Source organism: Maniola hyperantus, chromosome 25 (assembly GCF_902806685.2).
Source record: "Maniola hyperantus chromosome 25, iAphHyp1.2, whole genome shotgun sequence".
NCBI classification, from domain to species: Eukaryota; Metazoa; Arthropoda; class Insecta; order Lepidoptera; family Nymphalidae; genus Maniola; species Maniola hyperantus.
Window position 1 is genome coordinate 2,843,551 of NC_048560.1, and position 483,087 is coordinate 3,326,637.

Here is a 483,087-nt window from a genome sequence, read left to right on the forward strand (position 1 = left end):
GGAATTTCGTCATTATGTTTCGATTATACGTGAAGATCTCATAAGAAAGCTCAGAGTCACTCGGCGGGTTGCGAAGCTGAAGTGGCAATGGGCAGGGCACATAGTTCGTAAAACCGATAGACGTTGGGGTTCCAAGGTCCTGGAATGGTGACCTCGCACCGAAAGACGCAGTGTCGGAAGACCCTCCACTAGGTGGACGGACGACATCAGACGAGTCGCAGGGAGCCGCTGGATTCAGGCGACGCAAGACCGTGGCGTGTGGAAATCCCTACAGTGTCCAGCAGTGGACGTCTATCGGTTGATGATGATGATGGTGATGATCTTGACTATGAAACCTTACCTTATGCCATTCTAACTTCTAAAACGCACTTGACCGGTTTCCAATTTTAAAGGCATTTCATGTGTACCAGTGTACAGGTTCACTAATGAATGACAAAAAACGTATGACAAATTATCAGTTCACCAAAAACTTTTGAAAAACTAATCAAATCACAAACGTCGTATACCGCAAACATATCATTTTACAAAAGATCATTTGACAAATATTCTATTCACAAATGTTTTACTTTACAAATTTGCTGAATGTTAAAATATCATTAAAAATTTATTATTTCACCAAATAATTTGTTTTTCAAATTCGCGATTTTACAAAATAATAGATGATAAATTTATTATTTGATAAAATAGGTAACTAATTAACAAAAAACACACAAAATGTCTGTTTTGCATACATATGCAAACCCCTATTAGGCAAGACCGGGGCCCGTCGACGGAGCCCCGCTTCGCGGGGCTCCTTTTTTCTGGGTGGTAAAAAAAGAAATAACCCACGAAGGGGATGGCGGGGTCTTATAGACCCCGCCATCCCCTTCTAACCTAACCGTTCCGAGTCGGAGTGCCCCAAGTTCCGAGCTCGCTTCGCTCGCTCTTGATGGTGGGAGCGGGGGGGATGAGAGAGACCCCCCACCATAGTGGTGGTCTCTTCTCGTCGACCGGGGCCCGTCGACGGAGCTCCTTTTTTCTGGGTGGAAAGAGACCCCCCATTATAGTAAGCGGTCTCTTCCGTTGGCCCGGTCGACATATAAAAGATTTGGTGAATTCTTAAAGTATTTATCAAACAGTTCATTTTATCAAACAATTCATTTTATCAAAAAAAAAGTGCGATATGTTGTTTTACTAATTAACACGATTAAAGAAATCAATTGTTTGTCAAATGATATTTTATGAAATAACAATTTGTCTGGTAATTTGTTTTATCAAGTGAATTATTTGTAGAAACATAAGTTTTATAACGATCATAAAACGATTCATAATTTTGGCAAAATTTTTTTGGGAAATGAAACTTTATCATTTGTTTTTTGTCAATTGATCGGTCACCCAGTGTACCATTCAGTCGCTCAAAAAGAAGTATTTTGATTAAAAGGCCGTTTGTACGTTTCGATAAATGTGGAATAGCAGAAAAAACTTTCATTTAAGTGGAGTTTAGAAAGAAAATATTGAAACCGTAACGTTTTTAATCAAATTAATTTATTCCCTCCGAAGGGAAAATCTAATCTCATATATTCTACTTTTATGTAAAGAAAGCCAATATGTGCGAGATATTTGAGTTTGAGGGAATTAATGAATAAATTATCTAAGGAACTCTTATATAAATGAAAAATGTGTAAATACTAGGTTTTGTTTTCGGCTTCGCTCGAGAATTTTTAGTGAAGCTTTCGTAATGTCGTCCGACATATTTTATGCGTCGTCTGTCGCGTCGGTTGCGCTTGCGAGTGCGAGCTCGCGCAGGTATTGTTCCACGCGCTCGTGTACTGTGTGTGGATGTAGCACTCACACTCATGCAGATGGCAAACGCGGAGTGCGGCGCAACGCGCGGGATAATTACCCCGGAAAATCAAACAGTTTCCACGGCATTTTTAAAACCTTAATCCACGCGGACGAAATCACGGGTACCATCTAATATATCCTACTATAAAATGATAACAAGTTGTTAAAAAAAAATTACAGTTTTCATAAAATTAATATTCTTTTTATAAAAATGCAATTTCAAATGCAAGGACCCGATATATATATTCTAAATTTTACGTAGGTAGATATAGTAGAACTGTGTACTCTTTGACTTTGGAACTTGAATAAATGATTAAAGAACATTTACCGAGGGCCTCATAAACATATGAAATTGTATAAAAGATATTATATTAAATGTAGAACCAAATGCGTTAACATTACAATAATGAATATTTCATTTCAGGCGTGTAAGTAAATAAAATTCAAAAATCTCTTTGAACGTAAAATCATATGAATTTTATTCCTATGTAAGGAATCCGCTAGGTGCGTGCTTTGGAGCGTAAGTCATTTGATAAGAGAGCTTGTGGAAGGAATCTAAATCGGTCGACGAGATAAAAGGATCTTTTTGTCTGACTTTTATATGACGTTATAACGCGTAAAACTTAACTCCTCACCATTTTAACTTTTTGTGTCAAATTTCATGTCAAAAGCACGATTTTAGTCCTCATTTTTTAAAATAGAGATAGCGAGCAAACGAGCAGGCGAGTCACCTGGGTGTTAAGTGCTTACCGCCGTCCATGAACATTTGCAGCACCAGAGGAATTACCGATGCGTGCCGGCCTTTCAGGAATTTGTTGGTCCGCCCCTTGAATAACCCCATGTTGTAATCTAGTGGGAACACCGCCGATGGGAGTTGGTTTCACAGTTTGTACGTACGTGGAAAGAAGGATCTGGCACAGCGGACGGTCGAAGTACCAGACACCCAGGTGGTGAGGGTGAAATTGCTTACAGTGGCAGTGGCGAAAAAATGTTTGTAAAGCGAAATCGATACAATCATTTACTCTTAAATGGTTCAAACTACATACTTAGTTGTAATTAAATTAAAAACCGTTCAAAATGTCAACATTAAAATTATCTTTACTATAGTAAGGCTGACAGTCAGTTCCCGCACGCGCCGCGGTTGTGACTCCCTTGAAAAAAGACCCCAGATGGGTTCGAAACTAGTCGGGCTAACGTCGACTAAACACGTGAGTAAAGCCGGGACAGATATTATATATAAATGAATACTAGTTAGACTGTGACAGTAACTAAGTCATTTTGAAATTTAAATAATCGACCGGTGATAAATTAATTTGAAAATTGGTGAGATCGACTTACATCTCATTTGAGATGCAAATTGGTACATGATGTTGACAAGAAGCTAGCTTGTTGTGACATAACGGGAAATATGCGTACGGCGTATTGATGTATAGTACGCGACAGGTCGAGATGGCAATCGGGGTATGAGGCGGGGGGGACTCCCTGTACACCCGCTCGTCACCCGCGCTTTTCTACACCGGATTAGCGCGGAGGCTGTGCAGGTGTGCGGGGCGTCCCCACACCAATTGCCATCTCGACCTGTCGCGAACTATAGCTAGGTACTTGGAAGCTATATACGAGTATATGTACATATATCTATTTATGTATCCACTTATTTTATGAATAGAATAGAGACGGTTTATTAACATTCGGAAACTGTGATAGCCATTAGACTCCGGACCTCCTAGACAGGTCGAGATGGCAATCAGGGTATGAGGCGGGAGGACACCCACCCGCACGTCACCCGTACTATTCCACACCGATTCCGGTCCCCAAACCGATTGCCATCTCAACCTGACACGAACTAGGTACTTGGAAGCTATAATAAATACCAGATTTATACCAGAGACATAACCCTGTCTTGTTTTAACTCAAGTCTCAAGTTGTCTCTATAGGTCTCATCGCGCCGACCTAAAAAAGAAGTAAGCCATAATAATGTTCGCCAATTTCACCCCATACATGGTGCTATACGCTCGCAATATAACATTTTAACACAAAAGGGTGGAAACAGTGACGCAATAACCCCGTCCGCAGTTATTAATGGGTCACGCCATGGATGCTTGACAAAGCTACAAAGGCAGAACGACCTTCAGCCCCAGTGCTATTTAGATTTACAAATTACATGTTAGGAGTTCGAACCGTTGTATTTACATTCGTATAGAGCGTAGTTAAACTTTGTTCAGACTCAAGTTTTAGTTAAAACGAGATGGACTTATGCCAGAGACATAACCCTGTCTTGTATTAACTCAAGTCAAAGTTGGCTCTATAGGTCTCATCGCGCCGACCTAAAAAAGAAGTAAGCCATAATAAGGTTCGCCAATTTCACCCCATACATGGTGCTATACGCTCGCAATATAACATTTTAACACAAAAGGGTGGAAACAGTGACGCAATAACCCCGTCCGCAGTTATTAATGGGTCACGCCATGGATGCTTGACAAAACTACAAAGGCAGAACGACCTTCAGCCCCAGTGCTATTTAGATTTACAAATTACATGTTAGGAGTTCGAACCGTTGTATTTACAGGGTTTAAGGTACTTAAGGTAAGGGTTCACAAATTTCAAACCCTCATTTCACCTCTTTAGGGGTTGAATTTTCAAAAATCCTTTCTTAGTGGATGCCTACGTCATAATAGCTATCTGCATGCCAAATTTCAGCCCGATCCGTCCAGTAGTTTGAGCTGTGCGTTGATAGATCAGTCAGTCAGTCAGTCACCTTTTCCTTTTATATATTTAGATGATCGGTCTTGGAATTTTTTGGTCTTTAAACACTGAGGAATTTTGGACGATAATACATCTCTAAGCTTCCTGAACGCGTGAAGTGATTCATCATGATCATCATGATCAACCCATCGCCGGCTCACTACAGAGCACGGGATTCCTCTCAGAGTGAGAAGGGCTTTCGCCATAGTCTACCACACTTTACACACCCTTGAGAACATTATAAAGAACTCTCAGGCATGCAGGTTTCCTCACGATGTTTTCCTTCGCCATTATAACAAGTGATATTTAATTACTCAAAACGCACATAACTCCGAAAATTTAGAGATGCGTGCCCGAAATCGAACTTCCGACCTCCGATTAGGAGGCGGACGTCCTAACCACCAGGCTATCACAGCTTAGCAGCAGTTAGAAGTCACTTACCATGAATCTACGAAAATTGCTACCACAATCTGAGCAAGAGAAGCAATTACGGAAGCCATATTAACATCGTTAAAATTTACGAACTCGACTTACGACTTAAGTGTCTTGTAGCTACGACTGCGAGTGTATTAAATGCTGACTTGGTATTACTGCTACAGAAAGTAATGTACATCGAAATTTATAAGGAGTAAAGATCTGTACGCACCTGAGCTGCGCTGCGCGTCGCTTCAGTCCGACTGCAGGGCGCGTCACTTCAGGCCGCTCACGGTACCTACCGCACTACAACTGCAGTACGCGGCAGCTCGCGTCACTTGCGCGTCACTTCTATGCCCGATCGCGTACGAACAACAACGTCGCAAGATGAGCGACATTGAAGAGGGAAAGGGTGGAAGCCGACATCCTAGGGGTTGGGAATTTTGAGGATATACTTTTAAGAGCCCGTCATGTGCCAAAAATTAAAACTACGTTATTTATTTTGAGGTCTATCACGCCTATACATTAAATACTTAACTCGATGCGCGTGTATCTTATCCGAGCGCCGTACGCATTCTGAAGCGACGCGACTCGCCGCTGGGTATGTCGCACTAGCGTCGCTGCATCGCGCGTCGCTTCGCTGCGCTTCACAATATGCTCCCAGTCGCGACGCACGGCAACGTCAGTTCGCGCACGCGTTTAGTTTAGCACTACGTTAGTATAGCCTTAGAAATATACTATATATAATGGAAATCACTCTCGATAGTTTAAAGTCAAAGTCAAATGATTTATTCAAAATAGGTAATAAATTACTCTTTTTGACGGTCAGATGTTGGATTTGTAAGATATAGTGGTGATAATTATTACGCAAACTTAAAACTAAAGCTACGAGGGTTCCAAACGCGCCCAGGTAAAAAACGCTAAAAAATCCTTTCCGTGAAAAATTGCCGATTAAATGTGAAGAAAAAAATCACAAATAAAAATGATTTAATTAAAATAGCTCTATTTCCACCAAATGAGGTCGTCGAAGGATCCGGCTAGGTTCAAACATAAATTCTTATTCGATTTCCTGACCCTCACATTTCCATAATTCGTATAGATAATAGTGAAGCTCAATACAAATCGTTCCTTGGACCCGTATAAAAGAATATTAACCATATTTGTCATCACTAATATCCCCCGTTCCCCGCCAAGCGTAATGCTTGTGCTAGGAGTGGGTACGACAATATAACAGGAATCTAAAACACTTAATGTCATCTTTGGTCCGCAAATAACATTGTATCTATTGCAAAAATTCACAAGATATTTGATATTTTATTTCAGCTCCAATTTCTCAACTTCTACTACATATTATGAGTGGTTTTCAATATTATTGGAAACGGGTCGTAGAGAAATAACACATATTATACTTTCATATAGCAATTAAATAATATTTGCTACACCTATATTTTTGCTTAACGAAAACGTAGGTATCATTATATTCAAATTTTATAATTATATAATCAAATTTTATAATTTTATGATCTCCTCACTGACACCACACGAGTAGATATCTGATTACATTACATTAGTATCTACGTTGCACCCCATGTGAAGCCGGGGCGGGTCGCTAGTAATAGAAATATAACAGGAATCTAAAACACGTAATGTCATCTTTGGTCCGCAAATAACATTGTATCTATTGCAAAAATTCACAAGATAAATATTTGATATTTTATTTCAGCTCCAATTCCTCAACTTCTACTGGTTTTCAATATTATTGGAAACGGGTTCTAGAGAAATAACATATAACATATTTTCATATAGGAAATAACTTTTCATCCTCATCATGATCAACCCACCGAACTCCTAATGAATTGAAAATATCAAAATACGATCATGTTGTCTCGTCACATTGTTTTTCAGTATCAAATTTTAAAATAAAACCTACAAAGATTTGAAAAATGTATAAAAATATTATTAAACATGTGCAAAATTAGTAACTAATAATTATTTCAATATATCCTACTATGCTAGTAAACAAATGTTTGTTATTTATTAGTTACTTTAATCAGATATTATATTTTGATGGTTGTTAGAGTATAGATAATTTAATTAAATTAAATTATACAGATAAAGTAAATCTGTTATCGTATATCCCGAAGCTAATATTCCGTTATCAGTGCAATATTACGGAGTATTACAGTATCTTTCGTTCTGGTGAACTTCCGGCGACGGTCTGGGAGTCATATAGGCATCATTAACATTTACGAACTTGCATAGATTACACTGGTATATTTTGCGTGCTTTGTTAAGGTTAGTCCGAAATTATCTTTTACCAACCTTTACATACAAGATGTAACAAAGTAGTTTGAGCTGTGCGTTGATAGATCAGTCAGGCCCGGTTTCTGAACTCGCCAGTTGTGTTCTTATTAGCTATTGATTCAATAAAGCTATGTATAGGATAAACGTCGGTTAACTGTCCTGCGTTTCTGAATACAACAATAACTATGAAACCGATAACCAGTTCATTATTCTGTCACTAGATGGGTCTGTTACAAGAAACGAATGAAAATTAAAATGCATATTATTCTTTTATTTTGCCATCAACTTAATAATAATAATGAATAATAATATTTGGTTTTATTAATAATAATATTTTACTATGCTAAATAAGTGTCTGAACACTGTTTTTGCAAAGTAACGAACAACTTACTATTAAAATCGTTTTTAATCTACAAATACGCAAACCATGAACTACCTACTGACAGATGAAACGTCAAATAACTTTATGGAATCGATAAACGGCGCAAATTGGCCAGTTAAGTCGTTTATCTTGCATCCATGCGTTGTTTAAAAACGCACTGTCTCAAGTTATCGGACCAATAGCGCTATTGAATGGATAAACCGTCGTTAAAAGTACCTCAGAAAACGGGCATCAGTCAGTCAGTCAATCTTTTCCTTTTATATGGTCTACAGGAAACAAATGGCATTTTTAGGGTTCCGTACCTCCTGAAATACGCATTTCTTCATTTGTGACCGAAAACCCAAATACCAATTTTCATGCAAATAACTTGAAAAATGACGGACTTTCATACAAACTTCCATCCACCATTTAACTCACTTAGGGGTGGAATTTAGAAAAATCCTTTCTTAGTGGATACCTAATCTTTACAAAGAATAGACCCTCCAAATTTCAAGTCTTTAGGACCAGCGGTTCAGGCTGTGCTTTCATATATAATATGTCAGTCAGTCAGTCAGTCAGGACTTTGAATTTTATATATATATAGATAAGAAGTGAAATCATTCATGTTGTACTATATTAATAGCTACAGTAAGCAGCCATATAATCTGTATATAACATTTCATTAAAAATCGAACAAACATTTCTTTTGCTCAAATGATCTTCAATTTCGTATTTACGAGCATCATTTATATCCATCAGTGTAATGTAAGGAGATATATTTTGTTTTGCGTTGCCGTAAGAATAACTGCACTAATCAAGAGGATCCGAGCTCTGAAGTCTAGTTCGCATCGAATTTTGTACTGCTGGACTATTCCTAAACCCTTCTCATTCTGAGAGGAGACCTGTGCGGAGTTGCAGGCCGGCGTTAGGTCTAGACTTGAGATTGGGTGGGATTAGCCTTTGTCTCCTTCACTCAAACGATCTCTATTTTCGTATTTCATCATGATTTTGATCAACCCATCGCCGGGTCACTGCAGAGCAGAGTCTCCTCTCAGAGTGAGAAGGGTTTTGGCCATAGTCTACCACGCTGGCCATGTGCGGATTGGTAGACTTCACACACCCTTGAGAACATTACGGAGAACTCCAGTGAGTTGCTCGGAGAAAGCAAGTGATATTTAATTACTTAAAGCGCACATAACTCCGAAAAGTTAGAGGTTCCTTCGACCTTCGATTAGGAGGCGGACGTCCTAACCACTAGGCTATCACAGCTTTATTATTTCATATTTACTGAGATCATTTTCATTTATTACTGTAGCTAATGTTACTTGATATATTTTGTTTTGTGTCGCCGCAAGAATAATTATCCTCAATCAAGAGGAGCACAAGGTCTGGAGCAGAGGCGTCTCTAGTCCTTGTGGCGCCCGTGTGCAACCAGTACCCTGGCGCCGTCTAGTCTAGTAGGAGCAGGGTCAAAATGGAATACTAACAGTTATATTTTCAAACGGAAATTCTGATGCAAATGGTGCAAATTTTAAATGATGACGGCATCGGCCATAACACGAGCGCAGTCTTTGAGAGCGCCGGCATCGACGCATCTTTGGAGGTGTCGCATTAGAGGGCGCTCGGCGCCCCCTTAGACCTGGCGCCCGTGTGCACCGCACACCCTGCACCATAGGTAAAGACGCCTCTGGTCTGGAGTCATGTTCGCATCGTTAACATTTAGTTATCTATGAAGGTTAAGTCGATACTTTGTTAGGTTTTAAAAGGTTATTGATTTTACTTAGGTACTAGGGTTCCGTACCTCTTGTTGAAATAATGTAACAAAAATCTAAATAAAAAGGTTAGAACCCAGAGCCGTAAAACCAGTTAAATACTATAAATAAAATTGAAGATGGCAATACACATACTTTTGTTGTTGTCCAGCAGAGGCGCATGTCTTTTCGAGTTTCGCTAATCTAATATTATAAGTCTGATTAAATAACAAGAATCATATACAAGTGTTCTATTTTATTTAGAATAAAAATCATGAACAAATAACAGGTTATGGCCCAGAACGCGTGGACAACAATAAAAGGCCGATAAAAATACTACGCTGTAAAAAGGCGTGGGTCGCCATTTTGGACTCCGGTTATTAAAAGTTGAAAATACGTGAATTTCTATCACGGGACACGGAGTAATTACGTTAGTACAATGGAGAATAAAGAAGACTCCAAAATCAAACTACGGGGCGAAGAAAATTGGACCATTTGGAAGTTTCAAATAACACTTCAATTAAAATCCAAAGGACTTTACGACACACTTTTAAAAGATGAAAAAGGTACCGAAAAAGATGCAAAGACCATGGCATTATTAGTAAATCGAATGACTGAGAATGTTATATCGCACGTGTTATCATGTGACAGCGCCAGCCAAATGTGGAAAAAACTTTTGTCAATATATGAACAAGATTCCCACGTGAGTATTCACCTACTTTATCAGCAGTTTTATGCAATAACATATGAAAATAATATGACAGATTTACTAACAAAAATTGAGAACCTTAAGTCAAAGATAATTGCCCGTGGAGAAAACCTAACAGACAAAATGATCATCACAAAAGTTTTGATGAGTCTGCCTCAAGAGTACAAACACTTTATCTCAGCTTGGGAGTCGCTTCCTGAAGAACGTCAGAGTTTCAACGAGTTAAGTGCACGTTTACATCTAGAGGAAACAAGATCTAAGGAGGGCGAGGCCAGCGAGGCATTACTAGCTAAACAAAGGAAACAAACTCATCCAACTTTCAATAATAAAAATAAATTACAATGTAAATTCTGTAAAAAGTATAATCACACCATAGAAAATTGCTGGTTTAAACAAAGAAAAGCTCAAAAGAATACACACAACGACAATACCAATGCATTTATCTTAGCATCAGATGAGGAAACTGCGGCTGCAGCATCTTCTTCGAGCGAGTGGATCCTGGACTCCGGTGCTAGTGAACATATGTGCTACGATCGGTCAATATTTTCAAAGTTTAGTGAAATTTCTCAGCGTAAAGTGAAAATAGGTGACGGCACCACTTTAGATGTGTTAGGAATTGGTACCATACAATGCGAGGCTTGGAACGGTATAAAGTGGATTGAAACAAAACTGTCAGATGTATTGTATGTTCCCTCATTAAAAGCAAACCTTTTCTCTGTTGGTAAATGTTTAGATAAAGGTTATTTTATGAAAAGTGATCAAAATTATTGTAAAATTTTAGATTCAAATAACAGTGTACGAGCAATTGCTAAGAGGTTAGATACTAAATTATATAAATTGTTTTTCAGAGTAGAACCACCTACCGCTAACTATGTTTCTAGTTTAACTGAGTGGCATGAAAAGTTTTGTCATCAAAATTATCAATATGTTAAAAAGTATCTTGATCTTCATAATATTAGGTATGAAAATTCAAAAGTGTATCCATGCAAATCCTGTTTACAAGGCAAACAGCACAGAGTAACCTACAGTAACAGTGAGTCTAGATCTTCAGTGCCAGGTGAGTTGATACATGCTGACTTATGTGGTCCTGTAGAATCTAATTCTATTGGCGGCTCTAGATATTTCTTGTTGCTTAAGGATGACATGTCAGGTTATAAGTTTGTTTATTTTCTCAAACATAAAAATGAAGTAAAACAACACTTACAAAATTGCATAAAATTAATTAAAAATCAGACTGGTAATTCTATGAAGTATTTGAGGACTGACAATGGCTTAGAGTTTCTTAACAGTGATATAAAGGCCATGTTAGATAACCTAGGAATCTGCCATCAGAGAACCGTAGCTTACACTCCTCAACAGAACGGCCGTGTAGAACGTGAGAACCGGACCATCATGGAAGCTGCAAGAACATTAATTACAGGTATGTCTAAACGTTTTTGGGCTGAAGCTGTCAACACAGTGGTATTTACATTAAATAGATGTGGATCCAGTCCAGTGATGAATAAAACTCCTTATGAGGTATGGTTTAATAAATCTTTTGATATTAATTTTCTTAGGAAGTTTGGTGTGCAATGTGCTGTACATATTCCTAAAGAAAAACGCAGAAAACTGGATGGGAAAACCAAATTTGGGATATTTATAGGCTATGATACAAATGTCAAAGGCTATAGAGTATATTTCTCTAATACTGATAAAGTTGAGACGGTGAGGGATGTCATCTTCCTACCGGAAAGTGGGGAAATTCCACGAAAAAATCAGGTAAGTATTAGCCATCATGACTCTGATATATCTTCCAGTAGTGAAGAGTCTGAAGAGGAATTGCAAAGTCAGAGCAGTAAACACTCTCAGGAGGTACTAAAACACTCTACGGAGGAAAAACACTCCCAGGAAAATAAAAACTCTACAGAGATTACTGGTGAGGTTAATATCAACAAAACTGATGCATCATCAGGTACAAGTTCAGATGCACGACATGCGGGGGATATCATGCTGCGAGATCGTCATAAAATCATCAACCCAAAGAGGTATGACACTGAATTTTTAAGTTATGCTTACATGACAGAGTTGGAAAATGAACCCCAGTCCTACCAAGAGGCTATGGAATCCAACGAGTCCACTAAATGGAAAGAAGCCATTAATACTGAGCTTAAGGCTTTGGAAGAAAACCATACTTGGGATGTAATAACGGTAAAACCGGAAGAAAATATTATAGATACCAAATGGGTATTTAAAAGGAAGAAAAACAGTGAAGGTAAAGTACAAGTTTATAAAGCTCGCTTGGTCGCTCGAGGTTTCCTTCAAACAGGTGTATCCTATGATGAAGTTTACTCACCTGTCACCAGCTTAACTACAGTAAGAATCTTAATTTCTATAGCTGCATATTATGGCTGGAATATCCATCAACTTGATATATGTAGTGCCTTCCTACATAGTTCTATAAATGAGGATATCTATATCTACTTACCAGAGGGTCATAGTGAGTCAGGCAAAGTTGGAAAACTCAAGAAAGCTATTTATGGGTTAAAGAAAGCACCTAGATACTGGTATGACACTTTCTGTAATTTCATGGTTAGTCAGGGTTTTAAAAGGTCTAAAACAGACATGTGTTTATATATTAAAATACTTGAAAACACAAAAACATTTGTTGTGCAGTATGTAGATGATATTCTAATAATAAGTTCTCATGAGTCTATAGTAGAATACTTAAAACAACAAATGGGTAAAACTTTCAAAATTAAAGACTTAGGTCTAGCTTCATACTACCTAGGCATTCGAATTATGCAGGAAAAGGATTTCATCTCATTAGATCAATGTGAATACTTAAAAGGTATATTACAGGTATTTAACATGTCTGATTGCAAAGCTGTGACTATCCCTTTAGAACCAAATTTCAACAGTTCACACTTGTTAAAAGAAAGCTCTGAGACTCCAGAAATAGAAAATAGATGCAGAAAATTAATAGGCTGCATTATGTATGCTATGTTAGGCACCAGACCTGACTTGTCAATATCCATAAGTATACTAAGTAGATTTCAAAACAGTGCTAGTACAGACCTATGGAAACACTTAAAACATATACTAAGGTATATAAAAGCTACTCTAGATATAAAGTTGTTATATAAACGGAATTTGAATAATATTCTTTGTAGAAATCCTTTGAAAGCCTATGTGGATGCTGATTGGGGAGGTGACACAGTTAGTAGAAAATCAACCTCAGGCTATTGTTTAATGGTTTTTAATAATCTAATACTGTGGTGTAGTAGAAAACAAACGTGTGTCTCTCTATCTTCCACCGAGGCTGAATATATAGCACTAAGTCAGTGTGTCCCTGAAGCATGTTGGTTAAGAAATCTGTTTTCAGAGTTGTCTCTGTTATCTGATAGTGAACTTAGTGTTTTGATTTTGGAAGACAATAGGTCTGCAATCTGTGCTGCTAATAACAGTGGCATATCAAAACGTTTGAAGCATATAGATATAAAATATCATTTTGTTCAAGACAAGTTATCTCAAAATTTAATAATAATAAACTATATAAAAACTGAAGAACAAATTGCAGATCTGTTGACAAAGCCTTTACCTAAACCAAAATTAGATAAGTTTAAAAATTGTATTAATTTAATTTAAACTTAAGGTTTTGTAGTAGAGATATCCTAGCGAAGCTCGAATAGCTTATTTTGAATGTTTCTTTGTATCAATTGTTCCATTAAGGGGGGGTGTTGAAATAATGTAACAAAAATCTAAATAAAAAGGTTAGAACCCAGAGCCGTAAAACCAGTTAAATACTATAAATAAAATTGAAGATGGCAATACACATACTTTTGTTGTTGTCCAGCAGAGGCGCATGTCTTTTCGAGTTTCGCTAATCTAATATTATAAGTCTGATTAAATAACAAGAATCATATACAAGTGTTCTATTTTATTTAGAATAAAAATCATGAACAAATAACACCTCTAAAGGAAAAAAGGAACCCTTATAGGGTATATATGGGTCCCAGACCTGAAATAAAATATTTTTATTTTATTTATTTATTTTTATTTTATAGGATCATTTTGTTGTTTGTCTGTCCGTCGGTCCGTCGTGTCTGTCAAGAAAACCTGTAGGGTACTTCCCGTTGACCTAGAAATATGAAATTTGGTAGAGAGGTAGATCTTATAGCACAAGTAAAGGAATAAATCCGAAAACCGTTTTGTGGTCAGGTACATCACAAAAAAAATTAAAATGTGTTAATGTGTGTGTGTGTACATACCCCCTTAGGCGTAGAATTTTCAAAAATTCTTTCTTAGCGAATGATCTGTATGCCAAATTTCCGCCCCGTCGACTGTCGGTCGCTCCCGCAAGCGGCATTGCCGCCTGACAACAAGATTTATGACAATAATAAAAAAAGGCTTGATTTTACGTACAATTTTTTTGTCGTACGTATTAATACTAAGACACAAAATCCTCAATAATGTAGGGTGTCCGGCCTTTCTACCTAAATGTCCGGCCAAACTGGCTGGTCTGTCCGGCTATTAGGTTTGGCGACCTGGCAACCCTACACCCATGCGAAGCCGGGGCGGGTCGCTAGTACTGTATATAGATAGATTCCAGTTCCCATTTGCCTCAGTTGTACCTACTACCTAGTAACTACCTAACCGCAGCACGAAATTCATCCGCATGTAGCCATGTAGCCATGTAGGTCAACGAATGCCGCAACATCAAAGACATCGCCATTCCACACAAGGAATTAAAAAGCAAAACAGTCCGGCAACGTTAATTTAGATTAATGTACTGTGCGCTTAGTGTAAGATTTTACGTCTCACCCAACGTTGCTAGCGTTCGAGAGTCGAAACACAATAACGTCAACGTAAAATGAACCTAAAGAGCCTTGAATTGAAGTCAAAAATTCGACGACGACAGGGTCTTCTCCGGTTGGCCAAAGGCCAAGCGGGGGTACGGGCCTCAAGGCGTAGCCTCCTTACCCGGGTAGGGCACGGGGTATTCATGTTACCCCGGTGTTGGTCTTCTAGCCGGAATTCCGCGGTGGGTCTCGCGTCGTCATCATCATCGCTAGGATCGCCTGCGTGCCACGCTAGTGGTGGCGATCGTAGGAGTTCCCGAGGCAGAGGACGCCCGCGGGGTGATTACGTACCTCGCGACAGGCTTGCGACAGGCGTAAATCTCGCAATCATTGCTGTCAAACGTCCGACTAGAGAGAGACACCAATAGCCACAAAGCAAAATAAGAAGAAGAGGAAGAGAGACAGCAAATGAACTGTCGGATTGCTACTGCTGTCACGTTGCTGTCGCTACTGCAACTTTTTACGTAATCAGCCCGCCGGTCGGTGCTCGAATGGTCAGCGGAGCGATGCCGAGAAGGTGTGCGTAGGTCAAAAATTCAGTGCCATTGATTTTAATTTCGCAACGTTTCCGCTTGGAGCGCTGGCTGTAGATGTATAGACAAACTTGAGCTTTAAAACAAGGCAGTTAAGATTCAATTTAGTATAACGCGGAAGTGTTTCGACACTCGAATATTATCAACGTAGGTGAGACATAAAATCTCGTACTAATGCACAGTTTTGAAACGAAAGTGCGTCATGTAAACAAACATTCATAATTAATTGACTTTAAAGTTTTAAACACGTAGTTACGTTCCGTTACTGAAAATTTTCATAGCTTAAACAGAACGCGCATCTAATTTTAAAATTTTAAAACATTCAGATGTAAAAACGGTGTTACATTACGCGGCAGAAAGTAATGTACATGGGCCTTTAGAATGACACTAGCTTATGCTTGCGACTTCATCCGCGTTTACTACACACATTTTAAGCCCCTATTTCACCCCCTTAGGCGTTGAATTTTAAAAAATCCTTTCTTAGCGGATGCCTACGTCATAATAGCTATCTGAATGCCAAATTTCAGCCCGATCCGTCCAGTAGCTTGAGCTGTGCGTTGATAGATCAGTCAGTCAGTCAATCCTTTTATATAATAGTAGCTTATGCTCGCGCCTTCGTCCGCGTTTACTACACACATTTTAAGCCCCAATTTCACCCCCTTAGGGGTTGAATTTTAAAAAAATCCTTTCTTAGCGGATGCCTACGTCATAATAGCTATCTGAATGCCAAATTTCAGCCCGATCCGTCCAGGAGCTTGAGCTGTGCGTTGATAGATCAGTCAGTCAGTCAATCCTTTTATATAATACTAGCTTAAGCTCGCGACTTCGTCCGCGTGGAAAACACAATTTTCAAACCCCTAACACCCTTAGGGGTTGAATTTTCAAAAACCTTTTCTTAGCGGATGCCTACGTCATAATAGTTATCTGCATGCCGAATTTCAGCCAGATCCGTCCAGAAGCTTGAGCTGTGCGTTGACAGATCAGTCAGTCAGTCAATCCTTTTATATATTTAGAAGATTTCGGCTTTGTAGAGCGTTGTCTCTGTCGCTCATATCAATGTGACGTTTTGTCGGACTCAACGACAGAGACAACGTATACAAATCTGCTATCGCCTTCTAAAGGTCGATGTACATTACTTTCTGCCGCGTACTGCTCTTCTCTCATATCTCATTCTGCGTAGTTGGTTAATCAATCTCCTTTATCGAAAGAAATTCAAGAAAAAATAGCATATTCATTTATTATGGAAAAGCAAAAATCTGTTCCCATATTATTGATGTCATTTTTTGTTCTTGTCACATTTACATATCGTCGTAATGGTTTCTTTACATTCCGTCCTTACTTTTGATCGTGCGACGTATCAACTCATATCTGTGTTGGAAAAGATGCATTAAAGGTACCTAAGTAGCTCTTCAAACATATGCCCCGTGTATATGTCTCACCTCGACCTACTTGCGAAAAGCTTTGATACAGTGTAGGTGAAACATTTGTATCGATGCAAAAAATTATAAGTAAATACAACTGAAACAAGCATAAGGGATTTCTGATTCCAGATAAATTTTAACACAAATGTTGGATGTTTCTCATAAATTTCTGAAATGTTATTCAGAAACCAATAGGTAAATGTCATTCAGAAAAAGATACATTATTATTATTATTATTATTTAAAAAAAGTATAACACTTGAACTTCGCTTAAATGTTCATATATTGAACCGGTTACCCTAATGACAATCCTAGTTACATTAAAGGTAAGTAGCTCTTCATACATATGCCCCGTGTATATCTCTCACCTCGACCTAATTGCGAAAAGCTTTGATACAGGCTAGGTGAAACATTTGTAACGATGCAAAAAACGGACCGAATTGAGAACTACCTCCTTTTTTGAAGTCGGTTAGCAACTTAAACAAGGATAAGGAATTGGAGAAGCTGACTGACCGACTAAAAGTCTGACTGACTGACTGATCTATCAACGCACAGCTTAAACTACTGGACGGATCGGGCTGAAATTTGACATACAGATAGCTATTATAACGTAGACATCCGCTAACAAAGGATTCTTGAAAATTCATCTCCTAAGTGAGTGAAATAGGGGTTTGAAAATTGTGTAGTTCACGCGGACGAAAATGCAAGAATAAGTAAATTTCTGAAATGTCATTCAGAAACCAATAGGTAGATATTAAAGACTTTAGAATAACGATATCAAACCACACAGGGAGCTTGTAGTCAAAAGCGGCACTAGACTGCAGTGTGAAAATCCCTTAATTCATTAATACTTATTCGTATAATATGTGTTGAAAAAGGTACCTAAGTAGCTCTTCAAAGATATGCCCCGTGTATATATCTCTCACCTCGACCTACTTGCGAAAAGCTTTAATACAGGCTAGGTGAAACATTTAACGTTACACGGGAACTATGCAAAAAATTATAAAAATGTACTTTTGAAACAAGCGTAACGAAAAGTCCTGACTGACTGACTGACTTATATAATTATACGCACAGCCTAAACCGCTGGTCCTAGAGACATGAAAGGAGGGTGTGTTCTTTGTAAAGAGTAGGTATCCACTAAGAAAGGATTTTTCGAAATTCCCCACCGACCCCAAAAAATATTATTATGGATCTATATTAACTCTTGTATACATAATATATTCGGTAATAAATTAAATTATTTTTCAATTTTTAGTGTTTGTGTATCGAAGTCGGTTTTTATATTTTTTGTAAATTTTTTTTATTTCACAATTTTTAGTGATCCCATGGAATTATGCTATGACTGGTAAAAAATCTACTGTTTACTAAGCTATTACACTGATCGCGAGCAATTCACTCTTATCCGTTGAGGAGTTCCAGTATCTATCTTCGAAGATGTTCATCAGATCTTCACCAAATTTAAATGGGACCAACTTTGAAGTATACCCTTTCAAACAAAAAAAGAATTTTCAAAATCGGTCCAGGCGTCTTCGAGTAATCGGGGAACATACATAAAAAATAAAAAAAAATAAAAAAAAGATTCCGACGAATTGAGAACCTCCTCCTTTTTTTGAAGTCGGTTAAAAAGATACATTAAAGGTAAGTAGCTCTTCAAAAATATGGACCCGTGTATATCTCTCACCTCGACCTACTTGCGAAAAGCTTTAATACAGGCTACGTGAAACATCTAACGTTACACGGGAACTATACAAAAAATTCCGTAACGATTTTCTGATTCACATCCTGGATAAATTTTAACACGAATGTTTCTCATAAAGTTCTGATGGAAACAAGATATATTGTACAGAATATGAGAGTTGAATATGTTGGGTATCACTTTCAGGGATAAAATCCGGATCGAGGAAATTCGCAGAAGAACAAAAGCGACCGACATAGCTCAAAGGATTAGCGGACTGAAGTGGCAATGGGCAGGTCATGTCTGTCGCAGAACCGTCGGCCGATGGGGCAGACGTGTTCTGGAGTGGAGAACGCGTACCGGTAAGCGCAGTGTGGGACGACCCCACGCCCGCTGGACCGATGACCTGAAGAAGGTGGTGGGGAGCGGATGACTGAGGAAGGCGGAGGACCGTGTTTGGTGGCGCGCTCTTGGAAAGGCAGCATGTCAAAGAGCATGTGGCACTATGTCCAGCAGTGGATGCAGACAGACTAATGGATTGGATTGGATTCCAGAATACTTTAAGACGGATGTTTCTCATAAAGTTATGAAATATCATTCAGAAACTAACAGGCAGATATGCAATGAACCAAAAACTTAATTTGCTGTAATCCGGAGATGTAGATCCTTACAATGCACAATTGCAAAGTAAGGTCTACATCTCCTGAGGGTGCTCCGGTGTCGAGGCGAAACGTGCGTCGAGTGTGTTTTGGGATTTGTGTGGTGCTGCGTGGTGGTGGTGCGTATTGCTTGCCGAGTGGCTGCTTTTCCTGCATGGTTAGCAGCGGGAGGGCGGGCGGTGCATTTCGCATGCTGCATGTTGCATCATACAGATTCGACCTGTTTCAGCGGATTACATCAAATTAAGTTTTTGGTTCATTGCATATCATGGACTTCCGCAAAGTAACGCCTACTTCTATACAATACAACATAACAGGCAGATATTTAAGATTTAGGCCCTCCCTAATAAAAAGTAAGTCAACTTATAATTTCTTCGTTCCCTCTTATGGCTTTATGTTTTCCAACTTTCATCGACTGAGAGCTCATATCAAAGTTTATCAGCTGTTTTGTCCCACGATTCTAAACTATTGATAGGGCTTTAACAGTCGAAACTATTGTGTAACCTGCCATTATTCTGTTTGAATATTAAATGCCGTATTTATTTATACATTAGGAGATTTTTTATTATTGGTCATTACTGAAAGGTCATTGGGAAATTCACAGAAACATAATATACCACGAGTTATTTTTTAGCTAGGTGATGCTCTTGATTTTGTCCGCGTGGATTTAGTGTTCAAATCCCGTGGGAACTCTTTGATTTTCCGGGATAAAAAGTAGCTTATGTCCGTCCCCGGGATCTTCTTCACTCTGGGCTGGTTTCCGCACTTAATCGTTTCCGTCTGTTGTGCGTCCGTCCCCGAGATGTAAGCTGTACCAAATTTGATCATCTAAATCGGTTATACGGACGATCCGGGAAAAGCTAGCAGACAGACAAACAGACAGACATACAGTACGCGGCAGAATGTAATGAACTTCGACCTTTAGAAGGAGATAGCAAATTTGTAGAACACTGTGGGTGACGAAACGTCTATAGGTATGAGTGACAGAGACAACGCTTTACATATGCAAAATGTTATTTATTCGAAAGGCCGATTTTTTTTTTATCCAGATACAAGTTAGCCCTTGACTGCAATCTCACCTGGTGGTAAGTGATGAAGCAGTCTAAGATGATAGCGGGCTAACCTGGAAGGGGTATGGCAGTTTTTATTAAACTCATACCCCTTTGGTTTCTACACGGCTCGTACCGGAACGCTAAATCGCTTGGCGGCACGGCTTTGCCGGTAGGGTGGTAACTAGCCACGGCCGAAGCCCCCCACCAGACCAGACCAGAAATTTAGAAATTATAAAATTCCAAACCCCTGCCAGGAATCGAACCCGGGACCTCCCACTATTAAGACCACAGCGCTCACCACTGCGCCAGGGAGGTCGTCTCGATGTACCTACATGACTTTCGCATTTGTAATATTAGTATGGAAGTACGGTTTTATAGTGATGTAGTGAAGTTAAACAAAAAATAAAAATAAAACAAAATACATAATTAACAGAAAGAGTAAAGTTGTGTTTAAGTATTAGGTAGAGTTTCAATTTCGCGTAATTTGCCGCTTCCAAAATAACAGCCTGTATATAGGTACCTATTGTGTGTAATATAACATTTTAACACAAAATGGTGACTTAGTACCATAATAAAACCGTCGCTAGGCCCTCTCGACAGAGCGCCTGAGGGCCATTTCAGCCTCAATGACTCTTTTTGAGTGCTATTGAGATTTATAAGAGTCATATTTAAATCCTAGCCAAAATTTATGCCTTGCTGGATAATATTCTTGGAAGACAAACGTTAGAGTAATTAAACACTTTTCTATTTCTATTAAAAAAAACTTTACCCGTCATCATGCATTGCATGTGCGTGGAAAAAAGATAACAAAACAAGATAACAAATCTGGGGATTTGACCCTTTGAAAGTATCTTTTTATCAAACGAAATCTATGAAATATTACTTTTACAACAACACATATCTTTAAATATATAAAAGGAAAAGGTGATTGACTGACTGACTGACTAACTGATCCATCAACGCACAGCTCAAACTACTGGACGGATTAGGCTGAAATTTGGCATGCAGACAGCTATTATGACGTAGGCATCCGCTAAGAATGGATTTTTGAAAATTCAACCCCTAAGGGGGTGAAATAGAGGTTTGAAATTTGTGTAGTCCACGCGAACAAAGTCGCGAGCATAAGCTAGTCTAAATATATAAAAGGAACAGGTGACTGACTGACTGATCTATCAACGCACAGCTCAAACTACTGGACGGATCGGTCTGAAATTTGGCATGCAGATAGCTATTATGACGTAGGCATCCGCTAAGAAAGGATTTTTGAAAATTCAACCCCTAAGGGGGTGAAATAGGGGTTTGAAATTTGTGTAGTCCACGCGAACAAAGTCGCGAGCATAAGCTAGTCTAAATATATAAAAGGAACAGGTGACTGACTGACTGATCTATCAACGCACAGCTCAAACTACTGGACGGATCGGTCTGAAATTTGGCATGCAAATAGCTATTATAACGTAGGCATCCGCTAAGAAAGGATTTTTGAAAATTCAACCCCTAAGGGCGAGAAATAGGGGTATTACTTATTAGCCCACAGGCTAGATGGTAGTAGCAATAAAGCTGCCATTTTATAATGGTGCTTTATGGTAGGAAAAAAAAATATGAAAATTTCGATTACGATTAATTAATTTTAATCGTTAATCGCGATTAACTTTTTAATCGTTAATCAGATTAACTTTTTGCCAACATTACCACAAACCTTGAAAAACCGCCACAAGAAAATTTAATACAAAGTAATTTACGCAATGTTATGAATACACAATTATAATAAGGAAGAAATTGAATCGGCGGTCTCGTTAAAGCAGAAATCTCTTTTATATTTGAAGAGCTAACGCAGACGACTGACTTTGTCTGAGACCAACTTCTATCTGCTGGTCGACTGCGAAAAATCTGCATCAAACATTATTACAATATCAGTTGTTGTGATTGGCTGAATTTATGGTATTCTTGTTGCGACATTGCATTGTAGCCAATAGTGAGCGAGTATCGACCAATCAGAGGTGATTTCGGTCATGACATCATTCTACCGTAATCGAGCTGCAGAAATGTCTGATTTTATTTTCCGTCCGTATTGTCCGTCCATTGACCTATGTCCAGCAACTTCCACGCGCTACTGTCTCGCGCCGCCTAATTCCAGCGGTTCCCTGTGCTATAGTTGAGCCATTACGAGCGTGCGAATTGAGTCCCAAATCATTTTTATCAGACCTCTCGCTAGCACTTATATAGGCCTTATGGAACTGAAACCTGATGCTCTGTTATTGTGTGTAACGGTAAAAAAGTCTATAGTCAATAAAGTCGATCGAGGTTAGCTACCTGCGTCCGAACGTCATCCCTTTAAGACTTCTGCGGCATTCTCACAACTCTATGATCGTAAAGATTTAGACCCAGTTCGCACATTCGTAATGACTAAACCATAGTGTAGAAAATACCTTATCTGTGCTTTTGTTTAGCTCTTCCGTTTGTCACTCGTCTGCGATGGATCAAACTGAAATCTCTGAAACATTTTAAACCGATTGTTTTCGTTACGGATCTGAGTTCCGCAATTTCCCCCATCGCGGGAACATAATGAGTTTTCCGCATAACTTTCGCAAACAACTTGAAGGATTTCGAGTTTAAGATGGGTGTAATTTTGCGTTTAATTTATTCCAAGATCGATATTTTTGATTTTATACTTTTTTTTACTTGTTATTATATATAATATCTTTCACCCGGCTATACTCACGTGTTTAGTCGACGTTAGCCCGACTAGTTTCGAACCCATCCGGAGTCTTTTTTCAAAGGGAGTCTGTTCGCGCACGCGTCGCGGTTAAGACTGCGCGCTGCTGCCCGCACAGGCCGTTGTGAGGGTGGCTGAGGTGGGGGTGGGGTTTTATACTTGTTTATAGTCCAGTCAATTTAGCTCAAAAAATGGGGGTAAAGTTACATCGATTTACTTAGAGCTGAAAATTTGTACGAATGTTTTGAACACCATGAAATGTGAAAAGTCCCCACCTCTAATTTTTCAGAGTAATGTGCGTTTTAAGTAATTAAATATCACTTCGTTTAACGGTGAAGGAAAACATCGTGAGGAAACCTGCATGCCTGAGATTTCTCCATAATGTTCCCAAAGGTGTGTGAAATCTATAAATCTGCACATGGCCAGTGTAAATATGGCCAAAAACTTTTTTCTCTGAGAGAAGACCCGTGCTCTGTAGTGAGCCGGTGATGCGTTGATCATGATGATGATGATTCCAAATTTCTGCCAAATCCGTCAAGTAGTTTTTGTGTGAAATAGTAACAAACACACACACACACACACACACACACACACTTTAACCTTTATAATATTAGTGTGATATTCAATAAAACTAATAGGAACATTATCCTAGGGTATCAGCAAGTGCTTTCAATGTAAAAAGATGGCTGGACCTACTGTTATTGCCTACCCAATTCTATTAAATGCTAACGATGATAACGACATATAAAATATCTAAAATTGCTGTCGTGAAAAGAAACTACGAAACATAAACGTAAATTATTAATAAATGAGATGTCTTTTATTATTTTCCGTGTCCAAGATCTTCTGGATTACAGCAGGTTTCCTCACGATATTTTCCTTCACCCTTAAAGCAAGTGATATTTAATTACTTACGCACATAGCACCAGAAGTTAGAGGTGCGTGCCCGGGATCGAACCTCCCGACCTCTCGAATAGAAGACCGACGTCTCAACCACACGGTCACCCGGTCAGAGGAGAATTCAACCTCAGGAGATCGCATATTTCAGAGCCTCAATAGCTCAACCGGTAAAGGAGTGGACTGAAAACCGAAAGGTCGACGGTTCAAACCCCGCCCGTTGCACTATTGTCGTACCTACTCCTAGCACAAGCCTGACGCTTAGTTGGAGAGGAAAGGGGAATATTAGTCATTAAACATGGCTAATATTCTTTAAAAAAAAAATATACAAGGTAACAAATCCACTGCCAATAACCATTTGCCTTCTCTTGTAGTTTTAGTGATTCAGTATTTTTCAAACCCGCAATGTATAGCGTGCAAAATTCGGGTCAATGCCTATTTACATAACGTCAGATGTTTTATTTGTAACATATTGTGAACTTTTCAAAATACATTTTTATATATTTTTTTCGCTTTTTTTTTGTGGTCAGTGATCATCAGTACTAATTTCATCTGTCCTCGTTTTTGCAGGCTACACCCTGTATAACAAGGGATGATGTCCGATATTCTAGATTCCACAATACAGTATACTAGTAAGTTAACTAGTAGTTAGTAAGTAGCTGTTGTTGTGTATAACAGTTTTCCAGGCTATTGTTGTCCTTGTGTAAGTTACTCTATCGACAAGTGATGTCTTGTCTGAGGATTACATTATAGTACCTACTAGCTTATTCCCGCGACTTCGCCCACGTGGACTTCACAAATTTCAAACCCCTATTTTACCCACTTAGGGGTTGTCTTTTCAAAAATCCTTAGCGGATGTCTACGTCATAACAGCTATCTGCATGCCAAATTTCAGCCCGATCCGTCCAATAGTTTAAGCTACGCGTTGATAGATCAGTCAGTCAGTCAGTCACCTTTTCCTTTTATATATTTAGATATACTGTGAACTTTTAAAAATACATTTTTTTATATATTTTTTCGCGTTTTTTGCGGTCAATAGTCATCAGTACTTTCACCTGTCCTCGTTTTTGCAAGCGCTTTGGTTACACCCTGTATAACAAAGGACGATGTCCGATCTAGATTCTAGAGTACACAATACAGTATAGGTATCTACTTCAACTAGTAGTTAATAAGTAATATTGTTGGGTAAAGTAGTTTTCCAGGCTATTGTTGTTCTTGTGTAAGTTACTCTATCGACAAGTGATGTCTTGTCGATAAAGTGGGTTTTATTATACTACTACGGACTAACTTATGCCTGACATGCATTCCATGCATTGCAATACTTCTTTTGTTAACTCCTATGGACTAAGTTAACTTAACTTAAGTACAAGGATAAAACAAAAGATTAAATAAACAGCAAATAAAAAATAAAGATAAATAAATTTACACAACTGTGTGGTGTGTGTGTGGGTGGGTGTGTGTGTGTGTGTGTGTGTGTGGGTGTGTGTGTGTGTGTGTGTGTGTATGTGTGTGATCGCGTGTGTGCGTATGTATGCTTAGGGTAAGTTGGTTAATTTAAGCAAATAACAGATATCAAATTATTGCGGAACCTTTAAAAGTTCTTCAGTATCTTCATAACTAAAGTTTTTGAGGCAAGAAATTGTTGTGGTTATAAAGAAACTACCCTTCTGCCACTTGTACTTGGCATGGTAGACTGTTTCTGAGAGAAGGAGAAGGAGAAGCATGGGTTGATCATGATGATGAAGAAAAGTAGCTCTCCATAAAAAACGATAAAATAACTTCATTAAAAAGAAAGTGGAGAGACTATCATCAAAATCTCACTCGATAAAGTCTACTAAACGAACGCAAAATTATAGCTCTTCCTACAGGGAAGAAAAAACTGAGCAATTCAACAAAATACCCGTCATTTTCCCAAAAAAGTGGTAGCGATAATACCGTGTAGCCGAAGTGAGGAAAGTAGCCTCCAGCGACCGACTGAGTTCTAATGACCGTAATCAGAACTCAGTCGTGTGGGTGAGGAGGGTTACCACGAGTTGTTCGGTGTGAATTTAGGTTTTTAAAAATTTTATGGAAACTTCGATTTTCCGAGACAAAATGTAGCCTCATGTCCTTTTTTTCGCGCTGCGAGCTATCTCTGTAGGTACCAAATTTCTTCCGCGTCGATGGACAGTGAAAAGCTAGCAGACAGCCCGTCATTTACCCAAAAAAGTAGAAGTTGCTGGGCTTTCAGGAATTTGTTGTTCCGCCCCTTGAATAACCCCATGTTGTAATATAGTGGGAACACCGCCGATCGGATGCGATAGATTTTGTATTTAAACTCTGCAATGACTTTCTTAGTTCTTGCTACTTGTAAAGCATAATTTAATAGCAAGTTATATAGTAAAATGAAAGCTGTTAAATTGCTGCGCTCAGAGATCGAATCGCCCGAGGATTTTAATTTGCGTCGAGTGGAAACATGCCCCTAATTGCGGGGTACCTACGGAATCCTTTCTTGTAGCTGTCAGTTGTACCATGTCAATGGAATAGGTAGATTATGGGCTTGGTTTCATTCTTTTATCTTATTATTATTAATAAAAGGATTTCACAGCAAACAGATGTACTCTCTATTCCCTCACTCTCATACTTTTTTTTAAATTCAGATACAAGTTAGCCCGTGACTGCAATCTCACCTGGTGGTAAGTAATGATGCAGTCTTAGATGGTATGGCAGTTTTATTAAACCCATGCCCCTTTAGTTTCTACCAGAACGCTAAATCGCTTGGCGGCACGGCTTTGCCAGGTGGAGGAGGTGCGTGCCCAGGATCGAATCCCCAACCTCCGATTAGGAGGCGGACGTCCAATAGGCTATCACAGCTTTATTTCTTTTTTTTTCTTTTTTCAGACTGTAGTAAATTTAAATAAATTCAAAGTTCACACCCTTCCACGGGTAGTTCACGATTAAAACGGCTCGCAAACTATAGTCCTCCAAATTGAACGGCCGCCGCAAATGCCTTTATACAAATTGGAGCGTGTTATTTATTGCTGTACGCGCTCCCAACACAGGCCATTTGGTGCTTTAGTGCTGTGCTGTCACTAATTTTAATGGAACTATTCTGGAAAATTAGTTCAACTATGGAAGTGTGAAATTGATGCGGTCCATAAAACATTGGCATTCCAGAGGGAGATTTATAGATGTCATGTAAGCAGAAACCTTAGTGCTGTGTTGTCACTATAATAAAACTATTCTGGAAAAAGTAAGTTAAGAGTGGAATCGGTGTAAGATTTAAAACAATGTGATCGGCATAGCTTAGAGCCTCGATAGCTCAACGGGTAAAGGAGTGGACTGAAAACCGAAAGGTCGACGGTTCAAACCCCGCCCGTTGCACTATTGTCGTACACAGCTTGACGCTTAGTTGGAGAGGTTAACATGGCTAATATTCTTTTTTTTTTTTAAATAAGCTTGAGTATTTTTAACTAAAACAGTTCTGTGCTTTCTCTAATTTAAATTGAACTATTAGCTGATGCCCGCGACTTCGTCCGCATGGATTTAGGTTTTTAAAAATCCCGTGGGAACTGGTCACTGTCCAGATCTTTTACTATACCGATGCAAAAAATCACGTCGATCAGTTGCTCCGTTGCGACGTGATTAAGACCAATAAACCAACAAACAAACACACTGTCGCATTTATAATATAGGCAGTGATTCTGGAAAATTTGCTGTGGAAATGTGAAAATGCTTTTACTAACATTGTTCAAGGTTTGTGGAATTTCTTGATAGGTTTGCTACAGGCCTATTCCATATCTCAGCGGTCAAGTAATTTAGTTGTACTACCCGTGCGCGATAAGTTGAGACTCGCCTGGAATGCAACCTTCCGCCCGCTTGCCCTGTAACTTCCCCTCAAGCTCCCGTATTGTACTGTAGACAACGCCATTTTTTTAACATCTTAGTCTCGTACTTGCTTACGTCACGCAACGACGATGCGCTCCGATTTTTGTCTACAGTACAACCACGCGTCTGTGGCGTCACCGCCCCCCAGGTCTCAACTTATTGCGCACGAGTAGTATGTACATTAAGAAAAGTTTCTGACAAATAATTACGTTACGGTTTCCATTACTGAGATTCAGTGCTGATGTTATCTCGGTTAGTCACCGAAGTTAGCAAATAACACATTAGGATTTTGGATGTCAGTTGTTTGAATGTTCGGTAGTTTACAATTAAATTATATTGCCACCGGGATAGACCTGGTGAACAGCATAGGACATCGCTTAAATGTCCTATGGTAGGTACTAGATGGTGTTTTTATAAATGTGGAAATTCTTTGATTTTTCCGGATCAAAGAATTCCCACATTTATAAAAAAACCTTTGGAGCCTGGCTCCAAAAAATATTATTACAGAACTACATTATTTCTTGTTACATAAGCACATAATAATTATATTCGGTACCTAATAAATTAAATTCTTTTTTAACTTTTAGTGTTTTTTTAGTGTTTTTTTTTAACAATATTAGCTATGCTAATCATGGCTAATATTCCCCTTCTCCCTCCAACTAGCTCGTGGTTATTGAAGTAGGATTTTATTTTATTTTTTCTATATAAAGTAGGTAAAATTGTACCTTATGTTGTATAAATTGTAAATAGGTTATAGGTAAATATTTTTATACTTATGCAAGGCTTTCATATAAATAATAAAGTCAGCGAATCGCAACGCTATTTTGATATAACACGCAAAAGTACTTAACTACTAAATTGAAAGGTATTTTTATTATTGCATGTTAAGTTTTTCGTCGGAATAAAATTTTCGTTTTGCATGCTGAAAGAATAATTATTACAACTTCAGCATGTATGTAACACTTCGCGTGGTTATTTTTATGCAAAATTAAAGTTGTTTTTCAGCATTTCCTGTTGCAGTAACGTTTGTAAGATACTTTAGTGATTGTAATAATATTTATAGCTTAATATTTTGCAGCCGTACTCAGAGTCGCTAATCGTTACTTAAGATTGAGTTAAAACGAGACAGAATTTAATAAGAGCCTCAATAGCTCAACCGGTAGGTATAGGAGTGGACTGAAAACCGAAAGGTCGACGGTTCAAACCCCGCCCGTTGCACTATTGTCGTACCTACTCCTAGCACAAGCCTAACGCTTAATTGGAGAGGAAAGGGGAATATTAGTCATTTAACATGGCTAATATTCTTTTTAAAGAAAAAAAAAGATTTATGTGAGAGATATAGCTCTGTCTCGTTTTAACTAAACTTAAGTAACGATTAAGCGACTCTGAGTGCGGCAGTAAGAGTGCTCCCAAATTCAAGTATAAATATCTGCTGCTAAGTAACAGATTGTTTTATCAATTAGCTTTTTGTAAAAAAAAACTATATACAGGATGTAACCTGTATAATGTATAAAAGGAAAAGCTGACAAATATATCAACGCACAGCTCAAACTACTTGACGGATCGGGCTGATATTTGGCATGCAAATAGCTATTATGACGTAGACGTCCGTTAAAAAAATGATTTTTGAAAATCTAACAAAAAAAATTGGGGTTTAAAAATTGTGTAGTCCACGCGGACGAAGTCGCGAGGATAAGCTAGCTTACACTATAATCTCGTAAAGTGTCTAGTCGGGCAAAAACTCAACTGAAAGATTTTACTTTGTCTATTAGGTAGGTACATTATTGGGAGAACTCTCCAAACATAGAAAGGAATGTACTCAAAGTCACACTTAGAAGCTATATTTGGCTGTTCTATTCGATTCAACGTCAATCCTTCCGTCCATCACCAACTGAATGGATCTTTTTCAGTTTCTCTATCGCACCCACTTTATCGTAGTCTTCAAACTGAGTAGAACCACAGAATATACCTAATAATAATACTAACGGTAGAACAGCGTTTCCGAAAAGATAGGTTGTTACACAGAGGCGCCGATTCTCTTATCTGTCTCTAAACCATCGATATAAAAGACAAGATATGATCAAGCGAATAAAATTTTCACGGTTCAGAAACCAAATAAATCAGCGTCACCTCTTAGATACTAATGAACGACCCGTTTGAAATCCAGACGTCACTAAGGTTGCATTGGTGTTAAAGCACCACTGAGTCGGTGCCATTTTGTTTGTTCAATAGCCCTGTCCATACGAACATTTTATGAATCGAATGGTAATATCGTCTTCGTCTAAATATATAAAAGGAAAAAGTGATTGACTAATCTATCAACACACAGCTCAAACTACGTGACGGATCGGGCTGAAATTTGGCATGCAGATAGCTATTATGACGTAGGCATCCGCTAAGAAAGGATTTTTAAAAATTCAACTCCTAAAGGGGTGAAATAGAGGTTTGAAATTTGTGTAGTCCACGCGATCAAAGTCGCGAGCATAAAAGCTAGTTCTTGTTATAAAACCGATACCACGTCAAACAGCATTTATCTATATCGACACACACCCTGTTTAAAGTAAATATTTAAACATATTTACTAGATAAAGTTCTTCTAACTAGTTTAAAATCGACCGACGAGTAGATAAAACTTTATATCCACGGTTATTGAGCCTAAGGCTGCTTTTCCACCAGAGATGTGCTATGCTACGTTGCTATAGATGCGTTTGATATCCACCGATCATATTATAGCGTTTAAACTATCGTGAGTGATTTCTATTATATATAATACTAGCTGATGCCCGCGACTTCGTACGCGTGGATTTAGGTTTTCAAAAATCCTGTGGGAACTCTTAAATTTTCCGGGATAAAAAGTAGCCTATGTCCTTCCCCGGGTTGCAAGCTACCTCTGCACCAAATTTCGTCAAAATCGGTTGAACGGTTAAGCCGTGAAAAGCGACTAGTTTCAAACCCATTCGGGGTTCAACCAACCCCAACCCCCCTCACAACGGGCTCTACGGGCAGCGGCACAATCGCGAACTGACTCCCTTGAAAAAGGACCCCGAATGGGTTCGAAACTAGTCGGACTAACGTCGAATAAACACGTGAGTAAAGCCGGGACAGATATTATACACCAATCATATTCATTGGTGCACATAGCTTAGCACTAGTGGAAACGGATTCAACCAAAATATGTTTTTTTATACGGCAGGATGCGTGCTATGAATGCCTGCTATGGGCTGTCACGAGTGGTATAGCCACACAGCTATGTGCAGAGCACAGTTCCTACAGTACGCCCAGCTACATAAGGTATTGGTGGAAACGGTCACATATTTTCGTAGCGTAGATTTCACATCTTCGCAGCATAGCTGCATAGCACATCTCTCGTGGAAATACACCCTTAAACCTGTCTAAAGCCGGAGATACACATGCTTGTTACTCGCACAAAAGCATGCCAGTTACAAGCAAACACGAGCTACTCGCATGTGTATCGAGATTCTGCCAGCAGCTCATGTGCATACAAGGCATACCAGTAGATCGCAAAGTGTTTGATTTTTCCCCTTAAGATGAAGTGGGATATCATGTGGGACCACGAAAAAATAAACTTTTCGTGGTCCCACATCATCGCACTGTTGCTAGATCTATGTCACCTATACCCCGTTCATTAGCATCGTTCAACGCGCTTTTGGACAATAATGCTCAATGGGACCCATTTAATGATGGCTCTATAATACTGGTTCGGGAGTTACTGAAGTACGCTGAGAGCATACATAAATATGTCATTCAATGTTCTCAGCGTACATATTCAAAATCCTTTGATTTTTTATCGTTTTGTATTTTATGTCTTTTTTCTTGTACCTTTATTTGTATTTAAATTTATTATTCATTATCTAGTTAGTGTGAGTGGCACTGCCGTTCTAATAAGATATAAAAAATAAAATAAAAATAAAAATAAATCATCATCATTCGAAATTCTGTTCTGCATTTTGCCAGTTGTAGTTAAAATGAGAGGAGAGTGTATAGTGTATACTTAGACGTATTAAACCACATTTACGGGATATCAAGCACTAGATCGTGGGACGCAAGGCGGATATTCCCGCCGGTGGTCCCGCAGGTTACGCGATAAGCGCAGGAAACTGCGGCAGATGTTGTGATAAGATACGAATACCTGTCGTTTACTCGACACTGTATGTAGATGGCAAACATTAGCGTGTGGCCTCCAAAGCTCCAACAGTGGAAGTCTTTTACAGGCAACTTTTAAAAGCTAGTGAGATGCCAGTGAATATTTTAGGTATTTTTTAAATTTTCCAATTTATTACAGTATACTAGCTGATGCCCACGACTTCGTCCGTGTGGATTTAGGTTTTTGAAAATCCCGTGGGAACTCTTTGATTTTCCGGGATAAAAAGTAGCCTATATCACTCTCCAGGTTTTTAACTATACCCATGCAAAAAACCTAGTCGCTCCGTTGCTTACGTGATCATTATCCCAAAAAATTAAAAAGTTCCCACTCAAATATTAATAAGAAAATTACCATAATATGTAGCAACTATATTGTTATAACAGAGAGAGAGCCAGAACGTACCAGACCTTCGTTATTTTGTAAAAGCTGAAAGTTAGTTTAGAAAAGACTTTATATTTTGACGTAAGATTTTTTGCACCTTTATTACCTGTTATCTCTCAAAGCCACCATGATCCTCACTTCATAGTCGCTGATTGTTCCTCCCTTTGTTGGGGGCAATACGCAGAGAAACTTTTATAAAATAAAGAAGGTCTGGCATGCGCTGACTCTTACTCCATAAACACAATTAGTAATCTTTGCTTAAAATTCACTTCAAATTACCTGCCACCAGCTCTTGAACTATAATGTTAAACAATGAATTCTTTGTTAAGCCGACAGTAAAGAGATTAGTAACAGACAGTGGCTGGCATGGCTAGAGAATGCATCCCTGCATTCCCTAGCAATCGCGTATACGATATTTTTACAGACAAAAAATTGACAAGAATTCTTCCAAAATATTTTCTTTTTCAGCTACTTTTATCTATTTATATCTAAGCATATAATATAATGTACAAGCTTATGCTCGCGACTTCATCCGCGTGGACTACACAAAATTTCGAACCCCTATTTCATCCCCTTAGGGGTTGAAATTTTAGCCCGATCCGTCCAGTAATTTGCGCTGTGCGTTGATAGATCAATTAGTCAATCAGTCAGTCACCTTTTCCTTTTATAAAAAAGCAAGTTATCTCTTTTATTACTAACTAGCTGCCCTGGCGAACTTCGTACCGCCAAACAGTCGATTCTCTTCCAGGTTTTTTTTTTAAATTATTCTCTCCGTAAGAACCATCCTCGTACTTCAAGGAATATTGTCAAAAAAGAATTAGCGAAATCGGTTCTGCTGTTCTTGAGATTTGCGATCAGCAACACATTTAGCGATTCATTTTTATATATATAAAAGACTAGCTTATGCTCGCGACTTCGTCCGCGTGGACTACACAAATTTCAAACCCCTATTTCACACCCTTAGGGGTTGAATTTTCCAAAATCCTTTCTTAGCGGACGCCTACGTCATAATAGCTATCTGCATGCCAAATTTCAGCCCGATCCGTCCAGTAGTTTGAGCTGTGCTTTGATAGATCAGTCAGTCAGTCAGTCAGTCATTCAGTCAGTCAGTCAGTCAGTCACTTTTTTCTTTTATATATATATATAAGATAAGATAGATAGATAGATTACTTAAAAAACTGTAATTCAAAGGTACAAAATACAAGAAATCATTGCCTTATAAAGAGTTTTCTATCGAAGGATTGTTTGAAACATAAATGACTTTATCAAGTTAGATCAAGATTTGTCTAGCGGCTATTATCAAAAACATCAATCCAAGCAAAGTTCAAGTTAACTTTCTGAATAGGTTCATTAATTCGGTTAAAAGGCAACCTTTGTTCTTTTACTGTTAACTTTTACTCCAGTTTAAATGAGGTTGTGTGAGTTATTGCTATGTTAATTTGCATACATTTCGGTGCTCCATATATTTCGTAAAATACCTTTTTATCCAAATGTGTAAAAAGGTATATCATCATGATCAAGCCATCACAGGCTCACTACAGACCATAGATTTCCTCTCAGAGTGAGAAAGCTTCTTGACCATAATCTACCACGTTGGTCAAGTTCGAAGTGGCAGACTTCACATATCTTTGAGAACATTATGAAGAACTCTCAGGCATGCAGGTTTCCTCACGATGTTTTCTATCATCATGATCAACCCATCACCGGCTCACTACAGAGCACAGGTCTCCTCTCAGAGTGAGAAGGGTTTTGGCCATAGTCTACCACGCTGGCCAAGTGCGGATTGGCAGACTTCACACACCTTTGAGAACATTATGGAGAACTCCCAGGCATGCAGGTTTCCTCACGATGTTTTCCTTCACCGTTAAAGCAAGTGATATTTTAATTACTTAAAAACGCATATAACTCCGAAAAGTTAGAGGTGCGTGCCCGGGATCGAACCCCCGACCTCCGATTGGAACGGACGTCCTAACCACTAGGCTACCACAGCTTATTTAATAATAATCATCATCATCATCATCATCATCAGCCTGTGGACGTCCACTGTTGGACATAGGCCTTCCCTAAAGAGCGCCACCACACCCGGTCCTCAGCCTTCCTCATCCAGCCACTTCCCGCCAGCCTCTTTATATCGTCGGTCCATCGTGCTGGAGGGCGTCCCACACTACGCTTGCTTAAACGCGGTCTCCACTCAAGGACTTTCCGGCTCCAACGGCCATCGCCTCTACGACAGCCATGGCCTGCCCACTGCCACTTCAGCTTGCTAATAGTTTGGGCTATGTCAGTGACCTTGGTTCTCCTGCGGATCTCCTCATTTCGGATCTTGTCCCTCAAGGAAACTCCTAACATAGCCCTCTCCATAGCTCGCTGAGCGACTTTGAGTTTGTGGACAAGGCCTGAATAATCACTGAGAAAAAATTTATTTTTGACATAGTCAAATACCATATTACTACAACCGGAACGTAGAAACCTATATCCCCTCCCCGATAAGAGGATTGTTGGTTTTATACCATTTTATACCATTTTATACCATTTTATACCATTTCATTACTCAGCATGGCATGGCAACAATAAAAAAAGCGCTTACAACAGTTTTCCGTGGAAACCATTTAGTAATTTGAAATCATCCATTTTGAACACGTAAACAATGAAAATTTAAGGTCGTCCGAAACACGAGCGCAGCGATTGAACGTTTATTAGGGTTCCGTAAATATTTACAGAGAAAAAAAGAACGCTTACCCCCGTTCCTACTTGTTGTTTGTCGGGCCGGGATTTAAATCGGCTGTTCCAGTGGCAGAACATTTTCGCATTTATAATATTAGTATGGATTTTGAGATCCTAAACATTAGGCAAACGCGAATATAACACGTCAGGGGAACGCTGTGTGTGTAAACACCCTAAAAAGAAGATAATAATAAGTCCCTTAGATTAAACGCTGACACCCGTATTCGCAATCATTATAAGTGCCGCAAATTGCTAATGCGCGTGGCCGCCATTTTAGTGACGTCAGCACTAGACTGAAGTTTCGAGCTGATGGTATATATTTATTTCGGCTGACGTCAAAATTACGTCGATGCTAATGAGACATGGTTCCAGCGCACCAATCAGATAACGGTGTGACGTCAATTTTCAATTATTAAAATGAAGTGATTTTTGTATAGCGGTAGTTTATCGGGCTAGAATTCGTTTTTAAAGAGAATAATTTTAAAAAAACATGGTTTTTATTTATTTTTACCATGTACGTCACGCTGTACGGAAGGTGAATAATGACGTCACAATCCGTAAACAACAATTTTTTAACATAAAAATAGAGTGACTACTGCGGGAAAATATTTTTTGTTAAAAAATTTAAAAATATTTGTCGTTAACGGCATGTGACGTCATTAATCGCTTTCCATACAGCGTGACGTTAAAAATTAATTATTTTAAAATGAATAAAAATCATGTTTTTTTAAATTATTCTCTTTAATAATGAATTCTAGCCCCATAAACTACCGCTATACAAAATATCACGTCATTTTATATCTACAGTTCAAGACCCTTTTGGTGGAATCCACACTTTGCGTTTGAGCGCCCTGTGAAATATTGTAATGATTGTGAATACGGCTGTGAGTGTGTGAGCGCCCTAAACAGAGTCAAAGATGAGCTCCCTAAACAGAGTCAAAGATTTATGATAAGTCCCGTATTGGTAGATTGATTGACGCATGGCCCGTTTCCGTCAACTATAAAGTATTTTGAATCGTAAACATAAACTTCGGTAGTTAGTTGAACTACTTGGGTCGTTCCCATGTTTATAAATTCCTTCCTTTGACCGCTTTTAATGGTGTATCATCATCATCATCATCATCAACCGATAGACGTCCACAGCTGGACATAGGTCTCTTGTAGGGACTTCCACACGCCACGGTCTTGCGCCGCCTGAATCCAGCGGCTCCCTGTGATTCGTCTGATGTCGTCCGTTCACCTAGTGGGGTGTTTCCAAAGCTGCGTCTTCCGGTGCGAGGTCACCACTCTAAAAGCTTACTTTGAGTAGATTTACTATTAAGAAAGACGCCGCGTCCTATCTCTGCCGGTTTGTCTTAACAAAGTAGGTATACGATATTTTACCGGAATGAGAAACCGCAAATCATGTCGGTAGAAATCCATACTATTTAATATTATGAATGCGAAAGTGTGTCTGTCTGTCTGTCTGCTAGCCTTTCACGGTCCAACCACTCAACTGATTTTGGTGAAATTTGGTATAGAAATAGCTTGCATCCCGGGGAAGGACATAGGCTACTTTTTAGCCCACTTCTTTCGAAGCATCCCTTAAAATATAAATGCAAAAGTGTGTTTGTTTGTTGGTTTGTCCTTCAATCACGTCGCAACGGTGCAACGTGGAGACTACTACTTTTTATCCCGAAAAATCAAAGCGTTCCCACGGGATTTTCAAAACCTAAATCCACGCGAACGAAGTCACGAGCATCATCTAGTTTAGTAATAAACCGCAGCTTTCGTTTACAGTTAAAATACATAGTATACCTACCACAGTCCACAGTTTCCCAATATCTAAAAACGCGTCAGGTTTTATTGCAATATTGATGAAATTAAATACTATATTTGACAACTAGTCCACCCGGGATCTCTTGAAATAGAGATTCGGTCCGTTCTCTCTTTATGAAATTTTATACGGGACACGAAGTTAGTAAAGGGAAATCCTTTTATTAAGTTTGTTAGTACAGTATAAATTTAACACTGGAATTATGTAAAGAAAAAGGTTCTTCCAAGCAACACAATAAAATTGCAGTCATTCTAGTACATAAGTAGTTAAACACAATGCTTTAAAATCCCTAAACTTGAAAGCAACATTAGACTGAGGCTTTGACGTCATAAAAAACAACTGGAGCACTTAATCAGCGACTGTGACCGTGACGTCATTCTAATAGTTTTAGAAAGGCTAAGTAATAAATCCCTAAACTTGAAAGTAACACTATACTGTGAGCTTGTGACATCATAAAAACCCACTGAAGCACATAACAGTTGTTTATTAATGTAGATAGCGACTGTGACCGTGACGTCATTCTAGTAGTTCTAGAAAGGCTAAGTAATAAATCTCTAAACATGAAAGCAACATTAGAATGTGAGGTTGTGACGACATAAAAACCAACTGAAGCACATAACAGTTGTTTATTAATGAAGGTAGCATATCCGAGGGTAGTTTGCGCCCGGGATCTCTTGAAATAGAGATTAGGTCCGTTCTCTCGGAGAAGCAATTTAGGGGAAGGCGAATTTGATGAAATTTTATACGGGACACGAAGTTAATAAAGTAGATGCCCTTTTATTAAGTTTGTTAGTACAGTATAAATTTAACACTGGAATTATGTAAAGAAAAAGGTTCTTCTAAGCAACACAATAAAATTGCGGTCATTCTAGTAGGTAAGTAGTTAAAACACAATGCTTTAGAACCGTTAAGTAATAAAACCCTAAGCAAGAAAGCAACACTAGACTGTGAGGCTTTGACGTCATAAAAACTAACTGGAGCACTTAATCAGCGACTGTGACCGTGACGTCATTCTAATAGTTCTAGAAAGGCTAAGTAATAAATCCATAAACATGAAAGCAACACTATACTGTGAGGCTGTGACGTCATAAAAACCAACTGGAGCACTTAATCAGCGACTGTGACCGTGACGTCATTCTGGTAGTTCTAGAAAGGCTAAGTAATAAATCCATAAGCATGAAAGCAACATTAGACTGTGAGGCTGTGACGTCATAAAAACCAACTGGAGCACCTAATCAGCGACTGTGACCGTGACGTCATTCTGGTAGTTCTAGAAAGGCTAAGTAATAAATCCATAAACATGAAAGCAACATTAGACTGTGAGGCTGTGACGTCATAAAAACCAACTGAAACACATAACAGTTGTTTATTAATGAAGGTAGCATATCCGAGGGTAGTTTGCGCCCGGGATCTCTTGAAATAGAGATTAGATCCGTTCTCTCCGAGTCCGAGTAGCAATTTAGGGGAAGGCGAATTTGATGAAATTTTATACGGGACACGAAGTTAATAAAGGGATGCCCTTTTATTAAGTTTGTTAGACCAGTATAAATTTGACACTGGAATTAAACGGAAAAGGTCCTTCCAAACAACACCATAAAATTGCTTTCAAAAAAACATTAAAAAAAATATCAAAAAAAAAAACTTCCAAAACCACTACACAGTAAAAAAAAACTTTTGTTTCTACACGTGTATGTATGTTGAAGTCGTGTTTTTAAAAATCAAAGAAGTTTTTCCGGGATAAAAGCAGCCTATGTTACTCTCCGTCCTTTCAACTACTTATTCTCTATGCCAGAAATCAAGTTTGAAGTTGAATTTTCAAAAATATTTTCATCGCGGATGCCTTCGTCATAATAGCTATCTGCATGCCAAATTTCAGCATGATCCGTCCAGTAGTTTGAGATGTGCGTTGATAGTCAGTCAGTCACCTTTTCCTTTTATATATTTAGATTAGAACAAAGGATCTCATTCTCAAAGGTGATCGAGATATTACTCCCACAAAACTTAGCACGAATATTCCAATATATTCCAGTCCATTCCAAATAAAATCTCAAAAAATAGCACGGATAAATTCCAATCTCACACCTATCTTGTCCTAAGTTATCACATCGTCAAATAGAGGGATCTCTCTTAAGGCTTGACATGAAAAATTCAGGGCGCGTCCGTAGCGAGATTTATAAACGTACGTGTTTCTCGCCCTGTGATGTATTGAGACGTGGTTGAGACTCATGAGAGGGAAGCCGAAGTCGCGGGCATCATCTAGTCTAGTAATACATAAATTTGTAACCGCAAATGAAAACTTTGATAGAGATCTTCTATTAGGTAGAACAAAAGATCTCATTCTCAAAGGTGAGCGAGATATTACTCCCATAAAACTTAGCACCAATATTCCAATAAATTCCATTACATTCCAAATAAAATCTCAAAAAATAGCACGGACAAATTCCAATTTCACACATATCTTGTCCCAAGTTGTCACATCGTCAAATAGAGGGATCTCTCTTAAGGCTTGACATGAAAAATTCAGGGCGCGTCCGTAGCGAGATTTATAAACGTACGTGTTTCTCAGCCTGTGATGTGTTGAGACTCATGAGAGGGAAGGTTTTACTCAAGAGCGGGACGTATTACTTCGAGCTGCAATCCTATAGTTGAGCCATTACAAACGTGCGATCAGAGCCATAAATATTTTTTATCGGAACTCTCGCTTCCACATACAGGCCTTAAGGAACTGACACCCGATGCTCTGGTAATTGTGTATGATTACAGCAGTAAAAAAAAGGATTTGTCGATTGTTGGATGTGTAAACGAACGAAACATTACGAAGTAGGTGGTTTGTCTGTGGTATTGAATAATTTTTACTCCTGTCAAACGTCTATCAATATACTTTCTCTTTGGCCTACGACTGACTACCGACTAGTTGTATTTTTGTGTGCTCCCATCATTATAATAATATAATATTCAAAAGTTACAGATTTAGTCAAAATTTATTTAATTTATTTATCTTACCAAACTTTACTTTCTCATCCACACCTTGCGAGCTATTTTATTTTATTTTATTTTTTCTTTATTATACTTACAAAAAAAAAAAAAACTATCGTACAATTTTCCTATTCTTACAATTTACAACATCTATTTCAATGTATTATTTCTTATTTCTTCTTTTATGTCCTATATCACTATAAATTTAAAAACTGTAAACACTTTTCATTTTATTTATCCATTTACTCGCCAACTTTATGTATTCTATGCCACTGACGTTTAGGTAATATTTAAAAGGCGGTCACTGAAAATCAGCGTTGGGGCAACTGGTACCTCAGATATTTGCTCTAGAGGTTTGTGTCTGAGGGGCCCGACGTCTCAACACAAGCTGAGTGGCCTACCTGTTCGAGGTGTTGCACTGCTGTACAGGACGATATTGCCTACACCATGTACCACCTATATACCTCGAATAAACATTATTCTATTCTATTCTATTCTATTCTATTATTTTAATATAAATCCAGTTTAATCTTTCTAAAATCTTTTCTTTTCACGATAGTCGATATTCGATAGCAGGTTATAAAGAGCTATCTACCTGCCAGCTAGTGGCCTAGTGGGAGGTCGTCCAACACTGCGTCTTCCGGTGCGAGGTCGCCATTCCAATACCTTGGGACCCCAACGTCTATCGGTTTTACGAACTATGTGCCCTGCCCATTGCCGCTTCAGCTTCGCAACACAACAACGCAACCTTCTTTGAGCTATGTCTCATGTCTGTATGATCTCCTCATTTCATATTTGATCACGTAGTTAAAATAGATGCCTTAAAAGTTGCCAAAAGATATCTCTCATCTCCAAAGGGGAGAGAGCTTTGAGGTTGAAAAAGATGAGATCTCGTTCATAATAAGGTTTGAAAAAATACACATAAATCACACGTGTTTTCATTACATCAGACAACGTAATAAATCTCCCCGTGGAAAAGGAAACGGAAAGAAATGATGAATAATATACATCTTTCTTTTGACTGTCGCGAGTCGTGACTTACCTTATGTAGACCTACATAACCTTTCTTCTACTTCAAACTTACAATCAATCCCAGACGTCTCAATGATAGTATACATAGAGCCTCGATAGCTCAACGGTTAAAGGAGGGGAATTATCTAATATCGTCTAGTAGATCAAAGTTGCGAAAATATGTATCTCATCTCCAAAGGGGTAAATAGCTTTGAGGTTGAAAAATATGCGATCTCGTTCATATTAAGGTTTGAAAAAATTTTAGCGTTTAAACTACCGTGACTGATTTCCATTATAAATAATGTCTATCCCCGGCTGTACTCACGTGTCTAGTCGACGTTAGCCCGACTAGTTTCGAACCCATCCGGGGTCCTTTTTCAATAGAGTCAGTTCGCGCGCCGCGGCTGTAAAAAATAAGGTTGTAAAATAGGTTGAAAAAATATACATAATTTTTTCAAACTTTAACCAAATTTCATGATTCTACGTCAACGGGAAGAACCCTGTAGGTTTCTTGACATACCGACAGACGGACAGACAGATCCTATAAGGGTTCCGTTTTTTCTTTTGAGGTTCGGAACCCTAAAAAGAAACTAGTTCCCATGAGAATTGAGTGAATGACTGAATTTGTTGTGGGCTCTTCTCAGACTTGGGCGCGTTTGGAACCCTCGTAACATCATATTACAAATCCAACAACCGACCATCAAAAAGTGTAATTTATTACCTATTTTGAATAAATTATTTGACTTTGACTTTGAGAATGTTTGAAAATTCACGCGAACAAAGTCGCAGGCTTCATCGTGAAGATTAAATATATTTTTAAACCACGTACTCATCACAATAGTCAAACAAAACTAAATATTTTAAAACAGAAGATGTACTTATAAAAAATTAAACTTAATTTTATACCAACAAAGCTATAATTTACCCCTTACATATCGTTATAGTTTAACAGACAGTTGGAATAGTTATAAGTAGGTATAAGCAGACGAAGCGTAGCTAAACCCAATAATTAGAGATCAACCAAACTGCGAATGCAAATAAAAACAGACACGACGGACGGACGGACGTGCTATCCTCCGACTACCATGTACAATGTACATAGCAATTTAAACTGCCTGCCTTACAGTCTGTTTGTTTAGAAATGTCTAACTATGAATGTTCTTTCCATGAATAACTTTCTATCTTCTTTTTGTACCTATTCTACTCCCTCTACAACCTCTCGCACTGCCAAGGATCACTGGTAGAGATATCTCATAGAGATAAGTGCTTCCCTGTCAACTTTTACTCTCTTTTTATCTTTATTGTAAATGTTTTTGGTACAAATTAAATAAAAATTTAATTAAAATACCCAAGTGGCCCAAGGGTCAAGTGCGAGTCAGGCTCGCGCACCGAGGGTTCCGTACTACAGTCGTATTTTGCACGATAACTGAAAAACTATGATGCATAAAAATAAATGAAAATCTGTTTTAGAATGTACATGTGAAGCCCTTTCATATGATACCCCACTTGATATCTACTTACTTTGAAAATTGAAAATACTAATTATTAGTTCATGACCACAATTTAATTTTTTGTGTGTGATGTAACCACAAATTCACAGTTTTCAGATTTTGCCCCTAATGTCTGCTATAAGACCTACCTACCTGCCAAATTTCATGATTCTAGGTCAACGGAAAGTACCCTGTAGGTTTCTTGACAGATCGACAGACAACAAAGTGAACCTATAAGGGTTCCGTTCTTCCTTTTGAGGTACGGAACCCTAAAAATCATATTCCCAAATTCACCGAAAATCTAACCCGGCACATCAAAGTTTTAAGAAAACACTGCTCACCACTGAGCCGGGAGGTTGTCTTTTATTATTGAAACAGAAAGCCAATCAAATCATTCAAGCTTAAACCCTTTATTGGTGACATAAAAAGGCAATCAAAGTACGTAATTGCCATCTCTTTAATGTTTGTAAATTCAGTGTACCGATAACGAAGGTTGGTTGATTGGAACCTGTCAACTGTATTTAAAGACTGCCAGCTTAATGGTCCCTATCCACGGAAGCGGAGCGGAGCGGAGATGTGTTAAGCAGACCAATCAGATTACTTTTATTCCGTCATCTGACAAAACTCTGATTGGTCAAATATACACATCTTCGCTCCGCTTGAGTGGACAGGTACCCTAAGAGGGGTTTATCAGTAATGAGCTCCAAACAAACGTAGTTTGGCTGTCATCTAAATATATAAAAGGAAAAGGTGACTGACTGACTGATCTATCAACGCACATCTCAAACTTCAGGACGGATTGGGCTGAAATTTGGCATACAGATACCTATTATGACGTAGACATCCGCTAAGAAAGGATTTTTTTAAAATTCACCTCCCAAGGGGGTAAAATAGGGGTTTAAAATTTGTGTAGACCACGCAGAAGTCTAACAAGCACTATAGTCTAATAAGCTAGTCTACTAGTCTAGTATAATAATAATTGCTCAATCGATGGACGATGGATGGACTCAATGCATCATTCAAGAGTTTACCCTGTCAATTAAATTATAACGTTTTACCCACGACCAGTTTTTAGAAAAAAGCGGCTAAGTGCGAGTTAGACTCGCGCACCGAGGGTTCTGTACTCGGGTATTTTTTCAACATTTGGCATGATAAATCAAAAACTATGAAGTATTATATAAAAAACCTATTTTAGAATGCACAGGGAAAGGCCTTTCATATCATACCCCACTTGGTATAGTTATCTTACTTTGAAAATAGAAAGTACCTACCTTTAGGTTTCCGTACCTCAAAAGGAAAAACGGAACCCTTATAGGATTACTTAGTTGTCTGTCTGTCAAGAAACCTTCAGGGTACTTCCCGTTGACCTAGAATCATGAAATTTGGCAGGTAGGTAGATCTTATAGCTGACATTTGGGGAAAAATCTGAAAACCGTGAATTTAGGGTTAGATCACACAAAAAAAAATTGTGGTCATGAACTAATAATTAGTATTTTAAATTTTCGAAGTAAGATAACTATATCAAGTGGGGTATCATATGAAAGGGCTTTACTTGTGCATTCTAAAACAGTTTTTTTTTATGCATCATAGTTTTTGAATTATCGTGCAAAATGTCGAAAAAATACGACTGTAGTACGGAACCCTCAGTGCGCGAGCCTGACTCGCACTTGGCCGGTTTTTTTGTGATGTAACTACAAATTCACGGGTTTCTGATTTTTCCCTTTACTTGTGCCATACCTTCCTGCCAAATTTCATGATTGTAGGTCAACGGTAAGTACCCTATAGGTTTTCTTGACAGACACGACAGACAGTCAACGAAGTGATCCTATACAGATCTCGAAGGATTGCTTTGTTTTTTTGAGTTACGGAACCCTAAAAAACAGCATATAATTTTATTGCCCTACATAATTACAAAATAATCATATAATCTTTGGTTAAGTTAACGTATAATTTATATCACCAGTAAGAACATTTTGTAAAACACACATTATAAAGAAGTGCACCTACTCAGAGCGCGCTCCTTACAAACGAAGTTTGATACTTTGCTTTGTTTCTTTTCTTTTTTTAAAATTCTTGGACAAGAATCAATAATTGGTACGTACCTATATCATTGAGCCTGTGTGACTTTGAAACTATATTCCGCGACAGGCCGAGATGGCAATCGGGGTATAAGGCGGAGGGGCGCCCTGCACACCCGCACGTCACGAAGGAACCAACTCTTAGTTATAAGATGTGATGTGTAGCACAATTTAAGAAACAAACGTTTTTCTTTCTTCTTTTCATCACGATCAACCCATTGCCGGCCCACTACTAAGCTGGGTCTTCTCTCAGAGTGAGAAGAGTTTAGGCCATAGTCTACCACGCTGGCCCAATGCGGGTTGGCAGACCAAGATCTTCTTTTAGTAATAAAAAAAAAAATAAGAATCCAACTTCGTTCGTATGAGGAGCGCTTGGAAGCGCTCGAAGGAGACTTCAATTTGAAATACCTATACAGACCTGCATTAGGTGATCATGGTCTATTTGCTCAAACTCGCACGCTAGCTGTGGTCATGTAATCAACTGATCACGGCCATTAGACCCCGTGTTGCCGCAGGCTGCTCTCAACACATCGGAGGGTGAAAAATTATCACTTACACTTTTTGGGTTTCAGCGTTATTTCCTCGAAATCGTTGTGTTAACAAATTATAGGACGTTCCTTTCCTAACGTCCTATAATTTGTTTTTAGGAACACGCTATACTTTTCTTTTCGTTGTCGATCTATCTCAACGATTTCTACGTAATAAGCACTAGACAGGTCATTTCGAACAAAAATTATCGCACTTTTCACGTAGCTTTCTCACTTTTGCTTATAATTTGATGGTAAGTCAACTAACAGGGTATTGGACTGTAGTAATAAAATGATGTAATTTTTTGTATAGTGGCAGTTTATGGGGCTACTCGACTGGTTCTCCTACGGATGGAGTCTGGAGATCTCCTTCGTTTCTAATTTAATCACGTAGGTACTCCAAATAATTTTGATATTAACCTATTTTCAGAGTTCAGATAATGAATGCCAAAAAGAGAAGACAAAGTTTTCAGTTTTTACTCGGTTAGTGTTAATATCAAAATTTATTCAACGTGGAAGTTTTTCAATCAACTTGATGAAGGGGCGTTGTTAAGTTTAATTAGTTTTTGTTTGGACATGGGAACTGGACCGGCTGTGGAGATATTTTTAAGGTACCTCAAAAGGAAAAAGGAACGCTTATGGGATCACTTCGTTGTCTATCTGTTGTCTACCAAGAAAAACCTATAGGTACTTCCCGTTGATCTAAAATCATGACAGGCAGGTAGGTAACGTACGAGGCCGAAAGTAATGTACATCGACCTTTAGAAGGAGATAGCAAATTTGTAGAGCATTCTGTCTTTGAGACCGACAAAACGTCATATATAGGTATGAGTGACAGAGATAACGCTCTACAAAGCCGAAATGTCATTCTAAAGGCCGATGTGCATTACTTTCGGCGGCGTACTGTACTAGGTAGGTCTTATAGCAAATGTAAAGGAAAAAATCCTAAACCCGTTAATTTGTGGTAAACATATAATAATTAGTTCACTGAATCACATATAGATGGCGCTGTCCGTCATTAACTTGCAGTGTTGCACATAAACATGATAAGTATCTTGTACGGAACCCTTCGTGAGCGAGTCCGACTTGAACGGTTTTTCTTTTTAAAAAAGATTCGCCTCTTTTAAGATTTTGGCATTTCTACAAGTTACTTCTTTGTAAGTTCTTAATTCGTGTTGAAAAAGGGAAAAATTGTTAAAAGAAAAGATTATTTTCTTATCAAGATTTTTTTTTAAACTTACTAAAGTAAGATAATAATATAAAAGAGCTGTAAGACTGTTTAAAGCCATTAAACATCCTGTATGTGATGTACAGAGACTCTTTTAATTTATTTCTCTAAGATTACTTGGAGATACATAGGACATACACATAGGATTAAAATAGTACGAATATTTTCATGTTTGTACTATTTTAATTAGCTGTGATAGCCTAGTGGTTAGGACGTCCGCCTTCTAATCGGAGGTCGGGGGTTCGATCCCGGGCACGCACCTCTAACTTTTCGGAATTATGTGCGTTTTTAAGTAATTAAATCATCACTTGCTTCAACGGTGAAGGAAAACATCGTGAGGAAACCTGCATGCCTGAGTTCTCTATAATGTTTTCAAAGGTGTGTGAAGTCTACCAATTTACCAATTCACATGGCCAACGTGGTAGACTATGGCCAAACCCTACTCACTCTGAGAGGAGACCCGTGCTCTGCAGTGAGCCGGCGATGGGTTGATCATGATGATGATGACTATTTTAATGCTTTTTAGTACGAATATAAACATTAAAACACACAACACACAGCTCGGATGTGGCAAAAGCCTTCATACAAATATATAGGAGCGAGTTATTTAAAGTCCTTCAACATCATGTATGTAATGTAATACAGCGCGTACTTTTTTAATTTATTTATTTACTAGCTGATGCCCGCGACTTCGTCTGTGTGGAATTAGGTTTTTTTAAAATCCCTTGGGAACTCTTTGATTTTCCGGGATAAAAAGTAGCTTATGTCACTCTCCAGGTCTTAAACTATACCCATACAAAAATCACATCGATACATTGAGCGACGTGATTTAAGGACAAACCAACAAATCAACAAACCAATAAACCAACAAACAAACACACTTTCGCATTTATAATATGGGATGTGGCTGCAAAAGCCTTTATACAAATAGGAGCGAGTTATTTAAAGTCCTTCAACATCATGTATGTGATATACAGCGTGTACTTTTTTAATATATTTATTTATGTAATCCTCAGTAAAAGGGATTAAAATAAGTACGAACATTAAATAAACATTAAAACACACAACACACAGCTCGGATGTGACCGCAAAAGCCTTTATACAAATAGGAGCGAGTTATTTATTGCCGCGGTCGCAACACGCGCCGTTTCGCGCTGAACTGTTTCGCCGGAAGTTTTTATTGAAGCACCCTGTAGTTTTAAATCGCAGTGTGTACTAAAAGTTTGCGTTACAATTAACTTGTACTTTATCCATCCGTCCAGTAGTTTTAGCTGTGTGTTGATAGATCAGTCAGTCAGTCAGTCACCTTTTCCTTTTATACATAGACTAGCTTATGCTCGCGATTTCGTCTACATGTAAGTACTACACAAATTTCAAGCCCCTATTTTACCCCCTGTGACGTTGTAAATTTTGAACTACTAATTAGCGTTTCGCTTTTAATTAAAATCTATTTTGTTCAAAGTATGTTGGTGCCACCTAGCATCAAGGTGCAGAACTACGCGTGGGTCGATGTTCAGAGTTCATTCGAGCCACAATAGATGGCGTTTGCTTCGTTGTCAATTGTCGTAAAAATAAAACAAAATAATTAAACAAAACCATAATATCATTTGTTTATTGTTAAGTCATTAACAAAACGGTTCTTATAATATATCCTTAGGTTCCGCAAATATTCAAAAATGAATTGGCTTCATGATCAAACTAACTGAGAGCGGCGACACTCGGGTTGCGTCTGGCAACACCGATAGGTGAGATTTAGAATTTTCCTGGAGTCAACATGTGAAGACGAATTTTTTTCGTTCCAGGAAAATCTCATTCTTTTTCGCCCATGGCTTCGCCTGGGAAAATACAATAGTTATAAAGTTAGTCATCCTAACGTATTTCAATGTTTCATCAATTATGTTCCAGTTATTTTATCTTCCCAAATAAATGAGGATAATGGGTTGTGGGTGGACTTCTGAAAACCATTGGTGGCCAGGAGTTCAATAGGGTTTACGTTTACGTTTTACGTTTAGCTTCAGTTTTCCGTTTTAGTTTTCCGTTTGCGTTTTCGGTTTTCGTATTTATTTCTTTTGCACATTCACGTTGACAACTTAATTGCTATGGATAAGACTTGGTGAAAATCTTTGTAAGGAAACATTTCGGTTGTGAAGAATCAAGTTAAATTGAGTTTTGGATCTTGGCCGATGCCGTCCAGCTACCTTGCAGTCTTCGCACCTACAAGTAAGCAAATGTTTGTATCCTGCAACAGTTTAGTGAACCTTCTTAGTGTATGTGTACAGTAAGAACCCTGTCTTTACTACTGAGCTTTTATTTTGAAACAATTTTATGAATTTTACTGTGTCATTGTCTATTCCATGCCAATGGCATCTTAAATTTAAAACATAGATCTTATGTACTATCTACCTAAGTCATTCTAATGTATCTAAATTAAGTCTTGGCATTAAGCTAGAATAACTAAGCATTATTAGCCATCATTCTGTATTAAGCGACCCCGGTAAAAGTTACATTAAAAACAATTTTGCCTAACATCTAGCAAATTTCATTTATAACACCTCATATGCATTACAAGGGAGTCGACGGCTAGCTTCTATTCTTTACTAGGTAGATAGATCAAGTAAAATTATTTTTTTTTTCCTCTAATCTTTGTAAGGTGGTAGATTATTCCGTATCCGGGTATATTTCTATTCCGCCCGATTTACCACCCTTACAAATGGCGCCCGAACAGGGACTTATTAAATGGAATGGAACTTATTGAATGACTTAACAATAAACAAATGATATTATGGTTTTGTTTAATTATTTTGTTTTATTTTTACGACAATTGACAACGAAGCAAACGCCATCTATTGTGCGATTGATAATAAACAAATTCATACCATCACTTCTTTTGAAAACTTAAACTTAACATGTTTTGTGTGTGAAGTAGCTTTTATCATAACCTTAACACAGCTCTAAACAAAATTTACAACGTCACAATACTTCCCCTCCTACGAAAAGGTTCAACAGGTTGAACCTTTTCGTAGGAGGGGAAGTATTGTGACGTTGTAAATTTTGAACTACTAATTAGCGTTTCGCTTTTAATTAAAATCTATTTTGTTCAAAGTATGTTGGTGCCACCTAGCATCAAGGTGCAGAACTACGCGTGGGTCGATGTTCAGAGTTCATTCGAGCCACAATAGATGGCGTTTGCTTCGTTGTCAATTGTCGTAAAAATAAAACAAAATAATTAAACAAAACTGTAATTCCTTTCGTTTTTATTTAGGCTCCTACTGACATACGCAATGGGATGATTTTCAACCATCGCTGCACCACTCAATAGACTAACGAGTAAAGGAAAGAACGCACCTAAATTTGAGTGGAGCGAACAGGCAGAGGTAGCATTTAATACATTGAAGAATGCGTTGGTAACCGCACCTGTTCTTGCGGTACCGAATTTTGAAAAACCATTCAAAATACATTGTGATGCTTCTGCATATGGTGTTGGCGGTATGCTAACGCAAGAAACCGATGGTTGCGATCATCCCATTGCGTATGTCAGTAGGAGCCTAAATAAAAACGAAAGGAATTACAGCGCGACGGAACGCGAGGCTCTAGCTGTGATTTTTGCAGTGGAGAAATTTCAGGCTTATTTTGGTTCCAAGCCAGTCACAATTATCACAGACCATGCATCCCTAAAGTGGTTCTTAAATTTAGAAAATCCCTCAGGACGACTCGCCAGATGGGGTTGTAGATTATCACAGTATAATTTTGTTATCGAACATAGGAAGGGTTGTGATAATGTAGTTCCGGATACCTTGTCGAGACTCATACACGTAGATGTAGTTGGTGATCGTAATGATAACTCTAGTCAACAAGTTTTGGTAGATGACTGGTATGACAAAACATTTAATGGCTGTAAAATCAATCCAGCAAATTTTCCGAATTTTTGTATTTTGAACGATAAACTATATCGTTACAGTAAATGTAAATACCAGCTTCTCAGTGAGTTCGACTGGAAAGAGGTAGTCCACAAGAACGACATCCTTAGAATTATGCAACAAAACCATGCAGATGCAACTGCAGGTCATTTTGGTGTGTTCAAAACTCATCGCAGATTATCCCTCAGATATTTTTGGCGTGGTATGTATAAGGACGTGGTTGAGTACGTTAAGAATTGTGATACTTGCTCTGCGTATAAACACACGACATCAGCCACTCCAGGTCTGCTTGGGAAGCCTAAAGTCTGCGAGAGACCTTTTCAGGTCATTTCGGCTGATTTAGTCGGACCTTTGCCTAGGTCTAAATCAGGATTTACATTTCTTTTTGTGGTGACGTGTTGTTTTTCGAAATATACAATGTTGTTTCCGTTACGGCGTGCCACAGGTGCCGCTGTTGTTAAAGCGCTAGAGAATTTTGTATTTTTGAACCATAGTGTTCCAGAGACTGTGATTGTGGACAATGGGTCCCAATTTACAGGATCTGAATTCCGTAATCTCATTAAGCGTTATAATATTCCGAAATTACACTACACACCACTGTACACTCCGCAAGTTAACCTTGTTGAGAGGTACAATAAGGTTGTTATGACTGCTGTAGCCGCTTTTGTGAAAGATAACCACAGGTCCTGGGACGAAAACCTGTACAAGGTCCAGTTCGCCATAAACAGTGCGGTTAATGAATCCACTGGATTCTCCCCGTTCTTCCTTGTCCACGCTAGAGAACCGGTTTTAAATGGTTCCTTCTATAAGGACACGGATAAGGAGTACGAGGCCGGAATTCCAAGGGAGGAATACGCAGGAAAGTTTGGAACTTTGGAGGACATATTTGGTCAGGTTAGGAGAAATTTGTTTCAGGCTCATGCAGAGTATGCAACGCATTACAACTTAAGGCGTAGGTCTGCAAGCTATTCTGTTGGGGACATAGTGTGGAAAAAGACCTATCCACAAAGCGACGCTACAAATTTTTTCTCAGCTAAGCTGGCACCTAAGTATGAAAAGTGCAGGGTTGTCAAGGTTTTGTCACCTTTGGTTTATGAACTAGTTAGAGTAGCTGACAACCACCCAATAGGCACTTGGCATATTAAGGATATTAAGAAGTAGATATTTGCCATTACTTAGTTTGGTCTAAACTGTTTGAATATTTAAGTTATCAATATTCAATTAGGAATTTGAATGAGTGTAGTGATGTTCTGAGTTAACAGTTACATTACCATGGTTCAGTTGAGGATGAATGTAGTGGATGTATGTAGGGATGAATATGTGATGATTGGAATGCTTGTGGTAGACCAACCGGTTGAGAAAGTAAAAATGCAAATATCGTACTTTGGGGATAACGAAAAAGGGGGGGTTTTGTGTTTTGTTTTCGTTTTCCTTCTAGATAATGGATCATTTCTGTTATTTTTCCGATTCTGTTCCGAGATCTATTTTCTAGGAGAGTTATTTCGTTTTTTTTCTCATATTCCGATTTTGATTCGGTTTTATTTTTCCGAATGGGATAGAGAACGGTTGCCATATCAGATGGACCCGTTCACAACCAGTTTTTCCGTATTTGTTGAGTAACAAATATTAAGATGGTAGTTTAAAAGAGTGAACCACCGTAGGCCTAGACGCATTCTATCAGTCAGCTGAAGAATGATGCCAAGATGTTTCCACTCAAGTGTCTTAGACACCATGAAGTTTTTTTGTATATATTCTTTTTAGAAGTTAGGGTTGTGTAGTTAAGTATAATGTATAAAACCTTACATTGTTTTCAGTATATTTATTTTGTTAGACAATTTTCCTTGTTAGTAGTAGATGTGCGTTCACGCGTAACTTCTGTGTTATGAATTTTACTGTGTCATTGTCTATTCCATGCCAATGGCATCTTAAATTTAAAACATAGATCTTATGTACTATCTACCTAAGTCATTCTAATGTATCTAAATTAAGTCTTGGCATTAAGCTAGAATAACTAAGCATTATTAGCCATCATTCTGTATTAAGCGACCCCGGTAAAAGTTACATTAAAAACAATTTTGCCTAACATCTAGCAAATTTCATTTATAACACCTCATATGCATTACAAGGGAGTCGACGGCTAGCTTCTATTCTTTACTAGGTAGATAGATCAAGTAAAATTATTTTTTTTTTCCTCTAATCTTTGTAAGGTGGTAGATTATTCCGTATCCGGGTATATTTCTATTCCGCCCGATTTACCACCCTTACACCCCTTAGATGTTGAATTTTCAAAAATCCTTTCTTAGCGGATGTCAACGTCATAATAGTAATTTCCATGCCAAGTTTCAGCCCGATCCGCCCAGTAGTTTGAGCTGTGCGTTGATAGATCACCCTGTAGTTTTAAATCGCAGTGTGTGCTAAAAGTTTGCGTTACAATTAACTTGTACTTTATCCATCCGTCCAGTAGTTTGAGCTGTGCGTTGATAGATCAGTCAGTCAGTCAGTCACCTATTCCTTTTATACACATAGATTACCAGGTAACTACCATTTTTATTATTATTAACAATTGGGTATTTTCCTACTTTTGAATTTGATAAATATTATTGCTTTATTATAAACTAGGATAAAAATAAAGACGTACGCTGAAAAAAATATTAAAATCCAAGAAAGATTTACAAAGTTGCAGGCATTTTAATTTTGGAGTGGGAGGGTCTTCCATCCCTTTCTCGCAAAACGAAAATTTGTATGAAACCGCACGAAGCTACTATGGTATTAGTAAGGTGTGACGTCAAAATGCTATATCGCTATCTCTGTCTAATCTGAAATATTTAAATGCTTATAACTTTTTTGTTATTTGATCGATTTAATTAGTTTTTTCAGTTTACGTCATTATTTTAATGCTAGTTTATTATTATAAAGTAATAAAAAAATTAGAGTCAAATACCCAATTTTGAAAAAAAGCTTTAAAAAAGCTGTGATAGCCTAGTGGTTAGGACGTCCGCCTTCTAATCGGAGGTCGGGGTTCGATCCCGGGCACGCACCTCTAACTTTTCGAAGTTATACGTGCGTTTTAAGTAATTAAATATCACTTGCTTTAACGGTGAAGGAAAACATCGTGAGGAAACCTGCATACCTGTGAGTTCTCTAAAATGTTCTCAAAGGTGTGTGAAGTCTACCAATCCGCACATGGCCAGCGTGGTAGACTATGGCCAAGCCCTTCTCACTCTGAGAGGAGACCCGTGCTCTGCAGTGAGCCGACGATGGGTTAATCGCACCCAATTTTATGGTATCCTACATAGTTATTCCCTGTCAAATTGTAATTAGCCGTATACATTATACAACAAAGGTCGTATATCGTCTACTGTATAATTTGGAGCCATACCAATACGTCGTAAATTTTCCAAGACAAATTAATTGAACACCATTTCGGTGGTAAAATTATACAGCATGGCAACTAATCTAGACTTATTAGACGTCGGCAAGTCTCTAACAGTCATTAGCATAACGAGGTATGAAACTTGATATCCTATTTTATTTAGTATTTTGAATAAGCACTAAGTACTGACGGAGTGAACAAAGTCCACTGAAGCCACTCACCATCAAAAAATTTACGTCAAATAAAAGAAACTTTTGCTAGAGTCGTCATTATCATCGTCAACCGATAGACGGCCATTGCTGGAAATATGTCTCTTTTAGGGGTTTCCACACGCCCCGGTCCAATCCCTACAAGATATCTATGTCCAGCAGTGAACGTCTATCGGTTAACGACGATGATGATAAATGAATCCTAGCAGGTACGTGTTACGGAATTACCATAATCTGTCCTTGGGTTTATAACTTAACGCTTTGTTGCAATGGTTAATAGTGGTGGGTGATCTAAGATCTTCCGTTGTGATTATGTGATGGCCTTCTTGAATATCCTGTACCTAGGTACTATACAAATGTGCTCAGACATAAAGTGCACAAATGAAAGGAGAATAAAACTAGACTCAAAAATATCGTTAAAAAATTTAAAAACCAGCTAAGTGCGAGTCAGGCTCGCGCAATGAGGGCTCCGTACTACAGTCGTATTTTTTCGTCATTTAGCACGATAATTCAAAAACTATGATGCATAAAAATAAATAAAAATCTGTTTTAGAATGTACAGGTGAAGACCTTTCATATGATACCCCACTTGATATAGTCACTTACTTCGAAAGTTGAAAATACTAATTATTAGTTCATGACCACAATTTAATTTTTTTTTGTGTGATCTAACCTTAAATTCACGGTTTTCAGATTTTTCCCCAAATGTCAGCTATAAGATCTACCTACCTGCCAAATTTCATGATTCTAGGTCAACGGGAAGTACCCTGTAGGTTTCTTGACAACAGACGGACAGACAGACAACAAAGTGATCCTATAAGGGTTCCGTTTTTCCATTTGAGGTACGGAACCCTAAAAATTGTAAGATTTCACAATCCCGATAACGGTAGGTAAGTGAAAACAATGTAAGTATGACAAACATGTAATTGTAGGGTTTTAGAAGTCCTTACCTTCTTGTAAGATACGTGGACGAAGTCGCGGGCAAAAGCTAGTGTTAAGTATTAAGATAAGATGTAACTAAGTACCTATTTACTTATTTCAGTCTAAGTACTTTATCGAAAATTTCGTAGCAGATAACTTTATCTACACAATCCTTTTTTTTTTAATTTATAGACTAGCGCTTGGCTGCAATCAGACCTGGTGGCAAGTGACGATGCAGCCTAAGATGGAGCGCGCTTGCCTAGAAGATGCCTATTCACTCGTGACTTGAAAGTATCAATATTATAATTGGAGGGGAAAACTGATGCTGGAAGGGTGTTCCAAATCCTAGCGGTTCGAATCAGAAATGAGGAGGCAAATCGCTTCGTACGTATCCGTGGAATTTTGACTACGTACGAATGCAGACCTTGGCGTTCCTGAAGTAAACTTATAAGACGTACTTAAGTAGATATACTTTTTTTTATTTATTCAGATACAAGTTAGCCCTTGACTGCAATCTCACCTGATGGTAATTCTAATTGACGATGCAGTCTAAGGTGGGAGCGGGCTAACTTAGAAGAAGTATGGCAGTTTTTATTAAACCCATACACCTTTGGTTTCTACACGGCATCGTACCGGAACGCTAAATTGCTTGGCGGCACGGCTTTGCCGGTAGGGTGGTAGCTAGCCACGGCCGAGGCCTCCCACCAGACCAGACCAGAAATTTAGAAATTATAAAATTCCAAATCCCTACCAGAAATCGAACCCGGGACCTCCCACTAATAAGACCACAGCGCTTACCACTGCGCCAGGGAGGTCGTCAAAACTTAATACTTACTTGAACATTAAAGCAAGTTAAGAAAGTACCTACTTAGCACTACTTGTAACAGTACAATGATAACATTTTAGCTAGAATAGTCAAGTTTTGTTTAGACTAACAGTCCGTAATTCACTAAAACCTTTTCCCAATAACAATAATAATTATTTGTCTAAAAGAAAAACAGTAAAACCAGACAAGACAAATACAGAGTCGAGAGAGAATCTGCGACAATAAATCATTTATTATTCCTTATCTAGATGAAAGATAAACCGAACTAATAGAGATTTATTTTACTTTCACCCTCGAAGCTCTTAGCGTGGCAAACTCATTCGACAAACTTGTCAAACTATTTGACAAACTTTTGTATGCCTACTACTAACTACTTGCAAAACTGTGGTCCTACAATATGCGGCAGAAAATAATGTACATCGACCTTTAGAATGAGATTTCGGCTTTGTAGAGTGTTCTCTGTCACTCATACCTATGTGACGTTATGTCGGTCTCAACTCTCAACGACAGAGACAATGCTCTACAAAACCGCTATCTCTTTCTAAAGGGCGATGTACATTATTTTCTGCCGCGTACATTATAATCACGATCCTTCCTTGAATATGTGCATTCCACAGAGGCAAAAAAGCGTTGCCTATCTGTAACTATGGCGAAATATTAGACATAAAATCATTATTTTATCTAGATGAAAGATAAACCGAACTAATAGAGATTTATTTTACTTTCACCCTCCAAGCTCTTAGCGTGGCAAACTCATTCGACAAACTTTTCAAACAGTTTGACAAACTTTTGTATGCCTACTACTTGCAAAACTGTGGTCCTCCAGTATGCGGCAGAAAATAATGTAGAGCGTTGTCTCTGTCATTCATACCTATGTGACGTTATGTCAGTCACAACGACCGAGACAATGCTCCACAAAACCGCTATCTCTTTCTAAAGGTCGATGTGCATTATTTTCTGCCGCTTTAATGGTTTGATTATTATAATCACGATCGTTCCTTGAATATGTGCATTCCACAGAGGCAAAAAGGCATTTCCTATCTATAGCTATGGAGAAATATTTGACATAAAATCATTTTTTTATCTAAATGAAAGATAAACTGAACTATACTAGCGGCACGCTATGATGGCCGGTTTGACACATTACAATAGTGATGTGGAATGTCAATTTATTCTCGAACAAAAAACAATTAAGTTTTGTTTTTGTACCTGATTAAATAGGTTTAATAAAACAAAAATGTATATGTTTATTTAATTTATTTGAACGAACTGAATATTTGAACGAAAATGAATATACATACTTTATATGCACACAAGAAACATATGAATACAAAAGATACCGAAAAAGGTGCCACAAAAGGCCATAATTAATCAGATTCGTCCATACTACTATTTTCACTGTCGTCACTGCTATCATCACATACATTAATAATTATATGTTCGTTTTCTATAATATTATCTATTTTCACATCTCTTTCATAATCTTCCCTTATTAATTTAACAGTTCTATTCACAACCTTTTCCCAGTCTCCTTTAGTCACATGTTCACAAGCTTCTTCTAATAATTTTAGCATTTTTTTTGTGGTAAATGGGGGTTCTGTATTGTGTCTTGCAGCATATCCCTTAATTTGAGCCCACACCAACTCAATCGCATTATACTCACAATGGTAAGGCGGTAACCGTATAACTCTGTGCCCATGTTCTAATGCTATTTCGTCAATGACGTATCGGATCTTGGTTGGTTTGTTTTCTTTTAAAAGACGTACTAATTCCGCTTTTAACATATTCATGTTTGCATCTACGCCATTTTTACGAAGCCATGCGACGATATCAGCTTTCTTTTGGGATTGGGCAGGTGGCTTGTCAATTTGCATCGAGTGGTATGGGGCGTTGTCCATAATTATAATAGATGGTTCAGGGAGGCTACACAACATTGAGGTAAACCATTCAGTAAACTTTTCTCCATTCATGTCTTCATGATAGTCTCCAGTGGTTTTTGACGCAAAAGCCATGAGAGAACCTTCGACAAACCCGTTGATGGTTCCGGCGTGACAAATTATAAGTCGCGATCCTTTTCCTACAGGAACTTTGGAAGTAGATGCTGCTGTGTCATCGTTCCAAGAACGGCCTACAGTATGGTTAGCATTAAGCCATGTTTCATCCAAGAACACAACATTTTGCCAATTTTTGATTTCTTTCACTTGCCGTAAAAAAGTATACCTTGCCATCGCTATATCAAATCTTTCCATCAATATTTTGCGTTTGTTACATTTTTTGTATCGAAATCCAATGGTCTTCAAAATCTTCGTTAAAGAACTTTCCCCACCGAAGAATAATCCAGCTTCCTTCAGTGAATGCACCAACTTTTTTCTTGTTGGATACTCCTTCTGTAAATAGTAGCCGTAAACATGTCTTCGGATAGCATCGGCATCAAAGCTATCGATGCCTACGACTGGTTTTGCTCGTTTTCTCTTTTTTGGTGTGTGAAGTTTATTTTCTTCTGTGCCAGTCTCGCCATATTTTTTTTTAGTTATCCGTCTAACAGTTCGTTGTCCAATATTAAGCGCATCAGCTACGCGTTCAACCACTGACGTTATAGGTAAAATTGGCCCTCCATTTTGAGCTTCACGATCGAAATAGTTACGAAGGCGTATTAGGAACTCACGTGTCTGACTATTTAGAACAGTTCTCTGCGTACGTTCGGTCATATCGACGAAATCCACAACAAAGGGCTTGAACAGAGTCCAAATTAACGAGCAAGGGTCAACAGTAATGCAGTATCAATATTTGAAATCCAAAGCCAGGTCAAAACTATATCACAATCGCATTGCACTGACAGTTTATACTTTTCGAAGCAACGTCAATTCGAAACTGCTTTGTTTTGCATTGAGCATTGACGCGAGTTTGCCGGAGGTAGTAGTTGTGCTAGCCAGCGATCCTATGTGACGATCGTATTAGATTCCATTTTTAAAAATTTATTGATATTTTTTTGCGATTTCAGAGGTTTGTCCACATAGTGAAAATTGTTCATATTCACAAGTACATTCACCCCTTAAATGGTGCAAACTGATTTTTCTACACTTGTATACATTTAAGAAATCAATTTAATAAATAAATTTTGAGTCCTAAACCTAAAACTACATTCGATAAAATTTATGAATCTCTGCACATCACTATCGTCAATAAAGTAATACAATTATTTCCTTCAAAGTCGTTATCAATTAATACGGAACTTCATGAGCGGACAAACGTCAAACCGGCCATCATAGCGTGCCGCTAGTTTAATAGAGATTTATTTTACTTTCACCCACGAAGCTCTTAGCGTGGCAAACTCATTCGACAAACTTGTCAAACAGTTTGACAAACTTTTGTAGCGTGTAAAAGGTTTTTTAAAATCGGTTCAGTAGTCCCAGAGATTACTTCCTACGAACAAACTTACAAACTTTACCTCTTTATAATATTAGTATAAAAGTATAGATCGGTGGCATTCCTATATTCTCTAAATATCAATCGTAATAACAAGGTTGTGCTAGAAAAAAGGGAACAGTGTGTTTTTTTTTAATCAATGAAATCAAATCTCGAATGGAATAATTTGGTGTCCTTTACACCTAACGGTAAGAGGCAAAGAAATCGACAGTTACTTTATAAAAACTAGCTGAATTTTCGAAAATCTTTTCTTAGCGGAAGCCTACGTCATAATAGCTATCTGCTTGCCAAATTTCAGTCCGATCCGTCCAGTAGTTTGAGCTGTGCGTTGATAGATCACTCAGTCAATCACCTATACCTTTTAAATATTTAGATAAACCCAAACGAAATTCTAAACCAGTACCACACACCACAGCGTGCACCACTGTGTCAGTAAGTTGGTTAATTATCTCTTAACTACTTTAAGAGATAATTTACTAGAGTAGGTACCTGGTTTGGTAACAAATGTCGTATCGTAAGCACTAAAAGTCGTCCACAATCGAGATGCGTAGTCATTCGTCTTCATTAAACATGGCTTAAGTCAGTGAGCACCGCATATGATTGATGGTACATAGCCTTTTTATATTTCGCCGACTCTACCGAAACGTATGCCGAAAATCTGCAACTATGGCGTAACCACGAATGGCGTAACGAGAGTGGTGTGGTGATAAATAGTTTGTTTTACAGGATAGGTAGATAGTGATGTGAATTTTTTTGCACCAGTAGAAAGCTACATTATTCCTGAGTGACATACGCTATATTTTATTTAAAAAAAAATAGAGATCCTACGAAAGTTTTAATAAGATGCGAAGCCGGGGCGGGTCGCTAGTAAGATGTATATATTTTAAGTCATTTAAGTATAATGGGATGTCATTGGCAAACCGAACCGAACCGAACCAGTGGTAAATTAAACTAGTTGACGATTCAAAAGATATACCTATATCCTATTCTATGGAATTATAATAATTTATTTAATTAAGTAGATATTATTACAATTATTCTATTAATAATAATTATTATTATTCTATTAAATAAACTTAAATCTAAAAAAAAACAACATTAAATTAAATTAAATCTAAAACCTCATCCACCGCAGCGAGGCATTGTACCACAGCATTGTACCTACCCAAGATGCTGGCAGCATTACCTCTTTGGATGGCCAAATCAATTCTTTGACCAAGGTAGCTGCCAGCTCTCGGGTCCCCGGTTGACTCGATAACCCTTTTCGAAATTTCCTCAAAAAGAGCTCGAGCCCCCGGGCCCCACGGCCCCAGAGTCTCCACATCAAAAGGCACGAATATGAAGCTCCCATCGAGGTTTTCATATTTGCGCCTCTTGGCCTGTTCGGCGCTGATGGCCGCTGCACCCGCCATAGAGGAGGGTCGCCTGAATGTGGGATGCAGCTAAAGTATCTGCACACGTTGCATCCCAAACAAGTGATTTGATTCTATTCTATTGAGTTTGATTGAGTTGATTCTACAGCCAGGCACAAAACATTGGATTGAACTCTACAATCCTCAAGTTTTCTTCACAGACTGCCAGGCGCTACTATTATACCTAGAATACCTAGAGAAATGTTTATATTTAATAATTTATGATTGATATGACTGACTTATTGATATGGATATTACCTTAACTATTGTGGTGTTATTCTAGGATTGTTATTTCTATTTTTTTTTAACTGAAGAACATGTATACTTTTTTTTTAATAATTATTATTGACACTGACATGGGTTTTCTATATTTGAATAAAATCATATAGTTAACATTAGGTACTTTCTAGATAGATACATTTAAATATAAATAAGTTAAGTAGATTATTGATTGTTAATTTTCACACTTTATTATTCTATGATAATGTAGTTACTATAATAAGTTGCACACCAAATTATTGGTTGAATGTCAAGGGCTCAAAATAGATTTAAGACCAAATTGTACCACATTCTGGCAAATAAAAAACTATTTCTACTATTTCTATTTCTAGACTAGTGCGCGGAAGCGAATGAAATTCGCAACCACCAGAATTTCAATCATGAGGATGGCTTAAACTAGCAAGTGTGTGGAATCCATTGATAGAATTATGCAAACCAAGACAGCATCGTACGACATCGAAAGTTAATAGTGACGTTGTGAGTGTATTTTGCCGGACAGCTCGTGAAGTTCCAGCGAAAAGAACAAGAAAGAGGGTAGTTCGCTTCTGCCCTTGACAGCTCGAACTTCATCTCTCATAGCACCGCAGACCCGTCGTGACCACGACCCGAGCAATTGGGTTGAAATATCGACAAATATAACATCAAATTAATCTTGGTAGTTAGGTATGCCGTATGTACCTACCCGTTATCTACATTAAAATATAAGCTTAAAATGACGAGTTTGATTAATTAATATTCAAATAATAGGCTCTAGTGCAGGCATGTCAAAGATACGGCCCGCCGGCCACGTCCGGCCCTCAGACCATTTCAATACAGCCCGCCACCAGAATCTCGACAGGATTTTAAGATGGCATGCACTCGATGTAACCACGCATGCTGAAAATAGCGCGTGTTTTGCGAGACGTGCGAGCATTTAAAAACTATAAAAAAGATTTTTTTATAGTTTTTAAATGTCATTTCATATTTTAATAAAAAGCTTGAAAACGTGTTTCCGGTTCAAATTTTGGCCACCTCTTTTGACCCTGGCCCGCTAACACGCCCTAAATCTTAAAGATGGCACTTTAGGAAAATCCGTTTCACACCCCCGCTCTAGTGGGTTACTTTTCGTAATTTAAGTTTGAAAGCAAAATACCTACCTACTTAACAAAGAAAATTAAAGGTGTGGGTAGGCATAAACTCGGTGGAGGCTGCAGGAAACCCGACGAAAGAGCCTAAACTCAATTTCAGCTTTATGATTTATTCATGTAGGCTTTACAAACACTTTTACTTCTTCTAAAACTTAGCCGCAAAATCGTTCGCATTGACTTTAACTGAAAGAAATAACTTTGTACGGTACCTATCGACCTACCCTACTTACTATTTTTTTAATTTATAGACTAGCGCTCAGGTTCAATCAGCCCTCCGATTGTGTAAGATCCATTTCATCGCTATCGCAATCGTCAAGAAATTCTGCCCTTTGATTGGTTGATTTGCTGTTTACATTTTTCACAGCCAATCAAAGGGCAGATTGCGATAGCCATGAAATGATTATTCTTACACAATTAGGGGGCAGACCTGCTGGCAAGTGATGTTGCAGCCTTAAGATGGAGCGCGTTTGCCTAAAAAATGCCTATTCACTATGATATTTTAAAGGTAAGGAGTAGGTAGGTATTTAAAAATAGGGTAAAACTGATGCCGCCGGGCGGACCTAAAAAATAAAAATGTATGTTTCTTTTTTAAAAAAAAGGTCAACTGTATTTCTAAAACCTTATAAGGTAAATAATAAAGAAAGAAATAAGTAACCTAATCTTATTATCTTACTTAATAATTAATTAAATAAACACCACAATCACAATAATTATCGCAAAAAATTCGAAAACCAAGTTGTTCCTTTTTGAACCTACCTGTACCTAATCTCTGCATAATCTAGGTAGGTACTTAATAAGTAAGTTAATATTAATTAAATAAACTGAAATACCTAGGTCCTAGATAGTATATTACAATGACACAGTACCTATCGCAAGAAATTCAAAAACCCAACTCCTTCCTTCCTTTTTGAAAAATCAACCTGTTTTCTAAACAGGTAGGTACCTAACTAATCTCATAATCTACTTAATAAATACTTGATATTAATTAAATAAACAGCTATAATATTAAAAACTAACTCCTCGCTTCCTTTTTGAAAAATAAACGGTCTGTTTTTCTAAAACCTTAGCACTAGCAGGTAGGTAGAGGTACCTAATTTCATAATCTACTTAATAAGTACTTGATATTAATTAAATAAACAGCTACAATCAGTTTACACCTAATAGTATAAATCAAATCAAAATGTTTACACTAACCTGCTAAACTGATTACCAGATGCACCTTTCCAAGTAAGTATTCCAGAATCCAGATTAAACAAAATGTTATTCCAGCTACCAAACGGTTTTAAAACACAAACCATACACTGTAAATTCATCCGATTTCACATAATCCTGTCACAATAAACTGTTTGATCACAACACTAAGAATTTTAGAAAAAAAGTCGTAAATGTTACGTCGCGATGTTGCACGGACTACGCGAAAGCTCTACAATCGCACGTACAGCGACTATGAGCGGCGAAGCTCGACTGGCGAATCCCGTGCTCTTCCCCGCGCTGCCCCCTCATCCCTGTCGAGTTCGGAATTCAAAATTCAAATGCAGATTTTTTTTATTTAGGTAGGTTCTTGATCATTATTATCAACCGACAGACGTCCACGGCTGGACATACGTCTCTTCTAGGGACTCCCACACGCCACGGTCTTGCGTCGTCTAAAACCCTGCGACTCTATCATCTGTCAAATGGATTATGGAGCCATTCATTCTAGCGCCTTGGAATTTGGAACCCCTCGTTTTATCGAGCTATGTGCCCTGCCCATTGCCACTTCAGCTTCGCGACCCGTTGAGCTATGTCGGTTACTCTAGTTCTCCTACGGATCTCCTCATTTCTGATTTGATCACGTAGAGAAACTCCGCACATTAGCTCTCTCCATCGCCCGCTGAGTAACTCTGAGCTTTCTTATGAGGCCCATAGTTAGCGACCATTTATTATTTGGGTAGTCATGGGTAGTGATTAATATGAAAATGACGACCTCCCTGGCGCTGCTGTGATCTTGTTAGTGAGAGCTCCCGGGTTCGATTCCCGGCAGGGGTTTGGAATTTAGGAATTTCCAAATTTCTGGTCTGGACTGGTCGGAGGCTTCGGCCGTGACTAGTTACCACCCTACCGGCAAAGCCGTACTGCCAAGCGATTTAGCGTTCCGGTACGATGCCGTGTAGAAACCAAAGGGATATATATGGGTTTAATAAAAACTGCCATCCAGGTTAGCCCGCATCTATCTTTCATTGCATCATCACTTACCACCAGGTGAGATTGCAGTCAAGGGCTAACTTATATCTGAACAAAAAAATGTCAGTAGGATTATAAGTTTCTAATTTACCAAGCCGGGAATCAAACCTAGATCATCACTTACAAGATCACAGCGCTTACCACTGCGCCAGGGAGGTCTTCCCTGTTCAATAAAATATGATAAAACTATGCCAATTATCATAGCTTCTGCCTAAAATAACGCGTGAAACCGGATCGATCCGGTTATTATTAGATTTGAGTCCATATCTAAAATCTAGATTAACCCGATTTGTGAGTTCAATTTCCTAAACGTCCGTAATTCTAGTGTAGGGTGACGTAGCACTTTGGTTTACATGGGATAGTAGAAGTAGAGGCATTCATGACAGTTATAATATTATAAAACTTGAATAGGCTATGAAACGAAAGAAAGAAAAGAAAGAAAATGCATTTATTTGTTGTTGGTGTCACAGATAAAGACAAAGTACAAATGTAACATTTTCATCTGTGACACCACCCCAAATGGGTGTACAGCTCAACATAATGTCCTGCATCATACGCGTTAACACACAAAAGATGCAGGACGCTGATTTTCAGCTGTGACCCGGGTGACGCCACAGTTACAAACGTAAATTATAAATATAACACAAATCATACAACAAAACACAATTACAAACATAATTACAAACGACTAGGTATCTTTGATTTCACGTCAGCCCTAGCCTATATTTGACAGATCGCACGCTTAATCATAAAGAGAAATAACTCAAAAATAAGTTATTTAAAGATTTAATCATAAAACGTAATAACATATCGCTAAGAATATTTACGCTCCAACCGCCGCTCGATTTGAATGAATACGAACGAAATAAAGGACTGTCGCTCTCTTTCTGACTAACGCGCCCGAACAGGTTGGTACCAGTAAACGGCTGTATTCAGTAATGTGCCAACAGTGATGCAAGCAAGGTGATCGCAAAATCATTCAACGGGCGAAACATTACGGCATAAATCTTTATATTAATAACAGGTAAGTCTTATTTCTTGTTTTAATTTATTCATAAAGTGAATAACTAATTCTTATTTCACTTTATTATAAAAAGTATGTCACTACTTTGTGATATCATTTTGACTTATTGCAATTTAGTTTAAATTTTATTAACGCGTCGTCCAAATTTATATTAGTTATTTCGTTTTCATTTTAAAACAATAAATATAATTTTGGCACAAAATGACTTATTTCGGTTTAGTTTTAAATTATCGTTCAAATTTAATATTAAAACATGCTTATTGCTGTTTATGATTAATTATCGTCAAAAGTTATTTGGGACATTTAAAATTATTTCCTTTCCATTTGAATAGAATATTTTAATTGTTACTTACTCTAAGCATCGTCTGAATAGCCGTTTAGTGAATTAACATTACAATTAGGCCAGTCTTATTATTATTTTATCCTACCCTAATCCTTACATAAGATATTTTGTCAGATACTAACCTAAACCAAAGAATATATATTACTAGATGATGCCCGCGACTTCGTCCGCGTGGAATTAAGTTTTTTGAAAACCTGTGGGAACTCTTCAATTTTCCGGGATAAGAAAGTAGCCTATGTCCTTCCTCGGGATATAAGCTAATTCTGTACCAAATTTCATCAAAATCGGTTGAACGCTTGGGCCGTGAAAAGCTAGGAGACAGATAGACAGACAGACACACACTTTCGCATATATAATATTAGTATGGAGTATTTAGTTTTATAATTATTTTTGACGTTTAAAACCGTGACTCGATCCGTTATCTTCCGAGTTGCAGACGCGCCTTAATTTAATTACTGTAAATATATTTAAAATTTAAAAAATGTATTGTTATTTTTTTGTAGCATGGCGTCTTGGAGAGCAAGTCGTATTCTCAAATTGGTATCACCTAATGCAACATCTCGTACTCAAGACAATGTAAATCATCTAGTGGTTAAAATCGACAATACTAGTGTAGAAGATCAACACAGTATAGCTAAAGAAAATACAGAAAATGTCTCTGCAAATAAAAATATTGACGTAAGTAGCTGTGACGAGATCTTATCAGATTGTGATAGAGATGATCAATTTGCCAACGAAATTGATGCTCGATTTATTAGTTCCCGTAAAACAGAATATAATAGTAGTCTTGCTACACACACATCAATAATAAGAACATTGCAAAAAAACCTGGTGCCAGATTATGACAGTGACGATTCATCCATAACTGATAATAGTAACTTAGAAAACGTTGAAACTTGTACTGAAATTGATCAAAGCATTCAAAAAGCACTGCTGAAATCTTCTTCTTCAAGCTCGTCTTCATCGAGCTCTTCTTCCGCTAATAGTTCATCTTCGGACTCAGACAGCTCTACGTCTTCTAAACGAACTAATCAGCATTCTGAACAATACGCCGATGGTGTAAGACCACAGAGCGCTTCAACTTCCACTCTGCCTGCCAATATTTCACCAAATTATACTGAAGAAAGTGATAACATAGACTTAAGTGATGATGACCCTACGTTTAGTTATGAACTGTCTACCAAAAGCAAAAAGAAAAACTATTTTTTTGATGCTGCCACCAAAACAGACTCATCTGACAGTGACAATAGTGTTTCAGATTCTGATAGTAAGAAGCTTAGTAAAAGAGGCCGCAAGCGATCTCTAAACCCTGCAAAGTGGAAACAAAATAAAGTTAAAAAGCTACGGAACACTGGTGAATCATATATATCCACATCGAAATCTCAAAAAGTTATTCCCAGTCGCTGTCTTAAAGTGCCTTGCACAGATAAATGTAGATTAAAATGCTCAAATAATATATCAATGGATGAAAGGTATAATATATTCAAAGAATTTTGGGATTTAGGAGACCTGACAAGACAAAGAGTTTTTATAAGCAGTTGTATGGTAGACATAACTCCAAAATATAGGTACACAAATGCTACAAATCCCAGACGCCCAAATAAAGCCTATAATTTTACTGTTAATAATAAGAAAATAAGGGTATGTAAGACATTTTTTAAATCTACTTTGGATGTTACGGACAGAATGATATTCACCATACAGCATAAAGTAAGTGACGGTGGCTTTATACTTGAAGATTTGAGAGGTAAACACCATAGCCACAAAACTCTTCATCCTGAATTGGTTGATGACATACGGAAGCATATTCAATCCATTCCGAAAATAGAGTCACACTATGTGAGAGCTACTTCTACCAGAGAATATATTGACGGCGGCAAAACTATAAAGGATTTATATTCAGATTTTGTTAAACAACAAGAAGAAAATAACAAAGAGACAGGAAATTACATAGCATACTATAAAATATTCACTCTAGAATTTAATTTAAGTTTTTTCCAGCCAAAAAAAGATCAGTGTGACTTATGCGAATCATTTAAAAACAGTACCGATGAAAAAAAGAGAGAACTGGAAGATAAATATAATAAACATATAGAAGAAAAGTCATTGAGTAGAATAGAAAAACAAGAAGATCGTAAAAAAGTTACCAAAGATAATATAGTCGCAATTTATGATTTAGAAGCAGTGCTCCAATGTCCAAGAGGTGATACCTCGGCATTTTATTATAAATCAAAACTTAACAGTTATAATTTAACAATAACGGAATTGACACAAACGGAGTCAAAAACGGCATATGATAAAGTACATTGTTATTTTTGGACAGAATCAGAAGCTAAACGTGGGGCAATAGAAATAGGAACTTGTGTATGGCAGTATCTTGAAGGGATATGTGAAGGAAATATGGAAGAGAAAAACGTTATATTTTATTCGGATAACTGTTGCGGACAGAATAAAAATAAATATATTGCAACATTGTATTTATTTGCTGTGAACACGTTGAATATAAGAAGTATAATGCACAAGTTTTTAATCACAGGGCATACTCAAAATGAAGCGGATAGCGTACATAGTTTAATAGAGAAAGAGATAAAAAAAAATCTTAAATCAGGGCCCATTTACAGCCCTGATCAGTACATAGCTTTAATTAAAAATGCTAAGAAAAGTAAACCAGCTATAAATGTACACGAACTAACCTTTTATTCCTTCGTTGATACTAAACTATTGCAAGAAGAATGGGGATACAATTATAACACAAATATGGACGGACAAACAGTTAATTGGAATAATATAAAAGTATTGATGATGAAAAAAGAGAAACCATTAAGTATTTTTTACAAAACTTCCTACAAAGATGATTGTTTCCAAGAAATAGATGTAAGAAATAAAAGGAAGAAGATGAAGCTCATAACAGAAATTACACTAAAAAAGGCTTACACGGAAAGGCAAGATATAAGTCTTAATAAAAAGAAGGATTTAAGAGATCTCGTCAATAAAGGACTTATTCCTCCTTTTTACGCAAATTTTTATAATTCGATCATTAACTAGAGTTACTTCATTGATCTCATAATAATATAAATATTATACTACTTTCGTCCTTTCAAATAAAAGAGTATTTTTAATTATGCGTTTCATTACTACAACATAATATTTTATTGATATTTTCCCGTCATGTTGTAAGACAAAGAAATATTTAGAATTCTCGTAAGAAACTTATAACATTTATTAATTAAAAATTGAAATAAAGCTTACTTAAGTTAAATAGCTTAACAACTTTTTATTAATAAAGAGATATATTATATTTTATGACTAGTAATATTTAAAATATGCACGTAGATTTTAATCATAAAGTGAAATAACTAGGAAGTTTTTTTTCAATGCATCATCTAATAGTCAATAGTAAATAAAATATATTTTTATATAGCACTAAACAAAAACCAATAAACCCAGCTTTCCTTTAAATCAGTTTATTTCCTTATAACACGTCTAAATTAATTTTAATACGTAAACAAAGGTCAACCCAGAATAGTTCTAAACTTTAAACTGTCATATCAAAAAAATATCAATTTTGATTTATTTCTTTTTTTGATTAAGCGTGCGAGATGTCGATTCAGGATCAACCGCACCGCGCGCCACCGTAAGCAATTTCACCCTCACCACCTGGGTGTCTGGTGCACTTCGACCGTCCGTTGTGCCAGATACTTCTCTCCACGCACATGTAAACTGTGGAATCAACTCCTATCGGCGATGTTCCCATTAGATTACAACATGGGGTTATTCAAGGGGCGGACCAACAAATTCCTGAAAGGCCGGCAACGCATCAGCATTCAGCAGTTCCTTTGGTGCTGCAAATGTTCATGGGCGGCGGTAATCACCTAAAAGCAGGTGACCCGCCTGCTCGTTTGCTCGCTATATGTAAGTATTTAAAAAACATTCTAGTTCACTCTGATAGTGGGAGTGTATCATTTCTTCTGTGTCATTTAAAAAGTTTTCACTTCAAAAATGTCCTAACGAATTCCTGGTGTTCCTACTCAATACAAATTTTAGTCACGAATAGCTTTACCGACGTCTAAGGGCTTATCCCTAATCGCGGCCTTTAAAATTCCCTTCAAGAATATTACAGTTAATAAATGATAACCCTAACTAGCCTCCAAACGGATTTATATAGTGGAACGTCCAAATCCAATTAAAAAAATAATTAGTCTTCTAAATATATAAAAGGAAAAGGTGACTGACTGACACTGACTGACTGATCTATCAACGCACAGCTCAAACTACTGGACGGATCGGGCTGAAATTTGGCATGCAGAAAGCTATTATGACGTAGGCATCCGCTAAGTAAGGTTTTTTGAAAATTCAGCCCTTAAGGGGGTTAAGTAGGGGTTTAAAATTTGTGTAGTCCACGCGAAAAAGGCGCGAGCATAATAAGCTAATTATTATAATAATGCTTAGGTATACCTATTTTTGTTAATTTTTGGTACAAGTGATGAGAGAGCGAGTGATAGTTTGGACAAGATGGTAATCGGGGTAGGAACGCCCCGTACACCCGCACATCTCCCGTGCCAACCCGATGCGGGATATCGCGGGTGACGTGCGGGTGTGCGCGGCGTCCCCCCGCCTCACACCCCGATTGCCATCTCGATCTGTCGCGTAGGTACTTTAATCCTAATCCTACTAATATTATAATTGTAAAAGTGTGGATGTTTGGATGTTTGTAACTTAATCACGCAAAAACGGCTAAACGGATTTGGATGTGGAGTGGAGATAGATTATAACCCTGGAGTAACACATAGGCTACTTTTTATCTTGGAAAATCAATGAGTTCGCGCGGGATTTTGTAAAATGTAAATCTCATCAGCTAGTATGTACCTACATAAATTACCATTTTTATTTTATTAGCAATGATAATAAAAATAAAATATCAGGTATTCTATTACCAATTAGATAAACTTTGCCACCCAATTAATCTACATAGAACAAGTTATATTATTAGGTATTCGAACGGATGCGAAAAAACTAATCGGTCTATGAATTTTGTATCAATAAAAAATTTAAATTGATTAATTTATGTGCCTTAGACGTTTTTATTATGTGTATAAACAGTGGTTGGTATTTTTTAGTTGTCCTCACATCGGTAAGCTAAAGATGTAGGTATGTATAAAAAACCCGGCCAAGTGCGAGTCAGGCTCGCGCAACGAGGGTTCCGTAATACAGTCGTATTTTTTCGACATTTTGCACGATAATTCAAAAACTATGATGCATAAGAATAAATAAAAATCTGTTTTAGAATGCACAGGAAGACCTTTAATATGATACCCCACTTGATATGGTTATCTTACTTCGAACATTGAAAATACTAATTATTAGTTCATGACCACAATTTAATTTTTTGTGTGATGTAACCACAAATTCACGCTTTTCAGAATTTTTCCCGAATGTCTTCTACAAGACCTACGTACCTGCCAAATTTCATGATTCTAGGTCAACGGGAAATACCCTGTAGGTTTCTTGACAGACCGGCAGACAGACAGACAGACAACAAAGTGATCCTATAAGGGTTCCGATTTTCCTTTGGGGGACGGAACCCTAATTATCTATTCTATTCTGTTTTTATATAAAAATCGGTCAAGTGCAAGTCGAACTGGCACACGAAAAGTTCCGTAACGGTTTTTTTTAATTAAAAAAAGCTAAAACCCGACTTCTAGTAGGTAACTGGTATCTGAAAAAGCAAAAAATAAGCTTTGCCTTCTATAAAAATAGAAATTGATAATGTCATAAGCTTACCTAAATGTTAGAAAATGTATATGGCAGGCATTATTTTAGCCAATTACCTACTTAAGACTATTAGTTTGCCCCCATTTGCTACACAATTTCTTACGGTTCACGAGATACATCCCACTGACAAACAGACGGAAAGATGGACGGACTCGGAGAGGCTTGGTAATAGGGTCCCGTAGGCACCCTTCGGGTACGGACCCTAAAATCTAGCTGACTTGCCCTGGCTTTATAATGATAACCTCAATGACATTCTAAGCAATGTCATTGGATAACCTACTTGAAAAACTTAAGTTTCTAGACCTAGCGGTTTGCCTATTCCCTCACTCTCATAGGACGGCTATTTAACACGAACGGAGATAGATTAAGTGCTGGAGGCTTTACGTGCTCGGCAGTTTCGGTAGACGAAAATCTATTTGATATCGTTTCCTGTAGCTATATTTCTAGATCTGTGTCAAGTGTACACGGTTATCCTCTTAGGGTGCGGTTAGTGGTGTGATGTCCGTTTGTATTGGGGGTATTGAACCTTAGTCCCCGGCCACACTATCGACCTTGCGTGATTAGACCGCAAGATGAATGTGTAATAACTAATAGAGATGTTGCAATATTGTGTTTGTCCATACTATTTATACTAGGGTCATTCAATAAGTAAAGAGACAAATGGCTATAGCTCAAAAATGGTTTAAATTGTTCTGAATGACATTGTGAACAGTTCCAACACTTACTTGAACTTCCTCAGCTATCATTTCAACAGTAATTCTTCTGTTATCACGAATAAGTCTGTCAATCCTCGATTCCAACGAGGGACCAGAAACTCCCACTGGACGTCCACATCGGGGTTCATCACCTACACTTGTTCGGCCACTTTTAAACCGTACCCACTTGTAAAAATTCGCACGGTTTATACAACTTTTACCGTACTGTATCAACATTCTAGAAAAAACCGTAAACACTCTTTGATTTTCTAGCATCTACAATGTCTTTTGCCGGGGTGCAAGTTACCTTTTTTTTTTAAAAAAAAAAGAATATTAGCCATATTAAAACGTTACGTTACGGTTTTCCTAGTGCAGAGGGTAGAAAACTCGTTTCAAAAAGTTTGTCATTTTACTGAGGATTTGATTTTGTAATTTCAGTTAAGTTGTGGATACTAAATAAATTATTATTGTCATTATTTGTATATTTCCCGGCAGTTAAATAGTCGCATCTGACCTACGATCAAAGTGCGAGCTCGAGAAGATATTGTTCCACGCGCTCGTGTACTGTATACGAATGTAGCACTCACACTAATGCAGATGGCGAACGTGGGGTGCGGTGCGGCGCGCGGGCTGCTGGTGTGTTCCATTCCCTCGCACCGCGCGTCCTACTGATGACGCCTAAAAATGCTATTGCGACGGGTCTTGCGATTAACTTCAAGAACGACTATTTAATTGGCGCGGACTATACCAAATTTTGTCATAACGATATACCTACTTAGATTTTTATTTGGTCCTAATCTAGCTGGATACTATTAGCTCCAGCGACAAGATATTGTATAAGAACCTGATCGGAGCTATCACGATAAAAATAATATTCACAAATTAAAACTGGATTCGTATCAACAAAAAACCCTCATTTCCAACGAGCAGGAAACATAAAACTACTGAAGAAGCATAGCAATAAGAGCTGGGTAGGTATTAATGCTACTTTTAAATGATTTTCATTTGGTGATTTTACTTTTTTTACAGTGATTTTTCATGGAAAGAGATTTTTCATTTTTCGCACTTCGTCGTTTTTACATCAAGTTACTCAGAAATTATGTTCAGATCAATAGCGCTGATATTTTACACTTTTTCGCACTAATAATCGTTTGCTACATAAATATATTAATCTTAAATTTCTCTTTCTAGCACGAATGCGAGTATTAATTGCGCTTGCACACTCTTTAGCATCTTAGCTCGGTTCAATAATCACGCGCGCGAGAAATCTAAATCTTAATATAAAAAAGGCAATGGTGACTGACTGACTGACTGACTGACTGACTGACTGACTGACTGACTGACTGGCTGATTGACTGACTGATCTATCAACGTACAGCTCAAACTACTAGAGGGATTGAGCTTAAATTTGGCATGCAGATAGGCTATTATAACGTAGGCATTCACTAAAATGATTTTTGATAATTCAACCCCTAAGGGGGTGAAATACCTAAGGGTTTGAAATTTGTGTAACCCACGCTTATGAAGTCGCAAGCATAAGCTAGTTGATAAATAAAGCGGCATTAAATGGATTAAATGTAATAATTTTCTACTTTATGAAATTTTGCTTAGTGATTTTTTAGCAAGCTACTTTTTGCAAGGTAGCAAGTGTTACATAATATGAAAAGCTTTTCATATGAATTCTCACATGCGACTTGCGACATGGTCCATCTCTATAGCTTCATTTGATATGTAACTTATTGATTAAAGATAAGATCTGTCCTATAATTGTAACTATCTAGATACGATTTAGTTTACAATTCATTACGCGTTCTTCTTTGAAGGAAAATATCGTGGGAAACCCAGCTATTTCTAGAAAGAAATACCTATAACTTAAGTACCTACCTATTATTTGCTTTGACCTGCAAGGCATAAAAGGTGGTGTCACACGTAACTGCAAAGATGGCAAGTTTATCATCATCATCAACCCATCACATCTTGAACAAAACTACGTTTGTATGGGGTACGACGGAGAACGCACTAGGGAAACCACTTTCAAGTAAACAAGCTGTTACAATATTTATTTCTATCACAAAAATATCAACGAAAAAAGGATCAAAATACTTTCGTCAAGTGAAACATGCCACTTCGTCAGACATTGTTACGTCTCGATAATACGACAATTTGTCCTGCCATCAATATGGTACACAATGAACGGGAAAATATTGTACCGAAAAAATATTTTGCTCATTTTTTCGCGTTTAACTAACAGAATTAGAGAAGTCTGTCGCAGAATTCATAATAGTCGACAATAGAGATGGTAAAGAAGCATAGATGTCTTATAACACATCAATGCAAGTTATTGTAAAATACATGTCAACTTATCTCGACACGTCCATATTTCAAATTATCATCCACTCATTCAAATACATCAATCAGTTGATGAACTGTTCATTTAATGGTTCTACCATTAATTCTATAGTTCAACACTTCATTATGTAGGTACTTTATACTTTTACATTTATAGTAAACTGAATGTAAACATTGGCAGTGATTTAGATGGGTACTTGGATTTTATAATTAATCAATAATGAATTATGATAAACTGTACATATAATGTGTTTTGATGTGTTATAATGTGTGATAGCCTAGTGGTTAGGACGTCCGCCTTCCTGGGCACGCACCTCTAACTTTTCGGAGTTATGTGCGTTTTAATTAATTAAATATCACTTGCATTAACGGTGAAGGAAAACATCGTGAGGAAACCTACATGCCTGAGAGTTCTCCATAATGTTCTCAAAGGTGTGTGAAGTCTACCAATCCGCACATGGCCAGCGTGGTAGACTATGGCCAAACCCTTCTCACTCTGAGAGGAGACCCGTGCTCTGTAGTGAGCCGGTGATGGGTTGATCATGATAGTGATGAATGTGTTTTTCATTATTTTTAAAGTGTGTCTGTCTGCTAGCCTTTCACGGCCCATTCGATCAGCAACTGATTGTAACATAATTATGAAGCTATTTACTTAATTATTATAATTAATCAGTTATGAATTATGATAAAAACTATATCTATAGTACGCGACAGCTCGTGATGCCAATCGGGGTGGGGACGCCCACCCCACACCCACCCAGGCCCCGCGCTAACCCGGTGCGGGCGGACGCGGGTAACGTGCGGGTGTGCGGGGCGTCCTCCCGCCTCATACCTAGATTGCCATCTCGACCTGTCGCGTACTTACAGTACGCGGCCGAAAGTAATGCGCATCAACCTTTAGAAGCTAGCAAATTTGTAGAGCACTGTCTCTGTCGTTGAGACCGACAAAACGTCATATAGGTATGAGTGATAGAGACAACGCTCTACAAAGCCGAAATGTCATTCTAAAGGCCGATCTACATTACTTTCGGCCGTGTAATGTACATTTTCTATGACATGGTGCCAGTAAAGAAAATTTGTAAAGTCAAAAAATGAAACTTTGTAAAACGCGAAGTATCAAAGAAACAGGAGGTTGTTCCCATACCAACTGTCAGTTGCCAAGAAAGTAAGTGCAGAAGATTCGTCCTGGAAATGACCTAATTGTTTAGATATTCAAACGTTATTATACAGACAGGAAAAACAAATTATTATTGTCATAAATCAAGAAATGAAGAAGTCAATTGGCTCCTTTTCTTTTAAGCCGTATTATCAATAACTCTGTCAATAAGATGTACATACGCGGCAGAAAATATTGAACATCGACGTTTAGAGAGAAATAGCGGTTTCGTAGAGCGTTTTCTCTGTCGCTGAGACCGACAAAACTTCACATAGGTAATGGTAATTATACTAATGGTCGATGTACGATATTTCTTGCCGGCTACTGTAATTTCATATTTTATTTTGATCTTCATAAAGTTATTTTACACCAGCTGATGCCCCCGACTTCGTCCGCGTGGATTTACCATTTTTCAAAATCCCGCAGGAACTCATTTTATCCCGATGTGTTAATCCAGGGTATAATATATCTCCATTCCAAATTTTATCTCGACTGCTAGTTTAATTCCAAGTATACTGCGTTCCATGGCTCTTTGGCAAACCTTGAACTTTTGAGAGTTTGTCAGGGACCAAATCTGAGGCACCGTATGTGAGACTTTGCAGAATACACATGTCCATGGGCTTTCGCTTGAGATGTAATGGAAAGTTGCCTTTCAACAGTTCTTTCAATGCTTTTCAAAAGCTTCTCCAGACATTAAGGGTTAAGATGGCGCTGGAAATTTTACGCAAAGCCACTCTATTCTTTAGGTCAGCTTATCTCTATGGCTCACAGTTAAAAAGCTTTTGGCAAACAGTAACTGGCAGAGGCCGAGGGACCTTGACATTAAAAAGCATCGAGTACCCCAGTACAACCGAGATTCACCACTGCAATGCTCAAACTATCTCATCTTGAAAACTTATTTAACTTTAATTGTGACTGTACCCGCAAGGTCACGAATCGCGGCTTTTGGCGAATTGACAAAAGTCGCGCGAACTGTAGCCACAGAATTCTAATTCAAGCAAAAGATGATGGTTTTTATGGTTCCGTACCTCCAGGAAAAACGGACACCTTATCACTTAACCTCACCTTTCCCCTCATGTCTGCTATAAGACCTACCTTCCTGCAAAATTTCATGATTCTAAGTCAACGGGAAGTACCCTATAGGTTATAGATAGACAGACAGAAAACAAAGTGATCCAATAAGGGTTCCGTTTTTCCTTTTGAGGTACGGAACCATAATTATACCTGTACTAATTTTATCAACTTTTACTTAATATTGAATTCTTATAAATTAAATATTTACTAACCAGAACTAAATATGCTAAAAGCTAAATGTGGGTAAGTTAAAAATACGACTAAGTACCTCAGCGCAGTGGTAAGCGCTGTGGTCTTATTAGTGGGAGGTCCCGGGTTCGATTCCTGGCAGGGATTTGGAATTTTATAATTTCTAAATTTCTGGTCTGGTCTGGTGGGAGGCCTCGGCCGTGGCTAGTTACCACCCTACCGGCAAAGCCGTGCCGCCAAGCGATTTAGCGTTCCGGTACGATGCCGTGTAAAAACCAAAGGGGTACGTACGGGCTTATTAAAAACTGCCATACTCCTTCCAGGTTAGCCCGCTCCCACCTTACACTGCATCGTCACTTACCATCAGGTGAGATTGCAGTCAAGGGCTAACTTGTACCTGAATAAAAAAAAAAAAAAAACGGAACCCTAAAAACAAAACGGCGGAATATTACAAAATTTCTGATCCATTGAAACGTCAGTTCCCATGTTTCTAAACAAGTAGTCAACGATTGATGGCTAGTGGCTACTACATTCAACCTGACTTTATCGGAACTATAAATCTTGTCTACGAATATTATTACATCAACTGATTGACTGATAAGGCTTGCGGACAGTTCTATCGTGAAATGATAGATCGTGTGTTAAGCTGCGAGTAAAAAATATTGTAAAAATAAATAAATCTTTTATTAATTCATTTATTTTATACAGTAGTTACGACTTAATAGTATTAGCCTCGTCTGAAGAGTGGCCTCTACATACACAAGCTTACAATTATGTAACTTATTACCCACTAGATGATGCCTGCGACTTCGCATGCGTGGATTTAGGTTTTAAAAATCCCATGGGAACTCTTTGATTTTCCAGGATAAAATGTAACCTATGTCCTTCCCCGGGATGCAAGCTGTCGCTGTACCAAATTTCGTTAAAATCAGTTGAACGGATAGGCCGTGAAAGGCTAGCAGACAGACAGACAGACACACAGACACACTTTCGCATTTATAATATAAGTACGGATGAATAAAGGTCCAAACGCAATTGCGCTGCGCCGCACGACGCGACGCGGCGCGGCGCGTAACTGCAGCGGCAGTTCTAAACGCACTGATGCAACGCGGCGCTGCGTGTGACTGCGGTCAAAGATGTGTGCGGGAAGCAAACTTACCTTTGTTCAAAATCAGTTTAACGGATGAGCCGTGGAAAGGTTACAGACAGACAGATAGGTATACTTTCGCATATAGAATCCGTCCCGAGACTCGCCCCTGTTCGCCTGTGAAATCAATGTAAAGAAAAAAATTCATGAAAATTAGCATTATGCCCATCTCTACTCTATATTAGGCTATGGTTTTACATGTAGGAAGAGGGTGGAACACTCGCTGTCGCGCGATGTGTGTGACCACGCCCTAAATTCGTGTCAGTTAAAGCATAAGGCACTGACCCATACTAATACACGCTAGACTTGCGATTGCCTGTTTTAAAGCAACTTTGTTTTCGTCATTTTGGCGCTGATAGCAGCAGCGAGCTTCATGTGAGCGTACTCGTAACTAAATGTTGGTGACGAGATATCTATATATATAAAAGAAAAAGCTGACTGACTGACTGACTGACTGACTGATCTATCAACGCACAGCTTAAACCACTGGATGGATTGAGCTGGGCATGCTGATAGCTATTAGGACGTAGGCATCTGCTAAGAAAGAATTTTTGAAAACTCAACTTTTGGGAGTAAAATAGGGGTTTGAATTTTATGCAATCCACGCCGACGAAGTCGCGAGCATAATGTCAATATAGTGTCAAAACGAAGACCAGTAGATATTAATTCCCGGTAGGCGGTAAGCTTGGTGGGGCCCTTCGAATCGCAACAAAAAATAACTGTCGTTTTGTATGGCACACCTCTTCCAGCGTACTTATAATTAACATGTCCATTTCAGCAGTTAAAGGTCATTTCATAAAGGATTATCCTTCACGTTTAATAGAGCGCGTCCATGGGCGGCCGGCGCATTACAATGACAAAGGCTTTAGAGAATACAGACTCTATTGACCGCATCCTATTGTGTCGGTGTTATACCACGGTAATGTTATCTGTACAGTATTGCAGCGACGACGGAGAAGAGGACGCGGAGAGCAGGAAGAGGAAGAGGAAGGAAGCGAAGAGGATGACGACGACGAGACGAGCTCAGAGGAGGGAAGCGAGAGTTAGGTATCCAGATACGCAATGACAGGAGAGGATGTGGGAAACAGGTGACACCACGAACGGACACGGGAATCTCCCGTATCTGTGACGTCTGCCCCAGAATGGGGAGAGTGACATAATGGGGACAAGGAAGCAGAAAGGAAAGAACTTGTAGGGAGTCAAGAAGGTGCCCCGGGAAAGAGCCACCGAGCAAGTACCGAACGGGCGCCCTCCCGCGTTTCGGCCCATATAACCGCAAGGTTGGTGGGGCCATGGGTGGTGGTGGGTTGTACAGTATTGTAACTCGGCCGTATCTTTGAAATAAATACCTACAGCAGCGCGGTACGTAAACATGCGATAGGGCTGCCCGCCTCCGGCATTTGAATTACATTTGCTTACTTTGTGTTTAAATATTTACTTGTCATTTGCCTACTTTGTGTTTAAATATGTACTTGTCATATTAAATATGTACTTGAACTTATTTTTAGTGAAAAAATCGCGCGGTTATTAAAAAAACAAAACACCGTCCGTTCGTCACTGCGGCACAGTCGCGACTGGCTGCATCGCGAGCGCACCGCGAGATCGAGGCGCGTAGGTATAGCTCGCGTTTCGCCCGTTTATATCAAGTTGGAATACTGCATAGATAACATTACCGTGGTTATACCGACCGGACCGTAGTGAATGCGTATTGCGCGGTTTTGCGAATTGAGACTAGAGCATTTTTACACTAGCTGACCCGATAGACCAGCGGAATCATTTCAGCAGGCAAGGGTCCCATCATGATCATCATCATCATCATTCATTTTGATGACCACCCTGGCGCAGTGGTAAGCAATGTGGTCTTATTAATGGGAGGTCCCGGGTTCGATTCCTGGGAGGTATGAAATATAATTCCTTGCAATACAATCCTACTGCATAAAATCATCAACAATCAAACGGATACCACACTTTTGTCAAAAATAGGTCTAAATTGTAAAATCCCAAAACGAGCAACTCGCACTTACAACGTATTTCCAACTAAGCCCTGCCGCACTGTTTTTGCGACGCACTCTTTCCTCAATCGCATCTGTCATCAATTTAATACGCTTCATCAGAAAGATCGACAGCTAAATATTTTTAATTCTACGACAACCTGCTTTCGTCGTAACGTCATTATCTCCCTAAGAAAGGGAGCTAATTAATCAGTTTGTAATGAGACGTAACCGATTTAACGTGCTAATTCCTTATTACATTTTGCTTTACTTTACTGCCTTTTAAAGTCATAACATCATTGTACCTAAATCTTTTGTACTAGCCAGTTGTTAACGTTTATGCTGTGTCCTTTAGTTATAAATCCTTTTGTATGTAAATACTTGTGTATGTGTAAATGTTGTTGGTTAGTCAAATAAAAAAAAAAAAAAAAAAAAAAAAAAAAAAATCTGGTCTGCGCCTCCCCTCTGGGACCCAATGAGCGACAACGCGACCCCGCGCACGTCACCCGCGTCCCATCCTTCGCCTCGTCCACTGTACCCTCTGCTAGTCAGAGGGACACGCGGAGAAACCTCCCCCCTGCCAGGTTATTATCCATAGTCAACAATATCCCCGAAGAGAAATAATTATTAGTCATATTACCGGGGTGCACCGGTCCGAATACTGGTCTTCCCCTCGGACGTTTCCAAAGAGGACAAGCAGCACCCAGGCACACTGGGAGGTTACCTAGCTAGCACCCCATCTATCCAATGCCTGTTCAGCGACTCTGAGCATACTTATGAAACTGAATCTTTTTTAGGGTTCCGTACCTCAAAAGGAAAAACGGAACCCTTATAGGATCACTTTGTTTTCTGTCTGTCTGTCTGTCTGTCAAGAAACCTACAGGGTGCTTCCCGTTGACCTAGAATCATGAAATTTGCCAGGTAGGTAGATCTTATAGCTGACATTTGGGGATAAATCTGAAAACCGTGAATTTAGCGTTAGATCACACAAAAAAAATTAAATTGTGGTCATGAACTAATAATTAGTATTTTCAAGTTTCGAAGTAAGTGACTATATCAAGTGGGGTATCATATGAAAGGTCTTCACATGTACATTATAAAACAGATTTTTATTTGTTTTTATGCATCATAGTTTTTTAATTATCGTGCAAAATGTCGAAAAAATACGACTGTAGTACGGAACCCTCATTGCGCGAGCCTGACTCGCACTTGGCCGGTTTTTTATTTTTATAAAGAATGTTAGCCATGGCCCTTGACTGACATTCCCCTTTTATTTCCTCTCCAATTAAGCGTGAAGCTTGTGCTAGGAGTTGGTACGACAATAGTGCAACTGGTGGGGTTTGAACCGGCGACCTTTCGAATTTCAGTCCGCACCTTTAACCGTTGAGGCTATTTAAATCAAATCAAATCAAATCAAATCATTTATTCTCTAATCTACCTGAATCTAAGCGGATAGTCGTGGGTGGGTATTTGCTAGGTATAATAATAAAATTATAATTATAACGGCCCAACAACAAAATTTCGACGGAAAAAAAAATATAAATAAACGTAAATATTCCATGATAGAATTTTCAACAAAAACTTTTCATATGAAAATTGAGTTTTTTTTTTGTTGAAAATTCTTCTTTAATAAAATTGAAATTGATTGAAACGATGTTGGTTAATATTTTTTAGCGTTTAATTAAGCGTCAAGGGAATATTTGAAAACCTCAATATGCGACGTGAAGGGTTATAAGTCCCGCAAATTGCGAATGCGCGTGGCCGCCATTTTAGTGACGTCAGCACTAGACTGAAGTTTCAAGCTGATGGTAAGTATATTTTTACTTCGGCTGACGTCAAAATGACGTCATTTCAATGTTAATGAGACATGGTTCCAGCGCAATAGCAATTTGCGGTACTTAGCTTGAGGTGGGAGGCTTCGGCCGCGCTATCCCTATCTTAACACCTTACTACTCTGCCGACAAAGACGTACAGAACACGGCAGAAAATAATGTACATCAACCTTTAGAAAGAGATAGCGGTTTTGTACAGCATTGTCTCTGTCGTTGAGACCGACAAAACGTTACATGACAGAGAAACGCTCTACAAGCCGTGCCGCCAAGCGATTTAGCGTTCCGGTACGATGCCATGTAGTAACCAAACAGCTACTGATGGGTTTAATAAAAATAAAAACTGCCATGCCACTTCCTGGTAAGCCCGCTTCCATATCAGACTGCATCATCACTTACCACCAGGTGAGTTTGCAATCAACGGCTAACTTGTATCTGAGTAAAATAAAAATATCAAACATTCCGGTCGAACGCAGCCATGGCTGGTCATTTAGTGTTTATGTCATTAACTAGCTGATGCCCGCGACTTCGTGTGGAGTTAGGTTCTTAAAAATCCCGTGGAAACTTTGATTTTCCGAGATAAAAAGTAGCCTATGTCACTCTCCAGGTCTTTGAGTATACCCATGCAAAAAAGCAGGTCAATCCGTTGCTCCGTTGCGACGTGATTGAAGAACAAACAAACACACTTTCGCGTTTATAATAAGGGTACCTACTGATATCTTAATAATATCCTTGCTTTAAAACTAAGCACATAGTTTAACAGAAAACTGACCACCCACAGACACAGATATTAATTTGCAGTGTCTACAGAGATTCATCAAGTTTGATTAGTCAAATAAGATTCAAACTTCTTTTGTATGGAGCGCACTCCTCTTAAAAATCCAAATACATTAAAAAAGTCACGTTTACCGTACAAAATCTGTAATCAATGCTAGTTTATCTTGGCGCCAGTTAAATATGCATACAGCTATTTGCAAGTAGTATTTTCTAATGTCCATCGCAGACGTTCGATAAAAGTTGGTCCGACAAAAACCCATAGCAGACGCTCCATAAACGGAGTTAAAATTAAAGTATCGTAAGTAGGAACTACTTTCGGCGATCAAAACCCTATTGTAACCTGTCAAGTCAACGTGAGTTAAGCTAACGCGTCATAAGCGATTTATTTGTCACTAGCTGATCCCCGCGGCTTTGCCCGCGTAGATTTAGGTTTTTAAAGATCCCGTATAGCCTATGTCACTCAGGAATAATGTAGCTTTCTACTGGTGAAAGAATTTTTAAAATCGGTTCAGTAGTTCTAAAGATTACCCCCTACAAACAAACTTAACGACATTACCTCTTTATATAATATAGCTGATCCCCGCGGCTTCGCCCGCGTAGATTTAGGTTTTTAAAGATCCCGTATAGCCTATGTCACTCAGGAATAATGTAGCTTTCTACTGGTGAAAGAATTTTTAAAATCGGTTCAGTAGTTCTAAAGATTACCCCCTACAAACAAACTTAACGACATTACCTCTTTATATAATACTAGCTGATCCCCGCGGCTTCGCCCGCGTAGATTTAGGTTTTTAAAGATCCCGTATAGCCTATGTCACTCAGGAATAATGTAGCTTTCTACTGGTGAAAGAATTTTTAAAATCGGTTCAGTAGTTCTAAAGATTACCCCCTACAAACAAACTTAACGACATTACCTCTTTATATAATATAAAATCGGTCCAGTAGTTTTTGAGCCTATTCAGTACAAACAAACAAACAAACAAACAAACAAAGTTTTCCTCTTTATAATATTAGTGTAGACAACGGGCCGTGCAGCAGAAATCGTAATATTTTAATTTCGCCATAACTTCAAAACCAAACGTCCAATTTTAATCATTCAAAGACCAAATATTATCTCCATAAACTGTTCTTAGTGATGAAATCATTTATTTTGATAAGGATTAATAGCATGAGTAAAATAAACGCGTTTAAATGTAGTCCAAAAAAAATTCAAGATTTTTAAATAAAAAAATGGTTGCTGTGCCTCACTCGACATAGATGGGTATAGTGTGTCGCGGACTTTTTTGTAGATATTTATAAGATCTACAATTAATTAGAACATTTTATGGTTCTATCTTTTATAGTTTAGGCAGCGTACGCAAAATAAGTAACTTTTCTGGTTGATTTTTTACACCTTGTGTCCGAATTTTTAAAATCGGTCCAGTAGTTTTTGAGCCTATTCAGTACAAACAAACAAACAAACAAACAAACAAACAAACAAACAAACAAAGTTTTCCTCTTTATAATATTAGTGTAGATATTAGTGTAGATTTAGACCGCATTAACACCGCATGTTTTTCGCAGGCGTAGGTATATACTGAGTAAGAGCAACCGCCGAGTTTCTTGCTGGTTCTTCTCGGTAGGACCGAACGGCATTCCGAACCAGTGGTAAATTAAAACTACCTGACTATTCATAAGCACTTGTAAAAAGTTTACATGAATAAAAAACATTCTATTCTATTATATTCTATAGAACCGTACAAATGGTTAAAACTTAACGTGAAACTTTACAACGTGTGAAAGGTTCTATATTCGATGTATATGCGCTACTAAATATCTTCGCTACTAAATTTTCCCAAATATGTATTTGGGAAGATTTATCCTGCACAAATTCTGCGTGAAAGGAGTCTGTCACAGAACTGATTTTTGTCAGAGGAAAAGATAGATTCATATAGAAGCAACAACTAAAGGCGCTAGCATATACGGCAGCATGCGTTTAGTTGAGCAGGCGTAAAATCGAACATAGCCGCATGTCGGATGAAAATCGGTCACAAAAAAACCGGTCCTCTGCGTGATACTTAATCCATTAGATTATCATAAACAAATCGTTACTATGTAAACTGTGTCCCATCAGGACAGCACGATAAATAAGACATAAGAATAATTGTATACTTTACTTTAAACTCAGCATAATCTTTATTCACGTAGGTACTTAGTCGTATTTTTAACTTACCCACATTTAGCTTTTAGCATATTTAGTTCTAGTTAGTAAATATTTAATTTATAAGAATTCAATATTAAGTAAAAGTTAATAAAATTAGTTCAGGTATAATTTTTAAATACATATTAAAAATTGTGGTCAGGCAGGATTCGAACCCGCGTCTCCTGGAATCGCGCCCGACGCTCTGACCGCTATGAGCTACGGTTCGCTTGCTGCCAGTGACGAAACTTTTGATATGTATTTAAAAATTTCCTTGAAGTGTAGGTAAATCACTATAAAATTATATAAAATATAGAAATTACTATAACTTAACTGTGTGCTTATGATTAATTACCTACCTTAGGTATTTGACTAGTGGTTTGCTCCAAACGAAGACCTCGCGGTATCCCATAATTCCATCATCCTATAACAGCGCCATCTATTAACATTATTGTGAACTTATGTTAAAAATTCTGATGCCCATTAAAAATGAAATAATTCGTTTCTGTCTAAAGTTTATCTAATTTTTCGGTGCAAGGGCGGCATGCCGGAACATCGGGACCCCAACGTCTATCGGTTTTTCGAACTATATGCCCTGCCCAATGCCACTTCAGCTTCGCCACCCGCTGAGCTATATTGGTTACTCTGCTCTCTGAGATAAAATTTACCTATATTCAAAATCTTCTAGTTCCTATAGATCCCCAGCGGATTTGAGCTGTATCAGTCAGCCAGTTTGTTGTACTTTACAGAAAATATAGATTAGCATAATATGTATCTACTCCAGTAGACTGCTTTGTATTCCATAAAAACTTGTACGCGTACGAATTCCCATTGAGTCCATTATCTGCAATAGAAAATCAAACCATTAGTTTTAAACTTAGAGTTGAAAATCCAATGATAGAGTTCAAAAGCTTTTCCTCGGAGGATATCGATATTAGCGAGAGTGGTACTCTGCTCACAGATACATAAAGACCGTTTAGAAGTTCATAAAAATACAAGTATACATATAAAAAAAACCGGCCAAGTGCGAGTCAGGGTCGCGCAACGAGGGTTCCGTACTACAGTCGTATTTTTTCGACATTTTGCAGGATATTCCAAAAACTATAATAGGTACATTATACAGGCACAGGTGAAGACCTTTGCAACCGAACAATATAATATAAATGTGAAAGTGTGTTTGTTTGTTCGTTTGTCATTCAATCATGTTGCATCAACCAATAGACGTCCACAGCTCGACATAGGTCTCTTGTAGGGACTTCCACACGCCACGGTCTTGCGCCTCCTGGATCCAGCGGCTCCCTGCGACTTGTCTGATGTCGTCCGTCCACCTAGTGGGAGGTCTTCCAACGCTGGGTCTTCCGGTGCGAGAATGGAGTTAGCCACAGCTTATTCACTGAATGAATTAAACCATAAGCAGTGGGCTACTTTTTGTCGCGGCAAACCAAAGAATCCCCGCAGGAAAATTAGAAAATTAAAACTCGGACTAGTTTTTCTAGCAAAATAGGGAAAATTATCATAATTAAATTGGTAAATGTTAACACCTACAACTAATTGATCCAATATTCCGTAACAGTAAAGCACATCTCTATATATAAAAATGAATCGCTGAATGTGTTGCTGATCGCAAATCTCGAGAACAGCTGAACTGATTTTGCTAATAAATTATAAAAAAAGATTTTATAATTTTCCTTGTACGAAGTTGGTTCTTACGGAGAGAAAAATTTAAAAAATTTGAATCGACTGTTTAGGCGGCGGAACGAAGTTCGCCAGGGCAGCTAGTTATTAATAAAATCCGTATAGGTAACGTAAGCCAAAACTACTAAAACTGTCCATAAAATGATATTCCAATCGAATACACCAATAAAACCTGCCTCTATCACCGCAGGATTTCAGCCAAATGCGCCCGGCTAGGCTAGTAACCATACGTTTTCATTTTTAGTGGGATATAGTTTTTGGTCGCCAACTATGGGCCTCATAGGAAAGCTCAGAGTCACTCAACAGGCGATGGACAGAGCTATGCTCAACCTCGACCATAAATTATTATAACTCTCTTGCAACGAATATTCGATACTATTCGGCCTATTTTTTACTATTCGGATGAATGCCTTAAAATGACAAAAAACAGTAAGTAAATTAATCATGCCAGATTAGTTTTGCCGAATATTCAGCTATTCGGCCACGTTTCTCGTCGAATATTCATTATTCAACCTGAGGCCGAATATTGGTACTAAGTATTGGTTGCAACACTAATTTTATGCTTTGTAGTGGTATTGCAATCGGTTTTATCTGGCATTATACTGACCAAAATCAACATCCAACTAGAGCTTAGCTTCTTAGGATGCGTACCCACTGACGCAAAACTGGGCGCAGTGGAGCGGAGAAGAGCAGTGAAAAGTGGCAAGTGTTTATTGAAGAGGAGCGGGGCGGAGTGGACCTGAGCTGAGCGGAGCATATTAGGGCTGCATTGAGCCATATTCCGATCAGTAAAATTTGTCTACCCTACCCGCAGCGCCGCACCGTTCCGCTATCCTCCGCTCTACAGCGCCGAGCTCAACTCCGTTCTGTCCGGCTCGGGGCCGCGTGATCATATATTTACTAGCTGATGCCCGCGACTTCGTACGCGTGGATTTAGGTTTTTAAAAATCCTGTGGGAACTCTTAAATTTTCCGGGACAAAAAGTAGCCTATGTCCTTCACCGGGTTGCAAGTTACCTCTGTACCAAATTTCGTCAGAATCGGTTGAAGTATTAAGCCGTGAAAAGCTAGCAGACAGACAGACAAACAGACACGCTTTCGTATTTATAATATTAATATGGATTTTAAAGTCCGCTCCGATCCACTTACACAGTTTCCATTGATGCAAAGTAGAAATTTCGAGCACTGTGATTGGCCGTCACTCCGCCCAGCTTCACGTCAGTGGAAAAGCACCCTTATACTTGTCTAAGCTGAGGAATAGCTATACTTTAGAAGACAGTCCAATGTTAGCCCTTGAAGTCATACGTAAAATCTAGGTAAACCAAAGAAGCAGAATTATTATGGAAATTGAAGGAAATGGCCCATTAAAATGATAGCTCGAAACGAAAACAGCAATAAAGGCTAATTTGAAATTTCCATCGGGGGAGCATTTGGAGTAAATGTCTACAATTTGTGACGTTTCTATAAATAGCTGTTTTTCATTATTTTGGAGTAATTTATTTTTATTTTTTATTAATGAAAATGTTACAATAAAACTTAAAGCTTTTCTTATCTAATTACTATGCAAATTATGCCCGCGTGGAATGGTGCCAAGAATACTGGCTGCATTTCCGCGCTGGAATGCCAAGCTGATCCGTTGCGCAAAAAATGAGCCAGCTCTTCTGTCTTAGATGAGGCTATTAATCGCGGTGAAATGTCTCGTAAACATTTGCACTGACTCCATGGCGTCAGGGTCTCCACGGCAAACGGAACAAAAATGCAACTCTCGATAAGAGAGGCATACTTTCGCCCAGTGGCGTGCACAGTGTTTGAAGCCAGGGTAAGCATTAGTTAGGCAGGAACCTATTTACTGGCAGGTCATAATGAAAAATATGCATTGAGCCATTACAACTGGGGTAAGCAGTGCATTTATGCCTTTATGACCTGCACGCCACTGTGCGCCGTGCTCTGCGTAGGAATATCACTTTATTTGATTAGCTTGGATTTGGATCCGAGATCGGATAAGTGCGTAAGCAATATCCGAGTTCGGTCTGAGTTTTTACATCCGTATTTTCACGGACTCGGATCGGATGAGTACGTGATCGCTCTAATACCTGTTAACACCTAACATTAAAAGTAGCACCTGTACTTATACTAAAGATTGCAACAGAAGAAAATACCAAAGACTCCAGCAAAAAATAGATAACTAAAAGTCACTAAGGTATAGAGCGATGGTATCCTAATCAGATTCCACTGAACTCTGAAGAGGGTACAAGGGCGTATCTAATCTCATAACATCCCTTTTTCCCACTGACAAGGGAAAATTTCGCGTGCGGTCAATTTTGGATGTGCTAGAGAAGACCACGACTTCGTCCGCGAAAGAGCGAAAATCCACTCTTAAGGGAAATGGGGGTTGAAAGGTCATATGGAAGTCCTATGTTTTTGAAGTTAGAGATATGAAAATCAACATTTAGGTATTCTGGTGAGACTGAGTGAGTACTTAGGTAAGTGAGGTCTTTTGCAGCAGGAAAATTATAAATTAGACATAGCTAAGAAGGGATTTTTGAAAATTCAACCCCTATGGAGGTAAAATAGGGGTCCAAAAATTGTGTATTCCACGCGGATGAGGTCGCGGGGGCATACGCTAGTGTTTAAATATCTTTGATCGTCCCTTCGCTTTATCAACACTATCTAGTCCTTATTTCCATGAAAAAAAATTTTTTTTTTCTACCATAAAGCACCATTATAAAATGGCAGCTTTATTACTACTACCATCTAGCCTATGGGCTAATAAGTAATATTATTCTAGCTTAAACTTCTACTTATGATTAATTTTTAAATCTAATTTACAGTCCAATAACTGTCCTTAGTTTATTCTAACACGTGAAAATAAGATCTTTTAAACTATGACATGGTTTGTGAACTAAAAATTGTTCTGAAACTCTTTCGTATTACATTACCTATGCGAAATGCATAGACTATTATGAATTTTAAATCTGTTCAAAATTCACAGTCAGGGGGTTTTTTGATTACCTTCCATTCCATGCATATTTTTCGCGAAATTGTCTATTTTAGTCTACTAAAGAATAGTATCATAAAAAGTTCACTCATGACATAATGATCAACCCATTACCGGCCCCCTACTGAGCTCGGGTCTCCTCTCAGAGTGATAAGGGTTTTTAGGCCATAGTCTGCCACGGTGGCCCAATGCGGATTGGCAGACTTCACACTCCTTTGAGGACATGGAGAACTCTCAGGCATGCAGGTTTTCTCACGAGTGGCGAGTCACCGAGGCGGGCAGCGCGGCTTTGAAGTAAACCGCTTGGCAACGTGTTTCTGTGTTTCAAACAATCTGTGTTTCAAACGTTAAATTTGAATTTAATAAATTATAGAATTCCTGTTGAAAACCAAAATTTAGCAGGTTCTCTGTAGTACTTAAAGACAAATATTTCCATATAAAAATTATTTGCCAAGTCAGAAGTTTTAGTATTAAATAATTCGTTTAAGACTTTTATTTCGGCTTATTTCAAGATTTTATTTGATCGAGTGTAGTACTTCCTATTGTGTATCAAAGTAGCACATTCTTTAGACAATGTCTTTAGGTATATTGTATATTTTTAGCAAGGCCATTATTTAATAGTAAATACCTAAAACATTTGATCTAGCAAACCAGTTTTTTCCGCTTAGCCTCGGTGACTCGCCTTAAATCAAGTGATATTTGACTGTTTAAAAAAAAAGAGAACTTCACTACACACTTATAAATCTGAAAGTGTTTGTTTGTTGGTTTGTCCTTTACTCACGTCGCAATTGAAAAACATTCCCAATTATGGGTAAACATAACAGACTGACAAGGAAAGCCGAGCTAGTGAGATGAAAATAAATATTGTTATCGCAAAAATGTAATTATGCATATATGGGGCTTTGTCATGAAAATATGTGCGAATAATTTTGTCCCAAGAATGGACAGTGTCCGATTTTTATAACAATAGCTTGCAATTACCACTCCACATCCTATTTTTACCCAAAACTCCATAAAATGTACACAAAACAGAAAAAAACCCGTGTGTCTACTACTGAGCTCTATGAAAAAGCGTGTCGAATTGAAAATCTATTTTTTTATAGTATTGTTCAGATACAAGTTAGCCCTTGTCTGCAATCTCACCCGATGGTAAGTGATGATGCAATCTAAGATGGATGCGGGCTGATCTGGAAGGGGTACCTAGGGTAGTATTTATTAACCTTTTGGTTTCTACACGGCATCGTGCCCGAACGCTATATCGCTTGGCCGAAGCCTGAATTTAGAAATTATAAAATTCCAAACCCCTGCCGGGAATCGAACCCGGGACCTCCCACTAACAACACTACAGCGCTTACCAGTGCGCCAGGGAGGTCGTCAAAATAAATAATTTAAAGCGTTGATGTCGGGACCACCAAATTTTACGAAAATGCGGTAAGCTAAGCCAAAAGGCTCTTCTAGGCAAACACATTCAAATCTAGACCTCACTATTGCTTTCCTTAAGGCATGATTGTCGTCAAGACTAGTGTGTCTGTCTGCTAGCTTTTCACAGTCCATCCGTTTAACCAATTTTGACGAAATTTGGTACAGAGTTAGCTTGGATCCCGGGGAAGGATATAGGCTACTTTTATCCCGGATATTCAAAGAGTTCCCACAGGATTTAAAAAAAACTGAAACACACGCGGACGAAGCCGCGGGCATCACCTAGTCCTAAATAATTAAAAAATGCTGGCGGACCCGAGAGCTGGCAGCTACCTTGGTCAAAGAATTAGTTTGGCCATCCAGAGGGCTGCTGCCAGTGCGGTGGTCTCGATGAGGTAGGTAGGTATTAGATTAAATTTTATTTATTTTAGTTTTAATTTAATGTTCTTTTTTTAATTTTAATTAAGTTGTAAAAAAAAAATTCTTTGTATACCGTTGGCTTCCTATTAAATAAATAATTTAAACCGAAAATTATATTTGGAAAAAAAAACATTTAAGTAAAGAATGGTGAATGAAATTTTACACAACCAGTAATGCGAATATATCGCGCGTTACACAAAGGGAATTTTGTTACAATAAAACGATACACAACAAAAATGTCTGGTGACTTAATTAAAAGGAATAATACATGAGATTTAGTACGGCAACTGTTGTTAATTCGAAATGAAATGCCGGCTTATACTCTTTGTACAAAGAATTGGGCTCATTTTGTTGGGTTTCGGGTGAAGAGATTTAATCAATTAATAGAGCGGCGATTGAGATTTGCCAAATTGTCCACGTCATCCTAAGCCGTGCTGAACTCAAAGGAGGCGACCACCTTCAGAGCTTTCGAAAAGGTCAAGCGCCTTGACGTCAAGCATGTAGATTTTTGTTTGAGCCAAGCATTTGACCGATTACAAAGTTTGCCTGATGCTCGAGTCAAGCATTTACGTGCTTGACTCGTGATTGATGCGATTTTATATTTTTGCTTGACGCGACAAGCAGAAATTTTATATTCTTGCTTGCTCAAGCCGCTTGACCTTGTCGGATGATCTTTGGTGCCCCCTTTTTTTCCTTTTCTGATCTTTTCGAGCCTTAATGCTTTATCCTATCTGATTAGTCGTAAATATCCCTAACTTTGGATGAATATAAGACGAAATATTATTCATGGCAGATATTCATAAAATAAATAAGTAGAGAAAAGCGTTTTTTTTTCTAAAACTGTGGACGCGCTGTCCTATCTATTCTATACGATAAGGAAATATCTTTGGTTTGGGTGGAAACATAATTCAGGCCAGAGGTTGAAATATCCACAAAGGCTAAAAATAATGAAATAGCATATCAAGATTTAGAAATCAAAAATATCGTTCTCCTTAAATCTGTAACATTTTAAAAACATTTTTAATAAAAATTTATGAAAGATTTGCTTTCATTAATTTTAATATAATATATATGTCACCCTTTAAAAATATCAGATTAAAAAAAAAGCATAAAACCGTTTTACCTCGAACCAGTAACGAAAATTTTTTGGCACATTTTTCATATTTTGTTATCTTTATTATTACTAGAACAACAACTGTTTGTTTGTTTTACATAATATCCCGCGCGGAATTTGCTTTAGTTTGACCAGAGCTTTAAATTGGTTGTAAGAATAATTGCGTTAACTTAAATTTTGTGACTTCGGGACTTTGCCTGTTTTGTAATTAAATCGACTGTCGATCTTGTTTGTAATTAAATTAATCAAGTTACAAAGTATTTGTACAACAAAGTTTTTAAGCAATTAATAAAATAATGTTGCAATTTGACGTCTTTTCTGAAAATTATATTTCTATTTTTCTATGTATGATACTAGTCGTTTATTTAATAAACTGGATAATGCCCGCGACTTTATCCTCGTGGATTTACTTGATTATTTGTAATATAATCTCGTGTTTTTTTTCCGGACTAAAAAGTTGAAAGGAAAACTAAAAAGGAAACTTTAATTGGAAATTTTAATGTTTTCAATAGCGCTGCACTCACGAGTTGAACGTATCGGAATTTCCAGTTAAACTTGGAAATGGCTGCGGTTCCTTCGGGACACTTGCACCGAATACGGGATACGGAGTTTTAATCGAATATCGTAGAGTTTAAAAAGTTTATTTTTATTAAGCCAGTGGCATTTGACCGGCGCTTTCGTAGCTGTCGATAGGTTGATATAAAGTAACTTAAATCTATCCTTCCAAGGCACGGGACTATCGCATCGTCTAACTCGCACTAAGATTTATGTACGTTTCTACGTACCTATACATATCTACTAACTTATGTTATATAATCTAAAGTATTTAGTGATTTTTTAGAATGTAATTAGCTTTTACGTTTTGGATTAGTCTGTAAGGGCATATTGTTTGAAATTAAATAAAATGAAAAAATGAAAATCTATATATATAAAAGGAAAAGGTGACTGATTGACTGACTGACTGAATGACTGACTGACTGATCTATCAACGCACAGCTCAAACTACTGGACGGATCGGGCTGAAATTTGGCACGCAGATAGCTATTATGACGTAGGCATCCGCTAAGAAAGGATTTTTGAAAATTCAACTCCTAAGGGGGTGAAATAGGGTTTTGAAATTTTGTAGTCCACGCGGACGAAGTCGCGAGCATAAGCTAGTCTAAATATATAAAAGGAAAAGGTGACTGTCTGACTGACTGACTGACAACGCACAGCTCAAACTACGGCAGAAACATCGAGCTGAAATTTGTCATGCAGATAGCTATTACGATCAAAATTCAACCCCTAAGGGGTTTGAAATTTGTGTAGTCCACGCGGTCGCGAGCATGAGCTAGTGTAACAAAAATGAAATTAAGTAAGTAGACAAAGGTGAAGCTTATCTCTCTAATAAAAAAAAAACATACAAGTGAGAGTCGGGCTCGCACACGAAAAGTTCCGAACCTCGTTCAAAAATAGCCATTTTTAGTTTTTTTTTGTGATGTTAGCATAAATTCACGGCTTTTGGATTTTTCCCTTTAGGTACTTGTGCTATAAGACTATCTACCTTTTTTATTCAGATACAAGCTAGCCCTTGACTGCAACCTACCCACCTGTCAAATTTCATGATTCTAGGTCAACAGTAAATAACCTATAGGTTTCTTGACAGACACGATAGAAAGACAGATAGATAAACAGATGGAATACAGGCAGACAGACAACAAAGTGATCCTTTTTCTTTTTGAGGAAATATGGAACAACATTACCAACAAAATATTTCCCTAATTCCTAGTAAGCTAATCACCCATTTGGATGGCAAATAAAGTCTCAATCCCCCGCTAAGACTAAGCCATAAATGATAATTTTAATTGGCCCGTTTCAAGTCCATATAAGATTAGGGAGGCATTCTGAGCACGTGCGATTTGCCGCTGCCCTAGATAGAGGTAGGGTGACCAGAAGTTGAAAATATCCTGGATCTTTTTTTAAAGAATATTAGCAAAGTTTATTATGTTAACTAATATTCCCCTTTCCCCTCCAACTAAGCGTAAAGCTTGTACTAGGAGTAGGTACGACGATAGTGCAACGGGTGGGGTTTGAACCGGCGACCTTTCGGATTTCAGTCCGCTCCTGCGCTTTGAGCTATCGAGGCTCTAGCCTAATGTGAATGAATTTCGGGAAGAAATTATCATGTCATCAACTCATCCGCCGGCTCACTATAGAGCACGGGTCTCCTCTCAGAGTGCGAATGGTTTTGGGCATAGTCTAGAAATGGCTGACCAAGTGCGGATTGGCAGACTTCCCACACATTTGAGAACATTATGGAGAACTCTCAGACAGGTTTCCTCACGAAGTTTTCTTTTCCACAGTTAAATTGAGTGATATTTAATTATTCAAAACCCGTATAACTAGGGTTGCCAGGCGTCCGGATAAAGCCGGACATAGGTAGGCTTTTTGATTGCGTGTCCGGCCAAAATAAACGGTGTCCGGCTTGTCCGGCTTTTGTTAGACTTTTTACATTTCGTAAACGAGCGTGGCCGAGCGCAGGCGAGTCGACTGTCAGTCGCTTCCGCAGGCGGCAGTGCCTGACAACAATATGTATGACAATAATAAAAAAAGCTTGATTTTACATACAATTTTTTTGTCGTATCTATTAATACTAAGACACAAAATCCTCAATAATGTAGGGTGTCCGGCCTTTCTACCCAAATGTCCGGCCAAACTGGCTGGTCTGTCCGGCTATTAGGTTTGGCGACCTGGCAGCCCTACGTATAACTCTGAAAAGTTAGAGTGCGTGCCCGGGACTGAACCCCGGACGGATGTCCTAACCACTAGGATATCACAGCTTACTAGGCTATCAGCTGCCCATAATGAAAATTGGTTAAAACTTAACATATTTAAAAAACCCCGGTCAAGCGCAGGTTGGATTCGCAAAAATTTCATTCATTCATTTCGCATTCGGTCTAAATTCCGAAAGGTTCAAACCCCGCCCGTTGCACTATTGTCGTACCTACTCCTAGCACAAGCTTTACGCTTAGTTGGAGGCGAAAGGGGAATATTAGTCATGATTAACATCGCTAATATTCTTTTTTTTAAAAACGGGAAGTATAGGTTTGATTCCCAACAATTGACAGATACGGCAGACAGATAGGCAGGCAGACAGACAGACAGACGACAAAGTGATCCTATAAGAGTCCCTTTTTTCCTTTTGAGGTACGGAACCTTAAAAATATAATTTTCTTAGATTGATAACCCTTGAAGTGAGTAATCCAGCTGAGTCATTATCTCTCACTGTGTTTTATTGTCCAATACCTAGCCAATTAATTTGCGAACATTCAATATAGTCATGTATTTTATGACTATTATCAATAAAATTATGTAGGTAGGTACCTGTTCAGTGCTATTATCTCATTTGGTTAAAGCTGGAAACAGAATAAAATAAAAATAAAAATAAAAATAAAAATAAAAATCTTTTTTCTACACTAATATTATAAAGAGGAAAACTTTGTTTGTTTGTTTGTTTGTTTGTTTGTTTGTTTGTTTGTTTGTTTGTACTGAATAGGCTCAAAAACTACTGGACCGATTTTAAAAATTCTTTTACCATTCGAAAGCTACATTATCCACGAGTAACATAGGCTATATTTTATTTTGGAAAAAAATAGGGTTCCGTTAGATATTTGGGTTTTTCGGACACAAGGTGTAAAAAATCAACCAGAAAAGTTACTTATTTTGCGTACGCTGCCTAAACTATAAAAGATAGAACCATAAAATGTTCTAATTAATTGTAGATCTTATAAATATCTACAAAAAAGTCCGCGACACACTATACCCATCTATGTCGAGTGAGGCACAGCAACCATTTTTTTATTTAAAAATCTTGAATTTTTTTTGGACTACATTTAAACGCGTTTATTTTACTCATGCTATTAATCCTTATCAAAATAAATGATTTCATCACTAAGAACAGTTTATGGAGATAATATTTGGTCTTTGAATGATTAAAATTGGACGTTTGGTTTTGAAGTTATGGCGAAATTAAAATATTACGATTTCTGCTGCACGGCCCGTTGTTAAGTTTGTTTGTAGGGGGTAATCTTTAGAACTACTGAACCGATTTTAAAAATTCTTTCACCAGTAGAAAGCTACATTATTCCTGAGTGACATAGGCTATACGGGATCTTTAAAAACCTAAATCTACGCGGGCGAAGCCGCGGGGATCAGCTAGTATTTGATATAGGTACAAGATTATGCCATGTATAAAATAGTATTTGCAGTCTTGTGCGTTGCCGGAACGAGCTGCAGGTCAAATCCACGCTCTTTTATCATTTAGATAATCTTCAATTGTGTAATATGCTTTTTTCAGGAGCATGTTTTTAATAGATTTTTTAAACTTGTGCAAAGGTAAGTCCAAAATAGTTTGCGGGATTTTATTATAAAAGGAATTTTAAGTGTTAATGTTCTGGTATAAGATCCGAGACGTTACTTATTTCCTGAGAAACGAAACGACGTGTACATGATAGAGTAGAGTTAGTGTGTACAGTACGCGGCCGAAAGTAATGTACATCGGCTTTAGAATGACATTTCGGCTTTGTATAGCGTTGTCTCTGTCACTCATACCTATATGACGTTTCGGTCGGTCTCACCGACAGAGACAACGCTCTACAAATCTGCTATCTCCTTCTGAAGGTCGATGTACATTAATTTCGGCCGCGTACTGTACAAGTCCCTGAAGTTTTAATTAAGTAAATAGCCTGGATGATTCCGCACGGTTTTTTATGACATCAAAATAGGGGCTGTTAACTTGTCATTATAGTCCATAAACCGCCACGGTCGTTTTACTGATTGTTTTACAAGTCGCATTTAAAAAAATCGATAAAAGCATCGTCGTAAAAAAATATCAGCATCGGCCTTTAGAATGTCATTTTCGGCTTTGTAGAGCGTTGTCTCTGTCACTCGTACCTAAATGACGTTTTGTCGGTCTCAACGACAGAGACAACGCTCTACAAATCTGCTATCTCCTTCTAAAGGTCGATGTACCTACAATATTTTCTACCGCGTACTGTACCTACTCAATTTTTAAACTGTTTTATTTTGCTTCCTGATTTTTCATAGGCTATATGAGGTATTTATTTCTTCTAGGCAAGCGCACTCCATCTTAGGCTGAATCATCACTTGCCACCAGGTCTGATTGCAGCCAAGCGCTAGTCTATAAATTAAAAAAAAACGCGCCGCATCTCCAGAAAAGAGCCCTTTGCCTATCTGAGATGTAACTCTTACAAGATTTAAATGCCAGACGTCTTATTAGTAACTATCTGGAGTACCAGATTATCAGATACGTGCCATTGTTAAGCTCTGTATTTATTTTATTGTTAAGGAGATGTATTGTTGGTCTCTAATTCTTTATGCATTTATTGTTGAAGTCGTTACGTAGTACCGACAAACGATTTTGTAGGTACCTATAGATGTCACTGAGTTATAAATCCTTCCGTATTTTTTGCCCGAAAATCCCGGAAAATCAAAGAGTTCCTACTGAATTTTTAAAAAACCTAATTCCACGCGAAACTCGAACTCGCGGGCATCAACTACTTAGTATTAAATAAAAGGGTTTGTTGAAAGGGCTTCAAAATTACCTATATACCTACATTTTTTAGCATTTTAAAATAAATGGTTTTAAAGTTATTCCTAACATCAGATATCGCACGTAGAAGCCTGCCAAGTGCCAACAATCCAGAGCCTCGATAGCTCAACGGTTAAAGGAGCGGACTTAAATCTGAAAGGTCGCCGGTTCAAACCCCACCCGTTGCAATATTGTCGTACCTCCTAGCACAAGCTTTACGCTTACTTGGAGGGTAAAGGGGAATATAAGTCAACATAATAAACTTGGCTATTATAGGAATATTATATTCTTTAAAAAAAAACTAGTATTTCTGTTAGCTATTCCTGTTTTTATTTTCGCGAAAGAACAAATTTATACAATGCAGGTAGAAAAAATGTGTTAATACGTTTTTCACGTGAGTGCCCTTTATAGAGAGAGAGCCAGCGAGTGCCAGACCTTCGTTATTTTATAAAAGCTGAAAGTCTCTCTACGTATCGTCTCCAGCACAGGGAGGAACGATCAGCGACTTGAAGTTTGGATGATGGTGACTTTGGGAGATAACAGGTAATAAAGGTGTAAAACATCTTACGTCAAAGTATAAAGTTCCTGCGTTGATTTTTTTTTAATTTTTTTTTTGCATCCAAACAGATTACAAATTACAGTACATTATATAATTATAACCTAATTCCACAATGCAACATTTCGTTATTATTGTAACCCTAAATGGTCGCACAACATTAAACCAGAGTTTAAAGCACGCGTATTATGTACACAATATACCTAAATAATGACCTAACAATTAATTATGTGAGCAGAAATATTTTACTTAATTAATTTAATTATTTTTCTAAAGAAGATTGGAAATCTGTAATCAAAATATCTATATCTACATCCAGCTTAACAAATTCATTATAAGAGCGACACATTCTTATGACAGGATTGTGATATGACATTGGGGACAACACGCAGAGAAACTTTTATAAAATAACGAAGGTCTGGCACACACTGGCTCTTAGTCCATTATAATAGTAGCATTTCAGATTAACCATTTGCTCGCTACCTACTTTATACACAACAAAGGTTTTGCGTGCGCGGTGTTCGTTGGAAATTTACGGCCGCATTTATTTTTCTAAAAACAAAAAACAAAAACTGAAAACAAATGCAATGCCATTTAACTTGTGTGTTCGTTGTGGAAGTAATGTGCACTGATGTACATTTGCTATACGTAACGTCCGCGACAGGTCGAGATGGCAATCGGGGAGGGAACGCGCCGTACATTCGCAAAGACCCCGCGCTGACTAAATGCGGGCGAGCGCGGGTGATGAGCGGATGTGCGGGGCGTCCCTCCACCTCATACTCCGATTGCCATCTCGACCTGTCGCGTTTTATACGTTGTGTTGGAAATGTTTTTCGTTTAGTTTTTTTTTTGGGTACTTATTTTAATTGCTATAGTTAGAGTTCGCTATCCTGAGTTCCTCTGATGTTACACGCTTTTGTGCCATACACAGACTATACAGCGAAGGCAAATTATTAGAGCCTCAATAGCTCAACGGGTAAAGGAGCGGACTGAAAACCGAAAGGTTGACGGTTCAAACCCCGCCCGTTGCACTATTGTCGTACCTACTCCTAGCACAAGCTTGACGCTTAGTTGAAGAAGAAAGGGGAATATTTGTCAACGCGAATGCGCGATCATCGCAAGTTAACCTTTTTTATGTTATTAAGAAAGAAAGAAAGAAAAGACGTTTATTAATACAAATTATGCCACACATCACAACTTAAAGCTAAGAGCTGGTTGTTCCGGCGCTTCTTCCACCTGAGAACAAGCAAAAGAAGCGCCGGAACAAACTGTTATATTGTGTGGCACAACCCGAAAAAAGGGTCCCAGCTCAGCATTATGCTGTATGCCTTGTTGCACAAGGACATACAGCGCTGATTTTCAGCTGGTACCCTGAACCGGGTGACGCCACGGATTATAAACTAATGATAACTAAACTAATGAAACACACGGAAACATAAAAAATTAATAAAATAAAAAATCACTAACTAACAACTATACTTATTAATGACTATACTAACACAGACTGTAACTATACTAGTTATTACTAAAACAAAGACTAAGCACACATACATAATTATATTATAGGTATATAAATATTATATCTTAATATAAATGTTAACACCAGGTTAAGTTTGTATATAATATATAAAACACAGCTATATATACATACATATACACATATATAAATATATACACATAATACTTGTATACATGAAACTACAGAAATGAGAACTCCGCCACATGATCCTGGAATTCCACTTGCTTATCTAAAAGGTATTTTTTTAGTTTTAATTTAAAAGTAGAAATAGTTTTTGAGTCTCTGATTGGTGGAAGATTATTATTCCAGCACTTAGTTGCGGAGTACGTAAAGGATCCTCTAAAAGCGGCAGTACGATGAATTGGAACCCGGAGCCGATTACGACAGCTTTTCAGACGATCCGATTCACCATCGGCGACCCAGACTAGCTTATTAGCAAGGTAAAACGGCTTACCCAGCCTAATTACTCCAAAAAGTAAGCCAGCGAGATGCAGTTTCCTCCGCGATCTCATTTTAAGTAATCTGTGATTATTCAAAAAAGGAGTGACATGATTTCGCGGAGGAATATCAAAGAAGAAACGTGCACACGCATTCTGCACCCGTTGAATGAGCCGTTTCGTCCTACATAATAGCCGGGGTCCATACACAATATCTGCGTAATTTAGTTTTGAAAGAACCAACGCTTCCACCAACTGAATACGCAGTTCCTGTGAGAGATAATGACGGACTTTGTAAATTGTCTTCAGTCGATAGAAGCAATTGCGAACCTTCTCCGCTACATGCTCTTCATACCTCAGGTCGGGGTCCATTAGCAAACCCAAATTACGCGCTAGGTAGACACGCTCCAAAGCATTGCCACTTATATTTATATCGTCACCTTGCGTAACAACTTTATTTAACTGCTGTTTAGTGCCGAACAAAATATACTTAGATTTCGTTGGATTTAATACGAGAGAATTACAATTTGACCATTCTGAAATACGATGAAGATCATCGTTAACAAGGCTTACAGCAGCTTGAAACTCTTGAGGTTTAAAAGAAAAATAGAGCTGTAAGTCATCAGCATAAAGGTGGTATTTACAGTTTTTAACTTGCTGAATTATATCAGCACAATACAATATAAAAAGCAATGGTCCCAACACGGATCCTTGAGGAACACCTCGGGGAACTAAAGCAGTCGCCGACCTGTGCTTCCTTCCATTATCGTGAACTACCTCTACAAACTGAGTCCGGTTAGATAGATAACTGTCAAACCATTTGACAGCATCAATACTGAAACCGTAATAGGATAACTTTGATAACAAGAGTGCAATATTGATGCTGTCAAAGGCTCGAGAGAAATCAAGGAGCACCAACAAGGTGCACAACCCAGTGTCCTGTGCCACGAGAATATTATCAGTAACGTCTAAAAGGGCCGTTACAGTACCACGGCCTGCCCTAAAGCCCGACTGTAACTCCGGCAAAACCTGATGCATTTCGAGGTATGCCGAAACCTGGGAGTAAACAATTTTTTCTAATATTTTAGATAAACAAGGTAAGATACTTATTGGTCTGAGATCTTTTGGCGTTAGTGGTTCAGGAATTTTCGGTAGTGGACGGACTAGAGCAACCTTCCAAATGGATGGAAAAACAGAGGTTGCTATGGAAGTGTTAATGATGTCCTTTAAAGTAGCTATGCTTTGAGGGAGCGTCATCAGGAGCATATCAAGGGTAATTTTGTCCGTTCCCTCGGCATTAGAGTGTAATTGTTTAAGTGTTTTTAAAATTTCAGCATCAGTAATTGTTTTAAGTGAGAAATCATTGTTAAATAGTTTGTTGAACTCAAAATAGGTTAACTGAGAAAAAGAAACTAGGTTTGAACCTGGAACGTTAAGAAAATGCGCATTTATTGCATCAGCGTCTACGAAGTGTTCAGGTAATTGATCCGATTTACTTGATAAGATAGTAATCAAATAAACTCGCTATCGTATTTCTAAACGTAATAATTCCCGTTGAATAGAATCATATTTTCCCAGTTCCTTCAAAAAGCGACATTTCCCAAAATTGGCGAAGATGATGATAAAAATATGGTAAAGTCGTATTGTGATTGTCCGACTTTTAAGACTCCATGTCTTCATCACTACCACTACCCTATTATAAATGTGAAAGTGTGTTTGTTTGTTGGTTTGTGGGTTTATCCTTCAATCACGTCGCAACGGAGTAACAGATCGACGTGATTTTTTGCATGGATATAGTTTAAGTCCTGGAGAGTGACATAGGCTACTTTTTGTCTCGGAAAATCAAAGAGTTCCCAAAGGGGTTTTTAACAAACCTAGTAATTCCACGCGGACGAAGTTGCGGGCATCAGCTAGTAAAAAAAAATAGATTCAAAGAACGTCCACTGCTGGACATAGTTCTCTTGCAATTAAGTTAATTAAATCTTTATCCGGGTGCTATAAAGTTTACAGGTCATAATGAAACGAATGTCCCTCAAGTAACAAAGCAGAATAAAAAAGCGCTACCATCGCTTTAATTAAAACTTGATTAAACTGTAGTGAATTTTAATCAGCGCATGTAAAGTGGGAATGGTGTTTTTTTACATTTTCTATTTGCCTAATGGTTCTGTTGGTCCAGATAGCTTAGTGGCTAACTTGGTTTCTTGCCATGGGGTCCTGAGTTGTAACCGAAATAGAAATAAAATTAGATTTTTTTTCATTCAAACAAATTTTACAAGTACCTACCTACTTCCCTACTTTTGTATCGTCATATTATGCATCTAACATTGGTTCGAAATGCCTTTCCTACCGAGAAAAACCAGCAAGAAACTTGCCCTGCCCATTGCCACTTCAGCTTCGCAACCCGTTGAGCTATGTCGGTTACTCTAGTTCTCCTAAGGATCTCCTCATTTCTGATTTGATCACGTAGAGAAACTCCGCACATAGCTTTCTCCGTCGCCCGCTGAGTGACTCTGAGTTTTGTTATGAGGCCCATAGTTAGCGACCATGTCTCGGTAATCGTTATTAATTATTCTTTATTTCATAATAAGCATTGTACCTTGATGATTAATACAATAGATCGGAAGATCTACTGGCGAAAAATCCGTGCAAAAATGCACCGCATCAAATCTGTAGCAATCTACAGAATTGAAATCTGGTGCGGAATTAATTCCGGAGTGCGGGCACTTCTATGTAGTTCTATAGTTCACAGATTTTGCGGGGAAAAAAACCGTACGAAAATTTACCGTGGTGCGCGCTAGCTCTTAAGTAGCCCTATTTTTCTTTGATTTTACGTCACCATAGCACAGAATCAGTACCCTCATCACAATATATGTTTGTTTGTTTGTTTGTCCTTCAATCACGTCGCAACGGTGCAACGGATTGCCGTGATTTTTTGGAGAATCACATAGGCTACTTTTTATCCCGGATAATCAAAGAGTTCCCACGGGATATTTAAAAAACCTAATATGACGCGAATGAAGTCGTGGGCATCAGCTAGTATATAGTAATCATAGCCCAATATTTGACATAATATCGTCGATTCAGGATCAAACCGAGAGTTCCCTTACTCTAGTTCACTCTGACGCCGGTTTCGGAAACATTCACATAAATCCTAAAGCACAAAGACTGGAAACCTCTAGCTTCACTGGAATGGTCATACCGGCCCGGTCGTTTCCATTTCCAATCAACTCAAAACAAAGAGCCTTTGATATCGGGGGCCAAGTATGAAATCAACATTTTTGCCGGTTCGCTTTGCCCTATTGGGCAAACGATTTGATGATTTTGAAATATTCACGTATTTCCCATCGATATAAATGGCAAGATATGCCCAAGCGAACAAAATTTTTCACGGTTTTGCAACCAAATAAATCAGCGCCACCCCTTAGATACTAATGAACGACCCGTTTGAAATCCAGACGTCCCTGAGGTTACATTGGTGCTAAATAAACATTTTAGGATGCTTGTTCAGTGGACCTGTCCTTACGAAGTAATATATAAGTCAATGCGTATTTCCACTATACACCTATTTCCTACCAATTTCAGGAATACAAGCTTTAGTATAGTGGGTTCCGTATCTGAAGAGTAGCAACGGGACCCTATTACTAAGCCTCCACTCTCCGTTTGTCTGTCCGTCCGTCAGTCCGTCGGCGGGCTGTATCTCATGAACATAGGTAGAGAGCTGAAAATTTTATAAGAACTTTTTTACCGCAATATTACAAAAAACATGACATTTAAAAGTATTTTTTTAACATTACATTTTTAACATTCTTTTTTGACAGACACGACAGACGGACAGACAGACAGACAACAAAGTGAACTATGAGGGTTTCCTTTTTCATTTTGGGGTACGGAACTCAAAAAAAGACTAGGTCTGGTCTCAATTATTCCATGGTTTCAATTATTTTTCATTCCAATCACATGGCCGCAGGTGACCTCGTGTTTTTGAAGGGATTAGATTTTCGCCGTGGCTTCGGAACTGTTGAGTCAATCCAATCCCGTTGAATCCGTATTGCCAATTAAGGCGGAAAGGTGTACTTTCCAATCTGGTTTCCTCTAAAACGTCCATGTAAAATTCAGTAGGCACCCTACCCTGAAAAAAATTTACCACATCGCGAACGTTGGCGCAGACTCCTTTGAAAAAACCCGCCAAGTGCGAGTCAGGCTCGCGCACCAAGCGTTCCGTACTACAGTCGTATTTTTTCGACATTTTGCACGATAGTTAAAAAACTATGATGTATAAAAATAAATAAAAATCTGTTTTAGAATGTACAGGTAAAGACCTTTTATATGATACCCCACTTGATATAGTTATCTTACTTCGAAAATTGAAAATACTAATTATTAGTTTATGACCACAATTTAATTTTTTTTGTGTGATATGACCACAAATTCACGGTTTTCAGATTTTTCCCCGAATGTCAGCTATAAGACCTACCTACCTGCCAAATTTCATGATTCTAGGTCAACGGGAAGTACCCTGTAGGTTTCTTGACAGACAGACAGTCAGACAACAAAGTGATCCTATAAGGGTTCCGTTTTTCCTTTTGAGGTACGGAACCCTAAAAACCGGCCAAGTGCGAGTCAGGCTCGCGCACCGAGGGTCCCGTACTACAGTAGTACTTTTTTGTCATTTTGAACAATAGCAATTTGCAATTGCAATTTGCGGGACTTATACCTACTGATTTGCTAATTCAATGTCTAGTACTGGATGATTGCTACTGACATTTAATTTTAATCCATTGACGGTTTTCTACGAAAAATTATTTTAATATCACTGAATCAACCAGCAATTTAGAACCAACCAATGTCAAATAAGCTCGGTGGCTGTCCTTCAGTATTACACACTGAGTTATTGAAGCGCCCCGCTGCTTTTTTTTTTTTTTTATTCAGATACAAGTTAGCCCTTGACTGCAATCTCACCTGGTGGTAATTGTGATGATGAAGTCTAAGATGATAGCGGGCTAACCTGGAAGGGGTATGGCAGTTTTTATTAAACCCATACCCCTTTGGTTTCTACACGGCATCGTACCGGAACGCTAAATCGCTTGGCGGCACGGCTTTGCCGGTAGGGTGGTAACTAGCCACGGCCGAAGCCTCCCACCAGACAAGACCAGAAATTTAGAAATTATAAAATTCCAAACCCCTGCCAGGAATCGAACCCGGGACCTCCCACTATTAAGACCACAGCGCTCACCACTGCGCCAGGGAGGTCGTCAGCTTGCGTGCAGCAGCGAGCTTCAGCCTTTAAAAACCTAGACAGGTAAAAGGATCACACGAAGCGAGTATCAGAAAATGCACAGCTGTTCAAATTTTCCAATCAGTGGCAAAACGTAAAAAGCATCGATTTTCCGGGAAATGAAAACCGGGATAGAGTAGAGAGCAAAGTCCGGGAACATCCACTTTATTGAGATTATACAAATGGTTTAAGCTTCGATAAAATATTATTTAGTCTAGTGTACCTAATCTTTTTCAGGGTATGGTAAATGCTTGCTATTTTGACGACCTCCCTGGCGCAGTCGTGAGCGCTGTGGTCTTATTAGTGGGAGGTCCCGGGTTCGATTCCTGGCAGGGGTTTGGAAATTTATAATTTCTAAATTTCTGGTCTGGTCTGGTGGGAGGCTTCGACCGTGGCTAGTTACCACCCTACCGGCAAAGCCGTGCCGCTAAGCGAATTAGCGTTCCGGTACGATGCCGTGTAGAAACCAAAGGGGTACGGGTTTAATAAAAACTGCCATATCCCTTCCAGGTTAGCCCGCTATCATCTTAGACTGCATCATCACTTACCATCAGGTGAGATTGCAGTCAAGGGCTAACTTTTATCTGAATAAAAAAAAAAAAAAAAATTAAAGGCATCATCCTCATCAACCAATCGGCAGCTCACTACTGAGAGTGGGTCAACTATCAGAATGAGGAGGGTTTGGTTATAGTCCACCACGCTGGCCCAGTGCGGATTGGCAAACTTCACACCCTTTGGGAACATTATAGAGGACTCTCTCAGGCATGCAGGTTTCCTCACGATGTTTTCCTTCACCGTTAAAGCAAGTGATATTTACTTAATTGCTTAAATCGCATATAAATATTATCAGTAGGTACCCGTACCCTTATCATAAATGCGAAAGTGTGTTTGTTTGTTGGTTTGTCCTTCAATCACGTCGCAACGGTGCAACGGATTGACGTGATTTTTTGCATGGGTATAGATAAAGACCTGGAGAGTGACATAGGCTACCTTTTATCCCGGAAAATCAAAGAGTTCCCACGGGATTTTTAAAAAACATATTTCCACGCGGACGAAGTCGCGGGCATCAGCTAATCGCACATAACTCCGAAAAGCTTGAGGCGTGTAAAGGGCGAAACTGTGTGCAAAGCGAGTTAAGTTAGTATAAGATAATTACTAAAACGGATTACATTACCACTAAAATCATTTTAATTAACCAACAGGACAGGACGGGGCTGTATATTAATGGGTGTCACGCGCAAAATGACGTTTGAGCGACACACAATGGAGCGACATACTTGCTTTAACCTCAAATTGTTTGCATATCCCGCCCTAATGCAGGAAGGAAGCCGCTGATATATTTTAAACCAAAGATATGCATTGCGTGCAGTATCAGGCGTCGTTCTAATACAACGCGCGATCATCACAAGTTCGCGCGAATTTTACTGGTACGAACGCGCGATCACACATACAGTACCCGTAGAATAAGATTTTACGTCTCACCAAACGTTGCTAGAATTCGAGAATCGAAACACAATAACATCAAGGTAAAATGGACCTAAAGTGCCTTGAATTGAAGTCAACAATTCAATGCCACTGATTTTAATTTCGCAACGTTTCCGCTTGGAGCGCTGGCTGTAGATGTGTAGACAAACTTGAGCTTTAAAACAAGGTTTTTAAGATCCAGTTTACTATAACGCAGAAAGTGTTTCGACTCTCGAATTCTAGCAACGTTTGGTGTGACGTAAAATCTTATACTACGGGTACTGATCTCGAATAGGTGTTTGTAAACTGGCATTCGCGCGATGATCGCGTATACGCGTTGTGTTAGGAAGACACCTAACGTAGGTACGTATACAAAGAAAAGTTGTAAGGCTCCTATCCCACTGGCGTTATGCGAGCGTTAGCGTTTCTTGAATGTCTGCGCAGCGACAACGTCGCGTTGATGCGACGTCAACGTTGAGAGTCTCTAATGGCAACGCTGCGCAGACGTTGGAGAAACGCCAACGCTCGCATAACACCAGTGGGATAGGGGCCTTAGTAGTAAGAAATAGTAAGTTTTAACAGGACGAGAAATGGACGAAAGACATGCCAGACACAGGGATACAGGGAAGACACAACCAGAGCGCAGCGAGGATACAGCCACGACATAGAGCTAGACTGGCAGCTAGTCAGAGCTAGACAGAGATAGAGTTATGACTGATATGCTATGACTGTTATATATGACTGTCATGATAGCTATGATGTTATGACTGTTACGAATTATGATAGCTAGCTAGACAGAGATAGAGTTATGACTGACTAGGTTGATCTAGAGTTCAGTATATCAATACAGGATGTCGTAAATAAATGATGTAGCTTCTAATTGACTTGTGGGTAACAAAAGAAGTAAGTATATTTTTATCTCCTTTGATGGAGAAAATAAAAGATTTTTCACTCACGTGTACGCATCGTGTCGTTAAGATAAAAAAGATGGTGTTGTACTTTTGGTAGCGGAGTTTTTGACAGGTCTGGTTTACGGATAAATCAATTCAACACAGAAAAAAACATGTAAGAAAAACATCATCATCTCAACCCATCGCCGGCGTACTACCGAGAACGGGTCTCCTCCCAGAAATGAGAAGGGTTTAGAGTTAAGGGTATAGTCCGCACAGATATCTCTTCGAATTTCAAAGGTCTGCATGCTTTAGCCAAGTGCTGATTGGCAGAGCCACAAAATACATAGTGTTAAATGTGGCTAGAGTTTGGCTACCAAAAGCAGGGACTGGAAAAGCGTGTCAAATTAAAAAAAAAAATAGTATGGCAGCTTTGAAGTTAGTATGACAGACCTGGGATTGAGTAATTTTAAAGTATCAAATTTTATTCCAGGTCTGTCATACTAATTTTGGAGCTGCTATACCTAATAATATTTTGCAATTTGAATGTACCATTTCTATATACTGTATAATATCATTGTTTCTAACAAATTAAAAGTAAGACAAAGCACTAAGCACTAGAAAGAAATGCAAAATTGAAAAATATAAAAAGGGTAAATTAATAGATACCATAATTCCAGTAATAATCCCAAAAGAAAAGTGTGAAGATGTAAAGCAGTATTTAACAGCAGCTTAAAGAATAAAATGTTTTATTAAATGAATAAAAAAGCTATCTAAAACTTTTATCACGAAAGTTAATGATGGACAAATTTTTTTTCGCGAATTCGTTCCTGGATTTTTCTCATTACATGAACATTGACTTTTGTTTCTGAGGTAACAGAGTTGAAAATGGTTTAACAGATGTCGATAATAATTTATCATTATCAACCTACATCAGTCTATAGGAAGCGAACACCTGACTTAGTATGAGTTTGCACAATTCGATAACGTTGATTGATTTCGATAACTACGATGTTAATTGTTAAGTATATTATACTTAATCTCCTAGCAATTTCAAAAACGTATTGTACATTTGCGAATCAAACATTATAGTAGGCGCAAAGTTCAATACCCTAGCCGCAGGCGAGGGTTTTAAATAGCGCCGCATACTGCACTTTAAGATACTATTATTTCATGTTGGCCAACTTGCAGGTATTAATTACCACAGCGAAAAGTAGACACCATTGAGAAGAACATACGATAGTAAACGTATTTAATATTATCCTTTAGTACCTTAACTTACCTTTAAGTCCATTTTACTCTTTACTAATTCGTAAAATATCTCTTTCAAGAATATTTATGGTCCGGTTTGTATACTTTACGATACGACGATTTATTTCGCTAGACGTTGGAGTCTCAAGTTGTTAGAATGGCAAGCTCACACCGAAAAGTGCAGCGTTGAAAGACCCCCACTGGTGGACAGATCACATTGAACGAGTCGCATGGAGCCGCTGGATTCAGGCAGTGCAAGACCGTGGCTTGTAGTTCCTACAAGAGACCAATGTCTAGCAGTGGACATCTATCGGTAGACGACGACAATAGTGTTTCGACGTTCGAAATCTATCGATGTTTTCGAGATGAAACATGTACTAAGGTACAAAAATCGACTTGCCAGCGCGTCTCTCCGACTTGCAGGGTCGAACCATTTATCATTCCATCAAATTATGTAAGGCATTTGAACTGATGCCGAAATTTGCGAATTCGTAAAAAAATCTCTTTTAAGAATATTTTTGATTCCCTTTTGCATACGTTTGTTTCAGCTTGTAATCCCGTTTTACCCTTTGGGTACGGAACCCTATTATAACAACACATACTAAAACCCATGAATAAAATAATTAGATAATATTTAGGGGGCTCCCATACAACAAATGTGATTTTTTTGTTCGTTTATAGCTAGTGGTACGAAACCCTTCGTGCACGAGTCCGACTCGCACTTGGCCGGTTTTTTTGAGTTTTCTACACCGGGAAAACATCGCGAGGAAACCTGCATGCCTGAGAGTTCTCCATAATGTTCTGAAATGTGTGTGAAGTCTGCCAATCCACACTGGGCAAGCGTAGTGGACTATGCCCTTAACCCTTCTCATTAAGAGAGGAGACTCGCGCTCAGTAGTGAGCCGGCGATGATGATAATGATGATAGTCCACTACCTGCTCATCTCTGCAGCCTATTTCTCATTGCTCAGGGTCATGACCACTTTCCATTAACCGCACAATGATTCCGCGTGGGTCGATCTAATCAATCGGACTAATCTGTAGGTCGATTCCAAAAAAACCTGGATCAATCATTATTACAATCGCAATTGTTGTGATCGGCTGAATTTACGCTGTTCTTGTCGCAACAGTGCATTGTAGCCAATAGTGAGCGAACGTCAACCAATGAGGTAATCACCTAGTGATATCATTCTACCGCAATCGAGCCGCAGTACATTGTTTCTACCTTCAAGTCATTACGGATTTTCTTCTAACAATGCTAATCGCACACCGGCGGAACTGAAGCGCGGCATGTTTCTTGATAAAAACTCAAAGTAAGTAATCTTTATTTTATTCAGGCATAAAGGCGCGGTGCGGAATGTAACTCCTTCCTTTGTGACTCCTCCGTGTTTTAACCGACTTCTAAAGAAGTCTAAAAAGAAGTTCTAAAGAAGTCTAAATTTCTAGAGAAGGAGGAAGTTCTAATTTTTTTCAAACAACTAGCTGATGCCCGCGACTTAGTCCACGTAGATTTAGGTTTTTAAATTTTAGGGACTAGGGGGCGGGGTTCAATCCCGAGTACGCATCTCTAACTTTTCAGAGTTGCTACACTTGCTTTAACGGTGAAGGAAAACATCGTGAGGAAAACTGCACACCTGAGAGTTCTTCATAATGTTCTCAAAGGTGTGTGAAGTCTGCCAATCCGCACTTTGGCGGATGGATGGCAGATGCCTATGGCCAAATCCCTTCTCATTCTGAGACCCGTGCTCTACTCTGTAGTGAGCCGGCGATGAGTTGATCATGATGATGATAATGATTTATCAACCCACCTAGGTCTCGCCCACCTAATGTTGAGTTTAAGTTGATATTGAAAAGACTAAATCAGTCAACTCTACTCCACTCCGTCACAGTTCACGACAGTTAGGGAACTTATAACAAAATGTCGAGACTTCGACGTCACTGGCAGGCCTGTGAATAGCCTATTTTTCTTTGATTTCACGTCACCTATAGCCTAATTGTATTATAATGCGTAACAAATGACTTACGTGCCATGTCAAAATAATTTCATGTCGAAAGTACGATTATAGTCCTTGTTTTAAAGGTGAACCGTACTTTTGACATGACAGTTGACCCATAGAGTTAAAATGGTGCGTGAGAAGTCATGTTGCACGGACTATATTTTGACATCTTCTTCTTGTTCACTCTGGGCTGGTTTCCGCACTTAAACGTTTTGTTGCGCGTGTGTATATTGACATGTCGTCGATTCAGGATCAAACCAAGAGTTTCTTCACTCTAGTTCGCTCTGACTCCGCCGTATCACGTATGCGTTGGCCCTTACAAACGGAAGAGCGAGTGGTCACGTGCTCTTTTTTGCTTGTTAAAATACTTTAGTGCAACGTACGGGCTGATTGATTTGATTGAGTCCACTGAGTGAGTGGATGAATGGAATATACGGGGAAACGATGCAATTACTGCTTCATTCATTATTTATTTATTTTTGTGTCACTACGTTTCAATTTTAAACGATTGCAAGTGAGAGGTAAAAATGTACTCGTACGGCTTACTTTCGTTGCGTTGCGATACGATGCGATTAGTTGCGAAGCGATGCGATGCGATGCGTTGTGTGGGCGTGCGGCGCGGACACGCAACCTTTTTCTCCTTGCTCATTTATACATGAGCTGAGTTATGTATAAGCACAAATCCGGTTAGCCAGTATTTCGTACAATGCATACTTATCTCCAAGTCCAAAGTGATCGATAATAATGAATAATCAAAGCCAAAGTGACGTTTCCTGGCTTGCTAAGTAAAGTGTTATAAAGGTCTTAGCTCAATAGAGCCGCCCGGCACCCGATCAGCACCACCTAGTCGTTTGGCAGGTGGTCTACGGTTGTCGGGTAGACGTCGCGTGGTCAAAGAATGGACATCGCGTGGTTAAAAAATATTCGAGTCTTTCGGCAATTGGGACTAGGATTGGTGGATTAACACTCGTGGGCAGCACGCGGTCCACTCGGGAACTTTACGTTGGCAATGAGCAGTCAACGCAAGGCAAGCATGTTAGCAGACTCGCTGTCCGCTCGTGGACAGCTTGTTAGCGAGGCGATCCAGTAGCTACCCCCGCGGCAGGAAATATTACACATCGAACTTTAGAAAAAGACAACAGTTTTGTAGAGCGTTGTCGCTGTCGTTGAGAACGATAAAACGTCGCATAAGTATGAGTGAGAGACATAACGACCTACAAAGCAGAAATCTCTTTCTAAAGTTTGATGTGCAATATTTTCTCCTGACTACAGTGAGCGTATGTCCATAGAAGTCCATATCATATAAAAGGAAAAGCTGACTGACTAACTGACCGACTGACTGACTGATCTATTAACGCATAGCTCAAACCGCTGGACGGATCGCGCTGAAAACTGGCATGCAGATAGTTATTATGACGTAGGCATCCGCTAAGTAAATATTTTTGAAAATTCAACCACTTAAGGGGGTAAAATAGGGGTTTGAAATTTCTGTAGTCCACGCGGAAGAAGTCGCGAGCACAATAATAAAGAGTACTTACTTAACGCACGAGGCGAGGCGGTGCGGATGTCGGGTGGCTCTAATGAGCTATGACCCTAATACACGTCCGTCGCCTCGCTTTAATTACGAAGCAGGTGTAAGAATTAATTTATCCCGAAGATATCTTAACGACAGTCGTGACCGGAATGGCTCCAGAGGAACACGACGCCGTCTTATCTACGTAATATGCGTTCATTTTCTTAAACACTCCACTTTGAGGTGTCATAATCGCTTTTAGTCTCGGTTATATCTCAGATTTAGTCAGTTATAGCTGTTTTAAAAGGATTTAAGGTTAGGATCTTTAGAATTTGTAACATTATCATTAACTAGGTACCTAACTGATCCACTCGGCTTCGGTCGAGAGAAATGTCAATATATAAAAGGAAAGGACTGACTGACTGACTGACTGAACGTACAGCTCAAACTACTGGACGGATCAGACTAAACTTTGGCATGCAGATAGTTATTATGACGTATGCATCCACTAAGAAAGGATTTTTGAAAATTCAACCCCTTAAGGGAGAGAATGGCTCCAGAGGAACACGACGTCGTCTTATCTACGTAATATGCGTTCATTTTCTTAAACACTCCACTTTGAGGTGTCATAATAGCTTTTAGTCTCAGTTATATCTCAGATTTAGTCAGTTATAGCTGTTTTAAAAGGACTTAAGGTTATTGTCTTTAGAATTTGTAACATTATCATTAACTAGGTACCTAACTGATCCACTCGGCTTCGGTCGAGAGAAATCTAATCTTGCTGGTTCTTCTCGGTAGGAAAGGCATTCCGAACCAGTGGTAGATGCACTATTCGTAAGTACTTGTAAAAGTTTATTCGAATAAAAAAGATTTTTATTTATTTATTTATTTATTTAAATATATAAAAGGAAAGGACTGACTGACTGACTGATCTATCAACGTACAGCTCAAACCACTGGACGGATCGCGCTGAAAATTGGCATACAGATAGTTATTATGACGTAAGCATCCGCTAAGAAAGGATTTTTGAAAATTCAACCCCCTAAGGGAGAGAAATAACACAAGGCCAAGGCCCCTAGTCCCCGGCGGCCCCGCTATTCCTGGCTCTGGCAGCGGTTATTTTAACGGCGAAGAATCCCCGGTTTAGCGCGGAGGCTGTGCGGGTGTGCGGAGCGTTCCCTCCCCGATTGCTATCTCGACCTGTCGCGTTCTATACTCTTTGCTCGTTGTTCTGTAGCCGTCAAAATCACTCTTTTCAGAGCATATTGCACCTCCTTCTACACGAGCAGCCTGTGGATCGATTACACGCAAAAGCAGTACAATGCCCTGCGTGTACAATATAATAATGCATTCAGGATGCTGATGGGGCTGCCCAGATTCTGCAGCGCGTCAGGGATGTTCGCCGAGGCGCATGTAGACTGTTTTTATACTACTATGCGGGCGCGGTGCACATCCCTGTTGCGTAGAGTCCGCTCCAGCCCCAACGGCCTCCTGAAGGTATTTTCTGACAGGATCGACTGCCAGTACTTGAATCACTGTTGTATGATTCACGTGCTGGCAAATCGATCCTGTCCTAATTTAAATAGTTAAAGATTTTTTACTAACAAATAGGTTTAAGTTTCGTGTAATTACTAACACTAATGTTAATAATTACTAACAATTAGGTTTACGTTTCGTGTAATTACTAACACCAATATGATCCTTGTTGGTCGAAATAAAAACATTTTATTTATTTATTTATTTATTTATATACGTATGGTCACAGAATATATAAAAGTACGTATGGTCTACATAAGATGGATAAACAGATAACTAGTAGGTGGGTATGTTTTTACTCAGTACTTTATTATCATAGTATTTAGAGCTTCCGGTATTAAATCGCCATCATAGTCCGAACAAAATAATTAATATCCGATCATTATCTTAACAACTCGATCCGTTGTGATTAAAAACGACAAAAAGCAACGCTGGTCTCGAGGAGGAGAGACTATACACAATATAACCTTTTGTCACCGTACCAGACCACATGGTCAAACAAATAAATAGTGGTCTTCGAAGTGTGCGTGTTTTGAACGCAGAATTAAAACTCATAAATAATAATAAAAAAGCTCAAAAAGGAACTGATATCTCACATTCTTCATAGTTAACAGGGGACTCTAATAGTATGAATCAAAACCACTCAAACTCGAAGTAATTTTTAGAGACGTTTTAGAAACTAATATATTATATCATTGTCTATGGTGTATCAGATTTTCGTAAAACTATCTAGTTTTAAAGTTAATTAATTAACTTTGAACCTGAATATTTTAACGGAAATCTGGTAAATCACAGACATGGGTATATATACTATATGGGGATAATTTTTAGAACGTTCCTAGAACGTGTCTAAAAAATTATGCAAAGGCATTCCGAACCAGTGTTATGCATCTAACGATTCAAAAATAGGTACTTGTAATTAATTATTTTTTTTTAATTTGGTATTCAAAGGAGAGCCTAACTACGTTTGTATGGAGCGAGTGACGGAGACCAAGGGATCTTCTTTCTTCTGATTCTGATCTTAGGCGTGAATTTTTGTCTTTTTTGACTTTTGCATCGTAGGGAAGGATTGTTATCTAGCTGCTAGTGTTGCATGATACTTACACCGCAGTTATTACTTATGCGCTCACGAAATGCCAGAACTATATGTTTATGACTGGAACGTACACGATGTCGTCTCTTAAACGTGTTAGTCAATACAAAACAACTTGATAGCGCTACAGTATAAAACTAAAAGCCGTTTCTTACAATAAAAGCATTAAAAAATATAAAGGACTATGCATTTGTAAATTAATCGACACACACAAGCTGAAGCGAACTTTATTGCTTTAAAAATAGAGTTGAACTTTCCGTAACACGAATTATACGTAGTTGCGTTGTTCTGGAATAAAAAATCGAATGGAGTAGCCGTGTCAGACATTCATGTCAAGATTTTTTAAGCAGTTACGACATAACCATTCAATTATGCCGGCATTCTTTTCAAATTTATACGACATTAAGGTTGTATTTCGTTTGTATTTTTGCGTAGAGTTATTACCTTTTGGTTTCGAGTTGTGGGTGGTGCCATAAAGTTCTTTTGCGAACTGTTTAATGCGATTGGGTTTTGAGTTTTAATACACTTTTTATAAGTAGTGTTGAGTTGAACTCATTATTATTTGCTTGGGTTTTAGCAGCTGTGAATTTTTAAACGTTCGCGTTCGGTTTAAACAAACTTGAAATGTGTGTTTTCTTTACTTTTAACTATTATGTTAAGAGCACTTTTTAACTCTTTTTATCGTTAATGACCAAAGAAATATTAAATACCTACTTAAGGGTGAGCATTTTGGACTGCAGTTTTATTGCAGTTGGCATAACTGAGTCGCAACTGCCGACTGACTGCGCAGTCCGTATAGACACAAGGTACTGTAATCAGAGCGCTAGCAAAACTAATGGGCCGATTTAAATGAATGAGGTGTCAATGAGAAGGTTTCCAGGCAACGTTCGAGAAAATTTTCATAGATGGCGCTGAATATATTACCACCACTAAAGGCGAAAATAATACCTATATCTATATCATATATGCTTTAATTTTTTTTAATTTAAATCGGATGCGAGATTAATTAATTACTTCTATTATAGTTCACAGATTTTGTGGGGAAGAAACGTAAGGAAAATTGCAGTGCACGCTAGGCTCTTACTCTTCATCTATGTCATTGATTGACACGACCTAAACATTAAAGCATAGATCATAAAGATATGGGTGTTATTTTTCCTCTTTCGTGGCGACCTATGCGAAATATTCCAGAGTCATCTATGAAAATTTTATTGTAGCTGTTCCTGAAACTTCCTCATTGATTCTGGGTGAAAAGCTGAAAATCGATCTGACGGATGTTACGTCCAAAAAAGTGGGGGTGTACATAATATTTTTTTCTTTAGATACAAGTTAGCACTTGACTGCAATCTCATCTGGTAGTAAGTGATGATGCAATCTAAGACGGATGCGGGCTAACCTGGAAGGGATATGGCAGTTTTTTTTAACCCAGATCCCATTGGTTTCTACACGGCATCGTACCGGAACGCTTTACCACCCTACGGCACGGTTTTGCGTTGGGTGGTAACTAACCACCGCCGAAGCCTCCCACCAGACCAGACCAGAAATTTAGAAATTATAAAATTCCAAACCCCTGCCGGGAATCGAACCCGGGACTTCCCACTAACAAGACCATAGCGCTTCCCACTGCGCCAGGGCGGTCGTTGGTTTTATGGTGCGGTAGCAAGTTAAGCTGTATTTTAGACAGTCTAATCGGTTTAACTCAGTAAAAGTCAGATGTGGATTATCCCTAAGTCAAACTAGGCACGTGCTTAGGGGTGCGAGGTTATGAAGGGGCGCGCGCAATCATGCAGAGTTCCATTAGGTACGTGACCTACCTAATTATCCCCACTAAGTAATATTATCTTGGAGTGACCAAAACTGCTTCTTCTTTAATATTTGCTATATTAAAGAAGAGGCAGTTTGTAAGTCATGACGTGATGTTCACTTGTTCACATAATAATACATAAATATATTCACCATCTACCAGCTAAGCAATGAGACGATTCCTCCTTCTTTCGAAGTTAGTTACCTAGTAAATTTTTTAACATGGCTGTTAGAGGGGCGCCTATGAGGTGCTTGCCTATAGGGCGCTCTTGACATTTAATCCGCCTCTGAGTAAAGGTAAGTAAGTACACTTTTGCCTGGTGGTTGCTTCCAAACGCTGCAAACCAATTATTATCGTCTCTGCCACAATTCAAGCGCCTTCGGCAGAATTCTGTTTGTCGGAAGAATTCCCTCTCTGAATCTTAAGCGTGTATTTCATTTCGTTACTCGTTTGACGTGTAAATAATTAGTTTGGTTGGCAGTGGGCTCTTTACGCAATGCATCCGATCCGAAGTTGAGAAAATTCAGATCCGGATCCGAATCCGAGAATCCGGATGTGGATTTTACACAGCTTTTCGTTGCGAGAAAAAGTGTGCTATTTTATAGCAAAATTCCTTAGACTATGGTGACGTGAAATCATAGAAAAATAGGGTTAAAATGTACTAAAATTTGACGCCTGCCAGTGACGACGAAGCGTCGACGTATTTTTAGAAGTTACCTGTGCTCTAAATTGGAGATATTTTCGGCTTCGGAAAACATAATTCGGATCTAGAGCTCAACCCCCTCATACAAATTACAATTAAGTATATATAGTAATAGTAGGTATACAGTACGCGGCAAAAAGTAATGTACATCAACCTTTAGAAGGAGATAGCACATTAATTGTAGAGCGTTGTCTCTGTCGTTGAGACCGACAAAACGTCATATAGGTATGAGTGGCAGAGACAACGCTCTACAAAGCCAAAATGTCATTATAAAGGCCGATGTACATTACTTTCTGCGTACTTTTTCGCGTACTGTAGTCTGTACCTAAGTATCACGTCTGCTTTGGACCGAGAATTCTCGGATTCGGATCGGATGCAGACTGCAGTGCGTAAAGAACCTAAGAATTGGAAATGCTACCGGATGTTGGTCCATTTCAAAGATAAGACTCACTCGGTCGGTTTTATTTTATCGTCTTTAAATCGATCGCATGGCGCAGCGGTAAATACTTGTTTTGCTTTTTTGTACCCTTTCCAGACTTTTAAATTATGGTTAAAAATAATCTAAAAATTACTTAGATATCTGTATGTTACGTCCATGGCATATAAAATTCGTGCTCGCTGATGAATAAGACAGAAGATACAAAACGCACGAAAGTATGAAGAGATAGGTATAGTCCTTCACGTCACCCGCGCTCGGCCGCACCGGGTTAGCGCGGGGGGCTGTGCGGGTGTGCGGGGCGTTCCCTCCCCGATCACTATAGCTGTCATACTGACTAACTAAGGTCGGTTTTCAGTAGGTAATCCAGTGACACTGGATCGATATTTTACTAGAACTAGAACCTTTATGAGCAGTTTACCAGATTCTCAATTCACCTGATTCTCAATTCACTAGATTGCCAACTCACCAGATTCTCCATTCGCCAGATTCGGAATTCACTTGATTCTTATTCGCAACTCACTAGGTATAAAAAGATGAGTTACCTTTTCTTATATGATATGACCTAATTCTTATAGATTTGCAGAGATCGCAAACACTTAAAGTCCAAGTCACATTCGACGGACATTAAACTGTAATCGAATCCGAGCGAATCTGGGACGGGTCGCGATAAGTTATCCCGCGGGAGCCAGATTTAGGGATAAAAGTATCCGATGCTATGCGTTATGATTTATTATCTAAATAAATTCCATCCAGGATACAGGCGGCACAAGACTGTAACGTTTGGAAGTCCTACAAGAGTCCAGCTGTGGACGTCTATCGATTAACAGTCATTTACCTATCAAGCTTGTTCCAAACTACCAAGTGTCTGTGGTCCGAACCTTAGGTACACCGTACAGTACGCGGCAGAAAATATTGTATATCGACCTTTAGAAAGAGATAGCGGCTTTGTAGAGCGTTGTCTCTGTCATTGAGACCGACAAAACGTTACATAGGTATGTGTGACAGAGATAACGCTATGCAAAGCCGAAATCCCATTCTAAAGGTTGATGTACGATATTTCTTGGTAGCTTCTGTACCTTAATGTGCTAACGGCTAAAGCAATTTAGGCTAGGTTTAAAAAGATCAGCTAACTTTTCTTAAAAGACCTATTTCTTATAGTTTTCAGAGATCGTAAACACTTTAAGTCGTAAAAACTTTTCGCAACTCAGCAGATTTTCAACTTATTCGCAACTTACTAGGTATAAAAAGCTAGCTTTAGTTACATAATATGACCTATTTCTTATAGCTTTTCAGAGATCGCAAACACTTAAAGTCCAAGTCACATTCGACGGACATTAAACTGTAATCGAATCCGAACGAATCTGGGACGGGTCGCGATAAGTTATCCCGCGGGAGCCAGATTTAGGGATAAAAGTATCCGATGCCTTATGATTTATTATCTAAATAAATTCCATCCAGGATACAGGCGGCACAAGACCTTGACGTTTGGTCCTTTAAGTTTAAAAGTTTAAGGCTGTCTGGCAGGGGGTTGCCACGATAAGTACCAAGTAAGATTCCTAATACTATTTCGAAGAATATATAAAATAAAACCGGCCAAGTGCGAGTCAGGCTCGCGCAATGAGGGTTCCGTACTACAGTCGTATTTTTTCGACATTTTGCACGATAATTCAAAAACTATGATGCATAAAAATAAATAAAAATCTGTTTTAGAATGTACAGATGAAGACCTTTCATATGATACCCCACTTGATATAGTCACTCACTTCGAAAGTTGAAAATACTAATTATTAGTTCATGACCACAATTTAAGTTTTTTGTGTGATCTAACCCTAAATTCACGGTTTTCAGATTTTTCCCCAAATGTCAGCTATAACATCTACCTACCTGCTAAATTTCATGATTCTAGGTCAACGGGAAGTACCCTGTAGGTTTCTTGACAGACAGACGGACAGACAGACAGACAGACAGACAGACAACAAAGTGATCCTATAAGGGTTCCGTTTTTCCTTTTGAGGTACGGAACCCTAAAAATTAGACTTTATACTTTGATGCATTTTTTTTTACACCTTTATTATCTCCCAAAGCCACCATGATCCAAACAAACGTTCCTCCCAGTGTTGGGGACAATACGCAGAGAAAATTTCAGCTTTTATAAAATAACGAAGGCCTGGCACGCGCTGGCTCTTAGACCGTTATGATTTATTATCTGACCAGGATTTATGTGCTCCAGATCTTACCACTTGATTGCGTGACTATAAATAATACACACACCTCTTTATTTGTTTTGCACGAGATAAGAGGATTTTTGATCGAATCCATAGTATCAACATCATATATAGTCTATAACATATTATACTAGCTGATGCCCGCGACTTCGTCCGCGTGGTATTAGATTTTTAAAAATCCCGTGGGAACTCTTTGATTTTCCGGGATAAAAAGCATGTCACTCTCAAGGTCTTTATCTATACCCCATTATTATCTATATGCAAAAAATCACGTCAATCCGATGGACGCAACGGGCGACGTGATTGAAGGAAAAACCAACAAACCAATAAACCAACAAACAAATTCACTTTCGCATTTATAATAAGAGTACTGACTACTAATAAAAGAAGAAACTGTAGGGCGATTGTCTAAAACCTGCATCAATCATTATTACAATCTCAATTGTTCTGATTGGCTGAATTTGTGCGATTCTTGTTGCAACAATGCATTGTGGCCAATAGTGAGCGAGCATTAACCAATCAGAGATGATTGCGATCGTGACATTGTAGCTGTCAAACAACCGCGGTAGGGCCACTGGCTGACTGATTGACTGATCTGTCAACGCATAGCTCAAATGACTTGCTCTGGACTGATTGGGCTGAAATTCTGAAAGACATGCGGATAGCTATTAAGTATGACGTAGCCATCCGCTAATAAGAAACTTTTGAAAATTCAACATCTGAATGGTTTTGAAATTTGTGTAGTCCACGCGTACGAAGTCGCGAACATAAGCTAGTAATATTATAAATGCGAAAGTGTGTTGGTTTATCCTTCAATCATGCTGCGATGAAGCAGCGTGATTTAGTTAATGACCTGGAGAGTGACATAGACTACGTGTTATCCCGGAAAATCAAAGAATTCCTGCATGATTTTTTAAAACCTAAATCCACGCGAACGAAGTCGCGCGCATCAGCTAGTAAATAATCATTTGAAAGTTACGTAGCAGTGAAAATTTGTGAAAACCCGTGAATGCAGATGCAATTAGCTGGGAATTTTTATCCCGAGGAATAAATTACCTGAGACTGCCGTGCGATGCCAATTAAGGCTTTCCAATGATTTAAATTTCATTTCCACTTTTCAAAGCGGTATGAGGATCTGAATGGTAACCAAGAATTGAGAGAAAAGGTACACGGTAGTCTCAAATTAGTCGAAATCTAAATATATAAAAGGAAAAGGTGACTGACTGACTGACTGACTGACTGATCTATCAACGCACAGCTCAAACTACTGGACGGATCGTGCTGAAATTTGGCATGCAGATAGCTATTATGACGTAGGCATCCGCTAAGAAAGGATTTTTGAAAATTCAACTCTTGAGGGGATGAAATAGGGGTTCGAAATTTTGTGTAGTCCACGCGGACGAAGTCGCGAGCATAAGCTAGTAAGTATATAAAAGGAAAAGGTGACTGACTGACTGATCTATCAACAGCACAAACTACTTAGGAGTCTAGACGGATCGAGTTGAAATTTGAGCGGGAGGTAGCTATTGTGACGTAGACAGAAAGATTTTTTTGTAAACCCAACCCCTTGGGGGTAAAATGGGGGTTTATAATTTCTGTTTTTCGAAATTTTCGAAATTCTACCCATAAGTGGGTAGGTACTTAAGGGAGAATTTCGAACAATCCTTTCTTAGTGGATTTCTATTTACAAAGAACAAGCCCTCCTCATGTCTCTAGGACCAGCGGTTTAGGCTCTGCGTTGATATATAAGTCAGTCAGTCAGTTAGTCAGGACTTTGAGTTTTATATAATACTAGCTCATGGCCACGACTTCGTCCGCGTGAATTTAGTTTTTAAATCCCGTCGGAACCCTTTGATTTTCCGGGATAAAAAGTAGCCTATGTCACTCTCCAGGCCTTTAACTATATCCATGCAAATCATGTCGATCCGTTGCTCCGTTGTGGCGTGATTGAAGGACAAACCAACAAACCAGTAAACCAACAAACAAGCACACTTTCGCATTTATAATATAAGGGTAGTAAAATAAGGGTATAATAATAATAAACAAAGCTCTTTTAATATACCATTACATTATCATTTATCCCTGCGTAGTTGGCTAGTCTTCGTTGAAATAACATTACCTAATGCTATTTTTACACATTTGGAATGTAGGTAGATATTTCGATTTTCCGATAGATATCCATTTTATGGAATACCAAAGTCGCGTCGTAGGAAACCAATAAAAACAAACTTTGGTTCTTATAAATTCGGAGTGTAGCGGAGTCGGAGTTTAATACAACTTTGCTCATTTCTGCTGCGGGAAAGGAAATTCAATTTTAGGATACTGCGAGATGCTTCCTGCTGTATTTTTGTTATGTATTGACTTTTTAGGATATACTTCTATACTGTGTTTTGTTGTTGTTCGAATTCGTTCCAAATTCGAATATTCTGTAATCAGTACCCATATTATAAAATATGTGAAAGTGTGTTTGTTTGTTGGTTTGTTGGTTTATTGGTTTGTTGGTTTGTTGGTTTGTCTTTCAATCACGTAGCAACGGAGCAACGGATCGAGGTGATTTTTTGCATGAGTATAGATAAAGACCTGGAAAGACACATAGGCTACTTTTTATCCCGGGAAATCAAAGAGAGAGGGAAATTCAATTTTAGGATACTGCGAGATGCTTCTTGCTGTATTTTTGTTATGTATTGACTTTTTAGGATATACTTCTATACTGTGTTTTGTCGTTGTTCGAATACGTTCTTAATTCGAATATTCTGTATTCTAAATAAGTATATAAAAGGAAAAGATGACTGACTGACTGATCTATCAACGCACAGCTCAAACTACTGGACGTATCGGGCTGCAATTTGGCATGCATGGTAGCTATTTGACGTAGGCATCCGCTAAGAAAGGGTTTTTGAAAATTCAACCCCCAAGGGGGTGAAATAGGGATTTGAAATTTGTGTAGTCCACTTGGTCACGTTCGAATTTCAACTCGTACGTTGCACGCTAGCGAGCAAAATTACCACTTTCCACTCAGATTTCAAAGGGCAAAAGGAGTCTTTCCGAGCGAGTGAGATTTAATTTAATTTAATTTATTTTATTTTGTAGAGACAAACAGTTACAATTAGTTAACTAGATAGTATATAATTTACAAAAACACTTAAACCAAAGCAGTCTCCAATGAGAAATTAACACTTATAATAAAGAATTATGTCCACAACACACGGGCATAGTATGCGTATGAAAAACTGAGATGTTAAAATATAACACCAAAGAGTTCCCACGGGATTATTATAAATCTAAATCCACGCGGAAGAAGTCGCGGGCATTATAGCTATTGATATTTCCTGGTATTTACGTTAGGTCACGTAATTACATTTTTTTGTATGGAAAGAATGGTTCCATGTCATTTTGCCACTATATTAGATTATGGGTGACAGCCCTGAGAAGGGTATCCCAATCTTGTTAGGATAAGAATTCCGCATGAAAATCTATTGGATTTCGCGCCTATTCTCGTTTTTAATGTTTAATTTACCATAATATTGCTAAAACGTCCTTTAGAACCTAGAGGAAAGTCAAATAATTATTTTGTGAAAAATATTTTTCATATTATATTAACAGTTCTGAATAATTGAAATTTGGCATGCAGATAGCTATTATAACGTAGGCATCCACTACGAAAGGATTTTCGAAAATTCAACCCCTAAGGGGGTGAAATAGGGGTTTGAAATTTCTGTAGTTCAAGCGGACGAAGTCGCGCATAAGCTGCAGCTCGATTGCGGGAAAATTGCATCAATCAGTATTACAATCGCAATCGTTGTGATTGGCTGAATTTATGGTATTCTTGTTGCAACAATTCTACCGCAATCGAGGTGCTGTGGCCCTACCGCGGTTGTTTGACAGCTACAATGTCACGATCGCAATTATCTCTGATTGGTTAATGCTCGCTCACTATTGGCCACAATGCATTGTTGCAACAAGAATCGCACAAATTCCTCCAATCAGAACAATTGAGATTGTAATAATGATTGATGCAGGTTTTAGACAATCGCCCTACAGGTTTAAAATAGAACGCTTGTGCCAGCCCTGCGTGCGCGTGCTAGTGATGTATGAACACACGATCTTGACAACTCAATCGAGAAGCTCTTCACACAGCTAAGAACCGCGCGATTCCTTTGAGTTATGGCGACGTGTAAGCGAAATAACTGACATTTCATGTTTATTTCTTCACTGCGCCTTCGAAATAGTTCTGTATTTTTGTATATATTGAATTTACAGGTTATGTTTTGAATAGCTGACCGCCCCGGCTTCGCTTGGATGTCGTCATCGTCAACCGATAGACGTTTGCTGGACATAGGGTTCCGTACCTGAGGAAACCCTATTAGTAAGCCTAAGAAATATACCTCTGTCTCGTTTTAACTCTGTCGTAAGTCTAAGCAAAATCAGAGTGCGCTCTACCTTACTTCCTAAGTCCGTCCGTCCGTGTGTCTGTCAGCGGGCTGCACCTATATCTCGTAAACCGTAAAAGGTAGAGAGCTGAAATTTTTATAAAATGTGTATTTTCATTGCCGCCATAATCCTAATCCTAATATATATATCCTATTAATATTATAAATGTGAAAGTGTGGATGTTTTTATGTTTGGATGTTTGGATGTTTGTTACTCAATCACGCAAAAATGGCTGAACGGATTTGGATGAAATTTGGAATGGCGATAGATTATACCCTGGATGAACACATAGTCTACTTTTTATCCCGGAAAATCAAAGAATTCCCGCGGGATTTTGAAAAATGTAAATCCACGTGGAAGAAGTCGCGGGCATCAGCTAGTAATAAATAAATAAAATGAACAAAAAATTCAAAATGGCCGCGTTTAACATCTTATTTAAATCACAACGTTACTAGAAGTTTTTATTTGAAATACTGATAGATAGCCTGTAAATTATTATGGTCTAGATTTAACGTTAGACTCATTGAATGAAACCTATCCTTTTAACAGACTAGGCGTATTTATTACAAAGCAAAGCTAAGTTCCTCGCGCCGTTCGGTAGGTACGTGGATCGGTAAAATATTCTGTTTATGCTTGTACGTAGTAACAACCTACTTGATTAGAGATGGATATTTTTGCTACTTTTAAATTATATTCATATGAATTTTTGCTTCACCGTGATTTAACAGGCGATTTTTCACGGAAAGTGATTTTTAATTATTAACTAGGGACATAATTATTTAACTAGGAATTATGAACAAGATAAATAGCGGTTAGGTATTTCACGGAAAGTGAATTTTTGCACTATCAAGCATTTGGTGTATTAAAAACCGGCCAAGTGCGAGTCAGGCTCGCGCAATGAGAGTTCCGTACTACAGTCGTATTTTTTCGACATTTTGCACGATAATTCAAAAACTATGATGCATAAAAATAAACAAAAATCTGTTTTAGAATGTACAAGTGAAGACCTTTCATAATATGATACCCCACTTGATATAGTCACTCACTTCGAAAGTTGAAAATACTAATTATTAGTTCATGACCACAATTTAATTTTTTTTGTGTGATCTAACCCTAAATTCACGGTTTTTAGATTTTACCCCAAATGTCAGCTATAAGATCTACCTACTTGCCAAATTTCATGATTCTAAGTCAACGGGAAGTACTCTGTAGGTTTCTTGACAGACAGACAGGCAGACAGACAACAAAGTGATCCTATAAGGGTTCTGTTTTTCCTTTTGAGGTACGGAACCCTAAAAACGAGATGATTTTCTCTTTCTATGTTTTAAAACGAAGCGACGTTATTAGTGCTCTCGCAGTCTTTAGCGTCTTGCTCGTGGCGACTGTTGATGAACATACATGCACGTAATTTTAAAAAGAAAGCGGCATGAAATTAATTATTCTTCATCATTCTCAACCATTCTACATCATTCTCAATAATTCTTCATCATTTTCAAACTTTGTGAGATTTTACTTCGTGATTTTTCCCATTAGCTAATTCTGTTGTTGTTAATGATAGGTTTAAAATTTAAATGTATTGTTATCCCTTTCACAGTGTTCCTTACTCAAAAGGAAAGCATTAGATTTAGACCTGACAATTTAGTTTAGTTTAGAGAATGTGTACATCAGAATTAGGCACATTTTCCATAATATGAAAAGACTTTTCACGAAAAGATTTTCCACATGCTACCTGCGAAATGGCACACCTCTAGTAATAATGTACCTGCATTAAACAGGGTCCATAAAAGAAGCCGAGGCACACATTTCATCCTATTTTATTGCAATGAAAGTATAAAAAAGAAACGTTCGGGATTCTGAAAAAGGTTTTTCTCACGGTAGAGAAAGAGCCCCTTTAAATTTAACATTTGCATCCAAAAGAATCCACGTGAGAAATCTTATTACAGCGGCACGTGATCTGAACTTCGAATCGTTTCGATAGGCAACCGAAATAAAAGTATCGATAGATACTTTTATAGAATCGATTGTAAGACATTTACGATTGTTTCGACTACCTAAAAAAAAACTATCAACTATTACTTATTAAAAACTAGATGGTGCCCGCGACTTCGTCCGCGTGGATTTAGCTTTTTGAAAATCCTGTAGGAACTCTTCAATTTTCCGGGATTAAAAGTAGCCTATGTCCTACCCCGGTATGTAAGCTATCTCTGTACCAAATTTCGTCAAAATCGGTTGAACGGTTGAGCCGTGAAAAGCTAGCAGACAGACAGACAGACACACTTTCGCATTTATAATATTAGTATGGATTACTTATTAAAAACTAGATGATGCCCGCGACTTCGTCCGCGTGGATTTAGCTTTTTGAAAATCCTGTAGGAACTCTTCAATTTCCCGGGATAAAAAGTAGCCTATGTTCTACCCCGAAATGTAAGCTATCTCTGTACCAAATTTCGTCAAAATCGGTTGAACGGTTGAGCCGTGAAAAGCTAGCAGACAGACAGACAGACACACTTTCGCATTTATAATATTAGTATGGATAAGTAAACTTATGCTCCAGAAAAAAGCTATTAAGCTGTTAGTTCTAAGTTCATTCGCTTACCACCCTACTGGCAAAGCCGTGCCGCAAAGCAATTTAGCGTTCCGGTACGATGCCGTGTAGTAACCAAATGAGTATGGCTTTAATAAAAACCCCTTCCAGGATGCTTTCAGGTTAGCCCGCTTCCATCCAACCTCTGCTCTTCACATCCCTTCCACCCGTGAGATTTCAAGGGCTAACATGTATCTGAAAAAAGTCACGAATGTAAGTACACAAAAGTGCCTAAAAGGTTCCATCTTGCAGCTATTTTAATTTTTTGTTATTTTTACGTACTATCCTTACGTTTCACGTGTTTACACGCCAGTGTTTCTACAATTTGCCGGAAAACTCGTCCTCATCTCGTCAAACACCTCCGAGGCTGTTTGCAAGACGCACCAGACGAGAACAAACACGAAAGAATACATTAGCTCCGCGCGGAAAGCCCTGGATAGGTCGTGCACACCACTAGAGCCGTCTGCGCTGTGATCTGCGGGACAAGTCATAAGCGATTAGTGGTACCCTGACTCCATCGAGCGTCTTGTCGTGCAGGGCAAGGTGGAGAGCACCAGAGGGCGAGGAAGGTCGCCCATGCGATGGACCGATCAAATTAAGTCTGTTGTGGGCGGTCATTTGCACGAATGTACCAGGCTATCGGCCAGCAGGGGAACAAACCATTCTGCAAAACAACTAAGTCAATAAAACGATATACCTATAATCTATATACATTCGGATAGCCAGGCAGCTTTTTCAGCTCTGTCCTCTGAGGTTGTTAACTCAAGACTGGTTGAAAATTGCAGAGAAAGCTTAAACACCCTGGCCCAACACAACAGGGTGGTTCCACGCTGGGTACCAGGGCACGCTGGAATAGTTGGCAACGACAACAATACAGTACAATTGATGCACAAACTTGGCATCCACCTAGGGAAACACATCGTTTACCCTGAGGGTGTTAGTTCAATGACAGTCAAAAAAGTGCTGCTGTGTTTGGCGGCCACAGGATTTGACAAGGAAGTGTGAAATGGAGGCAAACACAATAGTTCAGAGATGGTCGCAGTGATACAGGGATTCAAGAACCTGCATAGCCCCAAAGTATAAAAAAAAGAAGGTAGAAGAGGAGAATGCTCATTAGGCGTGTAACATCTGCCCTCAAAGACGTTGCTTCGTGATGACCACGTCCGCTCTGCCAAGAGTGCCACGACCAAGAAAAAGAAGAAGAGCTAAGTAATTTTGTTTCGTGCAAGGGCAATTTTTGCAATCAGCAAATTACTCCGCTTCCGCTTGTGACTCGAACGCATTCATTTTGATGAAACGATAGTACTACGCCTCCAGTGTTGGCGTATAACCATGAGTGCAGTAAACAGAAAGACTCTAACATAGCGACGTGTTTTGAGTATGTTTTCACGTGCCTCATTTCTGCATAACTTTTATATGGGATTTTTCATAGTGCAAGTTCCTATGCAAGCAAGCTATGTTCCTTTAATTAACGAGATAAAACTGAAAAACCCTTAAAAGTACATTTAACTCATCAGTACAAGTAAATACCGGCCAAGTGCGAGTCAGGCTCGCGCAATGAGGGTTCCGTATTACAATCGTATTTTTTCGACATTTTGCATGATAATTCAAAAACTATGATGCATAAAAATGAATAAAAAACTGGTTTAGAATATACAGGTGAAGACCTTTCATATGATACCCCACTTGATATAGTTATCTCACTTCGAAAGTTGAAAATACTAATTATTAGTTCATGACCACAATTTAATTTTTTTGTGTTATCTAACCCTAAATTCACGGTTTTCAGATTTTTCCCCAAATATCAGCTATAAGATCTACCTACCTGCCAAATTTAATGATTCTAGGTCAACGGGAAGTATCCCGTAATGGCAGATATTTTCTTGAGATAACATTTAGTGGTAAATTTTTTCTTGGGATAACATAATAGGTTTACCTAATGGTATAGATATTTTTGGGGTGACATTTAAAGGTGGGTTTTTTTTCTTGTTTCTTTCAGTTCGCTCCCAAATCCATCTGCATAACGATTCAACAAAAACCGCGATTTCAACTTTTATTGTATGAAAATAATAATCCGACTCAATGAATAACAGAGTACCTACAGCAAGCTGCAGAATCTAGAGAGACGTAATTAGGTTTTGCATGTAGGTTTTCGCTTTAACATACCCACCTACTACGCCCTTACCTACTAAGAAAATATTTCCAAAATCCATCCGAGCGAAGCCAGGGTGGGTCGTTTAAATGCCTCTGTCGTAACAGACGCCACCACCCTTAAAGCAATTAGGTACCTATTGAACAGCGGTTGATATGCCTACAAGGTATTAGATAAATTAATTTGAAAAGATTTCACAAAATAGCAATCTGCATTTTAGTTTTTTCTATAGAATATAATATTATGTAACTAAATAAGCTCAGTGAGCAAACAACTCTGCTATGTTTTTATTTTATTTATAAAATACTAGCTGATGCCCACGACTTCGTACGCGTGGACAGTGGCGTGCAGGTCATAGAGGCATAAATGCACTGCTTACCCCAGTTGAATAGCTCAATGCATATTTTTCATAATGACCTGCCAGTAATCAGGCTCCTACTTAACTAGTGCCTACCCTGGCTTTAAACCCTGTGCACGCCACTGCGCGTGGATATAGGTTTTAAAAATCAGCCTATGAAAAAAAGGAGCTTATGTCACTCTCCAGGTCTTTATCTATAGCCTTGCAAAAAATTACGTCAATCCGTAGCACCGTTGCGACGTGATTGTAGGACAAACCAACGAACCAATAAACCAACAAACACACACACTTTCGCATTTATAATAAGGGTACTGATAGGTAATAAATTACACTTTTTGATGGTCGGTTGCTGGATTTGTAAGAAATGTCCATAAAGGATCCGAATTCCACTGAAAGTATTTCTATTTAGAATTCTGTGGTCACAAACTACAAGGGATAGCAAGCAGATCCTTTAATGTAAGGAACAATTGTAGCACAATTTAAGCTAAGCGTAAAACGTAAATTCCGTCGTTAAACAAGGAGTGCACAGGTTTTCTCTACGTGCCGGGAGATAAGCTAGCTTTACGATAACTGGGGGAAGACGTCCGTCGTGTGCTTACACCGAGACTGCAGGTGACGGATATACAGTTAGAAACTAGAAGTGTTATCTATCTTCTGTAAGCATATAAAAAGTCCTGACAGCCTAAACTGCTAGGGTTAGAAACTTGTCATTTTGAAAGTAGGCATTTTTTATGACGTAGGCCTCCATCAGAACCCTTATTATAAATGCGAAAGTGTGTTTGTTTGTTGGTTTGGCCTTCAATCACGTTGCAAGGGTGACGGATTGACGTGATTTTTTGAATGGGTATAGATGATGATAGACATGGAGAGTGACATAAGCTACTTTTTATCCCGGACAATCTAAGAGTTACCACGGGATTATTAAAAACCTAATTCCACGGCATCAGCTAGTAGCCTAATATTTGACATATCGTCGTGAACCGAGAGTTCCCTTCGCCTAGTTCACTCGTAAGTTTTTCTAGCTTCTTTATGTCTGTGATACATTTTAGTGTTCATTGAGAATGCCTGGCTGTTGTGTAGTGCTCCCTTTTGGCTAATACCTATACTTAGTGCCTACGTCTTACTCCTTAATACTCTGTAGACATTATCTTAAGTTTCTTGTCAAATACTTGTACCTACCTACTGTACCCTGGATCCATCGTAGATTGAGTAAAACAGCTAGATTAAAGTACTGTGTAACCGCGTATGAGATAGCGATAGCACGAAACGATGAATAACACGTTACACGACAATTACCATTGTTCAGTAGTCAATATTTGTATTAACTATTAACCGATCAACAGTATTTGTATTAAACGTTTTTTATGTGAAAACAAGTAAATAACTAATGAGAAGTACAATGACGCCACAAATTCTCAAAGTTTGTTTTGCAACTAAAGTTGTATTCCTTCCTTGTAAAAATCGGTTACACGATAAGGGACAAAAAATAGGTTAGCTGCGTCTCTGTTTATCACATTAGTAACTTTATCTGTGCTCTCTTTGTAGTGTGAATGAGAAAGCAAACGTTCCTTTATCTAGCTTTATTACTCTATCTACGGGATCCATACTCTCGCGAGCTCGCCTTCGGGCGTTTATACGCTCATTCGGTATTCGATTCGTATTCGTAAAATACGATTCGAAGTGGCCATCATACAATGTGCCGTACGCTTGTGCACTAATTTGGTTCGTTAATTAATCTCATATTCTGGACTGAAACTTTTTAGTCAACCCATTTGCAATATATTTATTGACATATTTGATTTGATATAAAATACTTTTCATCCATTAACCAGCCTGGTGAAGGTCGTTTTATACAGGGATCTTAGACTATTTAACTGAAAAGCTCTTTATACCTACCTACCAGCATGGTCATAACAAAAACTAATCAAGGATATTCCCTGCTTATATTGAACTAAATTCAAAATTACAATAGTACTTTCCGTACATTTTGCATTAGTAACACAATTTGAAGAGTTTTTCGCTTACAATTTTCAGTTTTTCACAACATTCGACTCTAACCTTTACGTTGATAAAAATAAGGAGTAAAATCCTTTAAATGTGATACTGGTCTTCGGTCCATTAATTCAATATATTACAAGGTATCTGAGGGGTGGATATTAATAATTCAAAACGCGGAAGATTCTTGAATTAAACAGTCTTCGCATGACAAGAATAATGGCCACAAGTTTTAAGTTAAACGATGAGAAAAATCTTCAAGAATCTTCTGGATATTATCAAGAGTAGGGTACGAACTAATCATTGTTTGACCAGTGTTCTTAGCATGAGATTTTACATGTTCCTAACTTTGAAAGAATACGAGTGACCTGGCAAGGTGATTCGTTTAAACATCCTATCCAAAAAATTTAGGCATTTATACTTTAGAGTCACCAATCACCACGTATTCAAAAGACATTCCAAATTCAATTCGAAAATGTTTTCAAAAACCATTCGAATTCAAAAACATACTTAGTTTGTTGAAATGGTCCATCTCGAAAATAATCATACAGGCTATCGAATGCCCTGAAATTTATGCAGTTCGCACTAAAGATCTATCTAAAAGCTAGGTATTAATTTAGTCGGGGGCCGACCGTGAATTTGCATGCCACAAAATTTGATGTAGCCAATGATCTGTTACAGGCTACAGCCAATTTCAGCTGAAATTCTGTGCAAATAAGCCAAATTAAGCATTCGATTTTTTTTTTTTTTTTAAAGAATATTAGCCATATTAAATGACTAATATTCCCCTTTCCTCTCCAATTAAGCGTCAGGCTTGTGCTAGGAGTAGGTACGACAATAGTTCAACGGGCGGGGTTTGAACCGTCGACCTTTCGGTTTTCAGTCCACTCCTATACCGGTTGAGCTATTGAGGCTCAATATTCCATTTAAGCTTTATTTGCTGCTAGCTGAGCTGGCTAGGCTTCGCTCGATAATATTGTAATACGGTATTTGACTATGTCAAAAAAAAACTCAGTGATTATTAAATAGAGGGTCTTCCAAAATGCGTAAAACCCACATTCTTTGTTAGTTTTATGTGTGACAATGATTGTGACGTCACATACCGGTATTCCAAAGAATTTCGCATACTAAGCGCGCGTTTTAAAGTTTGTTAAAAATTACTGATTTGACTAGTTGTCAATTACCGAATTACTAATTAAATACCTTTGGATAAGGTTTCTGAAAAATTAGGTAGTTGCGTTCGCCAAGTGGATTAGGCCAATGTGTGCTGGGCTCTTAAGAAGGTCATTATCCGTAAGATGATCCTCAAGAGCATTGATGTTGGGATCCCCCTGAGTGTATTTGCAAGCTAAGTTTCAAGAGGCTGCCAAATCTTCGGATAGATATTTTTAGCTGAAATACAATACAACATCATAAAATAGTATCTAAGTATTTAAGATATTATTAGGGTATAAGTATTTAAGGTATTGGTATTACCTTTTATAATAAAATCCCGCAAACTATTTTGGACTTACCTTTTCACAAGTTTAAAAAATCTATTAAAAATATGCTCCTGAAAAAAGCATATTACACAATTGAAGATTATCTAAATGATAAAAGAGCGTGGATTTGACCTGCAGCTCGTTCCAGCAACGCACAAGACTGCAAATACTATTTTATACATGGCATAATTTTGTACCTATATCAAATATTTGAAAAGAGCAACCGCCGAGTTTCTTGCTGGTTCTTCTCGGCAGGAAAGGCATTCCGAACCAGTGGTAGATGTATCCGACTATTCGTAAGCACTTGTAAAAGTTTATACGAATAAAAAAGATTTTCATTTCATTTCATTTTTCATTTCATTTCATTTCATTTCATTTCATTTCAAAAGAACCGGCCAGACAGGCAGACAGCAGACTGCCGTTAGGTACGGAACCCTAAAAATAGAATTTTGAAATCTTTGAATTCTTGGCCTACCGTAGGACCGTAATTGGTGACGCGCTCTTGGAAACGCCTATGTCCAGCAGTGGACGCAAACAGGCTGATGGATTGGATTGGATTGGATGCAGTGCGTAGAGAGTCAATGGAAATCCAATCAGTAACCGCAGTTTCATAAAATAGGTTATTAATTTTCACCTTCGCGTTCGCAAGCTGGGAAAGTTGAAGCACCAATCGAATCAATATTCAGCGAGGTTTCCATTTGGATACTCTAATTAATTTACATTGGAAATTATTTATTACTACGAAGTAAGAGAAACGAGAACTAACAAACTAAGCAATATTGGTTTTAACCAATACCATGCCACGATTACACCTACCGTATAGTGAAGCGAGACAGTAAAATGTCACTCGACCGAGACAGTGCTGTGGCTGAGAAATTGTGGCGAAATTGCACTCGTTAAAGTGTTTATACCAACCGAGTACTCGGCCGAGGACACTGACTCGCCACTGTACTCGTTAGGTGTAATCGTACCATTAGTACGGGAGCGAGCGGTGTGCAGGCTCGACCGTACCAAAGGGAGATCTCCCACTGAACGATTGGTTTTGCTCAGTAGCCTAGGTTACATAACCTTGAAACTTCTTGATATAGTCCAGATTGCAGAAAACTCCGCTAGTGCGAGTACTGTCGGCGGTACATTTGTTCGGTACTACGTCATGAAACGCTATCGATTGAATTGCGCCATCTAGTTTCAACTGTGGCAACCGCCACACCTCTATCGGTGTTTCGGGGCACGTAATGCCCCAATGGTGAGTCTGCTGTGGCGGACATCCGTTGACGTACTAACGAGGTTTTGTCGGTCCCTTGTGCTCCGTCGTCAGCGATGGGATGGAACTTCGTTAGGTTTTTAGTGGGAGGGAGTCCGACATAACCATCGTACTCGGCCGGTGGATCCATGATGGATTTTCCTCACCACAAAAAAAAAGCATAAGGGATAGCTCATTGATAGCCTCGTAGTTAAGATATCAGCCACCTAGTCGAGAGGTTCGGGGTTCGATCCCGCGCATGCATTTCTATCTTGTCTGAGTTATAAAGCAGGTCTGATATTGCACTAAGATTGTAAGTGCAAAAATTCACACTGCGTGAAACTTAATTCAACTAGTTGTTTTTCTCTTTCTAACACGCAGCGATGCGAGTGTTCTCGCTCGCACGCTCTTTAGCTCGGGTCGATGACCGTGCGTGCGCGAAATTTGAACAATAAAGCGGAATTACAGTTTTGACTCTGTGAAATTTTGCTTCGTGATTTTTAACAGGCTATTAAGTTTTACATGAAAAGGCTTTTCACCTGATTTTTCACATGTTATCTGTTGAATGGTACATTTCTAGGCCGAGCTATAACCGATATTGCATTTTCCACAAAATTTTAGGTGACGATATTCCAAAGCGAGTAGGTACCTACTCTATTTGCATAGTTTAATTAATATGCATTGACAATTCTGAAATCTAATTTCGTAAGCAATTTCAGACCGGTTCATTTGGAATAGTGTATTTTGGTTTAGGTTTCGCTAAATTATAATGGGCTGCAAGTAATTAATATATGGGTAACTTAAACCATTATAATTTATAGAGATACTATGAAATTATCTAAATATATACAAGGAAAATGTGCCTGATTGACTGACTGACTGATCTATCAACGCACAGCTCAAACTACTGAACGGATCGGGCTAAAATTTAGCATGCCGATAACTATTACGACGTAGGCATCCGCTAAGAAAGGATTTTTGAAAATTCAATCCCTAAGGGGGTGAAATAGGGGTTTGCTGTTTGAAACTTGGGTAGTCCACGCGGATGAAGTCGCGAGCATATGATGATTCCTGTAGGTACCTACAGATCCCGACTAATATTATAAAGGCGAAAGTTTGTAAGTGTGTGTGTGTGTGTTTGTATGTGTGTGTGTATGTTTGTTACTCCTTCACGCAGAAACTACTGGACGGATTTTGCTGAAATTTTGAATGAAGATAGATTATACCCTGGATTAACACATAGACTACTTTTCATCCCGGAAAATCAAAGTTCCCGCGGGATTTTGAAAAACGTAAATCCACGCGGACGAAGTCGCGGGCATCAGCTAGTAAATGTATAAAAATAAAAAGAAGAAGAAGCTGACTGACTGACTGCTTATCTGTCAACGCACATAAGGCCCGTAAATTGCTAATGAGCGTGGTCGCCATTTTAGTGACGTCAGCACTAGACTGAAGTTTCGAGCTGATGGTATATTTTTATTTCGGCTGACGTCAAAATGACGTCATTTCGATGTTAATGAGACATGGTTCCAGCGCAATAGCAATTTGCGGGACTTTTAGCTACATTCTAGAAAAGTAGATAATATCTTTCATTTTTCCGTTCCATTTAACGGTTTATTAAAGGAAGCTTTCCAGTTTCCTAATCTTTACAAAACTTAAGGATGGGCCATGAAAACATAGACAGACAGACACACTTTACTCTCATCATCACGATCATCATCAACCAATAGACGTGCACTGCTGGACATAGGTCTCTTGTAGGGACTTCCACACGCCACGGTCTTGCGCCACCTGGATCCAGCGGCTCCCTGCGACTCGTCTGATGTCGTCCGTCCACCTAGTGGGGGGTCTTCCAACGCTGCGTCTTCCGGTGCGAGGTTGCCATTCCAGCACTTTGTTTTGCATAGTGTCATCATCTGTTGCTCGCATCTCCTAATCTTTGTTTTATTTTTCATTGTTCATTTCCATTTTAAAAGGAAAATTAAAAAGTTTGATATCAAAATGAAAGAAGTTTCCCTAATCTTAGAGAATAAAACCCAACACAGGACGCCATATTGGATGCGGCTGAATGGCGGGAAAATGAAAGAGTATGGCAAGTTTTCAAATGTCCCGGTTCACGACCTATAATGAGGTACTAGAACCGAACGTGTCGTTTCATAAAAACTGATGCAAGATGTGAACTGACAGCGGTTTACAAATACATGGATCCTTTCTTTCACCATCATCATTATTATTATCAACCCATCGCCGGCTTCGTCCGCGTGAATTACTAACACAAATATCGAACCCCTATTTTGCACCCTTAGGGTTGATCTTTAAAATATGAGATTTTAATATAATATGAGCTTAATAAAACATGTCATACTCCTAAATGCAAAATATTAACTACATAACTTCTTTATACACAATTTTACGATTCTAACTTGAAAACTGACAGACTTTCATACAAATTTCCAACCCCTATTTTACTTCCTTAGGGGTTTAATTTTGAAAAATCCTTTCTTAGCGGATGCCTACGTCATTAAAGCTATCTGCATTCCAAATTTCAGCTCGATCCGTTCAGTAGTTGGAGCTGAGCGTTGATAGATCAGTCAGTCAGTCCATCAGTCAGTCACTTTTTCCTTTATATATGTATATAGATTAGTGTAAATACGTAATTTCACGATTCTAACTTGAAAACTGACAGACTTTCATACAAATTTCAAACCCCTTTTTGACCCCTTTATGGGTTAAATTTTGAAAAATCCTTTCTTAGCGGATGCCTACGTCAGTCATAATAGCTATCTGCATGCCAAATTTCAGCCCGATCCGTCCAGCAGTTTGAGCTGTGCATTGATAGATCAGTCAGTCAGTCACCTTTTCCTTTTACTTATATATTTAGATGATTTTGAATATAACATTTGACTTAGTTCGGGGCGAACCACTATTAAGACGTGTAATTGCCGCTTTTCCCCCAATCTTGGACCATTACCCAACCTCCAGACACTGCAAGTGCTGTGTACGAGGCTACGAGCTATTCAACGTGTCCCTTGTGCAATGTTTTTCTTTACAGCAAACTTTGCATGTTTTCAGTTGTACCTACTACTAGCACATAGTTACTTACACACACTGCATTGTAATTATTATAGCTACACATCCTGAGTGATATCACTATCACTACTATAAACATACCAGAAATGAAATTAAAAAAATTAAATTAAATATTAACCACGAAACACAGCGGCTTATCGCGAGTTTTGCCTTTCATAATAACCTTACTGCAATATTAACTTGATTAGGGCACAATTGCTATTGAAACCACTCAATCAGAAATGCGACCTAAACACAAAAGCATTTAATAGTCGAATGCGTCTGTGGGTGAACACAGACTGCCTTAAGAATCATCAAATACTCGCATTTATACCAATCGATTCAAGATGGTGATGCAACATATCACGTGACGTCTGTCAGAGATAATTAATTATTATAAGTGCGCTAACACTACCCATATTATAAATGCAAAAGTGTATTTGTTTGTTGGTTTATCGATTTAGAAAGAAATAAAGAAAGAAAACTAGTTTATTCATATTGTGCATAACATATTAACAAACTTAAAATGAATGGTTAGTAGGTAGTAGTCTAAATATATAAAAGGAAAAGGTGACTGACTGACTGACTGACTGATCTATCAACGCACAGCTCAAACTCTGATCGGATCGGGCTGAAATTTGCAGATAGCTATTACTGGTGCGACGTGTCGTCCGATATTGATCCTGCAATTGCAACTTAGTCCTCGCCCGCCGAGACTGCAAGTATGAGATGGAACCCGGGGTATGTGTGTTAGGGTTGTCATCTTCGATATAATAGCTTAGAAATTATTTACTTAAAAGAAAAAAACTGTTGTTCCGTTTGCCGTGGAGACTCTGGTGCCATAGAGTCCTAGTGCTAAAAAAAAATTTACGAGACATTTCACCGCTATTAATAGCCTCATCTAGTGACAGAAGGGCTGGCTCATTTTTTGCGCAACGGATCAGGCTGGCTGTCCAGCGTGGAAATGCAGCCACTATTATTCGCACCATTCCACGCGGGCATGATTTTTAGTACAGTAATTAGATAAATAAGGCTAGCTATAATGTCATATCAACGAACAGCTCTAGCAGCTGAATCCGTGATAGATTCTTCTGACGATTCCAAAACACTTGTACAAATTTATTTGAATAAAAATCTTTCGAAATAAAAAGTCCATCATCCAACTAGTACTCTTGTATGTTAGAGAAACTTGGCCAACTCTCGATGACAAGTTGCAGAGGCCCATCTCAGATGGGAAGCGGTCATGATCGCCGAATGCGGCACCCTCCTGTAAATAGACTAGCTTATGCTCGTGACTTCGTTTGCGTGAACTACACAAATTTCAAACACCTAATTTACCTCCTTAGGGGTTGAATTTTCAAAAATCCTTTCTTAGCGGATGTCTACGTCTTAATAGCTATCTGCATGCCAAATTCCAGCCCGATCCGTCCAGTAGTTTGAGCTGTGCGTTGATAAATCAGTCAGTCAGTCATCTTTTACTTTTATATATTTAAGACTAGCTGATGCCCGCGACTTCGTCCGCGTGGATTTAGGTTTTTAAAAATCCCGTAGGAACTCTTTTATTTTCCGTGATAAAAAGCCTATGTCACTATCCAGATCTTTAACCATACAAAAATCACGTCAATCGGTTGCTCCGTTGCGACGTGATTAAAGGACAAACCAACAAACCAATAAACCAACAAACAAACACACTTTCGCATTTATAATATGGGTGCTGGGCTGCTAGCGGCAAAATGCTAAATCGGAGAAAATGACTTTGGATTAATTTTAGACGTTGGCAGCCCCCTATGAAACCACAAACCGACAAAGTAGTTTTCGCTTAAATCCGCTTTACGATTAGATTTGAGTAGTTTGTACGTCTACGATGACGTTTGTCGTATCTTGTTATACAACTTATACGTACTCGTAGTTATACAAAGTTGTATCTATGTAGTTGGACATGGTTCCCTTTGAATGTAACCAATTAAACTTTATTAGTAAACCATATTCCAACAGAGTTTTAGGAGCATAAAGTAGAACAGATAGAAATTAATAGGTAACTCAGATTTAGAACGCAGCTTTTATGTCAAGTTTCTTTCAAAATGGCAACAAAATTGGTGATTTTACATGATTTGTCGCAATAAAATAGTTTCAATACAACTGATATACGCGGCCGTAACTATGGCACTCATCCATTCATTGCAAGTATTTCAAATTGAAAATATATATTTGAATTCCCGATCACGTTTCCCATTTCAGGATTTAGCTGCATCGCTGCGGGGAGACCGGCCAAATGCTCAATGTCTTGTATTGAAACTATTTTATTGCGACAAATCATGTTAAATTCGCCATTTTGTTGGCGTTTTGAAAGAAACTTGACATAAAAGCTGCGTTCTCTAAAGCTTTCGCAAATGTGCGTTTGCACGGGCAACTAAACAAGTTTAAAAAATCTATTAGAAGTATGCTCCCAAAAAAGCATATTATACAGTCGAAGACTATGTAAATGATAAAAAAAGCTTGGATTTGACTCGCTCCAGCAATGCACGGGGCTGTAACCAACAAACAAACACACTTTCGCATTTATAATAGGGGTAGTGATTTTGGTTGGAACACTTTCCGCGGCTGTCGGGGTACGCTGATACAACGCGGCACTCACGCTTAATGGATGTTCTGCTTCCGTTTCCCGTACCGCAGTTGAAACGACACCTCAAACGGGGCTTCCGTCCACTAGCCCTTTTCCGGATATACTAGCCCCTTTCTGGATTTACTAGCCCCTTTACAAATATTGGTAAGTGGTAAGTATACAGATGTACGGTCTTTCTACTCGACTACAAAGAAGTTGTGCTTTTACTACCATTTTCTTGTGACTTACCTGTGTGTATGTGTGTGTGTGTGTGTGTGTGTGTGTGTGTGTGTTTTGTGTGTGTGTGTGTGTGTGTTATTATTTCTCGTTACGGCGGTTAAGCACTCATCCGATCCGAGTCCGTGAAAGCACGTTCCTTTTTGTTTTTCAAGATCTGACAGGCTTCAACAGTGTCTGCCATAAAAAAAATTGACCCCTTTTCACGGCAGTCGGGATACGCCGGAACAACGGGGCACTCACGCTTAATGGATGTTCTGCTTCCGTTTCCCGTACCGCAGTTGAAACGACACCTCAAACGGGGCTTCCGTCCACTAGCCCCTTTCCGGATATACTAGCCCCTTTACAAATATTGGTAAGTATAGTGACAAAGAAATCTATAAGCATGTACGGTCTTTCTACTCGACTACAGAGGAGTTTTTTTTTTTTTTAATTTATTCAGATACAAGTTAGCCCTTGACTGCAATCTCACCTGATGGGACGATGCAGTCTAAGGTGGGAGCGGGCTAACCTGGAAGGAGTATGGCAGTTTTTATTAAACCCATACACCTTTGGTTTCTACACGGCATCGTACCGGAACGCTAAATCGCTTGGCGGCACGGCTTTGCCGGTAGGGTGGTAACTAGCCACGGCCGAGGCCTCCCACCAGACCAGACCAGAAATTTAGAAATTATAAAATTCCAAATCCCTGCCAGGAATCGAACCCGGGATCTCCCTCTAATAAGACCACAGCGCTTACCACTGCGCCAGGGAGGTTGTCAAAAGAGTTGTGCTTTTAGTACCATTTTCTTGTGACTTCCCTGAGTGTGTTACTGTGTGTGTTTTTAACTGACGACTTTCGAAAAGGAGGTGGTTCTTAATTTGGCCCGGTTTTCTTTGTTGTTAATATATGTACACCGATTATTTCGAGGTTTCTGCTAGGTGATTCTCTAGCTCAGTGTCTAACACTAAATGATAGCCACCGAGGTGTGTTAGTTCTACATTGCTGCTTCACTGGGTGATAATAAAATATTTTTCGTAGAAAACCTTCAACGGATTAAAAAATGAACTCCGTGGCTATCATTCAGTGTTAGAAACTGAGTTAGCGTATCACCCTGCAGGACCGATTTGCAAATTATTACTTTACTAGCTGACAGTGGCGTGCACAAGGTTAAAAGTCAGGGTAGGCATTAGTTAGGTAGGAACCTGTTTACTGGCAGGTCATAATGAAAAATATGCATTGAGCTATTATAACTGGGGTAAGCAGTGCATTTATGCCTCTATGACCTGCACGCCACTGCTAGCTGATGCCCTCGACTTCGTACGCGTGGTATTAGGTTTTTAAAAATCCCGTGGGAACTCTTTGATTTTCCGGGATAAAAAGTAGCCTATGTCACTCCACTCTCCAGGTTTTATCTATACCCATATAAAAAATCACGTCAATCCGTTGCACCGTTGCTACGTAATTGAAGGACAAACCAACCAACCAACAAACCAATAAACCAACAAACCAACAAACAAACACACTTTCGCATTTATAATACGAGTAAGGGTACTGATTTCTCTTTATACATACTTGGGCGGTACATTTTATTTTATTTTTTATTTTATTCGTTTTTTGCAATCAACAGCGATATATACAATATAATTTTACAGACTGAAAATAAGGCCAAATAGGATTACAATTTTTTACAGATTACTTAAATAGATATTAATTATAAATTTATAACAGTACGTTTGATAATTTAAACAAGCTTTACAATAATATAAAAATATGAAAATACAAAAGTCAATTAACTAGTAAAAATACCTAGTAGGTGATTCACAACATATGTATGTGTGTGCATAATTAGTTTGCTGTCGTTCATTTGATTGAGTTGAAACGTTGCGTTCTAAAATTGTTGTTTGAACTTGCGGCAAGGTTACTGGTATCGTTAACGTACAAGAGTGAGCCACAAGCAACGCCACAGGTAGGTATGTGCATTTGTCCCTAGACTATAATATGGTAGAGAAGTTGCCTAGAATCGAACCCTCGACCTCTCGAATAGGAGGCGGACGTCTTAACCATTAGGCTATCATAGCTCAAAAGTAATTTTTAATTATTATTAGGTATTAGATAATAATATTTGACGTATTTTGTAAAGGCTTATTTTTAGTTCAAAGAATATCTCAATAACACAGGTATAACGAATCCCAATAATAAATGATTGGTTTCCTTTCCATAGAAAAAACCGGCCAAGTGCGAGTCAAGCTCGCGCAACGACGGTTCCGTACTACAGTCGTATTTTTTCGACATTTTGCATGATAATTCAAAAAAATAAATAAAAATCTGTTTTAGAATTCACAGGTGAAGACATTTCATATGATACCCCACTTGATATAGTTATCTTAATTAGAAAATTGAAAATACTAATTATTAGTTCATGACCACAATTTTTTTTGTGTGATGTAACCACAAATTTACGGGTTTCAGGTTTTTCCCCAAATGTCAGCTATAAGATGTACTTATCTGCCAAATTTCATGATTCTAGGTCAACGGGAAGTACCCTGTAGGTTTCTTGACAGACCGACAGACAGACAGACAAAGTGGTCCTATAAGGGTTCCGTTTTTCCTTTTGAGGTACGGAATCCTAAAAATCGGATATTTCTCCACATTTCGCTATGCTCCCCAGACGATACTTTTGTGTGGGGCTAACGAATCGTAAAAACCTATTGCTAAGGACCTTTGCAAGATATATGCTTTGGAGGATATAATATGCTGTATCAATCAAATCACACGGGTCGAGGGTCACATTGTATGCTGATATTACTGTCCACATATTTTTTGACAGTAAAATATTTGAATCGCGTATGCTCGCGACTTCGTCCGCGTGGACTACAAAACTTTTAAAGTTCAAACCCCTGTTTGACTGACTGACTGACTGATCTATCAACGCACAGCTCAAAATACTGGATGGAACGGGCTGGGCACGCAGATAGCTATTATGACATAGGCATCCGCTAAGAAAGAATTTTTAAAAATCCTTAGCGGATGCCTATGTCATAATAGCTGCGTGCCAAATTTCAGCCCGTTCCGTCCAGTAGTTTGAGCTCTGCGTTGATAGATCAGTCAGTCAGTCAGTCAGTCACCTTTTCCTTTTATATATTTAGACTAGCTCTTGGACTAAGAGCCAGTGAGGGTCAGACCTTCGTTATTGACCGAGCGAAGCCAGGTCTCAGAATCTGCTTGAGTGCAATTGCACTTGTCCGTCCGTCTGTCGCACCTTATATATAAAAATTACTATAATAATTTTGGAAAAGTTCACTATATATTGTAAATAAAACAGCTGACTATCGCGAGAGGCCAATGAATGTAGCGTAAGCAGGCCACTCGGGGTCAATACCGCGTCGTAGGAGGGGTATTGATCCGAGTTTTGCACGCTATGCATGCATTGCGTGCCAAAACTCGTGCAACAATGCCCCAAAAATTCCAATGTATACACTGCGGGTTTTCACTAAAACAACAAAATGAGGCAAATGGTTATTGGTATTGGATTGTGTTTAGGTAGTATAACAATGGGGCCGATTCTCTAGTACACAATCTCTAAACTAAACTAAATTAACAGGTCTAAATCTAATGCTATCCTTTTCCGCAAGCAACATTATGAAAGGGATAGCAATAGATTTAGACGTGCCATTTTAGTTTAGTTTAGAGATTGTGTACAATGGAATTAGCCACAATAACGCTAAGTTTTTGCTAGCGTTCTGGTTACACCCTGTATTTAGTGGGTGCTCATGTAGTTTTTCGTGAATGTTGTTCTCGTAAGTAATTGCGGTGCTACTCGTGCTAGAGTGTTGCCATTTCGGAATGAGCTGAAAGCGTACTGGGAGCCACTTGGCCTGTTTCGCGATTGTTTTGTACGGCCACAAGTTATAGCATGTAGCGTGTCGACAGAGCACACCATCTATAGACGCCTAATAGCCAGACACCCCCGATCCGCCAAGCTTAGGCAGCTGCTTAGCATAAAAGTCGGCCCACACCCGTTCGGTACCCTCATTCCGCACATTGTTTTGATTACGTGACTTTGAGTTCACCAAACTCAATAAAGTATTCTCCCCAGTTCCCCGCCAACATTATACGATTATTCATAAAAATCTGGTAGCACGGGAAACTTGTTGTTTAATTAAAAATTCGACAAAAGTTACTCATGTGAATACCTATGTAAACATTGATTAACTATGTAAGCTTACACTATGAAAAAATTAAATCAAATTATGCTTCAACTAGCTGATACCCGCGACTTCATCCGCGTGGAATTAGGTTTATTAAAAATCCAGTGGGAGCTCTTTGATTTTCCGGGATAAATGCCTGTCACTCTCCAGGCCTTTATCTACATCCATGCAAAAAATCACGTCAATCCGTTGCACCGTTGCGACGTGATTGAAAGACAAACCAACAAACCAATAAGCCAACAAACCAACAAACAAACACACTTTCGCATTTATAATAAGGGAACTAAGGTACTAATAAAGGTACCGATTTAAAGCTAGCCTAAATCCATACTAATCCATACTAATATTATAAATGCGAAAGTGTGTCTGTCTGTCTGTCTGTCTGCTAGCCTTTCACGGCCCATCCGTTCAACCGATTTTGACGAAATTTGGTACAGATATAGCTTGCATCCCGGGGAAGGACATAGGCTACTTATTATCCCGGAAAATCAAAGAGTTCCCACGGGATTTTTAAGAACCAAAATCCACGCGGACGAAGTCGCGGGCATCATCTAGTTACCTAATAATATACCAACAGTAAGTGCCACCGCCGCCGCTCATAGCGGAAAGCTTAGAGGTCAATCGCCATCGCTTGTGTCTTGGGCGACAGGACAACACACACAATTGAGCCCCGCCGGTCAGTTCTGAACTGAAGCAGCAGCGAGCCAAGTGCGTTCTTGTTCTTGCTCGATTCGCCAACGGTGCTTCAACGGTTTAATTATAGCTCGAACGAGGAATAACTTATTATTAGGCATTAAATGAGTCTTATGCGGATTTATGTTTAAATACCACTTGAAAAGCATTTGAACTTGATAATGGGTATCCTTCGAATGTTTGCAATTCGTGTTCTAGTCCTATACGTACCTATAGAGTCGCGTCATGGAAGCTCCCGCATCCCGCGTTCATGAAGCACAGATGTGGCCGTAGCGTAAGGGCCGGCGCACATATGGCGGTGCGCAGCGCAAGGCATTTTTCATAGTGTAACGTTGTCTCATACAAATTAGGAATTAATATGAACGAGCGGAACCCGCAAGCATCTAACGCCGGGCGACGGTTTTCTGCATACATAAACTCGATACGCGCGCGTTCGCTGATCCCTAAATCAAAAACTGGTCTTAGCGAAGTTGCTCGGCCGCGCCGCCAAACTACCGAGGGCGCGTGCGACGGTTTCTGGATCATTCGACGCGCGGACTTGCGGCCAGCGGTGCGTGTACTCATAGCGTGCTGCGGGCGATCTTTTCGAAGTTACCTACTTAAAGTTCTTTTTTGTTGTGCTCCTATCGGAACCCGTAAAGGGTGAGTTCTAACTTTCCTATCACTATAAGCTGTTCTCAGTGCGCTGTAGTGCTGGAGTCGCTAGGCTGCAGAGCTATTGCGCACGAGATCGTTGGGCTATCCTGACGCCAACGCTCTGGGGTTCCAGGTTCACGGATAGGAATTCTACGGACCGAAGTTCACTATAGGAGCTTCCCCGGAACCTGAGTCCGCGGGGGCATCTCCATCGGAGCTTCCGGATTCCTGCTCCTTGTGTGGTGTTGCGTGCCTGCTGCCGTGACTCTCCTACCCTAAGGACCTACCCTGAGGACCTCCGTGCTTGGACCCGAGCGTGCCGGAAGGACCCTAGCTACGCGCGTCAGGCCAGTCACTCGTTTACTAGCTCAATTCTGCGGTGTGGTGCGGTGGAGGAGTTGATTAAAGGCAATTGATTCACGACCCTGGTCTTTTCTTCACTCTCCTCACTACCTGTGACGGCCTACCCCGTCACAATAGTCAAAGTATTATCGACATTGTCATCATTGAAATAATATCTAAAATAAATTAACACAAAAATAATTCAGAAGAGCATCGAAGCGACTACATGCGAAAGGAAGCGCGCAGTGCATTAGCGCAAGTAATGTGATCAACAGCACGTCCCAATCCATCATTTTATCCTCAGATATACACGTTTAGACTCGAAAAACTGCGAAATGAGTGACGATGCTAAGTCGAGTATGCGCATACTTGAGCATCCGTGCGGATATGAAATGAAATGAAATGAAATGAAATGAAATGAAATGAAAATGAAATGAAATGAAATGAAATGAAAATCTTTTTTATTCGTATAAACTTTTACAAGTGCTTACGAATAGTCGGATGCATCTACCACTGGTTCGGAATGCCTTTCCTGCCGAGAAGAACCAGCAAGAAACTCGGCGGTTGCTCTTTTCAAATATTTGATATAGGTACAAAATTATGCCATGTATAAAATAGTATTTGCAGTCTTGTGCGTTGCTGGAACGAGCTGCAGGTCAAATCCACGCTCTTTTATCATTTAGATAATCTTCAATTGTGTAATATGCTTTTTTCAGGAGCATATTTTTAATAGATTTTTTAAACTTGTGCTCACGATACTCACGCATCCTCTGGTGGAAATTCGCGTAATGTGTCACACGACTAGAAAACTTCACGGGCATGCTCTGCGCTGCGCTCCGCCATATGTGCGCCGGCCCTAAAGCGTCACCAAACCAGCGTGACCAAAGCGACTACGAAGCGGGAATTTCAGCGCCACGGCGCGCGGCGCGGCGGGCGTATTTCCCTTTCCGTCTAAATCCGCGTACTTTTGGCCTACGCGCGTACTATTTGGAACCCTCGTAGCTTTAGTTTTAAGTTTGCGTAATAATTATCACCACTATATCGTAGAAATCCAACATCTGACCATCAAAAAGAGGTATTTATTACCTATTTTGAATAAATCATTTGACTTTGACTTTAATCACTTGATGATGCCTGCGACTTTATCCGCGTGGATTCTAAAAATCCCGTGGAAACTCTTTGATTTTCCTATGACTTGACTATTTCGCGAGGCCAGGGTCGCCAGTTGAACACGGAAAGGGCAATACGCGCACGGCGGTTGCATGCCACGATATTTTAATGGCTCCATCCATGCACAGTGCACACCTATGCGACTACAATTAATAGATTCACGTCGTGGACGCTCCCGCATCGCGCGTTCATGACGCGCAGGTGTGGCCGAACCTTTAGTTATTATTTGCGAATGTATTTAGTTTATTTGATGTTTTGAAACATTTTCACTAGAGTTGATTAACACGTCTGTATTGGTTTGACCACTTTGAATTTTATTTTAAATCCTAAAAGTAGAATTTTTTTGCCGTCGCAGGATAAACTGTATTGTCGATTATTTCTTGCATAGTATTTTTCTTTCGTGAGGAATATCCATCATGGATACCACCGACCACGGGGGAGCACAGTAGTTATGTCGGACTCCTACCGACTACAAACCTCACGAAGTTCCATCCCACCGCTGCGCGCTGACTACAGAGCACTCGGCGCAAGAGATCGGCGACTCGTCGTTGCTACGCTGCGAAAATCCCGTCAATACTCCAACCCACCCTCCCACCCACACACACTCCCACACACACACACACACACACACACACACACACACACACGCGCACACAAGTAATGTACTACATACACTAACATATTTATATCATAGATTTTAATTTTGTTTTTTCTTTTTCTATTGTGAGGTAGGTAAGTGTTCAACCGTAACACAGATTCTAACTAATGCAACTTTCCTTTATCATCGCAATGTAAAAAAGAAAGAATCGAAGATTTTTTCATTTATTTTCATTCTTCATCCACCAGTTTCCCTACAAAACACCTTAATTAGCCATTCAACAGTATGGAATCTCCCTTGTTATATTATAATTGGATCGGAAAATTGAAAAATTTCAGGAAACACAAAAGAGCATTGAAAAAAAAGAAGTTCCTTTTGGATAACTTTTCGTATTCATCATCAAGCTATCTCAGGCATAATCACGTTTCCATTGTCTCTACTTACTAACTAATTATTACTCTTCCTATTTACGATTTATTTAACGTCAAGCCTGAGAGAGCATATACTCTATCTATAGAGAGAAGGCTCTCTCTATCATGTAACTCCATACAAATGACAAAGACACAAATTCAGTGGGCATTAGCCATTTTGAGTGGCCAAAGGAACCTATGTTTTCGAATTGAATTTCGAATATTTTTTTAAACCACGGGTTCTCTAATAAACAAATAAATAAAAGTTTATTTAGCTCACATAACACACAAAAAGAAAAAAAATACAATGGATGTTAAACTACACAATCACAACTTGGAACTACTTTATTATTAGAGTAGTATGTAGATACTGATAGAAATTAATTTATTTCCTTTGCCTTTAAAAATATCTAGTCTATCTAAGCGAATCTATGGTAATAGAGTAAAGAGTTAGTTTAAGACATTTAAAAAAAATAAAGTTGTCTGTGGTCTATTGGACGCCAAGTAAAATGGTTTCATTTTAATGATCCGTAAAATTAAAAACTAATATACAATAAAACTCAACATGGTAGCAGAGCGTGGTTCCGATAAACGTAAAAATAAATAATAAAAAACCTATACCGTAAAAATAATAAACATAAAACTGTGTAAGAAAAAGTTGTGAGTTGTGAAAACTCGTGAAAACCAAAATGGAGGAAAAAGACGAAATTTCTCGTATACAAAGGCTTACAAATGAAAAAACGTTTACCTTATGGAAATTTCAAATAGATATTCATCTCCGAAGTACTGATTTGTATGAAATCACACTTGATCCGACAGACAAAACGTACACCTCCAAAGAAGAAATAAAAAAAGATGCCCAAGCTAAAAAAATTATCACCAGTACAGTTGACCGTAAACACCTACCATTATTACTATCATGCAGTACTGCATCTCAAATGTATAACAAGCTATGCTTTATCTTCGAAAAGAAAAGTGACCAACAAAAATGTAATACTTTACAAGAATTCTTCCAATATTCTTATAACAAACAACATGATATGACCTTCCATATTAGCTCGCTTGAAAACATAGCATACCAACTGAATTGTCTTGGTGAACAAATAAATGAAAACATGCTCATTTCAAAAATTCTGTCCACATTACCTGAGCAGTACAATAGCTTCATAACAGCATGGGAATCAACTATAACCTCTGACAAAACTATTAACAATTTAATTTCAAGAATATTAGCTGAAGAAAAGCGCTTGTCAAACACGAATAATACTGAAAATGTTGCATTTAAAGCCTATAATAAAAACAATAACAATAGAAAGTTCAAATCTTGCAAATTTTGTCATAAAAATAATCACTTAGAAAAAGACTGCTTTCATAAAAACAAGAAACCTTTTTGCACTGTCTGTAAGAAGAACAATCATCAAGAAAAAGATTGCTTCTGGAAAAAGAAACAAGTATCTTTTCTGGCCGTCAATGAAAATTTCATAATCGATTCAGGCTGTACCAGTCACATGACAAATAACGACTTAATATTACATAATAAAAAACAATGTGAAATAGAAATAAAAACCGCAGAAAAGAATAACACAATAACAGCTAGTAATATAGGCACAATAGAAACTAAAAACTGCAACTTTGATGATGTGCTTTATGTTCCAAAACTTGAAAAAAACTTACTGTCAGTTAATGCTATAACGGAGAAAGACGGAGTTGTCATATTCACAAAAGATAATGTTATTATTAAAAAGGACGATGAAATAATACTACAAGGCGAAAAAAATATTAAAGGTTTATATAACATAAATATCAACACAAATACTGAAGAAAATGTCTTGATTTCATATAAAAAAGAAACAGCTGAAGAGTGGCACCGTAGATATGGCCATCCTGGAAAAGAAACATTGAAAAATATTATTAAATCAGTAAATGGCATAAATATAACAAGTCAGGAAATAGATACACTTACCTCTACTTGTGACATATGTATGAAGGCAAAACAAACAAGAATACCATTTCATACTAGACAAAAATCTGAAAGAAAATTACATACAATACACACAGATGTGTGTGGGCCGATTTCACCCGTAACGTGGGATGAAAAGAAATATATTTTTTTTTTTTTTTTGTTGTTGTGCCTTATCATGCGATCAGTCGATGGACTATGAGCAGATTGGTTGGAGGACTGGTTGGCGTGATTGGAGACAACTTCCCCAGCGGGAAAACTCCATGGGTCTCAGCTAATTATCCAGTATATGCTTTCTCTTTAGTCGACGAATCGCCTGCGGCATTGTCAACTGCACTGCCAGACGATTTGGATGGTTAGTAAGTCTTGTTTTGTAGTTGCAACTATAGCTTCTAATCTCTTCCTTTACTGTGTTGATATTTAAGTGCTCATGGAGTTCCGATATCTGCAAGAACCATGGCGCGTTGGATAGTTGTTTCAAAATGTAATTTTGAGCTCTTTGTACAATTTGAATATTGGAGTCACATGCTGATCCCCAGAGCTCAATGCCGTATGACCATATCGGCTTTATTATTGTCTTGTATATCAGGAGCTTGTTGTCTAGGGAAAGCCTGGAGTTCCTTGAGAGCATCCAGTACAGTCCTCTATATCGGTGATAGATCTCATCCCTCTTGGCTTGAACATGTTTTTTCCAGGTGAGCCTTCTGTCTAGGTGCATGCCCAAGTATCTAACACTGTCACATTGCGGAAGCTGATTGTTCCGCAGTGAGACTGGAGGACAGTTTCCTCGACGAAGAGTAAATGTTATATGGACTGACTTTGTACCGCTAGCTTTTATTCTCCATTTCGACAGCCATTTGTCAATCTCGTTTAGACCACGTTGTAGAATAGCCGAAGCTTCGTCAGGATTTTCACTGCGAGCAAGTACAGCGGTATCATCTGCGAATGTAGCCACAGTAACATCGTCAATTCGAGGTAGGTCACTCGTATAGATGGTGTAAAGTACAGGACCTAGCACTGAGCCCTGTGGCACACCAGCTGTAATTGGGTGAAACGAAGAGGTGTATTCGGCTTCCTTGACTTGAAATATCCTATCAGTCAGGTAAGATTTCAATAATCCGAAGAATGTATGAGGTAGTAGCGATTTAATTTTGAACAATAGTCCTGTATGCCACACTTTATCAAATGCTTGCTGCACGTCAAGGAATGCAGAAGAGCAGTATTCTTTATGTTCAAGTGCATCTCTAATTGTTCTGCATACCCTGTGTACCTGTTCGACAGTTCCATGATGCTGCCGGAAGCCAAATTGATGGTCTGGAATGATACATCTTGAGCAGAGTTCCTTCATAAGTCTCTGCAACACAACTTTTTCACAAATTTTTGATGTCACAGGTAGTAAACTGATTGGCCTGTATGAGGTTACTTCATGGACAGGTTTACCAGGCTTTGCTATCATTATAATTTGTGAGACCTTCCATAGTGCTGGGAAGTAGCCAACACGAATGATGCCATTAAACAAAATGGTGAGGAACACAATACCTTTTTTGGGTAATTCTGATAGGACTTTTTTATCAATTAGAAAAGAAATATATATTAACATTTATTGATGACTATACAAATTATACTCAAGTCTATCTATTATCTAATAAAAGTGAAGTATTTATGTATTTAAAACAATACGTTCAAGAAATGGAAAGACACACAAACCAAAAAATCAGCATCATACGCTGCGATGGTGGTGGAGAATATTCTAGTAATAACCTGAAAGAATGGTGTAAAAACAAAGGTATAAAAATAGACTATACAATACCCTACAGTCCACAACTTAACGGCAAAGCTGAACGTTTTAACCGCACCTTGATGGAGAAAGCACGAGCTATGCTATATGAATCTAACCTAGAATTTGAAATGTGGGGCGAAGCTGTACTGTCAGCAACCTACTTGTTAAACAGAACTCCACGAGATAATCAAACACTAACTCCAATAGAAATGTGGTCAAATAAAAAACCAAATGTGACAAATATTCAAATATTCGGTTCAGAAGTCTATACAAAAATATTAAAACCCCTAAAAAAATTAGACGAGAGAAGTGAAAAACTTATAATGATTGGATACGCTCCGACTGGATATAGACTCTGGAATTCTGAAAACAGAGAAATAATAATAAGAAGAGATGTCAAATTTGTTCAAAGCAAAAAAGAAGTAAAAAGTAATAACCTAGAAAATGATGAAGATATAGTTGAATTAACTCACAGCTCATTACAAAATAAAGAAAATATGGAAAAAGAAATAGAAGAAGTTATGAATGAAGAAAACACTGAGAACAATGAAACAACACAGACACAAACAGACAATGAAATCCAAAAAATATATGAAGAAGAACCAAAAACAAATGAAGAAGAAATAAATATACCCGATGACATAACAGATACAAATCAGGATGATGACAATACAGAAAGTTCAAAAGGTAAAAGACAACGAAAACCACCGCAAAGATATGAAGATTATGTTATGATTACATATAGTGAAGCAATTAGTGGTAAAGACAAACATAAATGGCAAGAGGCTATTGAAGATGAAAAGAATTCTTTGATTAAAAATGAAGTTTGGAAAATGGTAAGTGAAGAAGAGACTAAAAGAAAAAAGATTCTAAGTAATAAATGGGTATTAAAGATTAAAGATGATGGCACATACAAAGCTCGTCTTGTGATCAGAGGATTTGAGCAAAGAGAGGGAATTGACTATAATGAGATTTTCAGTCCAGTAATAAACAGTAGTCCTTTAAGAATGATTTTAGCAATTGCTGCTCTAAACAATTTAAAAATCAAAACATTTGATATTAAAACTGCATTTTTATATGGCAGATTGGACAATGAAGAAATCTATATGTATCCACCTGAGGGAATGAATATTAACGGTATATGCAAATTAGAGAAAGCCCTGTATGGCATGAAACAAGCTCCTCTTAAGTGGAATAAAACATTTACAAATTATTTGAACAGTCAAGGTTTATTACAACTTAAAACAGAACCATGTATTTTCAAAAATGAGGAAAATTCAATATTTTTAGGCATCCATGTAGATGATGGAATAGTAATTGGGAAAGATGAAAAAGAAATAGACACAATAATAAGAAAAATAGGAAACAGATTTATAACTAAAGTAGATAACAACCCAAAAAAATACCTTGGTATGGAAATAATACAAAAGGAAAATGAGTTAAACTTAAAACAAGAAAATTTTATAGAAAACCTCTTAAACGATTATAATATGATGGAAACAAAAATATCACAGATACCAATAGAATCGAGTAAAGTAATAGAATCACCAAAGAACACTAAATTTCCTTACAGAGAACTACTCGGAAGTTTAACATACATTTCAAATAAAACTAGACCCGACATAAGTTTTGCTGTTAACTACTGCAGCAGAAAAGTAGAAAACCCAACCGATCAAGATGTACACAATTTGAAACAGATATTGAAATATCTCAAAGGATCTAAAGAGAAAGGTCTTATTTACAAGAAAGAGAAACAAGATATCGAACTAACAGCATATTGTGACTCAGACTATGCTGGAGATTCTGAAACAAGGAGAAGCACAACGGGATATATAATATTCCTGAGCAACTGCCCAGTAACATGGTGCACGAGACGTCAACCTATAGTAGCACTTTCTAGCACTGAGGCTGAATACATTGCCGCAGCTGAATGTTGCAAAGAACTATTATACTTAAAATCAGTGATTCAAGAACTCTTGGACTTAACTAGTGTTAAAGTGACAGTGTTTATAGACAATCAAAGTGCAATTAGACTAATTGAGAATGGAGTTATAAATAGACGTTCCAAACACATAGACGTTCGATTCAAATTTATCCATGAAAAAGTGAAAAACAGTGATCTGATGATAAAATATTGTCCAACTAGTGAACAAACAGCTGACATTTTTACTAAAGTACTAACCAGAATCAAATTTAATTATCATGCTAATAAGATTGTTGTATAAATTAAATTCTGTGTTTAAAATTTAAAAATATTGCTTAAAACTTAATTCAAAGTAGGAATTCTATATAACTTTTGTTTTAATCTAAAATTGTATTTAAACTTTATCTTAAGAATGTTTTAGTAATAAGTAATAACTTAGTAAATAAGTAGTAACTAAACTAAAAACTATGTATAAGGAAAATAAAACAACTTTTTGTTTATATAATTGTCATTTAATAAATAAGTGAAAAAACCACCATTGTTAAAATTTTGAATAAGTAATTTCTGTGTAACAGTATAAAAGAAAAAATTGTTTTTGTGTTAAAAAAAAAAGAAAATTGTGTAAAAGACAAAGGAAACAAAATTAGGGGAGTGTGATAGAAATTAATTTATTTCCTTTGCCTTTAAAAATATCTAGTCTATCTAAGCGAATCTATGGTAATAGAGTAAAGAGTTAGTTTAAGACATTTAAGAAAAATAAAGTTGTCTGTGGTCTATTGGACGCCAAGTAAAATGGTTTCATTTTAATGATCCGTAAAATTAAAAACTAATATACAATAAAACTCAACAGATACGGTCTACGTGGTAGTAGAAGTAAAGTACGCGGCAGAAAATAATGTACATTCACCTTTAGTATGAGATTTCAGCTTTGAATTTCTCTGTCACTGATACCTACGTGATGTTTTGTCGGTTTCAACGACAGAGACAATGCTCTACAAATCCGCTATCTCTTTCTTAAGGTTTATGTACATTATTTTTTGCCACGTATTGTACTTAGTAGTCTTTCTAAAATAAATAAGTCGACCGCAGCGGTCAAAGATAGATACATAGTACCTACCCAGTAAGCAAAAAGTTTAAAATGTGCACGTAGAACTCAGAACTCAGAAATTGGGATCAAAGCCCATGCCCTCAGATTCGCAGCTCGAAATAAAAACTTTTGAAATATGTTTAGGTTACTTAGTAGGTACCTAATTGTTAAGCTTTTTTTTTTTTTGGTAATGGTATGTGAAGATTTCCGAGTAGCCGCAAAGATGACCATGAACCCGAGAACTCGGAACTCTAGTACTGAGCTGTGGGCTGTGATTCCTTAACTGTTTATTCCACATCTAGATTTAGTAGGTAGGTACCTACCCATGGTTTAGTTTCTGTGGAGTACTCATCCGTTAACTTAAAGTCTTTTTTAAAGAAAAGTGTAATGGAAACAGGTAACAGGTAGGTACATCAATACAAAATTCAGAGTTTTCTACAGTAAGCTGTATGCCAAGGTGATAGAGGTTATTTCTTCGGCTAAACTTAATTTATGCTCGAGCCAAACCAATTTAAAACTTTGCCAGCGTTCATTACCTACTGTTTTAGAACTTTTGTATCATATTATCATATTTTCGAGTTTTGGGGTTGTTATTTAATTATTGTAATTTATGATATCGATACCTGTTCTCCCGGTTTTACTCTTTCGCTCAGGTTTTTACCGCGACTTCCTCCGCATGGATTTAGGTTTTTAAAATCCCTGTTGGAATTTCTTAAAACCATTTCTTAGTGGTGGTATTACGCTATGTGGCTAGTAAAATAAAATCTAGGAATATCTAACTTGGAGACTTAATCAGTACCCTTATTATAAATGCGAGAGTGTGTTTGTTTGTTGGTTTATTGGTTTATTGGTTTGTTCTTTTGTCCTTCAATCACGTAGCAACGGTGCAACGGATTGACGTGATTTTTTGCGTGGGTATACATAAAGACCTGCAGAGTGACATAGGCTACTTTTATCCCGGAAAATAAAAGAGTTCCCTAGGGATTTTTAAAAAACCTTATTCCACGCAGACGAAGTCGCGGGCATCAGCTAGTAAGTACGTAATTAATTGTAGTTGTATGTTGGTAAATGAAGAAATACGTGTTTCAGGATTTTTGGAAATTCAACCTCCACTTCGATTTTTCAATTCCACCCGAGCGAAGCCGGGGCGGGTCATCTAGTAATTATCATAAATTATTCCTGATGATTGCTAATGAGGCTACAGAACAGCGCGGCGGCAGAACGGGTAAAATTGTAAATTCCTCATAATTTGCCACCATCAATCGTTTTTAAGGATGCATCAAGATCGTTAGCGGTTTACTTTTGTCGACACTAAAATATTAGAGAGTAAAGAAAAAAATCTTTTATATAGAACACTGCTTTAATGACGTACTGCGCCATCTTAATGTATATGTATTGTATGTGATTTGGTAAATAATTTTTTTGGTGAACACATTTTAATTTTTTTTTGTGATGTAACCACAAATTCACGGTTTTCAATTTTTTTCCTTTACTTATACTATAAGACCTGCCTACCTGCTAAATGTCATGATTCTCGCTCAACGGGAAGTATCCTATAGGTTTTCTTGACAGACACGACAGACAGACAGACAGACAACGAAGTGATCCTTTAATGGTCCCTTTTCCCTTTTGAGTATGAAAATCATTTCATATCCTGACCCAAGCATCATAAACCCAAAGCTTCTCTGCTCTTGCTCTTTTTATGATTCACACCTTGAAGTTACTTTAGATTTTGAAGAAACTTTTAAGCTAAGTAATATTAAATAGGTAATGTAAAAAGCCATAGGAAAGTGGTAGTGGTAGGGGGGGAGTAGAGGCATTAAAGTTAATTTACATCCACAGTCGCTGATTAGCGGCGTTATTGAATTAAATTACAGTCTTATCTCTGACACGCTTTGTGATCGTGTCCGGCGCCATTTAGCCTCGCATTCCTTACAAATTCGCGGGAAAATCAAAAGGTACCCTTAGGTAGTTAATGCTCTTACACTACACATACTTTAAACTACTATTTTACTCCCTTAAGGGTTGAATTTTCAATTATCCTTTCTTAGCGGATGGCTACGTCATAATAACCTCTAATCTGCATGCTAAATTTTAGCCCGATCCATCCAGAAGTTTGAGCTGTGCGTTGATAGATCAGGCAGTTAGTGGGTCAGTCGGTCAGTCAGTCAGTGAGTCATCTTTTCCTTTTATATATTTGGAAGATTATTATAAGCACAATAAAAACTAAATGGAAAAAAAAATCCAAATTTTCAGTCGATCTTAAATTTAATCGGCTTAGACTTTTTTTTAAGCTAATATTAAATAATGTGGAGGGCCATAGGAAAGTGGCAGCCCTATTAATGGGGGGGAGGAGAGACATTAAAGCTAATTTGCATCCCCAGTCGCTGATCAGATGCGTTATTGAATTAAATTACAGCCTTATCTCTGACACGCTTTGTGATCGTGTCGGGGCGCCATTTCTCCTCGCATTCCTTGCAGAATCGCGGGGAAATCAAAAAGGTTATTGCTCTTATTGTATAGGTATTAGTTAGCTGATGCCCGCGACTCTGTTTGCGTGGATTTAGGTTTTTAACAATCCCGTAGGAACTCTTTGCTTTCCCTTTCTTTGATTTTCATTATCAATTTGCGAGACTTATACATACCATGTTAATACCATATTATTATTTAGGTAGGTGTGGGTATTATACATACTATAATCTATGGTTAATTTGGATTGAGGAAAATATTTTATAGGTAGGTAGGTACCTACTCAAAGTCAAACAGACGGAGTCGCGGATATCTGTTTAAAAAGATATACAAATGATGTTCGCACATTACAGACCACATCTACTCATGTGCTATATACATTCGTACGCACCGCTATTTGTCTCACACGCTGAATGCAACGCATTTTTAAGAGTAAAACATTTACAAACAAAATATAAACCGGCTTCAATAACCTCGAACACTAAAAAAAATCTTGTAGGCAAGCGTGCTCCATCTTAGGCTGCATCATCAATTGCCAGCAGCCTGAGGTGCGATTGTGTAAAAAAGGGCCATGAAAATGGTAATCATTTCATGGCTTAAGCGTACGATTTCAGCTGTCAAACGACAATTTCGAATTGTGTAAGGTGTTCATAATTGTTTAGCCATTACAAGGTTATGATTAAAGCCATGATTGGTTTTTTAGACCATTGGGCTGCAACGAAGTGCTAGTCTATAAATTAAAAAAATGGACTCGGAGATCTAATCATTATTCACTTTTAATACCTACTAGCTGATGCCCGTGACTTCGTCGATCCCGTGGGAACTCTTTGATTTTCCGGGATAAAAAGTAGCCTATGTCACTTTCAAGGTCTTTATCTATACCCATGCAAAAAATCACGTCAATCCGTTGCACCGTTGCGACGTGATGGAAGGACAAACCGACAAACAAAGACACTGCCTGAAAATGCGTTGCAACTTACGAACCTCGCGTGCGGTGTGGCTGTAATATGCGATCAGCATGCCGACCGTTTTATCTGACCATTAAGATAACGTCTATTTACGGTTTAGTGTACTTTGTATATTTGCGAATCATTAAGAAATCATAAGTTGTTGTATCACTCGGTAAAATGTCGTTCGAAAATAAAGTCGTACTTATAACGGGCGCCGGCTCTGGCATCGGCGAAGCAATAGCGGTTCATTTCGCCAACTTATCTGCTAAATTATCTTTACTGGACATCAACGCTGAAAATCTAGAAAATGCAATTGGAAAGTGTGAGAAATTGAGCAAAACTAAAGCGATCAAAATTGTCCTCGATATGACGAAAGATGAAAACGTAAAACAAGCTGTCGATAAAACTATTAAAGAACTTGGAAAAATCGACGTAGTGGTCAATTGTGCTGGAATTGTCGGTCAGTGTGAATTACTAAATGATAAATTCATAGAGGATTTCGATAAAGTTATAGCTATTAATTTAAGAGCATATGTTATAATGTCACATTACGCTGCGCCAGCATTGATTAAAACTAAAGGATGTATAATAAACATAGCGAGTGTATGCGCTAAGTTGGTTGATAAGAAATGTATTCCATACACTACTTCTAAAGCAGCTGTTGCACATTTTACCAAGAATTCTGCTCTGGAATTAGCTGAGAAAGGAGTAAGAGTTAACTCTATTTCCCCTGGATTTGTTGAGACGAAAATTTTTATCAACAGCAAGTGTGAAATGGATAATTTTAAACTGTTAAAAAGGAAGCCAGCGCCGCTTGAGCATGTTCTGAAGGTGGACGAGATCGCAGATTTGGCTGGTTATCTGGCAAGTGATAAAGCGCAGAGTATAACTGGAGCCGACTTTGTTATTGATTCTGGGTATACTCTTTTAGGATCGTTGTTAGAGAATATCTAAATATAGTTTAAGTTTATAAAAGAAATATTTTGTAAAACTTGCATGTCGTACCAACGCAGTCTGCTTCTTTCTCACCTTATCCCACACTACGTGGGGTCGGCACAACATGTCTCCTTCTTCCACTCACTTCTATCATTCGTCAACGTACTGTCCACTGCTTTTTCACGCATATCCTCTTTCACGCAATCCATCCACCTTTTCTTTGGTCGCTCTCTCCTCTTTTTTCCTTCCACATGCATACTTAACATTCTACTAGTGACATGGCTTTCTTCCCTCCGCATATGTCCATACCATGCCAGCCTATTACCCCTTATCTTTTCTACCACTTTCAAACTTCCCCTTATATATTCATTCCTTATCTTATTCATCCTTGTCATACCACACATCCATCTCAACATTCGCATTTCAGTCGCATGTACCTACTCGCCTTTCATCCGTCCCTTTTACCGCCCAACATTCTGAACCATACAATGAGACAGGTCTAACGACTGTTTTACAAATTTTCCCCTCAAGTTTAAGGGACATTTTTTTTTTTTGTCGTAAAGCACAGACACTAGTACTTTACTACCATTACAATCTAGCCTATGAGAGAGGCTAATAAGCAATATTATATTAACCTAAACTTATAAACGTACTTATACCTAAGAATCTGTCTATTGACTTAGCTTAGTTTATAGTTAAGATACCTTATTGGAAGACACTTTGTTCTTGTGTTCTTTAAATTGCACTAGCACTATGCTTTCACTTTGTTCGTGTGATCTTTGATTTGCACTAGCACTACACTTTCACTATAACTACACTAGCTCAAAAGGCTTAGTCCTCTTAAGTCTACGTATTAGGTCTGTGTTGTCGAGGAGCTGGATAGCCTCGACGTTAACATGTTCATGGAGCCTGCGTTCGTGGGATTTAGCGTGTTTGCTAATAGCTGTGTCCACGAAGCCCATTTGGAGATCGCGATGAATGTCTACATTCCTGACGTACCAGGGTGCATTGACGATACCCCTAAGCACTTAGCTGAATTATTAGTAAATTGGATACCAGGATAAGGGACATTTGCGGGTCACATATAACACCTGAGACCTGTCGACATTTCATCCATCCCGCATTTATTCTATTGTTCACGTCTCGGTCAATATTAGTCGTTTTGGAAGAGCGAACCGAGGTACCGGAAATTGGAACAAACAGGTAGGGTTATGCCATCTAAAGCAATTTCAGAGAAACTAGAGGGGCCACCGAAGTCGCAAGGATCACTTTGTTGTCTATCTGTCTGTGCGTCTGTCCATCGTGTCTGTCAAGAAACCCTATAGGGTACTTCCCGTTGACCTAGAATCATAATATTTGGCAGGTAGATATAGTCCGCAACAGATTGAGATGGCAATCGGGGTATGAGGCGAGAGGCTGCCCCGCACACGCCACACGTCACCCGCGCTCGCCCGCACCTAGTTAGCGCGGAGGCTGTGCGGGTGTGCGTGGCGTTCCCTGCCCGATTGCCATTTCAACTACACGTAAAAAAAAAACCGAAAACCGTGAATTTGTGGTTACATCACAAAAAAAATTTAAATGTGTCCACAGAAAAATCAATTTACTAAATAACATAGGTACTTACCTATAGATGGCACAGTCCACTGCATCTATATAAAAGCACAGAAGATATAATAGTACTAAAGGTTAGGTAAAAAAAGCTGTGATAGCCTAGTCGGTAGAACGTCGGTGATCGGAGGTCGGGGGTTCGATCCCGGGCCTCTAACTTTTCGGAGCTATGTGCGTTTTTAATAATTAAATATCACTTGCTTTAACGGTGAAAACATCGTGAGGAAACCTGCATGCCTGAGAGTACTCCATAATGTTCTCAAAGGTGTGTGAAGTCTACCAATCCGCACATGGCCAGCGTGGTAGACTATGGCCAAAACCCTTCCCACTATGCGAGGAGACCCGTGCTCGGTAGTGAGCCGGTGATGGGTTGATCATGATGATGATGATGAAAAGTTAGGTAAATACCTTGTACGATTATGTGGATACGGAATCCTTCGTGTGCGAGTCCAACGCGCACTTTACAGGTTTTTACTTTAGCATGTCAATGCAGTTTGGGATGTGATAGGTACTCATATTTTTCTGACGACATTCAGTTCGTTGAATTAGTTAATGAGGAAGTTTCAGGGCGACCGTTCCATAAAATTTTCATAGATGGCGCTGTGTACTGCACCCACTAAAAACGAAAAATAATACCTATATCTAAGTATATGATTTAGCCAGAATGTCAGCATTTTCGTTGCCAACTATTCCAGCATGCTCTGGTACCTAGCGTAGAACCACCCGGTATTGGGCCAGGGTGTCTCTGCAGTTTTCAACCAGTCTTGAGTTGACAACCTCAGAGGACAGAGTTGAAAGAGCTGCCTGGCTGTCCGTATGTTTTATTGACGTTGTTGTTTTGCAGGATGTTTTACGTACAAATTATTATAGCGTATACCTTCGCTCGGAAATTATTTTTCGTTTTTAGTGGGTGCAGTAAACAGCGCCATCTTTGAAAATTTTATGGAACGTTCGCCCCGAAACTTCCTCATTAACTACTCGTAGTTCAGTCAGTCATTCGAAACGAGTTGCGATGTAATACGCGAACAGGGACAAGGTCTTGCATACATAATTAATTGTCCCTTTTATCTAAGGCTATTAATGTAAAAAACCGGCCAAGTGAGAGTCGGACTCGCCCATGACGGGTTCCGTAGCAGCAAGTAAGGCCCGGTATCCACCTAAGCGGAGCGGAGAGGAGATGTGTTCATAGATACCCCACACGTATGGGTTTGATGAAAAAAAAATTGAGTTTTAATTGTAAGTATGGGGGAACCCCCAAACTTGTTGTTTTTTTTTTTCTATTTTTGTGTGAAAATCTTAATGCGGTTCACAGAACACAATCTACTTACCAAGTTTCAACAGTATAGTTCTTATAGTATCGGAAAAAAGTGGCTGTGACATACGGACGGACAGACAGACAGACAGACACGATGAATCCATAAGGGTTCCGTTTTTTGTCATTTGGCTACGGAACTCTAAAAACGTGTAATTAATAATAATAATTCTGGTCAAATCAGTCGGAAAATTAAAATTTTCCTATCATTCAGTAAAATGTCTTTCGAAAATAAAGTCGTGGTTATAACGGGCGCCGGCTCTGGCATCGGCGAAGCAATAGCAGTGCATTTCGCCAAATTATCTGCTAAATTATCTTTACTGGACATTAACGCTGAAAATCTAGAAAAAGCAATTAAAAAGTGTGAGAAATTGAGCAAAACTAAAGCGATCAAAATTGTCCTCGATATGACGAAAGATGAAAGCGTAAAACAAGCAGTCGATAAAACTATTGACGAACTTGAAAAAATTGACGTAGTGGTCAATTGTGCTGGAATTATTAGTGTATCCGGAATACTAGATGGTAAATTCATAAATGATTTCGATAATGTAATGGCTATTAATTTTAGAGCATATGTTATAATGTCACATTACTCTGCGCCAGCTTTGGTTAAAACTAAAGGATGTATAATAAACATAGCAAGTGTATGCGCTAAGTTGGTTGATAAGAAAATAATTCCGTACACTACTTCTAAAGCAGCTGTGGTGCAGTTTACTAAGAATGCTGCTTTAGAATTGGCTGAGAAAGGAGTAAGAGTCAATTCTATCTCCCCTGGATATGTTAAAACTAATATTGCGACTAACAGTTTGAGTCAAGAAGATCTTAAACTGATGAATAGCAAGTCAGCGCCGCTTGAGCATGTTCTGAAGGTGGACGAGATCGCAGATTTGGCTGGTTATCTGGCAAGTGATAAAGCGCAGAGTATAACTGGAGCCGACTTTGTTATCGATTCTGGATATAGTCTTTTGGGATTGTTGCTGGATGATTGACGAATTAATGTGGAAGTAAAATCTTTTAATTGATTAAAGAAATAATTTGTGAAACTCGCATGTTTTCTGAACTCCATATTATTTTTAGAGTTCCGTACCTTAATTGGAAAAAGGAACTCTGATAGGATCAGTTTTTGTCGTTCTGTCCGTCTGTCGTTTCTGTCAAAAAAACCTTTAGGTCAACGGGAAGTACCTACGTCTGTCTGTCTGTCAAGAAACCTACAGGGTACTTTCTGTTGACCTAGAATCATGAAATTTAGCAGGTAGTAGATCTTATAGCTGACATTTGGGGAAAAATCTGAAAACCATGTTTTTAGGGTTGCATCACACAAAAAAAATTAAATTGTGGTCATAAACTAATAATTAGTATTTTCAATTTTCTAAGTAAGATAACTATATCAAGTGGGGTATCATGGTATGAAAGGTCTTTACCTGTGCATTCTAAAACAGATTTTTCTTTATTTTTATGTATCATAGTTTTTGAATTATCCTGCAAAATGTCGAAAAAATACGACTGTAGTACGGAACCCTCATTGCGCGAGCCTGACTCGCACTTGGCCGGTTTTGTTTTGTATGGTAGCTTATGACATTGTATGTGTGTAGAATGTAGATTACTATATTATATCCGCATTTTCACGGATTCAGATCGGATGAGTGCGTGATCGCTTTAAATTTGGTACCTATATTATGTTGAATTTTCAAAAATCCTTTCTTAGCGGAAGTCTACGTCATTATGACGTAGACGTGACGTCATTATTATCTGCATGCCAAATTTTAGCTCGATCCGTAAAGTACCTTGAGCTCAGTCATTCAGTCAATCAGTTTTTCATTTTATATATTTAGATTATATTATACGAAAAATCAGAGTTCCTAAGTGATTTTATTCTTGAGTGTTGTCTCTGGTACTATGCAGCGCCACCCTGATATCAATACGAGCAACATAATAATATAGTTCAGATCGGTGCAAAGGTACCTAGGTATAATGTAAGTGATCACGGCGCCATCTATTAGACAACGTTTACACTTCTAGCAAACAATCGATTGGTTTGGCGATAATGCGTTGCGGCACTTGCGGAATGTTCCTATCGGCGGTAGATGGCGTTAGGGAGCGCCTACTGCCACTTCTTACAGCGATTCATTACCACGTTTCGTTTAACGCTGTGGTTTTACTATTATATCCCAACCTGTCGTTATTATAATTATAGTTATTATATAACGACAGGGTTGAGATGGCAATCGGGGTATCCTCATACCCCGATTGCCATCTCAACCTGTCGCTAAGGCTAACCTATTAGTTCACCACATCGATGGTTTAACATGCTAATTATGTTATCACATCGGCCGTCTGCTTCCTGCTAAAACGCTCAACACATTACCTAATCGGAGAACGCCTCGCGTGGCCCCGTCACAGAGCAAGGACTTTGGGAAATGGAATCTTTAGTCATGACCAGTCATAACTGTGGCCCTGTGTGGCCCCGAGGTTCGCTAGTTCTTCTTTGATTCAACTGAATGGTCAGTTGCGTCACGATGATGTGATGTGACCTTGCCATGCGATGTTTTTATATTGAAAATTGTTTATTTTATCTATCTAATGAGATGTTAATTTATAAATAGGTACCTAAGTAGGTATAAAGTACCTAACTAATATAATTGGTACATCTTACCAACTTATTACATTCATCATCATCATCATGATCAACCCATTGCCTGCTCACTACAGAGCACGGGTCTCCTCTCAGAGTGAGAAGGGTTTTGGCCATAGTCTACCACGCTGGCCATACTTAATTCTAAAATTCTTTGTGTCATATAACTACCTACACATTAATAGATTAATTTTCATTAGGACTGAGTGTCTATGGTACACGGTAAAACATATATCTACGTCAATAAAACGCTTGTGTAAAAAGTAAATATTTTTATTGGCATTAAAAACGTATTGATTAGATTCTCTTTGTTGGCATTAAAGTAGCATTTGCGCGCTCCCCATACCAGACAATGCTAATCCAGAATCTAGCACGAAATCGGAACCAGTTATACTTCTAGCCTTATCGCTTGCTAAATATACTGCCATCTCAGCAACCTCACTTGCGTCTATATTATGTTGTAGTGGAACAAACTTAGCATATGAAGCGAACACTGCATCATTTTGCTCTTGGCTTATTCCTGCATGTAATGCAATATTCGTCTCAACGGGTCCTGGAGAAATGGAATTGACTCTGACTCCTTTATCTGCTAAGTCCATAGCAACGTGCTTTGTGAAATAGGCGATAGCAGCTTTCGATAGGTTGTATGGTATTGATCCTTTACAAACAACTTTAGCCATCACACTGGCTGTATTAACAACACATCCTTTACTTTCAATCAACGCTGGTGCAGCATAATGTACCATGGCAATTGTAGATCTAAGATTTACACTCATAACTTTATCTAAAACACTCAACAAATCTGAATCAAGAATTCCTCTATCTCCGAAAATCCCCGCAACATTAACGAGAACGTTAATTTTTGAAAATTCCTTGATAGTATTGTCAACTGCTCGTTTTACATCTACATCTTTGGATAAATCTGCAACCACTTCTAACACTTTCGCTTTGCTTAATTTACGACATTCCTCTGCCACTTTATGAAGGTTATCTCCATTTATATCTACTAAGGAAAGTGTAGCAGATAGCTTAGCGAATTGTAGAGCATTCGCTTTACCTATGCCTGATCCCGCTCCAGTAATTATAACAACTTTATTTAAAAAACTCATTTTAGTATGTCCGCGTTAAATATCGTTGCCGCTAAACTTCAAACTGGTTTCCCCTCTACGTGTTTACGTAATTTATATTTGGCACATAAGTACCATAGTACCTAGTCATTCTGTTCATGACCATCACTATCAGTGTTATCACAATAGAATCAGTCGATTACAATCATCGATATTAAAAACCACAGAAATTTGAATAGGAAAAACTATAGAAGTATGAGTGTTGCCATGCAGGTCAATGCACGTTATTGTAAAAGCAAACGTATTAAGAGGGCTCAGGACGGTGCTTTCTTCATACAAACGTAGGAGGGTAATTACCACATTATTTGATATTGTAAGTGAGTATTATATCGATTTATCATGTCGTTATCTAGGTTTATTGATATATAAAACATTGAAAAAATATTGATTTTAAAGTTGCGAGCCTCAAAAGATTCCTATTTTAATACTGACACCTCTAGTCTAATAGAAGTTATAGAGCCAAATAGAAAAATGGAAAACGTGAAGTAAAGCCTAGGTAATAAAAATCAGACTAAGCTTTTCGTAACTAGGTAGTAATAATTAAGAAAATCTTTATGTATCATGCTTGCAACACTATAATATCATAGGCACCACTGAATAGTACACATTGATAGGTTAGTGTTTAAGTAAGGATTGAAGTTCCTAAGTATGGTAGGTAAGTAAAGCCTGACCAGAAATATAAAAAACTTCCTGTGGGGGCGCCACTAGTGTATGGTTTATGGTCACTAATTATAATGATCATGTATAAATTAGTTTCACAGGATTTCCGCAATTATTTTTCTGGTCGGGCAAAACTTACACTGTGTATGTTTAGACTTAACTGATTAATAAAACGCTCATATAAAAGGCATTTTTATTGCCATTAAAGGAGCATTTTGCCGCTCGGTAAACCGGATAGTGCTAATCCAGAATCTATCAAGAAATCGGAACCAGTAATACTCTTAGCCTTATCGCTTGCTAAATAAACTGCCATCTCTGCAATCTCATTTGCATCTATATTATGTTGCAGTGGAACAGACTTGGCATATAAAGCGAACACTCCATCATTTTCCTCTTGACTTTTTCCTGAATTTAATAGAATATTCGTCTCAACGGGTCCTGGAGAAATAGAATTGACTCTAACTCCTTTATCTGCTAAGTCCATAGCAACGTGCTTTGTGAAATAGATGACAGCAGCTTTTGATAGGTTATATGGTATTGCTCCTTTACAAACCATTCTAGCCATTACACTAGCTGTATTAATAACACATCCTTTACTTTCAATCAACGCTGGTGCAGCATAATGTATCATGGCAATTGTAGATCTAAGATTTACACTCATAACTTTATCTAAAACACTCAACAAATCTGAATCAAGAATTCCTTTATCTCCGAAAATTCCCGCACAATTAACGAGAACGTCAATCTGTCCAAATTCCTTGATAGTATTGTCAACTGCTTGTTTTACATCTACATCTTTGGATAAATCTGCTACCACTTCTAACACTTTCACTTCGCTTAAGTTTCGACATTCCTCTGCCACTTTATGAAGGTTATCTGCATTTATATCTACTAAGGAAAGTGTAGCAGACAGTTTAGCGAATTGTATAGCATTCGCTTTACCTATCCCTGACCCCGCTCCGGTGATTATAACAACTTTATTTATAAAACTCATTTTAGTTACTACGTCCGCGTTAAATATGGTTGGCGTTAAACTTCGAAATGCATTCCCTGCTACGCGCTTACGTAATTAATACTTGACTTAATCATCGAGTTCACGACCATCACTCAGCGTTATCTAAATACAATTATAATCAATTACAATCATAGATATTAATGACCACAGAAATCTCTAGAAATACTATAGAAGTATGAGTGTCGTAACACAACACGCAGATGGTTTGAAATTTTGAAATCAGCGTGCGTTATTGTAAAAGCAGACATACCCCAACCACTTCAAGAATGCAGTTACCCCGTCTCGCGTTTCCCCGCACCGCACACTTTAAAGTATCCTTAGCATTACACGCCAGTTTACAGCCACGAAGAAATTCTGCCCTTTGATTGGTTGATTCGCTGTTTACATTTTTTCACAGCCAATCAAAGGGCAGAATTTGATGACGATGACGACAATAATGATGAATACGTTTTTCTTACACAATCGGGAGTCAGATTGGAAAAAAAAATTAAAGCCTACCTAGCCTACCCCAAATGGGATGAATTGGTATTTTTAAAATCATACTTAGTTAAGTTTCCTGGTCTATGCTCAGACTAAGTAAATAAAACGCTTACTTATATAAAAGATATTTTTATTGGTATTAAAGTAGCCTGTTCCCACTCGGTAAACCGGATAATGCTAATCCAGAATCGATCACGAAATCGGAACCAGTAATACTCTTAGCTTTATCGCTTGCTAAATAAACTGCCATCTCTGCTATCTCAATTACATCTATGTTATGTTGTAGTGGAACAGACTTGGCATATACAGCGAACGCTGCATCATTTTCCTGTTGAGTTTTTCCTGAATTTAATAGAATATTCGTCTCAACGGGTCCTGGAGAAATACAATTGACTCTGACTCCTTTATCTGCTAAGTCCATAGCAACGTGTTTTGTGAAATGGAGGACAGCAGCTTTCGAAAGGTTGTACGGTATTGCTCCTTTACAAACCATTCTAGCCAACGCACTGGCAGTATTAATAACACATCCTTTACTTTCTATCAACGCTGGTGCAGCATAATGTACCATGGCAACTGTAGATCTAAGATTCACACTCATAACTTTATCTAAAACACTCAACAAATCTGAATCAAGAATTCCTTTATCTCCGAAAATTCCCGCACAATTAACGAGAACGTCAATCTGTCCAAATTCCTTGATAGTATTGTCAACTGCTTGTTTTACATCTACATCTTTGGATACATCTGCTACCACTTCTAACACTTTCGCTTCGCTTAAGTTTCGACATTCCTCTGCCACTTTATGAAGGTTATCTGCATTTATATCTACTAAAGAAAGTGTAGCAGACACTTTAGCGAATTGTATAGCATTCGCTTTACCTATCCCTGATCCTGTTCCGGTGATTATAACAACTTTATTCGTAAAATTCATTTTACAACATCCGTGTTAAATATCGTTGGCATAAAACTTCAAAATGGCTTCTCCGTTACGCGTTTACTTAGCTAATTAATAATTGGCATTAAGCGTATATAGAGCTAATCATTGAATTCACGACCTTAGTGTTATCACGATCGAAATTAGCATCATAATCAATTAGAATTACTTAATAGAATAGAATATATTTTTATTCAAGCAAACTTATTACAAGTGCTTTTGAATCGTTAACTAGTTTAGTTTACCACTGGTTCGGAGCGCCGTTCCTACCGAGAAGAACCAGCAAGAAACTCGGCGGTTGCTCTTTTCAAGTGATCAATTTATAATATTATTATACCATACTGTACAAGCAATTGCAGCCCCGTGCATTGCTGGAGCGAGTCAAATCCAAGCTTAACATAGTCTTCGACTGTTATGCTTTTTTTAAGAGCATACTTTTAATAGATTTTTTAAACTTGTGTAAAGGCAAGTCTAAAATTGTTTGTGGGATTTTATTATAGAATATTACACTCATTCCCACAAATGACTTTCCCACTTTCGCGAGGCGTAGCGTAGGAGTTGCAAGTTTATTACGGTTCCTAGTTTGTCTGTCGTGGAAATCACTGATTATTTGTAACGGAGAATGTTATGTCAACCAAAAATTATATTATTGTAAATATATTGAGAAGCTACGGTTTTGACTCGCTACAGCTCGGGCAATGCGGGTTCCGTACCTACTACAGTGGTATTTTTTCGACATTTTGCACGATAATTCAAAAACTATGATGTATAAAAATAAATAAAAATATGTTTTAGAATGTTCAGGTGAAGACCTTTCATATGATACCCCACTTGATATAGCCACTCACTTCGAAAGTTGAAAATACTAATTATTAGTTCATGACCAGATTTTTTTTGTGTGATCTAACCCTAGATCACGGTTTTCAGATTTTTCCCCAAACGGGAAGTACCCTGTAGGTTTCTTGACAGACAGACAGACAGACAACAAAGTGATCCTATAAGGGTTCCGTTTTTCCTTTTGAGGTACGGAACCCTAAAAATGATGTGATTTTGTATATCGGTACCTAGTTTATGGGGCTAGAATTCATTTAAAAAATCATGCTCATTGCTCAAAATCGGCAACACACTGCCCCGGGAACAAACAAACACACACACACACACACAGCAGATAACATTTCTATTATCTTATTTAGAATTCCGTGGCCACAACTGTATTATTATAAGACCGAAATTACCTATCGTGAGATAAAAAAATCAAGGTTACATGTATGATAACAATGTTCGAGAACATCTTCAAATTCAGAGTAGGTAAGAACCAGTACCGATCTATACCTACTATTTATCTTTTGGGATGATTTATGTCCGTGCCACGTACGAGGCGCGGACGAGGTACGGACGAGGCACGGATTCAAAATATCACGAACGTTTTATATGAAGCAGTTCATGCTTCACCGTGTGGCGTGTGCAACACGGCACGGTGAAGCGTAAAGCGTAGGTATGTGGCACGGCTCGTGCCAGCCACGTGTTGGTATAAATCATCCCTTATCCAACGATTTTGTCCATTACCTATGACTTTGTTGTGCACGTTAGTCTTTGCTATGCTTATTATACAGGGTGTAACCAGAACGCAAGCAAAATCGAAGACAGGTGATAATGTGGCTAATTCCGTTGTACACAATCTCTAAACTAAACTAAAATGATACGTCTAAATCTATTGCTATCCCTTTAATAATGTTGCTTGCAGAAAAGCATAGCACTAGATGTAGACCTGTTAATTTAGTTTAGGTTTAGAGATTGTGTGAAAGCGAATCGGCCCCAGTATCTATGTAAATTTATGAAATCATACCTATCATACCACAAAAAACGCGAGAAAAAATAAAAGGATATATATTGCATAACCCGACTGGGTATCTTCAGAAGATTTGCCCCTCGAAAAAAAAAGGAGATATGTTGCAAATAATAAAACATCTGACTGACGCTACAGGTCAACGAACGTTGCGTAAGTAGACCAGTTTGACACGCTATACATTGTGGGTTCGAAAAATCACTGAAACTACAAAAGGTTGAGGCAAATATTTATCGATGTTTAGATAGTATAACAATAACGCTAAGTTTTTACTAGCGTTCTGGTTACACCCTGTATTAATAGGTACCTATGCTATATTGCTTTGTCATGTTCTTATCAGCTAACCTGCCCTGAGTACAGTGGCGTGCACAAGGCTAGAAGCCAGGGTAAGCATTAGTTAGGTAGGAACCTGTTTACTGGCAGGTCATAATGAAAAATATGCATTGAGCTATTACAACTGGGGTAAGCAGTGCATTTATGCCTCTATGACCTGCACGCCACTGCCTGAGTATATACCTACGGTTGGAACTACTACAAGTCCTTAGTAGGACATGGTAAGGCTCTAGGAAAGGTCAAGAGTCACTCAGCGGGTGACGGAGATCTATGCTTGTAGTTTCTGCACGTAATCATATCAAAAATGAGGAGATCTGTAGGAAGACCAGAGTACCCGACATAGCTCAGTGGGTTTTGAAGCTGAAGTGATAGTTCGAAAAACCGGTAACCGTCCCAAGATGCTGGAATAGCCACCTCGCACCAGAAAGCACGGCGTTGGAAGACTACCCCACTACCCACTAGGTGGGCGGACGACATTCATGGTGTCACATGGAGCCGCTGGATTCAGGGGGCGCAAGACCGTGGCGTGTGGAAGTAACTTCAAGAGACCTATGTCCAGCAGTAGGCGTCTATTGGTTGTTGATAAAATAAGATTCTCAGTCAACGTGCGCTCTATAGATCTCAGCTAAGATCTATATGTAGAGCGCACTTTGACTTTGTCCAGACTTAAGATTGAGTTAAAACGAGACAGATGTATATCTAATATATCTGTCTCGTTTTAACTCTGACTTAAGTCTAAGCTAAGTCAGAGTGCGCTCTATAGATTTCACGCTATTGTTGTACATCAAAAGAGAAATGCAAATAGGTATGCAAAATAAAATAAACTTAAAAATTAAATCACTGTAAAGCGATTATTTTTATTAACAAAGAGTAAAATCTTAAAATATTATTAATAAACAATTATATTGATCTGAAAATATTAATAAACAATCAATAATATTGACAATAAATATTTATTTTTGGAGTAATTAGCGTTTACAAACTAGGTAACTAAACTAATGAAGTATTCCAAAATAATACTAGTATGTTCACACTGGCTTTCTTTTTAGGGTTCCGTACCTCAAAAGAAAAACCGAACTTCGTTGTCTGTCTGTCTGTCTGTCTCTCGTCAATTCGGAGGAATTAAAACCTATAGGGTACTTCCCGTTGACCTAGAATCATGAAAGGCAGCAATGTCTTATAGCACAAGGGAAAAATCCGAAAACCGTGAATTTGTGGTTTCATCACAAAACAGAAATTAAAATGTGTTCACGAACAAGTAATTAGTTTACTAAATCACATCATAGATGGTGCTGTCCGTAGTTAACTTGCAGTATTGCACATAAAAGTGTTATAATCTTGTACGATGATGGTACGAAATCCTTCGTATGTGAGTCATAAAAATTCGAAAACTGTGAATTTGTGGTTACATCACAAAACAAATATTAAAATGTGCTCATCAATTATTTCTCTACTAGCTGATGCCCGCGACTTCGTCCGCGTGGATTTAGGTTTTTAAAAATCCCGTGGGAACTCTTTGATTTTCCGGGATAAAAAGTAGCCTATGTCCTTCCCCGGGATGCAAGCTATCGCTGTACCAAATTTCGTCAAAATCGGTTGAACGGATGGGCCGTGAAAGGCTAGCAGACAGACAGACAGACGGACAGACGGACACACTTTCGCATTTATAATATTAAGTATGGATAATATTAGTATGGATGAAGTATTTCTACGCGCTATGTGAAATTGTTTTACCGAAATAAATATTTTTGAATGAATAATTAGTTTACTAAATCACATAATAGATGCCGCTGTGCCTAATTAACTTGCAGTGCAGCAAAAAGCAAACGTATTTCTACTAATCACGATTATTATTAGATTTCAATCTTTCTTTGAGTTTCTGCATCCTTTTGTACATGTGCAGTTTGTCCGCTGTAAATGTCGATTTTGTGGTCTGCTTTTCCTGAAAATTGAATTAATAAAAAATGTTCCTTTTTAGGGTTCCGTATCTCTAGAGAAGAAAAGGAAGAATCTCATCTACACTGAGAGTGAAGTAAAATAATGCATTCAGAATGCTGTTGGGGCTGCCGAGGGACTGTGGTGCTATAATCTTTTATATATTATATATAAAAGGAAAAGGTGACTGACTGACTGACTGACTGATCTATCAACGCACAGCTCAAACTACTGGGCGGATCGGGCTGAAATTTGGCATGCAGATAGCTATTATGATGTAGGCATCCGCTAAGAAAGGATTTTTGAAAATTCAGGGGGTGAAATAGGGGTTTGAAATTAGTGTAGTCCAATATCTTAAACTTTATACAAATTGTTTGCTGACGCCCGCGACTTCGTCCGCGTGGATTTTTAGGTTTTTAACAATCCTGTGGGAACTCTTTGATTTTCCGGGATTAAAAGTTAGCCTATGTTTGAGTAGCCTGGTCTTTATCTATACCCCTGCAAAAAATCACGGCAATCCGTTGCATCATTGCGACGTGATTGAAGGCCAAACCAACAAACAAACACACTTTCGCATTTATAATAAGGGGTAGGTACTGATCATACATAGTAAGAAGACTGAACTAATTCCCAGCCAATTGCATCTGCATTCACGGGTTTTCACAAATTTTCACTGCTACGTAACTTTCAAATGATTTTTACTAGCTGATGCCCGAGACTTCGTTTGTGTAGATTTAGGTTTTAAAAAATCTTGTATGAATTCTTTGGTTTTACGGGATACAAAGTAGCCTATGTCGCTCGCCAGGTCTTTGACCTCCATGCAAAAATCACGTCAATCCGTCGCTCCATTGCGACGTGATTGAAGGACAAACCAACATACAAACACATTTGCATTTATAATAAAGGTACTGATAGTACGCAACAGGTCGAGATGACAATCGGGGTGGCGACGCTCCGCAAACCCGTACAGTCCCCGCGCTAACCCGGTGCGGGATAGAAAGAAAAGAAAGAAAGAAAAACGTTTATTTTTTAAGGCTGTACCACACATTACCAGCTAGACCTGGTTAGGTTATCCCGGCGCCTCTAATACTTGAGTAGTAAAGTCAAAAGACCTCAAGTAGAAGAAGCGCCGGAATAAAGTATGTCATGTGTGGCACAACCCAAAAAAAAAGGTCCCTACTCAGCATAAATGCCATATGTCTTGCACAAGTACAAAACATACAGCGCTGGTTTTCAGTAGGAACCCTGATTCGGGTGGATAGGGCGGGTGTGCGGGGCGTCCCTCCCCGCCTCATACCCCGATTGCTATCTCGACCTGTCGCGTACTATAATAGTAAAGTAATATAACTTACGTAAGGAAAAAACGGTATTTCTATGACGTAGAGCTCGAAAAACGTAGATGCTACTATTAAAGGTCCGGATCTTCTTTCGCATACATCCAATTGTACGGCGACTTTTCCTTCGGGTAACCTTGAGAGTGTAAATAGATGAATTAATATAAGGGCCGGATTTTCAATAAAAAAAACCGGCCAAGCACGATAATTCAAAAACTATGATTCATAAAAATAAATAAAAATCTGTTTTAGAATCCACAGGAGAAGCCCTTTCATATGATACCCCACTTGATATAGTTATCTTACTTACTAGACAGACAGACAGACGGACAGACGGACGGACAGACGGACGGACGGACAGACAGACAGACAGACAGTCTGTAAAAATTTATATATAATAGTCATTAGTCATGTCAAAAGTATGGTTCACCTTTAAAATAAGAGCTGAAATCGTACTTTTGACATGACAGTTGAAGCATAAAGTTAAAATGGCGCGTGAGAACTCATTTTATACACATCATACCTTGCCAGTGTTTCAAAAGTGGGTTTAAATGATGTCTCTTGGCTTGAAAGTCTGTACAGCAAAATCTTTCCATCGCCAGTGGCAAACAATATGATGTCCACGTAGAAAAACAATGCTGTGATTGGTGGGAACTCCAGATAAAGGTGCTTGTATTGATCTACCTGTAATTACAAAGCAAAATAAATCTAAGCTAGCTGATGCCCGTGACTTCGTCCGCATGGAATTAGGTTTTTTAAAAATCCTGTGGGAACTCTTTGATTTTCCGGGATAAAAAGCCTATGTCACTCTCCAGGTCTTTACCTATACCTATGCAAAAAATCACGTCAATCCGTTGCACCGTTGCGACGTGATTGAAGGACAAACCAACAAACAAACACACTTTCGCATTTATAATAAGGGTACTGATATATAAAACGAAAAGTTTACTGACTGACTGATCTATCAACGCACAACTCAAACTACTGGATGGATCGGGTTGAAATTTGTGTAGTCCACGAGGGGAAGGTAAGTTGTATGGTTTTTAAAAAAAGAATAATCATTAGATTCATTTTAAATTCACTGTTATAAGTCCCGCAAATTGCTATTGTGCTGGAACCATGTCTCATTAACATCAATTTGAGGTAATCTTGATGTCAGCCGAAATAAAAATATACATACCATCAGCTCACGCACAATAGACGGAAATGTTTAAGTGCCCAGAGAGAGAAGAGAAGATACCATCAGCTCGAAACTTCAGTCTAGCCGGCCACGCGAATTAGCGATTTGCGGGATTTATAACAGTTGTTAGTTTTCTTACCTCAATTTTTATTAAATTACGTGAGTAACATACAAAATTCTTGTCGTCCACTGCACGTATATGTTTGATCTGCTTGATCCATTCTACTGGACAATTTATAGGTCTATATTTAACTTTGAAACAATGACTACTTGTATCAAGAGTCGCTATATATCCATAGTCAGTAAACAAATATAATACACCTTCGTTATATTGCATTTCTTTGATACTATAATCTATTGTAACGATAAATTCTGGTGTGAATTCTTGAAGTGTTAGATCCAATGAGAAAATGTTTCGGTTATGGTGAAGATACAATATGGTGTTTGCCAGTATAAAATCATCTGTTTTCAAATATGCCTCCGTTAGAAATTCCGGAGTATCACTATCAACTGTTCGTTGTATGTATATACCAGATTTAACTTGCATAATTGTTACATAGTCGTTATTCATAATTTTTAAACAGTTTCGTTCTGGTAACGCAACAGTAATATATTTTAATGTACTTGTGTCATACAGAAATGTACCTTTGTCGTCTCTCAGTGGTAGAATTCCGTAATCGATGTTTAATACATGCGAAATGTCACTTAATGAAAACTTGTAGAACTCCCTTATTTCTATGTCATATTCCTTTAAATCTGACCATTGATAAAGATTTCTGTATATGTGATACCAAGTACATTGGTTACCGGATTTCCTTTTAGCGATTTTCGAGGAATTTTTGAACTCCTTTCGACATTTTTCATGCCACAAATATTCTGAACTGTCGATCAGTTCTTTCCAACCTTTGCACACTCTTCTACATTTTCCCAAGACGGACCCGTTGATTTTTCTCAATATTATTTCGAAGAGTTCGAATGGAAGTTTATTTATATACGCTTCTTCTGTCATATTCTTATTTTTTGCACTAAAATAAAAACATTTTCAGTTCTTTAGTTATTATAGATCGTAATACTTAAGTCGGTACAAGAAACTATAATATAGGAAGGTATTTAATAAGACAGGTATATGAGGTATACTTAATTACGTAAATATCTCCGTCCACATCTAGAATTTTATTGTATTTACCATTTTGATCAGATTATAGTATATTCAAACCTATTGATAAAGGAAAAGTTTATTTACAATTTGATAAGAACCCGTGATTTTGACATCTTATTTTCTTCTTTATGTTGGTCAGTCTGTTTTTCTGTCAAATATATTACTGAACGAAAATATGAAATGTTTGGTACCTAATCATTCATCCAAGTTTCAGCCATACACCGAGCGAGACCAATAATTTATCTATGGTTTCAGCAACAGATTTAATTCACAGCTCCAAAGGTACCTCATATTTTAGTTTGAAAAATATCTTTTATACAAGTGAGATGATTTTTAAATAAAAATTAATAAATAAAATAAGCACTTGAGTGACTAAAAGCCACTGATATGAACATATACGCTGTACAAGTACGCTAGATAAGCTGTGCCATACAAAATGGTGTTTCTGCCAATTCAAATGCGCTGAGCGCCCACTACCCACCGAGTATACCAGTGGCCCTACCGCGGTTGTTTGACAGCTACAATGTCACGATCGCAATCATCTCTGATTGGTTAATGCTCGCTCACTATTGGCTACAATGCATTGTTGCAACAAGAATGGCACAAATTCAGCCAAGCAGAATAATTGAGATTGTAGTAATGATTGATGCAGGTTTTAGACAATCGCCCTACAGGAATTAAAATTGACACTTTGTGTTAAATGGTCTTCGTGTTGAATAGGTACTTAATCTGTGGTGCTAAGACTGACAGATGTCTCATCACTTTAGTTCCAGGACTCGCATGTCATTCAATGCCTTAGAGCAATGATCAATGCTGTTATCAGCGCCAAAATGGCAATAAATCAAGTTGGTTCAAAAACAGGTCGGCAATAGCAAGTCCAGCGTTTTCGTATTATGTATCTAGTAGAGATCAGTGTTTAAATCTATCACTATGATCGTGTTTTTAAACTATTTTCAATACTACCAACCGTTTTTGGCAGGATTGTTTGGCGCGAACTTTAAAATAAATAAAATAATTAATTTACATACATAATATAATGATATGGCCTTGCCAAGTGCGGATTGGCAGACTTCACACACCGTTGAGAACATTATGGAGAACTCTCGGGCATGCAAGTTTCCTCACGATTTTTTCCTTCAGTGTTAAAGCGAGTGATATTTAATTTCTTAAAACGCACAACTCCGAAAAGTTAGAGATGCGTGCCGGGGATCGAATCCCCGACCTCCCGAATAGGGAAGTCGAAACCACTAGGCCATCTTAGCTCTCGAAATTCGGTCGGGGGGACATAATTATTAGGTACCTATCCTATTAATATTTCTAGATATAAAAAAAAACAAGTTGAACCAACAATAAATGCTTTATTTCAAATTTCAATGCAATTGAATAAAATAACAAATTGATAGAATGTCGTTGAAATAGAAATTATTATATAGATTTTCTTAAGACTAATAATATATGCAATAACCCAACTTAATTAAGTACAGTAAAAATCAAATACAAAAAGAAACAAAAATCATTATCAAATAAATGACTGTATCAAAAAATAATATCACAATAAATAATTACAAATAGCCTAAATAAATATAGGTAAATACTTACTAAGCTAACAAAAAGTTCAAAATGCAAAAGCTAATTTTGATAGGAATTTCAGTTTTTTAATTTATAACAAATTGCTAACTGTACTTCAAGTTTTGGCCTTATTTGTTAACTCCCGACCCGTTAAGTCCTGACTGACTGACTGACATCAACGCACAGCCTAAACGGCTGGTCCTAGAGACATGATATTTGGAGGGTGTATTCTTTGTAAAGTGGGTATTCACTAAGAAAGGATTTTTCGAAATTACACCCCTAAGTGGTTTAAATGGTGGTTTGAAACTTATAGTTGTTTATTTCACACGGACGAAGTCGCGAGCATAAGTTATATCCGTACCCTTATATAAATGCGAAAGTGTGTTTGTTTGTTGGTTTGTCCTTCAATCACGTCGCAACAGTGCAATGGATTGCCGTGATTTTTCGCATGGGTATAGATAAAGACATGGAGAGTGACATAGGCAACTTTTTATCCCGGAAAATCAAAGAGTTCCCACGGGATTTTTAAAGAACCTAAGTCCACGCGGACGAAGTCGCGGGCATCAACTAGTAGTATCATATATTTAGCCACATTACCAGGCTAGGTATATTATAAAATTTAACATTTTTACTTGAATTAATAGTTAGTAATTTGTTATCTGCATAGGAATGATAATATTACTTAATACTTAAATAATAAATAGTTACGATTCGTCAAACCTAAACCTACACAGCAAGTAACACTTATAAAGTCACCAGAATAGACGCCTAGTTAGGGTTCCGTAGTAAAAAAGTCTGTCCGTTCTCCTGTTAATTTGGCATAGGTATAAATATTAATCACGCCGACAACGTGGTGAAATAATATTGTGATAAATAATTTTTTTCCGGGTAGCATACTAGGGTAGTTTCGATTTTTAAATCCGTTTGTAAAATATGATGTTTTAAAGTGCTAATTTTTATTAGTCAAGTGTCCCCCCCCATCAGGCAAATGGTAGTATATAGGAACGTGAAAAAATGCACAGCAGTAGTATATATAATCAATTTTAAAGGAAAACTATCATGGCTAAGTAGGGTTCACAGGTTAAGGAGTTATATCTGTTTTTCGAGGTTAATTGTGACTACGGAACCCTACAATGCGCGTGGCCCGCCACGCACTTGGCCTGTTTTTTTATAATTAAATTGTGCAACCGCTTATTTTAAAAGAAGACGTTGATATTTATTTAACAAATTAATAAATAGGAACAAATAAAGACTTGTTGAGCATTATTTTCGTTTTTACAAAACACTAATTATAGCTTAGCTTAAATTACTATGAATGCCGTAGGATGTCAAAATAAATTATAAAAACAGTCTATAAGTCACGCAAATTGCTATTGCGCTGGAACCGTGTCTCATTAACATCGAAATGACGTATATTTAAGTAAAAATACACCATCAGCTCGAAACTTCAGTCTAGTTCTCAAGTCACTAAAATGGCGACCACGCGCATTAGCTATTTGCGGGACTTATGGGACTATGGGTTATGAACATTCTTAAGGTTTTCGCCGACTATACAGGCCCATGATATTGATTAGTCACACAACTTTTACTAGTCATTGATACCGTTTAGGTCCGTTATGACTACTTCCCGTTAGGACCACTTCCCGTTATGACCACTTCCTGATATAACCAGTTCCCTTTATGGACTATAACAGTATGTTTAAACTTAACAATAAAATTCTATATTCCCTCACTCTCATAGCGCGATGGGACGGAAATCCGACACGGTCAGAGAGAGAGAGAGAGAGAGAGAGAGAGAGAGAGAGAGAGGGAGAGAGGGAGAGAGAGAGAGAGAGAGAGAGGGAGAGAGAGAGAGAGAGAGAGAGAGAGAGAGAGAGAGAGAGAGAGAGAGAGAGAGAGAGAGAGAGAGAGAGAGAGAGAGAGAGAGAGAGAGAGAGAGAGAGAGAGAGAGAGAGATTATGCGCAAGACCGACGGTTTGCTTTCCGAGGCGCAGAGGTGACAATTTCTTAAGAAAAATCCAGTGTCTTTTTTTGGCCCGACCCGGGAATCAAACCCAGGACCTCGTCATCCGCAGTTAAACCTGCTAATCACTAGACCAATGAGGCAGTTATTGATTATTATCGGGAAGTGGTCATATCGGGAAGTGGTCGTATCGGGAAGTGGTCGTAACGGGAAGTGGTCATATCGGGAAGTGGTCATATCGGGAAGTGGTCATATCGGGAAGTGGTCAAAACGAACCCAAACGATTGATGCATGTTTTTTAATATATAGATTTTGCCATAATGTTCTGCGTTCTACTGTCATTCATGACTATTATAAAACCTGCAAAAGTTGCATTTAATGATTGGCTGAATTTATTGTCTTTTTCTGCAAAAGTAGGTACATTGTAGCCAATAGTGAGAGCTCATCCAATCAGAGTTGATTGCGAACGTCATACAACGGTGGTATTTTTAAATAATTTAAATTTAAAATTCATTCTCCGTCCTTTTTAAGCAATATTAAAAAGAAAAAGATGCAGATACCTACTCTGTAACATCAAAATCGACGCCACTGACGTAGTTTATTGCTCTAGCGTAAAATTGCCAAAACATGGTCTCGCATGGCACGTCCTGTACAATGGGCGAAAACCTTTACACTGTGTGGAAATATAACAAATGACAAATTGACACTTATTCCTTAGAAATTAAAGCTCATAATCAACTATCCTTAAGTATACTAGAAACGACTAGCATCGTGAAGCTACCGATGAGGTATAGAGTAGCTGGAATCGAAGCCAGCAGTCGGTATCGTTCTTCTGTAAAAAAAATTGTTCTATGTAAATATTACATTTTAATAAAAGCGTTTTTATATGAAAAAAAATGGCGATCCGAAAAAAATCAATTATTTACTTGAGACGATACTTATACATAATTATTTGTACGTAAAATTTAAGCGCGTGGCCGCCATTTTAGTGACGTCAGCACTAGACTGAAGTTTCTCGAGCTGATGGTATATTTTTATCTATTCCATGTCATTTCCATGTTAATGAGACATAGTTCCAGCGCTATAGCAATTTGCGGGACTTATAATGTAAAATATCATGATACCAGTGTTAAATGTTAAAATGGGACAAAAATAATTACTAAAAGAAAAAGATAAAATAAATAAATAATTAGAAATAAATTTTATCGATCAAAGAAAAAGAAAAAATAAATAAAAAACAGAATAATATAGTATTGGAAATTCTAAAACTACCCCAGAAATACAAAATACATGATATTATGAAACCTAAAAATTCATATTTTTTTAAACATATTATGATACATGTTTTATTTTATTAACAACCCAATGAACTGTACCTTGTCTCAAAGCGGGTTAATTCACTAGCTAATGAAAATATATAAATTATTGTATTTCTATAAACAACTTATCTTTTTTGTTTTTAATTGTGTGGTAGTGGATTAATTTCTACGTCACTTTTGAGATGTGGGTGATTCTAAGTTATGAGGTATTTTCATCGGCAATGATAAAAAAACATATAAACAAGTGTTTCGATAAAAAAAAGACTTCAATCATGTTTGTTAACTTTCTATCATTTTTGTTGTGCCGCCTCTCCATACAACTAAGTATCTCTTAACTTAGAATGACCCATATTAAGAATAGATTTGATATCTAAACTTTGAGCAAAGGATCAAACTTTTACGAGACATTTTACCACAGTTAATAACCTGATGTGGTGACAGAAGTCTATTTCATTTGTTGCGCAAAGAACCAGCCTGGCTGTACAGCGCCGGAAATGCAACTAATATTCTTAGCACCGTTCCACACGGGCATGATCTACATATATAGTAACTAGGTGATGCCCGCGACTTTGTCCGCGTGGATTTAGGTTTTTAAAAATCCAGTTTTTAAAACTTTCATTTTCCAGGATAAAAAGTAACCTATGTCCTTCCCCGGGATGTAAGCTAACTCTGTACTAAATTTCATCGAAATTGGTTAAACTGTTGGGTCGTAAAAAGCTAGCAGACAGACAGACACACTTTCGCATTTATAATATTAAGTATAGTATGGATTAGTGATTCATTACGTTTCATTTGTTTAATCAAAAAATTTCTTCATTAAACAAATGAAACTTTTCAATAAGGAAGTGAAACCTAATATATTAATAATATATTAACCTAATATATATATAATGAAACCTAAAAGAAAAGAATATTGCATATAAAATTCTACTTTGGAGATAATATCAATCATAATAGCTAAACTAGCTATCAATACAGGAAGATTTTTTTGGTTTTGCACATTTTTTTTTAATGTTGTATTGAAACGAAATTTAATTAACACGTATTTTTTATTTTACTTAAGAATACCAAAGTTATCGTTTACCAAAGATATCCACTTTTGAACAGATGATTAGGGTCACCCTACAAACGTTATCTTCAGCTGTTGATTAAAATACACGCACTCACACCCGAGGACGCGCGCGGCGGCCGTTGACGCGCTTTAATATCGTCTAAGATGCGAACTTGGTACTTTTTTTTAAGGGAAAACGTCAGAGTCAGCTAGCGTGCTTTGTTTACGAATAGTATGACCATGATTTGCTTATTTTAAGGTAAAAAAATAATTTCAAAAAAAGGTACAAAATTATGAATGGAAATGTGTGTTCTATTAACGATACAGAACCACCAAAAAAATTTGTGCAAAACTAAAAAGAACTTCCTGTATAGCTGAACTTCGAGCTGAATTTAGAATAAGTGAAACTACTCCAACAAAAGAAACTTCTTCATTAAAGAAATGAAACTAACATATAAATAAAGGAATAAAAAACAAAAATAATTATTTTAACTTTTGAAAAATCATTAGTTTCTCTATACTACTCTCTAGTCTACTTTATAACAAACGAATATTATGTCAGGACGAATCACATGCAAATTAGGCAAAATAATATGTTTGAATTTCTTTGGTCTTGTTCTTACGAATTGAAATGATCATATGTCAGAACGAGACGTAACATGGTTTAACTATTAGCCTTTAGAAGGATATAGCAGATTTGTAAAGCGTTGTCTCTGTCGTTGAGACCGACAAAACGTTGTATAGGTATAAGTGACAGAGACAACGCTCTACAAAAGCTGAAATGTCATTTTATGGGCGACGTATATTATTTTTCTTCTACTAACATGCACATACAAGATTATTGTTACACACAGAATTCGTGCATCATGCTAAAGTATTAAACGAAAGTATATTAAAAAATTAGATATATTAAAAAAAAAGACCTTTAGTAGGTAAAATAATACTTTTATTTTTAAGTTCAAGTTTTAAGCCTTAAAAGTTAAGCACGTGAGCCATTTACATTGTTTTAATAGAAATTTAACAAAACTATACGTACTAAAGGGATTTAGATAATATTAATAACCTCTCACTTACACACTAGAGTCCTATAGTGAGTGAGTGAGAGGGAATGATGCCAACATGTTCGAACCATTCCTTTATTGCCACGTTATACAGTACGCGGCAGAAAGTAATGCACCTCGGCCTTTAGAATGACCTTTCGGCTTTGTAGAGCGTTGTCTCTGTCACTTATACCTATATGACATTTTGTCGGTCTCAATGACAAGAACAACGCTCTACAAATTTACTGTCTCCTTCTAAATAACGATGTATATATAACTTTCTGCCGCGTACTGTACTTGGGTATTACATTACAGTACTACCACTTTTATAATTTACGCCGATGTACCTGCGCAGAAATCTTATTTTTGAATGGCGCGAAAATATCTCAGCCAATCGTAGCACGCGTTCGTCCGCTATTGGTCGTTGCGTATGCGCCATGTTTTGTACGCACGAATTATGAGCGAGATAGTGCCTCATAAAAGTGGTAGTTCATATAGTCCGCGACAGATGGAGATGGCAATTAAGATATGAGGCGGGGGGACGCCCCGCACACCCACACTCGCTCGCACCGGGTTAGCACGGGAGCTGTGCGGGCGTGCGGCGCGTTCCCTCCCCGATCGCCATCTCGACCTGTCGCGTACTATACTGTGAGCTATTACTGAATTTTATTGTACAAATATAGTACAACTAGCTTATGCTCACGACTTCGTCCGCGTGGACTTCACAAATTTCCAACCCCTATTTTACCTCCTTAGGGGTTGGATTTTCAAAAATCCTTTTTTAGCGTATGTCTACGTCATAATAGCTATCTGCTAAATTTCAACCAGATCCGTCCAGTAGTTTGAGCTGTGCGTTGATAGATCAGTCAGTCAGTTAGTTAGTCAGTCACCTTTTGCTTTTACACACATATATAGATAAAATTCAGTAATAGCTCACAGAACTACCATTATATAAGCTAAGCGCTTTAACTGAAACGCAGATCTTTATAATGCTATTTTCTAAATCCCTGTAGGTATTTATGTAATAAATTAAGTGATAATACCTATAATTAATAATGCCTAGGAATTAACATTCGATGTAAGAAACGAGAAAAAAAAATACCTGAGAGTTTTCAAAATATTCGATATTGAAAAAACTAAAAAATTAACTGATATTCGTTATGCCCCAAATAACTTTAGGGACCAAAATGAAATGAATAATTCTAAGAATTCTAAGTTTCGACTCTCCTTGTCAGTATAAACGAAAACAAATTATTTTAATAACCGGTCAAGTGCGAGTCGGGCCTCGCACTTTTAGGGTTCCGTACATACCGAATTTGTTGTTTACATACAGTATATGGTACATAATATACCGAAATTTCATATTCCTAACTAGTTTAGTTTTTAAGATAGCTCCTGTTATATTTATACCCGGACGCTAACTTTGTTTTTTTAACAATAACAAATCGATTCAAATAACTATTCATTATGGACGGTTGTCGTTAACCAATGATTAAAATTAATATTACAAAGTAAACGTATATTAATAACGTTATTTATCTATAACGTTAAATTTAGCATTATTTATTAATAACGTTAAATATAGCGGTATTTATCTATAACGTTAAATGGAACGTTATTTATTTATAACGTTAAATGGAACGTTATTTATTTATAACGTTAAATGTAACGTTATTTATCTATAACGTTAAAACATAATAACGTTAATTCTCTTTACATAGTTCGATTTAGATATTCACGTCGGCGACGACGTATTAGTGAACTTATTGCGAATATTTCGAAAAATCACGGGTATTTTCTTAATATGTATCCGCTTTTTGATGGCGCCCCCTACGGGTAAACCCCCTAAATCGTCATAAACACAAACGCTATCCCGTTTAGTTTCGCACACAACCGGTTTGTCCTCATCGAAAATTATCTCAGGATCGTTCTCAATGATCTCCTCTATGGTCTGCCAGTCTGTCAGAACCTTTTTCTTGCTCTGGCAACACTGGCACATGTCATAGTCGCACTCTTTTTTATTCATATAGTACTCTGCGTCGTCTAGGATTGTGTGTTCGTCTTTGGGCTGTTTCAGTGGGACGAATATGGAGAATTTTCTGGCTGAATACTGGATAATCTCGTCTAGAATGACGTCAGCGTCTTCTGGCGGTGGGTGTATGTCGTTTATGATGTTCTCGAGGTCGTAGGAGTTTTTCCGGCTGTGGGGAGGGGTGAGAGCGTCGCCGGGAAGGATGCTATTCTTTCGTTTCTGACCTGTCATGGCGATGGATTTCTTGGTCGTCGCCCAGCCGAGGGAGCGTTGCACCGCCATCTTCCATTTTGTGTATCGCGCGTCGCGGTCTGTACAAAAAAAAAAAAATATTTTTATACCCGTGACTTTGCGTGGATTTACATTTTTAAAACACCCGCGGGAACTATTTGATTTTCCGGGATAAAAAGTAACCTTTGTGTTAATCCAGGGTATAATCTATCTGGGGTGCCAGCCAGGTAACCTCCCAGTGTGCCTGGGTGCTGCTGGTCCCTTTTGGATGCATCGGGCATCCGAGGGGGAAGAGTAGTATTCGGGCCGGTGCACCCCGGTAACATGGCTAATAATCTCTCTTCGGAGATATTGTCAGCCATGGCTAATGACCTGGCAGGGGGAAGGTTTCTCCGCGTGTCCCTCTGACTAGCAGAGGGCACAGCGGACGAGGCGGAGGATGGGACGCGGGCGACGTGCGCGGAGTTTGCAGTTGTCGCCCGTTGAGTCCCCGGGTCGGGAGGCGCACGCACTTGGTCGGTGCGCCTCGGGCGTGCGGTGTGGGGGCCTCGTGAGCGGGGTCCCCGGTCGCTGACTGGGTCGCGGTGGTTTGCTTCGGCGTTCCCGTGACCCAGTCACCAGGCGACGCGACGCGCAGGAGCGCCGCTGGGTTTTAGTGGGTATTCCGGTCGCCTCTCGGGCGGCGAGTCCCACATACCTTCCCTCCAGTTGGTTGGCTGGCTGGCTTCCAGGAGGGGGGGATGCGTAAACGCATTTCCCAGCGTTAAAAAAAAAGGGTATAATCTATCCAAATTTCCAATCCAATCTATCAAATTGATTCCAAATTTCAGCCCAATCCATCCATTAGTTTTTGCGTGATTGAGTAACAAACATCGAAACATCCCAACATCCACACTTTCACATTTATATTATTAGGACTAGCTTATGGAATACACAAACTTCAAACCCCTATTTAACCCCCTCAGGTGTTGAATTTTCAAACATTCTTTCGTAGCGGACGCCTGCGTCCTAATGGCTATCTGCATGCCCAATTTCAGCCCGATCCATCCAGTAGTTTGAGCGTTGTTAAATCAGTCAGTCAATCACCTTTTCCTTTTATGTATCTATAGATTTCTAAATTGTGTCTGATCTGGTCTGCTGGGGCCTCCCAGCCCGTGGTTACGGCCGTGGCTAGTTACCACCATACCGGCAAAGTCGTGCCGCCAAGTGATTCAGTATTCCGGTACGATGGCGTGTAGAAATCGATATGGGATATGGATTTAATGAGACTGCCATACCCCTTCCAAGTTACGCCGCTTCCATCTTAAACTGCATCATCACTAACCTTCAGGTGGGATCGCAGTCAAGGGCAACTCGTGATACAATTAAAACAAAGTTTGTGTTTAAAAAAAGTTTTCGAAAACCCCAGACTGCAACAGTGTGTTTGTTTGTTGGTTTAATGGTTTGTATGTTTGCCCTTCAATCACGTTGCAACGGAGCAACGTGATTTTTTGCATAGACATAGTTACCCGGAGAGTGACATAGGCTACTTTTTATCCTGGAAAATCAAAAAGTTCCCACAGAATTTTACCTAAAGCTGCACTATGCTTATATATTGGAAAAAATGTCTGCTTTTTATAAAAAATCTTAAAAACGTAGGTAAGTAGTTTTTACCATCATCCGTGGTGGTGGGCAGAAAGGTGTCGGCCGGAGTGGCGTGGTGCCGCCACCGCTCGCAGCTCCACACGCCCACGGAGTGTCCCGCCACGATGGCCACGCCCAGCGCTGACATGTCCCACGACTGGGCACGCACTGGAAATACGCCCAAAATTTCATCATCATCATCATCATCTTCATCATCATCATAATATACTCAACCCATCGCCGGCCCATTTTTCAAATTCATTCAAAACTTTGTAAGTTAGACCTAGACTTTTGGGAAAAAATCATTGCTTTAGAGGCAATATCCAAGAAGAAAACAGCGGAATGCGTGAGTAACCCCTCAAGGTTAAAAACCGGCCAAGTGCGAGTCAGGATTCCGTACTACAGTCGTATTTCGTCGACATTTTGCACGATAATTCAAAAACTATGATGTATAAAAATAAATAAAAATCTGTTTTAGAATGTACAGGTGAAGCCCTTTCGTATGATACCCCACTTGATATAGTTATCTTACTTCAAAAATTGAAAATACTTATTATTAGTTTTTAACATACCATACATTATTAATTATCTAGTTAGTGTAAGTGGCACTGCCGTTCTAATAAGATGTAAAAAAAAAAAATAAAAAAAAAAAAAATAACCACAATTTTTTTTTGAGTGATGGTACCACAAATTCACGGTTTTCAGATTTTTGCCTTTATGTCTGCTATAAGACCTACCTACCTGCCAAATTTCATGATTCTAGGTGGGAAGAACCCTGTAGATTTCTTGACAGACAGACAACAAAGTGATCCTATAAGGGTTCCGTTTTTCCTTTTGAGGTACGGAACCCTAAAAAACAAAAATGCTGCATCACTTACACACTGGAATGCCAACTAAGTCCGCCTGTAGTTGCATCAGCAAATCATTGGAAGTCATCTTGCCGTCCACGTGCAGTTTGGACAGTGGCATGCCGCAGTCCTTGTTCATCGCTTCAAGGATATCTCTGTTGCAAACATAAACTTGATACAGCATAATTCCCGCAAATTGCTAAAACGCGTGGCCGCCATTTTAGTGACGTCAGCACTAGACTAAAGTTACGAGCTGATGGTATATTCTTACTTAAATACACGTCAAATGACGTCAAAATGACCTCATTTCGATGATAATGAGACATGATTCCAGGGCAATGCAATTTGCGGGACTTATACTACAGTGAGAAGGCTCTTTTGGCACTTGAATGACAGTGTCGGGGGGGGGGGGGGGGGCGTAATTGTGGAACAAATCCCCTCCATAAAATTGTGGACTACACAAATTTCAAACCCCCATTCCACTCCCTTAGGAGTTGAATTTTCAAAAATTCTTAGTGGATGCCTACGTCACAATAGCTATCTGCATGCCAAATCCGTCCAGTAGTGTACGTTGATAGATCGATCAGTCAGTCAGTCAGTCAGTCAGTCAGTCACCTGTTCCTTTTATATATTTAGATTACGTAACAGAGAGGGCGTATACTAACTTATTTCCGCGGATAGGGTATCAGTAGCCTTATTATAAATGCGAAAGTGTATTTGTTTGTTGGTTTGTCCTTCAATCACGTCGCAATGGTGCAACGGATTGACGTGATTTTTTGCATGGGTATAGATAAAGACCTGGAGAGTGACATGAGCTACTTTTATCCCGGAAAATCAAAGAGTTCCCAAGGGATTTTTTAAAAACCTAATCCCACGAGGACGAAGCCGCGGGCATCAGCTAGTAATAGATAATAAATGATTTCTGAGTTACCTGGTCTGAAAGCAGACCGCCTCTAAAGCGGCTCGTATGATGTGATTTTTCGTCGTGAACGCAGTAAGACCACAGATAATTCTGCAACAAAAGGTTTTATCAGAAAACTTAGTTATTCTTTATTTTTGCGTTTCACATGTATCCACTTACAAGAATAACATGAGGTACATATGAGACCAAGGGTTTTTATTGAATTAATGCATTTCCTCACTGCTTTCCGAAATAAATTGTAGATTCGATGATGAGCGAGGACGATTTTGTAAAACCTGCATCAATCATTATTACTGTGGCGGTTGCCACAATTGGCAACTAGATGGCGCTGTTCAATCGATAACATTTCATGACGCAGTCCCGAACAAATGTACCGCCGACAGTACTCGCACTAACGGAGTTTTCTGATACAACTGTCGGCCCAGCTGGCGCTACCGAGCACAACCAACCGCTCGGTGGGAGATCTCCCTTTGGTACGGTGGAGCCTACACACCGCTCCCGTACATTTTTTTTATTTTTTATTTAAAAAGAATATTAGCCATGTTAAATGACTAATATTCCCCTTTCCTCTCCAACTAAGCGTCAGGCTTGTGCTAGGAGTAGGTACGACAATAGTGCAACGGGCGGGGTTTGAACCGTCGACCTTTCGGTTTTCAGTCCACTCCTTTACCGGTTGAGCTATTGAGGCACATTACAATCTCAGTTGTTGTGATTGGCTTAACTTGTGCGATTCTTGTTGCAACAATGCATTGTAGCCAATAGTGAGCGAGCGTCAACCAATCAGAGGTGATTGCGATCGTTACATTGTAGCTGTCATTCAACCGCAATCGAGCAACGGGGGTATGAGTTTAATGAACTTCCATTAATTTCGATTCCCTTTTGAAGTTAGCCGGCTTCGAAGACTACATCATCACACCAGGTGAGATCGCAGTTAAGGGCTATCCACCAGTGGACGCCTATCGGTTGATAACGATGATGATGATGATGATGATGAACAGTTATATTTTTTTCTTACCCTCTAGCATCCTTTCTCCAGTACGGGGCATACAATCCGTTTAAAGCAGGCACGAAGTACACGTCCCCCGTGGAAAACACTTGCCCCGCGATGTGCTCCGTGTCTTGAGCTACGTCCTTGATAAGTTTCAGGTTATCCCGGAGGAATTTCATTGCGCCCCCCGCTACTGCAATTGAGCCTAAAGCAAGCAAAAAGAAAAGGTATTGAAATCTATACAGAATGTCATTAGTAAGATAGCAAAAACTTAGATGTGAATTACTGACAAGTTACGCCTAGAAGTTTTACTTTAAAAACTAGTGTGTTGATGATTGTGTGATAAAAAATTTGTATGTCTGTCTATACGTACCTTCCAAAGCGTAAACAGCGGGTGCATTTGGTGGTCAATAACCCGTGAGTGGACTGCACGCGTCGAGTTCCAGTATTGTATAGCAGAAAACACCCGCTTTTGTATACTTGGTAAAGAACCAAGTATTTGGTAAGGGCTTTGATAAAAGATGGGGGTCCAAAACAGCTGTTCTGTTTGGCGCCCATATTAAATAGAAAAGATCTGAATTACTCACAAGTTTCGCCTGAAGAAGTTTTACTTTAAAAACTACTGTGTTGCTGGTTGTCTATAGTCGACGCATTTTAAACTGAGTCGTCGAGTTATCTGTCTGTTTCGCTCGCACTTACCTACGACCTGTAAGCGCGAGCGAAACAGATGTGCGCGACAGATAACTATAGTAAAAAAATTGCCTGTCTGTCTATACATACCTTCTAAAGCGTATACAGCGGGTGCGTTTGGTCCCAGTTTGTACGCGACGGTGGTCAATAACCCGTGAGTGGACTGCACGCGTCGAGTTCCAGTGTTGTATAGAAGAAAACACCCGCTTCGGTAAGTGTTTTTCGCTTGCCCAGCTTGTAGGCAGTTCTGGCCTACTAATGCTGATTGTTGGTTGCCTAAAATCTAAATATATAAAAGAAAAAAGTTAATGACTGACTGACTGACTGATCTATCAAAGCACAGCTCAAATGGGACTCTATTACTAAGCCTCCGCTGTCCGTCCGTCTGTCTGTCAGGTAGAGACCTGAAATTTTCACGGAATGTGTATTTCTATTACCGCTATAACAAAAATACTTAAAATTCCAAAATTGCCGCCATTAAAATTAAATAAAAGTGTTATTTCTTGTACGATGGTACAGTACCCTTCCTGTTTGAGCCCAACTCGCACTTGACCGATTTTAATGCTGTTGGGATTAATTAGTGTTGTATGTTCCTATACTCTCCTGGTACTTCTCTCATGTAAGCTACAGTGAGTTTCACGTCAAAAGGTCTCCGACCTTGAACTTGCGCAGTGGGTGATACATCGGTCTACATTTTTGGCGGCTTGTTCAAAGGTTCCTGAACTTGTACCTGCGCAGTGGGTCAACTATCGATGCAAGGCATTACGCATGACCATTGCATTGATGCATTGCGTAATGACCTGAACGACTGGCTGGTGATTTAAATAGGTCATGGCCCATTGATATTTTTGTCTCTATCATTTGTATGGGATTACGTAACAGAGAGGGCTATACTAACTTATTTCCGTAGATTGAGTATAGTAAAAGATCAATAAAACGGGCCTATACTTACGCCTGTGCCTACAAGCTGTGGTAGCCTAGTGGTTAGGACGTCCGCCTTCCAATCGGAGGTCGGGGGATCGATCCCGGGCACTCACCTCTAACTTTTCGGAGTTATGTGCGTTTTTTAAGTTATTAAAATATCACTTGCTTTAACGGTGAAGGAAAACATCGTGAGGCAACCTGCATGCCTGAGAGTTGTCCATAATGTTCTCAAAGGTGTGTGAAGTCTGCCAATCCGCACTTGGCCAGCCTGGTAGACTATGGCCAAAACCCTTCTCACTCTGAGAGGAGACCTGTGCTCTGTAGTGAGCCGGTGATGGGTTGAACATGATGATACTTACGCCTGATATCCTAATTCCGTTTAATATAGATCCATCTTTCACTGCTCCGTATATTTCTGAGCTGCTGTATATCTGTGGTAGTGAATCTCTATGTATACCGAATAACCTGTAAAAAATACAATCAATAAAATATTCAGTTGTCAACTGTTTTAGGGTTCCGTTAACTAAGACTCCGCTGGCCGTCCGTCTGTCACTAGGCTGTATCTCATGAACCGTGATAGTAAAACAGTTGAAATTTTCACAGATGATGTATTGGGAACTGTTCAATTTTCCAGGATAAAAAGTACCCAATGTCCTTACCCGACATGTAAGCTAACTCTGTACCAAATTTCATCAAAATCGGTTAAACTGTTGGGCCGTGAAAAGCTAGCAGATAGACACACTTTCGAATATCCATACTAATATTATAAATGCGAAAGTGTGTCTGTCTGTCTGTCCGTCTGTCTGTCTGCTAGCCTTTAACGGCCCAACCGCTCAACCGATTTTGACGAAATTTGGTACAGCGATAGCTTGCATCCCGGGGAAGGCCATAGGCTACTTTTTATCCCGGAAAATAAAAGAGTTCCCACGGAATTTTTAAAAACCTAAATCCACGCGGACGAAGTGGCGGGCATCATCTAGTTTATAATATTATAGTATTGATGGAAATCACTCATAAAGAGCCTCAATAGCTCAACGGTTAAGGAGTGGACTGAATTCCGAAAGGTCGGCGGTTCAAACCCCACCCGTTGCACTATTGTCGTACCCACTCCTAACACAAGCTTTACGCTTCATTTGGGAGGGGAAAGGGAAATATTGGTCATAACTAGCTTATGCTCGTGACTTCGTCCGCGTGGACTACACAAATTTCAAACCTTTTTCACTCCTCAGGGGTTGAATTTTCAAAAATCCTTTCTTAGCAGATGTCTACGTCGTAATAGCTATCAGCATGCCAAACAGCCCGATCAGTCCAGTAATTTGAGCTGCCCGTTGATAGATCAGTCAGTCAGTCAGTCAGTCACCTTTTCCTTTTATATAATTAGATTAATAATTAACAAGGCTAATATTCTTTTTAGGGTTCCGTACCTCAAAAGGAAAAACGGAACCCTTATAGGATCACTTTGTTGTCTGTCTGTCAAGAAACCTACAGGGTACTTCCCGTTGACCTAGAATCATGAAATTTGGCAGGTAGGTAGATCTTATAGCTGACATTTGGGGAAAAATCTGAAAACCGTGAATTTAGGGTTAGATCACACAAAAAAAATTGAATTGTGGTCATAAACTTATAATTAGTATTTTCAACTTTCGAAGTGAGTGACTATATCAAGTGGGGTATCATATGAAAGGTTTTCACCTGTACATTCTAAAACAGATTTTTATTTATTTCTATGCATCATAGTTTTTGAATTATCGTGCACAATGTCGAAAAAATACGACTGTAGTACGAAACCCTCATTGCGCGAGCCTGACTCGCATTTGGCCGGTTTTTTTTAAAGTAAATACTTACCTACATAGCATGGGGTCCCAGTTCAAAGTCTCTAAATTCATGAGCAGAGTTCTCGAGGCGTTTGTAACGTCCGTTATGTGCAGACCTCCGTGAGGTCCGCCGGTTAGATTCTGAAAAAGTTATTGAAAAAACATATCTAGTAGTTAACTTGGTGATATCCGAGACTTTGTCATACGTGGTTTTTTTAAATCAGTATCCTTATTATAAATGCGAAAGTGTGTTTGTTTGTTAGTTTGTCCTTCAATCACGTTCCATGCCATTCCATGCAAAAAATCACGTCAATCCATTGCGAAATGGATTTTTTGCATGGGTATGGATAAAGACCTGGAGAGTGATATAGGCTACTTTTTATGCCGGAAAATCAAAGAGTTCCCACAGGATTTTTAAAAACCTAATTCCACGCGAACGAAGTAGCGGGCATCAGTTCCTGCATTCCTGAGTTCTCCATAATATTCTCAAAGGCGTGTGAAGTACAACCCGTCGGAAATATCCGCGCACCCCGCTGGAATACGCTTCCCCTCGCGCTTCTCCACAGCTCGCCAATTTTCGCCTATCCAGTACCCAAAGAGTATATAAACACTATGTTCTACCAGTACCGTTGCCAACGCAAGCACGTTGCATGACGTCATTAAGCCAGATTCGCAGATATTTCCGACAGGTTGTATCCACACTTGGCCACTTGGTCTTCTTCTCATTATGAAAGGAGACATCCTTAGTAGTGAAGGCGATAGATTGTGATGATGATGATTAAGCCTCAATAGCTCAACGGGTTAATGAGTGGACTGAAAACCGAAAAGATCGTGCAGTTCAAATCCCGCCCGTTGCACTATTGTCGTAAATACTCCTAGCACAAGCTTGACGCTAACATGGCTAAAATTCTGACGTCTGAAAAAGATGACGATCATGGTGGTGGTGATGATGATGATGACTTACCCATATAATCCAAGAGTCCACGGTCCCGAACAGCAACCGCTTGTCCCGACTCGCTCGCCTAACTGACTTGACGTTGTCTTTCAACCAGCGCATCTTCAACGCGCTGAAGTAAGGACTGATGGGCAGACCGGAAATGCTCTTCAAGTAATTCTTGTTGCGGTCTGGCACCTTCGCTAGGATCGCGTCTACCGTACTGTCTGTGCGTATGTCGTTCCATGCTGTGGATATAATTATTATTGAGGATTTTTTGGGTAACCGACATAGCTCAACGTGCGAAGCTGAAGTGGCAACGGGCAGGGCACATAGTTCGTAAAACCGATAGACGTTGGGGTCCCAAGGTGCTGGAATGGCGACCTCGCACCGGAAGACGCAGTGTTGGAAGACCCCCCACTAGGTGGACGGACGACATCAGATGAGTCGCAGGGAGCCGCTGGATTTACGTCGCGCAAGACCGTGGCGTGTGGAAGTCCCTACAAGAGACCTATGTCCAGCAGTGGACGTCTATCGGTTGTTGATGATGATGATGATTTTATGGGTTCCGTATCTCAAAACAAAACCGGCCAAGTGCGAGTCAGGCTCGCGCAACGAGGGTTCCGTACTACAGTCGTATTTTTTCGACATTTTGCACGTTAAATCAAAAACTAATATGCATAAAAATTATTAAAAATCTGTTTTAGAATGTACAGGTGAAGTCCTTTCATATGATACCCCACGTGATATAGTTATCTTACTTCGAAAATTGAAAATACAAATTATTAGTTTCATGACCACAATTTTTTTTTGTGTGATGTAACAACAAATTCACAGTTTACAGATTTTTCTCCTAATATCTGCTATAAGACCTACCTACCTGTCTTTCATGATTCTAGGTCAACGGGGAGTACCCTGTAGGTTTCTTGACAGACAGACAACAAAGTGATCCTATAAGGGTTCCGTTTTTACTTTTGAGGTACGGAACCCTAAAAAAAGGAACTTTACTTACATATAGCTGGATGTAGAGGCTCGCCAGTGAATTTGTCCCACGCTATAGTCGTCTCCCTCTGATTTGTAATACCTAAAGTTATAATGTCTTCTTTTGAATAACCTGGAGACAAAAAACATAGTATGTATCTATTTTATTTTTTTATTCAGATAAAAGTTAGCCCTTGACTGCAATCTCACCTGGTGGTAAGTGACGATGCAGTCTAAGATCGAAGCGGACTAACCTGGAAGGGGTATGGCAGTTTTTTTAATAAACCCATGCCCCTTTGGTTTCTACACGGCATCGTACCGGAACGCTAAATCGCTTGGCGGCTCGGCATTGCCGGTAGGGTGGTAATTAGCCACGGCCGAAGCCTCCCACCAGACAAAGACAGAGCGTTTGTGCACTCATCCGTATTCGATTCGTATTTTTTGGACGGATCCATGTGAAATCACGGATGAGTGCACAAACGCCCTAAGGGATGTTTTAGGCTTACCTAACTCAGTTAACTGCCCGACGGCATTCTCTGCGCAAGTTTTGATATGGTGTATAATCTCCTTAGGGTCCTGTTCGTACCAGCCCTCCTGTGGCTGCAACTCAGTTTTGTCCAACTGGTACGCCGCTAGCTCCTCTGATCGTTCTGCTTCGTATATCTGTAAAGAATTTACGTTTATCTGTACGTTTGTAATGTAGTTCTAGATATGACCACTAGATGACGCTATGGGATCCTTAATCTCGCTAGCAGAGTTATCGGATCAGCTGGTGACCACCAGGCAAATATACAAAACTAGATGATACCCGGATACGGAGGTCGGGGGTTCGATTCCGAGCACGCATCTCTAACTTTTCGGAGTTACGAGTATGTGCGTTTTAAGTAATTAATTAATATCACTTGCTTTAACGGTGAAAGAAAACATCGTGAGGAAACCTGCATACCTGAAAGTTCTCCATAATGTTCTCAAAGGTGTGTGAAGTCTGCCAATCCGCACATGGCCAGCGTGTTGGACTATGGCCAAACCGTTTCAGAGAGGAGGTACCCTTGCTCACTTGTGAGCTGGCGATGATGATGATGATAGTGATAATATTATGTACTCAGCGTTCAATAGAGAGAACTATACTTGGAGTTTTTCTACGTTATCAAATCAGAAATGTGGACATCCGTAGGAGAACTAGAGTAACCGATATAGCTCAATGGGTTGCGAAACTGAAGTGCCAATGGGCAGGGCACATAGTTCGTAAAACCGATAGACTTTGGGGTCCCAAGGTGCTGGAATGGCGACCTCGCACCGGAAGATGCAGTGTCGGAAGACCCCCCACTAGGTGGACGGACGGACATCAGACGAGTATTCAGGCGGCGCAAGACCGTAGCATGTGGAAGTCCCTTCAAGAGACCTCTAGCAGTGGACGTCTATCGGTTGATGATGATGATAAATATACTTGGTATTTATTTGCTATCTTGTAACACAAAAACCGGTCACAATCGACACATACATTCTAATTAACATAACATAAAACAGTTGCACGTGCAAACTTCGGTTTGAAATATAAGGTAAATGTCTGAAATAACCAAGTAATAGAATGTATTTAAATTACTTTGTATAAACCAGTATTCTAAAACATGACCTTGGAATAGCGACGCCTAGGAACGACTTAGTTTTGGATAATATAAAAAACTTTAAACAAATAAGTTGTACATTTTTGTAATCAATAGCTTAATTGCCAATTTCAGGGCATACAAAATTACAGATTAATGGCGCCTCTCTAGGGCAGAGGTTCCCAATTTTATTTGGCCATGGAACCCTAATCTTCTAAATATATAAAAGGAAAAGGTGACTGACTGACTGACTGACTGACTGATCTATCAACGCACAGCTCAAACTACTGGATGGATCGGGCTGAAATTTGGCATGCAGATAGCTATTATGACGTAGGCGTCCGCTAAGAAAGGATTTTGGAATATTCAACCCCTAAGGGGGTGAAATAGGGGTTTGAAATTTGTGTAGTCCACGCGGACGAAGTCGCGAGGATAAGCTAGTCTAAATATATAAAAGGAAAAGGTGACTGACTGACTGACTGATCTATCAACGCAAAGCTCAAACTACTGGACGGATCGGGCTGAAATTTGGCATGCAGATAGCTATTATGACGTAGGCATCCGCTAAGAAAGGATTTTTGAAAATTCAACCCCTAAGGGGGTGAAATAGGGGTTTGAAATTTGTGTAGTCCACGCGGACGAAGTCGCGAGCATAAGCTAGTTGATCATACTTTTTTGGCGGAACCCATCTGGCTATTTTGATAATGATAAATAATAATTATTATAAGTATTGCAAAACATATTGTGACAAAGAAATACTATGACGCCAAGTGATTGAGCGTTCCCGGTAAGATGCCGTGTAGAAACCGATTAGTATACCTACCGGTTAGCTTCCATCTTAGACTGCCGGGTAGGCGTGACGGTTTATGAGTCTTCCACAAACGCATTATTTAGGTAACTTTCGAACAGACCGTGGAACCCTTGTGACCCTTCCACGGAACCCCATGGTTTCGCGGACCACCAATTGGGAATCGCTGCTCTAGGGGCTTCTTCTTCTTCCTTACCTTATCCCACGCTACGTGGGGTCGGCACAACATGTCTTCTTCTTCCACTCATTCCTGTCATTCGTCAACGTATTATCCACTTCTTTTTCACGCATATCCTCTTTCACGCAATCCATCCACCTTTTCTTTGGTCGTCCTCTCCTCTTTTTTCCTTCCACATGCATACTTAACATTCTTCTAGTGACATGGCTTTCTTTCCTCCGCATTATATGCCCATACCATGCCAGCCTATTACCCCTCATCTTTTCTACCACTGGCACTACTTTCAAACTACCCCTTATATATTCATTTCTTATCTTATCCATCCTTGTCACACCACACATCCATCTCAACATTCGCATTTCAGTCGCATGTACTCGCCTTTCATCCGTCCCTTTTACCGCCCAACATTCTGAACCATACAATGATACAATCGCTGCTCTAGGGGCTGATTCTCAAAAATCCTTGGTGAGTTTGAAAAGGATTTTTTGACAAAATATAATTGGGTGATATGGGCTTGTATAGGTATTATGGCAAAATCACAGAATTCCCAATTTTATTGGATTAATCCATTATATAAATGCGAAAGTGTGTCTGTCCGTCTGGTAGCTTTTCATGGCTCACCCGTTTCACCAATTTCGTAAAAATTTGGTACAGAGATACCTTGCATCCCGGGGACGGACATAGGTTACTTTTTTCCTGGAAAATCAGAGTTCCCAGGGGATTTTTCAATAAACTTCGTTCGTTCAAATAAACTTTTACAAGTACCTGCTTTTGAATCGTCAAAATGCATCTACCACTGGTTCGGGATGCCTTTCCTACCGAGAAGAACCAGCAAGAAACCCGACGGTTGCTCTTTTCAAAGATTTGATATACAACCCGTCGGAAATATCTGAGCACCTCGCTGGAAGGTGCTTTCATTTCGCTTATCCAATAGCGGTGCCAACGCAAGCGCGTTGCATAACGTGACTAAGCCAGGTTCTCAGATATTTCCGACGGGTTGTACAATTTTATGCCATAAAAATAATTGCAGTCCCGCGCTTTGCTGGAACGAGCTGTCAAAAAACTTAAGTCCACGCGGCCGAAGTCGCGGCATTCATCTAGCGGTGAATATTTTATGGTCTTACCACAAATCTGACTGTTCTAGTGCCATCGTCGATGACGCCAATCAGGGACCTTTTGGCGCCGTCCCTCACCGGCATATCGTCAACTGAAAGCAAAAGAAAACTGTAGGGCGATTGTCTAAAACCTGCATCAATCATTATTACAATCTCAATTGTTATGATTGGCTGAATTTGTGCGATTCTTGTTGCAACAATGCATTGTAGCCAATAGTGAGCGAGCGTTAACCAATCAGAGAACCGTCCAAACCGTAGCGTACCAAACTGGTACTGCAAATATTCATGAGCGACGGTAATCACTTAACATCAGGTGACCTACCTGCACGTTTGCTCGCCATTTTTATTAAAAAAACCGGGGCTAGCCTGCTAGCTACTTATAAATTTTTCCATACCCAAGGCTTTTATTTTATCATCACAAACAATCATTAACTTGTAGAACGTTAATTAAATCGCGACAGATAATCTGCCGAATGACAACATGTATGATAAGTGATAACACTTAGTTATAATCACATAAGCCGAGAAAATTCTAACATACACAAACTAATCTGTATATATACAAAATTCAAAGTCCTGACTGACTGATTTATATATCAACGCACAGCCTAAACCGCTTGTCCTAGAGACATAAAATTTTGAAGGTGTGTTCTTTGTAAAGAGTAGGTGTCTACTAAGAAAGCATTTTTCGAAATTCCACCCCAAGTGGGTTAAATTGGGGATTGAAGTTTGTAAGAAAGTCCGTCGTTTTTGAAGTTACATCGAAATTGGTATTTAAGCTTTCGGTCAAAAATAAAAAAATACGTATTTCACGCATTTTGAAAATTCTAACCAAGGGGGTTAAAAATGCGATGAAAGTTTGTATGAAAGTCTGTAATTTTTTAAGTTATTTGCATGAAAATTGATATTTGGGTTTTCGGTTACAAAAGAAAAAAATACTTAGGTACCTAGGTACCTACCTATTTCAGCCTATACATTTGCCTATTGTACTTACTTGCAAACATCCTTGTGTAGTTTTGGTGTACAATAAAGAATATTTTACTTTACTTCACGATTTTTGAAAATTCCACCCCCACGCCGATTTTCTAAATTCCACCCGAGCGAAGCCGGGGCGGGTCAGCTAGTATTATAATATTTCTACTTATCTGAGGTACATAATATTTGCTCGCTAGTATCAGTGTGAAAGTTTGTATGTTGTTTTATCAGGCAAACGGATGAATGGATTTAAATGAAATTGTGCAAAATGATAAATTATTTTCGTGAACATTTTTTATCCACGACGGAACGGAAACAATATCTTTTTCAATAACATTTTGTATAAGAGATTGTAGGTTTATTTACCACAATATAATTGATGACTAGCTTATACAGAGCCTCGATAGCTCAACGGTTTAAGGAGCGGACTGAAAACCGAAAGGTCACCGGTTCAAATCCTACCCCTATTGAACTACCTACTATTGAAGTACCTACTCCTAGCACAAGCTTTACGCTTAATTGGAGGGGAAAGGGGAATATTAGACAGCAATTAACTTGGCTAATATTCCTTAAAAAAATTAGTCTATACAGTTATATAATTTATACAAATTGCCAAATGCCAACCCCTATTTTACTTCCTTAGGGGTTGAATTTCAAAAATCCTTTCATAGCGGATGTCTACGTCATAAAAGCCATCTGCGTGCCAAATTTCAGTCCGATCCGTTCTGTAGTTTGAGCTGTGCGTTGATAGATTAGTCAGTCAGTCAGCTTTTCCTTTTATAGGTATATATAGATAGTAAGTAAACAAATGGTTTCTTGCTTAGTTTATTCTTGGTTAATTAAAACCACAAAAATACGGACGTTAGCAACATATAGTATATATATTAGTAATTTGATCGAACACTGACCGATTCAATGTAATGAATTATTACTTGCATGGCTTCTATCCAAAATGTTTGGCATGCATATTTATCTATAGTATCTAGGTCGGTGAATATTAGATTTCCAACTATGAAACTATCGTAGCTTGGTATACCTCAATAATAACATATCTATTACTTATTATGTAAAAAAAAACCCGACCAAGTGCGGGTCAGGTCGCGCACCGAGAGTTCCGTACTACAGTCGTATTTTTTTCGACATTTTGCACGATAATTCAAAAACTATGATGCATAAAAATAAATATAAAATCTGTTTTAGAATGAACAGGTGAAGCCCTTTCATAATTTCATATGATACCCCACTTGATATAGTTATCTTACTTCGAAAATTGAAAATAGGTACTAATTATTAGTTTATGACCACAAGTTAATTTTTTTGTGCGATGTAACCACAAATTCACGGTTTTCAGATTTTTCCCCTTATGTCTGCTATAAGACCTACCTATCTGCCAAATTTCATGATTCAACGGGAAGTACCCTGTAAGTTTCTTGGCAGAATAATTATATCCCATAAGGGTTCCGTTTTTCCTTTTGAGGTACGGAACCCTAAAAATATGTAGATACATGCCGACAGTTTAAAATGGCAATCAGGGAGGAAACGCCCCGCATACCCACACAGCCCCCGCGCTAACCCAGTACGGGATAGCGCGGGTGTGCGGGGCGTCCCTCCCCGCCTCATACCCCGATTGCCATCTCCACCTGCCGCGTACTATAGTGTTATTTATTTAGTTTTATAATATAGACATACACACGGAAGATGATAAAGGAAACTGTTTTGGTGACCTTTGCTCTCTTATCATGAGAACAATATTGACATAGACCTGTTTTTATCTGGATTTTACTAGTTATATATATATAATATATATATATTATTCTTATACACAAAAAACCGGCCAAATGCGAGTCAAACTCGTCAAATTCCTGACGAAGGATTTTTGAAAATTCAGTTCTTAAGGTGGTAAAATAAATTAGGACGAGCTAATTCGGGTGATAAAAAGTTAAAAACTATACGTTTTAATTTTCCTTGATCAGCATTCTAGAACTAGGAGACATATTTTGTTACATATATTGTACATATTATGTAGATTACATACATTCTCTTTTTATAAATAACACTAGCTTCTGCCTGCGGCTTCGCCCGCGTGGCCTACAGGAAACAAATGGCATTTTTTTTCAGAAACAAACATAACATCAAGACGCGCACCCTGAACAGCACCGAATAACACATATAACCTTCCAACCCCCGTTTCATCCCTTTAGGGGGGGATTTTCTCATAGCCGTTTCTCGGCTGACACCTAACCTCAAGAAAAAACCTACTTTCCAAATTTCAAGTTAATAGGTATTATCAATAGTTACAACTTTCCCATATAAACTTTCATCCCCTATTTTACCACCCTTATGGGCGAATTTTCCAAAAATCCTGAAACACGTATTTCTTCATTTGTGACCGAAAACCCAAATACCAATTTTCATGCAAATAACTTGAAAAATGACGGACTTCCATACAAACTTCCATCCCCCACTTAGCTTACTTAGGGGTGGAATTTCGAAAAATCCTTTCTTAGTGGATTTTAATTTTCCTTGATCAGCATTCTAGAACTAGGAGACATATTTTGTTACATATATTGTACATATTATGTAGATTACATACATTCTCTTTTTATAAATAACACTAGCTTCTGCCCGCGGCTTCGCCCGCGTGGCCTACAGGAAACAAATGGCATTTTTTTTTTCAGAAACAAACATAACATCAAGACGCGCACCCTGAACAGCACCGAATAACACATATAACCTTCCAACCCCCGTTTCATCCCTTTAGGGGGGGATTCTCTCATAGCCGTTTCTCGGCTGACACCTAACCTCAAGAAAAACTAACTAACTTTCCAAATTTCAAGTAAATATTATCAATAGTTACAACTTTCCCATATAAACTTTCATCCCCTATTTTACCACCCTTATGGGCGAATTTTCCAAAAATCCTGAAACAAGTATTTCTTCATTTGTGACCGAAAACCCAAATACCAATTTTCATGCAAATAACTTGAAAAATGACGGACTTCCATACAACCTTCCATCTCCCACTTAGCTTACTTAGGGGTGGAATTTCGAAAAATCCTTTCTTAGTGGATACCTACTCTTTACAAAGAATAGACCCTCCAAACTTCATGTATTTAGGACCAGCGGTTTAGGCTGTGCGTTGATATAGTATATGTCAGTCAGTAAGTCAGTCAGGACTTTGAATTTTATATATATAGACAGATAAACCGGACTTCAACGGTATCAAATTCAGCAAACATTTTTTTATCGAACCGGTTCCAAAAATATTTGTGTTCACTTGTTGTTCGTTTGCAATAAACCTGATTGGGACGGACACACCTTTATTTAGTGTATACGCGTCTAGCAAGCCGATGCCTCGTTTTAACTAAACTTAAGTAACGATTAAGCGACTCTGAGTACGGCGGTAAGAAGCTATATTTTCCTAGTTCCTACATTCAAATATGCAAATGCGTGTATGGCAAATAGAGGGCAAACGATACATTGCAACTGAATTATGACTTACGGTTATATGTAACTACTTGTATGTATTGTATTGTATTGTATGTATGTACTTTTGCGTCTTGGAAATAAGTGGTTTAAGTGGTTATTGTATTTTCCTGTAGTCGTTTAAGCCAATGACTTTAATTAAAGTACTTAACCTACAGTTTTTTATTGATAACAGGTTTTCGCATGAACAATTTTTGAAGGCCTCGCCAAGTGGGAGTCAGACTGGCGCACAGTTTTCGGATTTTTTTCCTTACATGTCCTATATAATGCCTACCTACCTGCCAAATTTCATGATTCTAGGTCAACGGGAAGTACCCATGAGAAACAGACAGAAGAACAACGAAGTGATCATATTGTAAGGGTTCCTTTTTCCTTTTGAGGTACGGAACCCGAAAAACGAGGACAAAGGTAGTTAACATTTCTTTAACAATTTTAAAAGAAAATGGGGCAAACCACTTTTTATCATAGCAAGGCGCGTGCCATTTTTAGGGTTCCGTACCTCAAAAGGAAAAACGGAACCCTTATACGATCACTTTGTTGTCTGTCTGTCTGTCTGTCTGTCAAGAAACCTACAGGGTACTTCCCGTTGACCTAGAATCATGAAATTTGGCAGGTAGGTGGGTCTTATAGCTGGCTTTAGGGGAAAAAATCTGAAAACCGTGAATTTAGGGTTAGATCACACAAAAAAAATTAAATTGTGGTCATGAACTAATAATTAGTATTTTCAATATTCGAAGTAAGATAACTATATCAAGTGCGGTATCATATGAAAGGGCTTTACTTGTGCATTCTAAAACAGATTTTTATTTATTTTTATTCATCATGGTTTTTGAATTATCGTGCAAAATGTCGAAAAAATACGACTGTAGTACAGAACCCTTAGTGTGCGAGCCTGACTCGCACTTGGCCGGTTTTTATTAAGGTAATATAAATTTAATAATATCCTCCATAAAGAAATAAATAATATAATCGGCTGTATCAGTACAGTTATCATAGTAATCCCATATTATGAATGCAAACGTGTGTCCTGTTGGTTTGTTTTTCAATCACGCTGCAATACAATATAGCAACAACGGATCGACATGATTTGTCAAGAAATCATTATAGACATGGAACATGAACACAATGTCATTCATAATCATTATCACGATTAACCTAAAGCTAGCCGGCTCAATACAGAGCACGGGTATTCTCTCAGTATGAGAAGGGTTTGGCCATAGTCTACCACGCTGGTCACGGATTGATTCCTTCGCCGTTATTGGGTGAAATTTAATTTCTTAAAATGCACATACATAACTACGAAAAGTTAGAGGTGCGTGCCCAGGATCGAGCCCCCGACCTCCCGAATAGGAGACGGACGTCGTAACCACCAGGCTATCACGGCTTATAATGCCATTGGCCATAGCATTGGTACATAATAATAAATCGTACACTTGTGTAACAGTTTATCTGTTTACGTACTTAGCTCGACAATGGCCAGTTATCTGCAAGAAATGAGCGCGCGCCTTGCCGCGATAAGAGATTTAAACTCTTTACTAAACTAAATTTTCTAATCTTTACGGCGTCTATAATATTATTGTCATTGCTGTAATTTTCCGTCACATGACTAACAGCCGTACTCAGAGTCGCTAATCGTTACTTAAGATTGAGTTAAAACGAGACAGATTTATGTGAGAGATATAGCTCTGTCTCGTTTTAACTAAACTTAAGTAACGATTAAGCGACTCTGAGTACGGCTGTAAGGGTGACAAGCTAAGGATGAGATCTATAGATCTGACTTAGCTTAGACTTAAGACAGAGTTAACACGAGACAGAGCTATATCTCTCACATAAATCTGTCTCGTTTTAACTCACTCTTAAGTAACGATTGGCGACTCTGAGTACGGCTGTTAGTCATGTGCGATCTATAGATCTCAGCCATAAAGCCCACGCTCACGAAGGATCCCGTACCATCGTACCTACAAGGTATACAGAACACTCACTGCAAGTTAATGACACACTGCGCCATCTATATGTGATTTAGTAAATTAATTTTTTCGTGAACACATTTTTTTGTTTTGCCTACAAATACACGGTTTTCGGATTTTTCCTTCACTTGTAAGACCTACCTACCTGCCAAAAATGATTCTATGTTAACGGGAAGTAGGTCCTATAGGTTTTTTGACAGACACGACGGACAGACGGACAGACAGACAGACAGACAACAAAGGGTTCCTTTTCTCCTTTTGAGGTACAGAACCCTAAAAATATAATGGAGAAATATATATGTATATAATGTAGGTACCGACCCTGATAGCCATCGTACCTTGAGACAATATACTAGGTACTACAAGAATGTGTGGTTTTGTAAACTGGCTATAGGAATACCTATAATCTCATCATCAACCCAACGCCGGCCCACTACTGAGCACTGGTATCCTCTCAGAGATAGGTCATAGTCTGCCACGCTGGCTCAGTGCGCATCCAATTAATGTTCATCATCATCACCCCATAGCCGGCTCACTACAGAGCACGGCTCAGTATGAGAAGGGTTTGGCCATAGTCAAAGGCAAGTGCGGATTGGTAGACTTCACACACCTTTGAGAACATTATGGAGAACTCTGAGGCATGCAGGTTTCCTCACAATATTTTCTTTCACCGTTAAAACTTAAGTGATATTTAATATCTTAAATTCTCAATTAAGGTTAATTGGATCGAAAAAAAAGCACCGCTTAATTTGAATTTACATTACAGAAATCGAAACTGTGTTTACCACATTTTTTTTTAAAGAATATTAGCCATGTTAAATGACTAATATTCCTCTTTCCTCTCCAACTAAGCGTCAAGCTTGTGCTAGGATTGGTACGACAATAGTGCAACGGGCGGGGTTTGAACCGTCGACCTTTCGGTTTTCAGTCCACTCCTATACCCGTTGAGCTATCGAGGCTTTTTAATTGAATATAGGACAGGTAATAGAAATAACATCGTTGTCTTCAGTACCTACCCTTATTATCAGTACCCTTATTATAAATGCGAAAGTGTGTTTGTTTCTTGGTTTGTTCTTCAATCACGTCGCAACGGTGCAACGGATTGACGTGATTTTTGCATGGGTATAGATAAAGACCTGGAGAGTGGCATAGGCTACTTTTTATCCCGGAAAATCAAAGAGTTCCCACGGGATTTTAAAAAAACCTATTTCCAAGCTGATTTCGCGGGCATATAGTTAATAGTTATATACACTTGGGCTTCTTTCTTTTTTTGCAATGACGTGTTATCAACTTATCAGTTTACCACGTGAACGTCTATTCGACCAGACGCGACACGATGTCTAACTTATGTATTTCGAACATACTGATAAGTGATAGGTACGTACCTAGAAAACCTACCTACTAAGTAAATAAATTTTATCAAAATCGGTCTACCAAAACCAGACAATCAATATACATAGAAATCTAAGAGCATGTCAACCAAAAGCAATTAGGTATTATTCGACAGTCATGACAATTAATATTCTTTCAAAAAATTATTTCATGATTACAAAAAATAGGTTTTTTTTTATACCTAAACAGGCAATCGAAATATTAAGTAATATTTAAATAGGTTTTCCCCTACCTTCATCCATTATCACCATCTATATTTTTATTATCTGTACTCTGTAGGTTACACTTAATAACTAAAACCTTTTCCTCAACGAATCAATTAAAAAAAACCCCGGACGTTCGAATTTCAAATTCGCGTACGATACGGGCTTAACCACGCAAAGTGTGAGCTGAACTGAAGCGGAGCGGGCCGGAGAGCCGCGGAGGCTCGAAGGGGGCGCGGCACCACGCCCGATCTGTTTCCATTCAACCGAACAGTGACGTAGCGATGACGTCACAACCTTACGCATACATTCGACAGGCCCGCTACAAGCTTGCGTGTGGTAGTAGGTAGTTCACGTCCTTGCCGAATTCTTTTGGCCCATGGTAATCTACAATCTATTTTTTTACGACTGCCCAAAAAAAGGAATGTAATGTTTTCAAAGATCATCTAAGTATATAAATATGTACTAGCTGATTTTAGCGGATTTAGGTTTTTAAAAATCCCGTGGGAACTCTTTAATTTTCCGGGATAAAAAGTAGCCTATGTCACTCTCCAGGTCTTAAACTATATCCATGCAAAAAACCGGTCAAGTGCGAGTCAGGCTCGCGCAATGAGGGTTCCGTACTACAGTCGTATTTTTTCGACATTTTGCACGATAATTCAAAAACTATGATTCATAAAAATAAATAAAAATCTGTTTTAGAATGCACAGGTGAAGCCCTCTCATAATATGGTACCCTACTTGATATCTAAGCTATCTTACTTCGAAAATACTAATTATTAGTACATGACCACAAACCATAATATAGGTACACGGTTTCCAGATTTTCCTATATAATTTCCTAGATAAGAATAGGTAGGTCTTATCTAGGAAATTTCCCCGAATGTCCGCTATAAGATCTACCTACCGGCCAAATTTCATGATTCTAGGTCAACGTCCGTCGGTGCGCAAACCTAACTCGCACTTGGCTCGTTTTTAGGGTTCCGTACCTCAAAAGGAAAAACGGAACCCTTATAGGATCACTTTGTTGTCTGTCTGTCTGTCGGTCTGTCAAGAAACCATGAAATTTGGCAGGTAGGTAGATCTTATAGCAAACATTCGGGGAAAATTCTGAAAACCGTGAATTTGTGGTTACATTACACAAAAAAAAAATTGTGGTCATGAACTAATAATTAGTATTTTCAATTTTCGAAGTAAGATAACTATATCAAGTGGGGTATCATATGAAAGGTCTTCAACTGTACATTCTAAAAAAGATTTTATTTATTTTTATGCATCATAGATTTTGAATTGTCGTGCAAAATGTTGAAAAAACACGACTGTAGTACGGAACCCGCGTTGCGCGAGCCTGACTCGCACTTGGCCGGTTTTTTTAACTATTTTGCAAAATTGGTCGAATCCAATAGGCTGACTGAGTTATTTATTGTGAATGACGAACATATTTTTAATATTCATGCGTTAATCATAATATTGCTTGTAACTACGTAGGTTGTAGTACCTTTACAGTTTACTGTCGAATTGCCTCTATAAACGACGAATACTTTGTCGGTCCGCGATAAACACATGAATCATGATAAACGCCCACAAAAACGTAAACAGGAATGTTTATTGTCAAATTACGCAGTAAAAATCGCTGTGTTGATTAAAATACATAAATATAAGTATTGTTTATAGTGGGCAATGTAAGTAAAGTTCGCCTGGTAAAGAATTAATGGTGAAATTAAAAAAAAATACTATATTATGTACATTCATGATTCCGTCCGATTCAGCCGTGCATCACAAAAACAATTACTAAATTACACTTGAAGATTTAAGTCTTATGCTCAGCTAACGCCGGAATATTATAAAGAATGCATTAAAAGAAAATAAGTAAGCCACAAAATTAACAACAATAAAAAGAGTAAAAATGTTTATGACAAAATAGGCTGGATTAATTTTGATCTTCGTCTGATAAATGGAATTAATGGTGAAATTAAAAAAAATACCATCAATACTGTGCTGTCGCGTCAAAGTCCGCAGGTATCCATTCATAATTTCGTTCTATTCATCCGTGCATCACAAAAACTATCAAAGCACTAAATTACACTTGAAGATTTAAATTTAACGCTTCGGTAACGCCGGCATATTATAAAGAATGCATTAAAAAAATAAGCCACGAAATTAACAACAATAAAAAGAGTAAAAATGTTTATGACAAAATAGGCTGTATTAATTTTGATCTTCGTCTGATAAATGGAATTAATGGTGAAATTAAAAAAAATACCATCAATACTGTGCTGTCGCGTCAAAGTCCGCAGGTATCCATTCATAATTCCGTTCTATTCATCCGTGCATCACAAAAACTATCAAAGCACTAACTAATTACACTTATAGATTTAGGTCCCGCCGCCGATCTGATCGGATTTGGCGATTATAAATGTCACGCGAGCGTGGTGTGCCAAGAATAGTTGTAATTAACAATCACAGATATGGACATGCACAAGTACACTAGATAAGGTGTGTTATACCAAATGAAACTTATTTTTTGTGCGGATTCAGGGCGCCTCGTAAAACTCGGGTCAATGCTGCATCTACGAGTTACGACGCGGTATTGACTGAGTCGTCCACTCACGTAACGTTCGTTGACCTCTAGCGTCCGTCAGATGTTTTATTTATGAGTGACATAGGCTACTATTTATCCTAGAAAATCAAAGAGTTCCCACGGGAGTTTTGAAAATCTAATTCCACGCGGACGAAGACGCGGGCATCGGCTAGTATTTACATAACCTCTTTGTAAAAATATTTCAGCAAATAAAGAATTCGAATTTAAACAATATTTGTATCTTACAATGAGTAGAAAGAAAAAAATAAAAAAATCATAATTTAAGTAAATCGTTAAACAAGGAAAAATTGCAGATTGCCATGTCATGTCATTAATCGTGTTTGATTAATTGGAGGAAAATATACGGGAAAAATGAGGAAGGGGAATTCCCAAGAATAGATTAAATGAGACTACCTAAGGTGTATCATTTAAATAGGATAGGATTTCTGGTTGAATTAAAGAACAGAAAACAGGAAACTATTCTTATAGGCTTGACTGCAATCAGACCAAACAGGGAATGATGCAGCCTAAGGTGGAGCGCGCCTGCCCAGAAGGTGGCAATATTATAGCTAGCGAGAAAAACTAAAGTCGGGAGGGCCTTAGATTAATTATTCTATATTTATCTGAGGGGCGGGTATTTCATATTCTAGCAGTGTTTATTAGAAACGAGTCAAGACCGATAGACACTCGCATGATTACGTTGGGGTCAACGGGAAGTACTCTATAGGTTTCTTGACAGACATAACAGACAGACAGACAACAAAGTGTGTTAATAATAATAAATGATCCTATAAGGGTTCCGTTTTTCCTTTTGAGGTACGGAACCCTAAAAAACAGACCATTGGACTCGCACATGTACCATGTGTTCCGTACCATCGTACGCTTTTCATTTTTTTTCTGATGTAACTACAAATTCACGGTTTTCGAATTTTTCGCTTTACTTGTGCTATAAAACCTACCTACCTGGCAAATTTCGCGATACTAGGTCAACGGGAAGTACCCTGTAGGTTTCTTGACAGACCGACAGACAGACAGACAACAAAGTGATCCTATAAGTGTTCCTCTTTTTCCTTTTGCGGTACGGCCCTAAAAATAGGGCCACCTGCGTCAAATGTACTAACATTTGACGCCTGTCAGTGTCGTCGAGGCCGTGCCGATCCGTCGTGAACTGTGCCTGTAGTATGGATCGTGTACAACTGAATTAGCACCAGTATCACCTTACTTCCGCGTGAGATTCTATTTTTGCATCGAGTGGCGCGGACCGCGTACGATTTATGTATTGTGTCATTAAACAATTCAGACTTCGCTAATTGCCCTACACGTCTTACATAATTTGGTCATTGTATGAGCATAACACAGACCACCACCTATAGACGCCTAATAGCCGAACACCCCCGCTCGCCAAGCTTAGGCACTTGCTTAATGCTTAGCATAAAAGTCGGGCCACGCACGTTCGGTACCCTCATTCCGCACATTGTTTTGATAACGTGACTTTTAAGTCCCAATCACAACAAAGCATTCTCCCCTGTCCCCCGCCAACATTTAACGATTTTGTTTTCATGCAAAACATTGTACATGCGTACCTACTCTAGGAGTTGAATTCTCTGTAGAGCATAATAATTATGATTGTGATTAATTAAAATGATCACTTAATTAATGGTGCGACATTCCCAGACACGAGAATCCGGCTCCAAGGACCATATTTAGATCAAATTTTCTAGTACAGTACGCGGCAGAAAATATTGTACATCGATCTTTAAGAAAGAGATAGCGGTTTTGTAGAGCATTGTCTCTGTCGTTGAGACCGATAAAACGTCACATAGGTATGGATGACATAGACAACGATCTATAAAACCGAAATCTCATTCTAAAGGTCGATGTACAATATTTCTTGCCGGCTACTGTACGTATTGAAGTAAAGTACGCGACAGGTTGAGATGGCAATCGAGGTATGAGGTGAGTCGTGGAGGAGGGGACAACCCGAACTATTCCTTGATTTATATTATAGAATCCAACTTCCACTTTGTAGTTACAAGCACATATTATTCTGATTGAACTAACAAGAATAGAACATTATATCCGCGAGACACCCTCCGGATGATAGATATGATAACGCATGTAGATGCAACTGATGTAGATGCAGTTGCATCTACATGCGACGTACCTACATCTTACTGAGATCTAAGAATATACCTATAGGTTCACAATTAGAATCTTTATTCTTATCCTACTATGGTATCCGCTGTTACCAGATTGGACATATGTATTATTTTAGTTATGTTTGTTGTGGGCTCTTCTCAGACCTGGAACGCTCGGCGCGTTTGGAACCCTCGTAGCTTTAGTTTTTAAAACGATAGTTCGCACGATAATTCAAAAACTATGAAGCATAAAAATAAATAAAAATATTTTTTAGAATGCACAGGTAAAACTCTTTCATATGACACCCCACTTGATATAATCTTACTTCGAAAATTGAAAATACTAATTATTAGTTCATGAGCATAATTTAATTGTTTTTGTGTGCTGTAACCCTAAATTCATGGTTTTCAGATTTTTTTCAGATGCCAAATTTGATAATTCTAAGTCAACGGGAAGTACCCTGTTAGTTTCTTGACAGACCGACAGATAGACAGACAAACAAAGTGATCCTATTTAAGCTTGGACGATCTAACCTAGGTTAGATCGTCCAAGTATTTAAGGGTTCCTTTTTAGGTACGGAACCCTAAAAATATAATGGGAATAAAGCAAGCTTTGGAACAGAGGAAGTCCATTTTAAATGGATACGTCACAGGCATCTGTTAATTACTTTTAAGACGGGCCTCTCAGTGTCACGCCTGCGCCGCGCCGCGTCGAAATCTATTTTTGCGATTTAGCGTCACTTCAGAGTTCAGACAATGAGATTATAAATATAAGATGAGATAATGAGATGTCGCGTGATGGACAAGTGCCTTTGTTTGCCTACATGCTGAAGCTATTATACAAGTTATATCGCATAGCTCTGACTCTACGATGCAGCTAAGACACAAGTGGCAGCTACAGCGATTTCACTGCGACTCTTTGAGTTTTCTTGAAAACTTTTACCTAACTAACGAAATTTCATTCTAGATATCAAATTCTATTTGCGACATCGCGTAGCATTAGGACAAAGCTTAATTATCGTAAGATAGTTTTAATCTTCTTCTTCTATCTATTCTATATATATATATATATAAAAGGAAAAGGTGACTGACTGACTGACTGACTGACTGACTGACTGACTGACTGACTGACTGACTGACTGACTGACTGACTGACTGATCTATCAACGCACAGCTTAAACTACTGAACGGATCGGGCTGAAATTTGGCATGCAGATATGACGCTATCGACTATTATGACGTAGGCATCTGCTAAGAAAGGATTTTTGAAAATTCAATCCTTAAGGGGGTGAAATAGAGGTTTGAAATTTATGTAGTCCACGCGGACGAAGTTGCGAGCATAAGTTTTATTATAAGTAATTTTAAATAAATAATTATACTGTCATAGTTTTTTTGGGAGCTCCGCCTATGTCTTCCTTCACTTACACCACAATAATTTATAGTACTCCATATGGCTCGCTGAGGGACTTCTAGTGAGGACTTCTAGTGAGCATATTAAAACTCATAAAAAATATTTTTTTTAATTAGGTGAATAATATGTTACCAAATTATATTGATGTTTGCATCATTATGATACGGACTTTGTTGATAACCAAAGGTTATTCCAAAGTACAAACTGATAAAACTGTTTATATGTAATGTTACGGCCTTAAAAATATATACCTACTAGATGATGCTATCTGGTGATAGCTGTGATAGCCTAGTGGTTAGGACGTCCGTTTTCCAATCGGAGGTGCGGTTTGATCCCGGGCACGCACCTCTAATTTTTTGGAGTTATGTGCGTTTTAATTAATTAAATATCTCTTGCTTTAACGGTGAAGGAAAATATCGTAAGGAAACCTGCATGCCTGTGAGTTCTCCATAATGTTCTCAAAGGTGTGTGAAGTCTACCAATCCGCACATGGCCAGCATGGTCCTCTCCCCGTCACAACGCCTTGGTTTTGAATTATTATATTAATTTTACTACTAAACAGCGGGATGACAAGTCAAGAGACCCAGATAGACCCTAGAGTGTTTTTATAAAATGGGCTACGCCAGAAGAGTCGCTTTATGTTTCGATAACTTAAAAAATTGTATAATCAAATATAGGCAAATCTTACCTTTATATCTGTTTCTGGCTATATAGTTCACTTCTACGGTAAAGGACTATAATGCAATGACCACGGTTAAGTCACACTCGCATAGTATAACGGAAAAATTATAATTTTCGATTTTTCGCAAAATTCAAACTAATTCCCGAAATCACCCCGAAATTGCAAAATGTTGCAAAATGTGATGTGACGTCTGTCAGTTGTCGCTGTCAGTGACGGTCACCGCCCCCCTGTCAATGTCATTCAAGTGCCAAGAATGCCAACTAGTCATTAGTAATCTGTGGTTAGGCACATACTCTTTGATGATTGATCACATTGGATCACAGCATGATCCATAGCAAGTAGATAATCTATGATCCATAGTATAAACACTTTACGACTTTAGGTACTTGCTTTACTCATACTCCTATGACCATAGATTCCTATGACCTATCACCGATCACGTGCCTATCACAAACACAGAGTTTAGCTCACAGACCAATTACATATGTTTAGCTCATAGGGGTGCAACTCCAGAACATTAAAAAATCGCAAATTGAAATTCGCTTGTGGTGCCATCTAAGCGCGAGTACGGCTAAACAAATAGATAACAGTTAATAAAAGACGTAAATAGATGGCGGGCACATTGTTGTAATTTTAAATTACAAACATTTGGACAGCCACAGTCACCGTCAGTGGTGCCAGATAAGGCGAATTACCGCCATTTAGGCTACCTCGGGGGGCCAATCGGCGCCCAAAAATCCCGATTGGCTACCAGTAACCATTTAGGCTACCAGTAGGGCGATTGTCTAAAACCGGTATCAATCATTATTACAATCTCAATTGTTCTGATTGGCTGAATTTGTGCAATCCTTGTTGCAACAATGCATTGTAGCCAATAGTGAGCGAGCATTAACCAATCAGAGATGATTGTGATCGTAACATTGTAGCTGTCAAACAACCGCGGTAGGGCCCCTGGAAGATAGAAACGGGCGATTTTAGGCTACTCAGCAGGCAAAATCCTAAAACAAATTCCTAAAGGCCGGCAACGCATCGGCGGCTCCTCTGGTGCTGCAAATGTTCATGGGCGGCGGTAATCACTTAACATCAGGTGACCCGCCTGCTCGCTTGCTCGCTATATCTATTAAAAAAAAAAAAAAACGGGCGAATTCAATTGGTAAATATCTGGCAACCCTGGTCACCGTTGAAGTTCAAAACTTTTCATGTTTTCGTGTATTGTTGTTTGTGCGGTTCTAAATATTTCTATTTCTGATAAATTTATCTGACCCTGCTTTGTTTACTGGACTCTGTGTTTCCTTTAACCACCTCGATAACTACCTAAGGATTGATTTACGGACTCGATTCATGCCTGAACGATTGACCACGGCTACGGATTACGGACTTGTTTTTGCTTTGTGAAAAGATTTTCTGTCGATAGATTTGTGCAGGGAAAATGCCACGGAGATCTCGATGTGTGTTCGGATGTGAGCAATTCGGTAAGTTTAAAGGTTCGTACGCACCTGAGCGGCGCGGCGCGGCGCTTCAGTCCGACTGCAGAACGCGTCACCTCAGGCCGCTCGACGGTGCCTACCGCACTACAACTTCAGTACGCGGCACCTCGCGTCACTTGCGCGTCACTTTTAAGGTTCGTACGCACCTGAGCGGCGCGGCGCGGCGCTTCAGTGAGCTTCACGTCGCGGCACAGAGCTTCAAAATATCATTTCTATCATTTTGTATGGCGCATATCGCACTAGAGCGGCGCGGCGCGGCGCTTCACCGCGCGTTGCCGCGCGGCACGGCTGGAGAGAATATTTTGAAGCGCACTGAAGCGACGCGCAGTGCAGTGACGCTAGTGCGACATACCCAGCGGCGCGGCGCGGCGCTTCAGTATGCGTACGTCGCTCGAATAAGATACACGCGCATCTTGTTAGGTATTTAAAGTACAGGCAAGAATCGGCAAGATAGACCTCAAAATAAATAACGTAGGTTTAATTTTTGACACATGACGTGTTCCTCATGCTCTTAGAAGTATATCCTCAAAGGTCCCAACCCCTAGGATGTCGGCTTCCCCCCTTCCCAGTGTCTAAATGTATAAATGTCTCTCCGAGCGTTATGAGAAAACATCAATGGTAAAAATAATCCTGATTAAATAACTATAATATATTATGTACATATTATACCTACCTACTTCATCTAGGTAGAATTAATAGTTTCGGAAATATGCCTACCTATTGTTGTACTTGTATTTATATTATACTAGCTTATGCCCGCGACGTCGTCCGCGTGGACTACACAAATCTCGAACCCCTATTTTACCCCCTTAGGGGTTGAATTTTCATAAATCCCTTTTTAGCGGATGTCTACGTCATATTAGCTAGTTAGCTAGCCAGCATGCCAAATTTCAGCCCGATCCGTCAAGTAGTTTGAGCTGTGCGTTGATAGATCAGTCAGTCAGTCACCTTTTTCTTTTATATAGGTATTTAGATATAATATGTACCTGTGTTTACCTGCCTATTTTATATATTCTATTGCACATAAAACAAAGACATTTTGCGAAAATGCTTTTTCTAATGTAATTTCCACAGAACCTAAGGGACTAGCTGATGCCCGCAACTTCGTTCGCGTAGATGTAGGTTTTTTAAAAATCCCGTGGAAACTTTTGATTTTCGGGATAAAACTAGCCTATGTGTAGGTACACATAGGCTACTTTTATCCTACAGGGTATAATCTATCTCAGGTATATAGGTACTAGTAGGTAATTCCCGGAAATGTGCTCACCTATAGAAAAATCTAAATCCACGCGGACGAAGTCGCAGGCATCATCTAGTTGCATTCTTTTTTAGATTTTTAATCCCGTGTGAACTCTTTGATTTTCCGGGATAAAAAGTTGCCTACCTCTGTCAATTCCCGGAATGCAAGCTACCTCTGGTCCAAACTTCATATAAATGGGCCTTTAACAATCCTGTGGAAATTCTTTCATTTTCCAGGATAAAAAGTAGCCTGTCCTTCCCCGGGATGTAATTCAACTTTGTACCAAATTTCATCAAATTCGGTTAAGCTGTTGAGCCGTGAAAAGCTAGTAGATAGACAGACAAATACACTTTTGCGTTGATAATAATATAAGTATGGATATGCATAAATATTTTTTTATAATTTCCATAAAAACTATCATCATCTTCATCATCATCAACCGATAGATATGTCCACTGCTGGACATAGGTTTCTTGTAGGATTATATTACCGACCTGTGTGGTATACCTATTGTTTCTAATGTAATTTCCACAAAAACTATTAGGCAATAGCATATAGAATTTTGTCTTCGACATTCTGAAGTAAATGTGAAATGGTACAGAGTCATTAAGAAGGCGAGGAAACAAAATGTGATATCCTTCTTGATAGCGTGACTTTGGTATGTCAGCAATCCATTTCTTCTTCTTTTTTAGGGTTCCGTACCTCAAAAGGAAAAACGGAACTCTTATAGGATCACTTTGTTGTCTGTCTGTCTGTCTGTCTGTCTGTCTGTCTGTCTGTCTGTCTGTCCGTCTGTCTGTCAAGAAACCTACAGGGTACTTCCCGTTGACCTAGAATCATGAAATTTGGCAGGTAGGTAGATCTTATAGCTGACATTTGGGGAAAAATCTGAAAACCGTGAATTTAGGGTTAGATCACACAAAAAAAATTAAATTGTGGTCATGAACTAATAATTAGTATTTTCAACTTTCGAAGTGAGTGACTATACCAAGTGGGGTATCATATGAAAGGTCTTCACCTGTACATTCTAAAACAGATTTTTATTTATTTTTATGCATCATAGTTTTTGAATTATCGAAATCATACGACTGTAGTACGGAACCCTCATTGCGCGAGCCTGACTCGCACTTGGCCGGTTTTTTCTCTTCGATAATTCGTTCTTCTTCTGCACAACAAAGAAATAATAATCAAATCCTCTTCACTGTCGCTCATCTTGCGACGTTGTTGCTCGTACGCGAACGGGTGTAAAAGTGACGCGCAAGTGACGCGAGCTGCCGCGTACTGAAGTTGTAGTGCGGTAGGCACCGTCGAGCGGCCTGAGGTGAAGCGTTCTGCAGTCGGACTGAAGCGCCGCGCCGCGCCGCTCAGGTGCGTACGAACCTTTATACCCGTTCGCGTACGAGCGCGAAGCGCCGCGCCGCGCCGCTGGGTATGTCGCACTAGCGTCACTGCACTGCGCGTCGCTTCGCTGCGCTTCAAAATATTCTCTCCAACCGTGCCGCGCGGCAACGCGCGGTGAAGCGCTGTGCAGCGCCGCTCTAGTGCGATATGCGCCATACAAAATGATAGAAATGATATTTTGAAGCTCTGTGCCGCGACGTGCAGCTCGCTGAAGCGCCGCGCCGCGCCGCTCAGGTGCGTACGTACCTTAAAATCAGCTCACTTGTAATCTAACACAAATCTCTTAAACGAGTCAAACTCTATGCTCCATTAGTACATTAGGTATTTTATCATGATACTAAATAATTCCTGCGATTTCGTCCACGTGGATATCATCCAAAAAACCATTTTAGAAATCCCGTGAGAAGTCCAATTTTCCGTGATAAAAGTAGCCTACAACCGTCTCCGATGCAAGCTATCTCTTCACCAAATAGATGATGCCCGCCACTTTGTCTACGTTGGTTTAGGGTTTTAAAGAATCCCATGGGAACTGTTTGATTTTCCGAGGCAAAAGTAGCCTATGTCCTTACCTGGATGCAAGCTTCTCTGTACCTTCTAACTTTTATCATAAACGGTTACACAAATTGACTGTGAAAAGCTAGCAGACAGACAGCCTGACATACTTTTGCATTTATAATATTGGTAAGGATTATTGACTACTAATTCTGTACATTTTTTGTTTTGTAATTAAGTGTAGGTACGTAGGTACAACATTAGATATTATTTTGAACTTTAATGACTATGGTTTTTTTATATTTTACTAGCTGCCCCAGCGAACGTCTTACCGCCTAGTCGATTTCGGGCAATTCCATAAAAACCATCCTCGTACTTCAAGGAATATTATAAAAAAAGAATTAGCGAAATCGGTTCAGCTGTTCTCGAAATTTGCGCTTAGCAACACATTCAGTGATTCATTTTTATATATATATTATAGAGATTAAGTAAATAAGTACAATAAGTATAGATAATACAATAATATATTGCATATTTTATGTTACTACTTTTTCAGATGTTTTGCATCACTTTCCAAAACCTGGCCACTCCTCTTTGAAACGATTTCAACAATGGAAAGAGATAGTAGGACAAGATTTAGAAAGCAAGACTGATGATGAAATATATACGAATTATCGAATTTGCAATCACCACTTTGAAGATCGTTTTTTATACCATCACAGTAAAAGACTAGCAAAGACAGCATTTCCTTCTCTTAACCTTGGTGAGTTTTATTTATTAGTTATTACAGTAGAGAGGATTTTGAGAAATTACATTGATTGACATGTCAATAATAGGTCAAAGCACAGATTGTAGAAGCTTGAAAACACTGGCCAAGTGTGGGTCAGACTTGTGCACAGAGGGTCCCATACTTCAGTCGTATTTTTCGACGTTTTGCACGATAAATCAAGAACTGTTATGTAGAAAATAACTGGCCAAGTGCGAGTTGGACACAGCACATAGGGTTCTGTAATACACAAGAGTAAAACAGATCACTTTTCTTAACAAGCCGCAAAACTGTAGAGGTTTATTGTTAATATCAAAAAAATCGACTTGGCAGCGCTACGGGATACCCCACTTGGTATCAAATGTAATAAGTACAAATGTTTCTATTGAATCTTCAAAACTGAAATCTCCTAATGAAGTTGCAGACAGAAACTAACTATGTATAAGTCAAAGTCAAAGTCAAAGTCAAAGTCAAATGATTTATTCAAAATAGGTAATAAATTACTCTTATTGATTGTCTGGTATAGTGTTAGATTTGTAAGATAATATAGTGGTGATAATTATAACGCAAACTTAAAACTAAAGCTACGAGGGTTCCAAACGCGCCCAGGTCTGAGAAGAGCCCACAACAAACTCAGCCGGGTATTCTTTTTATTATCACCACTTTACAAATTTATTGTAACTTATTAGAACTATCACAAAGTCGTTAAGCAACTCATTCCCAAGCTTGCTTATCATTTAAATGATCCTTTACATTGTAATAGGATTTTTCAATTAGTTTACGTTTTATGAAAACTTTGAACTTGTTGAGAGACATCTCCTCCTCTATAACTAATAATTATAACATAAACACTTCTTCTAAAACTCTATTTTGCATATTTCAGGTGCCATTGATTCAAGTCTAGATGCTAATACAATAAATCAACCAGAAAGTTCTACACATAATCAATCGGTCGCTCAAAGTACCCCATCTGTGGTTCACAACATCCAAGCAGGATATTCTCAAACTCAGATTCAGAAAAAAATAATTACTAGTAAGTTGTGGCCATAAACAACAAATAATACACATACACACATACACACTGGGAGGTTACCTGGCTGGCACCCCACTAGACCTAGGTCTACTTAATTGTTATTACTTGTTTTTATCTGTATTATAAGTATTTTTTGTGTTCCTTATATGTAATTTAATATGTAATAATATCCAATAAATTTAATTTAATTTAATTAAATAAGAGATAAAAAATCTTTACTGTTTAACAAGATTTTAACAAGAATAGAGTATTGAAAATTGTCTAATAGTTAATGTATACTTAATAAAAACACCTTTTTTTTTTTCAGGAAAAGCTGGTCAAAGACATGTGAATCTCAAAGTTCAGAAATTGTTAAGGAAAATAGTTAATTTGAAAAATAAATTATTCGAACAAAGAAACCAAGTAAAGATAGCAAAAAAAATGTCAAAAACAAAATTATTTAACAAGGTTCTAAAATACTTACCTATGCCTGCTCAAACACTTGTAAAAATGCAATTAACACAGCATAACAAAAAAAGCCGTGGAAGAAGATTTAATCATGCAGAAAAATTAATGTCACTCTCGATATATAAGAAAAGTCCAAAAGGCTATAACTTTTTGAGAAAAATGTTAACTTTGCCATCAAAACGAACATTACTGGATGTCCTTAAACAAATAACAATTAAACCAGGCTTAAACCCTGCGATAATTAAACTTTTGAAAAATGCGGCAGACAAATTGGGGATGGAGCAACGATTATGTGTATTAATCTTTGATGAAATGTCTTTGTCTCCATCCCTACATTTCAATACAGCATTCGATCAAGTAATCGGATTTGAAGATTTTGGGGGAAATGAAATTACAGAGAATATTGCTGACCATGTTTTGGTATTCATGATAAAGGGGCTAAAAGCTAAGTTCAAACAGCCAATTTGCTATTTGTTTTGCAAAAGTGCCACAAAGGCAGTAATATTAAAAAGGTGTATTAAAAACATAATTACACAAATTAATCAAACAGGATTGGCTGTCGTCTCAACTGTCTGTGATCAATCTACAATTAACAACAAAGTTATAAATGAGCTGATAAAAGAGACTAAAGTAGATTGTCTTAGATTAGGCAACGAGCCTAGGGATAGTAGTTTTGCTGTAGAAAATAATAATATATTCCCCTTATTTGATCCCCCACATTTGTTAAAAGGAATACGAAACAATTTACTGACAAAAGAATTAAGATTCACACAGGAGGACGAAGTAAAGACTGCTAAATGGATACATTTAAAGCTTCTGTTAGATATTGATGCAGGAGAAGATGACTTACGAATGTGCAACAAGTTAACAGAAGCTCATGTACTCATAGAGAAAATTCCGAAGATGAAAGTAAAACATGCTGCACAAGTTTTTAGTCAGCGTGTATCAGGAGCGCTACGATTTTGTGCAAGTAAGTACTGTTAATGTTCTGAAACTTTTAAAGACCTGATATTTGAAGACCTTCTTCACTTTAGAATTAATTCATCAGACTTTGGTACTACTTGACTAGCAAGGACTAATCTTATTCTCAATAATTATTTATTAGCAACATATATGGCGCTATTTTACATCTGTAATGTGATGATAGTGCAACTTTAAAACATCCACAACTCCATACTAATATTATAAATGGTTGACGCCAGCTCACTATTGGCTACAATGCATTGTTGCAACAAGAATCGCACAAATTCAGCCAATCACAACAACTGAGATTGTAATAATGATTGATGCCGGTTTTATGAAATCGACCCACAGCCCACCCAATTTTGACGTTTGGTATACAAATAACTTCTTAGGGAAGGACACTACTTTTTTCTCTGAAAATCATAGAGTTCATAGATTTTAAGAAACCTAAATCCACGCGGGTGAAGTCGCGAGCATCAGCTACAAATCCATGTAAATGTGGCCTGACATTTATGTATAAAAAAATATATTTAAGTATTTATTTAAGTATTTAATTTTTAATCTTTTTTCTTTTTCAGAAAATAATTTACTACCACAAGAGTGTGCTGACACAGCCGACTTGCTGCTATTATTTGATCGTCTTTTTGACTCCTTTAATGGAGGGTCTTATAAAAAGACCCATAAAATATATAAAATTGTTTGAAAATGAACTCTGACCATTTTAAATTATGGGATGAAAGTGTGCCAATATTAAAATCAATGCGATTTAAGATGGAAACAAAAAAAAAAGATGGAACAGTAAGTATTCGTTATGAACAGGTTCCATCAATTAAAAATTGGATCCACAATATTAAAGTTATGAAAGAATTGTGGCTATATCTAAATGAAAAACATAATGTAACTAGTTTGTTAACGCGCTGTTTTAACCAAGATCCTGTGGAAAACTTTTTCTCCTCTGTGAGGAGCCACGGGGCTAGAAACACAAACCCTACCTGCCAGCAGTTTGAAAGTATTTACAAAACATTACTTGTAAATAATTTAAATTCAAGTCACTCATTAGGGGCTAACTGTGAGGAAGATCCTAACAAAATGTTACAAAATTTAGATTGTCTTTTGATAGAAAATGACATCAAAGAGCCCCCGATGAGCAATGAGCCAATGGATACAGATCTAAGTATAGAAAATTTGGCAGATAGTAGTTCAGAAATTGGAGACAAATTAATAATCTCTGAAACTAAAAAGTATGTGACAGGGTTTGTCATAAAAAAGCTAAAAAGGAATGTGTGTAAATCTTGTATAAAATGCAATAATGAATTGTGTGACACCACCCCACCTCAAGCAGATGAATACATACATTCTATCGATATCACAAGGAGATCTCTTTACCGACCCTCGCGTAACTTTTCAAATTGTGTGAGAAATATAATAAAAATAGTAAAAAGCATGTTAAAAAATGATCCTGGGAAAAGTGGCAAAAGTCAAATGATAAAATTATTAGTTGATCAGAGTACAAGTTTTGATTTTTTAACATGTGATACACACAAAGTCAATTTGAAAAATTATATAATAAATTTTGTGATCAAATTGATTATTCACAGCTGGTGCAATAATGTAAATAAAATTTTAAAAGGTAAAAATTCAGATACTGAAAATGATAGCATAAAAATTCAGGCGTTGAGATATTATCAAACACATAAAGGTAAATAATCTATTTTATGCAATCTAATGAAATCAGTAGTTGAATTACAGACTTCGTTTGATAAAACTAGCTTATGCTCGCGACTTTGTCCGCGTGGACTTCACAAGTTTCAACCCCCTATTTCACCCCCTTAGGGGTTGAATTTTCAAAAACCCTTTCTTAGCGGATGCCTACTTCAAAATAGCTATCTGCATGCCAAATTTCAGCCCGATCCGTCCAGTAATTTGAGCTGTGCGTTGATAGGTCAGTCAGTCAGTCAGTCACCCTTTCCTTTTATATATTTAGATAAGGGGAATCATTCAAGCTTCTGTCAACTATTGCACATTCGTAAGTCATCTTCTGCATCAATATCTAACAGAAGCTATATCCGTTTGGCAGTCTTTACTAAATTGTTTTCTTTAGTAAATTGTTTTGTATTCCTTTTAACAAATATGGGGGATTAAATTGTTAATTGTAGATTGATCACAGACTCTTGCCAATCCTGTGTGATTAATTTGTGTAATTATGTTTTTAATATTACTGCCTTTGTGGCACTAGTCAAATATAATATAATCTATATATAAAAGGAAAAGGTGACTGACTGACTGACTGACTGACTGACTGATCTATCAACGCACAGCTCAAACTACTGGACGGATCACGCTGAAATTCGGCATGCAGATAGCTATTATAACGTAGGCGTCCGCTAAGAAAGGATTTTTCAAAATTCAACCCCTGAAGGGATAAAATAGGGGTTTGAAGTTTGTATGAAACTCTGTCAGTTTTGAAGTGTCTATAAAGTTTTGTAGTTAATATTTCTTCTATTGCAATTTGCAGTATGACATATTTTATTAAGCTCATATGTTAAAATCTCATTGTTAAAGATCAACTCTAAGTGTGTGAAACAGGGGTTCAAAATTTGTGTAGTCCACGCGAACGAAATCGCGGGCATAAGCTAGTAAACATAAATTCCCATCAATAAAATCAATCTAGTAGATTGGTTTTATTGATTACTTGATTTAGTATAATTTATGTTTATTATTTTACAGTTTATTTACAGGGAATTTTATTTAATATAATTTATGTTAATTTTTTTTATTTTGAATATTACAATAAAACTTAAAGCTAGCTTTATGTTAATTATCTTTGGCTCATATAACAATTATTTTATTGTTTTCTGACTACACAAATACACCAATTGTGGTAATAATTTGAAAATTATTAAAAGTAAATAACCGAAAATGTTAAATTTGAATAGTAATTATTTCACAATCTTGCGGGTCTTGAATTTGGGTATGTATTTTATAGTGTTTACATACACTTCGTATTGTTTTCTATTCTATTGTATTTTATGTATCTACCTAGTTACGAATTTATGATAATAATATTTACAAAACCTTAAAACCTTTTTCTTTCTATAATATAGTTATAATTAAGTAGCTCAAAGAGTCATAGTCTTGTAATATATATTTTTAAACATGTTTTAAACAAACGTTAATGGAATTATTAATGTTTATTTAAAACGTGTTCCAAAAATATAAAATATTCTAGTAAAGTACATTTAAATAGCATTTAAATTTTCGCGCTCTCGCACGCCTAGCGCGCTTTTAGTGCCCTCTAGATGTGAGTACACGCGTAACTTTGAAAAAGAAATCTAGAGTCGCACATCTATTTCTAGTATATAGTAGATAATCTATGGTTTAGCTGGTCGGTGGAGTTTAGCATAGATAATATACTAATACTGGTAGAGTTTAGTGTGGAGCATATGTTAAAAGTACTCTGTGGTGTGGAGCATATGTAAAAAGTACTCTGTGGTGTGGAGTTTAGCGAATAGCGATAAGATAAACAAAGAGAAAATTTAATTCTGCAAATTAAGCAATTTACAGGATGATAACCAATACTCTTCTTTACAAAATAATTACACGAGAACACGACTTTTGTTGTATATGTTTAAAAACAATAGAAGGAGGCTCTGTCGCTATGGAGGACGAAGTCGTCTTGAATGATAATGTGATGAAGATGCACGATGTTCTGTTACTCGTTTTAGGATATGAAGTGAGTAACTTGCATTTTGAAGCCTGATTTTAGCCTGAGCTATTGCTTTTCAGCAGCTAAGCATCCTTTTTTTCACTGCTTGAACTTCTATCGACGCTCTAGCATTTATAAATGAAAATGTAGCATTTCATAGCTTCGGTAGGCTAGCATCTTTAGATGTTACTAGAGAGACTAGATGCTCAGGCTATAGTTATAGCCATATGCTCTTAGAAATTATCTAAGAAGTTTAAGTTTAAATCACAACATCACTACAAGAAGTTTCCTCTTCAAAATTAATTGTGTTTGTAATATAACTGATTCAAATGGTTTAAAAATCCATACTAATATTATAAATGCGAAAGTGTGTCTGTGTCCGTATGTCTGCTAGCTTTTCACGGCCCAACCGTGTAACCGATTTTGATGAAATTTGGTACAGAGTTAGCTTATATCCCGGGGAAGGACATAGGCTACTTTCATCCTGGAAAATTGATGAGTTCCCACGGGATTTTTAAAAATCTAAATCCACGCATACGAAGTCGCGGGCACCAGCTAGTTTAAAATATAATTATGTTTCTGTTTCAGACCTTCAACAATATATCAATGTTTGAAGTTCTATGCAAGCAGTGCACCCACAACGTGGTCAACTGCTACAACTTTGTAATGACAACCAAACAAACATCTGAACTATTGAGCAATGCAATTTGTAGCCTTACCACATGTTTAGAAAACACAACACAGCCAATAAGCAACAAGAAAACATTATTTGTGACGATGGATCCTATTAATATGGAAACCACTAACTATTATCATCACAAAGCTACAAAAACACTGAACATTGCTTTGAAAAGATTTCACAGTATATTACATCCTAAACCTAAAATAAAAGGCGAAAAAAAACAACAAATACCAGAGGCAAAGGAATCTGTAAAATTGGAGAAAAAATTAAAAAGCAAAAAACAGGATTTAGAAGATGATAAACCAAGGAAAAGGAGACCATACTTCTCTGTTCCGATGAAAACCAAGGAAATGCTTTACAACAAAACTGACAGAACAACATTAAAATGCAAGGATTGCTTGAAATCGTTCCCTTTTTTACCCAGTTTGAGGAATCATTACATTGGAGTTCACGCACCAAAGAAACATGAATGCGAAGTTTGCCATAAGAAATATGCATCGGAAACTTTACTAGAAGGACATAAGAAGTTAAGTCATTGTACGGTAATATGCAGCGAATGTGGCAAAATCTTTCACAACCGTCACACTTTTAAAATGCACAAAATTGGTCACCATTTAAAAATTGTTTGTCATGACTGCGGAAGAGTTTATAAAAGCCAGTCGGCGTTTAAGAAACATAAAGATTTACAGATATGCGGCCAAATTACTAGGGCTTCGCCCGCGAACGCTCAGTTTACGTGTGATTATTGTAATAAGAAATACACGCAAAAAGTTTCATTGCGAGTACATATTCAATACGAGCATGGTAATTATAAAGGTCATATATGCAAATGGTGTAACAAATCTTTCTATGCACAGAGTAGATTAAAAGCTCATATAGTTAAGCATACACAAGAGAAAAATTTCCCATGCAACATTTGTGGTGGACGGTACATAACTAAGGAGTCATTATTGTACCATACAAGAATTCATACAGGGGAACGACCATACAAATGTGATTTTTGCGACAGTAGATTTGTTTCAGCATCTAGACGATCGGAACATATAAAAAGTCGTCATAGTGGTGCTACAAAGTCTGTCTATAATTTGCAATGACAAGAATTGAAATGAGCAATGAAGCACCTTTCTCAAAAAGAACTTATAGACAACCTCTCATCGCTGTGTGATTCCTGGTGTAAGTCTCGCAAATTGCTATTGCGCTGGAACCATGTCTCATTAACATTGAAATGACGTCATTTTGACTGCATCATTTTAGCATTAATTTTAGTATGGATGGTATTTATATTAAAAATATGAGGCAAACAATTTTTTTATTTTATTTCCTTACAGCAACTACTCCCTACTACAGTATTACTACTACTATGCCAACTAATATTATTACTAATATTAGGTTAATCTATAAATTACCAAACAAAAAAATCATGAGGATAGTTACGCAATTTTGGTTGGTTGGAATTTGGATAATAAAGCCCTGCAGAGTAGTGATGTAACGAATCGCATGTCATATTTTGGACATTCGCGGATTGCGAATGCGAATATAACGTTATTTTCAGTCACACGTCAGCACGTCACACATTTGTATATAGTTAGGTCATACCGCCATTTGTGATTTTACGCATTATTCAACTACTACGGTTCAAAATTCAGAAATTAGGTACCTAGTTAACTGATTTTGTTTTTTTTACATAAATCAGCGGCGCAAGCGCATCGTCGTACCTTTTTAAAGCTTTTCGTACCTTTTCAGGGGCTCATTTGGCAACTCTATTTTGACGTCAGACACGAGATGTCGTTTCGTTTTGACAATGACATTTGATTGAAATTGTTTTCGTTTTTTTCGGTGATTGTTTTTTGCACAGACCAATTTACTTCCAATATTTTTGAGTTTGTGTTTTCCAGTTGGGTTTTAAGGTTAAAATAAAGTTAAATTTAATAATAAAATTTTTAAATTAGGTATATTTGTTAATTTTCATAACTAATAAATAATTTTAAGCAGTGAAAGAACTATGTGATATAAGAATACTGAAGTATTTACTCGTACAAAATGACTTTCCTGGAGGACACACTTATTATATTAATTTCGCAGGTAAATAGCTATTTCTTTCGATAAAATATTAGACAAACTCCACAAAAACTTTAGCAGACATATTATTATTCTCAAGCTTATACCTATAATCATTACGTTATTAGATCAAAATATAAATTCGCCGCCCGGCACTTTGGTTGCGGACCGGCGCCACAACAACAGATTCCTCGGTATGCAGCGATGTAAATGGTATGGTATCCAGCAATATAAGCGGTAATCAGTACCCTTATTATAAATGCGAAAGTGTGTTTGTTTGTTGGTTTCTCCTTCAATCACGTCGCAACAGTGCAGCGGATTGACGTGGTTTTTTGCATGGGTATAGATAAAGACTTGGAAAGTGACATAGGCTACTTTTTATCCCGGAAAATCAAAGAGTTCCCACGGGGTTAAAAACCTAATTCCACGCGGACGAAGTCGCGGGCATCAGCTAGTGTTATATGAGCCATTCACGAGGATATCAGTTTGTTTGTTTTTGTCTTGTTTATTTCAAGTTTTGTGTGCAATAAAGTTTTCTATCTGTCTATCTATCTTTTAGACAGTATTCTTTGTGGGAGGATGGATATTCTTTGTGAAGCAGCTGTTCAGAGACTACGAAGTCCACCATTTGTTGGTGCAGTTAATTTTCTCCGTCACCTTTGCCTTGAGTTGCACAATGTTTGAACTTATTATATTTGAAATCATTGGATATTTGGATTCAAGGTAACTACTTTATTGGTCCTACAACAGAAGTTTTTAAATATCATAAAGCTGTGATAACCTATTTGAGAGATTGGGGGTTTGATCCCGGGCATGCAGTCATACAACTTTCGTTTTCAGAGTTATGTGCGTTTTAAGTAATTAAATATCACTTGTTTTTTACGGTGAAGGAAAACATCATGCCTGAGAGTTCCCCATAATGTTCTCAAAGGTGTGTGAAGTTTGCCAAATCGCATTTAGCCAGCATGGTGGTCTATGGCCTAAACCATTCTTATTCTGAGAGGAGAGGAGACCTATAGTTATAGCCATAGACTTTACACACACATAACTTTAAAAGATTAGAGGTGCATGTCTGGGATGAAACTCCTAACCGCGAAAATAGAATTAACCACTTATGCTCTTATTATAATTAATATTTTCATTTATTTATTTTTCTCATTTTTATCATATTTTTAAAAAAACAACAAACAATAAAATAACAGAAACAACGAAAAAAATTAAAGTAACAGAAACAACAGAAATTAAAATAACACTGAACAACAAAAATTAAAGTAACAGGTACAACAAAAAAAAAACAAAAAAAAAGTTAATTATTATTAATGAATAATTATTTTCAGTTCTAGATATTTCCACTGGAACATGGGTCTCTACTCCTTGCTATTCATGGTGATCGCCCTCATACCATTCTACATAGCTTACTTTTGCATCTGTAACTTCAGATTTGGTGAGTATTTTATCTTGGTCAACTTGGACAAGGCCAGCAACAAAAAGAAAATGTGAAATAGATCTTTTGGGAGGCCTTTGTCACAGACTGAATATCTCGAAACGTGAAAAGGAAACTATGGTACTTCCCGTTGACCTAGAATCATGAAATTTGGCAAGTAGCAATGTCTTATAGTACAAGTACGTGAATCAAATCAAATCAAATGTTTTATTCAAAATAGGTAATAAATTACACTTTTTGATGGTTGGTTGTTGCATTTGTAAGATGATGATATTATAGTGGTGATAATTTAAACGCGAACTTAAAACTAAAGCTACGAGGGTTCCAAACGCGCCCTGGTCTAAGAAGAGCCCACAACAAACTCAGCAAATTTGTGGTTCCATGATCCATCACAAAAAAATTAAAGATTTGTGTTCCCGCAATAATTAGTTTACTAAATCACGTCAAGATGGCGCTGTACGGTATTAACTTGCAAATTTTTACTATACTGGTTTGAGATTTCTTGTACAATGATGCGGAACCCTTCGTGTGCAAGTCCGACTCACACTCGGCCGGTTTTTTTTCCATATGTTTTAATAGTGATGTGTTGGTTTTGTTTCAGTATCACAAAACATGATAAGACCGCTCACAGTGTTTGTGTGGTTCATATATTTGTATTTCTTTTGGAAGATCGGCGATCCATTCCCTATACTCAGTCCAAAACAGGTAGGATTTTAACTTTTTTAAAGAATTGATAATTTACTATGTCTTTATGAGAATAAACGTCTTTAAACCTAAACCTACTAGCTTATGCTCGCGACTTCGTTTGCGTGAACTACATAGATTTCAAACCCGTACTTCATCCCCCTAGGGGTTGAATTTTCAAAATTCCTTTCTTAGCGGATGCCTGTCATAATAGCTGTCTGCATGCCAAATTTAAGCCTGAACCGTCCAGTAGTTTGAGCTGAGCGTTGATAGATCAGTCAGTCAGTCAGTTAGTCAGTCACCTTTTCCTTTTATATATTTAGATTTTTATTTTCATGATAGTGTTTTACCACCACTTCAAGGAAATCCATACTAATATTATAAATGCGAAAGTGTGTCTGTCTGTCTGTCTGCTAGCTTTTCACGGCCCAACCGTTCAACCGATTTGATGAAATTTGGTACAGAGTTAGCTTATATCCCAGCCCAGAGCGAAGAAGAAGAAGAAGCTTATATTCCGGGGAAGGACATAGGCTACTTTTTATCCCGGAAAGTTGAAGAGTTCCCACGGGATTTCAAAAAACCTAAATCCACGCGGACGAAGTCTCGGGCATCATCTAGTTTCTAAATAAATTTAAATACATATCAAAAGTTTGTCGTCAAAAAGGTAACCTTAGCTTAGTCGTCAAAGACGTTTTATTACTAAATAATTTTTGATATGTATTTAAAATTATTTAGTAATTTCCTTGAAGGGTAGGTAAACACTAAAAAATTATATAAAAAAAGACGTTTTATTAGTTTAAAATAATGATATTACTTATGCATCTCATTATTTTTCAGGGTATATTCTCAATAGAGCAAGGCGTATCTCGAATAGGTGTTATAGGAGTGACTGTCATGGCCTTGCTATCTGGGTTTGGTGCCGTCAATTACCCGTATACATCTATGGCTATATTTATAAGGTAAGCAGTCATGATCAACCCATAGCCTCTATAGCCTCAATAGCTCAACCGGTATAGGAGTGGACTGAAAACCGAAAGGTCGACGGTTCAAACCCCGCCCGTTGCACTATTGTCGTACCTACTCCTAGCACAAGCTGGACGCTTAATTGGAGAGGAAAGGGGAATATTAGTCATTTAAAAAATGGCTAATATTCTTTTATAAAAAAAAAAAAAAAAAAAAAAAAAAAAAAAAAAAAAAAAAAAAAAAAAAAAAAAAAAAAAAAAAAAAAAAAAAAAAAAAAAATTATAAGGTAAGCAGTCATGATCAACCCATCACCGGCTCACTACAGAGCACGGGTCTCCTCTCAGACTGAGAAGGGTTTTGGTCATAGTTATTATAAATATTTATTTATTTATTCATTCACCATTATATTATATACTAGCTTATGCTCGCGACTTCGTCCGCGAGGACTACATAAATTTCAAACCCCTATCTCACCCCCTTAGGGGTTGAATTTTCTAAAATCCTTTCTTAGCGGATGCCTACGCCATAATAGCTATCAGCATGCCAAATTTCAGCCCGATCCATCTAGTAGTTTGAGCTGTGCGTTGATAGTCAGTCAGTCAGTCACCTTTTCCTTTTATATATATAGATTTGTTTGTATCTTGGTAACTGTAATTAGTAATATTATATAAAATATTCTAACCGCTAAACTTTCCTAGTCCTCAGTAAAACCCACTAGGAACTCATATATGGTCTCCACGTCATAGGTTTAACCTAGTGTGGAGACCACTAGTAACCGACGCCAAAATAACTTGTTTTTGTTAAATAAAGTTTTTTTTTTTAATAGTCTGTTGATGATGATGATCATCTATTTGTCACTATATTTTCAGGAAATATACTTAAAACTATGTTTTCAGACCAGTAACCCAGGCAGATGTGCTGTCAATAGAAAAAAAGCTTCTCCAAACAATGGATATGATACTCGTGAAGAAGAAACGAATAGCTTTAGCAGAATCCAATACTATGGGGCGGAACCAGAACAAAATGATGGAACAATCCGGAGCCAAGAATAGGGGGTTCTGGAGCAATATACTGTCCAGTGTTGGCAATATTGCCAACCCCTTGGGCCAGGGTACTGAGAGTGAGTACTATTCTACAATCTTCTACCGACCAGCAAAGCCATGCCGACCAACTTTAGCGTTCCAGTACGATGTCGTGTGGAAACCAAAGGGGTATGGGTTTAATAAGAACTGCCATACCCCTTCCAGGTTAGCCCGCTTCCATCTTAGATTACACCGTCACTTACCACAAGGTGAGATTGCAGTCAAGGGCTAACTGAAATGATTCTAGAATCTTTTACTTACCGGCAAAGCTATGTTAACCACCCATTATGATGCAGTGTAAAAACGCACATAACACCGAAAAGTTAGAGGTGCGTGCCCGGGATCGAACCCCCGACCTCCGATTGGAAGGCGGACGTCCTAACCACTCGGCTACCACAGCTTTACACACAGTAAAGAGTGTAATGGAATAAAAGTAAAATTTCCGTTTCCAGATATAACTCAGTTACGTCAAGAGATATCAGGTCTAGAGGAGTTGAGCAGACAACTGTTCCTAGAAGCGCACGACGCTCGCACGATGCGCGAGAAGATCGAGTGGTCCAGAACCTTCCAGGGGAAGTACTTCAACTTTCTGGGGTACTTCTTTTCTTTGTACTGCGTGTGGAAGATCTTCATTGTAAGTGCCTCACTTCTGCAGGGTGTAATTAGAGGAGTTGAGCAGGCAACTGTTCCTAGAAGCGCACGACGCTCGCACGATGCGCGAGAAGATCGAGTGGTCCAGAACCTTCCAGGGGAAGTACTTCAACTTTCTGGGGTACTTCTTTTCTTTGTACTGCGTGTGGAAGATCTTCATTGTAAGTGCCTTACTTCTACAGGGTGTAATTAGAGGAGTTGAGCAGACAACTGTTCCTAGAAGCGCACGACGCTCGCACGATGCGCGAGAAGATCGAGTGGTCCAGAACCTTCCAGGGGAAGTACTTCAACTTTCTGGGGTACTTCTTTTCTTTGTACTGCGTGTGGAAGATCTTCATTGTAAGTGCCTTACTTCTGCAGGGTGTAATTAGAGGAGTTGAGCAGACAACTGTTCCTAGAAGCGCACGACGCTCGCACGATGCGCGAGAAGATCGAGTGGTCCAGAACCTTCCAGGGGAAGTACTTCAACTTTCTGGGGTACTTCTTTTCTTTGTACTGCGTGTGGAAGATCTTCATTGTAAGTGCCTTACTTCTACAGGGTGTAATTAGAGGAGTTGAGCAGACAACTGTTCCTAGAAGCGCACAACGCTCGCACGATGCGCAAGAAGATAGAGTGGTCCAAAACCTTCCAGGGGAAGTACTTCAACTTTCTGGGGTACTTCTTTTCTTTGTACTGCGTGTGGAAGATCTTCATTGTAAGTGCCTCACTTCTGCAGGGTGTAATTAGAGGAGTTGAGCAGACAACTGTTCCTAGAAGCGCACGACGCTCGCACGATGCGCGAGAAGATCGAGTGGTCCAGAACCTTCCAGGGGAAGTACTTCAACTTTCTGGGGTACTTCTTTTCTTTGTACTGCGTGTGGAAGATCTTCATTGTAAGTGCCTTACTTCTACAGGGTGTAATTAGAGGAGTTGAGCAGACAACTGTTCCTAGAAGCGCACAACGCTCGCACGATGCGCAAGAAGATAGAGTGGTCCAAAACCTTCCAGGGGAAGTACTTCAACTTTCTGGGGTACTTCTTTTCTTTGTACTGCGTGTGGAAGATCTTCATTGTAAGTGCCTCACTTCTGCAGGGTGTAATTAGAGGAGTTGAGCAGGCAACTGTTCCTAGAAGCGCACGACGCTCGCACGATGCGCGAGAAGATCGAGTGGTCCAGAACCTTCCAGGGGAAGTACTTCAACTTTCTGGGGTACTTCTTTTCTTTGTACTGCGTGTGGAAGATCTTCATTGTAAGTGCCTCACTTCTGCAGGGTGTAATTAGAGGAGTTGAGCAGACAACTGTTCCTTGGCCGTCGGTCCTGGTTATTATCACTAAGATCTGACCATTACGTGATTAATGGAAAGGAGTCACGACCCTCAGCAATGAGGAATCCATATTAATATTATAAAAGCGATAGTGTGTCTGTCTGTCTGCTAGTTTTTCACGGCCCATCCGTTCAACCGATTTTGACGAAATTTGGTACAGATATATTTTGACATGAAAGACATAGGTTACTTTTATCCTGGAAAATCAAAGAGTTCCCACGGGATTTTTAAAAATCTAAATCCACGCGGATGAAATCATCGCCATCATCTACTACTATCTTAAAGAAGAAAAAGAAGACGCTCTTGGGATGTTTCAAATCGCCACAAAAAGTTATTTATTTTGTATGACAGACCTTTTCCAGCGTACTTGTATATGTCCATTTCAGCGGTTACAAATGTTTTTCTTTTGCTTTGTATCGCAGACCTTTTCCAGCGTACTTGTACATGTCCATATTAGTGCTTACAAATGTTTTTTCTTTTGTTTTAGTCAACCATAAACATAGTTTTCGATCGAGTAGGCAAGAAAGACCCCGTAACCAGAGGAATAGAACTGGTGGTACATTGGCTCGGATGGAACATCGACGTGTCATTCTGGTCGCAGCATGTCTCTTTCATACTGGTCGGATGTATCGTACTTACGAGCATTAGGGGACTCCTTCTAACCCTCACTAAGGTAAGAAGTAATAATAAAAATAAAATAATAAGTAAAAAAAATAGCTAACATCTAAGTATGCATGCAATCACACACTCCCACTTACACACACGCACTCACACACACAGACAGACACACACAAAGACACACAAACACACACAAGCATACACACACTGTAGTACTTTTATTATTGTATATACATTTATTCTAAATCTGTTCTGTTAAAATAGTTTTCATTATAATTTTAAGTAATCTCTTGTGGCCCTCTGTTAAAACTAGATTTAGATTTAGGTAAATAGTGGCTCCGATTCTCTAGTCTGTCTCTAAACTAAATTTAGAGTATCTGCATCCTTTTCTTTTTACTAATGCTAAAAAAGGAACGGAACATGACTTTCACATTTAAAGACTCTAAATTTTAGTGCACAATACAAATTTAAACAGTAGGTTCGCGAGTGCGCGCTAAAATCAAGGGTTTTACCATCTAAAAATTACATTTAGAACTGTCAAACTGTGTCTGTCCTTTTCATATTACATTAGTAAGAAGGGCATGCGAATACTCTAAAATTAGGTTGTGCTCAGAATTAGCCCCAGTGTGGCTAATTCCGTTGTACACAATTTCTAAACTAAACTAAAATGACACGTCTAAATATATTGCTATCCCTTTCATAATGTTGTTTGCGGAGAAGGATAGCACTAGTTTTAGACCTGTTAATTTAGTTTAGTTTAGAGATTGTGTACAAGAGAATCGGCCCCATTAATTATGTAATTTCGCTGTTGATTACTTTCAAATAAACAAAATAAACAAATAATAAGTTCTTGAGACGGCACACATTGTGAAGAGTTCCTAACCTTGGAGCCCAGACCAGATTGGGTCCTACCCCGCTGCTAGCAGCTAGCTGCTAGTCAGTGGGACCCATTTAATTTTATTATTAATTACTTGTTTTTTTGTTGCTGTTACTTTATTTTTCTGTTGTTTCTGTTACTTTATTTTTCTGTTGTTTCTGTTATTTTGTTTTTTGTTGTTTCTGTTATTTTATTGTTTGTTATTTCTCTTAGGTGTGTTATTTTTGTAAGCATTTGTTAAAAATATGATAGCAATGAGATAGGTATGTAAATAAATGAGAGAATAATAATAAATTATTATCCATATACTAATATTATAAATGCGAGAGTGTCTGTCAGTGTGCTATGTTTTCACGGACTATCAGTTTAGCCGATTTTGAACAAAGATACACGTACGATACCATGCATCTTGGAGGCTACTTTCTATACCGGAAAATCAAAAAGATCCCTCGGAATCTTTTAAAAAATCGACTAAGTGCGAGTCAGACTCGCGCACTGAGGGTTTCGTACTACAGTCGTATTTTCTTGTCATTTTGCTCTATAGGTACTATTATGCATAGAAATTAATAAAAGTCTGTTTAAGAATGTAGAGGTAAAGCCCTTTCATATGATACCCCACTTGGTATAGTAATCTTACTTTGAAGGTTAAAAATACTAAATATTTGTTCAAGAACACATTTTTTTTTGTGATCGAACCTCGACCTCCGGAATAGGAGGCGGACGTCTTTACCACTAGACTATCACGACTCTTCGCTAATATTCCAATCTGTTTTTTCCACAGTTTTTCTACAAAATATCATCATCGAAATCATCAAACATCATCGTATTAATACTAGCTCAAATAATGGGCATGTATTTCTGTTCGTCCGTCCTACTGATGCGTATGAACATGCCGCCAGAATACAGGATCATAATAACCCAGGTACTAGGCGAGTTGCAGTTCAACTTCTACCATCGATGGTTCGATGTTATTTTCCTGGTTAGTGCTTTAACTAGCATTTTCACTCTGTATTTAGCTCATAAGCAACCTTCTGTCAATTAAGTTTCATCCCTTTCAAGCGGTTAAAGTTACCTAGTTACCATTACACTTTGACAAGGATAAAAACAACAATGGGGTATTTTACCCTTTTTTGAAAAGTGTCTTAATTTGATCCTAAGATGATAATAAACAACTGAAAAATTCACAACAATTTTAATAGATCGATAAGTACAATAAAAATGAATTTAAAATTATATATTTCGAATTTCCCCGCGAAAACGCTAGCCGCCATTTTGTTTAGATTCATGAGCTGTCATTTTTTTAGTGAAATACAACATTACAACTACAATCCATGTGACGTCACAGTCGGAATTCACCATGGCGGCTACAGTTTCGTGCGTTTCGAATATATGTAGAAAATATGAAAAAAATTGGAATCTTTATCTTTAAAAACGTTATTTTTCGATTGCTTATTACTAATACCTACTACCTTGTTTATACATTTTTAGATTTTCTCACGTGGTGTAAAATACCCTATTCAGTACTCTCCATGATTAAGGGTGATGATGCAGCCTAAGGTGGAACGCGCCTGCCTAGAAGATTCATTTTTCTATTTGCTGTTGAGACAAGCATTTCTAAGATATATCATGTCAAGGAATCTGTATCATCCGAGCAAAGCTTGGATAGATTCTTAGTACACAAGACTGATGGAATCGATAGTATGTAAAACTTAGATCATAATTAAAGTGATATAAGTAAGATATAAGATCAATGTTGTAAATATCGATTAAGTACCCAAATAAATTATGTTTATATTGCTATTAAATGGTTTTTTATTAAATAACTCATCATGATCAACCCACCACCAGCCTAATTCTGAGCACAGGTCTACTTTCAGAATGAGAAAGGCTTAGGCGATAGTCCGCCACGCTGGCCCATTAACGCGACTTCGTCCGCATGGACTACACAAACCCCTATTTTACCCCCTTAGGGGTTGAATTAAAAATCCTTTGTTAGCGGATGTCTGCGTCATAATAGCTATCTGCAATCTGCATGTCAAATGGCCCGACCCGTCTAGTAGTTTGAGCTGTGCGTTGATAGATCAGTCAGTCAGTCAGCAGTCGGCTTTTCATTTTATATATAAAGACGACCGCTTGTGGCAGTCAAGGATACTTCCTGTTATAAGTCCCGCAAATTGCTATTGCGCTGGAACCATGTCTCATTAATATCGAAATGACGTCATTTTGACGTCAGCCGAAATAAAAATATACCATCCGCTCGAAACTTCAGTCTATTGCTGACGTCACTTAAATGGCGCGCATTAGCAATTTGCCGGACTTATATTAATTATATTTTTTCAAATAAATAAAACAACAGTTCAATAAATTAAAGATTTTTATTTATAACACGTTAAAATTATCTAACATGAACTATATTGGAAAAGTTTAAATAGAAAACTTTACTTGGAAAGGCCCCTTAATTAATTATTTATTTATGTATTCTTCACTATTTGTATTGACAATAGTTAATTTTGGGAAGCGATAGTTGATTTGCTATTACATTATTTGATAATTGAAGTAGCAAATATTATTTATTTTCTTAACACTAGCTTTTTATTAGATAGAAAAATAGTTATTAGTTTATTTTGGAGTGAGTTATCAATTCCTTTCCACTTTTAATTTTTATATAATGCAAAGAGCTTTTACCTAAATGACTTTTATTTTTAATTTGTGAAAAGTTTGAGCAACAATATTAATTACCAATACATAAAATATAACATTTCATCCAGTTCTGCCAACCTTACCAACCTAATGTCAACCATCGTCGTCTTTTGCACTCTTTATGAAAAAGAAAGAGATAGCGTAAAGAGACGTATTTGGATACATTTGGCTAATATAGTTAGGAATTTTTATACTATTCTATTCTCCCATCGCGTCTTCATATTGTTTCCTGAAGCAGTCACCAACGGGGAAGAAATCCCAGCATCTTTGCGTGTACATTTTCCATACAAACGTTTCTTGACCTGAAAAAAAATTCAAGAATATTGGTGTCTTCTTATTAATTAAAGAGTTTAAGTGAAAACAGATCAATGAAAAAATAATCATAATTTACTATTTAATTATAATGTGCGTGGGAAAAAAGATCTGGCACAACGGGCGGTTGAAGTGCACCAGACACCCAGGTGGTCAGAGTGAAATGGGGATCCACATTCCATAGTCATAACTGATCTCAGAGGGCGCCACAAGCGGGCCGACTGTTGCAAGCTGTTATCTTCATAGTTACAGTGCGACAAGGCTCTTTTGGCACTTGAATGACATTGACAGGGGGGCGCTGTTGGAGAACAAAGGCTTATAATATTCAAACGAACAAAAGGCAACGTTAGTTCCGATTTTCGCAACGCACCAAGATAGCCTTGTCGCACTGTACATGTATTTTTTTTTTAATTATGGCGTTTGACAGCTCAGTATAGTCGGTTTGACAGCACAGATGATACTACCTCTATAGACTATAACGCATAAGTTATGCGCCACCTGTCAGGATAAATTGGAAGTGTCGATCCTCATTTCTTACGGTGGCGTGCGGTGCGGTTGTAGAAAAAGGAGGGTAGAATGTGTATTTTACCAGTGTACTCGGTGTCGGGTTTGTTAATAAGATGCATGAGGAAGAACATGTAGTTGGCGAGGTTGTGCTCTCGCTGGACGTGCGTGTCGAACCCGTGCGGAACCTGGAAACGGAACAAGATAATGACAATCAGTATCACTTTAGGGTCCCGTACCCGAAGGCTGCGAACGGCACACTAGATTCCGCTGTCCGTCCGTCTGTGATAGTTAGAGAGTTGAAATTTTCATAGAATGTGTATTTCTATTGCCGCTATTAGGTAGGTATAAGAACAATTTTTTTTTTTAAATAACTGCCATGAAAATTTAAAAAAAAATGTTATAAATAAATAGTCCTTGTGTTGAGAACTGTGTTTCAGGAGGCTAGTTTCGTGTATAATGAAATTAATAAATTACATAAATTCAAAAATATTTTCAAAAAACATTCGAAACTAAATTAAAAAACATAGTTTCGTTTGTGATTGGTTGGAGACTCAAAATGGTTAACGCCCACTGATATTTTTGCCTCATCTATGGGATTACGTAAAAGAGAGAGCACTATGAATAAAAAAAAAGTTCTTTCCGCGGATAGAGTATAGACTATAGTCTGTAGTTTAGGCTGTATGTTGATTCATCAGTCAGTCACGACTATTTTTTAAACTAAGGCCACATGATGCGTTTCCGGTGAGCTGCGGCACCGTACCGCACCGCACTGCGGATTTAATCCGATTTAATGATTAAAAATCCCGTGGGAACTCTTTGATTTCCCGGGATAAAATGTCCCCCCAATGTTGCATGTTCGCAACTATGGGGTTGTCAAGTATAAACGGGTAAGTACTAAGTAAGCGTTTAGGCTGTAGGTACGTAGATTCATCAGTCAGTCAGGCAGGACAAATGTCCTGTACATCTATTACATGCTGTATATCTGTTACATGCTGTATATCTATTGATATGACTGAGTGAAAAACTCACTTTATCAAAGTAGTCCTTATTGATGCCGCATATGAAGCAGTTGGACTCCATGTCCTCTTTGACGGACTCCAGCTGGTCACGCAGCTCACCGAACGCGTCGATGATCAGACCTGCAACCCATGTATATTTATGCCTTAACTATCTGGCAGTGGCGTAACACCCCTTTACTAACTTCTCTCCGAGATAGAGTATATACGTAATTCTTCTAGGATAGTTCTGATTCTTCTAGGATTCTTCTAGATCTTCTTCTTGATAGATATAGTACGCGACAGTTCGAGATGGCAATCGGGGAGGGTACCACACCCAGTGCAGGTGACGTGCGGGTATGCGGGGCATCCCCCCGCCTCATACCCCGATTGCCATCTCGACCTGTCGAGTACTAAGCCTAGACACAATTTTTCAGCAATTTACAATCATCAGTTCTTACCCTGTAGGATAGCCAGCAGGATGACAATGACAAAGAAGAAGAATGAGATGTCAAATATGATGCGGTACACCTCCGAGTCGTCACCATCTGGGGGCTCCAGCTCGTCGCCGATACCGCCGCCCGCTCTCACGCCTTTGTATAGGTTGAACACGAAACACTGCGAACAAGCACCTTATTATACACGTTGAACGGTATAAGACCTATAGGAAAGCCTTGTGGCACACCCATACATTCTCTACGTCTTCCTACCTACCACATAAAACTCAACTATCTTCAAGGCATAATAAATGTCTAGCCTCTAGGTAATCGCGTTACAATACGGTATAACAAGCACCTTATTATACACGTTGAACGGTATAAGACCTATAGGAAAGCCTTGTGGCACACCCATACATTCTCTACGTCTTCCTACCTACCACATGAAACTCAACTATCTTCAAGGCATAATAAATATCTACCCTCTAGGTAATCGCGTTACAATACGATATTTAAGACTGTCAAAAAAATAAATTTCTCAGTGATTTTTAAATAGACGGTCATTCAAAATACGTAAAATCCACTCACGGAAAGCATGTCGTGGCAGTTTTTGTTGACTTCGTCGTCCTCCTCCTGCACGTAGAACTTGCGGAAGAAGTTGAACGCGATCACCGTGTAGATGTACACGATGATTGTCAGCAACATCACTGTTAACACCAGCTGGAAAACAATATATCATCTAATTATCTTAAATTACGCAGAGCCCAACGAAATAAGTAGGTAGGTAGAATAAAAATAAAATTAAAATTTTGCGAAGAAAAGTATACAGACCTAAAATTAATATCAAAATTGTCTATAAAATACTATCGAAATTTGATAAGTTGCTAGGTTTCATTATTGAAAATGAAAATTGTGATAAGTAGGTACTTAATGTATTTAGCTGACTTAATATTCACACCAACATCTAAATTAATAGGAAAAGCTAAGCTCAAACTACGGACGGATCGGGCTGAAATTTGGCATGCAGATAACTATTATAAAATAGCCATTCAGTAAGAAAGGATTTTTGAAAATCCAAACCATAAGGGAGTAAAATAGGGTTTCGAAATTTATGCTGTAGACTACATAAATTTCGAAACCGCGTAGACGCGGACGAAGTCTAAGATAAGCTAGTGTTGGAGTGTAAAAAAAAAAAAGTTCAGTTCTGAAAAAGTTCACCTGTTTTCCGTTATGCGTGACAGACTGCAAGATGGTCCTCAAAGTCTTGAAGCCCACAGCGACGTCCAGCAAATGTGCGGCGAAGAAGAAATTGTTGAAGTTGCCCATGACGGAGAAGGAGAAATACCACAGCGAGTAGAGGAACGAGTTGTCCGTTATCGTCACGCCGGCCTTCCACACTTGGTAGCGCCAGTCGATGTTCACGATGCTGGAAAAGATGACACGGTATTTTACACCAAGCGAGAAAAAATGTATAAACAAGATAGCAATAAGAAATCGAAAAATGATTATTTCAGTTTAGAAAATCAGTAAGTACCTACCCTTATTGAACTTGATCCTTGATGAACCTATCCCAGTAATTTACCGGGAATGGCAGAAGATGTAAAAGTGAACTACTTACTAATGCGAATAATATCTATCCCGGCTTTACTCACGTGTCTAGTCGACGTTAGCCCGACTAGTTTCGAACCCATCCGGGGTCCTTTTTCAAGGGGTGAGTATAGCCGGGATAGATATTATTTATAATGGGAATCACTCACGGTAGTTTAAACGCTAAAATACTTACTAATGCCAGAATCCCTTGCTGCCCTCCTCTTCTTGCGCCGAGAAGGAAGTCTTCTCCATTCCGAGCATGTTGGATATCAAGTCGAAATCGTACGTCTCAGAGTATTTCGCGCGCACTTTCTTCTTGATGAACTTATCCTAGTAATTTACTGGGAATGGTAGAAGATGTAAAAGTGAACTACTTACTAATGCCAGAATCCTTTGCTGCCCTCCTCTTCCTGCGCCGAGAAGGAAGTCTTCTCCATTCCGAGCATGTTGGATATCGAGTCAAAGTCATACGTCTCGGAGTATTTCGCGCGCACTTTCTTCTTGATGAACTTATCCCAGTAGTTTACTGGGAACGATCTGTTGGAAGTATAATAAATAAGATAAGTTTCAAAACAATTTATAGATATCTGAAGCTAAATAATCGTTACGACTAAGTGAAAAGTATACGTTCTGTTACGCGGCAGAAAGAAATGTACATCGGCCATTAGAATGACATTTCGGCTTTCGTAGAGCGTAGTCTCTGTCACTACCTTTTTTTTAATTTATATACTGGCGCTTGGCTGCAATCAGACTTGGGTGGCAAGTGATGATATCACTTGATGGAGGACGACATCTGACGAGTCGCTGGGAGCCGCTGGATTCAGGCGGCGCAAGACCGTGGCGTGTGGAAGTCCCTACAAGAGACCTATGTCCAGCAGTGGACGTCTATCGGTTGATGATGATCAAAGATGAGGGTAGTTAGCAAGATTGTTCAACTCACTTAGCAGAAATGACAAGCTTGTCCCAATGGCTCTTCAGGTCGTCATCTTCCGGCTGTTCCGCGATGTACAGACCGTCGAACTCCAGCCTACGCGCTATCTCTTTCTCACGCTTGAATATAGCTAACGGCACCTGAAACAGAGGGCGTCTTATGAGTTTTCAGTTTGAACTTTGAATATCTGTCCTACATAGACTTCATAAAAAATGAAAAATGACTCCTCGCCATTTTAACTCTATGGGTCAACTGTCACGTCAAAAAGTACGGTTCATCCACGGTTCACCTTTAAAATAAGGTCTACAATCGTATTTTTGACATGAAATTTGACACAATAAGTAAAAATGGCGCGTGAGGAGTACCTATAGAGACGAAATTTAGAATTTAAAGAATATTATATTTAATACTATACTTTACTATTTTTTAATAAGGGTTCCGTACCTTAAAAGGAAAAGCGGAACCCTTATAGGATCACTTTGTTGTCTGTCTGTCTGTCCGTCTGTCTGTCAAGAAAACAGGGTACCTACTTCCCGTTGACCTAGAATCATGAAATTTGGCAGGTAGGTACATCTTATAGCTGACATTTGGGAAAAAATCTGAAAACCGTGAATTTAGGGTTAGATCACACAAAAAAAATTAAATTGTTGTCAGGAACTAATAATTAGTATTTTCAACTTTCGAAGTGAGGTAACTATATCAAGTATAGAATGTACAGGTTTTCACCTGTACATTTTAAAACAGGTTTTTTTTTAATTTATGCATTAGGTATTGTTTTTGAATTATCGTGCAAAATATCGCAAAAATACGACTGAAGTACGGAACCCTCATTGCGCGAGCCTGACTCGTACTTGGCCGGTTTTTTTTTTCATCATACCCATATTAAACAATTATTTTTATAATGACAATTTGGAAACCCCGTTGGGGCCAGCAATTTTAGCAGGGAGACGGCGCTAATTAATCGTCAAGTAGATAGTAATTTATTTTCTGACAACAATAATATTATATATTCATATTTTTTTTTAATGCATATAATTGATATTAATTTTGTAGTAAGTAGTTAGGCTTTTTCGATTAGGTTTTTTTTAATGCATATTGATATCAAGCAGGTTACTAATTGTGAATTGCTTCATCTTAGTTTTTGCCTTGCGTGATTATTTGATTGACTGTTTGAAACGCCATGTACGTATATACTTTATTGCACCACAAAAACACAAATGACAGGTTACAAAAAGAGAAGTAGGTACAAAAAGGCGCCACCTGCTTAACCTATGGTGACCGTCACAAAGGGAAATCGTGTCCACCATATTGTGTGGTAGACACGATTTCTCAGCTTCAAACGAATGCTCTGCATAAAACGAATGCTCTGCTTAAAACTAATGCTCTGCTTAAAACGAATGCTCTGCTTAAAACGAATGCTCTGCTTAAAACGAATGCTCTGCTTAAAGCGAATGCTCACCTTGAGATGGTAATAGCCGACGAGTATAGCGAGGGACACTATGGAGTGCAGCAAGGCGGCCACATTGATGACGTGTTCCATGTAGAAGAAGTCTTCGTCTATCAGCACCACTTCTAAACCCTCGTCCTCTTCGCTTTCACCACTACCACCTAGGAGTTAAAACAACAGACATTCATTATAATCATCATCAACCGATAGACATAGGTCTCTTGTAGGGACTTCCACACGCCACGGTCTTGCGCTGCCTGAATCCAGCGGCTCCCTGCGACTCGTGTGATGTCGTCCATCCACCTAATGGGGGTCTTCTAACGCTGCGCCTTCCGGTGCGAGGTCGCCTTTCCAGCACCTTGGGACCCCAATGTCTATTGGTTTTTCGAACTATGTGCCCTGCCCATTGCCACTTCAGCTTCGCAACCCGTTGGGCTATGTCGGTTACTCTAGTTCACCTACGGATCTCCTTATTCCTGATTTGATTACGTAGAGAAACTCCAAGCATAGCTCTTCTTATGAGGCCCAAAGTTAGCGACCATGTCTCGAATGACAGATCCAAGATACAGTAACCGGCAGGAAATATTACACATCGACCTTTAGAACGAGATTTCGGTTTCATAGAGTGTTGTCTCTGTCACTCATACCTATGTGACGCTTTATCGGTCTCAATGACAGATAACGCACTACGAAACCGGTATCTCTTTCTAAAGGTCGATGTACATATTTTCTGGCGCGTACCTGTAAGTAAGAGGTAAGAGAGGTAAGAAGTAGAGGAGTTAGAGGTAGAGGGCTTACCGTCACCACTTCCAGAGCCTTGTCCCGAGCCAGATCCGCTGATGATATCTCCAATTCCTGAACCCTCGCTCCTTTCCACTTCTAACGTTGACACCTGAATCGATGGAGTAAAATTTTAGAATTTTATCTTATCGACATTAGTTATAGGTACTATTAAATTAAAAACTACACATTGGTTCTGATTCTGAGCACAGCTAAATTTTAGAGAATAGAATAGAATAGAAAGTTTTTTTATTCATGTAAACTTTTTACAAGTACTTATGAATAGTCAGGTAGTTTTAATTTACCACTGGTTCGGAATGCCGTTTGTACCGAGAAGAACCAGCAAGAAACTCGGCGGTTGCTCTTTTTAATTTTTCAATTTACAATGTAATTCAGAGAAGGTATTCGTATCCTCTTCTTACTAATGTACCTAATATGAAAAGGACAGACATAGTTTTAAATTTAGAACTGTCAAACCTCGTGACTTTAGCTGTAGTCGCGAGCCTATTGTTTAAATTTGTAGCGTGCACTAAAATTTAGTCTTTAAATGTTAAATTCATGTTCCGTCCTTTTTAGCAACATTAAAAAGAACAAGATGCAGATACTCTAAATTTAGTTTAGAGAAAGACAACAGAATCGGCGCCATTATTTATTTACAACACAATATGAGTTAGAAAATAATAAAAATCCGTGTAATTCATGTCCATACTCCATACAAAGTATGGATCTGTCTGTCTGTCCGTCAGTCTATCTGTTTGTCTGTCTGATAGCTTTTCACGGCCCAGTATACCAATTTTGATCAAATTTGATACAGAGTAAGCTTACATCCCGGGGATGGACATAGGCTAATTTTATGCCGAAAAATTAAAGAGTTCCCACGGGATTTTAAAAACTCTAAATCCACACGGGAGAAGCCGTGCGCACCATCTAGTCATAAGTATTCCAGTATCTCTAACTTACCTTGTAGAAGAGCAGTACGAAGTTGATACAGAAGGCGAGTACGAGAGCGACGTACTTCAGGTTGTAGAAGTTCCTCGCGAGGAAAGACACGGCGCGCTTCGTGTATTGCGACAGGTCCACTTGAGACAACGCTGACGGGGCGGGGCCTTGTACTGCCTGCTAGACCAAAACGAGATAAGCTTTCACTACCCATATTATCAATAGGTACCTACCTATATTAAAAGTGTGTTTCTGTGTGTTTATTGGCTTGTCCTTAAATCACGTCGCAACAAAGCAACGGATTGACATGATTTTTCGTAAGACCTGGAAAGTGACATAGGCTACTTTTTATCCCGGAAAATCGAAGAGTTCCCACGGTATTTTTAGAGTCGCGGGCATCAGCTAATAATTTATAAACTAGAAACCCGACTACCTCGTTCATCCGGGATAAAAGACGCCCTAAGCACGTCTTTAACGACCCCGATGATCAAATCATGACTGACAATGCACCCTATCATGTAGGATAATACTTACACGAAGACGAGGTCCCCGATTCCTAGCGTCTCACTTAATAGTTTTCTTTATCAAAAAATCCGAAAACCGTAAATATGTGGGTACATCACAAAAAAAATTGAAAATTAGTGTGACTTGCGTTGGTCCCTCAATTGTGAGGATCGTGGATCCCTCGAGATATGGAGAGTTGGAGGTCGTACGCAAGGCATTGCAGAAAGGCGTGTCGACCGCTTCTCGAATCTGGTCGGACCAAGCAACGTCTCGGTCTTCGTCCGCGGGGTTTTTTTCTCTTCGGGGTATCTTTCCAGTGATCAGCAGATTAGCGTGACACGACCAAATAATTAGTTTACTAAATCACATCAAGATGGCGCTGTCCGTCATAAACTTCCAGTGTTGTACAGGTGTTGGACGTTGGAGGACTTGACCGGGTTTTCTACAAACCTTTTTGTTTTCGGCTTCTATAGCGGACATCGCGGCTTGTTGTACAGCCTGGGCTTCCATCCGTTCCTGAGCCTGCTTCTTAGCTTGCTCACCTCTGTAACCGAAAAACGTAAGTAAGTACCTAGATACTTTATTCACAGATTTCTATGGTTTAAACTATCGTGAGTGATTTCCGTTATACATATCTCACACGTGGCTTTCTCACGTGTTTAGTCGACGTTAGTCCGACTAGTTTCGAACTGACTCAGTCTCAACCGTGACGCGCGCGCGAACTGAGTCCCTGTGAAAAAGGACCTCGGATGGGTTCGAAACTAGTCGAGCTAACGTCGACTAAACACGTGAGTAAAGCCGGGTGTGTATATACTTATATATAATGATTTCTATTGTATTTGTGAACAAAGTCAGTTTTTTCTTTGCTATAAAATATGATTTAGAATGAAGATGGAGAGATCTATGTTTGGAGTTTACGTGATCAAATCAGAAATGAGGAGATTCGTGGGAGAACCAGAGTACCTAACCAACATAGCTCAGCGGGTGGATTCAGGCGGATGGATTATAATATAATTATAATAATTAAGTATCAAAGTACGGATTCTTACCCAAGTAGATCAATAAGAGAAGGCGGTTGTTGTTCCTCCGTGTGCTCGGTGCTCTCATCTGGTGACACCTCTGCTTCCTCGCCTGATGATGGAGTGGACGCGGTCGGAGACTCGTGCGGTTTCACTTGTATCCTAGATTAACACGAATACTAGTGAAATTATGGTTTACAGAGATACGAATAACTGAATTACAGCTGTCAGAAATATCTGAGAACCTGGCTTAGTGACGTCACGCAACGTGCTTGCGTTAACAACGATACTGGCACTGGTATTGGCAACGGTACTTACTGGTAGAACCAGTGGCGTAGCCACCAAGGGGCTAGGCGGGGCAGTGCCCCGTGGCCCTCAAGCTCAAGGGGCCCTCTAATCCTTACCAGAAAATCTCGACCGAACTGAACTTTTGAAAATTACTCCCATTTTCAAAATAAATATTACAGGTTGCAACCCGATTAATCATGGCAACTCAGTTGAGAGAAATTCGAAAGTTGTACCTACCTAGAGAATTCCCCTAAATTCTTTCTGTCAGTTGGCAGTGTTGTCAATTTGACGGATAGCGATATGTGATTTTTTGATTTGCCCCAGGGCCCTTGGTTACATTCTAGTGAGGTGCCCAGGAATTAAACCCATGCCCCTTTGGATTCTACACGGCATCGTACCAGAACGCTAAATCGCCTGGCGGCACGGTTTTGCCGGTAGGGTGGTAACTAGCCACGGCCGAAGCCTCCCACCAGAAAAAAATACTAAGCACAATGACTATCAAAAGCGTTACTTGCAGTAAGATCTACCATAGCGATGTCAGTTGAAAGAAAATCTTGCAGGTGACTTCCGAAACAAATTCCCAATTTTTCCGTATTGTATGATACAAAAACTTACTGGCCATTGTCTTCTTTGGTGATGTCCAAGCCGAAAGCTGAAACCTGCATTTGCCCCGTGTCGTCCGCCGCTGGCAATGCCGGTAGGTGTCTCATAGGACCTAAACAGTTGAACTGATTTAACAAAAGCCTGCGATAAATTTCCGAATTTCGGCCACGGTAGCCACGTAAACGATAGGGGTAATAAACCAGATACTCATAGAGCCCATTCATTTTTAAAGGAGCCGGTTCAACCTTATATATTTTGTTGCAAATTAACCAGTGTTGATACTTTAGAATTCACCCGCCACGACTTAATCCTATTCTTATTGCTTATGACGGTCTCAATTGGAAACACGCCAGTTAATATTGAATGCACTATATAATGCAAAAGTGTTTGCACCAACACCGTTGCACTCTCTAAGTATTCCCTCACTTTCATACTCCGGCAATCCAATGCGATCGGAAGAGAATAGTTGCAACCAACGGCTTGATATGGCTTGACGTGCTTCCAAGGCACGGGAGTGTAACTTCCCAACTAAGAATTTCTTGACAGAAAAACCTGTAACTTTTAGGCGCCATCACCACGGACGAGAGAATCGTGTCGATAGCCTCGCTGTGTGACAAAATTCGATACAAACTCTATCGGCCAATCTCCACAGGGCGATACTATCGCGGCGATAGTTTGTATAGAACTAGCTTAGACTCGCGACTTCGTCCGCGTGGACCACACAAATTTTAAACCCCTATTTCACCGCCTGAGGGGTTAAATTTTCAAAAATCCTTTCTTAGCAGATGCCTACGTCATAATAGCTATCTGCATGTCAAATTTGAGCCCGATCCGTCCAGTAATTTCAGCTGTGCGTTGATAGATCAGTCAGTCAGTCAGTCAGTCACCTTTTCCTTTTATATATTTAGATATTTTGTCATACGACGAGACTATCGCCGCGATTCTGTCGTCTGTGGAGATGTCGCCTTAAGTCCGACATGGGAAAAATCCGGAGGCCGGCATTTTACTGCGAGGTGATTCGGTAACTCAGTGTCTAACACTGAATAATAGCCATCATTTGACATTTATTTTTAATCCATTGAAGATTTTCTACGAAAAATTATTTTAATATCACCCAATGAAGCAGCAATGTAGAACCAGCCAATGTCAAATGAGCTTGGTGACTATCATTCATTCAGTGTTAGACACTGAGTTAGCGAATCACCTAGCTGATCAATGAGGTAGTTCTGGGTACAGTAAAATTAGTATCCCACCTTATATACATTACTTGCTTATATACAAATGTCAATAATTATGTTGGTGTGTAAGTGTAATGTAAAAAAAAAAATAGGTTACCTGTTAATCCAAAAGCAGATTTTTGTTAAATATTAATTGTATTAAGAAATTTGTTATTTTTAAATCAAAATTTGCTTAATCTGCGTAAAATGTTGAATTTTAATTCTGCTTTGGCAATTTAGTGCGACGACAGTCCTTATTTACATGCGTTCAGTCACTGTGATCATGATGACGACAGATCAGCAGGTGGATTTCGTAAAACCTGCATCAACCATTATTACAATCTCAATTGTTGTGATTGGCTGAATTTATGCGATTCTTGTTGCAACAATGCATTGTAGCCAATAGTGAGCGAGCGTCAACCAATCAGAGGCAATTGCAATCGTGACATTGTGGTAACCTGCATCAAACTCAGCCAATCACAACAATTGAGATTGTAATAATGATTGATGCAGGTTTTCCGCAATCGAAGTGCAGTTGCTCGATCGCGGTAGAATGACAGCTATAATTTCACGATCGCAATCACCTCTGATTGGTTGACGCTTGCTCACTATTGGCTGTAATGCATTGTTGCAACAAGAATAGCCCAAATTCAGCCAATCACAACAATTGAGATTGTAATAGTGGTTGATGTAGGATTTACGAAATCGACCTATAGTCACGACCCCTTCCCGCGGGTGTCGAACGAGGCGACTATCGGAGAGCGGGCAGCAGCGTCCTCTGTGCTACTACTACCACCATCTACTGTGATCACCGTCTGCCTAGCGTGGCGATTATGGGCAAACCCGCCCGTTGGGGGAGGCCTTTAGTCCAGCAGTGGACTGGATAGGCTAATGATGATGTGCAGCGTATTTATAGGGCATTATAAAGACGGCAAGCGCAGTGAGCGTGATATATTTGTTTAGTAGATATGTTATATTTTTCTACTTTTAAGTGATTTTTACACACAACTTATTACGTTGGTAGGTTCGTCACATAATTTACTAAGTTGTAGTATGAAATAAGAGGGTAGGTACTTACTAAGAAAACAAGAGTGATTTTATTTCTTAAAATCGGTTCTGCTGCGCCATATTACATGTATGATGTAACACTGGAATTCATAGTAAAGATAGGGGCTTCTTTAGAGGACGATTCAAACAACATGTGTCATATTCAACCATTATGCAATGCATTCCGGTGTTGATCAACCTTAATGCATTGCCTTAAGGTTGAATATGACACACGTCATCCGGCTCAGCTGCTCGATTGCGGTAGAATGGCAGCTGACACTTCTGATTGGTTGACGCTCACTATTGGCTACAAATTCAGCCAATCACAACAATTGAGATTGTAATAAAGATTGATGCAGGTTTTACGAAATCGACCTACAGGTGAAAATTGAATAGGCATTTGAATAGACCCAATGACTGAACGCATAGCCGAAGCGGTGGTGCATCCCACACGTGCTTATCATCTGTTCTGTTCTTACTTTGCGGGAATGTTCTGTGTAGGAGCGAGAGCTTCAACTGACCGATTTTCTCCTCTTCCGTCGGCTCCGGCGGAGGCTCGTCCGTCACCGGCCCTCGCATCAGCCCGAGGAGGACGCCGAAGATGTACCTGCGGTGCATTACACTTACAGAATACCTACTACATAAGTACATACCACTTTATGTCGCATCGGAAAAATTCGTTTGCGCAGAAAAGCGCAACCTCGCTTACTAAATCCAAATTTTACAAAACAGTTCGCGCTAATATAATTATGCTGAAATTGTAATGGTTGTTTTTCCGAAGCGAAATGATTTTGTCGTGGTAGGTACTTATTACAATTGATTTATACTTAAATACAACAAAAATATTAGAGTAAAAAATGACAAATTTACAAAAGAGAAAAACACAAATCGAATGACGTAATACCGCGTGCAAGCAGGCTAGTTTATGCCGTATCACTACGCGCGAGAGCTTATTTTGCTCTAAACATTTTCACTTTATTGGTTCGAGTGGATGTACCACCTACCTACTATTCACGTTACGCCTAGTGTGTTGCTATTGTTTCTCACACTTTCGAGTTGATGTATTTTTTTAATTATTTCAGAACAAAAACATTATTACTTTTTAAATTTAACTCAATATTTTGATAGTTCTATTAAGGGCTAATCATTCTACTGCGGAAAGACAACCACTAAAATTTCAGCGTGTATAGATTTCAGCCTGAGACCGTAATGTATTTAGTTACCCGTGCGAAACCGGGGCGGGTCGTTAGTAATGAATAAAAAAAAGGTTGATATAACGTGGGCAATGGGCATACTAAATTTTAATAACCATTGGAATATGTGTAAGCTACATAGACAGTACATACATATAGAGACACAGACTAAAACAGGTATACCATAGTGCATTCAAAATAAACTGGCGTGATTCCACTTGAGACCGTCATTAGCAATAACAATAGGATTAAGTCGTGGCGGGAGAATTCAAAAGTACCTACCAACACTATGAGGCTCCTTTAAAATGAATGGGTTCTATGAGTGTTTGGTTTATTACCCCTATTGTTTACGTAGCATGTCGAATGCAATCCTATTGTTATTGCTTATAACGGTCTCAATTGGAAACACGCCAGTTTATTTTGAACTTTAAAGGTAGGTAACAAAGCAAATTTAAGTGGATACACATTGCTGATCTAAACACAATGTTGAGTAGGTACCTAAGTAAAAAGAGATAAAAAATAAAAAAGACGTTATTAAATATTATCTATGGTACTACTAAGGTGAAAATGGTGTATTGAAACTGATAAAGTATATGTGAGAAATTGACGTTTATAGATTTTAATTTACGGTGCAACAGAGTATAAGTAAATCCAATAGGCAAAGTTAAGAAGAAAGACTGGAAGAAAGGATTCTGGTCAAACCGTTATAAGTAAGTAGGAATGACTAAGTCATAATACCTAAGTCTTAAAGTCAGTGAAACAAACACTTTAAGGTACACGGAAAATTAAAAATTTTGCAATTCCAGGCGATTTACGTATGGAACAATCTGAAGCAATTATTTTTGCAATTATATTGCTGAAAATTTTAAGTAGGTACCTATTGCTGAGTATTGCCGCAAATTACAGACGTCTAATTTGTCTATCATCATCACCCAATCTTGTCACACTGTGACTCGTTGGGAAGTGCGAAATCATTTTTTTTTCCAATCAAGTCAAACTGTTACCAGTTGCAACTATTTAATCATTGTAATTCCCAACGACTCACACTGTAGTTTGGGTGTGACTCGATGGGATTTTTCTTCGATGGATTCGTGACTCGTTGGGAACCCATCTCATAATTGCCTGGAATTGCGGAATTCAATTGCCCGTGTAAGCGTACTTTAAGAGAAGTGAAAAGAAACCGGAGTGAAGAAAAAATAAGAATAGCGTGTATGAAACAAAAACACATTCAGATATTAACATACAATTGATGCAATTTACCAATGACTGTGCGCCACGTTGCGTGAAATGAGACACATTATTAAGTATGATTATATTCAATGCGGAAACATACACTGCGACAAGGCTATCTTGGCGCGTGGCGAAATTTGGAACTAACGTTGCCGTCAAGTGTCCCCTTTGTTCTTGTTTGAATATTCTAAGCCTTTGTTCTCCAACAGCCTCAATAGCTCAACCGTTAAGGCGCGGAATGAAATCCGAAAGGTCGGCAGTTTAAACACCACCCGTTGCACTATTGTCGTACCTACTCCTAGCACAAGCTTAACGCTCAGTTGGAGGGGAAACGGGAATATTATTCATGATTAGCATGGCTAATATTCATAAAAAAAAACAGCGCCCCCCTGTCAATGTCATTCAAGTGCCAAAAGAGCCTTGCCGCACTGTACTTATAACCGGCGATCTGACTTGAAACAACGTGACTATAATCACACTAGGTAGATACATGCGAAATCAAGGGTGTTTTTTAACAAAGAATACCAACTAGAAAATGCTAGAGCATTTAATATTGTAAGTATGTTTTCCCCATTAGAGGTTATATACGTAATTTACAAAGTTTGTAGAAATGTTTTTGTTTTTCATTGGCCACTAAATACAGGTGTAACTAGAACGCTAGCAAAAACATAGCGTTATTGTTATACTACCTAAACACAATCCAACACCAATAACCATTTGTCTCGTTTTGTACTTTTAGTGATTTAGACTTTTCCAAACCCGCAATGTATGGCGGGCAAAACTCGGATCAATGCCCCGCCTATGACGCGGCATTGACTCCGAGTAACCTACTTTCCCAACGTTCGTTGACTTCTAACGTCAGTCCGATGTTATTAGCAATTTAACGTAAACTTTTACAAAATTATAGAATTTTTTAATGGCTTTTTTCGCGTTTTTTTGTGGTAATCAGTACTATCATCTGCCTCCGTTTTTGCCAGCGTTCTGGTTACACCCTGTATCTGCCCATCATTAAGGATGTAATGTGGCTAATTCCATTGTACACAATATCTAAACTAAACTAAAATGACACGTCTAAATCTATTGCTATCCTTTTCATAATGTTGCTCGCGGAGAAGGATAGCACTAGATTTAGACCTGTTAAAATTAAATAAATGGTAATTTACTAAATAGTTTAGTTTAGAGATTGTGTACAAGAGAATCGGCCCCAGTAACTGTATTCGCATTTGTAATCAATAGATGAATCAACGAATTTAGTTTTTTAGCGTTCCGTACCTCAAAAGGAACCCTTATACCCTCACTTTGTTGTTTGTCTTATATACAGGTCAAACACATAACCCTCCTTTTGGGCTTCACTGCAGTCGGATAAACAGTAGGTTAACGTATGAAACTCACCTGATAACAACAACAGCGCCATAACCTAAATAGTAGAAGAGATAGAAGAACATTTTGAAGAAGCCAACGAAGAGTTCAGCGGGAGGCATCTGCTGTAGGTCTGCGATTCTCTGCTTTATGTTGGAGGGAGATAGAGACGAGAATGCCGTGGAGATGCCATCCTTAACCGACTGGAAACCACGCCGGAATGGATCTTTTCCAGCTCTGGAAAAGTTTTTTTTTTTTAAAGTTTTAGTATCCGGCCAATCTCAAATTAAAATCAATATTGTTTTGTTGTTTGCTAGCTATGCTAAGAATTGTAGATATCGATACAATATACGATTGTTTCGTGTTTAAATACTAGCTGATGCCCGCAGCTTCATCCGCGTGGATTGAGGTTTTAAAAAATCCCGTGGGACCTCTTTGATTTTCCGGGATAAAAAGTATCCTAAGTATATCATTCTCCAGGTCTTTACACCCATGCAAAAATCACGTCGATCCGTTGCTCCGTTGCCACGTGATTGAAGGTCAAACCAACAAACCAACAAACCAATAAACCAACATATAAAGACACTTTCGCATATATAATATGGTTAGTGATGTAGATTGTAGAAGCTGGAAGCTCGTATAATTAAATTATGGCGTTTGACAGCTCAGTACAGAGAGATGATTAATACTCACTACCTATATGGCCGGTTCGCTTGTGCGCCACCTGTCAGGATAAATTGGCATTGTGGATCCCCATTAAAAAAATATGACTGACCTTTCTTCCTCATCGTCGCCCATATAAACATGATAAGCCTCCCTGTTCTTCAGACCACCAGCCGCTTCCTCCGACACGGCCATCAGACCAGACGCGTGAGTCATTTCAAAGATGGCGTCCTCGCAGAAGTTGACAAACGCTTCCAGCTTCTCCTTATCACCGCCTTCTGTCACTATGCTGTAGAAGAACGCGCGTTTGGATTCCTGCGACAGAATGTTTAGGTATTAAATACTAGCTGATGCCCGCGACTTCGTCCGCGTGGAGTTACATTTTTAAACCCCTAATTTTACCCCCTTAAGGGTCGAATTTTTAAAATTCCTTGCTTAGCGGATGTCTACGTCATAATCTGCATGCCAAATTTCAGCCCGATCCGTCCAGTAATTTGAGCTGTACATTGATAGATCAGTCAGTCAACCACCTTTTCCTTTTATTATATTTAGATTTCCCTAAAGTGTAGGTAAAAACACCATAATTAAAATTATAAATTTAGTCTTACCTTAATCTGCGGTTTCTCCCACTGCTCAATATTGGACTCCTTGATCTCGAAGTAAACTCGCTCGATCCTCTTGGATCCACCCATGATCTCGATACGACCCAAAAATGGCTCGAAATAGTTTAGCACAGATCCAGCTGTCTCCAGAAACCGAGCGAGCCTAATGACAAAAATATGAGAATAGTCAACAACATACATATTATTTAAAAGGTTTGACCAACTACATATATTATGTTTTAATGGTATTTTCGGATTTAAAGGATCTGGATCTGGATGTAGATATATTGTGTGCATCGATTTTTTTTTCAAAAACCCGTAGTAAAAATGATTGCAATCGATCCTGTTACTGATTTTGAACAAACTACTTTCAAGTTTTGCGTATACTAAACCTAACGTTGTATAAATACCTGAACCAAATCTGTTCTTAATATTAAATTAAATTAGTTCCAGAAGCTAGTGGAAGAAGACATGTTGTGTCGTGGGATAAGGACAGAAAGGAGAAAAAGTACCTGGGTTCGTTAGGCATGTGCTCGGACAAGTTGGTAAGCAAAACGGCCAGGTTGAAGCCGATTTCTTTGGCCGGCTCGTGGAACCGGTCGCAGAAGCCCAGGTAGTCCAGTTTGCCGTCGTGGTTCGTTTCGCAGCACGCTAGCAGGAACTCTATCTCTTCACTGAAATGACAAAATTGAAACCTCATTATTGTGCATCGGTCTTATACTATACAGTAGGTACGCGGCAGAAAGTAATGTTCACCTTTAGAAGAAGATAGCAGATTTGTAGAGCACTGTCTCTATCGTTGAGACCGACAAATCGTCATATAGGTATAAGTGACACTTGACAGAGACAACGCTTTACAAAGCCGCAATGTCATTCTAAAGAACTTTTCTTTTACACAAGTTTAAAAAATCTATTAAAAGTATGCTCTTAAAAAAAGCATAATTATTATACAGTCGAAGACTACGTAAATGATAAGAAAACTTGGATTTGACTCGCTCCAGCAATGCACGGGGCTGCAATTCCTTGTACAGTATGGTATAATAAGATTGTAAATTGATCTCTTGAAAAGAGCAACCGCAGAGTTTCTTGCTGGTTCTTCTCGGTAGGAACGGCATTCCGAACCAGTGGTAAATTAAACTAGTTGACGATTCAAAAGCACTTGTAAAAGTTTATTTGAATAAAAAACTATTCTATTCTATTCTAAAGGGCGATGTACCTACACTAGATACTTTCTTCCGCGTACTTTGACATGACAGTAATTGACACATTGAGCAAAAATGGCGACTGAGTTCTCAAAGATTACTTACGGTGTATAACTTTTCTGCTGCTCCATCTTCTCCTTAAAGTCCTTAGGAAGAACCCATCCGTCACTATTGGCATCAATTTCCTTGAAGCTTGCGCTGGAAGTCAGGTCCTTTAGCTTCAGGAACATGTCGAAGTACTTGAGGATCAGTTCCACGTTGGATGCGGATTCTACTAACGTGTCTACCATCTGTTTACCGATTGTACCTAGAATATACGAATAGGGAAATTTAGTGACTAGATGATGCCCACTAGTTTCTCCACGACGTTTAGCCCTTGATGAGTTCCGGTGTAAAATCCGAAGATTTTCATTAAATCACCAAAAATTGGGATCAACTTGAGGATAAGTCCATTCAAAAACAATTACTCAAATTGGTTCAGATTGACGAGTTTGAAGTCAAAATAGAAAGTGTTTTACGAAAGCTGATATTTTTTTAGTTTTGGAAGCTTATAACTGAAACTGCACTAACCGTTGACAACATTTCCCTCAAGCATAGACAGCATCATAGTGATCATATCCTTCTGCAAATTGAGGAGTTCCTTCAGCAGATCTACTTGTGAGGAATGTTTAGACAATTTGTCTTGCATGTGAGAGAACAGGAACAGGAAACCGCCCACTGCGTCCCACAATCTGTTAAACAATGAAGAAATCTCTTTCAAAAATCTGGCAAGATACCACAAAAAAGCCGAAGAATTGAAAAAAAAATCTGTATTTTCTAAAAGTTCGCAATGTTTTGCAAATAAAACATCTGACTGACACTATAGGTCAACGAACGTTGCGTAAATAAATGCCACGCGGTCAATGCCGCGTCGTAGGCGGGACATTAACCCCGAGTTAAGCACGCTATACATTGCGCGTTTGAAAAATACTAAATCACTAAAACTACAAGTATAAGGCAAATGGTTATTGGTATTGGATTGTGTTTAGGTAGTATAACAATAACGCTAAGTTAAAAGTTTTTGCTAGCGTTCTGGTTATAACCCTGTATGTTAAAGGAAAAGCTGACTGACTGACTGACTGACTGACTGAATGAAAGTCTGTCAGTTTAAAGATATATCCATGGAAATGGGTATTTAGGCTTTCATAAAAATTTAAACAAATATATTAGGTATAATTTTAGTAATAATTGTTAATTAAGTTAATCTACGTTATAAGGTACGATCCTGGGATTCCAACATCAATGAGTACGATACGGTTGTCATGTACATAGTGTATAAAAGCCCTTTAAAATAAATAGAGATATTTAAAAAAAAATAGAGATATTTAAAAAAAAAGTAAAGTAGGTACCTGGAATGAGCCAAGGCCTGTTGGTTCTGCGTACAGGGACCCTGAATGACCTCAGTGAGAGTGTTGAACACTTGAGAGGCTACTCCGATGGCTTTGAAGAAGTTCGCCTTGCCAGCTGGATCAATTAGTTCCTTAAGAAAAACCGTATACGTTATTATTATGGTGTATTTATTTTTATATGTGATAGCCTAGTGGTTAGGACGTCCGCCTTCTAATCGGAGGTCGGGGTGCGATCCCGGGTACGCACCTCTAACTTTTCGGAGTTATGTGCGTTTTAATTAATAAAATATCACTTGCTTTATCGGTGAATTAAAACATCGTGAGGAAACCTGCATGCCTGAGAGTTCTCCATAATGTTGTCAAAGGTGTGTGAAGTCTACCAATCCGCACATGGCCAGCGTGGTAGACTATGGCCAAACCCTTCTCACTCTGAGAGGAGACCCGTGCTCTGTAGTGAGCCGGTGATGGGTTGATCATGATGATGATGATGATTTTTATATGACCACGTTTGTTGATTGGTCGGTGACTCAAAATGGTGATTCATTTTGAGTCACCAACCAATCAACAAACGAACCTACAGTACGCGGCAGAAAATAATGTACATCGGCCTTTAGTCCTTTAATCAGGGGGAACCGTACTTTTGACATGACAGTTGATACCACATAATTCGATGGTTGACAGTTGACACATAGATCAAATATGGCGAGTGAGTTCTCAAAATGTATGCATTTATACACGAGATAATAACCTTGCTGGAATAGTGCCAGTAGAAGTCCATAATAGACTCTTGCAGCCTCAGCAAGTAATCCACTGTGCAGATGACAACAATCACTGTTGTCGTGTTACCGGCTTGGGTACGGAGGTAGTTTCTCCATTTATCTTATTAAGTAGGTATATATCATAGTTACAGTGCGACAAGGATATCTTGGCGCGTGGCGAAAATCGGAACTAACGTTGCCGTCAAGTGTCCCTTTTGTTCTTGTTTGGATATTCCAAGCCTTTGTTCTCCAACAGCGCCCCTGTCAATGTCATTTAAGTGCCAAGAGAGCCTTGTCGCACTGTAAAAGTGGGATACGAACCTTGCTGGAATAGTGCCAGTAGAAGTCCATAATAGACTCCTGCAGCCTCAGCAAGTAATCTACTGTGCAGATGACAACATTCACTGTTGTCGTGTTGCCGGCTTGGGTACGGAGGTAGTTTTGCCATTCTGGAAGAGGATGAATCAATTCATTACAATTGAAAACAATTGGGTATTTTCCAACTTTTGAATTTGATAAATATTATTAGGTACTTTATTATAAACTAGGATAAAAATAATGACGTACCTACGCTGAAAAAAATATTAAAATCCAACAAAGATTTACAAAGTTACAGGCATTTTAATTTTGGAGTGGGAGGGTCTTCTATCCCTTTCTCGCAAAACGAAAATTTGTATGAAACCGCACGAAGCTACTAAGGCATTAGTAAGGTGTGACGTCAAAATGCTATATCGCTATCTCTGTCTAATCAGAAATATTTAAATGCTACCTATAACTTTTTTGTTATTTGATCGATTTAATTAGTTTTTTCAGTTTACGTCATTATTTTTATCCTAGTTTATAATTAAAATTGGAGTCAAATACCAAATTGTATAGTTTTTGCATTTCACGAAGACCAGTGGCTCATGCTCTCGCTCGCTCTCAACTGTACCCGTAGTATAAGATTTTACGTCACACCAAACGTTGCTAGAATTCGGGAGTCGAAACACTTCTGCCTTATAGTAAACTGGATCTTAAATGCCTTGTTTCAAAGCTCAAGTTTGTCTACACATCTACAGCCAGTGCTCCAAGCGGAAACATTGCGAAATTAAAATCAGTGGCATTGAATTTTTGACTTCAATTCAAGGCTCTTTAGGTCCATTTTACTTTGATGTTATTGTGTTACGATTCTCGAATTCTAGCAACGTTTGGTGAGAATGTAAATTGTTTATAGAAGCACTAATCACTATTATTATGTATTAAGAAGTAGACGGAATGACACACTTTTTAAACCTTCTTGGTTTTTGCTGTGTCTTAATTGGATTTGTTAAACATTCTTTATATTAGTAATTTAAAAAAAAAAACGTTAAATCTTATACTACGGGTACTGATTCCGCTCATTCGCGACTGATTGGTCCGACATGCACGCACACTTCCGCAATGCCCGTGTAAATGACGTAACCACAAGTGAAGCCATAACTTACCCAAGTTGTGGCCTTCACAGGTGAGTTGTATGAACCGGAACAGGGCACACGTGAATTCAGCATCGTGCATGTTCTTCTCACCGGCCGCTCCTTCCAACCCCACTCCAAGTCCTACGAGAAAAACATTAAGTACATTCAACATCTGTACCTATAAATTACGCGGCCGAAAGTAATGTACATCGATCTATAGAAGGAGATAGCAAATTTGTAGAGCGTTATCCCTGTTGTTGAGACCGACAAAACGTCATATAGATATGAGTGACAAAGCCGAAATGTCATTCTAAAGGCCGAAGTACGTTACTTTCGGCCGCGTGTACTGTACCTATTGCACGGTACATCGCTACATCAAAACTGTTCAAATCTAAAACAGTTTTTTCAGAAAGTAAGAAAAACTTATTTTTTTATAACCTACAGAAGATTTTATGATTATTAAAAAAGATTCGAAGAAAAGAAATTACTGGAATCACACTAATAGGAAAGGCGAAAATTTGCACAGGTCCAGATGGCGATCGGGATGGGGACCGGTTAACCCAGGACGGGTGACGTGCGGGTATACGGGGCGTCCGTCCCCCTGCCTCATACCCCGATTGCCATTTCGATCTGTCTGTGTGTGACCTATCTATGTCTGTGTGTGTTTGTGTTTGTTACTGTCTTTCACGCAAAAACTACATAGATTTATACCTTGGATTAACACATTGCAATAAAAGATTATACGAACCTTCAGCTTTAGTGTTCCTTTCAAAGGCATCCAAGTCGAGCACGGAGCATGAGTTCATCAAACCGGCTATTGATGTGAAGAAACCAACATCTTTCTTGTCTTTCAGGTGGTTAAGCATACCCTGTTGAGCAATCATTGCCATAAAAATTCATAGTTTAAAATTCATCATCATCATCAATAGACATCCACTACTGGACATAGGTCTTTTGTAGGGACTTCCAAACGCCACAAGAGCGCCGCCTGAATCCAGCGGCTCCCTGCGACTCGTCTGGTGACGTCCATCCAACTAGTGGGGGGGGTCAACGCTGCGCCTTTCGGTGTAATGTTGCCATTCCAGCACCTTGGGACCCCAACGTCTGTCGGTTTATCGAATTATGTGCTCTGCCCATTGCCACTTTAGCTTCGCAACCCGTTGGGCTATGTCGGTTACTCTTCTCCTAGGGATCTCCTCATTTCTGATTTGATCATGTAGAGAAACTCCAAGCATAGCTCTCTCCATCGCCCGCCGAAGAATACTAAATCGCTAAAACTACAAAATGAGGCTTGGATTGTGTTTAGGTAGCGCTAAAATAACGCTGTTTTATTTATTTATTTTTTATTTAAATACAAGTTAGCCCTTGACTGCAATCTCACCTGGTGGAAAGTGATAATGCAGTCTAAGATGGAAGCTGGCTAACCTGGAAGGGGTATGGCAGTTTTTATTAAACCGATGCCGCTTTGGTTTCTAAAAGGCATCGCTAAATCGCTTGGTGGCACGGCTTTGCCGGTAGGGTGGTAACTAGCCATGGCAAAGCCTCCCACCAGACCAGACCAGAAATTTAGAAATTATAAAATTCCAACGCACTGCGAGGAATCGAACCCGGGACCTCCCACTAATAAGACCACAGTGCTTACCTCTGCGCCACTGCGCCAGGCCGTCAATCAAAAGTTTCTGCCAGCGTTCTGGTTGCACCGTGTATAAGTATTCTTCACCAACAATAAACCATCGAGGCAGTTTCGATGGGTTCAAATGTTGGATCTTACCATTTGTATATCAATATTGCCGCCCCGCAATATAGAGATCCCAAGTTGCAGCGTCTTCATGACCATGTCACTTGGTTGTCCTTTGGAAGCGGATATGTGAAGCAACACCATCTCCGCAACACCACGGTTCGCTAGACGCTTCTGATGGAACAACAGCTTTTGCTTCTCCATTTCTTGTTCCTAGGTTATCAAAAAAAGACGCTAAACACTCTAACGGCGATTAAAAGAAGAAGCGACGGCGACGAAAGAAAAGAAAGAAAGAAAAACGTTTATTTTTAAAGCTGTACCACACATTACCAGTTAGACCTGGTTAGGTTATCCCGGCGGCGCCTCTAATACTTGAGTAGTAAAGTCAAAAGACCTCAAGTAGAAGAAGCGCCGAAATAAACTATGTCATGTGTGGCACAACCCGAAAAAAAGGTCCCGACTCAGCATAAATGCCATATGACTTGCACAAGTACAAAAACATACACATTACGCGCTGTACTTCCGTCATTCAAGTTCTATCCGTCATCCGTGAGAATACCAACGATTATATACGACATATGTCATGAGCTACCATACAAAACAACAAGGAACGTTTTTTTTTGGACTCGGATCGGATGAGTGCGTAACCGCTGTAAGAGTGAAATCTATAGAGCGCACTCTCTGACTTTGCTTAGACTTAAGACAGAGTTAAAACGAGACAGATGTTTTTTTATTTTTTATTTTTATTTTTTAGATTAGATTAGATGTACATCACATAAATCTGTCTCGTTTCAACTCAATCTTAAGTCTGAGCAAAGTCAAAGTGCACTCTTTAGATTACAGCCTTAGAAACAAACTGAGAAGCCTCAATAGCTCAACGGTTAGTGGACTGAAAACCGAAAGGTCGGCGGTTCAAACCTCGCCCGTTGCACTATTGTCGTACCTACTCCTAGCACAAGCTTGACGCTTAGTTGGAGGGGAAAAGGGAATACTAGCCGTTTAACATGGCTAATATTCTTGAATAAAAAACACTGGAATTCATAGTCAAGATAACGGCTTCATTAGGGGGCCATTCAGACATGTGTCATATTCAACCTTAATGTAATGCATTACGGTTGAATATGACACATGTTTCGTACCATACATACCATGTATGTATCCATAGTTTTCTGCATGCAACAAGAAAATTAGACTTTATATAAAAAAACCGGCCAAGTGCGAGTCAGGCTCGCGCAACGAGAGTTCCGTACTGCAGTCGTAGTTTTTCGACACTGCACGACAATTCAAAAACTATGATGCATAAAAATAAATAAAAATCTGTTTTAGAATGCACAGGTGAAGACCTTTCATATGATACCCCACTTGATGTATTTATCTTACTTCGAAAATTGAAAATACTAATTGTTAGTTCATGACCACAATTTAATTTTTTTTTTGTGTGATATAACCACAAATTCAAGGTTTTCAGATTTTTCCCCAAATGTCTGATATAAGACCTACCTATCTGCCAAATTTCATGATTCTAGGTCATCGGGAAGCACTCTGTAGGTTTCTTGACAGACCGACAGACAGACAACAAAGTGATCCTTTGTTTGGCACTTGACATTTGACACTTGACAGCAACGTTAGTTCCGATTTTTGCCACGATAGCCCTGTCGCACTGTACTTTTGACATGACAGTTGACACAGAGTTAAAATGGCGAGTGAGTTCTCATTTTGTACGGACTAAATTAAACTGTAATTTAACATTTTTTGTAACTGTAAAATTTCAGTTTTAAAAATAAAAGTTACTGCATAAAACCTTTGTGACAATCAGGCAGACAGAGGAAAGTATAAAACAGAACATTTATTCTTACGTGTATGCTAGCGCGGCCCTCTTCGTCGCCTCCCTCTGGTTCCCCTCCACCTTCTTCTTCTTCCCCGCCCTCCTCTTCTTCCTCACCACATGACTTTGCTATTATATGCGCGTACGACATGTACAATGGATCTTCCTGCAGCATTATAATTCTGCTTAATTTTTTAAGTTTATAATAAGGAACAAGAATACAATAATTTTATTATGGCAAAACAACAACTCATACAAAACTCAAAAAATTATATAGGTAGGTATAAGTCCCGCAAATTGCTATTGCACTGGAACCATGTCTCATTAACATCGAAATGCCGTTATTTTGACGTCAGCCGAAATAAAAATATACCATCAGCTCGAAACTTCAGTCTAGTGCTGACGTCACTAAAATGGCGGCCACGCGTATTAGCAATTTGCGAGACTTATACCTATCTATTGTAAAAGTTGGAATATTAATTTTGTATAGCAGTATAATGTCACAAATAAGTAGGCCACTTTGCTTGTACTACGGGCCTCTCAGACAAAATAGAATTAAAGTGCGAATCTGCGGGGTGATTCGGAAACACCAGTGTCTAACATTGAATGATAGTCACCGAGCTCATTTGACATTGGTTGGTTTTACATTGCTGCTTCACTAGTGATAAAAATAATTTTTCGTACAAAACCTTCAATGGATCCAAAATAAATGTCAAATGAGCTCGGTGACTATCATCCAGTGTTAGACACTGAGATAGCGAATCAGTAGGCAGATCAAATGAGCTCGGTGGCTATCATTCAGTTTTAGACACTGAGTTAGCGAATTGTCTAGCAGGTGCCCCAATGCTGACTTGTCTTAGAAACTAAGTTACCTGTAATGCCCCAGATCTTTCAGTCATAGCGCCGCGACAGAATGTAGTGACGAGTTGTGTGAGAGGATCCGGCTTTCCATCCTCCTCCACTAAATCACTCTTTTTCAACTCCGCATCCTCAAATGATTGCTGTAAAGAAAAAATATTCCATAGAATCCAATTGACTGCAAAATCTATTCTACATAATTCATTAGTACGTATATTATTACTTATTATAAATGCGAAAGTGTAAGTAAAGGAATAAATTCGAAAATCGTGAATTTGTGGAAAATATTACATAGTATTTTCAACTTTCAAAGTATGATTACTATACCGACTGGGGTATTATGTGAAAGTGCTTTATTTGTTCATTCTAAAACAGATTTTTATATATTTTTATGGCCAATCAATAGTTTTTGATTTATCGTGCAAAATGTCTAAAAAATACTACTGTAGAACGGAACCCTCGGTACGCGAGTGTGACTCGCACTTGGCCGGTTTCCTTGAAGTTTAACTTACCGTAAGATCTTCGATCATGACTTCTTGCCCAATGTTTTCTTCTTCCAACCACAGCTCGTAGTATGTTCGCGCGAATATATTACACACTCGATGTCTGAAATTATTAATTACCCAAGTTATTATTACAAGAAAATATACTGTAATGTAATGGCTAATATTGCCGTTTATAATATAATCACCAAAACATTTATTCAGCATTTAGTTTTTTGAAGGAAGAAATTTTTAATTCATAGAATGACGCTTAGCTGCAATCAGACCTGCTGGCAAGTATAATATGATCGTGCCAAGCTCTAAACTAAAAATGCACAGTACGGGTCCCAACTCCATGTGTTCGAAAAATTTATAATAAAATTCCAGACAACATCAAGAAAATTTTTTTTTTTTTTTTTTAATACAATAAAACTTAAGGCTAGCCTTATCTAATTACTATATAAATCATGACCGCGTGGAATGGTGCCAAGAATACTGGCTGCATTTCCGCGCTGGACAGCCAGGCTGATCCGCTGCGCAAAAAATGAGCCAGCCCTTCTGTCACCAGTTGAGGCTATTAATCGCGGTGAAATGTCTCGTAAAAAATTTTTAGCACTAAGACTCCATGGCCCCAGGGTCTCCACGGCAAACGGCACAAAAATGTAACTCTCTATAAGAGAGGCATACTTGCGCCGCTTGCCGTTTTCAGCTGTTTCTGCTGCGGCTCCCGGTCTTGTCTCAAGAAAATTGAGAATAATATAGCGTTCATCAATACATTAAAAAAATTCTTAATCGAAGAAGCCTATTACAAGATTAATGACTATCTACTTGACAATCGTCAAGTTGATAGTCATTAATCAGCGCCGTGTCCCTACTAAAATTGCTGTGCTGTGAGACGGTCAAGTGGCTTGACGTGAAGCACGTAGTTTTGTTTTGCTTGATGCGCCCTTCAAACAGCCTGAGCCATCAAACGGCACTTTTCTTATGTCTCAAACACTGTATGAGCGTCGCGTCAAGTAAAATTCAAAAAATATATAAAATCGCATCAAACACCGTTAAGCACGTTACATATTGTTCGACTCGAGCATCAAGCAGTAACGGTCAAAATGCTTGACACAAGCAAAAAAAGCCGCTTGACCGTCTCGGATGCCCTTTAGTTTTTAATTATTTTTTCTACATATTACTACATATCTTACCGACTGATCTTATAAAGATGCCTAGATCTCAAACAGGCTATCGCCGCTCTTTTCCGCGCAGCGCAAAGGATTCTCTTCCAGTTATCTGAACGTTGTTTTGGTTTCGTTGCCTTGTTAATCCAAAGCGGCATGCATACAACTTACACTATTAGAACAAACAACATCTACAACATCAATTATTATGAAACGTTAAGACCCCGGTAGGGCTCGACACTAGTGAATAGTCGGACTTATGTCGACTAAATATGTAAGTAAATCCGGATTCTTCTATATTTATAATCATTAATTTTAAAAGTTAAAACTTTCCAAGAATTTCCTTTTTACTTTGGTTTCTGGTTGGTGAGTTAAAGTTTTTTTTAATCGGTTGGTAAATTCATAACTTGTTATTCGTCTTACTTTCTAAAATAAATAACCCAAGACGTGTCCATCCTTTTATATTATATTATTTCCTGGCTAGGTATAGAACTCGGCAAGAAATGCACTAAACTGCATTGAAATTAGAAGAAGTGAAAATCAGAGATATTGTAACTTGTTAAAAAAATATTGTGTTAGTAAAAAGCTAGATAGTAAACAATAGAAAGTAAACAATGGTCACACAAAAGTCAAACAACTCCGACACACATATATTCAAAGAAGCTTGACGGGGATTGCAGCGAGGTCTGCTTGAAGCAGGCGCTTACGGCATGATGAAGTTAAAGTTAATTAAGGATAGACTCTACTTTGAACATGGGTAGATATAACATTCAGAATAAATAAAAATAAAAATCTATCTAGTTAGTCAGGTTTCAATTAGGTAAATGAAAAGGAAGGCAGGACTGCATTGAAATTAGGAGAAATGAAAATCAGAGACTAGTACCTTTTTCAAAAAGATTATGTTATTAAAAATCAAGATTTAAAACAATTATCACACAAAAGTCAAACAACTCAAACACACATCAGTCAAAGAACCTTGGCAAGGAATGTAGTGAAGTCTGCCTGAAGCAGGCAATGACGGCACGTTTCCGTTGAATTGACACCACGGAACGGTACACGTTCTTACTCATTTGTTGTGGGTGGTCGATCTAAACGTTATCAAAGTTAATAATTTTTTTTCTACACACTTGCTCAAAAAGTGGCTCTACGTTCACCGCAATTAGACACCTATAATCAAATTGTGACTTTTAGACTTATAGACTTTTTTTTAATTTTATTGGTTGAGTTCTTTGAGTTGCTTCGTAGTATTTCAATTTATCCTCTTCAGGAAAGGCAAGGTCGTGCACCATGCAGCCTTAAAAAAGTTTCAATATAATTTTTTTTTCAGTCATTTATTAGTTAAAATGTCTACAAGTAGGTAGTTACTAATTATGAAGAAAATTATTTTTTTGTATTATTTTCTTCACAAGTGCGTTGAATAACGTCGTATGATACACGTGTGTATTGATGATTACCGTCCTCGGCTATCTTAAGACCCTCGCCTCAGAGGTAATCACCAACATTACACACTTGTACCATAATGTACTATTACATCAATTTTGAAAAATTATAATGTTGAATAATGATACAGTAAACAAATCATATGGCAATCGGGTTATGAGGCGAGGCGTTCCCACCCCGATTGCCATATTGACCCGTCGCGAACTATAGGTTCATGTTCACATACATTATTAAGAACAAAACTTTTCTTTCTCATTATCAACAAAATTTTATTAAGTAGGTTATAAGAATCTAGAAAGAAACTACTTTTGGCAAATTTTATTTCTTTTGACGATCCAATCGGTTTTCTAAATGAATTTCTGTAACAATTTTTTATACTTTATTTTATTCAGTTCAGTGTTTATATAATTATTTTTTGTTTTATCTATGTTTTAACTGACTTCTCATCATAATCATGATCAAACTCACCATATGCAATCCAAACAACACTTTGCTCATCGCCACTATCCGTTCCACCGTGTCGTCTATAAGCTTGGCCTTGTTCTCTGAGGTCTCCACAGCTGTGATGGTAGTCTTGCTCTTGGAACCTAACTTGCTATATAGATAATGCTGCCAGGACATTTCGTCCGCTGGATCGATCTTGTCCGGTAACGTTAGTTGCGTTTTGGCGAATTCTGCTACGTCTTGTTCGGACATTTTCTGAAAACAATTTTACTTGAAATTAAAATGGCTTGGGCCCGGCACGGTCTAGTATAAATCATCCCTTAAAAGACGGGGGTTTGAGACTGTTTTCTTTTTAAATAGAGATCGGGTCACCTTATATTAAGTGATTACCGCCGCCCATGAACATTTGCAGCACCAGAGGAACCGCCGATGCGTTGCCGGCCTTTTAGGAATTTGTTGGTCCGCCCTTGAATAACCCCTTGTTGTAATCTAGTGGGAACACCGCCGATGGGAGTTGGTTCCACAGTTAGTCATGAATAAGAAAAAATAATTTTTTATATTCTCACCTTCAAGAAGCGATCTTTACAGTGCTGCACTAACTCTTGCTCTCTTCCCGCGAAGAGATTGAGTCCAACAGGTAACAACCTCTTCAGACAAGCGACCATTAGTGATGCTTGGACCTCCTTGTCTTTGTCGCGTTTCTTGTCACGGTGCTTCTTCTTTTTCTGTGATATTTGGATGAGTAACATTAATATACACGTACATTTTAAAAATCACGTCTAAAGGTCTAGACAATATAATATTTAGCATTTATAAAACGTCGCGCAACAAGTTGCTACTTTTGTGAGGCAAATTATTTGATTAAATTTTTTTACACACTTAGGTGTATTTAGATTTTTAGCCAACTTTTTTTTCTATTTTGGCAAATTTTATATCAGATAAGAATAATTTTAGACACAAACCAAAATTAAAAATAGCATAGACAGTTCTAGCTGGAACTTAGCGGATAATATTGTTAAAAATCTGAAATTAGTATGTTCCAGATTTGAGGTTAGGTATCTACTGATTATAATTTCCCTGGTCAAAAATCTAATACTACTGCTAATAAACGTTTTAAAGCTGATAATATAATAGATAACAACTGATTTCAAATTTCATTCATCAGGTTTCAACTTACTTGAAGTTACAGGATCGCCGGATTCCGTTAGACATAGCGGAAAGGTTTCAAAAAATTTGAAGGAAGCATTTGACTTGAGTAATTTTTTATTTATGTTAATGATAATTATGTTGAATAATATACAGTAGGTATTTAAATTAACCTGTAATAATTGATTTTAAGTAATCTTAAGGCAGCTCAGTTCGGTGCTTTCTTCATACAAACGTAGGAGGGAAAATACAACAATATTCGATATTGTACGCACAAAACTAAGAATTATATCGATTTATCTCGTCATTATCTAGGTTCAATGATATCTAAAACATTGAAAAAAATATTGATTTAAAAGTTACGAGCCTCAAAAGATTCCTATTTTAACACTAAATCTATGACAACTTTGGGCGTAAATAAATAAGATTAGGGATATGAAAATTCTAAAACAATTTATCATTACACGTAGTTTATTTATTCATTAGTTGAAATAACTTTACTTTGCAAACCTAAATTCAGTAGTTTTTTCTCAAAAATACTTTTCCCAAACTACTGTTCAACCCTTTTCAAGCGCTAGATTTCGGCTAAAATCATCATGCTTCTCACCCCAAAACATTAGACACCGCGCGGGTGGCGGAGGGAAGGGCCAGCCCAGCGGCGCGCGGCTGCGCGTGTAATATTGTGGTTTCTATGACGACAACTGTTGTTATGTTTTCAAAAACAAAAGTCGTAATGATTTTATAAAACTAATTTTTATTCGTTTATTAATTCAGTGGCTATGCAAATGTGTAGAAGATTGAGCAGAGCAGAGTCAATAAGTCCTTCAAATACTTATTGCATTTTGTACATTGACCTCTGGAATTTGAAATTTGGACACCAATTTTATTCATTGGTTTATTGACCTGACTTTGTTGTTGAGGTCCTAGTAGGGATATCTACTCGTGTGGTCCTAGTACAATAGGTAAGTAACTTTGTTTAGTTATTTATTTTATCTAATTTTAAAAAACCGGCAAGTGCGAGTTGCTCGCGCACCAAGGGTTCCGTACTCAGGTATTTTTTTGACATTTTGCTCCATAAATCAAAAACTACTATGCATAAGAATAAATAAAAATGTGTTTTAGAATACACAAGTAAAGCCCTTTCATATAATACCCCACTTGGTATACTTATTATACATTGAAAATTGAAAATACTAATTATTTTTTCATTAACACACTTTAATTTTTTTTTGTAAGTTGTAATCACAAATCTATGGTTTTCGGATTTATTCCTTTACTTGTGCTCTAAGACCTACGTACCTACTAAATTTCATGATTCTGGGTCAACGGGAAGTATCCTATAGGTTTGTGTGACAGATACGACACAGACGGAGAGACGGAAAGACAGACAGACAACGAAGTGATCCTAAGGGTCCCTTTTTTCCTTATAAAGTACGGAACCCTAAAAAGGTACCTGTATATGTATAATAATATAGGTAGGTAGGTACCTACCTGGTGGTATTTCTTTATATTTTTAGGGTTCCGTACCTCAGAAGGAAAAAACGGAACCCTCTGTCTGTCTGTCCGTCAGTCCGTCCGTCCGTCCATGCGTCTGTCGGTCCGTCCATCGGTCCGTCTGCCCGTCCGTCTGTCCGTCTGTTCGTCTGTCCGTCTGTCTGTCTGTCCGTCTATCTGTCTGTCTGTCTGTCTGTCCGTCTTACAAATAAAGTACGCAACGCTTCGTACAAATAGTATTTTTTATTTATTTACTAGCTGACGCCCGCGACTTCGTCCGCGTGGATGTAGGTTTTCAAAAGCCCGTGGGAACTCTTTTATTTTCTGGGATAAAAGAAGGCAGGTCATGCCTGTCGTAGAGGTGATGGCCGTTGGAGCCGGAAAGTTCTTGAGTGGAGACCGCGTAGGTATAAGTAAGCGTAGTGTGGGACGCCTTCCAGCACGATGGACCGACGATATACAGAGGCTGGCGGGAAGTGGCTAGGTGAGGAAGGCTGAGGACCGGGTGTGGTGGCGCTCTTTAGGGAAAGCCTATGTCCAACAGTGGACGACCGCAGGCTGATGATGATGGAAAAAATCACGTTGATCCGTTGCACCCCTCACACGTCCCTATCCGCCTTCTCCACTCCTGTCACGCTGGCGAATAAGTTTGGAATAGAATAGGATTTCGATGGAGTGCGTGGATTTTTGTGAACGGAGTTCAACCATGTAGTCGTGGTTTGGTACAATAGTAAATGGTACAATATTAATTCACCAACAACAGTTCCTAAAACCCATAGAATAGGAGTGCAGTACCCTGCAGCATCAGTATTGAAGAGTTGGAACTTAAAGTTCAATAATGGTATATATGTTTGGCATCTACAATATTATCTCACAATCAACAGTGGCTTAGGAGTGCAATACCCTGCATCATCAGGGTTGAAGAGTTGGGATATCGAGTTGAATTATGAAGTCGTTGCTTGGTACCTAAACCAGAGATAGTTTATTCTAAGCGTACCTTTAATATCAATTCAACATCAACTATTCCTAAAACAGCTGATTGAAATCCAAAAGTACAAAAGCTACCCGTCATTATTATGATGATGGTTGAGAAGTTGGAACTTGAAGTTTTAACATGTATGGTTTCTAACAAAAAATAATGAATGAAATCGGACTACGCGTTAATGAATTACAGCTCAGTATACATTTTAACTTTCAACCCCTCTCCTAAGGGAACCATGCTGAATTTCGGGATAAAAAGTATCCTATATTCTTCCTCATAGTATGACGTCAAATCGTACCAAGTTTCATTGGAATCCATTCAGTAGTTTCAGCGTGATGCGCGGCCGTGATACAGACAGACAGACAGACAGACAAAAATGAAAAAAATTCCAGTTTTGGGTTCAGTATCGATTATAGAGTGCCCTCGAAAAAAAAATTTCAAAATATCTTCAATGTACAGAATTTCACCTGTTACAGTTTTATTATAAGTAATAAAATAATAATAATAATATTGATTCAGATACAAGTTAGCCCTTGACTGCAATCTCACCTGGTGGTAGGTGACGATACAGTCTTGCTTACGACTATTTCGGATCGGAAATTCTTGGATTCAGGTTAAATGCAGTGCAAAAAGAGAGATCATTAGGATTCCGTACCTCAAAAGGAAAAAGGAACCCTTATAGGATCAGTTTGTTGTCTGTCTGTCTGTCCGTCTTACAAACAAAGTACGCAACGCTTCGTACAAATAGTACTTTTTTATTTATTTATTCAGATACAAGTTAGCCCTTGACTGCAATCTCACCTGTTGACAGACATAGAAACGGCGAGACTAGTATATTTTAGTTACTTTCACAGCATTATGTCATATGGCATATTATTAGAAAAGAAAAAGAAAGAAAAGAAAAAACGTTTATTTTTTAAAGCTGTACCACACATTACCAGTTACCAACTGGTTAGGTTATCCCAGCGCCTCTTATACTTGAGTAATAAAGTCAAAAAACCTCAAGTAGAAGAAGCGCCGGAATAAAGTATGTCATGTGTGGCACAACCCAAAAAAAAAGGTCTATCAACACTATATTTTACAAATCCAACAACTGACAATCGAAAAGAGTAATTTATTACCTATTTTGAACAAATCATTTGACTTTGACTTTTGATCCCGGAAAATCAAAGTTCCCACGGGATTTTTAAAAAACCTAAATCCACGCGGACGAAGTTGCGGGCATCATCTAGTGCATACTAAATAGTTTTTGATTTATCATGCAAAATGTCAAAAAATACTATTTACCTATTTATTTATTTTTATTTTTCACTAGCTGCCCCGGCGAGCTTCGTACCGCCTAACAGTCGATTCTTTTTCAGGAATTTTTTAAAAAATTTCTCTCCGTAAGAACCATATTCGTACTTCAAGGAATATTATAAAAAAAGAATTAGCGAAATCGGTTCAGCTGTTCTCGAGATTGCGATCAGCAACACATTTAGCGATTCATTTTTATATGTACCGAAATTCTAGTTACATAGTAGTAATAAATTAAGTTACATTGTAAATGCTTATCTCTAAACAGAGATTTAGAGATAAACATTTTACTATTGTAGTACGGAAACCTCGGGGCGCGAGTCTGACTCGTACTTGGCCGGTCGGTCTGTCGGTCGGTCGGTCGATTTATTTTAGAATGCATCGTATCGACAGCTGGTGGTAGTAGTTTACATATATCCTACTAATATTATAAACTAGGTGAAGCTATGATAGCCTAGTGGTTAGGACGTCCGCCTTCTAAACGGAGGTCGGGGGGTTCGATCCCGGGCACGCACCTCTAACTTTTCGGAGTTATACGCGTTTTAATTAATTAAATATCACTTGCTTTAACGGTAAAGGAAAACATCGTGAGGAAACCTGCATGCCGAGTTCTCCATAATGTTCTCAAAGGTGTGTGAATTCTACCAATCCGCACATGGCCAGCGTGGTAGACTATGGCCAAAACCCTTCTCACTCTGAGAGGAGACCCGTGCTCTGTACTGAGCCGGCGATGGGTTGATCATGATGATGATGAGGTGATGCCCGCGACTTCGTACGCGTGGAATTAGATTTTTAAAAATCCCGTGGAAACTCTTTGATTTTCCGGGATAAAAAGTAGCCTATGTCACTCTCCAGGTCAACCATACCCATGCAAAAAATCACTTCGATCCGTTGCTCTGTTGCGACGTGATTGAAGGACAAACCAACGAACCAACAAACAAACACACTTTCACATTTATAATAGGTGTAGTGATGTGTGTGTGTGTGGATGTTTGGATGTTTGTTACTCAATCACACAAAAACGGCTGAACGGTTTTGGATGAAATTGGGAATGGAGATAGATAAAAGTGTTAATTAGAATAGAATAGAATAGAATAGAATAGAATGTTTTTTTATTCATGTAAACTTTTTAAAAGTGCTTATGAATAGTCAGGTTTAATTTACCACTGGTTCGGAATGCCGTTCCTACCGAGAAGAACCAGCAAGAAACTCGGCGGTTGCTCTTTTTAATTTTTCAATTTACAATGTTATTATACCGTACTATACAAGCCATTGCACCCCCGTGCATTGCTGGAGCGAGTCAAATCCAAGCTTTTTTATCGTTTACATAGTCTGCGACTGTATAATATGCTTTTTTTAGGAGCATACTTTTAACACATTTTTTAAACTTGTGTAAAGGCAAGTCTAAAATTGCTTGTGGAATTTTATTATAAAATATTACACTCATTCCCACAAATGACTTTCGCACCTTCCAGAGGCGGAGCGCAGGAGTAGCTAGCTTATTTTTGTTTCTAGTTTGCCTATCATGGAGATCACTGATTTTTTTGTAACTGTGAATGTTTTGTCGTACAAAAATTATATTATTGTAAATATATTGGGAAGCTACTGTAAGAATACCTATTTCCTTAAATATCTCTCGTAGGGAATCGCGCGGTTTTAAATTATAAATTGCACGTATTGGTATATAATTAAATTTAGGGTATACCCTAAATTAACACATAGGCTACTTTTTATCCCGGAAAATCAAAGAGTTCCCACGGGATTTTTAAAAACCTAATTCCACGCGGACGAAGTTGCGGGCATCAACTAGTAATAAAATATAATTTGGACTTATCCGAATTCCGAAAGTCAGGGTTGTCAAATCACACTTATATTATAAAGGCGAAATTTTGTATCTGCGTGTGTGTGTGTATAGGTTTGTTACCCTTTCACGCAAAAAGTACAAGACGGATTTGGCTGAAATTTGAAATAGTGATCGCTTTTGAAAGAGTTCTCGTGGGATTAAAAAACCACTATATCCTCGCGGACGAAGTCGCGTGTATCATCTAGTTACAAATATAAGTATGTAGGTCATATTATTGTGTGCTTAGACAATTTAATTATATACTTGAGTTTTCATGTAACAGAAACAAAAATGGATTGGCGGAAGAGGAAAAAGAAACGGTTTAGACTCGCAAAAGCAAATCCCTTGCAAAGAGGAGATCTATTAAAATTCATCAGAATCTTTCCAAACCATAATATTATCTTGTGATGATAATGCCATTACTTTTTCGGGGTTATTCCCGTGAGTCACACCCGACGTGAGTAACAATGTGACTCGACGGGAATTTTATTTGACTGAATATGTACTTTTCCGGGATGCTGAATTTGATAATGACATTTATTTTCAAATCCAAAATAGCAGACATGCACTTTTCACAAAAAATAGAAATGGGTGTCGTTTTCAGGTTTTCCAGGATGCTGGTTTTGATAATGACATTAATTTTTTAATCTAAGATGGCGGGCCAGCACTTTTTATAAAAAATAGACGCGAGTGTCGTTTTCAAGGTTCTCCAGGATGGTGAATTTGATGATGACATTTATTTATTTTTAATAAATACTTATATATTATACTTCTATTTTAGTGGATCACAGGATTTTCTTTGACAAGGAAACGACAAAGCAAAAAATCGAATTGAATTAGATTATGATGCTATCACACCGTACCATTTAGAGCCAGCTTCTGAAAATTTGACACTGTGTTTGTAAGTTGATATTATTTAGATACTAGCTAATGCCCGCGACTTCGTCCGCGTGGATTTCACATTTTTCAAAATCCCGCGGGAACTCTTTGATTTTCCGGGATAAAAAGTAGCCTATGTGTTAATCCAGTTAAGAATTCTAAATTTCATTCAAATCCGTTCAGCCTTTTTTGCGTGATTGAGTAACAAACATCCAAACATCTACACTTTCACATTTATAATTCCACTAGCTGCCCTGGCGAACTTCGTTCCGCCTACGGCCTAACAGTCGATTCAAATTTTTTAAATTTTTCTCTCGGTAAGAACCATCCTCGTACTTCAAGGAATACCTAATTTAAAAAAAGAATTAGCGAAATCGGTTCAGCTGTTCTCGAGATTTGCGATGACATTTAGTGATTCATTTTTATATTATAGACTAGCTTATGCTCGCGACTTCGTCCGCGTGGGCTACACAAAATTTCGAACCCCTATTTCACCCCCTCCAGAGTTGAATTTTCAAAAATCCCTTCTTAGTGGATGCCTGCGTCATAATAGCTATCTGCATGCCAAATTTCAGCACGATCCGTCCAGTATTTTGAGCTGTGCGTTGATAGATCAGTCAGTCAGTCAGTCAGTCAGTCAGTCAGTCAGTCAGTCAGTCAGTCACCTTTTTCTTTTATATATTTAGATTAGGATTAGGATAATATAATTATTATGTTACTAGCTGCCCCGACGAACTTCGCACCGCCTACAGTCGATTCTTTTTCAGGACTTTTTAAAAAAAATTCTCTCCATAAGAACCATCCCCGTACTTCAAGGAATATTATCAAAAATAATTAGCGAAATCGGTGCAGCTGTTCTCGAGATTTGCGATCAGCAACACATTCAGCGATTCATTTTTATATAATATAGAGATTTACTATTTGTTGTCAGATTTGTCAATGCTGAATTATGTTGTATTTTAGTGACTCAAGACATTCCTTTTAGAAGAAAACAAGGAAAATAAAATGAATGTGCCCAATATACGTACCACTGAAATCCAACATGATGCTGCAACATTCAATTCTGTACTAAATATTGAAAGGTCTACCATACCATACTTGTAAGTTGTTATGCTATGTTTTTTGCATACATTCTATATAGATAATACTCACAATATAATTATGTTGATTGTATGTTTATTAATTCCAGAAATGAAATGGAGAGCTTCAATAGTTCTGCGTCGAATGATACATCTAATGTGACTGTTGAAACAGAAAATGATACATATTGTGTTATGTGTGTAGTGGGCTTTTAGAGGGAAATTGAATTGTACCTACTTCCTACTTATAAAAATAAAATTTTCATTTTTGAGATCAAAGTGGAATTTATTTTGACTTTTGTTTTGTTTTGTACAAGTAGATAGTATATATAGTTTTTAGTCGCTACTAATAGATAAGTGTAGGCAACAAAAGTTATTTTCACAGACAAACGAATGTGTAATCATGTGTTCCTAATAGGTAATCCGCCAGCACAGAGAATTCAACTCCTAGAGTACGCATATACAAGGTTTTACATGAAAACAAAATCGTAAAATGGCGGGGGACAGGGGAGAATGCTTTGTTGTGATTGGTGGACTGACTAATCAAAACAATGTGCGGAATGAGGGTACCGAACGGGCGTGGGCGATGATTCATTTAAAATTCCGTGGGATCACCACGATTTAGCAATGCAATTCCTTAGGTACAGCATCAGGGTCGAGAAGTGGGTCTTCGAGTTCAATGATAAAGTCTTTACTTGGTAGATATAGGTACCTACCTCCAATATCAATTTATAACCGACAGTTTCAAAATCCCATAAGTTTTGGTGGTCATGTCCCCTGCAGCATCAGGATTGAGGAGTTGAAATCCTGTGTGTCCTATATAAAATGACATTTTATATAGGACAATGTTGCAAAGTTTCTTTATCAATTAAAAAAATACCCAAATCGGTTCAGAAATCTCGGAGATTTCTGTGTACATAGGTAGAAAAACACAACTCCTTTTTTAAAACTCGGTTAAAAAAGTATCCTTTGTTAATCCTCTACTTGTCTGTAAAAGTCCCGTCAAAATAGGTTCTGCCGTTCCGAAGATTAGCCCGTTCAAACAGACAGACAGACAGACAGTTTTTAAAAACGTTTGATTCAGCTGTTATGGTACAGTTCAAATAACAATATTATGAGCTTGCGGTAGTTATTTCGAAATTACAGACAGACACTTCATAGAAGTATGGATTTCTATAATATATACGAGTTGTTTATACACGCTGAGGCAGTAGTTACCTAATAGGTATGTATGTAAGTGAGATTTTATAGTATTCATCAAAAGATAAGTAGGTAATCATTATCATTCAAAAAAAAATTAAAAAATATTTATTTCAGTAGGTAAAACAATTTCACATAGTGCGTAGTAATTGGGACCATCCCAGTAACTGTATTAGTATTGCTACGAGTACTCGTGGCAGGCGACCCCGCTCTTCCATAAAATCTTATACAATAATAATTGAAATAAGTAGTTCCTTCATAAATCATATATTTACAAAAATTCATCGGTGACATCTGTCCAACTATCTGTGTGCCATCATCAATATATCCGGACGCTAGTGTGAGCGCATGCACTCGCTACACTGCTCATCACTGAGTCTATCTCTTTCTATCACAATGTTAGGTGAAATAGCATACAGGTTACCCACGTGGGCCGAGCAGTTCGGACGTGCATCCAGCGTCACCTTAAGATATAGAATATTATTGGGACATCAACGATAAATTAACATTAACTTTAAAAATACTTGTTACATAAGTACCTAAGTACTTGGTATCTACTTGATAAGTCAAATTGTTTATTTTTTACAAAAGCTGTATTGAAAAAACTAGATAGGTAGGTCCTATTAAATAAGGAGAAATATCTGTCTAAGCAACTGTTAGTACACATATACAAACGAAGATAAAAACATAATAGATATAAAAGGATAGATAAAGCTCGCGCTAACCTTCTAGCTAATATCTAAATATAGAAAACGAAAAGGTGACTAACTGACTGACTGACTAATCTATCAACGCACAGCTCAAACTATCGAACTGTTTGGCATGCAGATAGCTATTAGGTATAATGTAGACGTCCGCTAAGAAAGGATTTTTGAAAGTTTAACACCTAAGGGGGTAAAATAGGGATTCGAAATTTGTGTAGACGTGAAAAAGGTTGAGATCACAATCAGGGTATGAGACGGGGGGCTGCCCCGCACACCCGCACGTCATCCGCGCTCGCCCGCACCGGGTTAGCCGGAAAAATTGTGAAACCTCAGTAAATAACGGCTTTGTTTTGTTTAAATTTATTTCTTGAACTGAGAGGGTGCTAGAAGTTTGGCGCGAGAGAAACGTTAGAGTGAAACAGAAACATTACCTTTCCTCCACCTTGTGGTGTCCCGTCAACTACGGTGGTAACTCTTCGAGTTGCAGTAGGCATAATCAACACCTAGGCGTGACAAACGAAAGCGGAACTTAAGGCGAATCATCACAGATGAAGGTAATCTATTATCATACATTTTCTAGCCCCGATTTAGGAAGTACACGTATTTGTACAAACAAGCTACAGGTATTAATGATCACTACCCAGTACCCATATTATAAATGCGAAAGTGTGTTTGTTTGTTGGTTTGTCCTTCAATCACGTCGCAACGGAGGAACGGATCGACGTGATTATGGGTTGGTATAGTTTAAGACCTGGAGAGTGACATAGGCTACTTTTTATCCCTGAAAATCAAAGACTTTCCACGGGATTTTTAAAAACCGAAACCCACGCGTACGAAGTCGCGGGCAGCAGCTAGTCACAATAAATGCGAACATGTGTTTGTTGGTGTTTGTCCTTCAATCACGTCGCAACGAATCGACGTGATTTTTTTGGATGGTTATAGTTAAGCACCTGGAGGGTGACACAGGCTACCTTTTATCCCGGGAAATCAAAGAGCTCCCACGGGATTTTTAAAAACCTATTTTATTTAAATTCTCTAAATATATTAAGAAATTCAGGGGATTTTAGTAGCACACAAATAAATATGTATAATAATAACGATATAACAGTAATTTTTATGTAAGAAGGTTATGTAGAAAAACTGAATAATACTTGCACTTACGGGAATTTACATCACCAGGGAAGAAAATAAGTATGAAATAGATACGCGACCATTCGCCTTAAGTCTTAACACAATAACAAATAGTAAAGAAACAAAATAGACGACACAGTTTGGCTCCATATGATTTAGCAGTTCTGTGCTATTTCAGCCTTTAAGAAAAACAAAGTAAAAAAAAAATTTTGAACATGACGTGAGATAAATCATCAATGAAAATAAGAAATAAGTTCTAATAATATAGATCCTATAATTTATATCGGACAAAGGGGTTTGAATATTTTCGTATCGAGCCTGGCCTACCTACATGTCCGCCATTTTTTTTTCAAAATAGTGGCCATGCATAAAACTTGCACTAATCAATAGCCGATATCAATACAAACAAGTCATTGTAGAGACAAAATCTTAAAAAATGTCACGTTTCCTAGATCTTATAAATTTTCAAAGTTGTACTGGTGGCTAGACTGTTACGGCGGTTGCGCACTCATCCGATCCGAGTCCGTGAAAATACGTTCCTTTTTGTTTTGTATGGGAATTTATGACGTCGGTGATGTCGTAGATAACTAGTAATCTCCGTTATTACTGATGACTCCACCAGTATAACTTTGATAGCTTATAATATATCGGAAACGTGACGCTTGGGAAGATTTTGTCTTATACAATACTTGTTAGTATTGATTCCAGCTATTGATTAATATAGGTTTTATGCGTGGCCGCTATTTTGAAAAAAAGTAAAATGGCGGACTACTAGGTAGGCCAAAATATTAAAAGCTCTTCAAAAAATCCAGACTTCTATCTAAAAGTAGGGGTATGAGTAGAATTTTTAAAATGATTACTTTGAACAATAGGCTAACAATCAGTAAATAAATAATCAAAATAATTTATACACAAGTGTATGAATTTAAAACAGCGTAGATGAAAAAAAAATTGTAAGAAAATTGAATACCTACATCCAGAAAACGTCTTGAAATTTCTTATTTTCAACGAAGAATATCAACATTTAAACAACATAACTGATGATTAAAGAAAGAATATTTTTAAGTGAAGACTTACCATATTGTCGATTTCGTTAGCCGATATGAAGTTCTGCTCCTCTTTGAGGAAGTACTGACTCTTTGACCAGATGTTGAATATTTCTGCCACGTGGTTGTATAGTTCTTCTGCCTCTAAAGTTTTCAACAAAATACAAATTAAGTTTTAACTGAGTTCACGACAGTTAAGGAACTGGGAACTTCTAGCAAAACGCCGAGGCTTCGACATTTGACGCAGGTAGAGAGAGTAGCACCCAGGTCTCGGACCTGGGCGCGTTTGGAACACTCGTAGCTTTAGTTTTTAAGTTCGCGTAAAAATTATTACCACTATATTATTATCATCTTACAAATGTAACAACTGACTAAAGTGTAATTTATTACCTATTTTTAATTTACCATTTGATTTGATTTGTAGCCCTAAAGTAGGCCTATTTTTTATGATTTCATGTCACCATAGCGATATCATCATAGATATTTGACATATCGTCGATTCAGGGTCAGAGCGAGAGGGAGTGAGGGAACACTCTAGTTAACTCTGGTATTACAGATCGTTCTTCAGAGTCAATTGAGAAAATTATCTATACACACTAATTTAATAAATGCGAAAGTGTGTATATCTAAATTTGATGAAATTTGGTACGGATATAGCCTAGGGAAGGAGATGCTGCTTTAGGAAATTCAAAGAGTTTCCACGGGATTTTTAGAATCCACGCGGATAAAGTCGCAGTCGCAGGCATCATCAAGTGATTATATAACTGCTTGAAATTTCGTGCAAGAACTGTCAAACATAATTTTGAAATAATAACAGACCCTGGTAAAAACCAAAAAAATGATAGGAAGAAAGAGTACCTACCTGCCACGTTGTTCCGAAGCCAATGGTTTCTCTGCAGGTCGACGTATTTGATGAGAAGTGGGTAGAAGGAGTAAATGTCTCGCACTAGAAGTTGCCAGTCCTCCTGTATCTGCGATTCCACTTGCGATGTGTCGTCCGTTGATGACTATAGTGTTGAAAGATAAATAAATAAACACTGACCACTAAATAAATAATCATTGATTTGTAAGAAAGTTGGACCAAGAAAGATGGAAGTACTTATATGATTATAATCAGAGGTCATAACATTCGACTAAATTAAAAGTCTGCAAATAATATATAATTTTAAGAGGGAGATAAAAAATGAAGTTATTAATCAAAATTAGATAAGAAACTATATTTATCTTATATTATATATAAGAAAAAGGTGACTGACTGATTTAGCAATGCACCGCTCAAACTACTGGACGGATCAGGCTGAAATTTGGCATACAGATAACTCTTATGACGACATCTGCTAAGAAAGGATTTTTCAAATATCAACCTCTAAGGGAAGTATAACCTCAGCTCTAACACTGAAAACTTAGAATTTAACTAACTTGTGCCCGTGATATGGTCCGCGTGGACTACATAATTTCATAACCCCTATTTGGCCCCCTTAGGGGTCATGATGTAGACATCCGCTAAGAAAGAATTTTTGAAAATTCATTTTCAACAATTCTTTCTTAGCGAATGTCTACATCATAAAAGCTATCTGCATGCCCGATCCGTTCAGTAGATTGAGCTGTGCGTTGAAAGATCAGTCAGTCAGTCACCTTTTCCTTTTATAAATTTAGATTTATCTAAAGCTTTCGATATGGTATATCACAGTTTAACTAAAGACTTACTTTAATAAAACCTCTCAAACTCTCTTCCTTATGGAACATGGTATCCGTTCTCTTTCTCACTCTCTCAGCGAGAGGTAAGAAGGACTCCCTCAGCAACTCCTCAGAGCTATTGATGATGATCTGTTGCGTGTATGTAGCGATGCGGGTCATCCAAGGAGCACTTTCGTTGCCTATGTTCTTCTTGATGAGTTTGAGGACGTTCTTCAGGAGTTGGTTCATGTGCTCTGCCGTAACCATTGTCACGTGGTTTCTGGAAATAAGTTGATTACCTATTATGGTTTTTCGACTTAATTTATACCAGGAGAAAAAGAGCAAAAACCCTTAAAATAATAGGTAAGTCGATACATTTACTAATAATGAAGTCTGTCTTGTTATATTTATATTAATTAAAGAATCAAATCAGTACCTAATCAGTTAGTCGAATCTCGAAAATTTATGAGAATAATATGGTGAATACTAAATTTTAATGAGGTAAATCTATTGTAGCTGAAAACTTGAATCAAGATTCCTTGAATTTATTCTGTTTCCTGCCCACATAAACAAAAATATAAATTATTATGGGACTTTAGAGGACACATTCTTAAATATTAAAAGTTGATGATAAGATATATTTTTAAGGTGTAAAATGAATAATTATGTATATTATTTTGCTTAACTTTACTATATTTTCTGGAAAAATAAATTGATTTAAAGTGAATTTGAATTTTGAGAGGAAACACGTGTTCAGTAGTGAGCCGGCGAATGGATGAGATAATGAAGATGATTATGAATTTAAATTAACTTACCCTGCAGTAGGCGTCACATTGTCAGGCCCTTGAGCCCACCAGAACGGCAGATAAGAACAAAGCAACGGCATAACCACGTCAATGATGTGAGGAGCTTCATTGTAAGTCTTGTCTGACTCTACAAACTGATCCACTTCGTTCAGTATCGACTCGAGGGTAGGCATCGATTGCTCCATTTTGGCCATTATGTCTGCAAAGTAATTTATAGAAGTTATTTGGATTTTGGACAAATTAAACATGAACTTGGCCTTGTGTCATCTCCCATACAAGAGGTAAGTTCCAGGTGCTGGAATGGCGACCTCAACCGATAGACGTCCACTGCTGGACATAGGTCTCTTGTAGGGACTTCCACACGCCACGGTCTTGCGCCGCCTGAATCCAGCGGCTCCCTGCGACTCGTCTGATTTCGTTCATCCACCTAGTGGGGGTCTTCCAACGCTGCATCTTCCGGTGCGAGGTCGCCATTCCAGCACCTTGGGACCCCAAACGTCTATCGGTTTTACAAACTATGTGTCCCGGCCCCTGCCCATTGCCACTTCAGCTTCGCAACCCGTTGTGCTATGCCATGCCGGTTACTCTAGTTCTCTTACGGATCTCCTCATTTCTGATTTGATCACGAGAAACTCCAAGCATAGCTCTCTCCATCGCCCGCTGAGTGACTCTGAGCTTTCTTATGAGGCCCATAGTTAGGCTAGGTACATATATTCATATGAAACTTACCTTTGGCTTCAAGTGAGTGGTCTGCTATGCGGTTCAGTAGAGAGAACTGGTTGTGCTTGTTCAGATGTGGTTCGAAGAACGCCACCGGGAACGTGGAACTGAAGGCGCCCAAACATGAGCCCTGTACAAATAAAACCGGTCAAGCGCGAGTCAGACTGGCACAAGAAATCTCAAACCAGTATGACAAAATTGGCAACAATCTGTATTTGGTAAGACAATTCATTCTCGAACGAATCTTACCAGAGCAGGTTTATTCCTTTCAATTTCAGTCTTGAGATACTTCCGGTCGTGCGTGAGCATCGCATCAGTACCCAGCGTGTATAAGGACCCAAGCATCTTGTATGAGGCCACCTGGATTTCGTCCACTGAAACAATATAGTTTCATTTTTATTTTATTTATTCAGATACAAGTTAGCCCTTGACTGCAATCTCACCTGGTGGTAATAATGACGATGCAGTCTAAGATGGAAGCGGGCTAACCTGGAAGGGGTATGGCAGTTTTTAATAAACCCATGCCCCTTTGGTTTCTACACGGCATTGTACCGGAACGCTATATTGCTTGGCGGTACGGCTTTGCCGGTACGGTGGTAACTATAGCCATGGCCGAAACCTCCCACCAGACCAGACCAGAAATTTAGGAATTATAAAATTCCAAATCCCTGCCAGAAATCAAACCCGGGACCTCCCACTAATAAGACCATAGCGCTTACCACTGCGCCAGGGTACTCGTCAAAGAATCCTTAGAATAGAATACATTTTTACTCAAATAAACTTTTACTATCGTGAGAATAATTTACCACTGGTTCGGAATGTCATACCTACAAAGAAGAATCAGCAAGAAACTCGGCAGTTGCTCTTTTCCAATGCTCAATTTACAATAATAATAATATAATATTGAATAAGCAATTGCAGCGTCGCGCTTTGCTGGAGCGAGTCAAATCCACGCTTTTTTATCTATAATCTTCCATTGTATGATTTGCTTTACAGGAGTATACTTTTAGATTTTTTAAACTCGTGTAAAGGCAAGTCTAAATCTGACTGTGGGATTTTATTATTAAACTACCTGATGCCAGCACCTTCGCCCGCGTGGGTTTAAGTTAAAATACCGTAGGAACTTGATTTTCCAGAACAAATAAATAGCCTATCCGTAGTAGTAGTCCGTCCCCGAGATGCAAGATATCTCAGTACCAAATTGCATCAAACATTTAAACGCATTTCTTTAAAAATCCCGTAGGATCACCACGATTTAAGAATGCAATTCCTTACAGCATCAGGGAGTTGGGTCCTCGTGTGCATGCACGGGAGCGAACCCTGGACCCCACGAATTGGAGAACGAAGTCTTAACCACCGCTTTTTCAAAGCTATCATCATCATGATCAACCCATCGCCGGCTCACTACAGAGGACGGGTCTCCTCTCAGAGTGAGAAGGGGCTGGCTATAGTCTAGTCTCTATAGTCAACGCTGGCCATGTGCGGATTGGTAGATTTCACACACCTTTGAGATGATTATGGAAAACTCTCAGGCATGCAGGTTTCCTCACGATGTTTTCCTTCACCGTTAAAGCAAGTGATATTTAATTGCTTAAACGCACATGACTCCGAAAAGTTAGAGGTGCGTGCCTGGGATCGAAACCCCGACCTCCGATTAGAAGGCGGACGTCCTAACTACTAGGCTATCACACCTTCAAAGCTATAATAAAATATAAAATCATGTGCAGTCGTTCACGCGTGAATATCAATTTTTTTATTATAGCTTTGATTTTATGTTTGGAAATTTAAATGTACTTTTTACAGTACATCGGTCGAGTGACTGTTCTTTTCCATGTTATGGTAAAATTATATGCGAAGTTCGTTAAAATATAACTTTTAACATAAAACTTTAGTTATGTTTTTTTGCAGGTCATGTTAAGACATGCTTTATCTGAGAAAAGTCAAAAAGAGCAAGTGTTTTCAGATGTGCTTAAAAATATTACATTAGCTAATAAAATACTACAAGATCTCATAAAGACTTACGACCGCCTCGAAAAAATCTATCAGTCCGAAGAACTGTTGCGAAGTGATTCTTCGTCAAATGAAATTGACGAGACTTATAAGAGTTTTAAGGCAAGCAAACAAAATATTCAGCCGAGGGATAGATCATATACGGAACATACAAGTAGGCCATATGCAGGAACAGCAATGATATATTATGCCAGTGAATCAGTTGAAAACGAGTCAGAAGATACCACCAAAGAAGAAACCAAGGAAGTTAATATTAAGAAACCAATTAAATTACACTCTAATAACGTTGACGATGATAAAATTGGACACAAACCAATTTTAAATAAACATGTTGCAGATAAAAAAACTATGAAAAACAAATTTAAAACAAAAGGAATAGTAACAAATAATAGTTTAAATAAGAACAATAGTCCAGGGGAAAACACACAATCTGATGAAGTAGAACAGATAGTTATAGATATACGTGTAAATGACACAGATGAGGATATAAAAGATATAAGTAATGTAACCGCAGCAACAAATGCACCACATAAAAGAGTTGAAAAAAGTAATTCAAAAGGACCAATAAAAAACATATTGGGTGAAAAAACAAGGTTTAGTATTCAACATATGGCTCCAAAAAGAATAGATAGAAAAATCCTCTCTGGAAGACCAACTAAAATTAAAAATAACGGTATTAGAGTTAAAAGTAACGGTAGTAGGATTAAAAAAATTGTTTATTCTGAATCATTTTCTCCGGACAAAATTTGGCAAGAAGTTATAAAAAAGCCTGTTAAGTTAAGAAAGGACAGAGAAGAAATTCTTCGAAAAAGTAATAAATCCAGTAAAAACAATAAAAAAATAACAGTTCTAATTCTAACAAACAATGAAAAAGTTAGTTTAACATTTTTTTAAATAATCTATAGCTTTAAAAATTTAATTTAAATTATAACATTTTTGTTTTGACATTTTTTATGAGTATTTATTTATTTTAATATTTGTTTTAAACACTTGAATTTTATTTTACTAATTCTGTATAGTACTGACTATATTTTGGTATAAATTGAAATTATAATGTTACCTTTTAGGATAACAAAATTTGGAAACAAAAGTCAAAACCGAATACCAAAGAAGTATTGCGAAGTGAATACGGAGAAACGTGCTTACAAATACCAATAATAAAATGTAAAAAAGTAAGTATAATTAAATATGAGTTTGTAGACTGAGATTAGTAGTGTTGTAAAGCAGATTTTATAAGACCAATAACAAAGCTCCATGATAGAGACTTTTCTAAAGTGTGTCAAAATTTCAGGCTTTGCGAATAGTTACCAAACACATTTGCAAAAGACGTTTCAAATGCAAATCGGATTTCAAATCAGACTTTGTACAAAATTCCAAAGATGGTTGCGATATGGAATTTGCTTATAGGAAAGAAAATAATATAAGCTCTAATAAAACTAATATCACAAAGAGAAATACTGAAAAAGTCAGACCACCAGAACATAGAAGAAAAGTAAGTTTATAAAAGGAATTTAGGTTAGCTATTTAAAGTAACATTGCTATTTAAGCACAATTTCGTTTACCGAAAACCTAAAGAATAAACATGACCAACACAGCATTAATGTTCTCTCAGAAAATAAGTACCTACATATATATTAAGAAAACAAATAAATAAAAATAAAGTAAGTAAAAGCTTTGATCAACCAGAACTTAGGAGAAGATTAAAATTAACATAAAAAAACAACATCTCTATATAATAAAAGGAAAAGCTGACTAACTGTCTGATCTATCAACGCACAGCTCAAACTACTGGAATGACCGGGCTGAAATTCGGCATGCAGATAGCTATTACGACACATCCGCTATAAAAGGATTTTTGAAGGGGTAAAACGGGGGTTTAAAATTTGTGTAGTCCACGCGGATGAAGTCGCGGGCACAAGCTAGTCTAATTAGTCTATACAGTAATATTCAAAACAGCTATGACAGTTGAAAATGGGAAAAATCAGTGCTCACAAAAATACAAAGCAGGTATAAAAATAATATTAATAAGGAGTTTATTATTATTGTTACAGCAATTTGAAAATTTCATATCTCTGCGCAATGAGACACCACAAGATAATTTTTTAAGAGCCAGAGATAAATATGAGAAGAAATGTCAAAAGGAGTCAACGAAAAAATGCAATAATGCGTGTAACTATGCCGTCGAAGAGACTTGCAGCGTACATATATGTAAAAGGAGAATAATGAGAGCCATAAAAAGCGAATGTAAAAGAGAATGCAAAAAAGTTTATACAGGTGTTAAAGATGGAACAGAATCGTCTAGTGAATTTTATAGTGATAGCGATAGTGAACGCGATTACGATAGCGATGACGATAGCGATGACGATACCGATGACGATACCCATGACGATACCGATGACGATAGCGATTAATGAAATTAATAAAATAGTAATGCACTAAAAAAATTCACAAATTAAATTTGTTTATTTTATTTTGACATCTTTACTGAACGCTCAATAATAATATTATGATAATATGAATAATACACAAAAATAACATTGAAATAAGCGGAAAGAACATACAAATGGACCAGTAATATTGTAAAGCCTGACCAGAAAAGTAAAACATCATATTTCTTTCTGGTCAGGCTATACAGAAAAACTTCTTAAAATTGCAGGGTATTGGTATTTTTATGGAAATAATAAAATCGCCTAGTAAATCTTTGATCTTATAAAAATAATGCAATTTTTTTTTACTGATGACAAAGAAAGAACAAAATCGTCTAGTAAATTTAATAGCGACAGTGGTAGCAATAGTGATTAATAAGATAAAAATGTGTTTATAAAATATGTGTAATTAAATTTATTTATGTATTTTAATTTGAAATCTCTATTTCAAAACATAAATGATGAAAAGCCTTTAATTTTTTAAATACTTTTGTTATCTTATAAAGCAAAATGTTGTAATTTTTTTGAGTAACGATCTTTTTTATACATTATACGCTCAGAAAATCATTAATTAAATCAAACCAACATTTAATCAAACAAACAGTGCAACGCTGCATTTAATTTTTTCTATCATAATAGTTAATGCAATTATAGTTGTGTAGCAATCAAACTCACGCACATCTGTATATTTTGTACTTTTCAATGTGGCTTTACGATAAATATTTATTGTTCATATTTTTAGCATTATTGGTAAGTTATGTATATTCTGCGAGACAATTAATATACAAAAGTTATGTGTAATTCAATTAAAATTATTTAAAAAGCATGCTTTTAACATTTCGATATTACAGATGCACTGTAATTTTGTTGAAAACAATGATCCAAAAGAAAACTTGTATGGAAATATTTACTTACTGAAAAATTTAGATCCCAACCAAATCGAAGAAAAGTTTTTAGAAATAATGAATTCTGTTGTACTGAACAAGCCTGTAGTAAGAGATTCTAAGAGAAAACACAATACAAACGAACAAGACATTGAACTGACAGGCGCTATAGTAGTACTTAAACATGTTAAAAATGATAAACATAAATACACATCTCAAAAGAGGAGACTAGAAAAACTAAGAAATATAGGAGGAGTCGGAAAAGATAACCGCGAAATTGTCGTGGCAGTAGTCGATAATAGCATAAAGGTATACTAGTCGTTAAGTTTTTTGTACATCATGTTCTATCATGATCTTCGTTTGCTATCCTTGAAGAAAATTTGGTGGCCAATATGTCATATCCACGTAGAATTTAACCTCAAGAGTACGCATATACAAGGTAATCGTAAAATGTTGGGGGGTTGTGATTGGTGGACTCAAAAGTCACGTAATAAAGACTATGTGCGGAATGAGGGTACCGAACGTGCATGGGCCGACTTTTATGCTAAGCAACTGCCCAAGCTTGCAATCGGGGGTGTCCGGCTATTAGGCGTCTATAGGTGGTGGTCTATGATAAATAATCATTGTTATAATCATGACTATCGTTAGACCACTAGTGAGCACGGGTCTCCTCTCAGAATGAGAAGGCCATTGACTTCACACACCTTTGAGAACATTATAAAGAACTCTCAAAAATGCAGGTTTCTTCACGATGTTTTCCTTCACCGTTAAAGCGAGTGATATTTAATTTCTTAAAACGCACATAATTCCGAAACGTTAGAGGTGCGTTAGATCGCGTGCCTGGGATCGAATCACTAGGCTATTACTTGCTGTCTTGTAATTTCAGAGTGACACCATTGTTAGAGAAGGTCTAAGTATTGACGACTCCAGAGACTTGATACAAAAGACAAGCCTGGATAGTTTAACACCCAATATTCTGCGAGACAAATATGGTGATGCTTGCATGAAAGTTGCTATACGAAAGTGTTATAAGGTAAATTATACAGAGTGTTCTGGTTACACACGCTACGCGAAAGAAATTACAAAAAAATTAAGGTTACAACAACATTATATTTCACACTAACAATTACAATAATTGTATATTGTAAGTTTTACATCTCCTGTGGATGCTCCGGTGTCGGAGCAAAAGTGTGTTTTGGGGGATTTGTATGGTGGGGCAATGCGTATTGCTTCCTTGGTGCCTGGCTTTTCCTGCATGTTTAGCAGTGGAAGGGTGGCGGTGCATATCGAAAGTTGCACCATACAGATTTATCTGTTTCAGCGGATTAGAGCAAATTAAGCTTTTGGTTCCTTGTTTATCATACAACATTCGTCAAAATCGGTTAAACGCGTCGGTTTAAAAACTCCTGTGGGAACGTTTTTATTTTCCGAAACCAAAAGTAGCCTATGTTCTTTTCCGAGCTGCAAGCTATCTCTGTATCAAATTTTGTCAAAATGGTTTAGCCATGAAAAGCTAGCAGACAGACAGACACACTTTCGCATTTATAATATGCTCGCGACTTCGTCCGCGTGGACCACACATATTTCAAACCCCTATTTCACGCCCTTAGGGGTTGAATTTTCAAAAATCCTTTCTTAGCGGATGCCTACGTCAACATAACTATCTGCATGCCAAATTTCAGCTCGATCCGTCCAGTAGTTTAAGCTGTGCGTTGATAGATCAGTCAGTCAGTCAGTCACCTTTAGAAAATAGATGAAGCGTTTTTTGCTTAGAGGGTTTTTCTTTTTTCTCCAGAAAGTCGTGAAGAAATGAGAGAAACCCTTGGATATGTGTAGCCCGCCTGTACGCGACAGATCGAGATAGCAATCGGGGCACGAGGCGCCCCGCACACCCGCATAGCGCCCGCGCTCGCCCGCACTGGGTTAGCGCGAGGGTTGTGCGCACGTGCGGGGCGGGGAATCTCAATTGCCGTCTCGACCTGTCGCGTACTTACCCTTGGAAACTAATAGATTGGAAACGATCATTTTCAGGCACTAATTTCAGTGAACAGAAATGTTTGTGAAATACGTTACAAATGCAAGTCTAGTTTCAAGTCTCACTTCAAAAAGAAGTCCAAAGTGGGATGCCTGAAAGAGTTCGACTATAGCAAAGGTACTAATAATGGGAAGAATTGGACATATAATTATACAAAAATTAGAGGTACCTAAATTCAACAATAAATACTTAGTTAACACTAGCTTATGCTCGCGACTTCGTCCGCGTGGACTACACAAATTCCAAACACCTATTTCACCCCCTTAGGGGTTGAATTTTCAAAAATCCTTTCTTAGCGGATGCCTACGTCATAATAGCTATCTGCATGCCAAATTTCAGCCCGATCCGTCCAGTAATTTGAGCTATGCGTTGGTTGATATATCAGTCAGTCAGTCAGTCAGTCATCTTTTCCTTTTATAATATATAGATTACTGTCGTGAACTGTGCAACCGTTTTATAAAGATGGCATTACGAACCAGTAGGTACCTACGTCTTTTTTGACGATGCAAAAGTACAAGTGCATTTACAAAAGTTTAACTGAGTAAAAAATATTTTGATTTTGGTTTATTTATTTATTTTGATGAATTAATTAAGAAGGGATTCAATAAGCGACGTTGTTTTTCAGATAGCAAATTAATTGTGCATTCTACTAGAGATGGTTATCTGGACGCCTGTATCCCTTATATGGTACCGAATTATAAGGTAAAACTTTTGCTTCATTTCATTTCATTAGTGCGACAGTTTTTTTTGTCTTCTAGTGACATACTGCATTTTTAGGTATTACTTCGTACCATAAATCTACGAAACGATACGCTTCCGAACGTGTTTGCAAATGTGCTACGCAAAAGAAAGTCTGATAAGAAATGTCAAAGATTGTCAAGATTGAAGTGCTATAGAGCTTGTAGCTTCGCATCGAATGAGACGTGCACTAAATATGAGTGCTCTAGAAGGAGAAAGAGGACTTTCAATAGAATCTGCAAGGAAGAGTGTAAGAGAGCGTACCAAGTGAGAGGGACATCCGATAGTAGCGAGAGTCGTAGTAATAGTGATTGAATTACAGCGCATAAATCCGCCATTTTGATTTTTTAAGAATTTTAGCTTCAAACAACAAAAATAAACCTATTAATTATGACGTATTACTTAATCGGTTGAGCCGTTCAATAGTTACAAGCGGACATAGGAACGGACACACATGCATACATACAGACCGTTCACTATAACTTGTCCCCTGCCGTCATGTTGGCACTATTGCTTTGTTTGCTTTATATCTTAGAACTTACGGTTTATTATTGTGTGACTTGCAATGGTGCCAACATAACGGCAGATGACAAGATATAGTGAATAGTATGTAGCTACTAGACATAGTCTGAGATTTATAGAGCGCACTTTGAATTTGCTCAGACTTAAGATGAAGTTAAAACGAGACAGATTTATGTAAGAGAGAAGTACATCTGTCTCGTTTTAACTCTGTCTGTCTGTTAAGGTGCTTAAGTCTAAGCAAAGTCAGAGTGTGCTTTATAGATTTCACCCCTAGACTAACGAGGCAGTAGTGACCATAGACACACGAGAAAGAAAGTTATACTCACGCAACAAGTCAGCGCCGTACTCGCAATTGGCCAGGTGGTCGAACATAGCAGTCAGTACGGGGAGTATGACGCCATTGATGTACCCCAGAGACGTGGAGGTCTTTAGGTGGGTTCCTCGAAGGTGAGAGTATTTGCCCTGAAATATTGTGAAGTATGAACATCATGAAATGAGGAGATCCGTAGGAGAACCAGAGTAACCAACATAGCTCAACGGGTTGCGAAGCTGAAGTGACAATGGACAGGGCACATCATTCGTAAAACCGATAGACGTTGGGGTCCCAAGGTGCTGGAATGGCGACCTCGCACCGGAAGACGCAGCGTTGGAAAACCCCCCACTGGGTGGACGGACATCAGACGAGTCGCAGGGAGCGGCTGGATTCAGGCCGCGTAAGACCGTGGCATGTGGACCCTACAAGAGACCTATGTCCAGCAGTGGACGTCTATCGGTAGACGATGATGATGATGATGATGATGATGATGAACATCATACTAATCTTCATACTACCTATACAGGGTGTAACCAGAACGCTAGCGAAACTTAGCGTTATTGTTATATTACCTAAACACAATCCAATACCAATAACCATTTGCCTCATTTTGTAGTTTTAGTGATTTAGTATTTTTCAAACTCGCATTGTATAGCGGGTAAAACTCGGGTCAATGCCCCGCCTATGACGCGGCATTGATTCCGAGTAGTTTATTCATGCAACGTTCGTTGACCTCTAGTATCAATCAGATATTTATTTGCAATTTGTTTATATATATCTACCAACTACAACCCGGGTATCTTTAAAACAAGAGTGAATAGGCATCTTCTAGTCCGTCGCGTCCCATCTTAGGCCGCATCATCACTTTCCATCAGGTGTGATTGCGGTCAAGCGTTTGCCTATAATGAATTAAAAAAAAATATATATATATATATATATATATATATATATATTTCACTTTCTTTTTTGTGGTATCCATATAACACTAGGTGGACGGACGACATCTGACGAGTTGCAGGGAGCCGCTGGATTCAGGCGGCGCAAGACCGTGGCGTGTGGAAGTCCTTACAAGAGACCTATGTCCAGCAGTGGACGTCTATTGGTTGATAATGATGATTGATGTGGGTTTGGGTGGGAACTCTTTGGTTTTTCGGGATAAAAAGTAGCCTTTGAAATGAAATGAAAACAGACACACTTTAGCATTTATAATATTAGTTTGGATTTCTTAATGTAAATTTTTTGTACAATAAAGAAAATTTTACTTGAGTTTATTTTACTTACATCCTGCAAATTCATGATAGTATGGCCGAGGTCGTCAGCAACATTATTGAAGAAGGTAAGCATGGAAGTCCGGATGAACTCCGGACAGTTCTTGACGAGGGACTTCGCGTCGATGCCTTTGACCAGCACCTGGAGGCAGCGGACCGTGATGCGAACGTCTGGACCGAATGCCGCTAACCTGGAGAAAAGTGGAATGTAAAGTGGAAGAAAGCACGTTTTTTTGTTAAAACTTTCGCGTTCTCGTTTATGATTAGTTGGTGACTCAAAATGGTTAGCCCTCACTGAGAATTTTGCGTAGCGAAAGTCGGAACTAACGTTGCCGTCAAGTGTCCCCTATTTGTTCTTATTTGAATATTCTAAGCCTTTGTTCTCCAACAGTGCCCCCCTGTCAATGTCATTCAAGTCCCAAGAGAGCCTTGTCGCACTGTAGGATTACGTCACAAAGAGAGCGCTATACTAACTTCTTTACGTGGATAGGGTATAGACATATCAGAAATGGTTACCTGGACCGTAGTAAGCTCGCCAGTTTACAGAACAGTGCGGCGACCATCTCTTTCTCTTTCAAGCTGGCCGCACCGACGTTGTTCGTTGCCGTGGCAACCGCGATGAAGTAGTTGCGATGCGTGGAGAAGTATTTCTCCATCAAAGGCAATACCACCTATGTTACATACGTTATTATTATAAACAGTGAAATTTTAGTGGTTTTAGAGCCATGGTTCAGTGAATCACCTTAAGCAGTACCTACTATCGATTTCAACCATTTAAATTGGCCCTAATCTTAAAATAAAACAATTGAATCGAGAAATGTTTTTTTGGAAAAAGTTCGCGAACCAGTAGTAGTATCCCGCCACGTTCGCTCTGCCTCAGAACACGTGGCGCTCGGTCACTACTAATGTTTCTCACAGATTCGAGTTTGTGTCGATGTATTTTTTTATGGAGTATAGTTACGCTTAAGCTTTGACAGCCCATAAAAAAGCAAATTGGTTTGCACAAATCAGTATTTATAGTTCATACCTACATTAAGATTCATCATCATCTCGATCAACCCATAGCTGGCTCACTACAGAGCACGGGTCTTCTCTCAGTATGAGAAGGATTTGGCCATCCATAGTCCACCACGCTTAACATAACCAACCACACAAAAGCACAAAAGGGTGAATATGCCCTTTGCATACGATTTATTGCTAAGCAACTAAGCATGCACTAAGTACCTACAAAATTAATTTCCATCTACCTTCTTAAAATACTTAAGATCCGACTTGTCTTGCTTGCAATACAATAAAATTACACAAATAAAATAATAGAAGAGGAGAATTTCCAAAAATAGAGATACAAAGTGATCTAAAAGTAGGTACAGAAGATCTTTTTACAAAAAGAGAATAAGTAGAGGAATGATTCAAAGTAAACATGATCTGCAAAAAAATTTGGAACAAGTATAAAAAAGGTATTAAATTCAAAAGTTAAAAAGTTTAATGTTTAGGGGTACCTAAGTATTACGAACTAAGTTTAGTTACCTTAGTTAGTTATTAGGAAAAATGTTATCTCTCAAATATAAAACAAGTTTAACAGTAAGGGCACACGATACGTTTCCGCTGCTGTAGATTTGAGTATTGGGATTTTCCCGTTCCGGCAAAAAGTATGTCGTTGCAATGCTCCACCCCTCCCCGTCTCGTCTCTCTGGTTCCAAGTCTGTTGCGCATGCGGTCCGGTGCCGCACGACGTCGCAACGCATCATGTGGCATTGCACAGCGATTTCTATGTAGGATGACGCAGCGGCACCGCTCAGGCGCCGCACCGCCAACGCAACGTATTATGTGGCTTCAGAGTGGGGGCACGTGATGCGTTGCGGCGCCGCACCGGACTTGCAACCACCGAGACGAGCTGGGAAGGGGTGAATGCGAAGTCGGAGCGGCACCGCAGTAGTTTTTATTAACATACTGTCAAACGCTGCTACGGCGCCACTGCGACATAACAACGTTGCGGCGCCGCACCGCTCGTGTGCCCGCTGATACGGTGAAATCTTTGCGGTGCGGTGCCGCAACGCATCGTGTGCCTCCAGTCTCACTCTAGTAGGTAGGTACTTTGATAAAACATAAAGTCTAAATTGATACACACCTTAGAAACGAATTTAATATCCCTAGTGCTGGTCTTGAAGCTAGGTCGTCTGCTAAACGTAGTGGATGGTTTCAATAGCTTCATATTAATCGTAGCTCTATCGATATACGATATCAACTTCTCCAGAAGGGAGTATGCGAATCTGAGCTCTATTGCTACGCCCGTAGTGGTCTGTTCGGTATCACCCTGGGATGTTTTAGGCCGGTGTAGCTTGTACCCTTGGTATTGGAGGTATTTAAGGAACTCTTGCGATCGCTCTCGGTCCTTCTTTTTCTCTTTGTCGGTTAGGAGGTCGTATGGGACGAGTTGGGGATGGATTCCGCCTGCAAAATTGAAAAATCCTATTACAATGTAAAGGATTATTTAAATGATAAGCAAGCTTGGGAATGAGTTGCTTAACGGCTTTGTGATAGTTCTAATAAGTTTAATTTATGATTTTGTAAAGTGGTGATAGTAAAAAGAATACCCGGCTGAGTTTGTTGTGGGCTCTTCTCAGACCTGGGCGCGTTTGGAACCCTCGAACTTTAGTTTTGAGTTTGCGTAATAATTATCACCACTATATCTTGCAAGTCCAACAACTGACAATCAAAAAGTAATATATTACCTACTTTGAATAAATCGTTTGACTTTAACTTTAACTTATAATTTTGATATAAAATCATTTGACTTTGCAATTAAAAATTGCATTTTTAGCATTAACATTCTTATATTTTGATATTGATGAATAACAAAGAAGTTTGTATAGGTATCAGGCGTTTAACTTTTTACCTCCGTTAGTAACCAGTTCTTCCTTCTTCTTCTTGGCCCAGATGTCGTGTGCGTTCTCAGCCAGCCTCTCCGCCATGTTCTGCATCTCACGCGACAACGTCAGGTTGGTCATGTCCACGGGGTGCGGGTTGTAGTTGAATGGCGTCGCTGAGTCCGTCTGTGCGTACAAAATAAATATAAGCGGTGATTGGTTAACCTGTTGGTCTCCTATTCGGAGGATCAGGGGTTCAGTCCCGGGCATGCATCTCAGACTTTTCAGTGTTTTGTGCGTTTTAAGCAATTAAATATAATAGATAAGGAAACGCTGACTGAATAACTGACTGACTGACTGGTCTATAAACGCACAGCTCAAACCACTGAACGGATCAAACTGAAATTTGGCATGCACGACGTAGACATCCGCTAAGAAAGGATTTTCGAAAGTTTAACCCATTATGGGGTTAAATAGTGGATGGCCGGCAATATTGCCCCTATCCCCTATTTAACCTCCTAAGAGGTATGATGGGTATGTATAGGAATAGAACAGGAAATCATTTATCATAATTTAAATTTTAAATATATTTTATGGAAAAAATCAACGTTTGCAAAACCTCCTTGGTTTAGTACAGTCTACTTTTGCGTCTATTGAGTGTATATACTTAATAATAAAAGAAAGAAAGATAGAAAGGAAAGAAGAAAGTAAGAAAGAAGAAAACTACATGATATGTAGGTACGATACAGGAGAAAGAATATACACAAATCTCTGGTAAATTCACGCTTTGGTGTGCAATGGAAAAGAGATTTATCACTTATATCGAAGTAGGAAGATATTAAAGAAGATATTTTTTGCGAAATGAGTGAAGCGTAAAAGAAACAGAATATAATATTAATGATGTTTAGGAATAAAATATTACCGTATCTTCCTCCTGAATGCATGTAAAAAAAAGACAAATTGTTAGCAATACGAAATAATATCTTTTGGTATGACTAAAAAAATATAATTTCGTGTTTAATTCGCTGGGACAGACGTTTCTGGAGTGGAGACCGCATATAATCAAGCGCAGTGTGTGACGACCTCCAACCCGCTGGACTGACGACCTTAAGAAGGTAGCGGGAAGTGGGTGGATGAGGAAGGCGGAGGATCGTGTGTAGTGGCGCGCTCTTGGGAAGGCCTATGTCCAGCAGTGGACGCAAACAGGCTGATTGATTGATAGATGTCTGTCAATAGACCCGCAGGGTGTTTACGTAAAACTTTGCAATAGCGACAGCAACGCGACAGCAGTAGCAATGCGATAGTTCATTTGCTGTCTCTCTTCTTCTTCTTTTTAATTTGCTTTGTGGCTATTGCTGTCTCTCTCTAGCCGGACGTTTGACAGCATTGATCGCGAGATTTACGCCTGTCGCAAGCCTGTCGCGAGATACGTAATCACCCCGCCGTTTTCTGTAGTGAGCCGGCCATGGGTTGATCATGATGATAGAAGTCGTTGAATGATTGTATACTCACGACCGCGCCGCCAGATTTGGACTGTCTCCTCATAGAGCTGCGGTTGGTGCTGGGTATGTCCACTTCAGAATGTTCCACAGACCAGCCAATAGCCAGCAACGCCTTCAAAGATTCGCGCACTGGTTCCTTGTAACGCTCTTTTTCCTGCCAAAATTAAAAAAAAAATCAGAAGTAAACAAATTATAACAGTTGCCTTAAAAGACACCTCATTCATCAAAATCGGCCCAGTAGTTTATCCGCTACAGTGGAACACACATAGATACAAACATACATATGAAGGCAAAACTGCCACCGCCTTCATAATATTATGATGATTATGATGGTTGATGTTTTTTTTTTTTTAAAGAATATTAACCATGTTAAATGACTAATATTCCCCTTTCCTCTCCAAATAAGCGTCAGGCTTGTGCTAGGAGTAGGTACGACAATAGTGCAACGGGCGGGGTTTGAACCGGCGACCTTTCGGTTTTCAGTCCACTCCTTTACCGGTTGAGCTAATGATGATTAACCGTATAAGTCAGGATTACAACATATTAAATTAACCGACCGACCGACCGACCGACCGAACCGCCTTCGTGGGCGCACTTACAATATTTTCGCACTACGAGAGACAACACAAACTACCCTCAACAGTAACTATAGCATCCCTCATTTATGAGTCACGATAACAACGTCTTCTATGACTAGACAACCTTAACTAACCCTACCTAGGTCCCTACCTACATCGGCTCCTCCATCCCCATACCGGTCCCAGACCAACCATCTAACCTAGCACACCTCACCTAGTACCTATAACCTCAAACAACAGAAACCACATTAGGATACAACAACAATAATAAAACCTACAGTATGACACAGTGTCTTGTACTGAGTAGTGCCCTCGGTAGTATAGTAAATAAACTTACATAATCGTTCAGCATATTGTAAGGTTTGAGGCGAGGATGCGTTTTTTGACTGTCCGACCAAGATTCGCCGTACACCCAACCGTTTTCGATTTTCCTGAACAAAAGAAAATTATTGTAATGAAGAATTAGAATTCTGGTCAAAGATATTGTTATCGATTGACTAGCTATGCCCGCAACTTCACCCGCCTGGACCACACAAATTTCAGACCACTATTTTACCACTTTAGGGACTGAAATTTCAAACTTTTATTTTGTTACCGTTCATAAGAAAAATTCAGTAAAATTGTTTTTTTGTTTTTTTTACATTAGTATTTTCTGAACGGTACCAAAAGGTAAAAGGTAAAATACTGTAATGAGCGAGGAGCGGAGAGAGAGAGAGAGAGAGTGAGTAGTGGGAAGGCGAGGAGAGGAGAGGAGACGAGTATTCCTGTTGATTGATATAATTTAACTTCTTTTATTTCCGAGTGTTGTAACAATCCTTAAAGTTGAAGAAACTTGTGATTTCCAACCATATTATGTTTAATAGAAATAACCTTACCTAGATGCCCAAGCATCATGGTAATGCTCGGAGAATTTCTGCACAATGGTGTTCAGGTCATTGTTGAGAGCCACTGATGATGTGTTGATGGGTTGAGGGTCATACTGTGGATTATCAGCACCTGGAAAGTCAAATAGATACAGTTTTTTTATTCAATATAGGCACCCGCTTGACAACAATCACACCTGATGGAAAGTGATGATGTGGCCTAAGATGGGACGCATTTACCTAGAAGATGCCTATTCACTCTTGTTTTAAAATAACCCGAATTGTAATTGGTAGGAAACACAGATCATACAATGACAGACAATGATACATCCGTTGGTTTTTGGGCTTTATAAGAAAGTAATTTAGCGGGCGATGCAGAAGAGAGCTATGCTTGGAGTTTCTCTAAGTGATCAAATCCAGGAATGAGAAGAATCGCAAGAGACCAGAAAAACTGACATAGCTCAACGGCTTGCAATGAGCAGGGCACATAGTTCGACAACCGATTAATATTGGGGTTGAGTGCTCGAATGGCAAGCTCGCTCTGAAAAGAGCAGCATCGGAAGACCCCCTATGGCTAGACGACATCAAATGAATCGCAAGGAGCTCTTAGATTCAGGCGGTACAAGACCGTTCAGTGTGTTCAGTCCCTTCAAGGGACCTATCTCCAGCTGTAGTAGACATCTGTACGTTTAGTACGAGATTTTATGTCTCACCAACGTTAATAGTATTCGAGTGTCGAAACACTTCCGCGTTATAGTAAACTGGATCTTAAATGCCTTGTTTTAAAGCTCAAGTTTGTCTACACATCTACAGCCAGCACTCCAAGCGGAAACGTTGTGAAATTAAAATCAATAGCATTTAATTTTTGACTTCAATGCAAAGCTCTTTAGGTCCATTTTACTTTGACGTTATTGTGTTTCGACTATAGAATTCTAGCAACGCTGGTGAGACATACAATCTTATACTGAGCTAACTGTCGGTTGATGATAATAATGAAATTGACAAAAAAATTGTGGTCTCACCTGTAGTCTGCGTATTTTCTTTTCCATAGAATTCATCGTCGTAGTTCTTGGACAGTGAATAGTCTGGTGGTAAAGCGCAACCTAAAAGAGAAGATACCACTTGTAATATGTATAAAATCATCATTTAACATGAGATCTCAATACTATTATAAATCTCCTAAGTTGTATAAGTTAAGAAATACAGACATTGTAGGTAAATAAAAGTAGTAGACTAAAAAAGGCAGCCTTTCTTCTTAGATTCGTAGGTATCCTTTGTAATAATTTCTTACAAACTGTGCTGTTGTTTAATCACGCCTCAATATTCCCATTAAATTTCCAAGGCACTACTTATTTTCCGGTGAACCTACTGGTTCAAAAACATAGATTATAAACTTGCTAGAAGCACCGGATGGCTGCGCCACAAGAACGAGTCTTTAAAGTCTCTATGAAAGACCTAAGTCGTCGATGGATGTCTTTCGGTAAGTAGGTATCATCTAACAATACTTGGCAATGGAAAAACACAGGGTACAGCACCATAACGCACCGAAAAGAGCAACTGTCTCATTCCCCCCCTCCCCCCCTTTCCCGTGGAAGTTCCTACATTATTTCAGACCTATAATATTATCGTCGATGGCTCTCTTTCGGTATCGTCTAACAATACTATCAACACTTACCAATGGCAATAAGACAGGGTAACGCTTTCCCAAACAGCTCAGGCTCGTAATCCATCTTGCTCAAAGAGTCGAAGATGTTAGAGAACAGCATCATGGTCAGACGCTTCTCTTCATCAGAGGAAGCGCCATATATGCCTTGACCGCCCGTGCTGCCGTAGTACTTAGCGCACCGCTCGTAGTGGAGTGTTAGCAACTGCCAAACAAATAAAAAATGGGTATGATGCTTATGCAAGCTGTGATAGCCTAGTGGTTAGGACATCCTTCTAATCGGAGGTCGGGGGTTCGATCCCGGGCATGCACCTCTAACTTTTCAGAGTTACGTGCGTTTTTATCAATTAAATATCACTTGCTTTAACGGTGAAGGAAAACATCGTGAGGAAACCTGCATGCCTGAGAGTTCTCCATAATGTTCTCAAAGGTGTGTGAAGTCTACCAATCCGCACATGGCCAGCGTGGTAGACTATGCCCAAAACCCTTCTCACTCTGAGAGGAGACCTGTGCTCTGTAGTGAGCCAATGATGGGTTGATCATGATGATGATGAAAATGATGCTTATGTCAGAAATAAATAATTCCTTATGGATTTAGAGTCGGCGCGTGCCAGATCTTGGATATTTTATAAAAGCTGAAAGTTTCTCTGCGTATTGCCCCCAACACAGGGAGGCACAATCAGCGACTTTGAGGGGGAAGGGGAAAAATAAAACGCCTTGCGATCTACTGGTACGTCTTGTACTGACGTTAGCTACTGGCAGAATCTCGATACACATGCGAGTAGCTCGTTTTTGCTTTTGTGCGAGTAACAAGCATGTGTATCACCGGCTAAAATCAAACGCCTTGCGATCTACCTACTGGTATGCGTTGTACTAGTACGTGAGCTACTGGCAAAATCTCAATACACATGCGAGTAGCTCGCTTTTGCTTGTAACTAGCATGCTTTAGGATAGTAAACGTACCCGCAGCGCAACAGTAGTATATTCAGACAGGCGGGAGACATCCACGGTGAGTTTGCGAAGTAATTTCAAAAGCATGGAAGGTTGCATGGCCGCAGTCAGAGCTACGAGGAAGTCCGATACCGCTTCACGCTGGCCTTTCGTCAGCATGCGATTTTTGGACAACCTGATAAAAGTAAAACAAACCATTGAAGTGCGTGTCAGAACACGATTAAACGGTATTTTTTTCAAAAACTGTCTCAGTAACCTCATAAAGATTTTAAAATACCTAGGTAGCTATTTGTCAAGATATCACTCGAGGAGGTAAACCAATTTTTTTTTTCAACTTGCGCATTCCTTGTTCTAGAGGTACTTAAAAATTTCTTTTTTCCAAAATAATAAAAAATCTCTCTATGTAGCAGTAAGTACATTCTTTTACTGTATTAAATTTAAACCTTACAGCTCTTGTGGTTTTTTTTAAATGGCAGACAGAAAGTTTCTTATTTTGCTAACCAAAACCTTAAAATCCCATTGAAGTGTAATAGATAGTGATGACAACACACACATCTAAAGCAGAACATTAAAAATCTACACAAGCACATTGAATGAACTGTTCCCAAACAATTAAAACAAGTTGATTTAACTTATATATTTTCCCCTTATTTAAAAAACTTACACTTAATATTGACTATTTTCTCACCTATAAACAGTGTGTAGTGTAGCATCCAGCAGGCTAGCATAATTCTCTGCTTCATTATAGAAGTTGGCGTGCTTGATAAGAAGTGGCAAGATTGAGTTGCCTATGTACCGGTTCATAGACAGAGCCATATCTGATTCACAGCCGTCATTCTAGACAAACAAAATAACATAAAGATTATGTTATTCAAATGGAGAGATCATAAAATAATTTAAATGTAAAAAAAGTTATTAATGTTTATTGGAAATTTCTTATTAAATGAATTGGATTTATGTCCAAGGCTCTTGTCATTGTATTTTTATTAAAAAAACTCATGAAAACAAAGCAAATGAGTTCATAAATTATCATGGCATATACCATCAGAGAGTTCATCATACCCATCTCACAACTCCATTATTAGAGGCTCTTACCGGTATCATAATAATCATCTATTGTCAAACAAACATGCGGTTTGTATTTCAACTCAATTGGACAAGTGAACCTAGTCGAAAAATGAGTTACCAACTTCAATAGAATGATAACATACGAACAAAGCAATCATAATATAAAAAGCTTTTAAAAATATTGAAAATATGTTGACGGTATAAAAATGACAATAGCCTAGTGGTTAGGACGTCCGCCTCCTAATCCGAGGTCAGGGGTTCGATCCCAGGCACGCACCTCTAACTTTTCGGTGTTATTGTGCGTTTCTTTTAAGTAATTAAATATAACTTGCTTAAACAGTGAAGGAAAACATCGTGAGGAAACGTGTATGCCTAGAGTTCTCCATAATTTTCTCAAAGGTATTTGAAGTCTGCCAAGCCGCGATTGACTAGCGTGGTAGACTATGGTCAAAGCACTTCTTACTCTGGAGACCCGTATTCTGTAGCGAGCCGGCGATGGGTGTTTCATGATGATGATGATAAAAATGACAAAATAAGTTACTCTATCCAACATGGTGGCAGCTCTAAGATCCGGTAAGAAAGCTTCCTCAAGAAGTCTGTAGAATAACTCTTGTGTCTCGATACCGTAGACACGTTCCAAGAACAATCCAACACTTTGCTTGTGTCCGGGGATTAGGCCAGATGGCATATCTAAAAAAAAAATACATGGATAAGTACCTATAGTACGCGACGCGAGATGGCAACTTTGAATAAATAATTAGAATTTTGAATTTTACCAGATTTGGGTCTCTCTTCACCAGCTGCAGGGTTATTTAAAGTGAACCGTAGACTTAGAACGCCTTGTAGATCTTCTAGTGGAACCAGGGATCGAAGAATGGCTCTTGCTCGTAGAGATTCGTTCTTTCCCTATATAAACGATAAAACAGATATTATCAGCACCTTGCTTTAAAGATGCTTTATTTCTTTCTTTAGGCTTAGATATAAGATATCAATGATTTTGACTTCCTTACCAGAGCAATAACAGCAGCGTCAGGCGCACATCGGCCCAACAAGTCAACTAGAGTGCAGTAGAAGTTGAGTATTGCAGCGCCCGTATCAATATAGTCTTCGTCCTCGTCCGATTGGGGAAGTGGATGGCTGAACTGTAATAAAAAACCGTGGGGTGATTACGTAACAGCGGCTACGGAGAGACAGCAATAGCCACAAAGCAAAATAAGAAGAAGAAGTAGAAGAGAGACAGCAATCGAGCTCTAGTTCACCCTCTATCGGACAATCTATGAACTATCGCATTGCTACTGCTGTCGCGTTGCTGTCGCTACTGTAACGTTTTACGTAATCAGCCTGCTGGTCAGTGTGAGTCGGACTCACACACGAAGGGTTCTATTCCGTTCCATCGTACAAGATCACTTTCATATGCAACGCCGCAAGTTAGTGACGGACAGCGCCATCTACATGTGATGTATTAAACTAATTGTTTTTTCGTGAATTACGTGTTTAATAGATTGTGAGTAAACTTACATTCATATCGCCCTCTTCATAATTCAGTTTCCGTCTATCAGCGATCCTCTCGCTCATCTTGTTAGCATCCACAATAGCTTTCAGCAGCCCCTCCCCTTCACCGCGCAGCGCTGGGCCCAAGCACTCCGGTCTTCTGATCAAGAGACGGATGACTAGATTGGCGTTTTCTTCCACACTTTCGCCGTTTACCTAGAAACAGACCATCATAAAATTAAAAAGTTGAATCTAGATTAAGTACTTCTGGTGGTAAGAGATGGTAAGAAAGCTTCTATGGGGATTCGCACTGCCAATTTATCCCGACTGGTGGCGCAAACGCGAACTGTCCATAGAGAGAATAACATCTGTGGAACTGACTAACCTTGCAAATGAAAAACTATGGTGAAGAAGAAATAAAAGCGCGGGAACATATAAATTACTCACCCACACACAAAATCGTAAGAAGTCAAGATATCTCTCGCCTTCCACTGGATCCCAGCCAAGGTCAGGGTAGCCCTTCTCGATAAGCTCAGAGTTACTTTGCAGACCACAGCGTGATAGGTATACTGCGATCTTTTCTAGATAATGCTCTCTGAAAATGTGAGGAATCAAAGATTTGAACGTACAAAGTTACAGTAGCCGGCAAGAAATATTGTACATCGACTTTTAGAATGAGATTTCTGCTTTGTAGAGCGTTGTCTCTGTCACTCATACATACTTTATGACGTTTTGTTGATCTCAACGACAGAGACAACGCTCTTCGAAACCGCTATCTCTTTCTAAAGGTCGATGTTCAATATTTTCTGCCGTGTACTGTAGATGATATAATATGGCACATAGTTCGTACAACCGATAGACGTTGGGGTCCCAAGATGGAATGGCGACCTCGCACCGGAAGACGTAGCGTTGGAAGACCCCCCACTAGGTGGACGGACGTCATCAGATGAGTCGCAGGGAGCCGCTGGATCCAGGCGGCGCAAGACCGTGGCGTGTGGAAGTCCCTACAAGAGACCTATCTCCAGCAGTGGGCGTCTATTGGTTGATGATGATGAGGATGTCTATAGATGAAGGTGCCTATATATTTTTTTTTTATTTATAGACTAGCGCTTGGCTGCAATCAGACCTGTTGGCAAGTAATGATGCAGCCTAAGATGGAGCGCGCTTGCCTGGAAGATGCATATTCACTCTTAACTTAAAGGTACTCATATTAAAAGTAGAGGGGAAAATTGATGCCGGAATGGCGTCCCTGGTGGTTTGAATTAGAAACGAGGAGGAAAATCGCTTTACGAGTCCGTGGAATTTTGACTAAGTACCTAATGGTGCAGATCTTTCTACTATCATACCGAAAGGGTACGATACGATAATAGAAAAGTGAAGGAGGGAGGAGGTCCAAAATTCATGAGAACTTGTCGTACCTAGTTCCCATTAATTTCATTCGGAGTTGAATTTTCAAAAATCCTTTCTTAGCAGATGTCAATCCATTCCGTTTGGTTGAGATCGCGATAGTTTGAGCTGTGCGTCTGTCAGTCAGTCAGCTTTTCCTTTTATATAATATTTAGATATTTTTTTAGTATTATTTATTAGTTAGTGACTTGTTGATGTCGGGAAGTAATCAGAAAAACTAACCTCAAAGCCAAAGCCAGTTCAGTGTTCTCCATCAAACTGGAATAAGCAACGTCCAAAGGAGTAGACCCCCTCAAGGACGGCCTCGACAGTAAAATGTTAGAGTTCTCCAGCAGGAAGTCGAAGTGGTCAAACATGGCCTTCTGGTTCTGTCTACCCGTGCGACAGAAGTAGCAGAGGAAGCGACAACACGCTACCACCATCTCGTGAGAGGTGTCCTGTAAAGGAGTATGAACGTAGACATTTAAGTAAAATTTTGAAACTTTTTAAATTTATTACAGAGGATTTAGCTTTTCGGAGTTATGTGCGTTTTACGTTATTCACTTGCTCTAACGGTGAAGGAAAACACCGTGAGGAAATCTTCACATCTGAGAGTTCTCCACAATGTTCTCAACGTTGTGTGAAGTCTGTCAATCAGCACTTGTCTAGCGTGGCAGACTAACTATGGCCAATTCTTCCCTTCTCATTCTGAGAGGACACCCGTGCTCTGTAGTGAGATGGTGGGTTGATGATTATAGATTGTAATGAAAGGGTAATTTTACCTTTTCCTTGTCCTCGGGCGTGGGTTGCGCAGCGGTGGGCGCGTCGGACTGCGCTTGCGCACGTCTCCCCAAAGTGTTCATCATAACTGCCATTACGTTTTCGTGTACGCGTAGAACTCTACACAGATATTAAAAACCGACTAATTGCGAGTCCAACTCGCACACGAAGGGTTCCCCGCACCATCGTACAAAAAATCTCAAACCAGTAAAATAAAAAACTGCAAGTAAATGACGGACAGCGCCATCTTGATGTAATTTATTAAACTAATAATTATTTGGTCGGAATATAAATCTTTAATTGTTCATGTGAGTTTTCGAATTTTTTCTTTACTTGTGCTATAAGACATTGAGTACACCTACCAAATTTCATGATTCTTGGTCAACGGTAAGTCCTACCCAGGTTTTGATTCCCCCGAATTGATAGAAACGAAATTTGGCATGCAGATTATGACGTGGACATCCGCTAAGAAAGGAAAAGGATTTTTGAAAATACAACCCCTAAGGGGGTAAAATAGAGGTTTGTAATTTGTGTAGCCCACGCGGACGAAGTCGCGGGCAAAAGAAGTCCTTGGGGGAAATACTGGGATGCAGAACATGCTAGTATGAAAAAGAGATTAGGACCTTACCTAATTAAATCTGGATGCTGGAAGAACGTATGGTTGTTGACTAGTTTCCTGTAATGGAAAAAATAACATAATATCTCTTTCTCATGAGTTCTTCCCCTTCTTGATACATTTGCACCGGCAGCAAGACTCAAGTTATCATATTTCAGTTAAATTTTCGTTGCCATCAAAGAGCAGATATTTTTGTAGAAAATGTTAGATAGAAGAATCATATCTGGTAGAGATCTCTCATAGAGATAAGTGCTTCCCTGTTCGCTTTTACTAACTTTTTCTCTTTACTGTAAATGTTTTTGGTACAAATAAAAATAAATCTCACCATAGTCTCTTCCTCATGAGTTCCTCCTCTTCTTGGCTCATCTGTACAGGCAGTAGAGCTCTGATCTGGCTCAGGCCGACCCACATTTCAGCCACATCTTGTTTGGTCTTCGCATTGATGACGTATGTCTTTTCGAGAGCACGAATTAGTTCACCCACTGCATCGTATTGGCGAACGAGAAGACTAGAATAGAAAATGAATATCCATACTCCAGTCTCCATCCATACTAATATTATAAATGCAAAAGTGTGTCTGTCTGTCTGTCTGCTAGCCTTTCACGGCCTATCCGATTAACCGGTTTTAACGCGATAGTTTGCATCCCGGGGAAGGACATAGGCTACTTTTTATCCTAAAGAGTTCCCACGGGATTTTAAAAACCTAAATCGATGCAGACGAATTCGCGGGCATCATCTAGTTATAAAATAAAACATCTGACTGACGCTAGAGGTCAACGAACATTGCGTAGTTAGGTACCGCGGGGTCAATGCCGATCAATTAAAAATCTTGGTTTGCATAGAAGATTACCTGAACATCTCTCTAACAAGTTTCGGAGTTTCGATCTGCGACTCCTCAGCCCAAGTCACGATTGTCTGGATCAGCACCTTTCGGAACTTTTCCTCTGGCGATTTCTTCACTGGTTCTTCGATGGCCTAAAATATTTTCAGTTTGTAATCATCATCATCATTGTCAACCGACAGATATCCACTGCTGTACGTAGGTCTCTTGTAGGGACTTCCACACGCCACGGTCTTGTGCCGCCTGAATCCAGCGACTCCCTGAGAATTGTTTGAGGTCACCTCACATCTATTCTGCCCACGTAGTGGGGATCTCTGCTTTCCGGTGCGAAATCGCCATTCTAGCATCTAGGACCCCATCGTCTATCGGTTTTGCGAGCTATATATCCTGCCGATTGCCACTTCAGCCATTAAACACAACCCAACCCAAATTTGGTTAAGTTTCTTTGTTTCTTGCGCTGTTTTAAGATAGAGCGATGCGGCGGCGGCGGTGGCGGCGGGGTAGTACTAGTAATTTACCAAATTTTTCCAAACAATAATTCCATCGATTCAATTTATTTTATTTTAGAACTAGGATCAATATAGATAGATACTGCTTAAGACTAAGGCTACACGATGCCTTTCCGGTGCGTTACGGCTCCGCACCGATGTTTGGATGGATTTGAGTATCGGGTGCCATACGGGCACTGCGTTGTCCACGCACCACTCTCCTCGCCTCGTCTCTCTGGTCCCAAGTCCGTTGCCCGTGCGGTGCGGCGCCGCACGACGACGTACCGCATTGTGTGGCATGGTAGACTGGGGGCACACGATGCAAGATTTCACCGTATCAGCGGGCACACGAGCGGTGCGGCGCCGCAACGTTGTTATGTCGCAGTGGCGCCGTAGCAGCGTTGAACAGTATGTTAATAAAAACAACTGAGCGGTGCCGCTCCGGTGTCGTAACGCATTCACCCCTCCCCGCCTCGTCTCGGTGGTTGCAAGTCCGGAGCGCATCGTGTGACATGCCACAGATATTTCTATGTAAGACGACGTAGCGACACCGCTCCGGCGCCGCACCGCCGCCGCAACGCATCGTGTGCCCCCGCTCGTACAGCGATTCCTACGTAGGATGACGCAGCGGCACCGCTCAGTCGCCGCACAGCAAACGCAACACATCGTGTGGCTTCACTCTCAGGCGATTCACTTAGCCACCGCTCTAAAATCAGTATTTAACCGTATAATTTAATATTTACCTTCGCTTCTTCTTCTAGCTCCTTGACTGTATTTATGATATTGTAAAGTTTTCCGAAAGCACCAGTTTTTGTCTCTGGTTCTGGCTCCTAAAAAAACACAGACACTAATTAAAATGTTATAAGTACTTAGTTGTTCTATTTCATGAAGATCGTTTGGTGATGTTAGTGTGAGTGTACACATTGTTACAGTGTGCATGGAACTCAGGCTGAGATCTATAGAGCTTCGCTCAGACTTAAGTTTAAGTTCAAAGAGGACGGATTTATGCCAGCGATAAACTTAATGCTGTCTCGTTTTAACAGTGTTTTGAGTCTGAGCAAAGTCAAAGTGTGGTCTATAGATAGCAATCTAATACTGAAATCGATAGAGCGTACTTTGACTTCGCTGAGACTTAAGTTTCAGTTCAAAGAAGACGGATTTATGCTGTCTCGGTTTAACAGTGTTTTAAGTCTCAGCAAAGAGTGCTCTATAGAGCTCTATAAATCTAAGGGTGAGACCTATAGAGCGCACTATGACTTTGCTTAGACTCAAGACAGAGTTAGAAGGAGACAGATGTATATTTCTCACATAAATCTGTCTCGGAGTTATGTGCGTTGTAAGTAATTCAAATATATCAATTGCTTTAACGAAGCAAAACATCATGAGGAAACCTGCATGGCTGAGAATTCTCAAAGATGTGTGAAGTCTGCCAATCCGCACTTGACTAGCGTGGTAGACTGTGGCCAAACCCTTCTCACTCTGAGAGACCCGTGAGCCGGGTGATCATGATGGTGATGACTGATGAGCCAAGAGCTTACGTCGCCGTCGGGTTCTTGCAAAGCGTTTAGCGAGACGTGTATCATGAGGCTCTCGTGGAACTCGTTCATACGCGCGATCAGGTCCTCACCGCACGGGCAGTTCTCTGGATCGTCATCTTCCAGATGTTTGAAACCTTGGATAGAAGAGAATACTGACTAAAGCTGTTCCGTAGATTAGGCATAGATTATGTTGAAAATTAAAAACACTACAGTACCGCCACTTTTATAAGTTACGGCGATGTACGAGGGTCATTCAATAAATAAAGAGACAAATGGCTATAGCTCAAAAACGGTTTAAATTGTCCTGAATGACATTGTGAACAGTTCCAACCCTTACTTGAACTTCTTAAGCTATCATTTCAACAGTAATTCTTCTGTTATCACGAATAAGTCCGTCAATCTCAAAAGAGCCTCAATAGCTCAACCGGTAAAGGAGTGGACTGAAAACCGAAAGGTCGACGGTTCAAGCCCTGCCCGTTGCACTATTGTCATGCCTACACCTAGCACAAGCCTGACGCTTAGTTTGAGAGGAAAGGGGAATATTAGTCATTTAACATGGCTAATATTCTTAATATAAAAAAAATTCCTTGAATCCAACGAGGGACCAGAAACTTCCACTGGATGTCCACATCGGGGTTCATCACCACTTGTTCGGCCATTTTTAAACCGTACCCACTTGTAAAAATTCGCATGGTTCATACACTTTTTTTACTTAACACCCACTTAACACCCCAAATGTCAACCTCACCTGCACGCGGTGCCCCCTGCGAATCAGCGAACGAGGATATGACGACCGAAGAATGGCGGGATAACCATTCCAAATGGCTTGGCTTTAAATAACACAGACCAGAGACGGGCAGCAGCGTCACTGGTGCGAAATGGCCTACAGCCCTGCGCTGACCAACCCGCCTGCCCAGCGTGGTCAGTATGGGCATTACTTCTAATGAGCAGCGCCAACAGACAAAGGCCCCCAGTTCCCGGCAGCCCTGCTATTCCCGATTAAGGTTGTGGGGAGCGGGTGGATGAGGAAGGCTGAGGACCGTGTTTGGTGGCGTGCTCTTGGAAAGGCCTATGTTCAGCAGTGGACGCAAACAGGCTGATGGATTGGATTGGACACACTTTTTATAAGTGACGCCCTACAATAGATTCATGATACATACTCAATATAGCGTTCATTTGTTCCCGTGGTGGACAACGGAATTCTTTAGTTTTCTTAGCAGCGACAGCACTAGGGAGATCAGATTGCTTGATTTCTGTATAACGTCTGCAACAAAAAGACTATGTTAGCGTTTAAACTATCGTGAGTGATTTCCATATTATACATATCTTACGCCCGGCGTTAGCCTGACTAGTTTCGAACCCATCCGGGGTCCATTTTCAAGGAGTCGACTAAACACGTGAGTTCAGCCGGGTGTAAGATGTGTATAAAAAGACTATGTGCTAAATTCTGTTGTACACAATCTCTAAACTGAACTAAAATGGCATCTACTGTTGTCCGTTTCATAATGCTCCCTGAATGAAAGGATGGCACTGGACTTAGATTTGTCAATTTAGTTTAGTTGAGAGAGTTAGCCACAATAATAACTTTTGGGCATCCTTCATCCTGCGCCGGTTTGAGCTTTTTTTTTAATAGAAATAGCGAGCAAACGAGCAAAAATCGAGCAGCTCTAAAAAACTAAGTGAGTTAAAAGTGGTCTTATCTAAAGTACGCGACTGGACAGGTCGACATAGCAATCGGGGTGGGGACGCCTCGCACACCCGCACAAGCCCCGCGCTAACCTGGTGTGGGATAGCGTGGGTGACGTGCGGGTATGTGGGGCATCCCCCCACCGTACAACCCAATTGCAATCTCGAGCTGTCGCGGACTATACCTCAGTTGATCAGTCTGCAGGTCGCCGACAAAGTCGTGCGCGAAGGCAATGATGAACTCCACCCGGTGCCGCAGCTGCATGTCGTTGAGATGCTGCAGCAGGTAGCACATCTGCAACTTCGCGCCCTCCGCCATCTTCATGTGCAGCAAACCTTTCCTGTGCTCATCTTTACCCTCTAAAAGTATTATTACCATTCTCTAAAGTCCCATATGGAAAACTTTGCTACTTTTGAAAACAACTTTTACTTACTTGAGAACAGTGTTGGCATTACTCGATTAATTTTTTAATCCATTAGTTAATTTGATTAATTTTAATCAGATTAAATTAATCGTGACTAAACTTAATTGCGATTGAGTTAATTGCGATTAGTATAGTAATTGTAATCGCGATTAATAAAATAATCATTAATCGTTAATTTGATTAATATTTCAGACAAATTAAGGTAAGTATTTATAAAACAAGCAAAAAAAAGTTTGAGCTAGCGTAATTGGGAATTATGGGACCATCTCGCAAACTTGGTCTATCGATTACATTAATTTTAATCGTTAGTTGCGATTAACTGTTTAATCGTTAATTTTTAATCGTTAATCAGATTAACTTTTTGCCAACACTGCTTGAGAATTATGAATATAAAACCTTACATTTGAATCTGTGTTTTTGGTCTGTAATCTAAACTCATCAAATGAATTGGTAATGCCTTTCCCGTATCCGTGTTTCCTGCCATGTAAGTATACCTAACCTAAATACTTTCAGGGCAAAAGTGAATAGGTATCTTTTAGCTATCTTAGGTATCTTTTAGGTATCGCTTGCTTTTTTTAAAGCATAATTTTTGTCATATACCTACCAAGCCTATTTACGCAATAAAAAAACCGGTCAAGTGAAGAAACCGGTCCGGAGAACCGGACTCGCACACGAAGGGTTCCGTATTATCGTGCAAGAAATAATACTTTTGTTCTTAGCGGCTATTTTTTAATTTTTATTATTTATTATTATAGCGGCAACAGAAATACCTATAGGTACATTCTGTGGAAATTTCTACTCTCTATCTATTACGGTTCACGAGATATAGACAGCTGAGAGACATACAGACGGACGGACAGCGGAGGCTTTGTACTTATTCAATTTCTTCAATAAACTAAAATCCAAATAGTGCTCCAAATTACATAGATTTTTTAGTTTGAATTGCGAATGATAACTAATTTAATTATTTCTAATGTGGGTAGGTTTAACAAAAACTCTATTCTCAAATTATTCTTATATAAGTATTCTCAAAGGTGTGTGAAATCTGCCAATCCGCACTTGGCCGGCGTGGTAGACTATGACCAAAACCCTTCTCACTCTGAGAGGAGACCCGTTATAGTGAGCCGGCGGCGATGGGTTGCTAATGATGATGATGAACATTAAGTTTAAAATACCTTTGTCAAAAGTAGGGTCCCAAGTCTCAGGGTTGATCATGATGAGCAGCTTTTCAACGTCTTCATCTCTCATCATGCCCACTAACAGCAGACGGTCTACGAGTTTTATTAATGGCCTGAAAGAAAAATCACAATTTGTATTTTGCCTTTTAGAACTTTGAAGGTCGCAAGGAAGTTACAAAAAGCTGGGCTTCGTAATCCAATCCAATACAGAAAGCTAAATCTCTTCAGGGCTCTTGACCAAGGCGCGTTGGAAACCCTCGTAGCTTTAGTTTTAAGTTTACGTAATTATAATTATCACCACTAGATAATATCATCCTACAAATCCGACAACTGACTATCAAAAAGAGTACAATATTGATCATAATCCATATCCATACTAATATTATAAATGCGAAAGTGTGTCTGTCTGTCTGCCTGCTTTTCACGGCCCATCCGTTTAACCGATTTTGATGAAATTTGGTGCAGAGGTAGCTTGAATCTCGGGAAAGGACATAGGCTACTTTTATCCTATATATCCTATATCCCGGAAAGTCGCGGGCATCATTAAGTTATACATAAAACCAACTAGTCTTCTTATAATACTCACAGAAACAAGTTCTCGTTGCTTCCTCCAACAGGATCCCGGTTATGAACCTGGTTAGTTTCCACGGCTTCTGCCAGCGCTTGCATGACGAACTCTCGCACCACTTCCAGCGGGAAGTACGGGGAGTACAGATTGCTGATTTCCGTTATGCTTTCCCTGTGGATTGACATAATATCAATTGTTTAGTACAATATAACTCAAAGCTAGCCTTATCTGATTGCTGTACAAATCAAGCCCGCGTGGGATGGTGCTAAGAATGCTGGCTACATTTCACCGTTGGACAGCCTCGACTGTCCCGTTTTAACTCTACAAAGTGCGCTCTATAGATCTCGGAATAGAATGAGATTTTGGCTTTGTAGAGCATTGTCTCTGCCACTCATACTATGTGACATTTTGTCAGTCTCAACGACAGAGACAACGCTCTACGAAACCATTATCTATAAAGTAGATGTATAATATTTTCTGCTGCGTATTGTACGTGTTGTAATTTGTACTCACGCTATGTCAGTCATCTTCATCTGCGGCCGCACGCTCTCAGTCTGCAGCGAGCGGAGGCTGTGTCTCATTTCCGGTTCCTCGTAAAGTGACTTCAGCTCCGGCCCCAGTGGGATCACAAACTCATTTTTACACGCTTCCCTGCATAGAAGAAAACCTTGAGTTAGGACATGGAATCTCCACAGACCGCCACTATATCTATACTAGTGTGCGAAGCGATTGAAATTCGCTAACACCAGAATTTCAATCGTGAGGATGGTTTTAAACTAGCAAGTATGTGGAATCCATTGGTAGAATATGCAAACCAAGACAGCATTGAACGACATCAAAAGTTAATAGCGTTGTGAGTGTATTTTGCCGGACAGCTCGTGAAGTTCCAGCGAAAAGAATAAGAAAGAGGGTAGTTCGCTATTGCCCTTGACAGCTCGAACTTCATCTCTCGCAGCACCGCAGTCCCGTCGTGACCACAACCCGTGCAATTGGGTTGAAATATCGACAAATAAAAACAAAAATTAATCGTGGTATGTACCCGTTATATACATTAAATTATAATAGGACATGGAACGGACTGAAAAAAGGTCGGCGGTTCAAACCCCGCCCGTTGCACTATTGTGGTACCTACTCCTAGCACAAGCTTTACGCTTAGTTGAAGGGGAAAAGGGAATAGTAAGCTCGAGTTTTGTCTAAACTATTATCTTTTTTGGGTGCTGTATCTCTAGAGAAAAAAGGAACAATTGTAGGATCATTCCGTTGTCTGTCTGTCTGTCCCATAGAATCATCAGGCAGGTATAATTGTTTAATAGTCAAACCGTAAACCGTGAATTTGTGGCTACATTACCAAAAAAAGTGTTCTGCATTTCTGTACGATCCGTGCGCAAGTAAGACTTACTTGATCGATTTTTACGAGGTAAGAAATCTCACTATGACTATGTAGCCTAGTTATACTCTATCCACAGAAATAAGTTAGTATAATATGACTGTTACGTTATCCCACACAAATGACAGACACAAAAATCTCCGTGTGTGTTAACTGTTAACCATTTTAAGGCACCCACCAATCAGAAACATATTTTCAAAAAACATTCGAAATTCAATTCTAAAATGTAGTTTCGTTTGTGATTGATTGGTTGGTAACTCAAAATAGTTAACGCCCACTGATCTTTTTGTCTCTGTCATTTGTATGAGATTACGTAACAGAGAGAGCCCTATGCCTACTAACTTCTTTCCGTGTATAGAGTATAGTGAGCCCACTTACATAGTAGTGGCATGTGACTCCAGATGCAAAGCTATGAGCAGATCATAGAATCCCTGTCGGAGCGGACCGGACATGTACTGCGACTGGATGGCATAGAGCAGCTGCTTTTGATCCACGTGTTGGCAAAGAGCATGGGCAGCTCTGAAAAACAAGTATTTCAAAATTGTTATAGTGAAGTGTCAAGGCGGTACATGAATTCATCGTCATGATTAGGGTCCGGATAAATATGTATTAAAAATACAAAATATGTACTACATATAATATAAACCAAAAAAATGTAAAAAACTTATGCAAAAAGTATGGAGTATAAAATAACAATACCTTTCATTTTCAACATTGGTTATTACAAAAAATCGTTTACTGTAGGAACAGTTATATTTAAAAATAAGTTATAACAATTTCCGACTCACTACAGAGCACGGGTCTCCTCTCAGAGTGAGAAGGGGTTTGGCCATTGTCTAATACGCGGGCCAAGTGCGGATTGGCAGAATGAAATGTTTATTATTATAGAAATAGTTTTTACCTGTAATTGCTCTGGTAGCACAATGCCGCATACAACGTGAGTGTATGGGAGTGGAAACTGAGCAGTTTGTCCATTTCTATCAGTTCAAGGATATCGATGCAGCGGTCCTCCTCTGTGAACGAGATAAAGTTCTAAACTAAAACTATCTGGAATCTAAATATTATAGGTCGGATTGGGTATTTGACTACATCAAAAATAAATTATTTCTCAGTGATTATTAAATAAAGGGTCTTCCAAAATACGTAAAATCCACGCCCTTTGTTGGTTTTAAGTGTAATAACCATTTTAAATAATTATCGATTAAACTAAAAAAAGCACGTCAAATGATTGTGACGTCACACACCGGTATTCCATAGAATCTCGCATACTAAGTGCGCGTTTTGATGTTTGATAAAAAGTTACTGATTTGACTAGTTGTCAAATACCGTATTACGGCGGATGTCTACCTATTGTCAGCAATTGCAAACCATGACGAAAAAGCTAGGTGCTAAACAACCGAGGCTGGTCAATCGCTCTAGGCCACTGTTGTTTTAGGACAACGCTTAACCACACATTGGGGCCGATTCTCTTGTACACAAATCTCTAAACTAAACTAAATTAACGGGTCTAAATCTAGTGCTATCCTTTTCCGCAAAAAACATTATGACAGGGATGGCAATAGATTAAGACGTGTCATTTTAGTTTAGTTCAGAGATTGTGTACAAGAGAATTAGCCCCACTGCACAACAGACGGCTACCAAATTAGAGGAGCTTCAATTGGAACGTTACAGAATAGAGAGCAAAAAATATAATTTAGGTTTCTTTTCCGCTGTAATGAGATGAAAAGTTGTGTTTCGCACGGCTGCAAAATTATTTGCACTCGTGCCTTTGAATTCCTCGCTACGCTCAGGATTCTACTTTTAACGAGCGAAGCGAGTGAAACTTTGAATCATTCTCTTGCTTGGAATTCAATACAATAGATACACTCGCGCCAAACAACAATTTTGCAACCAGAAATTTTTCATCTAAGTAGTGATATAATAATAATCATCATCAACCAATAAACGTCAATTGCTGGACATAGGTCTCTTGTAGGGACTTCCACATGCCACGGTCTTTTACCGCCTGAATCCAGCGGCTCCCTGCGATTCGTCTAATGTCGCTGTCCTCTAGTTCTCCTACGGATCTCCTCATTTCTGATTTGATCACGTAGAGAAGCTCCAAGCATAGGTCGAGTCAAGGTCGCTATTCCAGCGCGTTGTAAGTAGTAGTGACTGTACAGAATTTCAATTACCACTTACCAGGTATGTGGAGAGCCAGCATGGAGACAGCATCTTCGCACAGCATGGACCAACCCCGGATATCCGACAGCTTTAAGGCGTGAACTTGCAGTGATTGATTTGGAACCTTCAATTAAATAAGCAATAAAATTATAATAAAAAACCGGCCTAGTGCGAGTCAGACTCGAGCACCAAGGATTCCGTACTACGATCGTATTTTTTCGACATTTGGCACGATAAAGCAAAAACTATTAGGTAGGTATGCGTAAAAATAAATAAAAATCTGTTCTAGAATGTATGGATAAATCCCTTTCAAATGATACCCCACTTGGTATATCTTACTTTGAAAGTTGAAAATAAGTATTAATTATTTGTTCATGAACACATTTTAATTTTTTTTGTGATGTATCCACAAATTCACGGTTTTCGGATATGTCCCCTTAAGTGTGCTATAAGACCCTATAAGACCTACCTACTCGTCAAATTTCATGATTTTAGGTCAACGGGTAATTACCCTATAGGTTTTGATTCCCAGACAACGAAGTGATGTAAATGGAGTAAAATGAAGTGAACGATGAGTGTTCCTTTGTTACTTTTGACGTACGGAACCCTAAAAAGTAAACTTACCCTAGCCCACTGGTGGGGTTTGAGGCACTGGACCTTCAGCCTAGGCGGGAACTGTGGGTTGACGTGCTTGTCACTAGTGGGCAGCACTGCCGCACTCAACGGAAGGCTTGTGGAAGATCTGCCGAGCTCGATTTGAAGGATCTCCTTCGATGTTGCCTCTACGAATATTGCCGGGAACAGTTTGGTATCCGGTTCCATCTGGAATAAATTTTGTTGGATAAAGTTTGAAAGAAAGAAAGAAAGAAAGAAAGAAAGAAAAGTTTTTTATTTGATCACAATGAACACTCCTATAGGAATAGGATATGAGGAATAAACCTTATGGGCTGATTACACCTACCGATTAGTGAAGCGAGACAGTAAAATATCACACGGCCGAGACAGTGCTGTGGTGGCCGCTTATACGTATTTCGAAATTGCGCCGAGCACTCTTAAGTGTTTAAATACCAACCGAGTACTCGGCCGAGGACACTGACTCGCCACTGTACTCGTTAGGTGTAATCGTACCATTAAACCTAATTTAATTAACTACATAATAATTATACTTATAGGTAAAAAATATTCAAAATAAAGTGTCACGTGTGACCAAATATAGGTCTCGTGTTTTAATTTAATCCTAAGATGATACCTACTTAACTAATTTCATAAAAACTGCCGTACCCCTTAGCCCGCTTCCATCTTAGACTGCATCATCACTCACCACAGCTGTGTGTGTGTGTGTGTTTGTGTGTGTGTGTGTGTGTGTAATCAGTACCCTTATTATAATTGCGGAAGTGTGTTTGTTTGTTGGTTTATTAGTTTTTTGGTTTGTCCTTCAATCACGTCTCAACGGTGCAACGGATTGACGTAATTTTTTGCATGGGTATAGATAAAGATCTGGAGAGTGACATGGGCTACTTTTTATCCCGGAAAATTAAACAGTTCCCACGGGATTTTTAAAAAACCTAAATCCACGCGGACGAAGTCGCGGGTATGATCTAGTATAATACGAGGCATGCCTTTTAAGTTTTGTCGTTTGAAGAAAAAAACACAACTAGAACCTTATAGTACTTTTTATTGTTTTTCAAAGTATTCACCACGTAGCTTAATACACTTTTCCATTTGCTCAAACCAGTTATTATAACATTTATTCCACTCTAAAGTGGGGGTGTCCAAATGGCTGACTTGAAAGCGTCGACTGCTTCTTCACCGGACTGGAACCTTTGACCACGAAGACTTTTCTTAATTTTAGGAAATGTAAAGAAATCGTTAGGGCTTAGGTCAGGACTGTATGGAGGATGGTCAAGAATTTCTACTTATTCCTGCTTCAAATACTCAATCGTTTGACGAGCCCTGTGTGAGCTTGCGTTGTCGTGGTGCAGGATGATGCGTCGCTTTGAGTTAGATTTTCGAAGTTCGGCGATGACTTGTGGTAAACAAACTGTGGTATACCACTCTGCGTTAACCGTTCTACGATCTTCAAGTGCAATAGTCGCAACATGGCCGGTTTTTCCAACGAACGTGGCCACCATCTTCTTTGAAGTGCTTCGAGAACGAACAACTTTAGTCAGCTTTGGCTCGTCTTGAAAGACCCAGATTGTAGATTGTTGTTTGGAATCAGGATCGTAAGCATAGATCCAAGATTCGTCACCACTGATGATGTCGTAGACGTGATTTGACTCTCCTCGGTTGAACCTTTGCAGAGTTTTCTTACACCATCTGACGCGGGCCGCCTTGTGATCGTCGGGAAGCAGATGCGGTATCCAACGGCAAACTAGCTTTCTCACACCAAGCGCTTCATGCAAGATCTTCTGAATGGTTGTCCCTGAGATGCCTAATAGAGCCTCTATCTCTCAACACGTCACATGACGATCTTCGACAATTAGTTGTCTCATAGCAATGATGTTATCTTCAGTGAAGGCGGATTTTGGCCGTCCTTCGCGAGATTTGTCACTAACACTAGTATGTCCACGCTGGAATTCTAAATACCAGCGTTCGACAGTCCGCAGACATGGGGCTACATCACTGAACACAGATGTTAGCTCTTAGAAACACTGAAGCCGTGTCAGGCCTCTTCTAAAGTTGTAGAAAATTATTGCACGAACATTTTCCTTACAAAGATTCATTTTCGTACGTAACCTGACAGATTCGAATCGACGCTGTGACTAAACAATAGCATTAATCCTAATACTTTCAACTGTTTTGAGATTCAAAATTTAAACACATTCGAATATAAAACAGTTCCAAATTCAAAATTGCCGGGAAATATGGAAACGACAGAACTTAAAAGGCACGCCTAGTATAAAAGGAAAGGGTGACTGACTGGCTGACTGATCTATCAACGCACAGCTCAAAGTACTGGACAGATCGGGCTGAAATTTGGTACGCAGTTAGCTATTATTACGTAGGCATCCGCTAAGAAAGGGTTTTTGAAAATTCAACCCCTAAGGGGGTAAAATAGGGGTTTGAAATTTGTGTAGTCCACGCGGACGAAGTCGCGGGAATAAGCTAGTCTAGTATAATATAATATACCTTAAACTTAATGCTAGTGTCTTTCCCCTCGCAGGTGAAGGCCACAGTCCCAGTGGACGTGTCAACGGAGCATCCTATAAACATGCCCTGCGACGCGCCCTTGCCCGTGGCTTCGGCCATCACTTCGTTGTACAGCTCGTCGGCGCGGGCCATGTAGCAAGATTGACGATTTACACTGAAAATTTAAAGGTGACAAGATTATTGAAGTGAATTCTTAAGTACCGTTGTGATATTATAAAACTCTAGGAAAAGCTACATTAAAAAGAGACAAACACATCATCTCTCTATCTCTATACATAAAAATGAATCGCTGAATGTGTTGCTGATCGCAAATCTCGAGAACAGCAGAACCGATTTCACTAATTCTTTTTTTATAATATTCCTTGAAGTACGAGGATGGTTCTTACGGAGAGAAAAATTTAAAGTATTAAAATTTATTTTTTTAATTATTTCACCGGTTTATTTAACTGACAAATTCTATACCAATCGAAAGTATGAAGCCCATAGAATATGCAAACGTTATTTTTTTCCCCGGATAGGCAAGTATAAACAGGTATATCGATACTACTAACTTGCACCGCGTTAATGAATAAAAGTTAAATGAAAATAAACATTTTTATTTCATTAACCCAACGTTTGCATATTCTATGGACTTCATACTTTCGATTGGTATGGTTTTTTTTTTTTTTAATATTAATTAATCATCCTGGACTGAAACTTTTTAGGCAACCCATATTATGCAATATAATAAATAATAAAAAAATAAAATGAATATAAAATACGTTTCATCCATTAACCAGCTCAGTGAAGGTCGTTCTATAGCGGGATCCAATACTAACAGTGAAACGGTCAGTGATGATACCTAATTAGTAATTACCTACCTTTCGACAACACGATCGTAATCATCAGTAATGATGACGGACGACTTGGTGACTTTGTTCTGGTTGAAGTCCTTGGAGTGCAGATGGTATTGTGTCGTCACCCAGCCGATGTAAACGTGTGTTGGGTCTTGACCGGGGAAAATTCTGTTGGAAAAGAAATACTTATGATACCTATTGATCATCACTGTCAAGGATTTCGTACCCGAAGGGTGCCAACGGGGTCCTATTACTGTCCGTCCGTCTGTCAGGGGGCTATATCTAATAATTCGTGATAGGTAGAGTTGAAATTTTCACAGAGTATGTATTTCTATTACCGCTAGGTATAACAACAAATAATGAAAATTTTAAAATGGCCGCTATAAAATTTTACCGATTTCAACGATAATAAAAAAAAAAAATATGGGTATAGGATAGCTAGCTACCTTTTTAGGATACATACATTTCTACATAGGAAATTTAAAAAAAACCCAAATCCACGTTAACAAAGTTGCGGGCTAGTAAATCGAATAATAAATATTATATTTACGTAATTTAAAAAAACTTACTTGGCCAGCGTGGTAGACTAAACACTTCTCACTCTGAGAGGAGATCCTTGCTCTGTATTAAACCGGCGATGGGTTGATCATGATGATAAAAAAAACTTCAAACGCGACTCGTTAGTCATGTGGCATGCGAAAGTTTCTACTTTGCAATCGAGTTCGACAATTCGACTCGAGAGCGCGCGCGGCGAGTCAATTTACTCGATTGCTCGAAACAATCGGACAACATCTCAATGGTTTTATGAAAGAGCGAGAGAATCCTTGATTCGATTGAAAAATATCTCGATTGTTGAAACATCTAAGGTATAAGTATCTAATGACGAAGACAAACCTGACACCATAGAAGTACTCGTTGATGAGCTTCAAGCAATCCGCGTCGAATATTTCATTGCCCACCGTCTCCGTGGCGGCCGCGGATAGCGTACCGGCTGTCATCTGCTTGCGGTCCAGTGGTGGGGTTGCTACTGCAAGGTTGTTCTGAAAGCGTTTGAACTATCGTAAGTGATTTCCATTATGGATATGGAAGAATCCAGCGGTATTTACTGTAAAAGTTTGCAAACCGAACTGACAACTTTTTAAAAAAAATATTTTACAAAATAAAAATAGGTATATGTTTTAATTCTATTTGTAAATGGAATTAAAACAATAATTTAAATAGAACACTGGATATAGAATTCTTAAGAGATATTATGTAACCTCCTCGAAGGTTCAGGCCGGACTGACTCTAAAGGTCTGCACTCTGTTACCCTTTTGTGTTCAAGCCAGACCTGTTCCTTAGTCAGCCTTTATGGATACAGTTAAGGGGTGTAACAGAACGAATACAGCATTTAAAGTGTAGTAAATAATAATAATTGTAAAAGTTAGAAAAATAAACGAATCACCTCATTTAAAGTGCATCTATGAAAAAGGAGATATTGGTCTTAAACAAAAAGATAAAGCTAAAATAGGTACGTATATAAAATACTGGTTAATTTTTCACATCAAATTGCATCAAACATTAGTAAAAAAAACAGAAGAAAAGTTACGTTACTTTAAGCATATTAAAATTTAGTATCATGAAGAAACGATTATGAAAGTCGCTTACAACAAAAAATACTTAATTTAAAAGTTTTTAAAAAACCACGACTGCGGTTTGCACTGCATCCTTTTCAGCCGCCATTTTGCCTTTTTAAGAATTTTATGCACCCAGTGACATTTGCGCTATCGTTTTCGTTACGAATCTAATAACGTACAGTTCTTGCATTTCACGAAGACGAGTGAACTTTACTTGTGGTTATGTCGCATACATGGACATTGTATAAGTGTGCGTGCATATCGATTATCAAATCAATCAGTCACGAGCAAGCGCTCGCAAACGCATACATTTACTTTACCTTACTTATACCGATACCACAGAACTATTTGCCCTCTCGTGAAATGCAAGAACTATTATCATATTTTTACAGGTCAAATAAGTACATATTCAACTCTCCTTTTGGGCTTCGTTAAAAAGATAAAAAAAACGGGTCGAAGAAATTTTACCAAATTAGTAGATTCTTAAAAGAAACTGCAAGCTATCAGAAGATCAAAGCGACGAAATTTAGACGAACTTACATTTAAACCAGTTTGACTTCCGTACAAATTCGGCCTACTTGGCCTACCCTGCGCATGCCTTTGTATTGCCTTAGGAGAAACATAAGTCAAACAAAATAATATCAAAACTTAAAACCAATTGTATGCATTGCAAATAATAAACCCAGGGATAATAAAAACCGGTCAAGTGCGAGTCGGATTCGCACACGAAGGGTTCCGTACCATCGTACAAGAAATAACATTTTTTTTTAATTTTCATGGCAGCCATTTTGAATTTTTAATTATTTTGTTGCTGCAACGGTAATAGAATGTATTCTTATTCTAATACGTAGGTAGGTACTCTGTGAAAATTTCAACTCTACCCGCTGACAGACGGACGGACGAACAACGGAGGCTTAGTAATAGGGTCCCGTTGGTACCCTTCGTGTACGGAACAGTATGGACGAAACTATTAACTACTATGGATACTAGTTAACAATATAGGTTTATCGTGTCACTGAGATGGTTCGTGAGGATGATAGTTGACGTAAAAACTGGTCAAGTGCGAGTCGGACTCACACATGAAGGATTCCGTACCATCATATTATGTACTTTTAAAATACTTTCAATTTACATGGCAGCCATTTTGAATTTTTTATTATTTGTTTTAAAAGCGGCACTAGAAATACACATTCTGTGAAAATTTCATCTCTCTACCTATTATAGTCCACTGACAGACAGACAGACGGATGGACGGACAGCGGAGGCTTTGTAATAGGGTTCCGTTAGCACCTTTCGGGTACGGTATTGCGGAACCCTAAAAATCAAGGAATTCAGAAGCTGTCTCAGTTTAACGGTAAACCTATGTATGATCTATTTAGAAAGGGTCCAAACTACTTCAAATCTAAATAAAAATTCTACTTAAAATAAAAATCTATGGAAGGATTAAGGATTGAAACTTGGGTTCAAACAAAATTTAACTTAACTACAACGAGATACGGTTGTTATTTACCTGAGATACTCTAATTTGAGGGTTAGGTCTTCTCATACCTCCTCGGTCTGGGGACACTTCAGTATCGCTGAATGGGTCTGGTGTTTTGGATTTACGGGTCTTGCCCCTTTCGCCGCTTTCACCGCGTTTGCTTCTGAAGAACCTAATAAAAATGTCATATTGTTATTCATATGAATAATGTCACGTGTTTTATCGACCTTAGATAAAAAAAAACTGGTGAGCCCCTAACCGGTGTTTTTTTGTTTTATTCTGATACAAGTTAGCCCTTGACTGCAATCTCATCTAGTGGTAAGGGATGATTTTTTATTAATTTTATTCAGTTGTTTTTATCAAAATGTAACCACCACCAGTCTCTTCGGAGGCGTGGGTGCGATCCCACCGCTGCCACCATGTTGTATTAATGAAACGCGTCTCGGATGACAACTAACTGTTAAACTAGCGACCCGCCCCGGCTTCCCATGGGTGCAATGTAGATACTACTTAATATGTTGTCATTGAGGTGTCATTGCCTCGGAAACTCTCTAATGAGAGGATTTTTTTCCGACCTAATTCACATTATTTCAATTTCTCTAGGATCTCTAATTTTTGGAGAATTAAACTATAGCTATAAACCTTCCTCTTGAATCACTCTATCTATTGGTGAAAGCCGCATTAAAATCCGTTGCGTAGTTTAAAAGATCTACGCGTTCATACATACATACAGACGCGGGAAGCGACTTTATTTTATACTATGTAGAGATACCCACAACAATAACTGTCATTACAGGGTATAATGGATGATGATAATAAAATCCATATAATGCAGTCTAAGATGGAAACGGGCTAACCTGGAAGGGGTATGGCAGTTTTTATTAAGCCCATACCACTTTTGTTTTTACACGGCATCGTACCGGGACGCTAAATCGCTTGGCGGCTTACTTGAAAGGAGATCTTCCTCTCTTTTCTGCCTTTTTGTCTTCCGGAGACAGACTGGTCCCAAGCTCATATTTTGCCATTTCAGCTTCACTGGTAGAGCGATGCATGCCGTTTACAGGACCTGCAAAACATTATCGTCATTAAATATGATTTTTCTGGTACGGTACTTTTTTTTTAAAGAACATTAGCCATGTTAAATGAATAATATTCCCCTTTACTCTCCAACTAAGCGTCAGGCTTGTGCTAGGAGTAGGTACGACAATAGTGCAACGGGCAGGGTTTGAACCGTCGACCTTTCGGTTTTCAGTCCACTCCTTTACCCGTTGAGCTATTGAGGCTCTCAGTCTCTCTCTCTTTTCGAGTTAAATATCGTTAGGTCCAGCTAAGTACTTTGGATCGCAGGCATAGTTCAGCTTTGTTCGCAGGCTTTATGGTATATCTAAGTCTAAGTATAGTAGCGGCAGAGAATAATGTACATCGATCTTCATCATCATGCAAGCCAAAGAAAGTAATAATTTTTGAGCCACGATGATGGCATTATGAAATGCTAGTCATCATTTTTTTTTAAAGAATATTAGCCAAGTTTATCATGCTGACTAATATTCTCCTTTCCCCTCCAATTGAGTGTAAGTAAAGCTTGTTAAATTTGAAATGGAGAAAGTTTATTCCCCGACACATTTTATCTATCTCGGAAATGAATTCCGACGTGATATTTAAGAAACCTATATCCACACGGATGAAGTCGCAGCCATCATCTACCTACTTTGTTCTTTATAAGATTTGTTTAATAATAATAATTCCGAAACAAGAAACTATGTAGTAGAATCAGACAAATTAATAAACCACCTGAAAGAAACATCGCAAGCTAAATTTAAGCAAAGCACTTTTGACTTGCTTGGGTTAGTGCTAAGCTAGACACATTAGTAACTGCAACGTTGCATCGTACGGGAACGCTAAAATGCTTCGACTACTAAGAAAAGGTTAGGATAAAATAAGCGATAATTTGGTATAAGGCACTTGTCTTACCGCCGACGAGGAAGCGACTAGCTATCGACTATTTTATGGCCCAAGAAACGCATCACCGATGTGTGATAAGCGTGTCAATTAAAAAACATTGTTGATTGCCAACTGTACACACTGTCAGCAAGAACTCTCTCACCATTAGTTTATTTTATTTTATTGAACCACCAATTACTTTATCGCAACAGTATATAACTATTTTATCGCAGCAACAAGAGCTATCAAAGAAAAATACCTATTACTCAGCAATGCTCTCTTGGCGATCAAAACACTGGCACAGTTTGCGCAAGAATTAAATGCCTGTCAAACTTGTACACTTGTTCTTAGGCCAGTGATAAATAAAACTATACCAATTACACACTCGCTTCTACGTACAGTACGCGGCCAAAAGTAATGTACATCGGCCTTTAGAATGACATTTCGGCTTTGTAGAGCGTCACTCATACCTATAATATTATGACGGTTTGTCGGTCCAACGACGGAAACAGTGCTCTAAAAATTTATCTCCTTCTAAAGGTCTATGTACATTACTTTCGGCCGCGTACTATTTAGTTGCTTGCCAACTCGGTTCTAGTTTTAACTCAACTAGTTTCTTGCTAATCGTCGGCGGTCGAACAAGTGCCTTATACAAGAAATGTAGTGGTTGTGTATAAAGCATAGCTAAATATAGGTATCGGGGTAAACCTGGTTGCAAGTTATAATTCTGAATGGTAACCCCACGAGACATGGACCCCTTTCTGGGAGGTTTCGAAGGTTGCCTTTTGACTTTAGAACTCGGCATCTCTTCTTGGTTTTCGTCGTAGTGCAGACCTTATGGGGAAAAGGGTATAAAAGGGTAAAGAGATGCAAGGTTGCTAGCATTCATAATACCCCCCGTACCCCCCTTACGCAACAAAAATTAAAGGTTTTCTTATTCAGTGTACGTACATTATTTACAATGGGTAAAGTTGCAACAATCAAAGATATACATTCAGGGTAAAAATTGTACACTTAAAATATCATTACAAGTAATTATGTACAGAGTATATTTTGTAATACAAACATAGCCCGTGCTATGAAGCTATATAAATATAAAATTTTACAAGGAGGACAATTTTGAGAGAATTACAAATTAGAGACTTTGAGTTGAAGCTTTTAACATCTATAGTCCGCGACATGTTGAGATGGCAGGCGGGAGTCGCCCCGCACATCCGCACGTCACCCGAGCTCGCCCGCACCGGGTTAGCGCAGAGGCTGTGCGGGTTTGCGGGGCGTTCCCTCCCCGATTGTCATTTCAACCTGTCGCGTACTATACAGTGCGACAAGGCTCTTTTGGCGCGTGGCGAAAAACGAAACTAACGCCGCCATCTTGTAAAGTGTCACGCTGCCCCCCTATATGCGGTGTTGCTAAGTAAAAAATCTGAAATTCACTGTTTTAATTTAATTTGTTTATCAAATATTAGATTTATTTATTATTTGTCAAATATTAGAGTCATTCCATATACCTACATAACATCACGATATATCCTGATAATATATACAGCATTTTGTCTGCATCTTATAGCTATATTTAGCACTAGGTAAATATAGGTAGTATTTGAGCAGATAAACATGATAAGTTGCAAGTCCATGGCCTAATAAAAAAGTTTTTATTATCTATGGCTAATTAAAATGGTTTTTATTATTCCTTCTCGATTTGGAAACAGGAACGGCTTTCCCGATTTCTCATTCAGTTAAAATTAGATAAAATTTACTCGATTTTCATTTTCAATATATTCCGTAAAATTGAGGAGATTTTATTTGCTGGCAGCCTTTGTTCTACAACTACGCCCCCCTGTCAATGTCATTCAAGTGCCAAAAGAGCCTTGTTTGTCGTACTGTACGTTGTTTTCAGTTTATACGAAAGGACCAAGATATGACAACACAGTCACAGTTCATGACAGGAACTTATAACCTGTCGTGAACTGCGCTTAGGATGCAGGAGTACCTTTAATATCGTTCATAGTGAACCCGCTTCTCATGATCTGGTCGATGTGTGCTGGCATCTGGGCCTCCACAGCCTCCTTCATCAGAATCTGCTGTCGCTCCTTTATTTCCACCCAGCGGCGGGCTTTCTCTTGCTCACTGTATAACACAAAGTTTACATGCACAAGGAATATGCGTATACAGTGTTACCAGAACGCTAGCAAAAACTTAGCGTTATTGTTACACTATCCAATACCAAAAACCATTTGCCTCATTTTGTAGTTTTAAGTGATTTAGTGTTTTTCAAACCCGCAATGTATAGCGTGTAAAACTCGGGTCAATGCCCCACCTACGACGCGGCACTGGTTCCCAGTGACCTACTTACGCAACGTTCGTTGACCTCTAGCGTCAGTCAGATGTTTATTTGTAATATATCGTGAACTTTTACAAAATATAGGATTTTTCATCATATCATATTAATCATCAGTACTATCACCTGTCTTCGTTTTTGCTAGCGCTCTGGTCACACCCTGTATGCATATTAATATCCTAATAATGTCCTCCCCCGACAAACCCTCTTTTTGGGCTTCGCCGCAATTATCGGGTGAAAAATATAATCTCCGTAATACCCTGAGGTGCGATTGTGTAAAACTTGACCATGAAAATGGTTATCATTTAATAATAATAATAATAATAAAAATATATTTATTTAAGAAAAAATATTTACAGGTTACACAAATTCAGGTATAATCATAAACTCGAAGCTTGAGTTTTTCCGTATACCGAAGCCGTTAACATTAGGTATCTACACGTCACACATATCTTATTAAAAGCTAAATAACAACACTTATAAACTAACAACATTGAACCAAATGTACGGTGTAATTTGATGGCTTAAACGTACGATTTCAGCTGTCAAACGAAAATTTCGTATTGTGTAAGTTCATAAATGCCATAGCCATTACATCGTTATGTAATGGTTATTTTAGACGATTGAGTAAAGCGTGACCAGAAATATAAAAAACATGCTCTGGGGCGCCACTTTTATGGTCTATGGTCATTAAGATTCTTTCTTCTTCTTCTCAATCTTTCACTCTTGACAGAGTGGTCGTGGCTAAGAATTCTTCACTGCTGCTCGTGCGATCTCCCTCCAGCGACTTCTACTGGTGGCATTATGTGCACACGCCGAGACAGGCGTGTTTGTTGCAGAGCAGATTACGTCCGTCCACCTAGTTGGGGAACGCCCACGTGGACGTGTGCCCTCCACTCGACCTTGTACCACGAGGTGTTCGATGGTACCACTCTTCCTTGTAACGTGCCAAAAGAACTTGTGGTCATTAAGATGGTCTTGTATAAATTAGTTCCATGGGTCTTCCGCAATAAGGAGAGATGTTTTATTTCTCTGGTCAGGCCTTATGTATGTAATTTTATGTAATGATTGACTTACTCTATGAATTCGGTCTGACAGATTACAGGAAGTGACAGCCTGAGGAATTCCCAGTTAGCCTTTTCCATTGTTTCGAAGGTGTTGTGTGAGATCTTCATACATGGCGGCGTATCTACGAATGGAAATAAAAATGTTTTATATTTCTTTTCTTTTTCGTACTTACTTTTCTTTGGATAGTAATGAAAATGGAAATTGCAAAGAAAAAACCGGGCAAGTGCAAGTTGGACTCGCACACGAAGGCTTCCGTGCCATCTTAATATCAGTAATTATATTTTCAAAAATCCTTTCCTAGCTGAGGTCTACGTCATAATAGCTCAAATTTCAGCCCGACCAGTCCAGTAGTTTGACCTGTGCGTTGATAGATCAGTCAGTCAGCTTTTCCTTTCATATTTATTTATTTTATTGTTGACAAAATGACAAAGAGTAACAATACCTACAGGATACACTTAAAACAAATAATTAATATATATCGAAATACACTGAACAATAAAATGGCTACAAGGCTACCGATAGATAGATGCGCATTTACAGGTAGACACTGAGGTTTTTATTTTTATTGTGAGATATCGGCTTTCATTGAAAATGTTAGAATGTGCAAGAAAAAAGGAAACTTAGGTAACCACACCTAAGTTTCCTTCTGTCTTAAACTATGCTTACCAGACCCAGCTGGTATTCTTGTAACATCGATTCTGGTGTCAGCCATCTCGTCCGTGTTTTCAAATATAGGTTGGTCCTTCGTATACCAATGTGTTACGTCACGTTTCATATTGCTACAAAATAAAATTCATTTTTATAGATTGAGGAGTTCAAACTACATTAGCGATTTTTATAAGACTTTCGATAATGTATAACATGAAATCATTATTTAAGAAATTATAGAAATAAGGTTGTTCATGATGATGAATGTAGTAACTTGTAGTGTGGCTAATTATATTGCACACAAAATCTTAACAAAATTACAATGACAGGTTTAAATATATTACAATCCTTTCATATTGCTCCCTACAGTAAAGGATTTCGATTTTAGACATATCAAGTCAATTTAGTTTAGAGATTGTGTACAGCAGAATTAGCAACATGGTTGTTGATTGTAAAGATTCAATCTAATACAACAAGAAAAGTTACCGAGATCAGTCTCAGTTATGAGTGTCCCAAGGCTCACCTCTAGGTCCTTTTATGTTTTTGATGTAGGTATAGAAACAATTTTATGGAAAATATTTGAAGATTATGTATTTTAAATCGGACAGGCTTAGAAATTTTAGTAAGAAAAAAATACGTTAGTGATATACATACACACAGAATGGCTCATAACCCTCTTGTAGACCGCAAGTGGTAAAATATTTCAATGAGTTGACGTCTTGACCATACGATAGCCTGAAATAGAGTCAGTACATTATTCTTAAGATCACAACACAAGAAAATTGTTGATGTACATAATAGGCAAACTAGAAACCGTAATAAGCTCGCGACTCCTACGTTCCGCCTCAGGAAAGTCCAAAAGTCGTTTGTGGGAATGAGCATAATATTTTATAAGACAATCCCACAATCAATTTTAGACTTGCCTTTACATAAGTTTAACAATCAATTAAAAGTGAGCTTCTCAAAAAAGCATATTACACAATTGAAGATTATGTACATGATAAAAGAGCGTGGATTTGGCTTGCAGCTCGCTCCAACAACTATACACGGCATAATATTGTATATAAAATCTTTTGAAAGAGCAACCGCTGAGTTTCTTGCTGATTTTTCAGGTAGTGGGTAGTAAAGCGAATTTCAAACCAACGGTAGATGCATTTGACGATTCAAAAGAAGGTACTTGTAAATGTTTATTTGAATAAAACATGTTTCTATTCTATTCTAATTTGTTACTATCATTGGAAAAAATTATATGCATTTAACTAAGAATATACATATAACCAGATCAATGAATAAGTTCACAATAAATAAGTGGTGTTACTTACCTAGCCTTTTGCCCCACTCCTAGAGTGCATGCTGGTACAAAATTATCTCCTTGAACCTCTGCAAAAGTAGTTTCTCCTCCGAGAGCATCCATGAGTAACTCTCCATTCAAGGAAAAACCTAATATACACAAAAACACAATAAATTCCAACATTTTATTTGAAATAAAATTCTTGATACAAAAAAATATGACAAATAGTGAATTAATTTACTAATTTGCTAATAAATTACTACACTTACATTTTTCAATTTTTTTTTTATTATAAAATTAATACTTAATTTTCTCTATATCTAAACGTTAACAAATAAAAGAAATTAGATTTACAGTATGAAAATTTACCAAATTTATGATAAGTGTTAATGTTAACACACTTTGAAATTACAAAACAGAACAAAACCAAGCACGGAAGCGTTTTGTTAATAATAATAATTTTAACAATATCAATAACAAGCGATGAGTAAGTGACAAAAGAGGTGATATATCTGGGGCTAACAAAAGAACTACATACTTACAGCATATAGCATATTTTGTGTTCTTTGTCAGTAAGTCTTATTAATTGTACGAGAAATGCCTCTGAAACATTGGTACTTAACCAAGTTAAGATTAAGAAAAATTTAGCATAAGGATGATTGTCTAAGTTCAAAGTTTAGAGAATAGGAACGTATAGAAAAAAAAAGGATTTAAGAGAAACGAGATGAAAAAAGAGAAAGGAGCAGTAAATATAAAGAATACAGAAGCAGAAGAAGACTAAAAAGAAGAACAGAGAAAAAAAGAACAATAGTAAACTAAACTTTTTCCAATGAATTCGGTTGAACTTTAATATCATCCTTGTGCAAAACATGGTCAAAGTTATTTAAAAGATTGGTGCTTTCAATCCAATAAAATATCAAGGCAAGTCCCGACAACGAATCAGGGACTTTGACAATTAATTATGTGATTGTAAATATTGTGTCACAAGATGGTTTTTCTTGGTAGGTTTTCCGTAATTAAGTTATTACGTGTATGCCAAATCTTTATCTTGTACTTGCGTGTACAGAAAAAAATACACACCTAAGGTTGAAAAAAAAAATCATGTTTTTTAACATGTTTGGCTACTTTTACTTCGTTTACGAGTAAATTAGGACCTTGTGCCTTGTGTTGTTTAAGTTCAGCATGATTTTTATTTCTAAACTTCTACCCATGCTATTTCGATGAAACTACTCTATTCATCGATGCTTCTATTATTAATATTAAATTTATTTTTCATAAATAAATATTAAAGCAAAGCGATGCTATGGTATCACGTTAACTGTAAAAGGCGTAGGTTTTGTCCTAGAGCCTACAAAGCTATGAAGTTGATAAGCTTGGCGTGAATTTTAAAATGGCAGGAACATCTTTAGGAACTTTTATAAAGGCTTTGAATTTTTATTGCACGAGTCTCAAAGCAGAAAAACTTCAAAGAAACTAAAATCTCCGAAAGAATTTTGATAGGTGGCAATTTTCATTTAAATCATTCTTTCATTTCAACCTTATTTTTATTTAAATAAAACTCCATCATTTAATCATTTTACTAGCCGTAAATATTTGAAAATCAATATAAGTAAATATTACAGTATTTAAATTTTGTACTTAGTCATTTAATATTTAGATTCATCGCTTTCTTTCATACTTTTTGGGACTGTTTTCAGATTTCATTTTAGTTAGTTTCAGATTCAATTTTACTAAGAAGAGCCAGCAAGAAACTGAGCAGTTACTGTTTTTAAATCAACATGAGAGAATCGATCTAAACTATGAATAAGATACAACAACCAGATTTTGTCCTTCAGTATTTTGAATAACTTGCATTGAACATAAGTATATCTTGTTATCTCTCGACAACATCGATATAGACATTTTTGTCACAGCTCAAAAAATGCATTTTTCGAAAAAACTTTGTTGGATTTTGGTCATAAAAATGTTCCAACCACGTTAATATTAAGCAAGCACATTTCTGCCAGCCAAAAATTCTTTTATTTACTTATCGTCTTGTCAATCAGATCAAGGAATACGCCTACAACGTCCCCCACCGCCCATTGCTTGCCAAAAGACTCCGTACTACCCAAGTACACTTTTTCCTCCTTGAAAATTTGAACAAAATCTTAATGCCTAACTGAAGATAACCGTTTTTAGATATTCTATTTCTTCTTAATCATGATTAACAATTTAAGTTTAATTTTGCAGATCATAAATGGTAAAATACACATGCCCATTTTCTATATTATCTTCACATTTATTAATGTAAGTTGTATTTAATATTATTCTAAGTAAATTACTTTTCATTTCATTACTTCCTATTTCTTTATTTATCCAGAGATTGTTAAACTTATATTTTATTTCAACATTTAAAAAAAATTGTATAATTCTCGAAATTAAATTGAGGTCAGTAACACTAGTGCCATCACACCACCAACGAAAAAAATAATCAAAAACAGTGCAGATTGGCAACACCTTGTGTGTACTAGTATTAGTACTGTGTATACTATGCTAATTTCTTCGAACAAAGCCCTCGTATGATTATGATAGAACTTCACTTATACAGGTAAATTATGTTCTTAATAATATTACTTAGTTTTTATTTTTTTAAAGCTTTTCTTCTAATATTTATTTTACCAGATCCTAATACTTAGAACACTCTGAAGTCAGAACAGCGCGGTTGTCACGTTGCGCTCGGCTCGCCGTTCACTAGGCACTACTAATGTTGCTCATAGATTCGACGTTTGAAAGTTTTTTCTTCTAATATTTATTTTACCATAATTATAATAATAATTATGACAGGACACCTTTACTTTAACATTTACATCTTTATGCTGTCGCAAACTCGATATTTAACGTTAAGTACCTACCTACATAAATTAAAAAACTAAAAAATATACAATTTCATGTAGGACAACCTTGTCTCTTGTTTTTACCTCTGGAAAATCATTTCTTTTTATACTAAATATGTTATGATAATGTTAATAATATTAAAAGGGACTAATATTTACAAACACGTTAGGGAAGAGGACAATAATATCGAAATTTCAATACTTTCTAAACGACAAATAATTATTACCAATACAACATTGGTGTGCTTGTCCAATAAATGTTGTTTGTTCCTGGTATTTATTGTTTTAATTTTTAGGGTTCCGTAGTCCGTACCCGAAGGGTGCCAACGAACTTAGTGCCTACTGTAGGTAATTACTTATTTACTTTTAAAGATTCTTCCGTCAGTTTTAAAAGGTATATTTTATATACTTTCTATTTCTTTACCTGACTGCTTGAGATAGATACTTTTAATGTAAATTGTCATTGTCGAATCATGGATTGATATTATTTTGCCAATTTTTATTTTCTGTATTTTATTTATTTTATTCGGTTATATTAAGTTTTATAATATGGTTGTAAGTTTCAGAAGAAATGTTTAAATCAGCTTCAAAATAATTTTGTTGTTGTTCTTTACTTTCTACTACTGATGATAATTTTGAAAATTTAGGGTAGGTATTTACCTAGTCTTCACTGTAGATATCTATTAGGGTCTCGTAATTTCAATTATCACGTATTTAAGAGTATTCCGGTGTAGAATAAGTAGACGATAGTGTAGAAGAAAGAACAGGATGCAATACGCAAAAATTTAGTTTCATCAAACACAAAATCGCTTTGTGTTAATAATTATTACAATTTCATGCCAATTTCTCTTTACTTCACGTAACATTGTTTCTTTTGATGATCTTATACACGGTGAAATTTTAGTGGTTTTAGAGCCGAGGCTAAGTGCATAGCCTTAAGCAGTACTATCTATTTAGACAATTTATATTGAGTCTTAAAATAAAAAATAATAATCGAAAATTTCGCGAACCAGTAGTAGTACCCCGCCACGTCGTCGCTCTGTCTCAGAAGTCGGAACCGCGTGGTTGTAACGTGGTACTCGGCTCCACGCCCACTACTAATGTTTCTCACAGGTTCGAGTTGGTGTCGAGATATTTTTTTTAATTAAAAAAATGCTTAGTTTTCCAAAACAAACAAGTGCCAAGCCAATAGTACTGCTTAAGGCGATTAACTTAGCCACGAACCTAAAGCTGCAAAAAATTCACTGTGTCTAAGTAATATTAGTCAAATAGTTAACAACATTTATCAGACAAGTACTAAAACACCTAACTAAAACTCACTAATCGTCTGGTCGGTTACGTCTAGGAAGCAAGCGACAATGTCACCAACTTTCAGTTGCTGCCCAAATGTGTCGCTAGTCCCACCGTGCCATTTTAGCGACTGTGGTGACCAAAAATTGTTAGGTCGTTGCTCAGAATTTGGTCGCAATACAATTAAAAACCGGAATTCACAGTCAAGATAGGGGCTTCTTTAGAGGACGATGCCCGTGACTTAATCCGCGTGGATTTAAGTTTTTCAAAATCCCGCGGGAACTCTTTGATTTTCCGGGATAAAAGTAGCCTATGTGTTAATCTAGGGTATAAACTATCTTCATTCCAAATTTCAGCCAAATCTGTTCAGTAGTTTTTTCGTGATTGAGTAACAAACATCCAAACTTTCACATTTATAATATTACTAGCGACCCGCCCCGGCTTCGCATGGGTGCAATGTAGACACTAATGTGGTGTCATTGAGGTGTCATTGCTTCGGAAACTCTCAAATGAGAGGATTTTTTTCCGATCTAATTCACATTATTTCAATTTCTCTAGGGATCTCTAATTTTTTGAGAATTAAATTATAGTTATAAACCTTTCTCTTGAATTACTCTATCTATTGGTGAAAACCGCACTAAAATCCGTTGCGTAGTTCAAAAGATCTACGCGTTCATACATACATACAGACGCGGGAAGCGACTTTATTTTATACTATGTAGAGATTAGGATTAGTCAATGATGCCTAATATTCCCCTTTCCCCTCAAATTAAGCGTTAAGCTTGTGCTAGGAGTAGGTACGACAATAGTGCAACGGGTGGGGTTTGAACCGGTGACCATTCGGATTTCAGTACGCTCTTTTAACCGTTGAGCTATTGAGGATTCAGACGACATATCCCAACCTTAATGCATTGCATAAAGGTTGAAGACGGATGTCATTTGAATTGTCCTCTAAAGAAGCCCCTATCTTGACTGTAAATTCCAGTGAAAGACCAATAATAAACACAATCATATCCACTGATTCTAATCTCAACTAAATTTTAGAGTATCCACATTCCACATCTTTTTCTCACCAATGTAATAAGAAAAGGACAGACAACAAACCTCGTAACTTTAGGTGCCAGTTTTGAGCATAGTGTTTTTTTTTTAGAGAAGCACTAAAATTTGGAGTCTTTAATTTAAAATTAATTTTTCGTCCTTTTTTAGCAATATTAAAAAGAAAAGAAAACACAGATACTCTAAATTTAGTTTAGAGAAAATCATCAGAATCGGCGACAATGACCTAAATTATTTCCCGTTGTAAGCAACAGTCGATCCTATTTAAAAAAAATATAAAAAAGTTAAAGCTGTTGATAATCTTCAAAACCCCAAAGTAGGTTTTGAAAGTAGAAAGAAAAAAGTTTATTTCTTAAACTGTGCCACACATCACATCTTATAACTAAGAGGGCTCTATGTCTTTAGGGCCCTGAACAGGGTGACGTCATGAATTTTGGATAATTGGTTACAATTAAACATTATTTAGGAAAGGGAAATGCCGAATAGACAAAGTCGGTTTGACCAAGGTACGTCCATCAATAAAAAAAAATTGTAGGCATAATGATTGACATCATAGATTTAGAAACAAGCGGTTTCTACTTCTTCTAAAATTCTTAACAAACATTGGGTTTTATATAAATGGTTAAAATAAACAAATTTTGACTGATTTTCTCTTTTATTCTGCCTTTTAATTCGGGCGAGTTTTGCACGAATAGATATAGTCATAAAACATGGCTCCTCACGCGCCATTTTAACTCTATGGGTCAACTGTCATGTCAAAAGTACGGTTCGCCTTTAATTAATTAAAGACTATAATCGTACTTTTGACATGAAATTTGACACATAAAGTTAAAATGGCTCGTGAGGAGTCATTTTATTCGTATTATGGCAGCAATATTTTAGTTATTATTTTTTATAAAAAGAATATTAGCCATGACTAACATTCCCCTTTACCCTCCAAATAAGCGTAAAGCTTGTGCTTGGAATAGGCAAGACAATAGAGCAAAGGGTGAGGTTTGAACCGCCGATCTTTCGGATTTCACTCCGCTCCAATAACCATCGAGCTATTGAGGCTTATTTATTACATTTCATCACATTGATGGCCGAACCTTAGCCAAAAATAGGCATTCGCCTTACAGAATGAATAACAGGTTTTTACAAAAACTTACATTGTATCCATCAAAAGCCCAAGAGTTCTCGTCTTGGCCTAGCATCATGCCTGGTGGCATATCCGCGTGAGCCCAACCAACCTAAAACAGGACGAACTTTTACATTAGTACCTACTAGCCCAGCTGATTATTTATTTACAATACCTAACATATTTTTGTACGACAAAACATTCCCAGTTACAAAAAAAATTGGCGATTTCTACGACAGGCAAACTAAAAATCGTAATAAGCTCGTAACGCCTACGGTCCGCCTCAGGAAAGTGGGAAGTCATTTGTGGGAATGAGTAGGTATAATATTACTTATAATAAAATTGCGCAGTTAATTTTAGGCTTGGAAAGCCTAAAATAGTCTTAGATGTTGTCTTAGAATAATGTCATATTCAATAATATTTTAATGAATAAAAGTTAAAAAGTTAAATAGACTAGACGAAACTATATCAGGGAAATAAAAATTGAAACCAAACTTACCCTCATAGGTCCAGCAGTGAGAATCTCGAACTCAAAATACCACTTCCCAGAACTGACGGCGTAGTTTTTCTCTGCTCTGTAAGTTCTGAAGTCAGCTTGCTTCTGTTTTGACGCTTCAGCTAATAGAGCTGGAAAAATGTATGCAAATTATTGTAAAGTATACTTATATGACTTTTATTGTAAGTTCATATTATGATCTAAGGCCGTGATTCCATCTGTTTTACTCACGTAGGTAGCTTATGTTATTAATAGGGTCTTAGACTACAGTAATAAAATGATGTAATTTTTTGCATGGCGGTTGTCTATGGGGCTAGAATTCACTATTAAAGAGAATAATTTTAAAAAATCATGATTTTCACTCTTGACTTGAAGGTTTATTGACCCAAATTAAAAAAAAGGACTATAGAACATTTCAAGGAATGGTTACCTTCCTGATGTTCTCCAGTCGGTGGATCAAGGTTGTACCCATAGACAAGCAGAGTTCTAACAGTTTCTGAAGCAGTGTCTCTATTCGCCTTCTTGATCGCGTCGTCTACTTTCGGATATGGTACTAAATGTGGAGATCGCTGCATCTCTGCGTCCTAGAAAGTATAATAGCTTATACAACGTTAGTTTTAGTACACGCAAAACCAGTAACAGAATCGATTGCAATCATTTTTACGTGTTATATTTTGACCAAAATATACTTAAAGATCCTGCAAGTTTGGCCACCTAGTTGAATGACCCCGTGCACCAGCTGATTCGAGACGCGCAAGCGGGAGCGCGCACGATTGACGCTAGCCGTCCCGTTCGCTCACAGCCGCTCGCTTGGGGTGACCATGTTTTTGCGACAACGATTCAAAACAACAGGCTTATGACTTCGTAAATTTTCATTAAATGTTTTTGAATTTACTAGTAATTACATGAATTAATGAAAGTATTGGAATTTGGTAACCATGGAAAAATAAATAAGGCTTATAAGTAGACTGGCCAGAAGTAATTCTTCTATCTTCTTCGTGGCGATTTCATAGATACGACTTGCTGTGACCCTCACACCTAGTATAATATGAGCAATATTAAGTGTGAGAGTCGCAGCCCTCGAATCTAGAATAACTTGATTTGTGGCTCCTAGATTACCTAATACAAATAAAATAAAGTAATGGCACAATATTAACGTAAATCAATCTGAAATATAAATATTTAGATTCAAATATATAACTGAACAAAATAAGAGAAAATAACAGATAGAAACAGTAAAGCATTTTTTTCAAGAATATTAGCCATGTTAAATGACTAATATTCCCTTTTCCTCTCCAACTAAGCGTCAAGCTTGTGCTAGGAGTAGGTACGACAATAGTGCAACGGGCAGGGTTTGAACCGTCGACCTTTCGGTTTTCAGTCCACTCCTTTACCCGTTGAGATATTGAGGCTCTAAATAAATTATATAAATTAAAATGAAGAACTTAAGAAACAAAGGTAGATTATAGTATTCTGATGAATTATACAAAACAAATCAATATGATGTGTGTTGCATGACCGTACAATCTAAGACGGGTGTCTTGCTGCTAATCATGAATGTATATAAGTAGGTCCATCTCTACTGAATACGTTTCCTCGTCTACAGCTATCTGGTCGACTAACTCATCCATCTTTTGTATTTGAGTGAAAGTGTATAGATCTAGTGGGGCTGGTTTTTCAATGTTCTACTTACCTCGTTTTTTCCCTATGGACTTATGGCCAGAGAGCGCATTCAGCAGGGCTGGACCTATGTCCATTGTCCAACCCTGTTGAATGCGCTCTCTGGCCCAAAGATTGTGCGTGTTCTCGGCCAACTGGTCCACCAACTCATCTATATTTTGTATTAGAGTGAAAGTGCGTAGATCTAGTGGGGCTGGTTTAGCAATGTTCTACTTATTTCGTTTAGTCCCTATGGACCAAAGAGCGCATTCAGCAGGGCTGGATCGATGTCCTTTATCCAGCCCTGTTGAATGCGCTCTCTGGCCATAAGATTGTGCGTGTTCTCGGCCAACTGGTCCACCAAATCATCTATATTTTGTATTAGAGTGAAAGTGCGTAGATCTAATGGGGCTGGTTTGGCAATGTTTGTCTTACCTCGTTCAGTCCATAGGTCCAGCCTTGCTGAATCCGCTCTCTCGCCCAAAGATTGTGCGTGTTCTCGGCCAACTGGTCGACCAACTCGTCCATCTTGGGTGTCAGGGTAACAGCGCTCAGGTCTAGTGGAGCTGGTTTATACCCATTAGACTGCGGAAAAAATCATGAAATAAATATAATGAAAATTTGAAAATTTACTTTTTTTTTGCAAAGTGTCTTAATTTGATCCTAAAGTGATAATTAACTACTTACAGAAAATTGAAAAATTTTGTTCTTATTTTGTTTTGTGACGTTTTCAGTAGAATCAATGAGCACAATGCACTTCACAAACCTTGGTTCACCTTCACGATGGTTTCCTTCACCGTTAAGGTATTATTATGTAAGGAGGAAGAGTTCTACCTGTGAAAGCATTTATCATCTTAGTAGTGATTTTGAAGAAAAGCGGAAAACCTTACTTGCATGAAGGGTTCGTTGGGCAGACGAACGTTGCGGATGCGCGCTGGAGGCTTGTCAAGGCTGATGTAGTAGCCGAGAGCGAGGATGGTTCTGCAAGGAAACCAAAATTAAGTATTAGGCTGCCTGTCCACTGGTGCGAAGCTAGGTGCAGGACGACCGAACTTCCTGGCGCAGTGGTAAGAGCTGTTGTCTTATTAGTGGGAGCTCCAGAAGTTTGGAGTTTTATAATAAAGGCTAGTTACCACCTTACCAATAAAACCATGCCGCCAAACGATTAAGCGTTCCAGTACGATGCCGTGTAGACACCAAAGGGGTGTGTGTTTAATAAAAACTGCCATACCCCTTCCAGGTTAGTCCGCTTTCATCTTAGACTGCATCAACACTTACCACCAGGTGAGATTGCAGTCAAAGACTAAATTGTATCTGAATAAAAAAAATAAAAATAAAGGTCTGTTTAAATTCATAAGTCTCATTTCATGTTTGTGAATATACTTGTCCGTCCAGCAGCTAAGGATGCCATAATAAGTCTGTTATTTCTTGAAGACTGAATAACTTTTATTTTGTTTTTCCTTCCACTTTTTCCTTTTCGTTATTTTTGTGTTATTTGGTTAGGTTATAAATTTCTTGTTTTGATTTAAGATTATAATTAAGGGCTGACAACATTATGTGGATAAATATAGAAGCCCCTAAATAAAAAAAATCTCATTTCTTGAGGTTGGCGGGGTGATTACATAAAACTTTGCAGTAGCGACAGCAACGCGACAGCAGTAGCAATGCGACAGTTCATTTGCTGTCTCTCTAGTCTCTTCTTCTTCTTATTTTGCATTGTGGCTATTGCTGTCTCTCTTTAGCCGGATGTTTGACAGCAATGATCGCGAGATTTACGCCTGTAGCGAGATAGTACATAATCACCCCGCGGGTCAAAACAGTCATGCTCGATGTAGTTTCGATAACTGCAAAAAGATGTCGCTACTAGATGGCAGAAACAGTCGCTTCAGTACTGAGTGAGCATACACAATATCACAAATTTCGTCACTGGCAGTAAGCGGGCTGTAGCTTAGTGGTTAGAGCGTCGGGCGCGATTCCAGGAGACGCGGGTTCGATTCCTGCCGGTTCGCAATTTTTGATGTGTATTTAAAATTATTTAGAAATTTCCTTCAAGTGTAGGTGAAACACTATAAAAAATTATAAAATATAGTCATGCTCGACTTACTTGAGCGTCTGCACGGCTAACTGAATGTCGTATCGTTTCTCGGCGGCCGGGAGACGCTCGAAGGGAACAAGGCACGGATGTATGCGGTGCGCGTCGTCACGGTTTTCGCCGTACGACCAACCGGCCTCAATCTACAAATTCACATGGCTCATTAGTCATTTATAATTTTCATGATAAGATCAAATTCGAAGTCATTTTAGTTATTACCAACTAAATGGAGAAATATTGATTAGCTAGGTAGTAGGTACCTTATTCATCGCCCACATTTCATGAATATTTTCAGCTAGTTTGTCTCTGATTTGCTCGATGTAAGTTGCCAAAGTAATCTGTGAACAAAAGTAAGTACTTATTATTCGTGTTTAGGGACTATTATCATTAGAGCATGATCGTCATCATCATCATCATCATCATTAGCAGCAGCAGCAAACTTTGAGTATTTTACTATCAATTATTAAAATTAAAAGTTGTTCCGCTCAAAATCAATTTAAAATCTTTATTAAAACGTAATTAACAAAAAATGACACTTTTTTGTTAAGATACGGAGGGGAGAGAGATATGTCAAAGTTACTTTTATTTTTATTTTTATTCAGATTCAAGTTAGCTCTTGACTGCAATCTCACCTGGTGGTAGGTGACGATGCAGTCTAAGATGGAACCGGGCTAACCAGGAAACTTACCGATACAGTGTCCACAGGTGTCGGTACAAACGCTGTGTCATCCTGAACAAGTGGTGGGCCGGCTAAGGCTCTCTTAGCCAAGTTTCCGAAGTAGAAGCATGGCTCCAGACTGAGGATCTGCTGAGGAAGAAGGGACTCCACTAGTGGAGAATATCCTTCAGGAGCCGCGTAGCGGAGGCGACCGTGTTCTCCGCCGAGGAGGAAACGGCAACTGTTGGAAAAGAGCATATTAAAGCTTTGTAGAGTGCAGTGCAGCATAGTGATTAAGACATTAGCTTCCTATTTGGGAAGTCGGGAGTTCAATCCTCATGCACCTCTAACTTTTTTGCGAAGCTGAAGTGGCAATGGGCAGGGCACATAGTTCGTACAACCGATAGACGTTGGGGTCCCAAGGTGCTGGAATAGCGACCTCGCACCGGAAGACGCAGCGTTGGAAGACCCCCCACTAGGTGGACAGACGACATCAGACGAGTCGCAGGGAGCCGCTGGATCCAGGCGGCGCAAGACCGTGGCGTGTGGAAGTCCCTACAAGAGACCTATGTCCAGCAGTGGACGTCTATTGGTTGATGATGATGATGATGATGCTTGTTTCGTTTGCCCGCTACTATCTTAGACTGCATCTTCCTTGCCAGCAGGGTGAGATCGCAGTCAAGAGCTACCTTGTCTAGGAATTAATTAAAAACTTTAAGGATACCAATTTTATCTACCTTAGTTTACTGGAACAACTGATGGCCGGAAAGAACATCCCCTCCAGATTGAAGTTGGTAAAGGAGCCGGTCACTCGTACGCCGTTGAACATGAAGTTTATCAAGGGAATGGTCAAGTCCAGAGCACATCCGATGACGTCACCTAAAACAAACAAGTTTTTCCAATGATATATTTTAGAACTAGCGGATAGATACCCTGCGTGTGCTATCTATCCGCTATAGGTACTACGATAAAAAATGTGCCTAAAGGGACTTCCACTCGCCACGGTCTTGCACCGCCTGAATCCAGCGGCTCCCTGCGACTCGTCTGAAGTCGTCCGTCTTCCAACACTGCGTCTTCCGGTGCGAGGTCGCCATTCCAGCACCTTGAGACCCAACGTACACCGGTTTTAAAACTATGTGCCCTGCCCACTGCCCATTGCCACTTCAGCTTCGCAACCCGTTGAGCTTTGTCAGTTACTCTAGTTCTTTTACGGATCTCCTCATTTCTGATTTGATCACGTAGAGAAACTCCAAGCATAGCTCTCTCCATCGCCCGCTGAGTGACTCTGAGCTTTCTTATGAGTCCCATAATTAGCGACCATGTCTCGGATCCATATGTCATCACTGGCAACACGCACTGTTCGAAGACTTTGATCTTCAAGCACTGAGGAATATTGGACAAAAATACATCTCGAAGCTTCCTGAACGCTGCCCAACCGAGTTGGATTCGACGGCTGGTAAAAAAATTGGTACAGAATCTCAAATAGATACCCTTTCTTATAAATGGTTCTTCTTCATGAGTCCTGTTAACCGGTGTCTTCCTGCCTCCAGACCAGAGGTACGCTCCATCAAAACCATACGAGTACAGATCATCTCCTACACCGTTGCCACCCCACTTCTCACCACCTCCTGGATATGGAACATACCTACAAAAAAAACTATTTATTAAGAGCCTTGTTTTAGCATTTGAACTATTGTGAGTGATTTCCATTATAGTTGTATAGTTCTTGCATTTCACGAGTGGCTCATGCTTGTGTTTAAGTCGTATCGTATCGTACACTTACGTAATATCCGTGTATACGACGTAACCACAAGTAAAGTTCACTCGCCTTCGTGAATTGCAAGAACTGTAGAAGAAAACCGGCTTTACTCTCGTGTTTAGTCGACGTTAGCCCTACTAGTTTCGAACCCATCCAGGGTCTTTTTTGACAGTGACTTCTATAGGGTGAGATCTATAGACTTAAGACAAAGTTAAAACGAGACAGATTTATGAGAGAGATATAGCTCTGTCTCGTTTTAACTTTGTCTTAAGTCTAAGCAAAGTCAAAGTGCGCTCTATACTAACCCTTCGCGAACGCGTCGCGGTTGAGACTAATGGGTTAACCATGTTGATGATAATATTATCAGAAATATACTGGAGCCTTACCCAGAAGTATTGGCCCATCCAATACGCAAGTGCGGCATCATATGCGTAGTCTTCTCAATATGGTCCATGGTCACTTCGAAGTACCACTTCTGGTAAACTGCCGATCCTTCCACTCGGCCAACGAAAATGTTTGGGCGTACACTGAAAAGAAATTATGTATCTTAATCCATTCAATAGTATAAAATATCAATTGGAAATCCATTCAAATATCTATAAATGCGAAAGTGTGTCTGTCTACCAGCTTTTCACGGCTCAATAGTTTAAACAATTTTGATGAGGTACAGACTTACATCCCAGGGGCAGGCAACTTTTTACCCGTGAAAATCAAAAAAAATCCACAGGACTCTTAAAGCCCTATTCGTTTACCCGATTTACATGAATTTGGTACAGAGGCAGCTTGCGTCCCGGAATTTCACATAGAAGCATAGATTACTTTGTATTCCGGAAAATCAAAAAGTTCCCACGGAATTAAAAAAACCTAAATTCCGCGAAGACCAAGTCACGGGCATTATGGTTGGTCACTCAAAATAGTTAAAGCGCACTAAGTTTTTTGTCTTTATCATTTGTATGGAATCACGTAACAGAGAGAGCCCTGTACTAACTTCTTTCCGTGGATAGTGTATAGATTTACCTCGACACATGATCGACCAGCTGGGTCTGCAGCAATAGATTCTTCCCCGGCAGCAGATAGTCACAGATGTTGTTCTGTGAAGACCTCACGGCAACTCCGTTACCGACGCAGAGGGAACACAGCACGTCGAGGACTTTTGGGTCTCTGCCGTGCTTTTCTAACAGCGATATGATCACTTTTATGTGTTCATCCTGTGAAGATAACAAATAATTAAGATAATAATCAAGGCGTATAGCAGGATGCTGAGCTGGAACCGTTTCTCAGGTTGTGCCACACAGGATACGGCTTATTCCGGCACTTCTTCTGCTTGAGGCATTCTGACTTTAATGCTCAAGTGGAAGAAGTGCCGGGACAACTAACTCTTAGTTATAGGATGTGATGTGTGGCACAATTTAAGAAATATATTTTTATCTTTCTTTCTAATTTATAGTTTCCAAAAATCCCCCACTTGCCCTACATCTTATTGACAACTTTATAAACTAGAAAGAAAGAAAAACGCCCGCACATTAGAGCGCATTATGTTGTCCTTAACTCACCCTCATCATGTTCAGAGCCTCTGGCGAGTCGATGAGGACGCAATGCAGCACGTTCAGCATACCAGTTCCCTCCCTCGACGCTTGCGATCCAAGACGGGAGAACAGCCAGTTCAGACGGTTGGAGTTAGCGAACTGAGCACAGTTTGTGTGGTTGCCCTTAACTTGCCCTCATCATGTTCAGAGCCTCTGGCGAGTCGATGAGGACGCAATGCAGCACGTTCAGCATACCAGTTCCCTCCCTCGACGCTTGCGATCCAAGACGGGAGAACAGCCAGTTCAGACGGTTGGAGTTAGCGAACTGAGCACAGTTTGTGTGGTTGCCCTTAACTTGCCCTCATCATGTTCAGAGCCTCTGGCGAGTCGATGAGGACGCAATGCAGCACGTCCAGCATACCAGTTCCCTCCCCCGATGCTTGCGATTCAAGACGGGAGAACAGCCAGTTCAGACGGTTGGAGTTAGCGAACTGAGCACAGTTTGTGTGGTTGCCCTTAACTTACCCTCATCATGTTCAGAGCCTCTGGCGAGTCGATGAGGACGCAATGCAGCACGTCCAGCATACCAGTTCCCTCCCCCGACGCTTGCGATCCAAGACGGGAGAACAGCCAGTTCAGACGATTGGAGTTGGCGAACTGAGCACAGTTTGTGTGGTTGCCCTTGATTATTGCCGCTGAAAGTGTTTATTGTGTTATTGGGAATAATCAACTACTAGATTTCTATCGCATGTATGTCATCATTATCATTGTTCCGTACCATCGTACAAGAAACAACACTTTTTTGTGACGTAACCACAAATTCACGGTTTTCGGATTTTTCCCTTTACTATTGCTATAAGACATTGCTACCTGCCAAATTTTTCAATTCTATCAGTGTACTCTATAGGTTTTGATTCCCTTACGGGTATTAACAGACAGACAATGAAGTGTCCTATACGGGTTCTCCTTTTTTTCTGGAGATACAAAACCTTAAAGGTGGTACTATGTATACCTAGGTCCCCTTTCTATTTCTAAATACATAAAAGGAAAAGGTGACTGAGTGACTGATCTATTAACGCACAGCTCAAACTACTGGACGGATCGGGCTGAAATTTGGCATGCATGCTACGAGGGTTGCAAACGCGCCCAGGTGTGAGAAGAGCCTACAACAAACTCACAATTAAAGGTATATTACCCAAAAGTTGGTACAAATAAACAGATATCATGTCCCAACTCTGTCCAGACTCGTCTCCCGCCAAGAACCCAGCGAGGAACCCCTGGGACGTGATGACGTTGATCTTGTCTATCGCTTCCAGGATCAGGTTGAGGATGCCTTCCTCTTGGAACAGGTCCTGACGGTTGCGGAGCGCACGGAATTTGTTTTGTTTCTCTTCGTGTTCTGAAGGTGATGGAAGATTATTTATTATTAAACTTTTAATTTTTAAAAGGAAACCATTTGCCTCGCCATATTGCGAAAAACCCGTGGAACTAATTTATACAAGACCTTATACTTAATTACCATAAACAATATACTAGTGGCGCCCCCAGAGCAAGTTTTTAATATTCCTGGTCAGGCTATACATAATATAAATGTGAAAGTGAGTCTGCCTGTCTGTCTATCGGTCTTCCTGTCTGCTAGCTTTTCACGGCCCAACAGTTTCTCCGATTTTGATGAAGTTTGATACAGAGTTACATCCCGGGGAAGGACATAGGCTATAATTTTTGTCCCGGAAAATCAAAGAGTTCCCACGGGATTTAAAAAAAAAACCTAAATCCACGTGGATGATGTCGAGGGCATCATCATTATACCGGAACGCTAAATTGCTTGGCGGCACGGTTAGGGTTGTAAATAGCCACGGCCGAAGTCTCCCACCAGAGTAGAACAGAAATTTAGAAATTATAAAATTCCAAACCCCTCGCGGGAATCGAACCTGGGACTTCCCACTAATAAGACAACAGCGCTTACCACTACGCCAGGGAAGTCGCCAAAGCGATAACGATTCAGAGATAAACAAAACTTACCCATATCTTCATCTGGTTGCGCAAAGTAATTGATCAGATCCTCCAAGCACATGACCATTTCACCCAGATTGACTGACGCGAAGAACATCGAGTGACGTCGGTTCTCTTGCAGAGTTTCAAGGCCACTGCAAAGAAGTTTTTAAATTAGAAAAGTTTTGGACTGAGCAATAGTCTCATAGACTTGCAGCTTGCCTCGATGTTTAAACTGTCTGATAGGCTGAGAATTGCAATGATCACTGTATTTTCGACTTTTGTTGTTTCGTTGCGCATCTGTTGGCACTGGTTGGCTGACAAAATAAAGATATAAGTACCTAACTATAGTACGTGACGAACGCCCCGCTCACTCGCACAGCCCCCGCGCTAACCTGTACCCGTAGTACAAGATTTTACGTCTCACCAAACCAAACCAAATTCGAGAGTCGAAATACTTCCGCGTTACAGTAAAACGGACCTAAACAGCCTTGAATTGAAGTCAAATATTCAATGCCACTGATTTTAATTTCGCAATGTTTTCGCTTGGAGCGCTGGCTGTAGAAGTGTAGACAAACTTGAGCTTTAAAACAAGGCATTTAAGATCCAGTTTACTGTAACGCGGAAGTATTTCGACTCTCGAATTTGGTTTGGTTTGGTGAAACGTAAAATCTTGTACTACGGGTACTGGTGCGGGTGAGCGCGGGTGACGTGCGGGGCGTCCCCCCGCCTCATACCCCGTTTGCCATCTCGACCTGTCGCGTACAGTTCTTGCAATATAAAAGCGTATTTGTTTTCTGACCATTAAGAAGCTGATAAAAACTTGTAATACTTACGTAATAAATTTAGTAAACAATGAAGAACACTTCCTAATAACTCTAGCAGTTCTAGATTCTTCCTCCTGTGATCTAGAGAAGTCTAATCCGTCGTCCATCTTGCCCTCTTCGTGTAGGATAGCTTGCTTCTCTTCTACTTTACCGACGCCTTTCTTCTTTGTCTCGTAAGACTGGAACGATAACAATCCCTTTCATTATGCCTTTGAAATCTTAATAATATAAAAGGAAAAACTGTCTGACTGATCTATCAATGCAAAGCTCAAACTACGCTATTTATTACGATTGCCATCTCAACCTGTCGCGTACTATAGGTTAAACACAAAAATATATAACATAGTTTGCCAGGCTAAGCCACCCATTTTAAGCTTACCAACTTCATTTTTATCATTCTACCATAATTACACCACAATAAGATAAAAACTCATTATAATAACCTTAGAATAATGGTTGGTGGCTCAAAATGGTTAGCGTCCATTGAGATTTGTGTCTCTATCATTTGTATGGGATAACAGAGTGAGCTACTAGTATACTAATTTCTTTCCGCGGATAGGGTATAGTTAGATATATTTACCTTATAAGACAGCCACAGTCCTGTTTCGGAATGCTGTACAATGACAGTGGAGTCACCATACTTGATGATGGGAGCTCCTATGATCTCCAAGTCTTTGTCTTCTAGAACCACCTTCTGGTCGTCTTTCTCTTGGCGGAGGCAGAAAGCGCAAGATGCTGTTGTCGCTTCTTCTCTGTAAATGTTATAATATACGATTTTACTTTATGACTGCCGCATAAGAAAGTTCAGAGTCACTCAGCGGGCGATGGAGAGAGATGCTTGAAGTTTATCTACGAGATCAAATCAGAAATGAGGAGATTCAGAGTAACCGACGTAGCTCAACGAGTTGCAAAGTGATCTATGGCCTCATAAGAAAGCTCAGAGTCACATATGGTCCTTCGAACCGGATCTTAACCAGTGACCTATAGATGTCTTACCTGCTAATCAAATACAGCTCGTTCTGGTCGTTGACCCCGAGGTACCGTCCCGTCGTGATGTGTCGTATCCTCATAGGGTGGTACCAGTTGATGAAGCCGCCCGCCCACTTGGTGCGCGCCAGCTCCAGGCGCCAGAGCGAGCGAGCTTGCGACATCACTGATCCACCTTCGTATACTACAATACTGGAAAGGACGAAAAATAATTTCATTAATTGTACCTAGTGTTTTTTTTTCAAATAAGAGTTGGTTCGACAGTGTGCATGTGTGGAAAAAAAGTCTGGCACAACTGACGTCGAAGCTGGTCGAAGTGCACCAGACACCCAGGTGGTGAGGGTGAAATTGCTTACGGTGGCGTGCGGTGCGGTTGTAGAAAAAGGAAAGTTTATTTTACGTATTGTAACATTTTTTATTACTTTGACCTTTAAAAATATTTAACTCCAAGTTCCAATACTGGTATTGCGGGGTCATAAGGGCTCATATAAGAATAATAATTAATTAACAATTAATTATTATTACATAAAAGGTTTTCAAAACCCTTCGATTTCCTGATCACTAGATACAGGAACTACAAAAGCTGTATAACAAAAAGTGGTAAGAAAATACATTGCTTGCGTTTGTATGATCCTAGCCTATAATAAGGAAAGCTATTTGGTCAGTTCGATTAGGGTCCTAAAAATACTATACCATGGTGTAGGTATTAATTGCGAATGTATCATACAAACTCACTTCTGTCCGCCGTCTCCGCTCCACGTGCTCGGTATGGTAAGGCACTCGTCGCCTCCGTGGAAGAACCGGAGCACGTCCCCGCCGAACACGTACCCCACGTACTTCATGCGCGATATGCCAGTACCGTATGGTTGTACGGACCAGTGCGTCACGTGGAATGATGCGTTCACTATCGATACCTCGTTTTCTTTTGTCGTGTGCTGAAAAAGTAGGTACTCACATAGGTATGTACTTAGTGACTTTGTTTGCTGATTTACTGATAGATATTCTAATAAATATTTACGTGGTTGCCTCAATTTTAGGGTAAGCTTTTTCCCAGTTAAATCTATTATGAGAGACTTCTGATAGAGACTAATGCAGTTGCGATACTGCTTCTGGTCATAATTATACCTTTACCAAACTAACGATGATTTTGCATTACTAGCATCGATATAGACGCGATGCAGTAGTGCGATGGAGTCACATCGAATCGAAATACATCGATTGTCGCGAATCGCGACAGGTCGAGGTGGTAACCGGGGTGTGAGGCGGAGCGTTCCCACCCCATGCGGTGCGATGCCGCACGACGTCGATGACGCAGCGGCACCGCTCAGGCGCCGCACAGCTAACGCAAGGCATCGTGTGGCTTCACTCTAACGAAATGGGCTACTGAATTGCTGCAAAAACTTGCCGTGGGTGACCTTATTTGAAGGGGAAAAAACCACAGACTTACCAAGTATCTTTCTGTAGCAACGGACACAAGAATCAAGTCGTCACCAACTCGCACCTTTTCACCCTCAGACCTGAGAATAACAAATTACATCACATAAATTTCTCCGCGAGGCGTCAGCTGTATCTCATGGTAAAGAGGCTGTATTGTCACAGTTATCTCCAGCAATCATAGTTCAAAAAACCGATGAACGTTAGGTCCCAAGGTGTTAGAATAGCTACCTCGTAGCGGAGAGCGTAGAAGACACCAAGGTGGATAGATGACATCAAACAAGTTCTTCTTCTCCTTCTAATTACCCAATAAAAAAATGACGCGGGCGGCGGCGCAAAACGTGGCGTGTGGAAGTCCCTACAAAAACCCGTAGATATCCAGCAGTGGACGTCTATCGACTGATGATGATATCTAATGGTTATAAGACGTCCACCTCCTATTCGGAAGGTTGGAGGTTCGATCCCTGGCGCCTCTGACTTTTTGGAGTTATATGCGTTCTAAGCGATTAAAATAATAAAACTTGCTTTAACGGCGAGGAAAAACATCGTGAGGAAGCATCATGCCTGAGAGTTCTTCTCAAAGGTGTGTGAAGTCTGCCAATCCGCACTTGGCCATGCGTGGTGGACTGTGGCCAAATCCCTCTCATTCTGAGATTCTTGCTTAGTAGTGAGCCGTGTCCATCATGCGTCCGTGTCCGTGATGCTTTTACTCTGAATTGAATTACCTCTGTTTGCTAGCAGGGTGCAGCGTCCACCAGCATGCCTCGCCATGCGAATGCTCCTGCAGGCCGACGTCGAACGCCAGCTTGTCTTGAGATGATGATGTTGATAGACATGCCAGGTACTAGAAAATAATAACAGTTTTGGTGATATTTGTTGCGTTTGAGCGTAGAAACTTCTGTAATCTTAGCGCATAGCTACCTACTATAGTATTTTTCTTTTGTTTTTTAAAATAATATAACTATTTTATTCAAATTCTAAGCAAAACTTTTTTCAATTAGACAACCGATTCAAGATATTAAGACACTAGTCAACGCATTTTAAACTGAGCCGTCGAGTTACCTACCTGTCTGTTTCGCTCGCACTTACCTACGACCTGTAAGTGTGAACGAAATAGACAGATAACTTGACGACTCAGTTTAAAATGCGTCGACTATAGATCCAGAGATTACCCTACAAACAAACTTACAAAGTTATCTCATTATTAAGGTTCTATGTAGTTTAAAGAAGTAAAATTTCGAATGAAATGCATACCATGTCACTGTTGAGATGACGTAGTAGAATAGCATTGCCGTAAAGTAGTGTTCTATGGCCGGAACCAGTGCCTTTACCCTGAAAAAAAACTCTACATTAAAAAAATATTTTATATGAGAAAATTTTATTTAATAAAAAAATCTTTAACAAAACAAAATTTAAAAGTCATATTTTAACGATTAGCGTGAGGATGTTAATCTGTTTTAGGTGTAAAGTGAAATAAATTGCAATGAAAAAAAGTAAAAAAATAGATACCTACATACATAAAATGTAAGAATTAATAAAAAAAATCTTATAAACTTAAGTTTGTAAAATTTTGTAAATACTTGCTTGTAAGCGTATTATAAGCTAGATTTACTGTAAGAATAAAGTAAAAAAATAGAAATATTGATGTAAAATCTATCAATTTCATGCGACAGAGAAGTAAATTTTCTGTTAAAAATGTAGCATGCGTTGTTTTCACTACTAAATAAATCTTATTTTAATTGTGCCTCTATTCAAAGTAAAAGTGTTTTCTATCTTATTAGATAATTATACATTATAATATTATAATTATGAAGTTATGCCGTATAAGTATAATAAGCTGTATTGAATTAATATGTTATAAATTATGCGATAAACATTCGAGTAGAGTCTTTAATATCATTATTGTTTTTATTGTTAATATTTAACTAATAAGTATAAATAATGTACCTATATTATGTTCAAATAGTGTTTTATGTATTATAAATACAAATATATAAGTAAAAAACAAGAATTTGGGAAGATAAAAAATATATCTACTATTTTAATTTAACTGCACTTTTTGTTATAATATTATATTAATTTTTATTTATAAGATTCGAAATTGAATTTAAAAAAGCTAAAAACATTTTAAAAATATAATTATGATTTAAAGAAGCTGATAATAAGTATTATTATTATCAAAACATTATTGATGAAAAGTTACCTATAGTTCGCGACAGGTCAACATGGCAATCAGGGTCCCGCCCCGGACACCCGCACATTCCCCGCGCTAACACAGTGCGGGATAGCCTAGGTGTGCGGGGCGTCCCCCCGCCTCATACCATCCGAGTTACCATCGGTTACCATCTTGACCTGTCGCGTACTATGCATGAAATGGTAATATGAATTTGTTATTGCAAGAATATTATATCCTTAGCTAAAAAATCTCCCAAAATTTTGAATATGTAGGTATATAAATATTATTTGTGATTATCCAATCACATATTATTATGTGATCTAAAATTTAAAATATCATGCAAGAAATCACATCAAATCATATCTTAAACAAAATTTCTAATTCATTGAAACAACGAAAACTATTAAATAGAATTAAAATTAAATTAAATTTAAAATTTATTTATTTATTATTTATTTATTTAAAGGGATAGGTACACCGTGTAATTTATTAAAAAAAAATTAGAAATTTTTGTAAGATATATTAAATCATTATTTATTCATTATGACTACAATAATTAGAGTAGATATATGAGTAATGAGTATGTTTAAGATATAATTTGGTATGACATTTGTTACCAATATTTCATGTTTGTATGTGTACTCACTACTAAGTTTTCTTTGCCCTGTAAAATTTAAATACGAAAGCAGTACGTAAAAATGGCTAACATTATTCACAAATGAAAACATTTATGTTAAAACACAAGTGATTATTTATTTAACGTGGTGTAGGTATAAATATAGAATATACAGGTGTAACTAGAACGCTAGCAAATACTTAGCGTTATCGTTATACTACCAAAACACAATCCAATACCAATAACCATTTACCTCATTTTGTAGTTTTAGTGATTTCGTATTTTTCAACCCCGCATTGTATAGCGTGCAAAACTCGGGTCTATGCCCCGCCAACGACGTGGCATTGACTCCGAATGGCTTGCTTACAAAACGTTCCTTGACCTCTAGCGTCCGTCAGATGTTTCATTTACAATATATCGTAAACTTTTACAAAATATAGGTTTCTTTTTTTTGGATATTTTCGCGTTTTTTTTTTGGTGTTATCATATCAGTAATCATCAGTAGTATCACCTGTCTTCGTTTTTGGTAGCGTTCTGGTTACACCCTGTATGTATAAGATTTGTTGCTAAAAATCTTTCTTGGACATCACAATAGATTCTCGTTTTGTAACACGTTAAGAAAAAATATACAAAATCAGCTACAGTATAAGTATGGTACTATTTAGAGGCTTGATTTATTTCATATGTGGTTCACAATCGATTTGACATCGAAAACCAAAGCAATAGTAGGTCAACTTAAACATGTTACAAAATCGGAATCATCAAATAAACATTAACCATAATAAGTAATATATAAAAGATATAATATTTTAGTGAAACATTTTATTTGAAAATTATTTAAAGGTTCATAAAATATAGTACTTAGTATAAGTAAAGGTTTCAATTGTTAATTTTATCTAATTTACACGTCTCTATTAAAGTATATTTAATGTAACGAAAGTATAGGTAATACTTACAGTTTCTGACCCAGCCGCTGTCACTAATTCTTGTAGAGCTCTTACTGACAAGGCCTAGAAATAAAATATTATGTACTTAGAAATTAGAATATATGAAATAAAATATTATGTACTTGTGAATAAATACTGTAGGAACAGTACTTCACATATGGAGTACTGCTCTCACGTTTGGGCCGGAGCACCCCAGTACCAACTCCTTCCATTTGATCGGATCCAAAGGCGGGCTGTTCGACTTGTGGACGATCCCAAACTAACCGGCTCGTTGGAAAGCCTGGAACACCGCAGAGACGTAAGCTCTCTTTGCGTGTTCTATCGCCTCTATAATGAGGAGTTATCTGAAGAGTTTTTTGATCTCATTCCACCCTCCTTTTTTTACAACTGCACCGTACGCTTCCGCAAACAATTCCACCCTCACCACCTGGGTGTCTGGTGCACTTCGATTACCCGTTGTGCCAGATACTTTTTTCCACGCACATGCAAACTGTGGAATCAACTCCCTTCGGCGATGTTCCCATTAGATTACAACAGGGGGTTATTCAAGGGGCGGACCAACAAATTCCTGAAAGGCCAGCAACGCATTGGTGGTTCCTCCGGTACTGCAAATGTTCATGGGCGGCGGTAATCACTTAACATCGTGACCAGCTGCTCGTTTGCTCGCCATTTTTATTTAAAAAAATTGTTTATTGCAAACGTATACCCATGATCCAACTACTTATAATAGATAAAAGGGTGTAAGTACTTAAATAAAAAGGTACATAAAACTAAAATTAAACTAACAAGAAAGCGCGTGCCAGACCTTTGTTATTATATAAAAGCTGAAAGTTTATCTGCGTAACGTCCCCAACACTGGGAGGAACGTTTGTTGTTTGTTTGGATCACGATGGCTTTGGGAGATAACAGGTAAAAAAGGTGTAAAAAATCTTACATCAAAGTAGATCTACCTAGACCTTTATTAAAGTAGGCGGCAGAAAGTAATGTACATCGACCTTTATAGCAGATTTGTAGAACATTGTCTCTTTCGTTGAGACCGACAAAACATCATATAGGTGTGAGTGACAGAGACAACGCTTTACAAAGCTGAAATGTCTTTCTAAAGACCGATGTACATTACTTTCTGCCGCGTTCTGTACCTGTTATCTTTCAAAGCCATCATAATCCAAACAAACGTTCCATCCCAGTGTTGGGGACAATACGCAGAGAAACTTTCAGCTTTTATAAAGTAACGAGGGTCTGGCACGCGCTGGCTCTCTCTATTGTATTTACCTGTTCAATTACAAACACACACTGTGAAAGATCTGGAGGTATGTTCTTGTCTGCTATGTTCTCCAAAAAGCAGTGTCTGTTACCGAAACCTTCTGCCGCAAGACACACTCGCTCACCCGTTGCCGTGCAAGACAGACACACCATGTCTTCCTGTAAAAATACAATTTATTTAATTTTTTTTTAATTTTTTAATTTTTTATTTAACAGGAAAACTTACAGCTAATATGAAAAAATGAATAGGTAAAAACCGAAAAAGATTGAAGTTAATGACAAGTTTTCACAGATAGAATAAACATAAGAAAAACAAACAAACTCGACTGGGGGAGAGAAAATTCAGGGAAAAGTAGTAAAAACGAGCTCTGGCCAACGAATTATTTAACTAAATGTATGAGCGTTAAATAATTCATTGGCCAGAGCTTTCCGAATAGTGGTAGCAGTGATGCAAAATAGGCCTAAATTTTTGTCATTATTTCATCATCATTATAGTTTTATTTTAACTAGCTTATTCTCCCGACTTCGTCCGCGTGGACTATACAAATTTCAAACCCCTATTTCACCCCCTTAGGGGTTGAATTTTGAAAAACCCTTTCGCCTAAAACGCCTAAGTCATAATAGCTATTTGCATGCCAAATTTCAGCCCGATCCGTCCAGTTGTTTGAGCTGTGCGTTGATAGATCAGTCAGTCAGTCAGTCAGTCAGTTACCTTTTCCTTTTATATATTATTTAGATAATATTTTGGCTTTGTTGACCGTTGTCTCTGTCACTCATACCTATGTGACGTTTTGTCGGTCTCAACGACAGCCTAGACAACGCTCTACGAAACCGCTATCTCTTTCTAAAGGTCGAAGTACAATATTTTCTGCCGCGTTCTGTACGTGTTTGTAGCGTGGATTGGACTAAGCCGTTATTTTAAAACAATGACGTAAACTGCAATATTATTATTAAATCTTAAAATTAGCCTCCCTACGTTTCATTCTAGCCAATTCTACGTTGCATTCAAAATGATGCACAATTTGATGAAGCCAGTTTCGTATCTCATCATCATCACGATCAACCTTGATCACCCCATCGCCGGTTCACTACTAAGCATGGGTCTCCTCTAGGAATCATCTCATTACCACTTCAGCTTCTCAACCCGCTGAGCTGGTACAGTTACTCTGGTTCTCCTCATGTCTGATTTAACCAATTGACGACAAATAAGTTGTTAACTCTTATTATTACAATATTGCATGTGAAATGTATTCTATTTTGGCGCGCTTGTTGTCGCTTGGCGCTGGGATCTGGCGATCCACGCCAAATGTCATTGGTGTATCGCGCTACCTATTTATAGGACTAGGCACCTACCTATACGGAATTATTCTTTACATTACGAGAGAATCTTTGAATGACTCATTCAATGACGAACATTAGTTTTGTGTAGGTACAAAGTATGCCACTAAAATGGCCCCCCGACCGAATTTTGGCCACCGACGACGGCCAATCTCCATAGAGATTAGCCAACAGTTTAGCCAAAGAGATTATTTTTTCTGTCATTTGTATTGGATTACGAAAAGACAGAGCGGTACATTAACTTCTTTCAGTGAATAGAGTATAACTTCCTGAACGATCTACCCCTGGCGACAAAGTCAATTTTGGCGCGCGAATGAACTGGTAATTGGTTTCTGTGAGTCGATCAGGGCTGGTCATTTGGCTTCACAGAGCAATTTAATTCTGACTTTAGGTATAAGCTACTGAGTAAACAAACTCATCATGAGAGCACATTTTTTAAAAATTTGTGTTGTAGGTACTTATATGCCAAAGTACCTAAATAAAACCGAGTGTCATTAAAAAGGACGCTAAGTACTGGACTTTGGTGCCACTTTACTCTATAGTTGTCTATAAGTATGCGTCGTCATTCAGAATCAGACTTCCGCGGCCTTGGACAACCTTTGCACGCACATTACACAATCGTGGACTATCAAAGTAAGTTCTAAGCATATTAAAATAATCCATAAACCTCATTGTGCTTAGTATGAGATAGAATACCTCACTGATGTTGATCGAATTCGATCGTCGAATCACAATAACGTCAGAGTGCAATTTTTTTTACAACCTTGATTTAAAGTCGAAAATTGAATACCACCAATGTTAATTTCACAACATTTCTCCTTGGAGCACTGGCTATTGATATTTGGATTAACTTGAGTTATAAAACAAGGTAGTCATTATCCATTTTTTTTTATCGCTGGAATATTTCATCGCTCGAATTCTATAACGTTATACTGAGTACTACCACTTTTATAAGTTATGCTGATGTACCTACCTGGCGCGAAACAATCTCAGCCAATCATAGCGCACGTCGGTCCGCTTTTGGTTGTTGCCTACGCACCAACGCTATCTCATGCCTACGCACGATATAGCGTTAGCGAGATAGCAAGAGTCTCTGTTGTTCTTTTATTTATCCTAACGTCAAGCAATACAGTCTGTATTTTCTTTGGCGTAGGTGCATTCGGTTTTAGTCGACGTTAGATTGTGATTTACTGCACAAACGAAATACGATTTATAAAAGTGGTATAGTGCTGTAGTGAGATGTAAAATCTTATACTAAGCCTACAATTTAGAAATCACAGTGTTTAACAAGTTAACGACAAAGCCCTGACCCATTTACCCTGACCCGACATTTGATTGATTCACAGGGAAACTTATTAAGGTAACTTAGCGTGGAGCTGTAAGGCTTTCGTCGCGGCGTAAACACATACTACGAAGTACTACGCCGTAGCGGCGTAGAGTCTTATTTTTCATCCCTGACACTAAAAGACGGTGTTATAATAATTTTAGCTGTTACATTGTTAACACAATAAACGGTTTTATTAATTTATTTATTATTTACAAGGTAACCGCATACAAAAGTACTACGTGGTTCTACGCCGTAGCGGCGTAGAGTCTTATTTTTTACCCTCTATACTAAAAGAAGGTGTTAAGACGTGTATGCGGCATTTTGTCCTCTGACTGTTGTTGGCCACTATAGTCACTTGCAACATTAACTTACTAATTATTATTATTAACTTACTATTTTATGATTAACTGAAAGAGTATATTTACCTCTAAGAAACTACCTATACGTATACACCTATCTGAGGGGCGTGTGGCCTATAAAATATACATGCTTATGGCATGGTGAAGTATTATTGTATGGCAAATTATATTATTATAGTTGCGACAATGCATATCAATCGATTGCGATTGTGAGCCAAGTCGGTAATTGGATGGGTGACTGACTTTGAGATTCTTTGGCCTTTTCGTTTTCTCCTTGCCTGGGAGAGTAAGTAAGTTATGCAGTCGGGAAACGTATATACTACTGTAAAACCTACGAGTCGAAATTTTGTTCTCTTATTCGAGTTGTACCTATGAAGAATTTAAACGAACAGAACAACTACCACCTTGTCGAAAACTTGTTTGTGGAATTCCAAAAAACTTACCGTTCGTAAGAATGAGACATCATCTTGCTCGCTCGCTCCACCTTCCGCTTCCGCCATTTTGAATTTTCTTTCTTACTTAATTTTCCAAACTGACGCCTTTTTCAATCCCCTTCAACCGCATAGCTGTAACAAGAAAGAAAGAAACTTATAGATAAACTTAAGGGTTTAGTTAAAGTCGTTAAAGTGTAATAAAACCTAAACTTAACTTTTTATGAAGTAATTCTTTGCAAATAAAAACTGGCCAAGTGCGAGTCAGACTCTTGCACCAAGGGTTCCGTACTAGGGTATTTTTTTCAACATTTTACACGAGAAATCAAAAACTATGTATTATGCACAAAAATCTGGTATATAATGTTCAGGTACCTATAGTAATCTTACTTTGAAAATTGAAAATACTAATTACTTGTTCATAAACACATATATTTTTTTTGTGATATAACCCGTTTTGTGATATATAATATTCGTGGTTTTCAGGTCTTTTCTTTTACTTGTGCCATAAGACCTACCTACCTTCTAAATTTCATGAATCTAGGTCAACGAGAAGTACCCTATAGTTTTCTTAACAGACACGACAGACAGACGGACAGACGTACAGACAGACAGACAACGAAGTGATCCTATAAGGGTTCCTTATTTTTGAGGTATAGAACCCTAAAAATGATTATTTAAGTAGATTTATATATGGAGTATAGTGGACACTTTACTTGAAAAGGTAAAGTTTCCACGTATATATTCCACTTACAAAAAGAAAACGAAAAGCCTTTATCAATATGCTACTCACAATCCGCACTACACTATTTTAATACTTATTCTCGAAGATATAAAGTAGTAAATGGGTTATCGTGGACTCCATTCAGTGTTATTTTAATTTGAATCTTATTTTCAGGAACACAAAGGTTCAACTGCTTGTCATAACGAGGTAGAGCAATGTAATACGCACATTTAGTTCTGAAAATTACGAGGGCGGCTCATGACTACGGAATGTGTTCTCTTCAGAGAAAGTTATGTGATGCGGATTTCAGCGTTTGTGATTTTTTTAAGTAAGCATTTACTTTAAAAGCTCAAAGGAAGGAAGGAGGAAGCTTAAGAGTTCCCGTGGGATTTTCAAAAAACTAAATCCACGCGGACGAAGTCGCGGGCGTCATCTAGTTTTATTAATATTATAAATGCGAAAGTGTGTCTGTCTGGCTGTCTGTCTGTCTGTCTGCCTATCTGTCTGTCTGTCTGCTAGCTTTTCACGGCCCAATCGTTTAAACGATTATGATGAAATTTGGTACAGAGTTAGCTTATATCCCGGGGAAGGACATAGGCTACTTTTTATCCCGGAAAATTAAAGCGTTCCCATGGGATTTTCAAAAAGCTAAATCCACGCGGATGAAGTCGCGGGCATTATCTAGTTTTATAATAATTAATGGACTTGACCGAGATATGTCACAATTTTAATTTAAAGCCTCAACCTTTACCTACCCTATATACAAATCATTCTATACCCCACCCCAAAAACAATAATAAACCGAAACGTCCACACGAAAACCGGACCTATCTTAAAGTGCACAATAACTATAATCCTATCATCTATTTTATAAAACCGATATTGTATTGGCTAGTGTGCGGAACTGTCGTAAAAAGTGCGAGGTACGAAATATGGCAAATCCAACCTTTTTTTTGTAAATTTATCCGAAATGTAAGGTCAAAATATTCACAAATCACAAACACTAGCACTTTATACGTATTTTTTCATATAAATTACATGGCAAAAGTTAATTGTAACGCACAAAATGACGTAAACCCCACTCGCGTCTATAACGGCTGAATGCCGCATGAAACTGAAGTTCGAACTCTGAAATCCGCAAAGCTAAACCTTCGGGAATGTTCGGAATTGCTCGCCTGTTTCAGCAATTTCGATGTGCCACGGGACCTTGGGACCCTATGGGACATTGCATTATACGAATCGTTCCGTGAAAAGTTTAAAGAGATTGGTATACTCACATTTCCGTCTCAACTCTCAATACATTTACAGTAACATAGTCTTTGTTAGGTAGAACATTGATGTTTATCAAAGTGTGTGTGTGTGTATGTGTTTGTTACTGTTTCACGCAAAAACAGCTGGACAGATTTGGCTGTGGAATGGATATAGAATATTATACCTTGGATTAACTCATTCCGAAAGAGTTCTTAGACACTCATAAAATTAAACACTGTCTAAAACAATGGCTTTGTATTCAGCAGCCCAGAAGGTACCTATTTTAATAGTCACATTTTTACCTGCTTTTCCCAGTATAATCTGCTTTCCAAATCATTGATAAAGCCTTGACATAATAATAAGAGCAAAAAATTGATTACATGAAATAGATTTTTTTTTAAATTTTATTTAAGCAATAAACAATATTACCCCACTACCAAATATTTTTTTTCGGCTCTTTTTTGTGAGTGTGTTAACTTCTTTTTCCTATAACTATGTGCCGAACATATTGGGCCATTAGAGCCTTAGTTATAAAGTGACTCTAACACGCATTTAGAAGTGTTGAACTTATAAAGAAAGACTTTTAAAGGTCCTTCAAAGAAAAAAAGACTAATAAAAGAGTATAAGCAGACAGACGCTCAGACTTGACTCAGACAAAAACCAGTCATTTATATACTTACTACTTACTACAAAAACATCCTTATTTTTGTCCAAAAACAATTCGCTAGACAGAAAACTGTCGATCCACTATACTATGGAGGGTTTGGCAGTCTTCCAAATAACACAACATCGAAATAAATAAACTGATAATACCTATGTAAAAGTAAAGCTTTAAGAAAGCTATTCTGAATTAATTAAGATGTTCATTCGTTGAAACCAATCTTGAAATCTTGAGATTTATGATATTTATGGCAGGGTTTCTACCTACACTTCAAGGACATCTCTATATATAAAAATGAATCGCTAATTGTGTTGCTGATCGCAAATCTCGAGAACAGCTGAACCGATTTCGCTGATTCTTTTTTCATTATATTCTTTGAAGTACGGGGATGGTTCTTACGGAGAATTTTTTTTAAAAAATCCTGAAAAAGAATCGACTGTTAGGCGGTACGTAGTTCGCCGGGGCAGCTAGTTTCTAAATAATTAATCAGTACCCTTATTATAAATGCGAAAGTGTGTTTGTTTGTTGGTTTATCCTTGAATCACGTCGCAACGGTGCAACGGATTGACGTGATTTTTGCATGAGTATAAAGACCTGGAGAGTGACATAGGCTTTTTATGCCGGAAAATCAAAGAGTTCCCACGGGATTTTTAAAAAACCTAATTCCATGCGGATGAAGTCACGGGCATTAACTAGTATTAAAATACATAAGTAACATCAAAAATTGCGGAACTCAGGTTCACGAGATACAACTCGCTGTCAGACAGACGAGGCTTAGTAATAGGGTCCCGTTGCCGTCCTTCGGGAATGGAACCCTAGATAAATGTATTTTGGTCAGAAGTCACAATGTAGCTGTAGGTACCATGCCCAGAAGAACCAAAACGGCTGTTTCGGTTTGGATGAAAGTTTTCGTAGATACGGCGGCTACGCACTCATCCGATCCGAGTCCAAGAAAAAACGTCCCTTGTTTTGTATGGTAGCTTATAACATAATGTCGTAAATAATCGCTGGTATTCTCACGGATGACGGATAGAACTCGTATGACGGAAGTGCAGTGCGTAATCGCCGATACAAATATAACAAGAAAATACTTACCAATAAAATTGTCACAAATCCATAGAACACCTATCTTTGAATGCACTGGTCACACATTTTCACACACACATCTGAATGAAGCACAAAACCGTATTGTTAAACACTGAACGGTGTTATAAATAACAATAGTTACATCGGATAGTAGGTATAGGATTCTTAAAGACCAAATATATTTTTGATGTTGTATAGGAAATCCATGATATACAATGAAACGAAAGCTTAATTTGCTATAATCCGCTGAAACAGATCAAATCTGTACCCGTAGTACAAGATTTTACGTCTCACCAAACCAAACCAAATTCGAGAGTCGAAATACTTCCGCGTTACAGTAAAATGGACCTAAACAGCCTTGAATTGAAGTCAAATATACAATGCCACTGATTTTATTTTCGCAATGTTTCCGCTAGGAGCGCTGGCTGTAGAAGTGTAGACAAACTTGAGTTTTAAAACAAGGCATTTAGATCCAGTTTACTGTAACGCGGAAGTATTTCGACTCTCGAATTTGGTTTGGTTTGGTGAGACGTAAAATCTTGTACTACGGGTACAGTATGACACCGGAGCATCCTCGTCGAGAGTGTTCTGTACCCGTAGTACAAGATTTTACGTCTCACCAAACCAAACCAAATTCGAGAGTCGAAATACTTCCACGTTACAGTAAACTGGATCTTAAAAGCCTTGTTTTAAAGCTCAAGTTTGTCTACACTTCTACAGCCAGTGCTCCAAGCGGAAACATTGCGAAATTAAAATCAGTGGCATTGAATATTTGACTTCAATTCAAGGCTGTTTAGGTCCATTTTACTGTAACGCGGAAGTATTTCGACTCTCGAATTTGGTTTCGTTTGGTGAGACGTAAAATTTTGTACTACGGGTACTGGGATTTCTGTGGCTGATCTGTGGCTGCTTTCCCCTGCATATTTAGCAGTGGGAGGGCGGGCGGTGCATGTCGCATGTTGCATGTTGCACCATACAGATTTGATCTGTTTCAGCTGATTGTAGCAAATTAAGCTTTTGGTTCACTGTATATATATTTTTAAGTTATTTTGGTCTTACAGCTCGTACGAACACATAGAATTTGAACAAAGGTTAAATACTTTCATATTCCCTATCATAATATTGCCGATTGTTTTTACCTACTGATCTGTACTTTATACTATACATACTATAATAATATTATACTGAAAAAAGATATGTTTGTTTGTAATAGATAAACTCTGAAACTTAAGAACCGATTTTGATAATTCTTTCACCATAAGAAAACTACTTCATTCAGAAGTAACAATGCTACATTGTATATTTGAAATTCCAACGGGCGAAGCCGGGTAGGTCAACTAGTGCTTTAAATTTACAATGGTAACAAAATAGCAAACTCTTTTTTTCTATAAAAATAGCGAGCAAGCGAGCAGGCGGGTCACCTAATGTTAAGTGATTATCGCCGCCCCTTGAATATTTTCAACACTAGAGGAATCGCCAATGCGTTGCCGGCCTTTCAGGAATTTGTTGATTCGCCCCTCACATTATAACTGCACTAGCTGATGCCCGCGACTTCGTCCGCGTGGAATTAGGTTTTTCAAAAATCCCGTGGGATCTCTTTGATTGTCCGGGATAAAAAGTAGCCTATGTCACTCTCCAGGTCTTTATCTATTCCCATGCAAAAAATCACGTCAATCCGTTGCACCGTTGCGTTGTGATTGAAGGACCAACAAACAAACACACTTCCGCATTTATAATAAGGGTACTGATGTTGAAATCTGGTAAGAACATCGCTAAAGGGAGTGGTTCCATTTACACGTGGAATAAAAGATCTGACACAACGTGTGGTTGAAGTGCACCACGCACCCAGAAAATAAAAAAATCAGGAATGGTATAGGCATGGACGAAGAAAACGTACCTACGTGTCCAAATTCAATGTCTTTTGCACGAGCTCTTGAAGTTAGATGAACCGATAAGTAACTATTATTTTTTATTTAAAAAAATACCGTTATAAAGGCCTTTCCAGTCGGTATTCGGATATTCCTGGTGTAAAATCAGGAATATTTAGGTCCGGCCAGCGCTGCCGACGGACGGGAATTGGGGCGGGCGCGATCGCACGCGGTGCTTGCTATTTTTAGTTCGCCTGGGAGAGTATGTGTACTAAATGTACCAAAGATGCTGTGCTGTGAATCGAGGATATTAAAAACTTTACACAGTCACAGATAGGATATCAATCATCATCACCATCAACCAGTAGACGTCCACTGCCGGACATAGGTCTCTTATAGGGACGTCCAAGCGCCACAGTCTTGCGCCGCCTGAATCCAGCGGCTCCCTGAGACTCGTCTGATGTCGTCCGTCCACCTAGTCGGGGGTCTTCTAATGCTGCGTCTTACGGTGCGAGGTCACCATTCAAGCACCTTGAGACCTCAACGTTTATCGGTTTTACGAACTATGTGTCCTGCCCATTGCCACTTCAGCGTCGCAACCCGATAGGATATATAGCAATAGTATCACTACCTCAGTACCTCAGTACCTTTATTATAAATGCGAAAGTGTGTTTGTTTGTTGGTTTGTTGTTTTGTTGGTTTGTCCTTGAATCACGTCGTAACGGTGCAACGGATTGACGTGATTTCTTGTATGGGTATAGATAAAGACCTGGAGAGTGACATAGGCTACTTTTTATCCCGGAAAATCAAACAGTTCCCACGGGATTTTTAAAAAACTTAATTCCACGCGGATGAAGTCGCGGGCATCAGCTAATTAGTAATTGAGGAAAAAAAATCGTGAAGTGTCGTGTCTCGGATCTGTACATAATGGACTAAAAGGCCGTGAGGGCCAGACCTTCGTTATTTTACTAGGGTGAAAGATTAAAAACCAAAAGTAAAGATTAATATTTTTTTATTACAATTAAATAAAAAAATAGTCTAAATAGTTTAAAATAAGAACATTTTAGAAATTCAGGCCAGTTATATTAATATTACAATTTTCGATAGGACCGTACCTATCTATATTATGTCTGGTCACGATCATTGACAGTAAAATAATAATTATTAAAAATAATAAATAATATAGAAAGAGAGTCAGCGCGTGCCAGACCTTCCTTATTTTTTAAAAGCTGAGAGATTGTCCCCATATTGTCCCCAACACTGGGAGGAACATTTGTTTGGAGCATGGTGGCTTTGGGAGACAACATGTAATAAAGGTGTAAAAAATCTTAGACCAGCCATACACGGACAGCTTGAAGCAGTCAGGATGGACTGCTTCAAGCTGCGACTGCGTATTGAACTACAGACTTCTACGTACGTACATATACACGAACCGCTCAAGCAGTTACAACTGCTTCGGGCGGTTGGGCGGTCAAGCAGTCACCCCTGACTGACTGCTCGAGCTGTCGACCGCTCTCGCGCAGTTACCTCCGCCCACACTCCTCAATCCACGTCGCGCACGCTTCCCGCCCGTATGCATCGTTTGTTTATTGAGAACATTGAAATTGCTAACTGCTTGAGCAGTTAAGCTAACTGCTCGATGGCAGCTTCAAGCTGGTGATTCTGACTGCAAGAGCGGTCCTTGTATGTTGATCACTGGCTAACCACTCGAGCAGTCCGTGTATGGCCGGCCTTACGTCAAAGTATAAAGTAATTTTTTTTTAATATTTTCTTCTGAGTAAGTAGTATTAGAAATCACGTCATGCATTGCCAGACACTTAGTTTCATGGGAGCCCCCACCAGACACTTGTAAACTTTCAGCTGTTATAAAATAAGGAAGGTCTGGCATGCGCTGGCTCTTAAGCCGAGACAATTCACAATGTGTTACTTCGAGCATTATATATAAATTTTGTGCTTCGAGAGCTAGTGGGGAATTTCGTATATCGTCTAGCCCCTAAGGGGGGAGAGTGAGCATAAGGGACAAGGAAGAGACAAAATAATTTGTAGGGAGTCAAGAAGGCGCCCCGGAAAAATGCCAAGAGCAAGTACCGAACGGGCGCCCTCCCGTGATTCGGCCCATATAACCGAGAGGTTGGTGGGGTCATAGGAGGTGGCGGGTTGTCCCCCAGGGTCGGGAGACGCACTAGTGCGCCTCGGACGTGCAGTGACCTGATTTAAAGGTCCCGGTGGAGGGTCCGCCTCGGTGGACGTCTCTGGCTGGGCGCAGCAGCAATGCGTCAGTGTTCCCGTGACCCAGTCGCCAGCGCAGCGCAGGAGCGCCGTGGGATTTTAGGGGGTATTCCGGTCGTCTCTTGGCTGACGATTCCCACATACCTTGCCCGTTCACGGGAGGGAAGCGTAAATGCATTTTCCCAAAAAAAAATAAAGGGTGGAGGGTTATCCCACCTCTCCTGTCAATGTCATTGAAGTGCCAAGAGAGCCTTGTCGCACTGTAAAATCGTACTTTTGACACGAAATTTGACACAAAGTTAAAATAGCGCGTGAGTTGTTAAATTTTACGCGGTATACATATTATATCCTGATAAGGTGCAACGCTTCGTTTATATAAATATGGTCGCCAACTCATTGATACTGACAATGCTGCCACACACGAATATGAAGATGCCGATGAAGATGAGTATCACGGACCTCCAGAGCCGCCACTTGTACTTGCCCAGGCCGGGTCGCTGCCAGACCACCATTAAATAGATCATGTTGGGCCAGATGAACGCCATGTTGGACAGGCAGAAGGTGCCAAGCTGAAACAAGATAATATCATCATCAATTTCAACGAGATTTTGTCTCACCAACGTTTCGAAAACCTTCCGCGTTATAGTAAACTGGATCTTAATCACCTTGTTTTAAAGCTCAAGTTTGTCTACACATCTACAGCCAGCGCTCCAAGCGGAAACGTTGCGAAATTAAAATCAGTGGCATTGAATTTTTGTCTTCAATTAAAGGGTCTTTATAGGTCCATTTTACTTTGACGATATTGTGTTTCGTCTCTCGAATTCTAGCAACGTTTGGTGAGACGTAAAATCTTATACTAATCGTACTGATGATTACTGATATGATACCACAAAAAAAACGCGAAAAAAAATAATCCATATTTTGTAAAAATTCACGATATTATATTTCAAATAAAACATCTGACTGACGTTAGAGGTTAACGAACGATGTATGTGGGCCACTCGAAGTGGTGTTTTTGCTAGCGTTCTGGCTAGCAGTGCTGTCACATAGCATCCGTTTTGTGACAGCACCGGTAGAGAGAGGGAGATAGAGAAATATATAGAGAGAGAGAGAGAGAGAGAGAGAGACGAGACGAGATGAGATACTCACAAATCCCATAAGAGCGTTGATACTGGGGAACACAATAGCCACAATCGCTATGATGACAACAATGATGGCCCTGTAAATAAGCTCCCACTTGTACTCATGCTCCTGCTTGTGCAAAGACTTGAGGTAGTAGAACACCAGGTTGAATGGCACCCAGAAGTTTAGAGCGTGGGTCACGTAGATCATCATGGCGATTAGGCCTTTTAGGATTTTCGGGAATCTGGAAATTATTAGTTTCTTGATTAATATAGGGTCTTGGACTATAGTAATATAATAATGTGATTTTTAGGGTTCCGTACTTCAAAAGGAAAAACGGAACCCTTATAGGATCACTTTGTTATCTGTCTGTCTATCTGTCTGTCGGTCTGTCAAGAAACCTACAGGGTACTTCCCGTTGACCTAGAATCATGAAATTTGGCAGGTAGGTAGGTCTTATAGCTGACATTTGGGGAAAAATCTGAAAACCGTGAATTTAGGCTTACATCACACAAAAAAAATTAAGGTCATGAACTAATAATTAGAATTTTCAATTTTTCGAAGTAAGATACCTAACTAAATCAAATGGGGTATCATATGAAAGGGCTTTACTTGTAAATTCTAAAACATATTTTTATCTATTTTTATGCATCATAGTTTTTGAATTATCGTGCAAAATGTCGAAAAAATACGACTGTAGTACGGAACCCTCGTTGCGCGAGTCTGACTCGCACTTGGCCGGTTTTTTCTGATCTGACTTGGTGGGAGGCTCCTGCCGTGGCTAGATATACCGCCCTACCGGCCAAGCCGTGCCGTCAAGCGATTTAGCGTTCCGGTATGAAATGATACCAAGTACAAACCGATACTTAATGGGTATAATGTAGCAAAATAACTCCTCACGCGCCATTTTAACTTTTGCGGCCAATTTTATATCAAAAGTACGATTTTAGTCCTTATTTTAAAGGTGAACCATAAGAGTCCCCGCAGACCACAAACTTTTTACCGGCCGATAGTTTGGTCGGTTTCTTAATCATTGTAATCGTTATAATTTGCGCACTTACATACATTCTTATACTGATTAAAAAACCGACCAAACTATCGGCCGATAAAAAGTTTGTGGTCTGCGGGGACTCTTATTTCGACATGACAGTTGACCCATAGAGCTGAAATGGCGCGTGAGGCGTCATTTTTACGGACTAAGTACCTAGAGTTTAATAGACGTCCACTGCTGGACATAGGTCTCTTGTAGGGACTTCCACACGCCACGGTTTTGCGCCGCCTGACTCCAGTGCAGTGGCTCCCTGCGACTCGTCTGATGTCGTCCGTCCACCTAGTGGGGGGTCTTCCAACACTGCGTCTTGGGACCCCAACATCTATCTAACTATATGCCCTGCCCCAATGGACAGGGCACATAGATAGACATAGTTAGATAGACGTAGCTGAAGTGGCAATCCACTTCAGCTTCGCAACCCGTTGGCTATGTCGGTTACTCTAGTTCTCCTACGGATCTCCTCATTTCTGATTTCATCACATAGAGAAACTCCGCACGGCTCTCTCCATCGCCCGCTGAGTGACTCTGAGCTTTCTTATGAGGCCCATAGTAATAGTTAGCGAACACGTCTCGGATCCATGTCATTACTGGCAGTTTAATAGATTGTTTGGGAGAATACTAACGTTGTCATCGGAAAGTTGACAGTGATAGGAGATTCACAATCCTGCAAGTAACCGGCATATCCGAAGAAGGACACCATGAAAACAGCTATTATATTGCAAGCCATACCTGAAAGGATATAATAATAATTAAATTATAAGTATTACCTATTACTAGCTTATTCCCGCGACTTCATCCGCGTGGACTACATAAATTGAATTTTCAAAAATCCTTTCTTAGCGAATGCCTACGTCATAGTAGCTATCTGCATGCCAAATTTCAGCCCGATCCGTCCAGTAGTTTGAGCTGTGCGTTGATAGATCAGTCAGTCAGTCAGTCAGTCAGTCAGTCAGTCAGTCAGTAGTCAGTCAGTCACCTTTTCCTTTTATATATTTAAGATATAAAACTAGCTGATGCCCGCGGCTTCGCCCGCGTGGATTTATGTTTTTAAAAACCCCTGGGAACTTTTGATTTTCCAGGACAAAAGTAGCCTATCCGTAGTAGGCCGTCGCCTACACGCGCGCAATGTCGCGGCAGCAATGTAGCGGAACATTGCTGCGTAGCTCGGAATGTAATGTCATATAAGCTTATAGAGATTGTATGGGGACCAGTAGTGCCGCGACAGCACTGTGACAGCTGGTGACAGCACTGTTGCGGCAGCGCTGCTGCGTGCAGCGTGGTTCGGAATCATACCTTAAAATGTTAACTTAGCTATGGCTCTAAATCTAAAACCATTAAAATTTCACCGTGTTCTATGTCCGCGACAGGTTGAGATAGCAATCGGGGTATGAGGCGGGGGGAACCGCACCTAGTTAGCGCAGGGGCTGTGCAGGGCGTTACCTCCCCGATTACCATCTCGACCTTTGCCATGCTTCTTCTTCTTCGTCGTATCACTCTTGGCAGAGTGGTCGTGGTCATCACGAAGCAACGTCTTTGAGGGCAGATGTTATATGCCTCACAAGCATTCGCCACTTCTACATGCTGGCCGACAGCCTGGTACACTCGTGCAAAGGACCGCCCACAGACTTAATTTGGTCGGTCCATCGCATGGGTGACCTTCATCACCCTCTGGTGCCCTCCACCTTGCCCTGCACGACAAGACTCTCCATGGAGTCACTCTCACGCCGGGAGACATGTCCGAAGAATTGTTATATGCGACTCTGTACTAACGCCGAAAGTCGTAGTTTGCCATGCTACTCACCAGTGACCAACGCCTTTGGATACAACTTGGGATTTTTCATGTTGTTCTCGATAGGAATCACCACGCCCACGCAGGACATGCTGAACACGGTCATGCCCACGAATTCGAAGAAGCTGTACAGCGACGTGCTCGCTTGCATTCCCTTCAAGCTAGGGTTGTTCACCGAAGCGTAATAGATTGTAATAAATATGCACAACACTGGAACAACAAACCTAATTAATAAGCCCCTTCACACACGGGTCGTAAGCGTAGTCGTATCGTAAGCGCACCTATCGTAACGACGCTACGCGTACGAGATCTGTATTCTATGCGCTTAGTATAAAAGGACAGTGACGGAATTTCTATAGAACCGTGACCCATTTTATTTATACTATATATAGCTCAATTACCACTCACTCACTCACTCACTGACTGACTCATTGACATAATTGTTCTCCTAGAAAGAGATAGAAAATGATATAATAATGTATGGGAGATATGTTCAGAAGTGGGATTCGACTAGGGAAAAATTATGACATTTCAGAAAAACAAGATGGCGGCCGACCTGACTTTTGTAACTTTTTTGTTTTCCAACCGATTTTGTTACAACTTGCAGGTCTTGCAGATATTAGTAAACGGTTTTTAGAAAAAGTGAAAAAAATTTGAAAAACAAGATGGCGGCCGAGATTTTCAAAAAATTCCCTCCTGTAAAATTTTGTATGAAACTTTTTTTTTCACTTATGGATTCATATAGAAGACAAAGATTCCTTTTGGGCAACATATGGAGAGAGCTGATGATTGAGGATTTCGGAGACGGGTGAAGGGCACGCTCAAGGTATTGAAGATAGGTGGGAGGTGCTCGACCAAATGTCATTCGAAACCTCATCCAATTTCCAAAAATTGGAAAAAAAAATTAAAATTCCGAAAAAAAGATGGCCGCCATACAAATTTCATCGGCGTCCATCTCGGAGGGTATGACAGATGGAAGAGTGGTTTCTTGGCAAGAGATGATCAGGATCCGAAGGTCTACTCGATGGATTGAAAAAAAATTCAAAATGGCGGATTTTTTTTTCATACAAAATTTTTTATTATTCAAAATGGCGATTATAGACCTCGAGAGCTGCTTTAGCAGCTCGAGCAGCGAGCAAAATACTAGTTATATTATAAAAGTCGTTTACACGGAGCATTTTGTTGCGGTTTCATCACTGATACAACTAAACATAGGATTTAACACATATAGAACTTGCGGTTTTTCATCAAATCTAAGTTTAACTCACTATGATTCTAGGTTATATCCAATTTACCTATAGGTAATATTGTGAAACTAAATGGAAACTAATAAAATCCGCAAGTTAAAAATCATAATTTTTAATTTTTAAGTGGTTATTTAATAGTTACTAGGATATTTATCATTAATTTATATTGTGTGTAAATAATAATTGGTGTATGGCCTACCCTTCTCATTCTGAGAGGAGGCCCATTCTCAGTAGTGAGCCGGGCGATGGGTTGATGATGATGAAATCATACTCACATACGACAGCATTAGCAGCAATGGAAAACGGGGCCAACCATTTTAAATGTGTTATTAAACAAATACATATCATAGGGATTATCATGGCCGCCAAGTATATCCTTAGATCAGGGTACCCTGGAAGAATTTAAGATTTAAGATTTATTTTAAGATTTAAGATTTATTTATTTATTCAAAAATGTTGTACAAGACAAAGACTCCTTAAAACTAGTACACATAAAAAAGGTAGAAACAATAAAAATATGAGAACCTGAAGGAGTGCTTTGGCGTCCGTGCTAGGTAAACCTGTTACGGGCGCCGCAGCCTTCCCTTGGATCCATCGATTAATATGGAGTACAAATTTAAATTTAAATTAGGCTATTAGTAACAATATTGTGTGTGCGTGTGTGTGTGTGTGTGTGTGTGTGTGTGTGTGTGTGTGACTGAAGTCAATCATAGCTAGTTGTTATTTAACTTAGTCTTAACTAAGTCTTAACCACTAATTGTACAATAATCAGTGGCGGATTAGCCACGTAGCAAGAGTAGCACATGCTACGGGGCCCCGCACATTTGGGGGCCCCGCGCACCAACGCTGTCTGACCGTAAAAAAGTATCTAAGTATTTAGATCGAAGCAAGAAAATATTGTTTCAAATCAACACGATGGCCAAACTCAATTCAGAAAAGTTCGTTTGTAACAGTTTTGTTTTATGTAACACCACAGGTAATACGATAAGGGGGGTCTCCTAACGCTGCGCTTTCCGGTGCGAGGTCGCCATTCCAACCTTGAAACGGTTCTATCTATCGGGTTTCGAACTATGTGCCCTGCCCATTGCCACTTCAGATTCGCCACCCGCTGAGCTGTGTCGTCAGTTACTCTGATTCTCCTACGGATCTTTTTTTTTAATTTATAGACCAGCGCTTGGCTGCAATCAGGCCTGGTGGCAAGTGATGATGCAGCCTAAGATGGAGCGCGCTTGCCTAGAATGCCTATTCACTCTTGTCTTGAAGGTACCATATTATTTCTGATTTGATCACGTAGAGTTACTAGCACAGCTCTCTCCATCGCTTGCTGAGGGACTCTGAGCTTTCTTATGAGGCCCATAGTTATAATATGAGAACGCACTGATGGAATGGAAAAAAGATCATACCAGGTCCTAAACCAGCGATAGTAGGTTTCTGGGTATCCTCTACAAGTTGCTTGATGGACTTTGCGATTATGAGCTGGTAACATGCGCAGGCGCCGAACAAATCGAGACAGATGATGGCATCGATGGAATACCTAGAACACGGAGTTAGGAATCAGCTTAGCGGTGACCTAGAAACAGTACAATCAGTACCCTTATTATATCAGCACCCTTATCTAAATCCATACTAATATTATAAATGCGAAAGTGTGTCTGACTGTCTGTCTATCTGCCCGTCTGTCTGTCTGTCTGTCTGTCTGTCTGCTAGCTTTTCACGATTTTGACGAAATTTGGTACAGTGATAGCTTGCATCCCGGGAAAGGTCATAGGCTACTTTTAATTCCGGGAAATCAAAGAGTCCCCACGCGATTTTTAAGAACCTGAATCCACGCGGACGTAGTCGCGGGCATCATCTAGTATAGTATAAAAGGAAAAGGTGACTGACTGACTGACTGATCTATCAACGCACAGCTGGACGGATCGGGCTGAAATTTGGCATGCAAATAGCTACTATGACGTAAGCATCCGCTAAGAAATGATTTTTGAAAATTATTATAAAAATATAAAAGGAAAAGGTGACTGACTGACTGATCTATCAACGCACAGCTCAAACTACTGGACGGATCGGGCTGAAATTTGGCATGCAGATAGCTAATATGACGTAAGCATCCGCTAAGAAAGGATTTTTGAAAATTCAACCCCTAAGGGGGTGAAATAGGGGTTTGAATACCGAACACAACCAACTACTCGGTGGGAGATCTCCCTTTGGTACGGTCGAGCCTGCACACCGCTCCCGTACAGAGGTACGGAACCCTAAAAAGTTACCTGAAAACGGTTGACCATTTCGCCACCCGAGGATTCGGGAAGCACGCCATTGCCGCTTCGCCAACGTCAGGGTACGACATCGAGGAGACGCGGGTCCTCTTGAACAGCACCTGTGCCGATGCCACTAGCATCTGTAGAAAAAATCGGTTAAGTGCAAGTCGGTCTCGCACACGAAGGTTCCGTTCCGTACCATCGTACAAGATGTAACACTTTTATGTGCAACACTGCAAGTTAATTACGGACAGCGCCATCTATGGTGCGATTTAGTAAATAACTAGCTTATGCCCGCGACTTCATCCACGTGGACTACACAAATTGACTTATCACAATTTGACAATCAAAGAGTGTACAATGATCTTATGATACCCAGTTTGAATAAATTATTAATTGATTTTGATAATAACTATTGGATTTGAAAAAAAGCTTTTTATTATTTTTCTATGATTTAATATGTAAATAGTCGTAATTAATATTTAATAATCTAATTAAATGTAATATTAGGTATATTGTACAGACTTAACTCAATTTTATCTAATATGAAAAATAATGTAAATCCTATCACATGTTTTGGAAATAAAGGCTATTTTTTATATTTTTTTATACCTCTACTTCTGTATTAACCGCAAGGAGGTAGCATGCCAGGAAGCGATGACAAACCAATATAGAAAATAAATAGGTACGGTACACCTACTGAATATCCCAAACAAAGCCTTGGGATTTTTCATCATCCCATCATCCTAAACAAAGCCAGGTCATGATTCATAATTCGTAGTCGCGGATCGTTCCTCCCTGTGGGGGGACAATACGCAGAGAAACTTTCAGTTTTTATAAAATAACGAAGGCCTGGCACGCGCTGGCTCTTAGTCCATAACTGTCATTTTGTAAGGCACTCGTCTACCAAATACTTGTATATGTCCGTTTCAATGGTCGCCAATCGCAACCCAAGGTGAGTATTTTTTTTATTCAGGTAGGTACAAGTTAGGCCTTGACTGAAATCTCACCTGGTGGTAAGTGATGATGCAGTCTAAGATGAAAGCGGGCTAACCTTTAACGGGTACTAAGGCAGTTTTTTATTAAACCCACACCCCTTTGGTGTCTACACGGCGTCGTCGTACCGGAATCAGTGGCGTAGCTAGGTAACCAAGGGCCCTGGGGCAAATCAAAAAATGGGGCCCCACTGCTATCGAAACTGGTTAGGTTTTATCAAGTAAAAATATTAAATATACAAATACATACATTCATAGAAAGCATTTAGGGGAATTCCTTAGTAACTTTCGAATTTCTCTCAACTGAGTTGCCATTTTAGCGTTTAAACTACCGTGAGTGATTTCCATTATAAATACTATCTGTCCCGGCTTACTCACGTGTAACGTGTGTCACGGCGCGGGCGCGGACGGACTCCCTTGAAAAAGGACCCCGTATGGGTTCGAAACTAGTCGGGCTAACGTCGACTACACACGTGAGTAAGCCGGGACAGATAGTATTTATAATGAGTTGCCATTATTAAAGTCGGGTTGCAACCTGTCATATCTATTTTGAAAATGGGAGAAATTTTCAAAAGTTTAGTTCGATCGAGATTTTCTGGTAAGGATTCGAGGGCCCCCTGAGCTTTAGGGCCCCGGGGCAGTGCCCCGCCTTGCCCCTAGGTAGCTACGCCACTGACCGGTATGTTAAATCGCTTGGCGGCACGGCTTTGCCGGTAGGGAGGTAACTAGCCACTACATACTCACATACAAGCAATATGTCATGTATATTCCGAATAAGAAGACAAAAGGGGCCGAGACCAGGCCAGCCTTCATAAATGCTACGTGGCCGCTCAAAATGCCTGCCCCGAGCGCGCCCTTGATCAAGTGCGCTACAGAACCCATGAACCTGAGAAATTAAACCAATATGCTTAGTATAAGATTTTACGTCTCACCAAACTTTTCGAGAATTCGAGAGTCGAAACACAATACCGTCAAAATAAAATGGACCTAAAGAGCCTTGAATTGCAGTCAAAAATTCAATGCCACTGATTTCAATTTCGTAACGATTCCGCTTGGAACGCTGGCTGTAGATTTGTAGACAAACTTGAACTTTAAAACAAAGACAGTTTAAATCCAGTTTACTATAATACTGAAGGTTTTCGACACTCGAATACTATCAACGTTGGTGAGACATAAAATGTCATACTAAGCGTACAGTAAGTGTAAGTCGGACTCGCACACGAAAGTTTCCGTTCCGTACCATCGTACAAGATGTAACACTTTTATGTGCAACACTGAAAGTGAATTACGTAGTATAAGTATTATACAGAAAGCTAGTAAATGAAAATTAAACTTAAAACTACGTAAAATACTAAGAACAAAAACCGGCCAAGTGCGAATCAGACTCACGCACTGAGCATTCCGTAGTACAATCGTATTTTATCGACATTTTGCACGATAAATCAAAAACTACTTACTAGATCTCGTTCAAACCAATTTTCGGTGGAAGTTTGCATGGTAATCTACATCATATAATTTTTAAGGTTTATTATCATTCTCTTATTTTAGAAGTTACGGGGGAGGACACATTTTACCAATTTGGAAGTGTCTCTCGCGCAAAATATTCAGTTTAGAAAAAAATGATATTAGAAACCTCATATCCTTATCATTTGAGTGTCAGTTCTAAGTATGGGGAACCCCAATTTTTTTTTTCTATTTTTGTGTAAAAATCTTAATGCGGTTCACAGAATACATCTACTTACCAAGTTTCAACAGTATAGTTCTTATAGTTTCGGAAAAAAGTGGCTGTGAGTATACAGACAGACAGACAGACATGACGAATCTATAAGGGTTCCGTTTTTTGCTATTCGGCTACGGAACCCTAAAAATGATGTCTTGTGTGAGCCAAAGGGGCTACTGCCTCTGCACGATGCTGCAGTATTTGACTACGCTGATTTTTATTTCTGATCTTTTATTTGTAAAGACAAGGTATCTGTTCGTACCCCGTAGGTTTTGGATTGACTCTCCATTTAACGTAGTCGTATGCTTCTTCTTCCGCGTCGGTCGTGGCGAAATTCTTCCAGTTACCGCGACCACCTCCAGACGGTTGAGCCGACTGTAAAAGTCAATTATTTAGCCCGCTTAGCATAATGCTTGTGATAAACATGATGCTAGTTAATGGCATGATAGGTGCTGGTAAGCTGGCATGACAGCTACCGGCGTGCCAGCCAGGTAACCTCCCAGTGTGCCTGGGTGCTGCTGGTCCCTTTTGGATGCATCGGGCATCCGAGGAGAAGAGCAGTATTCGGGCCGGTGCACCCCGGTAACATGGCTAATAATCTCTCTTCGGGGATATTGTTCGTCTTGGCTAATGACCTGGCAGGGGGGAGGTTTCTCCGCGTGTCCCTCTGACTAGCAGAGGGCACAGTGGACGAGGCGGAGGATGGGACGCGAGCGACGTGCACGGAGTCTGCAGTTATCGCCCGTTGGCCCCGGGTCGGGAGATGCACGCACTTTATCGGTGCGCCATGCGTCACGCGTCGCGTTCGCGTACCAGAAAATTTACCTTTAAAATCCCCTTTAGGCATTGACTTATATTTAACTTCGTATGGACTAGGGCTATTGAAAAAACAAAATGGCACCGATTCAGTGGTGCTTTAGCACCAATGCAACCTCAGTGACGTCTGGATTTCAAACGGGTCGTTCATTAGTATCTAAGAAGTCACACTGATTTTTTTGGTTCCAAAATCGTGAAAAATTTTGTTTGCTTGGGCATATCTTGTCATTTATATCGATGCCTTTAGGTTTCCTTTTTTACTATTTAGAATACAAAACCCCTCAAAAGTAGCGCTTAAAACGGAGACAGACTACGAGTAAAAAGAAATTTAGGTACTCTACCAGCATGGCAATTGCAAAAATTAATTTAAAAAACCCTTGACCCTTTCATTTTGTGTTTGAAGCGATGTAACCACAACTTATTCGCGTTATTTTAGAAAATAGAAATTGTTATATCGCTATCACATTACCATTGTCGATTACAATTAACGGTTAATGTAAATCCAATAAAACATATATAAATTATTCACAAAAATACCGTTGTTCAAAAAAGATAGCGAAATGTCTTTTCAAATTCTTTTCTCGTTGAAGGATATTCAAATTTATTCTTCTATCATATTACAAGAAACAATTTCTAACCAGTTGTTTTTTCTTAATATAAATATTCTTTGCGCATAGGATTTTCGACAGTTGGACTCAGTGAGAGAGCCAGCGCGAGCAATACCTTCGTTATTTTATGAAAGCTGAATGCCTGGCTGAAAGTTTCTCTGCGTAGGTATAAGATTAAGGGTTTAATAAAAACTGCCATACCCCTTCCTAGCTAGCCCACTTCCATCTTAGACAGCATCATCACTTACCACCAGGTGGGATCGCAGTCAAGTGGTAACTTGTATCTGAATTTAGAATAATATATTTTTAAGGCTTTACCTTGACCATAACAGAAAAAATATTCTTTTAAAATAATCACGAAGAAGTTTAGTGTACTGAAAACTAGCTCTGGAACTTCTGGTTCAATGGTTCTTTTATCTTTTATTTTATGAGTTTCATCAGTTCAGATTTGTCTTTTTTTACACTGTAGTAATATATGTGTGCAAAAATAATTCTATCAAGGTGAATGAACTAGGTAATGATTTTAAGTTTATTTCGTGGTTTGACGACATATTTTAATGTAGATAACGGGTAAGTACCTACATAACTACCACGATTAACTTTTGTTTTTATTTGTCGATATTTCAACCCAATTGCAAGGGTCGTGGTCACGACGGGACTGCGGTGCTGCGAGAGATGAAGTTCGAGCTGTCAAGGCCATCGTGACCACGACCCGTGCAATTGGGTTGAAATATCGACAAATAAAAACAAAAATTAATCGTGGTAACTATGTAGGTACCTACCGGCTACCTAAGTATGTTACGTCGATCTAATGTTAGTTTAATCATCATCGGAATAATAGTTGGTAAGTTTTTAATGGATCTTCTGGTTATTGTCTTTATGCTCCACTTCGAAAGTCGAAGCATTTCTTAAAAACGTCATTGGCATTGTTAATGCGCGTAAAAATTAATCACGATAAACGCAAATGTAGCAAAATAATAAGCCAACCCACTGAAGTCAATGTAAATATAATAGAAAAATTTATTTTCAATCTTATTCGCGATTGAAAAGATATGTTTTTGAACTATAATTATTATGTATTTAATGTCTTTTCGAGAGTAAAATGTATTAGAAATTGTTTACGCCTGGGCATTTTATATACTGTGGCGAATTGATTTGACTATTCCAATACATCATAGGAAGTAGTTCATGTAAATAACTAAGTAGCATATTTATGGATACTTTAATCAAATCAATTCATAATCAGTCGGTGTTGTGAACACTAGTTATTCAACTTTGAATATGATAAAGTTAATTAATTTGTTATAATGAATAGGACGTTAGTGTTTTTGCACCTTTTCCTTACTTCATTGTCTATAGCGAGGCAAATAGACGTGAGTATAATCTTATTTTATCTTTCTTAATGAAATCTTTTACGCAACCACGTTTTTTTTTCCAATAGAAAATTCGGGTTTTCAAGCATTGCCTACTGAATAAAAAAATACCACCCTGTGTTTAAACACAAATGTTATTGATTTAAGTATTATTACAGGAAACCACTACAACAAATATTGAATATGCAAATTATAAAATTAACCGCCCAACTCTGCGGATTAATGATGAAACTGATGATGATTTACCGGTCCTACTCAGAAAAGATGATGTCATAAGCACGAGTGATTTAAATAAAATATACAGCTCTTTAGAAAATAAATTTGCTCAAACACGATACTTAAAAGCTGATGAAATAGAAAATGAAGGATTAAAAACCGCAGATTCAAAACAAGAGAGTCGGACTGCTAATTCAGAATTAATCAATAAAAGAGATGTTGAACCTGAAGAAAGAAGTGATACTGCAAAAGCAGCAGAAAGTGAAACTAGAGATATGAAGAAAGTAGAAATTAAATCATCACGAAGAAGTAGTGCCTCAGCTATAGTAGAAGATGAATCTAAAACTGCTGATCAAGAAACAAAAAGTGATGCTACTGCTGAAAGTATAGAAGAATCTAAATCTGCTACAAAAGAGGAAAGCAAACAAGCAGAAAGTAGTAGTACTACTGCTAAAACAGATAGTGAATCGAAAGATGCTATGAAAGAAGAAATTAAAGCAAAAGAATTTACTAGTGAGTTTGGTGAGTTGGAAAAAACTACGACATCGTTTAGAAGGGCAATTAAAGATGCAAATTATTTACAAAATGAGAAAGATGATATTAATGCCAAATTTGCCTCTGATGAAGATTCTGATAGGAAAACGCATATAAACGATGAATCAAATTCATCTTGGGACTTGCTTGATGACTTACCTGCTTCAAGGAGAGCGATGTCGCAGCCGAACAATAAAAATATTGAGGTCAAAGCTAAAGATGGGGACGAAATCGTTGAACCTGTAGAACCAAGAAATGTTCCTGACACAAAGATAACAGCAAGAAATCATATTTCACGTGGTAACGTGTGTTGTATGTATTTTACGATCTCTCATTTTATTCTCATTCTAAAGGTCGATGTACAATAATTTCTTGCCGGCAACTGTACCTAATAACTGTGGTATATTTTAATAATAATAAATACATTAACATTGTTCTTTAATTTCAGGTCCTCCAACAGCTCCGGTAACACCGATTCCACAGATCCGGAGCACAATTTCAAGTCCTCTAACAGCTCCGGTAATACCGATTCCACAGATCCGGAGCACAATTTCAAGTCCTCTAACAGCTCCGGTAACACCGATTCCACAGATCCGGAGCACAATTTCAAGTCCTCTAACAGCTCCGGTAACACCGATTCCACAGATCCGGAGCACAATTTCAGGTCCTCCAACAGCTCCGGTAATACCGATTCCGCAGATCCGGAGCACAATTTCAGTTCCACACATACACCCGGCTATAATACCCCAACGTCGCATCGTTCCAGGATTTGTGAAAGTTCGCCCTCCTGAGAATATTGATTTCAGAAGTCGCCCTCCTAAGAATATTGATTTCAGAAGAGAACTGAATCAGGAGAGAAATAATGTTATTAATCAAAATATACAAGACAGGCAAATTGTTAGGTCTGGAAGTAATCATGTGAATCCAAATGTAGTCTTAAGCTCTAATGAGAGATCTGAAATACCGTTCAAATCTAGAGACGTAAACGATTATAATTTTGAAGACCTTTCTAATGCATACCCTTATACAAATGTAGATAATATAAACACACCTGAAACACCAAAGGCAGCTAATGGTAATCAATTATTTGCGAAATTGGTTGAAGCGTCTGAACATCCACAACGATTTGTTCCTTTTATGAATGGGGAAAATGTACAAAACTTTCCAAGCGTTCCTTACAGTAATAACATGAATCCTCCCAAAAGTAATTATATAGTGCAGATATTGCAAATGTGCAAAACTATCCAAGATTGCCTTACCTATCGCCAATAATTAATTATGCTGTACCGCAAAATTACGGTGCCTTTAAATACGTACCTGGATTTGGATAGCCATGCTAATACTGCTGATATTTTAATTTTCATGTAATCAGAGCCGTCTTTACCTATGGTGCAGGGTGTGCGGCGCACACGGGCGCCGGGTCTAAGGGGGCGCCGAGCGTCCTCTAATGCGACACCTGCAAAGATGCGTCGATGCCGGCGCTCTCAAAGACCCTGCGCTCGTGTTATGGCCGACGCCCTCATCATTTAAAATCATCATTAAAAATTGCACCATTTGCATCCGAATTTCCGTTTGAAAATATAAATATTCCATTTTGACCCTGCTCCTACTAGACTAGAGGGCGCCAGGGTACTGGTTGCACACGGGCGCCACAAGGGCTAGAGATGCCTCTGCATGTAATATTTACTATTTTTAAGTGATGTGTAAAAATGCCTCATAAATAAAATAAAAACATAATAGTTACCTACCTACCTAGATAATAATGTACCTAGGTACCTATGTAACTACCTAAGCTTTGCAAAATTACATTACAGACAGTAATACGCGGCCGAAAGGAATGTACAACGACCTTTAGAATGATATAGCAGATATTTTGTAGATCGTTGTCCCTGTCGTTGAGACCGACAAAACGTCATATTATAGTAGGTATGAGTGACAGAGACAACACTCTACAAATCCGAAATATCATTCTAAAGGCCGATGTACATTACTTTCAGCCGCGTACTGTAGGTAGGTATCTATATAACATAGATTAATTATTGGTTTCGCTAATGCTATTATAATAAGAAATCATCAAGCAGTCATCATCATCATCATCCTCAGCCGATAGACGTTCACAGCTGCTGGATATAGGTAAGTCTCTTGTAAGGACTTCCACACGCCACGGTCTTGCACTGCCTGAATCCAGCGGCTCCCTGTGACTCGTCTGATGTCCCTACTATAATAATATAATAAGCATAGTTTGTTATAGTTAGTTACAAGATTTCTAACAAACTTAGCGTGTCAGTGATGGTTCAGTTCCAAAAAGCTAGAATCCAAAGTTGAGTGAAGAAAAAAACAAGAAAAACCTTTAACTCTGCCTTTCCACCTTCCTTTCCTGTCGTAGATAGAGTAATAAAGCTAGATAAAGGAACGTTTGCTTTCTCATTCACACTAAAAAGAGAGCACAGATAAAGTTACTAATGTGATAAACAGAGACGCAGCTAACCTACTTTTTGTCCCTTATCGTGTAACCATTTTTTTTCAACAATACATACAAGGAATACAACTTTAGTTGCAAAACAAACTTTGAGAATTCGTGGTGTCATTGTATTTCTCATTAGTTATTTACTTGTTTTCCCATAAAAAACGTTTATAATACAAATATTGTTGATCGGTTAATACAAATATTGACTACTAAACAATAGTAATATTTTTTTTTTTAATAATATATTTATTTATTCAAAAATGTTGTGCAAGACAAAGACTCCTTATGTCGTGTTATTCATCGTTACGTCATGCTATCGCTATCTCATACACAATTCTTCTTCTTCTTCTTTGTCGTATCACTCTTGGCAGAGCGGTCGTGGCATAGATTATGGGTCGTGGTCATCACGAAGCAACGTCTTTGAGGGCAGATGTTATTAAGTTAACTTAGCTATCGCATTAGGTTAGCCTGTAATGATAGTTTTAAGTTGTCAAATAAATAAATATATGCCTCACGAGCATTCGCCATTTCTCCCTGCATACGCGGTTACACAGTACTTTAATCTAGCTTTTTTACTCAATCTACGGTTTGAAGGCTCAAAAATGGCTAGAAGGTGGCTAGAAGCTAGAACCTAGAATCCAGACCCGTAAAACCAGTTAAAAAAGTAGTAAATTGTCACGTTCACAGACCAATAACATCACAGACCAATAATTTGGGCATTTGGGTTTGTTGTTGTTTTGTTTTAATTTTATAAAGAAAATCTTTGCAAATTTTTTAATTTGTTATTGTAATTCTTATTCCAAAAATAATTTGTTTAATGAAAACAATAAAGACAGAAACTATAGAAAGTATTTTATTAGTAATACCTACGCAAAGAAGTCACCTTTCTGCCTGTGGAATATTTTTATTTATCCAATAAAAGAAACATGGGTAAACGATACTACTGTGATTATTGTGATAAAACCATGGTATCTGCATCTTCTATAATACGGACTCATTTCAAAGGAACATTTCATCAAAAAATGGTCAACGAACATTATCAACAATTTAAAGGTAACTTATATCCAAGGATATTATTTGGAGTTTGGGTTGGCTTTAGAAAAAATTGATCACTTAAAAAGAGCAACCGCCGACTTTATTGCTGTTTCTTCTCGGTAGGAACGGCATTCCGAACCAGTGGTAAATTAAACTAGTTTACGATTCAAAAGCACAAAAGTTTACTTGAATAAAAATATATTCTATTCTATTCTAAAATATATTAAGTATATAAATAATATAAATATATTCTGTTCTAAAAACCAACTGCAGGAATTACGGGGTGTGGGTAAGAGGCAGGAGTGGGGGGATACACTTGTTTAAATAGGTTGATCATGATCATGATGATGATTTGTTAGTTAATAAAACGTTTCATTTTATATTTCAGATCCAGAAACAATATTAAAAGAGGAGAGCAACAAAAAGCTATGCCACAGGTTCTTCCGAGGTGAATGTAACTTTGGGGCTATCTGTAAATACTCTCATTACACTCCAGACCAAATCAGTGCAATAAGAGAATATGGTAACTAATATTTTAGACTATGGTACTGATTTTGAGTGTAACCTAATTTTAGAGTATTTGCATCCTCTTCTTACTAATGTAATATTAAAAGGACAGACGCAGTTTGACAGTTTTAAATTTAATTTTTAGATGGTAAAATCCGTGATTCTAGCGCACAGTCGCGAGCCTACTATTTAAATTTGTAGCGTGCACTATTAGAGTCTTTAAATGTAAAGTTCATGTTCTGTCCCTTTTCTGCATTGTTATAAAGAAAAGGATGCAGATACTATAAATTTAGTTTAGAGTAAGACAACGGAATTGGTGCCAATACCTAATACTTAAATCTTTATTTCATAAAAGTTACAAAAATATACTCTATACTGTACACTAAGTAAACCATAATATACTAATAACAAGTAAAGTTCCTGACCCCCAAACTAGGATGAAAAAGAGTATTTGCATCTTTTTCTTACCAATGTAATAAGAAAACGACAGACACACCTAATTTAATTCAGAACTGTCAAACCTCGTGACTTTATGTGCCAGTCGTGATAAAAATTGTTTCTTATTGTCATAAAAAAAGTGTTATTTCCTGTAAGTCCCGCAAATTTCTACTGCGCGTGGCCGTCACTTTAGTGACGTCAGCACTAGACTGAAGTTTCGAGCTGATAGTATATTTTTACTTAAATATGTTAATGAGACATGGTTCCAGCACAATAGCAATTTGCGGGACTTACTCGTATATCCGATGGTATGGTCCGATCCCTTTGTGTGCGACTTGGGAGTCCGATTGCACTTGACCTACTTTCACTCTTTTGCAGTCACAGCTAAAAACAACCTAAATGACTCAGCCCAACCGTCATTCGAAGACCTCTACCAAAGACTTCAGAGTGAAAAATCTAACAAAACCAAGTCGGATGAACAAAATACTATAATTTATGACAGTTGTGGTGTTACCCATGTACTGCCATGGACTTACAACCCTTTATTGGAAGGTTATGGTGATCTACCCCCAAGTGTTAGAAGATTAAAAAGTGATGATTTTATCAATGCTGATTTAAGGGAGTGGGGTTGGAAATAAAATTTAATTTAATAGAATATTCCTAGCGCTTATTTAATTATTTAAATAACTAGCTACCCCATTCTAGGCTGAGATCTATAGAGTGCATTTGACTTTGCTCAGACAGTGCACAGACGACCTAAGGGTGCTTGCATAAAGAAGCAGGTTTCCGGTACCGACAGGTCGGTACAGGTAGATTTCGCTTGGTGCGGCTAAAATAGACTTAATATCTTATACCTATTACCTGTCTCTATGTGAGAGCTATTAGGATATAGTCCGCTACAATTCGAGATGGCAATCGGTGTATGCGGCGGGGGGACGCCCCGCACACTTGCTCTTCACCCGTCTGCACTGGGTTAGCGCGGGAACTGTGTGGGTGTGCGGGGCGTTCCCTCCCCTATTGACATTTCAATCCGTTGCATACATACTATGTAGGTGTATGGGGCTATTTTACCCGCACCGATCAGTACTGACCCGCGCCTACTTGTCAGTACCGGAAACCTGGTTCTTTATGCCAGTACCCTTAGACCTTGTTCATAATATTTATGACCCAGTCCGCACGTTCGTAATGACCTTAGTACACTCAGGGTGACCTGGGTCTAAAAGCCCATTTTTTTGTGACCAAACGGCTGATTGCAATTGCACTAGCAAGTAAGTGGTCATCCGTGCGACGTTGGGGCGTAACTAGTTGAAAATAAATAAAACAAGGTAATGCATTATCTTTCGACATTTTTATTTATGACGTAAAGCAATCTTGGTGACCTGCTTTTCAGTTTTGAAATGAGGGCGTGAAGTCTTGATCCAGGCGGAATTCTTACTTTGATAGAGTCCTGAAATTAAATATATACTTAACTAGCTTATCCGCGTGGGCTACACAAATTTAAAACCCCTATTTTAACCCCTAGGGGTTGAATTTTCAAAAATCCTTTCTTAGCGGATGTCTACGTATCTAATAATAGCTAGGTATCTGCGTGCAAAATTTCAGACCGATCCGTCCTAGTTTGAGCTGTGTGTTGACAGATCAGGCAGTCAGTCAGTTTTTCCTTTTATATAAATTGTAGATAGATTACGACTTGTTAAGCTTACCAATTTATTTCGTTTATTGGCCGATCGTAGCATTTTTCCTGCATCCACGTCTTCTTTCCATACGTCATCCCAGTATTCCTTACAGTGCAAGAATTTAATGGTAGTATTAGTATAGTCCGCGACAAATCGGGATGGCAATCGGGGAATGAGGCGGGGGGACGTCACCCGCGCTCGCACATATAACTCCGAAAAGTTAGAGATGCGTGCTCGGGAGCGAACCTTTGACCCCCGAATCGACGACGTCTTAACCACTAGGCTATCACCGCTCTAATACATCTATTCGAATTTTATTGCAATCTAAGCTTATACTATTTTTTTCCTGGAATTTCTTGTGTCATAAGGAATATTTAACTTTTTTTTTAAATAGAGATAGCGAGCAAACGAGCAGGTGGGTCACCTGATGTTAAGTGATTACTGCCGCCCATGAACATTTGCAGCACCAGAGGAACCGGCCTTTTAGGAATTTGTTGGTCCGCCCCTTGAATAACCCTATGTTGTAATCTAGTGGGAACACCGCCGATGGGAGTTTGTTCCACAGTTTGCATGTGCGTAGAAAGAAGGATCTGGCACAACGGACGGTCGAAGTGCCAGACACCCAGGTGGTGAGGGTGAAATTGCTTACGGTGGCGCGCGGTGCGGTTGTAGAAAAATGAGGGTGGACTGAGGTCAAAAAGCTCTTCAGAGCACTCTCCATTATAAAGGCGATAGAACACGCATAGAGAGCTAACGTCTCTGCGGTGCTCCAGGCTTTCCAACGGGCTGGTTAGTTTGGGATCGTTCACAAGTCGAACAGCCCGCCTTTGGATCCGATCAAATGGAAGGAGTTAGTACTGGGGTGCTTATACTTACTCCTGTCCTAAGAATAGCTTTTTGAATAATTTCATCGGTTGGATTTATTGGTTTTAAAGCTTCCAAAAGAGCCGATTGCTTTGCTACTTGTAAAACGAATTCTGGCGGGGCCTACAAAACATAAGCGTATGAAAATAATTGTGGAACACATTGGATATTTCCATTTTCCATACGACTAAGTGTAGAGTTTACCTTGACTGGTATTAGATCTTTAGATGTATTTTTCGATTCAAGGTACTTCTGTAGGATAAGAAATAATAATTAGTTCTGTATTATGAAGAGTCGTGTTCGCTTGCTGTTCTTTGTGCACATATTGTGTGCGTGATTCGTGGGTGTGTAATTGTATTGTGGTAGTAGCTCAAACGTAAAGAAAATAGACTCTGACAACACAAGGCGATATACTGCACCAGGGTCTTAACAGATAGAACTAATGTTGTTTAGTATAAAAAAATCTCCATTATTTTAGTTTGTGCAATTAGAACTAGATGGCGTTTTATCAAAAAATAAATTACGGTGCGACAAGGCTATCTTGGCGCGTGGCGAAATCGGAACTAACGGTGCCGTCAAGTGTCCCCTTTGTTCTTGTTTGAATATTCTAAGCCTTTGTTCTCCAATAGCGCCCCCCTGTCAATGTCAATCAAGTGGCAAGAGAGCCTTGTCGCACTGTAATCTGGTATCTCTACGACTTCCCATAAAGCAAATTAAGAAGAAGAAGATCTCTACGACTCAAAAAGTTTTATTTACTACTAGGTGCTACTAGCCCCAGGACACTATTACTCCTATGCTACTGAAGCTGAAGCCCGCGACTTCATCCGCGTGGAATTAGGTTTTTAAAAACACTGAGGGAATTCTTTGATTTTCCGGGATAAAAAGTACCTAGCCTATTTCACTCTCTAGGTCTATATCTACACCCATAGACTATATGTATAGTCTATAGTATACCCATGCAAAAAATCACGTCAATCCGTTGCACGTTGCGACTTGATTGGAGGACAAACCAACAAACAAACACTCTTTCGCATTTATAATAAGGGTACTATAGCAACCTTGACATCCATTTTTGTGCCACATTTTTGTTTACGCAGTGTTACTGCTTCCGTGATCCATCCATTCAAGTGTACTGCTGGGATATTCACTTTTAAAATCATGCTAAATTCAACATAACCCTACCTATAACCTATAACCATAACCTATAGAGAAGCAGTACAAAAATCATGTGTAAAGAAAAAAAGAAAATTTAGTTTTAAATAATAAATTACGGGTTTTGTTTTATTACCTCAACTTTTAGTACTGAAAGTACTTCTTTCAATGTATAAAATAATAAATAATGCGGCCGAACTAAGAATAAGGCTGAATTTCTGCCATATTGCGACGTGTACCTAAGCGGGATTATAATTTTTGATTCGTAGTTTCTTTGAAGTCACTACCTATAAGAATAATATATGAATCAAACCTGCACACGTGTTATACCTGTTATACGTATAGCTATATAGTTGACCTTAAAAACCTAGTATCCAAGGCCGGAAAAAATTAAAAATAAATTACATACAATAGTTACTGCAATTAGAAACAGATGGCGCCACTACGAAAGATTAGCTGTCGTCTCTATACCAGTATATATAATGTACTCTGTGTACTGCACCAAGAACTGCACATGTACGAATCGCGCACATGCGCACAAAGAGAAGCAAACGAACACAGTTTATGTCAACGGAACTACTATTGAATGTGTTGCCAGACGCCAGACCCATTTAGCCTTTTTTATTGCGGAAATTAATTTTGTATGCGGATCTTAATAAAGTTAGGCGAAAGAGAAAAACACGAAATAAGATTAAATTATGTTTGCAATCTGACCTTTACAATATTGTCTAATTCGGCTTCGGCGGCATCATTTACGATATTCTTCTAAAATTGAAAATTATTATTATTAGTAGTTATAACTAGTAGTTGATAGATTATCTGCGAGGTATTTATATTTTTTGACTTGTAACTAACTATAATGTTTATGTTTTAGGTATGTTATTTGAGATTACTAAAACGTCACATACAACTTTATCATTATTGGGTACGAGCTACAGCGTAAACTACAAACCTTTACATAAGGATATGTTAAAACAAATCGTCTTCCCAAATCTTGGTAGTTCACTGGAATATTGTAATGCTGGTTTGTGCCAAAAAGGTCAGCAGCATCACCAGCCTCTCTTGCTTTTTCCATTTCATCGGAGTGATATCCTAACTAAAAAAATAAGATAAACAAATACTTATTTTGGGGTAATATTTTTATCACACATGTGCGGTAATAGTCTTCTTTATAGTTGTTTTAACATCCATATTAAGTAAGAGCTGAGTTACTAGCAAATGTATTAGTTATTTTATTGCACATCTTGCATGTCAAACTAATGAGGGTGATTCGCTAACTCAGTGGCTTCTTAGAAATTTTTGAAACTAGAAAATAGAACTAAGCAAGTCAGAATACTCTCAGACAGAAGATTTACCTAGTTATTTAATACTAGATGATGCCTGCGACTTCGTCCGCGTGGATTTAGGTTTTTAAAAATCCTGTGGGAACTCTTAAATTTTCCGGGATAAAAAGTAGCCTATGTCCTTCCCCGGGATGCAAACTAGGTACCCCTGTACCAAATTTCGTCAAAATCGGTTAAACGGTTGAGCCGTGAAAAGCTAGCATACAGACAGACAGACAAACACTTTCGCATTTTATAATATTAGTATGGATGAAAACTATTTTTTTATATCTAACTTCCGCGTGGATCTTGTTTCTTTATAAGTTTTGAGGGAATTCTTTGTTTTCTCAGGATTAAATCATAATCCACTTCCAGCAATTAAACTATCTGAGAGCAAATTTAGAAATTAAATTGTAGAAATTCGTTGTGTGGATGAAGTTTAAAGAAGTAACAAATAAACATACACATTTTCGCAATACAGTAATAGATGTGTATAGACGCACCTTTTCATTGAAATCTTCATTATCATCTTTAATATCTCTTGACTCTTGATCGTTCAACTGAAAATTAATGGTAATTTAAATGGAACATAAATTATTTTGAGGTTTACAGTAAGCTACTACGGCCACCTACCTACCTTTATATTTTCCTCTTCAATTATTGAGTCTACGACGAATTCTGAGTCTTCGTGACTTGACTGAAAGTAGAATAATTGTTTTTTTTATTTAATATTATACGTAGGTAGGTATTGACATATTACTTATTAGCAACAGTCATTATTCTGAGTTAGCATCAATGAAAATAATACTTGCAATTAAGTTAAGTAGGTACCTATCTACTAATGGCAGCGTCTCGTGGTAAGGCACAACTATATTATTTTAATAATGTAGGGAGGATAATATGAGTTATTGGTACTTATAGTTTAGTTTGTGGTTATCTATTTAAATTATTAAATTAAACCACATGCAAATCACATAGGTACTAAAATACTTACCTAGTTAATTAATTAAAAATACAATATTCTTACCCCAGAATGAAAAATAATGCAAAAAATTATTATATAAATCGATCTTTTCATGATAGGTACCTACGGTAGAAAATAGGAATATCAATTAATAATCTTTATTGTCGTCTCGTTATTAATTTGATTTAACGACATATTGACAGAACGTCGTAAACTTTGCTTTCGTGCCGTGAAGGGAAATTTTAGATAGCTTTATTGAATAGAAACGACTGGGGTTAGAAACTTGAAATTTTTAGGTATTTAGTAGGTATGTACCAGATAATATAGTCCGCGACAGGTTGAGATGGCAATCGGGATATGAGGCAGGGGGACTCCCCGCACACCCGCATGTCACCCGCGCTCGCCCGCACCGAGTAAACGCGAAGGCTGCGTGGGGCGTTCCCTCCCCGCATACCTACTATAGTTAGGTTTCTATTAAATTGATGTAAGCACAGAATAACTACTACAAGTAATCGCTAAGGAAATGACTTTTGATAAAATCCTCTCCCTCTTAGGGGATTAAATAGGAGGATGAGATTTTGTACGTAGATAAGTCCGCCAGTTTCCAAATGATATCTTATAGGAAATTTTCTAATAGGTACACGTGTCAGTATTTTTAGAAATTCGGCTTGAACGAAGCCGGGATGAGTCAGCTAGTCAAATTTAATGCATTGGATTCGTTGGCTAGAAATTGTTGCGTATAGCACAGCACTTAATTAAGGCTTGTTTATTTTTCTACCACTGTAGTAGTTATTGTTAAGACACGGCAACATTTTCCATTTATTTGCGTTGAGGTTCAAAGTTCTAGGATCCATAGCCGAGAACCATTAAAAATCAAACTAAGTATCTATGGATTCAAGTCAGTTGTCAGATCGAATGTCAATTCGATTTTGACAAGTATCGAAGTTGAATTTCTGTGCAGAACAATGCATTTTGTTTTATTTTTCCTAATCATCTTATTATATTCAGCATAATAGGCTGTTATTTCTTGTACATATACTAAGCGACTAAAACTTTGCGATAAAATGGTTTATTTATAACCAAACCCGAGTTTTTCCTTGTTTTTTTTGTGTTAATATTGTTTTTTTCTGCACTCATCTAATAAAATGTTTGGAAGGCCAAGATGCAGGGAATGGACACCGTTAACAACCCAGCAGCTTCGCCTACGCAGCTTGATTCAGGTAAAAGTGCATCGTATTTAAAAATAAATAGGTTTTTTATCGAGTGCTGATGCAAGAAAGATTTAAAAACATACGCCAGTTTGTCATTACTACGAACTTGTTTCTAATAAAGTACCCTTGTAAAGTACCTATGCAACTTGTCTCATAAAGAATTTTTGTGTTCCCTGGATAAAGAGTCTTATCTTCAAGATACAAACTGCCAATTTTCATCAAAATCTTTTTTTTATATCTTCTTTTTGTACCTATTCTACTCCCTTAAGTTCTTCCCTGTCCACTTTTACTCTCCTTTTCTCTTTACTGTAAATGTTTTTGGTACTAAATTGTTAGAAATGAGCAAGACACTTTCACAATTCTGATAGTAAAAACTTAGTATAGTAATGGAATGATTAATAGGCGGTGGAGAGAATTAAATGGATTAATAAATAAAGATAAACAAATGCAGTTTTGTTGGCAAACATATCATATTTTGAGTTATCTTGCTGTGGCTTAACTCTCGCTGATAGCAAAAATATTCTCTAAACTTTATCTTATCTAAGTATAATATGAAGTCATTGGTGAAAAGTAAAAACATTTCTTTATTTAAGTTTCCTGTATTTATTGGCAGGTTAGTCTTAAGTATTTTGAAGTAAATATAAACCCTAAACCTCAAATCTGTATAAAAGCCAAGTGCGAGTCAGACTCACGCACCGAGGGTTCCGTATTACAATCATATTGTTTCGATGTTTTGTACGATAAACCAAAAACTGTTTGGCATAAAAATAAATAAAAATTTGTTTTAGAATGTACAGGTAAAGCCCTTTCATATGATACCCCACTTGGTATAATAATATTACTTGGAAAGTTGAAAATACTAATTACTTGTTTATGAACACATTTTTAATTTTTTTGTAACCACAACTTCACGGTTTTCGTATTTTTTCCCCTTATGTATGTTATAAGGTCAATAGGAAGTACCCTCTAGGTTTTTTGACAGACAGACAGACAACGAAGTGATCCTATAATGGTTCCGTTTTCCTTTAGTCCTGACTGACTGACTTATATAATCAACGCACAACCTAAACCACTGGAGACATAAAATTTGGTGGGAAGAAATATTCTTGATCTTATTTGCATAACGGCGCCGATTGTCTTTCTCTTAACTAAATTTAGGGTATCTGCATCGTTTTCTTTTTAATATTACTTAAAAAGGACGGAACATGAATTTTACTTTTAAAGACTCTAAATTTTAGTGCACGCTACGAATTTAAACCATAGGCTCGCGACTGGAAGCTAAGGTCACGAGGTTTGACGGCTCTAAATTAAATTTAAAACTGTCAAACTGTGTCTGTCCTTTTCATATTACATTAGTAAGAAGGGGATGCTCAGAATCAGCACCAATGTTCATCATTTCCAGATTGTGGGATACAACATAAGGCCACCAGAGTGGTGCATGCACCAATGTAGCTACTATCTTACCTTACACCATACAACAATGTCTGCTCCATTTTACACCAGCGAAAGGATATGCTCACCACACCCTAAATGGAAGGAGATTGATTCTGGTAAGACAATAATTTCAAATATTGTTTACTAGCTGATGCCCGCGCCTTCGTCCGCGTGGAATTAGGTTTTTAAAAATCCTGTGGGAACTTTTTTATTTTCCAGGATAAAAAGTAGCCTATATCACTCCAGGTCTTTATCTATACCCATGCAAAAAATCACGTCAATTCGTTGCACCGTTGCGACGTGATTGAAGGACAAACCAACAAACAAACACTTTCGCATTTATAATAAGGGTACTGATTAAAAAAAAATTGCAAATTGGCGTTAAAGTTAGCCCTTGACTGCAATCTAACCTGATGGTTGTGATGTCACAGTCCAAGATGGAAGCGGGCTAACTTGGAAAGGGGTATGGCAGTTTTTATTAAACCCACACCCCTTTGGTTTCCATACGGCATCGTACCGTTAAGTTAAATCGCTTAGCGGCGCGGCTTAGCCAGTGGGGTGGTAACTAGCCACGGCCGAAGCCTTCCACCAGACCAGACCAGAGATTTACAAATTATAAAATTCCAAACCCCTGCCGGGAATTGAACCCGTGACCTCTCTCTAATAAGATCACAGCGCTTACTGCCGCTTCAGGCCCGATTGTAATGAATAATGACGATAACTTATGATCAAGTGAGATCGCAGAAGCATAAATAAAAAATGCAATACAAAACAACAATTCACTGACCTTGGAATGTATCTATAGTAAGAGACAAGTCGAGATGGCAATCGGTGAAGTAACGCCCGCACACCCGCACAGCCCTCACGCTAACCCAGTACGAGCGAGCGTAGGTGACGTGCAGGTGCGCGGGGCATCCCCCCGCCTAATACCCCGATTGCCACGTCGACCTGTCATGTACTTATCAATAGCTTAAAATAATCAATTTTACTACTCTGGCCTTTAGTTACCTTGCCTAGTTGCTAGCCTGATTATTCATACGTATATATACATTTTATGCGAAAGTGTGTCTGCCTGTCTGTCTCTCTGCTAGCTTTTCACGGCTCAACAGTTTAACCAATTTTGATGTTTAGTACAGAGTTAGTTTACATCCCGCCGACGGATATAGGCTACTTTTTATCCCGGAAAATCAAAAAGTTCCCACGGTTTTGAAAACACAAAATCGACTGCGTGGATTAGGTTTTCAAAATCGCGTGGTAACTCTTTGATTTTCCGGGATAAAAAGTAGCCTTTGTCGTTCTCCAGGTCTTCAAGTATATCCACGTAAAAAATCAGATCAATCCGTTAGCTGTTGCGGCGTGATTGAAGGACAAACAAACACACTTTCGCATTTATAATATGGGTAGTGATTAGGATGAATAAAGGTTTTTTTTTTAATTTATAGACTACTAGCTGATGCCCGCTACTTCGTACGCGTGGATTTAGGTTTTCAGAAATCCCGTGGGAACTCTTTGATTTTCTGGGATAAAAAGTAGCCTATGTCGTTTTCCTGGTCTTCAACTATATCCATTTCAAAAATTAGTTCAATCATATCCGTTGCTCTGTTGCGGCGTGTTTCAAGGGCGAACTAACAAACAAACACACTTTCGCATTTATTTTTCACACGGCATTCCGAACCAGTGGTAAATTAAACTAGTTGACGATTCAGAAGCACTTGTAAAAGTTTACTTGACTAAAAATATATTCTACTAGCTTATGCTCGCGACTTCGTCCGCGTGGACTACACAAATTTCAAACCCCTATTTCACCCCCTCAGGGGTTGAATTTTCAAAAATCCTTTCTTAGCGGATGCCTACGTCGTAATAGCTATCTGCATGTCAAATTTCAGCTCGATCCGGCAAGTGCCCCCCCCCCCCCCCCTCTATCACCCAAATGGTAGTATGTATATAGGAACGTGAAAAAACAGCAGTAGTATATATAATCAATTTTAAAGGAAAACTATCATGGCTAAGTAGGGTACCCAGGTTAAGGAGTTACATCTGTTTTTCGAGGATTGTGACTACGGAACCCTACACTGCGCCGGTTTTTATATATTTAAATTCTATTCTATTCTATGATATGGGTAGTGATTAGTATGGATAGTATGGAAGTGGATATTCGATATGGACTGCGTGCAGCGTGATTCACATGAATATTATTATTGTTATCTGGTTATACAATATTCATCCAATATATAGGTCAAATGTTACTTGGTCCTATCTACCTATTGATATGATGATATCAAATTGGCAATTTCGAAACCACAAAACTTTTATGAAATAAGTCCCGCAAATTGCTAAGCGTGGCCGCCATTTTAGTGACGTCAGCACTAGACTGAAGTTTCGAGCTGATGGTATATTTTTATTTCAGCTGACGTCAAAATGACGTCAATGCGATGTTAATGAGACATGGTCGCAGCGCGACAGCAATTTGCGGGACTTATATAAGGTGATCTCTATTATTCTTATTGGCTGGCAATGGCGCCGATTCTGTTGTCTTTCTTCTAAACTAAATTTAGAGTATCTGCATCTTTTTCTTTTTACGATTGCTAAAAAGGACAGAACATGAATTTTACACTTTTAAAGACTTAAAGTAATAAACAATAGGCTCGGAACTGGCAACAAAACCCACCCAGGCCCACTGCATTATAATCGCACTAGCTTATATGCCCGCGACTTCGTCCGCGTGGACTACACAACCTTCAAACCACAATTTTACCCCCTTAGGGGCTGAATTTTCAAAAATCCTTTATTGACGGATGTCTATATCGTAATAGGCATGAAAAATTTCTCTATTTTACCCCCCTCTTCGCTCTGGGCTGGTTTCCGCACTTAAACGTTTCCGTCTATTGTGCGTGATTTTACCCCCTTAAGCGTTGAATTTTCAAAAATCCGTTCTTACCGGATGTCTACGTCATAACAGGTATCTGCATATTTTAGCCCGATTTGTCCAGTAGTTTGATCTGTGCGTTGGTAGACACTAGCCATTCAGTGGAAAGAGGTAACAAACCTTCAGCAATGATTCACGACGATGCAGATAGAAATTTATACTAAATCAAGGAAGTTGACATGAAACGCGTCATTGGGAATTACCATCACAGTAAAAACTAAAAAGGATATTATATTGATAACGGTTGTACGCAACTGAATTAGTAATTAAATTACTATTTATCATTTACGTGAAATCGTTTGAAACCAAACATATGGGTCGTTGCATGACCAACTGTTGATTGCCTTGTTATTCTAGTGGCTAGATTATTCAGATGAGGATCATGGTATTTTTTAGGGTTCCGTTCTCCAGGGAAAAAGAGGAGGACTCTTAGGGTCACTTTGTTGTCTGTCTGTCAGTTTACATGTCTCCATTAGTCTCCGTTGAAATTGGCTGCCATGGCCATTATTATTTATTTATTATTTAATTAGAAGGGCCATAAAGCCAATTACACTAATTAAACTACGAGTACAAACTAACATAAACATACTTACAAAAATTGTTAAAATTATAAATTTTAAAAAGCAAAATTATAAATTTTCACAAAAGTGCAAGATCTGACCCATGAGGTCAGCCCATTTGTCAGCAAATATGTCACAGCGAGGGGACTCCTTCAGCAGTGCGTTGAGCGCAGCCAAAGTGCGCGGTATGGGTGACCTGGAGCGCGCTAACGTGCGACTAAACGGACTTACGAAAAATTTGGAGCGGTGGCGGAGATAGCTGTAATTAGAGGGTGCATGCCATGCCTGTAGGTTTCTTGACAGATACGACAGACAGACAGACAACGAAGTGATCCTGTAAGCGTTCCTTTTTTCCTTTTGAGGTATGTAATCCTTAGGCGCCGTCCTATTGTCATCGCTCGTACGTCGATGCGTGCGTCCGACGAAAATGATCGCGCGTCCGTGCGTTCAAACAAACTGCATTCTACTGAATGTCCTATTAAAGATCGCGCAATCATGCGATGCGTTCATATTGTCTTTCATCGCACGATGAAATCGCATCGCATCATCGCGCGAGCGATGACAATAGGACGGCGCCTAAAAACTTTAATTCACACGAACAAAGTCGCGAGCATCATCTACTTAGTATCTTTTTTTTTCTGTTTGCAGAAATAACGCAGCGCATGTCCTCCACAAACATAGTGATAAGGATATGGTGTCATATCCTCTTGCCGCCATCGAAAGACGACGAAGAGAAACCCGGTCTGATGCAAGACACCGTCATACAAACCTGGGGTATATACTTCAGCGGTCTGAGATATATCGGGGCCAATTTATCCCTGAACTTTACTTCAGATTGCTTTAAAAGTAATACATTGGTGTTCCAAATGCATGGCGGATACTTCTGCTCATACAAAAGTTTGAAATTGGATGTAATACCACCAGAAAATGAGCTGGAACAAGGCTCGCTCTCGTCCGATTCGTCCGGCAAAACGAGTTGTTTCAAAATCACCTTAGAATCTAAACTTATACAGAACTACAAACTTATGAAGGAATCCAGATCGGTTTCGCCTGGGCGGTTCTCGAAAATCCCTGAAAAGGAGTATTCGAAAAGCCAAAGCCCAGTAGAAAGAGGTTTCAAACAAAATATTCCTACATTAAGAAATTCTTCAAGTTTAACCACGTCTTTAAGTCATAGAGAAAGAAGGGATGATAATTTAAGCCATAGAGATGAAAGCGTAGAAAGGAAAAAGCCAGACGTTAACCCTAACCATATTTACGAGCATTCGCCAGACAATATCGATATTAGAGAATTTTCGTCTACCGAATTAAACTGTGATATATCTACTTCGCAAGAGGAGCTATCGGATAAAATCGATTTAAGCGAAACAGCGGAGAGTTACGACCTAAGAAACGAATCGGATGTGCCAAAATACAGATATTTGGCGATAAATTTCCTCAAATCCGAAATCAGACCTAGTTACAACGCGACGAAACTGCAAAGTCTGCACTTACTGCAATACTCGATAAAGAAACGTCAAGAAGCTGTCCAGGAAATAAAAGAAAGGATCTATCAAAAGTCTGCGTTATCGCAGAGTCTATCACCCGAGTTTGAGGTTAAATTGAAAGGCAAGAGCAGATCGTATAGAAATTTGTTTTCGCCGGAAGAAGACGAGGCGTTGAGGAAAGAGAAGTCGTCCTCGCAAAGTGACTTGACCGTCAAGAATGGCAGAGTGAGAGAAGATAGGATACCGGTACCGAATGGTCCACGACTAACCCTGAAGCTCAATGATCTTTTGTCTTACAAGGTAGGTATACGTTTTATTTTGAGCAACTACAAAATATTCCTTCTGTAGGCATTTTGTTTAGGGTTCCGTACCCAAAGGGCAAAACCCCTAAAACCCTATTACAGCAGGTGATTGAGTTTTTTAGGGTTCCGTACCTCAAAAGGAAAAACGGAACCCTTATAGGATCACTTTGTTGTCTGTCTGTCTGTCTGTCTGTCCGTCTGTCTGTCAAGAAACCTACAGGGTACTTCCCGTTGACCTAGAATCATGAAAATTGGCAGGTAGGTAGATCTTATAGCTGACATTTAGGGAAAAATCTGAAAACCGTGAATTTAGAGTTGCATCATACAAAAAAAATTAAATTGTGGTCATAAACTAATAATTGGTATGTTCAATTTTCTAAGTAAGATAACTATATCAAGTGGGGTATCATATGAAAGGTCTTCACCTGTGCATTCTAACACAGATTTTTATTTATTTTTATGTATCATAGTTTTTGAATTATCCTGCAAAATGTCGAAAAAGTACGACTGTAGTACGGAATCCTCATTGCGCGAGCCTTTTTTTTAATTTTTTTTTAAATTCAGATACAAGTAACCCCTTGACTGCAATCTCACCTGGTGGTAAGTGATGATGCAGTCTAAGATGATAGCGGGCTAACCTGGAAAGGGTATGGCAGTTTTTATTAAACCCACTTTGGTTTCTACCCGGCATCGTACCGGAACGCTAAATCGCTTGACGGCACGGCTTTGCCGGTAGGGTGGTAACTAGCCACGGCCGAAGCCTCCCACCAGACCAGACCAGAAATTTAGAAATTATAAAATTCCAAACCGCTGCCAGGAATTGAACCCGCGACCTCCCACTATTAAGACCACAGCGCTCACCACTGCGCCAGGGAGGTCGTCAAACTGTCGTCGCCTGACTCGCACTTGGCCGGTTTTTTATAATTTTTATACCATTAATTCCATTGAACTATCGACTCACAATGTTAGACACCTTTCTAAAGTTACCCGTAGCTACGTTACCAACTCAGTTAGTGATTCTTTTTGCCTCCCGCACTATTTATCACTACCCCTATAATAAATGCGAAAGTTTGTTTGTTTGTTGGTTTATTGGTTTGTTGGTTTGTCCTTCAATCACGTCGCAACGGAGCAACGGATCGACGTGATTTTTTGCTTGGGTATAGTTTAAGACCTGGAGTGACATAGGCTACTTTTTATCCCGGAAAATCAAAGACTTCCCACGGGATTTTTAAAAACCTAAATCCACGCGTACGAAGTCGCGGACACCAGCTAGTTTTTCGTAAAAATCTGGTAGCACTGGAAACCTCAAAAATCTGACTGACTGACTGACTGACTGATCTATCAACACTCAGCTCAAACTATTGGACGGATCGGGCTGAAATTTGGCATGCAAATAGCTATTATGACGTAGGCATCCGCTAAGAAAGGATTTTTGAAAATTCAACCCCTAAGGGGGTGAAATAGGGGTTTGAAATTTGTGTAGTCCACGCGGACGAAGTTGCGAGCATAAGCTAGTGTTGTATAAACAAAAATTCGAGTATAGACTTTTTCCTTTTTTTCCAGTCTAAACCTTCACCATTTCAAAGGGCTGAATACCTTAGACTGACGAAGCAATTAGAGATCCTACATTTCAAAAGGCTCATACTTTCCGACGAGAGAGATAGCAAATTGGCAAATATAAGGAGACTAAAAGAGCAACATGCTAAACTGTTTGAAGAGAATCAGGATGTTGGTAAGCACTATTGACCCAAGTTTGGGCACGGATTTAAAAAAAAAGAATATTAGCTATGTTAAATGTCTAATATTCCCCTTTCCTCTCCAACTAAGCGTCAAGCTTGTGCTAGGAGTAGCTACGACAATAGTGCAACGGGCGGGGTTTGAACCGTCGACCTTTTGGTTTTCAGTCCACTCCTTTACCCGTTGAGCTATTGAGGCTCATGAACATTGACATGAACATGAATATTGTATGACTAGCCTAGTGGTTAGGACGTTCTATTTCTTTATTCTAATCGGAGGTCGGGGGTTCGATCCCGGGCACGCACCTCTAACTTTTCGTAATTATGTGCGTTTTAAGTAATTAAATATCACTTGCTTTAACGGTGAAGGAAAAAATCGTGAGGCAACTTACATGCCTGCCTTTTTGAGTTCTCCATAATATTGTAAACATGTGTGATGTCTATCAATCCGCACATGACCAGCGTGGTAGACTATGGCCCTTCCCTTCAACCCTTCTCAGTCTGAGAGGAGACCTCAAAAAGAAAAACCGAACCCTTATAGGATCACTAATTGTCTGTCTGTCGGTCTGTCAAGAAACCTACAGGGTACTTCCCGTTGACCTAGAATCATGAAATTTGATAGGTAGGTAGGCCTTGTAGCAGACATTCGGGGAAAAATCTGAAAACCGTGAATTTAGGGTTAGATCACACAAAAAAATTAAATTGTGGGCATGAACTAATAATTAGTATTTTCAACTTTCGAAGTGAGTGACTATATCAATTGGGGTATCATATGAAAGGTCTTCACCTGTACATTCTAAAACAGATTTTTATTTATTTATGCGTCATAGTTTTTGAATTATCGTGCAAAATGTCGAAAAAAATACGACTGTTGTACGGAACCCTCGTTGCGCGAGCCTGACTCGCACTTGGCTGGTTTTTTTCAGGTACTGAACTAATGCAGAACTACCACGCGTTGTCCCGTAGAACGGAACAGCTGAAGGAGACAAGGGAGTCTTGCTACGCTCTGAGGGAGTCGGCCGCAAGGTCCCACGCCGCCTTGGGTAGCCATAGGACCAATTTGCTGATGGACTTGCATAGCATATTTTATATAGAACAAGTTCGTAAATTTTTATTTATTTATTCAGATACAAGTTAGCTTTGACTGCAATCTCACCTGGTGGTAAGTGATGATGCAGTCTAAGATAGAAGCGGGCTAACCTGGAACGGAGGTCGTCAAATATCTGTAGTAAAATTGGGCTGCATTATGGCCTATTCGTTTTTTAATTTTATTGTGTGTTAGACTGCCTTTAAAATCCATACTATCCATATCTATACTAATATTATAAATGCGAAAGTGTGTCCGTCTGTCTGTCTGTCTGTCTGTCTGCTAGCTTTTCACGGCCCAACCGTTCAACCGATTTTGATGAAATTTGGTACAAAGTTAGCTTATATCCCGGGTAAGGACATATGCTACTTTTTATCCTGGAAAATTAAAGAGTTCCCATTGGATTTTAAAAAAACCTGAATCCACGCGGACGAAGTCGCGGGCATCATCTAGTAATCTATAAATGGGCTGGATTTTGAGCAATTTTTAGACGCAATTTCATAGCTAGCAATTTTTTTTTCACAGAAAGATCCAACAATCTGGTCAATATGCGACATTCCACTCCCAATCTGCGGCGATGACAGCCCCCGGGCATCGAACCCCGCCCCCGACTCGGTGGCCGCTGGCTTCGTGGCGCAGGCTACGTCACTGGCGGCCGCCATCTTGAATCAGCCGCTGAGATACAAGATCACATTACTGGGCTCCGCGAGTAAGATACTGGATATCATTCCGGACTTGCCTGATCCCAAGTGAGTACAAAACTATCACAGTTAAACACACACGCATACTCACCCTCTACAATACAAATCTTTGTATAAGGTTCGTATTTGGGCTGCGAAAGTATGACCATGTCTCCGAGTACCGCCGTAAGCTCAAGTGGCTCCCGATTCGTCTTCGCAGGAATACTCATATTCTTCATCTTCTTTACTGTATACTGTTCAATCCCTCCATTCCTCTTTATCTTAAAGAACGTTTTGAGTACCGATGTGGTACACACTCTTTTTCTCTTCGTTCTCAAAATAATCTACGCCTGAAAATTTCTACACACTCCTCTTCTTATTATGCTAAATCATTTACTGTTACCGCTATACTGCTATGGAATTCTCTCCCCTTGGATATCAAACAGTCTCAATCACTATCTATTTTTAAAACAAAATTGAAGCTATTTTATTTATCCTCCATTTGATGTGTTTATTTATTTTTACTTTTAGTCCACTTATCTGTCGTCTATTCCTCTCTTATTTACTGTTGTATTTTCATTTATATATATATATATATACATATGTATATTATGTGTATTTACTTTATTTAATTAGTACACCCCTTCCGCTTTCTTTAATTTTTATAATATCCTCTACCCTAAGGTTGCCTGGAAGAGATCGCTATTTTAGCGATAAGGCCGCCTATTGTACATGCTGTATTTGTTATATGTCTATTGTTTTTGTTTTGGTGTACAATAAAGCATATTTTACTTTTACTTACCCTCGGTGGCGTGCAGCTCATAGAAGCATAAACGCACTGCTTACCCTCATTGTAAGAAATCAATGCTTATTTTTCATTATAAATCCTGCCGTAAAATAAGTTCATACCTAAATGCATACCCTGGCTTGAACTCCTGTGCACGCCACTGCTCACCCTTGCACATACACACACGCACATACACACACGCACGCACATACACACGCACACGCACATACACACACACACGCTCATACACACACGCGCACACATAAACACACACACGCACGCGCACGCACGCACGTACTCCCGTGTGTGTTAAGGGCATTGTAAAACTTACCTTATTCAGATTTATATAAAAAACCGGCCAAGTGCGAGTCAGACTCGCGAACCGAGGGTTCCGTATTCGGGTATTTTTTTCGACATTTTGCACGATAAATCAGAAACTATTATGCATAAAAATTAATAAAAATCTGTTTTAGAATGTGCAGGTGAATGATACCCCACTTATAGTTATATAGCGCGGTATAGTTATCTTACTTTGAAAATTCAAAATACATTTTTAACCGACTTCAAAAAAAGGAGGAGGTTCTCAATTCGTCGGAATCTTTTTTTTTAATTGTTTTGTGACGTAACCACAAATTCACGGTTTTCGGATTTATTCCTTTACTTATGCTATAAGACCTACCTACCTACAAAATTTCATGATTCTAGGTCAACGGGAAGTACCCTATAGGTTTCGACGGACATACGGACAGACAGACAACGAAGGGATCCTATAAGGGTTCGTTTTTTTCCTTTTGAGGTTTCCGTACCTCAAAAGGAAAAAAACGACCCCTAAAAATTCTACAAAATTTCGTTGAGTTTGATAAATGAGAACATTGAGACCCAGACTATGATTTTTTGAAGCAAGCTACGAATAAGCTCTTAACAAAAAAAAATGTTTTTCAGTATACCCCTCTTTGCGCGGGGAGGCGACACAACCCTTTTCCGATATGCACTGTTCTTGCTTAATAAGTGCATAGCTCAATTACTATGGGGGAGAGGTCTCAGTGTGTACGACATGAGGCCAACGTTGGCCAATCTACAGCGACTTTTGACTACGCCGAGCAATTTGTGAGTATTTTTGTTGCCAACGCCATACCCAACGGCACTTTTTCAGTACACCTCTCTTTGCGATATGCACTGTTCTTGCTAAATAAGTGCATAGCTCAATTGCTGTGGGGGAGAGGTCTCAGTGTGTACGACATGAGGCCAACGTTGGCCGATCTACAGCGACTTTTGACTACGCCGAGCAATTTGTGAGTATTTTTGTTGCCAACGCCATACCCAACGGCATTTTTTCAGTATACCCCTCTTTGCGCGGGGAGGCGACAGAACCCTTTTCCGATATGCACTGTTCTTGCTAAATAAGTGCATAGCTCAATTGCTATGGGGGAGAGGTCTCAGTGTGTACGACATGAGGCCAACGTTGGCCAATCTACAGCGACTTTTGACTACGCCGAGCAATTTGTGAGTATTTTTGTTGCCAACGCCATACCCAACGGCACTTTTTCAGTACACCTCTCTTTGCGATATGCACTGTTCTTGCTAAATAAGTGCATAGCTCAATTGCTGTGGGGGGAGAGGTCTCAGTGTGTACGACATGAGGCCAACGTTGGCCAATCTACAGCGACTGTTGACTACGCCGAGCAATTTGTGAGTATTTTTGTTGCCAACGCCATACCCAACGGCATTTTTTCAGTACACCTCTCTTTGCGATATGCACTGTTCTTGCTAAATAAGTGCATAGCTCAATTGCTGTGGGGGAGAGGTCTCAGTGTGTACGACATGAGGCCAACGTTGGCCAATCTGCAGCGACTGTTGACTACGCCGAGCAATTTGTGAGTATTTTTGTTGCCAACGCCATACCCAACGGCACTTTTTCAGTACACCTCTCTTTGCGATATGCACTGTTCTTGCTAAATAAGTGCATAGCTCAATTGCTGTGGGGGAGAGGTCTCAGTGTGTACGACATGAGGCCAACGTTGGCCAATCTACAGCGACTGTTGACTACGCCGAGCAATTTGTGAGTATTTTTGTTGCCAACGCCATACCCAACGGCATTTTTTCAGTACACCTCTCTTTGCGATATGCACTGTTCTTGCTAAATAAGTGCATAGCTCAATTGCTGTGGGGGGAGAGGTCTCAGTGTGTACGACATGAGGCCAACGTTGGCCAATCTGCAGCGACTGTTGACTACGCCGAGCAATTTGTGAGTATTTTTGTTGCCAACGCCATACCCAACGGCACTTTTTCAGTATACCTCTCTTGGCGCGGGGAGGCGACACGACCCTTTTCCGATATGCACTGTTCTTGCTAAATAAGTGCATTTTTGAAGTGGAAACTTGAAACTATGAAATAATAGCGCTTTATTTTGGATTTTTAAATTAACTTTGGTTTCATAACCGGCCAAGTGCGAGTCAGACTCGCGCACTGAGGATTCCGCACTACAATCGTGTTATTGTATGAATGTACAAGTAAAGCCCTTTCATATGATACCCCACTTGGTATAGCAATCTTACTTTGAAAGTCGAAAATAGCAATATTTGTCCATGAACACATTTTAATTTTTTTCTCGTGATGTAACCACAAATTCACGTTTTTTTTCAGATTTTCCCCCTGATGTTTGCTATAAGATCTACCCCCCTGCGAAATTAAAAAATTAAAAAGCTGTGGTAGCCTAGTGGTTAGGACGTTCGCCTTCCAATCGGAGGTCGGGGGTTCGATCTTGGGCACGCCTCTAACTTTTCGGAGTTATGTGGGTTTTTAAGTAATTAAAATATCACTTGCTTTAACTGTGAAGGAAAACATTATGAGGAAACCTGCATGCCTGAGAGTTCTCCATAATGTTCTCAAAGGTGTGTGAAGTCTACCAATCCGCACTTGGCCAGCGTGGTAGACTATGGCCAAAACCCTTCTCACTCTGAGAGGAGACCCGTGCTCTGTAATGAGCCGGCGATGGGTTGATCATGATGATGATGAACCACAAATTCACGTTTTTTTTCAGATTGTCCCCCTAATGTCTGCTATAAGACCTACCTACCTGCCAAATTTCATGATTCTAGGTCAATGGGAAGTACCCTGTAGGTTTTTTTGACCTAGATTTTATTAATTTCTGACTTTGAATGCAGATCGGACACATCAAAGTTATTCGGAACGTATCGTTGGCTTGAAGACAGTCAGTGCGCGCGGACACAGTCCTTGCGTAACCTCGTCCCTTCGGAGAGGAAATACAGGCAGTTCAATAGATTTAAGGTATGTATTGACCAGTGGCGTGCAGGTCATAGAGGCATAAATGCACTGCTTACCCCAGTTGTAATAGCTCAATGCAAATTTTACATTATGACCTGCCAGTAAACAGGTTCCTACCTAACTAATGCCTACCCTGGCTTCAAACCCTGTGCACGCCACTGGTATTGACTCTTGAAGACCAAAGTCTTCGAACAGTGGGTGTTGCCAGTGATGACATATGGATCCGAGACATGGTCGCTAACTATGGGCCTCATAAGAAAGCTCAGAGTCACTCAGCGGGCGATGGAGAGAGCTATGTGCGGAGTTTCTCTACGTGATCAAATCAGAAATGAGGAGATCCGTGGGAGAACTAGAGTAACCGACATAGCTCAACGGGTTGCGAAGCTGAAGTGGCAATTGGCAGGGCACATAGTTCGTACAACCGATAGACGTTGGGGTCCCAAGGTGCTGGAATGGCGACCTCGCACCGGAAGACGCAGCGTTGGAAGACCCCCCACTAGGTGGACGGACGACATCAGACGAGTCGCAGGGAACCCCTGGATTCAGGCGGCGCGAGACCGTAGCGTGTGGAAGTCCCTACAAGAGACCTATGTCCAGCAGTGGACGTCTATTGGTTGATGATGATGATGATGATTGACTCTTGAGTTGGAAGAGTCTGTAGAGCCTCGATAGCTCAACGGTTACAGGAGCGGACTGAAATCCGAAAGGTCACCGGTTCAAACCCCACCCGTTGCACTATTGTCGTACCTACGCTTAGTTGGAGGGGAAAGGGGAATATTAGTCATCATTGGCTTTCTTTAAAAAAAAGTTTCTTGCTGGTTCTCGGTACGAAACGTCATTCCGAACCAAGTGGTAAATTATTTTGGCAATTCAAAAGCATTTGTAAAAGTTGTATTTGAACAAAAATGTATTCTATTCTTTTCTATTCTAATAGCGCCATTGATAAAGTATCAATATCCATATTTTCCGGGACTCTTTGATTTTCCGGGATAAAAATGTGTGCTAAGCTAACTCTGTGCCAAATTTCATCAAAATCGGTTAAACTGTTGGGCCATGAAAAGCTAGCGGACAGACAGACAGACAGACACACTTTCGCATTTATATTATTAGTATGGATAGTATGGATAAAAATAAACTTCTTGTTATTGACAGGAATGCGTAGATTCTCATAGTTCACAAAAAGGTTTCAACCGAAAACACAAACATTCCCGAAGTGTTGGCAGCTATCATGATGATCAGGTAATAAACATTTTTATTTTTTAGTGTTTAAACTATCGTGAGTGCCAGTGAGTGTGAGTGAGTGGAGTGAGTGAGTGAGTGCCATTATATATAATCTCTAATCACAACGGGCTCTACGGGCAGCGGCACGCGCAGCTCGCAGTCACAATCGCGACGCGTGCGCGAACTGACTCCCTTGAAAAAGGACTCCGGATGGGTTCGAAACTAGTCGGGCTAACGTCGACTAAACACGTGAGTAAAGCCGGGACAGATATCTTCTTCTTCTTCTATATATATAAAAGGAAAAGGTGACTGACTGACTGACTGATCTATCAACGCACATCTCAAACTACTGGACGGATCGGGCTGAAATTTGGCATGTAGATAGCTATTATGACGTAGGCATCCGCTAATAAAGGATTTTTGAAAATTCAACTCCTAAGGGGGTGAAATAGGGTTTTGAAATTTTGTAGTCCACGCGGACGAAGTCGCGAGCATAAGCTAGTTATATATAAGATATACCTTCTTTCGCTTAGCTAAAAGTTTTTCATCTTTTTTCTTTTTCTTTTCTTAATATATTGCTTTTTTCAGTGATATATCAGCATAATGCACTTTGCCAGTCTCAAGTAGCTTGAATTTACTCCAAAAACTATTTTTTTACAGGACCTATCAGGTTTAAACGATTCAACACTATCGATAATGGGTTCAGAATCGAATATCTACGATATGAAGCTAGCCAAATCCGACTGTTCTCAGAACCTCAAGCAGCATAATTCCGATTCTGAGATCACTAAAATCGATTCCAGACTCGATTCGGAGAGAGTTCAATTCACTCTTGGTAAGTGATCTTCATTTTAACCGAAACAGCTCATATTTCGTCTTTGTAGTCGTACTAGCTGATGCCCGCGACTTCGTCCGCGTGGATTTAGGTTTTTAACAACCCCTGGGAACTTTTTGGTTTTCTTGGATAAAAAGTAGCCTATGCCACTCGCCAGGTCTTTATCTATACCCATACAAAAAATCACGTCAATCCGTTGCACCGTTGCGACGTGATTGAAGGACAAACCAACAAACAAACACACTGTCGCACTTATAATAGGGGTAGTGGTAAAGTGTCACATGTTGTGACCAAATATAGGCCTCTCTTTCTCAAAACAATACAGTAAATAAATCTATCCTTCTCACACTTTATGCTTTCTGAAATCTTAAGAAGTTCTATTTGAATAAAAAAATCGGGCAAATGCGAGTCAGGCTCGCGCACGAAAGGTTCCGTACTACAGTCGTATTTTTTCGACATTTTGCACGGTAAATCAAAAACTATGATCCATAAAAATAAATAAAAATCTGTTTTAGAATGCACAAGTGAAACCCTTACATATGATACCCCACTTAATAGTTATCTTACTTTGAAAATTGAAAACACTAATTATTAGTTCGCGACCATAATTAATTTTTTTGTGTGATGTAACCACAAATTCACATTTTTCAGATTTTCCCCCTTATATCTGCTATAAGACCTACCTACCTGCCAAATTTCATGATTCTAGGTCAACGGGAAGTACCCTGTATGTTTATTGACAGGCTGACAGACAATAAAGTGATCCTATAAGGATTCCGTTTTTGCTTTTAAGGTACGGAACGCTAAAAAGTTATTCAATTCAATAGTTATTTCCAGGTGATGACACAGAGTTGGACGAAAAATTGGTACGTCTCTCGTCGAACAACGACGACGAGGTGACATGCTCGACGTGTTTAGACGAAAACGTCAAACGCATCTGCTCCGAAATCAACAGTTTCTGTTCGGACACGACGAAAAGTAGTTTCGAATTGCCGAAAAGTGATATAGACATAGCGAAATATATGGAGAGGAAAGCCAGTGTGGAAACTAGCGAGGTACTAGACTGTGAAAATTGTGATAATGTGAAATGTGACTTGGAATGTGCGAATAATATCCAGGACGTTATTGTTATACCGAGTGCGGAGGCCATCTTGGAAATTCGGGATTTGGAAGATGACGTTTAACGATCGAAATTGACGGACTTACAGGCTCTGCCATGCATGTGCGAATTCATCATGATCAACCCATAGCTGCCTCACTACAGAGCTCAGGTCCGCGCTTTGGCAGCGTGGTAGACTATGGCCAAAATTTCTCACTCTGAGAGGAGAGCATGATGATGATGATGATATAGACATATGGAGAGGAAAGCCAGTGTGGAAACTAGCGAGGTACTAGACTGTGAAAATTGTGATAATGTGAAATGTGACTTGGAATGCGCGAATAATATCCAGGACGTTATTGTTATACCGAGTGCGGAGGCCATCTTGGAAATTCCGGATTTGGAAGATGACGTTTAACGATCGAAATTGACGGACTTACAGGCTCTGACATACATGTGCGAATTCATCATGATCAACCCATAGCTGCCTCACTACAGAGCTCAGGTCCGCGCTTTGGCAGCGTGGTAGACTATGGCCAAAATTTCTCACTCTGAGAGGAGAGCATGATGATGATGATGATATAGACATATGGAGAGGAAAGCCAGTGTGGAAACTAGCGAGGTACTAGACTGTGAAAATTGTGATAATGTGAAATGTGACTTGGAATGCGCGAATAATATCCAGGACGTTATTGTTATACCGAGTGCGGAAGCCATCTTGGAAATTCGGGATTTGGAAGATGACGTTTAACGGTCGAAATTGACAGACTTACAGGCTCTGCCATACATGTGCGAATTCATCATAATCAACCAATAGCTGCCTTACTACAGAGCACAGGTCCGCACTTCGCCAGCGTGGTAGATTATGACCAAAACCCTTAGACCCGTGTTCTGTAGCGTGCCGGCGATGGGATGATCATGATGATGATGATATAGACATAGCGAAATATATGGAGACCGTTTGTAATTTCGCACCTGAATGATAGAGCCTTAACATAATTGGGTATTTGATCCCAATTTTTTTATTACTTTGTTATAAACTGGAATAAAAATAATGACGTAAACTGAAAAACTAATTAAATCGATCAAATAACAAAAAAACTTAAAAGCATTTAAATATTTCTGATTAGACAGAGATAGCGATACAGCAGTCTGACGTCACACCTACTAATGCCATAGTAGCTTCGTGCGGTTTCATACAAATTTTCGTTTTGCGAGAAAGGGACAGAAGACCCTCCCGCTCCAAAATTAAAATGCCTGTGTAACTACGTAAATCTTTGTTGGATTTTTATATTTTTTTCAGTGTACGTCATTATTTTTATCTTAGTTCATAATAAAGTAATAATATTTATCAAATTCAAAAGTAGGCAAATACCCAATTGGCATGCATAGACAATATTATTTATTGTTATTCTATAATCTGTTTTGTTTAAACTATCGTCAGTGATATCCATTATAAATATAGACTCCTTGGATTTGTCTTGACATATTCGGTTTAGTACTACTAGGAAAAATTGTTTTTTTAAAAGAGGTTATTATTTATTGATACATATAATCCGCGACAGGTCGAGATCGCAATCGGGGTATGAGGCGGGGGGACGCCCCGCACACCCACACGTCCCCCGCGCTCGCCCGCACTGGGTTAGCCATCCATTGCCATCTCGACCTGTCGCGTACTAACTATAAATTGCTATTAACAGGAAATTCTGTTACAGTACGCGGCAGAAAATAATTTACATCGACCTTTAGAAGGAGATAGTGGATTTGTAGAGCATTGTCTCTACTCTCTGTCGTTGAGACCGACATGTCATATAGGTATGAGTGACAGAGACAACGCTGTACAAAGCCGAAATGTCATTCTAAAGGCTGATGTACATTACTCTCTGCCGCGTACTGTAACTGTTTTAAGTTTAAACAGTTTAAACCTTGGTTTAAACTTTAAACCAAGGTTTATAGGCATAACGCATAACTGAGTAGCTCAGTTATTGTTATTCGTCAAGTTTTGACAACTATCATCTGTTCCACACCCAGGGCCGTCTTATGCCATGCCGGGACCCTTGGGCACACAAGAATTTGAAAAGGCCCTGGCCCTGTTGGAAAGTAAAAAAGTGAATGACAAATGTTTTTAACAAATTTTTTACCTGTAAAAAATAAGGAAACTACAAAATACAATTCGCTAATTAAAAGAGGAGAGAACGACCAAAGAAAAGGTGGATGGATTGCGTGAAAGAGGATATGCGTGAAAAAGGGGTGGATAATACGTTGACGAATGACACAAGTGAGTGGAAGAAGAAGACATGTTGTGCCGACCCCACGTAGCGTAGGATAAGGTAAGGAAGAAGAAGAATTTACTCTCAAAACTTTTTTTGGGTTAAATATGCCTAAAAGGAGAAATAAAATAAAATGCAGGCGAAAGTATGGGCCTTTCGGGGCCCCCTTGACGATTGGGGCCCTAGGCACGGGCCCCGTGTACCCTTATGGTAAAGACGGTACTGCCCAAACCGCTCTACTACCGCAGGAGCCTACTCCTTTATGCGTTATACTGTAGTAGACCATAGACAACATTTTAGTTCCGTGACTTTTAGGGGTGATTTATGCCAACACGTGGCGGGCACGAGCCGTGCCTCGTACGTGGCATGCCCCGCGCCCGCCTCGTGTTGGCATAAATCATCCCTTAGCTGTATAGAGGTTGGACAATCTATTGAAAATCAGATTCTTTTTGCACATACAAATAGTCACAATTTTTAACAATACCGATTTGGGTAATAGTACCTAATCTACCTATCAATAATAATATATACCTAAACATAATTAATGAGAGATAAATAATAATCAGTGTTTGTTATTATTTGTTAAAAACAATAAAATTATTATTCATAATAATAAATTATTTCTTTGTAAAATGCTGTATTTTAATTAATGCACCTGCGCATTTGGTATCAAATTCGTGATATTGGTACTGATTCTGAGCGCAATTCTTACCAATGTCACGAAAAAAGATAATCAAAAAACCTACTATCCTTTTCCACGTGGAGAATTACGATAGGGATAGCAATATATTTAAATATGACTGTCCAAGATAGTGAAATATATTTAGTCTTTACTACATTTATTCACAAATTCAGTACGAGCGAAATATATTTAGTCTTTACTACATTTATTCACAAATTCAGTACGAGCGAAATATATTTAGTCTTTACTACATTTATTCACAAATTCAGTATGAGCGAAATATATTTAGTCTTTACTACATTTATTCACAAATTCAGTATGAGCGAAATATATTTAGTCTTTACTACATTTATTCACAAATTCAGTATGAGCGAAATATATTTAGTCTTTACTACATTTATTCACAAATTCAGTATGAGCGAAATATATTTAGTCTTTACTACATTTATTCACAAATTCAGTATGAGCGAAATATATTTAGTCTTTACTACATTTATTCACAAATTCAGTTTGAGCGAAATATATTTAGTCTTTACTACATTTATTCACAAATTCAGTATGAGCGAAATATATTTAGTCTTTACTACATTTATTCACAAATTCAGTATGAGCGAAATATATTTAGTCTTTACTACATTTATTCACAAATTCAGTATGAGCGAAATATATTTAGTCTTTACTACATTTATTCACAAATTCAGTATGAGCGAAATATATTTAGTCTTTACTACATTTATTCACAAATTCAGTATGAGCGAAATATATTTAGTCTTTACTGCATTTATTCACAAATTCAGTATGAGCGAAATATATTTAGTCTTTACTACATTTATTCACAAATTCAGTATGAGCCCCTTAACGTTGGAGTAGGTGCCGGCCACGAACAGCAGCACCCCCGCCAGTATCACCAGCAGGTTCTTCCACAGCCGCCAGCGACCCCGCCCCAGCCCAGGGCTCTCCCAGATCACCAGCAGTTCTATCACAGCGGGGAATATGAAGCCCATGTTGGACAGGCAGAAAGCTCCCAGCTGAAACAAACCAAATAAAAACGGTCAAGTGCGAGCCGGACTCGCACACCAAGGGTTCTTCCCTTCCCCGAGAAGGGGAATGAAATTTCTCATCAATCCATCCTTCCATACTAATATTATAAATGCGAAAGTGTGTCTGTCTGTCTGCTAGCTTGGCGACATTTGGTACAGAGATAGCTTGCATCCCGGGAAAGGGCATAGGCTACTTTTTATCTCGGAAAATTAAAGAATTTCCACGGGAGTTTTTGAAAACCTAAATACTCGCGGAGGAAGTCGCAGCCATCATCTAGTTACTTAATATCTTAACTACTTAGTAATCTACACTAATAATATTATAAAGAGGAAAACTTTGTTTGTTTGTTTGTTTGTTTGTTTGTTTGTTTGTACTGAATAGGCTCAAAAACTACTGGACCGATTTTAAAAATTCTTTCACCATTCGAAAGCTACATTATCCACGAGTAACATAGGCTATATTTTATTTTGGAAAAAAATAGGGTTCCGTAAGATATTTGGGTTTTTCGGACACAAGGTGTAAAAAATCAACCAGAAAAGTTACTTATTTTGCGTACGCTGCCTAAACTATAAAAGATAGAACTATAAAATGTTCTAATTAATTGTAGATCTTATAAATATCTACAAAAAAGTCCGCGACACACTATACCCATCTATGTCGAGTGAGGCACAGCAACCATTTTTTTATTTAAAAATCTTGAATTTTTTTTGGACTACATTTAAACGCGTTTATTTTACTCATGCTATTAATCCTTATCAAAATAAATGATTTCATCACTAAGAACAGTTTATGGAGATAATATTTGGTCTTTGAATGATTAAAATTGGACGTTTGGTTTTGAAGTTATGGCGAAATTAAAATATTACGATTTCTGCTGCACGGCCCGTTGTATTATATTATATTATATAAAGAGGTAATGTCGTTAAGTTTGTTTGTAGGGGGTAATCTTTAGAACTACTGAACCGATTTTAAAAATTCTTTCACCAGTAGAAAGCTACATTATTCCTGAGTGACATAGGCTATACGGGATCTTTAAAAACCTAAATCTACGCGGGCGAAGCCGCGGGGATCAGCTAGTTATTCTCATAAATTAATGGTTTTTAAACTATTTTTGGCAAACTAATATACCTTTACATACATCCGATTCGAGTCCGTGAAAATAGGTTCCGAAGTAGTCATATAACTACTTGTATGGTAGCTTGGACATAATATGATGTACATATTTTTATATCCGTATTTGGACATATTCAGATATATTATAATATTATAGTTCGATTTGAAGGTAGCCTTAACTTACCAAACCCATCAAGTTTCCAATATTAGGGAAAGCGATAGCGATCGCGGTGATAACGACCACAAATATGGCTCTATACACTCGCTCCCATATCCAATGATTGCTGGTATCATGCTTCTTCGCCATGTAATACCATACCAGGTTGAACGGTGCCCAGAAGTTTAATGCAAAGGTTATGAAAATCATTATGCCCATCAGGCATTTTAATATTGTTGGAAATCTGAAAAAATAAGAGCACGATTGTTTTCTAAGTAGGTATATAAAAGGAAAAGGTCGCTGACTGACTGACTGATCTATCAACGCACAGCTCAAAAGACTGGTAAAGATACTTTAAAAAGATCGTTTGTAAAAATGTTGTGGCAGTAGATACCTAAATGAAAATTTTAAAGCGCGAGCGAAGTAAGTGTAAAACTCTTCGACCGAGTTCGACGCGGTTTTTTGTTTATCAGGTGTTATAGGTATTTGTCATAATTTTATATTATGGGAATTGTTTAGAAAACAGTATTTTGGTTAGTGTTCGGCCAGTTATTAAAACGTACCTAGTATTTGAAGGTTTAATAGCTGTTCTGTAGTAGGGAGGTGAAGGAAGAGATATATACCTACTTGTCAGAAAAGTGTGCACAAAATGGTTTTTGTAGACGATTGGTTACTTACATAGCGTTGGGAAAATTCAATGTAACGGGCGATATCGATTGCTCCCCGAAGCCCCAATAACCGAAAAATCCGACCAGAATCAGAAATAGCACCACTATACTCATGCCTGAAACAAGAATGAAAATTGTGATTAGAAACCGGCCTCCTTAGCACGGTAATTTATCATCATCATTATCATTATCCCACACTACGCTTGGTTAAACGCTGTCTCCACTCAAGGACTTTCCGGCTCCAACGGCCATCGCTCTACGACAGGCATGACCTGCCCACTGCCACTTCAGCTTGCTAATAGCTTGGGCTATGTCAGTGACCTTGGTTCTTCTGCGGATCTCCTCATTTCGGATCGTATCCCTCGGAAACTCCTAACATAGCCCTCTCCATAGTTCGCTGAGCGCCCTCCAGGACCGACGATATAAAGAGGCTGGCGGGAAGTGGCTGGATGAGGAAGGCTGAGGACCGGGTGTGGTGGCGCTCTTTAGGGAAGGCAACTATGTCCAACAGTGGAAGTCCACAGGCTGATGATGATGATGATTGATAGACGTCCACGTGGTGTCGTGTTACTTGACCCAGCGGCTTCTTGTTTTTTTTTGCTGACTGACTACGTGGACAGACGACATCTATAGCGAGTCGCAGGGTGCCACTGGATTTCGGCGGTGCAAGACCGGAGCACGTGGAAGTCCCTACAAGAGACCTATGTCCAACAGTGGAGGTCTATCGGTTGATGATGATGATTATGCTAGCTAGGACCAACGAGCCCAAACTCACCATAACTCAGTACTTTAGGGAACTGCGTAGGATCCTTCATGTTGTTTTCAATCGGCAGCGAAACTCCAATGCCTTCCATGCTGAAGATGACGATGCCGCAGAACTCGAAGAACCCCATGGCGTCTTTCCAAGCAGGCACTGTGCTTATAGGCGGGGCGGATTGGAGGCCGTATACCACTGTTGCTATCACACAGGTTACTGGAAAAAAACAATGATTTTTAGGATTCTCTCCGGAGAATACAGGAACCCTTATAGGATCACTTCGTTGTCTGTCTGTCGTGTCTGTCAAGGAACCAAAACCTATAGAGTACTTCACGTTGACTCATGTTTGGCAGGTAGCGATGCCTTGTAGCACAAGTAATGGGAAAATCCGCAATATCATGTCAAACCATGATCCACCCTTCGCCGGCTCACTACAGAGCACGGGTCTCCTCTCAGAGTGAGAAGGGTTTTAGCCATAGTCTACCACATTGGCCATATTATGCAGATTAGTAGACTTCACACACCTTTAAGAACATTATAGACAACTCTCAGGCATGCAGGTTTCCTCACGATGTTTTCCTTCACCGTTAAAGCAAGTGATATTTAATTACTTAAAACGCACATAACTCTAAAAAGTGTCGGTGCGTGCCCGGAATTGAACCCCCGATCTTCGATTAGAAGGCGGACCATTAGGCTATCACAGCTTAATGGAAGTGAAATGAGAATGGTTTGTCCATAATCCACTAAGCCGAGTGTGGGTTGGCAGACTTCACACACCTTTGCGAGGATTTTATTATAGCCATACATTCATTAATCAAAAAGGAAACCAAAGAGTTACTCCTAAGTACGAGTACCTACACTTGAGGAAGGGAGAGAAGTTAGAAGAAGAACTTACCAATGAAGACATCGGCTATCAAAGAGAAAGGTGCCAAATACTTGAGCGTGGTAATCATACACAGCAACATCACTGGCAACAGTAGAGTCAGGACATATAGCCTCAGTCTGTTCAGGTCGCCCTCTTCTTGCGTGTCCTCAACAACCTCTTTGATTGTCTTGGCAATAATTATCTGGTATACGCAGCACGCGCCGAAGAGATCTATGCATATTACTACATCGACTGCGTACCTGTAGAATTTAACTGATTATTTTACCAATTTAATGTGGTAGGTGCACGATGTATTTTAAACAATTTTTGATTACGCAATGATGCATATTTAATCACAGTCTGCCATTTTGATTATTTTGAAAAAAAAAATACCTTCACATCTTTGAAAACATTATAGAAAACTTTCAGGCATGCAGGTTTTCGCCTGATGTTTTCATTTTGCGAGTAGTTCCTATGCCAACTAAGCCGATGGGACAGAATTTAAAGGTCGTTAGTACTATCAAGGGTGCATACCTGAACCATTTACTATATTTTCTTAAGCTAGGGAAGGGGCCCACTTCTAGCGAGGCCTCTGCGAGATCTGGATACGATAGCTCTGTTATATGCAGCCGCCTGTACAAGGTTTGAGCTGACTTTATTAGTATCTGGAAAACAGAAAATTGTTTTTTGTTTCTGCTAGTACAGGATGTAACCATCAGAACGCTAGCAAAAACGAAGACAGGTGATAGTACCTTCTGATGATTACTGATATGATACCACAAAAAAACGCGAAAAAAATATACATATAAAAATCCTATGATTTTGTAAAAAATTTAAATAAAATAAAATAAAAATCCATGGCTCCAGCGCAATAGCAATTTATGGGACTTATAGGTACTAAGTACCTACTAATACTTACACTTATTTCAAGTGTTTACCAATAATACCTATTACAATTATTATCATTTACTACTTCAAATAAACAGGAAGTAAGTAAACACAGGGATTAGGACAGGATTATATTTTATACGTTTGGGACTTCAACTAACTAGGAGGAGTTTCTTCATAGCGGTGAACATAGTTTGGTTTTCGTTTGAATGAAAGAAAATACGTTTATATACCTATCTGTTCCACACATCACATCTTCTAACTAAGAGCTTGTTATTCCATCGCTTCTTTCACCTGAGCCCAACGTGTTTCAAGCAAAAGAAGCGCCGGAAGAAAAACTTTTATTTTATTTTATTCAGATACAAGTTAGGCCTTGATTGCAATCTCACCTGGTGGTAAGTGATGATGCAATCTAAAATGAAAACTGTGATATTATTGTGACTTTGTTTTATACTATTTTTAGGATTCCGTACCTCAAAAGGAAAAACGGAACCCTTATAGGAACACTTTGTTGTCTGTCTGTCGGTCTGTCAAGAAACCTACAGGGTACTTCCCGTTGACCTAGAATCATGAAATTTGGCAGGTAGGTAGGTCCTTTAGCAGACATTCGGGAAAAAATCTGAAAACCATGAATTTGTAGTTACATCACACAAAAAAATTTAAATTGTGGTCATGAACTAAAAATTTGTTCATATAGATAACTATATCAAGTGGGGTATCTTATGAAAGAGCTTCACCTGCGCCTGCGCAATAATTTTTATACATCATATTTTTGGAATTATCGTGCAAAATGTCGAAAAGATACGATTGTAGTACGAAACCCTCGTTGCGCCAGCCTGACACGCACTTGGCCGGTTTTTTTAAAATATAGAATATTAGCCATGTTAAATGACTAATGTACCCATTTCCTCTCCAACTAAGCGTCAAGCTTGTGCTAGGAGTAGGTACGACAATAGTGCAACAAATAGGTTTGAACCGTCGACCTTGCGGTTTTCAGTCCACTCCTATACTCGTTGAGTTATTCAGGCTCAATCAATCAATTTATAGAACAGAAGAGAAGACAATAATCATTATTCTATTATTATAATGTGAAAATTAGAATACTCACGTGCACACAATATGCGATGTAAAATCCGAAGATGATGGTGAAAACCAGTGACGTCCATAACCCACTCTTCATGTAAGCCTCATGTATGCCCATTATGCCTCCGCCCAGACATCCTTTTATCAAGTGTCCTGTAGATTCTAGAGTACTGGAAAAGACAAGATAGAAAATCAAAAAAAAAACCGGCTGTGCGAGTCAGGCTCGCGCAACGACGGTTCCGTACTACAGTCTTATTTTTTCGAGATTTTGCACGATAATTCAAAAACTATGTCATATGTAATCATAAAAATAAATAAAAATCTGTTTTAGAATGCACAGGTGAAGCCCTTTCATATGATACCCCACTTGATATAGTAATCTTACTTTGAAAGTTGAAAATAGCAATATTTGTTCTTGTGATGTAATCACGAATTCACGATTTTTAGATTTTTCCCCTCATGTCTGCTATAAGACCTACCTTCCTGCCAAATTTCATGATTCTAGGTCAACGGGAAGTACCCTATAGGTTTCTTGACAGACAGACAGACAACAAAGTGATCCTATAAGGGTTCCGTTTTTCCTTTTGAGGCACGGAACCCTAAAAACGGCCTCATACTCGACCTGTCGCGGACTATTTATGCTTGCACGAAAGATTCTTAATAATATTTATCAAGATCAAATGAGTACCTAATTTTCCTATAGTTTGCTTGTTAGGATGTAAATTACTAAGTAATGTGTCTTACAATTAAAAATAGACACGGAAAATCCAATTTCATTTAATTCTGTATACCTACGCTATAAGGAAATTCTGATACAAACGTACATCACAGGTAACTGGTTTCTGTTCAAGTATTTTTGTTTTTCAGGGTTCCGTACCTCAAAAGGAAAAACGAAACCCTTATAGGATTACTTTGTTGTCTGTCTGTCTGTTTGTTTGTCAAGAAACCTATACAGGGTATTTCCCGTTGACCTAGAATCATGTTTGGGAGGTAGGTAGGTCTTCTAGCAGAGATTCGGGGAAAAATCTGAAAAACGTGAATTTGTGGTTACATCACAAGAAAAAAATTAAATTGTGGACTTGAACTAATAATTTAGTAGATATTTTCAATTTTCGAAGTAAGATAAGTATATCAAGAGGGGTATCATATGAAAGTTCTTTACCTGTAGGTACATTCTAAAATAGATTTTTTTTAATTTTTATGCATCATAGTTTTTGATTTATGGTGCAAAATGTCGAAAAAATACGACTGTAGTACGGAACCCTCAGTGTGCGAGCCTGACTCGCACTTGGCCGGTTTTTTGACCTCAGAGTGTACTTACTTATGAAAAACCCTGTGCCCAAAACTTCTGCAGAACAGGTAAGTAATAAAATTGATAATCTTCATAACATATCGGGGTTTAAGTACCTCATCATGACATCATGATCAACCCATTATCCCATAGCCGGCTCACTACAGAGCACGGGTCTCCTCTCAGAGGGTCTTGGCCATAGTCTACCATGCTGGCCATGTGCGGATTGGTAGACTTCACACACCTTTGAGAACATTATGGCGAACTTTCAGGCATGCAGGTTTCCTCACGATGTTTTCCTTCACCGTTAAAGCAAGTGACATTTAATTACTTACTTAACGGACATACATACAGCTTATCCACATAATTCTCCTTTTGGGCTTCCCGTAGTTGAGGAAAAAGACATTGTTATCAAAGACTGTTACCTAATTGTATAGAGATGTAAATAAGGTAGGAGAACTAGAGTAACCGACATAGCTCAACGGGTTGCGAAGCTGAAGTGGCAATGGGCAGGGCACATAGTTCGTACAACCGATAGACGTTGGGGTCCCAAGGTGCTGGAATGGCGATCTCGCACCGGAAGACGCAGCGTTGGAAGACCCCCCACTAGGTGGACGGACGACATCAGACGAGTCGCAGGGAGCCACTGGATCCAGGCGGCGCAAGACTGTGGCGTGTGGAAGTCCCTACAAGAGACCTATGTCCAGCTGTGGACGTCTATTGGTTTATGATGATGTAAATAACATTGAAAATACAGTTTTGCACGTGCCAAAAACCCGATACACAATGTGGATAGAATACCTAATTTATTTAAATTTAGAAAAAAAAACAACCAAGTGCGAGTTGGACTCGCGCAAGAAGGGTTCCGTAACAGTATCTACAAAAACGGCAAAAAAAATCGCGTTGGTTGTATGGGAGCCCCCTTACCTAAATATGTATTTTATTCTGTTTTTTTGAATTCATTGTTATAGAGGCAACGGAAATACATCTCACATGTCTAACTATCACGGTTCATGAGATACAGCCTGGTGACAGACGGACAGACAGGCTGACGGATAGCGGAGTCTTAGTAATAGGGTCCCGTTTTACCCTTTGGATACGGAACCCTAAAAACAGGTTTCAAAATCATGTGATATTGAACTCTTTCCTTAAGACCTACTTTCCAGGGTTTTTGTTCAATGAAACAATTCATTGCCATTTTTTAAAGTCTAAATATATAAAATGAAAAGGTGACTGACTGACTGACTGTAAATACACGACCTGACTGCTGTACCACCTATAAAACGTGTATTTTGCAATAATAAATTATGATTATGATTATCAACGCATAGCTCAAACTACTGGACGGATCGGGCTGAAATTTGGCATGCAGATAGCTATTATGACGTAGGCATCCGCTAAGAAAGGATTTTTGAAAATTCAACCCCTAAGGGGGTGAAATAGCGGTTTGAAATTTGTCCACGCGGACGAAGACGCGAGCAAAAGCTAGTATACTATCTAAGAGTCTTACTAACAAGCTGTGTTAAATACCTATAATATGACTTACTTATAGTCCGCGACAGGTCGTAATGGCAATCGGGGTATGAGGCGGGAGCATGCCCCGCACACCCGCTCGTCATCCGCGCTCGCCCGCACCAGGTTAGCGCGAGGGTTGTGCGGATGTGAGGGGCGTCTTTTGTAGGGCCGGCTTTTGTAGGGACTTCCACACGCCACGGTCTTGCGCCGCCTGAATCCAGCGGCTCCCTGCGACTTGTCTGATGCCGTCCGTGTACCTATGGGGGTCTTCCAACGCTGCGCCTTCCGGTGCGAGGTCGCCATTGCAGCACCTTGGCACCACAACGTTTATCGGTTTTCCGAACTATGTGCCCTGCCCATTGCCACTTCAGCTTCGCAACCCGTTGAGCTATGGCGGTTACTCTAGTTCTCCTACGGATCTCCTCATTTCTGATTTGATCACGTAGAGAAACTCCGCACATAGCTCTCTCCATCGCCCGCTGGGTGACTCTGAGCTTTCTTATGAGGCCCATAGTTAGCGACCATGTGTCGGATCCATATTACTTATGTCATGACTGGCAACACGCACTGTAGTAGTATTTAGTAATAATATTTTATGGTATAAAAACTTACTTCGTAGGTTTCTTAATCTGTCTATGTGCGACGAAGTCGAAGGAATCCTTTTCTGCGTGTACCACGAATCTCTTCCTAACTTCCGGTGGTGGTTGGGGGGGTGGTTTATTCTCTGGATCAAATTCTACCTGGTTTTGTGTCCTGTTTACCTAGAGAAGCAAGATAGTGGTCATTTTATTATTTTAGCAAAGGTTGCCTGGAAGAGATTGCTTTAGCAATAAGGGCCGCCTTTGCACCCTCTTGTATAGTTTCTTCTGTAGCTTATATATATTATTGTTTTTCTGTATGTATATATTTGTGTGTGCAATAAAGTATTCTAAACTAGCTGATGCACGCAATTTCGTCCGCGTGGAATTAGGTTTTTCAAAATTCCGTGGGATATCTTTGATTTTCCGGGATAAATTTTTTTGACAACGGTGCAACGGATTGACGTGATTTTTTGCATGGGTATAGATAAAGACCTGGAGAGGGACATGGGCTACTTTTTATCCCGGAAAATCAAAGAGCTCCCACGGGATTTTTATAAACATAAATCCACGCGTACGAAGTCGCCGACATCAGCTAGTATCAAAATAAAAGTAAGTTTTGGCCTTAAAAACTCGAAAATCTAGTGTAAAGAGAACTACATCCAACTTAATCTTAATAATTGCACTATTTATTTGATGTTAGTCTAGATATTCAGCTGTATTAGATCTCAGTCATATCTCAGTTGTACAAATAAGATAATGACAAGTGCTCGTGGGTAAAGGTTGTCTGTGTTTCGTGCGTAAAATTTGAGGGTTCCGTACCTCAAAAGGAAAAATCGAATCCTTATAGGATCACTTCGTTGTCTATCTGTCTGTCGTGTCTGTCAAGAAAAACTTATAAGATAGGTACTTCCAGTTGACCTTGAATCATGAAATTTGGCAGGTAAGTATGTCTTATAGCACAAGTAAAGGCAAATAAATTGAAAACCGTGAACTTGTGGTAACATCACTAAAAAAATGTTAGTTTACTAAATCACATACCTACAGATAGCGCTGTCCGTCATTAACTTGGAGTTTTGCACATAAAAGCACCTAATAGACAGAATTTGGCTTGACCTTTTTGTTTTTGTAACATCTACACTGTTTTGTTTACCCATATTCGCAATAAAGACAGAATTTGTTCTTCTCAAAGGTGTGCGAAGTCTACCAATCTGCACTTTGCTTATGTGGTAGACTAAAGCAAAACCCTTTTCATTCTGAGAGGAGATTCGTACTCAGTAGTGAGTCGATGGGTTGATGATGTTGATGATTAATGAATGAATGAATGATTCGCAGCTGACTTCCCCAAATGTAGGTACGTAATAATATCGCTGTAGGTCATATTTATCACCATACCTATTAACTCTATCACGTTCCTATTAACTCTACATTAGAATCTACTTAATCAAAATCATTTTAATACATTTTGACGCCTTAGTTTTATGCTACAGTTGTTTAAATTGAAAAAACCGGCCGAGTGCGAGTCAGACTCGCGCACCGAGGGATCCGTATTAAAGTCGTTACATTTTTTCGTCATTTTGCACGATAATCAAAAACTATTATGCATGAAAATAAATAAAAATCTGTTTGACGAAGTCGCGGGGATAGGCTAGTTTTTTTAAAAAATTCATTACCACACTTGACCACGATCATACCTGATGTGGCCACTATGTGGCCTAAGATGGGACGCGTTTGCCTAGAAGGGTCCTATTCACTCTTGTTTCTGTAACTAATATTTTCTAAAACGTATTTTATTTAGATAGGTAACATTTTTTCTAGACTCTCACTTTTTAATATATTATTATTTTGATTTCAAAACTGTGACATTATGCGAATGAATTAAAAATAGAATAAAATCATTCTAGTAAATTCAAGTTTAATTATGTTACAAGCAAAACATAATATTTCCATAATAAGTAAAAATATGTACCTACCTAAGTACTTATACTTAATATGAATAAAACATGTATTCTCAAACAATAAAATATGTAAAAAAAAAGCTATTTATCATAATAATTATTGTGTTAATTAAGGAAACCACATTTCATATTTTAAATACGCTATTATGCATCGAGCGTGCAAAATATAATAAAATAATAAAAAATACTCACATGATTCGAATTCATTTCCATTTTTATATTTATAAATAAAATAGTTTAAAAATATTTTTTAAATTAATACTTTTTGATTTACTTAGTCTAAAAACTGCACTAAAAACTAAATAATTAGTTAGTTAAACACTAAAAACGACTCATTGCCTCCGAGTCAAGATTCGTATCATGAAGATAGTTCGCGAGAGACTAAAGCCTTGAAAATGTACAATGAAGGCGAAAACTTATAGCAATTAGATGTTATATAAATACAAGCTGATGCCCGCGACTTCGTCCGCGTGGAATTAGGTTACTTAAAAATCCCGTGGGAACTCTTTGATTTTCCGGGATAAAAAGTAGCCTATGTCACTCTCCAGGCCTTTAACTATACCCATGCAAAAAATCACGTCGATCCGTTGCTCCGTTGCAACGTGATTGACAAACCAACAAACCAATAAACCAACAAACCAACAAACAAACACGCTTTCGCATTTATAATAAGGGTACTGCATAGATTAATTATTGGTCTCGCTCATGGGGTACTGATAGGGAGGTATGTCATAGTGTACATTGTTTTTCTGTTTTCTTGATTGAATGAATCAATCAATTTTCTATATTACATATTAAAATAAATCTATTTTATATTCCAATTAATGTGTTTTGACTACAGTTAAACTTACGCCACTGCTCTGCTTACACCAACATGAATTTGTGGATGAGGTCATTTTTCATTGTGTGTGTGTGGAAATTTTCAGCACCATACATCAGGACTATGCTGAAGTCATTCAAAGTTTTGCTATCATATGTTCCGCAAATTGCTAATGCGCGTGGTCGCCATTTTAGTGACGTCAGCACTAGACTGAAATTTCGAGCTGATGGTGTATTTTTATTTCAGCTGACGTCAAAATGACGTCATATCGATGTTAATGAGACATGGTTCCAGCGCAATAGCAATCGATGATCGATCCATGGAGTTATATTTACTTAGTAGATAATATTATGTTGGTGATAGTTAAAATGTTTTTAAATGAATAATTCATTTAAAAACATTTTATTGTTAACCTGTAATCAAAAGCTAGATACCATTTATTTTTAAATCTAAATTAGGTACTTTAAGATAGGGCTGTCACGCTCAGAAAAATAATTAATTTACTTGTTGATGACCTATTTACAAATGTAGAGCCATGGGAATACCAAAAAGGTAATGGCTGAAATTGCCGAAAAGGAAAAACAATATTATGTGCCTCCCATGGGCAGTATTGTAAAAAACTACGCGCTCGCTTCGCTTGCGCTTTATCAATATTTGAGTACCTAAATTTAATTTTGGGGGTGCCGTGGGGGGCCGCAGGCTAACTTTTGTACTCCGGCACCGAATATGCTTAAGCCGGCCCTGGTACCGGTACAATGCCTCGTAGGAATCATTCAGAGGTAGGTAGGTATAGTCTGCTCCAATTCTTTAAGTTACTAAACTATCATAGACTGCGTGTTGTGATCGCAATCAAGGGCTAACTAATTGTGCTCGATCAACAAAAAGTCAGTAATAGATTTTTATGTTAAAAAAGCGACATATCTTTTAATCAATCATATGGTTATTAAAATTTAACATTAATCATCTATTTTACCCCACCCCTGACTTAATTACCCCTATTCCGTGGCTGCATTAAGCCGTGCATGCATATTATTCAATTGTTAAAATTAACACGAACGCGGAACATGGCCGTATTAAACAGTAGTTTAATAACAAACATAACCTCAAAAGATTGCGAAAGTATAGAGAGAATGGCTCAAAGTGCTGCTAAAATTGCCTTTTACAACTTCAAATGGCAATTTGTGACAATTGTTTTCTTTAACACGACTCTTCTTTGTGGTGTTAATTCGTTTCTACAATCGTACAAAAAAAATGCAGTGGTTGCAAGCGATTCGTATAATCCGAGATTCACGATGACCACAAGACAATTCGTTATATTTGGAACCAACTTGGATGACATTCATCATTTAGTAACGTGGATGAAAGAACAGATGTTTGATACATCATCCAAGTATTTGATCATATGCCAATCCAGTGAAAGAAAAGATTGCGACGAGGTAGTAGCTTTAGAATATTTGTGGCACCTCAGAATCATGAATGTTATATTCATCAATGATATATTCAAGAATGGCACCACAGGTTATTATTATGAATACGGTAAAGAATGCAAAAATACACTGCCAATAAAAGTAAGCTATTGGGACTCTTGTGTATCTACAAATGAATCAAAGTATTGTGCTGGAATATTTCCTATGCCATTCCGAAATATGTACGGATGCCCGTTAATAGTGTCGACGTTTCCTCAACCCCCTTTAATGTATATTAATGATGGTGTACCCTCAGGAGCTGATGGAGATTTGTTAAGGATTATAATTGATGCCTTGAACGCTAGACTTGTGCTTATGCAGCCGAGTAGAGGAGATGGGTGGGGAAATCTTGACGACAATGGATCTTGGGTTGGCTCTCTCAGTGACGTTTACTACGATTTAGCAAACATTTCCATGACATCAGCCAGTATCACCCAAGCGAGGTACAGTGCTTTCGAACTGTCCAGTTTCTACTACACGTGTACACTAATCTGGATAACTCATCCTCCAGAGCCTGAACCGTCTTATTATAAGCTACTACGTCCATTTAAGCTACCCGCTTGGATAGCTTTAGGCCTTTCTTTTTTATTCGTGGTGTTTCTAGCAGTGTTTTTCAAAACTAACTTCTGCATGTCTGTATGGCACGAAATAAATTCTGACCATTTATCTGACAGGGTGATATTTTTGGCATGGGAAATGTGCATGGGCCTGCCAGTTACTATAAATCCTTTGAAAATGGCCGTGCTGTATTTGATATTGTTTTGGATTTGGTACTGTTTCTTAATGCGCACATTTTATCAGGTACACTTGATAAATTCGTTGAAAACAGAAGTATATTCATCAGAATTTTCTAATCTAGAAGATGCTATTGCTGCAGGTTATCCCTTTGGTGGAGGTGCGGCTTTAAAGGAGTACTATATTGAAACTCCTTCAGTATATGAAAATTGGGAGGATAAAGATATTTTAGAGATTAAAACTACAATGTTAAATTTAACACACGGAATGCAGTACGTTTTAGCGATAAATTCAGCAGTTGTGCAGCAGTTTCTTAAACAACCCGGTAGAAAGTTACATATTTTACCTCGACAAATCGTCTCCAGTCCTGTAGGTATATTTTTGAAAAAGTATTCTCCTTTCACTTTGGTTCTTAACAGAATATTGAAAAGGTTATGTGAATTTGGATTCCCGCAAACTATTTTCAAAAATAATACCGTTTCACATTTTGTGGGAAAATCGGCAGATCAAGAGAAGCCGATTAAATTAATACATTTCACTGGCTGCTATATAATAATGCTAATTGGATGGGTTTCGTCATTTATTCTGTTTATTATTGAAATGTGTATTAAAAAACGAAGAAATATAATCATTACGTTTAGCAATTAATTGTACTGCCATCAAGGTCTATTAATATTTCACTAATGGCATACAGTTAAAAATATAGAAAAAAAAACTGTAGCGTAACGAAAATTTAATAACCATTACGGCTAGACATGTAAAATGGCAATCAACGATCAGTATTGTATTTATAAAACAAACATAGCTGTGTGCCTTTTTTTAGTTTAAGTGATTTTGCTGCACTGTGTATTGAAATCATGAGTAACTATACAGACAACTTTTTAACTCCAGAACCCGAAGCTTTACAAAAAATTGGACAAACTGCAGCAAAGATTGCCTACTACAATTTTGATTGGCGATATGTCACCCTAGTTATGTTCAATACCTTTCAATATGTGGTTGCATTGGAATCATTTTTGAGTAATTACAAACAATCAGTGATTTTGAAATTCGGAAAATTCATCCCTCACTATCGCAACACTGTACCTCAGTATATAATATTTGGAAAAGATACCGCAGCTTTAATTGATACAATTAAATGGCTGGATGAATCAAAATATGATAATTCAGGAAAGTATATCATCATTTGCACATCACCAAATAATGAAGATTGTGAAGAGACCTTAATTTTTATAGCACTATCCAAAGTGTTAATTATAAATGTCGTATACTTAAGAGCGCAAACCTTGGATGAATTTATGGCGTTCTCTTATGACATTGTACTTCCAGAAAAATGCGTCAATAGCGAAGCATATACTTTGAACATCACAGACACATCTACTTCAGATGATTGTTTCAAAGATTTGTATCCAGATAAATTGAAAAACTTTTTTGAATGCCCAATTATTGTATCTACTTTCGAGCAACCCCCCTTTATGTATTTGAATAACGTTACTATGGAGCCATCTGGAGGTGATGGTGATGTTATAAAATTAGTAGCTAAAGTTTTGAACGCATCATTGGAAATAAAGACGCCCATAGAAGGCAATGACGTTGGGAAGTATGAACATAATAATTGGACTGGTTCTTTGGGTGACGTTTTCAACGACCGTGTCGACGTGTCAGTTTGTTCTTTACCAGTAACCGCAACCAAATATGGTAATTTCACAATTTCTTTCATTTATAATTCTATGGACATAGTTTGGATTGCACAATTGCCAGCAATCAAGCCTGCTTGGCAGAAACTTTTAAGTCCATTTCAAACAAACTTAAGAATAGCTTTGTTCTTCATCTTCGTTGGAGTTGTTATATTGAACGCTTTCACAAAATCTAGTACTTGGACAAAAATTAGGAGAGTCGTTAAAATAAGTCCTATAAGGTATAATTTACTATTTTATTCATGGGCATTATTCTTAGCTGTACCAATATTGAGAATGCCTAAAAAGCGACCTTTTTTACTGATTGTGTATACTTGGATATGGTTTTGTTTTATCGTTAAAAGTGCTTACCAAGCAGTGTTGATACGTTCATTGAAGAACGAAAATTATGAAAACTTCTTCTCTGACTTTGAGAGCGTGTTAAAGAGTAAAAAACCTTATGGAGGTCCTGCTACACTTAGGGAATATTACAAAAATGAACCAGTTATTTATAATAACTGGATACTTTTAGATTACGATGAAGCCACTGATACATTAGATAGAATTTCTGTTGAACGTAGTGATTTTGTTTTGGCAATCAATAAGGAAATCGTAGTTGAACATTTGATAGCGCACAATGGTTTAAGACAGTTGCAGATTCTACCCGAAAAGATTGTCAATACTCCCACAGTAATGTATTTCAAAAAGCATTCTGTTCTAACTCAACCAGTTGATCATGTTTTAAGTATTTCTGTAGAAGCTGGCTTAACTCAACGTACTTATTCAAGATATGTAAAGCACAAGAAACTGTTATTTAATAGACAAGTTAGTGGCGAAAGAAAATCTCTCACTTTTGATAACTTTAGAGCTTGCATGTTTTTAATGGTTTTCGGATGGGGTTTATCAATTATATTTTTTGTAGCCGAAGCGTTTTGTGGACATTTTGTAATAGAATAATTTGTAGAAAACAGGTCATCATCATCATCATCAACCGATAGACGTCCACTGCTGGACATAGGTTACTTGTAGGGACTTACACACGCCACGGTCTTGCGCCGCCTGAATCCAGCGGCTCCCTGCGACTCGTCTGATGTCGTCCTCCGTCCACCTAGTGGGGGGTCTTCCAACACTGCGTCTTCCGGTGCGAGGTCGCCATTCCAGCACCTTGAGACCCCAACGTCTATCGGTTTTACGAACTATGTGCCCTGCCCATTGCCACTTCAGCTTCGCAATCCTTTGAGCTATGTCGGTCACTCTTGTTCTCGTACGGATCTTCTCATTTCTGATTTGATCACGTAGAAAAACTCCAAGCATAGCTCTCTCCATCGCTCGCTGAGTGACTCTGAGCTTTCTGAATATGAGGCCCATTGTTAGGAACAGGTAGGTATGCTTTATTGTCCAAAAAAATATAGAAATCTAGTTTTAAGCTAATTATTATTATTTATTTTCTGTAACGAAATGATGTGGTTTATTATAAAGTTCTTGGGGTTTTGTTTAGTTACGATTATGTAGGTATATATTATATTAAATAATAGTACTTAGTAGAAAAATTATCAAAAAATAAATGCTAAGTATACTAAAATGGTAGTTTTACTTAGAACCGCTATCATATTCTATGAAACATCACAATTTTTTTGTGACATCCAAAGTTAATTATTGAAATATGCAACAGTTGCATATTTCAATAATTAACTTTGGATGACCTCACTGGCACAGTAGTGAGGAGGTCTTATGTTTGAGAGACTCCGGATTCGATTCCCGGCATGGGTAATTCATAATTTCTACATTCGCCTTAGTCTGATGAGAGGCTTCGGCCGTGGTTACAGTTAGAACATTATGGAATACGCAGGCAGATAGGCAGCGCACCAATGTATGGCTCAAATCATATCTAGATAATAATAGAAGGCAAAAATAGCTGAATATAATATCGTGCCAAAATTAGGCATAGAGGTGGCATTACAACCTAAAGACGGACGGACTTACCATCCAGCGAGGCAATTGCAACTACAGTTCTTGCAATTCACGAAGGCGAGTGAACTTTACTTGTGGTTACGTCGTATACACGGGTATTGCGTAAGTGTGCGTGCATGTCGGACCAATCAGTCGCGAGCAAGCGCTCGCAAACGCACACATTTAGTGTACCTACCTTACTTATACCGATACAACTAAAACACAAACATGAGCCACTCGCCTTCGTGAAATGAAAAAAACTAGGTATACCAGAAAAATGCAACTTATCTAATTATCTTATATAATGTTAGTTATGAAGATAATTAGATAGGTTGAATTTTCCCGATAGTTGCAATTGCCTCGATCGACTAGGTTTAAAAACCTATATCTATCTAAGCAGACGAAATCTCAGGAAAAAATGTAGTAAAACTTGAAAAGAGATCAATATTACAGGTAGGTAACTGTTCAAAATTGAAAAAAGAGCAACAGCTGAGTTTCTTATCGGCTATTCTCACTAGAATCTTCTTTCCGAACCGGTAGCAAAGTCTTAACATATTATCATAAGTAGTACAAGCAGTCCCATATGTGATAAATAAATTATTCATTTAGTTTCATTCAAATAATTTCGCGTGAAATCCGTGTGCCACTGATTTCCATGTCACCGATGCATGGTCAGTCGCGTGCACAGGGGTCAAAGCCAGGGTAAGCAGTAGTTAGGAAGGTACCTACTTACATTGAGCATTAAGCTATTTCAACTAGGGTAACTATTTCTTGGGTAAGCAGTGCTTTTATGCCTCTATGAGCTGCACGCCACTGTGCATGGTGACATGGTGGCACTCAATTCGACAAGTGTGTCCGTTCATTGTGTCAATCTGTATTCATTAACGCTATTTTGTAATGCTCTTCAACTCAAATACCTACTTATTGGTAACATTTTAACAAAGCTAGAAATAAATTTTGAATGAACAGGTTTAGGTAGTTTTACACAAGTTTAAAAAAAACCGGCCAAGTGCGAGTCAGTCTCGCGCAACGGGGGTTCCGCACTACGGTCGTATTTTTTCGACATTTTGCACGATAATTCAAAAACTATGATGCATAAAAATAAATAAAAATCTGTTTTAGAATGCACAGGTGAAGTCCTTCCATACGATACCCTACTTGATATAGTAGAAAATTGGAAATATTTTTTTTTATTTTTTTTATTTAGATACAAGTTAGCCCTTGACTGCAATCTCACCTGGTGGTAAGTGATGATGCAGTCTAAGATGATAGCGGGCTAACCTGGAAGGGATATGGCAGTTTTGATTAAACCCATACCCCTTTGGTTTCTACACGGCATCGTACCAGATTATAGTATAGTAGTAGTATACAGAATAGTACTAATTATTCGTTCATGACTACTTTCCTCTTGTCTTGAGGTACGGAACCTTAAAAAAGTTTCAAAATCTTTTTTCTTTCTTTTAAAACGTCTTTATTATCTTTACATATTAAGATGAAGATGATAATTTTCGTTCCAATCCAATCCAATCCAATCCATCAGCCTGTTTGCGTCTACTGCTGGACATAGGCCTTTCCAAGAGCACGCCACCAAACACGGTCCTCCGCCTTCCTCATCCAACCGCTCCCCACCACCTTCTTCTTTATCTTTATTTATTTATTATCATGGATAGCCGTGAAACCGTTAAATCTTATCTGACTATAGGTATGAGGCTATGTAAATAACCAGTTTCATTTAGTTTTATAAACAATGTATGTAATACTAGTTATCTACAAGTTTGTATATTTATAGGAAAAAGGTAGATATATTATGATTTGTATAATTGTGATAAGTCTGTCTGTCTGTCTGCTAGCTTTTCACGGCCCAACAGTTTAACCGATTTCCATGAAATTTGGTACAGAGTTAGCTTACATCCCAGGGAAGGTAGGCTACTTTTGATCCCGGAAAATTAAAGAGTTCCCACGGGATTTAATAAAATACCTAAATCCACTCGGACGAAGTCGCGAGCATCATCTAGTGCATTATAATGTGGTACACAGAACAAAGTATGCAAACTAGGTATTTTTAAAATAAAAGTCATTGTATTAAATAATATAATAATTTTATTTACCACGAATAAAAAGCACCTCCACCTAAGAATAAACCGAAAAGTATGAAGCTAAGATTCTTTAGTAGCGAAAACCTGAAACAAACTTAGGTTTGAAATTTGTGTAGTCCACGCTACGTCCGCGTGCATAAGCTAGTTTATAAATAACTAGATGATGCCCGCGACTTCGTCTGTGTGGATTTAGGTTTTTGAAAATCTCGTAGGAAATCTTTGATTTTCCGGGTTAAAAAGTAGCCTATGTCCTTCCCCGGGATGCAAGCTATCGCTGTACCAAATTTCGTCAAACTCAGTCGAACGGATGGGCCGTGAAAGGCTAGCAAACAGACAGACTGACAGACAAACAGACGGACAGACAGGCAGACACACTTTCGCATTTATAATATCAGTATGGAGTATGGATAATTAATTAATATTACCTAAAAATAAATTTCCTTGGTTCCTTCCACGTTATCAAGGTCTCCATTATCGCTGGGAATATAAACACTAAAAACGCCGTGAAGAAGTTTCCCAGCTGAAAAATTGACCTAGGTATATTTAGTTAGGTAAGTGTGAATTAGCAAAATTAATTAATTAATTAATTACATTTGTGCAAAGTGAAAAAGAAAAACTGAAGAAATCTCTTTTTATGGTAAGGGCTCGTACGGTTTGTTGTACCTAACCTACCCATTTTTTGCAAAGGAGTGTATAACATGGGGTGCCAGCCAGGTAACCTCCCAGTGTGCCTGGGTGCTGCTGGTCCCTTTTGGATGCATCGGGCATCCAAGGGGGAAGAGTAGTATTCGGGCCGGTGCACCCCGGTAACATGGCTAATAATCTCTCTTCGGGGATATTGTTAGCCATGGCTAATGACCTGGCAGGGGGAAGGTTTCTCCGCGTGTCCCTCTGACTAGCAGAGGGCGCAGCGGACGAGGCGGAGTCTGCAGTTGTCGCCCGTTGGGTCCCCGGGTCGGGAGGCGCACGCACTTGGTCGGTGCGCCTCGGACGTTCGGTGTGGGGACCTCGTGAGCGGGGTCCCCGGTGGAGGGTCCGCCTCGGCGGATGTCGCTGACTGGGTCGCGGTGGTTTGCTTCGGCGTTCCCGTGACCCAGTCACCAGGCGACGCGCAGGAGCGTCGCTGGGTTTTAGTGGGTATTCCGGTCGCCTCTCGGCCGGCGAGTTCCACATACCTTCCCTCCAGTTGGTTGGCTGGCTGGTTAGCTGGCTGGCTTCCAGGAGGGGGGAAGCGTAAACGCATTTCCCAGCTTTAAAAAAGGAGTGTATATAACATAACAAATACTGGTATAGACATCTAGACTAGACTATCACTTACAAAAGTCATCCAAGTTCCCAAGTTCGGAAATGCGATGGACAGACAGGATATCAGAAAGACGTATATTGTCCTAAACAAACGCTCCCAAATTCCACGTTTCCTGAAATTGTAAAATATTAAGTTAACTAATTTTATTGGCAGAAACAGAACTGTCACTTCTGTTTTACTTACTCAACTAACAACTTACTAAAAACAAGAAATTAGGAATAAATTAGAAAATAATATTATATTACTAGCTGATGCCCGCGACTTCGTCCGCATGGAATAAGGTTTTCGAAAATTCCGTGGGAACACTTTGATTTTCAGGGATAAAAAGTAGCCTATGTCCTTCCCCGGGATGCAAGCTATCGCTATACCGTTCGTTAAAATCGGTTGAATGGATGGGCCGTGAAAAGCTAGCAGACAGACAGACAGACGGACAGACAGACACATTTTCGCATTTATAATATTAGTATATGGATGGCAAAATAGAAAAGTTTTTCTATTTTAAAAATCCCTTATGAACTCTTGCATTTTCCGGGAAATAAATTAGCCTGTGTCTATTTCTAGGACGCAACGTTAGCCTCTGTAACTTTTGTCAAAATCGGTTTAACCGATGGGCCGTAAAAAGTTAGCAGACGCACAGACAGACAGACAGAATTTTACACTTATAATATTACTAATAAGTAGGTAGTAAGGTCAGTATGGATATGAATTTACATACTGACCTCTTAAAATGCCTCGCAAGGTAGTGCCATATTATTCTGAACGGAACCCAAAAGTGTACGGCAAATGTGACCCCCAAAGTGATCGCTAGCAAACCTTGCATTATTATGAGAATCCTGAAAGATTCAAGAAAATACATTTTATGCCTACCTTATGCCCAATAAAAAAAACAGTTAAGTTCGAGTTGGACTCGCACACGAAGGGTTCCGTATAAAATATTTTAACATTTTTCTGTGCAAGTTAATGACAACAGCGCCATCTATATGTGATTTGGTAAATTATTTTTTAATTACTAAATTTTTGTGATGTTACCACAAATTCAAGGTTTTCGGATTTATTCCTCTACTTGTGCTATAAGACCTGCTAAATTTTATGATTCTAGGTCAACGAGAAGTACATTATAGGTTTTCTTAACAGACACGACGGACAGACAGACAGACAACAAAGTGATCTTTGTAAAGATGACCCCACTTTTTTGGATGTAACATCCATCCATGTCACCCGGACCATAATAACGAATCGATTGACACCTCAATCATCAAAATCTGCTCAGTAGTTTAGGTGCTACGGTGGAACGCACATAGATACAAACATACATACATAGACTGCTAAAATCATAACCCTTCCATATGGCTGCGCCGTAGTCGGGTAAAAAAAAATTAGTTAAAAACTAAAATAAATAAATTGTTAACTTAAAAAAAACTTACATTTTCGTGGGCATGTGTATCGTGAAAGGAGAATGGCACTGTTCACCCCAGGCCCAGTAACCGAAGAATCCGATTATCATGACCAGTGTCACTACGAAAGGCATTCCTGAAAACAAAATCGGTCAAGTGCGAACTTTGCTTGTTATATTACCAGCTTATTCCCGCGACTTCGTCCGCGTAGACTACATAAATTTCAAACCCTATTTTTCCCTCTTAGGGGTTGAATTTTCAAAAATCCTTTCATAGTGGACATCTGACACTAGCTATCCGCATGCCAAATTTCAACCAGCTCCGTCCAGTAGTTTAATCTGTGCGTTGGTAGATCAGTCAGTCAGTTAGTCAGCTTTTCCTTTCACATAGATAGGTTATTTTAATATAATATATATTTTACCCCATTGCAAAACTGTCCTGAAATACTCAGGTCTCCGCATGTTATTTTCTATAGGTAAAGCGACTCCTATCCCGTTGATGCTGTATAAGCATATGCCAAGGAATCTGAATAATCCATGCATGCTCTTCCATGCAGGCCGTTTGTTGAGGTCTGCCGCTACTGATATGCTGTAGTACATTGTTGTGAGGACGCACAGTACTGAAAAAAAAACCGACCAAGTGCGTGGCGGGCCACGCGCAGTGTAGAGTTCCGTAGTCACAACTTAGGCATGATAGTTTTCCTTTAAAATTGATTATATATACTACTTCTGTGAATTTTTTACGTTCCTACATAATATATACTACCATTTGGCTGATAAAAAGGGGGCCGGGGGGCACTTGACTCTAATAAAAATTAGCACTTTAAAACATCATAATTATTTTACAAACGGATTTAGAAATCGAAAAATGATGTTGCCACACCCCCAGTATTTTTAAAAGACCTATTCAACGATACCCCACAATGGAGTAGACCAGAAAAAAAATCATCCCCACTTTACATGTAGGGGAGCTACCCTAGAAAAAATATTTATCACAATTTTATTTTACCACTTTGTCGGCGTGATTAATATTTATACCCATGCCAAATTACAGATTTCTAGCACTAATAGTCTCTGAGATTAACCGAGAACGGACGGACGGACAGACGGACAGACAGACAGACGGACGGAACTATAAGGGTTCACTACGGAACCCTAAAAAGTTTAAGTAACAATGGACTCGCCATATTTCTTACTAGATGCACGACCCTATACTATTGTATACTATTGTATATTGTGAATGCAAAAGTGTGCTTGTTTGTCATTCAGTCACGCCACAAAAAAGCATGGATCGACTTGATTTTGCATATCCATGCACTTATAGTTAAAGACCAGCTAGCCTAACATGCGCACCACGAGAAAATTTTGTCTACGCATTTACTCGTCTTATTTGTTTGAAAAAAACACGAGATAATGCGTAGACAAAATTTTCTCGCGGGGCGCATGTTAGGCCCTCTGGAGAGTGACATAGACTAGGTACTTTTTATTCCGAAAAATCAAAGAGTTCCCACAGGATTTTTTAAAACTTTCATTTACGCGAACAAAGTCCCAGGCATCAGCTAGTAAGTTAAATATTTATTAATTAATTTTTAGGGTTCCGTACTTGAAGGTTACTATTTCAGAAAGTGTAGTCAATATAGCGCCACATATCGGAAAACACTGGTACTACTGTATCAAATCAAGCGTGATGTTAGGTTAGGTACCTAAGAGTTTTCCAGGCAGTGCCTTTGTTTGGCCTAGGCCAAGACGAGGGTACAACCTCATGGCCACGCAGTTCCAATAATTGCCAATAGATGGTGTAACTAACTAGATTTAAATCACTAAACTAGCTTATTCTTGCGATTTCGTCCGCGTGGACTACACAAATTTCTAACCCCTATTTTACCGCTCTAGAGGTTGAATTTTCAAAAATTCTTTGTTAGCGGATGTCTACGTCATAATAGCTCTATTTGTCTGCCTGTCTTTTGATGACTACAGTCCAAGACCCTATTTTGTAAGAAGAAACGTTACAAGGATAAGGCTCGGAAGACTCGTTCACGGCACGGTCTGCTGTGACCTCATACAAATTTCGAACGGTCGGCAACGGTCTAGCATAAATTCGTTATTAACCCGTTTACTAAAAGATTGAACCTGGCGTCGATTAAAAATTTAAATTTTTATTTATTTATTTATTTTATTTTTATTATTCATGTACCAAAAATTAGTTACAAAGTAATAATAAATTAAGTTACATCGGAAATGCTTATCTCTAAACAGAGATTTCTTCCAGCTTCCCATTCAAGGTTGTGAGTAAGGCGTATCAAGAAGTGGAATAGGTCTACGGTACTAGAATCTAATAAACTACATAAATATCTATATATATATATATATATCTATATAAATATCTATGTATATATATTTTTGTCTGCCACATGTTGAGTTTTTAATTTTTTTTAATCGATGCCAGGTCTAATCTTTTAGTAAACGGGTTGTAGGTAGGTACTTAACTACTTACCAACAACCACTAGGTGGACGGACGACATCAGACGAGTCGCAGGGAGCCGCTGGATCCAGGCGGCGCAAGACCGTGGCGTGTGGAAGTCCCTACAAGAGACCTATGTCCAGCAGTGTGGACATCTATTGGTTGATGATTATGATGATGATGACTTACCAACAATGAGATCTGCAATCACTGAAAAGGGTGCCAAATATTTCAAGCTTCTTATCACACATAAACCAACCAAAGGTACAGTGATGATTAAAATAAGATAACTCATTGAAATCTGATAGTCTGTTATTGACACTAGTACCTGAAAAGAAAGTTTGTCAAAAATCAGTCAAGTGCGAGTCGGACTCGCATACCAAGGATTCCGTAGAAGTCCAAAAAATTATTTTGAAATTTTTGTATTAGTTGTTAAAGCGGCATTAGAAATACACTTTCTGTGAAAATTTCAACTCTCTTCCTATTGCTGACAGATGGACGGACGGACAGACAGCGGAGGCTTAGTAATATGGTCCCGTTGGCACCCTTAGGATACGGAAAATGAAAATGAAAAAAACTACCTACTACAAAAGGAATTGGATAGGTAGGTACCACTTAAAAAACTTTAAAAAAGTTTATTGTTGCGTCCAAGGAATTTGCATTACCAACTCGTGTGCTCGTGTATTCCCCGAAGTGCCGTCTTCCTTACTTATAGTACGCGACAAGTCGAGATGGCAATCGCGGAGGAAATGCCCCGCACACTCACAAAGATCCGCGCTAACCAGGTGCGGACGAGCGCGGGTAAGGTGCGGGTTTGCGGGCCGTCTCCCCGCCTCATACCCCGTTTGCCATCTCAACCTGTCACGGACTATACCTACGAGTCTTACCGGCTTCCTACCACTGATTTACAAAGTCTAAATAAAGCTTTAAAGGCAGGACATTGATATAACTTTATAAGTATCCAAAGATATTAATATGTATCTAATGTATAAAAATAAATTCGCCAACGCTTATGTAATGTGTCGTTACTTTTAACTCTTTCTATGTTAACCTAATGTAGCGTTTAAACTATCGTGAGTGATTTCCATTATATACAACTAGCTGATGCCCGCGAATTCGTCCGCGTGGAATTAGGTTTTTTAAAAATCCCGTGGGAACTCGTTGATTTTCCGGGATAAAAAGTAGCCTATGTCACTCTCCAGGTCTTTATCTATACCCATGCAAAAAATCACGTCAATCCGTTGCACCGTTGCGACGTTATTGAAGGACAAACCAACAAACCAACAAACCAATAAACCATCAACCAACAAACAAACACACTTTCGCATTTATAATAAGGGTACTGATATCTGTCACCGGTTTTACTCACGTATTTAGTCGGCGTTAGCTCGACTAGTTTCGAACCCATCCGGGGTCCTTTTTCAAGCCACCCACCTCAGCCACCCTCACAACGGGCTCTACGAGCAGTGGCACGCACAGCTCGCAGTCACAACCGCGACGCGTGCGCCAAGTGACTCCCTTGAAAAAGGACCCCTAATGGGTTCGAAACTCGTCGGGCTAACGCCGACTAAATACGTGAGTAAAGCCGGTGACAGATATTGTTAACCTAATGCTTGGAAGAGGTAATTTTGTTATTAATTCTATTTCTATTTCTAAAACCTAGGCGCTAATTTATTTCCACCACTCTGTATCTTGGGTTTCTGTATTAATGACTGCAAAAAATATATATTATATTTAAAGAAGCCAAGCAACTTACCTGTTTAAGTGTCTGCGCTATCATTATTTCGAAAACACAACATGTACCATTGAAGTATAAAAACAAAAAGATGTCCGTCAGATATCTGAAAAAATAGAGCGACAGATATTATTGAAAATTTATACGTGCTTATGAATGAAAATTAATAATTATTAGATACAGAACCACCACCAACCAGAACGCTGACAAAAACGAAGACAGGTGATAGAACTGATGATTACTGATATGATACTACAAAAAAACACGAAAAATGTACTAAAAATCCTATATTTTGTAAAAGTTTACGATATATTGCAAAATAATAAAACATCTGACTGACGCTACAGGTCAACGAACGTTGCGTAGATAAGCCACTCGGAGTCAATGCCGCGTCGTAGGCGGGTCATTGACCCGAGTTTTGCATGCTATACAATGCGGGTTCGAAAATACTAAATCACTAAAACTATAAAATGAGGCAAATGGTTATTGATATTGGACTGTGTTTAGGTTGTATAATAATAATGCTAAGTTTTTTTTGCCAGCGTTCTAGTTACATCCTGTATATTATACAATATACGGGGGGTAACTAACAGTGATTAGAAAACTTGGGTAATTAAGTTAGGTACGAATCCAAAGCATATATAAGTGTGTCTGTCTGTCTACAAGCTTTTCACGGCCCATCAGCAAACGCTCGCACACTTTTATTTTATTTTACTTTAAATAATATACCAATGAGAGTTAAATACCGTGAAATGCTAGACTTTGAATAGAGTTCCGTTGACATCTATCGGCTACGGAACCCAAGAAAAGTTTGTGGAATGTTGTTAATCACCTAAACGCCTTACTAAACCGTCTGCAAGACTTCAAAGGCCCCGTCGCTATGGCAACCTCTGCTAAGTCGGGATAAGACAGCTTTGGCACTCGCAGCCTCCCATACATTGTCTGCGCTGATTTTACTAGCATCTAGGGAAAGAGTAGACAGTAAAGTTGAAAATATTTCGCTGTTTCTTTTTCATCTCATTTTTTTGCTTTTACTTTTTGGGGTTCCGTACCCAAAGGGTAAAAACGGAGCTTATTAATGTCACTCTGCTGTCTGTCTGTCCGTCTGTATGCGTGTAGAACACCAGCAAAAACGAAGACAGGTCATAGTACTGATGATTACTGGTATGCCACAAAAGAAAATATTAAAAAATCGTACATTTTGTAAAATTTCACGATATATTGAAAATAAAACATCTGACTAACGCTAGAGGTCAACGAACGTTGCGTAAGTATGCCGCGTCGTAGGTAGGGCATTGACACCAGTTTTGCACGCTATGCATTTGATTGGTTTGAAAAATACTAAAAATAAATCACTAAAACTACAAAATGAGGCAAATGGTTATTAGTATTGGATTGAGTTTAGAATTTTAGATATTATAACAACTAGCTTATGCTCGCGACTTCGTTCGCGTGGACTACTCAAATTTTAAACCCCTATTTCACCCGCTAAGAGGTTGAATTTTCAAAAATCCTTTCTTAGCGGATGCCTACGTTATAATAGCTATCTGCATGCCAAATTTCAGCCCGATCCGTCCAGTTTGAATTGTGCGTTGATAGACAGTCAGTCAGTCAGTCACCTTTTCCTTTTATATATTTAGAAGATAACGCTTAGTTTTTGCTAGCGTTTTGGTTACACCCTATACTAACTTCTCTCCGTGGACAGAGTATACTTACCCACATACTGTAAGACACAAGGAACCCTACTACGAATGTCAGGCCCAATGAAGTCCAAATTCCTCCACACATGTAAGCCTCATGCATGCCAAGTATACCAGCGCCAAGACAACTCTTTATGAGATGAGCGGTCGATTCTATTACACTGAAAAATACACAACAAACAATTTGAAAATACTACAAACAATATGAGACCACTTCAGCTTCGCAACCCGTTGAAAGACATCGGTTACTACCAGAGTAACCGACGTCTCGTCTTCTCCTACGGATCATTCTCATTTCTGATTTGATCACGTAGAGAAACTCCAAGCATAGCTAGCTATCACCATCACCCGCTGAGTGACTCTGAGCTTTTTTATGAGGCCCATAGTTATCGACCATGTCTCGGATCCATAATATTATGTCATCACTGGTAGCACGCACTGTTCGAAGACTTTAGTCTTCAAGCACTGAGTGGACGAGATGACATAGGTACGCTGCCCGGCCGAGTTGGATTCGGCGTTTAACTTCTTTCTCGAAATTGGACTTACCTAGCTGATATATTGTATGTCCCAAATAAGTATATACATACTCGTTTACAATTTCGACTCCAGAGCTCTCAACGATTAAGAAGAAAGAACGAAAAAATGTTTATTTTTTAAAGCTGTACCACACATTACCAGTTAGGTTATCCCGGCGCCTCTAATACTTGAGTAGTAAAGTCAAAAGACCTCAAGTAGAAGAAGCGCCGGAATAAAGTATGTCATGTGTGGCACAACCCGAAAAAAAAGGTCCCTACTCAGCAAAAATGCCATAATATATCTTGCATACAAAAACATACAGCGCTGGTTTTCAGTATGAACCAGATTACTGGTTGGATCTTTGTGCCAGATCCTTTTTTTCCAAGTACATGCAAGCTGTGGAACCAACTCCCTTCGGCAGTGTTCCCACTATAGATTACAACATGGGGTTATTCACGGGGCGCAACACATTCCTGAAAGGCCGGGAACGCATTGGCAGTATTCATAGGCGGCGGTAATCACTTACCATTAGGTGATCTATCTGCTCATTTGCTCGCTACTTTTATAAAAAATACATGATTACAAAATATAGGATAATATCATCATACTTGGTAGGATATATATTCTTTCTCTCAGCAGCATAGTCATAGTCGATCATCTCAACCCCCGGATAGTCATTGTAGTCATCGATAGATTCCTTGTCTAAATACTTGTTTACTTCCAGCTCAAGAGTGCTTAGGGAGGAGTCATCGTCCTAGACAGAACAAACACAGATATTGCCATCATCATCAACCCAGTGACGGTTCACTACCACAGTTCTGACAACCTACGCAGTGGTAAACGCTGTGGTCTTGTTAGAGGGAGGTCCCGGGCTTAATTCCTGGCAGAGGTTTGGAATTTTATAATTTCTTAATTTCTAGTCTAGTCTGGTGGGAGGCTTCGGCCGTGACTAGTTACCACGGGTACTACCAGCAAAGCCGTGCCGCCAAGCGATTTAGCGTTCCGGTACGATGCCGTGTAGAAACCAAAGGGGTATGGATTTAATAAAACCGCCGTACCCCTTATAAATTAGCCCGCTTCCATCTTAGACTGCATCATCACTTACCACCAGGTGAGATTGCAGTCAATGGCTAACTTGTATCTGAATAAAAAAAGCTTCACAAGTAAAGGTTTAAAAAAAAAGCTGTCGCGTTCTATAGGCACATCTCGTGTGTGTGTGTAGGTGCACCTCGTGTGTGTGTGTGTGTGTGTGTGTTGGTGTCCGTGAAATCACAGCGACACGCGTAGTCCATGAAAATCGCCACGAAAATGTGGTAATGTACCGCAAATTTTGGCGGTGATTTACAAAGGTGGCCGACGGTCGAAATGATTTATCTCGAAATTTCCAAAACGTTGAACCCGAATAGAAACAATGCAGGTCTGGGCGCACGCTAGCATGCACGGTAGCATGCAAGCTCGCTTTGTTTGTCAAAGCTATTAGTAATCACAACTAGAATAATAATGGCTATGATATTGTACTACTTAGTTGTAACATAGGTAGGTACATTGTAGTCCTGAATGTATCAATATATTTTTGCGAAACCTACATCCTCCATATTAATATTATAAATGCGAAAGTGTGTCTGTATATCTATCTGTCTGTGTCTGTCTGCTAGCTTTTCACGGCCCAACAGTTTAACCGATTTTGACGAAATTTGGTACATAGTTAGCTTACGTCCCGGGGAAGGACATAGGTTTCTCCAAAGTACTACATGATGCCCGCAACTTCGTCTGCTTGAATGTAGGTTTTTTTTAAATCCCGTGGGAACTCTTTAATTTTCCCGGATAAAAAGTAGCCTATGTCCTTTCCCCGGGATGCGAGCTATCTCTGTACCAAATTTCGTCAAAATTGGTTTCACGGATGGGCCGTAAAAAGCTAGCAGGCAGACAGACAGACGGACAGACAGACACACTTTAGCATTTATAATATTAAGTATGGAAGTATGGATATGGATTATGACTATTATAACTAGAAATGGGGTTAGGAAGGCTTTAGACTACAAAAACACAAGAAAAAGGTTCTCCTACAAGATTTACCGTAAAACTTCATCTTTTAATTATTACCACAGTTTAACGATCCGCCTACTCAAAATTACCCAAGACAAGTATGAAGTACTTACCGTTTCATATTTTGCTGTCCGAATATCTTTTTTTTGGTGTTCCTTGAAAATTAAGAAATCATTCGTTATGCATAGTGTAGGTATGTTCTATTTAAATACCTAGTCCTACACACTTCGGTAGTGGGTATAATGCTGCCTCTTAAAGTATACCTATCCTATATTATACTTAATAAATAAAATTGTGTCTGTCTGTAATTTCGAAATATGGTTATTTGAACTGTACCTACCATAATTGAATCACAATCATAAGCTAGTCTGGCATGGTCAGAATCGGCGGAGCGAGACCAATAATAATAAAATTAATCTATGGATAGGAATGATAATCTGATATTTTGAGAATCTGGTAGGTATACCTTACTACTCGGTGTATACCTAATATAATGGTAGGTATACCTAATGCTTTGAAGGTACCTACTAAAATATGTGACTTTTAGCATAATATAATTTACCTCTGGTGGAGAATCCATAATCTAAGCAATAGTCATGGTATTAGGTACTTAGTATAAATATATAAAGCCTACAAACTCGGTACAAATCGAGTAGGTGATGCAAATTATTCAAACGTATTTCTTGTATTACTTGTAAAATTATCTTATTGAATAGTTATAATAATGTATAAAGTAGTTATAAAACCTCAAAAGAAAATAAATGGGCTATCTACTAATATCCATAATTCTTATTAATTAAATATTTACACATGTTTCATGTTATTCCGGAATGGGATTTCGTGTGTCATATTTTGCTGACACTGATGTCTGTATGATACTATGACACCGTTTGTCGTATTTTCTTTTTGATTCACCAAGAAGTTCATTTTTATCATTGTAAAGCGTGAAACAAACTATGGGACGCGTCCGTAACAAGCCGCGACCGCGACTGATATGCCGGCTCTAGACAGCTTCGCCCAACACTCCAACAACCACCAAACATCGATAGTGTGGAACCGATCAAAACAGACTCTCCACACATACGTTCCAACCTCATTCACTATGGGGACGTTGCGTTGAAGTGATAGGTGCTTCTGCGAAATACCACTTCCTTACTTTTTTCTTCCTTCTTTCCGTTGTGACAGTCATATTTAGCGTTATAAGTCCCACAAATTGCTGTTGCGCTGGAACCATGTCTCATTAAAAATATACCATCAGCTCGAAACTTCAGTTGCTGACGTCACTAAAATGGCGGCCACGCGCTTTAGCAATTTGCGGGACTTATCGAAATTGACATTTGATTTCCAACATCATTGATAGATGATGAAACACTCGTCACCAACCACTCATCACAGCCATATACCCTCCGCTTCGGGGGCTGTGCCCCATGGGTGCATCTATTGCGCCCTCTGCTCGGGACACTCAGAGAAACGTGCGAACAACATGCCCTCCCTGGCAGGTCAATTAGCCATGGTCAACAATATCCCATGAAGAGAATTTTTTAACCATGTTACCAGGGTATACTGGCCCAAGCGCTGCTCTTCCCGAAAGGGATCCGCAACACTCAGGCACACGGGGAGGTTACCTGGCTGGTACCCCTGCCTCCTGGTCGTACCTACACCTAGCACAAGCTTTACGCTTAGTTGAAGGGGAAAGGGGACTATTAGTCATATTGATAGCTAATCTTACATATATAAAAGGAAAAGGTGACTGACTGACCGACTGACTGATCTATCAACGCACAGCTCAAACTACTGGACGGATCGGGCTGAAATTTGGCATGCAGATAGCTATTATGGCGTAGGCATCCGCTAAGAAAGGATTTTGAAAATTCAACCCCTAAGGGGGTGAAACAGAGGTTTAAAATTTGTGTAGTCCACACGGACGAAGTCGCGAGCATGAGCTAGTATTCTTTAAAAAAAAACAACAATAACTGATTACATTTATTTAGTATCGGTAAATCAACTTCTTAGTTGACCAAATTCAACTTTTATACCTTTGGTACTAATATTCATTTCCTCAGACCCAGCACAGGAGTCATCTTTGCCATTTTCACACTCATCCTTCTCTTCTTCACTTACTTCCTTACTTCTTTCTTCCTCCTCGTCACAGTCATATTTAGCATTACATTGAAATTGACATTTGATTTCTTTAACAATATTGAATTTGTTGTTGCCTTTGTTGTTGCCTTTGTAGTTGCCGTGGTTGTTGCCTTGGTTGTTGCATTTTTCTTGGCATTCGTTTCTGGCGGCGCATCGTAAGCTGTTAATGAGGAAAAAAGTATTATTTTCATACCTAGATCCTTAAATCCTCTTAATTTTTAGGGCTCCGTACCTCAACGTCTCAGTCGCATCCGATATCCGGTATCCTGAGACACCTTATACTTGACGCGGACGGTACCGCTGGGTTTTTTAGTGCTTATGCTGATGGCGGTTAAAAAAATTGCCAGTGAGTAAAAATTAGTATTTTCAATTTTCGAAGATAGAGATAAGATAACTAGGTATGTATATCAAGTGGGGTATCATAATTATGAAAGGGCTTCACCTGTGCATTCTAAAACAGATTTCACTTATTTTTAAGCACCACAGTTTTTGAATTATCGTGTAAAACGTCGAAAAAATACGACTGTAGTACGGAACCTTTTTTTTTTAAATATTCAGATACAAGTTAGCCCTTGACCGCAATCTCACCTGGTGGTAAGTGATGATGCAGTCTAAGATGGAAGCGGGCTAACGTGGAAGGTGTATGGCAGTTTTTACTAAACCCACGCCCCTTTGGTTTCTACACAGCATCGTACCAGAACGCTAAATCGCTTAGCTGCACGGCTTTGCCGGTAGGGTGTTAACTAAGCCTCTTCTTCTAAATCCTCTTCGGTTATGAGCTCACAGCACCAACGAAATCGTCTGCCATTTCATCTGGCAACGATACGTATAGACTTTATTGAAAATGCGCCAACCTTACGAGCTCTCACCTTGCTCAGTGGCCTGTTTCCAGCACCTTGAGACACCAACGTCTATCGGTTTTCTGAACTATGTGCCATTGCCCATTGCGATTTCAGCTTCGCAACCCGTTGAGCTACGTCGGTTACTCTAGTTCTCCTACGGATCTCCTCATTTCTGATTTGATCACGTAGAGAAACTCCAAGCATTACTCCCTCCATTGCCCGCTGAGTGACTCTGAGCTTTCTTATGAGGCCCATAGTTAGCGACCATGTCTCGGATCCTTATGTTATCAAATGTATTCCTGAGTAATATAGGCTACCTGCTGCTAGGTTGGTTACGATTACCCTAGTTCTCCTACGTACCGTAGGAGAACTAGGGTAATCGTAGGTCTGTAGGCTACGGACCTCCTCATTTCTTATTTGATCACGTAGAGAAACTCCAAGCATAACTCCCTCCATCGCCCGCTGAGTGACTCTGAGCTTTCTTATGAGGCCCATATAGTTAGCGGCCTTACCTATTGGACATTCTCAACAGTTGCTTCACAATGGGTGATCGTAGCACCATTTTATCTTCTTCCTGCAGACCTCTTCCTTCTCCTTTGACTCCTTGAAATATGAACCGCTGCCTCTTCTTCTCATCTCGCTGATATGGTTTTTTTGTACTCTTTTTGTACTGTACATGGTGCTGGACTGCTTTATTCTTTGGAATGAATATTAAAAAAAAATTCAGAGTAGGTAGGTACAGTATGAGGCTGAAAGTAATGTACATCGATCTTCAGAAGGAGATAGCAAATTTGTAGAGCACACTCTCTGTTCTTGAGACCGACAAATATAGGTATGAGTGACAGAGACAACGCTTTACAAAGCCGAAATGTCATTCTGAAGGCCAATGTACATTACTTTCGGCCGCGTACTGTACCTATATTTTTGCGCATCGTTTATCCGAAAGAGTTTAAACTTAGTACTGTTATTGTCAGCGCTTGCGGGAAGGTACAATGGTGCTGCGTGACTCATGAGTCGTATTTCTATACGCATGCCGGGCATTGTTAGTTTTCATATAAACATCTAGGTTCTATAGGCCGCGACAGGGTAAGATGGCAATCGGGGTATGAGGCGGGGGGACGCCCCGCACACCCGCACGTCATTCACCTGCGTTAGGTTCCTTCCCCGATTGCCATTTTAAAAAAAAACATTGGCCTTACATTGGCGCTTAAATGGGTTTTTTAATTCGTTTTGCAAACTAAACTTTTACTTGCACATGAAAATTTTCGTGTTCTAAAAAAAATGGGTTTTAGTAGTCGTTAGTGAAAGTATTGCTGAAATCAACATCCGTGGAGTATGGCCTTCGCAATTAAAACCAATTTCAAATAGAGTTCAGTAATCAGTCGGAGCTCTCACTTTTGAAGAGACGGTAAAGCGGAGTATAAATTAACGGAATAAATTGCAAGTTTGCATTTTCTATTTCCGTACCTGTATTTCTGTTTTACATGCGCAAAAAACCTATGTGAATTTCTTTATTCCACCATAACTTTTAATGCTGGAACCATTGATATAAATGACAAGATATGGTCAAGCGAACAAAATTTTTCACGGTTTAGAAACCAAATAAATCAGCGCCACCTCTTAGATACTAAGGTTTTTTTTTTAAAGAATATTAGCCACGTTAAATGACTAATATTCCCCTTTCCTCTCCAATTAAGCGTCAGGCTTGTGCTAGGAGTAGGTACGACAATAGTGCAATAGGCGGGGTTTGAACCGTCGACCTTTCGGTTTTCAGTCCACTCCTACACCGGTTGAGCTATTGAGGCTCTAAAATTTGAGATGAGGAATAAATATACCTGGTCATGTCCCAACAAATGATGCACCAGATAGACAGCTTCATCACTGGTATCTGATGATAACACCTGGTCCACCTGAGCTCTGTTCTTGACTGCAGAGTTTTTGTCAAGGACAATGATGAGCGGTTGCTTATGTTGATGCAATCTGTTACTCAGTAAGGATAGGTGGTTTGAAGAGTCCCGTTAACGTAAACTACTGGACGGATCGGGCTGAAATTTGGCATGCAGATAGCTATTATGGCGTAGGCATCCGCTAAGAAAGGATTTTGAAAATTCAACCCCTAAGGGGGTGAAACAGAGGTTTAAAATTTGTGTAGTCCACACGGACGAAGTCGCGAGCATGAGCTAGTATTCTTTAAAAAAAAACAACAATAACTGATTACATTTATTTAGTATCGGTAAATCAACTTCTTAGTTGACCAAATTCAACTTTTATACCTTTGGTACTAATATTCATTTCCTCAGACCCAGCACAGGAGTCATCTTTGCCATTTTCACACTCATCCTTCTCTTCTTCACTTACTTCCTTACTTCTTTCTTCCTCCTCGTCACAGTCATATTTAGCATTACATTGAAATTGACATTTGATTTCTTTAACAATATTGAATTTGTTGTTGCCTTTGTTGTTGCCTTTGTAGTTGCCGTGGTTGTTGCCTTGGTTGTTGCATTTTTCTTGGCATTCGTTTCTGGCGGCGCATCGTAAGCTGTTAATGAGGAAAAAAGTATTATTTTCATACCTAGATCCTTAAATCCTCTTAATTTTTAGGGCTCCGTACCTCAACGTCTCAGTCGCATCCGATATCCGGTATCCTGAGACACCTTATACTTGACGCGGACGGTACCGCTGGGTTTTTTAGTGCTTATGCTGATGGCGGTTAAAAAAATTGCCAGTGTGTAAAAATTAGTATTTTCAATTTTCGAAGATAGAGATAAGATAACTAGGTATGTATATCAAGTGGGGTATCATAATTATGAAAGGGCTTCACCTGTGCATTCTAAAACAGATTTCACTTATTTTTAAGCACCACAGTTTTTGAATTATCGTGTAAAACGTCGAAAAAATACGACTGTAGTACGGAACCTTTTTTTTTAAATATTCAGATACAAGTTAGCCCTTGACCGCAATCTCACCTGGTGGTAAGTGATGATGCAGTCTAAGATGGAAGCGGGCTAACGTGGAAGGTGTATGGCAGTTTTTACTAAACCCACGCCCCTTTGGTTTCTACACAGCATCGTACCAGAACGCTAAATCGCTTAGCTGCACGGCTTTGCCGGTAGGGTGTTAACTAAGCCTCTTCTTCTAAATCCTCTTCGGTTATGAGCTCACAGCACCAACGAAATCGTCTGCCATTTCATCTGGTAACGATACGTATAGACTTTATTGAAAATGCGCCAACCTTACGAGCTCTCACCTTGCTCAGTGGCCTGTTTCCAGCACCTTGAGACACCAACGTCTATCGGTTTTCTGAACTATGTGCCATTGCCCATTGCGATTTCAGCTTCGCAACGCGTTGAGCTATGTCGGTTACTCTAGTTCTCCTACGGATCTCCTCATTTCTGATTTGATCACGTAGAGAAACTCCAAGCATTACTCCCTCCATTGCCCGCTGAGTGACTCTGAGCTTTCTTATGAGGCCCATAGTTAGCGACCATGTCTCGGATCCTTATGTTATCAAATGTATTCCTGAGTAATATAGGCTACCTGCTGCTAGGTTGGTTACGATTACCCTAGTTCTCCTATGTACCGTAGGAGAACTAGGGTAATCGTAGGTCTGTAGGCTACGGACCTCCTCATTTCTTATTTGATCACGTAGAGAAACTCCAAGCATAACTCCCTCCATCGCCCGCTGAGTGACTCTGAGCTTTCTTATGAGGCCCATATAGTTAGCGGCCTTACCTATTGGACATTCTCAACAGTTGCTTCACAATGGGTGATCGTAGCACCATTTTATCTTCTTCCTGCAGACCTCTTCCTTCTCCTTTGACTCCTTGAAATATGAACCGCTGCCTCTTCTTCTCATCTCGCTGATATGGTTTTTCTGTACTCTTTTTGTACTGTACATGGTGCTGGACTGCTTTATTCTTTGGAATGAATATTAAAAAAAAATTCAGAGTAGGTAGGTACAGTATGAGGCTGAAAGTAATGTACATCGATCTTCAGAAGGAGATAGCAAATTTGTAGAGCACACTCTCTGTTCTTGAGACCGACAAATATAGGTATGAGTGACAGAGACAACGCTTTACAAAGCCGAAATGTCATTCTGAAGGCCAATGTACATTACTTTCGGCCGCGTACTGTACCTATATTTTTGCGCATCGTTTATCCGAAAGAGTTTAAACTTAGTACTGTTATTGTCAGCGCTTGCGGGAAGGTACAATGGTGCTGCGTGACTCATGAGTCGTATTTCTATACGCATGCCGGGCATTGTTAGTTTTCATATAAACATCTAGGTTCTATAGGCCGCGACAGGGTAAGATGGCAATCGGGGTATGAGGCGGGGGGACGCCCCGCACACCCGCACGTCATTCACCTGCGTTAGGTTCCTTCCCCGATTGCCATTTTAAAAAAAACATTGGCCTTACATTGGCGCTTAAATGGGTTTTTTAATTCGTTTTGCAAACTAAACTTTTACTTGCACATGAAAATTTTCGTGTTCTAAAAAAAATGGGTTTTAGTAGTCGTTAGTGAAAGTATTGCTGAAATCAACATCCGTGGAGTATGGCCTTCGCAATTAAAACCAATTTCAAATAGAGTTCAGTAATCAGTCGGAGCTCTCACTTTTGAAGAGATGGTAAAGCGGAGTATAAATTAACGGAATAAATTGCAAGTTTGCATTTTCTATTTCCTTACCTGTATTTCTGTTTTACATGCGCAAAAAACCTATGTGAATTTCTTTATTCCACCATAACTTTTAATGCTGGAACCATTGATATAAATGACAAGATATGGTCAAGCGAACAAAATTTTTCACGGTTTAGAAACCAAATAAATCAGCGCCACCTCTTAGATACTAAGGTTTTTTTTTTAAAGAATATTAGCCACGTTAAATGACTAATATTCCCCTTTCCTCTCCAATTAAGCGTCAGGCTTGTGCTAGGAGTAGGTACGACAATAGTGCAATAGGCGGGGTTTGAACCGTCGACCTTTCGGTTTTCAGTCCACTCCTACACCGGTTGAGCTATTGAGGCTCTAAAATTTGAGATGAGGAATAAATATACCTGGTCATGTCCCAACAAATGATGCACCAGATAGACAGCTTCATCACTGGTATCTGATGATAACACCTGGTCCACCTGAGCTCTGTTCTTGACTGCAGAGTTTTTGTCAAGGACAATGATGAGCGGTTGCTTATGTTGATGCAATCTGTTACTCAGTAAGGATAGGAGGTTTGAAGAGTCCCGTTTGGTTGCCTCGGTGTTTTGCTGTGCCTGTAAATAAATTTTGCTAGTTAAAGAGTTTTTTTTATTATTCACTATAGGCAAACGCTTGACCACAATCACACCTGATGGAAAGTGATGATGAGGCCTAAGATGGGATACGTTTGATGGGACGTCTTGCAGTTCCATGGTAAAATGGTGAAGGGGGGACAAGATCGGAAAGTTCCTAAGCACACTCTCCGAAATACTCGTATATCCTATAAAACACCGATAAGCCGGCGATCTTAGTTTAAAAGGTTTTGACCACCTCCATGACGTAGTTGTAAGCGCTGTGGTCCTGAGTTCAATTCCCGGCCGGGGAAATTTGGGAAGTTATGATCTCCAAATTGTGTCTGGTAAGTAAATAAATTCTGCTAAGTAGTTTAAAAGTTTTTTTTATTATTATTCACTAGTTGATAGCCGCGACTTCGTAAGCGTGGATTTAGGTTTTTAAAAATCCCGTGGGAACTCTTTGATTTCCCAGGATAAAAATGTAGCCTATGTCACTCTCCAAGTGTTTAACTCTAACAATGCAAAAATCACGTCAATCTGTACATGTGACTATTCAAAAGTACTTGTGAAAGTTTAATTGAATAAAAAAATTTTTTTTTACTTACTACAACCAGTAATGTAACAAAGATCGATATTTCCAAAAAAGTTTTAGAGGACGCCATTTTTGTACGATTTCCGCGGCGTCTTTTCCGAGAATAATATTATTTTTGGTTGAAACGTATTTCAGCAAATTTTCGCTTCAATAATTTTAATCAGATGGATTAATTATTTCCTGATTAAGAGGTTTACTTTTATGTCGATATTAATATCTTTTGCTCAGATTTTGCTAATTAAATTTATTTTCGTATTCGGTTTACTTTTCGTAGGTATAGGTATTTAATATTTTGTAGGTATATAAGTCCCGCAAATTGCTATTGTGCTGGAACCATGTCTCATTAACATCGAAATGAGGTCAAAATCTATTAAAATTATGCTCCTGAAAAAGCATATTACACAATCGAATATTATGGAAATGAAAAAAAAACCGGCCAAGTCCGAGTCAGACTCGCGCACTCAGGGTTTCGTACTACAATCGTATTTTATCGACATTTTGCACTATAAATCAAAAACGCCTAAAAATAAATAAAAATCTGTTTTAGAAGGTATAAGTAAATCCCTTTCGTATGATACCCCACTTGGTATAGTAATCTTACTTTGAAAGTTGAAAATAGTAATATTTGTTCATGAACACATTTGAATTTTTTTGCTTGTGATGTAACCACACATTCACAGTTTTCGGAATTTTCCCCTCATGTCTGCTAAAGGACCTACCTTCCTGCCAAATTTCATGATTCTAGGTCAACGGGAAGTACCCTATAGGTTTCTTGATAGACAGACAGACAGACAACAAAGTGATCCCATATGGGTTCCGTTTTTCCTTTTGAGGTACGGAACCCTAGAAAGAGCGTGGATTTGACCTGGAGCTTGTTCCAGCAATGCGCGGGACTGCAGTACTATCACCTTTCTTCATTTTTGCTAGCGTTCTGGTTACACCCTGTATAGATAGTAGAGGGTGTTGCATGAAAGTGTTCTGAGAATTTCCTCATATAAAATGGCTACCCTACACCTGAAATCAGTTTTCCAAGGCATTCCTGAGATATTCCTGCATCGCGGTGTGCTTTGAGTGTCTTAAAATATTTTATCGAAGTCTGAAAAGCGACTGGCTTCTCGAGAGCACGCTTCGACGATCAGGGTGAAGCCAACAAGGATGCTGTTCTTTCATTCGAGAGGGAGAAGATATAGCCAGCTATGCTATTTGCCAAAGTAATGGACCACTTGGTCAAAAAAAAAAACAAATGGATGATTCCAACGATAGCGTGAATTATTGATGATAAATAATTAAAAAATATAATAGCGTCATCCAGACCGAAGCTGCCGAAGCCGAAACGCTTCGAGAAAAGGTACGTAGTGCCCCGTCCTTTAGTTTGGCTCGTCTTGGCGGGGGCACTACCGTGCCCCCTGATTAACGACCTCTGGAATTAAGTCCTCCACAAATTCAGTCATCAAAATAATATACTATTCCTTATGTTTTCGTCAAAAATAGTTGCACCCTGATTGATTTGGTAACAACATGGCATCTTGTCTTTCTTTTTATTCTTTAGGCGACGCGTGATGACAAAGTTTCAAGTGCTGTGTTCTGTAATCTATATTACCATGGCTTTGAATTTTATATGCACAAAAATAATAGAAAGCGATGTGATAGTCAAGTAACCAACTAAGCAGGTATTTTATGTATATTTTGTTTTTGACTGGTCAGAACTCAGAACTTTAAACTCAAGGCATCGAGTTGGGGAGTTAATACTTCTATGTTTCTTTTGCTCATCGTCACAGATTACAGAAGTAACTTCTTTTACCTGTGTTCATGATGTTTTCACGCACAGTCAACGCACATCAACATCGCTGTATTGCTGTATTGCATACACATCGAGTGTAAGCAAAGTTAAACATGCTGGATTACTTACAACGTGCTTGCAACGCGTTTTAATTGTGTCTGACGCGCTTCAAAAAATGTCGCCAAGTGCTAGGATAATTTGTCAAATCATTTTATTTTTATTCTACCTCCGCATGAAATTTCAGATGGTTTTTTTGCATTTAACGTTATGCTTTTAGGCGACGCTTTGTCTGCCTTTAGACGTGTTGCTTTAGTGAACGGGAGCATGTCAAGAGGATAGAATGAGATTTGCGAAAAAATTTCGTTGACAATATTTTTACGAGAGTCTTGCACTGGAGCACTCACTATTTCTATTCAAGGTACTACCTAACTTGAATTTATGATTCAATTCTGTACTGCAACTAGTCACGACTGCCGAAAAAAACTAAAAAAAGGTTTTCAGAGTTCAAAGCTAGCGACATGTTTTTATAGCTCCGAAAAGTTAGAGGTGCGTGCCCGGGATCGAACCCCCGACCTCCGATTAGAAGGCGAACGTCCTAACCACTATGCTATCACAGCTTTTTTTTCACCATACTTGTACGAAATAATACAAATAGATAGATTAAAGATGGTTCATAAAATAAAAGACGATTGCTATCTAAACCCAGTTTTACTTCTTATTAATGCTTACGATGCAACCATTTAGGTGGCATTGTTCTACCACATTTTGGTCTCTTACATATATTTTTCTCCTCCTCCTGGCATACATCGTAATTGTCATACGTTTCTTGACATTGTATAGTGCACTTTACATGCGATTTCTTAGGCTTAGGACATTCTCGATAGCATGAGTTCAGTTGGTTACATCTCTTCCGCAAGGCTTGACGGAGTATGTCTTTGGTCTGCTCGAATTTCATAGCAGCTTCCGCGTCTAAGTGCTCTCGCTCTTCGGTAGTCTAAATATAAAAAAGGAATAGGTGACTGACTGACTGACCAAACTACTGGACGGATCGGGCTGAAATTTGGCACGCAGATAGCTATTATAACGGAGGCATCCGCTAAGAAAGGATTTTTGAAAATTTAACCCTTAAGGGGGTGAACTAGGGATTTGAAGTTTGTGTAGTCCACGCGAACGAAGTCGCGAGCATAAGCTAACCTTTGAAATATATAACAGGACATACATTATGAACTCGCTATTCTTATTTATGTAAACTGGAAATACTTAATACTTAATCTAAATATTATTATACTTACCTACTCTTGTATACAACATTCAAGGGGCGAACTAACAAATTCCTAAAAGGCCGGCAACGCATTGGCGGTTCCTATGGTAATGCAAATGTTCATGGGCGGCGGTAATCACATTAACATCAGGTGACCCACCTGCTCGTTTGCTCGGTATTCTTATTGAAAAAACCGGCCAAGTGCGAATCCAGACTCGCGCACTGAGGGTTCCGTACTACATTCGTATAATCGTAATGATGCTCCACTTGGTATTAGTAATCTTACTTTGAAAGTTGAAAATAGCAATATTTGTTCATGAACACATTTTAATTTTTTTCTTGTGATGTAACCACAAATTCACGGTTTTCAGAATTTTCCCCTGATGTCTGCTATAAGACCTACCTTCCTGCCATCGTGATTTTAGGTGAACGGAAAGTACCCTATAGGTTTCTTGACAGACAGAGAGACAACAAAGTGATCCTATAAGGGTTCCGTTTTTCCTTTTTCCTTTACGGAAAATCAGATACGTCAACCAAATAAAAAATAACAATTGTCACCCTTAACGCATGGTACAGCAAATATGCTTTCTGATCATGTGGTGGTTCCAAAGAGTCAATATCTGGAGCCATATCGTTAGCAAGATCTTCTTCAAGTTTAAGATAATTATTTTCCTTTATATTTTTCCCTTTAGGATAGAGTATTGCTATGTAAGGTGGTTCCACATTGACATTTGATAGCAGTTGAAGAAGATTATCAATTTGTGCGTCTGAAGATCCATTCTGTAAAAAAAAAAAGCCCCACAAGAAACATGTTATTTTGGGATAAATTGCCTATAAAATGTAAATTAGGTTGGGATAATATTAGGTATTTATTGTAAATGTAAAACTGTGTTTGTTTGTTCGTTTGTCTTTCAGTTACACTACAACGGAGAATTTTTTCGTCTTATTAATTAAAGATCTGGAAAGTAACGTAGGCTATGAGTAGGTACGTAGGTACTTATCAACGGAATTTTTAAAATTAACTGAACACCTGACTTTCAAAAAAAATTTTCAAAATCGACTATGATTTGACAAAGTATGGAGTAACATCGACAAAAATTATCATTTCCTATGCCGAAAGATACCTACCTATAGTTTTTAAGAATGAAATCTATCCCATATTATGTTAACTTATTTATTAATATTAATAACAAACATAATATTATTAAGTTAACATATACCTTAAGGGATACGCAATGCAGCGCAACTTAGCACACAAGTGTGCTAAGTTGCGTTCAAGTTCGAATACCTTTACAATTTACAGATAGACATAAAAATGATAAAAATCGTCTAGTTAACGTTTTATTATAAGTAATAGATATATCATTCCTATCATTGGTTATGATTCATAACTACGTCCTTACACCCTAACACAAAAGCAAAGTAAATCTTACCTTCACGACCGAAAATATTAATAGCATAACATTTAAAAGCCGGAGACGTCCTACGCACATGTTGATAAAAAAATCGCTGCCAATCTCAACTCACGCTTGAAACGATTTAATTAAAGGACAAACATTCATCTTAATTAATTATACTTGAGCGGAGATTATTAGCAATTTGTCTCGTTAAGGGTAATTTCCACATTTAAGGGCCTGTACAGATGATGGGGACTTTAAACTTTGCTAAGTGGTTTTGAACTTAAAACATAATAATGATTGAGCGATACAATTTATATGCCAGATTCCGTTTACGAAATATTATAATCACTTACTGTACGCGGCAGAAAGTAATGTACATCGGCCTTTAGAATGACATTTCCAATTTGTAGAGCGATTGTCTTTGTCACTCATACCTATATGACGTTTTGTCGTTCTCAACGACAGAGACAACACTCTACAAATCTGCTATCTCGTTCTAAAGGTCGATGTACATTACTTTCTTCGATCGATAATCTAGGTACTTAGATAAGCTGTATTAGAAACTGTCTGTGAACTGTTTGTTAGTCTGTCTGATTGGCGTTATGTATATTCTGTGGTTTTGGGGATTAAGAACCTATTTTCGTTAGTTTACTAGTGAGAAAGACAATGATAAGACTCAGAAGGAAGAGCATTCTTAAACAAAGTATTACATTCATATTTTGACAATCCAAAAGCACTTGTAAAAGTTTATCAAAAATTTTCTACTTAGGTACTTATTTCTCTAAAATAAACACGTCTCACAAGCGCAGTGCCATAAGCCATTTTTAGGGTTCCGTACGTCAAAGGAAAAACGGAACCCTTATAGGATCACTTGGTTGTCTGTCTGTCTGTCTGTCTGTCTGTCTGTCTGTCCGTCTGTCTGTCAAGAAACCTACAGGGTACTTCCCGTTGACCTAGAATCATGAAATTTGGCAGGTAGGTAGATCTTATAGCTGACATTTGGGGAAAAATCTGAAGACCGTGAATTGTGGATACATCACACAAAAAAAATTAAATTGTGGTCATGTACTAATAATTAGTATTCTCAATTAATCAGTTAGTTAACTTTTTCAAGTCTTCACCGGTGCATTCTAAAACAGAATTTTATTTATTTTAATGCAAAATAGTTTTGAATTATCGTGCAAAATGTCGAAAAAATACGATTATATTACGGAACCCTCGTTGCGCGAGCCTGACTGGCACTTGGCCGGTTTTTTGGAAGGAGATACAGAACTTATTCTACTACAGCAATATTCTTGATTATGCATTGAACAAACGTAGGTACTTATGCACCAATACAATAGTAAGATTAGCTCTAGGAAAAGCTAAATAGTCAAGGAAATAATCTTGAATAGATTCACAGTATTAGGGCTGGTTAGGTTAGCCCAGTGGCTCAGATTCAATATATCTTATCTAATGTTATTCCAGACTCGACTCCAGCAGCCGACATCGGGGTCGTTATAGATTCAATTAAAGTCTGTGAGGAGCGCTGCTCAGAATTCTGCAGTATTTCCATGAGATATTTAGGACCTAGATTTGGAACTAGTGACCAGTCAGATAGGTACATTAGTTGATTAATTCAGTAGGCAGGCAAAGTGTCTATCTATTATTTACATTGGCAAGGCATTGATGTATTTCAATATTTCAATCCTTTAGATCCATTGACAGAAATAGGTACAGTACCTTTTTTTTTTTTTTTCTTCGGGGGAGGAAAAAATCCCTACGGACTTCTGCCTGCTGGCAGGGTGTGTCCGACTCGCACGGACTAAAATAACCTCCTCATGTCTACCAAGGTGAGCACGGAACTGCGTAAGCATTACTTCGTGCTGACCTCCTCAATTTCTACCTTCTTCTTTTTCCCGCTCTTCTCTTCTTATCATTATAGCCCGCAGCATTTGGCTATATCGTTGCCAGGCGTCCTCGCTCGACAGCATGCGCGCTATAAGGTTGCGGGCATTCACACCCTCCGCGTCTGTCGATCCTAGCGCTTTTGACCTTAGATCGGCACAACCAGGACATTCAAAGATTGCGTGTCTCGGGGTGTCTTCCTCTCCGCAGAAGTAGCAGTCTTCGCTCGGTGCTTTGCAAATTGCGAAAAGGTAGGTGTTAAACACCCCGTGACCGCTGAGGGCCTGCGTTAGCCACCGGTCTACCTCTCCATACTTCCTCTTGTGCCACTTTTTTAGCAGTGGCGTGTAACTCATAGAGGCATAAAAGCGCTGCTTACCCAAGAAATAGTTAACTCGGTTGAAATTGCTCAATGCTCATTATCTTTTGACTTGATTACCTAACTACTGCTTACCCTGGCTTTAAACCCTATGCACGCCACTGTTTTTTAGGTTAGGTACAGTACCTACGCGGCAGAAAATAATGTATAATGGTTAGAATGACATTTCGGCTCTGTAGAGCGTTGTCCCCGTCACTTATAGATACCTATATGACGTTTTATCGGTCTCAACGACAGAGACAATGCTCTACATTCTACAAATCCGCTATCTCCTTCTAAAGGTCGATGTACATTATTTTCGAACTGACTGATCTATCAACGCACAGCTCAAACCACTGGATGGATCGGGCTGAAATTTTGCATGCAGATAGCTATTATGACGTATAGGCATCCGCTAAGAAAGGGTTTTTAAAAATTCAACCCCTGGGGTAAAACAGGGGTTTGAAATTTGTGTAGTCCACGCGGACGAAGTCGCGGGAATAAGCTAGTAATGTATAGATTGACAGCAGATTTGGTTAAACATCATCATCATGATCAGCCCATCACCGGCTCAGTGCACGGGTCTTCTCTCAGAGTGAGATGGGTTTTGGTCTTAGTCTACTACGCTGGCCATGTGCGGATTGGTAGACTTCACACACCTTTGAGAACATTATAGAGAACTCTCAGGCATGCTGGTTTCCTCACGATGTTTTCCTTCACCGTTAAAGCAAGTGATATTTTATTAATTGAAACGCACATAACTCCAAAAAGTTAGAGGTGCGTGCCCGGGATCGAACCCACGACTTCCGATTAGAAGGTGGACGTCCTAACCATTAGGCTATCACAGCTTAAACATATTGAAGTTAAATCCTTATTTCTACACACATTGAAGTTAAATAAAAAATATTATGAAGGAAGACTAATATACAAACCTTGTTTACCTCGGAACGTACATTACGGGCATAACTCTTCAAATATTTACTAAAACACATTGTTTTCATGCACCCACCTTCACTGTTGTTACGTTAAAGTGTCTGTAAACGGGCTATAAAATTGCTATATAACTTGCTGACAACTGTTGCTGAGTTATTATTGACTGTTATACTATTCAGCTAAGTATGTTTCTTGTACTGAAATAATATAGAGGTCTAATATTTATGTTTATGATCTTATCAATTTATATTTCATAGAACGCAAAGCTTGTTATTTGCTTTTCAGTCACCAGTTACTATTTATTAGCAGTCGGGTTTTATATATTTTTTAATACGTAATATTATTTCCTGGTTTTTAGTGTAACTTTAATATAGTTCTTTATTTATTACTAGATGATGCCCGCGACTTCGTCCGCGTGGATATAAGTTTCAAAAATCCCGTGGGAACTCTTTGATTTTCCGGGATAAAAAGAAGCCTATGTCCTTCCCCGGGAGGTAAGCTATCTCTGTACCAAATTCCGTCATAATAAGTTGAACGGATGGGCCGTGAAAGGCTAGCAGACAGACAGACAGACAGACACACTTTCGCATTTATAATATTAGTATGGAAGTATGGATAGTGATTTGCGTTGGAAGGTTACATTAGCGTTACAATTAAATTGTAGAATGCAAATATCTATATTTTGGTGCAATTTCTTACTATACATACAAAAAAGGCAGCACTTTAAATAACAGAGCACGTGGATTTTACGTATTTTGGAAGATCCCCTAAGAAATAATTTATTTTTGACATAGCCAACATCCGAGTTGCTTAGCAATTGCATTTACAAATTGCTCAAACAAGCTCGTTTGTAACCTGTCTTAGAAGTGCAATATCCATACGTCTCTGTTTATAGTAGGTAAGATACTCTGGTATTTAATTGCGTTTCATATTTCAGAAGCTGCCTGAGTTACGACGTCTTTTGGTGTAAGTAGTATGCATTCGGGTTTATGTTCGCACTCGGTATAAATGGGCGAGACATAATGTTAGTGTGACTACACCTTTATGTTGTTAAAGTAGCTATATTTCCTGTGTAGATCCATACTGACATTATAAGTGCGAATGTGTCTGTCTGTTTGCTAGCTTTTCACGACCCATCCGTTCACCCGGTTTTGACGAAATTTGGTACAGAGCTAGCTTGCATCCCGGGAAAGGACATAGGCTATTTTTTATCCCGGAAAATTAAAGAGTTCTCACGGGATTTTAAAAACCTAAATCCACCGAAGCCGCGGGCATCATCTAGTTTTAGACTAAATCCGGGCCCGACAGACGACAAATGGGAACCGGGTGTTAGAGGTGCGTGCTCGGAATCGAACCCTCGACCTCCCGGAACGAAGGCAGACTAGGCTGTCACCACTTTCCAAACTGGAACAGGTCCAGTAAAGACTTGGCTGGGTGCCGTTTAAAATTTAAACCGATAGTAAAATTTGGCCGGAAGTGGTTTCCTAATCAAGGGTCAGGAATTGGAATTTTAAATGGGCTGCGACCACTAGCTGCCCCCGACCGTTCCTTTACGGACATGACGTTGCCCCTACCAAGGTATCGATAGAGTTTATCACTACCTTCTTCTCCGTAGGAACGGCATTCCGAACCAGTGGTAAATAAAACTAGTTGACGATTCAAAAGCACTTGTAAAAGTTTACTTGAATAAAAATTTATTCTATTCTATTTTATTCTACCCCTATTATAAATGTGACAGTGTGTTTGTTTGTTGGTTTGTTGGTTTGTCCGTCAATCACGTCGCAACGGAGCAACGGATCGACGTGATTTTTGCATGGGTATAGTTTTTAAGACCTGGAGGGAAGGCGAAAGTGTGTCTGCCTGTTGCCCTTTCATGGTTCATCCGTTTAACCGATTTTGACGTGTGGTACTGTGATAGCAGATAGGCTACTTTTTATCCCGAAAAATTAAAAATGTCCCACAGGGTTCTTTATGTAAATTTATATATGATGTAACTAGAACGCTAGCATAAACTTAGCGTTATTGTTATACTACCTAAACACAATCCAATACCAATAACCATTTGTCTCATTTTGTAGTTTTAGTGATTTAGTATATATTTTTCAAACCCGCAATGTATAGCGTGCAAAACTCGGGCCAATGCCCCTCCTTAGAGGCGGCATTGACTCCGAGTGACCTATTTACGGAACGTTTGTTGACCTCTAAAGTCAATCAGATGTTTTATCGTGAAGTTTTACAAAATATAGGACTTTTTTATTTTTGCGCGTTTTTTCCGCGTTCTTACTTGTGGTATCATATCACTAATCATCAATACTATCACCTGTCTTCGTTTTTGCCAGTGTTCTGGTTACACCCTGTATTTCAAGTTTGTAACTTATTCGGGAACTTACTCATAGTAAGGGTTTCAAAAGGCTCGACCCTTTGCGGGGTCAGAGAGCAAAATTTACGGTTTTCCTAGATTTACAACACTCATAAAGGATTCAGCAGATAGACTTTACTTTCCAACTTTAGATGACCCCTGCGCAAGTTAACGCAACCCTTGTGTAGTTGGGTTAACTTGACATTTTATTACACTGTCTTAGTGAGGTCCAGTTGCAAGTCAGTGGGTTACAGCGATCACGCTATCATGCGATCCGAATCCGTGAATATACGGATATAAAAAATATCTACGATATAATATGTCATAACCTACCATACAAAACTATGCTATGACTAAACCCCCAAAAAAATAAAGAGGAAAAAAAACCATACAAAACAAAAACGAACGTATTTTCACGGACTCGGATCGGATGAGTGCGTAACCGCCGTTACAGTTGTCACAGTTCACGACAGTTAAAGCGATCACGCACTCATCCGATCTGAATCCGTGAAAATACGGATATAAAAAATATCTACGTCATATGTCATAAGCTACCATACAAATAGTTCTATGACAACTTCGAAACGTATTTTCACGGACTCGGATCGGATGACTGCGTAACCCCTTACGACAGCTAGAGAACTGCTAACAAAACGTCAAGGCTTCGACGTCGCTGGCAGGCGTCAAATGTTAGTAGGTACATTTGAAGCAGGTAGCCCTATTTTTTTTTATTCTACGCCACTAATCACTATAGCCTAATATTTGACATATCATCGATTCAGGATCAAACCGAGAGTTCCCTCACTCTAGTTCACTCTGCCATTTAAACTGGTAACGGGTTGCATAAGTCAGGATTTTGTTTACCAAAAATTTGCATTTCACCTTAGATATAATCGTTAACTTTTTCTTTTATTGGTGGTTAAAGTTTGACGCTAACAGTAGGTAAGTTTAACCACGTTTAACCGTCTGTCTTGCAACTGGTATACTTAGAACTGGGGTGTAGGAGGTTATTATTGTACCCAGCGCTACAGTCCCATTTCTAAACTATAGAGTTTTGAATTTTACGTTCATTGTAATTTATGCCATGCAAACTTGTAAAACCGATAGACGTTGGGGTCCCAAGGTGCTGGAATGGCGACCTCGCACCGGAAGACGCAGTGTTGGAAGACCCTCCCACTAGGTGGACGGACGACATCAGACGAGTCGCAGGGAGCCGCTGGATTCAGGCGGCACAAGACCGTGGCGTGTGAAAGTCTCTACAAGAGACCTATGTCCAGCTGTGGACGTCTATCAGTTGCTGATGATGATGAAACTTGCAAAGGCTTATAGTCACTGAGCGGGCGATGGAGAGAGCTATGCTTGGAGTTTCAGATCAAAGAGTGATTAAATCAGAAATGAGGATCCGTAGGAGAAGTAGAGTAACCGACATAGCTCAACGGGTTGCGACACGAATATCAAACGAGTCGCAGGGAGCCGCTGGATTCAGCGGCGCAAGACCGTGGCCTGTGGAAGTACCTACAAGAGCCAGTTGTTACCATCTTTTCTTTCAGGCTTTCATCATCATCATCCTCATCATCAACCGATAGACGTCCACTGCTGGACATAGGTCTCTTGTAGGGACTTCCACACGCCACGGTCTTGCGCCGCCTGAATCCAGCGGCTCCCTGCGACTCGTCTGATGTCGTCCGTCCACCTAGTGGGGGTCTTCCAATGCTGCGTCTTCCGGTGCGAGGTTGACTTTATTTTCAAACAATAAAATTGTAAAAGGCAGCCATTTTATTACAATTTTATTAAGTAATAAGATATTTGTAATACAAAAGATGTTTTCTCCATTTTAATATAAAAACGAGACTATAATCTAGCATTAAACAAATTAACCTTCTTATATAACGGTTTATGGATTAAAGGCAGAACGTAGCAACTTGATGCTAAATACGTTAGTGATGTTACTACTATACAGACCTACTCATATCGATGTAATCATTAAAATATATTCTCGTAATCGTTGAGAGCTCTGCACTTGAAATTGTAGACGAGTATTTATACCTGGGAGACTGGGACACACAATCCAGTTAGGTAGGTCCAATTTCGAGTAACAGGTTAGCCGCCGAATCCAACTGGGCTGGGTGCATTCAGGGAGCTTCGAGATATCTTCTCGTAAATATGCGCGCGGGAGCTGGTGCGTGATAGTCGTGCGTACAGTGAGTTACAATATCGAATAGCTCGTGCCGAAGTGCCGTGTAGGTACATATCGTATATACCGTGCCTATCGGCTTTAAGTTGTAAAACCTACTTGTTTTTTTTTTTACGAATTGTGGAGTACGTTTAGTGAACCAGGTAGCAAGAACCTGTTCTCGGTAATGATGAAGACGTGTGAAGGATGCTCGAAGCTGTACAAGGACGGTTCAGGCCTAATCTGTGCCAAATGCAATAAAAATTATCACGTGAAATGTTTAAATATGGCCACGGCACAGTACAACCGACTAAAACATAAGTCTAGCTGGAATTGTCCAGCGTGCCCTGTTAAGGATGGAAGGCATGACGACACTCCCGTCAAAAGCTCAGTGGATGCGACGGAGGAATCCAGCAGCTCCGCAAACTCCGAGATGCAGGAAATCTCCGCCGACCCTCAAAACTGTGACACACCGACTCCTACCCACACCATATTATCGTCTCCGATCGGGGATTGTCAACCTTCGGATTTATCGCAAAATGCTTTACTTCATAATATATCATTGCAAATCTCACAACTACAGATGCAAATGTCTTCAATACAAATAATAAAAAATGATTTATGTAGTTTGAAAACAGACATTTCGGAGCTAAAAAATAGTCTCTCCGCCAAGGTAGAAGATTTAGAGAATCGTATGTCCGATGCTGAATTAAAATTATCCCAAATGAGCGATCTACAGTCAGAAGTGGACGAACTTAAATCGAAGGTCGCCAGTATGATGGAGTCTAATCTGAAGAATGATCAATGGGTTCGTCGATCTAATATACAAATTAACGGTATTCCGTCCAGAAAGGACGAGGATCTTATTAAAGTTATAAAAGACTTGGCCGATATGAGCGGTTACTCATTAGACACATCAAGAGACATTGACTTCGTCACTCGCATTGCTATTAGAAATGACGTAGACACTTCATATCCGAAGCCTATTATACTGAAATTATTATCAAGGTATAAAAAAGACGATTTTTTGTCTTGTTTGCGCCGTTTGAAGGACTTGAAAGCATCAGATGTAGGATTCCCCGGTAATCAGGCTCGTATCTATATAAATGATCACTTATCGAGCTATAACAAAATGCTTTTGCAGAAAGCCAAAGCCTTGGCAAAAGAAAAAAAGTATGATTATTGCTGGGTGCGCAACTGTACGGTCATGGTTCGTCAAAACGAGAAATCAAAAATCATACACATAACCTCGGAAGAATCTCTAAAAAAAATAGTTTAAGTAATAACTACATGTTTTTGTACTTTCATAGAAGTCATATAGTGCATATTATTATCACAATTATAATAGAAGCCTTTAAGAAATATTTCTTTGATCAACTAAGGTTAGTTACGTTTATCCACTCATTAAATCTACTGACATCTAACTATGTATTAAACTTACTTTTTATAAAGCATCATAGAAACCGGAAAATGTTTGCGACACCTGAACATTCGTTTAGCTTCCTTTTGTTTGCAGACCAGTATTGCGAGAAACGGGGTAATGGATATTTACGTCAAAGCGCACTGTTTATTGCGTACTTAGTGAGAGCCTACTCACTCGGTGACGTTTCTTGCAGAGCAATGTATAACAACTTAACCGAACTGATCATATATTGTGTACTTTATGTTTATGATGTATTTGTTTCGAAAAATGATTGTAACTTGAAGTCACTAAGCATAAATATATTTTTAAGGTCGTTATTTCATGAAGTTATTAATTGTAATAAGGATTTATCTGTAAGATTGGTTTTAGTCTCGTCAAATTATTATATAATTATCACTATAAAAATAAAAAACGACGTTAAAATATATTGTTACAATGGAATTAAATCCTTAATAGCAAGTGTTATGGGGTACATATTATCCGAACCGATATTTTTAAGAATAAATTACAAAGTCACTAATGGTCGTGTGTTGAGTCATAGCTTTATAATATCAAATGAAGCTTACGTAATATTAACAATTAATATAAGACCTAAATTGCAGCCCTGTTAATTAGTGTTTACTATCAGAATGTCCGTGGGTTACGGACAAAAACTACTGGATTCTTTAAAGCTATTTTGCAACATGACTATGACGTTATATGTTTGAGCGAAACTTGGCTGTTGCCGGGAATTAATGACGGTGAATTATTTGACTCGCGCTATAACGTGTACCGTACTGATCGAGACTATGAACGCTTAGGAATGAAGATGGGAGGCGGTACACTAATTGCGGTACACCGTACTCTTACTACTAACATTTCAAATATTCGGCCGTTACCAATATTTGCAGATGCAGAGATTACGCAAATAAATATATCATTATGTCGTGGCTCAACTACAAAAAATCTTCGTTTATTTTGTTGTTACTTCCCACAAAATGCACATCAGGTATGGTCTCAGATGCAATTCTTCGAATATTTATCAGATTTACACATTGAAAATCCAAATGATGTATATTTGGTGGTGGGTGACTTTAATATCAGAAATGCTGTATGGGAACCTAATCCTGACGATTTACATAATTTTGTCATTTTGAATCCAAATATTGACCAATTGACAACACAGCTTTCTTCATTTTTGTCCTTCACCGGATGGTCGCAATTTAACTGCATAAGTAACATGAATAATAGATATTTAGACTTAGTCATATCCAGCTCCCCCTGCTCAGTATCAAGGTCGGAGCCTTTATCCCTCCCTGAAGATAATCATCATCCAGCTTTCAATGTAAATATCAACGTGAACTATTTGCAGCCTAGTTTACGACCTCCTCCCCGTCTTGTGCGTCGATATCATACTGCCGATTATAGTACCATTAATGTTGAACTAGCAAAAATCGATTGGGTCGAATGCTTCAGCGGTAAAAATGTGGACGCAGCGGTGACTGAATTTTACATGATAGTTAACTCAATAATTGATAAATTTATCCCCTCTAGACTCGTTATAAATAGTTCTAGATATCCTATCTGGTACTCACGCCCTTTGATAAAACTGGTTCATAAAAAACTAAGAATACATAAAAAATGGAAGATATATGGCAGACAATGCGATTATATTTTGTTTTCAGATTTACGGCGTGAGTTTAAAAACCTAGAGGCGTCTTGTTATAGTGCGTATATTGCGCGCGCTGAAGCTAATATATTAACTGCTAATTCTAAATGCTTTTGGTCGTTTGTACAGTCGAAACAAAACATTAATAGCATACCGGATAGCTTGTACCTGGACGATGAGATTGCCCAAGAAGGGCAACGAATAGCTGATCTATTCAATAAGTTTTTTGAATCAGTTTTTCAAAAACCATCATACTCAACGTTGAACATTGACGTACTTGTACCTCCACAAGCTCTCATTGGACATGTAGATTTTAATTATAAAACGGTTGAAAAATACTTGTCAGCTTTAAATACGACTAAAGGCAGTGGCCCCGACGGCTTGCATCCCATACTTCTTAAAAGATGTAGCAAGCAATTAGCCATTCCTTTAACTCTTTTGTTCCGATTGTCACTGAGCTCTGGTGTTTTACCAAAAACGTGGAAACGTTCAATTGTTGTACCTATCCACAAAAATGGAGATAAACACAACATACGTAATTACCGGGGTATTTCCAAGCTATCAGTTATTCCTAAACTTTTCGAAAAGATTATTTACGATTCACTATTCCCTGCAGTACGGCCACTTTTAACACCATCACAACATGGGTTTATAAACAAAAGGTCTACAGAAACTAATCTTTGCGAATTACTTGACGTGACTTTGGATTCAATGGACAAAGGTTTTCAGGTTGACGCCGTGTATACCGATTACTCTAAAGCATTTGATAAAATTTCACACGAGATATTAATAATGAAGCTAGTAGCGATTGGTATACACGGTGACCTCTTGAGATGGCTCACATCGTATTTAAGGGAGCGAACCCAGGCGGTTGCTATTAAGGGTTTCACAACTACATTTGTCCCCATCACTTCCGGTGTACCTCAGGGCTCGCACCTTGGGCCATTGCTCTTTAATATCTTTATAAATGACGTCGTAAAATATGTTAAACATTGTAATATACTATTATATGCTGACGACACCAAAATTTTTAAAGTTATTAGAACGGTAAAAGACTGCCAAGACCTGCAGGAAGATTTAGATCGGATTAGTCAATATTGTACAAATAATGGTTTAGAGATGAATGTAGATAAATGTTGCACTATTACCTTTACAAGGAAAAAGAATTGGATTTACCATAATTATTACTTATTTGAAAAACTGGTACGCAGAGTCAATGAGGTGCGAGACCTAGGGGTTCAGCTGGATAGTCGACTATTATTTGATTCACATTTAACTAAAATTAGAAATAGAGCGTATAAGATGTTAGGATTTATTCTCCGTCAGTCAGTTGATTTCAAAAATCCAAATACCCTCGTCTTGCTTTTTAATTCATTTGTAAGATCTCATTTAGAACATGCTTCTACTGCGTGGAATCCACAGTACGCTGTTTATGTCAATATGCTAGAATCCATTCAACGTAAATTTTTAAAATGTTTAAGTAAGAGATTTAATTCCTTTAGTATCACTGAATTAATCTCTTTAGAGCTCAGGAGGGAACACAAGGATCAAATCTTCTTGTATAAAATTGTAAATGGTCTTATTGACTCCCCTTATTTACTAAGTAAAATAACGTACTCTGTACCGCGATTGTCCAGACGGAATGTAAAAACCTTTAGTCTTCCACATATTAACACGAACTATGGCCATAATAGATTTTTAGTGAGGACATGCGATATATACAATAAGAAATATGTACAATTAGATCATTTTCAACACAAATTTGGTAAATTTTTAGCTGAAATAAAAAAGTTTAAATAATTATATGTAGGTTTAGCACGATTAGAATTATATACTTTATTTGTAACCACTTCATAACAAACTAACTTATTATAATTTAATTTAATGTAATTACTAACCTAACTAACTCCCGCACAAAATTAAATAGATATAATGTAAATGAGTGAACACTTAATAGGCATATGTACAAACTAGAAATAAGTAGCTAAGTAAAAATGTAAAAGCTGTTTGTGTTCCATAATAAAAAAAAAAAAAAAAAAAAAAAAAAAAAAAATTCCTGTGCTTGAAGACCATAGTTTTCGAACCAGTTTCCAGTGATGACATGCAGATCCGAGGCAGTTCGCTAACTATGGGCCTCAAAAGAAAACTCAGAGTCACTCAGCAGGCGATGGAGAGAGCTATGCATGTCTCACACCTGGCTTTACTCACGTTAGGCCGACTAGTTTCGAACCCTTCCAGGGTTCTTTTTCTCAGGGACTCAGTTCAGGTTGAAAAAAAACTTATAATTATCAATAATTGATAGTTGTACTATTTTCTTAAAGCATCTAAAATTTTACGAAAGCATCGACATCGATAGAAATGTTCTGGTGCAAATAGAACAACACTAGTTGTATAAAGGCTAGTTTATTGTAGGTAAATTAGATTAGTCCCATCGGATCGCCGGAACGATGCTTTGGTATTAAAACTTTAAAGAGCGTTTATGAATAGCTCAAAGTTTATAATTTCAATTATTTTATAATACCTACCGAGTACCGACGCTAAAAAAGAACTCGCTGTTGGCACTACTAGTTACTAAAATAAGCAGCTATTTAGACTAGAGCAGAAATTTTTTAGGGTTCCGTAACTCAAAAGGAAAAACGGAACCCTTATAGGATCACTTTGTTGTCTGTCCGTCTGTCTGTCTGTCAAGAAACCTGCGATAGGTACTTCACGTTGACGGTTGACCTAGAATCATAAAATTTGGCATGAAAATTTAGCTTGGCGTAGATATAGCAGTCAGTTAGTCATCTTTTACTTTCATATAAGTAATTGTAGGCATTAAATGCTTTAGAAAGGTAATAAATATTATGTCCACTTCCCTTTCTAATATGATATTCAAGTTATCTATAAACATTCTCTTTGTCCAAGGAATGTATGGGACACATTCCTTGGACAATGGAATACTAAACAGGTGTTTTACTGGGAAATATGTTTCTATGATCGCGATAATGAATCGATATATCAGGTGAAAGTCGTAAAAGCGACATAAATCGGCTAAGCACCGATTGTTACCGATAAAATATCGATTCCACGATATTACGGTCTGATTGTGGTGCCATATCGATTTTAGATTGAGATATATTATAAGAGAATGGGAAAAAATATTGCTTTAACTAAATATAGAATAGAAGTATTTTCTACTATATAAAACACCATTTACTTAATGGTATATAACGATAGTTTTTTTTCTACTACTATCTAGTCTGTGGGATGATCTATTTATAAAACTACTAAGTAGCTAATTCCCGTGACTTCATCTCGTGGGAACTCTTTGATTTTCCGGGATAAAAAGTAGCCTATATATCCTTGTACACTTAGTGACTATTTAATTATAAGTATATAAACTATAGGTAAAAGAAAATTTTCATGTCGTATTCAATTCTTCACAAAAATAAACCGTTTCATTCATATTATTATGAAACGGCTTATAAGAACCTAATGAACTGTCACTCGCGTTAATGACATAATCGCTTTCAGGCGAAATTTTAATACCGAATACTTACCGCAAGCTTAATAAATACCTACTTTGTGACTATTTAATCATAAACTATAGGTAGGTGCAAGCAAATTTTCATATCGTATTCAATAATTATTCACAAAATGAAACCGTTTTATTCATATGAAACGGCTAATAAAGAACCTAATGAACTGCCACTCGCGTTAATGACATAATCGCTTTCAGGCGAAATTTTAATACCGAATACTTCCCGCAAGCTCAGCGAACTGCGAATAAAGGGAGTACGGCATTAATTAATACGGAATTATGAAAACAAATGAATAAATTAATACAACGTTGAGGGATTGAATGGAACGGATTCATTTGTAATTTGTTCCTCTTTTGTTTGTTGTCATGGCGGTGTTATTTGATTAGGGGTTTTGTGTTGTATGTGATTTAATGATTTATGAATTGTTTGCTACACAATTTGAGTTCACATTAAAGTGCCTTCCATTTTCAGGCACCTCACAACTTAACCCGTCAAAGACACAAGGTTTTGCGTTTACCGCCAAAAATACCCTGTTTACCATTACCTTGCCTTTACCATACCTTGCCTTTACCATACCATGCCTTTGCTTTTTCAGAGTACATCTCTCGCCCTTAAATGACGTTTTGTCGGTCTCAACGACGGAGACAATGCTCTACAAACCCGCTACCTATCTCCTTCTAAAGGTCGATGTACATTATTTTCTGCCGCGTACTGTACTGTACTAAACTCTCTATAGCTATAAGCAGCTGCAATTAGGCTTACGTCCAGGTTGTAGATGCTACAATTAGTGCTGCGAGGAAAGCAGGAAGTCTATTACACACTAATTTCCCAACAAGATAATTCGAGCGCAAAGCTCAAACGAAAGTATACCTACCTACTAAACAGTGGCGTGCAGGTCATAGCGGCATAAATGCACTGCTTACCCCAGTTGTAATAGCTCAATGCATATTTTTCATTATGACCTGCCAGTAAACAGGTTCCTACCTAACTAGTGCCCTGGCTTCAAACCCAGTGCACGCCACTGCTACTAAAGTTACTCTATCAACGGTCCACGGAGAGATGTTGGTACAGTGCGACAAGGCTCTCTTGGCACTTGAATGACATTGACAGGGGGGCGCTATTGGAGAACAAAAACAAGAACAAAGGGGACACTGACGAAGATTCAGGGCGAACGTTTCATAAAATTTACATAAATGGCGCTGTTTACTGCACCCACTAAAACGAAAAATAATACCTAGCGAAGGTATACGCTATAATAATTTGTGCGTAAAACATCCTGCTTAACAACAACGTCAATAAAACATACGGACAGCCAAGCAGCTCTTTCAGCTCTGTCCTCTGAGGCTGTTAACTCAAGACTGGTTGAAAACTGCAGAGACACCCTGTTCCAATACCGGGTGGTTCTACGCTAGGTACCAGAGCATGCTGGAATAGTTTGCAACGAAAATGCTGACATTCTGGCTAAATCACATAGATATAGGTATTATTTTTCGTTTTTAGTGGGTGCAGTAAACAGCGCCATCTATGAAAATTTTATGAAACGTTCGCCCTGAAACTTCCTCCTTGATGGCAACATTAATTTCGATTTTTGCCACGCGCTAAGATAGCCTTGTCGCACTGTAATTGGTAGGTATAGGGCTCTCTCTGTTACGTTATCATATACAGGATGTAACCAAAACGCTGGCAAAAACGAAGACAGGTGATAGATAGTACTGGTGATTACTGATGTGATTCCATAAAAAAGACAATAAATAATCCTAAAATTTTTAAAACTTTTTGAAAATTGAAAAAAAATATGGAAATAGGGGATGAATGTCTGTATGAAACGTAATTTTTCAAAATACTGGCACTTCGGGCAAAAATGAAGAAGTTCGTATTTCAGGATTGTTGGGGATTCCGCCCCCTGACGTAGACATCCACTAATAAATGCTTTTCTAAAATTCAACCCCTAAGGGGGTAAAATAGGGGATTGAAATTTGTGTAGCCCACGCGGACTAAGTCGCGTGTGTTATATTACGATAATATTGGATACATAATTATTATGCTAAAATTCACTTAATCATAAACTTGGGAGTCCGAGATAAGTATTTGTTGTGATATTTAAAACAGAATCGTTATTCCGTTTCCGGATTCAATGTCAATGTACTAAGAGTGACATTATACTAAGCTATTGTCAACATACAGTTGGCTATTATGTGAAATAATAATGTTGTGTAAACTGACAATTTAAGTCGCTTATTATTATTGTAAATTATTAATACGTAGACCATCAATGTCACTGATTTTATTATTGTAAATTGGGTGTGTCAACATACCTTTTGTCAACAAACCTAAAATAAATAATGATTAATATTAAGATCATGTGATAGTCAACATCCGCCTGGTTTGCGATGGCAGTGTTATAAAAGTACCCTACCTCGACAGAGAGGGACAGTCTTGTATCGACAGCTCAGAGCAAACACAGCGGACCTTACTGAAGTTAAGTATTCTTATATTGTATTATAATGTAATGTAATCATTTGCCTTTTATAGGTTACCTGTTGTAATTGTGTACCAAATATGTACCTACTACTTTACTCAACGTTCTAATGTTTTAAAAGATGTGTGTTATGGAGTTTCTTTGCCCTTTCTTCTCCATGACTAAACACCTTAGCGAAATGGGTGGTAGATTCTATTTTAATATAAATAGATCAATGCTGAACAAATACAATTCAGTTATTATTCGACTTGGTTGGTTTTGTAAGGGTGATAAATTGGGCGGAATAGAAATATACCCACATCTATCCATCTATCACTCTAGCTGTGATTTTTGCAGTGGAGAAATTTCAGGCTTATTTTGGTTCCAAGCCAGTCACAATTATCACAGACCATGCATCCCTAAAGTGGTTCTTAAATTGGGGTACATTTCATAAAATTCACAAAATTTCTCAAAATATACTGAAATAACTATATAAAAAAACGTTCGGGCGCCATTTGTAAGGGTGGTAAATTGGGCGGAATAGAAATATACCCGGATACGGAATAATCTACCACCTTACAAAGATTAGAGGAAAAAAATAATTTACTTTTACTTTACTTGATCTATCTACCTAGTAAAGAATAGAAGCTAGCCGTCGACTCCCTTGTAATGTAATGAGGTGTTATAAATGAAATTTGCTAGATGTTAGGCAAAATTGTTTTTAATGTAACTTTTACCGGGGTCGCTTAATACAGAATGATGGCTAATAATGCTTAGTTATTCTAGCTTAATGCCAAGACTTAATTTAGATACATTAGAATGACTTAGGTAGATAGTACATAAGATCTATGTTTTAAATTTAAGATGCCATTGGCATGGAATAGACAATGACACAGTAAAATTCATAAAATTGTTTCAAAATAAAAGCTCAGTAGTAAAGACAGGGTTCTTACTGTACACATACACTAAGAAGGTTCACTAAACTGTTCCAGGATACAAACATTTGCTTACTTGTAGGTGCGAAGACTGCAAGGTAGCTGGACGGCATCGGCCAAGATCCAAAACTCAATTTATTTGATTCTTCACAACCGAAATGTTTCATTACAAAGATTTTCACCAAGTCTTATCCATAGCAATTAAGTTGTCAACGTGAATGTGCAAAAGAAATAAATACGAAAACCGAAAACGCAAACGGAAAACTAAAACGGAAAACTGAAGCTAAACGTAAAACGTAAACGTAAAATTAAAAACGTAAAACTGAAGCCCTATTGAACTCCTGGCCACCAATGGTTTTCAGAAGTCCACCCACAACCCATTATCCTCATTTATTTGGGAAGTTAAAATAACTGGAACTGAAAGAAATCATGAGATTAGGATTTTCTCTAACCAAACCGCCATTTTGTCGAATCCACATTACTTGATTTTTCACTCACCATAACCGATGAAACATTGAAAATACGTTAGGATGACTAAAATTTATGACTATTGTATTTTTCCAGGCGAAGCCATGGGCGAAAAGAAGTGAGATTTTCCTGGAACGAAAAAAATTCGTCTTCACATGTTGACTCCAGGAAAATTCTAAATCTCAGCAATCGGTGTTGCCAGACGCAACCCGAGTGTGGCCGCACTCATTTAGTTTGATCATGAAGCCAATTCATTTTTGAATATTTGCGGAACCTAAGGATATATTATAAGAACCGTTTTGTTAATGACTTAACAATAAACAAATGATATTATGGTTTTATTTAATTATTTTTGTTTTATTTTTACGACAATTGACAACGAAGCAAACGCCATCTATTGTGGCTCGAATGAACTCTGAACATCGACCCATGCGTAGTTCTGCACCTTGATGCTAGGTGGCACCAACATACTTTGAACAAAATAGATTTTAATTAAAAGCGAAACGCTAATTAGTAGTTCAAAATTTACAACGTCACAGTTTTACTTCTGTATTTATCACCTACCCTCTTGTGCTATTTATTTTATACATTGAGATAAAAGTAAACACTAGGTTGTTAGCTTCTAATTATTATAGAAGCCTGTTTAGATGATTAGGATTCTTACTTTGAAATAATACAGCAGATGCTTTGCTTGATTTTTAATTACTTAGTATTTGGCATTACCTGACAAATAATTGATAAATGATAACTTTCATTAGTAATCATTGGATTTAATTTATTTATCATCACTATTAAAGCCCACTGTCTTAACTTCTCTTCTTTATACAAAATCTCACACGTGCAAAAAGCTAGTTTATTATAAAGTCAAATTATAAATTCCTAACAGACAGTTCTAGTAATTGTACTTTCATTTTAATTGGAATATAGTGAAGTACTTGGATTCCATTGAAGTCGAATAACGGTGTTTTTGTAGACGAAGCGTGGGGGAAAGGTTAGTCGTTGGTGTCAAGTGACATTTCGCTGGGGTGATGGGATTAATCCTGTGTTATAGCTAGTACATAGTTCATTATCTAAATATATAAAAGGAAAAGGTGACTGACTGACTGACTGACTGACAGATCTATCAACGCACAGCTCAAACTACTGGACGGATCGGGCTGAAATTTGGCATGCAGATAGCTATTATGACGTAGGCATCCGCTAAGAAACGGTTATTTAAAATTCAACAATAGGGGTTTTAAATAAGTGTAGTCATAAGCTAGTTATTTACAAAACAATTTTATAATTAGAGAATAATTCTTAGTCAACAGGAAGTAGGTAGCCTATAGGTTTTCTTGACAGACACGACGGACAGACGGATAGACGGACAGACAGACAGACAGAGAACAAAGTGATCTTATAAGGGTTCCTTTTTTCTTTTGAGGTTAGGAACCCTAAAACCATTCGAAATTCAATTTGAAAACATAGTTTCGTTTGTGATAAGTTGGTGCCTCAAAATGGTTAAAGTCCCCTGAGATTTTTATCTCTGTCATTTGTATGGAATTACGTAACAGAGAGAGCGCTATACTAACTTCATTCCGCGGATAGAGTATACGTCTATCCCATTTACAGTCTCATCGAAATCTGGGAAGCTAAGTATGTGAGTACTTGGTAGGCAAAGGGCAAAAACACATTTCCTGCATCAAATCCACCCGTCAACTTCGCACAAGGACATAATTACACAAATGACTGTAACATGGTACCCCGCCCTTTCACATTCGAAGGCGAAAGGGGAGAATTTTTCATTATACGTGGTAACTTGATGGTGGAATTCATCCAGACTTTGTTGCTTTGTTGGTTGTTACCATTTAAGGTGCAAGACACGGTCTGCCCGCGAAATTCAAATTTAATTTGGTTTTTCGCAATTTGAGAGCTAATACGACAAAGTAGTACTTATACTAGAAAGTGTCCAATTTAAGAAATTAGTCAAAATAATGAATTTGACGTCATGACGTGAGCTCCTCACAAATTAGTCATTACATATCCATAATATTATAAATGCGAAAGTGTGTCTGTCTGTCTGTCTGCTAGTTTTTCACGGCCCAACCGTTCAATCGATTTTAATGAAATTTGGTACAGAGATAGCTTACATCCCGGGGAAGGACATAGGCTACTTTTTATCCCGGAAAACTAGAGTTCCCACGGGATTTTAAAAAACCTAATTTTGTCGCATTACTTTACAAATTGTGAAAAACCAAATTTTTGAATTTCGCGGGCAGACCCGTGTCTAGGGCCTTAAGACACGGTTTATTACACATCCTCCTAATGCATGTCATCTCATGATCAACCCTTCACCGGCTCACTACTGAGCACATGTCTCCTTACAGAATGAGAAGAGTTTAAGCCTCAATAGCTCAACGGTTAAAGGAGCGGGCTGAAATCCGAAAGGTCAGTGTTTCGAACCCCATCTGTTGCACTATTGTCGTATTAAAAGCTTTACGCTTAGCTGGGGAGGGTAAAGGAGAATATTAGTCATGATAAACATGGATAACATTCTTTAAAAAATTGTTCGCCACGCTGATCACGCGGTATGGCAGACATCATGGAGAACTTTCAGGTATGCAGGTTTCCTCACGATGTTTTTCTTAAAGGTGCATGTCTGGGATCGAACCCCTGACTTTCCAAATAGGAGGCCCAGCGACGATTTAACTACTAGTCAATCATCTAGGAGATATTCAAAAAACATTTCGGTATAAGCATAAGATACCTAGGGACAATATATACGACTTAAGTTCATATTATTATGTACATATTATAGGAAGATTTTTAAAAATAAAAATAGTTAGCCAACGGGCAGTTGGGCTACTTAATATTTAGTGATTTTTGAATGTGAGTTAAATCCTGCCACCTACTAATAATAATTGTTAACGAGTCAAAGATAAAAAAAAAAAGATAATAAAAGAAAGTAAACAGTAGCTAATCGTAGGTTAACGCGATCTTGTCTCGCTGTCGCACTTGACAATAACAAAGGACCCTCGAGCTATCGACACGCAAAAACTCGTGCTGCGTAGGGTCAGTTACTGGAGGCAGTATACCAAAATACTGCCGATAAAACTAACTACTCAATGACTAAAATATTTCTAAGATTTTAGTACTGTCATAAAGCGGCTACCATAATTGTTAACGAGTCAAAGATAAGAAAAAGATAATAAAAGAAAGTAAACAGTAGCCAATCGTAGGTTAACGCGATCTTGTCTCGCTGTCGTGCATGACAATAACAAAGGACCCTCGAGCAATCGACACGCAAAAACTCGTGCTGCGTAGGGTCAGTTACTGGAAGCAGTATATCGAAATAATGCAGATAAAACTAACTACTCAATGAGTAAGATGTTCCAAAGGTTGTGGTACCGTCATAAAGCGGCTACCATATTACCGCACCGCTAGATAAAGCATTTATAATAATATCTAATAATTAGAGCTCTATCGTCTGTAGTGTTTACCATTGCAACTATTTTTGTATTTGAGTAAATCCTGCCCCCTTCTAATTGTTAACAAGTTAAATATAAGAAAAAGATAAAAGAAAAGTTACTTAATAATAATTTCTAGCAGGTTATTAACTAACTGCAATCGGTTTTTTTAACAGAAATAACAAGTTCTCACGATAAACCTTCATCTTAAATTTTGCAAGATACGCTATTACTTTTGTATGAGTTAAATCCTGCCAGCTACTAATTATTAACAAAGTTTAGAATGATTTTTATCAAGTTATTCTTAACCAACTGCAACATTTTTT

General features: G+C 38.6%; 23 protein-coding genes, 1 long non-coding RNA gene and 1 pseudogene across 60 annotated transcripts; 13 read left to right on the forward strand and 12 right to left on the reverse strand.

Moving 5' to 3' along the window:
• Positions 1-63,095, reverse strand: part of LOC117993964 (uncharacterized) — a 184,655-nt pseudogene extending 121,560 nt beyond the window's left edge.
• Positions 63,096-65,042: 1,947 nt separating this feature from the next.
• LOC138404092 (uncharacterized) lies at positions 65,043-68,836 on the forward strand. Its single transcript, XM_069507307.1, has one exon. It carries the CDS (start codon positions 65,743-65,745, stop codon positions 68,281-68,283), a length of 2,541 nt encoding a protein of 846 aa, XP_069363408.1. The 5' UTR covers positions 65,043-65,742; the 3' UTR covers positions 68,284-68,836.
• Positions 68,837-158,844: 90,008 nt separating this feature from the next.
• On the forward strand, positions 158,845-161,866 carry LOC117993967 (cyclohexanol dehydrogenase-like). Its single transcript, XM_034981844.2, has one exon. The coding sequence runs from the start codon at positions 158,869-158,871 to the stop codon at positions 159,643-159,645; it is 777 nt and encodes a 258-aa protein (XP_034837735.2). The 5' UTR covers positions 158,845-158,868; the 3' UTR covers positions 159,646-161,866.
• Positions 161,867-161,880: 14 nt separating this feature from the next.
• Positions 161,881-163,566, forward strand: LOC138404075 (meso-2,3-butanediol dehydrogenase-like). Its single transcript, XM_069507261.1, has one exon. The coding sequence runs from the start codon at positions 162,766-162,768 to the stop codon at positions 163,534-163,536; it is 771 nt and encodes a 256-aa protein (XP_069363362.1). The 5' UTR covers positions 161,881-162,765; the 3' UTR covers positions 163,537-163,566.
• A 3,087-nt stretch (positions 163,567-166,653) lies between these two features.
• Positions 166,654-168,136, reverse strand: LOC117993796 (uncharacterized). Its single transcript, XM_034981659.2, has one exon. It carries the CDS (start codon positions 167,958-167,960, stop codon positions 167,169-167,171), a length of 792 nt encoding a protein of 263 aa, XP_034837550.1. The 5' UTR covers positions 167,961-168,136; the 3' UTR covers positions 166,654-167,168.
• Positions 168,137-172,399: 4,263 nt separating this feature from the next.
• On the reverse strand, positions 172,400-177,333 carry LOC117993824 (uncharacterized). Of its 4 annotated transcripts, none has more exons than XM_069507281.1 (5): positions 177,267-177,333; positions 176,163-177,048; positions 175,367-175,527; positions 174,862-174,979; positions 172,400-173,516 (listed from the first exon to the last, which is right to left on the reverse strand). In XM_069507281.1, the coding sequence occupies exons 1-5, from the start codon at positions 177,293-177,295 to the stop codon at positions 173,412-173,414; spliced, it is 1,299 nt and encodes a 432-aa protein (XP_069363382.1). In that variant the 5' UTR covers positions 177,296-177,333; the 3' UTR covers positions 172,400-173,411. The 4 variants fall into 4 exon arrangements, with proteins under 4 accessions (XP_069363382.1, XP_069363384.1, XP_069363383.1 ...); XM_069507283.1 differs by having other exon boundaries at positions 177,210-177,307; XM_069507282.1 differs by having other exon boundaries at positions 177,169-177,280.
• Positions 177,334-178,520: 1,187 nt separating this feature from the next.
• Positions 178,521-214,817, reverse strand: LOC117993777 (glycerol kinase 3-like). Of its 5 annotated transcripts, XM_069507167.1 has the most exons (14): positions 209,825-209,974; positions 199,826-199,908; positions 196,618-196,774; positions 196,143-196,244; positions 195,161-195,378; positions 194,228-194,337; positions 192,742-192,847; positions 191,549-191,741; positions 190,796-190,973; positions 189,790-189,870; positions 188,889-189,013; positions 188,041-188,178; positions 186,381-186,467; positions 178,521-181,546 (listed from the first exon to the last, which is right to left on the reverse strand). In XM_069507167.1, exons 1-14 carry the CDS (start codon positions 209,868-209,870, stop codon positions 181,449-181,451), a joined length of 1,722 nt encoding a protein of 573 aa, XP_069363268.1. In that variant the 5' UTR covers positions 209,871-209,974; the 3' UTR covers positions 178,521-181,448. The 5 variants fall into 5 exon arrangements, with proteins under 5 accessions (XP_069363268.1, XP_034837501.1, XP_034837498.1 ...); XM_034981610.2 differs by lacking the exons at positions 178,521-181,546; positions 209,825-209,974 and adding an exon at positions 214,658-214,817 and having other exon boundaries at positions 183,006-186,467; XM_034981607.2 differs by lacking the exons at positions 178,521-181,546; positions 209,825-209,974 and adding an exon at positions 210,103-210,238 and having other exon boundaries at positions 183,006-186,467.
• Positions 214,818-220,904: 6,087 nt separating this feature from the next.
• On the forward strand, positions 220,905-223,813 carry LOC138404098 (uncharacterized). The gene is made up of 3 exons (XR_011238202.1): positions 220,905-221,070; positions 221,378-222,487; positions 223,059-223,813. It is a non-coding gene; the product is annotated as an uncharacterized lncRNA (long non-coding RNA).
• A 2,114-nt stretch (positions 223,814-225,927) lies between these two features.
• Positions 225,928-228,166, forward strand: LOC117993802 (zinc finger protein 679-like). The gene is made up of 2 exons (XM_069507313.1): positions 225,928-226,213; positions 226,775-228,166. Exons 1-2 carry the CDS (start codon positions 226,046-226,048, stop codon positions 227,960-227,962), a joined length of 1,356 nt encoding a protein of 451 aa, XP_069363414.1. The 5' UTR covers positions 225,928-226,045; the 3' UTR covers positions 227,963-228,166.
• Positions 228,167-228,688: 522 nt separating this feature from the next.
• Positions 228,689-238,355, forward strand: GPHR (golgi pH regulator). The gene is made up of 9 exons (XM_034981654.2): positions 228,689-228,950; positions 229,486-229,649; positions 230,264-230,370; positions 230,972-231,075; positions 231,892-232,013; positions 232,914-233,137; positions 233,552-233,733; positions 235,543-235,728; positions 237,332-238,355. Exons 1-9 carry the CDS (start codon positions 228,909-228,911, stop codon positions 237,590-237,592), a joined length of 1,392 nt encoding a protein of 463 aa, XP_034837545.1. The 5' UTR covers positions 228,689-228,908; the 3' UTR covers positions 237,593-238,355.
• A 551-nt stretch (positions 238,356-238,906) lies between these two features.
• Positions 238,907-366,321, reverse strand: RyR (Ryanodine receptor). Of its 25 annotated transcripts, XM_034981626.2 has the most exons (112): positions 366,214-366,321; positions 362,495-362,617; positions 359,037-359,186; positions 357,774-357,827; positions 356,848-356,865; positions 355,280-355,357; positions 354,751-354,869; positions 354,039-354,108; positions 353,327-353,526; positions 352,601-352,783; positions 352,185-352,356; positions 351,614-351,783; positions 350,808-350,932; positions 349,981-350,184; positions 349,311-349,480; positions 348,277-348,467; positions 347,646-347,786; positions 346,991-347,145; positions 346,238-346,379; positions 345,531-345,741; positions 345,103-345,180; positions 344,855-344,985; positions 343,641-343,731; positions 343,186-343,335; positions 341,522-341,675; positions 341,095-341,222; positions 340,627-340,707; positions 336,286-336,385; positions 334,291-334,408; positions 333,623-333,703; positions 332,987-333,099; positions 332,330-332,441; positions 330,905-331,041; positions 329,623-329,748; positions 327,922-328,039; positions 327,004-327,145; positions 326,034-326,102; positions 324,772-324,917; positions 323,902-324,045; positions 323,021-323,195; positions 320,513-320,710; positions 319,907-320,012; positions 318,627-318,738; positions 318,104-318,244; positions 316,852-316,989; positions 316,357-316,509; positions 315,768-315,883; positions 314,353-314,527; positions 313,642-313,745; positions 312,482-312,615; positions 311,687-311,773; positions 310,465-310,589; positions 309,940-310,122; positions 309,627-309,674; positions 309,001-309,118; positions 308,462-308,676; positions 307,280-307,427; positions 306,860-307,048; positions 306,352-306,483; positions 306,118-306,247; positions 305,883-306,031; positions 304,962-305,110; positions 304,286-304,448; positions 303,335-303,527; positions 302,682-302,762; positions 301,672-301,792; positions 301,134-301,227; positions 300,229-300,372; positions 298,746-298,902; positions 297,978-298,300; positions 296,366-296,520; positions 295,863-296,040; positions 294,595-294,730; positions 285,903-286,027; positions 285,663-285,783; positions 284,943-285,132; positions 284,158-284,407; positions 283,313-283,457; positions 282,482-282,594; positions 280,705-280,776; positions 270,217-270,375; positions 269,675-269,905; positions 268,742-268,854; positions 266,628-266,721; positions 266,130-266,258; positions 265,289-265,423; positions 263,466-263,645; positions 262,443-262,563; positions 261,725-261,835; positions 260,583-260,710; positions 259,504-259,634; positions 258,686-258,846; positions 258,221-258,422; positions 257,426-257,587; positions 256,920-257,076; positions 256,424-256,626; positions 255,682-255,885; positions 252,346-252,473; positions 249,615-249,714; positions 248,742-248,873; positions 248,143-248,236; positions 247,210-247,365; positions 246,268-246,361; positions 245,482-245,630; positions 244,032-244,162; positions 243,470-243,628; positions 242,720-242,927; positions 242,090-242,221; positions 241,526-241,682; positions 241,099-241,208; positions 240,152-240,254; positions 238,907-239,552 (listed from the first exon to the last, which is right to left on the reverse strand). In XM_034981626.2, the coding sequence occupies exons 2-112, from the start codon at positions 362,549-362,551 to the stop codon at positions 239,449-239,451; spliced, it is 15,393 nt and encodes a 5,130-aa protein (XP_034837517.1). In that variant the 5' UTR covers positions 362,552-362,617; positions 366,214-366,321; the 3' UTR covers positions 238,907-239,448. The 25 variants fall into 25 exon arrangements, with proteins under 25 accessions (XP_034837517.1, XP_069363141.1, XP_069363148.1 ...); XM_069507040.1 differs by lacking the exons at positions 349,311-349,480; positions 349,981-350,184; positions 350,808-350,932; ... (10 more) ...; positions 362,495-362,617; positions 366,214-366,321 and adding exons at positions 264,581-264,601; positions 349,145-349,306 and having other exon boundaries at positions 247,210-247,368; XM_069507047.1 differs by lacking the exons at positions 349,311-349,480; positions 349,981-350,184; positions 350,808-350,932; ... (10 more) ...; positions 362,495-362,617; positions 366,214-366,321 and adding exons at positions 264,581-264,601; positions 348,813-348,965 and having other exon boundaries at positions 247,210-247,368; positions 314,353-314,518.
• On the forward strand, positions 289,947-293,181 carry LOC138404105 (uncharacterized). Its single transcript, XM_069507329.1, has 5 exons — positions 289,947-290,090; positions 290,744-290,839; positions 290,941-291,282; positions 291,860-292,006; positions 293,005-293,181. Exons 1-5 carry the CDS (start codon positions 289,947-289,949, stop codon positions 293,179-293,181), a joined length of 906 nt encoding a protein of 301 aa, XP_069363430.1.
• Positions 366,322-369,067: 2,746 nt separating the features above from the next.
• On the reverse strand, positions 369,068-382,246 carry LOC117993968 (proton-coupled amino acid transporter-like protein pathetic). 2 transcript variants are annotated; one of them, XM_034981846.2, is made up of 10 exons: positions 382,223-382,246; positions 380,743-380,855; positions 379,505-379,646; positions 377,775-377,905; positions 376,914-377,044; positions 375,786-375,902; positions 374,276-374,473; positions 373,098-373,203; positions 371,451-371,667; positions 369,068-370,870 (listed from the first exon to the last, which is right to left on the reverse strand). In XM_034981846.2, the coding sequence occupies exons 1-10, from the start codon at positions 382,229-382,231 to the stop codon at positions 370,673-370,675; spliced, it is 1,362 nt and encodes a 453-aa protein (XP_034837737.1). In that variant the 5' UTR covers positions 382,232-382,246; the 3' UTR covers positions 369,068-370,672. The 2 variants fall into 2 exon arrangements, with proteins under 2 accessions (XP_034837737.1, XP_069363315.1); XM_069507214.1 differs by lacking the exon at positions 382,223-382,246 and adding an exon at positions 381,766-381,807.
• Positions 382,247-383,151: 905 nt separating this feature from the next.
• On the forward strand, positions 383,152-387,028 carry LOC117993969 (enolase-phosphatase E1-like). 2 transcript variants are annotated; one of them, XM_069507297.1, is made up of 4 exons: positions 383,152-383,277; positions 383,436-384,339; positions 384,476-384,529; positions 384,746-387,028. In XM_069507297.1, exons 1-4 carry the CDS (start codon positions 383,212-383,214, stop codon positions 385,297-385,299), a joined length of 1,578 nt encoding a protein of 525 aa, XP_069363398.1. In that variant the 5' UTR covers positions 383,152-383,211; the 3' UTR covers positions 385,300-387,028. The 2 variants fall into 2 exon arrangements, with proteins under 2 accessions (XP_069363398.1, XP_069363399.1); XM_069507298.1 differs by lacking the exon at positions 384,476-384,529 and having other exon boundaries at positions 383,436-384,327; positions 384,692-387,028.
• A 182-nt stretch (positions 387,029-387,210) lies between these two features.
• On the forward strand, positions 387,211-389,129 carry LOC117993783 (zinc finger matrin-type protein 5). Its single transcript, XM_034981617.2, has 3 exons — positions 387,211-387,547; positions 387,918-388,052; positions 388,853-389,129. Exons 1-3 carry the CDS (start codon positions 387,421-387,423, stop codon positions 389,110-389,112), a joined length of 522 nt encoding a protein of 173 aa, XP_034837508.1. The 5' UTR covers positions 387,211-387,420; the 3' UTR covers positions 389,113-389,129.
• Positions 389,130-389,807: 678 nt separating this feature from the next.
• LOC117993970 (uncharacterized) lies at positions 389,808-394,633 on the reverse strand. 3 transcript variants are annotated; one of them, XM_034981848.2, is made up of 9 exons: positions 394,516-394,633; positions 394,126-394,185; positions 393,992-394,048; positions 393,119-393,262; positions 392,881-392,931; positions 391,219-391,266; positions 391,027-391,137; positions 390,178-390,255; positions 389,808-389,921 (listed from the first exon to the last, which is right to left on the reverse strand). In XM_034981848.2, exons 1-9 carry the CDS (start codon positions 394,564-394,566, stop codon positions 389,808-389,810), a joined length of 714 nt encoding a protein of 237 aa, XP_034837739.2. In that variant the 5' UTR covers positions 394,567-394,633. The 3 variants fall into 3 exon arrangements, with proteins under 3 accessions (XP_034837739.2, XP_069363396.1, XP_069363397.1); XM_069507295.1 differs by lacking the exon at positions 392,881-392,931; XM_069507296.1 differs by lacking the exons at positions 389,808-389,921; positions 390,178-390,255 and adding an exon at positions 390,266-390,496.
• A 742-nt stretch (positions 394,634-395,375) lies between these two features.
• On the forward strand, positions 395,376-416,005 carry Uvrag (UV-resistance associated gene). Its single transcript, XM_069507277.1, has 11 exons — positions 395,376-395,672; positions 397,066-397,213; positions 401,232-402,370; positions 403,936-404,104; positions 405,035-405,207; positions 405,721-405,944; positions 407,605-407,769; positions 409,827-409,950; positions 411,100-411,186; positions 411,829-412,003; positions 412,841-416,005. The coding sequence occupies exons 1-11, from the start codon at positions 395,598-395,600 to the stop codon at positions 413,185-413,187; spliced, it is 2,826 nt and encodes a 941-aa protein (XP_069363378.1). The 5' UTR covers positions 395,376-395,597; the 3' UTR covers positions 413,188-416,005.
• Positions 415,970-428,360, reverse strand: LOC117993772 (proton-coupled amino acid transporter-like protein pathetic). Its single transcript, XM_034981602.2, has 9 exons — positions 428,161-428,360; positions 426,045-426,193; positions 422,652-422,796; positions 421,190-421,320; positions 420,686-420,915; positions 419,809-420,006; positions 419,044-419,149; positions 418,393-418,609; positions 415,970-417,082 (listed from the first exon to the last, which is right to left on the reverse strand). The coding sequence occupies exons 1-9, from the start codon at positions 428,179-428,181 to the stop codon at positions 416,888-416,890; spliced, it is 1,392 nt and encodes a 463-aa protein (XP_034837493.1). The 5' UTR covers positions 428,182-428,360; the 3' UTR covers positions 415,970-416,887.
• A 1,492-nt stretch (positions 428,361-429,852) lies between these two features.
• LOC117993971 (probable glutamate receptor) lies at positions 429,853-431,637 on the forward strand. Its single transcript, XM_034981849.2, has one exon. The coding sequence runs from the start codon at positions 429,853-429,855 to the stop codon at positions 431,635-431,637; it is 1,785 nt and encodes a 594-aa protein (XP_034837740.2).
• A 196-nt stretch (positions 431,638-431,833) lies between these two features.
• Positions 431,834-434,171, forward strand: LOC117993972 (glutamate receptor ionotropic, NMDA 2C-like). Its single transcript, XM_034981850.2, has one exon. It carries the CDS (start codon positions 431,847-431,849, stop codon positions 433,620-433,622), a length of 1,776 nt encoding a protein of 591 aa, XP_034837741.1. The 5' UTR covers positions 431,834-431,846; the 3' UTR covers positions 433,623-434,171.
• Positions 434,172-436,703: 2,532 nt separating this feature from the next.
• Positions 436,704-448,530, reverse strand: LOC117993774 (proton-coupled amino acid transporter-like protein pathetic). Of its 2 annotated transcripts, XM_034981604.2 has the most exons (12): positions 448,431-448,530; positions 446,431-446,576; positions 445,323-445,467; positions 444,439-444,569; positions 443,628-443,712; positions 442,061-442,199; positions 439,833-440,030; positions 439,442-439,547; positions 438,737-438,850; positions 438,030-438,129; positions 437,137-437,231; positions 436,704-436,795 (listed from the first exon to the last, which is right to left on the reverse strand). In XM_034981604.2, exons 1-12 carry the CDS (start codon positions 448,446-448,448, stop codon positions 436,720-436,722), a joined length of 1,353 nt encoding a protein of 450 aa, XP_034837495.1. In that variant the 5' UTR covers positions 448,449-448,530; the 3' UTR covers positions 436,704-436,719. The 2 variants fall into 2 exon arrangements, 1 of the variants encoding a protein (XP_034837495.1); XR_011238183.1 differs by lacking the exon at positions 436,704-436,795 and having other exon boundaries at positions 437,212-437,231; positions 438,733-438,850.
• A 1,339-nt stretch (positions 448,531-449,869) lies between these two features.
• On the reverse strand, positions 449,870-452,870 carry LOC117993773 (uncharacterized; the record flags this gene model as incomplete). Its single annotated transcript, XM_069507330.1, has 3 exons — positions 449,870-450,170; positions 451,365-451,549; positions 452,688-452,870. Coding segments are annotated over 3 exons (669 nt in total), but the record flags the coding sequence as incomplete, so codon positions are not given.
• Positions 452,871-453,090: 220 nt separating this feature from the next.
• LOC117993791 (uncharacterized) lies at positions 453,091-456,906 on the reverse strand. Its single transcript, XM_069507331.1, has 4 exons — positions 456,722-456,906; positions 455,907-456,116; positions 454,585-454,769; positions 453,091-453,391 (listed from the first exon to the last, which is right to left on the reverse strand). Exons 1-4 carry the CDS (start codon positions 456,776-456,778, stop codon positions 453,091-453,093), a joined length of 753 nt encoding a protein of 250 aa, XP_069363432.1. The 5' UTR covers positions 456,779-456,906.
• Positions 456,907-459,206: 2,300 nt separating this feature from the next.
• LOC117993798 (uncharacterized) lies at positions 459,207-461,275 on the reverse strand. The gene is made up of 3 exons (XM_034981662.2): positions 461,183-461,275; positions 460,308-460,529; positions 459,207-459,482 (listed from the first exon to the last, which is right to left on the reverse strand). The coding sequence occupies exons 1-3, from the start codon at positions 461,240-461,242 to the stop codon at positions 459,207-459,209; spliced, it is 558 nt and encodes a 185-aa protein (XP_034837553.1). The 5' UTR covers positions 461,243-461,275.
• Positions 461,276-468,900: 7,625 nt separating this feature from the next.
• LOC138404093 (uncharacterized) lies at positions 468,901-471,104 on the forward strand. The gene has a single exon (XM_069507314.1). It carries the CDS (start codon positions 469,047-469,049, stop codon positions 470,136-470,138), a length of 1,092 nt encoding a protein of 363 aa, XP_069363415.1. The 5' UTR covers positions 468,901-469,046; the 3' UTR covers positions 470,139-471,104.
• Positions 471,105-483,087: the final 11,983 nt, after the last annotated feature.

What these genes read in the sequence shown, in the direction of transcription:
- LOC138404092 (XM_069507307.1), top strand. Translation starts at nt 65,743, where the DNA reads ATGGCGTCTTGGAGAGCAAGTCGTATTCTCAAATTGGTATCACCTAAT.
- LOC117993967 (XM_034981844.2), top strand. Translation starts at nt 158,869, where the DNA reads ATGTCGTTCGAAAATAAAGTCGTACTTATAACGGGCGCCGGCTCTGGC.
- LOC138404075 (XM_069507261.1), top strand. Translation starts at nt 162,766, where the DNA reads ATGTCTTTCGAAAATAAAGTCGTGGTTATAACGGGCGCCGGCTCTGGC.
- LOC117993796 (XM_034981659.2), bottom strand. Translation starts at nt 167,960, where the DNA reads ATGAGTTTTATAAATAAAGTTGTTATAATCACCGGAGCGGGGTCAGGG.
- LOC117993824 (XM_069507281.1), bottom strand. Translation starts at nt 177,295, where the DNA reads ATGTCAAAATCACGGGTTCTTATCAAATT. An exon ending in TCACGGGTTCTTATCAAATT is followed by an intron (nt 177,049 to 177,266) that starts GTAAATAAACTT and finishes TTTTTATTTTAG; the next exon opens with TGCAAAAAATAAGAATATGA. An exon ending in GTAATTTAATAAAAATTGAG is followed by an intron (nt 175,528 to 176,162) that starts GTAAGAAAACTA and finishes TTGTAATTACAG; the next exon opens with GTAGATCAATACAAGCACCT.
- LOC117993777 (XM_034981607.2), bottom strand. Translation starts at nt 210,148, where the DNA reads ATGAATGGATACCTGCGGACTTTGACGCGACAGCACAGTATTGATG. An exon ending in GCCTCTACATCCAGCTATAT is followed by an intron (nt 195,379 to 196,142) that starts GTAAGTAAAGTT and finishes TTATATCCACAG; the next exon opens with CATGGAACGACATACGCACA. An exon ending in TGGAGAAAGGATGCTAGAGG is followed by an intron (nt 189,871 to 190,795) that starts GTAAGAAAAAAA and finishes CTTTTGTTGCAG; the next exon opens with AATTATCTGTGGTCTTACTG.
- LOC117993802 (XM_069507313.1), top strand. Translation starts at nt 226,046, where the DNA reads ATGATAACCAATACTCTTCTTTACAAAATAATTACACGAGAACACGAC. An exon ending in TACTCGTTTTAGGATATGAA is followed by an intron (nt 226,214 to 226,774) that starts GTGAGTAACTTG and finishes TTTCTGTTTCAG; the next exon opens with ACCTTCAACAATATATCAAT.
- GPHR (XM_034981654.2), top strand. Translation starts at nt 228,909, where the DNA reads ATGACTTTCCTGGAGGACACACTTATTATATTAATTTCGCAG. An exon ending in ATTGGATATTTGGATTCAAG is followed by an intron (nt 229,650 to 230,263) that starts GTAACTACTTTA and finishes AATTATTTTCAG; the next exon opens with TTCTAGATATTTCCACTGGA. An exon ending in CTATACTCAGTCCAAAACAG is followed by an intron (nt 231,076 to 231,891) that starts GTAGGATTTTAA and finishes ATTATTTTTCAG; the next exon opens with GGTATATTCTCAATAGAGCA.
- LOC138404105 (XM_069507329.1), top strand. Translation starts at nt 289,947, where the DNA reads ATGGAACAGAATCGTCTAGTGAATTTTATAGTGATAGCGATAGTGAAC. An exon ending in TTAATGAAATTAATAAAATA is followed by an intron (nt 290,091 to 290,743) that starts GTAATGCACTAA and finishes ATGCAATTATAG; the next exon opens with TTGTGTAGCAATCAAACTCA. An exon ending in CTATACGAAAGTGTTATAAG is followed by an intron (nt 292,007 to 293,004) that starts GTAAATTATACA and finishes GATCATTTTCAG; the next exon opens with GCACTAATTTCAGTGAACAG.
- RyR (XM_034981626.2), bottom strand. Translation starts at nt 362,551, where the DNA reads ATGGCGGAAGCGGAAGGTGGAGCGAGCGAGCAAGATGATGTCTCATTC. An exon ending in GAAGTCAAACTGGTTTAAAT is followed by an intron (nt 324,918 to 326,033) that starts GTAAGTTCGTCT and finishes AAACGCTTTCAG; the next exon opens with AACAACCTTGCAGTAGCAAC. An exon ending in CACATGCCTAACGAACCCAG is followed by an intron (nt 257,077 to 257,425) that starts GTACTTTTTCTC and finishes TTTTGTCATTAG; the next exon opens with GCTCGCTCGGTTTCTGGAGA.
- LOC117993968 (XM_034981846.2), bottom strand. An exon ending in AAATGGTCAACCGTTTTCAG is followed by an intron (nt 377,045 to 377,774) that starts GTAACTTTTTAG and finishes TCCGTGTTCTAG; the next exon opens with GTATTCCATCGATGCCATCA. An exon ending in TATCGCTGGTTTAGGACCTG is followed by an intron (nt 375,903 to 376,913) that starts GTATGATCTTTT and finishes AAATTCTTCCAG; the next exon opens with GGTACCCTGATCTAAGGATA.
- LOC117993969 (XM_069507297.1), top strand. Translation starts at nt 383,212, where the DNA reads ATGAATAGGACGTTAGTGTTTTTGCACCTTTTCCTTACTTCATTGTCT. An exon ending in CTATAGCGAGGCAAATAGAC is followed by an intron (nt 383,278 to 383,435) that starts GTGAGTATAATC and finishes GTATTATTACAG; the next exon opens with GAAACCACTACAACAAATAT. An exon ending in GATCCGGAGCACAATTTCAA is followed by an intron (nt 384,530 to 384,745) that starts GTCCTCTAACAG and finishes GCACAATTTCAG; the next exon opens with TTCCACACATACACCCGGCT.
- LOC117993783 (XM_034981617.2), top strand. Translation starts at nt 387,421, where the DNA reads ATGGGTAAACGATACTACTGTGATTATTGTGATAAAACCATGGTATCT. An exon ending in ACATTATCAACAATTTAAAG is followed by an intron (nt 387,548 to 387,917) that starts GTAACTTATATC and finishes TTTATATTTCAG; the next exon opens with ATCCAGAAACAATATTAAAA. An exon ending in CAGTGCAATAAGAGAATATG is followed by an intron (nt 388,053 to 388,852) that starts GTAACTAATATT and finishes ACTCTTTTGCAG; the next exon opens with TCACAGCTAAAAACAACCTA.
- LOC117993970 (XM_034981848.2), bottom strand. Translation starts at nt 394,566, where the DNA reads ATGAAAAGATCGATTTATATAATAATTTTTTGCATTATTTTTCATTCT. An exon ending in ATGAAGATTTCAATGAAAAG is followed by an intron (nt 393,263 to 393,991) that starts GTGCGTCTATAC and finishes TTATTTTTTTAG; the next exon opens with TTAGGATATCACTCCGATGA. An exon ending in AAGCTATTCTTAGGACAGGA is followed by an intron (nt 390,256 to 391,026) that starts GTAAGTATAAGC and finishes TTGCACTGTAAG; the next exon opens with GAATACTGGGATGACGTATG.
- Uvrag (XM_069507277.1), top strand. Translation starts at nt 395,598, where the DNA reads ATGTTTGGAAGGCCAAGATGCAGGGAATGGACACCGTTAACAACCCAG. An exon ending in GCATATTTTATATAGAACAA is followed by an intron (nt 405,208 to 405,720) that starts GTTCGTAAATTT and finishes TTTTTTTCACAG; the next exon opens with AAAGATCCAACAATCTGGTC. An exon ending in TTGACTACGCCGAGCAATTT is followed by an intron (nt 407,770 to 409,826) that starts GTGAGTATTTTT and finishes CTTTGAATGCAG; the next exon opens with ATCGGACACATCAAAGTTAT.
- LOC117993772 (XM_034981602.2), bottom strand. Translation starts at nt 428,181, where the DNA reads ATGGAAATGAATTCGAATCAT. An exon ending in CAGATTAAGAAACCTACGAA is followed by an intron (nt 422,797 to 426,044) that starts GTAAGTTTTTAT and finishes TGTCTTTTCCAG; the next exon opens with TACTCTAGAATCTACAGGAC. An exon ending in ACATCGCATATTGTGTGCAC is followed by an intron (nt 421,321 to 422,651) that starts GTGAGTATTCTA and finishes TCTGTTTTCCAG; the next exon opens with ATACTAATAAAGTCAGCTCA.
- LOC117993971 (XM_034981849.2), top strand. Translation starts at nt 429,853, where the DNA reads ATGGCCGTATTAAACAGTAGTTTAATAACAAACATAACCTCAAAAGAT.
- LOC117993972 (XM_034981850.2), top strand. Translation starts at nt 431,847, where the DNA reads ATGAGTAACTATACAGACAACTTTTTAACTCCAGAACCCGAAGCTTTA.
- LOC117993774 (XM_034981604.2), bottom strand. An exon ending in TGGGAACTTGGATGACTTTT is followed by an intron (nt 437,232 to 438,029) that starts GTAAGTGATAGT and finishes TCAATTTTTCAG; the next exon opens with CTGGGAAACTTCTTCACGGC. An exon ending in CCAAGGAAATTTATTTTTAG is followed by an intron (nt 436,796 to 437,136) that starts GTAATATTAATT and finishes AGTTTGTTTCAG; the next exon opens with GTTTTCGCTACTAAAGAATC.
- LOC117993791 (XM_069507331.1), bottom strand. Translation starts at nt 456,778, where the DNA reads ATGGCGTCCTCTAAAACTTTTTTGGAAATATCGATCTTTGTTACATTA. An exon ending in TTGTTACATTACTGGTTGTA is followed by an intron (nt 456,117 to 456,721) that starts GTAAGTAAAAAA and finishes ATTTATTTACAG; the next exon opens with GCACAGCAAAACACCGAGGC. An exon ending in ATTTGTTGGGACATGACCAG is followed by an intron (nt 454,770 to 455,906) that starts GTATATTTATTC and finishes TTCATTCCAAAG; the next exon opens with AATAAAGCAGTCCAGCACCA.
- LOC117993798 (XM_034981662.2), bottom strand. Translation starts at nt 461,242, where the DNA reads ATGTGCGTAGGACGTCTCCGGCTTTTAAATGTTATGCTATTAATATTT. An exon ending in TAATATTTTCGGTCGTGAAG is followed by an intron (nt 460,530 to 461,182) that starts GTAAGATTTACT and finishes TTTTTTTTACAG; the next exon opens with AATGGATCTTCAGACGCACA. An exon ending in TGCTGTACCATGCGTTAAGG is followed by an intron (nt 459,483 to 460,307) that starts GTGACAATTGTT and finishes TTTTATATTTAG; the next exon opens with ACTACCGAAGAGCGAGAGCA.
- LOC138404093 (XM_069507314.1), top strand. Translation starts at nt 469,047, where the DNA reads ATGATGAAGACGTGTGAAGGATGCTCGAAGCTGTACAAGGACGGTTCA.